This window comes from Hypanus sabinus, chromosome 4 (assembly GCF_030144855.1).
Source record: "Hypanus sabinus isolate sHypSab1 chromosome 4, sHypSab1.hap1, whole genome shotgun sequence".
In the NCBI taxonomy this organism is placed as follows: domain Eukaryota; kingdom Metazoa; phylum Chordata; class Chondrichthyes; order Myliobatiformes; family Dasyatidae; genus Hypanus; species Hypanus sabinus.
In genome coordinates, this window is record NC_082709.1 from 160,043,808 (window position 1) to 160,450,689 (window position 406,882).

At 41.6% G+C, this 406,882-nt stretch overlaps 3 protein-coding genes, 2 long non-coding RNA genes and 1 other non-coding gene across 40 annotated transcripts; 3 read left to right on the forward strand and 3 right to left on the reverse strand.

The window, feature by feature from the left end:
• Positions 1 to 39,226: 39,226 nt before the first annotated feature.
• jagn1a (jagunal homolog 1a) lies at positions 39,227 to 47,483 on the reverse strand. The gene is made up of 2 exons (XM_059968615.1): positions 47,379 to 47,483; positions 39,227 to 44,671 (listed from the first exon to the last, which is right to left on the reverse strand). The coding sequence occupies exons 1-2, from the start codon at positions 47,471 to 47,473 to the stop codon at positions 44,209 to 44,211; spliced, it is 558 nt and encodes a 185-aa protein (XP_059824598.1). The 5' UTR covers positions 47,474 to 47,483; the 3' UTR covers positions 39,227 to 44,208.
• Positions 47,484 to 54,571: 7,088 nt separating this feature from the next.
• On the reverse strand, positions 54,572 to 157,796 carry LOC132393414 (uncharacterized). The gene is made up of 3 exons (XR_009511866.1): positions 157,669 to 157,796; positions 56,627 to 56,783; positions 54,572 to 56,046 (listed from the first exon to the last, which is right to left on the reverse strand). It is a non-coding gene; the product is annotated as an uncharacterized LOC132393414 (long non-coding RNA).
• Positions 129,656 to 263,919, forward strand: LOC132393410 (type 2 lactosamine alpha-2,3-sialyltransferase-like). Of its 31 annotated transcripts, none has more exons than XM_059968589.1 (10): positions 129,656 to 130,001; positions 205,900 to 206,008; positions 233,257 to 233,313; positions 238,016 to 238,128; positions 241,922 to 241,985; positions 246,498 to 246,593; positions 249,050 to 249,236; positions 256,764 to 256,901; positions 259,133 to 259,285; positions 261,827 to 263,919. In XM_059968589.1, exons 1-10 carry the CDS (start codon positions 129,986 to 129,988, stop codon positions 261,914 to 261,916), a joined length of 1,023 nt encoding a protein of 340 aa, XP_059824572.1. In that variant the 5' UTR covers positions 129,656 to 129,985; the 3' UTR covers positions 261,917 to 263,919. The 31 variants fall into 31 exon arrangements, with proteins under 31 accessions (XP_059824572.1, XP_059824566.1, XP_059824565.1 ...); XM_059968583.1 differs by lacking the exon at positions 129,656 to 130,001 and adding an exon at positions 156,215 to 156,519 and having other exon boundaries at positions 238,019 to 238,128; XM_059968582.1 differs by lacking the exon at positions 129,656 to 130,001 and adding an exon at positions 156,217 to 156,519.
• On the forward strand, positions 191,056 to 191,157 carry LOC132393602 (U6 spliceosomal RNA). The gene has a single exon (XR_009511995.1). It is a non-coding gene; the product is annotated as a U6 spliceosomal RNA (small nuclear RNA).
• Positions 263,920 to 264,056: 137 nt separating the features above from the next.
• On the reverse strand, positions 264,057 to 396,049 carry col8a1a (collagen, type VIII, alpha 1a). 5 transcript variants are annotated; one of them, XM_059968575.1, is made up of 5 exons: positions 395,870 to 396,049; positions 330,094 to 330,220; positions 288,779 to 288,877; positions 280,059 to 280,362; positions 264,057 to 267,791 (listed from the first exon to the last, which is right to left on the reverse strand). In XM_059968575.1, the coding sequence occupies exons 4-5, from the start codon at positions 280,357 to 280,359 to the stop codon at positions 265,858 to 265,860; spliced, it is 2,235 nt and encodes a 744-aa protein (XP_059824558.1). In that variant the 5' UTR covers positions 280,360 to 280,362; positions 288,779 to 288,877; positions 330,094 to 330,220; positions 395,870 to 396,049; the 3' UTR covers positions 264,057 to 265,857. The 5 variants fall into 5 exon arrangements, with proteins under 5 accessions (XP_059824558.1, XP_059824559.1, XP_059824560.1 ...); XM_059968576.1 differs by lacking the exon at positions 395,870 to 396,049 and adding an exon at positions 347,891 to 347,906; XM_059968577.1 differs by lacking the exon at positions 330,094 to 330,220.
• Positions 267,822 to 299,666, forward strand: LOC132393413 (uncharacterized). Its single transcript, XR_009511865.1, has 3 exons — positions 267,822 to 269,320; positions 291,025 to 291,119; positions 299,375 to 299,666. It is a non-coding gene; the product is annotated as an uncharacterized LOC132393413 (long non-coding RNA).
• Positions 396,050 to 406,882: the final 10,833 nt, after the last annotated feature.

Here is a 406,882-nt window from a genome sequence, read left to right on the forward strand (position 1 = left end):
ATTCGAGAGAATTCTGGCACTATAGCTTAAGTGTAGATTCAATCATATCAGGTCATTACTTGCCTTCTGTTTGGGATAGCACCCCAAATTTTGGATGTTTTAAAGGTTCTACTGATTGACCTTCTGGACAGTTTTCAAGCTCACTTAATAATCAACCACAACACCCCGTGATTGATAAAATAATGAATTACAATAATTATATCAATGCTAGGCTAGAGTGGCTAGAGTGGCTGGTTTTTTTTCAGTGAAGCACCTAGCTTTACAATATTTGAAAAGGTATCATCAAAATTATTGATCATTAACAGTGCAAAAATATGCTATGGCAATTTATTCCAATTCATTCAAGACAAGGGTTTCAAATTTTGCAACCACATGCAAAGTTGTTTTTGTTTGAATAATGTTCAGGTAACAGTGTTTTGACTTGAAATTTATTAGAAGTTAACAGCCACATTACTTTCACCAAGTGGAATATTACTGCTGAGCTTTGTAAATGAACACACGACAATTTTTTTCATCACTGGCACTATCATTTCAGATGAAGAAGGCATCAGGAAAAGAAGATCAGGAATTAGTGAAGAATGATAGAGAAATGCTGGTCAAAATGACACTCAGTGTTCTAATATAGAATGGGAGGAACAGAACTTGTAGTTTCTGAGAAGCTCATTGCACTATATTGTTTGTATCTTCCTTTGTTTACTGGAGTGTTAAAACTTTGAAATGAAAATCTTCTTGAATGAATGATACTGTTCACAGAAACTCTGCAATCCCAAGCAGCACAGATTTTTTGAAATACTTTCTGCCAGGTGGTGAACAGAATGAATATCTGTAGGCCCTGTTGATCATACAATAGAAATGTTTTTTAAATGTCAACAAAAGGACAATACTATAAAGTAATTGACAAGTGCAAACAATTTGGCTGCATAAATTATAGCCTGTTATTGACAGTTAAAAGTAAGTTCAATAAAACAGATTAGCAACATCATGGGAGTGCTCTATGTATCCATTCACAGCAACTTTATCTTGACCTTCTTTTTAATATGGCAGGTGGACTAATAGATGGTGATTTCAGTGTACAGTTTCACTTACAACACGCTCTGTCTGCCAGAGAAAGCGGGATCTCCCAGTGGCCACACATTTTAATTCCACGTCCCATTCCCATTCTGATATGTCTATCCATGGCCTCCTCTACTGTCAAGATGAAGCCACACTCAGGTTATATACTGTCTGGGTAGCCTCCAACATGATGGCATGAACATTGACTTCTCTAACTTCTGTTAATGCCCCCCATCCCCTTCTTACCCCATCCCTGATTTATTTATTTTATCCCCCCTCCCCTTTTTGTTCTCTCTCTGTGTTCTCTCACTGTTCTCCATCTCCCTCTGGTGCTCCCCTCCCCTTTTCTTTCTCCCTAGACCTCCTGTCCCATGATACTTTCCCTTCTCTAGCTCTGTATCCCTTTTGCCAATCACCTTTCCAGCTCTTAGCTTCATCCCACCCTCTCCGATCTCCTTTCATTTCACATTTCCCCCTCCACCTCTCTTAGTATCTTTTCTTTGTTAGTCCTGACGAAGGGCCTCGGCCCGAAACGTCAACAGTGCTTCTCCCTATAGATGCTGCCTGGGCCTGCTGTGTTCCACCAGCATTTTGTGTGTGTTGATTGAATTTACAGCATCTGCAGATTTCCTCGTGTTTACTTAATACTTGCCACATGCAGAACCCGGATAATAAAGAGGCTGATATGTAACAAACAAAATTTATAGCACTAAGTGTCAGCTCCAAAAGGAACTGTTCGTAACTTTTCAGAGAACCATTACAGCTGAGTCGCTTACTACCACTGTCTTGGGGGATTATCACCATCTAGAGTTGATATGTGACCAAACTAGTGAAAACCACAATTAACAAGCATGAGGCAAGGGAGGCACTTTAGAATAACTAGTTCACCTCCTGGCCCCTCTTTACTAACTCTGATTTGTGCTGACTACCAATCATGTTTTTGAGTCTGAGAACCCGCCCATAGACTCTAAGGGTTACCCCGCCTGCGCAGTAACCCGCAGCATGTCAAAAAAGGCGGCTGAGGAAAGCACAAATTTAACTGAGTCCGGTGTTGATTTAGCTGAAATGTTTTTACCAGCCTGGTATCAGAAGGGGTTAAAGGATGAGAAGAAAAAGGATAGTGGAGCTAAAGAAAGTAAGGGAGAGGAGGTGGATTTACCATTAGCGAGGAAGGAACTTATAAAGGAGCAGAGAAGTGATGAGGAGCTTGTGGCATTGAAAGAGACAGCTCTCTCAGAGGAGGGAATTAAGGAACCAGTGGGATTCTATATTAAGGAGGGAGTATTAATGAGTAAGTGGACACTGGCTACAGTGCCGGCAGATGAGGACTGGGCGGTGGTGCACCAGGTGGTAGTTCCGAAGGTTTATTGGAACGAAATATTGAACCTAGCCCACGAGATACCATTAGGTGGATACTTTGGAGTGAGGAAAATGGTACACAGGGTTAAGAGGGACATGACTGAGTCCCTGGGGTTTAGCCCATCTGAGATTTTTTTCGGTCATAGGCCCAGAGGACCTCTGACCTTACTTAAAGAGCAATGGTCGAGCTCGGCAGTGCATGTCAATGTGATTGACTATGTTCTGAAATTCCGTAAAAGGCTCAGCAAGATTTGTGACCTTGCAAAGAAAAATCTCCAAGACTCCCAAGTAAAAATGAAGCAATGGTATGATAGACAAGCACAGGAACAGATATTTCAAGTGGGCGATAAAGTCTTCATTCAAGTGTATGACTAGGTGAGGGACTCTTTCTCTGAATCGCCTGCTTAGCTTGAGAACTTGACTTTGAGAAAAGAGGAAGAACTTTATGATCGTGCACTCCAGATGAGATTTACTGATTTCTGTGAAAGAAGAGTATCCTGCCATTCATAGGAAAGCAATAGAAATTTTGCTGTAGTTTCCAACTTCTTACATGTGTGAGCAAGCTTTTTCTTGTTTAACAAGCATCAACAGCAAAGACAGAAATAGTCTCATTTCAGTTGAAGGTGAAATTTGTGTGCTTATTCCAAGTTCAACCCAGAATTGAGTATTTGTGCGAGAAAAAACAAGCACAGGTTTCAGATGCTAGGCCTATATTTGAGCCTCATCATGTCACTTAGTAATAAAATGCTTTATCAAAGTCTTTTTTTTAAATTCATATTGTTTTTAGTTTACTTTACTCATATTGCTTATGGTTTTTAGTAAGTTTGTCAATAAATTTTCATGTTATAAATAGCATCATTTAAAATCAATTTACAACTTTTATTTAAATTAAATCTACCAAGCCTACCTTTAGAAAAATTAAATCCCATTTTGGTTTAAGCTGGTTATTTAACAGAAACTTATTTTGCTTGCCTTACAAGTTTTTAAAATTTATCAGAGGGAAAGAGAGATTAATTTCAAGAAGGTAAACTGAGCATAACTACCTGTAAACACGAGGAAATCTGCAGATGCTGGAAATTCAAACAACACACACAAAATGCTGGTGGAACACAGCAGGCCAGGCAGCATCTGTAGGGAGAAGCACTGTCAAAGCTTCGGGCCGAGACCCTTCGTCAGGATTAACTGAAAGGAAAGATAATAAGAGATTTGAAAGTAGGAGGGGGAAGGGAAAATGCAAAATGATTGGAGAAGACTGGAGGGGGTGGGATGAATCTGAGAGCTGGAAAGGTAATTGGCAAAAGTGATACAGAGCTAGAGAAGGGAAAGGATCATGGGACGGGAGGCCTAAGGAGAAAGAAAGGGGGAGGGGAGCACCAGAGGGAGATGGAAAACAGGCAGAGTGATGGGCAGAGAGAGAGAGAAAAACAAACAACTAAATATGTCAAGGATGGGGTAAGAAGGGGATGGGGGGCATAAACGGAAGTTAGAGAAGTCAATGTTCATGCCATCAGGTTGGAGGCTACCCAGACAGTATATAAGGTGCTGTTCCTCCAACCTGAGTGTGGCTTCATCTTGACAGTAGAGGAGGACATGGATAGACATATCAGAATGGGAATGGGATGTGGAATTAAAATGTGTGGCCACTGTGAGATTCTGCTTTCTCTGGCAGACTGAGCATAGGTGTTCAGCGAAACGGTCTCCCAGTCTGCGTCGGGTCTCACCAACATATATAAAAGGCCACACTGGGAGCACCGGACGCAGTATACCACACCAGTCAACTCACAGGTGAAGTGTCGCCTCACCTGGAAGGACTGTCTGAATGGTGGTGAGGGAGGAAGTGCAAGGGCAGGTGTAGCGCTTGTTCTGCTTACAAGGATAAGTGCCAGGAGGGAGATCGGTGGGAAGGGATTTGGGGGGGGGGGGGGGGAATGAGTGTTTTTATTTAAAGAACGGTTGGCTAAAAATTCATTCTCCACTCAGAAGAGTATGACAATTATTTATGGAATATTATATCTACAACTTACTGATCACATTAACATAGAAACATAGAAAACCTACAGCACAATACAGGCCCTTCAGCCCACAATGCTGTGCCGAACATGTACTTACCTTAGAAATTGCCTAGAGTTACCCATAGCTCTCCATTTTTCTTAGCTCCATGTACTTATCCAGGAGTCTCTTAAAAGACCCTATCGTATCCGCTACCATCGCTGGCAGCCCATTCCACACACTCGCCACTCTGAGTAAAAAAACTTAACCCTGACATCTCCTCTGTACCTACTCCCCAGCACCTTAAACCAGTGTCCTCTTGTGGCAGCCATTTCACCCTGGGAAAAAGCCTCTGACGAACCACACAATCAATGCCTCTCATCATCTCATACACCTCTATCAAGTCACCTCCCCATCCTCCGTCGCTCCTAGGAGAAAAGGCCAAGTTCACTCTACCTGCTCCCTAATCCGCGCAACATCCTTGTAAATCTCCTTTGCACCCTTTTTATTATTTCCACATTCTTCCTGTAGTGAGGTGACCAGAACTGAGCACAGTGGGTCGGACCAGGGTCCTATATAGCTGCAGCATTACCTATTGGCTCTTAAACTAAATCTCACGATTGATGAAGGCCAATACATCATATACCTTCTTAACCACAGAGTCAACCTGCGTAGCAGCTTTGAGTGTCCTATGGACTTGGACCCCAAAATCCCTCTGGTCCTCCACACTGCCAAGAGTCTTACCATTAATACTATATTCTGCCATCATATTTGACCTACCAAAATGAGCCACCTCACACTTACCTGGGTTGAACCTCATCTGCCAGTTCTCAGCCCAGTTTTGCATCCTATTACTGTCCCGCTGTAACCTCTGACAGCCCTCCACACTATCCACAACACCCCTAAGCTTTGTGTCATCAGCACATTTACTAACCCATCCTTGCACTTCCTCATCCAGGACTTTTATAAAAAATCACAAAGAGAAGTGGTCCCAGAATAGATCCCTGAGGCACACCACTGGTGAATGAACTCCATGCAGAGGATGAACCAGAAGGTGCTGTGAGCTGTAGATATAATAATTTTTATGAATGAATTCCTTGAGACCTGAAAATTATTTCAATGGTTCCTCCAGGGCAAAAAGATTGAGAAAAGCTGCCCTACACCTATTAAAAATAGAGGCATCAAATCCTTTTGCAAATTTGAGGGTCTACCATAATAAACAATACAACATATTACTGGCAGGTACTATGGTCTTTGTTAAACAGCACCAGTTTTGTGACTAAAACAAAGGTAACAAAATTAAATAGTGGCGATATTCTAACGGCAATAAGGAAACCCCAGAGCATTGGTTTGGATAGATCCAGGTTCCCACATAGGTCCAAACAAGCAAGCCAGCACCTGAAAACGACTGTAGAAAGAGCCTGTAAAAGAAAGAGCTGACCAAGCTCAGACAGAGATTAATGTAAGTTCCAAACTCAAAGTAGATCCTGGTGTGAAATTTCTTATTGTTAAAGTATTCTACTTACAAATTATTTACAGTCCAGGAACTCTGCTTCTTCCATCAGACTCATGATAGTTTTTACGCTCCATGTGAGCTTCTCCATGATTCTTTACCTAACAGTAAACAAGCACTTACTGTAAATATCGCATGGCACAGGGGATCATACACTGGAGTGGATGGAAATTGATTAATCAACAGGAAATGGGGACAAAGAGGTCACTTTCAAGTTTGGAAGGCTATGACTTGTGTGGTGCTGCAGAGATGGGTCCCCAGCATTCATAATCAATTAAGATGATCAGATTTACTGAATAAGCAACAGAGCATACCTTCAACCAGGCTTATTCAGCTCCGCTGTCACAGGAATCGTTACAGAAAATCTTTCTTACCAAATGCAACAAGCATATAGAAACAGAAAAACATACAGCACAATACAGGCCCTTCGGCCAACAAAGCTGTGCCGAACATGTCCTTACATTAAAACTACCTAGACTTACCCATAACCCTCTATTTTTCTAAGCTCCATGTACCTATCCAGGAGTCTCTTAAAAGACCCTATCGTATCCGCCTCCACCACCATCACCGGCAGCCTGTTCCATGCACTCACCACTCTCTGTGTAAAAAACCTACCCAATATCTCCTCTGTACATACTTCCAAGCACCTTAAAACTGTGCCCTCTCGTTTTAGCCATTTCAGCCCTGGGAAGAAGCCTCTGACTATCCACATATACAACAGTTCATCTCTGTGCAACAGGAGAACACACATCATAGTACAAAAGTCTTTTACTATTTTGTACATTATTATTGCACAGTACTGCACATTGGTAAATTATTATTGTGTATATTAATATTTGTACTTTATTATTATTGCTAAGGGTGTTTTTAAATATTGCTACAGTAACAAAATAATTTCCCACTCAGGATCAATAAAGTACTTATTATTATTGTTGTTATTATTAACATGTATGAGTCTCGATGAAGAGTCTTGGCCCAAAACGTTGGTTCTTTCTTCCTCTGCATACATGCTACCTGACCTGCTGAGTTCCTCCAGCATTGTGTGTGTGTTACTCTAGATTTTCAGCATCTGCAGAATCGCTTGCGTCCATTACCCTCCACAACCCCTTGCAGTCATTTGTGTTGGAGCCTCTCTACCAAGTAGTGATGAAACCAGTCAGAATGCTATCCACAGTACCTCTGCACACATTTGTAAGAATCTGCATCTGCAGAACTACTTGTGCTGCACTGGAAAGCAGCGCAGATTGTGAGGAGCATGCAGAGAGACTTCAAACTAAGTAAATGGGGGCGGGAGGGCGTTTCAGATAGAATACAATTTGGAACAAAAAAATAAGGTCATCGACTTCCCTTTGAAAAGAAAGGTTTTTTTTCTAAATGATGATAGATTGAAAGATGTTGGTATTCAATTGTTCCTGTGTGTCTATGTACACAAATCACTGCAATAACATTCAGCAAACCATTAAATCTAACAGAACATTGCCCTCGATTATGAGAGATTTTGAGTACAAGCATAAACATTGTATTACTTCAACTAATCAGGGCCTCGGTGAGATCACATTTGGAATTCCATGTACAGGTCTCATCTCCCTTTCCTAAGGAGGATATATTTGTAACACTACAAGTGTTTTCCAAATTAATTGCTGGGGATGGCAAGTTTGTCACATAAGGAGAGAAGAAATAACTTAGACCAAATACTCTTTAGAAATGCTATTTAGAAGAATCAGGTGTTTTCTTCAAAGGCCCTTTAGGTAGTTTGGCCCATCAAGTCTGCTCCACCATTTCATCATGGTTGATCTAATTTTCCTCAGCCCCAATCTCCTGCCTTTCACAATTTGATGAGTTTCAATTAGGTCACTACTCATTCTCCTGACTTCTAGTGAATACAGGCCCGGAGCCATCAGATGCTCTTCATATGACAAGTCAATCAATCCCGGAATCATTTCCGTGAACCTCCTATATACCCTCTCCAGTTCCAGCACGTCCTTTCTAGGATGAGGGGGCCAAAATTGCTCACAATACTCCAAGTGAGCCCTAACCAGTGCTTTATAAAGTCTCAACATTACATCATTGCTTTTATACTCTAGTCCTCTTGAAATGAATGCTAACATTGCATTTGCCTTTCTCACCACAGGCTCAACCTGCAAATTAACCTTCAGGGAATCCTGCACAAGGACTCCCATTGAGGCTCTTTGTGCCTCAGATTTTTGTATTTTCTCTCCATTTAGAAAAAAGTCAATCCTTTCATTTCTTCTACCAAAGTGCATGACCATACACTTTTTGACACTGTATTCCATCCTCCATTTCTTTGCTCATTCTCCTAATCTGTCTAAGTCCTTCTGTAACTTCTCTATTTCCTCAAAACTGCCCTCCATCTATCTTCATAGACTTTGCACCAAAGCCATCAAATTCCATCATCCAAATCATTGACGTATAATGTAAAAAAAAATCAGTCCCAACACAGACCCCTGTGGAACACCACCAGTTATCAGCAGCCAATCAGAAAAGGCTCCCTTTATTCCCACTCTTTGCCTCCTGCCAATCAACCACTATTTTATCCAGGTTAGAATCTTTCCTATAATACCCTGGGCTCGTAGGATGTTAAGCAGCTTCATGTGTGGCACCTTGTCAAAGGCCTTCTGAAAATCCAATATAAAAATAATAATTCATGGAAGAACTAGCAAAGATCATGTCAAGTATAAGGAGGCCAAGGTCTTCGGCCTGAAAAGTCGACTGTACTTTTTTTTCCATAGATGCTGCCTGGCCTGCTGAGTTCCTCCCGCATTTTGTATGTTTTTTGGATTTCTAGCTTCTGTAGATTTTCTCTTGTTTGATATATAGTAGTAAAGATGTTTAAAAGTAACAATAGCCATTCCTACAAATGCAAAGCAATTGCTACAAATATATATTTTTGAAATTCTTTCAAGTTTCATGTTGACCAACAATATAACTCATTTGCGCAACACCTTTAATGCAGCAGAACCAAGCTAAGGGGGTTTTGCAAGAGCATTATCATATTAGGAACTCACACTGATCGATATTAGCAGATAGTATGGTAGGTGAGAAAATCTTGAGGAGAGAAATGTACAGAATTAGCAAGTGTAGGGAACCTAGAAGGTTAGAATGCCAGTAGTTTGAAATCCCAATGATTCCGTAATGAATATCATGGATAAAAAAGGTCTCAGATTTAGAGATGTATTGACATAGCAAAATGGACAGCTTTGGCCCACATTCTGAAGTAATTTCTGCACATCCTGTACAGAAAATAGAAACATAGAAAACCTACAGCACAATACAGGCCCTTTGGCCCACAAAGTCGTGCTGAACATGACCATACCTTAGAAATTACTAGGCTTACCTATAGCCCTCTATTTTTCTAAGCTCCATGTACCTATCTAAAAGTCCCTTAAAAGACCCTATCGTATCCGCCTCCACCACCATTGATGGCAGCCCATTCCACGCACTCACCACTCTGAGTAAAAAAAAAATTACCTCTGACATTTCCTCTGTATCTACTCCCCAGCATCTTAAACCAGTGTCCTCTTGTGGCAACCAGTTCAGCCCTGGGAGAAAGCCTCTGACTATCCACACAATCAATGCCTCTCATCATCTTATACACCTCTATCAGGTCACCTCTCATCCTCTGTCACTCCAAGGAGAAAAGGCCAAGTTCACTCAACCTATTCTCATCAGGCATGCTCCCCAATCCAGGCAACATCCTTGTAAATCTCCACTGCACCGTTTCTATGGCTTCCACATTCTTCCTGTAGTGAGGTGACCAGAACTGAGCACAGTACTCCAAGTGGGTCTGACCAGGGTCCTATATAGCTGCAACATTACCTCTCAGCTCCTAAATTCAATTCCACGATTGATGAAGGCCAATGCACCGTACGCCTTCTTAACCACTGAGTCAACCTGCGCAGCTGCTTTGTGCGTCCTATGGACTTGGACCCCAAGATCCCTCTGATCCTCCACACTGCCAAGAGTCTTACCATTGATACTATATTCTGCCATCATATTTGACCTACCAAAATGAACCACTTCATAATTATCTGGGTTGAACTCCATCTGCCAGTTCTCAGCCCAGTTTTGCATCCTATCAATGCCCTGCCTTTGACAGCCATCCACACTATCCACGACAGCTCCAACCTTTGTGTCATCAGCAAACTTACTAACCCATCATTCCACTTCCTCATCCATATCATTTAAAAAAATCACAAAGAGTAAGGGACCCAGAACAGATCCCTGAGGCACCCCACTGGTCACCGAAATCTGATAGGAACATTGAGAAATTGAAAGTGGAAAATCAAATGAAGTCAGGCGTGAGTTAGAATGAAGTATGATCAGCAGGAGCTGGAAGCTGGTTCTTGTTTTCAGACGATGTATTTAAGCTGCAGCGTGCAGGTAAAGAATAGCATGGGCCAAACAGAGACCGTCGATGGACTATGAGTAAAAGTGCAAACGATTATTGGTGACAATTTGACGATTGCTGAATAGATTAAAATGGAGCAAACAAGTGCAGTCCCATCCCACAGGTCGATTCAGAGACCATTAGACATAAAACAGATGGAAAATTGTAACTTCCTCCAAATAGTTAAACTTGCCCTCAATATTACTTTTCAGTGATAAAAATGAAATTACTGTTGAATTAAAAATTTCAAGACTAAAAATGGAGATGAAATACATATTGGTTATGCAATACTCCCAACTCTTCCTGTTGATAATTTAGTGCATTATCTGCCTTGTAGCTGCTAATGTTATTACAACGATAACAATTGGAAAACCTGAGGAAAATATTACAGGAAAACTAGTGACATTATTTATACATTTAAAATTCTATCTTTATTAACAATAAACATTATACTTTACCGTTTTCTCAAAACATTCACGTATCCTATAAAAAGGAAATTATTTGAGCTAGTACATTTTTGTTTCATTTTGCATATCAATATACTTTCTATCACAGTCTTTTAATGATCATTAAATATTATCTTTAAAATAAAGCAATTAGAATAAAGCTATACTTCTCATTATTTCTGGGATCACTAAAAAATAGGTAAAGGCTTGTAAGTAATCATTTACAACATTTCCAAAAGAAATTATTGTTCAATATGAATGTTAAATGAATAAATCTGGTAAATGACAGTTTATAAACAAGAGAAAATCTGCGGATGCTGGAAATCCAAGCAACACACACAAAATGCTGGAGGAATTCAGCAGGCCAGGCAGCATCTATGGAAAAAAGTACAGTCAACGTTTTGGGCCGAAACCCTTCAGCAGGACAGTCTATGACTTTCATGCTAACTATTCTTCACAACAGTCAAAGGCAACAATTTACTGACAAAGGCTATGGGTACTTGCTTCCTGACAAATGGCAAATGTGAGATTCAGAATGAAGGTTTAACTGCTCCAACTTCAGTCTGTTAACTTTGATTAGTTCTTGGGACAATTGCTTGTCGAAGTACCTTGTGGGAAACAAAGCCCTTAATTTTTCTGTTGCACAAAGATTTTACAGGATTCATAGCACCTGCCTTGCAGATGCGGAACATGTGTCAAAATTTCCCAGGGATCTTATTTGACTGTACTGCAACACAAAATGAGGCAGAAATAGCACCATGGTCTACTGCATTATTATGCAGAACAGAGGAATTCCCACTGGGAAAGGGCTTTGCTCTTCTGAGCATGTCCAGGAATTAATGTGCTGAAAATTTTCTGGAAATGACAGACTTTGATTACATGCAGGGACAGTCCCACATCAGAATAAAACTTCAGAATTCTCCACATAGGTGAGTTCAGGGCATGTAATTGTTAAAACTGTAACATCAGAATAAATTTTGATTGAAGGGTGGAGCTATTCAAATATATTTCCGAAAAATATTATCTAACAGGAAACCTATGAAGTAATGTCTCTATGTGAACAATTAAGCTTGAAAATAATCAACACAACTCCCACTTAATTGAAAATTATGCCAACCATCAATCTTTCAGAAAAGCAGTCTCACTAATTCTTTGAGATTGTTTTAGAATATTTATTGAAACCTTATAAAGATCTTTGAAAGTAACATTCCTTTCTCATCCTTGTCAACATTTATTCCGCTAGCAACAACACAAAAAAAGTTTTATTGACCACTTGCCTCATTACTCTTTGTAGAATCTTACTGTGTGTGAATCACTGCCATGCTTCCTCCATTACATCAACATTATGATTCAAAGTAACTTAATTTGGATGGAAAACATTTTGACTTATCAGAATGCCATGAAACTCATTATAAAAGAGCATGAATTTATTTTAAATCCTAATTGTCAGGACTAAGGGAGACAGACTTTTCTGAAGTGAACAAAAAGCTATTCTTCACTTACATAGAAGGGACAAGTTGCTATTTTAATCTTTGTACAGTATAAAAATTCTTATGATTTTGGAAATATATATATAGTTTATTTCATTAATTGTTTTGAATTTGTGGAGTTGAGTTCGGATAAATGAGTAGAATTTTGGATGAACACTTACAGGAAGTGCAAGGTAGGGGCACTGAACAAATCAGAGTTTGTTTTGAACTATTCCTGATGTACCGTATGTATGTAAATTAGATATGCTTCTGTATTCATAATTATTAAACGTTGACCAAGTTTCATTAACCTGCACTTCATATTTTTACAACAAGTCAAACAGCAATTCGAATTAATTTATAAAATTGAAAGGAATAAGTTCATTGCTGAATCAAAGGTATTCTTTCCATGATCTTGTCTCAGATGTTGTGCAGTAGTAGTGAAAAAGATTACTAATATAGATAGTTTGTTACAATTGCAGGTCAATAAAACATTAGAAAGGAAGATTTGCGTATAGTTAACTGATTTCTTACCCCATCTAACTTCAATACTGAAATCCAGGAAATAGCTTGAACATATGAACTAGAAGAACTTACATCTGTGCACCATACAGAGATGACCAGGCAATTGTACCCATTAAAAAGTAATGAATGACAGCAGCAGCAGTGCACAAGTATTCCTCTGATGGGTTGGTCATATCAGAAGGTAAAATGATTTTTTTGTGTAGTACTTCTTTCAGTCAGAGCATTGAGATTGTATACTCCAGAGAGTTATTAGCCATAAGCATTGATGTGCAGAGGCTCACAGTCACCCAAGTAAGTGAAGCCTTGCACGCTTGCCTGTAGAAAATTCTTTGTTAAAGTTTTTATTCAACAACTAAGATTTCCATAGTAAATCTCACAGTCTATTCCTACCCATTCATAAACAGTCCAACAGCACGTTTCATTTCAGCAAGATAGAATTAAGAAAGTCCATTCACGACGAAGTTTGCTAGCAGTATCAGGTATTCTTGTGCAATGTTTGCCCTCTCTTCTGTGCTAGCAAACAGAAAGGAGTTTTGCATAAATAGCTCATACTTATTGTGGTAAATGTAAATTGAGATGCTTCTGGAGTCTCATGAAGCATATTTTCATGGAAAAAATGTGCTAAGAAATATTATAACAGGTAACAACAGAAAGGTCAGAGAAACAAAATGTAGTGGCAGAAAGATTCAGAGAGGGCATTCCAATGCTTAGAGCCTAGATATCTTAAGGAGCAGCCATTAATGGTGAAATAATCAAAGATCTGTGTAAATTAGGGGTACGGGTTTTGAGCTGCATCACGCCATGGGGACTGGAAGAAGAGAGCCCATGAAGCAGTCCAAAAATATGAATGATAAGCTTGATATAGAGTTGGAATGCAAGCCATAAACATGAAAAAGTCTGGGATGGATCAGAAACCAGTTAATATTAGGCAGTGAAAAAAATAAAACATTGTGTGAGTTAGAGTAATGGAGCTGAAACCTGAATGAATGTTTAGAGAATGTGAAAAAGGACTGGACAAGTTATGTAATTAATTTGGAAGTGGAATCACCCAAGACATTGTTAACACAGTTTTATTCTTCATTTGTGATCTTAACGTCTTTCTTAGAATAATGAAATATGTTGCTCTGTTAATAATTTTTTGTCATGACAAGTTATCATATATCCGAGAGTGAAGAACATGCTGTTGCTACCGATTTCCAAAACCAATCAGGGTATTCCAATGCCTTCCTGAGAGCTCATTGAGGGAAAATCACATCAGATGACTTAAACTGGAAATATTGCTGTACTTGGCAAACGTATTCCATCACCAATGGAGCAAATACAGCTTTGTAGGAACATTTTGCAGATCTTCAGTTCAAAGTTGGCTACATTTTATAGAGAGGGTGGAAAGGCTTTAGACATGCACTTATCAGCAATTAATTTCAAATCAGTTTTGGCAAACCTAGAACATTTTGTATGGAAATGTTTAAAATATGAAGGGAGAAAATTTATATTTTAATGTACATATTTAACAGGAAAAAATTGAATAATATTTCACAAGTAAAACCTTCTGTAGCTATGTGAACTTGCTCATGTCACAATTAACTGTGACATGACCTACATATAATTTTAGAGTAAAGCATATAGACAGGTATAGTATTTTCTTTCATATCATGTAACAATTCCTAACCGGTATAAAATGGACTTAATTCTGAGTATTCTGATTTTAATCAAAGCAAATTTGTTTGCAAAACTTTACGCAGTGTAATGTTATATACAGTGCATTCTGGTTAATAGAGGAACAGTTTATTTGGGACAACTTTTAAAAAATGAAAACTAAATCGATAAAATAGCCAGGATTCCCTTAATTTATTTGGGACACTATGCTACTTAACTGTTGCTGAAGTTTCTAACTAATGTCAGTTTCGAGCTCATGTGTGGCCTTTAGATACTACACTGTGCTTAGAGCAAACAGTTTTTAAATAGCATCAGTTGCATGTGTTTGTGTTCAAAAAGCAGTGATTTTTGGGACTGATAGCAAGAAATGAGCAGTAAGAATTCAGAAAAGTTTCGCTCACTGCAGTTTCAAGCATTCAGGCTTGTACATAGCTGGGAATGAAAGTGAAACAATCGCATGACTTCAACAAGTTAGGAATTATGAAGTAATCAACAATCATCTTGGATATTACAATGAAAATGAAAATTTGGAGGATGCAATTGTTTAAAGCATTGTATGAAGGTAGTCCTTTATCTGCACTAGATAACTGCACTGATTATGTTCATTTACCGTCAATGGAAACAACATGGCGGATGAATTACTCCACTGATATATATTAATAGTATTGTAGAGATATTTTCAATATTCTAATTTGTTCTGTACTTCATTTAAATGCATCAATTATTACACAGTTAAACAGTAGTTTATCTTTTTTTATAACTTTAATTTTTTCCAGGAAACATCAGCCAATTGGGGCAGCCACTTATTGGGCCAAAATGTACTGGTTCCGATATGTCCCAAATAACCAGAATCCATTGTATTACAAAACTGTATTGCTGAAGATCTCTAACAAAGTAATTTTTTTTTTACCAACAGGAAACTGAGGTTCCACCCACATATTCAAAGATAAATTTGTGTCTGATACCTTGAAGTCTCCACAAAAATGAGTCCAGGAACTATAATTTCCCACGTATACAGTACCATATAACTTCTATAAAATACTCTGTTGTAGAACTGGTGCACAGGTAAAATATAAATGCACAGCATAAATATCAAATTCATTAAACACAACATCTTTTTAAAATTCTTACCTAGTGATAATTTGAAATGCAAAAGTGATGGTTAAACCAGCTATTGAGAACCCACATCCAACATATGAGACAATATCCAGTGGTTTGGTGTAGGTGTAATTCTGTCTAAAGCACCATCAGAAAATCACTGGCTTTAGCAGTGTATAATCAACAGCATGGACGACTGTGGTCAACTGACCTGTCTCTCTGTAGTATATTATATGTGTCTCTATGTAAATCCCTGTGTTTCTTAATGCTTTGAAATCAAATTGCCATAAACATATAAACACGAGGAAATCTGCAGATGCTGGAAATTCAAACAACACACAAAATGCTGGTGGAACACAGCAGGCCAGGCAGCATCTATAAGGAGAAGCACTGTTGACTTTCAGGCTGAGACCCTTCGTTAGGACTAACTGAAAAGAAAGATAGTAAGAGATTTGAAAGTAGTGGGGGGAGGGGGAAATGACCGGAGAAGACCGGAGGGGGTGAGATGAAGCTAAGAGCTGGAAAAGTGATTGGCGAAAGCAATACAGAGCTGGAGAAGGGAAAGAATCATGGTTTAGGAGGCCTCGGGAGAAAGAAAGGGGGAGGGGAGCACCAGAGGGAGATGGAGAACAGGCAGGGTGATGGGCAGAGCGAGAGAAAGAAAACAAACAACTAAATATGTCAGGGATAAGGTAAGAAGGGGAGGAGGGGCATTAACTGAAGTTAGAGAAATCAATGTTCATGCCATCAGGTTGGAGGCTACCCAGCCGGTATATAAGGTGTTGTTCCTCCAACCTGAGTGTGGCTTCATCTTGACAGTAGAGGAGGCCATGGATGGACATATCAGAATGGGAATGGGACATGGAATTAAAATGTGTGGCCACTGGGACATCCTGCTTTCTCTTGCAGACCGAGCGTATGTGTTCAGCAAAACGGTCTCGAAGTCTGCGTCAGGTCTCACCGGGTGCACCGGATGCAGTATACCACACCAGCCAACTCACAGGTGAAGTGTCGCCTCACCTGGAAGGACTGTCTGGGGCCCTGAATGGTGGTGAGGGAGGAAGTGTAAGGACAGGTGTAGCACTTGTTCCACTTACAAGGGTAAGTGCCAGGAGGGAGATAGGTGGGAAGGGATGGGGGGGACGAGTGGACAAGGGAGTCATGTAGGGAGCAATCCCTGTGGAAAGCAGAAGGGGGGAGGGAAAGATGTGCTTGGTAGTGGGATCCTGTTACAGAGAATTATCCTTGACTTCTCCTCACCCTTTCCTCACCTACCACCACACCAGCCTCCAAGTCCAATGTATAATTCTCAATAACTTGACTCCATTTAGATAGTAATCTGCCTTCCTGTTCTTGCCACCAAAGTGGATAACCTCACACTTATCCACATTAAACTGCATCTGCCATACATTTGCCCACTCACCCAACCTGTCCAAGTCACCTTGCATTCTCGTAACATCCTCCTGACATTTCACACTGCCACCCAGCTTTGTGTCATCAGCAAATTTGCTAACATTACTTTTAATCCCTTCATCTAAATCATTAATGTATATTGTAAACAGCTGCGATCCCAGCACCAAACCTTGCAGTACCCCACTGGTCACAGCCTGCCATTCCGAAAGGGACCTGTTAATCACTACTCTTTGTTTCCTGTCAGCCAGCCAATTTTCAATCCATGTCAGTACTCTGCCCCCATACCATGTGCCCTAATTTTGCCCACTAATCTCCTATGTGGGACTTTATCAAAAGCTTTCTGGAAGTCCGGGTACACTACATCCACTGGCTCTCCCTTGTCCATTTTCATAGTTACATCCTCAAAAAACTCCAGAAGATTAGTCAAGCATGATTTTCCCTTCATAAATCCATGCTGACTCCTTCTACTGCTATCCAAATGTGTCATAATTTCCTCTTTTATAATTGACTCCAGCATCTTTCCCACCACTGATGTCAGGCTAACCGGTTTATAATTCCATTTTCTCTCTCCCTCCTTTCTTGAAAAGTGGGACAACATTAGCCACCCTCCAATCAGCAGGAACTGTTCCTGAATCTATAGAACATTGGAAAATGATTACCAATGCGTCCACAATTTCTAGAGCCACCTCTTTAAGTACCCTGGGATGCAGACCATCAGGTCCCGGGGACTTATCAGCCTTCAGACTCAACAGTCTATCCAACACCGTTTCTTGCCTAATATAAATTTCCTTCAGTTCATTCTTTACCCTCGTTCCTTTGGCCTCTATTACATCTGGGAGATTGTCTGTGTCTTCCCTAGTGAAGACAGATCCAAAGTACCTGTTCAACTCGTCTGCTATTTCCTTGTTCCCCATAATAAATTCACCCGTTTCTGTCTTCAATGGCCCAATTTTGGTCTTAACTATTTTTTTGCTATTCACATACCTAAAGAAGCTTTTACTATCTTCGTTTATATTCTTGGCTAGTTTACCTTCGTACCTAATTTTTTCTTGGCGTATTGCCTTTTTTGTTATCTTCTGTTGCTCTTTAAAAGCTTCCTAGTCCTCCGGTTTCCAGCTCATTTTTGCTATGTTATACTTCTTGTCTTTTATTTTTATACTGCCCTTTACTTCCGTCGTCAGCCACGGCTGCCCCTTACTCCCCTTAGGATCTTTCTTCCTCTTTGGAATGAGCCGATCCTGCACCTTCTGCATTATTCCCAGAAATACCTGCCATTGTTGTTCCACTGTCTTCCCTGCTAGGGTATTGTTCCATTGAACTTTGGTCAGCTCCTCCCTCATAGCTCCATAGTTCCCTTTGTTCAACTGTAATACTGACACATCTGATTTTCCCTTCTCCTTTTCAAATTGTAGGTTAAAACATATCATATAATGGTCACTACCTCCTAATGGTTCCTTTACCTCGAGGTCCCTGATCAAATCTGGTTCATTGCAGAACACTAAATCTAGAATTGCCTTCTCCCTGGTAGGCTCCAGTACAAGCTGTTCTAAGAATCCATCTCGGAGGCACTCCGCAAACTCCCTTTCTTGGGGTCCAGTACCATTCTGATTCTCCCAGTCTACCTGCATGTTGAAATCCCCTATGACAACTGTATCATTACTTCTGCGACATGCCAATTTTAACTCTTCATTCAACTTACAGCCTACATTCAGACTGCCGTTTGGGGGCTTGTAGATAACTCTCATTAGGGTCTTTCTACCCTTAGAATTTCTCAGATCTATCCATACTGACTCTACATCTCCTGATTCTATGTCCCCCCTCACAAGGGACTGAATATCATTCCTCACCAACAGAGCCACCCCACCCCCTCTGCCAGTCAGTCTGTCCTTTCGATAAGACGTATATCCTTGAATATTCATTTCCCAGGCCCTGCCCGCTTGAAGCCACGTCTCTGTTATTCCCACAACATCGAGCTTGCCAATTTCCAACTGAGCCTCAAGCTCATCTACTTTATTCCTTATACTTCGTGCATTCATATATAAAACTTTTAATTTGTTACTCCCCTCTCCTTTCATATCAATTCCTATTTCACTTGGCCATACTGTATGATCTCTTCTTGAGCTTTCTACTCCATTGATTCTGTTGTCTTTTTAAACTTTTCTTATTTTCACTTCCCCTTTAACTCCATCCTTATATTTCCAGTTCATCCCCTCCCCCCCCACTACTTAGTTTAAACACATCCATGTTGCAGTGGCAAACCTGTCCGCCAGAATGCTGGTCCCCCGCCTATTAAGGTGCAACCCGTCCCTTTTGTACAATTCATCCCTACCCCGAAACAGATCCCAGTGGTCCAAGATTGTAAATCCTTGCTTCCTGCACTGTTCCTCAGCCACACATTCAGATCCATTATCTCCCTGTTCCTGCCCTCTCCAGCACGAGGAACTGGAAGCAATCCAGAGATAACCACCCTGGAAGTCCTGCTTTTCAGCCTTCTTCTGAGTTCTCTGAAGTCCCACTGCAGAATGTCCTTCCTCTTCTTCCCGATGTCATTTGTGCCAACATGCACTACCACTTCCGGCTGTTCACCTTCACCCTTGCGGATTCCCTGCAATCGGTCCATGATGTTCTGGATCCTAGCACCAGGGAGGCAACACACCATCCTTAAATCTCACCTGTTGCCACAGAAACCCCTTTCCGTACCTCTTACTATGGAGTCCCCTACTACCATGGCTCTTCCTGATGTCTGACTCCTCGGCTCTGCTTCTGCACCAATTTTCGGCTCGCAGACCTGTCCGCCTCTCAGACTGGCAGTATCTTCTGTCCTGACAGCTCCTAAGAGGGTCAACCTGTTTACGAGAGGTACATCCCCTGGGGTCTCCTGTACTTCAAGCATCCTTTCCTTCCTCATCGTCGTCCCCTTTCTCTCTTCCGGTATCCTCAGTGTAACGACCTCACTGTAGGTCCTGTCCAGAAAACACTCGTTTTTGCGGATAAACCTGAGGTCATCCAGTTCTTTCTTCAGTGCTGCAACATGCTCCTTCAGAAGCTGAATCTGGACACATTTTCCACAGCTGTAACAGCCGGGGGCACCATCAGTGTCCCTGACCTCCCACATCATGCACGTAGCACACTGAATCATGTCTTCACCCTCTCCAATTGTGCCTGGCGTAGTCTCCTCCCTCTGCCTCCTCGTCAAAAGCCTCCTCAGCACTTTACACACCAGGCGCTTCCCTCGACCAGGCCGCTTCCCAACAGGTCACTCCATTAGAGCTCTCCCTCTTTTTATTTGCTTGAGCTTTGCAAGCTGCAAGGTCACCTGAGCTCGATTGCCCAATCAGCTGTTTTCTGCTGAGTCTGAGCTATTCAAATCTCGACTGCCAATCTGTGGTGAACTACATATACCTGTCTGGACACGCCCCCCCCCCACCCCCCCCCCCCGCTGACTGCTCCTGTGGCTCCTCCCACAGACCCCGGTATAAAGGCGTTTGAGGCCTGAGCCCTGCCCTCAGTCTCCAGGATGTAGCATGGTGGTCAATTGCTGCTTGTTCTTTCTTCCAGTCAATAAAAGCCGATATCTCACCTCACATCTCAGAGAGTTATTGATGGTGCATCACAATCAACTGCTAATCAATTCTTGATTGCACTATCCAACTGCCAAAACTGCCAGAATCTCTCGAGCCAAAGACTGGCACTTTTCACACCAAACACTTCCCAATGTTGCCATAAAGATATCAATGTTTTAAGGCTGCAGTGGCACAATAACCTCTGCTTGCATTTAACTAGCAGTAGGGATGCTGCTTGTTGTCAAATGAAATCCAGTGGCCAGTAGTTGGATTCACAGAATCATACAGCAGAGAAACAGGTCCTTTACTATGCCCACTTTCACATCATATACCTGTAGGATTTTGTGAATAAAGTTGCTTTATCTGCTAAACAGAGGCAGCCCTTTACTTCAGTTACAAACAAACCAAAGGCAGTCACCTTACACTGATGTCATTACATCAGACACCATCTCTTAAAGTGAACACAACTTGATGGTGTGTGTGTGAATTATGTAGAATTACAGTTATGAACAATACATGTCATCTGTTTCCCATTATGTTACCCTACATACTTTGCCACAGTGTTTCAAGTGCTTGTCCAGCTACATTTTTAAGTGCTGTAGGAGTAATTGTTTCAAATACCCTTCAGGCAACGTAGTTCTGATTTCAACCACCCTCTAAGATATTTGGCAGGGGACCGGGGAGAGCCAGTGGCAAGTTTGAATTAGGCCAGGAAGAATATCAGAGCGGTTAAGGGTATCATTGTGCTTAAGCATGTAGAATATCGATGATGGGAGAATTTCAGCAGAAACCTGAGAAAGCTATAACGAAGAATCCATTTGAGAGAAGTGGAAGGTTTGGGGGAAAGAGAGCATGCTGGTGGGATTAGTCACTAATAATTTTAGATAACAAGCAATTACATTAGAGAAGATTAGCCAGTACTGAAATAAACACTGCTAGACACCTTAGCAGTAGCCAAGATTGTAGTGAGCCTTACAAGTAAACCAGAAACACACCTTAACCATGTTTCTGCAGTCAAGACCACTCCATCTATTGTATATAGATTGATTTCACTATAAACACCCATCGGTCTTAAGTAAGTTATATGCAGAGTAGGTCACACTACCATGCATATATTTCCACAGGAAGTTCCTAATCTTGTTTAGCAGTTGAGCATTGGATAAAAATTTTTCAAGTCAGGGATGTAGGATCCTGGATCAGCCATGATGGAATGGTGGAGCAGACTTGATGGGCTGAATGGCCTAATTCTGCTCCTATGTCTTATGGTCCAAGTAGTGTATAAAAGCATTGCATCAGCTGATAGAGCTTATGGGTCGAGGATTCTCTGATAGAGTTGTATTATGATTCAATAAATGTCAGTTTTTATTTCTTGATAAGAGCCCCCAGTCTATGTGAGGGCAGGTTAACCTCAGACTATGTATCAGTGCAAATGACTGACCTTCTGCCAGGAGGTTGAGTGGCATTGCAGAACAAACTTACATGAAGATGAATTCATGTAAGTTTATTCATGTAAGATGAATTCATGTAAGTTTAAAAGACGCTGAAAAGTTTTGCTTTGATGCATACTAAGTGTATGAGTTCATTTCAATTTTTTTCTTACCATCAATACTGCAAAATTAGTGGTGTGGTTGTACTGACATCTCAGATGCCCAAATTCATCTGTGTTCTTTGAACAACCTGCTGTATTCCAATCATCCACATCATAGTCCAAAAACACACAGGCATGATCCTGTATAAAATACTCGAGTATTATACTGAAATAACATAAAGAAATGATTCATCCAACACAGAATTCAGCATTTGGATACAGCAAGTAACTAGGAAGTGGTATAGGGTATTAAAAGATGAACATTTCCGGGCAACAAATAGGGGTCTGATGAGACTGTGCCTGCAGTGCTGATTATGGTTTCTGCCTCTATGTCTAAGGAATACCCTATACGATTATAGAGAAAGTTTGCCAGGTTAACTCCTGGAATAAAGGGGTCAACCTACGTGAAGAAGCTGAACAGGTTGGTATCTTTGGTGTTCTGAGTTCAGAAGGATGGGGGATTGTGCTCAAGTAGATAAGATTCTCAGGATTGGCAGAGAGGATGCTAAGACAGTTCCCCTACTACGAGTACATAGCACTAGTCTGCAAAGGTCAGAACAAGAAATCAGTTATTTAAGGCATTAATGAGAAGGTTTTTCTATTTTCAGGGAGATTTGACCCTTTCAAATTCCTCTAGCCCAGGGAACTGTGGAGGCGAAACAATTAAATATATCTGATGCAGAGACAGATATTCTACTGTGCAAAAGTTTTAGGCACCCTAGCTATATATATGCACCTAAGACTTTTGCACAGTCCTGTATTTTAACTACACGAGTCATGAGATATGGGGAGAGAATGACAAAGTGGTACCAGAGCCAAAGTTATTTACTGAATGGTAAAAAAGGTTCAATTGTCTAAATTCTGCTCCTATATATTATACCATTATGTATCAGTCAATTTGTAATTCTTGTATAAAATAAAACTATTGAACCATCCACTTCATATTGTATCTGATTTGGGTCTAAATCATACTCATTTTTGGCATTTGTAAAACATTGGAAAATTTACAATTACAGTATTAATTATTTCTTCTTTGTCTGTGAATGTAGTGGTCAGTATTTTTTTTGAACTGCAGCAACCCTTAAAGTGATGGCACTTCCAGGATAAAATCTTAATCAGTTTTATTCTATGGTCAAGACTGATATTCCCTTGCTTCCAAGGTTTTCCCATCTCAATCCTTCCATTTGGTCAGGACATACTCATTATTGGCGATGGAGAATCTGGAGTATTGGCTGAAAGATCTGAGTCTGCGGGTATGACAATATTAGATACTGTATCTTCTTGTCTAGTTTATATTTCAACTCTCTCAACTTTAGCATCAGTCTTCAGGTATTGATTGGAAGGACGTTGCAGGCTTGATTGGATTGACTGAACTCATCTTATGCATACCATCTCTGTCTCAGCTATGTAGGTCTATCTGATTTTATTCTCATTAGTCCTGATCCTGGTTTAATCATTATGTACAAATATAAAGTTGAACTCTGTGCATAGATTAAATTCATATTGAGCTTGGCCCTTTCTTAAATGAAAATGATTAAAATGACCTAATTTTAATCTAATTCATGTAAATGATTAAATAATTATGTGTCACTATGGTTTTTATTTATTTTACTGCCTACCCTTCTTTTCCTGATGTTTTCCTAGCCTTTTGTTTTGATAATTCAGATGAATATTCTTCCAACATTGTGTACTACTTACACACTTATTGCTTTAATGCTTGAACAAACCCAAGGATCTCCCTTTGAAGTGTCATGCTGAGTTCAAAAATCTCCATAGCATAACATCCAATTCCATTTTAAAGTGGTTTCTATTGGTCAGTCATTTGTATTTAACAATATTGTAGAATGTACTTTATTATTCCTTCATAACCTCAGATTGCTAAGCCTCATAAGACAAGTTCCAGTGGGAGCCGTGCTCTTTTGATATGCTGTAAGTACCGCTGGACTATGATCAACTTGTTTCAAAAGTGGAAAAAATTCACTTACCTTTGGATTAAATAGCAGTTCAACACCATTCAAGATTCCTTCTGCAACGTATCCTGAAATAATTTGACGATTCTGGTTATTAATACTATGGTGGACCTTGGACTTAAAGAACTTGTCATTTTTATATAGAATAAATCCTAATTTTCCATCTTGAGCATGATCTCCAGAAAGCTTAACTTGCTAAAATCTTGCCTTGAATTTATCTCTGGAGCAGTATTACACATGTCATGACAGAAATTAAATGAACGTTTGCAGTATTTAGCTTGGTATTATGAAAATTATATAGTCTTTAGAACATTTACAATGCAGAGCCACTGGGATACTGCCCAATATGAAGAAATATAAATATAGAGACAAAACTTCTTGGTACTGCTTGGTATTATGGGAAGACTTTGGGTAAATGTTATGAGACTCATTTTTACTGGGCATCTCTAGAAATGGGGCTTGTTAGCCCTCGCTAACAGCCACTGGACCCTGTGGTGAGAGACCCACCTTTCTCAGGCTCTAGGGTATATATGACTTTGGCCCTACCAAACCCCTGAGGATGTGATGCCTCACCCATCCGAACCCCAGCTTGTGTGGATGTCGTGTCATATACAGCCTGCCATCGCCTGATGGCAAGAAATAATAGGTTGTACAATGCATACGATTATAAAAACATTTATGAATATTAAATTAACTGAAGTGTTATTAAAGAAAAAAACAAAAAGAACCCATTATAATTAAACAGTCAAATGAGCACACAAGTTGGAACTTATCTTGAAGTTGTCTGTAACTCACTCACTGGACCCTTGGTCTGCGTGAAAGCACACACAACCTGAATGTCATTTGAAATCCATCTTGAACAAATGGGCTCCCCCACGGGAGTACTGGACCTTCCTCCCTGAAGCCATTCATCTGCACAAAGCACCTTGTGCAACAGTCGTCTTCCCTCCTGTTTTGTCCCAGCTCCCATCAAAAGAACCTTGGCCCACACCAGTGTCCCTCACAAACCTTCCTGCCCAGCATTCTCTAGAACCTTCCCCCAATTCCACCATCCTGACTGGCTGACATCAAATTCCTAAGTTGAACAAACAACACAGCCCCTTATCTCAGCTCAAACCCAAAGAGGCTGAAAGCAGAACAGACTGCTGTTACGGAACTGCTAAAATAAAATACCTGCATCATAGTAGTAAAACTTTAACCAGGGCATTACAGTTATGAGAACTATTTATTCTCTTTAATTGTCTGGGCCAAAATGCCTGTGTGTATGTACCAAGAATGCATATTTCTCTTTATTTTTGCTCACTTTCAAATACCTTTTGCTGGTTTGTCTAATATATTGTACATATTCAAGGTAGGTTAACTCTGAAGGAGCAGCACACTCGAAAAAAGAAAACTATTTCTGTGTTACAGTAACAATACCCTGCTGAAACTCTAAAGGTGGCAGAACCCCTAAAAAAAAATCTGCATTTGTCTCAGAAGAAACTTGGATAGAGCATTGGATTTGGACTTCTTGCCTGCAGCACAGTATGAGAGCTTGCTATACATTTTTTGTCACTCAATCTTCTTGGCTTCCACCATCACAATTTTTCCCATTTCCATGCCAAACAAATGTGATGAGCAGGTTTCTGCTCTGAGACACCACTTTTCTCCTCCCAAGCCTGGCCCTATTAGGATTATTACCTCTAATGCAATCGGCATACGGCCAATTTTGGACATTCATCAGTCCAGCTGCTATAAAATTCTTGTCACCTTTCCATCATGTGACTAATGCAGTTTAATTATGATTTGGAAATCTCAAAACTCTGGAGCAAACCACTACCAACTAAAAATACTTGTTGAAATGCCTTATTTACAGAAACTTTGGACTTAATTGTTGAGACATTCACAAATATTTGAACTGTGTTTGTGTCTAGTAACAGCTTTGAAGCATTGGTGTTCACTTCAATTCGCCTCGACACTGAGCTATCATCAAAACCTGTGACAGACAGATGACACAGGAAAAAATATAACCCACTTTTGACATATCAATAATTTGAATTATTCCCATCACATTTATTATCATACACTTTCCACACCCAGCTGTCAAGAATTGCAGACAAGTGTTGTTGGCACTGATGGCACATTTCAACCCAATTCAATACTTTTGAAAAATCCTACAATTTCGTATGTTATGAACACAAGAGATTCTGCAGATCCTTTTAAGGAAACTCTTATAGCACAACTGACAGAACATCTATTACTGCAATGGGAGATTGTGAAAGATGAACAGTGGAGTACAGGGTAGGATGTGGGCTGTTGGTTCATTGTAGATGAGAACCCAAATCTATTTTCCAGCTTCTGCCTCCTACCCAAGATCCACAAATCTGACTGCCCTAACCACCTCATCTTCACCATGGATGTTCAGTCACTATGCACTTCCATCCCCCATCAAGAAGGCCTTAAGGCTCTCTTCTTCTTTCTCAGCAAACGAACCAACCAAATCCCCTCCACCATCACCCTGTCTCACAGAACTGGTCCTCATCATCAACAATTTCTCCTTCAGCCCCTCCCACTTTCTCCAGACTCAAGAGGTGGCCTTTTCATTGGCTACGTAGAACAGTCCACATTCCAAGTCTTCCCTGGTAATTCTCCCGACTCTTCCTTCACTACATCAACAACTGCATCTGTAGACTTTCCTGTGTTTATGATTTGCACCAAGAGAAGTGTTCTGTTTGGAGAAAAGGCCAGGTCTGAGGATTGCAGGGAGAGAATCTGTCGGAGACCTGGGGACAATCAGGTCAGTGGTTAGTGGATTTGACCCGAGGAAAAATGGATCAGTGACTGGACGATCAGAGCAGTATAGGTAGGGGTGATAGTTGACAAGGTAGAATGAAGGATCACGATTGAGACCACTGTGGCTAATGGGTAGATAAGCTGGAATCAGCAATCAGACAGCATGGGCTAGGTGTTGGGTAGGTGGAGTGTAAAGATCAAAGCCTTCTTGGGCAGAGGTTCAGGGGTCTGAATGAAGGAGGATAACAGGGATGCAGGGATAACGCAGGGTTAGGATACTATTTGAAGAGTCTAGAACAGGGTTCACAACATTTTTTATGTCATGAACCAATATCATTAAGCAAGGAATCCATGAACCTGAGGTTGGGAACTCCTGGTCCAGAAGTTGCAGACAACGTCAAGCCCAGACTCAGCAATAGAAATTGGTGTATGGGAGAGAGAGAAATGGTAGCTTTTACCTTGATGAGAGGATGTCCAGATGACTAATGACAGAATGGACCTTTTCAATTAACCCACATGCTTAGTCTGCTCCTAACATTTCATATCAGCAAGAAATAGAAGTGTTGGTGTTCACCTCAAATGAATCCAATATGTCTGACTGATCTAGAACATTGTGCACGATCTGAGCGGATGTTTTCCTGAGTCAATTCATGGGGTTCCGAGGTGAGAATCTAAGCAGCAGTTGCTACTTTTAGCAGATCTTCTATAATCTGTTTCATTACCTGAGAATGCAACGTATATTGTTAATACAAAGGCTCGTTAACCTGCGTTTTACAGCAAGAACAGTTCCATTCACCATTATCAGGAAATAAAACAGGCAGCAACTTCCAGTGCCCATGCAAGCTGAGTTAAATTTGAGAAGCCAAAATATTACTGCTGTGGTTATGCTCCGCCCCAAGTTTGACTGAAGCAATAAAAGTATATCATGACAGATGATGGAAATTTGAAATAAAAACAGAAAATGCAGCAAATGATTCACAAGGCAGGCAGAATCTGTATAGAGGAAAATTTCCTTTCCTGTGAAATTACCTAATCAATAAGCATTTCTATTACTAAAACTGCAGTTATCTGAAATATTCTGTGTCAAGTAATGAACTATATGAAGCTGATTCCCATTAAAAACACAGTACTCTAAATTAAAGTTGGTACAACAGCACAAATATAATTAATATTCTTGATAATTTTTACATATTACTGACTAACCTACCTACTTTTTACTGGAATGTTATGAATTCAGATTTTAATTAGAATTGTATGTCCTTAAAAAAAATCAAATGTTATGTTAATTAAGTTTCTTTTGATTTTCATCCTCATATGTTGATCGTACTTTGTCTCTCTTTAATTTATTTTCTGTATACAATTTTACATTAAATTCAATATTCTAATTTACATTTTCTAATTTCAGCTGCATGGGGGAGGGTGTATAAATTTGATAGACTGAAAAGATAAACAAGGATTACTTTGATCACTGGTATATTTTGCTAGCTCTTCATCTCCTTGAACCATCACTAGCCAGACTGTTCATTGGCTAAATGCTTCAGCTACAGATTGATATTGAGAGTGTTAGTGATTTTATGTATCAAACTTAGCACATCAAGACATCTCAAGGAGCTTCAAGTGAGAGTTAGACAAGAAAGTTTGACCCCAGAAGGAGGTGTTAATGAGAACCACCAAAATGTGATCAAAGAGGGACATTTTAAGCATTCATGGTGGCAGAAGTGAAGGGGAATAGCCCTGCAATTGTGAGAATTTCTGTAAAATAAGATTTGCATTGTGGATGCAAGAGTTACTGAATTGGTATTCAATGACTGAAACTATCCTGGGAAACTGTATGGATTGGTGCAACATCGGAGGAGGAGTGTTCTGTGTTCTTCAGACATGGCATTTAAGTCCTCAGTGAAGATGTAGAAAGAGAGGATTGGCATACTGTATCCGGAAGATCAAGAGGCACTTCAGATATACTGGGAAGGCAAGAGGAGCAAACAAATTGGAGGTCAATATTAGAAGACAATAGTTTAATTACTGGGAGCAATTCTTTCCAAAGGTGTATGAAGACACACTCAATCTGGTCTGTTTTAATAAGATAACATAATAAAACAGTGCTGAATCTAACAGCTTTGTAATAATTAATATTATAGTAAATTATCCACCATTTCATATGTCAACCAGTTAAGCAGGCTACATTACATACCTCACAATGTAACTCACTTTCTTTTTATTTTTCCCATTTTTTTGTTTCTATTCCCCTTTTGCTTTGGTTCAGTTGGCTATCAGAGGTTCAACCACAAAAAAATCACCAGGTGATTCAGATTTTCATTGCAATCTGTTAATATGACATTTTGTAGGGTTATGGTTCCATCCTCTTCTGTGCATAGCTGTGTTGCTTTTGAAATATTTGCTATTGAAATTCATTAAATTTGAACAAAAACATCAGAAATTCAATGCTGCCTTGCAGTTTTTAAACTTCATGGAATATCTTGTAAAAGAGAAGCATAATAATAAGACAACATGTAAAATAGTACTCTTATCCTGTTTTAGAATGTTCAACAACACATTAATATATTAAATAGCATAAACATTACATAATCTTACAACTTAAAAGTGCCACTTTAGTGCAAATGTCACTAACATTTTGACAAATATATATAACCTCTTATTGATTTAGTTATAATGTGCATAAAATGGAAACACGGATCTTGCAAGTTATAATCAGGCCTTATGTTTGTCCACCACTAGTTACGTTTTACCGCATGGATGAAGTGAAGTCCATTTAAATTAACATGCATCCGTTGTGGCTGTTTTAAGATATTAAACAGACCTGTATTCAGGTTAACGTACCAGTTAAAGTGTTAAAGAATAGCCATACTGTCCTCCTAAAATTTGATTGAACGTAAGCAGTCCCTCAGAAAAATTATATTCACTTTTTTCACAGAAATTAGCTGCAAGGAAATCAAACAAAACTCTTCAAAGGATGCAGAGACTGTATACGACTTATTTTAGACTAATAACATCACTTGCATTTAATCATTTAATCAAATTATACTTATATTATTCCTATTTGTTTAGCAGTTAGCTCAGTGTAATTACAATGGAAAATTACACAGGTTCCCATTTATCATTACAGCCTCTTATAAACTCAACGTGGCATCTGAGAAATTTCAATGCAGTTGATTTATTAAATCAATCTGTTACAAGTTTTTATTGATATTGGCAACCATGAAATAATTGAACATTTGTAAGCAGCCATTGGGTCCACCAATGTTCTATGAGGAATAAGTTCTTTTGTCAACACTTGTCCAAAACAATGTGATACTATAAGAAAAGTCTCAACAAGCCAACCAGTTCAAGGGAATGCCCAAATTGGATAAAACTACTGGCCTTGCTGGTAATGCCTTTTAACCTTAAAACATATTGTTTTCTTAAAAAAAAGACAAAAATATGAACAAACCAATCTCACAACGATCTCCTTTCCATTCATCTGCACAAATGCAGATTTCTTTGTGACAGGCTCCATTGTTTAGACAGTTACACAATTGTGTCTTGAAGGATGGAAATGACGACGGATTTACAGAAGAATTGAAAATTTAACAAAGTAGGTTATTTTTTTAAAAAAGGAAAATATGTTTAAATATCTTCCATAGATCCTTAAGGAGGCTATACAGGTATATAGAATGGTTAGGAAGTCTTTGAGATACTAACCTTCATTAATCAGGGCATTGAATACAGAAGTAGGGAGATAATGCCCCAACTTTATAAAATCTTGTTCAGACTTAGCTGAGTAATTTGTGCAGTTCTGGTCAACAGGTATAGGAGGGATGTGATAGCACTGGAGAGGGTGCAAAGGAGGTTCACTGGGCTACTCAAGATTGTTTAATGTCATTTACAGTACACAAGTGTAAAGGAGAAGGAAATAATTGTCAGTCCCTATCCGATACAGCACAAAACCCGCTAATATAAAAAAGCATAGCAAATACTGTATAAATACATAAGATAGCTTATAAAAAATCCATGCATATATATATATATATATATATATATGAAGGGTCAGAGCAGTCTCTATTTCCTGAGGAGACCGAGGTCCTTTAACATCTGCCGGACGATGCTGAGGATGTTCTATGAGTCTGTGGTGGCCAGTGCTATCATGTTTGCTGTTGTGTGCTGGGGCAGCAGGCTGAGGGTAGCAGACACCAACAGAATTAACAAACTCATTTGTAAGGCCAGTGATACTGTGGGGGTGGAACTGGACTCTCTGATGGTGGTGTCTGAAAAGAAGATGTTGTCCAAGTTGCATGCCATTTTGGATAATGACTCCCATCCACTCCATAATGTACTGGTTAGGCACAGGAGTACATTCAGCCAGAGACTCATTCCACCGAGATGTAACACTGAGCATCATAGGAAGTCATTCCTGCCTGTGGCCATCAAACTTTACAACTCCTCCCTCGGAGTGTCAGACACCCTGGTCCTGGACTTATTTCCACTTGGCATGATTAAGTTATTATTATTTAATTATTTATGGTTTTATATTGCTATATTTCTTCACCATTCTTGGTTGTGCGGCTGTAACGAAACCCAATTTTCCTCCGGATCACTAAAGTATGTCTGTCTGTCTGTCAAAAGTGACACTAGGCACAAAAGTGTCTGTACATAGGTACAGTGTTCAAAAATATGGGAGGACCAAATAGGGTAGACTTCAGAAAAACTTACCCCACATCAGAGGTAGCTAAAGATGAATGAGAATTGGCCCTAGCCATTGATTCATCAGCAATGAAGTTATTAGGATTTAGTCCTTGAACCACACACACATCAAAATATCTGGATATTGATAGTTATCGTGGCTATTTCAAAAACTCTTTACACTAACCTCAAACACGATAGAGTAACTAAAGTCAAATTCAGTCAGCAGTATTTCATTGAGGGAATTTAAACTTGGATGTTTTTTCCTACTAGCTTTGTATGACATCTGGTAAAAAAAGTACTAGATTAGATTGAATTATTTACCCAGAAGGGAAGATGGAGTCTGTACTCAAATTAAGATGCAAAAAAAAGATGCAGCAGGAGCCATATTCACGTTGAATCTGTCCATTTGTGTTTTCTTGAAGTTCAAAGGGATCAGAACTTTGAGGTAAGCGACCTATTTGCTAGTTGGATGTGAGTGTCTCTTAGGAAGGTGGCCCACCTGGATTGGAACAGCCATTTTATTTTTAAGTGCATGTAATTGAATTTCCCAGTCTTTGGGAATCCTGGCAGCTGAAGGGTGCCTTGGTACCTGGACTCCAGGGACCATCCTTCTCGCCACGTAGAATCTTTTGGGAGGTAGGGTTGTATTTTTTCCCCGTGGTCAGTACAATCCATGACAATGAAATATGATATTAAGTGTGTTTGATTGAAGAAGAATCTAACCCAGGGGTGGGCAAACTTTTTGACTTGTGGGCCACAAAGGGTTCTAAAATTTGACAGGGGGGCCGGACCAGGAGCAGATGGACGGAGTGTTTTGGTAATACACCTCATAAGAGAAAATAAAATATCATGGGATATGTAGAAAACATGTGCTTTAATTTCAGTTGAAAATGAACAAATGCATTACAACAAAATATCTGTCTTTGAAGTCCCATGGTATTTAGCTATTTATTGAAATGTCTTTTAAAACACTGAAAATTAAATGAATAAAATACAGCTTTTTTTAATAGTAACAGTTATTATTTTAAAGCACTGAAAATTCTGTTATCCTTCAAGATATTATCATCATCACTCTCCTCCTGCCTGTCTTTATTTCAAAAATGGTAGGAGATGCAGGTCTACTTGTCCTGCTCCTTCTTATTCAATTGTCCCCTGTGCCAAAACTCAACAACGACCAGCACAAGGACAGAACAGTGACAGCGCGCCAGTATGCGGAGCGCGTTATTTGATCTGAAGCGCACTTTTTATTTTGAGAACGTACGTGCACCTGCGCACTACTCATGTCCATCACTTAACAGAAATGACATGTAACATGTAAGGCTTATTGAAAAAAATATTTTCAAATGCATTTTTTACATAACACAATGAAGAAACTTATTTTTAATTTCAGTGGGAACAGTGTTGTTGGTCTTCCTTTTTAGCCAGCGCATCAAAGTCCGGATTTAGTTTTGTTGTGGCGATTCTCAGGACGGATCTGACGTGTTGGTCAGTTAACTTGGATCTGTGGCTGGCTTTGTTGATGTTCATGACGCTGAACGCCTGTTCACACAAATAGGTCGAGCCAAACAAAGATAAAGCGCAAATATGGAGTAATACGCTGCACCTCAACAAAGGTCAATGTGTAGCGGTGTGCTACATGCAGCGCTAAAATTACGACACGGAGTCGGTAACTGCAGTCGAAGAAAAAAATTTTATTCAAAATCCCCAGCCTCACTTTTAAGCCTCCCTCAACCTGCCCCCCATGGCGCAGAGGCTCCAAAGCTCTGTGCTCGCAAATCCATGCAGGCTATCTCCCTTAGCCGGAACGCTGGCTAATTGTGAGCCGGTTCGGATGTGCCAGGAAATGGGTCGCCACAAATGTATATAGAGTGCGTCATCTATTGGGAAAACGCCAGAATTGTGGGGAAAAAACGTTAACAAGGTTTATTAATATAATTTCATCAAGTTCTGCGGGCCGGATTAAAAAGCTTAACAGGCCGCATATGGCCCCCGGGCCGTAGTTTGCCCATGCCTGATCTATGCCCATGCCTGCTCAATATGAACTAGCAGAACTTGACTTAAATTGTTTTGAAACAAACAAATACACTGAAATGGGAAAAAAACTAGAACGGAGAGAGTTATGGTTGACTAGAAGTTAATGAGGCATATTTTGATGACTTGTGCTTGATAAACCAGTATTTATTATATAATAGCTTTAAAAACATCAACATGTAATTACATATGCAGCATGGACCATAGACCATACAGCACAGGCATGGGTGCTTCGGCCACAATCTTGTGGCGAACTAGTTAAAAAAGCAAAGAAATACTCAACTAAGCTAACCCCTTCTGCCTACACAACATACATATCCTCCCTTTGCCTGTACACTCACATGCCTGTCTAAGAGCCTCCTGAACGTCTCTCTTGAATTTGCCTCCACCACGACCCCAGGCAGCACATTCCATGGCTTGCCCTGCACATTTCCTTTGGACTCAACCCCTCTCACCTTAAATGCATGCGAGGATACGGACTGTCTATCTGTGCCTCTCATAATCTCATTCATTTCCGTCCCTTCAGCCTTTGCACCCGCATCCAACTGGCAAATATGTCACTTAACTCAAAGTTTTGATCCCTTTGAACTTCAAGCAAACACAAATGGACAGATTGAACTTGAATATGGCCCCTGCTGCAACTTTTTTTGTTTGAATCTTAAATTGAGCAGAGACTCCATCTTCCCTTCTGGGTAAATTATTCAACCCAGTACTTTTTTTTCCCCAACCTGTCATAATAGTACCTGTCCTCTAATCCAGGCATCATCCTGGTAAACTTCCTCTGCACTCTCTCCAAAGTCTCTACATTCTTCCAATAATGAGGCAACCAGAACTGAATCAATACTCCAGTTGTTGCTGAACTAGAGTTTTATAAAACTGTGATGTCACCTTGTGACTTTTGTATTCAGTTCCTCCGCTAATAAAGCCGGGATGTTACATGCTTTCTTTTATGAACTTGGACATGAAGATTCCTCTTTTCAACACCCTTAAGTGCCTTGCCATTAGCAGCACAATGTCTCTTTACATTTGATCTCCCCAAGTCCAACACTTCATATTTCACTGGTGGCATTTATATTGTTTTGATACATTTGACACGGCAACACTAAATGCAACTGATAGCAAATTAAATACCTTTTGCGGGGCTGCTCTTGCAGCTGAAGTCAATACGATAACTTTTCAGTTGAGAATACATTAGGGACTGTGGGTTTATATTTTGTAGTTTTGGATTTCTCTAATTAGTAAATTGGATCAACTTTTGCTGGATGTGGCTGACTAAAAATGAAGAAATGCTGGCATTTTTTTGCCACAGGCAACTGCTTTAAAAAAATGTCTAGTATTTCACTTGCATCAGCGACAGGGTAACACAAGGGTGGCATCCTAAGCTGCACGGGCAGCCTGCGATCTTCATCTCATCACTACCATTGGAGAGGAGGTATAGAAGTTTGAAGACCCACTCAAGGTTTTATTAATAGCTTCTTCCCCTCTGCCATCAGATTTCTGAATGGTCCACCAATCCAAAAACACTACCTCACTATTTGCACCATTTATTTATTTGATGCAACTCATATTTTTTCAGGTCTTGCACTGTACCGCTGCAACAGAACACATTTCACAGGATACTGAGTGACAATAAACCCGATTCAAAGTACATATATATCACCATATACAACCCTGAGATTCATTTTTCTTGTGGGCATTCACAGTAATGACAAGAAACACAATAAAATCAGTGAAAAACCAACACAAGACAGACAACCATTACACAAGGGCAATAAACTGCAAATACAGAAAGAAATAAAAACAATAATAAATAAAACAATTAATATCAAAGATATAAAGAGTCTTTGAGCGCAAGTCCATAGGTGGAGGGAACAGTTCAGTCATGGGGTGAGTGAAGTCATACCCTCTGGTTCAAGATGGTTCTGTTCCTGAACCTGGTGTATAGGCCCTGGGACACCAGTACCACCTTCCTGATAGCAGCAGCGGTAAGAGTGCATGGCCTAGTGGGGATCTTGATAACGGATTTTGCTTTCCTGCAACAGCGCTCTTTGTAGATGTGCTCAAACATGAGGAGGGCTTTACTCATGATGATCTGGGCTGCATCCACTACATTTTGTAGGCTTTTCTGTTGAAGGGCATTGGTGTTTCCAGATCAGGCGGTAATGAAACCAGTCAGTACACTCTCCACTGCATGTCTATACAAGTTGGTCAAAGTCTCAGATGTCATACTGAATCTTCATAAACTTCTGAGACAATAGAGATGCTGTCATGCTTTGTAATGGCACTTAAGCGTTGGACTCTGGACAGATCCTCTGAAATGATGACGCTGAGGAATTTAAAGTTGCTGACTCTCCCCACCTCCGATCCCCTGATGATCCTCCAGCAATCAGGGATCCTTGGTTTTGCTGACATTGAGTAAAGAGGTTGTTGTAGATGTGAAGTAGTGCTGCATGCAAGGTAACCACAGTAAGGTCATTTTAATACCATGAGTAGAGGCAGTGAAATTTCTGATTGGGTTACTACATCTGAAGTGGAAGGTTTGAAATTTAAAAACTAATAACTCACAGACCTCCTTTTGCATGAAAAAAAAGGCATCGTATTTTCACATTGTGGAGCTCTTCCGTTCATAATCAACATAATTGATTTTATACCCCTTTATTCCTGGACTTTTCGACTTTTCTGGAAAAATTGCTTCTTAAGGGGTGCTAACTTATTCCATTCTTCCCCTTGTTGCACCTCTTAGGAACTGATGATTTAGAATCAGTAATTTAAATGTATTTTAATGTGAATGAAATGGATGCTAAGACATTCATTCATCTCCAGGAACAGCAATGCAAATTTTATTTCCCAGATGTGTTATTTTTAATATTTGTAAATAATTGTCTATTAAACAAGGGCAAATGTTTCTCCTGCATTTGATAGTTTACAATTGTTAGCATTACTAATTACTATCAGTAATAGTCTCAGGGTTGGACATGGTGACCATCAGAAAATAATTCTGCTAGGCAAATGCAGCATAAACTTCATGATCCTCAAAATATCAAACCTAATCTTGTGCTCTGTGAAGATAAATCCTTATATTGTAACATACTCTACGTTGGATTCTAGTACCAACAGTTCATTAAAACAAATCCACGGGATTTTTAATCGGGTGTTTAATATGAATGGATTAAATACAAGTCCTGTATTCATGCTAGTGAAATAGCTATAATTTCGATGAACAAGTGCACATATGTACATTGCAGCTGAATATTAATATTCCTAATAACCTGGAATACAATCCAATCAGGTACAACCAGCAGCATTCCCACTATAAAGCAGAACACTAGACTAGAACTAGGAGACAGCGCCTCAAGATTCAGAGTAGATTAGGACGGAGATGAGGAGGAACTGCTTTACCCAGAGAGTGGTGAATCTGTGGAATTCTCGGCCCAATGAAGGAATGGAGGCTACCTTAGTAAATATATTTAAGACAAGCTTAGATGGATTTTTGCCTAGTAGGGGAATTAAGGTTATGGGGAAAAGACAGGTAGGTGGGGATGAATCCATGGCCTGATCAGCCAAGACCTTATCGAATAGCGGAGCAGACTCGAAGAGCCAGATGGCCTACCCCTGCTCCTATTTTTCATGTTCTTATAAGACCATTTTCCACACCAGTAACAATGTTACAATAAAAATTTTAAAAGTTATTCAAACATTGGTAAACAGCACACTATGGATGGGAGGTGCTCTATTTCTAAAGAACATCTCCAAAGTTCAGTATTTGGGATGTTTAAAATAAATTTTAAGTACCAAATTATGTAGAAGACTCCCCCTCCCCTCCACAATTTGAAAAGATGAGACTTGAAAATATTCCAGATAAACTCAGCAAAATTCTTTTATTCCCTTAAAAATCCTCAAGCCATTATTTAAAGGGAATGAATTGTTGCCTTATGTTAACCCCTCGATTCCCAGAATCATTCTTGTGAACCTCCTCTGGAATCCCTCCAATGAGAACATACCCTTTCAGATATGGGCCCCAAAACCATTGACAATACTAAACATGTGGCCTGACTAGTGTCTTATAAAACCTCAGCACTATCTCCTTGCTTTTATATTCTATTCCCCTTGAAATAAATGACAACATTGAACTTGCCTTCTTTACCACAGACTCAACCTGTAAATTAACCTTCTGGGTATCTTGCACAAGGATTCCCAAGTCCTTCTGTACCTCTGACGTTTGAACCTTCTCCCTATTTAGATAATATTCCCCACTATTGTTCCTTTTACCAAAATGCATTATCATACATTTCCCAACACTGTATTCCATCTACCACTTTTTTGCCCATTCTTCCAATTTGTCCAAGTCCTGCTGCAATCACATTGCTTCCTCATCACTATCTACCCCTCTACCTATTTTCATATCATCTCCAAACTTTGCCACAAAGTCATCAATTCCATTATCCAAATCACGGACAATGTGAAAAATAGCAGTCCCAATACAGCCCCTTGAGGAACACCACAAATCACCAGCAGCCAACCTGAAAAGGACTAATTTATTCTCACTCACTGCCTCCTATCAGCCATTCCTCTCTCCATGCCAGTATCTTTCCTGTAATGCCATAGGATTTTATCTTGCGAAACAGCCTCATGTGTGGCACCTTATAAAATGCCTTCTGAAAATCCAAGTAAATGACATCCACTGCCTCGCCTTTGTCCACCCTGCTTGATACTTCCTCGAAGAACTCTCTAACAGTTTGTCAGGCAAGATTTCCCTTCACAAAACTACGCTGACGTTGACTTAATTTATCATTAATCTCCAAGTACCCCAAAACCTCATCCTTACATCCTTAATAATGGATTGCAACACTTTCCCAACCACTGAGATTAGGCTAACTGGCTTATAACTTCCTTTCTTTTGCCTTCCTTAAGAGTGGACTGAAACTTACAATCTTCTAGTCCTCCAGGACCACACCAGAATCAAGTGATTCTTGAAAAATCATGACCAATGCATTAGATATCTCTTCAGTAACTTCTCTCAGGACTCTGGAATGTCGTCCATCTGGTCCAGGTGACTTATCCACCTTAAGACCTTTGAGTTTGCCTAGCACTTTTTCCTTTGTAATAGCAATGGCACTCACTCCTGCTCCGACACACCTGGACCTCCGGCACACTGCTAATATCTTCCACAGTGAAGCCTAATGCAAAATACCCATTAAGTTCATCTGCCATTTTTGTCCCCCATTACTACCTCACCAGCATAATTTTCCAGTGGTCCACTATCAACTCTCACCTTCCTTTTATTCTTTATATAACTCAAAAAACTTTTAATATCCTGATTTATGTGGTTGGCTAGTTTGCCCTCTTATTTCTTCTTTTCCCTTATAGCTTTTTTTTTTAAGTTGCCCTTTACCCTTTCCTCGGCTTTTATACAGTCCTTAATTTCCCTTGTTAGCCATGGTTGCCGACCCCTGCCATTTGAAAACAACTATTTCTGTGGGACATATCTATCCTGCGCCTTGTGAACTATTCCCAGAAACTTAACCATCTCTGTTCTGCCATCATCCTCCTCCAATCCACCTGGGCAAACTCCTCTCTCATGCCCCTAATCCCCTTTATTCTAATACAATATTGATATATCTGACTTGAGCTTCTCCCTCTCAAAATTTTATGAATTCAATCTTATCATGATCACTGCCTCCTAAGGGTTCTTTAACATTAAGCACCTTAATAAGATCTGGGTTATTACACAACACACAATCAAAACATAGCCTTTTCCCGAGTAGGCTCAAGTACAAACTGTAGGCATTCAACAAGCTCCTGCTCTTGCAATCCAACACCAACCTGATTTTCCCAATCCCTTGCATATTGAAGTGCTCATTACAATTGTGTCATTACCCTACTACATGCCTTTCCCAGTTCCCTTTGCAATCTCAATGCCGTCTCTTGGCTACTATTTGGAGGACCATATATAATTCCCATGTTTTTTTTAAACCCTTGCAGTTTCTTATCACTATACACAAAGATCCTACATTCTCTTACCCTATGCTACCTCTTTCTAAAGTTGTAATTCCATCTCTTACCAACAGAGCTGCACCAGCACCTATGCCTTCCCGCCTGTCCTTTCGACAAAGTATATCCTTTGATGTTAAGCTCCAACTATGACCTTCTTTCAGCCACGACTCAGTGATGCCTGCATCATACAGACCAATCTAATTGTACCACGAGTTCATCCACCTTATTCCAAATGCTACACACATTTAAATACAGCACCTTCAGTCGTACATTCTTTGCCCTTTTGAATTTTGCCTCTGTTGTACAGTTTAACTACACTTGCACCCAATAATTGGCTTGTCCTTCCTTACAGGTTACATCCATCTCTACTTGTAAACCTGCTGGCTTACCCTCATTTTTACCATATTGGTTCCTATTCCTGTGCCATATTAATACAAGTCATTCTCAACAGCTCTAATAAACCTGCCTGCAAGAATATTGGTCCCTCTCAGATTCAAGGTCACACCTGCCCCAAAAAAGATTCCAATTATCCAGGAATCTGAATCCTTGCCCTGCTCCAATTCTTCAGCCACACGTTTATCTGCCACCTCATTCTATTTCTATCCTTCCTGTCCTGTGGAACAGGCAATAATCCTGAGATCACTACCCTTGAGGTCCTGCTTCTCAACTTTTTTCTTAAGTCTCTGTATTCTGTTTTCAGGACTTCCTCCCCTTCTTTACCCATGTTGTTGGTACCAATATCTACAACTTCTGACTGCTCACCCTCCCCTTTCAGGATATTGTGCATCCTTCTCCATGAAACTTCAGGTGCTGAATTTCTACTAAGCACAAAAACTTGTTTTGATTTTGTTAGTACCTTTTAATAGATTTGAAAGCATTTCAATAATAGTTTCAAAGTATGCAACTACTTTAGGTAGAATTATCAGTAAGCGAAAACATAAGACCATATTAAATGCAAACTTTGCCATGGATTAACATCGATTCAAAGAATTACTCACTAGCTAAATTTGATTTTTTAGATGCTATTCAGAAAGCTTTATACCACAATTATTCCTTTACCAGACAATTCATCTTAGACTTCAATACTATTAGTGTAGGGAAAAAAAATGACAATTTAAATACGTTCTTGACTTCAAAATTGTGTATTCACTGAGTATGATTATTTTTCATTAAAATCTGAAATTAAGTTATGAACATGAAGGCTCCAGATTTCTTATTTCATTTCCACACCACTTTCCAAATACATTTGCATTCACAATTATGAAATACAGAGAACCCACTATATGCATACACATTCAACTTCATCCATCCAATTAACACATTTTTGAACGGTAAAAATATGGTAAAAATCCAATTAGAACTTTTTGCACGGATTGGTTTGCAATAGTTAATAAAAACTTCCTTTTTGCACACAAATTCTGATGATTGCAAATATACAAAGACTACCATCAAACGTCACAGCACAGAGTTCAGAGGAAAACTATGTTTAAGTAAAATTGTACAGAGGAGATGTCAGGGGTAAGTTGTTGCTTTTTTTTCATGCAGAGAGTGGTGAGTGCATGGAATGGGCTGCCAGCAGTAGTGGTGGAGGCGGAAATGATAGGGTCTTTTAAGGATCTCCTGGATGGCTACATGGAGCTTAGAAAAATAGAGGGCTATGGGTAAAGCCTATGTAGTTCTAAGGTCGGGGCATGTTCAGCACAGCTTTGAGGGCCAAAGGGCCTGTATTGTGCTGTAGGGTTTCTATGTTAAAATCTGTTAGCAAGTGATTGCTTTAAGCACAACCAGAGCCATGCAGATACAATATTAACATGGTTTAAATATGCAGCTCATCTTAGTAATTTACATAAAAGATAGATTAAAATGCCAGATGACTAATGCAATCTGTATCAAAAACATGAACGATAAGCCTCCTATGCAAGAAATTTCCTGCATGGAAATACAAAGTAGACCACTGGCTAATCCATTGGCAAAATCCAAATCATAGATAGATTGAATAGGATAAACGCCAACATGATGAGGTGACTGTCAGCAAGAAGATTTGCAAGAGAAGACAGAACAACTGCAACCCGGAGCAACACAGTTTTCAATTGTCTGGCAAATACCATACTTGTATTAGCTTTTAACAGTGGAGTTCCGAAACCTAAATACTAGCTTTAAGCATTGGCAAGGAGGTAATATCATGTATTGCAGAGAAGTCATCATTTGGACAATCATGTCTTTGCCAGAGATTTTGTTTTTACTAATTAAATGCTTATTAACTTCAAAGAAGAAAAAAATCTGCAGATGCTGGAAATCCAAGCAACATACAAAATGCTGGAAGCCTCTTCAAGCCAGGCAGCATCTATGGAAAGGAGTGTAGTTGATATTTCAGGCCAAGACCCTTTATGAGAATTGGAGGAAAATAATGTCCCAGTGTTTTCTCCAGTCCTGTTGAAGGTCTCTCTCTGAAACATCAACTATACTCTTTTCCATAGATGCTGCCTGGCCTGCTGAATTCCTCCAGCATTTTGTCTATGTCCCTTATCAACTTCCGTGAAAAGATGCAGACATCTTGGCTTCAGTAATCCAAATTGTAAAACATTTCAAATGAAATGTGCATGCGTTCTTTGATTATACTTAAATTTACTTTTTATGCTCCGCATTCTTAATTTTCCCCTCCTACAATGTAACTGGGCATGCTGACATATTCCATTCATCTATGCCCCATTTCATCTTTTACACTCTAATTTTGTTGACATCAGATGACTAATTCAAAATAATAAAACTATTCCAATGTAATTTCATAGCAATTACCTGTATACAATTCATTAACATTGATAACTGCTGTCTATATAAATAAATAAATGTTCCGAAGACAGCACAGCACAGCCAAAAAACAGTAAGGGACACAAAATTCAATTACTGCTCAGAATAATGTATTATTATTGTAAAGTGACATCACTGTGCTTGATCTAGTTGCAAGGCAACCACTAATTGAAATGCCTCAAATCAAGAGATGATAGTTACCAGGTCTTGAGATCTAAGCATCCAATTTTTTTGGAAGACAAATGAAGGTAGGATGGGAAAGCAACCATAGACAACAAACTTCCAATCAGTTTTACCAGAGCAACCCTCTCCTTCATTAATGACTTGCTAACATGATTGGTAAGCAAAAAAAGTGACAACTCTATTTTATTCATAAAGACAAAGACATAATGGATAGACCTCTAACATGCTTCTGATTAAATTTCTACATCATACTGGTATAAAAAATGATTGTGCAACATTTATTCTTTGTAATTAAAATATGCAATAAAATCAAAACAAAATTCAATCTACTAACTTTTGCACATAAAAAGACTACTCAATTTAGATTAACTTATTCATTGGTTTATTTTTTTTAATTTTTATATATACACAAAATATGAAGCTACTACACCTGCAGACTAACGTGGGGGGATTGACTGATCTGCAGTGATTATAAACTTCTCACAATTTTAAATTATACTGTCAAATTTCTTACCATCCCCATAAAAAGGAGCAAGTTCCTTTCAAAAAGTCGTGCTTGAATGTAGAGCAGGGTTGTAAACAACTTGAGTCAACTCATGGATTTGACACGGTATTACTTTTATTTAACCAATTAGATATTTATGAAACCAGTGTGGGAATGCAGGATGTTTTTCAGTTCTCAAAAGAATGTCATAAGATGTGCCTCACTGCAAATAGTGTGCTCATGTCCAACTCTACACCAGAGCTCATTATAGAGAAATCAAAGCAACAGCATACAGAGGATTAAGAAGCTGATTCAGAAGAGATAGGAAATATTAAGAGATATAAATAAAATCAGATCAGTATTTTAAGACTATGCTCATAATTTGTGTGACAACACTTGAACACTGAGACAAACATAACTATAGCTAAGAATCATTAAGACTGTTCAGCGAGCTGAAGCCAAATCCAAAATGATTTGTGTGATGCAACTTTAAAAGTACATAACAAGAAACTGTCATATAAGGTTAAGTAGACTGTATTCTTGCACTGGTCAAACTAACTCAATGCTAGGACAAGGCCTTTTATTAAATAATGAAAAGAATGGGGGGATTTCATATGATTGCCTGAAAGGAAACAAGTGGATCTAATTTGTAAGCATTGAACACGTTGCTTATAACATGCAACCTAATTTTCAAAGAACATTTGACTGCTCTAAGTAACACTCCCACCCATGTACCACACACCCAGTTTCACTGAAGATTGATGTAGGAAATTGCAACCTTGCAGCAGTATAATATACAAAATCAACAATTAAACCACTTGTTATTTCCTCTTGAAAAATCACATTGATATATCATGAGGAAATACAACCATAAAAAAAGAAATGATTTGGACAAATCATTTTGGAAACATTCCCGAATATACTGCATTATCTAGCTACAGAGTGACATTACCATTATATTCTTAAAAGCCACAACAATCTATTCAACAACCAAAAAATTGAAAAAGTCGCACAAAATGTTTGAGACTCGTTATATTTCTTTGATTGGAAACAAAAGCATCAGGGTATGATGATAAAAATAAAAACATCCTATTCAAGATAAGCTCCAGCAATTTACCCCTGTATCATCATCTCTGATGGACTGATACAGTCCCATCATATTCACCATAGTTCATAAACCTTTCAAATTGTACTTTCTTCTCCAGACTATTTCTTCTTCTTTTCCTGTGTGGAGGTAAACCAAGAGTCCAGTAATTTTTTGCTGTAGTAGATCTGCCAGCCATGCACTTGTACTGCAATAACCAAAACCAAGTACATGACAGCTACAGCAGAAAAACCAAAAATGAAGCGGTAAGCCTTTCCATTTCGGTACAGCTGCTGTGCCATGGGGAACATCTCCATGGTGCCATAAATGAGAGGGGCAATGGAGAAGAGGCCCGCACTAATCATAGAAAGCACCAGGTAACTTATGTTGTTACGAGGGAAGGATATAAATCCAAAGATAGATGGTATGATGCTCAGCAGGTATGGGTACTCCCATTGGTATGGCATAGCAATCAGATCATGTGACACCAACTTCATGTGGCTGACAATAACCTGTAGAGTGAGTAGTGTCCAGAGTACTAAATGAGCAATTATCAGCTTCTTGATCTCAGACTTCAGAGTTACACTGTAAAAAATAAAAAAACAATTCTAAATTAATATTCATTAATATTTGAAATATTTACATATTTTAATGTGCTGCCGATTGGAATTTATCTTTCTATTATTGTACATAGTGGTCCTTTATATAAAATAATTCTTTACTGATTTGTATGCATATTCGGATCATTAATAAATAGCCTTCATTTTTAAAATCCAAGTTAAATCAACACAGTCGGCCCTCCTTAATCGCAAGGGATTGGTTCCGGGACCCCTTGCGGATACCAAGAAATGCAGATGCTCAAGTCCCTTATTTAACCTGTATCAGAGTGGTGGTCTTTAGGACCTGGTGCAGCTCTGAATCCATAGTGTTCCCGTTCACAAAAACAATCACGATCGTGATTGAAAATAAAGAGGAAATAATAAAGCGATCAGAAAGAGGTGAAACGCCATCAGTCAGTGGAAAAGTGTTAGGCTACAGTCGGTCAATGATCGGAATAATTTTAAAGGATAAAGTGAGAAAGGCCCTGCCCCGATAAAAGCTACAATTATTACTAAGCAACACAGTGGTTTAATTATTGAAATACATACGTTTCTTAAATGTTTTATATGCATAGTAAGGTAAAATATATACTGTTTTCTAAGACAAACGTTTGACTGACGCTAATACCGGATGTACCTGTTCCGACTTACTGAATAAGAGAACTCCTGATTTTTTTTAAATCCCGATCCACGCTAACGTACACACATCCTCCTGTATACTTTAAACCATCTCTATATTATTTATAATACCTAATACAATGTAAACGCTATGTAAATAGTTGTTATACTGCATTGTTTAGGGAATAATGACAAGAAAAAAAGTCTGTACGTGCTCAAAGAATGAATGCTGGAAGAGCACTTCCAAGTTTTCTCAATTCGCGGTTGATTGAATTCGCGCATGCGGAACTTGCGGATAAGGAGGGTCGACTGTATTTACAATTGCAAGAAAGAAGTTGTGAACCCTTTGCAACAACTTGGTTTTCTGCATTAATTACTCACAAAATGTGTTCTGATCTTTATCCCAGTTGCAATAATAGCAAAACACAATCTGCCTATTCTTAAAAACACAAACAATTGTACTTCTTGTCAATACTGAGTACATCATTTAAACAATCAGTCTAGGTTCAAAAAAGCATGTTAACCTCTGGGGTAATACTTTCTACAAAAATTATTTGGAGTCAGATGTTCCAATCAATGAGATGAGATTCAAGATGAGGGTTGCAGAGGTGCCCTGCCCTATATGAAAGACAAAGTCTTCTCAAGAAAGAACCATGAGTTGATCAAAACAACTTTCAGAGGACCCTAGAAGAATTATATTGAGATGAATGAAGTTGAAAAAGGCTACAAAAGCATTTCTAAAAACCCGAATGTTCATCAGTACACACAAGAAAAATTGCTTACAAATGGAAGAAATCCAGTACTGCTGCCACTCTCCCTAGGAGTGGGGGTCCTGCAAAGATCACACCAAAAGCACCATACAATGCTGAAGGTGAAAAAGAACAAAGGGGTTACAGCAAAGACCTACAGAAATCTCTAGGACATGCTAAGGTCTCTGCTCATGTGTCCACAAATAAAGAAAAACACTGAACAAGAATGGTGTTCAGGGAAGGACACCACGGAGGAAACCACTGCTCTCCAAAAAAAAAAATTGTTACACATCTCAAGTTTTCAAAAGACTACCTGGATGCTCCATAACACTTCTGAGACAATGTTCTTCAGACAGATGAGACAGAAGTTTTTTGGTAGAAATGCACACTGCTCTGTTTGGAAGAAAAAGGGCATTGCATTCCAACACCAAAACCTCAACCCAACTGTGAAGCATGGTGGGAGGAGCATCATGGCTTGGAGCTGCTTTGCTGTCTCAGCTTGCAATCGTTTAGGGAACAATGAATTTGAAATTGTATCAAGGCATTTTATAGAGTAGCAGTCCATCACCTGAAGCGTAATAGAAGTTAGATGATCCTACAAGGCAATGATCCCAAACACAAGAGTAAAACAACAGAATGGTTTACAAAAAAAAACACTTGTATTTTGGAATGACCAAGTCAGAGTCCAGACCTAAAACCCAATTTAGATGCTCTGGTATGACCTGAGGAGGCAATTCATGCAAGGCATCCCAGAAATATTGATGAACTAAAACAGTTTTGTATAGAGCAATGGTCTAAAATTCCTCCTCACTGTAGTGCAAGTCTGATCAGCAGCTACAGGAACTATTTGGCAAAGGTTATTAAATACAAGGGCTCACATACTTTTTCCAACTTGGACTGTGAATGATTAAACACGTTCAATAAAGAGATGAAAAATACAAATGCTTGTGTTATTACTTTAGGTAGATTGTATTTGTCTATTGTCACTTAAATGAAGTCTAGACCACATTTTATGAGTAGTTCATGCAGAAAACCAGGTAATAGCAAAAGGCTCACAAACTGTCCCTTTAAGATCAACTTCTGTAGTCTCTTATTGCATCACAGTATCTTCAAGAGAAGTCCTGTGATTTTTTTTTGGCTTATCTCAAGCTACACTATCAATGCACTTTTCCTTGTGTCAGGGGAAAAATAAATGCTTCCACCATGTCTGAAATGGTTAGGGCTACTTTTCTTTGTTTTAGAGTTGCAGCCTTCACATAACTTTAATTTTCTTAAGTACAGTAAATCCATTTAGAGCTGTTCTATTTAAAAGTACCAAAAGGTTACCTCATCTGATAATGTGAAGCTACTTTCTCTCTATGGAGGAAGTCACTGCCATCTGTCCCTGTAGCACGTGGGCCAGCACGGGAGGCCATTCTCATCAACGATCTTCTAATGAAGGAAATTTTAAACAAAAGATTACAACAAAAAACAATAAAGTAGCCATTCACCCACAACCCCCACCCAAATAATTTCAATGATTTGAAATTCAATTTTCTCATGTGCCCCCATCACAGTAAGCAATCATTCTAGCCCTGCTTAAATATCGCACATCATCCTCAACATGATGAAAGGTATTGTTTTTGAATAGTTTTAAACAGCAAATTGAAAGGCATCTCAAGCACCCCTCACCATCCTCGGATTCAACACCATTATTCTCAAATCAAATTGACTGCCCAAACTCCTACAGCTTTATCTACCTCTCAAATTCAACCCCAGAACACCCCACTATCAAGAGTCAGATTTAGTTCTAGTATTACCTATTCACCCCCAACTCTCCCCATTTCCCTCCCTTGCACGTCCCAGCTCGAAGCTCCACCACTCGCTTTTCTCAAAATCCATCCTCATGGCCCACCATATCTCAGCATTTCCCCCACATCAAACCAGAACATTCCCTGTCAAACCATTCCCCCACCACCACAGGATAAAAGAAAAAAAACCAGCCTTGCCCCCTCTTTCAGTCAATCCTAGCACTATCCTACCTTTCTCGCCCAGGTTCTATTCTCCACTACTTCTGCAGCACCGGAAACACTATCCCCAGACCTACCATGGTCCCTAACCTGAAGAACTAGATGCTTTAGCTCCGCCACGTTCCCTACCAATCTCACCCTTAGAAGCACTTTACTAAGAAGCCCTGTCCACTCCAGCACCACCACACTTTACATACCAGAGAACAGTCCTGCTAGTTCTTTGTCCCGTCCCTGTTCTCAGGTCCTGTCTACCTCTCCCATCCTAGGTCCCGGTCCATCCAATCATAAGAAACACAAGTAGTAAGTTTTTTAGCTTCTTTCCTGCTTTGTCATTTAATCCTTATAACCTAGTGTCACATTGTCGCACCACCCTTGACTCCTTTACTATTTACAAATTCATCGATCTCTGCTCACCAGCTGTACTCCATCGTCCTCTTAGGTACAGAATTTCAAAGATTTAGCAGGAAATTGTTGCAGGAATGGCTGACCCTTATTTTGAGATCGTGACAATTTTATCAAACAAAAACATCAACTCTCAAGCTTAGTTCTCATTTTTCTAAACTCAAGAATACAAATCCTATATGCTTAATCATATCTAACTCAACAAACACCTTAAGTAGGGGATCAGGCTTATGAAACCCCTTTTTACTGGGCATCTCTAGAGATGCAGCTCGTGAGCCCCTCACTAACAGCCACTGGACTCAGCGGTGAGAAAACCACCTTTCTCAAACTTCTTACATCTATGGTCGGTATGACTTGGCTCCCACCAAAACCGGGAAGTTGGGATGTCTCGACTACCTGAACCCCGACCTGAGTGAATACTGTCCACTTGCGATTATCCGTTGGCAAGAAGTAACAGATCGTATACTGCATACAATTATAAAGACTATTTACAAATGTCAGCTTTATCAAACATTTAGTCGGAAAAAGGAAAAAAAAGACCGATTACAGTTAACCTATCCAATAGTGCACACACACAAACTGAGCTCATCTTGAAGTTGTCTTAAACTTACTCGCTGGACCCACAGTATACATGAAACCACACGCCACCACCCGAATGTCGCTCAACAAATGGGCTCCCTCACGGGAGTACTGGACCTTCCTCCTTGAAGCCATTCATCTGCACAAAGCAACTTGTCCAACAGGCATGGCATCCTCAGTCACCTTCCCTCCTGTCTTCTCCCAGCTCCCACAAAAAAGACCTCGACCCACATCAGTCACGGAAACCTCTGCCCAGCACTCTCTAAAACCTTCTCCCAATTCCACCATCCTGATTAGTGATGCATTATAGCTCCTCATCTTTAGCTCAAACCCAAACGTGCTAAAAGCAGAACAGACTGCTCTTACAGAACTGCTAAAATGAAATAGCAATGAAAATCTTAACCAGGCATTACATTTATACACAATATCCAAAGACACCGTAACCAGAAATCAACATATGTGGCGCAAGATAGCTCTACATTTGAATTTTAAATTATTTCATATTCTGTAATGTCATAGAATGAGATAAAGGCAACACAATACCTAATGTTCTATTTCTTGCTGAATCTGTGATTTGTCTATGAAGGGGCTAGATAGGTAGCTTTCAGCCAATCACACACACAAAATTTCAAAACACTTTATAACCTAGAACAGCACAGTACAGGTTGTTTTGACCTTTCAACCTGCTCTGATTAATGTAACCCTTTCCTCTCCATAGCCCTCCATTTTTCTTCAACGATATGCCTATCTAAGAGTTTCTTAAATGCCCCTAAACCATATGCCTCTACCATCACTCCTGTCAGTATGTTCCACACATCCAACCCATTCTGTGGAAAAAAAGCTTCCCTCTGCCAACCTCCTATACCTTAAAATTAGGTACCCTCATATTAGTCATTTCCACCCTCAGAAAAAGTCTCTGGCTGTCCACTGTAACTCTTCAACATGTTGTACACCTCGATCGTCACCTCTTATCCTCCTTTGTTCCAAAGAGAGTAGCGTGAGCTTGCTCAATGTATCCTCATAAGACACGTTCTCTAATCATGGTAAATCAACTTTGCCCCTTTTGGCATGCTCTTTTATATCATTGGCTAGCTTACCTTCAAATTTCAACTTTCTCAGAAGGTGTATAGCATGTTTGCCTTCATCAGCTGGGGCTTTGGGTATAAAGAATTGAGACTCTATGTTGCAGCTGTACAAAATACTAGTTAGGCTGCACCTGCAATATGGTGTGGTGTTCTGGTCACCACACTACAGGAAAGATATGATCAGGCTAAACCAGGTGCTGGAGAGACTCACAAGCATGTTATCTGGATTGGGGGAATGAGTTACATGGATCTACTGGAGCAAAGGAGGCTAAGGGATGATATGTGAGCTACATGAGCAGCATTTATAATTATGAGGCATCAATAAGGCAGATAGCCAGAGACAGGCTAAGGTGAGGGAGGAAGTTTAAGGGGGATTAGCGTTAAATTATCAGGAAGGGGCTGGTAGCTGGAACTGGAACATTTAAGAGGCAACCGGACAAGTACTTTAAGGAGCATGACATAGAAAACGAGCCCAAGAATGAAAGGATTAATACAAGGAGTGCTTGATAGCTCTGGAGTGGTTGTTTCTAATAGTGGGAGAGTCTAGGATCAGAATGCACAGCCTCAGAATAGAAGGATGTCCCTTTAAAACAGATGAAAAGGAATTTCTTTAGCCAGAGGACAGTGAATCTGTGGAACTTATTTCAATAGACAGCCGTGGAGGCCAAGTTATTAGGTATATTTAAAGGGGATGTTGATAAGTTCTAGATTAGTAAGGACTTTAAACATTACAGTGAGAAGGCAGGAAAAATAGGGATAGGAGGGAAATAAATCAGCCATGATTGAATTGTGTAGCTGATACGATGGACTGAATGTCCTCATTCTGCTCCTGTGTTTTATGGCAAAAATGGCTGATTTAATGCAGGCAGTGAGGCTAATATAGACAAACAGGATAGTTTGCATTGACACAGTGGGCTGAAAGGTCTGCTTCTATCTTATACCACTCACCAATGTCTTGGTCATTTTTAAATTCTGAAATCTTCCTACTTTTCTGCAGTTTTCTTGTTTTATTTCCTTTAGCGGGATAATATTATTCAAAATGTGCTAATTCATTAAACGTGTTGCTGTTTTATCAGACCTTTGAATGAATTTTTCCAATGGGCCAACTGGTGCTTCACGCCTTTGTAGTTTGCTTTATTCAGATCTAAGACCTTGGCTTCATAGTGAATAATGTAATAGTAAATCTAGAAAATTAACCGAAATCTTTCCACGTCTCAATGAAAATACAGACCTACCGACTCACTGCACCCCACCTTCCCCGCTCGTTCCGGTGCAACAACTGACAAATGCCGAATACAACCCTCGATTATAATCCCACCCTGCACATCATCTAACACCAGCCCTCCCCGCTGCCACCATCGTGTTTGCTCCATCACGGCCTTATCAACCTGACTCCCACCCGTTCACCTGCGGCCCCATCCACATTGGCCTCAGCCATCTCGCCCAGGCCCTGCCCATCGTCTCGGTTGCTTGCCCATGGTGCTCTGACGAACCGGTCCCGCCAAATGGAATCGGCCTTAAATTGTAGCTACAGCAACAGAAAACAGAAACAAGATGGGAATTGCATAAGTGAATCAGCATTGCTGCCGCAAGGTTCACTCACCCTGTCACCGGCCGCAACACTCCGAACGCTGCACCAGCGCACTGACTCAGCGTCAGCTGACGTCATCCGCACCGCGCCGCGCGCTCCAATCCCACCAGCTCCGCTCCGCCCCGCCCACTGCGCCGCGCACTCCAATCCCACCAGCTCCGCTCCGCTCCGCCCCGCCCACTGCGCCTCAATTCTTCTGCTCCGCCCCGCCCACTGCGCCGCGCGTCTCAATCCCTCGGCCCCGCCCACTGCGCCGCGCGTCTCAATACCTCGGCCCCGCCCACTGCGTCGTGCGTCTCAATCCCTCGGCCCCGCCCACTGCGCCGCGCGTCTCAATCCCTCGGCCCCGCCCACTGCGCCGCGCGTCTCAAACCCTCGGCCCCGCCCACTGCGCCGCGCGTCTCAATCTCTCGGCCCCGCCCACTGCGCCGCGCGTCTCAATCCCTCGGCCCCGCCCACTGCGTCGTGCGTCTCAATCCCTCGGCCGCGCCCACTGCGCCGCGCGTCTCAATCCCTCGGCCCCGCCCACTGCGCTGCGCGTCTCAACCCCTCGGCCCCGCCCACTGCGCCGCGCGTCTCAATCCCTCGGTCCCGCCCACTGCGCCGCGCGTCTCAATCCCTCGGTCCCGCCCACTGCGCCGCGCGTCTCAATCCCTCGGCCCCGCCCACTGCGCCGCGCGTCTCAATCCCTCGGCCCCGCCCACTGCGCCGCGCGTCTCAATCCCTCGGTCATGCCCATTGCATCATGCGCATGAGTACTTTTGGTGAGGCAATTGCTAAGTAGATTACTGGTAACCTACAGCCATCACATCAAGTCCTCGGAGCGCTTCCACATAAACTGCCTTCAGCGCATCCTGGGAATTACCCGGCGTGAGCGGGTGCCTCACACTGAAATACTCGTAAAGACCAACTGCAGAAGTATTGAGGCTATGATCACCCAGCATCAGCTGCAGTGGCTGGGGCATGTGATAAGAATGCCCCCATGTCAGCTACCCCGTAGAGTGTTATATGGCCAGCTACATCATGGTCAACGCTCAGCTGGAGGGCCGAAGAAGCGCTATAAGGATCAGATGAAGAATGCTTTAAGGGAGTGCAAGATCAGACCTGAGGACCTGGAGGATGTTGCTACCGACCATAACACTTGGCGAAAGCTGTGTAGGGACGGGATTCATGTTCTGGAGATGAAAAGAACAACCAGAAGATAACAGAAGAGAGCCAGAGAAATGCAGCCATGGTTACCACCACTACCACATATACATGTCCCACCGGCAATAGAACTTGTGGGTTGAAGATAGGACTGGATAGTCATCAAAGATCTCACCGTTAAAGGAGTGGACGTTGTCATTGGATTCTGATGGACAACCGAAGAAGATTAATGGTTGGGCACGGGCAGACCGAAGGGCCAATTTCTGACTCCTCACTGACCACTGTGCTGCGTTTCTCAATCCCTCCTCACCGTCTATCTGTCTGCACCTCAACTCCCCGCCCCACCTATTGAGCCTTGCAATCTCTGCCACTGTGTGAACGGATGGTTTTCAGTGTAGGCCAGATGGCTCCCGCCAGGGGCCATGCAGGATCTTGTAGGGCCACAAGTGAAAAAAACCTAGAAGCTGGGGGACGCAGGAGTTTCTGAATTGGCCATGATAGGTTACTGTGTTAATGAAATATTACTAAAATATATAAATAAAATAGATATATGTAATTTAATTCGACCTTTAAATGAATTGGAAGATATGTTAGATGAGGCAGCAAAACAGTTGTGTGTGGTTTGGAGCTTTGCATATCTCAATGAGAGTTATGTCAGAACTTTATGCTTTGTCTCTTGATAAGGTCACCCATGCCAAACAGGTCAAAGGTGAAGCCGGACTAAGAGTGGTCCATCGGTCCTCCAGGTTTGGAGTTCGGCTTAGGGCTAACAACCCTGAATGGTAAAACAAAATTTTTATGGAAACAGCAATCCTTCTACATTCACAACACGTTGGAAGAACTCAGCAGGTCGGGAAACATCTGTGGAAATGAGCAGTCAGCGTTTCGGGATGAGACCCTTTGTCGGGACTGAAGAGGGAGGGGGCAGGGGCCCTATAAAGCAGGTGGGGGAGGGTGAGAAGGAGAAGGCTGTTAGGTGCCAGGTGAAAAACCAATCAGAGGAAAGATCAAGGGGTGGGGGAGGGGATGGGCAAGGTGAAGAAGGAATGTAAGGGGAAAGCACTATGGGTAGTAGAAGAAGGCGGAACCATGAGGGAGGTGATAGGCAGTTGGAGGAGAAGACAGAGTGAAACTGGGACGGGGAAAGGAGGGCGAGGGAATTAACAGAAGTTGGAGAATTCAATGTTCGTGCCAAGGGGCTGGAGACTACCCAGACGGTATATGAGTTGTTGCTCCTCCAACTGGAGTTTGGCCTCATCGTGGCAGTAGAGGAGGCCATGTATGGACAATCCGTGGGGTTGGCAGTCAGCCAGCGAGTGTGCAGCAGGTGGCTGGTTCTGTTTGCCTTCCATACATGATATAAAACGGGACTTAAAGGCTGTGGTGGGATCATCTCCCAGAAACGGACAAACTGCAGAGCGGCAAGTCCCCATTGCATCACCATCTACCACTACAACTTCCATTAAATCCCTGATACTTCTCATATTCTGAAAGGAAGTTCAATTTGCTCTTCTTGGTGAGTACATATTCTTTGTTGCCACATAGAATTTTTATATATAATAGAATGTTTAAAAAATTATGACATTTATCTAAGAACTGCGTAAAAGTAGCTTTATTTTTACATGTATACTGATACTTTTTCAACATGAGATTTGATATTTAATCATTTTCTATAGAGCATACTCACACAATTGTATTGTTGTTATTGTTTAATGGTTTGTTGTTTGTTTATGTACAAACACACACACATATATTACCCATGTCCCTTACAGGACAAAAGGATAATTTGTATGACTATACTTTCAAATAAAAGCATTTAAACTGAGAAAGCACTTGGCGATGGCATGTAAGGATGAGAAAGACAAAACACTAGATTAGTTCAAAATTTACATGATAATTTTCAATCAAGTCTGACAGTAAAGCAAGTTTTTAGTGAAAAAGTAGCTAAGATGGAAAAAGAATTACTTGTATCTTATGAGATTTCAAGCTTAATTGTGTAACCCCCTGGGTCGCCTCAGGCTCGCTCAGCTCGTTCTCGTCTAGGGGGAGCAGCCTTCGGCCCCGCCAAACTGGGTAATCAGCTGGTGTGGATGCTGTGTGATGTCCCTGCCTCGCCCAAAAACAGACAGTACACCATAAGCGATTAAATGAGTACAATTTATAAAGGTTACTATAACTAAGTGATTAATAACGATACAGTATATATGAAGAGAAAAAATAAAGAAAAGGCGCCAAACTTATCAAAGTCCAAACCACTTCGTGCACAACCGTTGGAGCTCAATTACTGAAGTCTTCTGGCCACCATTCGATCCCCTCCGAACTCCTCGACTCGCAGCTCAGGACCCTCCGAAGTGGTCAACCAAGCACTTCTAGCTTCATCCCCCCTCCTCAGAGTACCTCCTGGCCTTGGACCCCTGCTTGGGGTCCGTTCCTCGCCCAGTTTACGGCATTGCGTCCTCTCTCTCAACCCCCTCACGCCGATCTCCCCAAAAGCCCATCAACAAAAGCTTACAGACTCAGAAGAAAGAACATTAATCCCCATTTGGTTTACAAAGGAATACCATTCTCGTTATCAGTAAATTTTAACAAACAAGCTTCCAGCACTCTCTCGCAACAGAAACATTCCTGCTTTTAACAAAACAAAGAAACCCTTTCCCAACAGTAACAAAGAAAAAAGAAGAAACCCCCTTTACAATTGCAAAAGCCACATCATAGACAGTAGGTGAATCATTGATTCTGCTGACAGTTTCTGATGGAATTTCTACTGTTAGGAATCAGAGTGCATATGAAATGATGCAAGCCATCCCCTGGAGCAACTCATCAGCATCAAGGCAAATTGATGAAATGTCAGATGATGCAGAAAAACAGCTAGATGCACAACTGCAAGTTAAGAAATTTGCCCTGCAAGTTGAGGAAAGCACATTATGTGATACTGACACCCTTCTAATGACATATACTAGGTTTTTGAATGATGATCAGGCCAGTCGCCCGAAAGCTTAAAACAGAGAGTAAAGGTGAAACTATTATTGAAGAAGTCAAGAGAAGTCTTGGAAAACTATAGTCCATTGGAAAATATAGTTGCTTGTGCAACTGATGCTGTTTTGATAGTAGGAAAATACAGAGGATTCATTGCTCATGTGTGCCTGATGTTTTGCACACATTGTGTCATCCACCATCAGCATCTGGTTACAAAAAAATTGGGAGGACATTAGCATGACACCTTGCTGCTGTAATAATGGCTGTCAACTTCATCAAATCAAATGCACTTCAAGATAGTCTTTTTTGACAACTTTGTGAGGAAAATTAAGAGTATTTGAACTGCAATTAATGCAGTCTGAGGTCTGATGGTTATAAAATGGTAATTCTCTTTGTCACCTTGTTGCTCTTTGGGATAGTATGGTAACATTTCTAAGTGAGAATCAGCTTGAAGATCAAATTGTCACTGTTAAGTCTGACATATTTTGCTTGTCAGATATATTTGTAAAACAGAACTTATTAAGTAAACAGTTACAAGGAAAAAAACTGCAATTTCATATCATGTAAAGAAGCTTTCCTTGGAAAACTCAAACTTTTCAGCAACAATTATTTGGCATTGTGACAATTACTTTCACTAGCCACTCTTTAAGTAGAATTGCCAGGTGATGATTTGATTGTACATCTTGATCGTTTTGAAACAACTACATACTGTTATTGAACAGAGCCCCAAATTCTGCTTACCATATCTGGGATGTATTGCAGTTAAGTGTCGTCCATATTACCTACCATAGGAGATTTCCAGGATCACTTTGGTAGCGGTAGACATTCCACCTCAGGCCAATGTCAGTCAGGCTTTAGATGATATGAGCAATGGGATCAACATGCAGCAAACAGCGCACCATAAGCCTTCACCATCGTTTTGGGGGATTTTAACCAGGCCAGTCTGAAAAAAAAAATCACTGAACAATTATCATCAATAGATCAGATGTAATCCCAGAGGAAACAACATACTGGACCGTTGTTACACCACTATCAAGAACGCCTATCGTGCTATTCCACGCCCTCATTTCAGGAAGTCTGATCACCTAGCTGTACTTCTACTCTCCGAGTATAGGCGGAGACTAAAGACCGCAGCACCATTAGTGCTTACAGGATTGCTTTGAATTGGTTGTCTGGACAGTATACAGGGATTCTTCTTCAAATCTGGATGACTATGCTGCAGTTGTTACTAACTTCGTTAAAACTTGTGTGGATGAGTGTGTGCCTACAAAGACTTGCTGTACATTCCCAAACCAAAAGCCATGGATGAACTAGGATGTATGTCATCTGCTGAAGGCTAGATCTGTGGCATTCAGGGCTGGTGACCCAAGTCTGTACCAGAAAACCAGGTATGACTTGCGGAGGGCTATTTCAAGGGTGAAGAGACAATTTCAAATGAGATTGGAGGCGACATTGGATATACGACAACTCTGGCAGGATTTGCAAGACATTACTTCCTTCAAAGCAAAACCCAATATCGTGAATGGCAGTGATACTTCACTACCAGATGAACTCAATGCCTTCTGTGCTCACTTTGAAAGGGAGAATATAACTACAGCTGTGAAGATCCCTGTGGTGACCCTGTGATCTCTGTCTTGGAGTCGATGTTAGACTGTCTTTAAAGAGGTTAAACCCTTGCGAGGTGGAAGTCCTCAACAGAGTACCTGGTAAGGCTCTGAAAACTTGTGCCAACCAACTGGCAGGAGTATTCAAGGACATTTTCAACCTCTCACTGCTACTGGTGGAAGTTCCCACTTGCTTCAAAAAGGCAACAATTATACCAGTGCCTAAGAAGAAAAATGTGAGCTGCCTTAATGACTATTGTCCAGTAGCACTCACATCAACAGTGATGAAATGCTTTGAGAGGTTGGTCATGACTAGACTGAACTCCTGCCTCAGTGAGGACCTGGATCCATTACAATTTGCCTATTGCCATAATAGGTCAAAGGCAGACACAATCTCAATGGCTCTTCATGTGGCCTGAACCTGAGCCTCTGTACCTCCCTGTGCCATTGGATCCTTGACTTCCTAACCAGAATCTGTGCAGATTGGTGATAACATCTCCTCCTCTCTGATGATCAACACTGGTTCACCTTAATTAGGGGTATGTGCTTAGCCCACTGCTCTATTCTCTATATATCCATGACTGTGGCTAGGTATAGCTCAAATACCATCTATACATATGCTGATACAACCATTGCTGGTTGAATCTCAGATGGAGATGAGAGGGCGTACAGGAGTGAGATATGCCAACCAGTGGAGTGTTGTCACAGCAACAACCTTGCACTCAGCATCAGTAGGACGAAAGAGCTGATTGTGGACATCAGGAAGGGTAAGGCAAAGGAACACATACCAATCCTCATAGAGGGATCAGAAGTGGAGAGTGTGAGCATTTTCAAGATCTCTGAGAATCTAACCTGGTCCCAACATATCGATGCAGCTATCAAGGCAAGACAGCGACTGTACCTCATTAGGAGTTTGAAGAGATTTGGTATGTCAACAACTTCTTCCCCTATTTTTTTTCTTCTATGCTATGTATTGCATTGAACTGCTGCTGCTAAGTTAACAAATTTCACAACACATGCTAGAGATAATAAACCTGATTCTGATACTGATATAGAAGAAGAAAGAAAAATAATAATAAATGAATCTATTACAGTATACATATATTGAATAGATTAAAAATCATGCAAAAACAGAAATAATATATATTAAAAAGTGAGGTAATGTTCAAGGGTTCAATGTCCATTTAGGAATCAAATAGCAGAGGGGAAGAAACTGTACCTGAATCGACGAGTGTGTGCCTTCAGGCTTGTGCACCTCCTACCTGATGGTAACATTGAGAAAAAGGTATGCCGCTCCTTGAAGATATTCAGGTAATTTTTTAGGCTAGCACCCCGGATGGAGCCAACTAAATTTACAACCCTCTGTAGCTTCTTTTGGACCTGTGCAATAGCTCCCCCATATCAAAGAGTGATGTGGCCTGCCAGAATGCTCTCCACGGTATATCTATAGGAGTTTTTGAGTGTTTTTGTTGACATGCCAAATCTCTTCTACCTCCTAATGAAGTACAGTTGCTGTGTTGCCTTCCTTATAACTGCATCGATATGTTGGGACCAGGTTAGGTCCTCAGGGATCTTGACACCCAGGAACTTGAAACTGCTCACTCTCTCCACTTCTGATCTCTCTATGAGGATTGGTATGTGTTTCTTCGTCTCCCCATTCCTGAAGTCCACAATCAGCTCTTCTGTCTTACTGATGTTGAATGACAGTTTGTTGCTGCGACACCACTCTACTAGCTGGCATATCTTGCTCCTATATGCCCTCTCGTCAACATCTGAGATTCTATTGTCAATGGTTGTACCATTAGCAAATTTGTAGATGGTATTTGAGCTATGCTTAGCCACACAGTCATAGTTATAGAGAGAGTAGAGCAGTGGGCTAAGCACACACCCCTGTAGTGCACCAGTGTTGATCATCAGCGAGGAGGAGACATTGTTTCCAATCAGCACAGATTGTGGTTTTCCAGTTAGAAAGTCAATGATCCGATTGTAGAGGGAGGTACAGAGGCTCAGGTTCTGTAACTTCTCAATCAGGATCATTGGAATGACAGTATTAAAAGCTGAGCTATAGTTGATGAACAGCATCCTGACATAGGTGTTTGTGTTGTCCAGATGGTCTAAAGCTGTCTGAAGAACCACTGGATTTGCATCTGCCATTGACCTATTGTGGCGATAGGCAATTTGCAATGGGTCCAGGTCCTTCCTGAGGCAGGAGTTCATTGTATTGCATTGAACTGCGGCTGCTAAGTTAACAAATTTCATGACACATGTCGGTGGTAATAAACCTGATTCTGATTCTGGTATGAAATTTCGGTTCAGAGACCTGCTGGAGATGCATATACCATGGATCCATTGGGATGAATGTGAATGATGTTGGCACATTGCAAGAATGTCTTATTGAGCTGCAGAGTGATACAAAATTCAGACACAGCAAGCCAAATTTTCTGGATAGCTAGTGATATTCAAAATAAGTTTCCACAGCTCTGGGAGAAAGCAACATTGTTTTTAGTTGAATTTCCCACCTCTTATCTAGTTGAATATGGTTTGGGTCAAGCTCTTTGCCTGCGATCAAAAGCTCCTAAACGTCTTGATGTCGTGAAAAGAGATGATCGTTAATCAAGTTGCAAACAGATTTTCAAAAACTCAATCCTGGCATCAGTTGCAAGGATCTCATTAAATATGCAAAATAGCAATATTAATCATTTTTTCTTTGCTGGGTGGAAGAATATATAACAAATAAACTATCCTATTCAGAGCTTTGAATTAGTTGTATTTTTCATATACACCTGTAACATTATATTTAACATATAGACAATAGACAATAGGTGCAGAAGTAGACCATTCGGCCCCTTGAGTCTGCACCGCCATTCTGAGATCATGGTTGATCATTCACTATCAATACACAGTCCCTGCCTTGCCCCGATATGCCTTGATCCCCCTATCCATCAGATATCTATCTAGCTCCTTCTTGAAAGCATCCAGAGAATTGGCCTCCACCGTCTTCCGAGGCAGTGCATTCCAGACCCCCACAACTCTCTGGGAGAAGCAGCTCTTCCTCAACTCTGTTTTAAATAACTGACCTCTTATTCTCAATCCATGCCCTCTGGTACTGGACTCTCCCAACATCTGGAACATATTTCCTGCCTCAATCCTATCAAATCCTTTAATTATCTTAAACGTTTCAATCAGATCCCCTCTCAATCTCCTCAATTCCAGCGTGTTACAAGCCCAATCTCTCCAATCTCTCTGCGTAAGACAGCCCTGCCATCCCAGGAATCAACCTAGTGAATCTACGCTGCACTTCCTCAATTGCCAGAATGTCCTTCCTTAAACCTGGAGACCAAAACTGTACACAATATTCCAGGTGTGGTCTCACCAGGGCCCTGTACAAATGCAAAAGGACATCCTTGCTCTTGTACTCAATTCCCCTTGTAACAAAGGCCAACATTCCAAATGCCCTCTTCACTGCCTGTTGCACTTGCTCATTCACCTTCACTGACTGGTGAACTAGGACTCCTAGGTCTCTTTGCATTTCTCCCTAACCTAACTCTACACCGTTCAGACAATACTCTGCCCTCTTGTTCCTGCTTCCAAAGTGGATAACGTCACATTTATTCACATTGAATGACATCTGCCAAGTATCTGCCCACTCACCCAGCCTATCCAAGTCTCCCTGTATTCTCCTAACGTCCTCTTCGCATGTCACACTGCCACCCAGTTTAGTATCGTCAGCAAACTTGCTGATATAGTTTTCAATGCCCTCATCTAAATCGTTGACATAAATCGTAAAGAGCTGTGGTCCCAATACAGAGCCCTGTGGTACCCCACTAGTCACCTCCAGCCAGTCCGAGAAACACCCATTCACTGCTACCCTTTGCTTTCTATCTGCCAACCAGTTTTCTATCCATGTTGAAACCCTGCCTCCAATGCCATGAGTTCTGATTTTACTCACCAATCTCCTATGTGGCACCTTATCGAATGCCTTCTGAAAATCTAGGTACACAACATCTACTGGCTTACCCTCATCTAACATCCTTTTTACACCCTCAAAAAACTCCAACAGATTAGTCAAGCATGATTTGCCCTTGGTAAATCCATGCTGGCTCAGCCTAATCCTATTTCTGCCATCAAGATGTGCCACTATTTCGTCCTTAATAATGGACTCAAGCATCTTCCCCACGACTGACGTTAGGCTAACAGGGCGATAGTTCTCCGTTTTCTCCTTCCCTCCCTTCTTGAAAAGTGGGATAACATTAGCCACTCTCCAATCTTCAGGAACTGATCCTGAATCTAAGGAACATTGGAAAATGATTACCAATGCATCCGCAATTTCCTGAGCCACCTCTTTTAGAACCCTCGGATGCAGACCATCTGGACCTGGGGATTTATTAGCCTTCAGTCCTACCAGTCTACTCATCACAGTTTCTTTCCTAATGTCAATCTGTCTCAATTCCTCTGATATCTTATGACCCTGGCCAATCCATACAACTGGGAGATTGCTTGTGTCCTCCCTGGTGAAGATAGATCTAAAGTACGCATTAAATTCTGTTGCCATTTCCCTGTTTCCCATAACAATTTCTCCCAATTTATTCTTCAAGGGGCCAACATTGTTCTTAACTATCTTCTTTCTCTTCACATAGCTAAAAAAGCTTTTGCTATCCCCTTTTATATTCCTGGCTAGACTGAGCTCATACCTGATTTTTTCTCTCCGTATTGCTTTTTTAGTTAAGATCTGCTGTTCCTTAAAACTTTCCCAATCATCTGTATTCCCACTCATCTTAGCCCTGTCATACTTCTTTTTCTTTAATGCTATACAATCTCTGACTTCCTTTGTCAACCACTGTGGCCCCTTCCCCCTCTTTGAATCCTTCCTTCTCATTGGAATGAACTGCTTTTGCATCTTTTGTATTATCCCCAAAAATATCTGCCACTGCTGATCCACTGTCTTTCCTGCCAGGGCATCCGCCCATTTAACTTTGGCCAGCTCTTCCCTCATGGCTCCATAGTCTCCTTTATTTAATTGCAACACTGACACCTCTGATCTGCCCTTATCCCTCTCAAATTGTAGATAAAAACTTATCATGTTATGATCACTACTTCCTAATGGCTCCTTTACTTCAAGATCACTTATCAATTCCTGTTCATTACACATCGCCAAGTCCCAAACAGCCTCTTTCCTGGTTGGCTCAAGCACAAGCTGTTCCAAAAATACATCCCTTAGACACTCCACAAACTCCCTATCCTGGGGTCCGGCACCTACCTGATTCTCCCAGTTCACCTGCATGTTGAAATCTCCCATAACGACTGCATTACCTTTAGCTCATGCCAATGTTAACTCCCTAATCAACTTGTACCCAATATCCACGCTACTGTTTGGGGGCCTGTACACAACACCCATTAGGGTCTTTTTACCCTTACTGTTCCTCAGCTCAATCCACACAGACTCTACTTCCCCTGTTCCCAAGTCACCTCTTGCTAAAGACTGAATCTCATTCCTCACCAACAGGGCCACCCCACCCCCTCTTCCCATAGTTCTGTCTCTACGATAGCACATATACCCTGGCATACTCAATTCCCAGGCCTGATCCCCTTGCAGCCATGTCTCCGTTATCCCAACAATATCGTAGTTCCCCATTTTCATCTGAGCTTCAAGCTCATCTGTCTTATTTCTGACACTACGCGCATTCAAGTATAGAATTCTGAGCCCATTCCTCCTCTCTTTGCTTAAAACACTGTCTACTGTACCTAACCCAGCTCCTTGAACTTCCATCGGGCTAATTGCACCCTGAATTTTGATGACCTTCTCAAGATCACCCAAACCTTCTACACATTTAACCCCATGCTCCTTCTGACCAACCCTCTGGATCTGGATCCCTGCCCCCTGCACATCTAGTTTAAACCCCCCCCCCCCCCCCCCCCCCCGAGCAGCACTGGCAAACATTCCTGCAAGAACGTTAGTAACCCTCCGATTCAGATGTAGACCATCCCTTCGAAACAGATCCCAATGTCCCTGGAACAAAGACCAATTATCCAAAAACCTGAACCCTTCCTTCCTGCACCATGCTCTCAGCCTCGTATTGATGTGCATAATCATTCTATTCTTCGCCTCGCTCACACGTGGCACAGGTAACAATCCCGAGATTGTCACCCTGGGGGTCCTGCCTTTCAGCTTCACTCCTAACTCCCTGAACTCTCTAAGCAGGACCCCCTCATTCACCTTACCTACATCGTTGGTCCTTACATGGACCACTACATCTGGGTTCATGCCCTCATTCTCAACAATAGCCTGCACCCGATCTGAGATGTCCTGTAACCTGTTAAAAGAAGTATTGACTGTGTATTAGAAAAATTAGAACAATTGACCAAATAAATAAAGACTTTAGTAACTAATAGAGACTATGGAGGGTGGGGCCACAGAGGTAAATGGAAGTCACAAGTGGGCCACAGGCAGAGAAAGGTTGAGAACTGTTGGTGTAGACTACAAGCAAATGTATTGTGTAATTCAGCCAAAATGCAATTTCTTTGAAGTTGTTGCTAAACTTCCTATAAACCTGTGTGACCCTTATACAACCCAGAGATTCATTTTCCCGTAGACATTCACAGTAGGTACAATAAACACAGTAGAATCAATGAAATACTATATCCAACTGGATAAATAGTCACCCAATGTACAAAAGACAATAAAATATAAAGACATAAAGAAAATAAAGTAATAATAATAAATAAACAATAATATCAAGAGCATGAGATGAAGAGTCCTTGAAAGAATGTTGATGAAATGGTAGTTGGACCACCCATACAGATGGAGCCATTGTAAGGAAGTTTCTGATGTATAGCCACTATTTCATTTAAAAAAATTAGATCTGTCTATTTTCTGGAATATCAAATGTTTAATTATTGTATTTGTTGTGACATGCTTCTTAAGCATTGGAAGTTAAATTTGAGATGTTTTGTGATCCATTTCCTCAGAATTTAATTACTTTTGGTTTTGAAATAGTAAAAAAATGTTGCACAAAAAAGCTGCTCATGCTGGAAATCTGGAGCAATTCAAAAAGTGCTGGAGGAATTCAGCAAATCAGGCAACATCTGTAAAGGGAAATGAACAGTGGAGCAATGACCCTTCGGCAGAAAGAAAGAGGGCAGAAGCCAAAATAAAATGGTGTGGGGGAATGGAAGGAAGAAGAGGATGAATGGTGGGTGATAGGTGAATTTAGGTGAGGGGGAGGTAGATAGGTGAGGGAGGCAAGAATGAGAGAAGCTGAGAAGTGATAGGTAGAACAGACATATCTATACATAGAGTTGAGGGTAGTGTGTACAATGCAGGGGGAGAAATTGAGGGAGAAGCAGTGAATGGAACACAAGTAAAAATCATTGTTTCTTTTATACTCTATTATAATTTTAAAAAGCTTGAAGAAACAAATTAGTTTGTTGTTTTCTGTTCTTCATATTCTGAAAATCTGCTTTTTAATTTTTTAATTCATGCATGCTTTTTTACTGACTGAAGAGGGCACTCTGGTATAATGGCTTTCCAATTATGGCAAATTCCACTGCAAAAATCCTATAGAAAACAATGGTAAAACATTATTAGCTTTCACTAAATTTTATTGTAAATAGGATAAATTTTCTCAAATCCTCCCTTTGCAGATTCTCTGTTGGCATAATTTAAACTCATGCATATCACTCTGCTTCAAGTTTTCCTTAAATATGGTCTTTTCCTCACATGTGGTTGGCCAATTAATATTCCAACAATTTGAAAAAAAAATGTTATTCTCTCTCTCTCCACTCTTTGTTTGAAAACTTTATATTCTTTTGGGGAGCAGGTGAATAAATTAGATTGAAGTTTAAGCAAAGCGAGTCTCATAAAAGTAGCTGAATTGCCACAATGAATTAGCAAATCAAATGCTAAAACAAGACACACAAAAAGCTGGAGGAGCTCGGCAGGTCAGGTAGCATCTATGGATATGAATAAACAGTCGATGTTTTGGGCCAAGACCCTTCATCAGGACTGAAAAAGGAAGGGGAAGGAGCTGGAATAAAAAAAGTTGGAAGGAATACAAGCGAGAAGATGATAGGTGAAGCCAGGTGGGTGGCGGGGGGGGGGGGGAATAAAGTTAGATGCTGAGAGGTGATAGGTGGAAAAGGTAAAGGGCTAGAGAAGAAGGAATCTGATAGGAGAGGCAAGTGGGCCATGGGAGAAAGGGAATGAGGAGGGACACCAGGGGGAGGAGATAGGCAGGTGTAGAGGAGAGAAGAGGTGTGGAGGAGAGGTGGGGATGGCAGAGTGAAGGGGGAGGGGGAAAATTACTGGAAGTGATACCTAGACAGAATGAAGTGTTGCTCCTCCAAATGAGTGTAGCCTCATTGAGACACTAGAGGAGACCATGGACTGTCATGTTGGAACAGGAATGGGGACTGGAATTTAAAAGCTTGGCCACTGGGAAAGCCTTTTTGTGGATGGAATGAAGGTTCCATTCAATGTCGGAACCAATGTAGAGGAGGCCGCATCGAGAGCACAGATACAGTAGGTGAAGTAGGTGAAGTAGATACAGTAGGTGAAGTATTGTCTCAACTGGAAGGACTGTTTGGGGCCCTGAATGAAGGTGAAGACGGGGGTGAATGGGCAAATGTAGCACTTCATCTGTTGCAGAGATTGTTACTCCTCCAATCTGTGCAGTTAGTGGTCACAGGTTTGTAGAAGGTAGTGTCAAGATTGAATTTCTTCAGGGAGCTTTGAGTGCATTCCTGAATCTTCTTTTGTCTAGCTGATAATTACTTCTCATGACGTAACTTGGAAGATTGTGTCTAATTCAGGAGTCTGGTGTTGGGCACATGAATGACAGGACCTACCCAAGGCTTTTACAACACACATCCAACTGTACCAGCTTCTGGGGTTTAGACACTCTAACTCTAAATATAGATACCTGGCGTGGCCCCTTTAAAGATTCAGGACCATCCCACAAATTGGCTATCATGTTTTGGGTGCCAAGAATTGAGTATTTAAAGTGCTCAGTTGTAAGCCCATAAGAGATATCGTATAGCGTTTTGATTTGTGTTAAGTTCTTGATCCAGTTTTATTCTGTGTCTCGATCCTAGCCTTGAATACTCCAGCATTTGGGTCTAAACCATCCTTGTCAAAGACTCTTGTGACAGTAAGATTGAACCAGTGTGGACCCAGTAGGGTATCAGAGTCTTTCTTCCACTGTGACCAGCCACAGTGAGAAGATTTCCAGACAAAAGCCTGGAGATATACGAACGTCCAGGTAGCCGTTTGTTAACTTTTGCAACGAGGAAGTCAGTCGCTCAGGAGAGCCAGTTGGTTGCTCTGTGGAGCCAGTACATTTTCACCCTGGAGAGATTCGAAGGTAACCCAGGCTCTTGCCATGGCTTCCCCATTCAATGCTTATTAGTGTTTGAATTCCAGTCATCCCAGTTCCCTTCAGAGCACGAAAAGGTGGCCTTCATTATCTCTCTTCTGACTGGAAAAGCCTTGGCTTGGGCCACCACGCATTGGGAATGAAGGTTGGAGGTTTGCTCGGATTCAGAGGAATTCATGGCTACCAAGAGGAAGGTGTTCCATCACTCTTCTGGAACCAAGCGAGCCTTGGACCGTCTAATGAAGATTCGACAGGACGGACGGTCGGTGGCTGACTATGCTATCGAGTTTCAGACCTTGGCCCAAGAGAGTGGCTGGAATGGGGAAGCCTTGGCCACTCTACACCACCAGGGACTCCGAGACAAACTGATGGATTCCCTCGACTTGGGGAGAAGCAGCAGAGGTTCTGATCGACCAATCCATGTGTCTTGATAATCGTCTGTAGAGCATAAGTGGGACTCTATCAAGAGGTCAAAAAGGGCTAGCCCAAGCCCAGCCTCAATGCATTGTAGTTCTACCCCACTCCCACCCCCAATCTCGGACCATCATCAGCCCATCTCCTGCTCAGGATCCTGTTGAGCCCTTGCAAATTAGCCGGATGAGAATTTCCAATGATGAGAGTTTTCGGCGTTGAAGCAGGTCACCTGAGGGCTGAATGTCCGAAGCTGCAGAAGTCAGCAGAACTTTTCAGACTGTCCAGTGTAGCAGCCGCCACCCCTGACCTCATTGATTTTGGTGTCACGCATAGGGCAGATTTCCAAGGGCATGAACCAAAGAGAGGTGAATGCTTTTTTGGACTCTGGGGCAGCTGGAAATCTCCTGGACTTGGGGAATGCTTGTCAGCTCAGCAGACCGCTGCAGGTGTTGAGCCAGCTAGCCTACGCTTGCAACTGTCTTGGATGGCTGTCAGCTTGGTTCCGGGCAGATCCAGCAGCAGGCATTGTTCTTGTGGATGAGGATAGAGAATCATGTGGAGGACATTAGTTTCTATATTATTGAGTCTCCTCACTTACCTCTGATCCTCAGACACCCTTGGCTGTCCCAGCATAACCTTTCCTTGAACCAGAAGGAAGGGATCCAGTTACTGCCAGAAGGTGTGTTTTTGGTTTGGTGTTCTCCCAAGACCAGTGGCCGACGATGGGGCAGACTTCTATTTGGGGTTACCTGGAGCCTCCAGAAAACCCAGTCCTGTCTTCAAGGGTCGACAAGCCGGCTCCAGCCAACAAGCTCTTATGAGCCCTGACTATTCAGTCATGGGTGTGCTGGAACTAAATCTGTAGTTCAGAAGCAAGCCAAGGCAGCATCCAAGCAGACTGGAACTCTAACTGCTAAGCCAAAGGAATCCAGTTGCCTGGTCCTTTCTAAGGGGAATACTCCAAAATGGAGACTCTTGGAGCCTAGTCCCAGAGCACAAGGGCCATTGTCATGCCTCACTCTCAATGTCTCAGGATACAGACAAGGACTTGGACTGTGACTTTGACTCTATTTTCACTAAAGACTTTTGAGGACCAATGGAGGAGACTCTGGGGTCTTCCAAATAATCCCTGCTACCTAAGGAACCTCAGGAGTCATCCTTGAGGGAAGTCCAGGAATAATCGCAGCAGCAAAGCTAGTAGACATCCTACAAGGGTTTGGAATAGGCCTTCAGCAAGGGAAAGGCCTAGACTCTTCTACCGTACCGACTCTATGACTGTGCTATAGAACCTGTCAGGTTCAGAGAGAAGTGCTATGGAGGAGTATGTAAAGGAGGCTCTTGCCCTGGTATTCATTTGGCCCTCCACCTCTTCAGCTGGCGCTGGCTTCTTCTTCGTACAGGAAAAGGATAGGAATTTGAGGCCATGCATTGATCAGAGAGGACTGGATCGCATAACACTCAACAATAGTTCCTTCCACTCATGAATACTGCCTTCAAGATTCTCCAAGGGGCATAAGTATTCTCAAAAGTGGACTTGAAGAGTGTATATAATCTGGTTCGCATAAAGAAGGGGGATGTGTGAAAATGGGATTCAATTCACCAGCGGCACTGTGAGTACCTGGTCATGCCCTTTGGCCTTGTGAACACACCCGTTTTCAAAGCCTTTTTAAACAACATGCTGTGGGATGCTCTCCATAAGTATGCCTTTGTCTACCTGGATGACATTCTAATTTTCTTGGAAGTCTATGGAGGAGCAAGTCGCTCATGTCAGAGATATCCTAAAGAGGCTTCTTGATCATGGACTTTACGTTAAACTGGAGAAGTCCAAATTTCACATAACCGCCATTTCATTTTTGGGTTTCATCGTCTCTAATGGCAATCTCAAGATGGACCCTAGTAAGACACAGGCAGTCAGAGACTGGCCATGACCACCTAGTGTGAAACCAATCCAGTGATTCCAGGGATTAGCCAACTTTTACCGAAAGTTTATCCAGGTGTTCAGGATCCACAGTTTTCTGGTGGATATTGTGTCAGATGTAGTCTGCATTTCATGTCACATCCTGAAAGCTGTCTTGTTTATTATTTATTGTAATGCCTGCACTGTTTTGTGCACTTTATGCAGTCCTGGGTAGGTTTGTAGTCTAGTGTAGTTTTTGTGTTGTTTTACGTAGTTCAGTGTAGTTTTTGTATTGTTTTATGTAGCACCATGGTTATGAAAAATGTCTCATTTTTATTGTGTACTGTACCAGCAGTTATGGTCAAAATGGACAATAAAAAGTGACTTAACTTGACTTCAGGAAGCCAAGGTTGGGATTTCTGTGGTCAAAGATCTCATCTGATACTGCAAGGAGAAATGGACGAGGCCAAGAGAGATTTTGTTAGCTTCTACTCAGCTGGCTGAAATAAAGGCTAACCGCAAGAGAAGATAGGGACAAGTTTTGTAGTCTGGGCAACAGGTTAAGCTGTCAACTCAGGATTTGCCTCTCTGACTGGAGTCTAGGAAATTGGTGCCCAAGTTCATTGGACCCTTCGAGATTGTCAGGAAAGTAAACCTGGTGGCTCACACTATGCAGCTCCCCAAGACCCTCAAGATCAATCCCACTTTCTATATTTCCAAATTAAAACCTGTGAACACCAGCCCTTTAGCTCCCACCGCCATCAGTCCAGCTGTCACCCAAGTTTGTCGATGGGGAACAGGTCTTCACTGTGTGAAGAACTTTGGACTCACACACTGTTTGAGGTGTTCAGCAGTTCCTAGTGGACTGGGAAGGATTTGGGCCTGAGGAATGGGACTCCTTGGATCCGGCTCTCATCCATGACTACCATCATCACCTTTCTGAGCTGTCAGGGCCATCAGGAGTTGGCTGTAGGGGAGAGGGTCCTGTTGCAACATGCACCCGATTGCACTGGCTTTCAGGGTTTAATTGCTCTAACTCTCCGGAATATAGATAGCTGGATTGGCTGTTTGAAAGATTCAGGATAGTTCTGCTAATTGGCAATCATGTTTTGGGCACCAAGAATTGAGTATTTAAAGAGTACCTGAACAGAGCCTCAGTACTCATTCATAAGTTCAACCAAAGGTATTGTCCAGCATTTTGTTCAGTGCTCAGTTCTCAATTGAGTTTTTTTCCATGTATTGATCCTAGCCTCGGATACTCTAGCACTTGTGTCCAAACCATCCTCATCAATGACTCTTGTCACAGTATGATTGAGCCATTATAGACTCAGTAGGTATCAGTCTTTCAACCACCTTGACCAGCCACACCATGAAGACTTCCAGACAGAGCTTGGAGATACATAATCTCCAGGTAGCCATTTGTCAACTTTTGCAAGGAGCAAGCCAGAGTCGCTCGGAAGACCTAATAGGTCTTCCAACCCAGGAGAGATTTGACAGTGACCTGGACTCTTGCTGATGATCAATGCTCATTAGTGTTTGAACTGAATAGTGTTCTTGAAGTCAGTGCCTTTGATTCTATTACATGGCAACTTATCCAGTCAGTTTTCCCATCGCTCCTGACTAACAAGAAGCAAAAAATGCTATATTCTTAATTTTTTTAAAAGTCTATGGAAACAGATGATATCTCTAGTAAAATTCTAAAACGGTAGTGAAGACCTTAAAACAGAATCCATAATCTAAAAAGAAGAGGAAATTTCAGGGGTCCTCAAAGATACTGTAATCATGATAACATATATAAAAGGAGGCAATTTGACCGGTAGCTATAGAAGGGTCTATCCACCACAGAGAAAGCCTTGGCAGGGTCCTGTTGAACCACCTCCTCTTAACACACACTACCAGTTCCCCAAATCACAGTGCAGATTCCATAGATCTAGAGGCACAGTGCGTATGATCTTCACTATTGAAGAACTCTAGGAACACTGCAAGGAGCAGCATCTGCCACCCCACATGGCCTTTCTGAACCTCAATAAGGCCTTTGACTCTATCATCAGGAGGGTCTGTGGAACAGCCTTCTCAAATTCAACTGTTCTTGGAAATGTGCCTCCACCTTAAGCTTGCTTTACAACAACACATACGTCATGATACCAGAGGGTACAGTCTCAGAATACAAGGACATCCCTTTAAAGCAGAGGTAAGGGATTTCTGTAGCCAGAGGGTAGTGAATATGTGGAATTCATTGCCACAGATGCTGTGGGTATATTTAGAGGTTGATAGGTTTTTGATTAGTAAGGGTGTCAAAGGTTCCGGGGGAGGCAGAAGAGTGGGGTTAAGAGGGGTAATAAATCAGCCTCTGAATGGTGTTTAATTAAGTGGAGCAGACCTGAGAGGCTGAATGGCTTAATTCTGTTCTTATGTATTATTGTCTTATTGTTTTACTAATAACAGACGTAGAGCAGAGAAAATGCCAGTAAAAACTAGTGTCAAACAAGGCTGCATCATTGTCCCAACACTTTCCTTAATCTTTCACATAGCAATAAGCTTCTCAATAAACTCCCACAGGAGTGAAGCTAATCTTCGGAACTAATGCAGAACTATTTAATCTATGCAACTTCCACTCAGAATCAAGATTATCTAAACTGCAATATGCAGACAATACTTCAATTTCCACGCACTCAGAAGTGAGCTTCAAGTTGACTTCTCAACTTAAGCATGAAAGAAGAGGGGCCACAGACACAAAGTTCACAAGATAAAGTTCTCCTCCAACTTGCCCCTCCATCACAAAGCCTTCTAATAATAAAGGTTCTGGACAGACCCTGGAAAACATGGCGCTTTTCATATTTCAGAACCTCCTACTGGCAAAGGTAGATTCCAATGATGAAATTCAACACTATTTTCAAGATTGAAGACTGTTTACTACCATTCTTCAGTCCACAAATATAGAGGAGAATGAAATGATTGCTCCTCTGAATCCGATGTAGCATAAAAACACAAAAAGCATAAGGAATACAATAAAAACAAATGGATAACATTCTGACAGACAGGATTTATGAACATTTAGAGAGGCATAATATGATTAGGAATAGTCAGCATGGCTTTGTCAAAGGCAGGTCCTGCCTTATGAGCCTGATTGAATTTTATGAGGATGTGACTAAACATATTGATGAAGGAGAGCAGTAGATGTAGTGTAAATGGATTTCAGCAAGGCATTTGATAGGGTACCCCATGCAAGGTTTATTGAGAAAGTAAGGAGGCATGGGATCCAAGGGGACATTGCTTTGAGAAGGCAAAAAGTGGTTGAAGATGGGGCATATTCTGCATGGAGGTCAGTCACCAGGTGGGGTGCCTCAGGGATCTGTTCTGGGACCCCTTCTCTTCGTGATTTTTATAAATGACCCAGATGAAGAAGTGGAGGGATAGGCTAGTAAATTTGCTGATGAGGCAAAGGTTGGAGGTGTGGATAGTGTGGAGGGCTGTCAGAGGTTACAGTGGGACATCAATAGGATGCAAAACTGGGCTGAGAAGTGGCAGATGGAGTCCAACCCAGATAAGTTTGAGGTGGTAGGTCAAATATGATAGCAGAATATAGTATTAATGGTAAGACTCTTGGCAGTGTGAACAATCAGGGTGATCTTGGGGTTTGAGTCCATAGGACACTCAAAGCTGCTGTGCAGGCTCACTCTGTGGTTAAGTAGGCATACAGTGCATTGGCCTTCATCAACCTTAGGATTGAGTTTCAGAGCTGAGAGGTAATGTTACAGCTTTTTAAGACCCTGGTCAGACCCCACTTGGAATACTGTGCTCAGTTCTGGTTGCCTCACTACAGGAAGGATGTGGAAACTATATAAAGGGTGCAGAGAAGATTTACAAGAATGTTGCCTGGATCGGGGAGCATGCCCTATGAGAATAGGCTAAGTGAACTTGACCTTTCTCCTTGGAGTGTCGGAGGATGAGAGGTGATCTGATAGAGGTGTATAAGATGATGAGAGGCATTGATTGTGTGGATAGTCAGAGGCTTTTTGCCAGAGCTGAAATGGCTAACACAAGGGGGCATTGTTTTAAGGTGCTTGGAAGTAGGTACAAGGGGGATATCAGAGGTAAGTTTTTCACACAGAGAGTGGTGGGTGTGTGGAATGGGCTGCCAGTGACTGTAGTAGAGGCAGCTACAACAGGGTCTTTTAAGAGACTCAGAAAGGTTCATGGAGCTTGGAAAAATAAAGGGCCATGGGTTGCCCTAGGTAATTTCTAAAGTTAGCATATTTTCAGCACAGCATTGTGGGCTGAAGGGCTTGTATTGTGCTGTAGGTTTTCTATGTTTCTAGAAACAAAATAAATATAAAAGCAATCCCATAAAACACAATGTTCATATAAGTAACTGAATGTAGCTGTATATACATGTGATTAGCTTATATGCATAGACTGATTGTACATACAACATATAAAGTGACACTAGGTGCAAGAGTATTTGTACATAGGTGACTCTGACAGGAAGTTCCTTTTTGGTAAGAGGAACTCTTCTATGTAGCAACAGAACATACGGAAACACTGTCTGACAATGACTTTGTCAGTGTAGATATGTGATTTGTGGCCTAGCACAGCTTCTAGCCAGTTGAGGAAAACACAATGTGATCTCAGACTTGGCACAAAATTTATGGACTTCGTGGAAGTTCCTCCTTCTTAAATGAACTATTTAAATCTTCCAGAAAGTATGTGGCTGTGTTAATGTTTCCAGCATCTTGGAGCAGATAATACAATAAAATTACTTTCTATTTAAAAACTGGCAATCAGGCAGTAATTTTCAACAATGCACATCTGTAGCTAAATGCCAAAGTCAGAAAGTTGCCTTGTTTTCCCAAAATCTGATAAATAGGCATATTTGAACTACATGAATTACTGTGTATTTCCTATATCTACATGACACAAGTGCAGTACATTCACCAGAAGAAAGTTAAGCCTTGTTTTTCAAAGTTCAAAGTAAATTTCTTCAAGCTTCAAGATGGCAGTGTGACGCAGTTTGCAGCGGCCTCTCTGGAGTTGATATCTGTTATTTGTCAACCGGGGTGCTGTGCACAATCCTAATCTGATGAAAAACGGACGTGGGAGCACGGAGGAACAGCTGGAATTGTGAGGTCTGGGTCACTGCTGGGAGAAACAGGCCCCCAGTCGTCAGGGGTCGCATGGCTGGTGGCGGGGACGTCGTTGTGCGCTCAGCAGTGGATGGTGCTCAGAGATGGTGCCGGAGGGGATGGTCGGAGGCTCGGAGGTTTGACGGACTCGGAGTCCGCTGCGGTCGGGGCGCTTTCACTGTGTACTGCATCTGCGAGGCTGGGTTCAGTGGAGCTTTCGTTGTGTGCTGTGTCTGTGAGGCTGAGTCCGGCAGAGCCGTGAAAGTCCATAGTGGGGGTATTCCCTTCTGCCGTCTGCGTGGGATGATGAGTCTATTGGAACCCTGAGGACCTGTGGAAACTGTGTGGTGGTTTATTTTGAACTTGTAGTCTTTTAACATCTTTGGATTATTTTTACTGTGCCCATGGTCTGTTTTTTTAAAATCAATTATGGTATTGTTTGCACTGTTGTAACTATGTGGTTCTTGTAGCTTTAGTTTTTGGTTTGTTGGGTGGTAGAGTTGGTCTCCTGACTTGGTGTGTCTGGGTAGTCTTGTCTAGTGGTGTAGCGTTCTCGCTCGGGTGTAATGAAACGCCGAATTAAACGCCGAGATAAACCAGTCAATGAAACAAGGTGGCAGTAAGATTAACCATTTACTGTTCACTCTTCACATTAACATATGGTGAAAACTGTCGATAAAACAATACAAGATTGATACAGTATTTGTTCCCTTCTTGATATCACATTTCCATTGTAAATACTTCTAAAAGTAACTATAACTACATTACATTAAAGTGCAGTATACATGCAGAATTTACCTACGCCATTGACTACTTTAAATACACTTCAATGCAAACTATCCGCAACTCTTTAACTAACGAAAACATAAACATTATCGACCGTCGTTACTTTTAACAGGATCGGCGTTAACATTTTAATTCAACATATCGATTATCTATTAACTTACAGCGTTGCTCTCACTGTGATTTCTAATGCTTGCAAAACAACTTCTGCTCGGGCCTGCCTCGTGGTGAGCCCCCGCCCTCGTGTTGATCTCAAACCGGTATTTTCCCACAAGACTCGGCGAAACCGGATGTAACGTCATCGCATGCTGATATATTTTACAGGCAATGAATATACTTTAAACACTTCTAATTCTAACTAGAAAATACTAACAAATGAATTACTAAGCGAAAATATTATAAACTAAATAACTGCCATAAAGGCAACACAAGTGGGTTTGGAGCTCCTTTCCGGAAACTACGCTAAGATAGTAGCACAATATTAATACGCAGCAGCCTCTCCGGACTCTGGATTTGAGGTTTGCCAAACATTATGTCGATTTTCTGGTGTAGTCTGTTTTGTCCCGTGCTTTTGTGATAATCATTCTGGAGGAACGTTGTTTCATTTTTTAACTGCATTGCAGTTGTGGTATCTAAATGACAATAAACTGCAATTCAATTCAATTCAATTTATTAGAAAAGCATGTATACCATAAAATATCTTGAGATTCATCTTTTTGCAGGCAGCCATGAAACAAAGAAACACAATAGAATCTACAAGAAAAAACACAACAAAGGCCAACAAACACCCAATGTGCAAGAAAAGAACAAGACATGCAAGCAATGAGAAAGTAAACAAATAATTTACGGAGATGAACTGCAGAGTCTCTGAACGTGAGTCCACGACCACAGAGCCAGTTCATTGCTGAGGCAAGTGAAGCTGGTCCAAGAGCCCAGTGGCTGCCTGTCAACAACAACAGAATGAGGAAATACATGGGGAAGTTAGTACTGCAGACACTCCAAATGTGGTTTTTAGTTAAAAGTGCGCGGAAAAAAATGAAAAAACTCAAAGTTCAAATGGAACTTACTGATTGAGTTACACCCAGTTATAGGAACTGTAAAATAGTTTTCCAGTTATTGCCTATCCTTGAGTGTTATCACAAGGTGGAGAAGGTGAAAGTGGCCCCAAAGTGTGGGTGGATAGGAAGATCCACAATGTTTATCTAACTAAGGTGAAGGAACAGCAATATGTCTCCAAATCTTGTATTAAGAGGTGGGAGCCATGCTGATTTCCAAGTACCTGCTGCTTCTGCTTTTCTTGTGGGTGGAGACATGGGTTCGAGAGATTAGAGCAGTTTAACTGAATTACTACAGAGATGGTGTTCACTGCAGTTACCATGTACAGTACCGTGCAATAATCTGTATTCAGTACAATGCACATATATATATTTGGGGGCCTAAGATTTTTGCACAGTACTGTAGTAATTTTATGTATTGCACTGTACTGCTACCAAAAAAAATACTAAATTTTATGACATATTAAAGTTCAAAAGTTCAAAGTAAAATTTATTATCAGAGTTATCAATCCTGAGATTACTTTACTGTGGGCATACTTAAATCTTTCTATAGAACAGTGACTATAAACTGTAAACATCCAAGCAACACACACAAAATGCTGGAGAAACTCAGCAGGTCAGGCAGCATTTATGGAAAAGAGTACATTTGGAGTTTTGGGCTGAAACCCTTCATCAGGATTCAAAGAAAAGATGAGGAGTCAGAGTAAGAAAGTGGGGGAAGGGGAGGAAGAACCACAGGTGATAAGTGAAACCAGGAGGGGTGAAGTAAAGAGCTGGGATGTTGACTGGTGTTATGAACCCCGTAACTGGGTTACTTACCAGCAAAGATAGAGGCATCCGTTGGAGTCTGGTGATACTATTTTTAACAGTATTTATTAGCAAAAATACACAAAAATAATATCAATGCAAATATACAGATAATATACGTCGTCAATACTAAACCGAAAAGTGTGGGTATAATAATAATCAATAAGAAATAAGCTCTATCGTTGTCTAGGGGATAATGAATTGTCCGATGGAAATATAAAGTTTGTTTCAGTTCACACAGGCTGCTGTCATTTGTTTGTCGCTGTGTTGCAATTGTTGGAGAGAGAGAGAGAAATAGAAGAATAACTTGCCGACTTTCCTTGGTACGATCTTGATCCGTATCCGTCCTTTAGCTAGACCGTTCTGTGGAGGGCTCGCCACCCAGGTGAGGATGGACACACACACAAGCCCCCCACCGTTTCTCCTGGTGTGTCTAAGGGGTGTTCCCCAGACCCGTCTTTTATCCTCACTCACGGGGTCTCAGATGTTAATCATGATGCAATTCCTCAACCAGATCACTCTGGTTGTCCCCTGAGGGGTTTCAATGAATAGTACAGTACTCAATACACAATTCCTTCTCCAAGAGACAATAGCAGTAATCAGTGGTTCCGTTCCGCGTTTGTTAGGAGACATTCCAAACCTTGTGTATTCTGCGTCTCTCTCTCTCATTTCCTGACATGCTGTGTATCTCTCTCATTTCCTGGCATGCTGTGTATCTCTCTCATCTCTTGGGTCTCATACCCGAAATACTAGCGATCTTGTGATTCTCAAAAAGGAGGGGGCGACTTTGCATCCTTCGGCCCCTCAGAGTTGCTCCACATTCGTAACACCCCCAAACTTCTAAGGATTTTTACCACAGGTAAAAATTAACTACTACAGAGTCTTACAGAATTTCAGAATCTAACACAATGCAAAAGAGTTTTTTTTCACTACAGAGTAATACAGTTATTCAATTCAGCATCTAAACAGTTATCGATTACATTGTCACTTCCTTTAATATCTTGTACCTTAATAAATTCCTGTAGCATCAGACTCCAATTTAATAACCACCTATTTTTATTCCTTTTCTTCAGCAAAACAAAACTAAAGAGTTGTAATCTTAGCTTTCGTGTATATTACAAAAGTTCATGCAAATACTAATCTTTATTTTACTTTCAAACTTAATAGTCAATCTTCCATGGTGTTGTCTTTATTATTTACATGCTTTGTCGAAATCCCTTAAAACTGGATCCTGTTTTTTAACGTGGCATCCTGTCAACCCTCGCTTCTTTTCCAGTTAACTCCCACATGGTTAGCTTGCTTACTGGTGTGGGATAGGCTTTTGCATGCTCCTTTCATAGGAGTTATTTTATCAACAATGTTTTTCAAACTTAGCCCATCTTCTGAACTTCACACAATTCTTTATTTTTAAGCAAGTCATTAGTTTTATCTTCAGGACCCATCATTCTATTAGTTTTCAGTTTAATATCTGCAAGCGATCCCTCTTTGTCCAAACAACATTTCATATTCTTCCTCTTCACAGCACACCCTTGAATAACATTAGTGGGTGGGGCACCTTTACATTCCAAATCAAACTGTAATTGATTCGCAGGCACCTTGTTAACAAGCCATTGTTTCTTCAGTCTGGTTACTGCTTCTGACACCAATCCAGACTTTAAATTTTCTTCATTCGACTTAGGAACTACACTTTTCCCTTCTCCTTCAATAATAATATCCACATCACCACCTTTTATCTCCTCACTAACTTTTAACAGACCTTTGAACACAAACAACTGGGAATTCTCACTCCCCATTATTACCAAGGTTAACCCTTTCTTCACTGAACCAAGTCCATCTGACCCACAAGGACTGCATTCCTTTTTAACTGAATCAGATACCTCAGACTTTTCCAGAGTTTCATTACTAGGTTCAGTACCACGTTCATCCACATCTTGAACACACTCAAACGGGACCTCTGCCTCTTCCAGGTTTTCAATACCCGTCCCCTTTTCAAATTCTAAGTTCCCCTGATCCTCCCAGTTACTCTCTGGGCAACTCCCTTCCAGAGTAAACTCAACCCTGCGGGCTGAAACAACCTCATCTGCCAACCCAGCAGACTCCTTCAAGGTAATGGCATCCTTTTCATCTGGGACTGCTCTCATTTCATTATCGGGATCACCTTTAAAATTTTCAACTTCTTCAAACGGTTCTGTCAAGCCAGACAGATCATCCATGTCCAACCCTGGACCTTCTAACAGCCTTATCTGTTTCTCATTTTTACTCCGTGCCTCTATAAATTTCCTCCTGGCTAAGAGTAGGTCTACCTCCTCTCCTTTACTCTCTTTCACCTCCCTATTCTCCGTTTTAGTGCCCTCTAACCCCTCTTGGTACAGGGTCAGTAAAAACGTCTCAGCCAAATCGATACTGGCCTGATTTAAACTGGTCTCTTTCTCAGCTGTCTTTCTCGACATGCTGCGAGTGATCGCGCATGCGGGATAGATCTTGGAATCTAGGGGCAGGTCCTCAACACTTAAGGGCTGGCTCGTCAGCTTCATTGCTGACCAAACCTCACCCCTGGCTAAATCGTTACCCAGAAGAACATCCACATCAGTTCTCGGAAATTCTGATCGCACCCCTACTTCAATGGGCCCAGATACCAGCTCACAACTTATAATGATCCTATGCAAAGGCACAGTTTCTGTCCCTTTTCCTATGCCTCTCAAAGCTACCTCTCCCATCTCAGGACCAAAATCTAGTATCTTACTGAGAATCAATGACTGCTCAGCTCTAGTATCTCTCCAGATCCGCACTGGAACTGGTGATCCTCTCTCTTTCACAGACACGGTCCCTTCTGAAATAAATTTCTCACGCCCCTCTCGTATTCTATCTACCTGGGGCTTTCTCGTCGATTTACTGATCAACACAATACATCCTGTAGGGACTGCTGCTTTCCCTTTTCCTGTCTCCTTCCTTGGAGCAAAGCACTTAGATGCAATATGACCCATCTTTCCACAATTAAACCAGGTCAAGCCAGGACCCCTCCTGCCATCTTGCCTTTCTTCCTCCTTATTTTTACCACTATCTCCCGGATGAATTTCTGCCTCAGCCGGCGGGCTTTCTCTACCGTTCCTACAGTCTTTCTGGTAACTCTTATTCAAGGAAAACTTTGTCTTGTGGGTTAGGGCATATTCATCTGCAAACCTAGCAAATTCTGATATAGACTTCTTCGGCTTCTCATTCAAATACATCCAGATATCATCCGAAACACAACCTTTAAATTCCTCAATCAGAATTAACTCCCTTAAAGGCCGAAAATCTTCTTCCACCATTTCTGCTGCACACCGACGATCCAAGAGCACACCCTTCTCATAGGCAAACTCTGCATACGTCTGATTCCACACTTTTTTTAAAATTTCTGAACTTTTGTCTGTGGGCCTCAGGTACCAATTCGTAAGCCCGAAGAATGGCCTCTTTTACTTCCTCATAATTCTCATACTCCTCCTCCTCCACAGACAATGCCACATATGCTCGTTGTGCCTTCCCTTTTAACCCATTTTGTAACAATGCCACCCACTGATCTCTGGGCCACTTTTGACTTACTACCACCTTTTCAAAATGCAAGAAATAACTATCAACGTCCGTCTCTGCGAACAGAGGTACTAACCTAAACTCCCTACTAACATTAAACTGCTCCTCTCAGTCTGACCCTTGAGCTCTTCGCTCTTTCCTTAACTTCTCCATGTCCCGCTCATGTTGCCTCTGATTCTTCTTCTCCTCATACTCCCTCTGCTTTTCAGCTCTTTTCTTCTCCTTTTCAGCTGCTTCCAGCTCTTTTAACCTAATTTCATGCTCCCTTTTCCCCTGTTCCACATCCAGCCTCAATTTTTCCAACTCTAACTGAACCTTCCCACTAGCTGGTACCTTTTCAGGGATCTGTTCCACTACCTCAGCCGAAAACATATTCTTCTCAATATAATGCTGAGTTACGACCCTCCGCATCTCCCGCTTTTTCATTGCCAACCTCACCTCTGCGAGATTTAGTCCTTTCGCAATATTTATCAAGTCCAACTTTGTGGCAGCCTCTAGCCTCCGGAGTCGGGTTTTTTATAAATTTGTCTACATCCATCTTTGCTGGTTTCCCGTCTGGTTACCCGCGCAACCAGATCCAAGTTTGGACTTAAAGGCCCGATTTACTGGCCCTCCAATTTGGTATCAAATCCCGGATGAGCCCCCAAGTTGCTACGAACCCCATAACTGCGTTACTTACCAGCAAAGATAGAGGTGTCCGTTGGAGTCTGGTGATACTATTTTTAACAGTATTTATTAGCAAAAATACACAAAAATAATATCAATGCAAATATACAGATAATATACGTCGTCAATACTAAACCTAAAAGTGCGGGTATAATAATAATCAATAAGAAATAAGCTCTATTGTTGTCTAGGGGATAATGAATTGTCCGATGGAAATATAAAGTTTGTTTCAGTTCACACAGGCTGCTGTCATTTGTTTGTCGCTGTGTTGCAATTGTTGGAGAGAGAGAGAGAAATAGAAGAATAACTTGCCGACTTTCCTTGGTACAATCTTGATCCGTATCTGTCCTTTAGCTAGACCGTTTCGTGGAGGATTCGCCACCCAGGCAAGGATGGACACACACACAAGCCCCCCACCGTTTCTCCTGGTGTGTCTAAGGGGTGTTCCTCAGACCCATCTTTTATCCTCACTCATGGGGTCTTTGATGTCAGTCAGGTTGGGATGATGCAATCCCTCAACCAGACCACTCTGGTTGTCCCCTGAGGGGTTTCAATGAATAGTACAGTACTCAATACACAATTCCTTCTCCAAGTGGCAATAGCAGTAATCAGTGGTTCTGTTCCGCATTTGTTAGGAGACATCCCAAACCTTGTGTATTCTGCGTCTCTCTCTCTCTCTCTCTCATTTCCTGACATGCTGTGTATCTCTCTCATTTCCTGGCATGCTGTGTATCCCTCTCATCTCCTGGGTCTCATACCCGAAATACTAGCGATCTTGCAATTCTCAAAAAGGGGGGGGGGCGACTTTGCATCTTTGGCCCCTCAGAGTTGCTCCACATTCGTAACACTGGTATAAGAGATACAGGGCTGGGGAAGGTGGAAGCTGATAGGAGAGGACAAGAAGGCCATGGAAGAAAGAAAAGGAGCACCAGAGAGAGGGAGGTGATAGGCTGCTAAGGAGATAAGATGAGAGGGAAATGGGAACTGAGAAATCAATGTTCATGCTATCAGTTTGGAAGCCACCCAGACGGAATATAACCTGAGTGTGGCCTCATTATGACAGTAGAGGAGGCCATGGACTGATATGTTGGAATGGCAATGGGCAGTGGAATTAAACTTGGTAGCCACTGGGAGATCCTTTTTGTGGCGGATGGCGCATAGCTGCTTGGTGGAGCAGTCTCCCAATAATATCTAGTACATATTAGTCCTGATTAGCATCTTGTAGATGGTGGAAGGGCTTTGGAATTCCTGAAATGAGTCACTCACCACACGATACTTGGTGCTTGACTTGCTCTTTGTGGCTATTGTATTTATGTCATTGGTCAGGTTGAGTTTCTAGCAAATAGCACATTTCAAGGATGTTCATGCTGAGGGACTGACTAAGTGAAGGTTATGCCATTCTATGAGAAGAGACAAGACAGTGTACACTTCATGATACAAAGGTATGGATGGAGAGTATAAAGTATAAAATGGAATACTACAATCTTTAAAGCTGTATTGATTTTTGGTTTTATCGGGATTCTTTAGGTTTTTAGTGGTTTATAATTAATTTAATACATGAGCACAAATGTGTGTTGAGTGAAATAGCATGAAATTATTGAAATGTTTAGCAGTAAAACGGAGAAAGGTTTGATAGCAATATCAGATTTCACACTGCAAATGCCAAATTACACCTGAACAGCAGTAAACAAGCAAAGAGTACTTAACAAAAATTAAGACCTTTCTTTTCAGAGTAAGTAGGCAAAATAGACTCCCTATTTAAGATAGGCCAGTAATTACCAGGCATAAATTTAAAATATCTGGCAGAAAGATTAAAGGGAAGTTGAGGGGAAAAAAAAAACCCAGTATCAGGATTTCATTGCCTGAAAGAATTGCAGAGGCAGAACCCACTAAACTTAAAAGCATTTTCTCAGGTATTTGTCCTAATAGGCCTCTCATAGCTTTAAGAAACTCTGACAGTTCTCCTCTCAGCCTCTGACATTTCAGTGAGGTCAACCAAAAACTGTCCAACCTTTCCTAGCAGGTTGTACCCTCCAATCCAGGCAGTGTCCATGCAAAGTCCAATAGCACACATTCTAGCGCAACAGTTTTTCAAAACAAAACAAACACAAGACAAAGGGAGCAGTAAAAAGGCAAAGCAGTTGGCATGGTTATATTACTACTCCAGGCACCTGGTTTAATCCTGACCTCAGCTGCTGCCAGTGTGGAATTTGCACTCTCTCCCAGTCATCAGAAAGTTTTTCCCCAGTTACTTTGGTTCCCTCCCACATCTCAAAGACCTACTGACAACTAATTTTTTTTTACAGCTGCACAGACCAACCATTGCTCTGAGCAGGACAATTTTACATGCCTGAAAACTGCATGTCACTTTGAATTTTTTTTGTAATATGAATATTTAGAATGAAAATGGCATTGCTGTTCATTGGGCTAGTGGTTTATTAACAAAGAGCTACTGAGTTCCATTTTGTGTTTATTGCTACGATTTGTAACAGTATTGTAACTTGATTGAAGATCCAAACTAAAGGTTGTGGTCTGTTTATTATTTAGGAAATTTATGGTTTATATTCATAAACACATTCAATTTCACTATTCAATTCAATTCAATTACATTACATTAAAATTACATGAGGAGAATGTCAAAATTATATTAACATTATATAGAAGAAAATTCCAACTGCGTGGCAACAAAGTCTATGTATGCGGGAGCATTTCAGTAACCGCACGGCCATAACAGGGCATGCTGGTTGGTTAATTATTGTAACTCGCTTGTAGTTTAGATGTGTAATAGGAGAATGGGGAGGAGTTGATGGGCAGGTGACAGTAAATAAGTGCAGGAATAGCCAAGAGTAAAGAAATAAATGCACTTTACCAGACAGACCATTACGAATCTTTTCGTTATAATTCCTGGATTTGAGCTCAGACTCCTTGTTAAATCTGTGGTTTGGTGTTGATTTTCTCTAAATTACAAGAAATTGTGCAAAAGCCCTCAGAATCAAACCCTTGGGGAAATAAAATTTTGAATTGATTCACAACTCATGATTAATCTTTCTGCTTTTTATTTCAAAGGGAGGTACACTGAGATGTTCGACATTAAGACTTCAGTAAATTCCGAAGATTTTAATAGCTTAGAATTCCCCAAATATATTCTTAATTTGAAATTATCACAATTATAAACCCAAATTGTGTAATATATTTTACTCCTTTGTTCTTGCATGTTGATCTAGTTCATCCCTTTCAAATGTCCTCAATAAAACCTGTAGTTTTTCACTGGGAAATTAACTCCCATTGTTGTGTAACATTGTAGCTGGTTCAAAAGAAATTAAGAATATTAAATTTCTTGCTTGTAAAGAAACCTTACAAGTTTAGTGTCTTTGATACAAAAAAAAAGCTTTTAGTTCCTTTCTCTACAATTAAATGTTATCTTACTAAAAGCTATTGATGTACAACATTTAACCCCACTGAAGTAAGTGAGTGGAAATATGATGCTGAAAATAAGTCATGTTATTTGACTCTATCCTTATAATTGCAATTCATTTGAGTGTGCTTCCACTATGTACCTCCTTTTGTTTTAATTTTTTTCTCTCTTCCTTTCTCCTATTTGTTCCCTCCCTTCTTCAGTTAATGGAAGATAATGCATGCAAAGTCATCATTTGCATTGGAGATTAAATCCTATTCAAAACATTCAGAACAAAATGGAGTTAACAAGATGCGAAACAATCTCATTGTGATAATTACTAATAATCTCTGGAATAAACACACTGTAGTTACTTCTCTAAACTGCTCTGACAGTACTGCAAAAGCCCACAATTTCAGTCACAAAGAAACACAAGAGCAAAAGGCTTATGAGACCATCTGTTGGCACGCCATCAAGCCACATTGTATGCTGACATACTTTGCCTTTTTAAAATGATTACTGAGTCTAATCTAAATCATAGAATGCTCTACCCAATTGTATTATTGCGAGAAGAATGCAGTTGTTCAGGAAGGTAGCTCACTTCCATTTTGTCAAAGGCAACTCAGGAAGGAAAATTTAGGAAGGGCAATAGATACTGGTCTTGGCATTGATGGCTCCACATTCCATAAGTAAAAATAAATCATGTTTCAAATTTAGATCACTGCAATTTTTCATCACCGTGCTTGACCTAGGTCCATTATTATAGTCCATTACAATTTGCTTTGCCTATGGCCTATATTTCCTCTCCTACAATTAAGACATCTTCAACACTTATATTTATTACAATACTTGCTGTCCTCTAATGCCCTTCCCTTGGACAACATCGGTGGCGTGGAGAGGGGAGATGTGCAACCTCAGCAACCTTGCCCAGGCTTGCGCCCTGGAAACTTTCCAAGGCGCAAATCCATGGTCTATCGAGACTAATGGAGGCCTACACACACTTGCTGTCCTTCAAATTAAACCCTTAATACTTTTGGTTTAATATTACCAGTTGTGCCTTTGCTCCTTTAGCTACACTCATTCCTGCAGATCTTTGAGATCAGAGAAAGCCATTCTACCAGCAACTGCTAACTAATGGAAAGGAAAATAAGAGAGCCAGGAATGTGAGTCTAACATATTTTTGTACTTTCAGTGAGGCATCCTGTATCATGTGGTAGCCTCATGATGTATGCAATTTGCATATTTTTAGATATAACCTGTCATGAATTATTTAAACGAACAAGAATGCTTAATCAAACAATACATTTACAATATTACTCAAGTCCTGCTGAAATATTGAAAACACAACAGTCAGTGTAGCAGTAGGCGTAATGCTATTACAGTGCCAAAAATACAGGTTAAATTCCTGCTCCTTTATGTAATGAGTTTGTACAAATTACCACCTGGGTTTCCTCTGGGGGTTTTGGTTTTCCCCCACATTCCAAAGACTCATGGATCAGTAGGAAAATTGGACACATGGGTATAATTGGGCAGCGCAGGCTCATTAGGCCAGAATGGCCTGTTATCATGCTGTAACTCTCTAACAAAACATGCACTTTCTGCTCCTTTTATGCTGCATCTTCAACTCAACTGGGGTCTTTACATTTGCTCACTCTGTAGTGATGAAATCTGTGATACTTATAATTACTATTCCTTCAAGAGGACCACAACCTTGTTGTGGTTTGGAGGCTTGTGTGCCTCAATGACCCAGAGAAGAGCTATGCTGGCTGGAGTCTTTGGCTCTTGGTAGAGTCACCCAGGCCAAACATATCAAATGGTAGAGGCCAGACTAAGAGAGGTCTACCAGACCTCCAGATTTGGGGGCTCAACTCAAGACTAACAACCTTGACTGCCAAAACAAAATTGTTACAGAAACAGCAATGAAGAATCCTTCTATCTCTGAGTGTGACGGTATTCCTGAGTTTCCATCCTAGTACTACCATGACTGACAGGAATGAAAACCAAGAGGAAGCTACTGACGTAATGAAGGAAGCCCTGAACACTGCCAGTGATAGAGGACCTCCCTGCTGCCCTAAATGCCAGCGGCGTGATGGGCAGTAATTAAGTATAATTACTACTGATACAGGGAGAACCACCCATACTTTCACAGTAACTATGTATAATAGCATCATTGACTGAGAGTAATAATACAAATTTTAATGCAACATATGATATCCTTGTATTGTTCAACAAAATTTTGACAACAAACTCCAGGATTATTTTTAATTGAAAGCCAATAGGTTTCAAAATTTCCTGAAATCCAGCAGATATTGCATTGTCTGCAGTCACAAAGGAAAGTGCCTTCATTGGAACTGGCTTAGTATTATCACATGTATGGAGGTATACAGATCAAATCATTACACAGTGCACGGAAGTAGTACAAGGTAAAACAATAACAATGCTGCAGAGAAGGCGCAGTGCATATCAACAATAATGTGCAAGATCATGACAAGGTAGATTGTGAGGTCAAGAATCCCACCTTTTCTATTAGGGAACCATTTAGTAGTCTTTTAACAGCAGGGTGGAAGCTGCTCTTGAGCCTGGTGGTACGTGCTTTCAGACTTCTGTATCCTCTGCCTGATGGAAGAGGGGAGAAAAGAGAATGTACAGGGTAGATGGAGTTCTTGGTTATCCAGGCTGCATAACTGAAGCAGCAAGAAGTGTAGACAGAGTCCACAGAGAGTGGTCATGTGCAGAGTAGTTGCCATACCAAGCTGTTGTGCATCAAGACACAATGATTTCTGTGGTGCACTGATAAATGTTGGTAAGGATATGTGGGGACATGCTAAATTTCTTTTAGTGAGTTTTCTTGGGCATGGTGATTACATGGTTGGACCAGTAAAGGCTATATGTGATGTTCACTCTTAGGAACTTGAAATTCTAAACCACCTCAATTTCAACACCATTGATATAGACAGGAGCATGTGCAGCACCACCCCACTTTCTGGTCAATGACCATGTTTTTTGTCAACAATGAGGGAAAAGTTGTTGTCACAACACGTTGTCACTAAACTCACGATCTCTTTCCTATCACTATCACTATCTGAGTTGCGGCCCACTTGTAGGGGATGGCCTACAAATAGAGAAAGCCTGGAGACAATGCGAGAGGGAGGGTAGGCAGGTGATAGAGAAGGGACATGCTCAGACCGATGGCTTGAGATGTGTCTATTTTAATGCAAGGAGTATTATGAACAAAGAGGATGGTTAGAGCGAGGATCAGTACTTGGAGCCATGATATTGTGGCCATTACAGAGACTTGGAAGGCTCAAGGCAGGAATGGTTACTTCGAGTGCCAGGCTTTAGATGTTTCAGAAAAGACAGGGAGGGAGGCAAAAGAGGTGGGAGCGTGGCACTGCTGATCAGAGATAGTGCCATGGCTGCAGAAAAGGAGGGCGTAATGGAGGGGTTGTCTACGGAGTCTCTGTGGGTGGAGTTAGAAACAGGAAGGGGTCAATAACTCTACTGGGTGTTTTTTTCTAGATCAGCCAATAGTAACAGGGACATCGAGGAGCAGATAGGGAGACAGATTCTGGAAAGGTGTAATAATGACAAGGTAGTTGTGATGGGAGATTTAATTTCCCAAATATTGATTGACATCTCCCTGGAGCAAGGGGTTTAGATGGTGTGGAGTTTGTTAGGTGTGTTCAGGAATGTTTCTTGACACAATATGTACATAGGCCTACAAGAGGAGAGGCTGTACTTGATCTGGTATTGGGAAATGAACCTTGTTAGGTGTCAGAGCTCTCAGTGGCAGAACATTTTGGAGATAGTGATCACAATCCTATATCCTTTACCATAGCATTGGAGAGGGATAGGAACAGACAAGTTAGGAAAGCGTTTAATTGGAGTAAGGGGAAATATGAAGCTATCAGGCAGGAACTTGGAAGCTTAAATTGGAAACAGATGTTCTCAGGGAAATGTATGGCAGAAATGTGGCAAATGTTCAGGGGATATTTGCGTGGAGTTTTGCATAGGTATGTTCTATGCAAAACAGGGAGAGGATAGTGGTGTACAAAGGCTGTTGTAAGTCTAGTCAAGAAGAAAAGAAAAGCTTACGAAAGGTTCAAAAAACTAGGTAATGATAGAGATCTAGAAGATTATAAGGCTAGCAGGAAGGAGCTTAAGAATGAAATTAGGAGGGCCAGAAGGGGCCATGAGAAGGCCTTGGTGGACAGGATGAAGGAAAACCCCAAGGCATTCTAAAAGTATGTGAAGAGCAAGAGGATTTGATGTGAAAGAATAGAACCAATCAAGTGTGACAGTGGAAAACTGTGTATGGAACTGGAGGAGATAGCAGAGGTACCTAATGAATACATTGCTTCAGTATTCACTACTGAAAAGGATCTTGGTAATTGTAGGGATGACCTAAAGCTTGAGCATATAGATATTAAGAGAGGATCTGCTGGAACTTTTGGAAAGCATCAAGTTAGATAAGTCACCAGGACTGACGAGATGTACCCTAGGCTACTGTGGAAGGCGAGGGAGGAGAATGCTGAGCCTCTGGTGATGATCTTTGCATGATCAATGGGGACAGGAGAGGTTCCAGAGGATTATTGGGTTGCCGATGTTGTTCCCTTATTCAAGAAAGGGAGTAGAGATAGTCCAGGAAATTATAGACCAGTGAGTCTTACTTCAGTGGTTGTTAAGTTGATGGAAAAGATCCTGAGAGGCAGGTTTTATGAACATTTGGAGAGGCATAATATGATTAGGAATAGCCAGCATAGCTTTGTCAAAGGCAGGTCGTGTCTTATGAGCCTGATTGAGTTTTTTGAGGATGTGACTAAACACATTGGTGTAGGTAGAACAGTAGATGTAGTGTATATGGATTTCAGCAAGGCATTTGATAAGGTACCCCATACAAGGCTTATGGAGAAAGTAAGGAGGCATGGGATCCAAGGGGACACTGCTTTGTGGATCCAGAACTGCTTGCCCACAGAAGGCAAAGTGTGGTTGTAGACGGGTCATATTTTGTATGGAGGCTGGTGACTAGTGGTGTGCCTCAAGGATCTGTTCTGGGACCCCAACTCTTAGTGATTTTTATAAATGACCTGGATGAGGAAGTGGAGGGATGGGTTAGTAAATTTGCTGATGACACAAAGGTTGGAGGTGTTGTGGGTAGTGTAGAGGGCTGTGAGAGGTTACAGTGGGACATCGATAGGATGCAAAACTGGACTGAGAAGTGACAGATGGAGTTCAACCCAGATATGTGAGAGGTGGTTCATTTTGGTAGGTAAAATATGATGGCAGAATATAGTATTAATGGTAAGATTCTTGCCAGTGTGGAGGATCAGAGGAATTTTGGGGTCCAATTCCTTAGGACACTCAAAGCTGCTGCGCAGGTTGACTCTGTGGTTAAGAAGGCATATGGTACATTGGCCTTCATCAATCGTGGGATTGACTTTAGGAGCGATGAGGTAATGTTGCAGCTATATCGGACTATGGTCAGACCCCACTTGAAGTATTGTGCTCAGTTCTGGTCACCTCACTACAGGAATGACATGGAAACCATAGAAAGGGTGCAGAGGAGATTTACAAGGATGTTGCCTGGAGTGGGGAGCATGCCTGATGAGAATAGGTTGAGTGAACTTGGCCTTTTCTCCTTGGAGCGACAGAGGATGAGAGGTGACCTGATAGAGGTGTATAAGATGATGAGAGGCATTGATCATGTGGATAATCAGAGGCTTTTTCTCAGGGCTGAAATGGCTAACACAAGAGGGCACAGTTTTACGGTGCTAGGAAGTAGGTACAGAGGAGATGTCAGGGGTAATTTTTTTACGCAGTGAGTGGTGAGTGCATGAATGGGCTGCCGGCATTGGTGGTGGAGGCATATATGATAGGGTCTTTTAAGAGACTCCTGGATAGGTACATGGAGCTTAGAAAAATAGAGGGCTCTGGGTATCGCTAGGTAATTTCTATAGTAAGGACATGTTCGGAACAGCATTGCGGGCTGAATGGCCTGTATTGTACTGTAGGCTTTCTATGTTTCTATGATCTTTTTGTGGTTTAGCATAGTCAGAAAGATATATATTGTGATTTTACTGGCTGAGGATTAGTAAGATATGTGCTTACTTGAGTGGAACTGGGAGCATGGGAATCAGAAGAAGAGCAGTGGTATTGATATAACAAACCTCCTAAGCTCACTTGCTCAAAAACATAAAAGATTCTGAAGGTGCTGGAAATCTTGAGCAACACAGACAAAATGTTCGAGGAACTCAGCAGTTCAGGCAGTATTTATATAGGGAGATAAACAGCTGACGTTGCGGGCTGAAATAGCAGGACAATGGTCTATTGAAGGATCTCAGTCTGAAATGTTGGCTGCTTATTCCCCTCCATAGATGCTGCTTGACTTGCTGAGTTCTTCCAGCATTTTGAGCGTGAAGTTCATGTTTTCCTTCTCTTATGGTGACTTAACTTTGCCACTTACTTGTAGTTCAAGCATTTCAAACTGTTTCACTTACAAACAACCAGTTTAACTAAATTAAACAAGGTCTTTTTAACTTCAAATATTGAATGGTAATGTTTCTTGCATCAATTGATTCCGTTATATTACCATTTTCATAAATTCCATTCAAATATGGGCGGTGCTGCAGACTACTTCTGCCTGCAAGGGAACCTAATGTAGTTTATCATGATTTGTGATCGATGATGTTTATCATGTTTTGTAAAGGATAATATTCAAAACTGTTATAATTGTCAAAACAATCTTTATAATCTGCTCTGCTTCAAATTAAAGTGCTTTGTCCCAGTTGGACTGGCACCTCCACAATTTTGAAAGTCCATTATTGGCATAATAGAGTCCCTGGGTTTCTTCCTGTCCTAAAAGTTTGAAAGATTGCCTGAGGCAGTGGCAAATGTTTTACGCTACAAAATTAACTTTTGTAAATTTCTTTAAGTGAAGGACAGCTTTGAGTGAAAGAGAAGCTAAGTGTCATAAATAAGTTATAAATAATAATGTTGACTTGAAATCGGCAAGTATCTTCCTAGAAGAGGAACTATGAAAAATCTTCAAGGGAAACACAAGGAAATCTGCAGATTTCAAGCAACACACACAAAATCCTGGTGGAACACAGCAGGCCAGGCAGAATCTATAGGAAGAAGCACTGTCGACGTTTTGGGCCGACACCCTTTGTCAGGTTCTGTGACACCATCAGTATTAGGCTATAAGAAAGGTTCATATCTAATGAATTTGCTTTCTGACAAAAGCTGTCTTCTGGCTGTCATAAAGCAATAACACATGGGCAGAGTTGTGGTGAAACTTGCAACTCTTGTCCAAAATAAGTGCACACTGTCTACTTTAGATGCTCACTGATTTATTTTTAGTTTGCTGACCACTTCCTGATGAAATGTTTGAAGTCAAATTTAGAAATGGAAGTTCATTCAGGAATATTTGAAATGGCACATCAGCTTGAACGAATTTCAAATAGATAGGTGGTACTGAGTATTTCTTCCCTCTCTCGTGCAATCATCAATCATAATAAATCAACATTAGCTCCTTTTCTGTTTACTCTATAACTCAAACTTCAGGTACAACATTGAGCCATGTCATCTTCAGAAATTTTCTGATGGCTCAACAATAGTTGGGTGTATAAAGGAAGGATTACAGGGTGAATACAGGACTCTGGTGGAAGTCTTTGTCAAATGATGCAAACTCAATATTAGTAAGACAAAGAAGATGGTGTGGTCTTCAGGAAGACTAAGCTTGTACTGCTCCCTGTTAGTATTGATGGTGAGGAATCAAAATCACTGGCATGTGACGTGAAATTTCTTACCTGAGCAGCAGCAGTTAAGTTCAATGCATAATATCGAAAAAAAATTTAAAATGATAATAATAATAAGTAAATCAATTACAGTATACATATATTGAATAGATTAAAAAACATGCAAAAATCAGAAATACTGTATATTTTAAAAAAAAACATGAGGTAGCGTCCAAGGGTTCAATCTCCGTTTAGGAATCGGATGGCAGAGGGGAAGAAGCTGTTCCTGAATTGCTGAGTGTGTGCCTTTAGGCTTCTGTACCCCCTACCTGATGGTAACAGAGAAAAAAGGGCATGTGCTGGGGGTCCTTAATAATGGACAATGTCTTTCTGAGACATCACTCCTTGAAGATGTCCTGGGTATTCTGTAGGCTAGTATCCCTTGTAGTACCCAAGGACCTACAATTACTTGGGGGTGTACCAACACAGAGGCTGTGTACGAGAAGGGCTAGAATCACCTCTACTTCCTGAGGAGACTGAGGTCCTTCGGAGTATGCAGGCCTCTCCTTTACATGTTCTACCGAGTCCGTTGTTGCCAGTATAACCTTCTATGTGGTGGTGTGCTGGGACAATGGCATCAAAAAGGGTGATGCCAACTGGCTCAGTAAACTGATTAGAAAGGCTGGCTCTGTTATAAAAGTCAAACTGGACACACCGGGGCTGTGGTAGAACCAAGGATCATATGGAAAATCCTGGCAATTCTGGACAATGTTTTTAACCCTCTGCAAACCATCTTGGCTGAATAGACGAGCACTTTTAGTAATAGACTAGGACAACAGCGCTGCTCCAAAGAGCACTATATGAGGTTATTCTTGCTCAGCCGTTAGGCTCTATAGTAAGTCAACCTATAGCCAGGGAAATGATGACCCCCTCCTGTTAGACTGTTTGAGGTAACTTATTTTTTATTCTTTCTACTCCATTTCTAACATTTATACCTGTGCATTTGTAATGCTACTGTGACACTGTATTTCCTTTGGGATCAGTAACTTTGGGATTAGTACTATCTGTCAATAATCATGACAACTACAAAGACTATGAGATGGGCTTGTTCCCTAATTGCTAAATATATCAGTGCATATTAAATTGCATCCATGTCATGCAATATCATTCCTTGGATCTGACATTTGTTGTTCTGTTGTGTGGCAAAACACACAAAGGCAGTTTATTTGTAATTGTATCATATTTGATTATTTGTGAACTTGGCAGCTCTAGTTTAAATTTGACGTTGTGGCGGCCTACACACGCGGGGCTCAAACCGCCATCGGGAGCCGCAGGCAGATACGCGGTAGCGCGTTTGGAACTACCCGCTCGGGGCGGACCTTCCTGGGACAGTCTGATGTCACGTCCGCCCTGCGGGTCACAGGCCCATGGGAGGGGAGATTTAAGCGTGCAATTTTGAATCAGTAAAGGCATTCTGAGTTCAGCTCTCTGTGTGTGTCTTTAGTAGCGCGTTGTGTGCGACTACATTGGTGACCCCGATGTTCCAGACGGCATCTGGAGCCAGTGACTCAGCGACCAGCCATGAGTTCAAGCAACTCGCACAGAGTGGTCACTCTGAAGCTCCTGACTTTCTGAGCCATTCAGCCCCACATTTGGCTCGAGCAGGCTGAGACATTACAGAGACTTTACAATATCAGAGACATTACAGCCGACACCACGTGGTACTACTACCTGGTCAGCACGCTCGACCAGGATCATTGACTTCCTACGCCAGCCACCAACAGAGGACAGGTACACTAAGCTTAAGGCGCTCTTGATCCGTACCTTTGGACTCTCCAGCTGCGAACAGGCTGCGCGGTTCCTACACATGGTCGGCCTGGGCAACCGCATGTCATCCGAGCTCATGAACAATATGCTGGCACTCATGGACAGCCATAAGCCGTGCCTTTCATTTGAACAGTTGTACCTCGAGCAAATGCCAGAGGACATTAGCCTCCTCCTCGTGAGTGAGGATTTCAGCGACCCCCGCAGGGTCGCGGCTAAAGCAGACGTCCTTTGGCAGAGCAAGCAACGTGGAGCAGCCTCCACTGGCCTAGCCATGTTCGCGTGCCCCAAACCCCAGGCCCCGCAACCTAAGCCGTCGAGACCCACCGGGGAGAAAGACGAAAGTTCGGAACACTGGTGTTTCTATCACCAAAGATGGAGCTCAGGTGCGTGCCATTGCCATCCACCATGTGCTTTTTCAGGAAATGCTGAGGCCAGCCATTGTTAATGGCTACGACGGCTGGCCACCGAGACAGCCTCCTGTACCTCCGGGGCCGAAGTCAGTGTACTCCCCACCCCCCTTGAACATGGACACTTGTAACGTGGTTCTAGGCCCCAAACTCACCGCTGCAAATGGCACCAGTATTCAAACATACGGCCCGCGAACTATCTCACTGCATTTCAGGTCCACTCATTTCACTTGGACTTTCACATTGGCAGTGGTGTCACAGCCACTACTAGGGGCAGATTTTCTACTAGCCAACTGCCTCCTGCTCGACCTAAAAGGCCAGCGTTTGGTCTTCGCCGAGACGTTCCAGACTTTCCAACTTGGAGGAGCCAAGCTACCGGCCCTCCACCTGGATTCCGTGACCCTCTCAGGTAACGAATTCGCCAGGGTGTTGTTGGAATTCCCCTTCATAGTCACCCCGCAGTTCTCCATGGCCGACCCCAAGCACGGTGTGCAGCAGCACATCCCCACACAAGGACCACTGCTTCACGCCCGAGCTCTCAGGCTCCCACCGGACAAGCTCCGCCTCGCCAAGGAGGAGTTCCGTAAGATGGAAGAGATGGGAATCATACGCCGCTCAGACAGCCCGTGGACATCCCCGATGCACATGGTGCCCAAGTCCACAGGTGGATGGAGGCCCTGCGGACACTACAGAAGGCTCAACAACACCACAACCACCAACCGATACCCAATACCCCACAACCAGGACTTCACGGCAAACCTGCACAGAGCACCCATCTTCTTGAAAATCGACCTGGTCAGGGGATACCATCAGATCCCAGTGCACCCTGACAACCTGCCTAAGACAACCCTCATCACCCCGTTCAGCTTGTTCGAATTCCTGAGGATGCCTTTTGGTCTCAAGAATGCAACCCAAACTTTCCAAAGGCTTATGGACTCGGTGGGATGCGGCCTGGATTTCGTTTTCATTTACTTGGACGATACCCTGCTGGCCAGCAGTTTCCACCAAGAGGACGTGGCACAATTGCGCCAGCTCTGCCAACACCTGAGCGACCACGGACTGGCAATCAATTCGGCGAAGTGCCAGTTCGGGCTGATGGAGATCGTCTTCCTGGACCACAGCATCAATCAACATGGCGCAGTTCCCTTACCGGACAAGTTCCAGGCCATCCGCCAGTTCCCCAAGCCCAGCATGGTCAAAGGCCTGCAGGAGTTCGTAGGGATGGTCAACTTTTATCATCGGTTCGTGCCGGTGGCGGCCCACATCATGAGACCCTTGTTCAGCCTGATGGCCGGCAAGGCCAAAGAAGTGGCATGGGACGCGGAGTCCATGGAGGGATTCGAGCAGACCAAGGAGGCTCTGGCAAAGGCGGCTCTCCTAGTGCACCCGAGAGTCGATGTACCCATGGCACTCACAGTCAACGCTTCCGACACAGCAGTCGGCAGAGTCCTGGAGCAGCTCGTCCAGGACCAGTGGTGACCACTCGCTTTCTTCAGCCGGCACCTACGGCCAACAGAGGTGAAGTACAACTCTCAACAGAGAGTTGCTAGCGCTCTACCTGGCTGTCTGGCATTTCCGGTACTTCCTTGAGGGAAGGGAGTTCACTGTGTATACGGACCACAAGCCCCTCACCTTTGCACTGGCCAAGGTATCGGACCCATGGTCGGCTCGGCAGCAGAGGCACCTGTCCTTTATTTCAGAATTCACCATGGACATCCGCCACATCGCAGAGAAGAACAATGTCATCACCGACACGCTGTTTTTGACCGGGTCAAAGAACCAGCATAAATGGAAAACACATTGGAGTCTGGTATGGCTATAAACTAATAGTGTTTATTAGTACCTAAGCAATACAGTAATATGAATGCAAATATATTGAACAGGTTAGCAATGATATATATATATATATATATATATGTGTGTGTGTGTGTGTGTAAATAGGAACAAAACTAGGCTTTTTCAAACCTAGGGGTAAATGGATAGAGTCTTACTATGATGAAGAGAGTTCAGTTCAGTTCAGTTTGTGGTATGTAGTTGAATAGCGTTGGAGAGAGAGAGAGCTGAGAGGTGAGCTGGTGCCGTCGATCTTCCCGTTGTCTTCCAAAATCCTGTTGTGGTCACCGACTATCACCATGATACGTACGACCGTTCTTCGATGGTGGAACTATCACCCAGGTGAGGATGGACACACGAATAATTCCCCACCGGTCACACCTTTTCACACTGTGAGCCATGGATCGATTTCCCCAAATCGATCCTCCAAAAACCCCTCCTTCTTGTGGGTACAACAAAGCTCGTTCAGTGTCCGAACCTGTGTGTCTCATGGTGCGTCTCTCTATCTGTGTAACAGCGGACCTGGCTTTTATCTCCACATGTTGGACCAGCTGTCCATCAACCTGCTCCGCCCTCCTCTCTCTGCAAAAGCTTTACAAGCAGGCAAGTGTCCTTGTGGAAATGTAAACAAACTGCTGAGAAACTATAACATCAATCTTCCGAGCATTCTTCGCCTCTCTCTCTCTCTCTCTCTCTCTCTCTCTCTTAATAAGAACACAGTTCATAGGATCAATTCTGGACCCCATTCCAAACTAGGGTTACCCGTGACCCTGTCTCGCCCCTGCCTCCACCGTCCTCAGGAATAGACTATGCAGCACTAGCGAAAGCACAACAGTTGGACACTGAGATCCCAGCTTACCGCACCGGCGTTTCGGGGCTCCAGTTGGAGGACGTCTCCACTGGCCCAGCAGCGGATTGACTCTTGTGTGACGTGTCTACCGGCAAACCCCAACCCATGGTGCCAGTAGCACGGAGATGCTGGATGTTCAACATGCTGCACGACCTGGCCTACCTGTTCATCCAGGCGTCCATCAAGCCGGTAGCGGACAGATTTGTCTGGCACGGTTTGCGTAAACAGGTCAGACACTGGGCCAGGACCTGCGTACACTGCCAGACAGCCAAAGTCCAGTGGCACATGAAGGCTCCCCTCCAGCAGTTCCAGCCAAAGCACAGGAGGTTCCAACACATCCACGTGGACATTGTCGACCACCTGCCAGTCTCCTGGGGCGCCAGGTATATCTTTACCATGGTAGACAGGTTCACCAGATGGCCAGAAGCCATACCGCTCGCAGACATGTCTACTGAGTCCTGCGTCGGGACGCTCATTGCAAACTGAATCACCAGGTTTGGCCTCCCAACAGACATCACCTCCGACAGAGGGGTGCAGTTCACGTTTGGTTTGTGGACAGCACTGGTGCAGCCCCTGGGCACCCAGCTGCATCACACCACAGCGTACCATCCCCAGTCCAACAGTTTGGTAGAGCAATTGCACCAGCATCTCAAGTCGCCTCTGATGGCTCGCCTCAGGGGCCCCAACTGGACAGATGAGCTTCCCTGGGTCCTACTGGGCATCCGCACAGCCGCCAAGGAGGACCTGGACACCTCCTCGGTGGAATTGGTCTGTGGCGCCCCCCTGACGGTCCTGGGCGAGTTCGTACCAGAGGCCCAAGGTTCAGAAGAAACTCCAGCAGCAGTGCTAACGAGGCTACGGGACAAGGTAGGGACCCTGGCACCGGTCCCAACCTCCAGGCATGGTCCCACGCCATCCTTCACCCCTAAAGACCTCCGAGACTGTGAGTATGTTTTTATTCGCAGGGGCATGCACAGGTCACCTCTACAGTGGCCATATGAGGAACCCTTCAAGGTGATCCAGCACAATGGAACCACGTGTGTTGTGGAGGTGGATGGCTGGGAAGAGGCTTTTACAGTGGACCGCCTCAAACCAGCACACTTGGACATTGAGCAACCAGTGGGGGTACCCACACTGTGCCTGCTAGGCCGGCCACCCAGGCAAGCCACACAGACTGGGAGCTCCACTCCCCAGATGGATGTTTCTGGGGGGGCGGTGTGGCGGCCCACACACGCGGGACTCAAACCGCCATCAGGAGCCGTGGGCAGACATGTGGTAGTGCGTTTGGAACTACCTGCTTGGGGTGGACCTTCCGGGGACAGTCTGGTGTCACGTCCGCCCCGCGGGTCGCAGGGGCCCATGGGAGGGGTGATTTAAGTGCGCAATTTTGAAACAGTAAAGGCATTCTGAGTTCAGCTCTCTCTGCCTCCGTGTGTTTCTTTAGTAACATGTTGAACACAACTACAACTTGTATTTAAAAAGTCTCAAACTAATTTTTAAAAAGTATTGAGTATTAATGATTTAATGATTAATATCAATATTTAGAATAATTTGTGGAACCTTTTTTAATGTGTTCATGACTAGTGACAGAATTCTGTATGACTTTTGAAGCTTGCAATCAAGTCTGGAGTTGAATGGCCCTTTAGAACTTAAAAGATGAGATTTCATTGAAGTGGCAGCTTACTACTAGATTGTGTAAAGCTTCAAATATTGCTGGAGTTGCCCTCATCCTGGCAAGTGGAGAAAAATCCACCAAATTTCACAGCAGATTGTGGAAAAGATTTCGGGAGTCAGGAGTCAGTCATGCACCCAGCCTTTGATCTTTTCTTATCTATCATCAACATATTTCTGCAGCTTGCTCAGAACTACATCTTTATTCATTTAGTATGCAATCATACACTAGGAGTAGAATCCGCAAAGCTGCTGTGACTCTCAACATTGCATTAGCTTGCACCTATTTGAATTTATTTTGATGATTTGTTGTTTGTGCTCCTTTTGAAAGCAGTGATCTGCTGACTTTAATTGCTGTGTTGCTCATTTTGGTGCCAAGAAATACACCAAAATGACCTTCGGGGTGGCTAGTACCTGTTAGTCAGACACTGAAATTCAAGTCTTATCTTGCACCTCACAAAGGAGGTGTTTTATGGCTCCAGGTGGCATTGAAAACCAGTCCACAAATCATCTATCTTGTGTAAGAAGATGCGGATTCAGTCCAAAAGGAAATTTAGTAACACAAGAGGTTCTGCAGATGTTGGAAATCCAGAACAACAAACACAAAATACTGCAAGCGCTCAACAGGTCAGGCAGCATTTATGGTAAGGAATAAACAGTTGATGTTTCTGGCTGAGACCCTTCATCAGGATGAAGTCAGAGCCCATTGAAAGGTTTCAGTCTGAAACATTGAATGCTTATTCCGTTCCATAGATGCTGCCTGACTTGCTGAGTTCCTGCAGCATTTTATGTGTGAAAATTTAACACTATCATATTCATATTCATTTATTCATCACATGTACATCGAAACATAGGGTGAAATGTGTTGTTTGAATTAAGACCATGAGCCCATAAGACTTAGGAGCAGAATTAGTTTATTTGGCCCATCGAGTCTGCTCCACCATTCAATCATAGCTGATTCTTTCTTTTCCCCTCCTCAGCCCCACTCCCCGGCCTTCTCCCTATAACCTTTGATGCCATGTCCAATCAAGAACCTAACATGCTCTGGCTTAAATATACCCAATGGCCTGGCCTCCACAGCTGCCTGTGGTAACAAATTCCACAAATTCACCACCTTCTGGCTAAATAAATTTCTCCACATCTCTGTTTTAAATGGACATCCCTCTATCCTGAGGCTGTGCCCTCTTGTCCTCGACTCCCTCACCATGGGAAACATCCTTTCCACATCTACCACATCTAGGCCTTTCAACATTCGAAAGGTTTCAATGAGATTCCCCCTCATCCTTCTTAATTCCAGCAAGTACAAACCCAGAGCCATCAAATGTTCCTCGTATGATAACCCTTTCATTCCTGGAATCATCCTTGTGAAAATCCTCTGTGCTCTTTTCAATACTAGCACATCTTTTCTGAGATGAGAAGCCCAAAACTGTTCACAATACTCGAGGTGAGGCCTCACCAGTGCCTTATAAAGCCTCAGCATCACATTCCTGCTCTTGTATTCTACACCTCTTGAAATGAATACTAACATTGCATTTGCCTTCCTCACCACAGACACCAGCTGCAAATTAAGCTTCAGGTTGTTCTGCACAAAGACTCCCAAGTCCCTTTGCATCTTAGGTTTTTGTATTTTTTCCCCGCACAGAAAATAATCTGCACATCTATTTCTTCTATGAAAGTGCATGACCATACAATTTCCAACATTGTATTTCATTTGCCACTTTCTTGCCCATTCTCCTAATCTGTCTAAGTCCTTCTGCAGCCTGATTGTTTCCCCAAAACTACCTGGCCCTCCACCAATCTAAATATCATCTGCATACTTGGCAACAAAACCATTTATTTCATCATCTGACTCATTGATATACAGTATAAAAAGAATTGGTCCAAACACCGACCCCTGTGGAACACCAGTAGCCAACCAACACAGTCTAGGCAGACTGTAAAAACCATCACACATTCCAGCGTCAATGTAGCAACTCCACAATGTTCAGCAAAAGAACACAATCAACAACTAAAGCAACAAACAAAACAACAGTAAAACAAGCCCCATTCATGGTCAAAGTAATTTCCAAATACATTAGTGCTCAACACAGACACCTCTCTGACCTCACTATCAACGCTTTATTGAACAGGAGTTCAACAGAAAATTCCCCATATCGCACGGCATCTGAAGTCTGAGACAAGTCAGAACATCTGAGTTGCCATTTCATGCTTGACTCATTAAAGAGTTTGGCAGTGGAGCCCTGACAAGGATGTGCTGAGGGATGGCTGGCATAAAGAACTGTAACTCCATATATTTTAGTGGATCACTGACTCTGTAACAATAATTTAATTATTTTATTTTACTTTAATGTTTTTAATCATTTGCTATCATTTTGTGTGGCTTTAAATCTTATTTACTTTCTAATGCTTTTCACTTTTTTGCCAATTTACATTTATTTGGAGCAGTTGTTAAATGTCTCCTACATTTAAAATTAATTCCAGAAACCTATGACGTGATAAAGTGCTACTTCTACCAATTCCATCCTAGGTATTTTCCACAGATAGACCAGTGAGAATGAAGTCTGGAAGTAGTGCGACAACTCAAGTTGAGTATCATGCTCTCCCAAGGGGTCATTCCCTTACTGGAGAATGCCTGTGTGTGACTTGGTTTAATGTGGAGAGGCTGATACTCAGGCTGTCAGCACGTGGTTCTTGACAGATCGGCATCATGGTCCAATAGAAAGCCATGAAAGATGACTGGGGGCCCTTCACTGCTGTAGCCTTCCTCCAGCTTCACTGCTATTTTGATGTGTCATCATCTTCCGCCAGCTCCACTGCTGAGGTCTTGGTTCGATCATTCTCTGTCAGGAAACTTACAGCCAAGGATGACCCTATTAGGAGCTAAGCTCTGTGATCGCTGGAACTTAGAAGTCTCTTAATCACGACAAGGTGATGATCCTTGGCAGGAAAATCTGGTAGGATTATCCTGCGTATTGGTTCACTTATTGACCACAGTACCCTTCAGGACCCTTCTTGGACCCTCTTTCAAGCATCAATGTTCCTCTTCCAAGTGTTGGTCAAAGTTTCATAGTACATATATTATCAAAGTATGTGTGCAATATACAACCCTGAGATTTGTCAGATTAGCTCAGTTCAGTTCAATTTCGCACTGTTTCGTTCGTTGACTGCAGGCTGCAGAGCCAGTTTGCCTCAATCAAATTTGCACAAAATAGCAATAAGAATTGGAGTAACCAGAAACACATCATCACATGAACTCTAGAGACCAATCTACTAACCAACTCGATTAAACCTTGCCCAAGACCCAAGACTCCAGCACAATCCTCCGGTACCACTGGGCAAGAGGGAGAGAGAGAGAGAGACACCGATTGAACGCTGCACCATCCTCTGGGAGCAGCAAGCAAGAATGAGAGAAAGAGACCAGTCAAACACAGCTGCCTTTCTTCAGCAGCAGTGAGTGTAAGGGCAACAGAGAGACTGGTGCTGAACACCTGCTCACTTTCTGCTCTCATCCTTGTTGATTTCGATCTTGCTCAATGCTTGAATTGGTGAGATTGGTTAGAATTGGAGTTGGTGATGGGTTCACCATGGAGGAATGCTGATCCTTCAGCTGAGGCATGAGGAGGAAGCTTTTCTTGCATATGTATGGAGAACTCAGGAAGGCTGAATACTCAGTGCTCGATGGTCAGTGACATGGATGTGTGTTAAAGGACATCTGTGGATGTCGGGCTGTCCCAGGTTGATGGGTCCTGGGATCAGATGACAGTGAGAGCACGAGAAGGCCAGCGAGTTGGAAAGCCTGGAGTCTGGGTCCTGTCATTTGCTCGTCCATGGATCAATAGTGAAGATTGAAGACCAAAGGTTGATCAAAATTCCAGCTGAAGCTTGGAGATTGGAGAACCAGAAACCTGTCCTGGAGTTGGAGCACTGTCCATGTGTGGGTGGATGGGAGGAAAGAGCCTTGTTTTGCTGTTCTTATTTTGTTGTTTGTGTTGTTCTCCCCTTCATTGTGGGTGCCAGAATGTGTGGTGACACCTGTAGGCCTGTCTTCAGCACAATCTTAAGTTATGTAGGCTGTTAATGCAAACGCCACTTTTCATTGTGTGTTTAAATGTACATGTGATAAATAAATTAATCTGAATGGGCCGGGAGTGGGTTTATCATGTTGTGATCCCAGCAGTGACCTACTTGGCCACTTCACAGGTCAGTTAAGCGTCAAACACATGGATTGAGTGGAATCATGAACAGGTCAGATCAGGAGAGAATGGAAGATTCCCTTCCTTGTAGTAGGGACCAAATGAGTTTTTATGACAATTAAGTTTCATGGCCATTATCACTACTTGTTTTATTATCCCCCTCCACCCACCACCACAGCAAATTCTTGACTTCTAACCTATTTTAAATTCCACTCCTTCTGTCATGGGATTTGAATTTAGGACTCTGAATTACTAGTAACCTAACTGCTGCAAACCACCCTACATTAAAGTCCATTACAAATGAGTGGCTGCCAGTGCTAGCCCACATTTGCTCTGCTTGTCATTCACAATGGGTTCTAGAATTTTCCAAAAGATGAAAAATATTGGCTGCATCCACAGCTCTTGTTGACAAAGGCTTAACAGTATGATTACAAAAAGCATTTAAAAAGATGTTGACCATTCTGGGAAACAATAGCCAAATATTGTGAACACAAATCATCATCTAGCTTAAATGAACTGTTCGATCCATTTAATATGGGGAACAAATGTGTCATCATTCAGTATTCAAAATTCAAGATACAGCATTCATGATTGTTTAATGTCATTCCCTGTACACAAGTCTAAAGGGGAACTTTGTGAATGGATGATGAAGGACATCTGTGGATGTTGGGCTGGTACTGATGCGGATAAGGACTAACGAGGACGATCGGGTCAGCTAATCCCCCCAGGTTACCCCCTTCCCCCTATCCCCGGAAATCAGATGTCCTTGTGAGTTAGGGACACAAAAGCTGGTAATCCCCTAAGTCTGCGAGTCACTGCGTTCAGAATTTGAGACTTGGAGTCTGGGGACCTGTCATAAACTGGCCTTGGAAGTGATATGGGAGATCAAAGTCTGAAGGTTGATCAGAAGTCTGGAACTCAAGGCCTGATGGGCAAAGCCCTGGGTCTATGAGCTTGAGAATTCACTGGGGAAGTCAGACACCCACTGTCTGCGAGTCCGCAAGTCCACTGGAGACCTGGTGGGAGTGAGGACAGGGGCTTGTTTCGCTGGTGTTGTTGCTTGTCGTGATCTGTTTTGTTGTGTTCTGTGCTGTTGTAGTGAACATTGTGTTTATGCTATGTCGGCGGAATGTGCAGCAACATTTCTGGGCTGCCATTAAACCATCATTAGGTGTGCTGGTTGTTAACGCAAACAACGTATTTCACTGTATGTTGCAATATACTTGTGATAAATAAATCTAAATTTGCTTCTGAACCATCTTCTTGCAGCTACCATCAGGCAAGAGGACTTACACAGACAATGCCAGCTACCTAGAGCCATTTGAAAAATACTAGATGTTAGGTTTATTAACACAATTAATGCCTGTGGAATAAGGTGGACAGTAGCAACTTGAACTCAGAAAATAAAGTTGTATTTATTATATGATACCTCTCAAATGATGATAAATTTCAGATAGCCCTGTGTAGCAAATATGCTATTTTAATAACTGTTTAACTCTTCTTTGAAGTGCTTTCTAAATCTGCACAAGTAAGATTAATGCATTATTAATAGGGCTGCGTTTCATGGGAATATTGGTTTCATTAGATTGCCTTATTTTTTCATAGAATGTTATGTTCTCATGCTTCCTCAAACAAAATGCATGGACTTACATGGAAAACTGAATTTGTATGACAGATTTGTGTCTGGCACATTTTCACCACATCAAAGGTCAGCTTCCAAATGACTCACACATGGGACCTGGTGTAGGGTGGAATGAGATTAAAGGACAGTTAGAGAAATAATAAATGGACCAACAAGAGGCTAAGATCATTAATGAAGCTAACAAGCATAGGGACATGGTAAGCTGGGAGATGCTGAACATTGCCACTAGGTGAGAGAGTATGGGTGACAAGATCCTCACTACACAGCAAACAAGTCAGAGAGACAAGAGGTAAGATGTCCTCCAAACAAACCTTCTGAAGTTAGATAGTTCTGGTGGTCAATATCAGAACGTGGCTCTGGTGTTGATCTACAGTATAACTGGAGGCCATACTGTATGAAGTTCAATAACCTCACTTGGTCAAGATAAGTAAAAATATTTTTGTATTTTTAGAACAAAGAACATTAAATATTGCAGCACAGTGGAGGCTTTTCTAACCCCCACTCCTTATCTAAAACCCATGCCCTTTGGTTTCATACATCGCTGCTGTGTGGATTATTTTCTTTTGTATATCTACCTTATCAATGCCTTGCATAATTTTGTATACCTCAGCCAGATCCCTTCTTAACTACCTCTTCCCCAAGTTGTAAACTCTATATGCATTTCTGGAGCTGACACAGTTTTCTCTGAACTCTCTGTCACTTTCTGAACACTAGGAATGAATAATTCCCAAAAGATAGAGATAGAGAGAGAGAGAAAGGTGTACTCTGAGGACTGATTTAGGGCTGTGGGGAGAATCTGGGGGAGTAGTACTAGTTTGAACACAATCACAAAACTGTGGGAAGAGAATGCAAGGTGTTGAGATTAGTTCGGGGACTGACATAATGTTTTGGAAATAGAGCATGGCACTGTCATTATTTAGACATCAACACAGTGCTGTGGGGAGAGAGCTGGGCAGTGGCATATGTTTGGGTTCTAAAACAGTGCTTCCTGGAGGGGGATACTGTCTGGTATTAGCTTGGGAACCAACACAAGGCAGTTGTGAGGGAACGGGGCAGTGGGATGAGTTTGGGGACTGATGCAGGGCTGTAGGTAGAGAGTGGGTTTAGACTCCATTTTGCAGCAAATGGAGTGAGACGCGTTTTCACTGTGGCTCCACTTTTTATACCTTACATTCCACTGATAGATCCGTTTTAAGTTTTAAGATTAATTATTTTTGTTGAAGGATTTATGATTTAACTACAATGGTGGGAAGTCGATCCGGTATTGAATTGAGAAACGGAAAGACCTTCCCTGAAATGGAACAAACGGAACAAATAAAGAAATCGGAGGAACTTGTTTGATTTAATTTTTTTTCTCTCGCTTGTCTTAATATTAATATAGCTTTGGGTTTGATATATATTTTTTTGTTGCTTTTTTTGTATGATTTGTAAGTTTTTTTAAAAAGAAAACTTCAGCTGTAATATATCATTTGCTTGGATTTATTCTTTTCTGAATACATGATTAATATACTTTAGATGAATTTAAGATGGTCGTCGCCAGTTACGTTTTAACTATTGTCAGACATAACATTACAATATTTGAAATTTGGTCATCTCTTTTATTATGTCTAAAATTGGTGGGGTAAACATAACTTTGTTAATACAGCTGCAAAATGGAGGTTGGGGTCAAGGGTCATAGGTTTAGCATGTGACCTTCCTATTGGGTCACTACTCGGGCTTTGGGGGAGGGGGGTGGGGCTATTAGAATAGGTTCTTTTCTTGACTGGGCTGTTCTGAGAGATTACATTTTCTATCAATCATGTCATCACTTCTGGTCAAGTCAGTGCTGTTTTTTCCCTTTGGATCTAGTTTGTACTTGCATAATAGCTTTCTTTATAAAATTTTAAACCAAATCTTAAACCTGGATGCTAATAAAATTAATATAATTTCTTGGAATTTGAATGGCATGAATCTCTATTAAGCGTAAAAAGATTTTTAAGAAATTTAGAACACTTCATGCGGATATTATTTTTGTGCAAGAAACTCATACAGAGACAGGATGAAGATAGCTTTTTTAAATTCCGAAAGGGACCTTTATATCATTCTTTATCAATAAATAAAGTTAGAGGGGTATCTATTTTTGTTAACTCTAAAATCCCTTTTGTACATTTTAATACTGTTACTGATCTGATTGGTAGATATTTAATAGTCACTGGTCTATTATGTGGTCAAAAGGAAGCTTTGGTGTGTGTTTATGCACCTAATTCAAACAGTCCTGAATTTTTTAAGAAGCTTTTTTCCGAGCTCCCGAATCTAAATGAATGTGTTGATTATGGGCAGTGACTTTAACTGTTGTCTTAACCCGTCGATTGTCAGGTCATCAACCAATCCGTTGCTTCCTAATAAAGCGGCAACCTGTATTAATTCTTTTCTATTAGAATATGGCTTGGTCAATATCTGGAGATATAAGCATCATAATGACAAAGATTTTTCTTTTTTTCACACGTTCATCATAAATTTCAAGAATTGATTATTTTTTTCCAGATACACAATTGTTGTATTCCGTTACTGATTGTGCTTATGATGTCATTGCACTGTCGGATCACGCACCTATGAAATTAACTGAGGCTCTCTGATAATATTTTGAAAATGTCACAGTGGAGATTGAATCCTGTATTGTTACAGGATCCACCTTTTGTTAGTTTTATCAAGGAGCAAATTTCTTTATGTTTTGAACTTAATACAACTGAAGGTTTGTCAAATTTGGTCATCTGGGATACAATGAAATTCTTTCTTAGGGGACAGATAATTTCATATTCAGCAGGTTTAAGAAGGAAAACCAAAGCGGAACTTTTAGTGATTACTAATAAAATTAGAGAGATAGATAAAGTTTATTCAGTAAGACCTAGTCAAGATCTATATGAGGAAAGGGTTGAACTCCAAACATAATATGATCTTCTTTTGACCTTCCCCATTGAGCAGCAAATGTTTAAATCTAAAAGTCAATTTTATAATGAAGGCAAATATGATCAGAAGACAGATTTTGAAAATACGTAGACCAGATAGAACTGAAATGTTACACCCTCATGAAATTAGTAAGATATTTATGGATTTCTATTCTAATCTTTATAAATCTGAATTCTCTGATAATACTACCATTATGAATAGATTTTTGCAAAAATTAAATATACCTAAAATTTCTATTCAAGATATTAATCTGCCTATTAAACAAGAGGAAATAGCTCAGGCTATATCCTCTATGCAACTAGGGAAAGCTCCGGGCCTACATGGATTTACAGTGGAATTTTATAAGACCTTTAATGAAATGCGTACATCACACCTTTGTCAAACTTTCACTGATTCTATATCCTCTGGGAATCTTACAAAAACTTTTTATGAGGCATCAATTTCATTGATTCCTAAAAAAGGAAAAGATCTATCTGAATCTGCCTCCTATAGAGACCAATTTACTAATTGAATGTGGATTTTAAAATTCTCTCTAAGATTCTGGCTATTAGGCTTGAGAATTTTTGCCTGCTGTTATTTCAAATTGTCAAATTGGATTTATTAAAAATAGGTATTCACATTTTAATATTCAAAGATTGTTAAAAAGTATTTATTCTCCCTCAGTTAAAGAATCTGAATGTATTGTTTCTCTTGATGCAGAGAAAGCTTTTGACAGGATGGAATGGCCTTATTTATTTCAGGTTTTGGAGAGATTTAATTTCGGTCTGGATTTCTTGGATCAAACTGAACTATCAAGCCCTGATGGCTGTGGTTATTACTAACAATCAAAAATCTCATTATTTTAGATGATATAGAGGAACCCGTCAGGTTTGTCCTCTTAGTCCTTTATTATTTAATTTGGTTTTAGAACCACTTGCTATCACTCTTAGGGGTTCCAATTCTGTTCAGGGTATTAAGAGAGGGGATAAAGTACATAAGGTTTCATTATACGCAGATGATTTATTAGTTTACATTTCAGACCCTAGGAAATCTATTCCCTCTATGTTATTCGTATTTACTGGATTTAGTACTTTCTCTAGATATAAGTTAAATTTACATTAAAATGAATTATTTCCTATTAATAACTATTTTGATCATAATGATCAAATACCTTTTAATATTGCTAAAATTATTTTACCTATCTTGGTATTAAAATTACTAAAAATTTTAAAGGTCTATATAAATATAATTTTTTTCCTCTAATTGAATATACACAACAAACACTTTCCAAATGGTCGTCTATGACGATGTCATTAATTGGTCGTATAAGTGCTGTGTTGCCTTTATGGCAGTTATTTAGTTTATAATATTTTCGCTTAGAAATTCATTTGTTAGCATTCTAGTTAAAGTTAGGATTGTTTAACGTAAATTCATTGTCTGTGAGATATCGCGGCATGCGATGATGTCACATCCAGTTTCGCCGCATCCTGTGGGAAAATACCAGTTTGGAGAAACGGGAAGGTGGGGGTCAAGACATGTGCAAACGCAAGCAGCAGCAACATTTTCTCTCTACGCACCAGAAACATTGTGAAGGCAATGCTGTGAGTTATGAGATAATCGATATGTTGAATTAAAATGTTAACGCCGATCCTGTTAAAAGTAACGACGGTCGATAATGTTTATGTTTTCGTTAGTTAAAGAGTTGCGGATAGTTTGCGTTGAAGTGTATTTAAAGCAGTCAATGGCGTAGGTAGATTCTGACTGTATGCTGCACTTTAATGTAATGTAGTTGTTGTAGTTTTACCTTTGCAAGTATTTACGATGTGAATGTAATATCAAGAACGAAACAAATGCTGTACAAATCTTGTGTTGTTTTATCAGCAGTTTTCACATACTTTAATGTGGAAGAGTGAACAGTAAATGGTTAATCTTACTGGGATCCTGTCGTCATTGACAAAGGTTTAACTCGGTATTTAGCTGAGCGCTATCTTAACATGCCGAGCGAGAACACTACAAATGCTATAAAAATTATTTCACTGAGTTTTTATACACATTTCAAGCTGTTCCATCCTTTGTCCCAATAACGTTTTTTGATAAAATAGATTCTATTCCAGTCATATATCTGGAATAATAAGAGTTCTAGAGTGAATAAACCTTTGTTGCAAAAAATAAAAAAAGATGGAGGCTTGACATTACCAAACTTCAGTTTTTATTACTGGGCAATTAATAAAGGGGGTTTCTTCTTTTTTCTTTGTTGCTGTGTATGTAATCAAAATGGCTTCTTTGTTTTGTTAAAAGCAGGAATGCTTCTTTGTTGCGAGAGAGTGCTGGAAGCTTGTTTGGGTTAAAATTTACTGATAACGAGAATTGTATTCCTTTGTAAACCAATTGGGATTAATGTTGTTCTTTCTTCTGAGTCTGTAAGCTATTGTTGGCAGGCTTTTGGGCAGATCGGCGCGAGGGGTTGAGAGAGAGAGGATGCGATGCTGTAAGATGGGCAAGGAACGGACCCCGAGCGGGGGTCCGAGGCCAGAAGGTACTCTGAGGAGAGGAGATGAAGCTAGATGTGCTTGGTTGACCACTTCGGATGGTCCTAAGCTGCGAGTTGAGGAGTTCAGAGGGGATCGAATGGTGGCCAGAAGACTTCAGTAATTGAGCTCCAACGGTTGTGCACAAAGTGGTTTGGACTTTGATAAGTTTGGCGCCTTTTCTTTATTTTTTTTCTTCACATATACTGTATCGTTATTAATCACTTAGTTATAGTAACCTTTATAAATTGCACTCATTTAATCACTTATGGTGTAGTGTCTGTTTTTGGGCGAGGCGGGGATTTCACACAGCATCCACACCAGCTGATTACCCAGTTTGGCGGGGCCGAAGGCTGCTCCCCCTAGACGAGAACGAGCTGAGCGAGCCTGATGCGACCCAGGGGGTTACATTTGTTATATTACTTTTTGATTCACTGTATAGATAATCAGGACTGTACTTCATGGTTGGACTTGGAGGAGAGCTCGGTAAGGGGGTTTTCTTTGGCTTCCTTACTGGAAGCTCCTCTTCCCTTTTTGTTTTCTCGGATTGGTCGACAAGATCTTAGTCCCATTGTTAGACATACATTAAAAGTTTCGTTTCAGTTTCACAGATTTTTTGACTTAAATGACTTTGTTCTTTCTGGTAATATCCATCTTAACTTTTTTTTAAAACATCAATTTTGGGTAAGTTCTTTTTAACATAGAAAACTAAGTGAATAAAAACTTTTCTAGATTTGTTTTTAGAGGATTGTTTAATGTCTTTTTCGCAGCTAGTGGATAAATATGATATATCTAATGCACAATTTTTTAGATATTTACAAGTCAGGAATTTTTTTACACGATTTGTTACCGAATTACCCATTTGCTCATTTGCCAAATATGATAGATGCTACCTTTCAACTTCAACCATTTCAAAAAGGATTGATACCCATTATATATAAACGGCTATTGAATTTACGAATGATGTCTAATGATAAGGTTAAACGTGGTTGAGAATTGGAGCTTCAAGAGTCACTTTCAGATGATCAATGGAATAAAATTTATCATTTAGTTAACAACTAATCTATCTGTGCCTATCATTCCTTGATTCAGTTCAAGGTAGTGCATATGTCAAAACATAAACTAGCACATATTTTTTCTAATATAAATCCCACCTGTGATAGATCCAACACTGAGGTGGCTACCTTAACTCGTATGTTTTGGTCCTGTATAAAGTTAAATAATTTTTGGAGAGATGTTTTTAGAACGTTATCATAGGTTTGGACCTACAACCTAATTCATTTAATTCATTTGGAATTATTCCGAAGGAAGCAGGAAATGTTCCTGCTTCCACTCAACGCATGATAACTTTTTCAACTTTATTGGCTAGGAGAGCTATTCTATTGTATTGGAAGGATCCCAATCCACCTACTGTTTTTTTCTGGCTCTCCTCCATTATGTCGTGTTTAAGTTTGGAGAATATTAGAAGTCAGATGTTTGATACATCTTTTAAATTTTAGCAAACTTGGCGACCTTTTTTTCAATATTTTCATATGGTCTAATTTTTTTTTACTTTTTAAGGTAATCTTTTTTTTCTCCACCAAGTTTTAGATTTGATCAGAAGGATTTTTCCTTTTTTTTAATTGTATCCTCAAAATGGACTGCCCAGTCCCCCTTTTTTTTTAGTTTTAGGTTAGTTTAGTGTTTTTTTCTTTCTCTCTCTCTCAATAATAGAACATTTTAAGTCTTTTTTTTCTATGAATTGTTAAGAGGAGTTGTGGTTCTTTTTTTTCTTTATATTAGCTTAATACTATACTATATATGATTTTGACAGTGTATATTCCTTTCTTTGTTTGTACTATTATTGAAATATGTATTTGCGATAACTTCTCCTCTGACTTGTATTTATCCTTATCCTTTTAAATCAATAAAAAAAGGATTGAAAATGAGAGTGGGATTAGTTTGGGGGCTGACACATGGCAGTTGTGTGGGAGTGAGGCAGAGGGATTAGTTTGGGGACCAACACAGGGCTATAGGTAGAGAATGGGGCAGTGGGTTTAGTTTGGGGACTGACACAAGGCTGTAGGTAGAGAATGGGGCAGTGGGTTTGACAAAGGGCAGTGATAATTTTGCGAGGCTTTGTGGACTGGCATGGCTATTGGGATGGAGCTGGGCAATGGCATTAGTTTAGGGACATGCAGGGTTGTGGGTGTGGAGTGGTCAGTGGACTGACAGAAGGCCATAGGGAAAATGTATAGCAGTGGAATCAGTCTTGGGATTAATGCAGGGTTATGGAAACAGCATGGGGCAGTGGCAGTCATTTAGAGATCGACACAGGGGGGCTGTGGGAAGACTGTGTGGCTTTTGTGATACTGGTTGAGCTATAAAATAGAGCTGTAGGGAGGGAGAGTAAACAGGGCTATGGAGTGGTTTGGGAACTGACACAGGTCTTCCAGGAGAGTGGGGTATTGGGATTGGTTTGAGGACTGACACCCGGTTTTAGGGAGTAAGTGGGCCTGTGGGATTAGTTTGAGGACTGACACATAGTGACTGAGTTCTGAGTTCTGATTTCTGGGCAAGCGAGAAGGCACGAGGATAGGGTTGAGAGAGATGATATGTCAGCCATGATGGAATGGTGGAGAAGACTCGATTGGCCACATGGCCTAATTCTACTCCCATGTTTTATTGTCTAAGTTACAATCTCATTCCTTTCTAATCTTTTTGCCTTTTTTTCTGGAGACTTTTGCAGCCTTTCCTGCATTCTCCTTTTATCTAATCCTCAGTTTTCGAAACCTTTTAGATTACAGATCCACTCCGATCCATCCCATTGAGTGCAATTTTGCCCTATCAACTGCCTTTTCATCCTCAATCTCACTACACACTGAATTTACTTGTCTAACAATTGCCCCTTCATTCATGGTGCCCATTCCACTACCTGCCAAATTAACTTAAGACCTCCGCAACAGCTCTAGCAAACCGACCTGCACTCTTTTTGTACAGCCCATACCTTCCCCAGATGAGATCCCAGTGATCCAGAAATTTGAACCACTGTCCCCTGCACCAATTTCTCAGCCACTCATTCATTTGCCAAATCATCCTATTCTTACCCTTGTTGGAGTAAGATTGCTCCCCTGGAGGTCCTGCTTTTCAGTTTTCAGCCTGACTCCTTATATTTTCTCTTTAGGACCTCATCCCTACATCATTGCTAGTAATATGTTCCATGACTTCCGACTGCTCACCCTCTTCCTTTAGAATGCTGTGGATCTGATCTGAGACATCCCTGCCACCAGAGAAGTAACATACCATCGGGGTGGGGTGTCTACAGATTTTGCAGTCTGTTCCTCTAACTACTGAATTTCCTATCACTACAACACTCCTCTTCTTCCCTTCCCTTCTGAGCCACAGAGCCAGCCTCAGATCTGCCTGCTTCAAATTACTCCTGGTCAGTTTTCCCTACAACAGTATGCAGACCCCACCTTCCTGGTCGAACTACCTGGACTTCCTCCTATCCACGACCTCAGTCTACCACCAGCCTTCCAGGAGGTTCTATCGGCTGACCATTCCCTTGAGAACAATAAGTCCCCTGGCACTGACAATATCCCTGCTGAGTTACTGAAGAACGGTGGGTACATGTGTATGTGCACCCTCTCCCAGTACATCACCAAGGCCTGGACTGACGAGAACATCCCACAGCAATGGAGAAATGCGAACATCGTTGTCATTTATCAGAACAAGGGTGACAAGCGCTCCTGCAGAATAGTAGGGGCATATCACTCCTTTCTGTCGCTGGAAAGGTCCTGGCTAAGGCGATGCTTCAGAGGCATCATCAACATCACCAATTCAATGCTGCCTGAATCGCAGTGTGGGTTTAGGAAGAACAGGAGCACGATCAACATGATCTTTACAGCCCAGCAGCTTCAGGAGAAATGCCTGGAGTGAACTCAAGATCTGTTTATGGCCTTTGTCGACCTCTCCAAATCATTCGACATTGTGCAAAGAGAACTGTTATGGGATGTTCTCTGCAGGTTTGGCTGTCCCAATAAAATTGTTAACATCCTCTGCCAGTTCCATGATGGGATGACTGCTCGGGTGACCATAGGAGGACAAGAGTCCGAGCCCTTCCTTGTACGCACACGGGTGAGGCAGGGGTGTGTACTAGTGCCAGTGCTCTTTAACTTATTCCTCTTGTGTGTTACCGAGCTTCTTCACAACAAAATTGAGGATAGCAATGGTGTGGCAGTGGATGTCAGATTAGATGGCAACCTCTTTAACATCAGGAGGCTCCATAGAGATCGGGTCCTGGAGCTGCAGTATGCAGACGACTGGTCTTTGTGGCCCATACTCCGGAGGATCTTCAGACTGCCCTTGCCTTGGCGGTGATAACGCACAGCAGGATGGGGCTGACCGTCAATACCACCAAGACAGAAGTGGTTTGCCAATGGAGTACGAGTGTCCCACCCACCCTACCTGCCTTCACTGTTGGTGATGAAAAGCTGCCAGTAGTGCCATCTTTCAAATATCTGGGGAGCATTCTCTCTGAGGATAGCAGCATTGACAATGACATCCAGAGCCACATTAAACAGGCATCAGCTGCCTTTGGGGGACTTTGGTGTAGAATCTTTCAGAACAGGAACCTTCGTCGCTCCACAAAGGTCCCTGTATACCAAGCAATCACCACCTTCCTTTATAGCTGTGGAGCTTGGGTAACCTACAGCAGTCACATCCAGTCCTTGGAGCACTTCCACATAAGCTGCCTTCAGCACATCCTGGGAATTACTTGGCATGAGCGGGTGCCTCACACTGAAATACTTGTAAAGACCAATTGCAGAAGTATTGAGGCCATGATCACCCAGTGTCAGTTGCAGTGGCTGGGGCATGTGATAAGGATGCCCCCATGCCAGCTACCCCGTAGAGTGTTATACCCCATATAACACTCAGCTACATCACGGTCGATGCTCAGCTGCAGTGCCGAAGAACCGGTGTAAGGGTCAGATGAAGAATGATGTAAGGAAGTGGACGATCAGACCCGAGGACCTGGAGGATGTTGCTGCCGACCGTAACACTTGGCGACAGCTGTGTAGGGACGGATTTCGTATTCTGGAGATGGAAAGAACAACCAGAAGACAGCAGAAGAGAGCCAGAGAAATGCAGCCATGGTTGCCATCACGACCACCACTACCACATATACATGTCCCTGCAATAGATCTTGTGAGTCGGGGATACGACTGGATAGTCATCAAAGGTCTCACCGTTAAAGGAGTGGACATCGTCATCAGATTCCGATGGACAACTGAAGAATCCAAAGTGGTTTACTTACTATAAAGGGGGACGGGCACAAGGGTTCTCTTCTCTATCTGCTTAATCCCTTTCCCTCTCCTGACAATCACCCAGCTATGATGCCTCCTGCATCTTCAGGGTGTCTACCTTCCCGTAACTCCTCTTTATCACTTCTTCATTCTCCTGAATGAGTTGAAAATCATCCAGCTCAACCCTAGTTCCTAACATGTTTTGTAAGGAGCTGCACCACAGTGAGGATCAACACCAGCTTAAGGAACCGTGCGTCATCTGTCCAGAAACATTTTTGCCTTGGGGCCTTGAGACTGAACTCTAGTGGCTCTGCACGTATACAGCAGGCTCAGGGCGGGAGTCGCCTTCAAACACGATCATGGGGTGCCCACCCCTCAGGCCAGATACATGGAGTTACTACTGAGTGGCCTCTGGACCTTCCCATGTGGTTTATAGGTGAGGGCTACTCCCTCACCCCATCCCGCCCATCTCATCAGCCCTGTCCACATGCCTTCCCCCTGATCAGGTTAGGGCCGTGTGCAGGAGTTCCTGTTTATCCTTGGGGGTGAGGAGGGATGTGTTCTGGGGGTGGAGGAGGTTTGCCTCGGACCAGACGGTGAGTGTGTGAAAGGGAGTGTACGAGAGATGGAAGGTGGTGGAGTGTTGACTAGTTTGTGTGGGGAGAGGTGCCTGGAATTTCAGTGTGGGTGTGTGTGTGGGGGGGGGGGAGAGGGGCATACAGGAGTGAATGTGGAGTGAAATGTGGTTTTGGACGTCTGCGTTACCTGCCCTGTGTGGGGTATGACACTGCCTAGTACCAGGATAAGTGTGCATGGGAGTGTAAATGGCACAAGAGTTGTGGGAGTAGATTGGTCTGTATCTGAGCAGGAAATTTTTACACAAACTGAAACCTGTGTGGCAGTTTAAATGTTTTGTATTGAGTTGACTTTACTTACATTCTTCATATACATGGGGAGTAAAAATCTTTACGTTACATCTCCGTCCAAATGTGCAATGTGCAATTCTCGTAATTTATAATAAAAATTATGTACAACGGGATAGACTATATAACATAGAAATACTGTTGTGTCAGCATGAATTAAGCAGTCTGATGACCTGGTAGAAGAATCTGTCCCAGAGCCTATTGGTCCTGGCTTTTATGCTGCGGTACCGGTTCCCGGATGGTAGCAGCTGGAACAGTTTGTGGTTGGGCTGACTTGGGTCTCCAATGATCCTTCGGGCCCTTTTTACATGCCTGTCTTTGTAAATGTCCTGAATCATGGGAAGTTCACATCTACACATGCGCTGGGCTGTCTGCACCACTCTCTGTAGGGTCCTGTGTGTAACCCCCTGGGTCGCCTCAGGCTCGCTCAGCTCGTTCTTGTCTAGGGGGAGCAGCCTTTGGCCCCGCCAAACTGGGTAATCAGCTGGTGTGGATGCTGTGTGATGTCCCCGCCTCGCCCAAAAACAGACAGTACACCATATGCGATTAAATGAGTACAATTTATAAAGGTTACTATAACTAAGTGATTAATAACGATACAGTATATATGAAGAGAAAATTAAAGAAAAGGCGCCAAACTTATCAAAGTCCAAACTACTTCGTGCACAGCCGTTGGAGCTCAATTTCTGAAGTCTTCTGGCCACCATTCGATCCCCTCTGAACTCCTCGACTCGCAGCTCAGTACCCTCCGAACTCCTCGACTCTCCAAACAGCTCAGGACCCTCCGAGTGGTCAACCAAGCACATCTAGCTTCATCCCCCCCCCCTCGGAGAATCTCCCGGCCTCGGACCCCCCTTTGGGGTCCGATCCTCGCCCAGCTTAGAGCATTGTGTCCTCTCTCTCGACCCCCTCGCGCCGATCTGCCCAAAAGCCCATCAACAAAAGCTTACAGACTCAGAAGAAAGAACATTAATCCCCATTTGGTTTACAAAGGAATACCATTCTCGTTATCAGTTAATTAGCATTCCTGCTAGTTAACAAAAGGAAACCCTTTCCCAACAGTAACAAAGAAAAAAAAAGAAACCCCCTTTACGTGTGATTGAGGGAAGTACAGTTTCCATACCAGGTAGTGATGCAGCCAGTCAGAATGCTCTCAATCGTGCCTCGAAAGAAAGTTCTTAGAATCTGTGGGGCCAGACCAAACTTCTTCAACTGTCTGAGGTGAAAGAGGAGCTGTCATGCCTTTTTCACCACAGAGCCAATATGTGCAGACCACATGAGCTCCTTAATAGTGATGCTTATGCCAAGTAACTTAAAGCTGTTCACCCTCTCAACTCCAGATCCATTGATGTCAATAGGGGTTAGCCTGTCTCCATTCCTCCTGTAGTCCACAATCAGCTCCTTTGATATTGCGATGTTGAGGGAGAGGTTGTTTTCTTGACACCGCTTTATCAGGTGATAACTTTGTCTCTGTAGGCTGACTCATTATTTGAGATCAGTGTAGTGTCGTCAGCAAATTTAATTAGCAGATTTGAGCTGTGGGTGGTGACACAGTCATGGGTGTACAGGGAGTAAAGGAGGGGGCTTAGTACACAGCCCTGAGGGGCACTTGTATTGAGGGTCAGAGAGGCAGAGGTAAGTGAGCCCACTCTTACTACCTTCCGGCGATCTGACAGGAAGTTCCAGATCCAGCTACACAAACCACAACTCACAAGTAAACAATATCAAGCATTCAGAACAACTGACAGGCACAATCGTAAAAATAAAATGTTTTGACTAGATGGCATTGGTGGTTTAATAACAATGAGCTACCAACTTCCATTCTTTCTTGATTGTTACAACTTAACAGTGTTGTAACTTGTAACACTGACAATGGAAATATGTTGAAGCTCTAAAATGTTCCAAAGTAAAGGTTGTAGGAAGTTTATTATTTAGAAATTTATGGGTTATATTAATGAAATTAATTACAGGGTATTTTACAAATATATTGACATATATTTCAAAATTAAATTAGTAAAATTTCAAATTATATTAACATTATATAGAAGAAAATTCCAGCTGTGCGTTGGGAGCATTTCAGTTACTGCACATTAGCAAGGAAGGTGAGACCAATTTTATCATCATAATTACGGTCTTTTGTCTAGGTTTAGACCATTTGGTGAGTAGGTTTATCATGCCTCAGTCCATTTTCACTTTGCTATCTTTTCCTGAATGGCAACCAGTTCATGTTGGTTTCCAGACCCAGGATCTCAAAGAATGGATCCCATGCTGCTGGTATTGGAGTATAAAAGTTGCATTGTTTGCTGTGTAACCAAAACTATGTAGTCAGCTTTGAACTTGCTATTTGCTATGCATGTATCCAATTTAGTAGGAGAATGAAATCTTAAGAATGTAGAAGACAATGGTGTGTTAATGAGAGGTAGCTAAGAGATGTAGATTAGGACATGATTACTTCAATGGGTAGAAACAATAGTGGCAGATGTACGTGATACACAGCTGTAGACTGATTGGATATGCTAATGCAACTAAACCAGGAGATTGCTATAAAAAATGCTATGTACAAGGATCAGTGGGCAATCAGCGACTAGCTCAATGACTGTCTCAGCTTTGATTTGCAAATTAAAGTTTAGTACTTCTTGAAGAATCTTCTGCATCTCCTGGTCGTCTGTGGGGCACGAGAAACCACAACAAAATTGGTGACCATGACAGGACTGGAAAGAGACCCGTGGAAAGGAAACGGCAGATTGGGGACGCTTCCCAGTCCTCTAGGGACCCCCACAAGGCTAACAGAATTAAGGGTGCACCCAAACAAAAGGTAAGTGCTTTTTGCAACAATTTGGACTAAGAATTCTGTTGGTTTTGGGGAGGTCTTGGAGTCTCAGAAGTGTGGAACCACTGCCGAAGGGTCTCTCCAGTCCAAAGAATCTGGCAGAATTGGGGGTTAACAGGAGGCTCAGAGGATTGATCAAGAACACTGCAGTGAGGGTAAGTACAAATAAGCTAATAAGAAGTTAAGTGAAGAAAAATTCCACGTGGTGTTGGTAAGTCCCTGTGGATACCGCTTCATATGAAACGAAGGTCTGAATGGGCAGGGAAAGGGAAAATAGAGAAAATCCTCGTGGATACCGTCTTAAGAGATAAGGGTCTGAATAGACGAGGTGCATAGAGAAAATCCCTGTGGATACCGCTTCATATGAAATGAAGGTCTGAATGGGCAGGGAAAGGGAAAATAGAGAAAATCCCTGTGGATACTGTTTCGTATGAAACCAAGGTCTGAATGGGCAGGGAAAGGAAAATAGAGAAAATCCTCGTGGATACCGCCTTAAGAAACAAGGGTCTGAATAGACGAGGTGCAAAGAGAAAGTTCTGTGGATACCGCTCTGAATAGAGGTCTGTACGGGCAGAACAGAATAGGAAACAAGGACAGTCCAATATGTAGTTTAAAGCGCTGGTAGATAGACGATAGACTAGGCATAGAATTAGAGTAAATAATATCCAGCAAACGAACTGTGAATCTCTGAAATACCTTAAAAAGAGAGAACAACATGACAGGTAAAGGAACGGCAGTAGAGATTCTGAGCAAAAAAATCCCGGTAAATAAATATGAGATCACAAAAACTTCAGAAAAATGGGAAAAGAGAACAAAAAACCTGGTCACAAAATGGGCAAGAGAAGGAACGTTTGATGTAAGCTTGTGCGAAGAAATGGAGGCATTAATTAAAAATTACAAACCAAAAGATAAATCTAAGAAAAGACAGCAAAAAAGAGAACGAGAAATGGAAGTGCTAAAACTCTTCAGAACGGAGGGAGAAAGGCTGAGGAGGACAGGTAGAATATTGATTACAAGCGAGGAAGACACTAAGGTGCTGGAGAAACAGCCTGTTAGAGAGAGAGGAAGGTACAGTGAGAAGCTGGCTTCAGCTCTGTACCTGGATGTGAAAGAAACAGAAAAGCCCCCTCCCTATAATGAGGAAGGAACCCTAAGCAGTGCCCCCTGCTGATGGGAACAGTAAACATGCAGGGAAATGTACAAGTTTGGGATAATGAGGAGGAAAAAAGACAATACGAGAAGGAAAAAGCGGCGATATGGAAGGACATACAGGCAGAAAGGCTAAAGGTGGAACAGGCAAAAAGAGAAATGAAAGAAGAGATTGAATGGATGAAATACTTGAGAGAGGAAAAGGAGTGTGAGGAGTATCGGTTATACCATAAACAGACTAGAAAAGAAAATGGCTCATCAGGGCAGGAAGAGATGAGGCATTCAAGAGGAAGTGGAAAAAAGATAGGAGACGAGAGTCTTGGAGAAACACAAGAGAGAAGGGAATCAAGCACGAGTAAGGATCATGAGGAGTCCCTGCCTCAGGTGTACAGACACGGACAGGAAGAAAGAGAAGGTGACTCATTGGAGGAGCAAGAGTTAAGTGGAGAGAGAGAGGATGCGAGAATTTGTGGGGAAGAGGTAGGAGGCAGAAGCCTAGAAGAGCAGAAGGAGGCGGTAGGGGAGCGACTTGCGGAAGTAGATAGAGAGCTAGATAAGTTACTGAGAGGGGATTGCCAGAGGAGATGCGAAAAATACTCCAGGGGCTAACCAAGTATTGAATCAAGACAGGAAGGAAGGACTCCACAGGGAGACCGAGGGAAGAAGAGGACCCCAGAGAAATTTGTGTGGGAGGCAGTAAAGACATACCCTGAGACAGATGGGGAGTCAGGCGAGGAGAGCCAGAGCAGGTGGGAAGAAGGAGGAAGAATGATGCTGTTGTTCATTAAAGGATCAGGACAAGTGCAGTACATCCCTTGGGGATCCCAGGACCTAGAAGGGCTGAAAAACACTCTGCCCAATCTACATGAGGGAGCAGGGAAATAGATTAGAGCTTTTGAAGAAGAAACGGCGGGACAATTATTGGCTATGGGAGATTTGAAGGCACTATTGATAAGGTTGATGGGAACCTCCAAATTTAACGAACTAATGGAAATGCTGGCATAGTAAACTCGAACGACCCGAGAACTGATGGAGACGGGTTTGACAGAGTGAGGCAGAGGGTATGGCAGGCCCTCAGGAAGCTTTATCCACCCAAAGTGGACCCCAAAGCCTTAAAGGGGGATCCACTGGGAGACACTGAAAACCCAGCAGCCTACGTAGAAAACCAGTTGAAAAGGTGGAGACTGGAGACTGAGCAAGAGGTGGAGAATAGCTTATTTATGACCTCACTGTTCCGACATAGCATTTTGGATGCAATGCCTCTGCAAGTAAAATCCAAACTGGAGGAAGTGGTTGGGCTGACGTCAAAGACCCCACAAGAAGACCACGTAGTCCATGCAGTTGAGAAATACCGGAAAGACAAACGAAGGTTGGCTGAGCAGCAGGAAGAGGTGCAAAGAAAGTTAATACAAATGCCGCCCGAAGAACTCAAAAAGAAGGAAAAAGAGAAAAGCAAAAAGATGCTGCCAGCAACCACCGGTCCGAGTACAGCCATTGAACTGGATGAAGCACCGTTATATGGAGGAACCGATCATACTGTAAGACAAGGGCTGGAAAACCCCATGCCAATAATCAACGTCTTTGGAAGAGCATTCCCACAAATGCCCTATCAGGAACAGACTGAATTCAAACAGCCCAGACAGGACTGGAAGTCCCAAGGAGAGGGACAGAGGAGCTATGGGCAGAGGGGACCAGTGAGGAAACAGGGGGAAAGAGAGGTAGAGAGATTATACTGGGGATGTAATCAGCCAGGTCACATGAGAAGAGATTGTCCATTTACACCATGGCCTGTCACACACCAGCAGGAACCGATAAGAAGGGAACTAAAGTTTAGCCAAGGACCAGCCCCCACAGGCACAAGCGGACCTGTGAACCCCTATGCGAGGTATTAGGGGTGCCCCGAGAGCTCAAGTGGGAAGGGACATTACCCAATGATAACAAGGGAGGCAGACGAGGAACCCATTGTTCAGGTTATGTTAGAAGGGCAACTGACACCAATGATGATAGATACTGGAGCCACGTACACTTGTGTACAGCCACAGTATGCCCTTCACCTTCCCATGTCAGGAAAGTTTATTAACTTTCAGGTAGGGTTTTATTAACTTAACAGGTAGGGTTCTCGGGGAAAACACAGTTGACACAGTACACGGCTCCAGTGCAGTTGAGAATGGGAAATAAAGGAATTGTTTTGCCGGTGCTGGTATCTAAAGGAACTCCGATTAATTTGTTAGGCAGAGATGCCTTATTGAAACTGGAATTAAAATTAGAATGCACCAGAAATGGGCTGAGTGTGGAAAGAGCAGGGGCTCAATTGATAGTACGAGAAGACAAGAAGGGTAATGTCTTTTGGATAGGAGACATCGCAGATCAGATTCAGGAAACCCGGGAAAAATGGAGAAAGGGCGTGCAGGCTATATTACCCAGGGCTGTAATGCCCAAATCTGAGCTACATTGTACAGTGATTTTTGACGAGACTCAGAACAGGGAGTTAGAGGAGAGATGGCACCTGGAGGTATGTACCCAACAGCACCTGGAAGGGGAGGCTGTGATAATTGGAAAGCAAGGGGCACCTTTTTAGAAAAATGGTACAGGATGCCGGAGACTGCGCCCCAATTAATGTTGTTGGTAAACAAGGGATATCAGTCTAAAGACTTAGGACCCTTAGTGAAGAGTGCTGAAACCGTAACAGTGTGGAGGAAAATCACGCCAGAGGTGTGAATATCAGAAGACAACAATTGCATTAAAGTAATGGTAAGTGTAGATATGGTAGGGACAGTGAGAGAGGTCGAAATAACTCCCCAACCACACATGCCATTGCTGGGAAAGGAAAGAGGCCAGCAGAAAGATAGAAGGTTAGATGAGTTGCCATCTATTCTGTGGTCACAGCATGACACGGACGTAGGGAAAATAAAAACAGCTAGTCCGGTGGAAATAAGGCTGAAAAAAGGAGCAATCCCACCCAGGAGACCACAATACCCCCTAAGACCAGAAGCAGAAGAGGGAATAGCATCGACAGTGCAGGGGTTGCTCAAAATAGGAGTGCTTAAAAGAACAAACAGTCCATGCAATACCCCGTTGCTGCCGGTCTTAAAAGCAGATAAATCGAAGTGGAGATTGGTACATGATTTGCGAGTGGTAAATGATCTGGTATTGGACTGGCCAGTGGTAGTCCCCAACCCACACACGCTTTTGACTAATGTTCCACCAGAAGCAAGTTACTTTTCAGTGATTGATTTGTGTTCAGCTTTTTTCAGCATTCCTCTGGCGGACCAGTGTCAGTATCTGTTTGTATTTACTTGCAGAGGTGCTCAGTATACCTATACCAGAATGCCGCAAGGGTTTAAACATTCTCCACATGTTTTTAATCAGGTGTTGAAGACATTGAACCTAGAGGGCATACCTCTGGAAAGTACATTGTTACAGTATATGGATGACCTGTTGATTTGCTCCCACAGTAAGGAACAGTGTGAGCAGGACACTATAACTCTGTTAGAGAAGCTGGCGCACAGAGGACATAAAGTATCCAAAAAGAAACTGCAATTTTGCATGCAGCAAGTGGAATACTTAGGCAGGGTAATCTCCAAGGGAGTGAAGGCGATAGCACCAGATCAGATTGAGGCAATAACTAAGGCCCCAAAACCCCAGACCGTAGGGCAGATGATGACGTTTTTGGGAATGGCAGGGTACAGCTCAGATTGGATAGGAGAGTATGCTGAGATTGTGGCACCTTTGAAAAAGCTAATGAAAGAAGCAGGACGTACAAATTTGAAGAACGGCTTCCAGTGGAATGGAGAGGCGGAGATAGCTTTCAATGCTATTAAGCAGCAATTGCAGTCAGCACCAGCATTAGCTTTGCCTGACTACGAGAAGGTTTTTCATTTGTATGTATCCAACAGACAGGAGGGTTATGTCACAGCGGTTCTAACACAAGAAACAGGCACAGGAAAAGCAAAGAAGCCGATAGCATACTACAGTACGAGACTAGATGAGGTGGCTCAGGGGTATCCACCCTGTTATCAGGGATTGGCGGCACTGTACTATGCATATGAAAAGGCATCATCTGTAACCCCGGGCTATCCTGTGACTCTGTACACACACCACAAAGTAGCAGAATTGCTGGAAAGAGGGAAATTTGTGCTGATGCCAGCCAGGATAGCAGCGTATCAGATGCTATTGACATTTCCAGACATAACTATACAGAGATGCACTACCAGTAATATAGCCGATTGTGTCCCTTTGGGCTGTGAAGGAGAACCTCATGATTGTGTAGGGAAGACAATGGCATTTGCCAAATTGAGAGCAGATTTATGGTCAGAACCACTAGAGGATGCAGATAAAAAGGTTCTGTTCGTAGATGGCTCTTGTTACAGGGATTATGATGGAAATCATGCAGGGTTCTCAGTAGTGCAGCAGGATCAGTCGAGTTTTAAGTTTATTAGGATGGAGTCCTGTCCCCAACCGTGTTTCGCCCAACTAGCAGAAATCAAAGCCCTGACAGCTGCGTGTGAAATGATGGAAGGGGAGAAAGTAGACATCTATACTGATTCGGCATATGCTCATGGAATATGCCATTTGTTCGGGGCAGTGTGGAAACAGAGAGGTTTTAAAAAAAAGTACTGGAGATCCCATACAACATTGTCAGCGAATTCTAGACTTAATAAAAGCCATGATGAAACCTAAAGCATTGGCTATAGTAAAATGCCAGGCACATTAAAAGGGAAATGATGTAATAACAAAGGGAAATCAAGCTGCTGACGAGGCAGCCAGAAAAGCGTCTGGATGTACATCAGCTGTCATTGCCCCCCAGGTAAGCCCAGCTCCAGAACCTGTGGTAGAGGACCTAATTGAAATACAAGGTAAGGCAACTTTGGCAGAACAGACAATGTGGAGATGAAGGTGGGGGGGGGCAAGCAGAACCCGGAAGGCTTGTGGAGCATGGAAGACGGTTTGTTGGTAGCGCCCACCCCTCTACAGACGATTCTGATTTCAGAAGGGCATGGGATTGACCATTGTGCAAGGGGGAAAGTGATAAAGAAGGATGGTTTTTGGTCACCTTATTTACAGGCTTCAGTGGACTTTCTCTTGTCACAGTGCGAGGTATGCACACAGAATGGAGGGTTCGGACATTAGTTATTTGACTGGTTAGAAAGTAGACTCGGAGGATGGGGAGCATGGCTGACAAAGATGGCAATAACTGGCGGTATCGTATTGTTGAGCTGTGCGCTTGTGCTGTGCTGTTTTCTTCCTTGTCTCAAGTCTCTTGTAGAGCGTGCTGCAACCAAACAATTTCGATGCTCGTGGCAATTACTGAAGCAAGCTTAGTGGAGAAAGAAACACCGAAAATGTATCGTTACAGCCTACAATACCTGCAGGATGAACAAGAGCAAAACGACAGTGTGGGAGTGGATTGTAAGGGCTTCTAAGTTTTTTTCCCTGTCTCAGATACAAAAAGGGACAGGTTTTTGGCTCAGCGGCCCAGGGTAATGGTAACTTTGAGGTCTTGGTGCAGAAAATTATAGTTTAACCCGAGATTTGGGAATAAGTGCTTGAGTTTATTGGGGCTTTTGTGCGCGGACTCTTAGTCTTCATTCTCTGTGTGAGACCCTATTGGGTCTCAAAGGGGGGATATATTGGAGTATAAAAGTTGCATTGTTTGCTGTGTAACCAAAACTATGTAGTCAGCTGTGAACTTGCTATTTGCTATGCATGTATCCAATTTAGTAGGAGAATGAAATCTTAAGAATGTAGAAGACAATAGTGTGTTAGTGAGAGGTAGCTAAGAGATGTAGATTATAACATGATTAAGTCAATGGGTAGAAACAATAGTGGCAGATGTACTTGTGATACACAAGTGTAGACTGATTGGATATGCTAATGCAACTAAACCAGGAGATTGCTATAAAAAATGCTATGTACAAGGATCGGTGGGCAATCAGCGACTAGCTCAATGACTGTCTCAGCTTTGATTTTCAAATTAAAGTTTAATACTTCTTGAAGAATCTTCTGCATCTCCTGGTCGTTTGTGGGGCACAAGCAACCACAACACTGGAAGTGTCTGATATAGGTACGCTCTGGTCTCCTCCTTTAATACTGTAAAGCTCCCTGAGTCTAATTCTTAAGCTGTTACCCATTTTTCCTATGTACAGTATAAGATGTGGCGTTGTTTACACTGAATTGCACATACTTAATTCTGCGTGCCAGTTATCCACTCCTTTATCTGGATCCACTTTCCTATGGTCCTTGTTATGTGCACTTTTTAATATTTTTAAATGTTACACAGTCATTAGAGTAGATAGTGTAGAGCAGTGAGCTAAGCACTTCTTCTGGGACCTCCGCAGTGGTGAGGGAAGAACTCATGACAGCATCAGTGAGCTCCTGTGTGAGGCCCAGCTTGTCCTTCCACTTCCTATGGTTACCAATGGCTTCTAAAGGTTGGGGTTTGGGTTTTCTCCTTGGGTTAGAAGTAAGCTGTAGCATAATGACTGGAGATGGGGTAAGACCAAGATCATAAGATATAGGAACAGAATTAGACCATTCAGCCCATCGAGTTTGCACCACCATTCCATCATGACATATTTATTATCCCTTTCAACCCTATTCTCCTGCTTTTCCACCGTAACCTATGATGTCCTGACTAATCAAGAATCTCTCAACCTCCACTTTAACTATACCCAGGGACTTGGCATCCACAGCCATCTCTGGGAATAAATTCCACAGATTAATCATCTTCTAGCTAACAAAATTCCTCCTCACCTCTGTTCTAAAGTGATGTCCCTCTTGGGTTAGAGTCTCCCTGGCCCTAGCCTCCTCCACTATAGAAAACATCCTCTCCACATCCACTCTATTTCGGCCTTTTGATATTCAATATGTTTCAATGAGTTTCCACTCATTCCTCTAAACTCCAGTGAATATAGGCCCAGAGCTAACAAATGTAAAGGGGGTTTCTTCTTTTTTCTTTGTTACTGTGTATGTAATCAAAATGGCTTCTTTGTTTTGTTAAAAGCAGGAATGCTTCTTTGTTGCAAGAGAGTGCTGGAAGCTTGTTTGGGTTAAAATTTACTAATAACGAGAATTGTATTCCTTTGTTAACCAATTGGGATTAATGTTGTTCTTTCTTCTGAGTCTGTAAGCTATTGTTGGCGGGCTTTTGGGGAGATCGGCGCGAGGGGTTGAGAGAGAGGACGCAATGCTGTAAGCTGGGCGAGGAACGGACCCTAAGCAGGGGTCCAAGGCCAGGAGGTACTCCGAGGAGGGGGGATGAAGCTAGATGTGCTTGGTTGACCACTTCGGAGGGTCCTGAGCTGTGAGTCGAGGAGTTCGGAGGGGATCGAATGGTGGCCAGAAGACTTCAGTAATTGAGCTCCAACAGTTGTGCACGAAGTGGTTTGGACTTTGATAAGTTTGGTGCCTTTTCTTTATTTTTTTCTTCATATATACTGTATCATTATTAATCACTTAGTTATAGTAACCTTTATAAATTGTATTCATTTAATCGCTTATGGTGTAGTGTCTGTTTTTGGGCAAGGCGGGGACATCACACAGCATCCACACCAGCTGATTACCCAGCTTGGCGGGGCCGAAGGCTGCTCCCCCTAGACGAGAACGAGCTGAGCGAGCCTGAGGTGACCCAGGGGGTTACATTGTGGGGTGCTCGTCCGGGATTGATTTCTGTGGAAGCTGTGTAATCACCCTCTTTAAATTGTGTCTGCGGCGAAGAGCTGGTGTGCCTTTGTGGGTGTGCAATTGGTGGTTATCTCTGCATGTGTGTTGGGTGGAGTGGCTGTTGGTGCCCCAGAGGGCATTGTTCGGGTACTGACTAGTGCTGACGAATTGGTGGTGGGACCATGGGTTGTCCGTACTGTTTGGAGAGTGAGGAGTGACAGATTGGAATGTTTCAGCAGTGGTGGGCTCCGCCCGATTGTTGGAATAATGTCCAGCCCTGAAGGGGCGGAGCGGACCTCTCAGTTGTTGGGTGAGTGGCAGTGCTTGGCTGAGGGAAAGCGACAGGGACTGGTTGAAAGTTTGAGTAGGCGGGCTGGTGACGTCATTAGAACTGTCAGGCGCAATTACCTCGAAGTGACAGCTGCCAGTTCTGGGAAAGTGTGGGAAAATGCGTGTGGTTCGACTGGAAGTCAAATGCCACAGCTGGGGAGCTTATCATATCTGTGGCAGGAGATTTGTGGAAAGTTTTTAGGATATCCCTTTTGGCTAGGGGGGCAGATAAATTGCTTGCGGTGCCAAGGGGATCTGCCAAGGGGATCAGTTGTTCCGTTGATTCGCGAGGTGTCGGGAAACTTAGAGGAGGCCCAGTGGGGGAACGGCTTGGGGTCTCTGGGGAAGCACGTTCCCAGCAATGTACCAACGAATTCCCGAAAGGAGCAGACCCTATTCCTGAAGGCTTAGAGGGACCAAGCGCACAGATGTTGTTACGGATGGATGGAAGTCGTTAAAGCCATCCTTGGCACTGGGGCGCCGGTTAAGTTGCTGTACAGTTTGTTTTATAACCGTTATTGGAAGCATTTACCCTTGACGACTTTGAGGACACTGGAGATTTGGGGTACCAGTGCCGGTGATTATCCAGACGACGGTTGTTGGTCAGTGAAAATGGAGTTCTTAGAGGCAAATGTGGAGGTGACTGAGGTTCATGAATCATTAATGCTGATGTGTCCGGACACTGTTGAGACTGGCAGCATTTCTGTTCTAGAGAGAACCAATATCCTGTTGGTGCGCTTGGGGGCCTGCCCGGAGGAGGCGGGTGAGCGCTGTTTGGAGGCATTGTCGATGCACCCAGAGTTTCGAGCTGCTTGTGCGGACGTATGTAGCGGCACTGGGCTGATACAGAATTCAAACAAGAGCCGGTGGTGGTACGGCCTGGGGGAAGTATCTGAGTGTGAGACCCTCTTAGTGGATGCTGCGAAATACCACGAGGGAGGGGAGTTGACTGCTGAAGACACCTCGGTGAGAGAAAGGTTGCGACAACTGGCCCCTGAAGCCATGGAAGATGTAGGCAGCATGTGTGTGAATTATATTGCGCTGAAGAGTCAGTGACCAGAATATGGCCCTGAGGGCCGAAGAGGCGATGGCCTATCTGAGTGGTGCGAAGTGGTTTAAGGTGCTGGATCTGAGGAGTGGATGTTGCCAGATCCCGATGAGTGGGGCTGACAAGGAGAAGATGGCCATTATAAATCCCCTAGGAGACTTCTGGTCCGAAAATATGCCACAGGGCATATCTGGAGCCTTTGCAACCTTCCTGCGGGGCAGGTAGAAGACCATGGGGGATGTGGAGGTGTTTGGAGTTTTGGCGTATGTGGATGATCTCTTGGTATTTGGATTTGCCTCAGGAGAATATGAAGTGAGGTCATTGCAGGAGCAGCTGAGAACTACAGAGTTAAAGTGTTTTCTGGACACGTGCCAGGGCTGGCGAAGGTCACAGCTCGTGAGTGACTGTCTCTACAGAATTAAGTTTGAAATGATGATGGAGAGACTGGAGAAAGTTGATCTGGAAGAAGTCATGAGGAAGAAAAAGGTGGAGGGAAGTGCAGTGAATACTGAACAAGAGGCTGAAGAGACTGCAGGAGCAGTGCAGGCCACGTCTTTCCGTTTGGAGAAGATCAAACAGCAGCTACCGATCGCAGAAATGAGGAAGAATACAGATTCCATGGATAATGTGCTGGATGTGTGGTACATGCTGCCTTTTGCTGACTTTCCCTCGATTGAGGAAGAGACCTTTGGCCCTTCTCCCACTGAGTCAGATGTAGTGGGGAGGGTTAGCTTTGTGCAGTGTGGGGCATGAGTGAGAGGTTGAGAGAGGAGTTGGTAGTGGGCCCAAGGTATCCCCAGTTGTGTCCTAGCCTGAAGGGTTTAGGTGAGGGGGTACGGAGGTCTCAGAAGGGTTAGGGAACTCCCAGATAGTTGGCCTAGGTAGTGCCTGAGGAACAGGGCGTGAGGTTTACTGTGTGGGGAGGAGATGTCACTGCTTGTGTTTGAGTTACGGTGTGTTGGCAGGAAAGGTGGCGAGTTATTTAATAGTCATGAGGACATGACTTTTATTTGGTGGGGGAGAGTGTAATGGGGGTTTCTTTTTTTTTGTTGCTGTGTATGTAATCAAAATGGCTTCTTTGTTTTGTTAAAAGCAGGAATGCTTCTTTGTTGCAAGAGAGTGTTGGAAGCTTGTTTGGGTTAAAATTTACTGATAACGAGAATTGTATTCCTTTGTAAACCAATTGGGATTAATGTTGTTCTTTCTTCTGAGTCTGTAAGCTATTGTTGGCAGGCTTTTGGGCAGATCGGCGCGAGGGGTTGAGGGAGAGGATGCAATGCTGTAAGCTGGGCGAGGAACGGACCCTAAGCGGGGGTCCAAGGCCAGGAGGTACTCCGAGGAGGGGGGATGAAGCTAGATGTGCTTGGTTGACCACTTCGGAGGGTCCTGAGCTGTGAGTCGAGGAGTTCGGAGGGGATCGAATGGTGGCCAGAAGACTTCAGTAATTGAGCTCCGACAGTTGTGCACGAAGTGGTTTGGACTCTGAAAAGTTTGGTGCCTTTTCTTTATTTTTTTCTTCATATATACCATATCATTACTAATCACTTAGTTATAGTAACCTTTATAAATTGTACTCATTTAATCGCATATGGTGTACTGTCTGTTTTTGGGACATCACACAGCATCCACACCAGCTGATTACCCAGTTTGGCTGCTTCCCCTAGACGAGAATGAGCTGAGCGAGCCTGACGCGACCCAGGGAGTTACACAAACATTCCTCATATTTTAAACCTTTCATTCCTGGAACCATTCTCCTGAACCTCCTTGGGACTCTCTCCAATACCAGCACATCTTTTCTTAGATAAGGTGTCCAAAACTGTTCATAATACTCCAAGTGCAGTCTAGCTAATGCCTTATAAAGCCTTAACATTACAACTAGCTTTTATATTTCAGTCCTCTCAAAATGAATACCAACATTGCGTTTGCCTTCCTTACCACCGGCTCAAACTGCAAGTTAGCCTTTAGGGAAACCTGCACGAGGATTCCTAAGTGCCTTCGCACCTCTGAATTCTGTTTTTTCTCTCCGTTTAGAAAATAATCTACACCTTTATTCCTTCCACCAAAGTACATGACCATACACTTCCTTATACTGTATTCTATCTGCCACTTCTTTGCCCAGTCTCTTAATCTAAGTCCTCTGTAGACACTTTGCTTCCTCAGCACTACCTGCCCCTCCATCAATCTTTGTCCATCATCCAATTCATTTGCATATAACTTGAAAAGAAGTGGTCCCAACACCAATCCCTGTGGAGCACCACTAGTCACTGGAAGCCGATCAGAAAAGTCCGCCTTTATTCCCATTCTTTGCCTTCTGCCAGTCAGCCAATCTTCTATTCATGCTAGTATCTTTCCTATAATGCTATGGGCTCTAGTTTAGCGGTCTCATATGCAGCACCCCATCAAAGGCCTAATGAAAATCAGGTAAGGTTAAGGACTGGGTCAGGTTCAAGAGTTGAGCTTTGGGTCAGGGACAGGGCTAGGGTTAGCAAAGAGGGCTGCTGTTATAAATTTTGTTATGAGTCAGGCTTTAGTGTTAGGGATGAGTTCATTCCACAGGTCAGCTATGGATCAGGAAGGGTATTTAGAGTTAAGCATTAATGTTAGATGAACGAATTACAAATCAGATAGAGACAGGGTTCATGCTTAAGATTTGAGGTTGAGGCTTGGGTGAGTATCAAGGTTTGATGTTAGGGATTTGCTTATTATGACTTGAGATTTTGGTCAGAAAGAGTGGGTGCTGGATCTTTTGCTGATAAGCTGTGATATCAGACTGTCTGATCTCCAGTCTTATTCTTTGCAACTTCACTGTGTTACAGATGTGTTGCTGTGTTAAATTAGTGACAATTCAAAAAATTGTTTACTACGTTTTTTACAAACTTCCTTTGAAACATCCTGAGATTGGAAATAATGCCTCAGAATTCATTGTCCATCCCTGACTCTCTGTCTCTGTCTCTGTGTGGAAGAAAATTAAGAGGAAAATTAAATTTTGTTGTCAAACGTGACTAGCTAAATATTGTTCAATATTTGGGTTATGAGGGTGACAAAGTGCAGACACCGCCTTGCTTGTGTGAGCTAACAATAGCTAGCAATAAATCACTGATAAGCATTGTTAACCTTTACCTGAGATTATCTAGTTAATATTTGAACTGACTGCAGATGTGAAATTTTAATTTTGTTTATCACGTGGGAACTTCGTAGACTTGCTGATACCTAATAATAACTTGCTTCTTGAAATTGCTAACCAAGTATGTTTAGCTGTTGGCTATTGCCCAAAATTTACCGTATAAATTTAAGATGTAACTTGACATTGGTAAGGCAATGGCTCCCTGTGATTATGTATTAATCCGTTAACTGTATACCAAGGTCTGTGTCTTTATTTCTTTTCCATAATGGGGTAAAGTCTCATACAGTAATTCTGTAATCCTGCGATGAAATTTTTACTGTAAAATGTGGTAACAGGGTAAATTCCCATTCATTTCCATTCTCTCCCTCCCTCCCTCTCTCCCTTCTCTCTTCTTCTGTCTACCTCAATAACCATAAAACCATATAACAATCACAGCACGGAAACAGGCCATCTCGGCCCTCCTAGTCCATGCCGAACTCTTAATCTCACCTAGTCCCACCTACCTGCACTCAGCCCATAACCCTCCACTCCTTTCCTGTCCATATACCTATCCAATTTTACCTTAAATGACACAACTGAACTGGCCTCTACTACTTCTACAGGAAGCTCATTCCACACAGCTATCACTCTCTGAGTAAAGAAATACCTCCTCGTGTTTCCCTTAAACTTCTGCCCCCTAACTCTCAAATCATGTCCTCTCGTTTGAATCTCCCCTACTCTCAATGGAAACAGCCTATTCACGTCAACTCTATCTATCCCTGTCAAAATTTTAAATACCTCGATCAAATCCCCCCTCAGCCTTCTACGCTCCAATGAATAGAGACCTAACTTGTTCAACCTTTCTCTGTAACTTAAGTGCTGAAACCCAGGTAACATCCTAGTAAATCGTCTCTGCACTCTCTCTAATTTATTGATATCTTCCCTATAATTCGGTGACCAGAACTGCACACAATATTCCAAATTTGGCCTTACCAATGCCTTGTACAATTTTAACATTACATCCCATCCTTCATCCCATCATTACATCCAATCTCCATCCTTCTGAGGTGGTTCCCTCTTTGGTTGTTGGCCATGAGATTGCAATTCTGTTATGGGAAAAAGCTGTCACCGTCTCCCTTGGGTCTTGATGAGGTCACACCACCAGGTATGAACTCATTGTGACATTGCTTGGTGTTGTCAAGGTATCAATTGTTTCTATTTAATATGTATTGTCCTCATTGTTACCTGATCTATAAGAACCATTCTGTTCCTTTTTGCTGTTAGTCTCTACTGGTAGGCCATCCAACACATCTGTGTGAGCATAACTGTGTGTGAAGGTGTTGGGGATCTGGTTTGGAGGGACCGAGGCGTGCAGAAAGAACTGGTGGGAGCGGACTGCCAAGGTGAAACAGAAACTGGGGCTGTGGGGAGGGCGCTCCCTTTCGGTAACAGGCAAGAATCTTGTCACCGGGTGTGAGGTGCTCTCAGGTCTGTTGTACTTGGCGTGGGTGTGGCCCATCCCCCACTCCTGCAGCTTGGAAATCACCATCTTCAGATTTGTCTGGCGATTGAGGATGGAGCGTGTCAGACGGGCCATCATGCACAGATCCCTGGACAATGGGGGCAAGAATGTCCCCAATATTGCCCTCACCCTGATGGCCAGCTTCGTGTGTGGCTGCATCAGGTTGCGTGTGGATCCCAGATACGAGGGCCCAAAGTACCACTATGTGCCCAGGCTCTACCTGTCACCCTGGCTGCGAAGGATAGGTCTGGCCCCAGTCCCACGCAATGCCCCAGTCAGCTGGTCGTTGCTGACATACCTGTCCTTCGTAGAAAAGTTCTTCCAGGTCAGCGCCTTTGACCACAAGGCTATTGGACAATGGCCGGCATGTGATGTCCTGCAGGTGCTGCAGGAGAAGGACATGATGGACACAGTGGGGTGGTTCCCTGAGCAGACTGTCCAGTACATCTGGCAAATTGCCTCATCGTCAGACCTCACAAACAGGCACCAAGACATTGCCTGGCTGGCGGAGAGAGGGTCCCTCCTGTACACCTGGAACGTCATCTCCACACCCTGCTGCCCACGGGAGGACTGCAATGAGGTAGAGTCAGTGACTCACCTCTTTGCACTCGGTGGGTTCGCGAAAAAGGTGTGGAGGAGGATGGAAGGGATGGTGTCAAGGTTCATGCCCAGCAGCTGCGTAACTGAGGACTCCCTGATTTACGAGCTGTTCCCGGGAATGCACATGGAGACAAACATCCGGTGCTGCTGGCAGGTCATCAACCCGGTGAAGGACGCTCGTTGGTCAGCCCAAAACTTGATGGTCTACCAGCACAAGGAGATGTCCGTGGCTGAGTGCTGCCAGCTGGCACATTCTCGCCCGCAGGAATACGTGCTGAGGGATGCACTCAGGCTTGGTGCAGCCACCGTGAAGGCCCGTTGGGGAAGGACCACAGTTTAAGGTTCATCACCTGCAGGAGTGGGAGGGGTCAGGTGGGGAGAAGGATACCCCTCATCAACAGTGTGGATAGATGAGTCAACATGGTGCCCCAGGAGTGGCTGGAAATGTATAGACTATAAAGGAACTTTGGTAAAGGAATGAAAGTCAATGCCTGGATGTTTATTGTTAATAATTTTTATTTTATTGTAAATATGTCTTTAATCCTTGCCGAAAGTTTGAGAGTCAATGAATGGTTTATTGTAAGCATCTTTAATTTGAATAGGAACAGAGAGCCAACACGTAATTTATTGTAAATAACTTAACTTATTGTATAAGGACTCAGATTTAACAAATGTTTTTTTCTATGTAAATAACATTATTTTGTAATATTCCTGAATAAAGTATTTTTGGAAAAAAGAAAAAAAAGTAACTGCCCTGAATCAATGAGAGTCAACGCCTGAATGTTTATCGTTAATAATTTTATTTTATTGTAAATAAGTCTTTAATCCTTCACTAAAGTTAGAGAGTCAATGAATGTTTTATTGTAAACATCTTTAATTTGAATAGGAACGCATAATTTATTGTAAATAACTTTATTTATTGTATAAGGACTCAGATTTAATGAGTGTTTTTTTCTCTGTAAATAACTTTATTTTGTAATATTTCTGAATAAAGTATTTTTGGAGAAAAAATAAACTGTGCCCTGAATCTGTCCCTTTACCCTTTCATTGTCGAAAATAATGTATCAGTGTCGCTTATATACTTAATTGCGGTATGAGAAATTTTTTTGACTAATTTATTATATTCCATTTAAACTGGCAGATTACAACCTACAAAGGCCCAGATCTCCTGAAGGTGAGATACATGAAAGTCAAGACCTGCATGAGATACAGGCGGTGGCTGTGGTATCCAGGGATGTGGCACTTGTAGTTGGGAAGACGGAACTTCCCAGCTACCAAGTGGAAAGTATGTCAGGCCTGAACAGGCAGACACCTCCCAGTCTCCTTCGAGCTAACAGGAGTCGCCTGCTACTTGTTTCCAACTTATGACCTGTAGCCTATTTAAACCAGCTCTCATCCACAGTCCTGATTCACCCATCAAATCAGCCATTCTCAACTAGTTGGTCCTAGCCTTCAGTTACATTGTTATGTTAAGTATCTGTTCTGTCTTATTTTGTGGCCCCTTGTGGCTTGTTGTTTTGAGTTTTTTTATTAAAGTAATAAAAATTGTTAAATTGTCTCTGCTGCTCTGCATTTGTTTCAAGCCTCCTCTACATTTCCTGACAGTATGGGTGATCCAACAGAGTTTGTTTGCCCAAAGGAATTTGTCCACTGACATGACTACATTGACCACACGCTCGCCACTCTCAACCAACTCTCTCTCTCGTTACTGCAACCCTGTGCAAGTCAACATCCTCCCTTGGAGCCCTGGATTCCAGTGCCTGAACGTTTCAACGGATCCCCAACCCAATGCCACAACTACCTGTCCCAGTGCATCCTGCACATTGAGCTGCAGCCATGCCTGTATCTTACAGACTGAGCCAAGATTGCCTGCGTCATCTGTCTCTTGATTGGCTGAGCTCTGACCTGGGCTGACAGGGACAATAAAACCGCCATCTGCAATAAATAGGAGGAACTCACTGCAAAGATGTGTTAGATTTTGACCATTCAGGACGTGGAAAGGAGATACTTCACCTGCGTCAAGGCTGATGTTTGGTGATGGATTACGCTATGAGATATTGACCCTCATGACATAATGCTGGAATGCAGAACTGCTGCAGGCCCATTAACATTATGGCTTCTTGGAGTGCTTGAAAGGTGAGCTATCTACCTGGGAGATGCCCACCGACCTTGAAAGCCGTATCACTTTGGCCCTCTGCATTTGACGAGTTTCTAATGGAATGACCCTCTAGATCACCACCAGAACTCCTGTTCCAATCCAGAACCATTCCAGGCTGTAGTACCATCATCAGCAACATCTCCAGAATACATGCAGTTAAGGAGTGCTGCCAAACTGAGACTATCTTGTACCCCTTCTGTATTACAGCCACTGTCAGATGTTCCTTGGGGCCTGGGATGGTCAGAGCATGCACACAACCTGCGCACATGAGCGTTGGAGAGCTTGGTGATCAACCTATTCCTCCTTATTAACTCAGCCAACACTCCCCTCATCTTGGGTTACCCTAGCTCTCAATTCAAAACCCTCACTTTGCCTGGTCATCCAGTTCACTGCTGAGTTGAGGACCCACCTGGCAGACCACCTGCATACAACGTTGGTTGACTTTACCCTGTAAATCTGTGGAAATGGGGGAAACCCTCAACCTCACCAAACTCCGAAAGGAATACCACAATTTAGCCATCACCTTCATTAAAATGGAAGCCAGCACTCTGCTTCCGCACAACTGCACATCAACCTCCTCCTGGCACCACTCCTGTGGTTGCCTCCCCAAGGTTGTCTGTTCTTCCCCTCATTCTAAGACACAAGCAATGAATGCCGAACTGCTACAACACAGCTTCATTCAACCAACCAAGTCCCCAGCTGGTGCAGGATTCTTCTTTGACATAAAGAAAGATATGGGTTTCTGTCCCTGCATTATCTACCGTGGACTCAACAAAATCACCATGAACTACTACCCTCTCCTTTTGATAGATAGTGCTATTGAAACACTCTATGGGGCCCAGATCTTCATCAAACTGAATATATGAAGTATGTACAATTTGATCCTAGGGGATGAGTGGAAGATGGTGCTCATAACACCCACTGGCCACTACAAATATTTGGTGATGCTTTTTGGATCTTCCAACGGTCCAGTCATTTTCCAAGCCATTCGTTAGATCCTCCAGAACAAGCTACACAGTTATGTGTTCATCTATCACAATGACATCCTCATCTTCTCCAAATGCCCCCAAGACTTCGTCTGTCACATCTGTTCAATGCTTCAGCATCTCCTTGAAAACAAACTGTACTGAAAGTTAGAGAAATACCCCAAGGCTTAACCATGGACCAAGGGAAAGCAAGTGCTGTTGTTGAATGGGCCTGACCACGCTCCTCACGGCTATAGTGCTTCTCCAACCTCTACTGCCATGCCATTAGAAACTATACCCAAATTGCTGCTCCTCTCACCTACTCATGGATAACTTGGTCTGCTACTGCTTTTGAGGAGCTCAAGAAATGTTTCACCAACACTCATTCAACGCCATCTAAGTCCCTCCAGACATTTTGTGGTAGGGGTGGATGCACCTGATGTGGACACGGGGGCCATCCTCTCCCAGTGAGGATTGGATGAGAAGATACACTCTGTGCTGCCTTCTTGCACAAGGTCAACCCCACATACCTCTGCTATAGAGTAGGGGATGGAATATAAATAGGCCTTGGAGGAAAGGAGACGTTGGCTAAGGGAAACACCAAACTCTTCCTGATCTGGACTAACCACCAGAACTTCATATCCATACAACAGACCCACCAACTAACCCCACATCAGGCTCGCTTGCCCTCTTCCAGCAATTCAATTTCACCACCTCCTACTGAACCAGCTCCAAGACACCCTGTCATGACAGTTCGATCCAGCAGAAACAGAGATTGACCCTTAGCCCCTCATTCCATCTTCACAGATCCTCACTGCAATCATCTGGGATCTTGGGAAACTGATACATCAGGCCCTGCAGTGTGAGCCTGCTTTGGCTGACATAGCTAACGTATGTGTTGGCCATTGTGCTCTCTGAGGCAATCCAGTGGGCCCACTCTCACTCTTCTCTGGCCATCCAGGTGAAAAACAGTCCCTGGATTTACTGCAACACTGGTTCTGGCGGCCCACAATGATCACAAATATTCATCAATTTGTGCCCAATCCAATTCTTCCAACCAGCAGCCCTCTGGGTCCCATGACTTCTACCAAATCCCTTAGTGCCTGTGGTCCTACATTGCTATAGATTTCATTGCATATTTGCCACCTTTTGTTGAGTGATCATGACAGTGTTGGACCGGTTCTGCAAGGCTGCCCGCTTCATTGCTATCTCCAAACTTCCATCAGCTTCTGAGATGGAGGATCTGGTTCTCCAACATATAGTTTACCTCTAAAGTTTCCCTCGGGACATTGTGAAAGACTGGGGCTTATGCTTCCTCTCCCGCTTCTGGTATGCCTTCTGCTCCCTCTTCCTCATTTCAGTGAGTTTGTCCCCTGGCTATCATCCATAGACCAACAGTCAGTCAGGAAGAGCAAATCAGCAAGTGGAGAGGATTTTACAATGCTTTGCTACCTCTAACACTTCGACATGGAAGAAGTAGTTGCTTTGGGCAGAATTGTCCCACAATCTACACATCTCCTCTTCCACAGGCATGTCACCCTTTGAAGTGCTTCTTTGCTGCCAATCTCGGAGGTACCCTGTAGAGGAGCAAACTGTGGAGGTTCCATCTACTAGGTTCCTGGTTTGCCAATGCTGGAATACTTGAAAGAGGGCAAGGAGGGCCATCCTGGCTGCCAACTATGCCTATAGTTGTCAGGTCAACCACCATTGGTGCCCAACCAGACTACTCTGGCCTGAAGACAGTGCCTGGCTGCCCACCTGATAACAATACGTGTGCACCGACTCCCACAAGCTCATGCCCTGTTTCATCGGTCCCTTCAAGGTCACCCAACACATCAATCCAGTCACTTACCATCCCCAGCTGCCAACATTGCTCAGGATCACACTGATCTTCCATGTGTCTTGCTTCAAGCCTGCTGTGCATAGACCAACCAATCCATCTGAGCCTGCACCTGTAGGATGGTGGAAGGTGGTCCAGTGTACATGGATCACTGGTTGATGGATTCATGCCATCATAGTACCTGGTTGACTAGAAAGGGTGCGGCTCAGAAAGCCGCAGTCAGTTCGGATTGGCAAGATTATCTCCTCCACACTCTCCATCAGCACAGGAGCACTGCAAAGATGTGTGCTTAGCCTCCTGCTCTACTTGTTTTACATCTATGACTGTGTGGCTGAGTACAGCTCCAACAACCTATACGTTTGCTGATAATACATACACAACGCTGGAATAGCTCAACAGATCAGGCAGCATCCATGAGAAAAGAGTAGCCAACGTTTCAGGCCGAGACCCTTCACCAGGAAGGGTCTTTCCTGATGAAGAGTCTCTTCCTGAAACGTTGGCTACTCTTTTCTCACAGATGCTGCCTGGCCTGCTGAGTTTTTCCAGCGTTGTGTACGTATTATTTGATCCACAGCATCTGCAGTTGCATTTTTGTGTTCAAGTTTGCTGATGTTGTGGGCTGTAACAAAGGTGGTGATGAACCAGCATACAGGAGGGAGATTAAAAATTGGCAGAGTGGTGTAACAACAACAACCTCTCACTCAATGTCAATAAGACCAAGGAGCTGATTGTAGGCTTCAGGAGAGGGCAACCAGAGGTTCATGAGCCAGTAATCTTCAGTGAACCAGAAGTGGAGAGGATCAGTAACTTTTTCTTGGGTGTTACTACTCAGAGGACCTTTGGAGGTTCAGCACATCATCAAAAGTCTTGGCAAACTTCTATAGATGTATCATGGAAAGTGTGCGGACTGGCTGCATTGGAGCCTGATATGGGAATACCCCTGCTTTTGAGCGTAAAATCCTACAAAAGGAAGTAGATTCAGCCTAGTTCATCACAGGTAAAACCCTCACAACAATTCAGCACATCTACATGAAACATTGCCGTAGAAAAGCAGCATCCATCATCAAAGATCCTCGCCACCCAGGCCATGCTCTTTTCTTACTGCTGCCATCAGATAGAAGGTACAAGTGCTTCAAGACTCACACCACCAAGTTCAAGAACAGTTACTACCCCCCAACCATCATGCTCTTGAACAAAAGGGTCTAACTACACTCATTCTAGTACTGGAGTTCCCACACCTGATGGTTTAATTTTAAGGACACGTCTATCTTGTAACTTCATGCTCATTATTTATTGCTATTTATTTATATCTGCATTCACAGTTTGTTGTGCATTGATCCTGCTTACAGTTATTGTTCTATATATTTGCTCAGTATTCCCACGGACAAAGAATCTCAGTATTACATGTGGTGACGTGTATGTACTTTGATAACAAATTTTATTTTGACCTTTAAACTCCTGACAATTTAATCTGCCCTCACTCAAACTTATCAGTTTATGGCTTGCTGCACGGCGACAGTGAAGGCTGTCATGAGCTTGAGGAACAGCCCTCACTGTTACCATGCAGCAGGACATACATTGATACGTCTGTAAACATCATAGACTTGAAGCCTCGAGTCTGATCTCTAAAGCGGCTCTATGTGTGAGTAGATGGCTTAGGATGGGGGGCAGTGAGCATGTGAGGCTCCTTTGGATGCCAACATAAGACCATAAGATTTAGGAGCAGAATTAAGCCATTTGGCCCATCGGGTCTGTTCTGCCATTTCATCATGGTGGATGCATTTCCTTCTCAGCTCCAATCTCCTGCTTTCATGTCCTGACTAATCAAGAATCTATCAACCTCTGCCTTAAATATACCCTATGCCTTGGCCTTCACAGCCACCTGTGACAATGAATTCCACAGATTCACCACTCTCTGGCTAAAGAAACTCTTCCTCATCTCTATTCTGGATGGACATCCCTGTATTCTGAGGCTGTATCCCCTGGCCTTAGGCTCCCATAAGAAACATCCATAAGAAACATCCTTTTCAAATCTACTCTGCCAAAGCCTTTCAATATACCATATGTTTCAGTGAATTCCAGTGAGTACAGGCTCAGAGCTATTAAACGTTGTTCATGTAATAACCATTTCAATCCCAGAATCATTTTCTTAAACATCCATTGAACCCTCTGCAATGTAAGCACTTCCTTTCTTAGATAGGGGCCCAAAATTGCTCACAATACTCCAAATGAGGCCTCATCAGTGCCTTATGAGCTCTTAACATTACATCCTTGCTTTTATATTCTAAACCTCTTGAAATTAATGCTAACATTGCATATGTCTTCCACCAATTCAAACTGCAAATTAACATTTGGGAATCCTGCACAAGGACTCCCAACTTTCTTTGCACCTCAGATTATTTGAATTTTCCCTCTATTTAGAAAATAGCTTACACTTTTATTTATTCTACCTAAGTGCATGACCATACACTTCCGCACACTGTATTCTATCTGCAACTTCTTTGCCCATTCTTCTAATCTGTCAAAGTCCTTCTGTACCATCTCTGCTTCCTCAACATGAAGTGCGCCTCCAACTATCCTTGTATCATCTGCAAAATTGGCCACAAAGCCATCAATTCCTTCATCCAAATCATTGACATATAGTTTATAAAGAAGTGCTCCCAACACAGATACCTGTGAATCATCACTAGTCACCGGTAACCAACCAGAAAAGGCTCCCTTTATTCCCACTCTTTGCCTCCTGCCAATGCTCAATCCATGCGAGTATCTTTCCTGTAATACCATGGGTTCTGAGTTGTTAAGCAGCCTCATGTGTGGCACCTTGTCAAAGGCCTTCTGAAAACATAAGTATGCAACATCAACCAATTCTCCTTTGCCTATCCTGCTTGTTATTTCTCCAAAGAATTCTAACAGATTTGTCAGCAAGATTTTCTCTTAAGGAAACCATGCTGACTTTTATCATCTACCTCCAAGGACCCCGAAACTTCATCCTTAACAATCGACTCCAACATCTTCTCAACCACTGAGGTCAGAGTAACTGGCCCATAACTTCCTTTCTTCTGCCTTTCTCCCTTCTTGAAGAGTGGAATGACATTTGCAATTTTCCAGTGCTCCAGAACTATGCCAGTATCTAGTGATTCTTGAAAGAGCATTATTAATGCCTCCGCAATTTCTTCAGCCATTTCTTTCAGAACTCTAGTGTGTAGATCACCTGGTCCTGGTGTCTTATTTACTTTCAGACCTTTCACCTTTCCAAGCACCTTCTCTCTAGTAATAGTAACTGAACTCACTTTGTCCCCTAACACTTTGGAACTTCCACCATACTGCTAGTGTCTTCCACAGTGAGGACAGTCCCAAAATATTTAGTCAGTTCATCCATCATTTCCTTGTCCCCCCATTACTACCTCTCCAGCATCATTTTCAGGTGATTGGATATCTACTCTCGACTTTCTTTTACTCTTTATATTTCTGAAGAAACTTTTGGTATCCACTTTAATATTACTGGCTAGCTTATTTCTGTATTCCATCTTTTCCTTCTTTATGACTTTTTTTAGTTGCTTTCCTTGGGTTTTTAAAAGCTACCCAATCCTCTAACTTCCCATTATTTTTTGTTCTATTATGCTACCTCTCTTTTGCTTTTATGTTGGCTTTGATATCCCTTGTCAGCTACAGTTGCGTCATCCTTCCTGCAGAATACTGCTTCATCTTTGGGATGTATCTATCCTATATCTTACAAAGTGCTCTCAGAAATTTTAGCCATTGGTGCTCTACCATCATTCCTGCCAGTGTTCTCTTCCAATCAATTTAGGCCAGTTCCTCTCTAATACCTCTGAAATTCCCTTACTGCACTATAATACTGATACATCTGACATCAGCTTCTCCTTCTCAAGTTGCAGGGTGAATTCTCTCATTTCATGATCACTGTCTCCTAGGGGTTCCTTTATCTTAGGGTCTCTCATCAATTCTGGTTCATTGCACAATACCCAATCAGAATAGCTGACCACCATAGGGTGTTCCATCCTGACTGATACTAGCCAGACTCGTGGTCAAAGACATTTTTCTGAAGCTAGTGTGGCAAAGACAAACAGAATGAAACATAGCACAACAACGAGGCCAAGTCCATCCTTTTCAAAGCCGGGATGGGTAGAATCTCAGCGTGTAGTGGTTTGCATACTTCAGCTGTATACATAGCTTGATGCAGCCACCCAAAAATGACCATCAGGACAAGGGCAATATGAGGTGCATATTCTCCCCTGTTCTCTGGTGATTTGTGTATTGTGACTCATCTGAAACCTTTATGCAGCTTGCTCCATCATAGAAGTCCTAACTGCCACTGGAGCAAGTGTCCAAAGCATATGCAACATTATCCGGGTGATAGTGACGAGTGTGGAGGATGGCAACCCATGTACTGTATGTTTTCCATCAAGAAAATAACTCTTTCACTGTAGTGAATTCCAATCACAGACATCCTCTACTTTCAGGACTTCCTAGGTAATTGGTAACGTACCTGTTCAGGGATGTTTCATGCTGTTGCAATCCTAACAAGAAAATAGTAACTGTTGCTTCTTAAAGCAGAGACCGAGCATCTTACCAACACAGACGCTGACAATGCATGTGTGTAACTTGACATTTCAGTATTGGATATACTGATTTTACAGATAGGTTGATCAAGCAGGAAACCACATTATCTTCAACAATCACTTCATCATCTGACAAGCAATCCTTTGGCTGGTGTTATACATAAAGTATGCGGAAAAAAAGCCACCACCCACCCATCTTTCAGCTTTGCGATCAGAGGAAATCATGATCAACAAGTCCTCCCCTAGATTACAGCAGGGCTTTGCTCCCGTGAACTATCTTCGACATCAACAGTTCACAAGTCAAAACTGAGTCCACAAAATGAGTTAACAACCAGCGCAAGAAGTCTACAGCAGATGGTAAATTCATCTCTCCAGTCTCAAAAAGGGTGAAGAGCAAGGATGGTAGGAAAAGGAAACCCTGAATGAAGAGGGATATTGAGGCCATGGCAAGGATAAAGAAGGTATCGGTCACATAGGATCCTGGAGGAGTACAAGGGATCAGAAGTGAATCCAAGAAGGAAATAAGGAGGATGAAAAGGGGCATGAGATAACTTTGGCAGAGAAAATTAAGGAAATCCAAAGATATTTTACAAATATTAAAGGGAAAAAAGTAACTAGGTAGCAAATAGGGCCCTGCAAAAATCAAAGGGCACCTGCAGGAGCTGAGTAAGATCCTCGTCCGTTTTTACTGTGGAGAAAGATATGAAGATTTCGCAAACAGGAAGATTATAGAGATGGTTGAGGAGGTGTTGGATGTCTTAAAATGTCGGAAGTTTGACGAATCTGCAGGGTATAAACCTTTGCAACACACACAAAATGCTGGTGGAACGTGACAGGCCAAGTAGCATCGAGAGGAAGAAGTACAGTCAATGTTTCGGGCCGAGACCCTTAGTCTTGACGAAGGGTCTCAGCCCGAAATGTCGACTGTACCTTCTCCTATAGATGCTGTCTGGCCTGCTGCGTTCCACCAGCATTTTGTGTGCATTGCTTGTATTTCCAGCATCTGCAGATTTCCTCATGTTTGCGGGTATTAACCTCTACCAAGTCTCACTGCTGCTTCCTGAGTTGCAAGGAAAAACAACTCTAAACCTCTCTAATCTATTTTCCACAGCTTAAGCTGTTCACTCCTGGCAGCATCTTCATAAATCTTCTCAAAATCTCTACAGTGAATCCCTAGAAATACATTGATCAGAACTGTGCTTAGTAATCAAGTGATGTAACAAGTACTTTATTCTATTTTTTCCTCACATAATATTTCCACTTCTGCATTCTATGGCTTAGCTAACAAAGGAAAGCATCCTACATGCTATTCTAATCATTTTATTTACTAGTCCTTCTACCTTCAAGAATCTGTGGACATATATCCCAAAGTATTTCTGTCTGTCAGTATCCTTCCAATTACTGTGTATTCCTTCACACCTAACTGACTAAATTCCACCTGCATCTTCAGGTCATCTTACCCATTTGCTATAGGTCTTGCGTTTCATATATATCTTTGTGTATCTCTCCACCTATTTTCTTTGTACTTTCCTTGCCCTGCCCTTCGGCTCTTACCAGTTTTCTGCTTTCCATTTGGAGTTCTCCTTTTCTGTCTTCTGAACCAATGTTCAGCTTGTCAGAACTGGATAATTTAAACCTACAAATCTGCCTATGATGACGTTAGTGATGCACCATCAATAACTCACACTGAGACGTAAGGCGAGATATCGGCTTTTTTTGACTGGAAGAAGGAACCAGGAGTGAGTGTCCATCACACTATGTCCTGGAGACTGAGGCCGAGCGTCAGGCCTCAGATCGCCTTTATACAGGGGCCTGTGGGAGGAGCCACAGGAGCATTCAGCAGGGGGCGTGTCCAGACAGGCACATAGTTCACCACATTCACCCCCCCGCTTTGTTTGAAAGAGTCCCCATGTGGCGAAGTTTCTTACAAGTCAAGTCTATCAGGTGGTTGAATCTGTCGCTGCGATCTACGTAGCACCGGCTGTGATCGCATGGATGCCGACGACATTGGTGATTGCACAGGGGACGGAGGTTGCGCTTGTTCCTGCCCACTAGGCACCGGTGATCCCTCACGCATGTGCGAGGCGCCTGGTATAAATGCGTACGAAACGCCCGGTATATAAGTGTCGTGAGGAGTCTGTGTAGGGCCTGGTGAGCACAGTGTCAACTCTGGTGCAGGGTTCACAGTCACCGGAGAGCCTTCAGGGTAGTGGTCTGCTGCACCTGCGGGTGCCAGGTCGCGGATGGAGACCGTGTCCTCCCGCCCATCAGGTAAGACCACGTAAGCATACTGGGGGTTCGCATGTAGAAGGTGAACCCTCTCTACCAGCGGGGAGTATTTATTGCTCCTCACATGTTTCCGGAGCAGCACTGGCCCCGGGGACGTCAGCCAAACTGGTAGGGTGGTCCCAGTGACAGACTTCCTGGGAAAAGAGAATAGGCGTTCGTGAGGGGTGGCATTGGTGGACGTACATAACAGAGAGCGGATAGAGTGCAGTGCCTCAGGGAGGACCTCCTGCCATTGAGAGACCGGCAACCCTTTTGACTTAAGGGCTAAAAGTGTGGCCTTCCACACTGTGGCATTCTCCCGCTCCACCTGGCCATTACCCCGGGGATTATAACTCGTGGTCCGACTGGTAGCAATGCCCCTAGCTAGCAAGTACTGGCGCAGCTCCTCACTCATAAAGGAGGACCCTCTATCGCTGTGGATATAGCAGGGATACCCGAACAGAGTGAAGAGCTGGCGCAGGGCTTTTATGACGGACGTGGCAGTGGTGTTGGGGCAGGGGATGGCAAAGAGGAACCGTGAGTACTCATCGATAACACTGAGAAAATAGACATTGCAGTCAGTGGAGGGAAGGGGGCCCTTAAAGTCAACACTCAGTCGTTCAAAAGGGCGGGTGGCCTTGACAAGTTGTGCCGTGTCAGGACGGTAGAAGTGCGGTTTGCACTCAGCGCAAATTTGGCAGTTCCTGGTCATCGTCCTGATGTCCTCCAGGGAGTATGGCAGGTTCCGAGCTTTCACAAAATGGTAAAATCGGGTGACCCCCGGATGGCAAAGTTGTGCATGAAGGGCGTATAGCTGGTCGAGCTGTGCGCTGGCACATGCTCCCCGGGATAGGGCATCAGGGGGCTCATTGAGCCTTCCAGGCCGGTACAGGATATCATAGGTGTAGGTGGAGAGTTCTATTCTCCACCGCAAAATCTTATCATTTTTGATTTTGCCCCGCTGTTGGTTGCTGAACAGGAACGCAACCGAGTGCTGGTCGGTCAGCAAGGTGAACCTTTTGCCAGCAAGATAGTGCCTCCAGTGCCTAACAGCCTCCACTATGGCCTAGGCTTCTTTCTCCACCGTGGAGTGCCGAATTTCGGAGCCTTGGAGGGTGCGAGAAAAGAATGCTACTGGTCTGCCTTCCTGATTGAGGGTAGCAGCCAGAGCGAAATCAGAGGCATCACACTCCACTTGGAAGGGAGCGGTCTCGTCCACTGCATGCATCGTAGCTTTGGCAATGTCCTCTTTAATGCAGCTGAAGGCCGCGCAGGCCTCAGCAGAGAGGGGAAACGAGGTAGACTTGACCGGGGGCGTGCCTTGTCTGCGTAATGGGGGACCCATTGGGCGTAATAGGAAAAAAAAACCCAGGCACAGTCTGAGGGCCTTGAGAGTGGTGGGAAGAGGGAGTTCTAACAGGAGGCGCATACGTTCGGGATCAGGGCCAATAACCCCGTTTTCCACGACATATCCAAGTATAGCAAGGCAGGTGGTTCCAAACACATACTTGTCCCTGTTATAAGTAAGGTTCAGAGCTGCGGCCACTTGGAGAAATCGTTGGAGGTTGGCGTCGTGATCTGGCCTGTCGTGACCACAGATGGTGATGTTATCCAGATAGGGAAATGTGGCCTGCAGTTGGTACTGGTCCACCATCCGGTCCATTTCCCTCTGGAAGACAGAGACACCATTCGTGACACCGAAAGGGACGCGCAAGAAGTGATAGAGCCTGCCGCCTGCCTCGAAGGCGGTGTAGGGGCGGTCCTCTGGGCAGATGGGGAGCTGGTGATAAGCGGATTTCAGATCTATTGTCGAGTACACATTGTACTGAGCAATCTGATTGACCATATCCGCGATGCGGGGTAGGGGGTACGCGTCAAGCTGCGTGAACCTATTGATGGTTTGACTATAGTCCACCATCATCCTATTTTTCTGCCCAGTCCGAACAACAACCACCTGGGCCCTCCAAGGGCTTGTGCTTGGCTCAATTATCCCCTCCCTGAGCAGCCGCTGCACCTCCGACTGAATGAAGGCCCTGTCCCCCGCGCTGTACCTCCTGCTTTTAGTTGCCACAGGCTTACAGTCAGGGGTCAGGTTGGCGAACAGCGGTGGGGGAGGGACCTTGAGAGTGGAGAGGCTGCAAGTGGTGTCGGTAGCGCAGCTGTCGGCCTGGTTCTGGATGGGACGTGTGTGCCCGTGTGTGTGTGAGGTCAGTAGCGGGGTATGTGAAGAAGTCCCACAAAACTGAGGATTCCTGACAGTGAGTGGTGGGAGGGGCCCGTCATACACCATAGTCACACTTTCGAGATGGCTCTGGAAGTCCAGCCCCAATAGCACAGGTGCGCACAGATTAGGCATGACCAGCAGCTCAAAGTTCCGATATTCTGTGCCTTGCACCACCAATGTCACTACACAACCCGCCCGGATGTCTGCGGACTGCGACCCAGAAGCCAAATGGAACCTCCGACTTACCGGCCACGTTGCAAGTCCGCAGCGTTGCACTGTGTCCGGGTGAATAAAACTCTCAGTGCTGCCCGTGTCAAACAGGCATCTAGTCCTGTGCCCCTCCACCCGGATGTCCATCATGGACCTTGCAAGCTGGTGTGGGGTGCTTTGGTCGAGGGTTACAGTGGCCAGAGTTGAATCGCCGTCGGGGTACCCGGTAAGCATCGGAGGGCCGGGGGCGGGGCATGCTGACGTTGACAAAGATGGCCGCTCACATCCGGGGTACCCGGTCAGCATCCGAGGGTCGGGGGCGGGGCATGCTGACGTTGACAAAGATGGCCACTCACATCCGGGGTACCCGGTAAGCATCGGAGGGCCGGGGGCGGGGCATGCTGACGCCGACAAAGATGGCCGCTCACATCCGGGGTACCCGGTAAGCATCGGAGGGCTGGGGGCGGGGCATGCTGACGTCGACAAAGATGGCCGCCCACATCCGGGCATGCAAAATGGCGGCCCCCACGTTTCACCCGCAGCGCTGCACTCCGCTTGAGGTTGAGACTTACAGACCTTGGCGAAATGGCCCCGCTTTCTGCAGCTGGAGCAGGTCGCTTCTCGCGCTGGACAGCGTTGTCGAGGGTGTTTTTTATGGCCACAGAAAGAACAAAGCACAAGCTTCCGACGGGCTGCCGCTGTGGTCGGGTTCGGGGAGCTCGTGGAATCGCGACTGGCAGCAGCGTTGGCGAATTCGCTCCCGGGAGCCGGCGGTGGTGGGGTCTGAGGTGTCCACGGAACCGGCGGGGAATCGCGCGACTGGACAGCGTCGGCGTAGTGCAGCGCAGCTTCTAGAGCATTGGCCGTCTCTATCGCCGAGCTTAAGGTAAGGTCGGCATTTTCCAGCAGCCGCTGGCGCATGTACACTGACCTCAGTCCTGTCACAAAGGCGTCTCGCACCAGCAGCTCCGCATGCTGTTCTGCCGTGAGCGTCTTGCAGTCGCAAGCTCGGACGAGTGTCTGTAGTGCTCGGAGAAACTCAGCGCACGATTCGCCAGGCTGCTGTTGCCGGGTAGCTAAACGATGTCTTGCGTAGACGGTGTTCACCGGCCGCAGGTACTGTCTTTTGAGGGCGTCCAGTGCCCCATCGTAGGTCGGCAGGTCCCGGATAATGGAGTAGACTTTGGAGGTGACCCTCGAGAGTAGAATTCTGTGCATAACGGCGGGTTCAGTTGCACGAACCTCCTCCAAGTACGATTGGAAGCATGCAAGCCAGTGTTCAAAAGCGAGAGCTGCGTCAGGGTCTTGAGGGTCCAAATCCAACCGGTCCGGACGCAAAACAGTTTCCATGTTTTAAAACTTCCAGTCAATAAAATTGATGCACCATCAATAACTCACACTGAGACGTAAGGCGAGATATCGGCTTTTATTGACTGGAAGAAAGAACCAGGAGTGAGTGTCCATCATACTATGTCCTGGAGACTGAGGCCGAGCGTCAGGCCTCAGATCGCCTTTATACAGGGGCCTGTGGGAGGAGCCACAGGAGCAGTCAGCAGGGGGCGTGTCCAGACAGGCACATAGTTCACCACAGTTAGTAAGGTGCAACACACTTTCCCTGAATTGGACCCAATTCCTCATGAATTTACAGCACTCACTTTGTATCATCACTCTTACCATTCAGCTGCTCCAACTTCTTTTTCTAAATGCTGTTATGCGCAAGTAATCCAGAGGTTGTTATCGGAGAAATACAGCTTTTAAATCTTATACCTGATGCCTTATGTGTGGCGTGTGGCCAAGTGGTTAAGGTGTTGGACTAGCGATTTGAAGGTTCTGACTTTGAGCCCCAGCCAAGGCAGTGTGTTGTTGTATCCGTGAGCAAGGCACTTAACAACACACTGCTCCAGTTCACCACCCAGCTGAAAATGGGTACCGGCAAAATGCTGGGATTAACCTCGCGATAGACTAGCATCCTATCAGGGGTGGGAAGGAGTCTCATACTTTCAGTCACTTCATGCCACAGAAAACAGCATAAGCACCGGCCCAATGAGCCTATAAGGCTCGGGACAGACTTTAACTTTTTAACTAATGCCTTATAATTGCCGCAGGATCTCATCTCTTTTTCAAATTATATTGACACTGATAATAGACAATGATGCTCATAGCCAGTCAGTGGTATTCTTGAAGCTGAAAGGAGGAGATAGGGTGGTAACTAACTTGCATCACACATCGGGGTGCTCTCTTCAGTTACTTGATGAAGTAACCATAGATGTTGGCCAGCAGCAGATATCATCAGGAGGTGCCCAAACTTCATTGAGTGTTCTAACCCTTAACTACTACACTCTCCAGCTGGTGAGTCAGCAGTGGTGGCCAAGTCACTGCCCATCTGCTCCTGACTTCCAGCTCAACTACTCCCGCCTGCTCCATATCCAGCAAGAGGCTCTTTCTGCTTCCTCCCCATCCTGCGAGCTGCTTGTTTCGTGCCCTTTTCATCAAGGCCCAGTGCAGACAGCAACTTCCATGCCAACCTTACCAGGAACCCTCCACAGTCGATCTCTACAGGGAATAGCGATGCCTGCCATCTTTTGTCCCTGCACTCCTGGACTAAGGTCTAGTACTTCAAGGCCTTCCTCTCATGAGCCTCCTCACATCCTTCCTCCCATGATACTGTGAGCTCCACCAAGTGATTTTCCTGTCTTTGGTGGACCACAGTACGATATCTGATCAAAGTGTGGTTTGCACCACCTCTGGGAACTGTAGCTTCCTCTTTAAAGTGACCGTCATCTCCCATGATTTGGCAGTTTGCAGCTCATTGGATTTAAGCCTCTTTGATATGACTGGCGTGGCCCTTTCCTTGATGAAAATGGCTGCCCTTTATGCCTCTCTGCCAGCTGGTCTCTTTTTACACCTCTCCCACAGTGTGTCAGCAAGGGACAGCAGGACCTCATTGTGGTGCCACCTATACCGTCCTTGTGTTAAAGCTGTTTTGTATCCTGACAGTATGTGTGCCAGTGAACTCTACTGAGCACAAAGCTTGTAGATAGGGTCCTCTCTCAGACCCCATGTGTGCAGCTGTGAATGTGTAGGGAGAGTGTCATACGCAGACCGCAGGAGGAAAGAAATGTGGAAGTGCTCCAGTCTCTAAAGCTCTGCCCAAATCACCTTGCAGTTGGGAAGATCTCATTTTGTCTAGATGCACTGAGACCCCAACTCCAGTGCTTTCAATGACCACCTTTCATCCTTACGGTTCCATACCTCTGCCTGAACTATATCATGCCTATCCCTTGCACTTGCACTCCCCTGTCGTTGGAAGTGTACTGAGCCAAGGCCTTGCCGTCCCAGGCGTGGGTTGCCGATGATGTCCTCAATTGCAGGGAGCTCACTGCCTGGTTTATGGCCAAGTTCGTGGCCCACTTTCAACCCGATCTTGTTGTGATCCTACTTGATTTATTAGCTTGTCATCAGAGTCCCTCAGTGTTAATATAAGTCTATACTTTGCCATTTTTAACTCCTCCACTACCAATGACAATGGGAGCTGTAGTTGGCCTGATCTTATGCAGAGCCCCACTGAAAAAAAACTTGGAGGTATTCCCAGCCACCTCCACAGGCACATGTTGACTTTCCTCTTGATGCCTTCTACAGTGGTCCTGGGGAACTCATACACTGTGAAAAGCCAGAGCAGCCTTGGTAGAAGACCATGTTGGTACAACCATGTCTTAAATTTACTAGGGAGTCCAGAATCATATCTGCAACTGCTAAAATATCTTAGAATCACATCTCTCCTGTGCTAGAATCCTATTTGATCCTAGAATCTGCAACCACTAAAATATCTTCTGAAATCACTATAACTGTTACTGTCTTGATATTTTTCCTCCTATTGCTGAAGCACAAAATAGCATGCTCTTGTCTTTTTTTAAGAGAGTTCTTGTTAAACAGGACCCAGCATTCTCATGAATGTGAACATTGTGGGTGGGAAATCATGTCTCTCAAAGTCTTCATGTGTGTTGCTTAGATTTTAGCAAGGTCTTGGTTGACTAGTCTGGAAGATGATATTGCATAGGATCGAGAGTCAGCTAGCCAGTATGGGCACAGAATAAGCTTTGTAGAAGGAAGTAGCGGGTAGTAGAGAGGTTTTTTTTTAAGATTGGAGGCCTGTAACCAGCATTGTGCTGCAGGGACCAGCGCTAGATGTCCTACAGTGGACAGAGAACTTGATCAACTGGGAAAATAGACAAGTGGAATTTAACTCAGGTAAGTGTGAAGTGATGTATTTTAATAGGATATGCACAGTGAATGGCAGGGCCCTATGCAGTGTTCTTCAACAGAAAAACTCAGGGGCTCTGATAGCTATACTATAGGAAGAACGTGCTTTAACTAGAGATGGGGCGGAGAAGATTCACAATGACGTTGTCTAAACAGGAGGACTTGTGTTATAAGGAGAGGTTTGCTAGGCTAGGACCGTTTTTCCTGGAGTGAAGGAGGCTGAAGTTCAAAGTAAATTTATTATCAAAGTACATACAGTATATGCCACCATATACAACTGAGATTCATTTTCTTGCAAGTATACTAAATAAATTCATAATAGTATAATAATCAATGAAATACTGTGCCACTTTGGGTGTTCTACCAGTGTGCAGAAGACAACAATTTGAGCAAATAAACAGCTAAGCAATAAATATTAGGAACATGAGATGAAGAGTCCTTGAAAGTGAGTCCATAGGTTGTAGGAACATTTCAATGATGGGGCAAGTGAAGTTGAGTGATGTTATCCCCACTGGTTCAAGACCCTGATAGTTGAGGGGTAGTAGCCATTCCTAAACCTGTGTGTCCTGAGACTCTTGTACTTTCTTCCTGATGGCAGCAGTGAGAAGAGAGTATGTCCTGGGTGGTGGTGGTGGATGGGGGGGGGGGGGTTCTATTTGATGGATGCTGCTTTTCTGTGACACCATTTTGTGTAAATGTGCTCAACGGTGGGAGGGGTGGATTGGTCCGTACCCAGAACTTTTTGGAGGATTTTCCATATGGAGATTTATAACATTATGAGGAGCATAGATACAGTAGATAGGCTTTTACTGGGGGAGGGAATTCTACATCAAGATAGCATTAGTTTAAACTGAGGGGAAAGATCTACAGGGGATTTGAGGAGCAAGTGTAAAGGGGGTTTCTTTTTTTTCTTTGTTACTGTTGGGAAAGGGTTTCCTTTTGTTAACTAGCAGGAATGCTAATTTACTGATAACGAGAATGGTATTCCTTTGTAAACCAAATGGGGATTAATGTTCTTTCTTCTGAGTCTGTAAGCTTTTGTTGACGGGCTTTTGGGCAGATCGGCATGAGGGGGTCGAGAGAGAGGACGCCATGCTCTAAGCTGGGCGAGGATCGGACCCCAAAGGGGGGTCCGAGGCTGGGAGATTCTCTGAGGAGGGGGGGATGAAGCTAGATGTGCTTGGTTGACCACTCGGAGGGTCCTGAGCTGTTCGGAGAGTCGAGGAGTTCGGAGGGTCCTGAGCTGTTTGGAGAGTCGAAGAGTTCGGAGGGTCCTGAGCTGTTTGCAGAGTCGAGGAGTTTGGAGGGTCCTGAGCTGCGAGTCGAGGAGTTCGGAGGGGATCGAATGGAGGCCAGAAGACTTCAGAAATTGAGCTCCAACGGCTGTGCACGAAGTGGTTTGGACTTTGATAAGTTTGGCGCCTTTTCTTTAATTTTCTCTTCATATATACTGTGTCGTTATTAATCACTTAGTTATAGTAACCTTTATAAATTGTACTCATTTAATCGCATATGGTGTACTGTCTGTTTTTGGGCGAGGCGGGGACATCACACAGCATCCACACCAGCTGATTACCCAGTTTGGCGGGGCCAAAGGCTGCTCCCCCTAGACAAGAACGAGCTGAGCGAGCCTGAGGCGACCCAGGGGGTTACACAAGTTTTTTCACACAGAGGATGTGTTAGGTGGAACAAGCTGCACAAGAATGTGATAGAAATAGGTACAATTACAATGGTTAAAAAATGTGGACAGGGGAGGATTAAGATATGGCCAAATGCAATTAACATAGCGAGGAATCTTGGTTAGCATAGATGAATTTGTCCAAAGAGCCTGTTTTTATGTTGTATATTTTTATGGACCTATGAGCAGCAAACAGGGTGACAGAAGATAAGAAACCCTCGGTATTAAAGGATTTTTAGCTGACTCATCTGTTTTGCTAATATAAACATTTAACGTGCTTAGATTTCAGATTCACTTGTTTATCACACGTACATAAAACATACATGAAGTGTGGTCGTTTGCATTGTTACAAAGGATGAACAGCTCTAATGGGCAGAAAGGTACAGAGTTGCCCATATTCCCCCCCCCCCCCCCGCCGGGAGTATCACAAACTGTTACTGTTACCACACTGCTAATGAGAGAGAAAGGGAGACAAAGGGAAAACATACTGGGACTGGAACATCTGCTTCAGACAAGGGAGAGGTAACACCGGGGGAGAGAGACTTGTTGACCCACCATATTATGACTCCTGAAAGACTTATGGCTCCGGAGAGGGCTGTTTACTTGGTACAATTCTGTTCATTAAAATTCCTCAGTGGACAGCTGGAGTGGGCTGGTTTGATGGACTAAGTCATTCAAAACTGATTGACACCTGAGACCCCGTGAGTGGGGATAAGGGGATAAAAGTGAGGTCTGGGGAGACACCCCTCAGACACACCAGGAGACACACTAGTGAGTACTGCTTGAGTGTTGGAGCCCACGAGAAGGTGTGGGGCATCGGAGACTGAACAAAGGATTGGTCAGTTTAACTCACAGTGTTATAGCAGGGCCGGTGGGGGCTTGTGTGTGTGTCCGCCCTTGCCTGGGTGACGAGTCCACCACAGAAGAACGGTCTAGCTGAAGGACAGAGGGGTCATAACTGAATGGCCACAACACATCGTCAGATCAAGAACATAAAGGAAGGTTTCCCTGGCTGTAGCTGTTACTGTTTGCTCTCTCTCTCTCTCTCTCTCTCTCTCCAACGATGAAAACACAAGAACCAACAACTACCTCAGCACTTATGAACTGAACTGAACTTTATATTCACATATGACAATTCATTATCCCCTAGACATCGATAGAGCTTGTTTATTATTGATTATTATTATACCCACACTTTTAGGTTTAGTATTGTTAACGTGTATTATCTATATATTTGCATTGTTGATATTGATTTGTATATTTTACTAATAAACACTGTTTGAAAATAGTACCACCAGACTCCAACGGATTCTTCTATCTTTGCTGGTAAGACACCCAGTTACAGTAAGTAACAGCATTAACAACCAACACAACCTAAGGTTATGTGGGGGCAGCCCACAGGTGTCGCTACACATTCCAGCGCCAACATAACATTAACAAACGAGAAAATCTGCAGATGCTGGAAATCTAAGCAACCGTTGACACCCAAAATACCGGAAGAACTCAGCAGGCCAGGCAGCATCTACGGAAAAGAGTGCAGTCGACGTTTCCCGAGACCCTTCATCAGGACCCTAATCGGGTGGTTTCTTAATCGTTGGTGTTGATATAACTACAAACAAAGAAGGATGCTTCTTTGTTTAATGACATGAATTTAAATGTCCCCTTACCACAGCTGATCGATATCATCCCCGGAATCAAAAGCCGTGAATTCTATGTGCAAGACCAGTACTGCCGACGCGTGTGCAATTCAGGTGAGAGTACATTTAAAACAAACCATAATTCAAATTTTAGAGACTTTTCAAATAAAAGCCACGTGGATCATTCTCACTGTTAAGAGTAAAAGACAGGTTTCACACACTTTAGATCCAATGTAAAGGAGTCATTCCAGGTTATGAAAGGTACAGAGTTACGTCAGAATAAACGGTCGTAGATCTGGATAACAGTTTCGATATACTTTGTCACCAAACAATTGATTCTAGAGCGTACAATCATCACAGCGATGTTTGATTCTGCGCTGCGCGCTCCCTGAAGTACAAATCGAAGTAAGTAGAATAATAATTTAAATTATAAATCTTAATTAGAAAATAGAAAAGGGAAAGTAAATATAGATCTGTGGGTCTCTTGAACTGCGTTCTCAATTATTTATCACATGAATTTTCAAGTATACAATTTACATTATGTTCGCGGCAGTCAGTTTAGTAACTAAAGAACAGGCGCCGCTCAAAAATGTAATGTGATATAGCCACATGACACAATCTTTTAAGGTCGTCGTATCCATCAGCCTTAAAGTGAAACTACGTGAGGAATTAAAGCACACGTTTAAAACAACTGAACGCAAATTTGAGGAAATAATATATTTTAAGATCAATATGTAGAACCAGCTGGCAGTGAAGCTGAAAACCCGGAGTCATTTAAGAACGGGCGGGAAAGGGTTAACCGGAGCATAAAGAGTGGCATGGTTGGAATCCCCCTAATAAAAAAAAGGTGAATTTAAAGTTTTTTCGCAACTTTAGAATTCCTGGCAGCGAACATCAGAGTCGTGCGAATGAGTGAACCTTGCATTGAAGCACACATTTTCTTGTCGGCAAAATAAATTGGGTAGCTGAGAGCCCTTTAATACTTGGGGATTTGTTAGCTCCTGTCATCGGTTTTCAGCTAATGACTTCAGAAGACCAGTCAGAAATGGTTGATAGGAAACGCATGCTCTCGCGCGTGATGAAATTAATTGCTTATAGGAAAATACCATAAGGTAAATATGATTTTAGTTTGTTAAAGTTTTTTTTTAAATTGTAAAAACTCGCGCTATTTGGACAAGAAGACGATAAGTTTGTAAGCAAAACACAACGTTGCATTTCTCCACCATTTGTACAGATTTTGGGGTAGTTTTTAACCAAAAGTACCTGCTTTTGGCTTTGATGGCTGCTTACTTGCCGTCTTGGTGAAATCAAGGGCTGCAATTCGGTCAGCAGAAAACTTTCGCCCTGTGGGGCCGTGGTGCAAGTTCCAAGATTGAGATAACGCAGGCAGAAAGCAAAGGGTTCCGTAGGTCGCATTTACTTTTGGTACAGCAGCATAATTTTAATTGGTCTGTAACTGGCCAGTTTGCAAGGTGCATTTTTTTAAACTTATATTCCGCTCACTTTGAAGAAGACTTGTAAGCTCTCCTTTTTATAACGGTATCGTTTTTATTTTTCCTTAACTGTTTTATTTTTGTTGTTGAATACTGTCTTCGGATTGTTGACCTCCGATCTTTTATTTCTTGTTTTGTGGGAGGGGGAAATCATTTGAAAGTTTTGATGCTGACAATCTTTTAAGACCACGCAAAATGCTGGCGGAACACAGCAGGCCAGGCAGCATCTATAGGAAAAAGCGCTGTCGACGTTTCGGGCCGAGACCCTTCGTCAGGACTAACTGAAAGAAGAGATAGAGATTTGAAAGTAGGAGGGGGACAGGAAAATGCGAAATGATAGGAGAAGACTGGAGGTGGTGGGGTGAAGCTGAGAGCCAGACAGGTGATTGGCAACAGGGATACAGAGTTGGAGAAGGGAAAGGACCATGGGACGGGCGGTCTAGGGAGAAAGAAAAGGGTGGGGTGGGGGAAGCACCAGAGGGAGATGGAGAATATAGGCCGAGAGAGAGAACAAAAGGAGGGAATAAATAAATCTGGGATGGAGTAAGAAGGGGAGGGGGGGGCATTAACGGAAGTTAGAGAAATCAATGTTGATGCCATCAGGTTGGAGGCTACCCAGCCAGTATATAAGGTGTTGATCCTCCAACCTGAGTGTGGCTTCATATTGATAGTAGAGGAGGCCATGGATACACATATCAGAATTGGAATGGGACGTGGCATTAAAATATGTGGCTGGGCAGTTAACATTTTATATTTGATATTTTGGACACAAGAATCAGTTGTAGTACCTTGCCCACAGTGGGTAAATTTGGAATGTAAATCTGTACAAGACTTTTCATTGTTTTCTATTTTAGGATCTTCACTTCCTTTTGCTTTATCTAAACTTAAAAAACAAATAACTAATCCTATAGTTAAACGTACATTACGAATATGGTTTCAATTTTGTAAATTCCTTGGCTTGAATAAGTTTATCTTATCAAGCCCTATTATATCTAACTTTTTTTCCAGACCTCTTTTATGGACCAAGCCTTTGTGTATGGAAAACAAAAGGTATAACATGTTTCCATGATCTATTTCTAGATAACAGCTTTATGTCCTTTGAACAGCTGTCCAATAAATATAATTTGCCTAAAACTCATTTTTAGATACTTGCAAGTTAGAAATTTTTTGAATATCTTAGTCTTTTCTGAAATTATGTCCAATGGATATTATGGAAAAAATTCTAGCTCTGAACCCTTGTCAGAAGGGTTTAGTAGCCATCATTTATAATATAATCATGAAAATACAGCCAGGGGTATCTGAAAAAATTAAGAAAGAATGGGGAAAAAGAACTTCACTGTCTTGTACCCACAGAGCAATGGGAGAAAATTTTACAATTAGTTAATTCTTCTTCTATTTGTGCTGAACATGCCCTAATACAATTTAAGGTTGTACATGGGGCTCACATGTCCAAGGATAAACTTGCTCGATTTTATTCTCATGTTAATCCAACCCGTGACAGATGTCATTCTGAAGTCGCTTCATTGACCCACATGTTTTGGTCTTGCCCCTGTTTGCAAGATTATTGGAAAGATATTTTTGATATTACTTGAACAGTTCTGAACATCAAATTGCAACCTCATCCTGTTACTGCAATTTTCGGTTTACCAATGGTGATAATAGTTGTTTATCCCCCTCTGCCCGGCGGATGATTTCATTTGTTACATTAATGGCTAGAAGATCTATCCTGTTGAACTGGAAAGAAATTAATTCTCCAACTACGTTTCAGTGGTTTTCTCAAACTATTTCTTGTTTGAGTTTAGAAAAAATTAGAAGTGTTGTCTTCGACCCTTCAGTTAAATTTGAAGAAACTTGGAGACCATTTATTCAACATTTTCATATGAGCTAAACTGACTTTTCCTAAACCTTATTCTTATCATCTTTAATTATTTGAATAGAGATGCAGAGCTATTGACGCTACTGTGTGTATTTGATATAATGCAATGGCCCATGTTGGTTAGGTTAGTTTTTTCTTTGTTTTTTGGGGGGTTATTTTCTTATTTTTTTCCATTTTCTGTAACCACTATGAGTTTGGGAGTTTATTATATATGGATTATTAACTATTTGTATTTATACCTTGACCTATTAATTATGTACTCTCAAGCTATTTTACTCAATGTTTTATTTATGTTTGTTTAAAATCATTCAAAAGATTTAAAAAGGAAGAAAAATTTGTGGCCACTGGGAGATCCTGCTTTCTCTGGCGGACAGAGCGTAGGTGTTCAGCAAAACGGTCTCCCAGTTTGCGTCAGGTCTCACCAATATATAAAAGGCCACACTGGGAGCACCAGATGCAGTATACCACACCAGCTGACTCACAGGTGAAGTGTAGCCTCACCTGGAAGGACTGTCTGGGGCCCTGAATGGTGGTGAGGGAGCAAGTGTAAGGACAGGTGTAGCACTTGTTCTGCTTACAAGGGTAAGTGCCAGGAGGCAGATCGGTGGGAAGGGATGGGGGTGACGAATGGACAAGGGAGTCACGTAGGGGGCGATCCCTGCAGAAAGGGGGTGAGGGAGTGATGTGCTTGGTAGTGGGATCCCATTGGAGATGGCGGAAGTTATGGAGAATTATACGGTGGTAGGTGAGGACAAGAGGGACCCTATCCCAAGTGGGGTGGTGAGCGGATGGGGTGAGGGCAGATGTGCGGCAAATGAGAGAGATGCGTTTGAGAGCAGAGTTGATGGTGGAAGAAGGGAAGCCCCTTTGTTTAAAAAAGGAAGACATCTCCTTCGTCCTGGAATGAAAAGCCTCATCCTGAGAGCAGATGCGGCGGAGGTGGAGGAATTGTGAGAAGGGGATAGCATTTTTGCAAGAGACAGGGTGGGAAGAGGAATAGTGCAGGTAGCTGTGAGAGTCTGTAGGCTTATAGTAGATATCAGTAGATAAGCCGTCTCCAGAGATGGAGACAGAAAGATCAAGAAAGGGGAGGGAGGTGTCAGGAATGGACCAGGTAAATTTGAGGGCAGGGTGAAAGTTGGAGGCAAAGTTAATGAAGTCAACGAGCTCAGCATGCGTGCAGGAGGCTGCACTAATGCAGCGTCGATGTAGCGAAGGAAAAGTGGGGGATGGATACCCGTATAGGCTTGGAACATGGACTGTTCCACAAAGCCAGCAAAAAGGCAGGCATAACTGGGACCCATGCGGGTGCCCATGGTTTGAAGGAAGTGGAAGGAGCCAAAGGAAAAATTATTGAGAGTAAGAACTAATTCCGCTAGACGGAGGAGAGTGGTGGTAGAGGGGAATTGGTTAGGTCTGGAATCCAAAAAGAAGTGGAGAGTTTTGAGACCTTCCTGCTGGGGGATGGAGGTATATAGGGACTGGACGTCCACGGTGAAAAGAAGGTGGTGGGGGCCAGGGAACTTAAAATCATTGAAAAAATTCAAAGCATGTGAAATGTAATGAACATAGGTGGGAAGCGATTGAACAAGGGGGGGATAAAACAGTGTCAAGGTATGCAGAAATGAGTTCAGTGGGGCAGGAGCAAGCTGAGACAATGGGTCTACCTGGACAGGCAGGTTTGTGGATCTTGGGTAGCAGGTAGAAATGGGAGTGCAGGGTGTGGGAACTATGAGGTCGGTGGCAGTGGTTGGGAGATCCCCAGAGCTGATAAGGTTGGTGATGGTATAGGAGACATTGGCCTGGTGCTCCTTAGTGGGGTCATAATCAAGGGGTAAATAAGAGGAGGTATCAGAGAGTTGTCGCTGTGCCTGGGCCAGGTAGAGGTCAATATGCCAGACTACAACAGCTCCCCCGTTATCAGCGGGTTTTATAGTGAGGTTGGGATTGGTGCGGAGAGAGCGGAGAGCAGAGCGTTCGGAAGGAGCGAGATTGGAATTGGAACACGGTGTGGTGATTCGAGACGGTTGATGTCCCATTGGCAATTATCCATGAAGACGGGAGAAGGGGTCATTGGTGGGGGTAGGAGAGTCCTTGCCAAAGAAGTATGCTTGGAGACGGAGCCAGAAGAAGAGTTCAGCGTCATGGCGTACGCGGAACTCGCTGAGGTGTGGGTGAAGGGTGACAAAGCTGAGGCCCTTACTGAGGACAGAGCACTCTGCCTCAGAGAGGGGAAGGTCGCAGGGAATGGTGAAGACCCGGCACGGATGAGAGATGGGATCAGAGGGGGGAGGGAGGCTGGTAGTGTCAGTGGAGAGGGGAGGGTTGGGGCGAGAGGAAGATGGAGCCTCTGAGGGCTCAGGAGCTGACGATGGGATCTGAGGGAGAGGGGATTGCAGAGTGGTGGTGGGGGAAGGGGAGACGGGAATCACAATCGCAGCATGTGAAGACCCGGCCTGGAGTTCAAGGCTGGAGTCGCAGTCGGTGGCTGCACAATCGCTTTGAAGCTGTCCACGGTCATTGGAACCTGCGTTGCTGGTGCTGGAGTCTGAGTTGTGAATATCAGCTGTCATTAATCGTCTCGACTTCACCACGCCCTGTTCCAATTCCAACCTCGCTCCTTCCGAACGCTCTGCTCTCCACTCCCTCTGCACCAATCCCAACCTCACTATAAAACCCGCTGATAAGAGGGGAGCTGTTGTAGTCTGGCATACTGACCTCTACCTGGCTGAGGCACAGCGGCAACTCTCTGATTCCTCCTTTTATTTACCCCTTCACCATGACCCCATTAAGGCGCACCAGGCCACTGTCTCCTATACCATCACCAACCTTATGAGCTCTGGGGATCTCCCATCCACTACCTCATAGTTCCCACACCCCGCACTTCCTGTTTCTACCTCCTACCCAAGATCCACAAACCTGCCTGTCCAGGTAGACCCATTGTCTCAGCTTGCTCCTGCCCCACCAAACTCATTTCTGCATACCTTGACACTGTTTTATCCCTCCTTGTTCAATCCCTTCCCATCTATGTTCGTAACACTTCTCACACTTTGAATTTTTTCAATGATTTTAAGTTCCTTGGCCCCCACCGTCTTATTTTCACCATGGACGTCCAGTCCCTATATACTTCCATCCCCCACCAGGAAGGTCTCAAAGCTCTCCACTTCTTTTTGGATTCCAGACTTAACCAATTCCTCTCTCACCATCAATCAGGGCCCCAGACAGTCCTTCAAGGTGAGGCGACACTTCACCTGTGAGTCGGCTGGTGTGGTATACTGCATCCAGTGCTCCCGGTGTGGCCTTTTATATATTGGTGAGACCTGACGCAAACTGGGAAACCGTTTCACTGAACACCTACGCTCTGTCCGTCAGAGAAAGCAGGATCTCCCAGTGGCCACACATTTTAATTCCACCTCCCATTTCCATTCTGATATGTCTATCCATGGCCTTCTCAACAGTCAAGATAAAGCCACACTCAGGTTGGAGGAACAGCACCTTATATACCGGCTGGGTAGCCTCCAACCTGATGGCATGAACTTTGACTTCTCTAACTTCTGTTAATGCCCCTCCTCTCCTTCTTACTTCATCCCTGATATATTTAGTTTCTCCCCCCTCTTTTTTTTCTCTCTTTTTGCCCATCACTCTGCCTGTTCTCCATCTCCCTCTGGTGCTCCCCTCCCCCTTTCTTTCTCCCTGGGCCTCCCATCCCATGGTCCTTTCCCTTCTCCAGCTCTGTATCCCTTTTGCCAAACACCTTTCTGGCTCTCAGCTTCACTTCACCCCCTCCGGTCTTCTCCTATCATTTGGCATTTTCTCCTCCCCCTCCTACTTTCAAATCTCTTGCTGTCTTTCCTTTCAGTTAGTCCTGACGAAGGGTCTCGGCCTGAAACATCGACAGTGCTTCTCCCTATAGACGCTGCCTGGCCTGCTGCGTTCCACCAGCATTTTGTGTGTGTTGCTTGAATTTCCAGCATCTGCGGATTTCCTCGTGTTTGCTTTTTAAAATCTTTAAGACTACTTTCGGTTTGTCTTAATCTGAGGTAGTAATTTTTTTGAGGTGGGGAGGTCCAGAAATAGGATCTTGCAAAAATAAATTATTATAAACAGAAACAGGGCCTTGTGCCCACTTACATTTATGCCAACCGCCAAGCCTGTCTATTAAATCCGTTTGCCTGCATTTATTCCATTTCACTCTCTGCCTTGTTCTTACAGGTACATATTAAGATGCTTCTTAAATGTTATTACTGTTCTTACACCCCCTTTGGCAGCTCATTTCAGGTACCGAATACTCTTCGTGTCGGAAAATTTACACCTCAGATCCCCTTCCAAACCCCTCCCCCAAAACCTCTTCCCCTTAAACCTAGTTAAATAGGGACATCGATTAAACCTACTTAAATAGGGACTTTGCTTCTCCCTATAGATGCTGCCTAGCCTGCTGTGTTCTACCAGCATATTTGTGTGTGCTGTTTGAATTTCCAGCATCTGCAGGTTTCCTCGTGTTTCCCCCTTAAACCTGTAGCCTCTAGTTTAACATACTCCTATTGTGGAAAACAGACCCTGACTATCTATCCTACCTATGTCTGTGGTAATTTTATATACCTATCATGTCAATCCCTCAGCCTCCTTTACCCCAGGGAAAATACTGTAAACCAGAACTGTACCAACACAGGAGGAGCCCTAGGGCCCATTATCTTGTGCTGAGCTAGTTAAACCAGTGCCTGCTAATTAATCTGCTCCCTTCCTTGCATATGTGTGTGCTTATCTGAGAGTCCTTGAAATGTTCCTATGCTATCTGCCTCTTCTACCACTGCTGGCATTACTGGGCCTCCACCACTTTTTTTTAAAAGAAAAAGGTTACTTGCACACCTCTTGTACTTTCCCACCTTTCACCTTAAATACACTAGACATCTTAGTGTTGGGAAAAAGTTACTGGCTGCCTTGCATAATCTTTATAAAATTTTCGCAGATCTCCCCTCAGCTTCTGATAATCTAGAGGAAACGGCTTTTTCAAACTCTTCTCATAGGCTATGCTCTAAACCAGGCAATGTCATAGTGAACTTCCTCTGCACTCTCCACCCCTTCCTGTAATACAGTGACTGGAACTGAATGCAATAATCTGAATGTGGCTTAATCAGTGCTTTATAAAGTTGCAATGTAACTTCTAGCTCCTGAACTCAATGTCTTGACTAATGAAGGCAAATATACCCAAAGGTCTGCTTTGCTGTCCTAACAACCTGTTTGATCATGTGCTTGGATTGTAGATACAGTACCTCTGTTTATCAACATTGTTAATGATCCTGCGCTCCATTTATTGTCTTCCCCTATCCCCCAAGTGTAGGGGAGTCTAAAACTGGACGGCATAGGTTTAAGGAGGGAGGGTAACGATTTTAAAGGTACCCGAGAAACGACTTCACACTCAGCAGTGGGTGTATGGAACAAAGAGCGAAAAGGAGCTGTAGTGATGGATACAATTGCGATATTTAGAATACATTTAGATAGATACCTAAATAGAAAAGGTTTAGAGGAACATGAGCAAGTGGGAGTAGCTTGGAAAGACATCTTGATCAGGGGTGGGAGAGAAGTTAGAATGAATGGCATGTTCTCTTACTGTACAACTGCAAGACTCTAAAATGTTTGCTATAAACACTTTCAGTCAAACTACAAGGTCAACCAGTATAATATTTCTGTGGCTGGAATACTGGAAGTTGTATTGCACTTTTAAAAGTACAAATATTAATTTAAAAGGTCTGTTTGTGGTTTACAGAAGTAGAGGATGGCCCAGGTAACTGGGCTTCATCATGAGTACCCATAAAGTTATACTATAACTCAATAAAGAAGTCAATCTGTGACCAGAAATGTATCATCTGTAACGTATTTTCAATCAAAGGTTTCGTGTTTAAAGAGTTGTAAGTTAAATGTATTTGAAGGTGAAGGTTGAAAGGTAGCACCTTTAACTTTAGTTGTCTGCTGCTATAAATAATAATGCCATTACAATTATAGAGCGTAGAACGGTATATATTACTGTGGATACTGTACTTGGAGTAGAAAATAGTATGTTGTTTTGGATACTGTGGGAGGGGCAGAGATGACCTAGCAGACTGTTTCTGGCTCTGTGACTCAGAAGGGAAGAGTGCAGAAGAGATGAGCAGTGGTGAGAGGGATTCATTCATTAGGGAAACAGACAGGAAGTTCTGTGGACAAGAACAAGATTCCCAGATACATGCAAAAGTTTGGGCACCCTGGTCAAAATTTCTGTTACTGTGAATAGCTAAATGAGTAAAAGATGACCTGATTTCCAAAAGGTATGAAGTTAAAGATGACACATTCCTTTAATATTTTAAGCAAGATTACTTTTTTAATTTCCATCTTTTACTGTTTCAAAATAACAAAAAACGAAAATGGCACCCTGCATGGTCAGTACTTAGTAACACCCCCTTTGGCAAGTATCACAACTTGTAAATGCTTTTTGTAGCCAGCTAAGAGTCTTTCAATTCTTGTTTGGGGTATTTTCACCCATTCTTCCTTGCAAAAGGCTTCTAGTTCTGTGAGATTCTTGAGCTATCTTGCATGCACTGCTCTTTTGAGGTCTATCCACAGATTTTTGATGATGTTTAGGTCGGGGGACTGTGAGGGCCATGGTAAAACCTTCAGCTTGTGCCTCTTGAGGTAGTCCATTGTGGATTTTGAGGTGTGTTTAGGATCATTATCCTGTTGTACAAGCCATCCTCTTTACCTTCAGCTTTTTTTTTACAAACGGTGTGATGTTTGCTTCTAGAATTTGCTGGTATTTAATTGAATTCATTCTTCCCTCTCCCAGTGAAATGTTCCCTGTGCCACTGGCTGCCACACAAGCCCAAAGCATGATCGATCCACCACCGTGCTTAACAGTTGTAGAGGTGTTCTTTTCATGAAATTCTGTACCCTTATTTTTTCTCCAAACATACCTTTGCTCATTACGGCCAAAAAGTTCTATTTTGACTTCATCAGTCGTCAGGACTTGTTTCCAAAGTGTATCAGGCTTCTTTAGATATTCCTTTGCGAACTTCAGATGCTGAATTTTGTGATGAGGACACAGGAAAGGTTTTCTTCTGATTACTCTTCCATGAAGGTCATATTTGTGCAGGTGTCACTGCACAGTAGAACAGTGCACCACCACTCCAGAGTCTGCTAAATCTTCCTGAAGGTCTTTTGCAGTCAAACGGGGGTCTTCATTTGCCTTTCTAGCAATCCTACGAGCAGTTCTCTTGGAAAGTTTACAACTTGACCTCCACCATTCCTGTTAACTGCTATTTCTTAATTATGTTATGAACTGAGGAAACGGCTACCTGAAAATGCTTTGCTATCTTCTTATAGCCTTCTCCTGCTTTGTGAGCATCATTTATTTTAATTTTCAGAGTGCTAGGCAGCTGCTTAGAGGAGCCCATGGCTGCTGATTATTGGGACAAGGTTTGAGGAGTCAGGGTATTTATAAAGCTTTGAAATTTGCATCACCTGGCCTTTCCTAATGATGACTGTGATCTAGCCATGTGAACAAGAGTAATCTGAGAGCTCAAATCCCTTGGGGTGCCCAAACTTCTGCGTGGTGCTCCTTTCCTTTTTTTTCATTCTAAAATTGTACAAAACAAAAATATTACACTAATCTTGCTTAAAATGTTGAAAAGAATGTTTCATCTTTAACTTCATGTCTTGTGGAGATCAGTTCATCTTCTACTCACTTAATTATTCACAGTAACAGAAGTTTTGACCGGGGTGCCCAAACTTCTGCATGTCACTGTAGTATGTTGCCTCCAAGGTGTCAGGGTCAGAGACAGTAGCATTCTTAAGGGGGTGTGTGAGCAGCCAGAGGTTGTGATCCATGTTGGTGCCAGTGACATAGGCTGGAAGGGCGATGAGGTCCTACAAATTGAGTTCAGGGAGGTAGGTTCTAAGTTAAAGGGCAGGATCTCCAGGGTGGTGGTCTCAGAATGGCTTCCTGTGCCATGAGCTAGTGTGGCTAAAAATAGGAAAAAAATATATTTCGTCATGTAGTTCAAAAGTTGGTGCAGGAGGGAGGGCTTCAGATTTTTGGATCATAGGACTCTTTTCCAGGGATGTTGGAACAAGCTGCCAGCGTAAGTAACAGATGTGGGCTTGAATGCAACGTTTGTGTGAAGTTGGATATGTACATAGATAGGAGGGCTATGGTCCAGGTGTGGGTCAATGGATCTCGGGAGAATAGCAGATTGGCATGGACAAGCTGCGTTTCAAGAATCTCTTTCTGTGCTGTAGTGCTCTATGACTTTAGAGTACAGCACAGTACAGGTTCTTCAGCCCCTGATGATATGTAGACCTTTTAACCTACAGCAAGATCAATCTAACCCTTCCTTCCTACATATGCCTTTTAAGACCCTATGAAATATTTCAAATGTTTCTGATTTTACCATCACCCCTGGCCGTGTGTTTCATGCTCATTTGTGTGTAAAGAAAAGAAAACTACCTCTGAAATCCTCCTCCTACTGTCCTCTAACCACCTTAAAAGTATGTTCTCTTGTATTAGTCATTGCTGCCTTGAGAAAAAAGTTCTTGCTGTCCACTCTATCTATGCCTTTTATCATTTTATACACCTATCAAATCACCTCTCATTCTTCTCTCCAGAGAGAAAAACCCTCTCAAGGCTTGCTCAACCTTTCCTCATATGATATGCTCTCTAATCTAGGCAGCATCCTGGTATTCTCTAAAGCTCTATAATGAGGAGACCAGAACTGAAGGCAATGCTGCAAGTGTGGTCGGACCAGAATTTTATAGAGTTGTAATATTACCTCACAGCTCTTGAACTGGATCCCTTGACGATTGAAAGCCAACACACCATATATCTTAATTACCTTATCAATTTGCAGGACAACTTTGAGGGATCTGTGGCCTTGGGACCATAAGATCCCTTTGATCCCTTTATTCCTTCACACTAACCCTGTATTCTGTCTTCAACCTTAATCTTTCAAAGTGAACAGCTTGACACTTTTCTGTTTTGAACTCCATCTGCCACTTCTCAGTCCCAACTCTGCATGTTTTATCCCAATGTCTTATTGTAACCTATGACAACCTTCTGCAGTGTTCATAGCTGCCTGAACCGTTGTGTCAGCTGCAAGCTTACTAGCCTACCCTTCCACTCCCTCATCTAAGTCACTAATAAAAATCATAAACAGCAGGGGTCCCAGAACAGATCCACTAGCCAAAATGCACTCCATCGTTTACCACCTCTGCCTTATGTGGGCAAGCCAATTCTGAATACACACAGATTTCTCTGAATTGCGTGACTTCTGGCTTTATGGATGAGCCTACTGTGGAGAATCTTGTCACACTCCTTATTAATATCCAGTACACTCCAATACACTGCTGTGCCTTCATCAATTCGTTTTGTCACTTCCTCGAAAAAGTCAGTTAGGCTTGTGAGGCACGACTTTCCCTTCTCAGAGCTCTACTGCCTATCCCTAATCAAACAATACTTCTTCAAATACTTGTCAATCCTGTTACTAAAAATACTGCCAATAATTTGCCCACCACTGGTTTATAATTCTCAGTGTTAATGCTATTACATTTCTTGAACATTTGCCATCCTCCAATCTTCAGGTAGTCGACTGGGCAATTAGGATGCAAAAATCATCACCAATGGTACAGCAAAATCTTCCCTCGTTTCCCATAGTAACCTGGGGGTATATCCCATTCAGCGCTGGGGAGCTGTGTATCCTAACGTTTTTCAAAAATCCCATATTCATCAAGTATTCATTAAGGACCTCCCTACTTCCTCTGTCTCCAGGCATGCTTCCTCTTTTATCACTTATTAGATGTCACCTCACTCTAGTCACTCCCTTGTCTTAACATACATTTAGACCGCCTTGGGGTTTTCTTTGATCCTCCTCATCGAGGCCTTCCCACATCCCATTCTATTGCTCCTAAACCCCTTCTTAAGCTCCATCCTGGCTGCCTTACTACTTTTCAGTGCCCTTTCTGATCTTTGCTTCCTAAACTTGAGTATGCTTCCTCCTCTTGACTAAATTTCCCACCTCTCTTTTCAACCATGGTTCCTTCACCTGACCATCCTTTCCCTGTCCCAGTGGGACAAACCCATCTAGAACTCTGCGTGCTCCCTAAACAGCCAACACATTTCTGTTGTCCATTTCTCTGAGAACATCCATTCCCAATTTAAGCTCCAAACTTCCTGCCTAATAGCAACATAATTAGCCCTCCCTCAATTTAAATATTTTCCTGTGCATTCTGCTCCTAACCTTGTTCAAAGCAATGCCAGAGGTCAGGGAGTATGGTCACTATCTCTGAAATGCTTACCCACTGAGGGGTTTTACATCTGATCATTGTCTTGTACCAAATCCACTATGGATTCTCCTGTAGCTGTCCTATTGACATATTCTGTCAGGTATCCTTCTATTGCATCTAAACCACTTCCATGAAGTGGAACCAATGGATGTTAGGGAAGTTGAAGTCACCTGTGATAAGTCCCTGTCATTTTTACACCTTTCCAAAATCTGCCTACTAATCTGTTCCTTTGTGTTCCTGTTGCCATTGTGGGGGCCTATAACACTGGACAACAATTTTTTTCAGAAGTGTTGCTTCCTCAGAATATTTTTTTTTGTTTATGATAGACTGCTGGAAGATGAACACAAATATAATTTCAGAATACTTGTATCACATAGGAATTTGGAGAAACAACAAATTAAATTTTATTGAACATAATGTGTTTAATTGCATAATGGTGCTGATGCTTTGCAATAGTTCAACTAAGTTATAAATATTTTGTTAATGGTTTTCATTTGTACTCTGTCTGAGGCTTCTTGCTTAAGTGTCCAACAATAATTCACCAGTATTGATGGATTCCAGTTGCCCTGGTATCTTTCCTCCATGATCACAATGTCCTGGTGAAACCTTTCACCATGCTAGTCACTAACAGCGCCAAGATTTGCAGGGAAGAAGTCTAAATGGGAATGCAGAAAATGAATCTTTATGGCGTGTTGCATTTCATGGTTTTATATGCTTGAAGCATGCTTTCAACCAGCTGCATGTAGTTTGGTGCTCTGTCGATGCCGAGAAAAATTGCAACAACTTCCTTGAATGCCTTCCATGTGATTTTCTCCTGTCCCACTAGAAATTCTTCAAACTGCCTGTCATTGATGACCTGTTTGATTTGTGGACCAGCAAAAATGCTTTCCTTAATCTTGGCATCAGTTATTCTGGGAATCATCTGTCTCAAATATCAAAATCCTTCATAGAAATATTTTGTGGCTGGTGACAGCAAATTTGATCCTTACAGTCCTGAACCCAATAATTATTACTAAAACCTGTCCTGCCATGCTGCAGCCATGCCGCCTAAGCATGCCCAAGCATGCCTGGACAAGATAGGAAACTTACCAGCTTACATTGTAGGCAACATTTTAATTGATCTGAATTATGAATTGAAATAATAAACATAAGTGATTTCAAAAATGGTGTGTTATAGGAAAATTTCATGGTGATTTTCATGATCAGTAGCCCAAAATTCATAAGATACACCTAAAGGTATTCGGGAAGCAAAATCTTTGTTGTCCAGTGTTATTTACTCCCAGTGGAATGATTGCTCCCCATCTGTCTCTGACTTCCACTCACACTGATCTAGCAGATGACCCCTCCACAATGTTCTTCCTTTGTACAGCTGTGGTACTGTCCCTCATCAATTCCTCATCTATTTTAACTCCCGTCTCTTGAGTTAAAATCAGGCCCTATCATGGCACAAGAGGAGGCCTAAATCCAACATGTCAGAACAGGAATGGGAATCATAATATAATTACAATACGGTATTTGGGCTTGGATCAAGCATGGATCTGTGGAGCATGAGGAGGCAGCAATTCTCAGTGTGTGACTGTGCCTCCAAGGTATGTAGTTCTTGCTTCCAAGTTTGAAACAGAGGTCAGGAGACAAAGTGGTGAATTCCCCAGAGACTAGATCTGCTCCTGTAAATACAGATTCCTGGGACTTGTATCTAACAATGTGCCCAGGCTTTTGGCCTGACTGTCTCTTGAAGATGAGATTATTTACAGAAAAGTGCTGGATCTAGGGTCTCAGGGCAACGTCTTGTACGTTGTAAAGAAAGTCTGCTCCTGGCAAGAGTGAGAAGTTGTTAGGAAGAAACATTTATCATTTAGTTGCCTTCTGTTTTAAATGTCAGTTTCCAACCAATTACTACTTGCTGAGGTTGAGAGCCCAACATCTGCTGGAAGTGTTTGCAGATTGCTGCGGAATGTGTGGAATGGAAAGAGGAAGTAGGATAGCAGTGATTTCTTTCTCATGTGATGTTATCATTATCCTAATACTGCAGTATTAATGCTCTAAAGTTACTGGAGTATCAATGAGAACACCTAGCGTTCTGGTACTTCATTTGGCAGTGCTTTGCAGAAAACTGATTCATTACAACACTCTTAGTTCCTGGAGTGCGTCCATCTAAACAACATGCTGCTGTGCCTGGAACCAAGTCAAATTCTTTGTCCTACACTGACATTTCCTGAGGAAACTGAGGTCCTTTAACATCTGCTGGACGAGGCTGTAGTGGCCAGTGCTATCATGTTTGCTGTTGTGTGCTGGGGCAGCAGGCTGAGGGTAGCAGACACCAACAGAATCAACAAACTTATTGGTAAAGCCAGTGATGTTGTAGGGGTGGAACTGGACTCTCTGACGGTGGTGTCTGAAAAGAGGATGCTGTCCAAGTTGTGTGCCATCTAGGACAATGACTCCCATCCACTCCATAATGTATTGGTTAGGCACAGGAGTACATTCAGCCAGAGACTCATTCCACTGAAATGTAACACTGAGCATCATAGGAAGTCATTCCTACCTGTGGCCATCAAACTTTACAACTCCATCCTCGGAGTGTCAGACGCCCTGTGCCAATAGGCTGGTCCTGGACTTATTTCCACTTGGCATGATTAACTTATTATTTAATTATTTATGGTTTTATTTTGCTATATTTCTTCATTATTCTTGGTTGGTGTGGCTGTAACTAAACCCAATTTCCCTCGGGATCAATAAAGTTTCTCTGTCTGTCTGTCTGACATTTGATTAAACAGTCAAGAGGTCCTATTGCTGTACAGCTGTGTGGACTGAACTATAGGAGCAGGGTGCAGAGATTGCCCATGGGGCACTGATTGTGGGTTTCAGGAAGGTGAAGTTGAGGAATACACACTAGTCCTCTTCAAGGGGTCAGCAATGCAAAAGGTGAGCAGTTTCAAGTTCTTGGATGCCGACATCACTGAAGATCTATCCTGGGCCTAACATATTCATGGAGATGTTACGCCAGCGGCTATATTTCCTTGAGTTAGAAGAGATGCGGTATGTAACCCAAGACTCTAGCAAAGTTCTACAGATGTACTAAGGAGAGCATTCTAACAGGTTGCATCACCAACTGGTACGGAGGGGTCAGAATAAACTGTCGGGGGTTGTAGACTCAGCCAGTTCCATTATGGGCATCAAGTTCACCTTCAAATACCTAAAAAGCACGACTATACCTCAAAAAGGTGTCCTCCAGTATCGAGGACACCCATAACCTAGGGCAAGCCATCTTTTCATTTCTACCATCAGAGAGGAGTAACAGGAGCCTGAAGACACACATTCAACATTTTAGGAATAGCTCGTTTTCCTCTGCCATCTGATTTCTGAACAGTCAATGAACCCATGAACAGTACGTCACTGTTTTTCTATCTTTGCACTATTTATTTAAACAACCTGCCAGTTTTAAGTGGGAAGTGACTGGCAAGGCTAGGACTTCACTACCAATCCCTAAGTTTTGAAAGGTGATGGATATGCCAGTCCTCCTGGGGAAGCCATGTGGTTCAAACTGAGCAATTGTGAAGAGGCAATGATGTAGTTCTAAGTCAGAATGTGTGTGACTTGAGGAGAAACAAGCAGGCACTAAGCATTGGATCCAGTCTGAGAAAATCTGGATGTTTATCTGTATAGTATAACTCGGGAATACAAAACATTGTTTTTTGAACCATACACACTGATTGCTCCAGTGTATTATTTTCTCTTCCTTTACTGGCACTGTTTCATCACTTAACCAACACCAGCTGCTTCTTCCTGAAAGCTAATTTAAAGTCTTTGGTGGCCTAATGGGCGTTAGCATCACTTGATACTTAATTAGGGGTGGGTAGAGTTAGAGTTACAGAGGATAGAGTCGAGGATAGAGTTAACGGGTCAGAAAAGCAGGCAATCTCAATGAAAGGAAGCAAATGAGAAGGAAATAATGTTTGCAATTGAGAACAATTAATTTTTACTTTGATTTTGGTTTTTGATGTCTATAAATGCCCATCGTCCCCGGTGGATCTATTCATTGTCCTATTCTGCTCTGTTTCCTGTAAGACAGACTAATCTAAACTTTCTGTTGGGCATCTGTCAGGTTACCTGTCTTGAGGATGGGTAAGATGTCCAGTCACCTTCTGCCCTCTTGAGATATCAGTAGCATTTAAAGCTGGTCAAAGGCTTTTGTCCTAAACCTCTCCTGTCTGCGCCTTAGTCTAAAACTCACTGTCATTGGCTTTATCCCATTACTTCAAATGTAAATAACATTCTCATTTTGTTGTCACATTGCAAAATCAGTTTAGAGAAAGAGTTCATGGAATTCATCATGAGAAGAGTATTGTTGTTCCTCTCCGCACTTTGCAGTGCCTCGGTGGCAACCTTTGCTGTCTCCTTAGCAGTTGTCTGTTTTTTACGAGGCTGAGTTACTAGCCTGATGCTCAACCCAACATGAACAGAAAGTCTGCAAGGAGCTGACTAGATTCAAACCCAGAAGCACTCATCTCAAAGTCTGGTGTTGATGTCACTACACTGTCAGCTGGCGTAAAATAGAACGGCAAGGGAAGAATGATTGTATTGTGATGGAGTTTGAGTTTGGGAATGATAGGCTGACCATAATTAGACAAGTCAAAGCTAATTACTGAGATGCATGGTATGCTTGTTGAGCTACACTGGGACATTGGACTGGTGGTTATGATGCTAGTTTAGCAATGGAACGTATTTAATTAATTCATAATGGCCAGTGATATTTGAAAAACTATTTGAAATGTGATTCAGCAATGACTAGCAAGAGATCAGAACAGAGGATTTAAATACAGGGAAATGAAATTCTTATTGTAGCTATACTGAGCCAAGCAAGACTACACTATGTATAGCTTTGTGTATAGTTTTTGGTTCTCTTTTTATAAGGAAGAGTTACATGCCATAGAGGGAGAGCAGCCATTTCACATTTATGCAATCATAAAGAAGGCATGCCAGCAAACTTTCTTTGGAGTTTGAAGATCGTTAATGTCACCTAATTCTGTTGTAAATTTTTACAGATGAAGTTTGTGGCAGAGCATTCTGATTAGTTACAAAGAGGCTGCAGAGGGCTATAGACTCAGCCAGCTCCCTCATAGGCACACACTTCCAGTTATTGAGGACATTTACAAAAGCAGTGCTTCTGAGGAATTGGGGATATAAAAAAATAATTTTTAAGAGTAATTGGGACTGAATAGGAATTTTTGAACTGAAGTAAACTCTGTCATCAGCAGTTAGCTAAGACAGCCTCATTACCAGTTCTCCTTGGCTTGCAGAAAGACATTGAAAGTTTGATAACATTGTACTCTACCCTTGTTTGTGTAGGCAGAAGAGGACTCACTGATAAGGACTGGAATGAACATCCATCTGTAATTAAGTCAGGGCCTAGCAAAGGGAATAACTTATAAGGACTGGACAGCACATCCACCTGTAATTAAGCCTTGATCTAGTGAACTGTCTTATCTGTAACTAAGTTTCTCACCAATAGGCTTGGTGGGCGTACCAGTTCAAATGACATCTTACAACAGTAATGTATGGGGATTACTATGCATAAATATGCGGCTGTAACCGGAGAGAGGAGGCCCTCTTGTCGGATAGTGGCAGTACTTACATGCCTTACCTCTCATAACTGGGTCTCAAACTCCTGCAGGAGGATGCGCAATAAATTGTTGTAGCTATAAGAAGCTGGTCTCCCAAGTTTTATTCAGATTCTACTTTAACACCTCAGCAAGGTGGTATCCATCACCGAAGACTCTTACCATCCGGAACATGCCTTGTGGCATTCATGATGAAGTGCTTTGAGAAGTTGGTCATGACTAGAATTAACTCCTGCCTGAGCAAGGACCCATTGCAATTTGTCTACCTCCGCAACAGGTCTACTTGCATTTGGTGGTTATCTTACTCACTTTCCACTCAGCTTTGGAGCACCTGGGCAACGCCTATGTCATGCTGCTGCTTTTTGATTACAGCTCTTCTTTCAATACCCACTAGTCCTGATCAACAAGCTTCAAAACCTGGGCCTCTACCTTCTTCAATAACTGAATCCTTTACTTCCTTATTGGGAGAGCAGTCTGTTCTGATCAGTGATAACATCTCCTCACTGACCATCAATACAGGCATACCTTAAGGATGTGCACTTAGCCCAGTTCTCTACTCTACTCCAAAGCAAGTGACCATGGCTGGGTATGGCTCAAATGCCATCTATAAATCTGCCGATGATACCTCTGTTGGCAGAATCATTGATGGTGTCGAGGTGTACAGGAGCGAGATAGTTCAGCTGATTGACTGGTGTCACAGCAACAACTTTGCACTCAACATCAGCAAGACCAAGGAATTGATTGTGGACTTAAGGAAAGGGAATTTGGGAGAACACACACCAGTCCTCATTGAGGGGTCAGCAGAGGAAAAAGTGGGAAGCTTCAAGTTTCTGGGCATCTGCATCTCAGAGGATCCATTCTGGGCTCAAAATATGGATTATGTGGTAAGAATTTGAGGCTATTTGGTCTATCACTGAAGATTCTGGCAAATTTCTGACCGGTTGAGAGCATTCTGACTGTTTGCATCACTGCCTGGTACTGAGGTTCCAATGCACAGGATTGGGAAAAAGCTGTAGAGCGTAGTAGTTTTTCAGTCAGCTCCATCACAGGCACAAGCCCACCATCGCATACATTTTCTCTTTGTTTTGAGAAGGCAGCGTCCATCAGTAAGGATCCTCATCAGCTGGGACATGCCTTTTTCTCATTGCAGCCATCAAGGAGGATGTACAAGAGCCTGAAGATTCACACTCAACATTTTCAGAGTGGCCTCTACTCCTCTGCCAATGGATTTCTAAACAGTCCATGATCACTATCTCATTATTCCTCTTTTGCCTTTATTTATTTTAAAATCAAAGCTTATAGTATTTTTCAAGGTCTTGCACTGTGCTGCTCACACAAAGCAATAAGTTTCATGTTGGTGATAATAAAGGTGATTCTTATTTTACTACCATCATGGAGATATGAGGTACAGGAGCCTGAAGACAGATACTCAATTTCTTAAGAATAGCGTCTTCTGATTTGCCATCCAATTAGTGATTAGTCATGAGTTCTATCTTGCTGTTCATTTTTGTATTAATTTCTTTCGTAACATCATAATTTTCATGTTTAGCATTTCATGTAATGTCATATTAATTTGCATCTTTTCATCTCCTGTTCTGTCTTTTTGTATTTGTGCAGCTTGTTGTCTTTTGGATGATCGGCCAAATTGGTGTGGTCTTTCATTGATTCTGTTAGGATTTATTGAGTATGCCTGCAAGGAAATGAATCTCAGGGTTGTATATGGTGACATAAATATGCCTTGAACTTTATTATTGCTGCTACAAGACAATAGATTTCATAACATATGTCCGTGATAATAAATTAGATTCTGATTCACAAAGTTTTACTGAACTCATTCAATGGCAAATACATACTTAAGTAAGCAGAAATCAAGGGGTCTGGCATGGTATTCCCTAGTGTTTAGAAAATTGGAAGGAAATATCAAACATATACGTAAAAACTCTTAAAGGGCTTGGCTGGGAGCATGATTCACCTACCTGAGGAGGGTAAGATCAGGGGGCACAGTTCAGGAAAAGAGACGTTCATCAGCTTTGGGAGAACTCACCATTCACAACACATTTATATTGGCAGTATAGCAGTGGAAAATGCAAGCAGTTTCAAACTCGTGGGAGTGTTCATCACACATCTCTCACGGTCCCAGGAGACATCCTGCACAGAAAGGTCACTAACACCTCTATTTTCTAAAGAGGTTTTTCTCATCCACATTCATTTCATTCTATGATGTTCAGTGGAGAGCACTGTGACTAGCTGTGTGACTGCTCGATATGGAAGCCGTACTGCTGCAGATAGGAAGCCTCCACAACAGGTCGCCAAAACTGACAGGTGCATTACTGGCATCAGTCATGGACTTTCTGTCCCACTCCCATTGGGAGGGGGTGCGCTGCATAGTATCCACTCCAGAACCATCAGACTCAAAAACAGTTACTTTCCCCAATCAATAAAGCTGAAAAAACACCTCCATCCACTAACTTCACCACTATTCTGTTATTTCCTGTCAGTTACCTTATGTACAGCCTGGCATCATTTTATGGACGATCAGTCTATGTAGATAAGCTATCTTTTGTATCTGTATTTGTGGTTTTTTTTATCATTTCTTTTATCTTATTTTGCTATTTCTGTGCTGCATCGGATACAGACTGACAGTTATTTTGTCCCCTTTATGCTTGTGTACAGGAAATTATATTAAACCAGCTTGAGGCAGTTATGGATTTAGCTGTGAATTTCAGAAGTGATGAAATCCTCCAGGCCAGAGGCTGTGAAGGATCAAGTTTTTATGTTTATTCAGAATAAAAGTAAATGGATCAAACATGAGGAAATCTGCAGATGCTGGAAATTCAAACAACACACACAAAATGCTGGTGGAACACAGCAGGCCAGGCAGCACCTATAAGGAGAAGCACTGTCGACGTTTCCAGCCGAGACCCTTCGTCAGATCCTTCAAAAATACTTAGATATCTGTTCATCAAGCTTGTGGGGTTGGTGCTGGAAAATGATTGTGTGGCAGAAGAAAGTTGTTCAAAATAATAAGCCAGAATCTTGCAAGAAATTTTGTAAAATTAGCAAAAGATGGGCAGGAAATAGAGAAGACAAAAATACAATGGAAAATTACCTAGAAATACAGAGGGAGATTTGTATGAACTTTGAGAAATGTGCAGAATTAAAGATTAACTAAAATGAGTATGGATCCTTTATGGAGAAATATTAATAAGAAGAGGGCAGAAACATTAGACAAATTTTCTGCATCTCTGTCTTCACAGAAGAAAGTAGAACATGCTGGATATTATGGGAGAAAGCATAGGCTAATGAAAACAAGGATATAATTGATGTGAAGACACATATTTCTGTACTATATTTAGCATCCCCTTTGAATGTAGTCAATACCCTGGAGGTAATTTTTTGCAATTAAGGCATGCAGAAACAAGGATATATTGATTTTGACCTTCCAGGTTTCAAATTAGTCCAGTGAAGTGAAAGATAGCAATTATAATACTCCAACCCAAGAAATGATGGAAAGATGAATCAGAGAAAAAGCAGTTTAGTTCATCATTAATAATTGAAAAGCTGCTAGAATCTGTTGTGAAATGCATGCTACTACTTAACTTCCACTGTCACTATTCATCTACCTCCAACACAATTTTGTTTGCACTCTCGGTTCTGGTCAAGAGTATTGGTGGACTACGTATTAGGGTGAGTCTGAGGACTTCAGTGGTCATTTAACCAAAAAAAATTGTCTTTTTATATTGGGAAAGGTACATTTTATGTTATTTTGGTTTATTTTTGGACCATCAGATTTTATTTGCTTTTCATGAAACTACATCTATCTGAAGAGTTGGATAGTTAAAGTCCCTGTCAAAAAAAGAGAAGAAAATGGGTCGAGAAGAATAAATGCATACCTCTGGATTTTTAAATCGGTATTTGATAAAATGTCATATATCAGGTGGTTAGGAATAATACTGGGATTCAAGGGTTTGTAATTAATAAATCATCATCATCATGGATTAAGGATTGTTTAAGGAAGAATACTGGAAATCTTCAGATTACAGAGAACAGTAGAGCACAGCAACAGGCCCCTTGGTCCACAATGTTGTGCTGAACCAGTAACCAGTGGATCAAAAAACCCCAAAAACTAATCTCTCCTACCTACACAATGTCCATATCCCTACATCTTCCTGAATTAGTAAGGTGTAACCAAAAAAATTCCACAAGTTAGTGCTTGAGCGTCAGCTTTTAGCAATTTATATCAGTGATTTGAATGAGGGAATTAGATTCATTAAGTCCAGTTTTACTTGTAATACCAGGGTGCATTGAAATACCTATGAGGGTGTGAAAAGCTATGGTACACTTCTGATTGTGAAGAGATTGGTAGCTGAAGTATAATAGCATCAGCCAATAATCAAATAATGGGAAAAAAGATCCATTTATTAGAAGGGGAAAAAACAACTGATTTTGCTAGATGTGACATGAAGGATTCTGCACATAAAATTAATATGTGGGTTCAACAACTACTCTAAGTCAAATGCTGTGTTACCTTTACATGGAACTGAAGTATAGATGTAGCAAACTCTTCTGCTAATCTAAGGTTTTCATGCTGTACGCATGATCTATACATTATGTACATTCTCCATTTCTGTATCTTAGCACTGAAAAACCTAGCTTTGGAGGGTCATGATCCTGAATTGACATATTCTCTCATGAAGTGAAAGAGCAATCTTTGCAAAATGTATATTATGGAAACATAAAATTGTTACTGTTGGATGCCTGGAGGCCGCTTTCTCAGACAAATGTATCTCAATCTATAAGGGATTATGGTTTCAGGTTATGGGAATGGCCATTTTCCTAAATAAGGTGAACCTTATGGATTAAGAGTATTTGGAGTTAACAATCTCAAAGAACTGTGGATTGCATTCAATGTGTATATACATGACTAAGATGCTACTTACAAAAATCCTGGTAAATTATAATGGAACCATTTAAAGCAAGGAGTTTGAAACCAAGTGAAGTTTTCTTGTGTTAGATCTAGTCAGATGAATGTTGTTCTCTCCTTATTTCAGATTGTAGTATGTAATGTGCACTGTTCCAATTCTGCCTTTATTTTGATTCAAGGTTGTGTACCATAAATGTATAGTATTCAATCTGTGAATTTTAGATCTGTGGTGCAGCTAGCTATTAGTGTGTCCAACTTGGTGGAAAATCTGGATGGGCTGATCTTAGCTCTTGGATCTAAGTATACAATTTTGGAGCAAGACCTTGGCTTCCGATGGTGTCTTTTTGAAAGGTGCTCATCACCCGGGCCAGGATGGTGGAAATGAAATGAAATTCAAGTGGTGGGGTTTGGGAAAGGGTTTAGATCAGACATGGAGGGTCATTAAGGTGAAGTGCCATCAATGTAATGTTCGCTGCTGGTGGAAGAACTGTTAGCTTATCATGTTTTATGCCCAAAAATGTCTATAAACCATGAAAGCACTTCTACCTCTCAACTTTGGTTGTACAGTATCTGATACATGTTCTGAAATTTTGAATTGTTCATTTTGTGGTTTGGTTCAGAATGGTAATGTAAATCTGTTAAACATTGTGAAGCTATTTATAGACACTTTTTGTTTATTTCCTTCACCTAAATTGTTTTAGGAAAATGGTGTGTTGCCAGTATTTTGATTGCAAATCCTCCAGGTATATTAGCTATTTGCATCGAGCTGCAGCTGCTTACAGACTGCCTTGGGGAACTGGAGCTAGATGACCTTCCGATCATTCAGGAGGTGGAAGGGTTGATAGGAGATACAGGGAGGAAGTAACTGCTAAGGTACTGGACATAGGTAAATAGGTGACCATCAGGATAGGAAAATGGAATAGGAAGCTAGTGCAGGGTACCCCTTAATAACAAGTTTATTGTTTCAGATATTATTCTGGGGGGCAACCTAGCAGAGGAAGGCCCCAACAATCAGGTCTCTGGCACTGAGGCTGGCTCTGTGATTCAGAAGGAAAGGGGGTAGAAGAGGTGAGGAGTAATGATAGGGTATTCATTGGCTTGGAGTACAGACAGGAGGTTCTGTGTTCAAGAACAAGATTCCTGGATGGTATGTGGCCTCCCATGTGTCTGGGTCAGGGATATCTCTGATGGAGTCTATGGCATTCTTAAATGAGAGGGTGAGCAGCCAGAGCATGAGGTCTATATTGGTACCAATGACATAAGTAGGAAGTGTAAGGGTGATAAGGTCCTGTGGAGTGGCTTCAGTCAGATTAGTGCTAAATTCAAGGACAGGACTTCCAGGGTGGTGATCTCAGGATTGCTGCCCATGCCATGCACCAGTGTGCCAGAAGTACAAAGATAATACAGTTTAACACATTTTTGAAGAAAGAGTTCAGGAGGAAGGGCTCAGATATTTGTTTTGTGGAGCTCTTCCAGGAAAGGAGGGACCTATACAAATGGGATGGTTTGCATCAGAACTTGAGGGAAACGAGTGTCCTTGCAGGAAGATTTGCTGGTGCTGTTCTGGGGGGTGGGGGGTGTTTCAAACTTGAGTTGCAGGGGGGTGGAAATTGGCAATCAAGGGCAGCTAATGGAGCACAATGAGGAAAGGAGATGTTAAGTTTACATATAAAGACAGGAACTAAATTTTGAGCATGGTGGAAATAAGGTGCTAAGGTGCATCTATTTCTGTGCAAAGAGTATTGTAGGTGAGTTTAGAACCTTAGCACATAGGATTATGATATCATAGACCAGGGGTCGGCAACCCGCGGCTCCGGAGCCGCATGCGGATCTTTCATCTCTATGCTGCGGCTCCCCGTGGTTTGTTAGTTTTTGAAATGTAATTCGAAATTTGAAGATTATGGTGATCTTGTACAATCTAAATAAAACATTGTGGCGACCCATTTCCTGGCACATCTGAATCGGCTCACAATTAGCCACCGTTCCGGCTAAGGGAGATAGCCTATGGGGGTTTGTGAGTACGTGTCTTTTGGAGCATCCGCGCCCATGGGGTGCGGGTTGAGGGAGGCTTTAAAGCAAGGTTGTTTAGTTCGAATGAAGTTATCTTTGACTGCAGTGTCGTTATCTTAGCGCTGCGTGTAGCGCACCGCCACAACGTGTTTTTTATCGCTATTAATATACGTCACCACTGCCAATCCCTGATACCCGCCAGTGGGCGATTTCTTTTAATTTTTCGATCGAAGGTAGGCTAACTATGGAGTAACCTTCAACCCAACGTCTTTTTTTCGGAGTTCAAAATGTTTTTGTTGCATGCAGAAATGTAATTTCGTTTTCTCTGCAGGAGTTCATCAATTTCATAAATGTAACACCATTATAGTTTGTTTATACATAGCATAAAGGCAAAAAAAAACCATTGTATGCAGTGTTATTTCATTTTAAATGTCAAACGGGTTTTGTGGCTCCCAGTGTTTTCTTTTCTGTGGGAAATGGGTCCATATGGCTCTTTCAGTGGTAATGGTTGCCGACCCCTGTCATAGACATTAGTGAAGGTTAGTTAAAGAAGGGGAGGACTGGCAGCTCAGTGTTCTGGGGTTCTGTTGTTTTTGACATGATAGAAGGGGAGCTTCTAAAGGGAGATGGGTGTCATTACCAGTCAGGGAAAATGTAAACACGAGGAAATCTGCAGATGCTGGAAATCCAAGCAACACACACAAAATGCTGGAGGAACACAGCAGGCCAGGCAGCAAGTAGAGGAAGAAGTACAGTCGATGTTTCGGGCAGAGACCCTTCGTCAGGACCAACTGAAAGAAGAGATAGTAAGAGACTTGGGAGGGGGAGGGGAAATCCAAAATGACAGGAGAAGACAGGAGGGGGAGGGGTGAAGCTAAGGGCTGGAAAGGTGATTGGCAAAAGGGATGCAGAGCTGGAGAAGGGAAAGGATCATGGGACGGGAGGCCTCAGGAGAAAGAAAGAGGGAGGGGAGCACCAGAGGGAGATGGAGAACAGGCAAGGAGTGATTGTGAGAGGGGCAGAGAGAGAAAAAAAGGGAGGGGGGGGAGAGAGAGAGAGAGAGAGAGAGGGGGGGAAGATAAATAAATAAATAAGGGATGGGGTAAGAAAGGGAGGAGGGGCATTAACAGAAGTTAGAGAGATCAGTGTTCATGCCATCAGGTTGGAGGCTACCCAGCCGGTATATAAGGTGTTGTTCCTCCAGCCTGAGTGTGGCTTCATCTTGACAGTAGAGGAGGCCATGGATAGACATATCAGAATGGGAATGGGACGTGGAATTAAAATGTGTGACCACTGGGAGATCCTGCTTTCTCTGGTGGACAGAGCGTAGGTGTTCAGTGAAACGGTGTCCCAGTCTGCGTCAGGTCTCACCAATGTATAAAAGGTTGCACCGGCCTTTTAAAATGTAATAGCAGTGCTCAGACAGGACAGACTGAAGGCCTTGTCTACTGAGGCTTTGTTGCTGCAACTGAGATATAAGAAAGGGATGACCAACTTATAGTGATTATATTATAACCTGCCCAAGTGTCAGCAACATTTAAAGGAGCAAATTTATAGAGAGGGAGCAGAAGGTTGCAATAAAAATAAGGGTTGTGTTAGTTATTTTAACTTTTTCCCATTGACTGGGACTCCCATGCTGTAAACGGACTGAATGGAATAGAGTTTGTCAAATGTGCTCACAAAAGTTCCCAGAATCAATATGGGGAGGTCCCAGCTAATGCGTGTGATATGAGATCTCTTATTAATATAAGCAACAGAGCAGGGGACAGAAATGTGTACAGGGAAACACTTTGGATCTAGTGGACATAATTGCTTTAGTTTTAAGTTAATTATGGAGAAGGATAAGATTGGTTCTCAGGTTAAGTTTCAAAATTGAAGAAAGGCCAATTTTGATGACATTAGAAAGGACTTTGCCCTCAGGAGTGAATTATCGAGAATACAGAGTTTGTGCACTTTTGTTTTTAGAGTAAAGGGCAAGACTAACCAGTTTAGGGAACCTTGGCTTTCAAAGCATCTTGGAGGGCCTGGTTAAGAAGAAGGATGAGGTGCCCAGCAGTATAGGAATAAATGAGATGTTTCATGAGAAGGACAGGAAATGCAAGAGAACGTGTAAGAGGGAAATCAGGAGGACTAAAAGAAGGCATGAAGTTGCTTTGTCAGACATGGTAAAGAAGAATCCCAAAAACATCTACAGTGATATTAAGAGCAAAAGGATAGCAAGGGCCAAAATTGGTCTACCTGAAGATCAGTGGTGGTCATCTTTCTGTGGAGCCCAAAGAGATGGAGAATATGATGTGGTAAATTGGATCGGCATAATTGTGATGGCAGCAAGGTTGTCATTGTAGAGGGCAGTGAGGAAGGCTAGCAGCGCTTGCACTGGGTTCTAAGCCAGCTAAAAGACATGTGCTGGTAAAATAGCAGACGGAATTTAATACAAAAAATTTGAAGACGATAAACCAGAGTAGGATTTACAGGATGAACAGAGGGATCTGAGAGTACGTATCCATGGTTCCTTGACAGTAGTGTCACAGGTAGATGAGTTTGTAGAGAGAGCCGTTGACCTTCATAAGTCAAAACACTGACCACTGGGGTGTTATGTTGACGATGTATAAGATCTTGCTAAGGCTAAATATGCAGTATTTGTTCTGATCATCCACCTAACAGGAAAGATATCAATAAGATAGAGAAAATTTACAAAGATGTTGCCGAGACTTGAGGACTGAGTTATAAGGAAAGACTGAAAAGATTAAGACCTTATTCCCTGGAGGATAAGAGAATGAGGGGAGAATTGATAGAAGTGTACAAAATTTTGAGGCATACAGAGGTCATAGGTTCAGGGTGGGGCATCTGAAATATTAGGGGGAGCCTGAGGAGGACCATCACTTGTGGGAATGTGGAACTAGCTGCAAGTGGAAGTGGTGGATATGGGTTTGATTGGAACACCTGAGAGGTGTTTGGGTAAGTGCATGGTTTTGAGGGTGTGTGGTGAGCTGTAGCTCAGATGCAGATCAACAGGATGAGACAGAATAGCAGTTTGTCATGGATTAGATGGGCCAAAGGGCTTGTTCTGTTCTGCAGTGCTCTTTGACTTAATGACTATAAATTGTTGAACAACAGTGGTCTCAATCCCAATAGAACATTCCTACCCACTTCCTTGCACTTAAATAGCTCCTCCTTACTCCCATGTAGACTTAAAACCTTATAGACTTAAAGCCATTCAACAATCCATTCTGATGCTTGTTTCCCTAGATCACATTCTCAAACGTTATTCGTTAGTCTTGAAATATTATCATTCCTTGGTCTTGCTTCACCCTTCTTGAATCTAAATATTAGAGTAGCTGTCTTAGAATCATATTTATTATCACTGATATGTATTATGAAACTTTTAGCTTTACCAGTCCTTAGGCACCCTAACTAATTTCTGATACTTCAGGAAATATATGTATTTTTGTGTTCTTTCATTTAAAATCTTCCTTTACTATTGTAAGTGCACCCATTATTTATATTAAGTTATGCATACAACACAGGATGCATGTTCATCCTGTTAAGGGACCTGCTACAACTTTGCATGACATTTCCCAAATAAGATTGAATTTCAATAGTGTAGTTTGGATTTAAATTTGAAATGTGTTCATCTAAACTTACATGTAATACAAATGTTTGCATGGGCCCAGTCAATAGTCACACAATAAGGGGATGCAGAATAAGTCTATTGAGATGCTAAAGTGCTTATATACATAGAAGCCTTGGCAATGTGTTTGAAGAATGCCTAATTGTAAAGAGAATTAAACTCAGATTTTGCCAGGGTACTCGGGAGCCTGCATAGAAATAAGCCCCTCCTCCTTGCACTAGAAGTTCGTGGCCGCCAGGTTATGATTGGATTTGACTTGGTCTGGGTGGCTGCCTTGCTCAAAAGGCCCACCATTTGTTATTGTTTTGAAAAGTAACTGTATATTTCACTGAGGTACTGGATAACTGCATGACTCCTGGTGCAATAGCTCAGTGCAAGTTATTTATGGCAGGAGGAACAGCCAAATAGTAAACTCATCACATAATGTGACTGGATAGTGAGCAGTGTGGTATTTTTTCAATATTTCTCACAAATTGGGCGGCACTGCACCATAGTGCGTAGCGTAATGTTATTGTAGCGCCAGCGATTATTGCTATATGTCTTCACTATTCTTGGTTGGTGCGGCTGTAATGAAACCCAATTTCCCTCGGGATCAATAAAGTATGTCTGTCTGTCTGATCCAGGTTCACTTCCATCACCAACTGTAAGGAGTTTGCACATTCTCCCCACGACTGTGTGAGTTTCCTTGGGATGGTCCGGTTTCTCCCACGTTCCAGAGTACCGGTTAGCAGATTAATTGGTCACATGTGCTGTACCTCTAGAATTAAGATACTAAAAACCATAAGCCAAAATAACTAAGTGCTTTATTTTGCTCTCAATCTTACATTTCCTGATGTAACATTCTTCCCTGACTGCCCTGTTCAACTTAATGGAACTGCTTTTAACACCGAGATAAGGTTCTGACTGCGTGTAATGTTCTTTTGAGGCAAATTGTTTTGTTGGGGGAAATGGAAATAAACGAAATGGTGTGGCTGTCATGCTGCCTACAGTATTCTGTTGCCTCCAGGTAACAGGAGTGCAAGAGAAGTGCTGCGAAAGTCAAAGAGGAACAGTTGTAAAAGTCTGTTCAAGAGAATTCTCTCTGGGTGTTTACAGTCCTGTGAATTTTCCGTATGTGGTTTTGAGAACTGTGTGTGCATATTCAAAGTCCATTTATTATCAAAGTGTGTATAAACTGTACAACCTTGAAATTTGTCTCTGTACAAACAGCCACAAAACAAGAACTCTTTTTTTAAAAAAAGACTAACAAACACCCAGTGGGCGGAGAGAGGGACAAAAACACACACATTTTGCAAACAATGAAAGCAAGCAGTATCGTTCAGAATGAAAATGAGTCCACAGACACAAAGCCTGGAGCAGGCCCGCAGCCTGAGCCTCTATCACACAGCGGAGCAAATCGTCACAACACTCAGTTGCAATCAGTGATCACGTAGTAAGGCTTAGATTATTAATGGAGAAGGGCAAGGGGAGTTTGAATAGAATTTCTGTAACTGGAGGAGATCTAACTTCAAAGAGACTAGTTTGCATATGGTTGGGATAGAACCCCAATCAAACATTTTCAATTTGTTCCAAGAACAGGCTTGGAATTCCTTCACTCTACAGGGATAGAAACATAGAAAACCTACAGCACAATACAGGCATTTGCCCCACAGAGCTGTGCCGAACATGTCCTTACTTTAGAAATTACCTAGGGTTGCCCATAGCCCTCAATTTTTCTAAGCTCCACATACTTATCCAGGAGTCTCTTAAAAGACCCTATCGTATCCACCTCCACCATCACCCCCAGCAGCCCATTCCACACACCTACCACTCTGTGTAAAAACAATAATAACAATTTACCTCTGACATCCTCTTTGTACCTACTTCCAGGCACCTCAAAACAATGCCTCCTCCTGTTAGCCATTTCAGCTCTGGCAAAAAGCCTCTGACTATCCACACGATCAATGCCTCTCATCATCTCGTACACCTCTATTAGGTTACCTCTCATCCTCTGTCGCTCCAAGGAGAAAAGACCGAGTTCACTCAACCTATTCTCATAAGGCATGCTCCCCAATCCAGGCAACATCCTTGTCAATCTCCTCTGCACCCTTTCTATGGTTTCCACATCCTTCCCATGGTGAGGCCACCAGAACTGAGCACAGTACTCCAAGGGGGGGGGGGGGGGGGTCTGACCAGGGTCCTGTATAGCTGCAATCTCGGCTCCTAAATTCAATTCCACAATTGATGAAGGCCAATGCACTGTACGCTTTCTTAACCACAGAGTCAACCTGCGCAGCAGCTTTGAGTGTCCTATGGACTCAGACCCCAAGATCCCTCTGATCCTCCACACTGCCAAGAGTCTTACCATTAAAACTATATTCTGCCATCATATTTGACCTACCAGAATGAACTACCTCACACTTATCTGGGTTGAACTCCATCTGCCACTTCTCAGTCCAGTTTTACATCCTATCAATGTCCTGCTGTAACCTCTGACAGCCCTCCACACTATCCACAACATCCCCAACCTTTGTGTCATCAGCAAACTTACTAGCCCATCCCTCCACTTCCTCATCCAGGTCATTTATAAAATTCACAAAGAGTAGGGGTCCCAGAACAGATCCCTGAGACATCCCATTAGTCACCGACCTCCATGCAGAACATGACCCGTCTACAACCATTGTTTGCCTTCTGTGGGCAAGCCAGTTCTGGATCCACAAAGCTATGTCCCCTTGGATCCCATGCCTCCTTAGGATGGAAAGGTAAGGGAGCCAATGTCAAAACTGAAAGACAAAAAGGAGAAAGAATATTATTAAACAAGATGTGGTGAAGATTAAGTGAACAGTTTAGGTTTGAGACCGGTTTAGTAAAAGGAGAGGGGAGTTGGAAAAAAATTAAGAACTGACACTAGAAAAATTTGGCAAAAGCAAGAGCCAAAAGTCCTTGGTCAGCTGGTAACTGTTGTGTGTGTTTGCAAGAGGGGCCGAGCTGAGTAGGGACCAATACAATGATTTATAGATAAAGGGGGATAGCATGATTGATACTAAATGAGAATTTTGAATTGGTCTGGGCCTTGTAAGAATGGTGCCAACATCTTAATCAGATGGAAGGCCGTAGTGGTAATAGATGGGAAGAACATTGCCACTTAAGAGGCTGACCATGGTTAAAGTAAATAAATTATCTTCAGATTGGAGTTTATCCTCAGTTTGTATTTACTGTAGTCTTGGATACAAGAAAGATGTTAGTGGAATTAGAAATGGCAATTGGGACAATAGGGATATACAGAGATCCAGTACAGGTTTAGAAAAGGAAATCATACTTCATTAAACTGAATTTTTTTGATATCCCAGCAGAAAATGTTCATAAAGAAACAACTTAATCGTTATGATGTGGATTTTCTGAAGGTTTTAGACAATGTTTCACAAACAATTTTAACAAAATTAGGATACACAGAATAAAGGGTTAATGGTTGCATGACTAAAGATTTGAAATGAGATTATGTAATAGGGAAGACAGGAAATAAAATCTTTAAAGGTAAAAATTAAAGATTAGCTTAATTTGTCATGAGCATTGAAAGATAGTGAAATGCCTCTTTCATCAAATCAAATCAGAGAGGATTGTGCAAGCATCAACATAGTGTGGCCACAGCTCTCCCTTAACAGTACATCTTTGGAATGTGAGAGGAGATTGGAGCGCTGGAGGAAACTCACTCGGTCCTGGGGCAGAATATACATACTCTTTACAGACAAAGGCAAGAATTGAACCCTGATCTTGCTGCTGTAAAACATTGCACTAGCTAAGTGTTTTACCTTTGACAGTTGAAGCAGACATGAGGAAGTCACTTAAAAGGGAATGAGTTAAATGTATGAACAAAGGCAGTGCAAAGCTAAACATTAACTGTTTCATCTCTTCCATCATAGGTGCATTTAGCATTTTCTATTTTAATAATCAAATCAATTTGTTCACTCAGTGGATTTTAAGTAACAGTTGATTTTGAATTTTTATTTGAACAGTTGATGCTGAATTTTATACTTTTATTGGAACTGATGAAAGAACTGTTATTGTACAAGTACCCCTCCAAATCAGTAAAGAGCAGATCTTTCTGCTCAGCCCCATTTCCACCCCCACCCCCCAAACCACTAGAGGGCAGGCCTTTCTGACCCAGCCCCACTTCTCCCCATTCTTGCCCCACCCTCCTCTAGACCACTGGAGGGCAGGTCTTTCTGCCCCAGCCCCACTTCTCCCTTCCCCCCCCACCTCCCAAACCACCAGCTAACCTCAAGTACTCACTGCAATCATCCTGATTGATTCCATTTTGCATTGTTTTTTTAAAAGTTCAAAACTGGCTTGTTGTCATTATTTGTAATGGAGCTGAACCCCCCTGTCACAAATGTGAATCAAGACCAACAGGGCCACAAGGTTACAGGATTTTATTGCAAGTATTTTCTGATATGCATCATATTTCCAATATTAGTAATTTGCAGCCTCACCTCACAGTAGGGCTTTTCAAGCCCTAACTGCACTATCCCACCCACATACTCCTCTTGTGGTCCTTCCCCTTGTCCTTGTCACATTTGCCTTTCCATACTTGCATATATTTATGCTTTTTGCCATTTGCCCTGTACCTTTGCTCAGCCTTGGCAGTCATCTTGAGATTAATCTGTGCACAATGCCAAAGGGATTTGCTAGTACTATGCTGGAATTGTTTCTTCACTTTATCATTAACACTGCTGTAAAGTTGAGAGAGTAGAACTTAAATCATTTATTTCAGCCTCAACATTTGAGCACTTGGGAACGTTGAATATTAAGTGAATAACAAGACACACTCTAAAACTGAAATGATACAGAGAAAATTAGTATTGTCCCTGTGCAAGGATGATAGACTGATTCATGAAGAGTTCTATTTTTTTGGACTGAAAATTAATTGCAAGATTACATCTGCAATAAATATGTTGATTAATTTTTTAAAAAAAACAATGAAAGCATTTTTTTTACTATTTGGACAAGAAATGCATTTTTCTTTTAAGTCTGTGGAAATATTTTTCTTTTGGTTAATACTGATTTATGTTTTACAATGCACTAAAGAATGTATCAAAATCTTATGGGTGGGCTTGCCATATTCCAACTAAACTTGTGGAATATGGAAGTGAATCAGTATGTGTTGGATTCTAACAATCTTACTCTCCAGTACTGTGCAAAAGTCTTAGGCACATATAAATAGCTAGGATGACTCAGACTTTTGCACAGTACTGTAGTAATTTTATTCGTTGCATTTTACTGCTGCTGCTGCTGCTGCAAAAAAAAAAGGCCACACATTTCATGATGTTTGAGTGACGATAAACCTGATTCTGATATGGGTCTTTATTGTGGGCTGAGAGTGGGAAGTGGGCAGGAGGAGGGGAATTGTGGTTGGGAAAAGAGGAAGCGGGGGGGGAGCAGGAAGCACCAAGAGAGAGACATTCTGTAATGACCAATAAACCGATTGTTTGGAATCAAATGACCTTGCCTGGAGTCTCAGGGCTGAATGTGTCTGCACCCGCGCGCACCCCCCCCCCCAAGCCACTCCACCCTCGCCATTCCCAACATCCTATACTCCCGCCGGATTTACCAACTCTCTCTCCACTCCATGCTGACAAATACAGTACTGTGAAAAAAATCTAGCTCTATTTTGAGTGTAGGTCCTCCCCATCTTAATGAACTGTAGACTTGTATGTAGGCCATACATACGAACAAGAATTTGGGAGACCTGGCGGCGAGGATTTATTGACTGTTGTGTGCCTGTGGGAATTCTGTGCCTGCATTTTGGACTTGCAAACTGCTAGTTTTATGGACAGTTTAAGGGATTGGAAGCCTGTAGCAATCAGTGGAGGACCTGTACTAGGAAGCAAAGCAGACTGCATGGATGTTCCATTGGATACAAGTAAATGAACTTTGCTTTTGTTATGGCAGATCCAGGCAATAGAGTGAATGTGTTAGTGTTGAAGGGGCATGGGAGCAGCTAGCAGGCAGTTGGGACTGAGAAATGATAATAAGTAAAAACCAAAACTTCTGAAATGGTCCAGCAGAATCTTTGGCAAGAGAAACATTTGGTTTTTCAAGTTGCCTTCAAATTGGGGACAGTTGGATAAATTTTGTGATGCAGAAAAAGTGAGAGGATTATTTTTGGAAGCATAAATATTGAAAGGCAAAAAGTCAGTTGCTGCTTGGACTTCTGGGTCCTCCACTCCTGAGTAGTTCCGGTTCATTCTGGTGAGACTGACACTAGATTAAGAGCTTTCTAGGACCTATATGTCTTCACGGCCAGAATTTTGTAATTCGGCCGGATCCTGCTGAGGATCCGCTTAAAAACTTGGCATAAACTTGATAGGGAGCCATTGAGTTTAATTTCACAAAAGAATAGTTTGAGATAGGAAATATATTGATGTACATAAAATATTATGGAAATTTCTGATCTGGAAAGTTTTTCTTCCAGAATTCAGATTCCATTTTCTTGGTTTCTGAAAATGCTATATAGAATATCACCCCTATGAGCACATAAGTTACATATTTGAAGTTACTCTGTGAGTTTACTATCAACTTTGCAAGTTTTATAATTTCTGTTTAAAAACCTTAATTCACAATTTCAGCCTCATTCTTGGTTGGCTTTATCCAAATCTGAAATCCAAACATGAGAATGAGCTCTATCACAGTCAGAAAAATCATTGCAACGTTAGACATAACTAGGCCTTGCTGGTGCTGTATGTTAATCAGCTTTTCTAAAAGGGAAGTATCTGACACTCGGCCATCCTCATTGAAGTAAGCCCCAGGATTGTGCACAATTGCTGTGTGTTTGATATGTCAAACAGATTTTCCTGTCATCTTGCCCGTCAAGCAATTAATTGGATTCTCTAGCTTTCTGCTGGCAATTACCACTTGGATTTTGAGCTAAATTAGTACTGTGGCAGCATACAACACACCACTGATTTAAATGGAGATTATAAGCCCACTGTTTAGAAGGCAAAAGGAAAGGTAATTTTATTTCTGGAAAAATTCACATTTTTATAATTTTGCTTCAGATATTTTTATATTTTGCTTGCCATTTCTAACTTTGTGTTTTTAGCTATTGTTTATGTCAGTTTTAATAGGTTTAAATCCTTTGAAATCTTTAACATTGAACTCAGCCTACACCCCTTGTGGAGCCTTTCTTACTGATAGGTCCCATAGCATGTTCTTAGATTAGAGCCTCTGATTTACTCTGGCCAAAATCCCCTCACTGCTGAACTTGGCTGTAGTAAACGGGCCCTTTGCGTCTGGTGGGTGTGTGGGGGCTGAGTGCCTCATCGAGAATGGTCCACTCCTTTGGGCCTGCATGGGGTTGCTGCTGGTTTCTCTGCATCAAATATGGTTGCATAGGAGGTCAATAAGCTAAGGGCATACAATGAAACACCTTGGAGCAAATAGGGGTTTGAAATGGCCAAATTAAGTTGATGCCTTTTTTTTTCAAATATTGAGATCATGCAGTGTTCATTGTAGTGCAGGAAATGAGTCAGGTGCTAGGCATGGCTTATATATTCTAAAGGGTTACTGGATCTACAGTCACTATTGTGGGAGTAAGGTCAGTTTTATGGATGGTGAACACATGGAAAGCATTAGGCCATGTCTGTAGAACCTGTGTGGATTAGCTGGCAGGGTATTTGTAGATGTCTTTTTAACCTTTCCCTGTTTCAGACTGTTGTTCCCTCTTGCCTTAAGAAGATCAGTATCATTCTGTTATCCAAGAAAAACAAGATAATGGGCCTTAATGACTCTTATCCAGTGGCTCTGACATCTAATATCATGAAGTACTTTGAGAGGCATGTTCATGGCACACATCAATTCCAGCCTCCCAGACCATGTTGACTCACTGCAGTTCAACTACAGCTGAATTAGGTCTATGGCAGATGCCATTTTCCTGGCCCTGTGCTCATTTCTGGAATGTATGGACTTCAAAGATACCCGTGTCAGCTATTGTCCATCGACAACAGTTCTGCCTTTAGTGCTATAACTCGAGGCAAGCTTGTCACCAAATCTTAGACCGTAGGAGTCAATGTTTCTCTTTGCAACTGGAACCTTGACTTGCTGACCAACAGATCACATTCAGTAAGCAATGTTGCTCCACAAGGTTGTGTCCTAAGACCCCTACCCTATGCCCTGGATGCTTGGCCAGATTCCGTTGTAACTCCATCTACACTGCAGGGATTGTCAATGTTCTTATGCCATGGACCAATGCCATTAAGCAAGGGGTCCGTGGACCCCAGGTTGGGAACCCATCCCATGTACAGATTTACAGATGATACAACTGAAGTGAGTCGTATCTCAATTAACAATGAGTCAGAGCACAGGAAGGAGATAGAGAGCTTAACAACGTGATGTCATGACAACAACCTTTCCCTCAATGTCAACAAGACACAAAAGGTGGTCATTGACTTCAAGAAGAGGGATCAGTGCACACTCTCCTGTCTATATTGTTGAGTCTGTGAGCTTCAAGTTTCTAGGAGTGAACAGCACTAATAACGCATCCTAGTCAAACCACATTGATGTCATCACCAGGAAGCGAAAAGAATTTGGTATGTCTCCACTGACCCTTACCAATTTTTATTGATGCACCATAGAGAGCATCCTGTCTGGATGTATAATTGCTCTGCATGTAAATTGTATGGAATTATGGACACAGCATATCATAGGAACCGGTGTCTTCTGTACGGACTATACTTCCTACTTCAGTAGAGAAGCTAGTGGAATCAAAGATGCTACCCAACCTGTACATTCTTCCTTCTCCCATTGAGTAGAAGATACAAAAGCCTGAAGGCATATGCCACTGAGCTCAAGGACCACTCCTTTCCCACTCTTGAACAGACCTCTTGTACGATAAAGTGGACTTTAAATTTCACAATCTACCTTGTTATGATCTTGCACTTTATCGTTTACCTGCATTGCACTTTCTCTGTAGCTTTCACACTTCATTCTGTATGGTTATTGCTTTAGCTTAATGCATTGTGTAATGATTCTGATCTGTATGAGCACTATGTAAGTCAAACTTTTCATTATATCTTGACACATAAAATCACCCAAAACCGAGGCTTCTAATTTGGATAAGACTGACTAACAATGTGATGAGACAGGGTTTAACATTGTAATCTGTGTGATTGGCTAAATTGGCAGACATTTATGCATTTAGCGATGTTACTGGATTGGTGTACACTCTTAAGGCAGATACACTTCACTTGCTAAATAAAATATCATGGATGATTACAGAGAGAAGGAACAGTATAAGACTAAAGGAAAATGTACTTTAAATGCAAAACAAAATTAGTATTAACCCTGGTAATGCCAGTAAAAAGATGAGAGTTAAAGGGATACTATTATTGAAAACTAGGGCTTTTTCAGGATCTGGCAAGGCCCTTTTTGCCCTGAGAAGGTGGTGGTGAGCTGCAGCCTTGAACTGTTGCAGTCCTTGTGTTGAAGGTACTTTTGCAGTGTTGTGGGGATTTTTGGGACATTTTATCAGAAAAGTACTAATGAATCAGATGGTTGCTCTTGCGGTTCACTCTCTTACTGCAGTCCCAGGCTGACGTCTGTGTCCTTCAGAGCTGGAGCTGGTGCTAAGGAACATAGAAGTCCCCCACAATTTGAGAAAAGGGGTCTTTGACTGGAAGCTTTTAATTCTATTTCTGTAGTTACTGCCTAACCTGATGAGTGTTTCCAACATATTTTGTTCTTATTTCAGATTTCCAATATCTGCAAGTTTTTGATTCTCCTAATTTATACACCAGTCCCTAGCTATCTGAGGACCCTCTAGGCCGAGGTTGGCAACCCGCGGCTCTTTTATCTCTATGCTGCGGCTCCCCGTGGTTTGTTAGTTTTTGAAATGTAATTCGAAATTTGAAGATTATGGTGATCTTGTACAATCTAAATAAAACGTTGTGGCGACCCCATTTCCTGGGACATCTGAACCGGCTCACAATTAGCCACCGTTCCGGCTAAGGGAGATAGCCTACGGGGGTTTGTGAGTACGTGTCTTTTGGAGCATCTGCGCCCACGGGGAGGCGGGTTGAGGGAGGCTTTAAAGCAAGGCTGTTTACTTCGAATAAAGTTACCTTTGACTGCAGTGTCGTTATTTTAGCACTGCGTGTAGCACACCGCTACAACATGTTTTTTATCGCTATTAATATACGTCACCACTGCCAATACCTGACACCCGCCAGTGCGCGATTTCTTTTAATTTTTCGATCCAAGGCAGGCTAACTATGGAGTAACCTTCAACCCAACGTCTTTTTTTTCGGAGTTCAAAATATTTTTGTTGCATGCAGAAATGTAATTTCGTTTTCTCTGCAGGAGTTCATCAATTTCATAAATGCAACACATTATAGTTTGTTTATACATAGCACAAAGGCAAAAAAAAAAACAGTTGTATGCAGTGTTATTTCATTTTAAATGTCAAACGGGTTTTGTGGCTCCCAGTGTTTTCTGTGGGAAATGGGTCCATATGGCTCTTTCAGTGGTAAAGGTTGCCGACCCCTGCTCTAGGCTGAAAGTGACTGTGCCATGTTAGAATTTGCTGTTTTGTGCATGGCAAGTGGTCCATCTCGCTTTATTCTTTCTGTGCATATACTGGTAACTGTGTGGTTAGTGAGACCATGTCAGAGTGCTTTAGAAGGATCTGGAAAACATTAATCAATCAGGTAGAAATTTATGACAATTAATTTGGTTTTGTTCTACTTTTCCAAAATCCAGAGGGTCAACTGAATTTAAATTTCACAGCTATTGTTGTAATTTGGATTGAGTCATTGAGTTGTTTGTTAGCCCAGGCATCTTGAATTACTAGCTCAGAAGTTTAACCACTGCTCTGTATATGAATTTAGAAAGAGGGGCATTATGCTGGAAATTCAAGGGTCAAACTAGTGTCAAACTAGGGCATGAGCTTCCCAAAATTAACACAGAAAAGAAAATAATTGGATCTTATGATCAAAAAGTCTATTCAAATCCTTGAGTAAATAGACAATTGTTTTTGTCTTCAGCTGTAAGATAAATAATTCAGAACACAAAAAAAAAAGTGCTGGAGGAGCTCAACAGCTCAGGCAGCATCTACAGGGGTAAATGGACAGTCAATATTTTGGGTCATTTGGGTTTGTCAGTCATAACTAAAGCCATATTTGTTCTGTGATTAAGTTTTACTAATTTTCAGTCAACAGCCTAGAATAACAGATTCAATGACATTTTTTCAATAATAGATCTTGGTAACATTGATGTATAAATAATTTTCTTCTTCAAAAGTGTGTATACTTTTTCAAACTAGAAAGGCAATTTATGGATCAAGAGAACTTTGTATGTGCTCGAATTAACTTTCAAGTTCTCCGCTAGATCCTGACTATCTTGAAAATATACAGTGGGTAACAAAAACAGTCTGCATGATTTCAGTCATGATGGATTTCAAATTTTTGACTTTCAATAGGAGGCAAAATTAAATGTGAGTGAATATTATTCTATAGAACCATAGAACATTACAGCACAGGAGGTTCTTTTGGCCCTTCTTGGCTCTGCTGAACCATTTTCCTGCCTAGTCCCACTGACTTGCACCTGGCCCATATCCCTCCATACCCCTCTCATCCATGTGCCTGTCCAAGTTTTCCTTAAATGTTAAAAGTGAGCTGGCATTTACCACTTCATCTGGCAGCTAATTCCACACTCCCACCACTCTCTGTGTGAAGAAGCCCCACCCCCAATGTTCCCTTTAAACTTTTCCCCCTTCACCCTTAACCTATGTCCTCTGTTTTATTTTCTCCCCTAGTCTCAGTGGAAGAAGCCTGCTTGCATTCACTGAGTTTCAGAAGACACAGTCCCTTCAAAAAGACTTGGTGAAGTTTGAAACCCAATGAAAATCAAATTGTTGACCTGGTTGAAAAATGGCTGATTAGTAGAGCAGAGATAATGGAGGTACTCTGATTGGTTGAAAACAGATGGGAGGGGAACCAATAGAATCTGTGTTGGGTGGCAATTATTTATAACCTTGGTAAGCCTACAATTATAAAGCACTGAATGAGCAAATAATCCAATAATGTCAAGGTTAATAGTAACATTAATAAAGGGAACTAAGGATCTTAGACCATAAAACATAGCAGAATTAGGCCATCCAGCTCATTGAGTCCACTCCACCATTTCATCATTGCTGATCCCAGATCCTAATCAACCCTATACACCTGCCCTCTCACCATATCCCTTGATGCCCCGACCAATCAGGAATCTGCCAACTTCTGTTTTAAATATACACATGGGCTTGGCCTCCACCACAGTCTGTGGCAAAGCATTCCACAGGCTCATCACTCTTTCGCTAAAAAATGCCTCCTTGCGTCTGTTCTAAAAGTTCACCCCTCAGTTTTGAGGCTGTGCCCTCAAGTTCTGAATACCCCCACCAGAAGATACACCTTATCCTCATTATATGCGTCTTCAGACTATGCAGATTCACAGTTATGTGAGGAACCTATTTCTACCAACGTCTCCTTATACGCATCCAAAACTCACAGTTATGCGAGGAGCACTGCTTTCCCACCAATACAAGTCACGTGCGCACGCCTCACAGTCTCACTGTTGGGATGAGAAGCACTGCTTTCCCGCCAATACAAGTCAGGTGTGCGCGCCTCACAATCTCACTCCCGCCAGTCTTGCATTGGTTTTGGCAAGGTGTGGATGTGCGACCTTGCACTCCTAAACTTTTGTTGGTTTTACCTACGGTGCAGTGATTTTATGCTTGCAGTATTTAACTATGCCTCCTAAATGTCCAATGTCATGTCCTGGGCCATCAGCAAAGTGGCAGAGAGCCACTTTAATGCTCGAAAAAAAAAGTTGGAAATTATAAACAGCGCGGCATCAGCTGAAGGTAACACAGCTCTGGGACGCTACTACCGGTAACAGAATCTTGCCTTTAAAGTTCTTTTGTTGCTTGACAATGCGCCAGCCCATCCAAAACATTTAGACAGCATTCATCCTAACATAACAGTGTGTTTCCTGCGGCCTAACACAACATCGCTGATTCAGCCACTCAACCAAGATGTGATCCACATTCAAGGCGTTTTTTTTATTTAGGACAAACTATCTCTCAGATGCTGCAGGCAACAAACGGTTTTGAAAATCCTGGGAGTTTATCAATGGTGAGGGAATGGTGGAAGTTGGAACTCTTGCCACAGATGGCGATGGACATGGACCCAAGTTTAGAATGGAGTCAGCATTTCCGTTGTTCCCTGCCATCAACCCTTCTTCCCTACAAACAAGTTTATGCTGAAAAACAAAATGCTGCCAAGCAAACAAACCTCGCCACTTTATTCAAACCGGTGTCATCTCCTGCTGCCAGCAGTTCTAAGAGTTCTGTGAGTCTTCCTTCACCCCTTGCTGTGCTCGATATGATCCCGACACCACAACACCCACTCATCTCCTGGAGCGAACACACCTGCCACTGTTAGTGAGTACTGTAATCCCGAGTATGTTAACTTTCAACTTGCACTGAATATTACCTTAAATCGATGAAATATAATACAAATGTTTCCTTGTAGTACTGCTTTTCTGTCATATTGGTATGAAAATGTGACTAAATTACAGATAAAACATATTCAGGAAGCCCTCTGGAATGCATCCCAGTTTTCTCCATTTACATATTTATTTACGTTATGCATTTTCACATTATGCGTCGACTGTGAGGAACGTATCCTCTGCACATAACGGGGATAGGGTGTACATTCAACATTCAGTGGGTTTCAATGCGTTTCCCTACACATTCTTCTAAATTCCAGTGAGTACAGGCCCAAAGCTGTGAGACGCTCCTCATATGTTAACCCCTTCTTTATTTGCAGAATCATCCTTGTGAACCTCCTCTGTCATCTTCAATGACAGTACATCCTTTCTGAGATATTTGGCAAAACTGTTGACAATACTCCAAGTGCGGCCTGACTAGTGTCTGATATCCTTGTTATCTGCTTGTTTTTATATTCTATTCCCCTTGAAATGAATGCCAATATTGCATTTGCCTTCTTCACCACAACCTGTGAATTAACCTTCTGGGAGTCTTGCACGAGGACTCCTAAATTCCTTTGCACCCCTGATGTTTGAATTTTTTTCCCCATTTAGATAATAGTCCACACTATTGTTTCTTTTACTGAAATGCATTGTTACATTTCCCAGCACTGTATTCTATCTGCCACTTTGTTTTTGCTCATTCTTCCAGTTTGTCTAAATCCTGCTGTTGTTGCCTTGCTTCCTCAGAACGACCTAAAACTCCACCTCTCTTCATATCATCCGCAAACTTTGCCACAGAGCCATCAATTCCAATATCTAAATCACTGACAATGTGAAAAACAGCAGTCCCAATACTGACCCCTGAGGAACACCACTAGTCACTGACAGCCAACCAGAAAAGGTCCCTTTTATTCCTACTCGCTGCCTCCTGCCTGTCAGCCATTCTGCTATCCATGCCGGTATCTTTCCTGTAACACCATAGGATTTTATCCTATTAAGCAGCCTCATGTGAGGCACCTTATCAAATGCCTTCTGAAAATCTAAGTAAATGACACCCACTGCCTCTCCTTTGTCCACCCTGCTTGTTACTTCCTTGAATTCTAAGAGATTTGCCAGGCAAGATTTTCCTTCACAGAAACCATGCTGACTTTGACTTATTTTATCATTAGTCTCCAAACACCTCGAAACCTCATCCTTAATAATGGACTCCAACACTTTCCCAATCACCGAGGTTAGGCTAACTGGCCTATAATTTCCTCTCTTTTGTCTTCCTCCCTTCTTAAAGGGTGGAGTGACATTTGCGATCTTCCAGTCCTCTGGGATCATGCCAGAATCAAGTGATTTTTGAAAGATCATGAACAATGCATCCATTATCTCTTCAGCAAACGCACTCAAGACTCTGGGATGTAGTCCATCTGGTACAGGTGGGTTATCCATCTTAAGAGCTTTGAGTTTGCCTAGCACATTTTCGTTTGTAATAGCAATGGCACTCCCTCCTGCTCCATAACACTCACAGACCTCTGGCATATAGCTAGTGTCTTCCATGGTGAAGACAGATGCAAAGTACCCATTAAGTCCATCTGCCATTTTTTTATCCTGATTACTACCTGATCAACATCGTTTTCCAGTGGTCCAATATTAACTCTCACCTCCCTTTTATTCTTTATATAGCCAAAAAATCTTTCAGTATCCTACTTTATATTATCAGCTAGTTTGCCCTCATATGCTAGCAAGCATATTGGTTCCCCCTTCCCCCCCCCACCCGAATTCGTGCAACTGGTCCTTTTTGTGTTTCCTAATCTGTGTGAGCATAGCTGCAGGAGTCCAAAGAGGGCAATGGTGTTGTTTTACAATTATCATTAGAATGTCATAGAAGTACTCAACTAAAAAGTTTTCATTGACATGAAACTAGATAACGAGTTGAAATTAGACTGTTAAGCTGCAACTGACCATTCCAAATGAAATGTTTCATCACAGCAAATGTTGAGTCACCAGAACCCTTCAAAGTGTAAACAGGAAGAAGGATGCAAGGAAGCGTGTGATTGTATAATCTGAAATCATTAAGGAGGGAACCAGTTGAGTGGATAGACTTAAAACACTTTTTCTGCCAGTATAGAAAGTCCAGGTCCTGTCCGATTGCAGAGATCGGAAAGAGGAAAAAGGTAGAAATAGCTCTGAATTTTCTTTTGATGGAAGTGATGCAAAGTCTGTCTGCAGTAACAAGTCATACTGAGGAATGCAATGGTGAGTGAGTTAATTGTTTGCCTGCCTTGATCTCAATTAAAGGAATGATAAATGTGGAGTTATATAGTAAACTTGCTAACTCTCATCCTTTAAATCTAGAGTGGTGTTTTCTACTTGAGCGCTCTTTTGATTTAAAGCAGTATAATAAAACCAGGAGAGCAGAGTATGTCCCTGTACCAAGTTTGTATTGGAAAAGGAGGGCACTGGTTTGCTGTATTTCTTTGTACAAGAATGGTTATTGTTCAGACCTTGGCTAGCGGTTGCTTTTAAGGCTCAACTTGAAAAGAATCCATTTCTCTCCTGCAGAGAAATCCAATTTATCAATTTATTTATAGCTATCAGAGTTCATGTCACGATGGAACAGTGTATGGTTTCAGGTCAGACACAGACTATGATGCCTAAATGTGTTTTATGTTAAAGATCACCATGTTTAGAAGAAGCAAATCATTGGATAACACCGAATTTTATTTAAGAATATTGACTGCAATTCTTTTGTTTTGACAACTCCAATTTTTTTTTGCATCAGAATCAAAAGCAGGATCTCGACCTAAGATGTTGACCATCCCTTTGATCCGTTGAGCTGTTCCAGCAGGGCATTGTTTGCTTCAGAATTCAGTATCTACAGTCTCTCATGCCTCCACTTGCTCCTCTTACCCTGTTTCAAGTGTTCTCTAAAAGTATTGCCTTCTCTGTTTTATTTCTTCTGTGAATACTTAATTGAGCTTAAGAAAAAAATCTGTCCTGAAGAATAAAGTTTCCTCGAAATAGTATTACTTAACAGGTTCTCTACTTTTACTTTAGTTTGAAGTCATTTGTTTGTATTACCTCCATGAAAAGAAGTTGATCAAGTAACTAATTAATTGGAGAAAAGGAAACAAAATCCTTTAAATACTTGAAGTGGTAGTTTTAAATCCTAGTAACACAACTGGTTTGCATTGATGTTTTATGTTAGTTACATGGATTCTGTAAAATAAGAGAGATTTGTTTTTTTTTGGGGCGCAATATTGAATTAACAGTCACAGCAATACAGTCACAGATTTAAGTTCTACAAAACCTGTACTTTTATGGTAACTTGGTTGAATCTTTTCCAATCATTTCATGGGCACCATATTAAAGTTTATTTTTTTTTAAGAACTGTCATTATTCAAATGATACATTTGCCATAAAGATTACAGCATGTTTATTTGGAAATCATGATTTACAATGGCAAATATCATGGTCATATGTTATTGAGCCCTTTTAAATATTTAGGCTGCCGTAACTCATTATTTATGCATTTGACCTTCATACAGAAGTATGGTAACCTAATTTTCTTAATCATCCATTACATTCTGTAACTAAACCTCCATATTAAGGCTGAAACCAGTTAGGACTGAAGTGTCTGGTTCAGTATCAGAGGGTATAAATACATTTTTTTTCATTCTTTCATTCACTGTATGTGCCTTGTTTTTTTAATTACCAATGTAAACAAGTAGTTTATATGGTGATAGATCAAATGTCTGAGCCATCTGTCTGATAATATGATTTACTGTGTGAAATATTTCAGCATTGAATTTAAATATGTTTTAATCTGATGCATGGCAACTCACTGCTTCCTGGTAACCGTGTTGAGGATATAAACAGCAGAACTAAAATTTTGAAGCTATACACTGCTGTTGAGGAAATATGGCTGCTCATTGCCCATGCACGTCAGCACCATAAGACACAGGAGCAGAAATAGTCCATTTGGCTTATCAAGTCTGCTCCACCTTTCCATCATGGCTGATCCTTTTTCCTCTCAAACCCATTCTCCTGCCTCCTCCCTGTAACCTTTCACGCCCTGAATGATCTGAAACCCGCCTTAAGTACATCCAATGACCTGGCTTCCACTCCCAGCTGTGGTAATAAATTCTGTAGTTTCACCACCCTCTAGCTAAAGAAATTCCTCCTCATCATCCTCCTCCTCCTCTCTGTTCTAAATGGATGTTCCTCTATTCTGGTCCTAGTCTCCCCTCTATGGAAAACATCCTCTCCACATCCATTCTGTTGAAGCCTTTCAACATTCGATAGTTTTTGATGAGATCCCCTCTCATTCTTTTAAATGCCAGTGAGTACAGACTCACATTCATCAAACACTCTCATATGATAACCTGTTCAGTCCTGGAATCTTTCTTGTGGAAGTTCTCTGAGCCCTCTCCAATGTCAGCGCATCCTTTCTTCGATAAGGGGCCCAAAACTGCCCAAGTGAGGCCTCACAAGTGCTTTATGAAGCATAGCATTAATTCCTTGCTTTTATGTTCTAGTCCTTTTGAAGTAGATGCTATTGTTGAATTTGCCTTCCTTACCACTGACTCAACCTTTAGGGAATTGTGCGTGAGAACTTCCAAATCCCTTTGCACTTTATTCCTCTGCAACCATGCCAGAGTCTGTTGATTCTTGAAAGATCATTGCTAATGCCCCCACAATTTCTTCAACCATTTCTTTTAGGTCCCTGGAGTATAGTCCATCTGGTGACCTAACTACCTTCAGACCTCTCAGCTTCCTAAGCACCTTCAATAGCAACTGCAACTGCGCTCACTTCTGCCACTAACACGTTTACTCAGCAGGCATACTGCTATGTATTCCACAATGAAGTTCCTTGACCCCATTACTATTTCTCCTGCGTCATTTTCCAGTGGTCCGGTTTCTACTCTGACCTCTCTTACTCTTTGTATATCTGAAAAAACCTTTGATATCCTCTTTGATATTGTTGGCTAGCTTACCCTCATATTTCATCTTTACCCTCTGCATAGCTTTTTTTAGTTGCCTTCTGTTGGTTTTTAATAGCTCCCTCTTCCCCAAACTTACCACTTTTTTTTTTGCTGTATTATTTGCCCTCTTTTTTGTTGGCTTTGACTTCCCATGGTTGAATCATCCTGATTTTAGAAACCAACTTCTTTGGGATTTATCTATCCTGAACCTTCGGAATTGCTCCCAGAAACTCCAGCTGTTACTGCTCTGCAGTCATCCCTGGTAGTGTTCCATTCCAATCAACTTTGGCCAGCTCCTCTCTCTCATATGCCTCTGTAGTTCTTTTTATTCCACTGTAATACTGGTACAGCTGACTTTAGCTTCTCCCTCTGAAATTGTAGGGTGAATTTGATCGTACTATAAATCATTTGTCTCCCAAAGGTTCCTTTACTGTAAACTCCCTAATCAAAACTGGTTCATTATACAACCCCCAATCCAGAATAGCTGATCCCTGAGTGGGCACAGCCACAAGCTGCGGTAAAGAGCCATTTCATCTGTATTCTACAAATTCTGCCTTGGGATCTTGCACTAACCTTGTTTTCCCAATCTATCTGCATTTTGAAATCCCCCATGACTATCATAACATTGCCCTTTTGACATGCATTTTCTATCTCCCGTTGTAATTTGTAACCCACTGTTTGGGAGTCTGTATATAACTCCTATTGGGGTCTTTTTTACCCTCGCAGATCCTTAACCCTACCCACAACAATTGTACATCATCCAGCCCAATGTCACCTCTTTCTAAGGATTTGATTTATTTTCTTATGAATCAGGCCACCCCATCCCCTCTGCCTGTCCTTACAATACAATGTGTATCCTTGGATGTTAAAGCTCCTAGCTACGATCATCTTTCAGCCGCCACTCAGTGATGCCCACATCATACCTGCCAATCTCCGACTGTGCAACATGACCATCTACCTCGCCCCCCCGTACTGCGTGCATTCAAATGTAACACCTTCTAAGGCATTTTGAGTACGCTGTCCGTTGGTTTCCTTTCTTAATCTCAAACCTTTAAAGTTGATTGTAAAATTAGATTGAAGTATTGGTTTTCCAAGTAATTGATAGTTTTTGGTTTGCTGATTTCCTGATGAGTATTTCTTTTCCCTTTTTCGTTTCAGTTCTTGGAAGCATGAAGAGGTGGCGATACATTAAGTTGATGATGGTGTTTCTGCCGGTTCTATCCCTATTCTTCTATTACGTATTTAATGATAAAATTAAATACGTGTGGTACGTTATTCTACAATGACTTATCAGTGTTATTTATAATGTATGGGTGGGGTACTGCTCCCCTGCTCCTGTATATATTGTCAGTACCAGTTGCATCGTTTTACAAAACTGGCCTAACCCCTATTCTAAACGGTAGCTGCAGCAGTAGGTAAATTGGTCATTGATTATTTCTTTTGAATGTGCAACTTGTGATTCCTTTGTTAAATTACTGACAATAAACAGGTATTACTACTTGGGGTAAATTCCCAAGGAATCTTTGTAAATGTGCCGTGAAATGTTTTGACTTGATCTTCTTGGTTGATGTTTAAAATAACTTTTACTCTACTTTTACAGGGAATGCTTAAAGGTAATTCTATCTTAGTAATGCCCTGTATGAATCAGTTTTATTTGTATCAGGGCAGGTATTGGATCTGTTAGAATTCTGGAGGAACTGTGGCAGTCTGAATTGTTAGACTGAGTAGTTACAGGTTACTAGGCTACAATAGGTTAAACATTGTATCATACAAGTATTTGTTATAGAAGAATTTAGAATACTACAGCACAGTACAGGACCTTCAGCCCTCGATGTTGTACCGACCCATATATTCCTAAAAAAAAGGTACTAAACCCACACTACCCCATAACCCTCTATTTTTCTTTCATTCGTGTGCCTGTCCAAGAGGCTTTTAAATACCCCTGATGTTTTAGCCTCCACCACCATCCCTGGCAAGTCATTTCAGGCACTCACAACCCTCTGTAAAAAAAAAACTTACCCCTAACGTCTTCCCTAAACTTTCCTCCCTTCTACTTTGTACATATGCCCTTTGGTGTTCGCTATTTGTGCCCTGGGAAACAGGTACTGGCTATCCACCCTGTCTATGCCTCTCATAATCTTGTAGATCTTTATCAAATCCCCTCTCATCATTCTACGCTCCAAACAGAAAAGTCCCAGCTCTGCTAACCTTGCTTCATAAGATTTGTTTTCCAATCCAGGCAACATCCTGGTAAATCTCCTCTGCACCCTCTCTATCGCTTCCAAATCCTTCCTATAATAAGGTGACCAGAACTGAACACAATACCCTCAGTGTGGTCTCACCAGAGATTTGCAGAGTTGCAACATGACCTCTGTACTCTTGAACTCAATCTCCCTATTAATGAAGCCTAGCGTCCCATAGGCCGCCTTAACTATCGTATCAACCTGTGCAGCAACCTTGAAGGATTTATGGATTTGTACCCCACGGTCCCTCTGTTCATCCACTCTCTTAAGTAACTGACCATTAACCCTGTATTCAGCCTTCTGGTTTGTCCTTCTGAAATGCATCACCTCACATTTATCCGGATTGAACTCCATCTGCCATGTCCGTTATGTCTGTTGAAAAAAAGAGTGTCACAGATGGTTGCTGTTTACATCTCTCCCTCCTCCCCAACCCCCCCCCCCTCCCCATGCTAGTGCTGAGAAACCACTGCAGGATCTCGCTGGTGCCTTCTGTGACCCTTGAAGCCACTCCCCCCAGTGACGTCTTCATTGTTGGTAGTGACTTCAATTATGCTAACTCAGAAACAGTCCTGCCAAACATGACCAATTTGCAACCAGTTTCTGAACATATTTTATATAATCGCAAGCCCTCGCTGGACATTAGGAGTTTAAAGTACTGCTTGTTGGTGGAGAAACTGAAGGAGCTGGACTTGCAGGTCATTCTGCTGCCTGCATTGGAGACTCTTAAGTTGGTGCTCGAAGGAGATGCATAGTTTATCAGCTGGTTACTTTTCTTGTGATAGCAAGATCCTGTCAGATATGGTTAATGTGGTACGCTGCAAGTCTCATTCATTTATTTGTTGGCAGATGGTGGGGGAGCTTTGTGGCCCCGGTTGTGGTTGTAGGCCTCAAGCTGCACTGTGCCTGTTTGCGGCCTCCCAGGGAGGAGGCTGCAGAATTGGCGTGCTCTCCCAGAGTGTCAGAAGTGGTGTGACGAGGCGTACATGTTGGAGTCAGAGCTGCTCTCCCTTGTTCATGTGTTTGTAGATTGCTACAATATTCATGGTTCCGGGACTTGCACTATATTTTTTTGTGTTGACTGCATTTTACCGTTATCTTGTATGTACTATGTGTGCCTCGTGCTGTGTGTGACTGTTGGTTATGTTTTTCACTTGGTTCCACTGTTACATTTGGCTGCTTTCATGGGTATTCTTGTATGGGTGAATGATAATTAAACGTGAACTTGTCCATTTTTGCTAATCGCTGCATAAGTCATACCAGATAACAGGGCGGTTGGAGCTGGCCAGAAGGTGCCACCCCAGTGCTGCAGGACTGTTTTGTAAGCACGGACTGGAGCATATTCAGGGAGTTGGCTACCTGAAATCATCACATCAGCATTGACGAATATGCAGAATCGGTGATTGGTTACATAAGAAAATGCATTGTGACGTTCCCGTGATTAAAGACTATGCTGCTGGGGCAAAGCAAAAACTATGGCTAACTGTAGAGGTTCATGCATTGCTTAGGGATAGGGCACCTCCTTTTGATCGAGGGATAGGAATATTCTAAAGACAGCAAGCGCTGCGCTCTCCCATGCCATCAGTAAGCCAAATTGTGACTATTCATAGACACCTCTGTAACACCAGGACAACTTGGCACATGTGGCAAAGCATACAAACCACAAGTCCACTGTCCCTGCAGGCTTCAAGACAGCCACCATCATTCCAGTGCTTAAGAGGGGATGACGGTAACTGGCCTGAATGATCCGCGGCACTGACTTCAATAATGATGAAGTGCTTTGAGCTGCTGGTAATGGATTGTATAAAATCTCACGATTCAGCTACACGGGACCTTTTCTAGTTCACCTACCGCTCAGACTGGTCTACTGTTGAAGCATAACCTCGGCCCTCCACTCCATCCTTTCCCGACTAGAAAATGATGCCTCTTATGCCTGGATGTTGCTCATCGACGTCAGCGTGGCATTTAACATGAACATCCTTCAGAGGGTGGTGGGTGAGCTGTCCTCAGCGTACGCCTCTCTGTAACTGAATCCTGGACTTGGCAGTGGAAAGACCCCAGTCAGTCTGAATCCAGCAACATCCCAAGCTGCATTGTGCTGAGCACTGGTGCCCCCCAGACTTGTGTGCTCAGTCTGCTGCTGTTCATCTTGCCGACTGCCAGCTTCAGCTCAAGCCACACATCAAGTTGACCAATGATTCAACAGTGGTTGGCCTCATCAGCCACAATGATGAGTCAGAATACAGAGATGAGGTAGAGAGGCTTGTCAAGTGGTTCAAGGACAAGCCAAAAGAGATTGTGGACTTCAGGAAGGTGTAGGTCGACCATTCTTGATTGCATATCAATGGTTTTGCCATGGAGAGAGTGAAGAGCACACAGTTCCTAGGTGTGCACGAAATGGATGATCTAACTTGAGCCCAGGACATCACCTCATTAGTCAAGAAGGTACAGCAGCGTCTATGTGCTTTCTGAGGGAACAGCCATGCAAAGCTCCCCACCCCCATTCTAACAACTTTCTATAGGATCACCGTGGAAAGTGCTCTGTCTAACTGTGTCATTGTGTGGTACAGAAGTTGCAAGGCATCAGAGTGCAAGACCTCCTTTCTTTTCTTTTTCAATCTTTTTATTATTATTATTAATATCAACATAATAAAATTGATACATAGATAATAGGATTACAAACATACACATTTCAACTGAACATGAAAGAATACATAAGCAATAGTTACAGTATAAATGAGTCTTCCCAAATCATGGGCGATACAAGTAACCAATAAACAAGGCAAACCTAGGTATACCATAATATATATATTTTAAAAAACAGAAAAAAGAAAAAGAAAAAAAAATTATGCAAAAAAACTAATCTAACAATCTAATAACTATTAAGAAAAAAATGAAAAAAGAAAGGGAAAAAGAAAGAATGAAAAAAAAGGGCTGTTTATAATATCTCACAAAAATACAAAATCATCAGTGTCGTCAACTCCGATCCTCTCAACATATGTAAATTCAAAACTGGAAAAACAAATAGGCTTGGAACAGGTTCATATTACATCAAATGAAAATATTGAATAAATGGTCTCCATATCTTTTCAAATTTAATAGAAGTATCAAATACAACACTTATAATTTTTTCTAAATTTAGACATAATATAGTTTGAGAAAACCAATGAAATACGGTAGGAGGATTAATTTCTTTCCAGTTCAACAAAATAGATCTTCTAGCCATTAATGTAAGAAATGCAATCATTCGACATGCAGAAGAGGATAAATGGAGTGAGTCCATCATTGGTAAACCAGAAATTGCAGTAATAGGATGAGGTTGTAAATCAATGTTCAATACCGTGGAAATAGTATCAAAAATGTCTTTCCAATATTTTTTCAAAAGCGGACAAGACCAGAACATATGAGTTAAAGATGCTATCTCAGAATGACATCTGTCACAAATAGGATTTAGCCAATAGACAATAGACAATAGGTGCAGAAGTGGACCATTCGGCCCCTCGAGTCTGCACCGCCATTCTGAGATCATGGCTGATCATTCACTATCAATACCCAGTCCCTGCCTTGTCCCCATATCCCTTGATTCCCCTATCCATCAGATATCTATCTAGCTCCTTCTTGAAAGCATCCAGAGAATTGGCCTCCACCGTCTTCCGAGGCAGTGCATTCCACACCCCCACAACTCTCTGGGAGAAGAAGTTTTTCCTCAACTCTGTTTTAAATAACTGACCTCTTATTCTCAATCCATGCCCTCTGGTACTGGACTCTCCCAACATCTGGAACATATTTCCTGCCTCAATCCTATCAAATCCTTTAATTATCTTAAATGTTTCAATCAGATCCCCTCTCAATCTCAATCAGATCCCCTCTCAATTTATATAGGAATAAAAATGAGCCAATTTATCCTTGGACATATGAGCCCTATGCACAACCTTAAACTATATAAATGAGTGTTAAGCACATATAGATGATGTATTAACTAATTGAAGAATTTTATCCCAATTCTCAATAGGGATAGTAAGGTTAAGTTCTCTTTCCCAATCATTTTTAATCTTATAGAAGGGCTCTGAACATATCTTCATATTTATATTGTAGAGTTTTGATATTAGCCCTTTCTGAGAAGGATTTAGTTCAAACAAATTCTCCAAAATACCTGAAGACACAAGATTTGGAAAAGTTGGAAGTACAGTATTTAAGAAATTCCTAATCTGTAAATAACTAAAGAAATGAAATCTAGGCAAATTATATTTATTAGATAATTGTTCAAAAAACATAAAACAATCATCCAAAAATAAATCGGAAAATCGTAGTAATCCTTTAGTCTTCCAAGCTGAATAAGCTTGGTCTATAATAGAAGGATAAAAAAAGCAATTGGATACAATAGGAATATTTAAAACAAACTGAGTCAACCCAAAAAATTTCTGAAATTGAAACCATATTTCCGTAAGGTATGTTTAACTATCAGATTGTCAATTCGTTTCTGCAATTTAGAAAGAGCAAAGGGAAGAGAAGACCCTAAACTAGAACCCAATGAAAATCCTTGTACAGATTTAATTTCCAGGTTCACCCAATGAGGGCTAAAAGATAAATCCCAATCCTTTAACCAACATATCAAATATCGGATATTGACTGCCCAATAATAAAATCTAAAATTAGGCAATGCCAATCCACCTTCCTTCCTTGCCTTCTGTAAATATTTTTTACCTAATCTAGGATTTTTATTCCGCTATATATATGAGGAAATTTTTGAATCAACATTAGCAAAAAAAAGTTTCGGAATAAAAATTGGTACCGCTTAAAATATATATAAAAACTTGGGTAAAATAACCATCTTAATAGCATTAATCCAACCTATCAGGGATAAAGATACTGTTGACCATTTAGTAAACAAACATTTAATCTGATTGATTAGGGGTAAAAAATTAACCTTAAATAAGTCCTTATAGTTTTTTGTGATTTTAATCCCTAAATAAATAAAAGAGTCATTAACTAATTTAAAAGGTAAATTTCCATAAATTGGAACCTGTCTATTTAAAGGAAACAATTCACTCTTATTAAGATTTAATTTATACCCAGTAAAATTACTAAATTGAGCCAACAATGACTTCTCAGGATCATAAATAAATAATAATAAATCATCTGCACATAATGATAGCTTATATATATCCGTCCCACGATTAATGCCAAAAATGTTCTGTAATTCTCTGATAGCAACTGCCAAGGGTTCTAAAGCAGTATCAAATAATAATGGACTAAGAGGACAGCCTTGTCTAGAACCCCGAAATAAACGAAAAAAGGGAGATCTTTGATTGTTAGTAAGCACCGAGGCTACTGGAGTATGATATATCAGTTTAATCCAGGAAATGAATGTCGGACTAAAATTAAACTTCTCAAGCACAGTAAATAAGTATGGCCATTCAACTCTATCAAATGCTTTCTCCGCATCTAATGAAATGACACATTCTGAAGTGCTATGTGAAGGAGTATAAACAATATTCAATAATCTCCTAATATTGAAAAAAGAATAGTGATTTTTAATAAAAACCAGTTTGATCTTCCGAGATAATTTGAGGTAATACCTTCTCCAGCCTGGATGCCAGTAACTTGGAAAAGATCTTGGAATCTACATTCAATAAGGATATTGGTCTATAGGATGCACAGGCAGTAGGGTCTTTATCTTTCTTCAATATTAAAGAAAGGGAAGCTCTATAAAAAGATTGTGGCAGATTACCCAATCTAATTGCTTCTTCGAAAACCCTGCATAACCAAGGAGAAAGAGTAGTGGAAAAACATTTTAAAAATTCTACTGTATACCCATCTGGACCTGGTGCTTTCCCAGAATTCATAGAGGAAATAACCCCTTTAATTTCTGCATCCGTAATAGGAGCTTCTAATATTGAAAGATCATCTGATGATAATTTTGGAAAATTCAATTTCCCAAGAAAATCATACATGGTATTATAATCATGAGGGAATTCAGAATGATACAGGGAGGTATAAAAATCTTGAAAAGATTTGTTCATCTCATCATGGTTAACTGTTAATTCACCATTCTGCTGACGAATCTTAATAATTTGACGTTTAACCAAAGCATTCTTCAATTGACTAGCTAACAGTTAACTCGATTTATCACTATGTATATAAAAATCAGATCTGGTTTTCATTAATTGATTTTCAATCGAAGTTGTAAGTAATAAACTATGTTCTATTTGAAGTTCAACCCTTTGTTTGTAAAGCTCCTTACAAGGAGTAGTCAAATATTTCTTGTCAATCTCTAATTTTATCAACCAATAAAAGAGTTTCCTTCTTAATGCGTTTTCTCAGACCAACGGAGTAGGAGATAATCTGCCCACGTATATATGCTTTAGAAGTGTCCCAAAGTGTTCCACCAGAAATATCATCCGTGGAATTAGTTGATAAAAAGAAATCGTTCTGTTCCTTCATAAATTTAATAAAATCCGGATCTTGCAGTAAGGTAGAATCAAATCACCATTGTCTAGCACTAGAAGCTGTATCCGTAAATTTAATAGAAAGTTTTAATGGAGCATGGTCAGAGATGGCTATAATATCATAATTACAACCAATTACCGATGGAATAAAACAAGAGTCAATAAAAAAATAATCAATTCTCGAGTAGGAATGATAAACATGTGAGAAAAATGAAAACTCTTTGTCCTTAGAATGCCGAAATCTCCAAATATCAAAAATTCCATTATCAGTCAAAAAAGAGTTGATATAAGTGGCCGACTTATTAGGTAAAGTCTGAGTAGATATAGATTTGTCCAACAAAGGATTTAAATAACAATTAAAGTCACCACACATTATTAACTTATATTCATTTAGATTCGGTAGAGAAGTAAATAAGGACTTCAAAAAATCGGGATAATCCACATTTAGAGCATAAACATTAACCATAGCATCCTTTTTGTTAAAAAGTGAGCCAGTAATGAACAAAAATCTACCATTCGGATCCGAAAAAATATCGTGTTGGACAAATGCAATAGAGGAGTCAATAAAAATTGAAACTCCCTTTACTTTAGCATTTGAATTCGAATGGTACTGTTGATCCCTCCAAAACCTAAAAAAGTATTGATTGCCCTCTTTCTTCACATGAGTTTCTTGTGCAAAAATAATATGTGCATTCAGTCTTTGGAATACTTTGAAAATCTTTTTCCATTTAATCGGATGGTTTAAGCCATTAGTATTCCAAGAGACAAAATTAATGGTCTGAGCCATATTTCTGAAATCAACCCTTTGGTATATAAAGGGTTAACCAAATTATGAACTGATGCACCCGGAAGAGGAACAAAACTAAGGGGCGGACCTGGAAGTGACAACGTCGTGGACATTTTAGTAGTTTTAAAATCAGCCCAAATGAAAAAACTATTAAAAACTGGTATAAAGAGCATAAGATTTAGAAGAAGACCCCCCCCCCCACCCAAGAGGAGAAAAGTTCTCCCCAGGCAGGAAAAGGCTGGGAAAAAAGAGGAATGAAACTAAATCTACCCCCATATCTGCAGAAGGCAACTCCATATATGAAGGATAAAAAAGGTCCACCCAAACTCTAAAGAAGTAATAATCACTATACTAAAACCAAACTTCTTAATATAATTGCTAGTTTAAAAAAAACCAAAAAGAATATAATCTTTAGTAACTTATAAATCGGGTTAAAACCCAAACAAACCAAAAAAAATTAAACTGTGATAAGAAATGCATTATAGGAAGAAGATGAGAGAAAAAAAATGGCGAAATCAAAAAAAGCCAAAAATATTTTAGAGAAGAAACTGCCATCTTAGTAAAAAAAATTCACCTTCGAAGGATTAATAATAATGACCAAAGATAAAGTACAGTGATTAAAGTAAGTAAAATAAAAAGATTAGTACATCAAAAAAAACTTTAACTAGAGTATAACATATAGAGTGAACCTACACCAATAGCCAGAAACAAAATCTGGTTTTGGAAACAAAAACCTTCTTGCAACGATCAAAGTCACTCATTTATTAGAGATGAGAATCCACAGCAGTAGGGAAGTTCTCATTCAAAAAGCTTCTCGCTTCAGATGTAGAAAAGAAAACATGCCATGATGCATTGGGAGGCGAGATTCTGAGCTTCGCAGGGTATAAGAGCACAGGTTTTAGATTTTTCTCATAACATTCGGACATCAGATGTTTAAAAAGAAGCCTTGCCTTCATTACTTCTGGTCTAAAATCCTCCACTAATCGAAAATTGACTTCTTGGAATTTGACCATCCCTACACGCCAAGCCACACAAATAAGTTGCTCTTTAACATGCACATAATGAAATTGGACAATTACAACCGGTGGTTTAGCTGAAGCACTTGGTGATCGACGCATAATTCTGTGAGCGCGATCGAGTAACAGAGGACTGGAAAAACAGAAGGGAACGCATCCTTTAAAAGTTGAGCAAAGTACTTCGAGGGGTCCCCTTGTTCAATACCTTCCGGGAGACCAAGTATGCGTAAGTTCTGTCTTCTGGACTGATTCTCAAAGTCGACACTCTTGGCTTTAAGTGTTTCCATCTGTTTAATCATCGAAGATAATTTCTGCTCCAGTTTTTCAATTATCAAGTCTCGCTTCCGAGCGTCCTCTTGCAAAGTTGCGATTAGAGCTTGCTGCTGGTTAACTACTGAATCCATCTTATCCATATAATCCTGAAAGGCCTTTAAATCTTGTCTGAAAATTTGTCGTCGTTCTTCAAATTTTTCATTTAAAACCTCCAATAAAATTTCATAAGTTAATTCAGTGCACTTAGGATCGGTCTTTTTCTTCTTCCCGTTCCCATTAGAATCTTTCCCAGGTTCTCGCCCTTTAGATCTCAGAGCCATTTCTGTATTCATTTCTTCAAAATTCACAATAAACTCTTAAAGATAAGTCCAAACATTTTTTGGTGTAGGTAAAAGTAAATTAAATAAGGGTGATCATAGGTTAAAAAAAGTAAAGGTTATGGAGTGAATCTGAAACAGTGCTCACTCCATGAGCATCTCCTGCTGACCGCCAAGACCTCCTTTCTCCCTTCCTCCTGTTTGTGACAAATAGACCATAAAACAATAAGATATAGGAGCAGAATTAGGCCATTCACCCATTGAGTCTGCTGCACCATTTGATCAAGGCTTATCCATTTCCCTCTCAACCCCATTCTCCTTCCTTCTCCCTGTAACCTTCCGCACCCTGGCTTATCAAGAATCTATCAACCTTTGCCTTAACTATACCCATTGACCTGGCCTCCACAGCTGTCTGTGGCAGCGAATTCCACAGATTCCTCCTTATCTCCATTCTAAAGGTTTGAAATGGGTGTCCCACAATTCTGAGGTTGTGCCCTCTTTTCCTATAAAGAGGGCACAATAGGAAACATAGGAAACATCACCTCCACATCCACTCTATCTAAACCTTTCAAAATTTAATAGGGTTCATGAGATCCCCCTTCATTCTTCTAAATTCCAGTGAATACAGAGTCATCAAATGCTCCTTATATTGTAAGCCTTTCATTCCCAGAATCATTTTTGTGAACCTCCTTTGAACCCTCTCCAATGTCAGTGCATCATTTCTTTGATAAGAGATCCTCTTTAATATTATTGGCTAGCTTACTTTTGTATTCCATCTTTACCTTCTTAATAACTTTTTAGTTGCCTTTTGTTGGTTTTTAAAAGCTTCCTAATCTTCTAACTTCCCTTTAGTTTTTGCTCTATTATATGCCCTCTCTTTGGCTTTTATGTTGGCTTTGACTTCTCTTGTTAGCCATAGTTGTGTCATCGTGCCTTTTAGAATACTTCTTCCTCTTTGGGATGTATATATCCTTTGCTCCTGGATGGCTTTCTGAAATTCCAGCCATTGCTGTTTTGCCGTCATCCCTGCCAGTGTTCTTTTCCAATCAATTCCAATCAATCCTCTCTCTCGCCTCTGTAATCCCTTTACTCCATTGTAATATTGATACATTTGACTTTAGTCTCTCCTCAAATTTCAGGGTGAATTCAATCGTATTATGATCACTGTCCCTTAGGGTTCTTTTACTGTAAGCTCTCGAATCAATTCCATTTCATTGGACAACACCCAATCCAAAATAGCCGATCCCCTGGTGTGCTCAACCATGAACTGGTCTAAAAAGCCATCTCGTAGGCATTCTAAAAAATTCCTCCTCTTGGAATCCAGCACCAACCTGATTTTCCCAACCTACCTGCCTATTGAAATCCTCCCTGACTATTGTAACATTGCCCTTTAGGCAAGTATTTTCGAACTCCTGTTGTAATTTGTAGACCACACATCCTTACTATTGTTTGGAGGTCTGTATGTAACTTCCATCAGGTCCTTTTTACCCTTGCAGTTCCTTACCTTTATCCACAACGATTCAACACCTTAGAACCCATGATTCGATTTCAGTTTTTACTAACAGAGCAACGCCACCCTCTCTGACGGCCTGCTTGTCCTTTCAATACTCGTCCATTAAACTCCCAGTTATATTGTTATTTTAGCTATGATTCAGTGATGCCAATCTGTAACTGTGTTACAAGTTCAGCTACCTTAATCCATATTCCATGTGCATTCAAATCTAACACCTTCAGTCCTGTATTAACCCTTTTTGCTTTTGTCTGCCTTTTACGTTGCAACTCATCCTGTTGACTGCAATTTTGCCCTGTCATCAGCCTCTCCTTGCTTGGAGTCTTACTACACATTGCTTCTGTAAGCTAACCAATTACCTCATCTTCAGCACTGTCGGGTTGTGTCATCCTGCCTTTAGAATACTTTAGGATGTAGCTTTCTGCTTTCCACTTCAGCTTTCTAAATTGTTCTCAGAAACTCCAGCCATTGCTGATCTATTGTCATTCCTGCTTATGTCCCCTTCTCATCAGCTTTGGCTAGCTCCTCTCTCTCTCTCATGCTTCTGTTATTCCACTGTAATACCGATACATCTGAGTTTAGCTTCTCCTTCTCAGTTTGCATGGTGAATTCTATCATATTATGGTCATTACCTCCTGAGTGTTCCTTTACTTTAAGCTCCCTAATCAAATCTGGTTCATTACACAACACTCCATCCAGAATAACTGATCCCCTAGTGGGTTTAAACACAAGCTGCTCTAAAAATCCATCTCGTATCCTTCCTACAAACTCTCTTGGGATCCAAAATCAGCACCAACTAATTTTCCAAATCTACCTGTATATTGAAATCCGCTGTGACCATTGTAGCATTGCCCTTTTGACATGCATTTTCAGTCGTCTGTTATAATTTGTAGCCCACATCCTGGCCACCTCCAGCCCACAGTGGCCTGAATATAACTCACATCAGGGTATTTTTACCCTTTCAGTTCCTTAATACTACCTACAACAATTCTACATCTTCCAATCCTATATCATCTCTTAACATCAGAACCACCCCACACCCTCTGTCCATTTGATACCATATGTATCCTTGGATGTTAAGCTCCCAGCTATAATCTCTATCGGGAGCATTGTAGACTAAGGGCCTGAAGCATTTTTGAGATCCCTACCACCCATCCCACAATCTCTTAGACCCATTACCTTCAGGAAGGAGGTACTTGAGCATCAGGACTAAGATTGCCAGACTGGGTAACAACTTCTTCGCTCAGGTTGCGAGACAAACGAGTACCCTGCCACCACAGAGGCCTCATCTCTAGGACAGTGAGCTGTTTACTGTACCATTTAATGTTTACTGTTTATCTGTGCTGAACACGACATGCATTTTTGAATTATATTTCATTAAACTTATTTAAGGTAATATTTTGTTATGTTCTGTGTGATGTTTTGTGGGTGTACAGTGTTCCTGAGGAATGTTGTATATATGTACATATTGTATCTATGTGGTCAAAGAACACTGAGGCTGTCTACAAGAAGGGTCAGAGCTGTCTCTATTTCCTGAGGAGACTGAGGTCCTTTAACATCTGCCAGACGATGCTGAGGATGTTTTACAAGGCTGTGGTGGCCAGTGCTATCATGTTTGCTGTTGTGTGCTGGGGCAGCAGGCTGAGGGTAGCAGACACCAACAGAATCAACAAACTCATTCATAAGGCCAGTGATGTTGTAGGGGTGGAACTGGACTCTCTGACGGTGGTGTCTGAAAAGAGGATGCTGTCCAAGTTGTGTGCCATCTAGGACAATGACTCCCATCCACTCCTTAATGTACTGGTTAGGCACAGGAGTACATTCAGCCAGAGACTCATTCCACCGAGATGTAACACTGAGCGTCATAGGAAGTTATTCCTACCTGTGGCCATCAAACTTTACAACTCCTCCCTCGGAGTGTCAGACACCCTGAGCCAATAGACTGATCCCGGACTTATTTCCACTTGGCATGATTAACTTATTATTTAATTATTTATGGTTTTATATTGCTATATTTCTACATTATTCTTGGTTGGTGCGGTTGTAACGAAACCCAATTTCTCTCGGGATCAATAAAGTATGTCTGTCTGTCTGTCAACTGACATGACAATCAGCAAAATGTTATTTCTAACTCTCTATTATGTTTTGTTCCAGTGTAGACACTATAATAAAATCTTCTAAGTCTGAAGTTGTTTTCTTTCCTTGCACTAAGTAATACAACTTTTTGGACAGCTTTGGAGAACTTGTATCTCCCATTTTCAATACTGCTGTTTAACCTCACCACTCCTTTTGATTTTTCTGCTGAATAACCCCCTGTGCTGCTGTTCTGGCTCCAGGCGCACAGTTTGTTTTAGATTAGCCTCATTTCCTGTACATGTGCTGTTTTTATATCATTTCCTGTCTGGGTTAACTTGGATTTCACTTTGTAGCATACTCACAGTGGAAGGTTATCTATCTACATCCTCGCTGTATTTGTCCTTGAACCAGCAATATCTATTTGTCTGAAGGAAGTATAATATGTTTATTGTTTATTATAATTAAGGTATTATTGCAGCTGGAGTTTATATGTAATGTGTAATCTTGGCACGAAGCTCCCAGCTATAATCTTCTTTCAGCCATGATTCAGTGAAACCTACAACATCATATATGCTAATCTGCAACCGTGCTATAAGTTCATCTACCTTATTCCGTATACTTCACACATTCAAATATAACACCTTTAGTCCTGGATTCTCCTTTTTTTTATTTTTGCCTGCCTTTTACATTGCAACTCATCCTGCTGACTGCTATTTTGTTTTATCATCAGCCTCTCTTCATTACACTTTGCCTCTGTTTGTAAACTAGCTACCTCATCTTCAGTGCTATCATCTGCCCTTGTTATGAAATAAATGCAGCTCAGGACTCTGGTTGCATCATACTTATGATTTCTAACTTTTCCTGAAGTCTTATCAACATCTGCCTCCACAACGTCTCCACTAACTGTTCTGGCACTCTGGTTCCCATTACCTGCAACTCTAGTTTAAGCCCCCACCATGCAGCATTAACAACCCATCCCACTAGGATATTAGTCCTCCTCCAGTTCAGGTGCAAACCATCCCTTCTGTACAGGTCATACCTTGCCTAGAAGAGAGCCCAATAATCCAAAAATTTCATTCATTCCCTCCCTCCAACACCAACTCCTTTGCTAGGATTAAACTGTATAATCCTCCTAGTTTTGGCCTCACTAGCATGAGGCATGGGTAGCAATCCTGAGATGGAGATCCTGCCCTTTAACTTAGCACTTAACTCCCTTCACTCCCAGTGGAGACTCTCGTCACTCATCCTACCCATATTATTGGTACCTACATAGACCATGACTTCTGGCTGCTCACCCTCCCAGTTAAAAATGCTGTGGACTTGATCCAAAATATCCTAGACTCTGGTACCTGAGAGGCAATGTACCACCTGGGAATCTCGTTCTCGCCCACAGAATCTCCTGTTAGTTCCCCTAACTAATGAATTCTCTAACACCACAGTGCGCCTCTTCTTTCCTCTTCCCTTTTTTTATTAATTTTTTTATGCATTTCTACAAAACAACTACAAAAAAAACCCCATCAACAAAAGGAAGATCAATACAGTGCAGAACAAGTGTATCTAATATATAATTCATAACAATAAGGAAAAAGCACCCAAAATAAAATCATATAAAGTTAGTATCCTCCCCACCCTCCCACTATGAAACTGCAGGCCAACCATTACAATATGTAAAAAAAAGTCGGAGTGTTCAACCCCACAGAGCTGTAAATATATATTTTAAAAAATAATGCCTACTACCAAAACTATAATGTAATTCCCATCAAAAAGAAACTGTAAAACTTACGGGAAAAAAAGCCGAAAGTAAGGGATTATGGTACAGTAAAAAAGAATAAACTTTAAATCTAAAGAGGAGTTATGAAACTATTCAAGGAAAGGTCCCCACACCTTATGAAACTTTATGTCTGAATTGAGAAGTGAATAATGAATTTTTTCAAGGTCTAAGCAGGACATAGTATCACTAAGCCATTGAGCATGAATGGGTGGGGCAACATCTCTCCACCTGAGAAGAACTAAGCGTCTAGCCAAAAGAGAGATCTCAGGAAATTTGGATAATAAAGGGTTAATGAAATGTCTAATATGAAGATATCTAAAGAAATGAGTATTAGGGAGGTTAAACTTTACAGACAGTTGTTGAAAAGTTGCAAAAAGATTATCTGTGAAAAGATCTTCAAAGTGCCTAATGCACTTTCTGTACCAATCATGAAATGTTGAGTCTTGCAGAGAAGATAGGAAAAGATTATTGTGTAAAATAGGACTAAGAGAAACCATGAAGGCCATTATATTTTCTAAACTGAACCCATATTCTCTTCCCTTCTGACTCCGAGAGCTGGACTCAGTGCCAAAGGGCTGACCACTGTGACTTCCCTGTTAGGTCAACCGGCCCCTGCCCCCCACCACCCCAGCAGTATCCAAAGTGACCTACCAGTTATTGAGGGGGATGGCCACTGGGGTACTCTGCATTGGCTCCTTAATCCCTTTCCCCTTCCTGACTGTCACCCATTTTCCTGTGCCCTGCATCTTGGCTTAATTATCTCTCTAAATGTCCTATCTATCACCCCTTCAGCCTCCTGAATGGTCCGGAGTTCATCCAGTTCCAGCTCCAACTCAGCGTGGATTGTTAGAAGCTGCAGCTGGATGGACTTCTCACAGTTGTAGTTGTCGGGGGCACTGGCGGTCTCCCTGCCTTCCCACATCCCGCTAGAAGAGCATTCAGCTATCCTGCCTGGCATCTCTACTGCTCTAGCTGATCAGATATAAAGAAGGGAAGAAAAATAAAACTGAACCTTGAGCTTTTCTTTGCTTTCTCAGACTGAAGCCTCTCTTCGTTGAAACCTCGAGTAGCTAAAGTCTTAAGATCACGCCCCTGCCTTCCTTTAATTTGCTCCCAAGTGCTGATTGGGCACTGGCCAAAGCTCTCTTTTGTTTTACTGACATGCTGCTGGCTTTTCTTCTTGGACTGTGGACTTCAGTGAAATCCCCTCCTTCTGATATCTGGATTGGTCTCAAGTCAAAGCTCTTCTTCACTGTAACAACCTGCTGCTGCCTTTTCTACTCAGAGTGCGCCGGGTGCGCAATGATTCTATATCGAATTTAATACATATACTTTTTTAACTTTCTGCAGTTTTGCAAGTAAGAGCTCATTAAAAACTGAAGAAAGCTTCCATCTCAGGTGATTTTTTGAGAAGGTGTTTAATTTGCTGCGTAGCTTTTTATATCAGTGTTGCGAGGACAGTAGAGTGAAAAGATAACTCGTCTTCTGAGGCTTCGTCCTCTGACTGGAGAAGCATCTGAAGGTCACCGTACACGACGGGGTCAGTTTCCAACCTGAGCCATGTCGATTGCCAAGACCTGGAATCGAGTCAGAATGTAGCATGTCAATCGTGACTTTGTGACACTTGAACAAATCCACATTTAATATAGCTGCAGCATGAGCTCACAGCAAAGATGAAGCAGAATGAGAGTGGCTTGTGCTAAATGCGAAGGTGAGATGCAGACAGAGGAAGCACGTGTAAATATGGAGAGAGTACATGAGGCTCCATTCAGTGTACTCGAGGAGCTGAGCTGCCTTTGCAGAAGTGAAGGTGTATGGAGAAGCAGCTGACTAGACCAGGCATGGGCAAACTGCGGCCCGCGGGCCATATGCGGCCCGTTAAGCTTTTTAATCCGGCCCGCAGAACTTGATGAAGTTATATTAATAAACCTTGTTAATGTTTTTCCCCCGCAATTCTGGCGTTTTCCCAATAGATGACGCACTCTATATACATTTGTGGCGACCCATTTCCTGGCACATCCGAACCGGCTCACAATTAGCCAGCGTTCCGGCTAAGGGAGATAGCCTACGGGGGTTTGCGAGCACAGAGCTTTGGAGCCTCTGTGCCACGGGGGGCAGGTTGAGGGAGGCTTAAAAGTGAGGCTGGGGATTTCGAATAAAGTTTTTTTCTTCGACTGCAGTTACCGACTTCATGTCGTAATTTTAGCGCTGCATGTAGCACACCGCTACACATTGACCTTTGTTGAGGTGCAGCGTATTACTCCATATTTGCGCTTTACTCTTTGTTCAGCTCGACCTATTTGTGTGAACAGGCGTTCAGCGTCATGAACATCAACAAAGCCAGCCACAGATCCAAGTTAACTGACCAACACCTCAGATCCATCCTGAGAATCACCACAACAAAACTAAATCCAGACTTTGATGCGCTGGCTAAAAAGGGAGACCAACAACACTGTTCCCACTGAAATTAAAAATAAGTTTCTTCGTTGTGTTATGTAAAAAATGCATTTGAAAATATTTTTTTCAATAAGCCTTACATGTTACATGTCATTTCTGTTAAGTGATGGACATGAGTAGTGTGCAGGTGCACGTACGTTCTCAAAATAAAAAATGCGCTTCAGATCAAATAACGCGCTCCGCATACTGGCGCGCTGTCACTGTTCTCTCCTTGTGCTGGTCGTTGTTGAGTTTTGGCACAGGGGACAATTGAATAAGAAGGAGCAGGACAAGTAGACCTGCATCTCCTACCATTTTTGAAATAAAGACAGGCAGGAGGAGAGTGATGATGATAATATCTTGAAGGATAACAGAATTTTCAGTGCTTTAAAATAATAACTGTTACTATTAAAAAAGCTGTATTTTATTCATTTAATTTTCAGTGTTTTAAAAGTTATTTCAATAAATAGCTAAATACCATGGGACTTCAAAGACAGATATTTTGTTGTAATGCATTTGTTCATTTTCAATTGAAATTAAAGCACATGTTTTCTACATATCCCATGATATTTTATTTTCTCTTATGAGGTGTATTACCAAAACACTCCATCCATCTGCTCCTGGTCCGGCCCCCCTGTCAAATTTTAGAACCCTTTGTGGCCCACAAGTCAAAAAGTTTGCCCACCCCTGGACTGGACAGTAGTAAATCTGCAGCCTGAATCTGTCATGCCTTGATGTCACAAAAGAACATGTCCAAGTGCATCTTGACTATTCAAAAGACAGTACTGCAGTCCTTCAATGAGAAGCTGCTCACACAATGCAGTCGACATGCCTTTCACATGGTCCATGTATTGACAGTCAAGGTCTACAGCAGCAAAGACCCACAACATCTCCTTTTGCAGTTTCATCACAGTAAAAATCTCAGTCATGAGTTGCGATTGATACTACCCCCATTTGCAGAGACACAGACGACTGAGCTTCCATCTGTCCCAGGACACACATTTGGCAAACCGATCTCCACAAGGCCTGCGTTCAGGAGCTGCAGATGCATTAGATTTGGCTCGATGTCTGGCTTGTCGAGAACTAGTCACAGCAGCACTAGAAGTGCTCAGCAGCCAATCTGACAGCTATCTGTCCCAGAAGCCAAGTTTCAACAACGCCTTGGAAGGACTAACCTTGTGAAGAGCTGGGCCTTCTCTGTAAGTGGCTTGATGGAGAGTTGTTGCAATGGGTTAGGGCATTTCTCATCAATCATTCGTCTGCGTGGTTACAAATGCTGTGGCTCTTCAGAGGCGCTTGGAGAATCTCTGTCCAGCTAGACTCAACAGTTTTCCGGAGCTCTCATACTAAGAACCATGGAAGCTACTGGTGCTTGCAGATCTGTTGTCGGCACTGCAAGCTGCAAAAAATGAGCGTTACCTACTAGGACTATCACAAGAGGAATAAATACTCCAGTGTAGAAACGACTAAACAATATCCAAGAGCAGCAAATGACCAAAAATTTCAAGTATAAAATGAATCAGTGTGTCCTCTATCCAACATTTTTATTCTTTATGGAAATTCCTCTACTGCCACACAGAAATGTGAAATGCCCCTGGTTTTATACTCTCAACTTTTAGCAGCACCTCATTCAAAGAAAGGTCTCTAGCAAAAGAAAACCGAATCCCCCATCACAGTCTACAAAACAGAGGTAGAAAATTTCCATTGTGAACCCAATAGACGAAGCCCTGTGCATTTAAAAAAAACTTCACCTCTTAAGGAAATGCAGAGGATTCAGAGAACAGCACACCAAGCAAAAGATGGTAACGTGATCATGCACTGCACCTGAGTGCAACAGTAACCAACACACATCAGCACTTCATTCAGGGGCTGCACCCAAGGCTATTTCTGGCCCAGCACACTGCAGTAGAGCACAGTGGACGAGCATCCATCAGATGCAGCTACTTTCTCATGCACTGTCGTTATTCATGCTCTTAAAATGTGTCTACATCTACCCAAAGGGACATCCTTAGTACGCAATAAAGGCACAAGTGATATTGGGTGATCAGAACACTGGCATTTACAAAGTCATCATTCAGTGATACATTCAGTATTCAAGGTTCAGTTTCCCTGTACACGCTGAAGACATGTTCTGTAAAGTTGCTGGAAGAAGAGCCTGTGGATTTGTCATGGAGTTAATAGGAGGGGTGGTTTGGTTACCCTTGCAGACTCTCGAAGAATGTGACCGTATTCCCAACAGGGATGAAATCCCAGCTCCTGAACCTGTCCACTGTCAGTTACATCTTGAGGCCATAGCCAACAAGGTTACCCCACTAAACTCTTCTGAGATTCTCCTGTTGCGTGGCGGAGACACCATCTGTGCACATAAGGTACGTGAATAGCAGAATGGTCGACACAATGTTCCTTACACCCAACGGCCGGACCTGGGTTGGGTCACAGTGGGTGAAGTCTGCCTTGATGGTGCTCATTGGCCCCCTGTCAGCACGTTTAAGCCCAGTGTCCTGGAGAACAGGCCCATGCCTTTTCAGACCTTGTGAGAGTGGAAGCTGTGAGCAAACCAAACACTCTGACATACTTGCCTTGGCTCAGTCAGATTTGGGCAAGTTGGCCTTCTGCCACTCAGAAGATGATTATAAGCTGGCACCTTCCATCGAAGATGAGCTCTTCCTTCAAATCATGAACAAAGAGCTTAGCAAAGATGAGTCAAACAGTTGGGTAGTTCCCCTTCCTTTTTGCTCTCCACAACAACTACCATCAAACAAACATCAAACAAGTCAACAAATTCAGATATCTTGGCAGTCAAATAACAAGTGATGGTAGGTGCGACACAGATATCAAATACAGAATAGCAATGGCAAAAAGAGCTTTCCAGAAAATGAAGACCATATTAACAGACAGAAAGATGAGCATGTAAACTAAAAACAGAATACGCAGTGCTACATTTATTCTATCCTGACTTATGGAAGTGAATGCTGGACCATTTCCTCAGCAATGGAAAAGAGGCGAGAAGCAGCTGAATTATGGTTATACAGGAGAATGTTAAGAATCATCATGGACCACACACACATCAAATGAAGAAGTTCTCAGACAAGCCCAGGCAGTTAGATCACCCATACCAACAATAAGAGAAAGACAACTCAAATTCCTAGGACACATCATGCGGAAAGGTGAACTAGAAAAACTCATATTCTCTGGAACGACTGAGGGGAGAAAACCAAGAGGAAGCCCTCGGCTTATGTTCATCAAAAGCCTAGCCGGGTGGCTACACATCGAGGAAATGGAAGTCATCCAAAGAACAAGAGATAGATCTGTATGGAGAACCATGGTCACCAACATCTGCATCGGATATGGTACCTAGACAGATTGACAGACAACAGCTACCAAACAAAAGAGAGCTGTCCCTTAGTCGACTCGTGTCCCTCAGTCAGACATTGAGAAAGAAACCGAAATGAATTATCATTATGTGGAGTTCATAGTCATAGAGAAGTACAGCACAGATACAAGGCATTTGGCCCATCTAGTCCTTGCCAAAGCCATTTAAACTGCCCACTCCTATTGACCTGCATAGCCGTCCATATTCCTACTATTCATGTACCTATCCAAACTTCTCTTAAATGTTGAAATTGACCCCACATGGACCACTTGTGCTGGCAGCTCATTCCACACTCTCACGACCCACTGAGTAAAGAAGTTTCCCCTCATGTTTCCTTAAACTCACCTTTCATCTTTAACCCATGAACTCTGGTTGTAGTCCCACCCAACCTCAGTGAAAAGGGCCTGCTTGCATTTACTCTGTCTATACCCCTCATAATTTTGTATACCTCTATCAAATCTCCTCTCAAACTCATACATTCTGAAGAATGCTCTCCTGACCTTTTCAACCTTTTCTTATAACTCAGGTCCTCAAGATTTGGAAACATCCTTGTAAATTTTCTCTGTACTCTTTCTACCTTGTTTACATGTGTTCTGTAGATCGGTGACCAAAACTGCACAATGGTGAGTCCAAATTAGGCCTCACCATAGCCTTATACAACTTCAACATAACATCTCATCTCCTGTACTCAGAATATTGATTTACAAAAGCCAATGTGCCAAAAACTTTCTCCATGACCTGTGACAGCACTTTCAATAAATTATGGACCTGTATGCCCAGATCCCTTTGTATTACCACACTCTTCAGTGGCCTACCTTTTACTGTGTAAGATCTACCCTGTGTTGGTCCTTCCAAAGGGCAAAACCTTGCACTTGCCTGCTTTAAATTTCTACCATTTTTTAGCCCATTTTTCCAGCTGATGCAGACCCCTCTGTAAGCCACAATAGCCTTCCTAATTGACCATTACACCTCCCCCATACTTGCTGCCATCCACAAATTTCTGATCCAGATAACCACATTATCATCCAGATACTTGATATAGATGACAAACAATGGAGGATCCAGCACTGATCCCTGCGGCACACCACTAGTCACAGGCTTCCAGTCAGCGAGGCAACTTTCTATGGCCACTCTCTGGCTTCTCCCACAAAGCCAATGTCCAATCCAGATTACTACCTCATCTTAATGCCAAGCGACTGAACCTTCTTGGCTAACCTCCCATGCGGGATCTTGACAGATGCCTTATGGAAGTCCATGTAGTCAACATCCACTGCCTTGCCTTCATCCACTTTCCTGGTAACTTACTCAAAAAAAAATTGGTTAAATGTGACTTACCATGCACAAAGCCATGCTGACTATCCTTAACCGGCCTATATCTATCCTGATACTTATATATCCAGTCCCTTAGAATACCTTCCAATAACTTTCCTACAACTAATGTCAGATTCACCAGCCTATAATTTCCTGGCTTCTGTTTAGAGCCTTTTTTAAAAAGCAGGACAACACTGGCTGTCCTCCAATCCTTTAGTCCTCTGTCACTAACAATGTTTTGAATATCTCTGCTAGGGCACTAGCAATTTCTGCACTTGCCTCCTATAGGGTCCGAGGAACAGCTTGTCAGATCCTGGGGATCTATCTGTCCTGATTTGCCCGAGGGTAGGAAACATCTGCTCTATAACCTGTACAGGGTTCATGAAGTTGATGTCGCTTTTCCTCACTTCTGTCGACAGATATAAAGAATGCAGTTAAGATCTCCCCCATCTGTTCTGCCTCCACACATGGGTTACCATTCTGGTTTTCCAGAGGACCAATTTTGTCCTTTGGAATCCTTTTTGCTCTTAACATATCCCATGAAATCCTTTAGGATTCTGTTTTACCTTGTCTGCTAGAGCAACTTCATGCCTTCGTTTAGCCTTCCTGATTTCTTTTGTAAGTGTTATCTTGTATTTCTTGTACTCCAAAAGCACCTCATTTGTTCCAACTTGCCTATACCTGCTAGGCATCTCCTTTTTTTCTCTTAACCCAGGCCTCAAAAATTTCTTCAAAAACCAAGGCTCCCTGCACTATTTATCTTTACCTTTTATTCTGATAAGCACATACAAGCTCCGTACTCTCAATTTTGTGTTTGAAGGCCTCCCATTTTCCAAGTACACCTTTGCTAGAAAACAGCCTGTCCCAATCCACACTTGCCAGATCATTTCTGATACCATCAAAACTGGCCTTTCTCCAAGTTTGAACCTCAACCTATGGACCAGATCTCTTTTTGCATATTTACTTTGAAACTAATGGCATTGTGGTCAATGGATGCAAATGTTGCCCTACAAAAACACTTTTGTCACCTGCCCTGTCTCATTCCCTAATAGAGGATCCAGTATCAGAAGTTCTTGTTGGGACTTCTACATACTGATGAAGGAAATTTTCTTGAAAACAGTCTTACTGCAAAAATCTTCAACTGTTTAACCATTCTCACTTTGAACATACCAGCCTTGTTGATGTTCTGTGGAAAAACTCTTCAGGAACAACCATGCAGCTCCACTGGATCCCAACCAAGAAAACTGCTATGTACCCAACCTCTGTGTTTACCATTTGCCAAAAATATGAATTGTCTTTGATTCAAGTACACAGTTCAAAGGCCTTTCACTGAACAGTGTGCTCTTGCAGTGTCCAGACCTCAGTAACAATCTGCTCAAGGTCCTCAGCTTCCTAGTGAGAGAGGATTATTGAGACCACTTCAGGATCTTGTGGTTTCTTGACCACCAGCTGGACAACGAAATTCTGGAGTACTGCTTCAGAGTTCATGTATTTGGTAACTTCGCTTTACCAACTGTGGCAATCTATGGCCTTAAGAGGACAGCTGGTGGGGGAGTGAAGGAATTGGTACTGAAGCATTGAGTTTACTCAGCGAGGCATTTCTCTGTTGATGATGGTCTTAAATCATTCTCTAGTGCAGAAGAAGCAGTCAATGTATTGAAAGCAGCATAAGACATCTTGGCACAGTCTAATCTCAGACTGCATAAGATCATATCCAACAGTGCTGAGGTCATGCAATATTTTCCATCTGAAGATCTACCCTAGAAACTTATTTTGGCTTCTGCCTCCTCCCTCTCTAGCCCTCATGAAGGGTCTTGGCCCAAAATGTCAACCATTTTTTACTGTCCTTAGAAGCTGCTCAACTTGCTGAGTTCCTCTAGCATTTTGTGGGTGTTGGACACATACATTGATCAGAAATATCTGGTGTGTATAGAGGCAAATACAACTATCTTAGATAGGCATCTTGACTGGTATGGATCAGTGAGCCCAAGGGCCTGTTTGCATTCTGTGTATGGTATGACTCTTGGAGCAATTGTCTCCCAAGTACTTTAGCTGCAAAATCATGAGAATTGTCATTTTAAATTCATAAACTGTGTTCCTTTTGTGGCTGACAAAATAATTTTTTTTTCAAAATCGTACTACCTATTCAGAATGGCGACGGTTTAATTATGTGTAATGTTCGGGTGATTATTCAATGACATTAGTCTATAGAAAGTCTACGTATAGCACTACAGTATGGGTATCAAAAGGAAATGGCTGGTCTGACTTACAGCAAAATTGATTTATGGGATTCCTTGGAATGTGGCTGCCTGTCCCACTTGTGAATCCAGTTGTCATGCTTGGCGTGAAAAGGAAATATCAGGGTTATTGTACCAGCTTAGGTCAAGAGAATTAAAAGGTATCTTTAAAGTAAAGAACTTTCTAAGTTAGTTACTTTAAATTGTCAAAATCTTTGTACGTCTGAAAGTTCCGTTATACATCACATGTTCAGCATATTTTGTGATGTTAAGAATTGATTACCCGCCAAACTTGACTGAAATAGGATTGGCTGTTTTGTGTCAATCCAACATTTGATCTTGCAATGTCTAATATTAGATGTCTTTTTGAGTATCATGGGGGACAGTAGACTGAGATTTCTTGGGGGGAGGAGAAAAAAATCACTGTCCACTCCTTGATAACTGTCTTCACCCTACTGCATTGTACCGGGACCTCTGTGAGAGAAAAAAATAAAGCAAGTCTGTAACTTTAGATCTTTTCTGATAGCTCCCATTGTTAATTCACGTGAACCTTTATTTAACTGACAAAAGTACACAGAAAAGCTTTTCAATAGTTTTACTGACCAACTTAATTGTATTTTGTAAATATACACAAATTTAGAATTTGATGGCTGCAACACACTCAACAAAAGTTAAATAAAGGTTCACGTGAATTAACATATCACAGATTTTTGTTTTTATTGCATTTTGGAAAATATCCCAACTTTTCTGGAAATAGGGTTTGTACTTATTATCATGACATATGTCATTAAAATTTGCTGTTTCATGAAATTTATTGCTCTGACTGGAAGATTTTTCCAAGGCCGTTTTCTGGTACCTTCACAACTAGGGTATCATGTCTTAGGCACAGCTAAAATTTTGTAGTGAAGTTCCCACACCCAAACTCAACTCTGGATCTCGGCAGCATTGCCCAAGTGGCACACTTATGTCAGTGTTCTTTGACTTGTGATTTTGGATGGATCCAAACTGTGGGAAGATTTTCAATTGTAGTCTGTGTCGAATAAATTGGAGCAGGATAGTTAAAAGGAAGAGCTAAATGACGTTCACTGTTCCTGACAGCTCACTGTCTATATATCACAGCACAGGGATTTAGCAGTGGATTAGCTCGTAGATCTTCCGGTTATAAGCTTAGTCCTTTATTTGGTCTTCGATCCCTGACACCATCATCCTCTATTCTTTCCCTGATAATTGTTTGAAAGTGAACCAAACAGTTTGAACCTTGAACCTCCAGGTGAGGCTTGTACCTCGAATATAATTTGTTTTCCTCAGAGAGGGTAAACTTAGTTTTTTTATTTTTTTTTAAATCAAGCTCATGAAATGCACATTTTGATAATGACTGTCCAAGTCAGGTTGAGTACCCCTTATCTGAAATTCCAAAATCCAAAAACCTCCGAAATCCAAATGGAAATATCTGCAAGGTTCTGGGAGGGTTCCTAGGTGATGCACGGGTTAGTGCGCACCGCAGACAGTTCTGAGAAGTGACCTCACATAGGTAATGAACAGAAGTAAATGAAATTTAGAAAAACACTGCATAAAACAAAAAAATAAAGATTTTTGAATGCGTATTGAAAGAATGGATTCATCAGCCTTGGAGTGAATGTAAGCCGCTTAACGGTATGCTGATCGAGAAATAAGCAAAGATTTATCACAATGAACAACATTGCTGATCAAAGCAGCAGAGAAATTCATTTAGTTTATCAAGATTGTTGCTGTTGAAAATATAACACGCTGAATGGCTGCATCAGTACAAATGTGCGAAGAATATGTGGAAAACAAAGATAGCTTACCGGTAGCACATAAATTCAGTCAGAAATGGTGGTCCCTAATTGTCTCATTATATATTACAACATCCAACATACCCAAAAACCAAAACACTTCCAGCCCCGAGCATTTCAAATTCAGATCAAATTCAAATTTAATTATCATTCAACCATGTATAAATACAGCCAAACAAAACAGTGTTCCTCTGGGGCAGATAAGGAGTACTCAACCACTATTCTTACAAAAATGCCAAGCGGTCCAATGTTCTATATCAAGTTGTCAAATCACAGCAGATGGGCTTAAGGTAGTATAGCCCTATGTCAGTTTTGTTTTGTTAGGGTGACCCTTGGGGATGAGGCTTTAGTTTCTGATTTGTCCAATTAATGAACCCTGCTGCAGGGTTGCTGACACTTGGTTATGCCTTCGGCAGTCTTGATTTGTGACCTTCAATTGAAATAGTTTCTTCTCATAACCAATTTACCTATCTATGCATTATTTTAATTATGTTTAAAAAGTAAACCAGTACTTAAGAGGGGAAAAATCTGTCTCTTTCTGACCCAGAGCCAAGGACTTCAAAACACTTTAGATCCTTTTGATCCTTTAGATCCCTAGTATTTGGGAGAGGAGGTGCAGGTGTGGGGAGAGCGTTTGTCTTTCTCGACTGTTATATGCAGCAGATTTAGGTTGACAGCCTTAAAATTCAAGTCTATGTGTGTTTCTTTGAATAAAATCTTTGTACTTTGCATGCTACACTGCTAATGTCTTTTCTAAAATAAGTCTGTGAACACATTTATTCATTGTCTGGCTTTGCTATATGTTAAACAGCAGAAAAGAGGTTGCTTTTATAGATGATACCTGAATGTCATGTGCTTGTACCACTTATGTTACAACCCTTACTTTCTTGTGGTGTTTACGGTAGGAATTTCACCTGGTTTCTGCAATCTTCTGGATTGCTGAAGACTGATGCTCCTCCAATGTAAGTCATTTAAGGCTGCTACAGATGTAAGTAGTTATAAATGAATGAAAATGCTTGCCTCAGTACTAACCTCTGGATTTTTTTTTACCTTATCATTTCTTGTCAGAGTCACCTTTTGTACTGACATAGGAACAGAATTAGGTCGTTCAACCCATCAAGTCTTCTCTGACATTCCATCATGGCTAAATTTATTATCCCTACCAATTCCATTCTCCTGCCTTCTCCCCATAACCTTGAAGCCCTGACTAACCAGGAACCTGCAAAACTCTGCTTTAAGTATGCCCAGTGACTTGGCCTCAACAGCTGTCTGGCAATGAATTCCACAGATTCACTACCCTCTCACTAAAGAAATTCCTCCTCATCTCTGTTCTAAGTGGACATCCCTCTATTCTGAGGTTGTGCCCCGAGGTCCTAGACTCCCCTACTATAGGAAACAACCTCTCCACATCCACTCTATCAGGGCCTTTCAACATTCAATAGGTTTCAATAAGGTCACCTCACATTCTTCTAAACTCCAGGGAATACAGGCCCTGAGCCATCAGACGCTCTTCATACATTAACTCTGTCATTCCAGTAATTGTTGCTATGAACCTCTGAACTCTCTCCAATGCCAGCACATCATTTCTTAGATGAAGGGCCCAAGAATGCTCCGATACTCCCCCTGGCCAATGCCTCATAAAAGCTTCAAAATTACATCCTTGCTCTTATATTCTAGTTCACTAGGAATGAATGCTAACATTGCAGTTGCCTTCCTTAATACTGAACTTGTAAGTTAACCTTCAGGGAATCCTGTTTGAAGACTCCCAAGTTCCTTTGCACCACTGATTACTGAATACTTTCCCTGTTTAGAAACTAGTTTATCCCTTTATCCTTCTGTCAAAGTGCGTGACCATATACTTCCTTCTACTCCATCTGCCATTTTGTCCATTCTCCCAATCTGTCTAAGTCCTTCTGCAGACCTCATGTTTCCTCAGCACAGTCTGCCCTCCACCAAGGTATACGGACACAACGCTGGAAGTACTCAGCAGGTCAGGCAGCATCTGTGAGAAAAGAGTAGCCAACGTTTCGGGCCGACACCCTTCATCAGGAATGGGGGGGGGGGGGGAAAGAGGGCCAAAGCCCAGTAATAGAGATGGGGAGAGGATAGGGCCTAGAGGCGCCAGGTGGAAAACCAATCAGAGGAAGGATAAACGGGGGAGGGGGAGGGGATAAGCATGAAAGAACTGTAGAGATAAAGATGCAGAAAGTTGAAAGGGGAGAGAGGCAGAGAGGGACCTGGGGAAGGGGGAGGGGGAGGGAATCACCAGAAATTGGAGAATTCAATGTTCATACCACCAGGCTGGAGGCTACCCAGACAGTAGGTGAGGTGTTGCTCCTCCAACCTGAGTTTGGCCTCATCATTGGCAGTAGAGGAGGCCATGTATGGACATATGTAGATGGGAATGAGAGGCAGAGTTGAAGTGGGTGGCAACCGGGAGATCCTGTCTATTGTGACGGACGGAGCGGAGGTGCTCAATGAAGCGGTCCCCCAATCTGCGTCGGGTCTCGCCGATGTAGAGGAGGCCACACCGGGAGCACCGGATGCAATAGATAACTCCAGCAGACTCGCCGGTGAAGTGTTGCCTCACCTGGAAGGACTGTCTTGGGCCCGGATAGTGTTAAGGGGGGAGGTGTGGGGACAGGTGAAACATTTGTGCTTGCAGGGATAAGTGCTAGGTGGGAGTTCTGTGGGGAGGGATGTGTGGACCAGATAGTCGCTGAGGGAACGATCCCTGCGAAAAGCTGAGAGGGGTAGGGAGGGAAAGATGTGCTTGGTGGTGGGGTCCTGTTGAAGGTAGCGGAAGTTGCGGAGGATAATATGCTGGATCTGGAGGCCGGTGGGGTGGTAGGTGAGGACAAGGGGAACCCTGTCCCTGTAGTGGTGACGGGAGGATGGGTTAAGGGCTGAAGTGCAGGAAGTGGAGGAGATGTGAATGAGGGCATCTTTGATGACACCAGAAGGGAATTCCACAGATTCACCGCTCTCTGCTAAAGAAATTCCTCATCTCTGTTCTAAAAAGACGCCCTTATATTCTAAGGCTCTGTCCTTTGGTCTTAGACTCCGCCACCACAGGAAACACCTTCTCCACATCCACTCTATTGAGGCCTTTCAACATTCAATAGCTTTCAGTGAAGTCATCTCTCATTCTTTTAAATTCCATTTAGAGACCCAGAGCCATCAAATGCTCCTCATATAACGAGATTTTCAATCCCATAAAGCTCCTTTGAACCCTCCCACCCTTCCTTAGATAAGGGGTCCAACACTGCTCACAATATTCCGGTGAGGGCTTACCAGTGCTTTATAAAACCTCAACATTACATCATTGTTTTTATATTCTCGTCCTCTCGAAATGAATGCTAACATTGCATTTGCCTTCCTCACCACTGACAACCTTCAAATTAACCTTTAGGGAGTCCTGAACAAGCACTCCAAAGTCCATTTGCACCTCAGATTTTTGAATTTTCTTCCAATTTAGAAAACAGTATCCTTCTATTTCTTCTACCAAAGAGCATGACCATACAATTACTGCCACCTGCGATGACTTTGCCCATTTTCTTAATCTGTCTAAATCCTGTAGCCTCTCAACTTCCTCAGAACTACCTGCCCCTTCACCTATCTTCATATAGTCTGCAAACTTGGCCACAAAGCCATCAATTCCATTATCTAAATCATTGATGTATAACGTAAAAAGAAGGGGTCCCACACAGACCCCAGTGGAACACCACTACTCACCAATCAGAAAAGGCTCCCTTTGTTCTCATTCTTTGTCTCCTGTCAATCAGTCACTGCTTTATTCATGCTAGAATCTTTCCTGTAATACCATTGTGTCTTAACTTGTTAAGGAGCCTAATGTGTGGCACCTTGTCAAAGACCTTCTGAAAATCCAAGTACACACCATCCACCAATTCACCTTTGTTTATCCTGCTTTTTATTTCTTCAAAGAATTCCAACAGATTGGTCAGGCAAGATCTTCCCTTAAAGAAACCATGTTGACTATGGCCTATTTTGTCCAAGTACCCTGAAACCCCATTCTTAACAATTGACTCCAGCATCCTCCCAACCACTGAGGTCAGAGTAACTGGCTTATTATTTCCTTTCTTCTGCCCCCCTCCCTTGTTGAGGAGTGGAGTGACATTCGCAATTTCACATTCCTCCAGAGCCATGCCAATTGATCGTTTGATTCTCGACAGATCATTGCTAATGCCTCCTCAAACTCTTCAGTCACCTCTTTCAGAACCACCTTATCTACCTTCAGACCTTTCAGTTTCCCAAGAACCTGCTCCCTGATAACAGCAATCTCTCACATTCTGCCCCCAACACTCTTGAACTTCTGGGATACTGCTAATGTCTTCCACAGTGATGACTGATGCAAATATTATTCTTCTATTTGCATATCCTTTACCTAATCAGAATTATGGGAGTTTTCAAAATGCAGACCATGTGATAGTGAAAGATGTGCAATATATTTCCAAATCATGAATTGGAAGGGAATCTATAGGTAGCAGTTTTCCCATTTATTCTAATCAATGTTTTCTATTCAGGTATGAGGAAGTATTTGATCCTTTGTGTTCATGTACTTCTGGGTCCGGAAATTGTAATGAATGGTGATCTTCTAGCCATGCAGGAACTTGAAGGGAAAATACTGACATTTGGAGTTGCCATGCCAGGCCTCTCAACAGGGCCTACTTTTGATGAAATAACATCACATGAGGTGGGGTGGGTGGAGAAGTACTATCTGGAGATTTTGATACGGAACATGTATACATTTTCTTTACTGAGCTGACTCAAAAATTCTAATGCGTTTTAAAATGAATTTATATATATCTTAAATGTTCTATTTTTTTAAATGAAATTGTGTTAACCAATACCAAATCTGAACTATTCTCCTCTACTGAAACAACAGAGAACCTGTCCTGGCCCCAGTCCTGCCTGGAGTAGGTTATACATGTGGGTTCCCCACCAAGAGCTTTAACAACAAAACTGCTGCAACTGCATGATTCCATATTAATGAAAAGTTGCCAAACACATCTGATTGCAACTTTCATTCCACCAAATTTCTCAGTTTAAAGAAATGTCAGTTATGTTATTTTAACATAGCCTACTTACGTCATTTAATTGCCCGACGTTCTATGAAATTGATATTTACAAGTTATCTACTTAGTAACTGAGGTATGTAAAGGCCTTGGGCTACAGGAGCAGCTTAGGCCATCAGGTCTGATCCACCATGCAATCATGGCTGATTTTCTTTTCAGTCCCCATTCTCCCTTCATAACTCTTTTACCAACCAAGAACCTATCAATCTCCACTTTAAATACACTTAATGACTTGCCCTCCGCAGCCCCCCCCCATGGAAATTAACTACACTGATTTAGCACCTGCTGGCTGAAGAAATGCCTCATCTCATTTTAAAAGGATGTCCCTATATTATGAAGTTGTGGCCCCAGAAGCTTGACTCTTTCCCACAACCACTTTTTGCAGTGTTGATAATTGATATAATTGATAATTGAAGTAATTTTATAACCCAGAATGCATTTGGTCTCGTACGAGGTTGTATTGTTGATGTCTTCATAATGTTATGTTCTTGCTTGACCTAATTAGTGTAAAAAAAAACCTCAGATTTTGCTGCTTCATTCTCATTTCCTTTCAACTTTTGCTTTTAAGTAGGTCTAAAAACAGGAACCCGTTCTTGTGTCCTTCAGACATCAGCTTCAAAAGTTGGCCTGCTAATAATAAGGCCATGCCAGAAACCCCACCATTTGGCACATTGACCGCAGGTATGCATGTCTATTCAGAGAGGTAGGTCACTGGTAAAATTACATCACTTACAGTGCCTATAAAAAGTATTCACGTCCCTTGGAAGTTTTCTTTCTTTTTATTGTTTTACAACATTGAATCACGGAGGAACCACCATCTCTCAGGATCTGAAGTGGGAGCAGAACATCAGCTCCATCCTGAAGAAGGCCCAGCAGCGGATGTACTTCCTGCGGCTCTTGAGGAAATATGGTCTGCCTCAGGAATTGCTGCTGCAGTTCTACACTGCAGTCATTGAGTCTGTCCTGTGCGCCTCCATCACTGTGTGGTTTGGAGCCGCCACCAAGCAGGATAGAACCAGACTACAGCACACAGTGAGGACTGCCGAGCGCATCATTGGAGCCTCCCTGCCCTCTATTGTGGACCTGCACTCTTCCAGGTTGAAGAAGAGGGCGGGGAACATCATAAAGGACTCCTCCCATCCTGCACACGGACTGTTTGAACTGCTTCCGTCTGGTAGGCGCTTCAGATTCCTCCAGACTAAGACTAATAGGCACTGGAGAAGTTTTTTCCCTACTGCGGTCACTTTGCTGAACAGTTAACTGCCAGTTAACTGTCGGCTAACTATTACTTGGATTGCACTACTTGTATGTATAATCTATATTTTCATTTATATTTATCATTATTATTGTTATGAGCAGAGAGACAACATCTGCCGGAAGTAAATTCCTTGTATGTGTACAGGTACTTGGCGATTAAAGTCTGATTCTGATTCTGATTTAACTTGGCTTTTTTGACACTGATCAAGAGAAAAAGAATCTTTTGTGTCAAAGTGAAAACAGATCCTCTATAAATTGACCTAAATTAGCTACAAATATAAAACACTAAATCCGGTTACTTGTAGTGCCGTATCCTATTTTGATCAGATCCTACATAATAGAGCTCGGGTGAATACTGCAGGTTTAAACAGGCATGGGTGGATGAATTGGGTACAGAACTGACAGAGGAGGTCTGGGATGAGTGTTTAAAGAGTATACATGATTGTTCGGTCAACGTCAGACACAGACTTACACAGTTTAAAACAATACATAGATGCCATTATTCCAAAGAAAAGTTGCACAGCTTCTATCCTGATGTTTCACCAGTTTGTAATAGATGTAAATCTGAGAACAGTAACTTGTCACATTCATTCTGGTCATGTTGGAAGCTTTATGCATACTGGAAAAGTATTTTTCACTTTCTTTGAGGCTTATGGGAAACGGTGGGAACCAGACCTGCTCATAGCCATCCTTGGAGCAACAAGCTCCCTCTCTTCAGCCAATAAGTATGAAAAGGTGGCTGTATTGTTTGGAATGGTGATTGCTAAGAAGTTAATCTGCAAATGTGGAAAATGGACTCTGCGCCTACATATGATCTATGGCTGAGAGAACTGGCAAATACTTTACATATGGAGAGACTGAGACTATGTAATGACTCTGGACTCTGACTTGGCCACTCTAAGACATTAATTTTGTTGTTTTTAAGCCATTCCTGTGTAGCTTTGACTTTATGCTTGGGGTCATTGTTTTGCTGGAAAACAAATCTTCTCCCAAGTCACGGTTCTCTTGCTGATTGCATCAAGTTTTCTTTCAGGATTTCCCTGTATTTTGCTATATTCATTTTACCCTCTATCTTAGCAAGCCTTCCAGGGCCTGCTGCAGTGAAGCATCCCCACAGCATGATGCAGTGAAGACCATGCTTCATGGTAGGGGTGGTGTGTTTTTGCTGATGTGCTGTGTTTAGCTTACGCCAAACATAGCACTTAGTCTGATGCCACCAAGCTCAATTTTGGTTTAGTCAGACCATAGAACCTTCTTCCAATTGACTTCAGAGTCTCCCACATGCCTTCTGGCAAAATCTAGCCAAGACTTCATGTGAGTTTTTTCCCACAGTGGCTCTCTCTCTTTGCTACTCTCCCATAAGGCTTGACTGTGAAGCACCCGGGCAACAGTTGTTGTATGCGCAGTCTCTCCCATCCCAGCCACTGAAGCTTGTAACTCCTTCAGAGTTGTTATAGGTTTCTTGGTGGCCTCCCTCACTAGTCCCCTTCTTGTATGGTCACTGAGATTTTGAGGACTGCCTGCTGTAGGCAAATTTATAGTTGCGCCATATTCTTTCCATTTCTGGATAATTGACTTGTCTGCGCTCAAAGGGATATTCAGTGGCTTGGAAATTTTCTTATATCATTTCTGACTTGTGTTTTTCCATAACCTTTTCTAAGAGTTGCTTGGAGTGTTCTTCTGTCTTCTTGGTGTAGTTTTTGCCAGGATACTGACTCACCAGCAGTTGGACATTCCAAATGTAAGTGTATTTTTACTATGGTCAATTGAGACAACATGACAGCACACAGGTCTCCAAAAACAGATTTCCATTTAACTAATTATGTGACTTTTAAAACCAATTGGCTGCACCAGTGCTGATTTGGTGTGAAATATTAAAGGGGTGAAAACTTATGCAATCAACTATTTGGTGTTTTATATTTCTAATTAACTTGGATCACTCTGTAGAGACCTGTCTTCATTTTGACACAAAACAGTCTTTTTCTGTTGATTAAAAACTCAAAAAACCAAATTAAATCCACTGTGATTCAAAGTTGTAAAACATAAAGCATGAAAACTTCATGGTGAACACTTTGAAAGGCACTGTATATTGAAAAAAAAAGCAAGATTGGTGCGGGCTACAAGTTGTCTTTTTGAACTAAAAAACATGAATATCTGCTGGAAAATAACAGTTGGATAATGGAAATTGTTAGTGATTTGATTTAAATAACATACTCTTTCTTGCACCTGTATTAATGACAAACTTGATTTTACTGGCCTCATCACATCATGATAAACAGATCCTGCCTGAAGCCCATGAAACAAGTCTTGACCCAACATAATCATGGCATATTCTTACTAAGGTTGTAGAGGGTTTGGAACAAATGATAGAGAAGTTAAACAATACAAAAATATCATATAGCTCACAGCAGAGAATTACCATCTGGTGTGTTAATTTTTTTTGTTGATAGTCAAATTAATATTCCTTAATGTGAATTGAACAACACATTGCAGTACAGGCTGTTCAGCCCATGATGATGTGCATTGACTTTAACCTACTCCAAGATCAATCTCACCCTTTTCTCTCACATAGTCCCCCCATTTTCCTATCATTCCTGTGCCTATGTAAGGGGCTCTTAGAATGCCCCTAATGTATATGCCTGTACCACTACCTCTGTGTTTAAAAGGTATAAGGGTCCAGAATTAGGGCATAGTTTTAGGGTGAGACGGTAAAGAGTTAAAAAGGCCCTGGAGATTTAAAGGGCCTGTCATTGCTACAGATGCTTGTGGAAGGACAAGTGTTTGGGTCAATGAATCACTGATCAATAATTCTTAGAGTTGTTCCTATTAGTTTTCGGGAACAAAGGAATAACATTTGCCACCTTCCAACCATCTGACACTCCTCCTGTGGGCAGTAAGGATGCAAAGGTCATTGTGAAAGGCACAGCCATCTCTCCCCCAACTTCCTGAAGTAACCTGGGGTATATCCCGTCTGGCCCCAGGGATTTATCCATCTTAATACTTTTCAAAAGTTTCAGCACATCCTGTTTCTTGAAGACAGATCTAGAAACCTATCAGCATAGCATGTTGCTGATGTGTTTCTATCTCCTTTTATGTTTGCTACAGTTTGATATTGAATGGAATTTCATTTCATTGCTGGCTTTGCTTAAAGATACATTATTTACCTTAGGTGCTTCATCTGACTTTTCAACATATAGATTTTCTATTTATTTTTCAGAAAGATATTTCCTAGAAGTTCTTGGAAACTTGCAGCGTTGTGATCTTCCCGATCAACTGAAGAAGTTGGTGAACTTTCCAATTTAATTTTGGACCTTGTAGTTAACAAAAATTGCAGCTTCAGTGCATATAACATAGACCCATAACCCCTGTTTTGATATGGAGAACAGTAGAGGTCAAAGCCTATCATAGAGTGGGACAAGGGCAGAGGTAGAGGAAGTTACAGAATAGGCAGGAGCGCCAACAAGAACTCTGATGCCTTCAGTGCCTTATAATCATTTATCTCTGTCGTGGATCAAATCTCCACAATAGCGTTGGAGGAAAAGTTCCAAATAATCTCATGGTAGAAATGTCAAGTACTAGAAGACATACTGTTAAAGTGAGAGGGGGAAAGTTTAAAAGATACGGTATGTGTGGGTAAGTTATTTTTACACAGAGTGACAGGTGCCTTGAATGGGTTGCTCATGGGGTGGGGTGGGGGGTGTGAGTGATGAAAACAGACACAATAGTGGTAAGAAGCTGTTAACCAAGCACCTGAATATGCAGAGAATGAAGGAATGTGGATCAGGTACAGCCAAAAGAAATTTATTTAAATTTGGTGTTGTGTTTGCCACAGTTGGTGTGGGCTGAAGGCCCTTTTCTTGTCTTGTGCTGTCCTGTCCTATGTTTATTCACTACACTGTAATGCCCTGGTTAAGATTTTTACTGCTATTCTGTAAGTATTTAATTTTAGCTGTTCTGCTTTTAGCATGCTTGGGCTTGATCTAAAGATAAGGAGCTACGTCGTTCAGCTTGTTCAGCTTGAGAGTGTTGTGTCAGCCAGTCAGGATGGTAGAATTGGGAGAAGGTTCTAGGGAACGCTGGGTAGAGAGGTTCTTGGTGGTAGACACTGGTGTGGGTTGAAGCCTTTTTGGCAGGAGCTGGGAGAAAGCAGGAGGGAAGATGACTGAGAGTGCTGTTGCTGTTGCACAAGATGCTTTGTGCAGATGAACGGCTTCAAGGAGGAAAGACCGATATTCCCGTGGGGGAGACCATTTGTTCAAGATGAATTCTGAGTGACATTTGGAAGGTTGTGTGTGCTTTCACACAGACCATGGGTCCAGTGAGTGAGTTACAGACAACTTCAAGATAAGCTCCAACTTGTGTGTGCGTTTGGACTAGGTTAACTATAATTGGTCCTTTTTATTTTCTTTTTCCTACTAACTGTTCAATAAAGCTGAAATTTGTAAATATACTTTCTTTTTAATTGCATGCAGTGTACGATCTGTTATTTCTTGCTGATGGGTAGTTGCAAGTAGGCAGCATTTACACAGCATTCACTCAGATTGGGGTGCGGGTGGTTGAAACTTCCTGGCTCTCCTGGTCTGGTTGTAGACATACAGAGTTCAAGAAAAGTGGTTCTCTCCATTGGCTTGTTAGCAAGGGGATAACCAACCATGTTTCTAGAGACGTTCAATAAAAATGGGTTTCAACACTATTGAATAATTTCTCCGAATGACTGAGGCATTATTTAATGAATGAAGAACCTGGATTCTAAATACGCCAGCCAAGATCATTGGGAGTTCTGTATCTACCAGGTCTTTTAAAGAGTTTTATACATTTCTAGGGATCTCTTCAAGTTATAGAGCATTAACAAGCACTCCAGCCAATCTAGCCCATGCTGAACTGTTATTATGCCTAGATCCATCAACCTGCAGCTGGACTATAACTGTCCATACCCCTCCCATCTGTGTGTTATCCAATCTTCTCTTAAATGTTGGATTTAAGCTGTATTCCTCAGTTCCTTCCACACTCGCACCACCCTCTGAGTAAAGAAATTTCGCCCCTCACCCTTAACCTATAACCTCTAGCTTTAGTCTCAATGTCAAGGGAAAAGACCTTATCTATACCCTTCATAATTTTGTATCTCTTTATCAAATCCCATCTCATTCTATGTGTCAGGGAATTAAAACCTAACCTATTCAAACTTTCCCTATAAGTAACGGCAACATCCCTATAATTTTTCTCTGTACTCTTGGCAGATACGTATGCTCTAAACAATATACATATACTGTAGTTAATTTATTTAATCTTCAGTATTATGTATTGCATTGAGCTGCTGCTGATGTTAATAAATTTCACATCACGTGCTGATGATAATGAACCTGATTCTGACATCTTTCCTGTAGGTAAGTGACCAAAACTTTCTTTTAAACTGCAGAGAATACAAGCAATTCCCTTCCTCATAAAGCAGCCTGCCATCCCAGAACTCAATCTTGTGAATCTTTGTTGCACTCTATCTATCACTCCCTCTTTAGTCACAAACCATCCCTGAGCATAACATTCTAGATCACGTCTTCATATCATAATGTCTCTGGTTGTATTTGAACCCTGTAACAAGAAAAGCCAATGTGCCATTTGCCTTTCTGATATCCTATTGTAATGGCGCATTAATTTTCAGTGATTTATGCACAAGGACACACAGGTTCCGCTCAACAGCACCTTTCAATAGAATCATAGAAAGCCTACAGTCCACAAAGCTGTGCTGAACATGTCCTTCCCTTAGAAATTACCCAGAGTTCCCCCAGCCCTCTATTTTTCTAAGCTCCATGTACCTATCCAAGGGTATCTTAAAAGACCCTATAGTATCCACCTTCACCACCATCACCAGCAGCCCATTCCATGCACTCACCACTCTCTGCGTAAAAACAAAGACATCTCCTCTGTACCTGCTTCCAAGCACCTTAAAACTGTGCCCTCTTGTGCTAGCCGTTTCAGCCCTGGGAAAAAGCCTGACTATTCACACAATCAATGCCTCTCATCATCTTAAACACCTCTATCAGGTCACCTCTCATCCTTCAAGGAGAAAAGGCCGAGTTCACTCAACCTATTCTCATAAGGCATGCTCTCCAATCCAGGCAACATCCTTGTAAATCTCCTCTGCTCCCTTTCTACGGCTTCCACATCCTTCCTGTAGTGAGATGATCAGAACTGAGCACAGTACTCCAAGTGGGGAATCTGTCATCCTTTTAAAAAGAAAAGTTGACTTTATATTTTTCTATCTGAAAAGATGAACCATGTCATGTTGAATTCCTTCCATATTTTATTTTCCATCTAACATATCCATTTACCACAGCCATTTATTCTTACTGGGAACTTCTCAACTCCCAGCTTCTACCTATCAGCTACTAGCTTGTCCAAACTCCCCCCCACCCCCCCACCCCCCCCCCCCACCCGTTCTTATTCTGGCTTCTCTCCCCTTCCTTTCCAGTCCCAAAGAAGGATCTCAGTTTGAAACATCAACTGCTTATTCATTTCCATGGATGCTGCCTGACCTAGTGAGTTCCATCGGCATTTTGTGTGTGTTGCTCTGGATTTCCAGCATCTGCAAGAATACCCACTAATCCTCTTTTTATCCCCCTGAAGCTGCTTGCAGCTTCTTCGCAACCAACACTGCCATCTTCTGTTGTATTACTAACAAACTTGGTTACATTACATTTGATCCCCTCGTCCACTGAAGCTCCAGCCTGGATTCCTGATGAGCTTCTCTAATTGCAATCTCTTATCGCAAAAATGATTCACTTATTCCCATCCTTTTTCTGTTTATCAACAAATCCTCAATTTGTGTTATTCCTTCCAAACCCTTGCACTCTAATATTTGTTTAATGAGCAACAAACAACATGCTGGAGGAACTCAGCAGATCAATTCTGCAGAATCTCTTGTGTTTTTTAATGAAATCCAAATACACTGCCTTGACTGCCTTGATTGTTGTCTCTTCTGCTGTTTACAGTCTCAGAGATCCGAGAAAGATGAATAAAGTGCCCTTTTGAGGAGACAAATTTTGTCCATTAGTGACTTTGAGTTACAATCAGTCGCAGCCAGAAACATCAACGTTTGTTCATTTCCACTGATGTTGCCAGACCTGCCAAGTTCCTCAAGCATTTTGTGTGTGTTGCCTTGGATTTCCAGCGTCTGCAGAGTTTCTCCTGATACCCTACAATTAGGGTGTGGCTGTCACTCAAATTTGTGGGGGAAAAGATGTTGGACTGCTTTTTGAGGAAGAGCTTGTGATATCTAGTGATATCCTTGTATCAAAGGAAGAACCAGTGATCTTAATTTAAGACATTTTTTCAAAATTCGAATTGCTTAATAGTTCAATAAAACCGGTTCCTGTTTAACCACATACAGGAATGGGATGTGTGGTGAAGTGTGGAATTTTTTAGGTTGTGGAAGTTGGAAGGCCCATGTTAATTTTCAGAGTGCTTTAGGGGCATGGTGAATTATCAGGGAAAGAGGCTTGTGCTGTCCAGTGTGAAGTGAGCAGAGGTATCTAGATTGGTTAAAGTAGTGGGAAAAGGCTTGGTGACAACCAACTAGGTTGTTCTGGACAAAGATGATTATCTAGATGCTTTTTAAAAATTATCTTACATTGCCAAACTTAGTCAAAGCAACCGGATTTAACATTAGCCAGAGATGTTGCTCTTAACTTTTTGTAGCTCCTAGTTTTGCCAACAAGTTTGTATTTGCTTATGATTCAAGCTCTCTCCGGACAATAAATTGGAAATGTATTTTGATGCTTGTTTCCTCCCTTTAATAGCTCTCCTTTTCTGAAATGTATCGTTATTGGCAATGGAGGAGTACTTCGAAATCGGAACTTGGGGGAAAAAATCAACTCCTATGATGTTGTCATCAGGTACTTTTTGGCTCAAGATTGTTAGCTGAAGCAAATTACTTGATTTTATTCTCACACTTTTTGAAAATATTTCTCATTATAAAACACTAAATCATGAAGCTAGATGTAGTGATGCTCCATAAGTAGTTTTTTTTAAGGTGTATATACAGTTTTGTTAATGCAAGCATTCCTTTTCTCATTGGGAGTCGTGTTCACTTTAAGGATTTCAATTGTTGCCCTTTTCTTTTGAATGCATGTACTTGCTCTGTAATTGTGAGAATCATAATCTGCTCTTTTATGCTGTGATTGCATTGTGTTTTGATAACTTTTTAAAAACAGAGTCCTTGAGGTTTCCATATGAATGCCTCTGTCATGAAATACGCAGCATTTTTCTTCTGTTTCGAGGATGTTTGCGGAGTGTAAGAATTTCAAGCTGTATATTCTATACATTCTCTAATATTAAATGGTGTTATTGAACTAACACAGGGGTCAGCAACCTTTACCACTGAAAGAGCCACTTGGACCCGTTTCCCACAGAAAAGAAAACACTGGGAGCCGCAAAACCCGTTTGACATTTAAAATGAAATAACACTGCATACAACGTTTTGTTTTGCCTTTATGCTATGTATAAACAAACTTTAATGTGTTGCATTAATGAAATTGATGAACTCCTGCAGAGAAAACGAAATTACATTTCTGCATGCAACAAAAACATTTTGAACTCTGAAAAAAAGACGTTGGGTTGAAGGTTACTTTTAAGTAAAATACTCAACGTCTATTTGAGTCCTTCTTGTATTTATGAAAAACGCCAAACTTAAATTTGCCGCCAGCAGCAAACCAAAAATAACGTCAGCCAGCTGTCAACCTGAAAAATAAAAGGACTATTTCACTGAACAATGAAAACATATGAATATACGTAAAATAATAGGCAATTAAAATATTTATCATACTTGGTCAGGTTGACTCACACCTGACAATGCAGTCGTATTCAGTAGGGATGGATCGATGCTTAGGGGAGTGACCGGGAAGGATAATGTGTTTTTTTCCTCTCTGAACTCACAGAAGCGTTTCCCAAACGATGTTTGCATAGCGATGATTGCAGAATATAAATACTCCGAATTTATCATGTTGTGACCTTGTTTGAACTCTCTCAAATTGGGGAAGTGAGACAATGTGCCTTTCTGTAAATCTCTGGCAAGCACTGTCAACTTGCGCTCGAATGCCAAAACATCCTCCAACATGTGCAGGGCTGTGCGTCCTTTCCCCTGAAGAGCTGTGTTCAGCGTGTTCAGGTGCGCTGTCATGTCTACCATGAAGTGTAGCTTTTCCAGCCACTCTGGCTGTTCCAGCTCAGGAAAGGTGAGCCCTTTGCTGCCCCGGAAAGTTTTCACTTCTTCCAGACACGCGACAAAGCGTTTCAGCACCTCCCCTCTGGACAGCCAGTGATAAAAACACGTTGTAGCAGTGTGCTACACGCAGTCAGTAAACTGCAGTCAAAGATAGCTTTATTCGAACAAACAGCCTTGCTTTTAAGCCTCCCTCAACCCGCCCCCCATGGGCGCGGATGCTGCAAAAGACACGTACTCACAAACCCCCGTAGGCTATCTCCCTTAGCCTGAACGCTGGCTAATTGTGAGCCGGTTCGGATGTGTCAGGAAATGGGTCGCCACAACGTCTTATTTAGATTGTACAAGATCACCATAATCTTCAAATTTAGAATTACATTTCAAAAACTAACAAACTAACATAAAATACATTTTAATTAAATACTGACCAATTATTTCCCAAAGCAACAGGGAGCCGCAGCACAGACGTAAAAGAGCCACATGTGGCTCCGGAGCCGCAGGTTGCCGACCCCCGAACTAACAGAACATCTTAAAGGACATTTGCAAAGTGACTGCTTCTTGTGGTTGTATCTAAGAATATCTGAGTGCCCTAAGAGAGAGATAGCATCTTAAAAGGGAGACCAAAAGCATGGGGATAAGGAGAATTTGGGGAAGCTTAATGAGCAAAAATGGATAGTTAAATGGCTTGAAGTGTGTGTTGAGCAATTCTAATTGGTGAATTTTTAAATGAAAACATGGAGATTTCTGGATTTGTTGATATTTTTTGAATGTGGAGAATTGATCACTGATGCTTGTCATGTAACTGTACAAAATAGTGATGTGAAAATTAGCACTTTAATAGACAAGAGAGTATGCTATTTACCTTTTGTAACAAATGAGATTAGAACTAATCTTTAGGGAAAAAAGCACATTTCTGAAGATATGTTCTTGTTCACCTGACCATTTTTATTTGAAAAGCTATGCATCAGCTGTGTGATTGATGATTCTTATCAATGAAAACTTGATTTTCTTTATAGGTCATGAAAACACTAATTGTAGGAGCAAGAGGATTTCAGAATGGGAGGCGGGGGTTGAGAATTTTGAAAAATTACTACTGTCATTAACTTGGTTTATTGCTCCCTTCCCTCTAAGATTAAACAAGGGCCCGGTGATTGGATATGAAAATGATGTTGGGAATAAAACAACATTTAGGTTCTGTTACCCAGAATCTTTCTTTAATGACCGTAGCCAGCATGATGTCAACACAACAATTGTCTTCATTCCCTTTAAGTCTGTAGATTTGAGATGGTTGAAAGAAGTGCTCCTAAAGAAGAAAGTGGTGAGTTTATTGAAATTGTCCTTTTAATATAGCAATATTCATCTTGGATGCAAATGATAGCCATCGCTGAAGTCTTTTTTATTGACTTGAACTTGGTGTAGGAACCTAGATGCCGCAATGTGCAGAAAACAGAATTCTTGTATAGTATGATGCCTTAAAAAATGCTGGCCATGTTGTTATGTGAACTGAATTTTTTTTTCCTCCTCGTCAATGAGTCTACCTCCACAGTTCTCTAGAATAGAGAACTCAAAAGGATCTTGGAGGCATGAAATTCCTTCTAACTTTTTTCTAAGTAAGTAAGGCGTCACCCATTAAAACAATGTTACATTGTTCTAGACACTGTTACGTATTCAGGCAACAATAAATATATGAGTTCGGCAAGGGATTTTATAACAAACAACACGTTTATTAAACACTGAAAACAAACCCCTCCCCCCAAAAGTAAACAAACACTAACGTAACCGGAAATCAGCTGCTGTGCGGCAGCTTAAACAGTTCTTAAAGCGATGCAGCTCAAATAGTTCTTTAAAGTGGTATTGCCAAAAGTTCAGAAATGCTCACGGTCCATTTAAAAGGGGAGACTTTATAAGATGATTTTAACTCTCTTTCACGTCGCTTTGCTTCGATCCCCGATTCGAACTTTTCCCATGAAGAATTTACGAAACAAAACGGCTTAAAGGCACTGACCTTTCCTTTATTACACTGTCCTCAATCTTCTGCTATCCCACAGAGATTAACAACGAGAATAGCCAACGAATTCCTTTCAAAAAAGGATTAAATCAGGTCGAACCCGGTTCACCGTCGTAAATCGATTCTCCTCGATCTTTAACTCCCGAACTCCGATCTTCACTCTCCACTGATTCTCAAACTAGCAGTATTGTAAAGAACCTGCTGGCAATGACCTTTTAAACTTTAGGCATTAGATAAACCTTCATCTTTCAACTAAACTGCGTAATCACATTAAATCACGCAGTCGCATGAAGTCAACTTGGCAAATCCAGCCACGAACTGCCCCTCCTCACAGGGTGGGGTCTTCCTTTTATAACCTGTAAAAAAAACCTGTCACATGATCTCTGCTGGTGGGAAAATGACATCACTCCACCATCACAAGACCATCACCTCAAGTCCAGTACAGCTTCAACCCCAGTCACGTGACAAGGGTACCACTGTCATGTCACGAGTACGTAACAACACACATAGTGGGGGAAAAAATCTTTGCCCACCCTGTCAGTCCACTTCAAAATCTTGCAATGTTTCATTTAGATCACCTTTTGTTTTTACATTACACCACTGGCCGGCTAGCCTGTCATTAATGTCGATGCTAAATGTCTTGAGATTCCAGCACTGATCTGTGGCATCTTACTAGTTATTTGCTAATTCATTTACACCAACTACTGTATTTACTCTGGATTAACCACCCCAGCCCTGTTATCTTGTGCAGTGACATTGGCATCTTGTCAAGTGCCTTCTGGAAATCCCAATACAGTACAGTGTACTTGCTGGTTCCCTTTTAATCCACTTCATTTGTTACATCCTCAAAGAACTAGTAAGTTTGTCAAATATGATTTCTCTAATATAAAACCATTGACTCTTTTGATTGTCTAAGTCAGGGGTCAGCAACCTTTACCACTGAAAGAGCCACTTGGACCCGTTTCCCACAGAAAAGAAAACACTGGGAGCCGCAAAACCCGTTTGACATTTAAAATGAAATAACACTGCATACAACGTTTTGTTTTGCCTTTATGCTATGTATAAACAAACTATAATGTGTTGCATTAATGAAATTGATGAACTCCTGCAGAGAAAACGAAATTACATTTCTGCATGCAACAAAAACATTTTGAACTCTGAAAAAAAGACGTTGGGTTGAAGGTTACTTTTAAGTAAAATACTCAACGTCTATTTGAGTCCTTCTTGTATTTATGAAAAACGCCAAACTTAAATTTGCCGCCAGCAGCAAACCAAAAATAACGTCAGCCAGCTGTCAACCTGAAAAATAAAAGGACTATTTCACTGAACAATGAAAACATATGAATATACGTAAAATAATAGGCAATTAAAATATTTATCATACTTGGTCAGGTTGACTCACACCTGACAATGCAGTCGTATTCAGTAGGGATGGATCGATGCTTAGGGGAGTGACCGGGAAGGATAATGTGTTTTTTTCCTCTCTGAACTCACAGAAGCGTTTCCCAAACGATGTTTGCATAGCGATGATTGCAGAATATAAATACTCCGAATTTATCATGTTGTGACCTTGTTTGAACTCTCTCAAATTGGGGAAGTGAGACAATGTGCCTTTCTGTAAATCTCTGGCAAGCACTGTCAACTTGCGCTCGAATGCCAAAACATCCTCCAACATGTGCAGGGCTGTGCGTCCTTTCCCCTGAAGAGCTGTGTTCAGCGTGTTCAGGTGCGCTGTCATGTCTACCATGAAGTGTAGCTTTTCCAGCCACTCTGGCTGTTCCAGCTCAGGAAAGGTGAGCCCTTTGCTGCCCCGGAAAGTTTTCACTTCTTCCAGACACGCGACAAAGCGTTTCAGCACCTCCCCTCTGGACAGCCAGTGATAAAAACACGTTGTAGCAGTGTGCTACACGCAGTCAGTAAACTGCAGTCAAAGATAGCTTTATTCGAACAAACAGCCTTGCTTTTAAGCCTCCCTCAACCCGCCCCCCATGGGCGCGGATGCTGCAAAAGACACGTACTCACAAACCCCCGTAGGCTATCTCCCTTAGCCTGAACGCTGGCTAATTGTGAGCCGGTTCGGATGTGTCAGGAAATGGGTCGCCACAACGTCTTATTTAGATTGTACAAGATCACCATAATCTTCAAATTTAGAATTACATTTCAAAAACTAACAAACTAACATAAAATACATTTTAATTAAATACTGACCAATTATTTCCCAAAGCAACAGGGAGCCGCAGCACAGACGTAAAAGAGCCACATGTGGCTCCGGAGCCGCGGGTTGCCGACCCCCGGTCTAAGTGTTTGAGTATGACATCCTTAATGATAGATGCAAGTATTTCCCTGTCTGTAATTATTAGCTGAGTAGTCTTATTCTCCTCTTTTCTTTCTCACTCACTTCCTGGATGCTGGCAACGTTTGTGCAGTTTTCTCATCTCTCCAGGATTTGGGGAAGTTCAGATTGCAGCCATGTTCTCTAATACCAGAAGGATACAGTTCTTCCCTTCTTCGTCCATATGCTCCTGTTGGTGGTGCGGATCACATTCTGCTTGCTCTCTAAACCATCTCCCTCTCATTCTTGCCGCCCACCTTCATCTCTCCCACAACCTGTCCAACGATTGTGATAATATCGATCATTACATTTCTATGTGAGCCTCCACCACAGCTTCATGTTCCCCTTCTATTCTGGGTGTCAGCTGTGGGATGTCCGGGTGACTCACAGATGGTCCCATCTGCACCAGGTGCATCGAGATGCAGCTCCGCAGAGACTGTGTTAGGGAACTGGAGCTGCAGCTTGATGACCTTCCGCTTGTGAGAGAAAGTGAAGCGGTGATGGGCATGAACTACAGGGAGGTAGTCACCTCATGGCTACAGGAAACAGATAAATGGGTGGCTGACAGGAGAGGGAATGGAGAATGTCAGAGCTCCCCTGTGACTGTCCCCCTTAACAATAAGTACTTCATTTTGAGAACTGTTTGGTTGGTGGGGGACTACCTGGGGGAAGCAACAGTGGCCATTCCTCTGGCACTGAGTCTGGCCCTGTGGCTCAGAAGGGCAGGAAACTGAAGAGGATGGCAGCAGTAATAGACGACTCTATAGTGAGGGGGACAGACAGACAATTCTGTGGATGTGAAAAAGAAACACAGATGGTAGTTTGCCTCCCAGGTGCCAGGGTCCACGATATTTATTAACACATCCACAATATCCTGAAAAGGGAGGGTGAGCAGTCAGAGGTCATGGTACATATTGGTACCGACGACATGGGTAGAAAAAGGGAGGAGGTCCTGAAAACAGAATACAGAGAGTTAGGAAGGAAGCTACAAAGCAGGACCTCAAGGGTGGTAATCTTGGGATTGCTGCCTGTGCCACGCAACAGGTTAGGAATAGAATGAGGTGGTAGATAAATGCGTGGCTAGAGAATTGGAGCAAGGGGCAGGGATTCAGATTTCTGGATCATTAGGACTTCTTCTGGGGCAGGTGTGACCTGCACAAAAGGGATAGGTTGCATTCGAATCCAAGGGGGACCAATATCCTTGCAGGTAGCTTTGTTAGAGCTATTAGGAGTAGTTAGAACTAATATGGCAAGAGGTTGAGAACCTGTATGATAGAACTGAGGATGAGCCAGCTGGTTTACAAGTAGATGATGGGTGTAATGTGAATGTAAGGAAGGATAAGCCAATGATTGTGTACAACTGTAGACAGAGCGAAGAGTTAAATTGTACCACAGAGGCAAAATTCAAAAGGGCAAAGAATGCAGAACTGAAGTTGCTGTATTTAAATGTGCATAGCATTCAGAATAAGCTGAGTGAACTTGTGTCCCGATTAGAGATTGCTCGGTATGAAGTCGTGGGCATCACCGAGTCATAGCTGATCTCATCTTTAGTTAAGAGCACTACCCCACCTCCCTCACCTTCCTGGCTATCCTTCCATATTACCTGATATCCTTGGACATTTAATTCCAAATCCTCCGCACTCTGCAACCACATTCAGTAATGGCCTTCTGAATCATACCCCTTTGCACTGACCTTGTTTTTAATACTACGGGCATTCAACTAAAGTGCCCTTACAATCATTGTGCTTTTAAAATGTTGTAATCTTTCTCTCTTTTGCATTTGACTTTTCTTTACTCCACTCTTACTTTTCTCTTTTTATTTTTTGCTTTTACTTTATCTTTATCCACACTTCTCTATTTTACTTTATCCATGCTTCTCCAATCTGTTGAACACTCCCCCCCCCCCCCCCCACTACTTAGTTTAAGACCCCCATCCACAGCCCTGGTTATGTGATTCACTAGGATCCAGGTCCCATCATGGTTCAGGTGGAGCCTGCCCCATTGGTACCGCTCCCTCCTTCCTCAGTACTAGTGCTAATTTCTCATGAATTCAGACCCACTCCTCCCACTCCAGTCCTTGAGCCACACATTTAACTCTCTGATCATCTTGACCCTATGCCAATTTGCATGTGGCTTATATAGTATTCCAGAGATTACTACCTTTTCGGTTCTGCCTTTTAATTGAGTTCCTAGCTGCTCCAATTCCCTCAGCAGAAACTCTTTCCTCGTCCTACCTATGTCATTGGTACCCACATGGACCACAACAACTGGATCTTTCCCCTCCCACTGCAAATTCATCTGCAGGTCAGATAAGATGTCCCACACCCAGCACCAAGCAGGCAACACAGCATTCGAGATGGTCTATCCTCGAACAGAGAACTCTGTCTAGTCCCCTGACTGTACTATCCCCAATTATCACTTTATCTCTCTTCTCTCCCCCTCTTGAATGGCTCCCTGAACTACAGTGCCACAATTAGGTTGCTAATCCTTCGTAAAGCCCCCACTCTCATCCACACAGGGAGCAAGAATCTCAGACCTGTTGACAAGCTCAAGGATGGGGGCTCCATCAGCACTGTCTCTTGGATCCCATTACCTGCCTCACTCTCGGTCACATCCTCTTGGTTCCCTGATGTACTGCAGTGTTTGAAGCTCAACTTTGAGCCTGAGTTCCTCGAGCAGCCAACATTTGCTGCAGACGTGGCTCCCAGGAACCACAATGGGGGCCCACCAGCTACAGCACATTGCCTGACCTTGCATCATCCCTTCTTTAATTTAGCGACTTTTTATTCAACCACTACAGAAGCCTTACCTGTGCCTCCTGTCAAAGCCTCAAGTTCCCACTCCTGCACTGGTCCACACAATGGCTGCTCTGCTTTGACCCTGCTTAACTTTTATTTGCTCTTGCTAATGGGTCGCTAATTGATTGGTCCGCCACTAATGTGCTGAGCCCGTGTTTTTTAAACTCTTCTCCCTGCTTTCTGCAAGACCCTCTCCTTTCTCACCCCCCCCCATCCCCCCATCCCACTCTCCCTTTCCAGCAAAGTTTGCAGATGCTACGAGGATACATGGACTTGTAGGTACTACTAAGGAAGCAGTGTGATTGCAACAGAATTTGGACAAATTGGAGGAATGGGCAAAAAAGTGGCAGATGGAATACAGTGTTGGGAAATGAATGATGATGCATTTTGGCAACAGGAACAGTAGTGCTGACAATTATGTAAATAGCAAGAAAATTCAAACATCAGAGGCACAAAGGGACTTGGGAATCCTTGTGCAAGACTGCCAGAAGGTTAATTCACAGACTGTGGAAAGAAGGCAAATGCAATTCTGCCATTTATTTCGGGGGAATAGAATATAAAAACCAGGAGATAATGCCGAAGCTTTATAATACACTAGTCAGGCTGAACTTGCAGTATTATCAGCAGTTTAGGGCCCCATATCTCAGAAAGGTTGTATTGCCATTGGGGAGAGTCAGGGGAGGTTCACAAAGATTATTCTGGGAATGAAGGGGTTAATGTATGAGGAGCGTTTGGTAGCTTTAGGCCTGTACTCACTGGAATTTTGAAGAATGTGTGGGAATGTCAGTGAAACTTACCGAATGTTGCAAGTACTGGATAAGGGATAAGGTGAATGTGAAGAGGATGTTTCATCTGGTGAGGGTATCTAGAACTAGAGAGCACAGCCTCAAAATTGGGGGGGGGGGTGACCCTTTAGAACAGAAGTAAGGGGGCATTTTTTTTAGCCAGAGAGTGGTGAATATATGGAATGCTCTGCCACAGACAGTGGTGAAGGCCAAGTCCATGGGTATATTCAAAGCAGAAGTTGACAGATTCCTGACTGGTTAGGGCAACAAAGGATATGGTGAGAAGACAGGTGTATTGGTTTGAGTGGGATCCAGGATCAACCATGATTGAAATGGCGGAGCAGACTCGATGGGCTGAATGGCCTAATCCTGCTCCTATGTCTCATGATCTTCTTGAATTAATCTCTGACCAAACCACACTGGTTGCATATGTGGCATACTAGTTGCATTTACATTAACCATTGTCACTTGTATGGGCTACTAGCTGCTCTCAGGCTGAGTCACAGCCTATATGATAAACTGATGGAAAATTCTGCTGGACAATTGTGTCGCCCTCACCCATGATCCTCTGGCCATTTGGCCATTATTGACCTTTGTTAACTACTCATGGAATGCTTACAAATGCATGTTTTATTTTCTCTACTGAACTACAACTCAACAACTTTGTAGAAAATAAGAAAGTTTGCTGACTGTGTGCAGCACTGACCTTCTGAAACTTTTGAGATCAGTTGTTCACTTATTTTCTTTGACAAATATCAACAGTTCTGACCCTTGCACTGAATTTGGGAGATTCGCTGCATGCAGAAAGGTTGGCCTTGTCGATTAAGTTGAATTCCTTTTTAAGTAGAAAGCTAATATAAGATAATTATCATTTTGCAAGCTTGCAAACTATTTGGTGATTTGCTTTTTTATCTGATTACAGTCCTTGCGTGGCTTCTGGAAAAAACCACCGTTGAATCTTATTTATAAGAATAATCAAATTAGGATACTAAACCCTTCTATCGTCCAGAGAGCAGCTTTTAAATTATTGAATCTTCCAAAAACGGTTCCATGGCTAAAGGTAGGCTGGTATCTGTTCAGATTTCTGTATGAAGTGTCAGGGAAGAGTGAGCTCAGATTATTCATCGTAAGTTATTAAAATTGGACATTTTGATACACTCTGAAATGTTAGAAGCTAAAATGGCTTCAAAATATTACAATTTCCTTGTGTGAAGAAGGGAAAAGATATTAGCGGTGAGGTGCTAGTTTTGAACATTTAGTAGTTTCGACATTACAGGCTTTTTCAGACCCTCAACTGATTTGTAATGAGGGGACAAATATTTCCTCTATTGCTTTTGCTTGCGTTCTCTTTCATGTGAACATGTTGGAAGCCCCCTTACTCGCCTCATATGTACTTAAGTCTGGACAATTTCAGATATGAAACACCTCAGATTTCATGTGTGCTTCAGTGTACTGTAGAAAGCTCTTACCAGAAAATTCTGGTTACGCCTTCACTCCTTTTTTCCTCCTCCTCTGCCCATCACCTACCTTGAGTCCTGTCCTTGTTCCATTTCTTCCAAGCTTCACTGTCTTCTCCTCGTATCCGATCTTCTTCGGCACGTTACCTACTCCACATATCACCTCCTAGCTGCTTCATCCTCACCAGGTTTCACTAGCTTGTTCTCTTACCACTCTTCCATCTTCTTCAACACGCTACCTCTTCCACGTATCGCCTCCCAGCCTGTACTCCTCACCCTCCGCCAAGCTCTTACTCTGGCTTTCCCTTCCTTTCCAGTCCTGATGAAGGATTTTGACCAGAAGCATCAATTGTTTACTCTCCTCTATAGACGCTGACTGACTTGCCGAGTTCCTCCAGCATTTTATGTGTGTTGGTCAAGATGTGCAGCATCTGAAGGATCCCTTGTGTGTGTAGTCTCTTGGCTATTTAAGTGGAAACGACTGCCACTCAACACAACACACTGAATAGAAGTATTGAATATCTCTGATATATTCATCATTTCACAATTGTTAGTTTAAGCAATTCATGCGATGCCATTTTTGTGTTTTTTTTAATGATTTATTTTGAGTTTTCACCTTACTCCATTGCTTTTTAGAGAAGCCAAAGCATCTAAAGGAAATCATAATTGCATTGTTGGTAAGCTCGGTCAATATTCAGACCACTGCATGCATGCAGTGGCCATTTGGTTAGTCACCTACTTGTTAATGCAGATACCTAATCAGCCAATCATGTGGCAGCAACTCCATTCAGAGAAGCATGCAGACATGATCAAAGGGTTCATTTGTTGTTCAGACCAAACATCAGTGTGAGGAAGAAATGTTATCTTTGTGATTTTGACCGAGGTATAATCATTAGTGCCAAAAGGGGTGGTTTGAGTATCTCAGAAACTGCTGATCTCCTGGGATTTTCATGCACAGCAATCTAATGTTTACAGAGAATGATGTGAAAAACATACAATGATTGGCAATTCTATGGGTGAAATTGCCTTATTAATGAGATCGGTCAGAGGAGAATGGCCAGACTCTTTCAAACTAACAGGAAGGTGACAGTAACACCAATAACCAATTGTTACAACAGTGGTGTGTAAAAGGGCATCTCTGAATGCACAACATGCTGTACCTTGAAGTGAATGGGTTACAGCAGCAGCAGACCATGGGCATGCACCCAGTGACCACTTTATTAAGTACAGGGACTACCTAACAAAGTGGCCACTGAGTGTAGAGTCCAATCACAAACAAGAGAGGATCTGCAGATGCTGGAAATCCAAGCAAGACACACACACACAATGCTGGAGGAACTCAGCAGGCCAGGCAGCATCCATGGAAAAGAGTACAGTTGACATTCCAGGCCAAGACCAGTCCTGCCGAAGGGTTTCGGCCTGAAACATCGACTGTACTCTTTTCTGTAGATGTTGCCTGGCCTGCTGAGTCCCTCCAGCATTGTGTGTGTGCTGCACTGAATGTAGAGAGCTGCTTTGTTCTGGTGATGATGATCCACACAGGGAATTGGATCAAAATCCTTTTCATTCATTCATTCATTCATATTTGAAGTATAGAATTTTCACTAAGTCGTTTCTCCTCAGATCTTCATCCCTTGTTAAAAACACTGTATTGTGATGGTTATGCTCTTTGCTCTGCTTCTGGAGGCTACTTTCATTATCTTACTCAAGCATATGTTGTAGAATGACTTGAAGAAACATATTTATATTCAGCTTCATGCTTTTCATCAGTCCTGCTAAGATATTTATTTCCTTAAGCCCTTGCAAATATATTTTTATTTCTTGTTTCTGACAGCCACCTCAATACCCAACTACTGGAATCATTGCAATATCGATGGCTTTTACCATGTGTGATGTGGTTCATATAGCTGGCTTCAAATATGATGCTAAGAATCCTAATAGTACTTTACATTATTATGGGAAAGAAATTATGTCATCTATGAATAAGGTAGGTCTCCAAATAAAGAGGTTTTGGAAACTTGTTAAGAAATAAGATTTACATAGATGACTTTATTTTGGGGAAACAGGATACTTTCTGCTTTTGCAACAGCTCCAGAGGTCCCACAGGTCAGCAAAGCTGGTCAGGGGTAAATTTCTGCAGTCAGAACTAGTACATGGGGATCGCTGTATCCATGTAGCATGTTTGTCGAATTCTGTATAGCAGTTATACAGAAAATTTCAGCTTCTAAATAACACAAATATGCAAAATAATTCTCTAATGTTTACTTATTTTCTTTGACAAAAGTCAAGTACTGAATGGAGTTTCATAGAATGGCACGGAAATAATGTGTTAGGCCCATGCTGCCAGTCAAAACTAATCCCATCTGCCTGCACGAGGTCCATAGCCCTCTATTCCTTTCTGTTCATTTCTTTATCATTTTTGCATATATTGAAATGCTATGAAACGTGGGTCACAAAAGCAGTCAAGGCAGTTTTACAACCGCTAACTTCTGAAAACATCAGTGAGGTACAGGTCAGTTAATTGCTTTTGGTGGCTGAAGAGGGAACCAATCTCATGGGATTCCTGAAACATCGATTTGGACCCCTGAAATAGAAGCGCCACTGTCAACAACACCTCCCTGTCAGAATTTGCCATCGGGGATACTAACGGACCTTGCACCCACAACCTTGAGATGGATGTGAGGCCACAAATTTCACTGAACTGTCGCAATATTCCTTCTCTCCACTTTCTCTGGTGACTGAGAGGAATTACTATTTTAAAGGCAAACCCAAATTTGTGATTAGCAATGTGACTTGAGAGGTAGAATACACAGAATGAATGTTAAATCCCTTGTGCTGATTTATTAGGCACATGGTAGAACAGCTGTTAATGTGGTCAGTTAACAATTCAGGGATTAGCATTTAATCCTGATCATGAGTGCAGTCTGTGCGGAGTTGCACAAGAACCTACAGCACCACAAGGTCAAGGAACTGAGACAAACTTACATATCAAGATTCCTTATTTTATTTCCCCTCAGCTGGTTTATAACATGGGATGAAAAATGAGGTTGGCGTGGACTCTTAGTCTTGTAATTACAGTATGTGACTTCTGACATCCAAAAACTGGTAATGCATTCACTACTGATCTGTCAGGAAAAGGGTGAACTTGTATGGTTTTACAGCAAATGGATTAATTTTAAGTTGGAAGGGATTTTGAAAAACCACTATTTTATATAGCATTTAATAAGAGATCCACGTATGTTGATAACATTCTTAGATTTCAGTGTGTGGACAGACTGGATAGGATGACAGAATACTGCTTGTAATATCAAAGACATTTTAAAGGAAAACTTCCAGCAAAATGAACATAGCCTCTTTAAGTAATTGAATGAGTGAGGATAATGAGTTGGTGAGTTGGATATCATGTCATTGAAGAACATGCACTTTTTAGACAACGTGCTGGAATGCAATGGAACATTTGAATTGAAACATAAGCTGACTTATTATTAATCAAAGGCAACACGAGTGAATCTGCAGATGCTGGAAATAAATAAAAAACACAAAATGCTGGCGGAACTCAGCAGGCCAGACAGCATCTATGGGGGGAGGTAGTGACGACGTTTCAGGCGTTATTATTACCTCCTCCCATAGATGCTGTCTGGCCTGCTGAGTTCCGCCAGCATTTTGTGCTTTTTATTATTAATCATTTCATTCTGTACAAAAATTCTGTTACAGTAAAGATGGGGAGTTGTAGTAGTCCTTTATAAATTGTGAAGGATTTTTAAAGTGGGATGCTGTGCCCAAGTGAGAGACTGCAATTCTCTGGTCGTACAAGCCTTCCAGGTGTTCGATCTTGGTCATTAAGAATTAGCATTTTTCCTTTTTACTTTTATCCCCCATTTTAAAGCATTTTCAAGAGAAGTTAGACTCCTGGTGATTTCAGATCCAAAAAGCAGTTGTACGATATTTCTAATTTAAAAATGGAGTTGTTACTGGAGAAACATATTTGAGTAGTCAAAACAGCCCAAGGTATCACAGCACCAGCCTACCTGCCATCAAGGACATGTATATAGAAAAGTGCCAGAAAAAGAGCGGGTAATATCATGAAGGATCCCACCTAACCTGCTTATGGACTGTTTGTTCCAGTCTCATCAGGGGAAAGGCTATGCAGCATCCACACCAGGACCACCAGACTTGAAGACAGTTACTTCCCCCCAAGCAGTAAGGCTAATCAACACCTCCACCCAATAAACTAACTTCTTTATTATTTACTGTCGGTCACCTCGTCTACAGTCACTCCTATGCCTAGCATCACTTTATGGGTGTACAATCAATCTGTGCGCTGTATACAAGTTGTCTTATTTATTTATTTTTATTGTGTGTGGTTTTTTTTGTGCTGCAAAGGATCCAGAGTAACAATGATTTTGTTTTTTAAGCTTGGGCACTAGAAATTACATTGAGCAATCTTAAATCTTGTATCTTGAATTTAGTATGTTGAAATGTCCTAACCTGATTTAACATTCTATTAATTGCACTGTTGAATTTGCAGATGGTCTATCATGATGTTAGAGCTGAACAACTACTTTTGAATGACTTGAGATCATCCAATAGAATCTTTGATTTGACTGGAAATTTTTGAAAAACCGGTTTGCCTTTCATCTTGACAAAACCACTGTGAAACTAATATTGATGGACCATAGCATCTCATTGTCTTGAGCTTCCTTCACCTGTACTGAGAACACAAACCTCGCATTACTGGACTACAAAAATGTTGGCACAGATGACTGGAGCATGCACTTCACAGCTTTGAGGTTGACAAAAATTGTTGTGGTTGAAACAGGATTTTCAAACTCTTTTTGAAACTCTTCTTATGTTCTTAATATTTATTGTTTTTTTTGTATTTACACAGTTTTCCCACATCCTGATTGTCCATCCTGATGGATGTGGTCTTTCATTGATCTTATTGTGTTTCTTGTATTCATTGTTGATTGTCTGCAAGCAAATGAATCTCAGGATTGTATATTGTGACATATGTACTTTGATAATTTACTTTGAACTTTAATAAAACCAAACTGTGTTCCTGTGAAAGTAAGGTTAGTGACAAAATGTTTCAATGACTGGGTATTAGAGCTAACAATGAAAACAATAGAATCATCATTGTGAAACCTTTAAACTGGTAATGGATAAGGGAGACTTTAGACATTTAAGCCAGAAATCTAACCAAGTCCTATATGGGAAATTATGTGTAATAACTGCACTGCTCAGGTATATTCTCTACCACCATTTTGTCTGTTTAAAACTGGAATTTTATGCCTCTATAACTTTCCATCTCCCTGTCTCCTCAGCATGCTTCCCAAGCCCACTAATATGACCAAGTGTTTGATCATATGTGGTTCATTTTGCTCTTTCACCTGAGAAAGTTTGGTGAATTTCATCTACTTAAAATATTTTTAAAGGCAATAAACAAAGAATTTGATTGCATTGAGCTGATGAAATAATTGTTGAAAAATTATGGGGGTTACCCTGAGTAGCAGTACTTCTGTCAAATTGACGTAGTTACTTTGCGAAAGTCCCTCAGTCCAGTACCAATGTGTGCTTAACTTAGAGGCAATGATTTCTATGTTTCCCACAAATTGAACTGGGCAGTGTGAATGTACTGGGAAAAAATTGGTTTTATTTAATACCATTGGCTTAAAATGCACTTAGTTGCCTTTAAGTTCTTAAAGTGGGTGTTCTTGAATGCTAATGAATTGGTTTTGAAAGTCACAAAGGGATGTGGCCTTTGTGCAAATGAGAACTACTCTGTGATTCCTCAAACAAAGTGAGACATCACTTGTTCTGCTGAACCAAACCCTTGTCCAGACAGCCAGCCTGCCAGAGTGAGGCTGGGACCATGCCAGTAGAAATGAAGTACATGGTAGGTGACCTTGGTCAGTGGCAGATCCCAGCCTATTGATCTTGTAGAAGTTGAGAAAGTGACTAGACAATTATAAGTGAAATTTTAAAAAAATATAAATGCCAAATTGAAGGTTTGATTGCAGAAAGAATGCCCTTTCAAGTTACATTTGGAATAATAAGAAAGATCCTTGAATTGAAGCTGAAAATATTTTTTATTTCATACAGTAATTCCTAATTTGGTACAAAATCTTTTTAATAATACAGAACAAGTGTTAGTTATGGGCTTAAAGAAGTATGTTCCATTACATTCAGAGTGTTAATGCAATTTTTCAAAAATGAAACCTTAGTTCTGACTGATAATTCACCAATATGTTGTCTTTTTTTTTAGATGTGTTCAATTCACAGCTCACATTGACCTTTTAAGCTACTGTATTTTTGCATTTTTTTTTCTGATAGCTCCCCTCAGCATGGAAAGGTATGTAGAGGAATTGCTTTTGAATTCTGGTTATGGAGAGAAGTGACTAATTCCCCTTACCTTTTAAGTCTGCCCTTTCTCTGAGGGGCTTATGTTTGGAAGATGAAGATGTGGTACAAGATAATGTAGGTCATGACATTGTATGTTCGTATGATAACCTATCTGTTAAAAATATCACTGACTACTTAGTTAGTGTTAATATTGTAAAATCGTGATCTGATGAGAGCAAAAAAAATCTTATAACTGCAAATCATGATGCAAAACACCAAGCCTTCTAAAGATAGAAGCATCATCAATTATACAATGTTGTTGGAATGAAAAGCTTGCTAAAATAAAATGAGCAGTGAAAACAGAATAAATAGATTGTGATGCAGCTAATGACTGTTGATTGCTAAGTGATGTCAAGAGAATGCAAATAAAAAAAAGACAAGTTGCCAGAGTTTACAAGTGGTTTATGTGAATTTTATTAATGTTTAACTACTCCTTGGCTTTTATGGAAAATTAATTGAATGTGACTCTAAGCAACATGAAATGACAAATATTTATGAGTTGTAGAGCTTGGATTTAAAGTGAACGAATATTTTTCACATTATTTAGATATTAAGGCAGCTCTTCTTCTCATACTTAAATTTGGACAATAAAGAACCAAATAATGTGATTGGTGAGCAGAAAATAGCATTAGTGGCAGAATGACAACAAAGCTATGATTATTCAATCCCAACTATCATGATAGGTTCAGGAAAAGATGAATAAAACGTTTTGACTTTTGATCATAGGACTGTATGATGTTTTTCTTTCACTCATTTAAAGGTAGCTGGAAATAAAAAAAGGAGGTATAGCTTGTTTTATGCATCCAATGCTGGACTTTGTTTTGTATATAGTTGGTCGAATCAAGCCCATTACATGAAACATTCTCATACTATGCTGGTGTCTTTTTGGCAACTTTGAAGGTGTAATACTATTATGTTCCCTTAGCGACAAGAAAGCTGGCCCTGAAGTGAGGCTAAAGTGGATAAACACTTAAAGATACCGAGTCTATGGAGACTACAAGAAGAGCTTTTTGATTAATTTGACATTGTATAGCAATGAGTTAACACAATGTGCCAAAGTGACTTTTTCTGCACTTTCAGGTTCTGGACTGCTAAGATAAAGAAGTATGAAGTTGCCCAACTGTACATTTACAAAATATATTACCAGCATTATTCTCCATTTAGAAAAATAATGGGTGAGAGAGCAGAAAGTTTAAAGCTATAGGAAACTATGCATAATCCTTTATTTTCACAGTCCAGGAAAAAAAACAGTCAACAACTTGATGTTTTACATCAACTACTGTTCATTCATTTGCTTTTCATCAGCATCCAAGTCATCCTGATTATTTTAATTGTTTTAAACTGAGCTGTTGAATCTTTATGGTAAGTTCTTGTTAACTGATAAACACCTATTAATTCCCCATTCTCCCCAAGATGAAGTAGATATCACAATACATTATACACAATTGATCATATTTCATTGATTAGAAATGATCTTTGAACTCCTGTCCCTCGTCCACAGACAAGGATGGCTCCATTGTTTAAGCATGTTTCCTTAAGCAATTATTTTCGCAAATTTTCTCTTATAAAGAGGCATGATTGTTTCTGGGAAATTAAACACTTTCCATGTTGCACCCAGTAACACTTTCAAGTACACCTGGCTTAGGTATAAAATATAAACAATTGCAAAGCGCACCCCTTATATTAATTTGAAAAGTTATCACAATTTCAACATTGACCAATTGAATTATTTTGCATTCAGAGTTTAATACTTGCATACTGTCTGCTGTTATAATTTTCGTATTGATTTGGGAAAATTAGCTTCAATTATGCAAGACAACGCTCTCTTGAAATATAGTCCAATTGGACCAATGTGGAGGTTCTTGGAATCTAACACTTGGGACTCTGATGAACCTTTCAGAACAAGAAAACTTTTTTTTGAGATGACCACTGGTTCTTGGAGTACTATTGTCTCCAAATGCTTAATGTGCAATTGTAACATGTAAAACAGACATGGTCTACTCTTTCTTTGGATATACCTAACAGTAGCCTTCCAGTAAAGAAAGAAAGACAGTTAGCAATTCAGCAAACTTCAGGCATTGCTTTTTTGTGGTAAAAATGTAGCTTCCATAAGGTAACAAAGATTGTATTTTAAAAGCTTTACATGTGTACATTTTTTTACATTGGATACAGTAGAAATCCCGAGAATGAGGAATGCACGTAAGGGCCTGAATAAAGTCCTGCTGCTTGTTGAGACGGGAGTTGCATCCAGACTCTGTCTCCGTGTGTTAGTTCAAGAACTGAGCTCCCTGAAGCCTGATCGAGAATCCCTTTCTTGTATTCGTCGTAAGTGTACATCTGTGGCTCATTATTTTTATATAATGCTACCCATACATTAGCACCTTTACAATGAATGTGATATGAAAAGTAATAAATTCCCGGTATTTCACACGTAAAAACTCCAGTTTGTGGATTGTAACTTTGCCTGCCGTTGTACAGGATTTTATCAAACTTGACAGGAGATCCTACCGGTGGAAAAGGTACTGTAAGTTTAGCCGTAAACGCAGGCATTTCTGGTTTAATTCCCATCGGCATTCCTTTTTTACTTGGTTGACCAATGTATCCCTGTGGCGTCTTTACACCGTCAATTCCTGGACCCATTGCTGGAAGATGAAACTGTTGTATTTCTGGTTGAACAGCTGGTGGGCCGGGGGGGCCAGGAGGGCCGGGAGGGCCGGGTGGCCCAGTCATCCCATGAAGGCCTTCTGGGCCAGGCTTTCCAGTTGGTCCTATGTGTCCGGGAACTCCAGGTTTTCCCATACCAGGTAACCCAGGAGGTCCTGGTAATCCTCTGTCACCTTTTGGTCCTGGAAGACCTGGAGGGCCTATTGGACCACCGGGACCAGCAATCCCTGGTATTCCGACAGGGCCTTGGATACCCTTCTCTCCATGAAACCCAGGCTCTCCTTTTAATCCTGGTGCTCCTTGTGGTCCAGGTAAACCGGTTGGACCTATGTGCCCTTGCTCTCCTTTTGGCCCGATTGGTCCAGGCAAACCTCTTATCCCTGGTTGTCCTTCTGCACCAGGATATCCTGGTGCACCTGGCATTCCCTGCAGACCAGGTTCCCCCTTTGGGCCTTCAGGACCTTGGGGGCCAGTTGGCCCGTGATCTCCCTTCAGTCCTGGGAAACCCAAGCCACCCGATGGCCCAGTTTGTCCCGGGAGCCCAGGTAATCCCTGTTCACCTTGTGGACCAGGAATTCCGGGAGAACCAACCGCTCCAGGTTCGCCTTTTTGTCCCTGCATTCCTGGTGGTCCACTGTGACCACGTTCACCTTTAGGTCCAGGAAACCCTGGTTTTGCTATTCCTGGCATACCTGGCGGCCCTGGCATACCTGGGAGCCCTTTATCACCTTTACTCCCTGGAAATCCATGTTGACCAGGAATTCCATCTAGACCTGGTTTTCCCACACCTGGCTTTCCAGGTGGTCCCTGAACACCCTGTTGTCCTGGAAAACCTTGAGGTCCTGGCTCACCTTGGGGTCCTGTTTTACCGGGTGCTCCTGGAGCTCCAGGGAGACCATTTAAACCTGGCTTTGAGATACCCGGAAGTCCTGCAGGGCCTGGTTGCCCAGGTAATCCTGGTGGGCCCTTCAATCCTGGCAAACCAGGTGCACCAATTCCTTGTTGTCCTTTAGGTCCTGTTGGACCTGGAATACCTGGAAATCCTCTCTGTGCGGGTTCTCCCTTTAGTCCTGGTTTTCCTGGTAATCCTGGTCTACCTGGCCTTCCTAATCCAGGAAGACCTGGAGGACCTCGTGCTCCTTGTGGCCCTGGTGGTCCCATAGGTCCTTGCTCTCCCTTTGGTCCCATATCACCCTTCTGGCCTGGCAATCCCATTCTTCCTGGTTTACCTGCTACTCCTGGCATTCCAGGCTTCCCTAAACTTGGAAGGCCTGGTTGGCCAGGAAGACCTGGTGCTCCTGTAGGTCCTTGAAGACCCCGGCCTGGTAATCCCGGTGGCCCAGGTGGTCCTATTGGTCCTCTCGCACCAGGTTCTCCTGCTGGACCTTTCTCACCTTTCATTGCACTTGGGAATGTTGGTATCAGTTCTAGAAAAGAAAAAAAAAGATAATATGTTTTTCCACTAACCATGTGGAAAATAGTTTTGAATTTGAAAATATGGATATTTGTACTCTCATTTAAGTTCAGCTAAACATTGAAAAATTACCAAAGAAAACCATTACTTGAAGTCTTCATTATTTAAAATGAAAACAACGATTTGCATTTGTAGTTTTTAGCTAGAGGAAAGAGGATTGACTCATTTGAAATGTGCTGCTACAAATGATAGATTGAAGCCTGTGGGGTAGCAAACCATTTAATATTGTTCCCTTAAGGGGCAAATCACCAAGGAGAAAATGAAACCTAAAACAATTAACTAGAGAAGTCAATGCCTAAGAAGAAGACACAAAGGAAAGAGTTCAAAGAAAAAGGAAGTGAAAGAATTTGACAGTGCTTTCATAATAGAGAAAAATACAATAGTATGGTACTTTTCACTGCTGTGTAGCCCTAAAAATCCAAACCAGTATTTTTGTGGTGTATATTGAAATGTGGCAACACACCTGTTGCACCATGTATTTTCTATAAACTTAAGGAAATAAATCTACTTCACAGTTTAATGGTGAAGCATAATTTTATACTGGCCAGTATAACAGATGGCAATTAGAAATCGGGTTTCTTAATGTTATTTTCTGTGAGATATTCTAACGAAAATTGAACTTTAAACTACGACTCACTCTGTTCTGATAGGTTAAGATGTGTTCTTTTGAACTCAGAATAAATTCTGTAGTACAGATGGGAAGATTAAAACATCCCCATGCTTTGCTCAATAAACAGTTTGGAAATTCCCCAGACTTCCAGCATATATTCATCCATTCCCAAGAGATTAATTAGTGATTCATTGTATTTATTGCTTTTGAGATGCTCTAAAAACCAGCTGCCTTGTTTGTCTATCCCCTTCAATTTGCTGATTGTGTTAAGTGTTAGATTATTCTAAAAATATCAAGGTTGTTTGTTTAATTTTAGTCTCATAAAGAACCATTTGATATGTGGGTTGAACAATTTACTGACAAACAGTTCTTTCGTGAAGCACTTCAATCCCACACCCACATAGTGTTCATCTGGCAGCTAAATAAATGATGACCAGGATCCTGCCCTCAGCCTCTGGACTGAATTCAAGTTTAACAACTTTTCATCTTAACCCTGCTGAGACTAGGTAACTTGTTGTAGATGAAACCTGAACTTGCCGTGGAAATTTGATACTGTTTAAAAATTAATTTTCTACCTTTTTACCTCTCAATTGTTTTCCCCATTCTCTTGAGTGTGAACATTTAGAGTATTTTCTTGGCTAGCTTTCAAAATAAGTTGGTTGATTTTAATTATTAATATTTTGTTGCCAAGAATAAAACACAGAAACACTTATTTGTCACAAGGTTTTGACCATGTGACAGGCAACAACTTCTGAATTTTAAGTAATAAAGCTCCCAACACGCTTTATGTAGCTTTTAATTGTGTACTTTCCTATTTGTAGTAAGTGGAAGACAGATGTTATGACTGAATGACTTATTTGGCAACAACCAAGGTGGGTGTTTCAGATCTGTAGTTCTAAGAATTTCAGATTTCAATACCATTCAATCTCAGAACATACATTTCTAGACATAGTTATTGCTGTTGATCTTCAAATTGCAAGTTTTATTTGTATTTTGATATTGAAGTTATTGTCAGATTGTGTGCAAAATTAAAATGTCTGAAGCTAGGAAAACAATTCTTTAGCAAATCTTTATTTTTTTCTTTCTATAAGTCTCACTCAACAGAAGAATATTTAGATTCCTGTTGAAGGAATTATGTTAACCTATAATATATGGTTCACTGATGTCAGTGCTAGGTGGCTGAAACTAGACAATACACACAAAATGCTGGAGGAACTCAGCAGGTCAGACAACATCTATGGAAAAGAGTACAGTTGATTTGTGCTGAGACACTTCATCAGTTGACTGTACTCCTTTCATTAGATGCTACTTGGTCTCCTCCAGCATTTTGTGTGTGTTGCTTGCATTTCCATCATCTGCAGATTTTCTCTGGTTTGTGATTGAAACTAGACCTCTCCTGAAGTGAAATTTTAATAGTCCAGAAACAGTCACTATTTCAGTGTTGTAGTTCTATAGGACTATATCCAAGTCAAATAGTGAATATTGTCCCAAATATTGGCTGCAGAGCTAAAATAGCCTGTTAAGTATAAGTTTCATATTCAACTTGAGATTCCCACCTGAAGTACCAACACTCCAAGCTATTGATCCCACTCCAGTTGACTGACCATTTGAAGTGCCCAGACCTTGCTAATCAATAGCATTTCTCTTCTTCAGACCAATATTTTGGCTGGCTAGTCAACCACAGCCATCAGCATCCACCACCACCCCAAAAAGTGTTGCACACCATATAATGGCTCAATGCCTTCATCCTATTCCACCAAGACCTTTTCTGGTAATGCATTTCACAGTAGTGAGCTCTGATGTAAATAAGTTTCCGATTAATTGCATTGATAATCTCAATTTCTTAATTTTTAATTTTTTCCTTCTTAGTTGAACCTTCTGCTATTGTCTGTGGCAGGACAGAATTGGAATGCTTTTCTCTTTTCTGAAAAAAGCAATTTATCTAACTACCTCAGTATTGTCTTTTAAGTAAAATGCCTTTGCCTCTTGTATTGAGTTCTAATTTCATTTTCTATTATCTTATTGATGGTGAGAGCTTTTGTGACTCTGCAGAAATGCTACATGACATCAGCTGTAGAGGGGCAGATTATTTCTCAGTGCATTGGTATACTGCACCTCAGCATATACATAATACAAACACAAAACTTTGCAGATGCTGGAAGTTTTGAGCAACACATGAAAGGATCTCAGCAAGTCAGTGGGCATCTACGGAGGGAAATAAACAGTTGCCACTTCAGGCCAAGACTCTTCGTCAGGACTGGGCTTCAGTCCATAGATGCTGCATGACTTGCTGAGTTCCTCACCAACATTCCCTCTAATAGTTTTTTTTTTACGGTTGCACCAACTAATGAGTGTTCTGATTTTTATAGGGCCTGAAAACTGCACGGCACTTTAATTTTTTTGTAATATGCATACTATGAATATTTAAAATGAAAATTTTAAAATCATATACTTTCAATTTTATTTATTGAAAGGTAAATGAAATACAGTTCAACAAAGAAAATTTTCACATTTCATGATCTTATTCTCATCTATCTTTATTACAAATCCATGGACTAAAAACACTGTCTAGATTAAACTCACATCCAGATGAAAGATGCATCGTAATCCTCAACAGATTATCTAAATGTTCCACTTCTCCTCTGTTTCTACTCTGAATGAATTCAGAAGATTGAATTCACATTCACAGTCAGCACTAGAAACTTGAGATGTTCCAATGATGTCAACAAGAATTGACAGTTCTTCAAGTTCTTTGTTTTTAGGCACTTAGTTCAACATATCAGTGAATGTCTTAATCTTCTCAAAAGCCTTAGCTTCTCAAAAATGGCACAATTGAAATCATAGTATTTTCTATGATTTTTTTGAAGTAGTACCTTCATCATAGTGTGCAATAGTAGCTGAGTATTTTTATTTGTTATTCGTACACCATTCTCTCTTCCATATTTAAAATTATATTAGCATTATTTCAAAATTAACATGTGTATGAAAGAAAATTCTAGCTGCACGGCAACCACAGTGATATATGCAAGAGCATTTCAGTACTGTGCACCTGCACAGTTCACAGGGAACAGTGTTCCTCACTATAGTTACAATAGTATATGAGGGGTGATCGATAAGTTTGTGGCCTAAGCTAGAAGGAGATGAGTTATACAGCTCTCGTTACACGCACACACAGTTCAACTCTGAGTGATTATTGCAGAAAGTTTGAAGTTAATAACTCATCGGGGTGATTGATACGTTCGTGGCCTAAGGTAGAAAGAGATGAGTTATTAACTTCAAACTTTCTGCATAAACCGCAGTGAGCAAAACTATTCTGAATTTTCTTATGGCACATTTCTTACCAACTATCAGTGACAAAAATCACTACTCTTTGAACACAAACATACATAACTGATGCTAGTTAGAAACTGTTCAGCAACAGTCTCCTGTCTGAATTAAGTGGCATAGTGTCCCAAATAAACTAAGGAAATCCCAGCTATATTCTCAAGTAACTTTTGTTCTTTAAGAGTCATCCCAAGTAACTACTTCAATTAACCAATGGAGCAATTAACCTTTTAAATTTTTAAATAATTTATCAATCATTAGGGACTCCCACCACTCAGGACGTGCTCTCTTCTCACTGCTGTCATCAGGAAGATGGTACAGGAGCCTCAGGACTCACACCACTAGGTTCAGGAACAGTTATTACCCTCAACCATCAGACTGTTAAACCAGAGGGGATAACTTCATTCAACTTCACTTGCCCCATCATTGAAATGTTCCTACAACCTATGGACTCACTTTCAAAGACATCTCATGTTCTCAATATTTACTGCTGATTTAGTTATTATTATTTCTTTTTGCATTTGCACAATTTGTAGTTTTTTGCATACTATTTGAATGCCCAAGTTGGTGTGGTCTTCCATTGAATCTATTATGGTTATCATCCTACTATGGATTTATTGAGAATGCCTGCAACAAAATTAATCTTGGGGTTGTATGGTGACATATGTACTTTGATAATAAAGTTACTTCGACCGTCGTCCACTATATTTGCAATCTCTTATACTCTAGACGTGTGTACCTCTGCTATTTCCTGTATGTTGTTTGTTTCTTGAAGACAAACACAATATGTTTGTTAAACTTTACTTTATTTCTTAAGCATAATTTCTGTTAGTGTTGGCACGTGGCCTAGTGGGCAAGGCATCAGACTAGTAACCTGAATGTCACTGGTTCGAGCCTCAGCTGAGGCAGTGTGTTTGTGTCCTTGAGCAAGGCACTTAACAACACATTGCTCTGCGACATCACTGGTGCCAAGCTGCATGGGTCCTAGTGCCCTTCCCTTGGACAACATCGGTGGCGTGGAGAGGGGAAGGCCTGCAGCTTGGGCAACTGCCGGTCTCCCATAGAACCCTGTCCAGGCCTGCGCCCTGGAAACTCCAGGGGCAGATCCATGGTCTCATGAGACCGACGGATGCCACCACCACAAATTCTGTTAAGCATAAATCAGACCATAGCTGTTGCAGCAGGAAAATATGGTCAAATGATCAGTGCTGTCAAAATTAAATTCCTCTAAGTGCCTGTAATAGGAACAGAACATTTAGCCTTGATCTTCTTTTTTGCCTATTCACTTTTGTTTTGAATATTGTTTGCCTGTCTTCAAGCTGTTTCTGGTGTGTGTCTTGAAGCTAGAAAGAAAATAAGGAGGAAGTGGCAATACCAATACAGAATTAGCCAAGAGTTAGAAAGCAGAAGTACTGAAGACTGGAGGGAATTATATGGGATTATTGTACACATTTCTTCAATAAGTGTTAATCAGACGTCATAGATACAGAGCAAAATTTCAATGTATGCAGATGACACAAATCATGGAAAAATAGTAAATGGGATAGAAAGGTATAAGAATATTAGCAGACGAGTTGTTATAAGCACAAGTAATAAGTCCAAAGTGTATTTTATGGGAGTAAGAAAGATGTGTAATGCTTTAAAATGTTTTATTGGAGATGCAGGAACTAAGAAGGTGAGAAACTGTGATGGAGGGCGTAAGGCGTCAAGGTTATTTATAATAGCAAGGACACAGTATGCCTTTTTAAAGTGGCATGGATTGTAAAAGTAGGAAATTATGATTAATCTTTCCTAATTGTGGGTTGGGTCCCAGCTGGAGAAATGGTATATTCTGAGCATCGAGCATTAGCGAGGAAGATTCACTAGAACACCTATGGAAACAGGGAAATATTTAAAAGGTCAGCAAAGCTTATGGATATTTAGAGACATTTAAAGTTGCCTCAATTTTAGTAACTTTTAAAATAAAATTAACACTAAAATGTATGACTTAAATAAAACACACAAACCATTCATTAATGACAGGTTTTTGTCCTACAACTCCCATAATATTTAAAGTACTCACTGAGAAGACCTGGCACAAAATGTGAGATGTGATCTCCCCAACATAATCTTAAGAAATCTCAGCCACAGCGACCTTTGGTACTGGACATCATGTGTACTCTAGCAGCGGAGCAAACATGTGGCTTTCAGAACCTGTAAGTGGACGTGGACTTTCACATTTAAAAGCACAGAGATATGTCTCTAAGACTTTGTTACTTTAACTGCTGAACAAACAGTTCTGATCGGAACCACTGGCAAGATACTACCTGTTAAAATGTAACCCTGCCAGGAGTGATCGATTTACATTTACAATATTTCCTTTTTTAACAGCAAAATGAATTGTTTGCTTATGTTGAAGAAGTAGTAATTACAATATTCTGGACCAATCTGGTAAATTTTATCCATAGCTAATCTAAGAGTAATGGCTTAATGTCTAAAATCCTCGAGTTAATATTACGTAATACTCCCAAATGACAGGAATTGGAATAAGTGAGAGAGATGCAGACACAACATTTAAGTTTCTCTGGACAGAATAGAATAAAGGTAATGCATATGGAAAAAGTGCTGAATAAATCTTCATGATAAACTTAGAACAATATCGTAGACAGGTATGTTTCCATAAAGAAATGCAGCCTGCTTGGTTTCTATCTGAGAGACTGAATTGGTCAAATCTTTGGCACATTGACAGCATGATTAATGAAAACCAATGACCTTAAACTAGTTAGAATCCATTACAAATTAATAAATTGTAAACAAGGGCACTGAACTGTAAAAGGCCAAGATTCACTGAAGTGAAAAGATATCAAATGAGAACCAAAACAGCAGACCTGGCCATCGAAAATAATGATAAAATTCTAGAAATACTGAGCAGGTCATATCACATTTGTGGGAAGAGAAACCGAGGGGAGTTGGTAATAAAATGTCTTGATGTGTAAATGGATTCTGAGGAGGAAAACATATATACAGTATGTTAAGTTAATAATAGAATAAATAAAACTGGAAAAAACCTTGCACCTTGGATATCCCAAGACACTTTACAGTGAAGCTGCTGTCGCTGTCTAGATAGTCAGATGGAAAAGTATGTGATAAAATTAAGCTTTTTATTAAACTGGTTTATTATTTGTTTGTAGCTAATGTAACAGGAAAACGAGAAGATTTCAAAGCTTAACAAGAAATAAGGCAGGTTGACAGACAAAAAAGTGGAAATTTAGTACATTTATTTAAAAAATCATGAGAAGGAGAGAGAAGAGTATAATGGAGTAACAGTGAACAAGACAGCACGGTTTGGGCTCTTTGGCCAAAGCTATAGTACTAAAGAGTATAACCCTACCCCACGATCAATCTAACCCTTTCATCCTATACAGCCCGTAACTCTCCATTTGCTTCTACGTCCATGTGCCTATCCGAGAGTCTTTTAAATGTCCTTATGATATCAGCCTCTACCCCAAGCATCTATTCCAGCCACTACCTTTATCACTTCCCCTAAACTTGTCTTTGCTCATTTTAAATGAATGTCACCTGGTATTGGCCACTGCTGCCGTGGGAAAAAGAATTCTGGCTATTCACCTTATCTATGTCTCTCATTATCTTATGCATCTCTGTCAAGATGCCTCTCATTCTGTTGCTGCAAAGAGAAAAAGCCCCAACTCTCTCAATATTTCATCATAAGTCAGGTTATCTATTAAAGGCAACATCTTGATAAAAGACTTCTGCAGCCTCTAAATCTTCCACGTCCTTCCTAATGAGGCAGCGAGAACTGATCGTAACACTGTGTGGTCTAACCACAGTTTTATAGAGTTGCAACATCTTGACGGTTAAACTTAATATGACTGACTAATGAAGACCGACGCACCATATGCCATCTGAACCACCTTATCAGTTTGCAGGGCATCTTTCAGAGAGCTACGAATTAGATTAAGGGCCTAATTATTTAGGACCTCCAGCACCCAGGGCATGCCCTTTTCTCACTGTTACCATCAGGTAGGAGATACAGAAGCCTGAAGCCACACACTCAGCAATTCAGGCACAGCTTCTTCCCCTCTGCCATCTGATTCCTAAATGGACATTGAACCCTTGCACTTTTTTAATATATATTATAATATATATTTCACTTTTTTAATATATCATTTCTGTTTTTTGCATGATTTTTAATCTGTTCACACATATACCATAATTGATTTACTTATTTATTTTTTTCTACTATATTATGTATTGCATGGAACTGCTGCTGCTAATTTAATCAATTTCAGGACAGCTGCCAGTGATTATAAGCCCGATTCTGAACTTGGACCCTAAGATCCTTCTGTTCCTTCATACTGCTAAGAATCGTACCATTAACCTTGTACTCTGTCTTCACGTTCAATTCTCCGAAATTTATCACTTCACTTTTCCTGACTGAACCCCACCTGCCACTTCTCAGCCTGACTCTGCATCCTGAGAACATCTCTCTTTCTAATCGATGACAACCTTCTACACTATCCACTACACCACCAACTTTGTGTCATCTGCACACTTAACTAACCTACCCCTCTGCTTCCTCCATGAAGGTCATACATATATTAAATAAATCAGAGTAGCAGTCCCAGAACAAATTTCCATGGAACGCCACTGGTCACTGACCTCCAGGCAGAGTAGGCTCTGTAATTAAGTATTTTAGAATAGTTTTTTTTTCAAATGAGTGGCTTGTGGGGAGAAAGATGGTCTAAAATGAAATGTGGCCTCTTCCAAGTAGAATTCAAATGCAAGTTGGATGATAACTTTGTAGAATAATTTCATTCCATCTCCAAGGGCAGTCTGAGCTTTGCCACTTTATTTCTCAATCCTGCTGACCTTCACGCTCCTCCAACAAAGACCAACACAAGGTCAAGGTTCCGCACCTAATTCTGTCAAAGAACAGTGCAGTTCCTTTGCAGGTTTCAATAGTCAGAGTAGAAATAGGAGGATATTACAGATGAATACGTGGCTTGAAAAATGGTGCAAGGAGGAGGGATTCAAATTTCTGGGGCAATGGAACCAGTTCTGCGGGAGGTGGGACTGGTATAAACAGGACAGTCTGCACCTGTGTTGGACTGGAACCAATGTCCTAGGGGGAGCGTTTGCTACTGCTGTTCAGGAGGCTTTAAACTAATGTGGCAGGGGGATGGGAACAAGTGCAGAGAGACAGAGGGGTGTAAAATGAGGGTAGAAGCAAAAAGTAGTAAGGTGAAAAGTAAAAGTGGCAGGCAGGCAAATCCAGGGCAACAAGCAAAAACGGCCACTTTTCAACATAATTGTATAAGGGCTAAGAGTGTTGTAAAAACAAGCCTGAAGGCTTTGTGTCAATGCGAGGAGCATTCGTAACAAGGAGGATGAATTGAATGTGCAGATAGTTATTAATGAATATGATATAGTTGGGATCACAGAGACATGGTTCCAGGGTGACCAAGGATGGGAGCTCAACATCCAGGGATATTCAATATACAGGAGGGATAGACAGGAAAGAAAACGAGGTGGGGTAGCGTTGCTGGTTAGAGAGGAGATTAACGCAATAGAAAGGAAGGACATTAACCTGGAGGATGTGGAATCGATATGGGTAGAGCTGTATAATACTAAGGGGCAGAAAACACTGGTGGGAGTTGTGTACAGGCCACCTAACAGTAGTAGTGAGGTTGGGGATGGCATTAAACAGGAAATTAGAAATGCATGCAATAAAGGAACAGTAGTTATAATGGGTGACTTCAATCTACATATAGATTGGGTGAACCAAATTGGTAAGGGTGCTGAGGAAGAGGATTTCTTGGAATGTATGTGGGATGGTTTTCTGAACCAACATGTCGAGAAACCAACTAGAGAGCAGGCCATTCTAGATTGGCTATTGAGCAATGAGGAAGGGTTAGTTAGCAATCTTGTCGTGCGAGGCCCCTTGGGTAAGAGTGACCATAATATGGTGGAATTCTTCATTAAAATGGAGAGTGACATAGTTAACTCAGAAACAAAGGTTCTGAACTTAAAGAAGGGTAACTTTGAAGGTAGGAGACGTGAATTAGCTAAGATAAGGGCAATTAGGGATCGTATCAAGTCCAAAGAAGAAACATATAAATTAGCAAAAAAAAGCGGCACACCTGAGGACTGGGAGAAATTCAGAGACCAGCAGAGGAGGACAAAGGGCTTAATTAGGAAAGGGAGAAAAGATTATGAGAGAAAGCTGGCAGGGAACATAAAAACTGACTGTAAAAGCTTTTATAGATACGTGAAAAGAAAAAGATTGGTCAAGACAAATGTAGGTCCTTTACAGTCAGAAACAGGTGAATTGATCATAGGGAACAAAGACATGGCAGACCAATTGAATAACTACTTTGGTTCTGTCTTCACTAAGGAGGACATAAATAATCTTCCAGAAATAGTAAGGGACCGAGGGTCTAGTGAGATGGAGGAACTGAGGGGAATACATGTTAGTAGGGAAGTGGTGTTAGGTAAATTGAAGGGATTAAATGCAGATAAATCCCCAGGGCCAGATGGTCTGCATCCCAGAGTGCTTAAGGAAGTAGCCCAAGAAATAGTGGATGCATTAGTGATAATTTTTCAAAACTCCTTAGATTCTGGATTAGTTCCTGAGGATTGGAGGGTGGCTAATGTAACCCCACTTTTTAAAAAAGGAGGGAGAGAGAAACCGGGGAATTATAGACCGGTTAGTCTGACATCAGTGGTGGGGAAAATGCTAGAGTCGGTTATCAAAGATGTGATAACCACACATTTGGAAAGAGGTGAAATCATCGGACAAAGTCAGCATGGATTTATGATAGGAAAATCATGTCTGATGAATCTTATAGAATTTTTTGAAGATGTAACTAGTAGAGTGGATAGGGGAGAGCCAGTGGATGTGGTATATTTAGATTTTCAAAAGGCTTTTGACGAAGTCCCACACAGGAGATTAGTGTGCAAACTTAAAGCACATGGTATTGGGGGTATGGTATTGATGTGGATGGAGAATTGGTTGGCAGACAGGAAGCAAAGAGTGGGAGTAAATGGGACCTTTTCAGAATGACAGGCAGTGACTAGTGGGGTACTGCAAGGCTCAGTGCTGGGACTCCAGTTGTTTACAATATATGTTAATGACTTAGACGAAGGAATTCAATGCAGCATCTCCAAGTTTGCGGATGGCACGAAGCTGGGCAGCGGTGTTAGCTGTGAGGAGGATGCTAAGATGATGCAGGGTGACTTGGATAGGTTAGGTGAGTGGGCAAATTCATGGCAGATGCAATTTAATGTGGATAAATGTGAGGTTATCCACTTTGGTTGCAAGAACAGGAAAACAGATTATTATCTGAATGGTGGCCAATTAGGAAAAGGGGAGATGCAATGAGACCTGGGTGTCATTATACACCAGTCATTGAAGGTGGGCATGCAGGTACAGCAGGCGGTGAAAAAGGCAAATGGTAAGTTGGCATTCAGAGCAAAAGGATTTGAGTACAGGAGCAGGGAGGTTCTACTGCAGTTGTACAAGGCCTTGGTGAGACCGCAACTAGAATATTGTGTGCAATTTTGGTCCCCTAATCTGAGGAAAGACATTCTTGCCATAGAGGGAGTACAGAGAAGGTTGGGATGGCAGGACTTTCATATGAAGAAAGACTGGATCAACTAGGCTTATACTCACTGGAATTTAGAAGATTGAGTGGGGATCTTATTGAAACGTATAAAATTCTAAAGGGATTGGACAGGCTAGTTGCAGGAAGATTGTTTCCGATGTTGGGGGAGTCCAGAACGAAAAACTTCTTCACACAGAGAGTGGTGAATCTGTGGAATTCTCTGCCACAGGAAACAGTTGAGGCTGGTTCATTGGCTATATTTAAGAGAAAGTTAGATATGGCCCTTGTGGTTAAAGGGGTCAGGGGGTATGGAGAGAAAGCAGGTACAGGGTTCTGAGTTGGATGATCAGCCATGATCATACTGAATGGCGGTGCAGGCTTGAAGGGCCAAATGGCCTACTCCTGCACCTATTTTCTATGTTTCTATGTTTAATATTGAATTCTATAAATCCAAATAATTAGCTTTTCCTGTCTGTTAGAGCTGGCCATTTTATCTCTCATCAAATGATATCTAATCTGCTGAGGACTCCCAACACATTCTCTTCCTAGTTAAATTGACAATTCCACTTTCACAGTAGCACCTTTGAATTTTAGATAAATCAGACCGAATCCAGAATATCCTGATGTCTTTCACACAAAAACGAAATATTGACTTTAATCCTCAATTTAATATAATTCTTACCTTTTGCTTCCTTCTGAGGCATCACATTCTTTCCAAACACATGCATTTGAGGAACATCTTTCCGATAGTGAGAGGTATATGGTAAATCCTTTCCATACACTGGCAAGTGTGGCACCTCCTTGCCCATGTGTTGCATATGAGGTCCCTCTTTGCCAACTTGTACCATGTGGGGGACTTGTATTTGTGGCAACTGCTGTGGACCCTGCTTCATTGGATAGTAACCACCCCCATGAACAGTTCCAGCCAGTAACAAATGGACAGTCATTGTCAGAAACTGTAGAGGGAGGAGAGGCACAGCCATGATCTGAAACAAAGCATATGAGACAGTTTCACATTTTAATAGTTCTTGTACCTCTCTTCTCCTCTTGTGGTTTGTGTGAAGCAGCATTAGACAAAACATATCATGTGTTGGGACTGCCCCCCCCCCACCCACCTTCTTTCTATCTCTTCCCCTCTAAAGGGGAACACTGTTCTGTCATATTCAAAAATCTGTAAATGCCCTACCTTTTTTTAAAAAAAGTCTATTCAAATGCATCAATCGAGGAAAGCAAAGTTCAAAAATAAGATGGTTATGCTTTAGTTACACAAGGTTACATCTAGAGTATGGTGTACAGAATTCATTACCATATTAAAGAAAGGATGTATATACACTGGAGGCAGTTTTGACTATTATCAAAACTGGTGTGTTGTCTGTCTAAAAGATTTAAAGAATGAAGGCCACGATCAAAGCTTTAAAGATGCTGAGGAATGTTGTCAGGAGGTTACATAAAGACTCTTCTTTTATGGGAGAACCTAGAACTACTTTCAAATTCTAAGATTTATCTACACTCCACAAAATCTCGGGGAATAAACTCACTGATTATATAGAAGTATCTCATGAAAGAAGTACTGACATCTACTTACCTTACATTATTTTATTTTGACATAAGATTTTCTCTGCATCATTTATGAAGGAACTGTATCTTTTTAAAAAGAGCATGTAGTTGTCGATATTGTGCTACAAACTGTTAACAATACATCTCATTTTACTTCATGGGGCATTCATTTTTCAAAGAATGTAATGTCTCTCAAATAGAGCCACACTGTACAATACCAAATCCTTTAGCCCACCATGTCCATATCAACCATCAGTTACCTAAATATACTAATCTCATTCACCAGCTCCTAGTCTATAGCCAACCATACTTTGATAAGTCAGGTTTTTGTGTAGAGGCTTGTCAGTATATTCCAAATTGTAACCAATCAATAGGTGAAAATATTCTTCCTCAGATGTCCCTCAACTCTCTTAACCCAAAATTTATACCCTGGTCCTGCTCATCTCTCCACAGAGAATTTTTTAAATAATTACCTCATATATACTTCTCATAACTTTGTACATCTCCCTCAGCCTCCTCTGCTCCAAGGAGATCAAATGCACCCAAACAGTCCTCATAACTGAAACATTCCATCTCAGGCAACATCTTGGTGAGTCTCTTGTGCACACCCAGTGCAATCGTGTCCTTGCTAAAGTTTGAAGACCAGAATTATATGCAATATTCCAGCCGTGGCTAAATGTTTAATAATGTTGTTTAGTCCTTCCTGCACTCATATTCTATGCTCCAGCTAACAAAGGTATGCATCCTATTTGTTGTCTTCGCCTCCCAATCACCATACTGCCACCTTCAAGGATTCTTGGAGTTAGACATCAAGGTCTCCATGTTCCTCAATACTCCCTAGAGCTTTACCATTCTTGGAGACCATTTTTGCCTTTGTTCCAGTAAATATTAACCTCATTATTATTAATGCAACAAGATAGAGATCAGATGGAAAATTGCACAGAGCATTAGAAGATGGAATTTAATCCAGGCAAGTTTAAACATAGAAATCTACAGCACAGTACAGGCCCTTCGACCCACAAAGTTGTGTCAACCATATAACCTACTCTGGAATTTCTCTTCTCTAGAAAACTGCCTAGAATTTCCCTACCACATAGCTCTCTATTAAGGTGATATATTTTGGGAAGTCAAATATATACAGTAAATTGAATTGACTTTATTACTAGCATCATTCATATACACGAGGAGTAAAAATCTTTGTTACATCTCTGTCTAAATGTGCAATGTGCAATTTATAGTAATTTATAATAAATAGTATATACAACAGGACAGTCAATATAACATCAGAATACAATTGTATTAGCATGAATTAATCAGTCTGATTGTCTGGTGGAAGAAGCTGTCCCAGAGCCTGTTGGTCCTGGCTTTTATACTGCGGTTTGGGCCCTTTTCCCATTTTTAAAATTTATTTATTTATCTATTTATTTATTTAACACACCTGACTTTGTAAATGTCCTGAATAGGGCATTTCACAACTACAGATGTGCTGGGCTGTCCACACCACTCTCTGCAGAGTCCTGCGATTGAGGGAAAGTACAGTTCCCATACCAGGCAGTGATGCAGCCAGTCAGGATGCTCTCAACTGTGCCCCTCTAGAAAGTTCTTGGGATTTGGGGACCCATACCAAACTTCTTCAACTGTCTGTGATGAAAGAGGCGCTGTACAGACCACGAGATCCTCAGTGATGTGTATGCCAAGGAACTTAAAGCTGTTCACCCTCTCAACCCCAGATCCACTGATATCAATAGGAGTTACCCCGTCTCCATTCCTCCTATAGTCCACAAGCAGCTCCTTTGTTTTTGTGACATTGTGGGAGAGGTTGTTTGCTTGACAGCACTGTGTCAGGGTGATGACTTCTTTGTAGGCTGCCTCATTATTATTTGAGATTAGGCCAATCAGTGTAGTATCGTCAGCAGATTTAATTAGCAGAGTGGAGATGTGAGTGGCAACACAGTCATGGGTATACAGAGAGTAAAGGAGGGGGCTTAGGTCGCAGCCCTGAGGGGCTCCTGTGTTGAGGGTCAAAGGGGCAGAGGTGAGGGAACCCACACTTACCACCTGCCAGCAATCTGACAGGAAGTCCAGGATCCAGATGCCCAAGGCAGGGTGAAGGCTGAGATCTCTGAGCTTCTGGTTGAGCCTGGAGGGAATTATGGTGTTGAATGCTGAACTGTAGTCCAATAACAGCATTCTCACATAAGCATCCTTCTTCTCCAGGTGTGTAAGGATGGTGTGTAGAGCTGTGGCTATTGCATCATCTGTCAGTCATTTGTGTCGGTAGGTGAATGGTAGGGTGCCAGAGAATATTTATGAACAGAAGGGCCTTGGGATTTAAGATCATAGATTGCTGAAAGCAATATACAGGTAGGTAGGGTGGCAAAGGAGGAATATGGCACGCTTACCTTTATGGGTTGGGACAGACAGTAGAAAATATGTAGGAGTTATTATCCTGCAACTCTGCAAAACTGTTTTGAGTGAGCCTGCAGTTTTGAATGCTATACTATTAGGGAAGTTGTGCCTGCACTAGAAAGAGTGCAGAGGGATGTTGTCCAAATTGAAATACTATAGTTATGGGGAGAGATTAGATAGGCCAAGTTTATTTCCCCTCGAGTAAATCAGGTTGAGAGTTGAGGTGAACAGACAGAGATAAGAGGCAGAGGTTGGGTCAATAGTCAGAATCTTTTTGCCATTGTAGGGGTATCAAAAACAAAAGGGGATTGTTTTAAGATGGGGATGGTGTTTTGAAGGGTAATGTTTTCTAAATGACACAGTTGTCATTATCTGGGCTCTCTCTCAGGGGAGACTGGAGTCAGAGGCCACCGTTCTGTTTATTTATTTAGAGATAGTGTGCAGAATAGGTCCTTCCTGCCCCACGAGCTGTGCCATCCCAAGCAACTCAGATTTAACCCTAAACTAATCACAGGACAACTTACAAAGACCAATTAACTTACCCTGTACATCTTTGGACGATAGAGGACCCTGGGGAAAACCCGGGAGGACGTACAGAGACTCCAATGCCCTGAGCTGTAACAGCATCATGCTACCCGCCACATTACCATGCCCCCAAAAATTAACATTTAAAAGATGTTTAGACAGGCACTTAAATGGGCAAGGATACAGATCTAGTGCGAGCAAATGGAATGAAGAGATTGGCAAAAAGGAAGACTAATAATTGCTGAACTGAAATAAATAGTATGTGTTTCATAAGAATATATTTATCCCTACTCCAGTCATTTGTACTGTATATCTATTAAAGCTCAATTACAGTTAACATTCAGACTGATGACTTGCTTATTAGTCAGAAGCCTGAAACATTAATGCTTTTTTTCCCTCTCTCCACAGATACTGTTTGACATCCAGAATAGTAGCAAGCATTTTTGGTTTTGTTTCCTACTTACAGCATCTTTTTATATTTCCAGCATCTACAAAATGTTGCTTTTAGATTATAAGAAATAAGATGTTATTTTAAATCTACTATTACAAAATTCTGGCTTTAATTCTATTTTAATCTATAGTACGTCTCAGATTAACAACTTGCAGGAAGGTGTTAATGGGGGAAAAGTAAACTGGCAATAATTTTGTATTTCGTCCAGCAACTGAGTACATGAGAAAGGACGTTTCATTCCCCACAAAATATGCTCCTTCTCCCAAAAATAATCCATTAAACCGTTTCTAGCATGCCCAAATCCATTTAAGTATTTAAACTTGGTTTCAAATGCTGTTTTTACACTCAGTTTACTTTCTACTCTGAAAATCCATGGGATCCGGTTCTCCAGCTGCTAAGAGTATCACTTTATGGATAGAAACACCTTATACTGTGATTCCAGTTTGTTTCCGTAAATACAAAATTTTGGACTACTCTACTTAAAGAATATTACATTTTCCAGATATTTCCTGAGTTCTAGACAGTAAAGAATGTTTTGTAGCACTACAAAATCTCCTAATTTTATAGATCAAGAAAGACTTGTGTCTTCTTACCTTTTCTCTTCTACTTATTAATGGTACAGGTTTTGAAATAGAGAAAGCTGGCCTCAATCTTGAGACTTTTTCTTGTTCATATGAACATGACAGTGTTAATAAAAAAACCCAGCAATTATCTCAAGTTGACTGCTGAAAGTGTCACGTTTTGTAATCTTTGCCCTGACTGTTGTTTACAAAACAAAAGTTTGTTCCTTTTGTTAAGCTGTTCTTGTGCTGGAAACACCACAGGTGTCAGGTGGGTCAGCCATAGATTCAGTGGTGAAAACAACGATGACAGCAGCCGGATTAAATTGACTGCGCTATTTAACCAAAGCCATGAAACAAACACCATTCTGAATCAGAATGAAATAAGTCGGGAGATTCAGGAAGGGCAGGTCATGTTTGACAAACTTACTGGAATTCTTTAAGGACATAATGAGTGCAGTGGATGGAGGGGAACAGATGGACATCGTATACTTGCTTTTCCAGAAGGCGTTCAATAAGGTGCTGCACAAGAGACTTATAAATAGATACGGATGCATGGAGTAGGAGGAAGTGTATTGGCATGGATAGTGGATTGGTTAACCGATAGAAGGCAGAGAGTTGGTATAAATGGGTGTTTCTCTGGTTGGCAGTCAGTGGTGAGTGGGGTGCCACAGGGGTTGGTGCTGGGCCCACAGCTATTTACCATTTACGTTGATGATTTGGAAGAGGGGACTGAGTGTAGCGTAGCAAAATTTGCTGATGATTCTAAGCTGAGTGGAAAAGCAAATTGTACAGAGGATGTGGAGAGTCTGCAGAGGGATATAGGTAAGTTAAATGAGTGGGCCAAGGTCTGGCAGATGGAATACAACGTTGGTAAATGCAAGATCATCCACTTTGGAAGGAATAATAGAACAACAGATTATTATTTAAATGGTGAAAGATTGTAGCATGCTGATGTGCAGAGGGACATGTGAGTGCTTGTGCATGAATTGCAAAAAGTTGGCTTGCAGATACAATTGGTTATTAAAAAGTCAAACAGAATGTTGGCCTTCATTACTAGGGGGATTGAATTCAAGAGCAGGGAGGTCATGCTGCAACTATACAGGGTACTGGTGAGGCCACACCTGGAGTACTATGTCCAGTTCTGGTCTCTATACTTGAGGAAGGATATACTGGCTTTCGAGGCAGTGCCAAGGAGGTTCACCAGGTTGATTCCAAGGATTAAGGGGTTAACCTGTGAGGAGAAATTGAGTCACCTGGGACTATACTCTCTGGAGTTCAGAAGAATGAGAGGGGATCTTACAGAAATATACAAAATTTTGAAAGGGATAGATAAGGTAGAAGTAGGAAAATTTTCCTGTTTTTCCCAGAGAGTGGTGAATCTGTGGAATTCTCTGCCCAGGGGAGCAGTTGAGGCTTCCTCACTAAATATACTTAAGAAACAGTTACATCGGTTTTTACATAGTAAGGGAATTAAGGGTTATGGGGAAAAGGCAGGTGGATGGAGCTGAGTTTACAGACAGTTCAGCCATGACCTTATTGAATGGTGGGGCAGGCTCGATGGGCCGGATGGCCTACTCCTGCTCCTATTTATTATGTTCTTATAAAGTCACCTTATGTTTTAAAAATGGAAAACGGATTGCAAACTATGATATCATTGTGTCACTGTACCTTTTTACCTTTAGATATTTTCTACTATTTGAAAGCATATTAAATATAAAAACAGAGGGAAAAGTTCTGCGGGGAGCATGTTTATTTTGTAACCCTCCTGAGCACTAATCAAGACATTGAGAAGGGCTTTTATTTTCTCTCTCTTTTTGGCCCACTTTTAATCCCAGTGAGGAGATGCTCCTTTATGTCTACTCGTCAATACCCCCGTTAGTTTATCTGCTTTTAGTTAGTTTTGTCCCACAGTATACAGTATTATCATTCTTCTCAACATTGTTCCACGGTAGCTGCAATAAAAACAGAAATATTCACACACACCCCAAGAGGCATTGACAGTCTTAGGGTGTGGGTTTTTAATTTTTTTTATGATTGTGGACACATTCTTAAACTGCTACCTGCTGGGAGTCATCTGCACAACTGGCTGATCAGAGTGGGATTCCAGCTAAGCCAACGTGTCTCAGCGTAAAGTCTGCCCAACAGTAGTCAAGAGTCTGCAGACAGCTGGCAATACTTCGCTGTTCTGACAAAGGTTAAGAGAATATACTGTATCTTTTCAATAATTGTTTCCACAGTTAAAAGCAGAGCTATGGTGAAATACTTCTGAAACAAGAGTTGATGGTAAAATAACAAATACAAGAGTTAGAAAACAAAAGGGTCTCATTAATTACTCCCTATAAGGAGTAGTCTAAATTGTTTAAATCTGATGAAATCTGATAACAATCTTTTTGGTTAACTTGCAAGAATTTAAGGCAGCTAGTCCTCATAATAGGAGTAAACTAACATCATTGGCCCAAGGGTCTGTTCCTACACTAACTATGTAACTATGTTGTATCAGTACCCGAATAGGCAATTCATGTTGCAGGTTTTGTGACATGAACAGGTCACCTTATTTGCACAGTACTTCACCTGAAATCTCAATTGACAAAGCAAAGAACTGAACTGTTAGAGATACCATCTTTTGGATAGGACATGAAAGATCTCTAGCATCTTGGGTGGAGTTAACAACTAAACAGAGCACCACTTGAAATAATACAAAGCTCTCCAATATCACGACAAAACAATGCCAAATCTAGTAGATGACTGGAAAAGCAGTAACTTAAAAAGCTGAGCCCACAATGCTCAGCTCCCCTTTGTTTTGTGAGGTCAAAGTGGAATTGCTGCTAATGTTAGATAGAAGCAGCCATGTTATAATTTGAAATGGCCAGCTCTCCACCTAGAAGTAGGCTTCCTCCATCTCGTCTCATATATGTCAAAACCAGATGGACACTTTGAAAATAGATTGACATCAGGAATGATAGGTACAGCATTTTCACATCTCATATGAGCCAAACTCTCACATAAAGTTAACATTTGACCTCCTATTACCGCAATTTTTGGTTTACCAATGTTAGATTCACAGCATTTATCTTCTTCAGCCTGTCGAATGATTGCATTTCTAACTCTGATGGCTAGAAGATCTATATTGTTGAATTGGAAAGAAATTGATCCTCCCACTGTATTTAATTGGTTCTCTCAAACTATGTTATGTTTAAATTTAGAAAAAATTAGAAGTGGTACTTTTGAGACTTCTATTAAATTTGAAAAGTTATGGAGACCATTTATTCAACATTTTCATATGATGTAATATGACCCTGTTCCAAGTACATTTGATTTCCCGCTTTTAGCTTATGTATTTTGAGAGGACCGGAAGTGACGGCATTGATGAATACTTATTTTTGTGAGATATTATAAACAGCCCACTTTTTTTTTCTTCTTCTCTTTTGTTTGTTTTTTTTTCTTTTATATTACTTATTAGTTATAGTTATTAGATTAGATTAGTTAGTTTTGCATTATATAAATTTTTTTTGTTTTTTTTTCTTTCTTTTTTCTGTTTTTTTTATATTATACATTATGAAATATTTAGATTTACTATGTCCATACATATATCTTATGGCTTATGTCTTGGTAAACTTATTTATATTGTAACTATTATGTATGTTTTTTTTCATATGTAATGGAATGTGTATGTTGGTAATTTCTTTATCAATATATCATCTGTATTCTGTCCATATTACTAATATTAATAAAAAGATTTAGAAAGAAAGAAAAAGTTAACATTTGACCAAGGTTGGTAGTTTCAAAAGGAATAACATTTTGCCATCTTAAATAAAATGACCCAATGAAAAACTATTCCCAAAGCTCCATGTAGTAAAAGAGAATCTTTCTACTTACTTTGAATGCTACTTTTCTTACCTGACAGGGGCTACAATCAGCAGCACTCTCTTTTAACTACCAGCAGTGTCAGGAAGAACAGGATCAGATTTCCAGGATTTCCCGCAATTCAGATCCAATCTGAAAAATAAACAAACATGAAAAGTTCTGTAATGTCAATTTTTCACTCTCTGGCTGACAGCTCAAAACAATAGGCATAACTTCAATACTTATACTTACTATTTAAACCTGAAAATTCAGGAGATGTAATTTTTTTACACTAGAGTGTGCCGTCATTTCTGAAAACATTCTTGAAACTAATGGACATAGTTCAAGGGAAGGTATGAACTCAAAAGAGAGAGAAAAAAAAAGAATCACAGGTACCCAATGGCAGTTTGTATTCACACTCCAGCATCAATGCAACGTGTAAAATTTGATCCTCTCATGAAAATTTTTACTAAGGAGATTAAATAAATGATTTTTTTAAAATAAATTTACATATACCACAAATATAGAATGACCATCCATCTATTTGATTTATTAATTATGACAGTTTCTTGTATGATAAAGTTATTGTTGAATTTCCACATGTATTACTTAGTTTAATTTCCTGCTGTGAAATATATTCTAATTGGGGACAATTGGTAAAAAGAGCTCGGGGCCTTTCAGGACTTCTTGGCAGCCTTCAATCAGAGAGGTCCATTAGACACTTGGCAAAGGCCAATAAAATGAAGTGAGGTGTGAAGAGAACAGCCAGCCATTGCATGAGTGGACAGGCTTTGGTTCAAGAGGCTTGGGTGAGAAGGGCCAAAAGCTCTAAGTAAGTTTTGACTGTTAGTGCATGCTAGTGTGGGGAGAATGGATCCAGGGTTAGTGGTAGACTCTTTGTGTGAGATATGGGAACTCTGGGAGACCCCCACCAGTCTCCCCGATAACTGCATCTGCACGGGGTGCTTTGAGCTGTGGCTTGTATGGGAGAATGAGGAGGCGATAGATAACAGAATTAAAGGGAGGTAGTCACCCCTAAGTTGCAGTAGACAGGTACCTGGGTGGCTGGCAGGAGAGGGAAAGAGGGAAGGGAGCCAGTGTAGAGTACCCCTGTGACCATTCCTCCCAACAACAGGCATACTGCTTTGGATATTGTTGAGTGGGATGACCTTATACGGGGAAGCTCCAGTGACGGGATCACTGGCGGTGAATTTGGCTCTGTGGCTCTGGAGGAAGGGTGGGAGGGAGTGCAGTAATGATAGAGGATTCCATACTTAGAGGAGCAGAGAGGAGATTCTGTGGATGTGAAAGAGACACCCGGATGGGTGCCAGGATCAGGGATTCTCGGATTGGGTCCACAGCATTTTAAAGGGGGAGAATGAATAACCAGAAGTCATGATACATATTGGTACCAGCATAGGTAGGAAAAGAGATGACATCCTGAAGAGAGAATATAGGGAGTTAGGTAGAAAGCTGAAAAGCAGGATCTCCAGGGTACGAATCTCTGGATTGCTGCCTGTGCCTCACACCAGTGATTGTAAGAATATGATGATTAGACAGATCAATGTGTGGCTGAGGAATTGGCACAGGGGGGCAAGGTTCCATGATTTCTGGATCATTGGGATCCCTTCTGGGGAAGATTTGACCTGTACATTGAGGATGGTTTACACCTGAACTTGAGGGGGACCAATATACTATGGGCAGGTGTGCTAGAGCTGTTGGGGAGGATTTAAATTAATCTGGCAGGGGAATGGGAAGCAGCTTAATAGGTCTGAGAATGGGGCAGTTGGTATACAGTACTGTGCAAATATCTTGGGCATACATACTGTATATAGCTAGGGTGCCCAAGACTTCTGCATAAAACTGTATTAGTCAACCTCGAGTTTGTAAGTTTGGCTGCTGGATGTTGGGAATGGCAAGGGTGGAGCTCTTTGGGTGGGGTGTGGAGGAGAGCTGGCTAAAGTTGATTGGAAGGAGACACTAGCAGGGATGATGGCAGAACAGCAACGGCTAGAATTTCTGGAAGCAATTTGGAAGGCAGAGGATAGACACATCCCAAAGAAGTAGTAGTATTCTAAAGGGAGGATGTGACTACCCTGTCCGACAAGGGTAGTCAAAGACAGAATAAAAGCAAATGAGAGATCCTATAATATAGCAAACATTAGTGAGAAATTAGAGGATTTGGATGGTTTCAAAAAACAACAGAAGGCAACTAAAGAGTCATAGGGAGAAAAAAGGTGGAACATGAAAGTAAGCTAGCTGGTAATATAAAAAAGGATACTGAATGTTTTATTTTTCAGATATTTAAAGAATAAAAGAGGCAAGACTGAATATCGAGCTACTGGAAAATGATGCTCAAGAGGGAGTAATAGGACAAAGATGACAGACAAATTCAGTAAGTACTTCGTATCAGTCTTCACTGTGGAAGACTCCAGAAGTGTGCCAAAAATTTGAGTGTGTCAGGACGTAGCAGGGAGTGTAGTTGCTATTACTAATAAGGTGCTTCGGAAGCTTGAAAGGTCTGAAGGTAGACAGGACACCTGGACCAGATGGACTACACCCCAGGGTTCTGAAAGAGGTGGAAGAAGAGATTCTGGAGGCATTAGTACTGGAACTCTGGAATGATTCTAGAGGACTGCAAAATTGCAAATGTCACTTAAATTGCTGGGGGAGGGAGGGAGGGAGCTTAAAGAAATGAAATTACAGGCCAGTTAGCCTGACTTCAGTGGTTGGGAAGATGTTGGAGTCCATTATTAAGGATGAGGTTTCAGGGTACTTAGAGGCACATGATAAAACAGGCCAACATCAGCATAGTTTCCTTAAGGGGAAATCTTGCTTGACAAACCTTTTGGAATGCTGAGGCTTTATATGGCATGGTCAAACTGCACTTGAAGTATTGTGAACAGTTTTGGGCCCATTATATAAGAAAGGATGGGCTTGCAAATGGAGAGGGTGCAAAGGAGGTACACAGAAATGACCACGGGAAGGAAAAGCTTAACATACAAGGAGGATTTGAACACTCTGGGTCTATACTCACTGGAGGTTAGAAGAATGAGGGAGGATCTCATTGGAAGATCTATCGGATGTGGAGAGGATATACTCTAGCGTGAGTGAGTCTGGTACCAGAGGGTACTATAGCCTCGGAATAGAGGGGCATCCCTTTAGAATAGAGATAAGGAGGAATCTCTTTAGCCAGAGGGTGGTAAATCTGTGGAATTCTTTGCCATAGATGGCTGTGGAGGCAAAGTCATTGGGTATATTTAAAATAGAGATTAATAGGTTCTCCATTGGTAAGGGTGTCAAAGGTTATGGGGAGAAGACAGGAGAATGGGGTTGAGAGAGATAATAAATCAGCCACGATGGAATGGCAGAGCAGACTCAACCAGCTGAATTGTCCAACTCTGCTCCAACAGTATGACTGATGGTTTTATGATCAATTCAACAAGCACTACAGTAACCGGAGAATTTGTCCTAAATTATTTTAATTAAAATTTCAAACATGGCTGTCAGAGCATCTGTACAGTTCATGTTACTCACAGTAAGCAAGCATTTTAAATATCTCAGTGAGATCATCTCCAAACCTTACAATAGGCAAGAACAATTTTAAAACATATGGATCTTTGGAAGGTGACAAGCATGAATTTGGAATTACAAACCGATACGGAAGACAAAACAAGGAAGTCATGACGACCCTTTGTAAAACACTCGCACTTGGAGTATTGTGTCCAATTACAGGTGCTACGCTTTAGATGAGAAGATCTTGATGCGGAAGAATTTTACCAAAATTACTCCAGGGATGAAAAACTTTAGTTATGTGGATAGAGTGGAGAAGCTGGGGATGCTTGGAGCTGATGAGATTGCAAAAGGATCTTACATAGGTATCAGGAATCATAAGGGTAAAGACTGACAAGATAAAGCAAAATGATTCCCATTAGCAGATGACTCAAGAACTCTGGGGAATTTGAATGAAGGATCTGAGGAATGCTTTGTAAATAGTCAGGTCTGAAATGCCCTTCGGGAGGAAGGAATAGAGGCAGTTCAAATGCAGCATTTTTAAAGAGTTAGCTATATACCTGAAAGTCTGCAATTAGCACGGCTATGGTGAGAAGACAGGGGGGTGGGGGTCGGAAATGAGTTTGTTGGACACAATGGACCAAATAGCCAGTTTCTGCGCTGCAGTCATTCTATATAGCTCTATAGTGGTCCTTCCAGTAATGTAAAGCAGGCATAAAAATCAAGTATGATTTATGAAGTATGGATTAAGAATCAACTAGAAAATTTCACCAGCTGTCATGTTAAATAATATTGCTCCCCTAAAAGTAAGACATTCAAGTATCAGTGCAATCATAGTTACCTTAATGCTTCAAAGTAGATCCAGAATAAATATTCCCATCAAAAATTCCATGCTAAAGCAGCAAGCCAGCACTGTCTGCTTCTCAACAAGCATAATATGCAGCTTCCTCTGTGGACAGATCAGTATGCAAGATCTGTTGGTTTTAATACCTTTTTGCTGTGGTTTTAGTCCTTGTATTTTAAAACCCAGTTCTTTGATCCAAGGAAATCTAGGCCAAACTAAACATCAGCTATGTGGTAACGGGGAGACACAGATGGCAGCTTTGTTTTATAGGCCTGTCCCAGGACGGTTTATGTGTTTATGGAGCACAGAGGCTGATATTTTGAACTCCAGCAGCCCTATAAAAGGAACCTAGACCACCTAACCCACCACAACACTTGTCTACTGCTACTTTAAAGAGACTGCAATTTGCTAAACCTTAACGGGCTAATTTTCTTAAGACTGTGGGGTTGTTTCATACAATTTGTTTACACTGCCAGATAACAATTGATCATGACCGGTGTAGCCTGTGTTAGAAGAAAGAATGTTGGGGACCAGTGTTCAGGGAAGATTACAAATGAGAAATGTTAAGCACCCTGCACTGTTGGGCATTCTGAAGCCTCCTTCTATTGTCCTAAGAGTCCATAGGATACTTGGAAGTGACTTTCCCTTCCCCTTATGGTCTATAGGTACATTAAATAAGCCACCTTATCCATAAAGAATGTCGAAACTATTCCTATCCTGACTAGAATCTACAGAAGATGTCAGACTTACCTCATTACCCATGGCAGACATCCTACCTCTCCCGGAAGTTCCAGGAGTCTCCCACATATTGATAGCAGCTCCCTGATGCCCACAAATTATATACAATATCCCGGAAATCGATTTTTTTTTAGAGTGAGCGAGCAAGAGGGAGAGAATTAACAAATTCATTGACACAGACTGCTATGAGGTTGAGACTTCCAGCAAAATGCTCAAATCTGCCAAGCAAGCCACAGCACAGTATAAGGAAAGTTTGCAAAAGAAATAGAAAAGCTATTTGCATTAGCATTTAGCTATTAGCATTGAGACTGCCAACAAAATACTTAACAAGGTGTGTGTCTATATATGTAAATAGTTTCAATATGTGATCAAATAAATTGTTGTGTTCTTTCATAATCAAATGTCCTGTATATATACACCCTTGGAGGTTGACCGGGGGGGTGGGGATATGGGGTTGCAACGGTCAGGGGTGGTGGTGCTACCTCCCTGAAATGAGTTTTTGCAGGGTGAGATGTCTGCCATGGTGCCTCTAAATTGTTGGAAATCTGTTCACCTTGTTCATAGAGTCCAGACATTTCATAAACATATTTAAGAATTTTATTAGCGTAGGCTAATTTAAAGAGTCTTTGCCCTCTTCAAAAAGCCTGTAACATAATTAGCCTGTCCACTTAACCCCGTATGTTTGGAAGATTCATTCTGACCCGAGTGTTCACCTGTTACTCTGTCCAGTGGTCTACTGTCCTATTTCCTGATATCCAAGGAGGCTAGTCACAATTCCATGGAGGCTTTTTATTTGTACATTAGTCATGGACTTGCTAGGCTAATGAAGAATCAAACGTGTGTTGTGGATTGAGTCATGTTGGAGACTAGTCTGCTCTGTTTTGTAAGTTTCCAGCAAAGATTAGTAGAACAGGACGTACAAACAAACTGGATGAACTCAGCTGGTCGGGCAGCATCCGTTGAAACGAGCAGTCAACGTTTCGGGCCAAGACCCTTCGTCAGGACTGAAAGAGGAGGGGGACAGGGGCCCTATAAAGAAGGTGGGGGGAGGGTGGAAGGTGCCAGGTGAAAAACCAATCGGGAAAGATCAAGGGGTGGGAGAGGGGATAGGCCGGAGAGGTGAAGAAGGAATGAAAGGGGAAAGCACTATGGGTAGTAGAAGAAAGCAGAATCATGAGAGAGGTGATAGGCAGCTAGAAAAGGAGGCAGAGTGAAAGTGGGATGGTGGAAGGGAGAGGGAGAGAATTACCAGAAGTTGGAGAATTCGATGTTCATACCAAGGGGCTGGAGACTACCCAAACGGTATATGAGGTGTTGCTCCTCCAACCTGAGTTTGGCCTCATCATGGCAGTAGAAGAGGCCATGTATGGACGTATCTGAATGGGAATGTGAAGCAGAGTTGAAGTGGGTGGCAACCGGGAGATCCTGTCTGTTGTGGCGGACGGAGCGGAGGTGCTCGACGAAGCGCTTCCCCAATCTGCGTCGGGTCTCGCCAATGCAGAGGAGGCCACACTGGGAGCACTGGATGCAATAGATTACCCCCACAGACTCACAAATGAAGTGTTGCCTCACCTGGAAGGACTGTTTGGGGCCCTGAATGGGAGGTGTAGGGACAGGTGTAGCACTTACACTTGCAGGGGTAAGTGCCAGGTGGGAGATCTGTGGGGAGGGACAGGTGTAGCACTTACACTTGCAGGGGTAAGTGCCAGGTGGGAGATCTGTGGGGAGGGCCGTGTGGACCAGGCAGTCGCGGAGGGAACGATTCCTGCGAAAAGCAGAGATGGATAGAGAGGGAAAGATGTGCTTAGTGGTGGGGTCCTGTTGAAGGTGGCAGAAGTTGCGGAGGATAATATGCTGGATCCGGAGGCTGGTGGGGTGATAAGTGAGGACAAGGGGAACACGGTCCCTGTTGCGGTGATGGAAGGATGGGGTGAGGGCTGAAGTGCGGGAAATGGAGGAGAAGCGGGTAAGGGCATTGTTGATGACGGCAGAAGGGAAACCACGATTCTTAAAGAAATAGGGCATTTGAGATAACCTGGAACAGAAAGCCTCATCCTGGGAGCAGATGCGGCGGAGACGAAGGAACTGGGAATAGGGAATAGCATTTTTACATTTGGCAGGGTGGGAAGAGGTATAATTGAGGTAGTTATGGGAGTCAGTGGGTTTATAGAAGATGTCAGTGGACAGTCTGTATCCAGAGATGGAGACCGAGAAAGGGAAGAGAAGTGTCTGAGATGGACCAAGTGCATTTGAGGGCTGGGTGAAAGTTAAAGGCAAAGTCAATGAAATTGACGAGCTCAGCATGGGTGCAGGAAGCAGCACCAATATAGTCATCAATGTATCAAAGGAAAAGTTGGGGAACAGTATCACTACAGATTTGGAGCATAGACTGTTCCACATAACCCACGAAGAGGCAGGCATAGTGGGGCCCATACGAGTGCCTATAGCTACACCCTTGGTCTGAAGAAAGTGGGAAGAGCCGAAAGAGAAGTTATTATGTGAGAGTACCAGTTCCGCCAACCGGAGGAGTGTGCTGGTGTTGGTGAACTGGTGAGGTCTATTGTCCAGAAAGTAGCGGAGGGCTTTGAGGCCTTCTTGATGGAGAATTGAAGTGCATAAGGATTGGACATCCATAGTGAAAATGAAGCCGTCGGGACCGGGGAACTGGAAGTTATTGAAGACGTAGAGGGCATGGGATGTATCCCGGATGTAGGTAGGGAGGGACTGAACTATCGGTGTCAAAACTGAGTCCAGGTAGGCAGATAGAATTCGGTGGGGCAGGAGCAGGCCGAAACTATAGGCTTACCAGGACAGTCATGCTTGTGCACCTTGGGGAGGAGGAGGTAAGCCTTTGACAAAGTTCCACATGGAAGGTTAGTTAAGAAGGTTCAGTCGTTAGGTATTAATGCTGGAGTAATAAAATGGATTCAACAGTGGCTAGATGGGAGATGCCAGAGAGTAGTGGTGGATAATTGTTTATCGGGATGGAGGCCGGTGACTAGCGGGGTGCCTCAGGGATCTGTTTTGGGCCCAATGTTGTTTGTAATATACATAAATGATCTGGATGATGGGGTGGTAAATTGGATTAGTAAGTATGCCGATGATACTAAGGTAGGAGGTGTTGTGGATAATGAGGTGGATTTTCAAAGCTTGCAGGGAGATTTATGCCGGTTAGAAGAATGGGCTGAACGTTGGCACATGGAGTTTAATGCTGAGAAGTGTGAGGTTCTACATTTTGGCAGGAATAATCCAAATAGAACATACAGAGTAAATGGTAGGGCATTGAGGAATATAGAGGAACAGAGAGATCTAGGAATGACTGTGCATAGTTCCCTGAAAGTTGAGTCTCATGTAGATAGGGTGGTGAAGAGGGCTTTTGGAACGCTGGCCTTTACAAATCAAAGCACTGAGTACAGAAGTTGGGATGTAATGCTAAAGTTGTATAAAGCATTGGTAAGGCCAAATTTGGAATATTGTGTGCAGTTCTGGTCACCAAATTATAGGAAAGATATCAATAAATTAGAGAGAGTGCAGAGACGATTTACTAGGATGTTACCTGGGTTTCAGCACTTAAGTTACAGAGAAAGGTTGAACAAGTTAGGTCTCTATTCATTGGAGCGTAGAAGGTTGAGGGGGGATTTGATCGAGGTATTTAAAATTTTGAGAGGGATAGATAGAGTTGACGTGAACAGGCTGTTTCCATTGAGAGTAGGGGAGATTCAAACTAGAGGACATGATTTGAGAGTTAGGGGGCAGAAGTTTAAGGGAAACACGAGGGGGTATTTCTTTACTCAGAGAGTGATAGCTGTGTGGAATGAGCTTCCTGTAGAAGTAGTAGAGGCCAGTTCAGCTGTGTCATTTAAGGTAAAATTGGATAGGTATATGGACAGGAAAGGAGTGGAGGGTTATGGGCTGAGTGCGGGTAGGTGGGACTAGGTGAGATTAAGGGTTCGGCACGGACTAGGAGGGCCGAGATGGCCTGTTTCCGTGCTGTGATTGTTATATGGTTATATATGGTTAAAACCGAGTAGTGCAGTGTGTTAGAATTATGAGTTTTTTAGCTGAGGATGGAAGGTCTCCAGAGTTGATAAGGGCAGTGATGGTACGGGAGACAATGTTTTTTGGTGGGGTCCTGTTCCAGGGGTAAGTACGAGGAGGTGTTGGAGAGCTGCCGTTTGGCCTCAGTGAGGTAGAGGTCCGTCCACCAGACTACTACGGCACCACCTTTGTCTGCGGGTTTAGTAGAACAGACTGTCCTTTTCTGGAAACTCCAGCAGTTTTGTGATCTCCATTACTAATGATTTTTTTACATTCATTATTAATTTATATTCCACTGCTCCTGCATAGAATTTGAGTATTTGTGCCTGTCATTAACTTAACCACCATAGTATTAACTATCTCTTACAGTGAGACCTGCAACACATTCTGCTAGCAAGCCAGCCATTCTCTCTGCCAATGAAAGAAATTGTAACCTACAGTATTTTCACACTGGGCTCCTTCCAGACCAACTAAGGTGACATCCTTAATGCAGTCAAAGAGACCTGGATGCTCTCCTAGCCAACAAATTCATAATATGTCCCACAGGGCACAGCAGAATAAAAACTTCCACAGCTTGCTTCCAAAACAGTCTCCCCAAAGTCTGAAATCAGTTAATCGTGTCCCTTTGAAAAATATCAATAGTTCAGCAGAATGAATAGGAATTGTATACATGATGCATGAACAAAGGCGGTGTGTCCGGTAGCTGTGGCTGAATCGAAGGCCTGAAAACATTTCATTATTTATATGTAGTGTACTCGTCATTGAGGCTCACTTGCTGAATGTTTTCACAAAGTTGAAAACAAAAATTTGCATGTTCTGCAAGCAAAATTGAGAGACTCAGTATCATTCTGAACATTTAACCTTCTTATTACCACTCAAAATTCACCTCATTGTGCTTATATGCTGTTGTACTTAATGTGAGCAATCCTTCTTTAAATATTTGTATTGAAAAGTTATAAGATTTGATATATGTAAAATAGCAAGTCAATGGATAGGTAGGCTCCTACAGAGGACAGCTATAATCATCACATTTTCAAATTAAATGCTAATATTCAATGTCATCAAAAAGACTAGATATTAATTGATTTACTTGCTAATAACATTTTTAAAGCAACATTTTTAGCTATTGATTAGAATAGGTTTCTAGTTTTCAGTTTATTTTTCAGAAAAATCAGGGTTTTTCATTGTAAGTAATATAAATATCAACCTCAAAATGTATTATTCTTTGAAGTTTTATTAGCAAACTGCTAAAGAATGAAACTAGCATGGAGGCTGAACAAAGCTGCTGTGAAAAGTGTAACATTTGGAAGGGGAGACCTCATTGTGAGCACTGAATGGAATGCACCGGGTTGGAGTAAAGGTTCAGTAGATTAGAAGCAAAGTTCAGAGATTTGCTGGTATAACGTTAACACTCAGCAATGCAGTGGAATGGAAGATAGGCAGCCTGCCTGAATGAGACCATTCCAACAGCTAGGTCTGAATTATTTTTCACTGGTGATCTTTCTGTGTGTTTCCAGTGCTGCAGGCTCCAACTGAGCAAATGAAGGCGCATGCATGGGTCCATCCCCCAAGCTCTCAGTAAGTTAAGGTTTTCACCAATGTCATGGAGTCACCAGAAAAACCTGTATTTCTCAGAATTCTCCAAATTACAACCAAGAGAAAATCTGCAGATGCTGGGAATCCAAGCAACATAAACAAAATGCATGGTTTCAGGAACTCAGCAGGCCAGGCAGCAGTGTACAGTCGCTGCTTCAGGCTGAGAAAAAAAGACAAAGGATAGAGTTAAAAGGTGAGGGGAGGGGAGAAAGATACAAGATGATAGATGAAACTGGGAGGGGGAGGGGTGAAGTAAGGGCTGGGAAGATGATTGGTTAAAGAGAGATAGGGCTGAAGAAGGGGAAATCTGATAGGAGCAGACAGAAGGTCATGGGGCGAGCATCAGAGGGAGGCAATGAGTAGGCAAGGAGATAAGGTGAGGGGGGTAAAGGGGATGGGGACTGGTGAAGTGGGAGGGGTCAATACTGGAAGTTCAAGAAATTGATGTTCATACCATCAGGTTGGAGGCTACCCGGAAGAAATAAAAAGGTGTTGTTCCTCCAGCCAGAGTGCGGCCTTGGATAGACATATTGGAATGGGAATGGGAAATTAAATTAAAATTGGTTGCCACTGGGAGATCCTGCTTTTAATGGGAAATGGAATTAAAATGGTAGTTTCCAACCTGACAGCATGAATATCAATTTCTTGAGCTTCCGGTGCTGTCTCCTCTCTCCTTCACCATTCCCCATCTCCTTTTCCCTTTCTCAGCTATCTCCTTGTCTGACCATTGCCTCCCTCTGGTGCTTCTCCCCCCTTTTCTTTCCTCCGTGGTCTTCTGTCCTCTCCTATCAGACTCCCCATTCTCCAGCCTGTATCTCTTTCACCAATCAACTTCCCAGCTCTTTACTTCACCCCTTCCCCTCCCGGTTCCACCTTGTGTTTCTCCCTCCACTCCACCCCCCCCCACCTTTTAACTCTACTCCTCATCTTTTTATTCCCTCCAGTCCTGCTGAAGGATCTCAGCCCAAAATGTCAACAGTACTGTTTTCCATAGATATTTCTCAAAATTACATTTTGCCACTGTGTTCCCATCTACTGATTACATTCTCATCCTTCATAAAAACAGCTTGGCCAAAGGTCTTTAGCAGGTGCTCATTATCTTATTCAAATTCCTTATGATTGATTATTGAAGTAATAGAAACAACACTATATTAAACATAACAATTGCTATTTTACCTTTTATCATGTTTGTACAATGCATCCTCTCGTAAAATTCTTTGCTTCACTTGACTATTTTATCTTCCAATAAATTAAAACAAAATAGGTATCTATCCAAATACCCTCTCCCAAAATACTCAGCAGTTGTACAAGAACAGGTGGAAAACATTTAGACTCTTAAGCTTGTTCTGCCATTTAATGAGATCATGGCTCATTCCTTTAACTTTTGTTAACAAAAATCCATCAATCACCACTTTTAAATTATAAATGGACTGTGTATCAGTACTGTTTGCATAGGAATGTTCCCAATGAAAACAATTGAATGTAGAAGTTATCCTGATATTCCGGCAAAGCAGCTGGTTTTAATTTTTTAAACCATTTTTCCATTCTAGTATGGGCCAATCAGTAAATAGGTTTATCTGTGCAAAGAGTACAAGTCACTCGTAATGTCCAGAAAACTTTGACCAGATTCATCTCAGTCCATAGGAAAGTAGCATCCATCATTGGAGATCTCCATCACTCAGGCCATGCTATTTTTTTTCCCTGATGCCTTCAGGTAGAAAGTAGCTCAGGACTCACACCACCAGCTTCAAAAACAGTGCCCCACAACCATCAGGCTCTTGAACAAAAGGGGTTAACTACACACACTTGCCCATCCACTGAGATGTTCCCACATCCAATGACCTCACTTTAAGGATTCTTTAAATTGTTATCTCATGTTCTTGTTATTTATTGATATTTGTTTCTATTTGCATTGCATAGTTTGTTGTCTTTTGTACCCTTGTAGATTTTTCATTGATCTTGTTATAGTTACTACTGTGTAGATTTACTAAGTATGCCCACAGGGTTGTATATGAAGATGTACTGTCTGTACTTTGATAATAAAATTTACTTCGATCTTTGAAATTCCAGTAAATACCTTAAACAGTGTAATTTTTTCTAAAAATGTAAAACCGAATTCACAGCTGAGAAAGTGGACTCACATCAGTCTGTTACACGCAATCATAGGAATTGCATAATGTCCATTTTGAAACTCTTGCACACATTTTCTGTTGAAGTACCACCCATCAGGAAAGGAGCAAACACAGCTTTTCCTATTCACTCTGATGCATGTTTCTCTTCTCCTGTCATATTTCATGAATGTAGTTACATTATCAACACATGTGGCTCATTTTAATCACAATAAGAAACTGGATATAAAGGTCTGTTATAAGGAAGTAACTGAACTGTTCATGAATTAAAATATGCAGCCTCCAGCATAATATAAAAGTATGCACTGTGATTTTTATTAAACCAAACATCAGCGTCAGCAGCCATATTTCGCAACTGTGGCAATATTTCATTAGCAGTTTGAGGAGATTGAGTAGGTCACAAAAGACGCTTGCAAATTTCTACAGATGTACCGTGGGGAGCATTCAAACTGAAAGAGGGGAGATTTGACAGAGCTATACAAAATTAGGAAGGGCATGGACAGAGTAAATGCAGCCAGGCTTTCTTTCCCTGAGGCTGGGTGAGACTAGAACTAGAGGTTATGGGTTAAGGGTGAAAAGTGAAATGTTTAAGGGGAACATGGGGGAACTTCTTCCCTCAAAGCATGGGGAGTGTGGAACAAGCAGAAATGGTGGATTTCACCATTGAAGAGAAATTTGGATTGGTACATGGGTGGGAGGAGGATAGAGGGCTATGGCGTGGGTATCTTATGTATGTGAGGACTTGACCAACACCACTGTTGCAGCATGCAGTAATGGAGTTTACACATCTCCTGGATGCCAACGCACATCTTGGCCACTGCCTCCCAGTGTTTTAAATACTAAACCAAAAGAAAATAGGTTTCCTCTTCAGAAAAGGGAAAATCTTTCAATGAAATTCAAAGGATAACCTCAAAATTTACTTTTATCGTTTGGAACAGCTTTCACATTTGATGAAGGGTGTCGGCCCGAAACGTCGACAGTCCTTCTCCCTATAGATGCTGCCTGGCCTGCTGTGTTCCACCAGCATTTTGTGTGTGTTTCTTCGCATTTGAGAGCTGGTATTTGTGGACTGTTGTAATTTTTAACTGAACAAAAGGAAAAAATGGAGGGGTAGGTACATAAACCTATCACTAAATCATAGAAAAATGAAGCAATGAAGAAGTTCAATTGGATATTTATACCCGTGCTAGCACTTTCAAACAGCGAATCAATTGAACCTACTCTTCCACTCTTTCAAAACTGCCTGGTATGTTTTTCCCTCTATTTCTCCAATATTTTTTAATCTAATTTTTGTTACTGTGTCCAGTACATTGTAAGGAGACAATATGATCTTGTCCAACATCCTGTACAAATTGTTGAGATGCAAGTCCGGAGGTTTCACACTCTACGGTTTCAAGTGAGGATCTGTGCAGTGGCAAGATCTTTTACTTTTCTCTGTAGTCCCAGCAGAGGTGACAGTCAGGACAGCTGTATGCTCCTCCTGGAGAATATGGGAGATCACAGAAACTTAGAGTCACTGGTGACTGCAGGTCCCAACTGGGCAGCTGGAGATGCAGTTGGATTTGTTCAGGAGCATCTGTGATGCTGAATGCATCACAGGCAAGAACTTTAGTGTGACTACCTCACTGAAGGAGCAGGCATGATGTCATCTGGTGACCATTAGAAATGGTCGCAGAGGAAGACTGGCAGTGCAAGATTCTTGTGTCCATTACTATCAGTAATAAGCATATCATTTTGGATGTTGTTGGGGTGAATGTTTAAGTGGATTGCCATAGTCTTTTTCCAGTAGGAGTGGAGTCTATAACTAGAGGGCATAGGTTTAAGGTGAGAGAGAAAAAGCTATAAAGAGGGCCTGAGAATCGCAATTTTCACACAGAAGGTGGTGGGTAGATCTATTGAACAAGCTGTCAGAAGAAGTGGTAGAGGCAAGGGTGAATACAATATTTAAAAGACATTTGGATAGGTACAAGTTGAAGAGGGATTTGGGTCAAATGTCGGGAAATTGGATTGGCTGAAGGAGGCATCTTGATCAGCATAGAGGGCTGTGCTGAACTGCCTGCTTCACTGCTGTAAAACTCCGTCTAGACAATCCATGACATTGTCTTATTTGACTGATCGTTTGGTCACTCCACCCAACTATTGCTTCTTGGCTTAAATACCAGGTTATCTTGTGAAACAACTTGGAATTGGAATAAACAGGATATGATCAAGCTTCAGTGCTTAATTATTAGTTTGTTCACCTTTTACATTGGAGGCATGGGTTTTAATCTAATTAATTCTGCTGTTATTCTTCAATGATATATAACCATAGAACATTACAGCACAGAAACAGGCCTTTTGGCCCTTCCTGGCTGAGCCAAACCATTTTTCTGCCTAGTTCTACTGACCTGCACCTGGACAATATCCCTCCATACCCCTCTCATCCATGTACCTGTCCAGGTTTTTCTTAAAAGTTAAAAGTGAACCTGCATTTACCACTTCATCTGGCAGCTCATTCCCACCACTCCCTGTGTGAAGAAGCCCCCCGCTAATGTTCCCTTTAAACTTTTCCCCCTTCACCCTTAACCCATGTCCTCTGGTTTTTTTTCCTCCCCTAGCCTCAGTGGAAAAAGCCTGCTTGCATTCATTCTATCTATACCCATCATAATTTTATATACCTCTAACAAATCTCCCCTCATTCTTCTACACTCCAGGGAATAAAGTCCGAACCTATTCAACTTTTCTCTGTAACTCAGTTTCTCAAGTCCCGGCAACATCCTTGTAAACTTTCTCTGCACTCTTTCAACCTTATTAATATCCTTCCTGTAATTCAGTGACCAAAACTGCACACAATACTCCAAATTCAGCCTCACCAATGCCTTATACAACCTCACCATAACATTCCAACTCTTATACTCAATACTTTGATTTATAAAGACCAATGTACCAAAAGCTCTCTTTATGACCCTACTTACCTGTGACACCACGTTTAGGGAATTTTGCATCTGTATTCCCAGATCCCTCTGTTCTACTGCACTCCACGGTGCCCTACCATTTACCTTGTATGTTCTACCCTAGTTTGTCCTTCCAAAGTGCAACACCTTACACTTGTCTGTATTAAACTCCATCTGCCATTTTTTAGCCCATTTTTCCAGCTGGTCCAAACCCTTCTGCAAGCTTTGAAAACCTTCTTCACTGTCCACTACGCCTCCAATCTTTGTATCATCAGCAAATTTGCTGATCCAATTTACCACACTATTATCCAGATCATTGATATAGATGAGAAATAACAATGGACCCAGCACTGATCTCTGTGGCACACCACTGGTCACAGGCCTCCACTCAGAGACACAGAGAACCACTCTCTGACTTCTCCCATTGAGCCAATGTCTAATCCAATTTACCACCTCACCATGTATACCTAGCGACTGAATCTTCCTAACTAACCTCCCAAGCGGGACCTCGTCAAGGCCTTGCTGAAGTCCATGTAGACAGCATCCACTGCCTTCGCTTCATCCACTTTCCTTGTAACCTCCTCAAAAAACTCTAATAGATTTGTTAAACATGACCTACCATGCACAAAGCCATGTTGACTCTCCCTAATAAGTCCCTGTCTATCTAAGTACTTGTACAAACGTAGATCCTATCTCTTAGTACTCCTTCCAATAATTTACCTATTACTGATGTCAAATATACCGGCCTATAATTTCCTGGATTACTCGTAGAGGCTTTTTTAAACAACAGAGCAACATGAGCTATCCTCCAATCCTCCGGCACCTCACCCGTAGATACCGACATTTCAAATATATCTGCCAGGGCCCCTGCAATTTTAACACTAGTCTCCTTTAAGGTCCGAGGGAGTACCCTGTCAGGTCCTGGGTATTTATCTACTCTGATTTGCCTCAAGATAGCATGCACCTCCTCCTCTTCAATCTGTATAGGGTTCCATGACCTCACTACTTGTTTGCCTTATTTCCACTGACCTCATGCCAGTTTCCTTAGTAAATACAGATGCAAAAAAAAACATTTAAGATCTCCCCCATTTCTTTTGGTTCCATACATAGCCGATCACTCTGATCTTCAAGAGGACCAACTTTATCCCTTACTATCCTTTTGTTCTTAATATACCTGCAGAAGCTCTTTGGTTTATCCTTCACCTTGACTGCCAAAGCTACTTCATGTCTTCTTTTAGCCCTCCTGATTTCTTTAAGTATTTTTTTGCACTTTTTATACTCCTCAAGTACCCTATTTGTTCCCTGTTTCCGATATATGTCATACATCTCTCACTTCTTCTTTATCAGAGTTCCAATATCTGTAGAGAACCAAGGTTCCTTATTCCTGTTAACTTTGCCTTTAACCCTGACAGGAACATACAAACTCTGCACTCTCAAAATTTCTCCTTTGAAGGCCTCCACTTACCAATGACATCCTTGCCAGAGAACAACCTGTCCCAATCCATGCTTTTTAGATCCTTTCTCATTTCTTCAAATTTTGCTTTTTCCAGTTTAGAACCTCAACCCGAGGACCAGATCTTCCTTTATCCATGATCAAGTTGAAACTAATGGTGTTATAATCACTGGAACCAATGTGTTCCCCTACACACACTTCCATCACCTGTCCTAACTCACTTCCTAATAGGAGATCTAATATTGCATCCTCTCTAGTCAGTACCTCTATATATTGATTTAGAAAACTTTCCTGAACACATTTTACAAACTCTAACCCGTCTAGACCTTTAACAGTATGGGAGTCCCAATCAATACGTGGAAATTTAAAATCCCTGCTATTACAACTTTATGTTTCCTGCACATATAATCCAATTCTGAATTTTAAGAAGTCTTTTCCTATCTAAAACTATTCAGTTCAGAATCTAACATAATTTTAAAAAGTGAAATTTTGTGTTGACATACAACTTCAATCAAAAAAAATAACAAAAATATTCCCAAGACCATAACAGTGAAAAAATACACATCATTCTATTTTCATTGGTATTATAAGACTATGATGAACTGATATGTCCATCAAGATGGAGGTTATATAAATAAAATCACCTACCTTGGATAAAATGCAATATCATGACAGAATTTGTCCTCCCTACAAAAATATCCAGATTGCTATGGAGTACTAAGGATTGCTATGGAACCATCTCACATCAAAGCCAATCCTTCCTGATAGCAGAGTTAACTATAAGAACAGTTCAAACTAACAGATATCAAAAAATAGATAAATAAGTGAAAGGAAAACTTATAGCAGCAATCTTGATTGTAGACATATAAACAAGCTGGAGGAACTCAGCAGGTCGGGCAGCATCCATTGAAATTAGCAGTCAATGTTTTGGGCCAAGAGCCTTCGTCAGGACTTTCATCAGGACCCTCCATCCTGACGAAGGGTCTTGGCCCAAAACGTTGACTGCTCATTTCAACGGATGCTGCCCGACCTGCTGAGTCCATCCAGCTTGTTTGTGCATGTTGATTTGACCACAGGATCTGCAGCATACTTTGTGTTATCTAGACTGTACAGATAACTCTGCAAATGAAGGTGTCTTGTGGTTAGTGGTAAATTCTAATATTAGGCAACCATGACTAAGAAGGGAAGTCAAAGAGAGGGCATATAATAGAGCAGAAACTAGTGGGAAATTAGAGGTTTGGGAAGCTTTTAAAACCAACAGAAGGCAACTAAAAATGTTATTAAGGAGGAAAAGATGGAATACAAAGGTAGGCTAACCAAAAATATTAAAGCTGATACCAGAAGTTTCTTCAGATATATTAAGTGTAAAAGAAAGATTACAGTGGATATTGGATCACTGGAAAACAACACTGGAGGGGTAGTAATGGGGGAGAAGGAAATGACAGATGATCTGAATAAGAATTTTGCATCAATCTTGGGGCATGAAGTGTGTGAAGTTACCATTTCTGCAGAGAAGGGTCTTGGGAAGCTGAAAGGTCTGAAAGTAGTTAAGTCAGCTGGACCAGATTTTGTACACCCCAGGGTTCTGAAAAGGATGGCTGAAGAAACTGTGGAGGCATTAGTAATGATCTTTCACGAATCACTAGATTCTGGAATGGGTCTGGAAGGCTGGAAAATTGCAAATGTCACTCCACGCTTCAAGAAGAGAGAGAGGCGAAAGAAAAGAAACTATAGGCCAGCTAGTGTGAGCTCACTGGTTGGGAAGATGTTGCAGTCGATTATTAAGGAAGAGGTCTCAGGGTACTTGGAGCCACATGATAAGATAGGCCATAGTCGGCACGGTTTCCTCAAGGGAACATCTTGTCTGACAAATCAGTTGGGATTCTTTGAAGAAATAACAAGCAGGATAGACCAAGGTGAATTGGATTTTAAGAAGGCCTTTAACGAGGTGCCACAGATGAGACTGCTTAACAAGCTACGACCCCATGGTATTACAGGGAAGATTCTAGTATGGATAAAGCAGTAGCTGATTGGCAGCTGGCAAAGTGTGGGAATAAAGGAACCTTTTTCGGTTGGCTGCCAGTGACAAGTGGTGCTCTGTTTAGGACCTATTCTTTTTAAATGTCAATGATTTGGGTGGTGGAATTGATGATTGTTTTGTTACACAGTTTGTAGATGATATGAAGGGGTAGGTAGTGTTGAAGAACTGGAGGAGCCACAGAATGACTTAGACAGATTAGGAGAATGGGCAATGAAGTGGCAGTTGGAATACAGTGTCAGGAAGTGTAAGGTCATGCACTGTTAGAAGGAATGAAAGGGTAGACTATTTTCTAAATGAGAAAACATACAAAAATCTGAGGCACAAAGGAACCTGGAATTTCTTGTGTAGGGTTCCCAGAAGGTTAATTTGCAGGATGAATCTATGGTGAGGAAGCCTCAGAATAGAGGGGTGACATTTAGGAAAGAGATGAGGAGGAATTTCTTTAGCTAGAATGCACTGAATCTGTGGAATTCTTTGCCACAGGAAGCTGTGGAGGCCAAGCCTTTATGTATATTTAAGGCAAAGGTTGATAGATTCTTGATTGATCATAGCACGCAGGAGATTGGGGCTGAGATGAAAATTGGATCAGCCATGATGAAAATGGCCATTGATGGGCCACATGTTCTAATTTGGCTCCTGTATCTTATGGTTGTATAACTTTATGTTATCCTCTTGAGCATCTTATGTTATCCTAACTAGATACTGCTGATTGGAACGAACAGCCAAAATCATCTCATAAAGATAAATCTGAGCCAAGAATACAGGTTCGATTCAATCATTCACAATCACTTGTAAAACTTCCATGTCCAAAAACAATACTTAAAAAGGCAAACAGTGTTCCTGAATGCTCTTGGACATTGGATAAAGCTATGGCTCACTAACAGATAGCTGTGTAACCATGAACACTCACTGTCATCAAAAGCACATGCCTTGTTTTCTATTGCATTGATTTGTTGGAAGGATAATTTGTTGAGCTGGAGCTTTTACAAATTGGACGTTTCTCAAATTCTGACACAGCAGTATTCTGCTCCACGCAACATTTTTGCCCAAATAAGCTTTCACCAATCAAGACAATGCACACTGATCTTTAGCTTTAAGTTCCATCTCAACATCTCCTAATAGAATAAATTATTGATTTGTGCAAGCTGCTGCAATCCACCAGCTCTTTGCCCCATTTCTTCTGTAGAAGGAAAGATGAAAATGAATTTATCGGTGGATTATGAAATCTCAATCACCAGATCATTAGTTTATGGTGAGACAAGACTAGATGGGATCTATGCAAGGTGTGTTACCATAACACAATGTAATTGAATCACAATCCCCGGTACAACTTTGTAAAACTATGATTAGGGCAGAGCTGAAGAACTGTCTGTCATTCTAGTCACCACACTATACAAAGGCCATGATTGCACTGGGGAGGGTACACAGGAGATCTACTGCAAGTGGAACATTTCAGTAATGAGGCAAGTTTGGATGGGAGGTTGAGGGGAGGATCTGATGAAGGCATCTAATATTCCAAGAAGCAAAGATAGGGTTGAAAGTAGAAACATTTTCACCATGGCTAAGCTAGGTGGTATGGGTTTAAGGTGAGGAGTAAGAATTACAGAGGGGAACAGAAGATGATTCTTTTCCCCTCCAGAGATGGTGAAACCTGGAGTATGAGGTTGGTACAGACAGGTACTCCCACGACTTAAAGAAATATTGGTATGAGTGCTTGAATCACCAAGGCAGTGGGGGTGAGTAGAATCAGCAAAGATGGGGACTTGTTGATCAGTGTAGGCATGGTGGGCTGAAGGGGCCATTTCATGCTTTATAACGATATCTCCAATATGCTAGAAGGAATGAGGGAGTCATAGTCAGCTGATGTTAAATGTGTAGAGTCTTCCACTGAATGCAAAGTGGATAACACTAAAAAGTGGTAAAGATCACATTAGGAGACGCACTTACAAGTCTATCTCCCTTTGTCCCCTATTGCACCACTCCAAGTTGCTCTGATTAAGATACTCTTTTAAATGTGAGATCCCTTTCAAAGACGACTTTTATCTTAAATGATTTTATTACCTCCAAGACATTGATTTTATGTTCTTGACTGAGACCGGGTTAACGCCAAAAGAATACACATGGTTAACCAAACAGTCCTCCCTCGCCTTGACAGTTGCAGAGCGGGCTTGCCTCCATGTACAAAAAGCATATTTAGGTGCAATCTACTGTCTGTCAACAATTTTTTGAGATTTGAGGTAAACGTGTTTAAAATTTGTGGTACTCTGCTTTATTATTTATTGCCCTCGTAAGTCCAATGCCTGAATTCGTATCCTCTATATTGAACTATGACAGGATTCTCAACTCTGCTGATTGCAATATTCATATCAATGATCTCTCAAATGCAAACCCTATAGCAGTTGAGTTCATAAATTTACTTGACAACCTAGATCTTACTTCAGCATGTCACTGAGTTTACCCATCAACTTGGAAAGACACTTGATTAAATAATGATGAAAGGATTAAAAATTATTAAAGCAACACACACTGTAATATTGTCATGGAAAAACTAGGCTCATTTAATGCTGCTATATGCTCTGCAAAAAGAGCCCATTTTCCCAAGATTTTTACTGAGGGCAGTGGTGAGTAAAGCATATTGTTCTCAACTATAAACCAACTGTTCAACCCTGTCCCACCTATAAGGTCTTCAGTCAAGCATCTGCCACAAAATATGAGGAATTCACAATATTTTTATTATAATTTCTTCTGTTAGGGAGAGCAGCATCAAGAAACTTTTTTTAAACTGTAATTTATTTTGTGGTCTTGGTTCCAGGCAGGATACCAACAAATGAGTAGAGAAATGCTATCAGACAGAGACATATTAATAATATTTAACAAACCAAGAGAAAATATGCAGATGCTGGAAATCCAAGCAACACACAAAATGCTGGAGGAACTCAGCAGGTCAGGCAGCATCTATGGGGGAGAAAAAAAACATACAGTTGATGTTTTGGGCCAAGACCCTTCGGAAGGACTGGAGTCTTTTCCATAGAGCTACAGATACTGGTAACCTGTATAGACAACCTCTTAAAAAGACAATACCATGTCAAACTTTACATGCATTTCTATATAAGTTTGTTGCAAAGAGTAAACTATCTACTTGCTGTCTCAACTCTGTCCCTACCACACTTTTAAAAGACTCTTTTAATAGGGTTTTCAATTCTGTTAGGAAAATAATTAACATATTCCCCGAAAGCTCCCTACTTCAAAAAGTCAAATCTTAATAGTCAGGTACTAGCTAACTGCAGGTCCTCATTAAATCATCCCTTCTGGCACAAGATTCTTGAGAAAGCAATTTTCAAGCAACCCAACAACTTTCTGAATGAGTACAGTATTTGAGAGAAGTTTCAGAGCAAACCACAACATGGCAATGCCTTGCCAAATATGTCAGTGACCTTAAGGCTCAGCGCTGATGCTGACAGAGATTCAGTTCTAAGTCTACTACATCTAAGAGCTGCCTTTGACACAATTGACAACATTCTGCTTGATCGCCTTGAGGACTGGGTTGGCCTCTCTGCTAGTGTGCTGAATTGGTTTTGTTCGTACAGTGTATCCTAGAGAGATATTTTCTTTGTCTGTCTTGCAGACCCATTTTCTAAGAGATGCAGTACAATGTACCTTTTGGTGTTGCTCGGGAAGCTAACTTGTCCCACTACATTCTCCCCTTAGGAGACAACATCAGAGAGTATAAATTTGATTTCCACCATTATGCAGATGACACACAATTGTATATCACAGTCGAGCCTGATGATGTTAACAATCTTTCTTCTCTGACTTCCAGTATGGCTGCAATAAAGAAATAGATGAGCAATCATTTCCCAAAGCCACTGTAAGTAAGATGAAACTGGTCCCAAAGTCAAAAGAGATAAACTTCTTGAATGCAACACGAGTGAATCTGCAGATGCTGGAAATAAAAAAAACCAAAATGCTGGCAGAACTCAGCAGGCGGTATGGGAGGAGGTAGTGACGATGGAGCAATACCTTATCTCCCGCCTAGGTAGCCTCCTACCTGCCGGCATGAACATCCAACTCACTGACCTCCGTTGATACACCTGCCCCCCCTTACCCCATCCCTATCTATAATTTTAGTTGGGTTCTCTTTCTCTCTCTTTCCCCCCATCACTATAATCTCCCCCCAGCCCTACCTTTCTTTCTCTTTTATTTCCCATAATTCTCCACCTTTCCCCCTAGCCCATTTCCCTTCAGCCTATCACTTCCCAGCTCTCTACCCTCCCCCCACTTCTTATCCCCCCTCGACCATCCCATGTTACTTCACTCCTGATGAAGGGTTTCGGCCTGAAACGTCGTCACTACCTCCTCCCACAGATGCTGTCTGGCCTGCTGAGTTCTGCCAGCATTTTGTGTTTTTATAAACTTCTTGAATGGCTGGTCCCAAAGACAAAAGAGATAAATTTCTTGATAAACTTGGGAACTTAGCTCTCCTTATAAAATCTGAAGCAACTGGCCTTGATTCAGATTTGAATTTTAAATTCCAGATAATGAAAGTGACCAAAGCAGCATTTCTACACTGAAAAAAATATTGCAAAGGCACATCCATTTCTGTCAGGTAATGAAGCTGAAAAATATAATTCACACCTTTTTAATGGATGAGACTATGTATCTGCAATTCACTTTTTTTTAAACTGGCCTTCCAAAGCAATCTATTGACAAACTTCAACTCAATCAGAATGCTGCTGCTGGGCCTTTAACCAAAATCAGGATGAGGGAGCATATCACTCCCATAATAGTTACCTACCCTTCATTGCTTCCTGTATCTTTTAGGATTGATCTTTATGTTATCTTACTTGTTTTTAAAGCACTTAATGGTCTGAGATTGGAGTACAGTAAATCACACAATTGTTTTTGGTTTATGCTCCTGTTCAAGCTCTCAAGTCTTCTCCTGCTGGTTTCTTAAATTTTTACTAATTCCCTCAAAAGATAATTGGCAGATCAGCTTTTTTTGAACTAAGCTCCTATACTGTGGAATTTAATATCTAAAACTGCAAGGGATGCAGACTCAGTTGACACTTTCAAACAATACACACAAAGTACTAGAGTAACTCAGCAGGCCAGCAAGCATCTATGGAAAAGAATAAACAGTCGACATTTCGGGTTGAGACCCTTCATCAGGACTCCTGCTGAAGAGTCTTGGTGCGAAATGTCAACTGTACTCTTTTCCATAGATGCTGCCTGGCCTGCTGAGTTTTCTGGCGGTCTATGTATGTTGCTCTGATTTCCAGCATTTGCAGATTTTCTTGTGTTTGTGAACAGAAACTTAATATGTTCCTCTTTCATGCCCTTGAATACATTTGTACTGTTCACCTCAACTGTTCCTTGCGGTAGTTATTAATGATAAAAGGTAATATGATTATACAAAACAGATGTCTTTTCACAACATTGAACTTTTTCCAACAGTTGAGACAATGCTGGCTTCCCATCATCTTTGCAGAATCCAGTTGTTCTGGTGCACTGTTCCAACTATCTCAACTGCAGACAATCCCTCCAATAACCAAAGCAAAGCTCCAACAAACAAAATAGAAATGCAAAGACATCATTTACTTCTTCAGTTGTGTAAATATTAAACTCTGTTGTTGCATCCCCAAAAACAAGTATATTTAAACTTGGCTGTTGAGGTATATTGTTCAGAAAATTTCTTGATATTGATAGATTAAGATTTCTAAAAATATGCGGAAATAATCTTGAACCAGTGTACTCTTTGTCTGAGGATGAGATCAGATTGAACTGAGCCATGAAGTTATTAATACCTTAACAAAATTTTAGAGCATGATTTCAAACTTACCAGGTTCCTGCCTGAACTGAAGATCCTGCCTCACAAGGATATGTTGATCAACCTAAGGCCTTTCTCTTTGGAGTAGAGTAGGGTGTAAGGTGTCTTGATAGGGGTGTATAAGATGATGAGAGGCATAGATCAAGTGGACAGCCAGAGATATTTCCGAGGTTTGGGGGTGGGGTGGGGTTAATATGAGGAGCAGGAGTTTAAGGTGATTGAACGGAAGTATGGGAAGGGATGGGTTGTTGTCTAAGTCAAGTTTCTTTTAAACAGAGTATGGTGAATGCATAGAACTCACTGCCGGGGTAGTGGTAGAGCCAGATATATTAGGGACACTTAAGAAACTCTTACATAGGCACACGGTGTGGTGAACTATGTGCCTGTCGGGACACGCCCCTGCTGACTGCTCCTGTGGCTCCTCCCACAGGCCCCTGTATAAAGGAGACCTGCGGCCTGACGCTCGGCCTCAGTCTCCAGGACCTTGTATGATAGACACTCACTCCTGGTTCCTTCTTCCAGTCAATAAAAGCCGATATCTCGCCTACGTCTCAGTGTGAGTTATTGATGGTGCATCACACGGGAGATAGAAAAATGGAAGGCTATGTAGGAGGAAAAGGTCAGGAAAATCATGGAGCAGGTTAAAAGGTCAGCACAACATCATGGCCAAAGGGCTTGTACTGCGCTGTAATGTTCTGTTATGTCTATCTGATATCTTTACATGGATAATTAAAAACTGATCAAGCAGTTGTATTTGAATGCACTAATAGTTTGCATGCTCTCACTGCAATTTCAAGGCTTAGAAACATAGAAAACCTACAGCACAATACAGGCCCTTTGGCCCACAATGCTGGGCCAAACATGTATTTACTTAAGAAATTACCTAGGGTTACCCGTATCCATCTCTTTCTCTAAACTCCATGTACCTATTCAGGAGTCTCTTAAATTATCCCACCATATCTGCCTCCACCACTGTTGCCGGCAGCCCATTCCACGCACTCACCACTCTCTGCATAAAAAAACTTACCCCTGACATCTCCTCTGTACCTAATTCCAAGCACCTTAAAACTGTGCCCCCTCGTGCTAGCCATTTTAGTCTTAGGAAAAAGCTTCCATCTATCCACATGATCAATGCCTCTCATCATCTTATACACCTCTATCAGGTCACCTCTCATCCTTTGTTGCTCCAAGGAGAAAAGGCCAGGTTCACTCAACCTATTCTCATAAGGCATGCTCCCCAATCCAGGCAACATCCTTGTAAATCTCCTCTGCACATTCTTCCACATTCTTCCTATAGTGAGGTGACCAGAACTGAGCACAGTACTCCAAGTGGGGTCTGACCAGAGTCCTATAAAGCTGTAACATTACCTCTTGGCTCCTAAACTCAATCCCATGGTTAATCAAGGCCAAGTCAACCTGTGCAGCAGCTTTGAGTGTCATATGGACTCGGACCCAAGATCCGTCTGATCCTCCACGCTGTCAAGAGTCTTACCATTAATACCATATTCTGCCATCGTATTTGACCTACCAAAATGAACCACCTCACACTTAACTGGGTTGAGCTCCATCTGCCATTTCTCAGCCCAGTTTTGGACTGCAGTAACCTCTCACAGCCCTCCACACTATCCACAACACCCTAACCTTTGTGTCATCAGCAAATTTACTAACCCATCCACTTCCTCATCCAGGTCATTTATAAAAAATCACAAAGAGAACAGATCCCTGAGGCACGCCACTGGTCACTGACCTCTATGCAGCATATGACCCGTCTACAACCACTCTTTGCTTTATGGATCCAGAACTGGCTTGTCCACAGAAGGCAATATCCCCTTGGATCCCATGCCCTCCTTACTTTCTCAATAAGCCTTGCATGGGGTACCTTATCAAATGTCTTGTTAAAATCCATATACACTACATCTACTGCTCTACTTTCATCAATGTGTTTAGTCACATCCTCAAATATTTCAATCAGGCTTGTAAGGCACAACCTGCCTTTGACAAAACCATGCTGATTATTTCTAATCATATTATACCTCTCCAAATGTTCATAAATCCTGCCCCTCAGGATCTTCTCCATCAACTTACCAACCACTGAAGTAAGACTCACTGGTCTATAATTTCCTGAGCTATCTCTACTCCCTTTCTTGAATAAGGGAACAACATCTGCAATCCTCCAGAATCTCTCCCATCCCCACTGAAGATCCAAAGATCATTGCCAGAGACTCAACAATCTCCTCCCTCGCCTCCTACAGTAGACTGTGGTATATCTCATCCATTCCCAGAGACTTATCCAACTTGATGCTTTCCAAAAGCTCCAGCTTTTTTTCCTTAATATCTACATGCTCAAGCATATCAGTCTGCTGTAAGTCATCCCTACAATCACCAAGATCCTTTTCTGTAGTGAATACTGAAGCAAAGTATTCATTAAGTACCTCCGCTATTTCCTCCAGTTCCATACTCACTTTTCCACTGTCACACTTGATTGGTCCTATTCTCTCACATCTTATCCTCTTGCTCTTCACATCCTTGTAGAATGCCTTGGGGTTTTCCTTAATCCTGTCCGCCAAGGCCTTCTCATGTCCCCTTCTGGCTCTCCTAATTTCATTCTTAAACTCCTTCCTGCTAGCCTTATAATCTTCTAGATCTCTATCATTAACTAGTTTTTTGAACCTTTCATGAGCTTTTCTTTTCTTCTTGACTAGATTTTCAACAGCCTTTGTGCACCATGGTTCCTGTACCCTACCATCCTTTCCCTGTCTCATTGGAACATACTTATGCAGAATGCCACCCAAATATCCCTTGAACATTTGCCACATTCCAGCCGTACATTTCCCTGAGGACATCTGTTCCCAATTTATGCTTCCAAGTTCCTGCCTGATAACCTCATATTTCCTTAGTCCAATTAAACGCTTTCCTAACTTGTCTGTTCCTATCCCTCTCCAGTGCTGAGGTACATTGATGCTTATACCTTGACGTTACAGAAAACCTACAGTATTAGCCATCTGCACTCTAATATTTTAGTGCAAATTCTCTGCCCTTCCCTACTGTGAATTTATTCTCTGTTAGTGGATACGACACCCATGAAGACCAAACAAGAACTATTTGCATTTATAGTCACTTAATTGTAAAATGCTAAAGCAAATGTACTTGAATACATTAAAATACATTTTAATTAAATATAGAAGGGGAATTCATGTAGATGTATTTTAATTTTTAGTATAAAAAGCAGTGGCAAACACATTTCCACCTGTTTACCTCACTGTAATTTTATGGGATCAACCACATGAGAAAGTAATTTTTTTTGAAATTGAAATATAGTTTTAATTCTTTAAAAAAATTACTAATTTGGACAAAATAAGACAGCTGTGCTAGACAATATGCATTTGTACAGGGCTTCTGCAAAATAAGGCCTAATTTAGTGTTTTCACATAATGAGGAGAACAAAAAAAGATAGTGGTCTCAAATTTTACTTGCTGATTTACTGCTCCAGCAATGTTGGTGATCTGGCATTTGTCTGAATGAGATGGAGGCTTCATTTAATCTACGATTTAACTCACGGAATCAGGAATATAGGAACCTGGATGTAGGTCCTTTGGCTCAACAAGACCATGCTGACCTTCAAGCATCATTTTGCACTAATCCTAGTTTTGCTTCCCTCCCTCCCCACAACCTTCCTATAATCTACCAGTTGTCTACAGGTCAATTTACAACTGCCTTTGCAAATTACATGCCAATATACAGTGGTCCTAAGAATGTAATATTACTTGGTGAGGTAAGGGTGGCATCTCGGCCATTTGAAGATTTTTTCCCCCTGTAAGCTCTGACCTGTCCTTCAACAACAAGAAGCAATATGGAGCATTCAGTACCTCCTGGATCTTTTCAGAACAACACCTCCCTTTCTTCACTGATAGCTAAAACCATTCTTATGACGATATATAGATAGGTGTTGATCAAGAGTTGAAAGTATCAAAACTCAGTGATTCTGGACTAATCTGGCTTCCTGCTTTCATCAAGTCCAAATCTACACTGGGTTAATATATGTAACATACTTAAATGAATGGATATTAAGTTGAGATTCTAACCAGAGAAACAGAAGACTTAAATACAAACATTGCTCTGATTCCCTTACAGGACTGGAGACCATTTGATCCATACAATTCCTGTTGGTTCTCAAAGCAAGTCCATCCATCCCAACCTTCCTCTAGTTTCACTGGTCCCCATTCTCCCTGACAATATGTTAGAAAGCTGAACTGAAATATTGTCTTACACAAACCAGAAGGCAAACAGATTAAAATACATTTGTATTGCAATTCAAGTAATGTTTGATATTAATGGCTGTAGAATTTTAACAAATAAAATCTTATATCCTGAAACAAAACATAACAAAGAGCAGAAGACTAAAAGAGGCCGACAAATTCTAATATGCAACAAATTACCTTAGCAAAATTTTGTCAAAGGCCAGATCATTGATCGCAGTACTGAGCTTCAAGATTCTCTATCTAGACCCTCTGTGCTCATTGTGAGATCATTTACACAGAGGCCTCAAGACAGACCTAGTGATGTCAAAATTCATTTGAACATAGAACTTAGAACATAGAACATTACAGCACATTACAGGCCCTTCAGCCCACAATGTTGTGCCGACCCTCAAACCCTGCCTCCCATATAACCCCCCACTTTAAGTTCTTCCATATACTTATCTAGTAGTCGCTTAAATTTCACGAGTGTATCTGCCTCCACCACTGACTCAGGCAGTGCATTCCACGCACCAACCATTCTCTGAGTGAAAAACCTTCCTCTAATATCCCCCTTGAACATCCCTCCCCTCACCTTAGAGCCATGTCCTCTTGTACTGAGCAGTGGTGCCCTGGGGAAGAGGCGCTGGCTGTCCACCCTATTCCTCTTAATATCTTGTAGACCTCTATGATGTCTCCTCTTTCTCTCCAAAGAGTAAAGCCCTAGCTCCCTTAATCTCTGATCATAATCCATACTCTCTAAACCAGGCAGCATCCTGGTAAATCTCCTCTGTACCCTTTCCAATGCTTCCACATCCTTCATATAATGAGGCGACCAGAACTGGACACAGTACTCCAAGTGTGGCCTAACTAGAGTTTTATAGAGCTGCATCATTACATCGCATCTCTTAAACTCTATCCCTCGACTTATGAAAGCTAACACCCCATAAGCTTTCTTAACTACCCTATTTACCTGTGAGGCAACTTTCAGGGATCTGTGGACATGTACCTCCAGATCCCTCTACTCCTCCACACTACCAAGTATCCTGCCATTTACTTTGAACTCTGCCTTGGAGTTTGTCCTTCCAAAGTGTACCACCTCACACTTCTCTGGGTTGAACTCCATCTGCCACTTCTCAGCCCACTTCTGCATCCTCTCAATGTCTCTCTGCAATCTTTGACAATCCTCTACACTATCTACAACACCACCCACCTTTGTGTCATCTGCAAACTTGCCAACCCACCCTTCTACCCCTACATCCAGGTCATTAATAAAAATCACAAAAAGTAGAGGTCCCAGAACAGATCCTTGTGGGACACCACTAGTCACAACCCTCGAACCTGAATGTACTCCCTCCACACAACCCTCTGCCTTTTGCAGGCAAGCCAATTCTGAATCCACCTGGCCAAACTTCCCTGGATCCCATGCCTTCTGTCTTTCTGAATAAGCCTACTGTGTGGAACCTTGTCAAATGCCTTGCTAAAATCCATGTAGATCACATCCAATGCACTACTCTCATCTATATGCCTGGTCTTCTGCTCAAAGAACTCTATCAGGCTTGTTAGGCACGATCTGCCCTTTACAAAGCCATGCTGACTGTCCCTGATCAGACTGTGATTCTCTAAATGCCCATAGATCCTATCCCTAGGAATCTTTTCCAACAGCTTTCCCACCACAGACGCAAGGCTCACTGGTCTATAATTACCTGGACTATCCCTACTACCTTTTTTGAACAAGGGGACAACATTCACCTCCCTCCAATCCTCCGGTACCATTCCCATGGACAATGAGGACATAAAGATCCAAGTACGAGGTTCAGCAATCTCTTCCCTTGCCTTGTGGAGCAGCCTGGAGAATATTCCATCAGGCCCCGGGGACTTATCCTAATGAAGTGTGTTCATCATCACTTGTACAAAATAAAATGTGGATTGTGATCAAAAAGATCTCAAAAATCTTACTTTAAGAGGAGGAATGAGACCACTTTTGCATTAGTTACAAGCTTAGCTCTGTCTTCAATCGATCTATGCCACTACTAGGCAGCCTGAATCAATGATCTTCCTCCTTTTGGGTTCCAGGAATTTTTCATTACTGCTGTGACATTGATGTACTTGTAAACAATTTTTTCCCCCACACTTGATGGATCCACAATAAAAGATACATTTACAACATCTATATATAACCATATAACAATTACAGCACGGAAACAGGCCATCTCGGCCCTTCTAGTCCGTGCCGAATGCTTACTCTCACCTAATCCCACCTACCAGCACTCAGCCCATAACCCTCCATTCCTTTCCTGTCCATATACCTATCCAATTTTTTTTTAAATGACAAAATCAAACCTGCCTCTACAACTTCTACCAGAAGCTCATTCCACACAGCTACCACTCTCTGAGTAAAGAAGTTCCCCCTCGTGTTACCCCTAAACTTTTGCCCCTTAACTCTCAACTCATGTCCTTTTATTTGAATCTCCCCTACTCTCAATGGAAAAAGCCTATCCATGTCAACTCTATCTATCCCCCTCATAATTTTAAATACCTCTACCAAGTCCCCCCTCAACCTTCTATGCTCCAAAGAATAAAGACCTAACTTGTTCAACTTTTCTCTGTAACTTAGGTGCTGAAACCCAGGTAGCATTTTAGTAAATTTCCTCTGTACTCTCTCTATGTTGTTGACATCTTTCCTCTAATTCAGTGACCAGAACTGTACACAATACTCCAAATTTGGCCTCACCAATGCCTTGTACAATTTTAACATTACATCCCAACTCCTATACCCAATGCTCTGATTTATAAAGGCCAGCATACCAAAAGCTTTATTCACCACCCTATCCACATGAGATTCCAACGAGATTAGCACTATCATTTAGAGTTGGATCTTGCTTACTTATGACAGGAATCAGAATATTATGCCAAGCGAACAATTTTTATGCATGTTAGCTTCACCACGAAGGAAGTTGACAGGAGGTTGTTAAAATGAAGAGTTGTTTTAAACTAGCACTAAGAGTTCTGTTTAAAAAGAAAGACCAGAAGGTAGGCCAGAACTGCAGGCCGGTTAGTTTAACATTTATTGCTGGCAATATGCTAGGGTCAATAATCAAAGAGAAAATAACTAATCATTTGGGGAAGCTAAGCATAATCAGGCCCAGGTTTCCTAACATGCAAAACACACTCGACAAATTTTCTTGAATTCTCTGAATTATATGACCGGAAGTTCATAAAGGGGAACCTCAAAGATATGTGGTTAGCAATGTTCTACTCTACATTCAGGTCAGTTTGGCTGAGCACAGCAATAAATTCACAGATCAGAAACAGAATCAGGTTTAATATTACAGTTATGTTGTGAAATTTGTTGTCTTTGTGGCAATAAATAATAGAGAAAAGAAACTGAATTACTATATATAAAAATATTTAAATAAGTAGTACAAAAACAAAATTTTAAAAAAGTAGTGAGGTTGTATTTATGGGTTCAATGACCATTCAGTAATCTGATGGTAGAAGGGAAGCTGTTTCTGAATCGCTGAGCATGTGCCTTCAAGCTCCTGTACCTCCTCCCTGATGGTAGCAATGAGAACAAGGCATGTCCTGGGTGATGGGAATCCTTAATGACAGATGCTACCTTTTTGAGGCATCTCTCCTTGAAAATGTCCTGGATACCATGAAGGCTAGTGCCCATGATGAAGCTGACTAAGTTTATAACTCTCTGCTGCTTATTACGATCCTGTACAGTAACCTCCACCCCGCCCCATATCAGAATGTGATACAGCCAGTTATAATGCTCTCTCTGCTACATCTGTAGAAATTTGTTGTGTCTTTGGTGATATACTAAATCTTCTCAAACTCCTATCAAAATATAGTTGTTGTTGTGCCTTCTTTGTAGCTGCATCGATATGTTGGGCCCAGGTCAGATCCCCAGAGGTGTTGACACCCAGGAACTTTCTGGTCCACCACTAATTCTTTGGTCTGATTGACATTGAGTGCAAGATCGTTGCTGCAACACCACTCAACCAACTGATCTACGAGATCCAAGGCCACGTGAGGAGTCAATGAGATCATCTCCATCATAGACTTATTGCGTCGATGATGATGAGGAGACATTTGGAAGAGAGAAGGATCGGCTGGTTGAGTGGTGTCGCAATAACAACACTGCAGTCAACGTCACCAAGATCAAATAAATGATTGTGCCTTTCAAGAAGGGGAAGTCAAGAAAACACGCACCAGCCCACTGAGGGGCCAGTGGTGGTAAGGGTGAGCAGCCTCGGGTTCTGGGTGTCAACATCCAAGAGGATTCTATCCTTTGTTGCAATCATGAAGGCATGCCATCGCTCTATTGCATGAGGAGTTTGGGGAGATCTGGTACGTCAAAGACTCTTGCAAAGACGTATAGTGAAGAGCATCACAGCCTAGTATGAAGGCACCTGTGCACAGGATAGCAAGTAGCTGCATAGGGCTATAGGCTCAGCCAGCTTCATCACTGGCATAACCAGAGGTCATCTTAGGGGTGGTGCCTGAAGGCGGCAGTGTTCGTTACCAAGACCCTTACATCTAGAACATTCTTTCTCCTCATCACTTCCATTGCAGAGGAGGGACAGGAGCCTGAAGAACCACACTCAATGATTCAGAAACAGCTTTTTACCCTCCACCATCAGATTTTTGAATGGTCCGTGAAAATTAAATCATCATTCCTTTTATTGTGTTATTTAATTTTGTAGATTTTAGTAATTTTACGCCATTCCACTGTAGCGCTGCCACAAGACACAAACGTCATGTCATGAAGCCCAGATCATTAGATACATTTAAGGTGAAGATAGATAAATATTTCAAAGATTGAGGAATGAAGGGCTAAGGAGAACTGACTCAGAAGAGTAATCGAGACCAGCATAGACCAGCCATGATCATATTGAATGACAGGCAAGCTTGGTGGGTCAGATGACCTCCTTCTGCTCTTGGAATGATTTTAAGACCTCTAATAATGCACAGGAGTTCTCAAAGGGTGATTTATCTCTATCTTCATAAAATCTCCATTATTGTAAAATAAACCCACACAAAGAAGCCTGCTAAAATTCACCTACAATCATTGTTTTGGGACTTTTTCTCACTTTCCATTTTCTTTTATTCAGTCCAGATATTCTATGTGATGGCCTACAGTCAATTTATGTAAAAACTGGAGGATTTTGCATCTGGTGAGAAATACCAAATAAAACCTTTTGAACATGATTGCGTTCCTGTTTTGCTATTGGCCCTTATTCAAGTGAATAATGTTTTCCAGGTTGAGTCCTCTAAAGGTTCTCTAAGATTCCTTTGTACTTTTGTTACACATAATTACCATGGATACACAAAATGTTTGTGATACAAATCTCTAGCTTGGTTCTTTAAAATGTCAGCTTTGTTTTGAAAGGCCATTGACATAGAAATTCAGGAAGTGTAGAAAGAGTCCTACTAACTGTTTCACTAAGCCTCATGCAGAAACTTCATCAGTTCATGAGGCCCGAGGCAATGCACATGTACCAGTACCTTGCTAAATACCAGAAGCCAAGAACAAGAGTGTTAATGGAATTAATGCTAAAAGCAGTCAAAGTAGCATGGCTTATTCACAGATATAAACACGAGAAAGTCTGCACATGCTGGAAATCCAAAACACACAAAATACTGGAGGAACTCTGTACGTCCTGAAGAAGGGTCTTGATCTAAAACATTTACTTCTATAGATGCTGCCTGTCTCATTGACCGATATGCTGCCATTCAGGGAGGATGGCATAGGTCCTGCCCCCATTGTTTGTGTTGTGCCACAAATCTGGTAAATGCCCAATGCACTGCTATTACTTTCATTTTTTGTACATGGTAAACTGTGCAATTTCTGCCTCCTTTGATGTGTGTGATAAATACAGAAGAGGACAGACTTCTCAGGGGCAGGCAGCACTGAAAACCTGAAGTACAGCATGTAGCACATCTTGGCAACCCAGTGATAAAATATATTGTAACTTCTTCTGTCAGTGTCACATTTTTACAGACTTATCAAACACTGAGCTCTCTCCACACATAACGGAGTATTCAGGGACACTCCATTCACAGACAACAGATATGCATCGTTCCAACAGACTGGAAGTTGTTTCAGTGGTCCGGTTATATTGGCTCAGCAACCTTCAACAATTCTTCATTTGTCTTTGTTTATTCATGATTAAAACTTTGCTGTTTGACATATGTTGGCACTGTAGAAATAAACTGGCAAGGAAGCCATTCTCAAACTATGTAAAGCATCATTCTTGAAAATGGGTAATATAATACAAGGGAGAGAAACTGAAATCACACACTAGACACAGGAAGTCAAGGTCTGAGTACTGTGACACGCCATTACATATAAAAAAGAAACTTGTTTTTCGGATTCCCATTGGAATTTTGCATCTTGCACAATATAGAATAAAATCAAGTCTTTTTAAACATCTCTTGTACACCATGTTTAATTAGAACATAAATGAAGAGGAAATATAATCAAAGTTCAGTTTAGACAGAAACTGCATGTCAGAAAGTCAAATGGAATGTATCTGGAATGCACAGTATATCAATCAAGCCAAGTGAGATTTTGAAAGAGTTAATTTATGAAAGTTTGACTAAACATTCAAAGTCTTAAAGATTCCTCAAGCTTTGTTTAAAGGCTTATGTTAATCTCTCTGTATTTTCTCTCTATTTATGCACTATAAAATTCTTTGCTTCTGCAAGTTCTCTTTGAACCAATTTATATTTTCTTTCCACTTAGTCAGTAGTCCAATTGTTTTCCGCTTCCACCATTTATTTTTAGTTAATCTTCAGTACAAGTAATTAATAGATAAATAAAGATTTCATGGTAGGAACACTTGTTTCATTCTACTTTGCACTCCAATAATTATTTGAAAATTTAGTCCAGGTTGCAAAGAATCAAATAGAACTATTCTGAATTACTGAATCTGATTGGACTATGAAGTTTGAGGCAAAAGTTCTTTGATATTTGACATGCCTGGAAAACCACAACTCTTGTCAAGACCACGGAAGGCTTTGTCTTGGAGTGCTAATGGTGAATGTGCCAATAACGTATACAACTCCTAAAGGAGAGAGTAACGGCACATAATACCCGTCATTGTGCATAATAAATGTTTGTTCAGAGTTACAATAAGCAGCAAGGCAAGAGCCCTCACTCCATTTTTGTTTCTTTTTTTCTCTATGGAAACCTCTCTACAGTGACCTCATTTACGTTGTTCACAAGGTTTTTATTTGAGGCTTTCTTCTTAAATGAATTGAACCTCAGACATTAAATTCTTGGACCGAACATCAGTCATGCAAGTTGCCAGAAAAAAAATTCTCAGACTCTCACAAACACAATGTCCTCCTAGGTTCTGTGGGAAGAGTTCAAGAATGCTTAACAGCTTGGAATGAAATACCAGCACACACTCTTTTGAAGGTATCTATTTCACAAATTGCCACTTCTGAATCAAATTAAATCAAGTCCTTTAGAAAATATGTGGCTTAGCTTACCCTCGGAGACCCTGGTTACCTTTATTTATGTTTCAAGAACATCAAACAAAAGATACACACACTTTTGACAATGCACAGTCTGTGTGACATGATCTACCTATTAAATATCTGCAGTTAACAGTTCCTTATTATCCAATGTCCATGTGCAAATGAGATTCCCACCCGACCTCCTACCCTCAACAATCACTGCTCCTGTAACTTCTCTTTGGCTTTGTGGTTCGCACCCATGCATTTATTAGTAAAGCTATTATAATCAGCTGGCTCCAAACTAAAACGTCTGTTAAGTCCAAAAGCAAGCCCTGTTGTGAAAAGATTGGATCTATAAAGCTGGATTGCGAAGCTTATATATTGCAAGGAAATAAGGAGACTTGAGAGTAAGACCTGTTGTGAATGTAGAACTTAGAGCAGATCAGAAGACAGTGATATGCTAAACTGGTCAGTCCAAAAGATTTCATGTTTGGGTAAAGGCCATCGTAGCATAGCGGTTAATGTGACGCTATTACAGCTCATGGCAGAGTTCAGAGTTCAATTCCAATGTCCTCTGTAAGAAAGTCCATATGTTCTTCCATATGTGTGCACATTTCCTACCACATTTCATAGAGATTGGTTAGGGGGTTAATTGGTCATTGTAAATTTTCCTGTGATTAGGATAGGGTTAAATCAGTGGGCCAGAAGGACTTGTTCCATGCTGTATCTCTAAATAAAATAAATTAATTAATTAAACCGACTTCCGTTCATGTTTACCCAGTATCTTGTCACATATCACCTGCCAGCCACAACATAGAGAACATCTGTGCCAAACAAAATTCCAAATTAAAATAAGTCTCCTTTCCCTGTATACAATTCATATCGTTCCATTCTCTGCATGTTCACAGATCTAAAATTCTCTTAAATGTCATTATCACAGCTGTGTCCACCACTAACCCCTGGCAGTACATTCCAGGCACATACAACTCTCTTAAAAATAACTTCCTCCCTTTCATGTATGTCAGTCTCAACACGTCAACTCACCACAATTATTATTGTCCCAAGCCGGTATTCACACTGGTCAACATTTCCCCTAGACACAGTCTCGGAGATGATTAGTGCATCCAGAATCTGGGTGAGATCTCGAAAATGCACGAGGACCCTTTTTCTTCAACTTTCTTAGGCAAGTTCCATTGCCAGTATTAGGATTAGCCTCTTCATTTGTATGTGACCAATTTCTAAGCCTTGGTCTTTGACCCATTTATATTGCTTAAGCCAGCTGCTTTATCCCGTTTGGAAAACTGCAACTCATAAAAATGTCTCAATCACAGAATTCAAGAGTAACAGGGAGCCAAATTAAGTAATAAAAGTTTATTTAGCCACAGCGCATATGTTACTCTTTCTCATGACCCAACATCCAGATGTAAAATGTCTCCATCATCCCAAATTTTCTGTTTATTTTGTTCTTTTTTGCCTTCTACAATTCTCCTTTCATACCCAAATAAACTTGTTATTACAGTTTATACAATTACAGGTCAATCTTCTATAATGCAGCACCATTGGGACCTGAGGAGTGGCGGATTAGTGAAAATGCCGAATTACAGAAGGATCACATTAAGCAATAGCTAACCGCCTCATCATACATTTAAAATGTCATGTAAATCAATACAAGTCAGATAATAATGAAACAGAAATATTAAATGAGTAGCAAGTGAAATTTTAATAAAGTAATACAGGCACAGATAAAATAAAGGGTACAGGTAAATGTACAGGAATTAACTTATACAGAACAGTTGAGCACTTCCACTTCTAAAGTGAGACGTTTAATATACCTTCAGGCAAAGTTACAAGTCTGCAAGTTTGGGGTTGTCAGGATCATTGACATCTTCATCTTGAAAAATGAGTGAAGCATCAGGATCTGGCGCAGAAAGTGGCACAACAGTTTCTTCAAAACCTGTTGATGATGGTGGCGGCACATCTGGGTGAGCAGAAGCAGAAGTCGGAGAAAGGAGGTCTTCCATACGCCACATTTCACGCAACCGCCAGGCGGCCGGGGATTCGGCGCTGGGCTCTTCCCTCTTCACTCACAGTTACTGAGGGAATCCTCATTAGTTTCTCTGTTTAGTAATATGCTTAAATTCAGTGGGTCTGAGCGGAGGTCGTAGACAAAAGAGAACAGAGCGCCGGCTGGGTGGCGTTGGAGGGCAGTGCACGACTGCTGGCAGGTGGGCAAGAAGGCGGACCGACCCAGCGTGTGCCAGCTCCCCCGCCGCTGGCAAATGAGATGGGCAGGTGCCAGGTAGCCGCGCCTCACACAAGTGATATTAATAAATGGAGGAAAACGAGCAGGAATTGCCTGTCTGTGTTTACAAGAGTGCACCAATACATGAACAGATCGAGCGCAACCAAAACAATACGCAGCAGATTGGTAAGGTGGCCTGGGAAACTTGAAATTACAGTTGCGCGGAAAGTTTGAAATCAGTGCCGGATTATCAAAGGAACCGGATTATAGGTAGTCAGATTAGTGAAGGTCGACCTGTAGCAATATTTTAATAATATAGAAGAACAATCCTATGTTGAGTTAGGTAGCATTAATAGCAACTGCAGTTTTACTAATTTTCTATCTTGATCTCACTGACTGGACCAGGTTTGTTTCTTAATTGCTTGCTAAGTAATTTTAGAGACAGTCTTATTTTGTGGGTCTCAAGTTACAGAAAGGGTGAGAACTACAAATTTTCTTCTCTGCTGGTATTTGATGGACATTATGGGCTAAACAGCCTGTTTCTGTGCTGTAAGGCATTAGGAATATCCTTGAACCAGATGTTTGTCTCTCCCCCCCCCCCCCCCCGAAAGATCCATTGGTTTTGTAGTCACCATAAGTGATTCTAGATTTTTAACTTCATTATACTCTTCAAGATCCAGAGCTAAAATATGGATCTTAATTCCAGTTCCCATTCTGACATGTTGATCCATGGCCACCCCTTGTGCCAAGATGAGGCCACACTTGGGGTGATGCAGAACACCTTATGTTCTGTCTGGGTAGCCTCCAACCTGTTAGCATGAATATCAATTTCTTCTTCAGGTAAAATATTTCTTCCTCCCCTCTCTTCCTCTGTTCCCCAACTGTGACCTTTTACCTCTTCTCACCTGCCTATTAATTTCCACTGAGTCCCCTCCTCCTTTCCATTCTCCCCTGGTCCACTATTCTCTCCTATCATATTCTTTCTTCTCCTATCCACCTGGCTTCACCTATCACTTTCTAGTCACTCTCCTAGCCCTCTCCCCACCATTTTATTCTGGCATTTTACCCCTTCCTTCTCAGTCCTGAAGAAGGGTCTCAGCCCAAAATGTCAACTGCTTATTCACATCCACAGATTCTGCCTGACCTGCTGAGTTCCTGCATGTCTCTGTGTCTCTCAGTCTGGACCTTGCCTGATACCAACTATAGTTGCATCTTTTGTAGATGTGAAGTACTAAACAAGCTGGTTCCACCCACCCCTGCCCACTTACCTCTCCTAACTCTCTCTGAGCCCAGCACCAAGACAAGACAAATAGGTCAACAGGAAACAAACCTCAGGCATGGTGCACTGAACGCTCAACTCTGCAAGAATCTGATGCAAGGGATTGGCTTCCAAAGGCTTGTTAAATGTCTGATTATGGGAGCCAGTGCAATACACTTAAAGACCTTTTTTCGAAAGGAATGTTGGATAGAATAGATAAAATACTGACAAATAATTAATAATATTTTAATAAAGAAAGGTAAAAATCAAGTATATCTCCACACTTGACATTGTCGGCAATGTCAAGTTCAGCAATGCTAACATCACAGCAGAAAGTCACTGGTCCACCAATGGGTTTGGGGGAGGTGGGGAAAGCAGGGAACAGTCAGAAACATTGATATCTTACCCCACGAATACCAGCTATCAATCAATACTACACACATCATTATTTTTATACTGAGTGAAAACTACCCGCTTGACAATGATAGCTGTTAAAAATCGACAGGCTAACTAATTTCGTAGGTTCACTAATTCAAAGGATTGTTGAGGTTATCAGCTGCAAAGTCAAATAACTAGTTAAAAAGGTACATTTCCACATGTAGCATCAAATTAAATTGGCCAAAGTATTTGAAAGACAAGTTACTTAAGGAAAAGAGAAACAGAATTGGAACAGCAGGCTCCAAAGGCCAAATGCACAGTGAGGTCAGCGAGTAATCTGTCCTGTAATTTATTCAGTTCTGAATGTAATACAGAGACTTAAATTATCCTTTTACGTTCTAATTCCATGAAGCAAAAAAATTGTCAGATTGTTTTTTTTAAAAAAAGTTAGACCACTGTTGCCCCTGAATTTGATTAACAGCAATACTGCAGTAGAAAATAAAATGTCAATACTTGAGTCAGCCAAACCATTCTCTTTTAAGTAAAATATAATGTTTTGCCTGCTGTTTGCTGTACCTTTGGCCATCATATATTCAGGGAGATAAGCAGTTCTCTACCCATATCTTGTTCTTGAATTGATCTCTGAGTGATTTTATTCGTTAGTTACTTACTTGCCCTTCCTATGACCCTTTGGGTTTCACTCCTCTGGTGCTGCTGGAGATGAATTATGGAGTTTTGTTTTAGGTCCAATTGATCAAATATTTTGGTCTTCTGATTTACTGGTAGAGGCTGGTAGATCTGCAAAGAATATGTTTTAAGAAATCAAACTTTAAACCAGGTTTCCTGTAAATATGTCAAAGTCAAACTTACAGCCAGACCTCCAGTCTTTATTTCCTGCTTACCTTACAGATAACAGCTTCACTTCCTTTCAACCCTTTGCTGTGACTTTATCAAAGATAATAAACAATAGACAGTAGGTGCAGGAGTAGGCCATTTGGCCCTTCTAGCCAGCACTCTGTATGAAATGCATCTTTTAAGTAAAGTGGGAAGTTGTGAAGAATTTGTGTCAAATCAAATGCCCAAAACCAGAATACTGAAATAGCCTCCAAACTCTCTCATAGGAGAATATAACCTGGTGGATAGAGAAAAGATTCAGCTCAAAACTCCTGGGGGTCTCTGGCTCACAACTGGAAGTGGAGAAGGAACATGCAGGATTATAAAGAACCACAAGGCATACAACAAAAGCATGCAGGTTCCCTATCTACCCATTTAACTGCACTGAGACACCATAAGTCCCAGTTGCTTGATTCTACAATTCGCTTCAAAGCCAACAAAATGAAAGTAAATCAAATTCAAAGTACTGCTTTGTCATCCTCTCATAGGAAGGTAGACGTATAAGGATGCAAATATTCAACTTAATGTGGTGTAAAAAAAATTTAATATCCTTTCTCTTAGTTTCCTGTCCAATTAAGCCATAATCCTCATGCATAATGTTGCATAGCTTCTCGACAACCTATCAAAATGGCGGCTTCCTCTACAGTCTGAGAACAAAGCTTTCAAATTAAGAAGTCTGGTCTATCTCCAGTTATATTGTGAATGGCTCTTTACATAGAATCTGCTAATTAATAAATACATTCAAGCCTCCAGTGAAATAAAGCTCCAAATGTTAATTTAAAATGTGGCAGAAGGACAGTTTGATTTCAGAAATGAGGTGTTTTTTTTAAAGACAACCAATGAAATCTTGAAAAATTGCTTGTGATTCTTATTAATATATCAATTTTAATTCAACAGATTAGCACTTTCATGGTTTCCTCTTTGTTTCAATAGACAATAGACAGTAGGTGCAGGAGTAGGCCATTCAGCCCTTCTAGCCAGCACCACCATTCACTGTGATCATGGCTGATCATACACAATCAGTACCCCGTTCCTGCCCTCTCCCCATATCCCTTGACCCCACAATCTATAAGAGCTCTATCTAACTCTCTCTTGAATGCATCCAGAGACTTGGCCTCCACTGCCTTCTGGGGCACAGCATTCCACATATCCACCACTCTCTGGGTGAAAAAGTTTTTCCGCATCTCTGTTCTAAATGGCCTACCCCTTATTCTTAAACTGTGGCCTCTAGTTCTGGACTCACCCATCAGCGGGAACATGCTTCCTGCCTCCAGTGTGTCCAATCCCTTAATAATCTTATATGTTTCAATCAGATCCCCTCTCATCCTTCTAAATTCCAGAGTATACAAGTCCAGTCGCTCCAATCTTTCAACATATGACAGTCCCACCATTCCGGGAATTAACCTTGTGAACCTACGCTGCACTCCCTCAATTGCAAGAATATCCTTCCTCAAATTTGGAGACCAAAACTCTACACAATACTCCAGGTGGGTTCTCACCAGGGCCCTGTACAGCTGCAGAAGGACCTCTTTACTCCTATACTCAATTCCTCTTGTTATAAAAGCCAGCATGCCATTAGCTCTCTTCCATTGACTGATGTACAAGAACACCTAGATCTTGTTGTACTTCCCCTTTTCCTAACTTGACTCCATTTAGATAGTAATCTGTCTTCCTGTTCTTGCCACCAAAGTGGATAACCTCACATTTATCCACATTAACCTGCATCTGCCATACATTTGCCCACTCACCCAACCTGTCCAAGTCACCCTGCATTCTCATAACATCCTCCTGACATTTCACACTGCCACCCAGCTTTGTGTCATCAGCAAATTTGCTAACATTACTTTTAATCCCTTCATCTAAATCATTAATGTATATTGTAAACAGCTGCGGTCCCAGCACCAAACCTTGCGGTACCCCACTGGTCACAGCCTGCCATTCTGAAAGGGACCTGTTAATCACTACTCTTTGTTTCCTGTCAGCCAGCCAATTTTCAATCCATGTCAGTACTCTGCCCTCAATACCATGTGCCCTAATTTTGTCCACTAATCTCCTATGTAGGATTTAATCAAAAGCTTTCTGGAAGTCCAGATACACTACATCCACTGGCTCTCCCTTGTCCATTTTCATAGTTACATCCTCAAAAAACTTCAGAAGATTAGTCAAGCATGATCTTCCCTTCATAAATCTATGCTGACTCGGACTGATCCTTCTACTGCTATCCAAATGTGTCGTAATTTCCTCTTTTATAATTGACTCCAGCATCTTTCCCACCACTGACATCAGGCTAACCGGTCTATAAATTCCCTGTTTTCTCTCTCACTCCTTTCTTGAAAAGTGGGACAACATTAGCCACCCTCCAGTCAGCAAGAACTGTTCCTGAATCTATAGAACATTGGAAAATGATTACCAATGCATCCACGATTTCTAGAGCCATAATAGAACAATAAGCAGGCTGTTCGTTCCCTTTGGCCTGGACATTCCAATCAACACCTTAACTACATTTCCCTTGCCTTTGCTGCATTGCCCCCATGCTCTGACCTAACAGAAATCTAACCATTTAAATCTTCAACGTCGAGAACAATCTGACTGACTGAGATTTAGACATTCACAACTTTAATTCACTCCTAAATGGCCCAGCTCTTTCGGTTATGAACTCCCTCACCCAGAACAAATATCTTACTCTATAAAATCTCTTTCAAGCTCCTCGATTAGATCACCCACCAATCTTCTAAGATCAAGGAAACACAAAGTTAATGCAACCAGTACCAAGAATTTAACTTATAGTAAAGATATCATTCTGGTATCCCTACTGAAGCTAATATTTAATCACTCCCCACTCCCTCAGTCTTTATATTTCCTTATGACAGAAGAGGCCACTTCACCCCCATCAAGCCTAAGCTAAACCTAGATCATTCCCATCAATCCCATTTCATATGCATCTTTCTGCTACCTATAATCTCCCTCATTTCTGAACCATGGTGTCCAAAATTGAACCTAGGACCTCAAAAAGCACCTAACCAACATTTTTGACATCATGACCTTACCTTTTCATTCCAAACATTAGAAATAAATTCCAAGCTTTCAACCTGTTTGCTTACTTATTTGTACCTGTGCATTAATAGTTTTTCCAGAGAATTTTAATTTTCCAATCAGCTACAACCTCAGTATTCTTTTCTTTACATCATAAATCAATATCCTCACTAGTCTGACTTTTAAAGTAAGGTGCAGTTTTGGGTTTCTCCCTGAGATTTTTCCATTGCAAAGAATTTACATTCTGGAATTAGGGGCACGGCTTCTGCAACTCAGAAGCTAAGATCCTTTGTTAGTGTGCTAAACCTTCCCATCAGTACAGCGGTAGCACTTGTATTGAAACTGCAGAAGAGGCAGCATGATTAGCTGCAACAAATGTGTTAGCATGTTCATTCAAAAGGCAGTGGTAAATAAACTAAGTGGGTTTCCATGAGTGCACTCCCATTTAATTTCAGCTGCCTCTACTCAACAGTTTAGCAATCAGAGAAGGCCTTTTAAAAAAGGCATGTTTTGTATGGCTGCTCCAGAGAGAGAGAGAGAAAGAAAACTCCTTTTGAGATTCACCAAATGGCCATTCTCTCACCTCACAAGCAGAGGCAGACAAGGAAGAAAATCACCCAGACAGGAGAAGGGGTTGCTCAGGGAACAACACCACACCTGGCTGCAGAAGAGCAGTCAATCTATTGAGGTGAGGCAACAATGTGGCACCCACTATTTGAGTATGCCTGTAATTAAATTCTACGAAAAAAAGCTCTCTTTGCTGGTTTGAGTACTTCTGAGCAATTTATGCATTAGCCATGCCCAGTTTCAGAGGTGCCCTTTGAGGTGCACTGTGTGAACCAAATGAATACTGGGGGAAAAAAAAACAGGAAATGGCTCTTTGGCACCCGATGTCTGTGCTGCTCAACAGAGAGTTGACAGAGAGGACATACATGCCAAAGAAGAGGCCACAGTGTAAATTAAGAACCCAAGACATTAGAAGTATGGTAGCATAGATTGAAAACTGGCACTCACGTAGCAAAACGAAAGGTAGAATGTGGGACACAACTAGAGGAATAGCTCAGGAATCAGTTTGTGGCCCTCAATTTTGTATCATTCATCTTAAAGACTTTGAGGAAGGAACAATGTAATGTTTACAAGTTGCTGATGACAAAAATAGGTGGAGTGGCATGTTATGATGAGAGCATTACGATTCAATCATGGGATATAGATAAATTGGGTGACTGGACAAAAACCTGATTGCTAGAGCTTCATGTGGAGAAGTGTAAGTTTTTACATATCAGTACAAGGAAGCAAAAAGATAAATTACAATATTGTCCAAATGGAAGGGTGGGTGAGGTGGGGGGAGAGACAGACAGACAATAAGTGACTCTCAGAGACATCTAGGTGTTCTTGAACACGAACTGTGAAGAGTTAGCAGGCAGGTCCAACAAGTGCTTAAGAAGACAACAGTATTTTGGTCTTTATTGAGAAGGGATCGGGGTGTAGAATTATTGTTTTTCTTGTAGTTTAACTTTCTGATGCTTGCCTGTATTTTTATATAATCACCTATGTATGTGAAATTGTTCAATGATTTTTCCAGTAATTACAGTACAGCTGATTCTCCATTTTTCTATAAACTTCTTAGTCAAGTTAAGTCACTTTTTATTGTCATTTCGACCATAACTGTTGGTACAGTACATAGTAAAAACGAGACAACGTTTTTCAGGACCATGGTGTTACATGAAACTAGACAAGTACAAAATCTAGACTGAACTACGTAAAAAACAACACAGAAAAAAACTACACTAGACTACAGACCTACCCAGGACTGCACAAAGTGCACAAAACAGTGCAGGCATTACAATAAATAATAAACAAAACAATAAGGCAGTAAGGTGTCAGTCCAGGTTCTGGGTATCGAGGAGTCTGATAGCTTCAGGGAAGAAACTGTTACATGGTCAGGTCGTGAGAATCCGGATGCTTCGCAGCCTTTTCCTAGATGGCAGGAGGGAGAAGAGTTTGTATGAGGGGTGCATGGGGTCCTTCATAATGCTGCTTGCTTTGCAGATGTAGCGTGTAGTATAAATGTCTGTAATGGCGGGAAGAGTGACCCTACTGATCTCTGCTGTTGTTATCAGCAGGTATCATGTCACATGAATCTGGCTATTTTATAGATTCATAGTGACGGCTGGATTTTTTTTTATCTCTAGTGTGAATTTGAAAAGTTTTAAAGTCTGGTCTTTGTTCACTCAATGCTTCTTCTTGTTCTTGTAACATTTAATAAATTGTCTTGTGAACAATTAGTTTAATGCCTCTTCTTACATCCAAAGAACCTTTAGATTGCAAAAGCATCAGGGTTAAGATTAGGGAGGTGTCGTACAGGGTGTTGGTAATGTCACACCTTGAATACTGTGCACACAGTTTCGGTCCCCTTACCTAAAGAAAAAGGATTGAGCAACAATGGATGCAGTCCAAACTATATCAATTCAGGCCAATTCCTGGGACGAGAGGTTTGTCCTAGCAAGAGATGAGAGACCGTTTTCTCAGAGTTTCGAAGAAAGAGGAGTGACCTTATTGAAATTGATGCACCATCAATAACTCTCCGAGACGTGAGGCGAGATATAGGCTTTTATTGGCTGGAAGAAAGAACAAGCAGCAACTGACCACCACACAACATCCTGGAGACTGAGGCAGGGCTCAGGCTCCAATCACCTTTATACCGGGGTCTGTGGGAGGAGCCACGGGAGTAGTCAGCGGGGGGGGGGGGGGGGGGATGTCCTGACAGGTATATGTAGTTCACCACAGAAACATAAGGCTCTAAGATGACTTGACAAGGTAGATGTAGAGATGTCTTCATGAGAGGGAACTATGAACAAGGGGATATAGTTACAAATAAGTGAAAAGAGGTTCAGTCAGTCATTTAAATTTCTCGTCTCAGAACTTAGTGTATCTCTGGCATTCTCTTCCTCTGAGTGAGATGGAAGACTTATCATTGTAGTTGAGGTGAATTTCTCTTATAGTATGATGGGAGGCTGTACAGCATGGCGTCCAAGCTGGGTTGAGACTGCCCTCTAGTATTCGATTGGTGAAAGGGCAAGCTGGGTTGCATGTATGCATACAGACAGACATACTTTATTGATCCCGAGGGAAATTGGGTTACATTCTTCTGCAGACTGCTGAGAACTGCTTGTTCTTGCCAGTAATAACCATGCACCATCAACTTACGGGACAAGTCACTCAGGGACTTGGACTATACACATTTTTTTATGAGATTCTATATTTACTATCTTATAAATTCCATATGTGCCTTGTGCTGTATATGACTATTGGTACTAATGTCTTGCACCATGGCTCCAGAGGAATGCAGTTTCATTTGACTGTATTCATGTATGGTTGAATAATAATTAAACTTGAACATGAAGGGTTATGGAGAAGTGGCAAAGAGGAGGAATATAGATCAACATAGTTTAACCATGATCACTGAGTAGCAGGGTTTGCTTGAGGGGCCAGATGGTCTACAACTGCTTCTATTTTCCTGTGTTTTGTGTTTGCAATAAAACCATGGCTAGTGCCGTTACCCCATATGCCCTTGCTCCAGAGATGACTAGATTACTGTTTCAGGACAGGCTAAGGAAACTAGGATCCTATTTCCTTGAATTTAGAAGAATTAGAGATCTTATCCAAACTTGTAAAGTTTAAAAAAAAAATAAGAGCTTAACAGATTGGATACCATGAGGAATTTTCTTCCAGATGAAAACTCTACAACAGGGATTCCCAACCTGAGGTCCACGGACCCCTTACCTAATGGCATTGCTCCATGGCATACAAAAAAGGTTGGAAGTCTCTGTTCTGGAGACAGGGGTCACAATCTCAAAACAAGAGGGAGGCTGTTCAGGACAGAGTTGGGGAGAAATTTCTTCACTCAGAGAATGATGAATCTGGAATTCACTATCTTGCAACACTATGGAGGCTCAGTCATTGTTTATTTAAAAAGAAAATGCTTCTAGATGTCTCTATGTAACTCCCTGGTTTAGATTTTTAACTGCTATGCAGTAGGTATTTCATTTTAGCATTTCTGTAAGAGCAGTCTGTTCTGCTTTTAGCACATTTGGGTTTAAGCTAAAGATACAGTGTGTTGTTCAGCTAAGAATGTTGTGTCAGCCAATCAGGATAGTGGAATTGGGAGAAGGTTCTAGAGAACACTGGTTGGAGAGGTTCTTGTGACTGGTGTGGGTGGAGGTCTTTTTGGCAGGAGCTGGGAGAAGACGGGAGGGAAGATGACTGAAGATGCTGTCCCTGTTGGACAAGGCGCTTTGTGCAGATGGATGGCTTCAAGGAGAAAGGACCAATATACTCCCGTGGGGGAGCCCATTTGGTCCAGACGGATTTCAAGTGGCATTTGGTATTGGTGTGTGCTTTCACGCAGACCCTGGGGCCTGCTCATGGGTTTAAGACAACTTCAAAGAGGGCTGTAACTTATGTGCACGTTTGGAGTGGGTTAACTGTAATGCGTACTTCTTATTTTTTCCTTTCTTTTTCCTACTAACTGTTAGATAAAGCTGAAATTTGTAAATTTACTTTCTTTATAACTGTATGCAGTATATGATCTGTTATTTCTTGCTAACAGGTAATTGCACGTAGGCAGTATTTACACAATATTCACCCAGATTGGGGTTCAGGTGGTTGAGACATCCCAACTTCCCAGTTTTGGTGGGACCTTAGTCATGGCAACCAGAGACATAGGGAGTTTGAGAAAGGTGGTTTTCTCACCACTGAGTCCAGTGGTTGTTAGCGAGGGGCTATCGAACCACAGCTCTAGAGCCACCCAGTAAGAAATGGTTTCTTATATATCCCTTAATTCATTTGATTTGGCAAGAAAATGGAGCTGACAATGAAGATCAGCCATTTTGATGATTGGTACATCAGGTTCTCGTTTCTCATGTTCTTACCAGATATCTCAATGACTTGTTATTCTGCCCATGCTCGTTAGTGAGTCTATCAACTCCATCGATTCATTAAGTGAGACATTTATACTTAGAGTCACATGATAAAAATTCCTGACTGTGCAATGTGGCCTTGTGCCTTTGACCACAGAATGAAAAACTCCTGGTTACCATTTTTGATGAACTTTATATCTTTGGCAACATGAGACTATCTGTTTGAACCCTTGGGCCCCAATCATAGGGACTTGGCCAACTTGGCTCCACTGGGCCTGCAGTTCCTGGTAGGGTTTCCTGATACTTGTTAACACAAAGGATCTGAAGACAAATGCTCTTTTTCTTAAAGCAGTTTCTGATTTGGCTTCTGCACATTAATTCTACTGGATAGAAGTGGGTTGATGCAGATGACACGATAACATACTTATACATTTGAAGTTTTAAGCGCACATCTAATTACAAGGCGGTGCATGCGAGCTCGATTTCAACATCGAAGAGAATTTCGGATCGGTACAGTGATGGCAGTGGAATGGAGGGCCATGGTCACAGTGCAGCTCGATGGGAGTAGGCAGTTTAAATGGTTTTGGCATGGACTAGATGGACTGAAGGGACAGTTTCTGTGTTGTACTTTTCTATGACTAAAACAACATGCTGGAAGAACTCAGCAGGTCAGGCAGCACCTATGGAAATGAATAAAGAGTCGATGTCTCGGGCCAGGATACTTCTTGCATCTTATTTCAAGGTAAGATGCCATCAGAGTCCAAACAAACATTTTCAAACCTCAGACACTGTTCCCTTCCGAAATTGCATGAAGCAGCAGGGATAAAGCTGGAGTCTGTTTGCCTTCTGTTAATGGTCACATAATTATGAAACAGATCTAACAAACAGAATACAGAACAAGGCGTTCAGTCCTCCATGCTTGTAGATTGATCATGAAGCAAACCAAAACAAATCTCACCTGCCTGCACAAATCCTTGTCCCTCTATTCCCTAACTTTCTATAATTCAGTCTAAATACTTCTTAAATGCTGTTATCATATCAGCCTTCCTCACCTCTCCTGGTAGTGCAATCCTGGCATCTCTTACTCTCTGCTTAAAACAGAAATAACTTGCCTTGATGCCCTCCAGCATGGGACATATCTACACCCTACCAGAAGCATTCTCAGAATAAGAAACCCAGAGCTTGATTCTCAATCATGAGCAGGAGTGGCCAACATACAGTCACAACATCTGGGAGCGAAGATGGGCTAATGGATGCTGGTGAAGAATTGAAAGGTTTCCTATTCTTTTTTAAAGACAGCTAGATTCTATTTAGCCATACAGTATGGTACAGCCAAAAGAGCCCATGTGATTAATTAACCTACTAACCCATACATCTTTGGAAAATGGGAGAAAGAGGAGCAGCCGGAAGAAGTCCATGTGGTCACAGGGTGAACATGCAAACTTCTTACAGATGGTGGCAGAATTGAACTGGGGTTACTGATGCTGCATTCACATTATACTAACCACTACACTACCACATCACTCTTTGGAGATTAGAGGACTCAAACAAGAATGGCAGCTGAAGTGGGGGGGTCAGGGGGAGGGGAGAAAGGCCCAAGAGCAGAGGAGGCCAGTGCTTTCCCCACTCCCTTTCTCCTTGTCCACGAGAAAAACAATATCGTTTAAAAAATCTCACAGGAAGTTCCATTCACACATCACTGCTCACTGATCTACATTCACTTTCAGTGCTGAGACATCACATTTACCTTACCTCCTTCTCTCTTCTTAAAAACTTAACTCTTAGACCTCCCTCAGTGTTTTTTTTTGTGTGACTCAGTGCTAAATACGACTGCACATGATGTTATTATGCACAATAACAATCCTTTCAAGCGCTGAGAAATTACACTGCATTAAAGGAACCATAGAAATATAAGCTGTTTGATCTGGTTCCAGTTACTGGATCTGTTCTGACAGAAAACCTACCCGTGCTCCTAAGGTAGGTATAAGGAGCATTTGGCTCCCAGTGTAATCTGCAAATTCCCATCAGCTACCCTAGTAGGTAGGGTGCTTTGTGTATGCTTACAACTGATCTACATGGCCTTAGCCCTGCAATTTAAATTAAAAGATGCTTGGATATTTAAGATGCTGGAGAAACAACTTCTTTTGGGTGGATTTAGAGTACAGTATGTATTTTCTGCCAAATAGCTGGCCTAGTGGAGACAGGGTGGAAAACTAGGCCACTAAGTATGGAAATCAGAATGCATTGCATTCACAGACAAGAGAAAATCTGCAGATGCTGGAAATCCAAGCAACACACACAAAATGCTGGAGGAACTCAGCAGACCCAGCAGCATCTATGGCAAAAAGTACAGTCAATGCTTCGGGCCTAAACCTTTCGGTAGGACTGAATTCCTCCAGTGTGTTGTGTGTGTTGCTTCCAGAGCCCAGAATTGTTTTCCCAAACACCCATTCACCAATTAGAGCTTTCAAGGTCCAGACTGCCTTTTGTTGTCAGTGAGGAGTGAAAATCCGTCATGTCATGGAAGCACAACATTCTTAATGGGGTAGAATTCGAAGAGTAATGGCAGCTCAGAACTGGATATGTATGAGGCATTCTGATCTGCAGAAGGCACATGCATCATCATAATCTACACCATCATGGCCCAGCATCTCTCACACTTTGCCATCATCTTCAAACCATATTTAAAACCCCACATAAAACATGAGAAATATCTGTAGATGCTGGAAATCCAAAGCAACACACATTGAGTGCTGGAGGATCTCAGCAGGCCAGGCAGCATCTATGGAAAAAGAGTAAACAGTCATCATTTTGGGCCAAGATCCTTCATCAGGACTAGAAAGAAAGAGGTCAGTGTAAGAAAGTGGGGGAGTAGTACAAGGTGGCAGGTGAAACCACAAGGGGGAGGGGTGAAATAAAGAGCTGAGAAGTCAATTAGTGAAAGAGATGCCTACCAAGTTACGAGCCTGTGGTATTATTGGACAGCATGGCTAGAGCTGATTGATAGAAGACAGCAAGTGGGAATAAAAGGATCCTTTACTGGTTTGCCAGTGACTAGTGGTGTACTGGAGGGTTGGGACCACATCTTCTTATGTTGTATATAAATGATTTAAATAATGGAATAGATAGCTTTGTTGCAAAGTTTACAGATGATATGAAGATTGGTGGAGGGGCAGGTAGTGTTGAGAAAACAGGTAGGCTGAAGGAGGACAGATTAGGAGAACGGGCAAGAAAGTGGCAAATGAAATACAATGTTGGAAAATGCATGGTCATACACTCATGCACTTTGGTAGTAAAATCAATGTGCTTTTTTTAAAGCTGGGTAAAAAATCCAAAAACCTGAGATGCAAAGGGACTTGGGAGTCCTTGTGCAGAACACCCTAAAGGTCAACTTGCAGTTGATAATCAGGAAGGCAAATGTATTGTTGACATACATTTCAAGAGGTCTAGACTACAAGAGCTGGGATGTGATGTCGAGTCTTTATAAGGCTCTGGTGAGGCCTCACCTTGAATATGGTGAACAGTTTTGGGTTTCTCATCTAAGAAAAGATGTGCTGGCATTGGAGAGGGTTAGAGGAGGTTCAGAAGAATGATTCTGGGAACGAAAGGGTTATCATACGAGGAAAGTTTGATGGCTCTGGGCATGTACTTGCTGGAATTTAGAAGGATTGGTGGGGGTGGGGTGGAAATCTCATTGAAACCTTTCAAATGTTGAAAGGCCTTGACAGAGTAGATGTGGAAAGGATGTTTCCCATGGTGAGGGAATCTAGGGACAAGAGGGCACAGTGTCAGGATAGAGGGTGCCCATTTAAAACAGAAATGCTGAGAAATTTCTTTATCCAGAGGATAGTGAATTTGTAGAATTTGTTACCGCAGGCAGCTATGGAGACCAGGTTGTTGGGTGTATTTAAGGAAGAAATATATAGGTTCTTGATTGGCCACTGCATCAGAGATTACAGGGAGAAGGCCAGGGAGCTGGGCTGAGGAGGGGAGAAAAGAATCAACCATTATTGAATGGTGGAGCAGACTTGATGAGCCAAATGGTCCATTCTGTTCCTGTGTCTTATGGTCTTTAGGCATTCTTCTGTTTATAGCACCCCATCTATATTTTCCACGCTCTCAGACAATGCAAGATCCACAGTTATTCAAGTAGCCCACTCCACTTGCTTCCTGACTCTCACTGGCACTCTTTCCCTGGATTCACAATACCAAGCACCCTTTTAATATTATCCACAACCCTCACCTCTCATATCTGAGTCTCTCCACGCTCTTTTCACACAAGATTTCATTCTTGGAATTCTTGGTTCCACAGTAAGAAGAAATAGGTTCATATTGTCCACAGAAATTCCACTGGAAATGATTATCACTTCTGTCCCAAGCGCCTTCTTGATTTTCACTTCAAAGATCAAGCTAGGTGAAAATTCACTCCAGACCTACAGTCCTGTACTTACTGAATTGCCTCAAGAGACAACCAAATTCTACTCAAAGTAAGAACTTTATTCCAGGCCTTTTTTAAAAAAAAATGTTCCACTAATAACAATCATTATTACAACTATAAAATAACAATACAATTACATGAAAGTTTATATAAATGTTTTAAAGCTTTTGTGCTCATTATCAGGTTTATGGGATCTATTTGTGTCCAGTGATCACACAGTTAATTTCCTGCAGCGAAAAGGGGAAGTCTAAGCTTCCCTCTACACTGGCATCTGTCCGCGTGTCAAATGGGCATACTTCTAGTTGGGAATGTATGCAAGCTTCTTAGTTAACTTTCTGGAACCTTGTAGTCCAAGATGCACCTGAATACACCACTCATTGATTTCTATCCCTTAGTTTGCTCATAATTTGTGAGCTCAGCACAGATTTTTTTTCTGTACCAATACGTTTTCTGTAATGGTGCTACAAATTATTTTGTGCAGTTGTAATTTCTACAGGTGTAAGTTTACTGGTCCAAGCAATAAGCTACATATAGAAAGGATTCTCTAAAAATTACAGCTTTCATTTTGCAGTTAAAAATTAAGGAAGGGAAGTTTAGGGGAGACATCAGGGGTAAGTTGTTGTTTTTTTTTAAAAAACACAGAGGGTTGTGAGTGCCTGGAATGACTTGCCAGGGATGGTGGTGGAGGCTAAAACATTAGGGGTATTTAAGAAACTCTTGGACAGGCACATGGATGAAAGAAAAATGGAGGGTTATGGGGTAGTGTGGGTTTAGCACTTTTTTTTAAGGATTATATAGATCGGCACAACATGGAGGCCTGAAGGGCCTGTACTGTGCTGTAGTGTTCTATGGTTCCTGTTGAGAATTGATAATATTAAATTAATTTTAAATAATCTTCAGGCCATCAGTTGACACCCAAGATCACACACACACACACACACTGTGTGTGGAACTCAGCAGGCCAGGAAGTATCTATGGAAAAGAGTGAACAGTCAATGTTTCAGGCTGAGATCTTTCATCAGGACTCAAAATGAAGTGTCTTAGCCCGAAATGTCAACTGTTTACTCTTCTTCATAGATGCTGACTGGCCTTATGAGTTCTTCCAGTATTTTGTGTGTGTTACTTGGATTTTCTGTTGGTTGTAACCCAAAAAAATGTGCATCTTTATATGTTATTCAATGTTTCATGGGTGGGGAACCCAGTTAGAATAGGAAACAATTCCGTGAATGCTCAAGGATGTAAAGTCCACATGCTCTGTTACTGTCTAGTGAAGTTCCATCCCATTGACCCTTTACACCTGGTTCGCATAGACAAGAATCTCTTGCACTTTCTCATCAAAACTTCAAAATAAGTTGTAAGGAGAACTTCTTCAATTGACCTGATATAACTGGTAGAATATCACTGTAGAAACTGGTGAAGTAATTTAAATTCTGATTTTTTTAAGGTTGTCGCAGATTTTCCAGCAAATATTTTATCACAGATCATGGCCATTTATATAAATTTATTGAATTCCAGATTCATTACATTCTGACGGTATGTCATTCCATAAGCTTAGAAAATACCAAATCAATTTTATATGGTGGTGCTAGAAAGTTTGTGAGCCTTTAGAATTTTCTCTATTTCTGCATAAATATGATCTTAAATGCGATCAGATCTTCATACAAGCCTTAAAACCAGATAAAGATAACTCAATTAAATAAAAACAGAGAACATTATACTTGTTCATTTGTTTATTGAGAAAAATTATCCAATATTACATGTATTTGTTGGATAAAGTAAGTGAATCTCTGGGGTAATACCTTCTACAAAAGCTATTTGGAGTCAAGTGTTCCAATCAATGAGATGAGATTGGAAGAGTGGGGTGTAGACACACAGAGTCAGGTTACTGACAGAGCTTAAACCTCAAGAATGATCTGTTTATGTGCATACCATTCCTTGAACTTTCAGAGGACTTTAGAAAAAGAATTATACAGATGCATGAAGCTGGAAAAGGCTACAAAAGCATTTCTAAAGACCTGAGTGTTCATCAATCCGCTGTAAGAGAAATAGTCTACAAATGGAGGAAAGTCAGTACTGTTGCTACTCAGGAGTGGGCATCCTGCAAAGGTCACACCAAGAGCAGAAGGTGCAATGCTGGAAGACGTGAAAATCAACCCAAAGGTAACAGCAAAAAGACCTGCAGAAATCTCTAAAACTTGCTGAAGTCTCTGTTCATATGTCCACCATTAAAAAACAATACTGAACAAGAGTGGTGTTCATGGAAGGACACAAAGGAATTACTGTTCTCAAAAAAAAACATTGCTGCATATCTCAAGTTTGCAATAGACCAGCTGAATCTTCCACGATATTTCTAGGACAATGTTCTGTGGACAGAAGTGACAAAAGTTGAACTTTCAGGCAGGAAATGGTGTTTGGAGGAAATGGGGCACTACACACCAACACCTCTTCTCAAATGTGAAGCAATGACGGAAGGAGCATTATGGTTTGGGGCTGCTTTGCTGCCTCAGGGCATAGACAGCTTGTAATCATTGAGGGAAAAATTAATTCAAAATTGTATCAACACATTTTACAGAAGAACATTAGGGTGGCAGTCCATCACCTGAAGCTTAATGATCCAATGATCCAAAAGACAAGAGTAAATCAACAACAGAATGGTTTGAAAAGAAGAACATTTGTGATTTTAAATGGCTGAGTCAAAGTCCTGATCTTAATCCTGTAGAAATGTTATGGAAGGACTTGAACCAAGCAGCTCATGCAACGAAGCCTATCACAATCCCAGAGCTGAAGCAATTTTGTAAGGAGGAATGGCCTAAGATTCCTGCAAGCCAAAGTGCAGGACTGATCAACAGTTACCAGAAACATCTGGTTGAAGTTATTGCTGTACAAGGTGGTCACACCAGTTACTGAAAGCAAACGTTCACATACTTTTTCCCCACGCAATATTGGATATTTTTTCTCAATAAATAAATGAACAAGTATAATTTTTGTGCTATGTATTTAATTGGGATCTATTTATCTAGCTTTAGGACTTATGTGAAAATCTGATCGCATTTTAGGTCTTACTTCTACAAAATGGAGAAAATACTACAGGGTTCACAAACTTTCTCGCAGCACTGTACCTGCATCTTAAAGGACAGTCACTATTGTGAAGAATAGCCCATCACAGTCTATCACAGAAAAAGCCCTCCCCAACATGAAGTTCATTTACATGCAGCACTGCCACAGAAAGCAGCATCCATCATCAAAGACCCCAGAATCCAGGCTGTGCAAGCTTCTCACTACTACTAGTGGACAGGAGATACAGAAGCCTTAGGTCCCACACCCAATGGGTTCAGGAACAGTTAATACCCTACAACCATCAGGCTCCTGATCTAGCATGGATAATTTCACTCACTAGGACTCTGGACCGACTCTACACCGTGCGGACTCACTTTCATGGACTTGACAACTCGTGTTCTCACTTTTTATTTGCATGGTGTTTGTTTTCTTCTGCAGATTGGTTGTCAGCCTTTGTCTAATTCTGTGCAACTTAGCACAATTCTATTGTACATTTTTCCTGTAAATGCCTGAAAGAAAGTGAATCTCAAGGTAGTATATAGTAACAAGACCATAAGACATAGCAGCAGAATTATGCCATTCCATCATGGCTGATTTATTATCCCTCTCAACCCTGTTCTTCTGCCTTCCCCCCAGAATCTATGACTAATCAAGAACCTATTGACCATCCCTTTAAATATAGCCAATGACTTGGCCTCCACAGCCATCCATGGCAAATAATTCTGCTGATTCAGCACATTCTGGATAAAGAAATTCCTCAACTCTGTTCTAAATGGACATCCCTCCTATTTTGAAGTTGTGCCCTCTGGTCCGAAACTCATCCATTATATTAAACATACTTTCAACATTCACTCTAATTGACTCTCTGAGTACAGGCCAAGAGCCATCAAATGCTCCTCAGACATTGGTTCTGGGAACGAAAAGTTTATTCTTGCAAATTCCCTCTGGATTCTCACCAATGCCAGCATATATTTTCATAGATAACGGGCCCAAAACCGCACACAATTCTCCAAATACAGTTTCACCAATGTCTTAGAAGGCTTCAACATTACATCTATGACCTCTTCTACTGTTGTGATGAGGCCACTCTCAGGTTGGAGGAACAACATCTAAGATTCCGTCTGGGTAGCCTCCAATCTGATGGCACGAACATAGATTCCTCAAACTTCCAGTAATGCCCCCCCCCCCTTCACCAGTCTCTATCCCCTCTCTCGCTTTATCTCCTTGCTTGCCCATCACCTCCTTCTGGTGTTCCTCCCCCTTTTCTTTATTCCATGGCCTTCTGTCCTCTATCAGACTCTCCCTTCTCCAGCCCTGTATCTCTTTCATCAAATCAACTTCCCAGCTCTTTACTTCATCCCTCCCCCTCTCAGTTTCACATATCACCTTGTGTTTCTCTCTCCCCCCTCCACCTTTTAAATCTACTCGTCTTTTTGACTCCAGTCCTTCCGAAGGGTCTTGGCCCAAAACATCAACTGTACGTTTTTTTCTCCCCCATAGATGCTACCTGGCCTGCTGAATTCCTCCAGCATTTTGTGTGTGTTGCTTGGATTCACAGCATCTGCAGATTTTCTCTTGTTGTAACATTACATCCTTGCTCTTACACACTAGTACTCTGGAAATGAATGCTAACATTGCATTTGCCTTCCTTACCACTGTCTAAACATTCAAGTTAACTTTTAGGGACTCGTGCACAAGGACACCCAAGTCCTTTGTACCATTGATTACTGAATTTTTTCCACATTTAGGAAATAATCTATGCCTTTATTCCTTCTAACGAAGTGCATGACCATATATTCCCCTGCACTTTATTCCAAATGCCACTCTGGCCATTTTCCCAATCTGGCCAAGTCCTTCTGGAGACTCTCAGCTTTTTCATCTCTCCCTGCCCTCCACTTATCTCCATATCATCCACAAACTGGGCCACAAAGCCATTAATTCCATCATCCAAATCATTGACATATGATGTGAAAAGTAGCTGTTCCAATACTGGACCCTGAAGAATACCACTAACCAATGGCAGCCAAGTAGAACAGCCACACTTTATTTCCACTCTTTTGCCTTCTGCTAGTCAGCCAGTTTTTTTATCCATGCTAGTATCTTTCCTGTAATACCATGGGTTCTTACCTTGTTAAACAGCCTCAGGTGTGGCACCTTGTCAAGGTCTTCTGAAAATCCAAGTAAACAACATCCAGTGACCCTTCTTTGTCTATCCAGCCTGTTATTTCCTTAAAGAATTCCAACAGATATGTCAGACAAGATTTCCCCTCAAGGAAACAAGGCTGATTTTAGCCTACTTTATCATGTGCCTCCAAAAATACCTCAATACTCTTCCTTAATATTGGACTCCAACATCTTCCCAACCACTGAAGTCAGGCTAACTGGCTTTTCCTTTCCTTCCCTTCTTAAGTTGAGTGATACAATTTTCCAGTCCTCTGGAACCATTCCAGAATCTACTGATTCTTCAAAGATCATTACTAATGCCTCCACAATCTCTTCAGCCACCTCTTTCAGAACTCTGAGATGTATTATATCTGACCCAGGTGACTTATCTACCTTCAGACTTTTCAGCTTCCCAAGCATTTCTCTTTAGTATTAGCAAATACCCTCATTTCTGCCCCCCGACACTCTTGAACTTCTAGCATACTGTTAGTGTCTTCCACAGTGAAGATTGGTGCTAAATACTTAAGTTCGCCCACCATTTCTTTGTTCCCCATTACTACCTCTCCAGCATCATTTTCCAATGATCCAATATCCATACTCACCTCTTTTACACTTTATATATCTGAAGAAACATTTGGCATCTACTTATATTATTAGCTGGTTTACCTTCATATTTCATCTTCTCTCCTTTTATAACTGCCTGTAGCTAGTCCCAGTCTTTTAGCTTCCTACTAATTTCTGCTATACTATACATCTTCTATTTTGCTTTTATGCTATCATTGATTTTCCTTGTCAGCCATGGTTGTCTCATCCCCCTTGAGGATACTCCTTTATCTTTGGGATGTATATATCCAGCACCTTCTGAATTGCCTCAGAAATTCTAGCCATTGCTGTTTTGTCATCATCCTTGCTCATGTCTCCTTACAATCAACTTGGGCTAGCCCATCTCTTGTACCTCAGTAATTCCCTTTACTCCACTCTAATACTGTTACAGCTGACTTTAGTTTCTTCAGAAATTGCACATTGAACTCAATCATATCATGATCACTGCGTCCTCTTACCTTAAGTTCCCCGATCATCACCCAACACCCAAACTAGAATTACCCGTCCTCTTGCGGAATTGACCAAAAGATGCTCTAAGAAGTTATCTTGTAGGCTTTCTATAAATTCCCTCTTGGGATCCAGCACCAACCTGATTTCCCCCAATCTACCTGCATATTGAAATCCCCCGTGTATTCCATAACATTGCTCTTTTTAAGACGTCTTTTCTAGCTCTCACTCTAATTGTACCCCACATCCTGTCTACTGTTCGGAGGCCTGTCTATGACTCCCAGTGTCTTCTTATACCCTTACAGTTTCTTAACTCTACCCACAAGGATTCTACATCTTCTGATCTTACATCACCTCTGAGGATTTGATTTCAAAGGTTCAATTTAATGTCAGAGAAATGGATACAATATACATCCTGAAATGTTTTTTCTTTGCAAAACATCCACAAAAACAGAAAAGTGCCCCAAAGAATGAACGACAGTTAAACATGAGAACCCCAAAGCCCCCCTCTCCCCGTACGTAAGCCGTGGCAGGCAACAATCCTGCCCTCCACCCGCCCCACCGGCATTTCGTATTTTTACAAACAGAGCCACACAGTCTCCACTGCCAACCTGCCCATCCTTTCGGTACAATGTGTATCCTTAGATGTAAAGTTCTCAACTATAATCTTCTTTCAGCCATGACTCAGTAATGCCAATAATGTCATACTTCCCTATCTCTGACTGCATTATAAGATCATCTCTTTATTCTGTATACTGCGTGCATTCAAATACAATACCTTCAGTCCTGTATTTGTCACCCTCTTCAAATTTGTCTCCATTACATTTACAATCATTGCATTGACTGCAAATTATGCCCCAACATCTGCCTGTCCTTCCTCAGTCTCACTACACACTGCATCTACTTGTATACCCAACTGCCTCACTGTCAACCCTACCACTCCAGTTCCCATCCTTCTGCCTACGCAGTTTAAATCCTTTCCAAATTCTAAAGCTAGCACAAAGAGATATAAAACTCTGATGGAGATTTAATATTGGAGAGAAATGCAAAACCAGTAGGTAATTTACTACCATCCAATTAAAACAGCAACAAACTCACACATTAGATTTTCTGCAAAATACCAATACATTTTCTGTAATGGGGCCACAAAGTATTTTACATAGATCTTACTGTTATAGATACAAGCATCATCAATATATGATCAGCCAATATTTAGAAATGATTTCATTTTCTGCTAGGACGCTAAGATGCTTTCTTTGATCCTCACCTTTCAATAGTTTCTATCCCACTTATGGCTCTGTGAAATGATATAACAAGATCAGGAACATCTGGACCGCAAAGATGCATTCATCAGGACACTCTTCATTGATTACAGCTCTGTATTCAACACAATCCTCCCCTCAACACTAATCAAGTCCTTGGCCTCGATATCTCCTCGATTCCCTCACTTGCAGACCCCAGTCAGTGTGGATTAGCAACTTCTCTTCTATAATCACCATCAGCACACGAGCATCACAAGGCTACATGGTTAGACCCTGCTCTACTCACTTTATACTTATGACTGCGAGGCCAAATACAGCTCCAATGCCATATTTCAGTTTACTGACTACGCTACTGTTGTGGGTAGAATCAAAGGTAGCAACGAATCAGTTTCTAGGGTGGGATTGAAAACCTGGCTGAATGTTACCTCAACAACCTCTCACTCAGTGTCAGCAAGACCAAGGAGCTGATTATTGACTACAGGAGGAGGAAAACGTAGGCACATGAGCCAGTCCTCCTCAGGGGATCAGAGGTAGAGAGGGGTCAGCAACTTTAAATTCCTTGGCATTATCAGTTCAGAGGATCTGTCCTGGGCCCAACATGCAAGTACCATTAAAAAACGGCAAAGCAGCATTTCTACTTTCTTCAACACCGACGCCCTTGAATGGAAATGCCTACAAAAAGAAGTGGATACAACCCAGTCCACAGTTAAAGACCTCTCTCCTCCCCTATTAAGCACATTTCCAAGGAGCACCATCATTGGGATCCATGAAGAATCCCCACCAACCAGGCCATGCTCCCGTCTTGCTGGTGCCATCAAGGAGGAAATACAGGAGCCCCACATTAGGTTCAGAAACCATTATCACCCCTCAACCATCAGGCTCTTGAACCAGAGCAGAAAACTTCACTCACCCCAACACTGAACTGATTGCACAAACTATGGACTCACTTATAAAGGACCTTACAACTCATGACAATATTTATTGCTCATTTATTATTATTTTTATTTGCACAGTTTGTTGTCTTTTGTACATTGGTTGTTTGTCTATCTTTGTTGTGCATGGTTTTCAATTGACTCTGATCAACAGAAAAAGAATCTTTCATGTCAAAGTGAGAACAAATTTCTACAAATATCTAAATTTATTAAATATTAAAACACAAAATAATTGATTGCACAACTATTCACACCCTTCAAGTCAGTATTTAGTAGATGCACCTTTGGCAGCAATTTCAGTGTTGAGTCTATGTGGATAGGTCTCTATCAGCCAAGTTTTGCCCTTATTCTTCTTTACAGAACTGCTCAAGCAGTGTCAGCTTTTATGGGAATCATGAGTGAACAGCCCTTTAAATCCAGCCACAAATTCTCAATTGAATTGAGGTCTGGACTCTGATTTCGTCACTCAGGGACAATAACTTTGAGTTTTAAAGCCACTTCTGTGTAGCTTTGGCTTTACGCTTGGGGTCATTGACTTGCAGGAAAACAAACCTTCCCCCAAGTCGTGGTTCTCTTGCCTCGTGCATCAGGTTTTCCTCCAGGATTTGCTTGTATTTTGCTGCATTCATTTTACCCTCTACCTTCACAGGCCTTCCAGGGCCTGCTGCAGTGAAGCATCCCCACAACGTGATGCAGCCACCACCTTGCTTCACGGTAGGGACGGTGTGTTTTTGATGATGTGTGGTGTTTGGCTTACGCCAAACTGTGTAGTCTGATGGCCAAAAAGCTCCGTTTGGTTTCATCAGACCATAGAACCTTCTTCCAGCTGACTTCTGAATCTCCCTCATACCTTCTGGCCAACTCCAGTGGAGAGTTAATGTGAGGTTCCTTCCCTGCTCCCCCAACAGTGGCTTTCTCTTTGCCACTCTCCCATAAAGTTGTGACTGGTGAAGCACCCGGGCAACAGTTGTTGTATGTACAGTCTCTCCCATCTCAGCCACTGAAGCTTGCAACTCCTCCAGAGTTGGCTTGGGTCTCTTGGTGGCCTCCCTCACTAGTCCCCTTCTTGCACAGTCACTCAGTTTTTAAGGGTGGCCTGCTCTGGGCAGATTTACAGTTGTGCCATATTCTTTCCAATTCTTGATGAGTGACTTAACTGTACTCCAAGGGACAGTCAGTGAGTTGGAAATTCTCTTGTATCCATCTCCGGACTTGTGTTTTTCAACAGCCTTTTTGTGAAATTGTTTGGAGTGGGTTTTTTTTTTGCTTTCATGGTGTCATTTTTTTTCCCCAGGATACTGACTCAGCAACAGTTGGACCTTCCAGATACAGGTGTATTTTTACTACAATCAATTGAAACACCGCAACTGCACACAGATGATCTCCATTTAACTAATTATGTGACTGGCTGTACCAGTGATGATTTGGTGTGTCATATTAAAGGGGGTAAATACTTATGTAATCAATTATTTTGTGATTTATATTTGTAATTAATTTAGATCACTTTGCATAGATATGTTTTCACTTTGACATGAAAGTCTTTTTCTGTTAATCAGAGTCAAAAAAGCCAAATTAAATCTGCTGTGATTCAATGTAACAATAAAACATGAAAACGTCTGGGGGTGGGGGGCAGCGGCTGGTTTAACACTTTTTGTGGGCACTGTATGTGAGGATGTCATAAAATAAAACCTCTCATTGTACTATAGTACATGTGAAAATAATCAATTTATGTAATATCAGATTTTTCTGATAGTTTTGTGTTCGGGGTTTATATGACCTTTCAACCCACAAGAATTCAGCTTGAATTGATGTTGAATTTTAATGAATTGCAAGTTCCTCAAAAGAAGCACTCTAAGCAAAACTTTAATGTGACAGGACAAATTAAATACGGTTCAAGAATATGCATTTATAAAACATCTTTAAAGTGGTAAGGTGCCAAAGGTGCCCAAAAGAGTCTTGCCATCTTCAGAAGTTTTCTGATGACTCTGCCACAGTTGGATGCATCAGTAAGGGAGATGAGGCTGAGTACAGGGCTACAGTGGAAAACTTTGAAACTTTGCAAGCAGAATCACCTGCAGCTTAATGTGAAAAAGACTAAGGAGCTGGTGGTGGACCTGAGGAGGGCTAAGGCACCGGTGACCCCTGTTTCCATCCAAGGGGTCAGTGTGGACATGGTGGAGGATTACAAATACCTGGGGATATGAACTGACAATAAACTGAACTGGTCAAAGAACATTGAGGCTGCCTAAAAGAAGGGGCAGATCCGTCTCTATTTCCTGAGGAGACTGAGGTCCTTTAACATCTGCCGGACAATGCTGAGAACATTCTACGAGTCTGTGGTGGCCAGTGCTATCATGTTTGCTGTGGTGTGCTGGGGAAGCAGGCAGAGGATAGCAGACACCAACAGAATCAACAAACTCACTCGTAAGGCCGGTGATGTTGTGGAGGTGGAACTGGACTCTCTGACAGTGGTGTCTGAAAAGAGGATGCTGTCCAAGTTGCATGCCATCTTGGACAATGACTCCCATCCACTCCATAATATACCGGTTAGACGCAGGAGTACATTCAGCCAGAGACTCATTCCACCGAGATATAACACTGAGCGTCATAGGAAGTCATTTCTACCTGTGGCCGTCAAACTTTACAACTCCTCCCTCGGAGTGTCAGACACCCTGAGCCAATAGGCTGGTCCTGGACGTACTTTCACGTGGCATGATTAACTTATTATTTATAGTTTTATATTGCTATATTTCTTCACTATTCTTGGTGCGGCTCTAATGAAATCCAATTTACCTCCGGATCACTAAAGTATGTCTGTTTGTCTGAGATATTCCAAATTGCTTCTAATGAGTGCAATAAAACAAATGAAGATCTAACCTGAGAAAGAGTGAAACAAAAGGGGCAACCAAATATCAGGCAAAGAATTAATTCCAAATCAGAAAATAATAAAAGTGCACTGAAGAAGACAGCAGCGGCAGCCAGCTGCGATTTTCTTTGTCAAATTTCATAGGCCCAACAGCACTCAGTTATTTTCACAGGTAGGTATCGTCAGCATCTCCAACAAGATTATTCCTGTTCTAATGAAATGTTTCAACCCAAAATGTTACATTCACTTCTTCCCCCCCCCCCCCCCACAGAACACTTTTCTTGCTGAGCACTTTTTTTTTCAACAAGTTCAAGTTTCTGGTATCAACATTTTTTTGATTCTCAAGTGCTACTATCATCCACATTTGTTCTTCCATGGAAAAGCCTCATCCTGTCAAAAAGCTTTTCCAGTCATCCACATTGTCGCACAGAGAATGCTAGTTAACACGTTCAAATAGTCTCAGTTCAGGAAACACAAATGATTTCTATTTTGCTTTCCCTTTTCTGATGCCCATTTCCAGCTCTGTGCTTGGTAGAAATCAGACTGATCATATAGCAACAAACACGAAACGCTGGAGGAACTCAGCGGGCCAGGCAGCATCGATGGAAAAGAGTAAATGGTCAACATTTCAGACTGAGACCTTTCATCAGGACCGGAAAGGAAGGGGACAAGTCAGAATAAGACGGTGGAGGAGGAGAGGAAGTACAAGGTGGCAGGTAAAAGGCGAAACTTGGGGGGGGGGGGGGAGGGCTGAAGTAAAGAGAATGTTATTTTACAGCAACTGATGCATTTTATAAACCCACTGGACTCTCATAGCTATCTGAGCTTTACCTTTTCCCTCACTGTCATTTGTAAAAATACCATCCCCTTCTCTCAATTTCTCCATCTCTGCCACACCTGCTCTTGGATGAGGCTTTTCATTCCAGAACAACTGAGATGACACCCTTCTTCAAAGAAAGGGGCTTGCCTTCCTCTACCATCAAGGCTGCCCTCAACGGCAACTCTTCCATTTCATGCACGTTTGCTCTCACCCCATCCTCCCACAATCACAACAGGGATAGGGTTCCTCTCACCCTCACCTACCACCCACCAGTCTCCTAGTCCAGCATGTAATTCTCTGTAACTTCCACCATCAGGACCCCTCCACTAACCACATCCTTCCCTCCAACACCACTTTCTGCAGGGATCGCTCCCTGCGGGTCTCCCTTGTCTAGTCGTCCCTCCCCACTGATCTCCCTTCTGGTACTTTTCCTTCCAAGCAGAACAAGTGCCACACCTGCCCCTGTACTTCCTCCCTCACTACCATTCAGGGTCCTCCCAGGTGAGGTGATATGTCACCTGCGAGTCTGTTTGGATCATCTATTATATCTGGTGCTCCCGGAGTGGCCTTCTGTATATTGGCGAGACCTGATGTAGATTGGGAGACTGCTTTGTTGCTCACCTCTTTCCATCCATCACAAATAGCAGGCTTTCCGGTAGCCACCCATTTCAGTTCTAATTCCCATTCCAATGCCAGTCCATGGCCTCCTCTATGATCATGGTGAGGTCACACTCAGGGTTGGGGGAGCACCACCTAATATTCCATCTGGGTAGCTTCCAATCTGAAGGCATGAACATAGATTTCTCAAACTTCCTGTAATTTCCCCTCCTCCTCCTTTCTCCTTTCCCCATTCCCGTTTCCCTTTCACACCTCTTCTTACCTGCTTTTCACCACCCTCTGATGTTCCTTCCCCTTTTTCCATGGTCTGCATTCCTCTCCCATCAGATTCCCCCTTCTACAGCCCTTCATCTCTTTCAACAATCAACTACCCAGCTCTATGTCACCTCCTCCCCACTCCTCCTGGTTTCACCTATCACCTGCCACATTGTACTTCTTCACCACCTGATTCTGACTTGTCCCCTTCCATTCCAGTCCTGAGGCAGGGTCTTGGCCCAAAATGTCCACTGATTACTCTTTTCCATAGATGCCGCCTGGCCTGCCGAGTTCCTCCAGTATTTTGTGTATCGCTTGGATTTCCAGCATCTGCAGATTTTTTTGTGTGAGGGTGATCATCTAACCTGATCATATTCCCTCCCACTTCTGAAAAACAGATTTTTGCTAGCTAGGAGATGGGGCTAGCAGCAGGGTCAGGGCCAGAGAGGAGATTCCATTCATCTGATAATAAATGAGAAAGCTAACTGTATGTTTTGCCGATCAAGCTGTTTCTTTTAACGCAGCTAGCTTAGGTTTCTTATCCAATCTCCTGTAGTAGGCAGGATTATGACTGTAACCATTTTTGGTATTATCTACAACTTATTAATCATGTATCAACATTCTCATGCAAATGATTACATATATACGCACACATATACATATATATATACACACATATACATATACACATATACATACACACATACATAGACCCAGCACCAATCCTTCAGGCAGCCCACTGGCCACAGGCCTCCAATATGAACACAACATTCCCCTACCACCACAAGACAGAAAATACTGCAGGAACTCAGGTCAGACAGCATCAATGTCAGTCAGTGTTTTGGCTGAGAACCTTCTTTCAGGACTGGAAAGGAACAGGAACGTGGAGGGAATAAGGACCAGCTCGAAGGTGATAAGTGAAGCCAAGGGAGCTGGAAAGGTAAAGGGCTGGAGAAAAAAAGGAATATGATAGGAAAGGAGAGTGGACCATGGGAGAAAGGGAAAAAGAGGGGCACTGGGCGGGGGGGGAGATATGATAGGTAGGTGAGGAGCAGAGGCAAGAGGCTATAGAAGGGCCTCGTTTCCATAATAGCTGTATCACAATTCCAAGTGCTGATCCATTATTTCAGTTCATGTGAGGCCTCTTATGTTAAAGTAAATGCGGTTTATCCCATCAGACTTCCACTCTATGTCCTGCCTCTGTCTGGCTGACCTAGTGGACTCACTTGTCTGATCCTTCATGTTTCTTTTCTGGTACATCTCGACTTTGAGTCTCTCAGTCTTTGGAGTGTAAACTTGCTTAACGAATGGAGTGAGGGTCATCACTAAGTAAACCAAATTAATTTCACTGATAATGAGAGCCACTCACCTGCACAAAATAGAACTTGCTTGAAGAAATATTTGGGGCACTGGTGGGATAGAGAAATTGAAAAAGAAAATCACTAGCGTGGCTTTGTGTTGGGTTGAATTTCCAGTCCCAGCAGTCAGGAGGTGCAAAAAAAAATGTTGAGTTCAGATAGTAGAGAACAGTAGTACTTCTGGAAACTGGAGTTGCATTTCAGAGAAAGCCAGCAGCATTGTCTGTGATTTATATTGAGTTTTTGGGACCTTACTGGATGGTCAGCTGTTTCTGTTGGCAGAATGAATCAAAAACAGATTCTTTTGGGTTAAGTATGCAATAGGAAAAAAAAATGCTTACAAGAACCCAACCAGTTTCCTGTCTACATATTTGCATTCAGTGCTTCCACTCAGACTTTCCATTCATTGAAATATCCTAGTTCAGGCCAAGCCGACACTCAAAAATGAGAGCTCCACAGAAAAGAATTTAATAACCAGGGACCTGAGGCAATAGTAAGGCTGCACGATCACATCAGCTGGGGGAAAAAAGACTGCCCAGAGCTCGTAAAGCAGATGTGAAATGAATAGTGCAAACTACAAATCCCAGGCATAAAGCATCCCCCACCTACTTGAGGATTTCCCTGGCAAACAAAGAACCAGATGGTTGATAGAGTTTTGTGCTACCAGTTGCTTCACAAAGGTAGAACGCTAATTTCTTTTTCAGGTCAACCCAACAAAATGAGTTAACTTCAAGAAATGTGAAGACTAGAACATAGAAATCTTCAATTAAATTAAAAAAACATGGAGTTTGTCATAATGAAAGCTTCCACCCAGGAAGAAAAATAAGTGACAGCTTCAGAAGCCAGAAGAATCCAGAAGAAGTGTCATTGGAACAAGATTAAATGCAAGAGACAAGGTGTCATGGGTTAAGGGTGAAAGGTGAAATATTTAAGGGGAACACAAGGGTGAACTTCTTCACTCAGAGTGTGAAACAACCTGTCAGCTGAAGTGCTGAACCAAAGGTTCGATTTCAACGTTTAAGAGAATTTTGGTTAGGAGGCATACAGAATGCTATGGACCAAGTCAATGGGACAAGGCAGAATAATAGTTCAGCATGGACTAGTTGGGCAGAAGGGCCTGTTTCTGTGCTGTAGTGCTCCATGGTTCTGACTATTTCAAACAGAGCAAAAACTTCTGTGGCTCTGGGATTCACTAAAGGTTGAATGGTTGAGACAGAAATAAGATGGGAAAAAGGCAAAACAATTTCTCTTAAAGTGGCATTCTCATCCTGAGAAGAAAAAGACAGGTACAAAGGATGGAGCAGCCAAGAAAATACATCCAGAATAGCAAAGGAAATAAAAGCCAAAAGTCAGGAAAAATTCAGTGACAGGCAAGGGGAATTTAGAATGTTCAGGAAATAACAAAGAAAGTTATTATGAGACATACACAAGCAGTATTAAAGCTGACCTCCAAAATATTTATGGGGCAGAGATTAAGAAAGAAAAAACAAATTTTGACTGAATTCTTTGATGCAGATTTAAGACAAAGTGATACACAAAACCATTTATTAATAAAAAGGATGACGGTAATTGAGGAGTAAGTTGTGCAATGGACAGGGAAGTGGTGCAGTGAAATGGCAGCAGAGTAATCTTTATCGACTACCAGGTATTTATTTTGCAGTAGGTTTCTTCAAGGGCCAATTTTTGTTCCATGACTTTTCAGTTTTAGTAAATGACACCATCTTGCAAGCAGCATTACAAAGTCCACAGGTGTCATAAAATTTGGTGATTGACTCAGTAATGGGTTTAAATGCAGACTTCAGAATGACCCAACTTAGGAATGGCTTTCAATGAGTAAAGCTGTGAAGTGAAGCCCTTTCGGATGATTAACATGGGATCACAGTTGGCATGATTTTGAACGGTGAATGTGTAGAGGGACGTGACATTCACAAATTATTAAAAGTGACAGGACAAAGTAGTAACATGGTGAAATGGTCTTCCTTGCTCATCAGGTCTATGAATGCAAAGAATATCAAAGCAGAGATCCAAGGAAGATCTTTATAAATACCAGATGGGGTTTCAGCTGGAATATTCTTCAAAAAAAAAGACAAAGGCTTTTCAAAGTATTCAAAGGTCATACACAGCAATGTTAACACATCTGAAAGAACTAATTTCAAGGTTAGAAAAGCTAGGTTTGTTTAATTTAAACTGTGAAGGTGATGTGCTCCGAAAGAGATTTTCAAGATCTTGAGAGGGTTTTGTAGAGTATTGTGAAGAGATAATTCTTTTTGGTGAATGGGTCATGATTTATGGAAGAAGACACTGGAGAGACAAGAAGAATCTTTTCAGAAACTTACTAAGATCAGCAATGCTCTACTTCAATGAATTTCCACGCGTAACTGGAAACACAAATTAATAAACAAAAGATTTATTAACCTTTTGGAAATCCAGAGCAATGCACATGAAATACTGACGGTACTCAGCAGGCATCTACAGGGAAGGATAAACAGTCAATGTTCAGGCCGAGACTCTTCACCATGACCCTTTGTTTTCAGTGAGTTTCTCCAGGATATTGTGTGATTAACTTTGGAATTAAGTTCATTGGCAGACGTCTAAACTACGTACGAATCAAATAAAATTAGAAAACTGATACATGAAAGACATGGACCCGAAATATTACCACATAGTACAACATTTGTCTGTATTATGCTTTCACAGTATTTCAAAGGATAAATGGTTAGAGGATTTATACAAAAACATCCGATTTCAGCCAGAACTCATGATGAGTTACGTAAGAACAAGGTAGAAATTAGAAGTCACATGATGCGTTTTAATTTCTGATTCCTTAACAAAATGGAACTGCAATTAAAATTAATATATAGTATACAATAGATGTTGTTTCCTTTTCGAAAAATTGTTCCATTAAATTTCGTCATGTGTCAAAATGGAAATCGAAGCACTTGCCTAATTTTCAACATCAGGTCCAAAGAGAAAAAAGCAGCGATTTTCCAGGTTTAATTTAATGCCACTGGATATGTATCAAGTGTGTCCTGAGCTGACTGACTATTTTTTTTAAAATAAATTTGCCCTTTCTCTCTTTGGAGAAACACCCAGCTGTTAGCAATTACAGGCACAGCTTCAGGAACAAGCGCCATGCCTGTGAAGAGCTCTACACAAATAAACTCATAATATGTGCTTAGGATTTTAATGTCTTTAGTCTTGCAGTTTTAACAGGCAAATTGAATAATTTATTAGAGCTGAAAACATTGTTGCACATTTTCACTTGTAGTGGGAAACAACATAAAGAGAATTGTGTGTAGCTGTTAGCTCTCAGTTAAAACCTGACGTGTTTCACAGCTACCAGCTTTCCACTGTTGAATAAAGTTGTACGGAGGAGCAGACTGCAAATGAAATATGATTTTAAAGACCTGAAAGCACACAACACACCTTATAAAATTTTAACTCACGAGAACAGTGCATCTAGTTATTTGGTTTTCGGAAAGTAGCTTATGTTGCAGATGGAGAGATAGCCTGCAAGATATTGAAGTTAGGAATTCATCTTTGAAAGCTCCATCTTCCAGCCTTTCTACAAATATTGCAACCAGTTACAGGGTAGGAACTTCTTGAAACCTTGCACTATGTGATTTGATCTATTTTTCTTTACTGCAGACTCGAAGAATATGATAGCATACACCTGATCCACCTACCTTGCAGTGACAATGCCTTTAATTTTAAAACTGCAAAAATGGCTTATTACTAATGACGTACAAGATCTTTTACTTCATCTTTTTCCTGCACTAATTGTTGCTTTGAATAGCCAACTCCTCAATTTGATATTGTGCCTTTGGAGAATTCATGCAGTAAAATATCAACTCTGCAATAACTTGTCAGGCCTTAAGAATTTTGTACATTTAAATTAGAGTTTCTCTCATTTTTCTACATTTACGAGAACACAGGATTATTCTGTGTGACCTCTCCTCATTCATTAAACACACCATCCCAAGAATCTGATGAACCTTTGCTGCACACTTTAAATTCAAGACTCAGACTTTCTTAGGAAACGAGACCACATCTATTTATGATGTTCCAAATGTGGTCTCACCAGGGCTTTATATAATTTGAACAACTATTTTTATTCAAATTTTCTTGTCAAATATGGTTTGCCTCTCTATTTGCTCACTGAACCTACTTACTAACTTTCTATGATTTGTTCAATCAATATTTATAAAATACTTCGACTTTTCATGTTTTAAAGTGCTGTAGATAAGACATTCAGATTCAGTTTATTGTCATTTAGAAACCACAAATGCAATGCAGTTTAAAAAATGAGACAACGTTCCTCCAGAATGATATCACAAAAGCATATGACAAAACAGACTACACCAGAAAATCCACATAACATTTGGCAATCCCCAATCCAGTGTCTGGAGAGGCTGCTGCATATTAATAACGCGCTACCATCTAGCACGCTTCTCAGAAAGGAGCTCCAAAACCACCAGACAAACAAGACCAAAAACTAAAGCTACAGGACCTGCACAAAACCACATAGTTACAACAGTGCAAACAAAAGCATAATTGAAAAAAAAAGAGACCACAGGCACTGTAAAAATAGTCCAAAGATGTTAAAGCACTATAAGTTCAAACGAAATCACCACACAGTTTCCACAAGTCCCCAGGGTCCCGACAGACTCACCATCCCACGCCGGCGGCAGAAGGGAGTACCCCTGCTATGGACTTCCACAGCGCCGCCCGACTCAGCCTTGCAGACGCAACGCACTATGAAAGATCCGTCGAACCCAGCCTCTCAGACGCAGCACACACCGAAAGCGACCTGACTGCAGCGGACTCAGAGTCTGTCGAACCTCCAAGCCGACGACCATCCCCTCCGGCACAGCTTCTCCGAGCACAATCCTCTGCCGAGCGTATTAAGACGGCCCCGCTAATGGCCATCGGCAATGCGACCCCGAGGACTGGGGGCCTGTTCTTCCCAGCAGAGTCCCGGACCTCACAGCAGCAACGAAGGTCTTCTTGGAGATGTTCCCGATGTTCCTCCGTGCTCCCACATCCGTTTTCAATCGATTATGATTGCACACGGCACGCAACTTCACAAATAACAGATAATCAGCTCCGGAGTGGCCGCTGTAAGCTGCGTCGCGCTGCCATCTTGGAATCATGACAACGGAGTAGGAAAATCAGCCCATTGAGTCGGCTCCTCTATTTCATCATGGCTGATTTGTTATTCTTCTCAATCCTGTTCTGCAGCCTTCTCCCAATAACCTTTGATACTCTGACTTATCAAGAACTTACTAACCTCTGTTCAAAATATACTCAATGAATTAGCCTCCACAGCTATCTGTGCCAATGAATTCAACAGATTCATTATCCTATGGATAAATAAAGTCCTGACGAAGGGTCTCAGCCCAAAATGTCGACAGTGCTTCTCCCTATAGATGCTGCCTGGCCTGCTGTGTTCCACCAGCATTTTGTGTGTTGTTTGAATTTCCAGCATCTGTAGATTTCCTCGTGAATTCCTCATCTGTTCTAAATGGACATCCCTCCACTCCAAGGCTGTGCCCTCTGGTTCTAAACTCACCCATTATAGGAAACATCCTTCCTACATCCACTCTATCCAAGCCTTTCAATATTTTATAGGTTTCAATGATATTCCCCTTATTCTTTTAAACACTAGTGAGTATAGGACCAGAGCCAACCACACTTGTTAACCCTTTTGTTCCCAGAATCATTCTCATAAATCCAACACATAATTTTTGAGATTAGGTGTCCAAAACTGCTCACTATACTCCAAGTGCAGTCTGACCAATACCTTATAAAGCCTCTGCATTATATCCTTGCTCTCGTATTCTAGTTCTCTCAAAATGAATGCTAATATTGCATTTGTCTGCCTTACCACTGACTCAACTTGCAATTTAACCTTTAGGGATTCGTGCACAAGGAGCCCCAAGTCCCTTTGCACCACTGATATTTGAATTATCTCCCCGTTTAGAAAATAGTCCTTGCCTTTATTCCTTCTACCAAAGCGCATGACCATACACTTCCCTGCACTCTATTCCATCTACCACTACTTGGCCCATTCTCCCAATCTGTCCAAGACGTTCTGCAGACTCCCTGCTTCCTCAAGACTACCTGCTTTTACACCTATCATCCAATCATCTGCAAACTTGGCCACAAAGCCATCAATTCTGTCATCCAAATTGTTGACATACAACTTGAAAAGACACTGTCCCAACACAGATCCCTGTGGACACTACTAGTCACCGGCAGCCAACCAGAACAGGCCTCCTTTATTCCCATACTTTATCTCCTGCCAGTCAGCCAATCTTCTATCCGTGCCAGTATCTTTCCTGTAATACCGTGGTCTCTAACCTTGTTAGGTAGCCTCATGTCAAAGGCCTTCTGTAAATCCAAGTAAACAACGTCCTCTGACTTTGTCTATCCTGCCTGTTATTTTCTGAAAGAATTTCAACAGATTTGTTAGGCACAATTTCCCCTTAGCAAAACCATGCTGACATTGTCCTATTTTATCATGGGCCTCCAAGTACACTAAATCCTCATCCTTAATAATGGACCTACATCTGCCCAGCTACTGGCCAGGCTAACTGGCCTATAATTTCCTTTCTTCTGCCTCCCTCCCTTCATGAAGAGTGGAGTGACATTTGCAATTTTCCAGTCCTCTAGAACCCTGGGATGCAATCCATCTGATCCATGTGTCTTGTATATCTTCAGAGCTTTTACCTTCCCTAACTGCTTCTCCTCAATAATAGCAATTACACTCACTTCTGTCCCCTGACACTCTCCAATTTTTGCATAATGCTAGTGTCTTCCACAGTGAAGACTGATGCAAAGTACTCAAGCTTGTACACTTTTTTTGTTCCCCATTACTACCTTTTCAGCATCATTTTCCAGCAGTCTGACATCCACCTTTGTCTCTCTTTTACTCTTTATACATCTGAAAAATATTTGGTATCCATTTACATTATTGACTAGATTACTTTCATATTTGACCTCTTCTCTCCTCAAGGGCTTTTAGCCATCTTGTTTTCTTTTCAAAACTTCCCATTCCTCTAACTTACAACTAATATTTTGCTATATTATATTCCATCTCTTTCCCAGTCATCGACTTCCCTTGTCAGCCACGGCTACCTCATCCTCCCTTTAGAATACTTATTCATCTTTGGTCTGCATCTTCCCTGTGCTTTCTGAATTGCCCCCAGAATCTCAAGCCATTGCTGTTCTGCCATCATCCCTGTTAGTGTCCCCTTCTAACCATCTTTGGCCAGCTCCTCTCTCATGCCTCTACTCTGCTATAATACTGATAATCTGACTTTTGACTCCCTGTCAAACTACAGTTCAAATTCTATCATATAATGATCACTGGCTTCTAAAGGTTCCTTTGCCTTAAGCTCCCTAATCAAATCTGGTTCATTACACAGCACCCAATGCAGAATTGCCTTTCCCCTAGTGGGCTCAACTAGAAGCTGTTCTAAAAAGCCATCTCATAGGTATTCCACCAATTCCCTTTTGGGATCCAGCACCAACCTAATTGTCGTCAATATTAAATGCTCCATCACTTTCATAACATTGTTCTTGTTACATACAGATTACATAGGAGATAGAAAAGGTATCTGAAATCCTGAGTACTATTCAGAGGCCTGTCTATAATTTTCATCAGTAACTCTACCTACAAGACTCTACATCTTCTGATCCTATGCCATGCCTTTCTAAGGACTTTTTTTTACAAAAAAAACAGTCACCCTATCCCCTCTGCCTACCTGCCTGTCCTTTTGACACAATTTGTATCCCGAATGTAAAGCTTCCAACTGATCTTATTTAGCCATGATTCAGTGATGCTCACAATGTCACCCACCAATCTCTAACTGTGCACGTTCAAATATAATACCTTCAATCCTCCATCATCTGCCTGTCCTTCCTCATAGTATCACTATATACTTTATCTATTTATATACCAGCTGCCCCATCCTCAGCCCTATTACTCCTGTTCCCACCCCCTCCCAAATTAGTTTAAACCCTACCCATCAGCTCTAGTAAACCTGCCCACAAGGATATTGGTCCCCCTCGGGTTCTGTTGTAATTCATCCTTTCCCCACAAGAGATCCCAATGATCCAGAAATATGTTACTTTGCCCCCTGCACCAATTCCTCTGCTACATATTTATTTGTCAAATTAGCCTACTCTTACCCTCACTGGAAGCAATCCAGAGCTTCCTACAGCGGAGATCTTGCTTTTCAGCTTTCTACCCCTTTACCATATCCTCTCCAGCACCTCATTTTTTTTCCAAAACCCATGTCATTTACCACAATTTCAGGCTCCTCCCTCTCCCTATTTGAATGCTGTGGATGTAATCCAAGGTGTCCTTGACTCTGGCACTTGGGAGCAAAAATATCATCTGGGTTTCTTTTTCACGTACACAGAATCTCCTGTCTCTCCCCCTGACTATGGAATCCCCTATCACTACCGCACTCCTCCTCTCCCACCTTCCCTCCAGGGCCACAGAGAAAGACTCAGTGCCAGAGACCTAGTCACTGTGACTTCCCCCAGAGGGTATTTCCCCCTTTCCCAACAATGTTCAAAACAGTACGCTTATTATTGAGGGGAACGGTCACAGGGGTAATCTGCATTGGCTGCCTAATCCCTTTACCTCTTCTGACAGTCATGCAGGTACCTGCCTCCTGCAACTTACAGCCAACTATCTCCCTGTAGCTCCAATATATCATCTCCTCATTCTCCTGTATGAGCCGAAGGTCATCAAGCTGCAGCTCCAGTTCCTTAACACGGTCTCCAAGTAGCTGCAGTTCGATGCACTTTCTACAGATGTAGTAATCGAGGAGACTGGAGGACTCCCAGAGATACCTCGTCTCACGTAAAGGGCACGTCACTAACTCTGGACCCATTCTCAATGCACCAATAGACAAGGGAAAAAAGCACTTTCTAGAAACGTAGAATCTCTGCCTGTGTTGCCCATGTCTGTTGAGCCAAGGCCTTCTGCTTTAACACTGACCCACTCCAACAATGGTCTCACTCTTAGCCATGTTATAGTCCATCTGACTGGTCCATATTCCTGAGATTTTTCTGCATTCTCTTCACATATGCAGTTAGAAGTATGGTGAACAACCGGAATGACAGTAGATCTGCTTGAATTCTATTAAAAACAGAAAATGTTGGTAATCATTTTTATTTCATCGCTTAAGAAAATTCATCATTCTAAAACATCACCTCCACTTCTGTCTTCAGAGTTGTACATCCATTATTTTCTTTTTTAAGATTTCCAGCAGCTGCTTTTGCGAGAGACTGTGCACACTATAGGCCGGTAGAAAGGGAAGCCAAGTGGCTGATGGCTATTAAGACAGGGAAGCTTAAAATGATACAGTTTGGCAGAAGTGAGGAGACAACCAAATGGTAAATTTCTAAAAGGAATTCAGGAATGAAGAGATATAGGTGTAAATGTATACAGCTCCTTGAAAATGGATTGATAAAGTAAAGCATGTTCAACATGAACCCTGTAATACAAAAATAGAAATCTACAATATATTTCAGGCCCTACGGCCCAGATGTTGTGCTGTCTATGTAAACTACTCTAAAAACTGCCTAGAATTACCCTACAGCATAGTTTTCTATTTTTCTAAGCTCCAGATACCTATACAAGAGCCTCTTAAAATACTCTATTGTATCTGCCTCCATCACAATCACTGGCAAAGTATTCCACGCACCCACCACTCTGTGTGAAAAACTTACCCCTGATATCCCACCTGTATCTACTTCCAAGCACTTTAAAACTTTGCCTGCTCGGGGTTAGCCATTTCAGCCCTGGGGAAAAGCCTTGGGCCATCCACATGATCAATGCCTCTAGACACTCTAGAGTTTCTGTAGAAACTTTAGAAAAACTCTAAAGACAAAATATAAAATCTGCCATATTTAACCTTCATAAAATACTGCTTTGATCACAACTGGAACATGGCATCCAAATCAAATATCCATACTGGAGGAAATATGTGCAATTCCTAGGAAGGGTACAGAAGAAGTTTACTATAATGGTTTCAAAAACAAGGACTTCAATTACAAGATTAGACTGGTGTATTTTTTGTTCTCAGCAAATAAATGTTGAATGGAGATTTCCTAGAAAGGTTCACCATTAGTATTGCTTTAGCTAGATGTGGTGAATTATGTGCCTGTCTGGACACGCCCCCTGCTGACTGCTCCTGTGGCTCCTCCCACAGGCCCCTGTATAAAGGCGATCTGAGGCCTGATCCTCTGCCTCATTCTCCAGGATGTAATATGATGGTCACTTACTGCTGGTTCCTTCTTCAGTCAATAAAAGCTGATATCTCGCCTTATGTCCCAGTGAGAGTTATTGATGGTGCATCACTAGATGCGTAGTGTGAAGCTGACCCCATGACCAATGGATCATGGACCTGGGAACAAAGATTTAAACACTGGGGCAAAAGTGCGTATGAGGAAAACTTCTGTTTTCAAAAACCCAGGAATGGCTATGATTTCAACCTGGTCAATCATGGAACAGAGAGAAAAAAAGTAAAAAGCCCAACATGAGGAGAGATGGTTGAGCTTAAAACAAAAGCAGCGAGCACTTATTCAAGGGAAGACACAAACAAGTTAAAAAAAACAGAAGAATTTGCAGATTTATAAAGAGTGAGTACAGGATGATAAACCTGAATGAGTGCAGGGTGACAACAGACCAAAGGATGTGTCACAGTGTGGTCCTTTTTCAGATTTTTCCAACTACTAGAACAGTTTTCTAACAAACCTGGCGATGGTGTTCCACCTCTTGTACTCACTACTGCAGAGCAGGGAAAAAATGACAGTGGACAAACTAATGCAAGATGGCTTTCATAAAAATGAAAGACAAAGCCAGATCTGCATTCCTGGGCTCTCATGTTTTCTTTTGAATTAAATGTAATGTTCTGAAGTTACAAAACCTAATAGAAGAGCTTGCCGTCTTGAGGCAAATTAGGGTGGATAAATTCCAAGGGGCTGGCAACATGTCCCCTCGGACCCTGTGGGAGGAGAGAGCAGTAATTACTGGGGCCCTATCAGAGGTATTTAAAACATGCTTAGCCACGGGTGAGGGTTGCCTCTCTGACTGGAGGACTGTGACTAGTGGTGTGCCACAGTGATTGGTTCTGGGCCTATTGTGGTTTGACATCTACATCAATGATCTGGATGATAATGTGGTTAACTGGATCAACAAGTTTGCATATGACACCAAGATTGGGGGTGCAATGGCAGTGAGGAAGACTATCAAAGTTTGCAGTGGGATATTCATCAGCTGATGAAATGAGCTGAAAAATAGCAGATGGAATTTAATGCAGACAAGCGTGCGGTATTGCACTTTGGGAGGAACAACCATGGTAGGTCTTAAACGGTGAGCAGTAGGGCATTGAGGGGTGTGAAGTAGAGCAGAGGGATCTGGGAATACAGAGTCATAATTCCTTGAAGGCTGCATCATGGGTAGATAGGGTCATAAATATAGCTATTGGCATATTGGCCTTCATAAACCAAAGTATTGATGGGGGTTTGGATGTTATGTTGAAGTTGTACAAAGTATTACTGAGGCCTAATTTTGAGTGTTGTGTGCAGTTTAGGTCACCCACCTACAGGAAAGATGTAAATGAGATTGAAAGAGTACAGCGAAAATTTATCAAGATGTTGCTGGGACCCGAGGACTGGCATTATAGGGAAAGGTTGAATAGGTTAGGACTTTATTCCCTGGAGTGTAGAAGAATAGGAGGAGATTTAGGCAAACTGTAATAATCAGCAAGCTGAACTACATATTGTCCAGGTGATCCAAGGCAGAGTGAGAGTTAGTGAGACTGCATCCATTGCAGAATTATCGTGACGATAGGAAAATTGCAGCGGGTCCAGCCAGTATCTGCTGCAATTGTCAATAGCTCTGATCAGTGTACACAGCCAGATACCAGGGCTCTTTCTGTAGGCTGTAAAGGACCCCATCTAAAAAATAAATCAACCTCTGATAAACCAGGGATTTTTTATTCATAATGACAGAGATGAAATCTCATGCTACAAGTCAATATTGAGTGATATACTTCTATTTTTGTGCAAGGAAACACAAGATATTGACCTGCTTTAAATGAAAACATTACCACTCCTGACCACTTGAGAGAACCCAGATGGTTATGTAGAGCACGAGGAAATTACTTAAAAATCATTTGCATTTTCATGGATAAATTAACTTTTCTACTATTTCTTCTAACACAACATTTAGATTAAATAGCAACTCATATCTGCTACGTTTTACTTTATAAACAGAGCAAAAGAAAGAAAAAGGGCTTTATTGTTCAATACTGATCCTATTTCCTAGTACTGATCCCTTCAACTGCGTCACATGAAATTCTCCAGTCCTGTTATTCCTTATCATGAAATGAACAAAAGACCAGTTAAAAAAGTGCCATAAAAAAAAACTCAAGTGTCTGAGTGAGTGTTGACTATTTATTTTACCTGAGAGGGGGATGTAAGTGAGTAATATCATAATAAAGAAGGCTTATAAAGTAGCTATAATTGAAGCAATCTGTCACATAGGAAAATATTTTCAAAAATATTCACATGGGAATATTGAAATATTGCTTACATTTCAGGAATCAGCCTCATTTTAATTAACAAAATAACCTCTTGAAATCTGGAGAGCATTTATGTTTTTATGATGTGAATCGCACTAAAAGTTCAAGAAGCCTCTTAAATTCTAAAGAAATAAATCTTGCAGGGCAGTAGATAATCAAGTGAATAGTACTTTTATTCTCAAAGTGTTTTAATGCCCAGTCCAGACTGTTGAGGGGGTTGCAGGGGGTGATAAGAGTAATTTCAGTCTGCTATCTGTAAGAACTGAACATAAAGTTATTTATTCAATTCCTATAAAAGGGACAATGTGAATCTGTCCTAAATTCCAGTCAAATTAACACCATACTAGCAGTCTTACCTGAATAGTTTGAGGAATAGGAAAACAAAAAGTCTGTGGTACAAGAGTGCCATTTTTCCACAATGGTTATAAAATATTCGATGAATTAATTCTTCTACTAGCTTTCAGTTTTGATTGAGGGTTTAGATAAATTTCTACCAGCTCAACATGATCATTAAATCGACAAATTATTAGGCAGTGATCAAAAAAACTTTAAAATGACATTTGCATTTAACATTCCTACTCATTAAAATCTAACTAATGACAGTATTCACACTACCAACAAAGAAAAAGGAAACAACATTTTGTCTGGAGATATGTACAAACTTAAGATTGTGATATTCAATCTAAACAAGTTTTGATAGATATCCTTGGCTCTTTTATTGATTTGAATTCCACTGAAATATAAGAGGGGGTAACTTGTTAATAAATCAACCAACTAAGGAGGAAGGCTACACTGGTCTCGGGGACAAAAATGCTTATTTAAAATTGCATTGGGAACACCTGATATAACAATACACAAACTATTGGATGTTTGATTAAAAGATATAAAATGTATCTGGATCATGGAAAGCAGATTTTTTTTTAAACTTTCATTTAACTTTATGTGTTGAGGTGTTGCAGAGCTTTTTTTTTACAGCTAATGGAGATATTTTCCCATTGTGGTCACTGATCTATATAAATCAGTGCATTATCACAAAAGCTCCCACATACAGCAAGAGGGTAATGATCATTTAATTTGTTGTTGTGATGTTGGTTTAAGCATAATTATTTATCAAAATTTTAAACCATGTCTTTACTTTTAATTTGTGAAAACTCACTCTGCTCAGAATATATATTTCTTATACTACTGGGCAATAATATATCACAGCAAGAATTACCGATTTCCTCAGAAAGCAATATACTATGTTTTCCCCACAATGGGGAGGATGTTTTGTATTAGCAGAGCGAGCTACTTTGCATTTACCCTCAATATACCCCACTTGCTAGGGTGCAGTATACCGAGAGTAAAAAAAAGCTACATTGCTAACCCCCAAAACAAGAAAACCACAAGTACTTTTCCTCAAATCAACATCACAAAAATTGATTGAGAATATCATTTGTGCAAATTGTCTGCGAGGTTTCCTACATCACATGCTTTAGAATTACCTTGCTAGTTGTAAGAGGTATAGAGATGTGTTTAACATATCCAAACTCATGGAAAAAAGGGAGTTGTTTTATTTTAGAATGTTACCCAGAGCATGAAAGTGAAATATTATTTAAGTAGGTTCCTCTGCTCATTAAAGCAATTTGATTTTAGGTGGAATTACACTAATACAATTGCATTGCCTGCCTCTTGCTTGTTATTGCTCACACTCCTGTAAAGAGCTTTGAAGAGAGTGTAGGGAGCACTATAACAATGGAAGAGATAGCACTAACTTCCAATCTCGATGCCCTTTTCACCGGATCAAATCTATGCACTGCATTAGTGCTTTCTTCCTGGGCATCTGATTGAGATATTCACTATATTCAAAGTGGAGATGTTATATTTAAAGTTCCCTTTCAGCTGTTGAGCAGCATACATATTGCCTTGATACAGGATTTTTGGATATGTTAACTTTATACACCTTCCAGGGTCTGAAGTTTTCTTTTGGGCTTTCTTTTGTCCAATATAAAAATTTCCTAGGTCCTTTGTCTCCTTAGATGTCTGATCTCAATACAACTTTCATTTCTCCAGTTTCAGAGTTGATTGTAAAACTGGAAGATGATGCTATGTTCTCTGTCCCCATTCCAGCATCCAGTTTCTTTTATCTTCTGGACTTCAGTCCAGTTTACAATGGTTACTGTGATTTTTCTGTGATTTAGGCAAATAATACCTAAATGTTTATAGATACTTTATCGGTTCCAAAGGAAATTACAGTGTCACAGTAGCATTACAAGTGCACAGAGACACAAACATTAAAAGAGAAGAAAGAATAATAATAAGTTACTTTAAAATTAAGATGTAAAAGATTTACAAGTCAAAGATTACAAGACTTCCAGGTTCACACTGATAAGATGGTAGTGAAAGAATTACCATAATATTTTATAGTTGTGGGTGCACATTCACACCGTCCATGTTATACAATGCAAGTCAGACTGTTGGATTGGCCTATAGAATTGTTATTTTTTTCCTTGTAGTTTAACTTTCCTATGCTTGCTTGTACTTTTAAATAATTACCCATATACATGTAACTGTTCAGTGAATTTTCCAGTAAAAACTGTACAGTTGCCCCTGTATTTTTCTGGTACCTTCTTGTGACAGTGCCACCAAAGCCATCAGTTGAATCTGGTTATTTTATTGGTGAACTTATCAATGGAATTTCTGTTACCTCAAGTCTGGCCTGAGAAGATCAGAACTCTTGACCTGTTTTTTTTGTTCTCTCAACATGTCTCCTTTTTTTTGCTCTTATAACACTTAATGAGACAGATCATAAGCTACAATTTCTTTCAAAGACTCACAAAAGCATCAGGCTACAACACATTAATTAACTCCCAAGGCTATCAAGATATCGTGGGACCCCCTTAAAAAAATGTTCAAACTCAACTTGAAATTTCAAAACACTTTTAGTTGAAGCTGCATTCCTATCATTTATTGGGTGCGACTTCTCAGTTTGAGGATTTTCATCTGCTTTCTTTTCATAAGAAAGCAAGATTGGCAGCATGCTGTTCGTGTATAGGTCAAAGGAATTATATGTAATCTTGTTGAGTTGGGATTATTACTTGATGACCAGTAAACCCATAGTCAAAACACAGAAGCATCTGTACCTTGCATGAAACAATGTTAGGCCTTTTCAACCCAATAAATAGGCTTAAACATGCTTTAAAGTACACAGCCAAAATCAAATTCCTCCAAGAAATGTTGCTGCCAGTTGGTATCAAGCCTGCTTTGCTCAGCATTTTCTGGGTGCAGCTGTGGCCCAAGAATTGACAATGCTTTTATTTAAAAAAAAGTTTGTGCAGTAGCAGGAGTGTTTTTTGCTTCTTCACAGCACTTCCAAGAGCTGCAATCAGGGCATCTCTCACAATCTCCACCCCCACAAAAGTACTTGGGCCTAACTTGTCTGCTGAAATGGGCAAGCAGACCATGAGGTTGAACAGGTGCTAGTACCCCACCTAAATGAGGTTCCAACATTAGGGCAGCCTTATTTCCCCCCCACAGTGAGTGTTGCGGTAGATAGTTTGCATGGTATTGCAGTAATCCAGTACATTCCTGCTCACCTTGTGTTCCAAGTAACAGGACAAAGTTGTTTTATCAGTCCGCTCTAGTGCTGTGTATTAGATGACTCCAAAAAGGAACACTTGAACTTGCTTGCTTGCTTGCCAAGGTACATCTACTTTTTATGTTGGGACTGCAGAAATCCTAATTAACAAACTAGCTTAATGCAAGTGCAACATTCCTTGTGAAATTAGTTTCACATTAATTAGGGCTTTACTAATTCGACTTAATCTGAAAGAATTCTTAATTGAACAAAGTGTGTGAGTTGAACTTCAACACCAGAATAATCCTGGCAAGTCACAATTATCCTGGCATACAACAATGTTACTGAGCATTTATCTAGTGTTGAAGTTTTGTTTAAATAAATGAGAAGCAGCTCATTTGTCAGCATTGAGAAACAAATTTCTGGCTGAAGTGCAGAGAATGGGACAGGAAATTCTTTTGTAGAAAATTATTTTTGTAAGCTACACAAAGGAACTTAAGCCAACAACCAATCACTAATCACAATTTTGGACATGGGTCACACCACCTCTCACATTTGTTCCAGGTCTTCCACATGAATGACATACTGGATGTGCATGGGTCTTGCCAGCTGTGGATTGTGAAATAAATGGTGTGACGAATGCCCACAAAAACCCAATCCATGCATTCTCGCACCCCAAATATGCAGGCATTGATCAACACAGCTCAGCCCCATTTCTTCAGTACTTATGGCTATGCAAGTCTGAGGCGTTGACCCTCTCTCAGATGAATACGGTTTTTAAAAATTTTCTAGACTTGCTCGCTCCCACCTCGTCACTCAGACCACCTGCTTGCATCTCAGTCAGACCCGACCCCATTCACTTCTCCAAGAAATCCATCTGAAAGTGATTTTTCTTCACTGGTCCACAGCATCCTTTCATATCGTCATCACGTCATCAGCTTTTGATATCGCATCCATTAACGCCTTGACTCAAGGTCCCATTCATTGAGGATACACAGTCCCATCCTGTTCCAGACCTGACTCTCCAACTGCATTTTCTCAAACAAGAGAAAAATCTGCAGATGCTGGAAATCTAAGTATTTTCACAATCTAGACACATCCCCTGCTGATCTATAACCAACCTGATTACCATAGCTACCTTTAATTCTGAATTTTATGTGTACTGCTGTGTAGAGGGTCTGCACAAAACTAGCAGGGCACACTATGCATTGTTTTAAAGAGCTTCCAATCCAAAGAACATGTAGCCACACTCAGTCAGTTGTTTCAAAGTTAGTTACAGAAAGGGAGAAATCCATCTTACTGGCATGAGCAGATGGGCAGAAAACAGTGGAAAAAATTCTTGAGCTTGCAGGTAGAACACATACATTGTGCAAAATTCTGCCGATCTTGAAAATCTTGAGGAACACAGTACGGGAGGAACTTGGCAAGTCAGATAGCATCTATAGAGAGGAATAAAAATAGTCTGTTTATTTCTCTCCATAGATGCTGCCTGACTTGCCGAGTTCCTCCAGCAGTGCGAGCGCAAGCGCGTACAGTGCATCTTCAATTGAAATCCCACAAGCCTGCTGGAACCCACCATTTACCCAAGTAACTGAATGGATGTGCAGGGTTCCTGTGCCAACAGGAAAAACCCCAGACATCTACTTGGCTGATCACCAATTCCAGGACAACTGCAGTCTTATCTCGACCTCCTGTAGAGTCCAGCGTGGAAACAACTATTAGCAGTGTTTTGACACTCTGGCATGAAAATGGTCAGCCAAACCTGGAAGGCACAATTCCAGCAGAACCACGCATCTCAAATGGGGAGAAACAGCTGCGGGGAGAAGGGAGACAACTCTGCAGATGCTGCGATATGGAGCAAAGAAAACTTCTGGAAGACCTCAAATGGTGAAGCTGTTCTTCCAGTTATATCCCCACAGATACTGCCTCATTTGTTGATTTTCCTCAGCAGTTTGTTCTAAAGAGGGATAACAGCTGTCTTCACGATAATGCAGCTGATTTAAATATACTTAATATTCTTTCTGGTGCTTTAATTCTTCATATCTTCTCAAACTTATAAATTAATTTTACTTAGTTCTTCCTTTACATTTTTGAATATCAAAGCAATTCACAAATATTCCAGCTCCATCATAGTTGTTACAGCCAATAAGCCTGGAATTAGATTGTACCCAGCTGAAGGCACCTTCTTCTTATTCAGTGCCTGGGGATTAAGAATCATTTGCTTTCATTCCATTTGAAGGTTCTATGGTGGCTAATGAGGGTAAAATGGAAACTGTGGACAACACTGAGAAGCAGGAGAAGACGGGGTGGAGTAGTCCATTTTGCCTTCATTAGGGTGAAAAAGTAGGTAATTTTATTTGGGGATACAGCACAGTAAAAGGCCTTTCCAGCACAACGAGCCCACCCAATTACGCACAGGTGAGCAATTAAACTACTAACCAACCGTACATCTTTGAAATGTGGGAGGAAACCAAATCTCCCTGAGGAAACCTACGCAGTCATAGAGAAAACATTTACATCTCTTAAAGACAGTGGCAGGATTAAACACAGATCACAGGCACTGTGATAGCATTACAGTAACCACTGTAGCCCTGCTGCGCCTGTAAAAGTTATAACAAACAGCTTGTGAAGTGGTGAACGCCTGCATGTCTGATACATGCCCTTGAAAGTACTTAATATTGCTCTGAACAGTCACAAGCCAGAAACTTCCACGGGAACCACTGGCAATGCTACACTTCTTCAAACAACCTTTGAGCACTTCCACTCATTGCTTTCTTTGTCCGCCTGGCAATCTTCTCCCAGACAGAAGACGCCGGGGCAAGTCCTGACAAGTACATTGAGAAGCCCCACGCTGTGCTGAGCCTTGCCGGTCAACTCAAAGCTGGCTTTCCAATGGAAGAGCGAACTGTCAAGGGCACACTCCAAAACACATGGGAGAAATGTTGCCAAGTTGCTGTAGTGCATCCAGTGAATATAGCACAGAGAGAGAGAGACAGACAGATGTTAGATTAGTGGATGAGATGCTGATTGTGCAGAACACTTTTCCCCTCGGTGCTTTTGCAGTTTCTGACTGTTATTGCAGCTGCGAAAGTTGGAGGAGATGCATTCCATCATGTTCCTGACTCGTGTCTGTAGGTATGAAAGAACCTTCAGTGACAGATCTATCTTCGTCAAGGAGCCATGGCATTAACCAGTCTGCTCCTGTTGCCTTTTTTTTGTCAGTTAATCCAGAAAAACAAATTTCTAAATTGCTTATTGGAATCACAAAGTACAGTTTTACTTCTGTTCTGCATTTAACGCATTAATTATCACATCACTATTGTGTCGATTGAATAATTCCCACAAAGGAATCAAGTTTGCAGCCAAACCAGTAAAAAACATTAAGTTTTGAAGTGATTGTTTTGACATTTGTTTTAAAAATACTGGCCAGGGTTTTGCAGACAGCCATAAAAAATATAACTTTGCATTTACTACACTTACACACAAATGATTTGTTGGGTTTTATACCAAAACCTGCAGTTAAAGTGCCAAAACAAAGTAGCTGTGAATACTGAAACAAAGTATTCATTAAGTACCTCTGCTATTTCCTCCGATTCCATACTCACTTTTCCACTGTCACACTTGATTGGTTCTATTCTCTCACATCTTATCCTCTTGCTCTTCATATACTTGTAGAATGGGTTTTCCTTCATCCTGTCCGCCAAGGCCTTCTCATGTCCCCTTCTGGCCCTCCTAATTTCATTCTTAAACTCCTTCCTGCTAGCCTTATAATCTTCTAGATCTCTATCATTAACTAGTTTTTTGAACCTTTCATGAGCTTTTCTTTTCTTCTTGACTAGATTTTCAACAGCCTTTGTGCACCATGGTTCCTGTACCCTGCCATCCTTTCCCTGTCTCATTGGAACATACTTATGCAGAACGCCACCCAAATATCCCCTGAACATTTGCCACATTCCTGCCGTACATTTCCCTGAGAACATCTGTTCCCAATTTATGCTTCCAAGTTCCTGCCTGATAACCTCATATTTCCTTAGTCCAATTAAACGCTTTCTTAACTTGTCTGTTCCTATCCCTCTCCAGTGCTGAGGTACATTGATGCTTGTACCTTGACGTTACAGAAAACCTGCAGTATTAACCATCTGCACTCTAATATTTTAGTGCAAATCCATGGCACCGTATGAACAAAGCTAATAACTTCCCTCGAAATTAGATCACGTCCATTTGTAATGAGTTAAAACATTGTGTATTAGCATTAGAGTCAGCAATGTAAAACAGTGTCACACAATGTCTAAAATCCAATTCAATTTAGACTTAAATTTTAATGTAAATTAAAGGCAATGTAGATTACAGTATCTACATGGTTACTGCCAGGATCTTACCCTGCATTGTATCTACTGGCTTTTTGACAGTCTGAAAATGGAGGGAAATCACTTCCACATGTATTCATATTCCCACGTCTAGGCTGCTATCTAAAATCTTGCCACACAACCTTTTAAATGCCTGTGGCAAATCTCTGTTGTGTCTCCCAAGTTAGCTGCTCAGTGCAGCAGAGAGGTCATCCACTCTGTATTTCTGAAGAAGTTACTTCAGCTACTTTTATTTCGACAAGGAGCAGCCAGGCACCTCGGCCAACAGCATTCGTCAGCAACGCTGGATTCCATGACAACAGGCAGACATTGCTAGTCTCCGCATCTCATCAGGGCTCATATCCAGAGCTGTTCACCAACAGTTTACTTCCACAATGTAAGACTTGTTATGAATTACAATTTTTTTTAAAACACTTGTTTAGAAATCCAGCATGGTAACAGGCCCTTCCAGCCCGTGTGCCAAATTACACCCATTTGAGCAAGTACCCTACAAAACTGTACGTTTTTGGAATGTGGGAGGAAACCAGAGCACTTAGAGGTCACGGGGAGAGAGTAGAAACTCCTCACAGACAGACAGAATTAAACCTGGATCGGTGGTGCTGTAATAGAAACGTTAGACATATGAGCAGAATTAGGCCATTCACCCCATCGAGTCTGCTCCCCAGTTCCATCATGGCCGATTCCAGATCGCACTTAACCCCACACACCTGCCTTCTCACCTTATCTTTTGATGCCCTGACCGATCAGTTTATGATGAACTTCCGCCTTAAATATATGCACAGATTTGGCCTCCACTGCAGTCTGTGGCAGAGCATTCCACTGCCGATTCACTACTCTCTGGCTAAAAAATTTCTTCTTCATCTCTGTTCCGAAAGGTCGCACCAGTTCTGGATGCCCTCATCCTCTGCACATCGCTTACTCTAATAGCGTTACTCTAACTGCTGTGCTACAGTGCTGAGAGAAAAAAAAATTCCGCAGCAAATGCCATGTCTCTGTGAAGTACAAGTGATTATGACACAACAATACTGTTCAGAGGTTCAGGTGTACTGAAGGGCCACTGATAAAAGACTCTTTGTAGCCAGGCTGACTCTCTCTTCTGCCCAGAGGCCTCTGAGCTACTGAATGGGCAGCTGTATCAATGATTTACATCTCAATATTAGAATTCCACCAATAGCTTCTTTTTTGAGCTGTTCCTAAAAGGAGCAACTAAATCAATATTCAACGTTGTTTTTTTATTCTTTAGTACGTGTAAAGAAGGGCAAAGTGATTGTTATTCCAGATCTGTGCAGCATAAAAAAATAACAAGCACAATAAATACAGAAGATTAGCTTAAATACATATACTGATTGTGTGTATGTAAAGTGACACTAGGTACAGGAGTAGCTGTATGCAAAGGAACTGACAGGAAATGACAGAGCACTGGTGGTGATGTGGGCTAATGGGTGGAGGTGTTGCTCAGCCGATGGCTTGGGGGAAGTAACTATTTGAATCCGATGGTCCTGGTGTGAATGGAGTGTAGCCGCCTCCCTGATGGGAGTGGGACAAACAGCTCACGGGTAGGGTGGGAGGGGTCCTTCATATTGCTGTGAAGTGCCTGCTGTTGCTTTAATATACTCTGGATCATAGAGCAGTTCGAGCAGCCTGCTTTCTGTTCTGAAGCTGCACAAGGAGAATCTAACCCCTCCCCAGTATCAGCAGAGCATCACTACCACAATGTTCTATTTGGACTTCACAATGGAACAGAAACCCCATGGCAAAATGGGTGGAACTCTCCAACTTTACAGCTGGCTCTATTTCACCACGAGTTACCTTAATAAAAATCAAAACTGGATCACGTGGCACCTGAGAACAAGGGACATCCAATTATTTCTTGTCCTGTGCTTCCTCCTTAACCAGTTTGAAAAATCCTTTTCCCAACATTTTGCTTCCAAAATTGAAAGCATTCAGGTAAAATAGAAGGATTAAAATCCCCACCAGGAACCTGTCAACTTCTGTTTTTCATGGAGGTAGGCCAAGAGGGATGGAACGAATTAATCCTCCTCCAGCAGGTGGGCTGGTTACTACAGATTTTTTTTTAAAAAGGAGCCTATATGCTTCTTTTGGAACTGTTGGGGAGGAGTTGATTTTCTTTGTGTAGCTTCAGAACAGACTGTAGGCTGCTCAGCTGTTGGAACTGTGTTTTTTTTTAAAAAAACCTACTTTGACTGAAATTCACAGGCCCCCGGAAAAATCCAGAAGATAGAGAGTTTAATGCCACTTTCTCAAGTGCTGGCCTTGCTAAGGATGTTCCAGCTCTCATACAATTCAAAGACAAGGCAAAGAAATGTAAGTAGGCATGCTTATAGAACTGCTTACAGGACAGGACTAGACTCAACACTTCACTGATCACATCTCTATGGGATGGCAAGGTAGTGTGGCAGTTAGTGTCACCTTATTACAGTACCAGTGACTCAGATTCAGGCTCAACAGGCCTGAAGGGCCCGTTACTATGCTGTATCGCTAAAATAATAAATATCATGCAGCCCCATAATCTTTAACCAGATATTTCCTAACATTTCCACCCGGTCTCTTCAATCTCTAACATGCTGGTATACCCTCCCCACAACTTCACTTGTACCCAGAAGCAAACTTCACTTTACTTCATCTTTGCTCTACCCACTCTAACCCTCCCCATCCTCTCCATCACAGCACCTCAAACTCTTGACCAAGTTCTCTAGGCACCACAATATACACCCAGTGTTTGGCTACAGCACTTCTCTGCTGATCATCAAGTCAATTCAGCCAACTACCAGCTTTGGAATACTTTTTTTAAAAAATCTGCACATCCTGAAGATAACACTTTATTTGCTCAGCATTGTACATCGTTCTGGTGTCAGTGTTCAAAGCAAATAGTGTAAGCTTGGATTAATTTTAAACTCCACTGCAATTAAAATGTGGGAAGAATTAAATATACTGTACAATTGTAAATTAACTTGTACTGAAAACAAAAAATACCCATCTTAAACATTCAATTACCTGAATACCTTGATTTTTTTGGTACATTTAGTGAGTATTAACCACTGGTAGATTCAGCTGATATGAGGTGGTATAGTGGTATCTGCACTGTCAAGTCATCACGACCATAACTGCTGGTACAGGACATAGTAAATATGAGACGTTTTTCAGGACCATGGTGTTGCATGACAGTACAAAAACTAGACTGAACTATGTAAAAAAACAGAAAAAAACTACACTGGACTGCAGACCTACCCAGGACTGCATAAAGTGCACAAAACAGTGCAGGCATTACAATAAATAATAAACAGGACAATAGGGTAGTAAGGAGTCAGTCCAGGTTCTGGGTGTTGAGGAGACTGATAGCTTGGGGGGGAAGAAACTGTTACATAGTCTAGTTGTGACAGCCCAAATGCTTCAGAGCCTTTTCCGCAGATGGCAGGAGGGAGAAAAGATTGTATGAGGGGTGTGTGGGGTCCTTCGTAATGCTGTTTCCTTTGCAGATGCAGCGTGTAGTGTAAATGTCTGTGATGGTGGGAAGAGAGACCCCGATGATCTTCTCAGCTGACCTCACTATCCGCTGCAGGGTCTTGCGATCTGAAATGGTGTAATTTCTGAACCAGGCAGTGATGCAGCTGCTCAGGATGCTCTCAATACAACCTTTGTAGAATGTGGTGAGGATGGGGGGGGTGGGAGATGGACTTTCCTCAGCCTTCACAGAAAGTAGAGACGCTGCTGGGCTTTCTTTGCTATGGAGCTGGTGTTGAGGGACCAGGTGAGATTCTCCGCCAGGTGAACACCAAGGAATTTGGTGCTCGTAATGATCTCTACCGAGGAGCTGGTGATGTTCAGTGGGGAAGTGATCACTCAGTGCCCTCCTGAAGTCAACAACCATCTCTTTTGTTTTGTTCACATTCAGAGACAGGTTGTTGGCTCTGCACCAGTCCATTGGCCACTACACCTCCTCTCTGTAAGCTGACTCGTCATTCTTGCTGATGAGACCCACCGCGGTCATGTCATTGTGGGGTTTGAGGTGAGTGGTATAGGGTTCAAATCCAGCTGGCTCCTTACATGCTTTCCACCTGGGCTGGGTTGAGCACTGAGCTAGCAACTCAGCCTTGTAAAGAACAGACAAATGCTAAAGAAATGGCAAGGTTGCTGCACAATGCACCACAAGGCACAGAGAGAAACAACAAGTGGGCATCAAGCAGATAAATTAATGTATTGCTGTTCCATGGTTTTGAATGCCAAGTCACTTGGAAAGATGCTGTTATAATATGTTTCTAGTATAGTGGGTCAACTTAAAAATCAGCTTCAGTTTCTACCTGTAACTGCATATGCACATTAATAGAAGCTGCCATCTGATTTACTCACAAAAGGCAATTGCAAACTACCTCACCTCTATTCTTACTGTAAATCCTAGGACAATCTCCCAACAATAGAACTGCATAAATAATCCAGATGATGTTATCTCTGAAACACTGGAAAAATCCAAACAGCTTTGACTTTCAATAGTCCAGGAAGGCAAATCAGTACCACCCGAGTGGGCACCAATTTGTTTTTACCAACAATGCCACATCTCAAATTTCGGGAAGTCGCCTATGCTTTGGAAAGTCTGATCACCTGGCCTTACCTACTCCCCAATTACAGGCAAATACTGAAGACTGCAGCACCAGTAGTGAGGACCAAGAAGGTATGGACAAGGGAAGCACAGCAGGGCTTACAGGACTGCTTTGAGTCAGTGGACTGGACTGTATTCAGGGATTTATCTTCAAATCTGGATGAGTATGTCTCAGTTGTTACTGACATCATTAATGATGATAAGTGTGTGCCCACAAAAACTTCCCGTACAGTCCCAAACCAAAAGCTGTGGATGAAGCAGGAGGTTCAGTAGCTGCATTGGGCTAGATCTGTGGCAATTAAGTCTGGCATCCCAGATCTGTACACGAGAATCAGGTATGACTGTGGAGGGCCATTTCAAGAGCGAAGAAACTATTCCAGGTGAGGTCAGAGGCAACATGGGATGCATGTCAACTCTGGCAGGGTTTGCAGGACATTACCTCCTACAAAGCGAAACCCAAAAGCATGAATGGCAGTGATGCTTCATGACCAGATGAGTCTAATGCCAACTAGAGCTCTGAAGATCTTTGCTAACCTGGTCCCAACATATCGAAGCAGCTATAAGTCAAGACGGTAGCAATATTTCAGAAGGAGTTTGAAGAGATTTGGCTGTCACCCAAAACACTCAAAAGTCTCTACAGATATACAGTGGAGAGCATTCTGACAGGCTGTAACACCATCTGGTATAGGGGAGGGCTACTGCACAGGATCAAAAAAAGCTACAGGAAGTTGTAAACTTAGTCAGCTCCATCTTGGGTACTAGCCCCTGTAATTCCCAAGACATCTTCAATGAGCAGTGCCCAAGAAAGGTGGCATCCATTAAAAAAGGTCCCTCATCACTCATGACATGCACTCTTCTCACTGTTACCTTCAGGTAGGAAATACAGGAGCCTGAAGTCACACATTCAGTGATTCAGGAACAGCTTCTTCCCCTCTGCCATCTGATTCCTAAATGGACATTGAATCCATGAAAACTACCTCACTTTTTTCATATTATTTGTTTTGCATTATTTTTAATTTAACTATTTAAGACATATACTTACTGCAATTGGTTTAATTATTTATTGTACTGCTGCTGTAAAGTTGACAAATGTCACAGTATATGCCAGTGATACTAATCCTGATTCAAAATGACTATTTAAAACTAATTTCCCCACTCACAGCACAAAGGCTTTTTGAATGTTTGAGCTATTGAGCTTGGAATGTCAAAGCTCAAAATAAATGTGTTATCAAAGAACCCGTATTACCATATACTACCTTGAGATTCATTTTCCTGCAAGGATTTACAGGAAAAAATACAATAGAATTTACCAAAAAAAACCCACATTAACAGAAAAGACTGACAAACAACCAATGTTCAAAAGGCAAACTGCAACTACAAAATAATAGTGAGAACACAAGTTGTAAAAAGTCCATGAAACAGACTCCATAGGTCATGGAATCAGTTCCAAGTAATTGAAGCCATCCACACTGGTTCAGGAGTCTGATGGTTGATGGCTAACAAGTGCTCCTGGACCTGGTGCTTGAGACCCAAGGCTTCTGTAGCCTCCTGCCTGATGGTAGTAGGGAGAAGAGGGCATAGCCTGGTATTAGCAAGAACTCAAGGTAGTAGCTATCATTAAACCTTTACATCCATTTTATTGCCAAGAAATTACAATCACAAAGTTATTCTGATTTTTTAAATTTCTTGCTGTTAATTCACAAAAATCAATGTGAACATATCATTTTTTTTTATTATTCTGCCCAAAATTGTTCTGCAAGATCTTCTTTACAGCTTTTCCTTGTCGCACTCGCTGCCAGATTATGAATGGGTTCACCGTTTTATAGGACCAATCTTGTAAGAAGCTGATCTGTTACTCAATAGAAAGTAGTTTTCTAAAACTGAAGGGAAATGCAAGTAAGCATGAGATGAGATAAGCAATTGAATCGATTCGAGTTGCACTGTAAACTACTTTTGTTAATTATCCACGTATTCTAATATTATCCCATTAATAGTATTTGATTTTGTACTCTGCATTTTTCCAAATCAAGCAGGCAGTCTGCACAGTCCAGTTATGAAAACACTGAGTAATTAATATGACCTCCTCCCCCATCCCACCCAACTCCAATTTTAACATGCAGATGGCAAGGGAGGTCCTTCTTGATTAGGCTCTGCAATATTAACCAGAAGCCAGAGTGAAGGAACCTGCCAGACCTGCTGGAAACCAGAGCCGGAAGAGGCCCAGCTAGGTTCTGATTATTTTTACTATTTGATCAGTTCCTTTGTACGGCAAGACAAACTTGTCCCTGGAAGGGCTTATTTACCAAATGGAAACTGTAGCCTCCCCACCAACCCCCCCCCCCCCCCCGCCACCTCACCTCCATCTCGGAGCATCCTCCTCCTTCCCTCAACCAGAATTACCCTACTGAAAATTAACAGGCAAACATTTGCTCCCCACTGCTTGAGGCTTTGATGTTCGCGTCGATGAAGTCTGCCTGCTGCCACCCCACCTGCATCCAGCTGGTCAGGTTGATCACTTTCTCAGATGCAGCTCCACTCAGCTACCAGCTCCATGTTTGTCACTTCATCCTCCCTCCCTCCCTCACCAACCTACCTCCCCAGATAAGGGCTACCCATTGGCATTGATTACCCATGCTTTTAAGAAATGCAGTTAACATTGATAAGAACAGGGGACTGATTAAATCTTAAAACAAAGGTATTACATAAAGAATACTGTATACTTAGAGGAGATTGCAGAGCTTTAACATTTGCTACAAAACACATGAAAGAGATCAAGTTTACAGACTAAAATTATTTGGGAGTAGCTACATATTTGAACCATGGCAAAACAAAATCATTACAACCTAAAGATATGTAACTGCTATTGGCAGAGAAACAAATAGTAACTTTTATTATGTAAAATGAGATAACAATCTACTAAAAGATAACAATCTACTAAAACTAAAAGACCAAACGTTTTCCTTTATGACTTCTGGAACTTAAAATTAGTTTCTGCACGTTATTTGCCTGAAGTTTTGCAAACCAGTGAATTTAGAGTGTAAACATCAGTCTTTGTTTATTCTAATTTCTTTCTTTTTCTGCCCTTTCCAAACTGGCAAGTGCACAGACTTAACCACATGCTGAAACACAGCGTACACACGTACATACGCAAACCAACAAAGTGATCCAAATTGAAATAATTTAGGAAACATGCAGACATCTAAAGTGCCATATACTGTATAATTAAGATTTGGGATTTAATAACAATTACTTAATATGAACAGTTAGCAAGAGCAACAGTGGTATCTATTCCAATTTCCAATCCACCGCAATTTTATTGTTCGACTTTATAAAGAATTTAATCCCGTTTGATCTATCTTTGGAAATGCCAAGTTAAACACTTAACCAGCTTTAGTAAATTCTGGCAGAAAGATAGTACTCATATTTCATACTGGATATCTCCAAGTTAATGTCTTCATATCAAGAAGATTTAAATCCAACGATTCCTGACAGCACTGCTGACCAAGGTAACAAGGTTGTATAATTTTCCCCAATAGGTTATAGCATGTCAAATTCGGCAAAAATCAGATTTTAGATATTTGATTTTTGTTGCCACACCCTGGTTATAAGTGTTTTAAAACTTAAAATATTACTGATAAAAATATTTTATCTCCTGCCATCAATGAATTACATTTAATATCTGCATCTATCTTTGTAAATAATTGGTCTACTATTGCTTTAACAATACATTAAAATTATTTACCGGGGTTTGCTACACATTTCCTTGTTACATACCCCATAACTGGGCTAACAAGCCAGCAGAAATGGAATGATACATTGGAGTCTGGTGGTACTGAAACTAAAGGTGTTTATTAGTAAACTAAGTAATACAGTATCAAAAATGCAAGGGGGGGAGAAAAAGAGATCACACAGGTCTGCCTTCATCCACCGTGCTCCCGACCAATTCTCCTGGCCCCCACCTTCCTGTGGGTGCACAACACTCTTTCAGTGTCCTCTGGCGTGTCTGAGGGTGCCTCCCCAGACCCGTCTATTATTCCCACTGACGGGGTATCAGCCATCCATCAACTCCACATGTCCATCAAACGAGGCCACTTCTTGCTGTCTCAGCAAGAATGTTAACAAACAAAGAAGTGTCCTTGTTGCAAAAGATTGTGAAGAGGCCATGATACTAAATCATTCTCTCTCTCCCTCCCTCTCTCATTAGCAGCATAGTTCCTGGGGGGGGGGGGGGGGCAGCTCTGAACCCTATTTCCATCTGGTTTGTTCAGCACACATAACACCTTACACTGACTTATTTTGGACAAACTTTGATAAATGTGTGCTGGAGAGCCTACTGATTGGTTATCACAGCCTGGTAGGGAAACACCAATGCCCTTGAACGGAAAATCCTACAAAAAGTAGAGGATATGGCCCAGCTCATCACTGGTTAATGGAGCCCTTCCCTCCATTGATCATGTCTGCATGGAGTACGGTCACAGGAAAACAGCATCCATCATCGGTCATGCTCTCTTCTTGCTGTTGCCATCAGGAAGGTGGTACAGGAGCCTCAGGACTCACGCCACTGGGTTCAGACAGTTATTAACCCTCAATCAACAGGCTCTTGAACCTCGAGTAGATAACTTCAGTCAACTTCACTTGCCCCATCACTGAAATGTTCCCACAACCTTTGAACTTGTTGAGAAATATACCTGACATAATCACTATATATACCTGAAATATAATCACTATGTACTAGCTATTTAATATGTAATCACTCCTATGTACTGAATATTACTATGTATTACTTTACTAGAAATGTTTTACTATGTATTGTTTTACTAGATACCTTGTATTCTCTTAGCTACATACCATGGCAGTTACAGAACATCTGTTTATCCATAGCAGCACTAATTAGCTGAAATGTACTCCATGTATTATACAATAGAATGGCTTCTGAAGAGATAACGGTGGCAGACAGGATGCTACGAACAGGCAATGGAATGTGAGGGAGGTTAAGGGAGGCTGACTGAGAAACAACCGTGGCCAGGAACAAGGCCCAAGATGTGAACTGGAAAGAAATACTGGTGGCGCATCGAGAGTTAGTCAAGAGCGATTGATTAGTTAATGTATAGATGATATGCAACTAAAGAATGATTGGGTATGCTGATAAAACCAAAATGTAATCAAGATAAGAAATTACTATAAAGAATACTGTACACCGGAGCTCTGTGGACTTTCGGTGACAAGTTCATTGATTGCCTCAGCCTTTGTTTGCAAATAAAGGTTTAAACTTCTCGAAGGATCGTCTGCGTCTCCTGGTCATTTCAAGTAACCACGACAAACTCACTTCCACGGATTCTTCATCTCAAATTCTCAATATGTATTGTTGCTTCTTTCCCCCCCCCCCTCCCTTTTTTTGTATTTGTAGCTTGTTGTCTTTTACACATTGGTTGTCTGTTCTCTGTACTAGGGCAGTCTTTCAGTGATTCTATTATGGCATTCCCACAAGAAAATAAATCTCAGGGTTGTATATAGTGACATATGCACCTTGAAATATTATACTTAAATATTTCCTATTTTATTTGATGAGATCATTGTAGCTACTCCAGATAAGCTGTATTAAGCACTTATGCTTGTTGCATGTTAAGTGAATTAAAACCAGAAGCCCATTTTAGTAGCATTTAAGATTTAATGCAATTTCCACACTATCATGATTCATTTTCCTTTTCAACAAGCAGCTTGTTTCGCCCCTTTCAAAAAAATGCCAGATGATTAAGCCAAGAGGTGTAAATCATTGTAAAACTAATTTCATGATGGAAAAGCAGATCTTTGAAGTGGTATCAATTTCCACATGCATCATTAATTCTAGTTAATGTTCTCAGTTGCAAGAGAACTTATAAAACTGCCAACAGCCCCAAGAGATGTTACTAAAACTCTGAATGTTTATTCTTAGTGTGCCTAACACAAGTTTTCAAAACATCTGATGTGAAGCTTGGGTATTTCACCATAGTGTACAACAGCAGTGCACAGGAACAACAGTCAAGTCCCAAGTACTCAAGTGCTCAGGGTTCAGCTGCAAAGCCAACATTTATTGTCCATTTCCAAGTACTCTGGAGAAAGTAGTGTTAAATGACATTCTTCAACAGCTGCTTTCTTGTTTCTAATGTTGTTGGGTAGGGTACTTAGATAATAAATTTACTTTGTTACTTTCAGCAGTTAGATTTTAAAAAGTTGGTGATATTCTCAAATCAGGACAACTCATAAATTATAGGGGAACCTACAGATGGTAATGTTCCTACATACTTGAAGTCCTCGTCCTTCTCGATAATCAAGGCTGTAGGTTTGTGTTGTGCTGTTGGAATAGCCAGATTGAATAATTGCATTGCCTTTTGTAGATGGTATGCACTTCAGTCACTGTGAAAGGAATGCATGTTTGTGATGGATATGTTGCCGTTAAAGTAAGCTTAGTTTTGACCTTACTGAACTTCGTTGAAGCTGCACTCATCCAGACAAGTGGAGAGTATTTTATGCTCCTATACTTTTGAGAAGGTCGGAAGACTTGGAGAGATGGGAAAGAGCCACTCACCACCAGATTCCCCGTCTCTCAGATTTTAATAGTCCAAATCTTAATGCGACTAATTCAGTGAGAGGTTTCTAACATGATGACCATAAGATATAGGAGCAGAAGTAGGCCATTTGGCCCATCGGGTCTGCTCTGCCATTCAATCATGGGCTGATCCAATACTTCCAGTCATCCCCACTCCCCTGCCTTCTCCCCGTACCCTCTGATGCCCTGACTAATCAAGAACCTATCTCTGCCTTAAATACACCCAATGATGGCCTCCACAGCCACTTGTGGCAACAAATTCCACAGACTTACCACCCTCTGACTAAGTAATTTCTCCATATCTCTGTTCTAAATTAATCAACCCTGAAGTTGTGCCCTGTTGTCCTGGACTCCACTACCATAGAAAATAACTTCGCCATATCTAATCTGTTCAGGCCTCTTAACATTCAGAATGTTTCTATGCAATTACCCCCTCATTCTCCTGAACTCCAAAGAATACAGTCCAAGTGTTGCCAGACATTCCTCATGCAGCAACTCTTTCATTCCTGGAATCATTCTCGTGAATCTTCTCTGAACCCTCTCCAATGTCAGTATATCATTTCCAAATTAAGGAGCCCAAAACTGCACACAATACTCTAAGTGTGGTCTTACAAGTGCCTTACAGAGCCTCAACATCACATCCCTGCTCTTATATTCTATACCTCTAGAAATGAATGCAAAAATTGCATTCACCTTCTTCACCACCAACTCAACCTGGAGGTTAACCTTTTCGGCATCCTGCACAAGGACACCAAGCCCCTTTGCATCTCTGCATTTTGAATTCTCTCCCCATCTAAATAATAGTCTGCCTGTTTATTTCTTCCAAAGTGCATGACCATACACTTTCCAACATTGTATTTCATTTACCACTTCTTTGCCCATTCCTCTAAACTATCCAAGTCTCTCGGTAGGTTCAGTTTCCTCACACTACCCACTCCTCCACCTATCTTTGTATCGTCAGCAAATTCAGCCACAAATCCATTAATCCCTAGTCCAAATCATTGACATGCATCGTAAAAAGCAACGGTCCCAACACCGACCCCTAGCACACACAATAATGGTATTGTTTTCAAATGTCAAGGATAAATGATCAGTCCTCAGTCAGCTCCTGGTGGTTGTGTGGCATGAAAATTTCTTACTGTTTATCAGACCATGGTGACATTTTTTTCCCAAACTTATTTTATCTCTTGACTCAAGATGTCACACTTTGAAATATCACTTAGTGGCCACTTTTTGGTACCTCCCGCACCTAATAAAATGGTCACTGAGTATAGGTTGGGGGCACCACGCTTTTCAGTACAGACGACCCCAGTGTAATTCCCACCACTGCCCGTAAGGAGTTTATATGTTCTCCCTCCAAGTTTCCTCCCACAGTCCAAAGATGTACCAGTTGGTAGGTTACGTGGTCACTGTTAACTGTGATTAGGCCAGAGTTAAATCGCTAGAGTTAATTAGCCCGTGATTAGGCTAGAGTTAAATCGCTGGCGAGTGAGGTGGAGGGCTCAGTCCAGCTGGATGCGTCTGTTCCAGGCTGTACCTCAATAAATAAATGCATTTTCTGTTCCTGGCTAAATGCTCACAGGTCCTGATGAAGGGTCTCAGCCCAAAATGTCAACAGTTTACTTTTTTCCAGCATTTTGTGTGTTGCTTCGGATTTCCAGCATCTGCAGATTTCCTCGCGTTGCTGAATACAACATTTTTATCTGAGTAGACACAAGAGACTGCAAGTGCTGGAACCAGCAGCAAAGGACAAACTGCTGGAAGTTTATACAGGATTTGAGGAAGAATTCTTTCACCCAAGAAGATGGTTGAAATCTGGAATCCAAGAAGCAGATAGAGTCAAAAGCTTGAACTACGCGTATGAGCACCTGAATCAGCAATGCAGTGTAGGCTAAAGACTGAGGAAACAGACTTTAAGCATTTCCGGTTCAGACACTTCATCTGGGCTTAAAGCGTAGAGGGGTGATGGCTAGTATAAAGAGATGAGGGTGAGGCATGTGGCAAGAACTAGCAAGCACTAGGCAGATCTGGGTGACTGAGAGGGAAGGGTGAAAACAGTGCCAGAAACTGGCAGGTGTAAAGTGAAGACAATTGTTGCTGATGATCAAATCATTGATTAAGGTGGTTGGGGACAAGACAGCCCACTGAGGAACTCCTACAACTTATGCCCAGAGCCTGGGATGATTCACCTTCCAAAATCTACAAACAGTCTTATGTACAAGCTATCTTATCAAGCAGCAGAAGACTTTCAACATGATTTCCATTGACAACTGCCTTACTAGGATACAATTAGATGAGGTCTGTATGGAGTTCACTTTAATCACCTTTTCTTTTTATTTTTGAACTAGAGTCAAGGAGTTTGAAGCCAAGAGGTCTTGCTAAAACTCAACCCAAGTAGACAATTAGCCTATTGTAGCACTGTGCTGACAATTGGGAATTGGGCAGTTGGATCCAGTGACTAGTTAGTGAGTCCAGGTGCAAAGTTCGTATTCTGCAAGTGATGTAAACAGACGAAAATAAAAACACTTGGCATTCCTCCACAACAGTCTCAGTCGGGAAAAGAATTCCAATTGAAGGAGCCAATGTAACGGTGAGAGCAGGAAACATACTGAAACAAGATGGGACTACTAAAGGAGCAATAGTGGGTCAGTGTTTTCTCAAGCCTTGAGATAAGCATTTGAATGCATGTGTGAATAAAATTTGAAATGCCTGCATCAAAGTTGAAACAATGAGGCCAATGTGTGAGCAGTAGGCAGGAATCCCTGGGCCAACAAGGGATACAGATGTGTGGAGCATTGTTTTCAAGGCACCACCAGGCATCAAATAGGCACCACCTGCATCAGACCACTCTACTGGATACCTTGGTCCCACTACCTACTCCCAAAGCCAAGCATACAGTAATGAAAACTCAAAAGAATATTCTATTCCATCCATGGACTATCAGCAACACTGACAACATGACCATTATGCTTTTCTTTCCAATGTGGCTAAATGACAGCCTTAAAAGATTTTAAAGACTTTAAATGACACTTAAAAGATGGAAGACCCTGTCATCCTGTCATGTCAAGTAAATTATAGTTTAAACTTATCAATTCAGCACAGAATCCCTTCAAGACAGAAACAAATGTCTTGAGAGACGTTTTGAACCACAAGGATTTTGTCAAAGCATTGCTCCTCAATATGAAGATATTAAAAAGATACAAAAAGATATTGCTGCCTTCTCAGAATCAGCTTGGATTTTGATAGGTTTGGTTTTCACTAGACCTCAAAGGTTTAGTGCAGAACTCAACAGGTCGACCAGCATGTGTGAGACGAAGAGAATTGTCGACATTTTGGATCAGAATGCTGCATCAGGATGGACTTCATGATTGTATTAAAATCAGCTTAAATTACAATAGGGGTCCCCAACCTTTTTATGCTATGGACCAACACCATTAAGCAAGGGGTTCATGGCCCCCGAGTTAGAATATTTCTGAAGTTAAAAATTTAATTTTAGCTTAGCTCAGATCACTTTGGTTCCACATTAAAATTTATAACCTTCCTGGCATAAGTAAAACATTCTCATAGCTACTCTTAAGAAATAGTAAATTTACTTAGCACTATTCTTTAAAAACACACATACAAAAAAGCAGGTGAGAGAGGTGGAGTAAATCAGAATATCACAATTGTTGCATTTCATTGATTCTTTAATCTGGTTCTCTGATCACTTAAATCACAATTATAATCTCAGAATCAGGTTTATTATCACCAGCATGTGTCGTGAAATTTGTTAACTTAGCAGCAGCAGTTCAATGCAATACATGATATAGAAGAAATAAATAAGATGCATTATTGAGCCTTTACCTATATTTCTGAAAGCAATACGTTGTTAATTGCATCTTTGTTTAAAAAAAAACTCTGCCCTGTTTATCACATTTGCAGCATCTTTGTGAAGTCCATCTTAATTTTTCCCATTTGGCATTAATAGGGTGTTAATAACCTCAATATGACATTGTTGGCTTTGCCACTCCATTAACAGTGACATTGGAGCTAGCTCTATTTGAACAGGGGCTTACCAGAGGGAGTGCAAAGAGTCTGCCCACTCAAGGAACTAGGCCAACTCCTTACACAGAAATTATGCTCCAATTCATTAAATTGGATCCTGCTTGCCTTCTTATGTAGTCACTGCTCAGAGACGACATGATTTATGGAGTAAGAAAGGGATCTCCAGAATTTGATGCTCTGCCATTTCAATAAGCTCTAAAGGAATGCAAGTCACGACCTCATCCACCACAGACTTGGCCCCATTCTCAGTGCTCGGTCTAGCCGACTGCACCACAATTTACCTGGCAAATTTAAACAGGGCCACAGCATGAAAATTGTGGCTTTTTAAACCGCTAGAATGGGGCAGCTAACTAGCTCCATCCATCCCTGCAGTGGCCAGCAACCAAGCTGTCTTGTACATTGAGAATAAGAACAAGACTTTAGCATGGTCACCATTGCCATTTTCTGCAGCAAATGTGCACTAGTTTTCTACCACCATAACTTCTTTAAAAAAAAGATTTGCTCATTTTGAGTGTAAACAGGATTGATTAGTATTTGTTAACAGTTCTTGGATTACATTCACTACAAGAAGTATGAAATAAATCAGACCAGCACTGGGTGCCACTATTAACTTGGAATCAGAATCAGGTTTATTATCACTGACACGTATCATGAAATTTTTTTAACTTAGCAGCAGCAGTTCAATGCAATATATAAAATAGAAGAAAAAAGCAAAATAAATAGTAAATAAGTAAATCAATTACAGTATACATTTATTGAATAGATTAAAACTAGTGCAAACCACACCCCCCCCCCCAGAAAATATATATTTAAAAAGTGAGGTAAAGTCCAAGGGTTCAACATCCATTTAAGAATCGGATGGCAGAGGGGAAGAAGCTGTTCCTGAATCGCTGAGTGTGTGCCTTCAGGCTCCTGTACCTCCTACCTGATGGTAACAGTGAGAAAACACATGCCCCAAGTGCTGGGGGTCCTTAATAATGGATGCTGCCTTTCTGAGACACTGCTCCTTGAAGTGTCCTGGGTAATTTGTAGGCTAGTACCTAAGGTGGAGCTGACTCCATCTTGGGTACTAGCCTACATCAGTTAATAGACAAAATGTAAATGACAGTTAGTAATACTCAAGGCCTATCACACTTCCAAAACAAAAACTTATGCTGTCCAAACAACAAGAACTATGCTTTGCATTGTTTTAAAAAAAACTTTACTTACACAGGACCAAGGCTTTGATTTCAGGTGTCCCCACAGAAATGTTAATGTAATATTCCTTAGATCTCAGTGAGATCCATAGTGGGCTTATTTCATGTAACACAACCCTCCAAATGAAGATGACTAATCTGACTGGGACAAGGTCAGCCTCACATTAGTGTGCACTTGCTTTTGAATAATACTGACAGTAGCCATGTTGAAAAGCACTGATAAGGCCAAGTATATGTAGCAGCATCTAACCAGTGATATTAGGTGAGTGAAGAAAGAAACATCGTTAATATGTCCAATTAATGTTCTTGGTCTGAAACGTTAACAGTTTGACTCTTATTCTGCCAGATTTACAGGCTGCCAGATTATTCTTCACCTTTTGGTTTCAAGTCAGATTTCCAACAGTTCTGAAGTAACTTGTTTTTTGTATACATGTGTACCCATGCCAGCAAGGACCAAAAGCAAAATTTATATTCTGCCATAGGTAAAGAAATCCCAGTGTTGCCAGACTGGATTGAAAGTGACATAACCCTCTAACTTTTAATGCCCCACCTCTTATGTACTGATTGTCGTCACACTCACCTTCTCAGAACATGGGTTTTGCAAGGGTAAATGGTTTGTTACCCGACTGGGTGATATTTGAATATACTTCTCATCTCAGTTTTTATATCTACTTAAGCAACATAAATGAAACAAGAGAAATTCTTTCAAAGAACAGAAGAATTTTTCTTCAGGGTTGCCAGGACAAGTATCCCTGAAACTAATCTTCAATTCCTGGAGACTGTTTGAAATAATCCTTGGAGGGCTGGCAAGTACCTTGAAGCCTTTAAACTCAATCTACATTCCAGTTTTTCCACCTTGTTTCTGTGATCTCTAATTTCACACAAGAATGAAAGAATGAGTTCACACATTGCAGATGTTATGACTTAGCTGCAAAATTCCTAAGGAAATTGATTTCCCCCCAAAGAAATGCAGCATAAGGGAGACCACACCAAAGTTTCAAATTCTGCACCTTCATAAAGGGCTTTTGTTGAAGCACACATGACGAAAGGAAGGGGGTAGGGAAGGGTGGCTTTAGGAACACCATAAAGTTAATTGAAGAGTGCAACACACCACACTAACTGGACTCTGGCTTTTCACAGAAGTACTAAAAATCCAGTTTGTGTAGTCTTTTGGCCAGATCCTGTGCCAGGTAAGCATGACAATTAAATAAAGCCAAACCTCACAGCCAGTAAGAGGACACTCTTCTGGGCTGATATATTCAAATGTGTCTGCAAAATACCATTGTGCAAGGGAATTCACAAATCAAAGCAGAAGCCTACCTCAAAATGCAATTTTGATAAGTTATCATGTGATTATCAACCTCTGCCTTTCTGTTAATAACTTGCTTCCTAAAGCAGAGTATATTCAAGCTTCCTTTTTTGTTATATTGCCCTTCTAAAAATATTTGTCAAGTTATCCAACAGTTAATTTCAGTCTTATCTCTACACCATGACCTGTTAAGACATTATTGTCCTTGAAGACTGTAATCTCAACTGTGTTGATGGTCCTTATGAAAGAGGAATTTTCATAAGAATGTGGTTTATTTCCCCTTGATTTCCTGAGTGTGAATTCTTCCACTACAAGCAGAAGACATAACTGTAAGTGACTGTACCTGCTGCCCTTGGTTTATCCACCTTTTCGCGTTTGACAGCTACAACAGCTAAAAGGAGTCACAGAGACAACTTTTGAATAGGACCGACGTGGTTTTAATAGCTGACGGCTGCATGCTTAGCAATTCGAACAACAGTGTTTGATAGCTGCAGAACTTACCTTGGGCTACGCGTGATGAGATGACAGATGTTCACTGGCTCACTACAGCACCGGACTGAGAAAAGGCTCTAACGCGGCCCCCGTCAGCAACGTGCTTGGCTTATATGTGTAAATGGGAGGAGCCGTTCGCCGCGGGGAGGTGGGAAATCGACCGGGCAGACTGAATTCAGGACTTGCGCCTTTGCAAGGGATGAAAGGACGAAATGGAATGTATGGGGGCGGAGTGCTACTCAGGAAATCTAGTTGATGACTGATTTAAAAGCACTTTATCTCTAATTCAATCGGATGATTTCTTATGCTCCCTCCTACTATTTGCCGTAGCCAGTTCAAAACAACCGCAGGCGCTTCGGGAAGCAGCTGCATCTTCTGCGGGCAAAAAGCACAGTCGATTGAAAAGATATGATGGAAATAAAATGCGACAGAGATAAAAGTGAAAGTGTAAGAAAGAATGTAAAACTCATGGGCTGAAAGTGAAATTTGCAATAATAATTGATGCACTTGAACAACAAGCCGTTACTGCAGTAATTAATTTAAAAACAAGTAACATCACGGAGAGAACTAAATGTTGACAATTAATGCTAGATATATTTCAGGCTACAATAATAATTACTTCCAAATGTGGTCCAATTAATTACGTAAGAATAGCCAAGGTTATGAAATCCTTTGAAAATCAGTTCTTAGTTCATTTAATTATTTTTACAAGTTCTTAAGCCACACAACTTGTTTACATTGTCTAACGCCTCCAGAAATGACTGGGGAATTATTTCTTTTTTTTAGAGCCAACAATTGAAGATAGGGCAAGCTACATCTCAAGATGAATATAAGCAAATTTGAGGGAAACCCTGTGAATGTACGGCTAAAACATGCGTGTGTGTGTGTATGTATGTATGTATGTCTGTATGTATGTATGTATGTAGGTACACGTGTGCGCATGCGCATTTGTTTGCATGTACAGTGTGTATGTGCGTATGAACGAAAATATAGTATATGCCTTCTTAAAAAGTAATTGACTTGGAACAACATTCAGAAGTCCAGTCCAAAGTCTGATAACCTGTCTTTACTTTCTTTACTTTTATCCAAAAATGCATGTTGTTCACAAAACATACATCTATGAAAATGGGTCAAGGCATCGTACAAATCATGAGATATTTACTTAAAATATGTCATCCTGTTATCAAATTTTTCAGTTGCAAAAGTTCTGTCAATGACAAGTTTGTTGCACAGGACCCAGCCCTTGATCATCCAGTGTGGGATGATCCAAGACTCAGAGACCACCTGCAGGGCTGGTCAAACTTCAGTGTAGCCCATGTTTTGACATCGTCAGTAATTAGCCCTGCACCTTGGAAAGTACCTGTGTACAAGAGAGACTTTTTGTCTGGAATAAGTTGATGCAGATACAAAGGACTAATAGCTGGTGTCTTTTGGGGCTAAAAAAGCAAATTGCTGGAGAAATTTAGCAGATCAGGCAGCATCTGTGGAAGCAGAGTGTCAGTTGATGTTTCATGTCAGGACCCTGCATCCGCTGTTGTTTCCTGATCTGCAGAGTTACTCCAGCCATTTATTTTGTTCATGGAGTTGATGATCTTCCAGCAATGTGAAACAACTTCTAATTGGAAGGTATACAACAGGTTAATGTACAGACAGCCCAAGTCCTCTATTTCAAGCAAGTAACAGTGTGCTGGGGGAATTCAGTAGGTCATGTAGCATCTGTGTAAAGGAAGGAAAATGTCAATGTTTCTGGGCAACAGATTAGCTCTTCAGAATCCTTTCTTGCCTCTCCCCTTCTCCTCTCTTTACTGGCCACCTTGCCTCTCCCCTTCTCCTCTCTTTACTGGCCACCTTGCCTTTCCCCTTCTCCTCTTTATGCCAGCCACCTTGCCTCTCTTGATTCCAGCATCTGCAGTCTCTTTTATCTCACTACTTTGATGTTTTCAGCTGGAAACATATTTATTTATTTGTTGATACGCAATGTGGATAGACCCTTCTGGTCCTTTGAGCTGTGCCACCCAGCAACCCCCCGATTTAATCCGAGCCTAATCACGGACAATTAACAATGACCAGTTAACCTACCAACTGGTTCATCTTTGGACTGTTGGAGGAAACCCACACGGTCACGGGGAGAACATAAAATCTCCCTGTGATTTTAAGTTTTCTGACAAAAACTCAAAAGGTATATATTCAGTAGTGCAGTGATGATAGTATTGGACTAGCTTCCCAAATGATCCAAAGAGGGAAAGTTGAAATCACACCATCGCATTTTTCATATTCAAATTCAAGTTCATTTCCAAAAAACTGGAAGTAAAAAGCTCGTTTCTCTCATTTGGAAGTTTGGAAGCTGCTCTGGACCTTCCAAAGTGCACAGTAATCACTCAAATTAACGTGGCATGTTTTCTCCAGCACTTGGCTGGAGTTAACATTTGGACACTGCTGGCAAATGTCCAGAACTGCTAGCGTTGTTATGCCGAACCACATTGGGTGAGCCAGGGCCTTTGCAGCAGGATGCAAAGATATGCTCAGGTGCCCATGGACAAAAAGCTCACTCTCAAAAGTCTTCAGAGACTTAATCTGTCTGTTGAACATTGCAATCATGAGCTTAGGTCTTCCAAGCTAGTCATCACTGAGATATGTAACAGTCTGTAGAAAGACATTTAGTCAAGTTCTCATGTCTAACTGCTCTAACCATGGAATTCAAGGTTATATATACATATATATCTTTTTTATCTCACTCTCTCCCTCTCCCCCGCTCCCCCACACTCTCTCCCTCTCCCCACTCTCTCTCTCTCTCTCTCTCTCTCTCTTTCTCCCTCTCTCTCTCCACCCCTCACCCCCCTCCAATAATCCAGCCTCGTTGAATTTTGATGCTACATCACTGTTACATTTTCCACCCCAATACAAATTTTGTTCAGGTTTTTGGTGGTGTTACATGGTTATACATTTTTCAGGGTACTCAGAGAGTTTAAAGGGTGTGTGAGAAATCAGAACCCCAGGTGATATAAAGGAGGCAGGGGATCAAAAGGATTAGTGAGGTTAAAGAGAATGTAATGAATGGGGTCCCTAGTTAGAGTGTGGAATCCTTGGGGATATCATCAGGTGAGTCAGGTGCTAAACTACAGTACTGTACCCTCCCTTGTACTTTTTACGCAGAATTATGAAATGTGTGGATGGCAGGCAACACAGAGGTTTTCACACTACCTTGGTACATATGTTCATCTATACTAACCCTACTTATCAGAACATGGTCCATAGCTTTCTCAGCCTCAGTGGTTTCAGTGCTTGTCTGAATACTTCCTAGATGTTGTGAGAGTATTTGCTTCCATCACCACCACAGGGAGCGCATTCACATTCCAAACGTTCTCAATATAAAAATATTGAGGATTCCCCCAAAATCACTTAACCTTCCACAAACCTATGATCTCTAGTTTTAGGTACCTCTGCTGTTAAGAAAAGTCTCATAAATCTGCCCTGTCTATAAGTCTCTTCTTTATAAGGTCCCTAATGCCCCAGCTCACCCCCTTGTCTCTTCTCATGTGAAAAGCTTCATCCCAGGCCACAGCATCTACTCTGCATTTGTTCTGCTGTTAAAATGAGCTATGTATGAGCTCTTGTTATCAGAATGTTTTTTTGAGCATCCAACACACTGAAAGTCTAGCACTACTCTGATGTGGAAAACTATCTTTTGTGGTCTTCATAGGGTAGTATGTGGTCTTCAATGATGTTTGAGTCTTGGTTGCTGCCTGATTTCTTGACACATATCAAGTTGTATATCCATAGTCTAGGTGCATCTACTGGGGCAACTTCATTTTGAGAGGTCCAGACCATGGCTCAGTCAGTGCACGACTGGCCACTTCCTCTATTACAGGAATAGATAATGCTTGCCCTCTAATTCCTTTGTTCCATGGGTCAATATTCACGACTTTCTCCTGAGTAAACATATTAATTGTGTTGCAAGGTGCTGCTTCAACATGTAAGTGTGACAACTTTCCAGAGTACCACAATGCAATCCACATCATGATTAGTTGGTTTCAAACATATTGACCTGAGCTTGATGTCCTGTATAGGGTAGTGGAGGGAGGTGGGGTGTGCGAAATGTTATATGCTGCTCCAGAGTCACTTCCTGGCTGAGAGACACACAATGGAAGGGGCTTTCATAAAGTTCACCAGATACATTGTTTTCTGTTGCTACTCTATCTTCAATCTTGGTTTTGTCCCTGTTCACAATTCACCTCTTCCACTCTTCTGACTTGACTTGTGATCTCTTCTACACATTATTTATAAAAATAATTTTCCAATTTAAGCAATGTGCAGTCTTTCCTAAATGCAGTGAGTTTCTTCTTTAGCATTTCACATTGCATCCATAAATCTTGCAATACCAAAGCAGTCTTGACAGTTCTCACTCTCCAGTATCTTTCACCTTGCTTTTCTTTTGCATACACTTCTTTCTAGTTACCTGTGGCTGGCACTGCAGTTTTGAATATCCTTATGCATATTTTTAGAGTTAGTGATTGCACAGTAGCTGCTCCCTTCTGCTGGACTCTCACATTTAACAGAACAACCTCTCACTTGATGTCAACAAGTCCAACGAGTTGATTATTGACTTCAGGAGGAGGAAACTGGAGATGCTTGGGCCAGTCCTCACCGGGGGATCAGAGGTGGAGAAGGTCAACAACTTTATTAGTGATAACTTCTCAGAGGATCTGTCCTGGACCCAGTACATAAGAGTAATTACAAAGAAAGCATGGCAGCACCTCTACTTTGTTAGAAGTTTGCAAAGATTCAGCATGACATCTAAAACTCTGTAAAACTTGTACATATGTGTAGTGTAGAGTTTATTGACTAGTTGCACAATAGCCTGGTATGGAAACACCAATGCCCTTGAATGGAAAATCCCACAAAAAGTAATGGATACACCCCAGTCCATCATGAGTAAAATGATAATTGATAGCTTATTTATTTGTTTATTATTAATTTCTTCTCTTAGTGTATTTGTTGTCATTTGCACATTGGTTGTTTGTCTATTCTGTTGGGTGTGTTTTTCATTGATTCTATTGTGTTTCTTGGATTTACTGTGTGTGCCTGCAAGAGAATGAATCTCAGGGTTGCATAATGTACTTGTATAATAAATTTACTTTGACCTTTGAACCTGACCTCTAATAAGCAAATAGCTATATCTGCGAAAATGTCACCTTGTGTTTACAATCTTAGTTCCATTACGTTACAAAGTATGTTATCATTGGAATTAAAGATTCTAAGGCCAGTTATTTTATTGCTAAGGAGTTTGCAATGTGTCAATAAATTCCCTAAAGTCCCATTTGGACACTTTAGGGTGTACTACAGCTCTCTTCCTTTTTATCCAATGAGCTACAAGAACAAATTTACTTTAATCTGCTCTGATAGATCTGTCACAGCCAGCTCAAATTGCACAATGAACCACTCATCCCTTTAACAGGATACCAAGTAGCTTGGACAGTTTTATTTGTTATAACTTGTACTTGTGGTTTCTCAGCACTTGCCCACTTACTCTCTCAGCTACATATTAAGAATCAAACCTGGTATTTTATATTCCAATTTAGGTGTAGTATATAAACTTCTACATGTAATTAATCAATACTTCTGACTCTCTGACTCCCTTAAATACTCTCTAAGCAACTGAAGATAATCAGTAGTATAAATTATCAACAAAAGCACAGGTCCCTCCCCCCCCCCCCACCCTCTATTTCTGACTCTGATTTTACCTCCAGTCCTATGAAGGGCTTTGTGGCAAAGTTTGCAGATGATATGAGGATAGGTAGAGGGATAGGTGGAGCTGAGGAGGCAATGAGATTGCAGCAGGACTTAGACAAAATGGAAGAATAGGCAAAAAAGTGGCAGATGGAATACAGTGTTGGGAAATGTGTGATAATGCATTTTGGTAAAAGGAACAATAGTGACAACTATTATCTAAATGGGGAGAAAATTCAAACATCAGAGATGCAAAGAATCTTAGGAGTCCTTGTGCAAGGCTCCCAGAAGGTTAATTCACAGGGTGATTCCATGGTAAAGAAGGCAAATGCAATGCTGGCACTTATTTCAAGGAGAATAGAATATAAAAACAAAGAGATAATGCTGAGGTCTTATCAGATACTAGTCAGGCTGGTCTTGAAGTATTGTTAACAGTTTTGGGCCCCTTATCTCTGAAAGGATGTGTTGTCATTGGAGAGAGTCCACAGAAGGTTCATGAGAATGATTCTGGGAGTGAAGGGGTTAACATATGAGAAGCGTTTGGCAGCGTTGGGCCTGTACTTACTGGAATTTAGAAGAATGCATGGGGATCTCATTGAAACCTCTAGATAGTTTGGATGTGCAGAGGATGTTTCCTCTGGTGGGGGTATACAGAACTGGAGAGCACAGGCTCAAAATTGATGGACGACCTTTTAGAAGAGAAGGAGGGATGTTTTTAGCCAATGATTGGTGAATCTGTGGAATGCTCTGCCACAAACTGCTGTGAAAGCCAAGTCCATGGGTATATTCAAAGCTGAAATTGATAGATTCCTGATTCATTGGGGTATCACGGAATACGGTGAAAGGGCAGGTGTGTATGGGGTTGAATGGGATCCTGGATCAGCCATGATGAAATGGCAGAGAAGACTCCATGGGCTGAATGGCTTAATTCTGCTCATGTCTTATGATCTGCAGTCTCAGCCTGAAATGTCGACTGTACTCTTTCCTGTAGATGCTGCCTGGCCTGCTGAGCTCCTCCAGCATTTTGTGTGTGTTGTACAAATTTTATGAGACAGCTTACAGAAAGAGAAGGCATCCTAATATTTGTTTTATTTCCTACAACCTCTTAACATTTTCTATCACCAAGAAGTGTTGCATCTTTTGAAGCATGAACAATCCCTAACGTGTGACATAATTAAAGGAACAATACAATATTGATAGATATGTATTGGGTCCCTAAAGAGTCCTGAGCAAAAAGCTCCTTGAAGATCCCTTCATAAATAACAGGAGCCTTTCACAAGCTGGGAAGAAGTCATTAGAAAAGCAGATCTTAAAAATAGTAAATTATTCTGCATGCGTTGATTATTTGATTGACAATCTGTGCACTAAGATATTGGTTATAAAACTCAAATCAAATTTGAAATAAAGTTCAAACCTTTGCTTGTAATACTTTGCTTGTGATGAGCCACCACAAGTCACTGAAATCAGTGTGGATCATTGTTGATTCTGAATCTGCATTGGCAGGAAGTCATTGATAGGGAAGTTGTTTGAACAGCTTCAAATTTCTAAATTGTGGAGATCATGATGCTAGTGAAAGGGTAGTAAGGGCCAGTACTGCTGGTAAAGAGATTGAAGAGGCTGCTGAAAATGCTACTTCATCAGCTGCTCCCAGACTTTGATCATTCTGCTTCCTGCGTATCTATATGCTATTCATCCTCTGTGAAATGTCCCCATCATCTCTATACTTCTCATAAATTAGAGAAGCTTAATAACATTAAAGAAAGAATCAAGAATTGAGTGTTCTTTCTCTTTGTCTGTGGTCCTTATGGTGTTTGAGTAATGTTGAGCCCAGCAGAGACTGCACTTTCTGAGGAAACTTAAACAAGCATCACTCCCCACTAACATCTTAACTACATTTTACAGAGGAGTGGTTGAGAGTGTGCCGACCTTTTGCATCACAACCTGGTACTCCAGCTGCGGTGCTGCCGACAAAAAAGCCTTAGTGGTTAGGGGAGCAGAGAAGGTTATTGGGGTCTCCCTACCTTCTGTCCAAGACCTCTTTCAGAGTCGTTGCCTCCAGAATACACGGTACATCATTAAAGACCCCTTACACCCTCTCCATGAACTGTTTGTTCTTCTGCCATCCGGTAAACGTTGCAGGAGCATCAAAACTAAAACCACAAGGCTACTAAACAGCTTCCACCCACAGGCAGTCAGACTGCTAAATAGCTGCTCTACTTGACTCTGCTTTGGACACTTTTAACTTGCACTGGACACTTATAACTTGTTTTTAACTGACCTGTGGCTGTTGTGTTTTACTATTTATTGTTATGTTTATTATTTAGTGTTGCGTTTGTTATGTTATGATCGCACTGCTCCTTGGAAACGCTGTCTCATTCTGCCCTGCAGAGCTGATGCACAGTTAGAATGACAATAAAGTTTTTGAATCTTGAACCTTATCATGGTGTTTGAGCTGCCACGTGTCATTAAATGATTTTTATATCCAGCGATGAGGGGAGGCTGGCTGTGATATGAGGCTTGACAAGCCGTTCAAAACATTTCATCACTATGGGGGTCAGGGCGACGGGACGGTAATCATTCAGACAGGCTACAACTGATTTCTTTGTTGCAGGGATGATTGTGGAGGTTTTGAAGCATCTGGGGACAATGGCTTGACTAAGGGAGATGTCGAAAATGTCTGTCAGGACATCTGCTAATACATCAGCACATTCCTTAAGCACACGTCCAGGGATGTTGTCGGGAAACTCCCGCTTTTTGTGTGTTGACCCTGGCAAGGGTTCTCCGTGTTTGCTCTGAATCAATGATCAGAGCCGGCTGGTCAGATGGTATGAAGGGACTGGCTCTCCCCCTTGCTGTAGTGTTTGATGCTTCGAAGCGTGCAAAGAAATTGTTGAGCCTGTCTGGAAGAGAGGCGTCGCTGTCATCAGTTTTCTGCCTGATCTTGTAGTCTGTTAGAGCTTGAATTCCCTGCCACATCCATCTGCTGTCAACTGTGTTACAGAAGTGTCCATGTATTTTGCCCACGTAGGCCCTTTTTGCTTTCCTGATCCCTAGTGAAAACGCAGACCTGGCTGAGCGAAGCGCACTGCTGTCCCCCAATCTGTAGGCTGTGTCACGGACCTTCAGTAGTGATGGACCTAAACTTAATTTCTCCAGAGGCAGTAAATAATAGTACACAGAGAAACCCCCTACAGAGTATGAGTGCTCCACTGGTGTATAATGACAAACAATCGACAGTTGAAAAATGTTTGGCTAGATGTGTATAGTATAGTGCAAAACGAAGGCAAGTACAAAACAAATAACCACACATTTCTTAGACTGTGAGGTTGATTTATGCCAGATTGGTATTAATGAACTGTGATTCCTTTTGCAAAACTTCAGCAGAATAGTTGGGACGATGAAACATTAACCCTGAAAATGGGGGTTTCAATCGAACATAATACAAGTTTATGAAAATCCAATTATTTACGTTTGGCCAGTTATCAATTGTACATTTGCAAGCATCAAAATTTATTCTGCACGTCAGTCACATAAAGAAATTCCCTTCTGATTATACAACTGTAGTTTTTATGTTTTTCTTCAATGACATCAAGTTACTGTGTATAATTTGCAGTTTTTATTGACTCTTGTTTTCAACAGATTTCTGAAGGTCTTACTGTTTGTGAATCTGACATAAGGTCAGGTGTGATCAACTAATACTTTTGCTTAATTCATCACTGTGAACCATAAATAAAGTAGCAATATTCAACTATTGCAAGAGTTTAGTAAACTCATATAATCTGTTGGAGAGTGAACGAGAATCATAGTTTGCTTTGTTTTATGGTATTTTGACCTTCCAGAACAAAACTCTCTAAATCACTAACAAGGAGACATCAACACTGGCAACCATGTCCAGTGCTGCAAGACCTGGAAGGGTATTTTTGCTCCAATTTGCAACTGTGGCAGACACCAGGCCTCTAGCAAGGCCACATTTTCTAGATTTCTTCTCATGCAGATACTACAGGAAAATTAACCAGATGTTCATTGTCAGCTGGTAGTTGACTCCAGCAGAGCACTACTTTATCCAGTTTCCGAGCTATCTTGCTACATGTATGGATCAAAGATTTTCTGATCTAAGTACTGGATTTATGACTCCAGACTATCAAGCTCCTCCAAATTACTACAAAAATGTGAATAATAAATGGATCCAGGTTTTATGAGGTGTTCTGTTACTTTGGCCTGAGGTTAGCAATTTTTTTTTGGCACATTAGAATCACTCTGAAAATACTAAAGCAAGTAATCTGCCACCTTATTACAGAGTCAAAGTTGCAATGTTGAAGGTTCAATTAGATATTAAATTGAGAATCTGTCTGCCTGCTCAGGTTGAATGTCTCATTTTCCAGCTGAAGTAGAACAGGAGAGACTGTTGAATTTGTCAATAACCATCCCTCAATGAACAACCTTGGCATGGATTTTAAACGCATGGAGCGTTTTTAATATTTCAGTAATGCAGAAATATCCTTACATTATGAAACTCATTTAGAAAGGACAATGGAATTTTTTATATACACAACACTAATAATAGAGATATAACTTCTGAATAAAGCACTAAAGCAGAAAACTCCCCACCTTGAATAGGAATCAGCAACAGAGAGTTTTAAAAGTCATAGGAAAGGAATGTATCAATCAGTGTCTTCTGTTCCTGAGATCTTTTTCAAGTAGTCAGTGCAGATTTAGGTGGCCACTTGCAGGATTGGGTGTGCTAAAATACTAGGCATTGTAAAAGAAGAAAGTGTCTGGAGGCCGGTCGCCTTGTGCAAACTGGCATGTTTACTCCAAGGATGCATTCCTCAGGATCCACTCCATTAAAAGTAACCAATGTGTAGGAAAGCAGCTTTCTCACTCTGCTGTGATATACAAAAAAAAGCTGAGGGAGCAGATGATTAACTACTCCTAAAGTCTCCATGTCACCACATATTGAGTCATTCTCAACCTCCTGTACACCTTCAGGTCAGACATGGATGAAGGATAGTGAAATAATTATATATGCAGCCCTAGAGTAAGTCAAAAGCCTTTTTTGAATAGAAGTTGACTTTCTTCCTTTCCTGAAAAAAGTTGATTATTGTAAGTCAGAGATCAACAGTTAATACAACTTGCCTAAGTGATAACTTTCAATTACTTATCGTAGGCAATAACTATTAATTAGCTAATCAACTAAGGGCAGCTTCATAATAAAGCTCAATCCCATAATGTCATGACGTGCATTAAACAATAGAGAGAAACTGGGAACAGCACTGATATTTTTTCTCTCTAATG

What these genes read in the sequence shown, in the direction of transcription:
- jagn1a (XM_059968615.1), bottom strand. Translation starts at nt 47,473, where the DNA reads ATGAGAATGGCCTCCCGTGCTGGCCCACGTGCTACAGGGACAGATGGC. An exon ending in GCTTCACATTATCAGATGAG is followed by an intron (nt 44,672 to 47,378) that starts GTAACCTTTTGG and finishes TATTTTTTACAG; the next exon opens with TGTAACTCTGAAGTCTGAGA.
- LOC132393410 (XM_059968582.1), top strand. Translation starts at nt 156,414, where the DNA reads ATGAATTTAAATGTCCCCTTACCACAGCTGATCGATATCATCCCCGGA. An exon ending in CTTCCCGATCAACTGAAGAA is followed by an intron (nt 241,986 to 246,497) that starts GTTGGTGAACTT and finishes TCCCTTTAATAG; the next exon opens with CTCTCCTTTTCTGAAATGTA. An exon ending in AAACGGTTCCATGGCTAAAG is followed by an intron (nt 256,902 to 259,132) that starts GTAGGCTGGTAT and finishes TGTTTCTGACAG; the next exon opens with CCACCTCAATACCCAACTAC.
- col8a1a (XM_059968577.1), bottom strand. Translation starts at nt 280,359, where the DNA reads ATGGCTGTGCCTCTCCTCCCTCTACAGTTTCTGACAATGACTGTCCAT. An exon ending in GCCTCAGAAGGAAGCAAAAG is followed by an intron (nt 267,792 to 280,058) that starts GTAAGAATTATA and finishes TTTCTTTTCTAG; the next exon opens with AACTGATACCAACATTCCCA.